The sequence below is a fragment of the Miniopterus natalensis genome, chromosome 14 (assembly GCF_054644295.1).
Source record: "Miniopterus natalensis isolate mMinNat1 chromosome 14, mMinNat1.hap1, whole genome shotgun sequence".
NCBI classification, from domain to species: Eukaryota; Metazoa; Chordata; class Mammalia; order Chiroptera; family Miniopteridae; genus Miniopterus; species Miniopterus natalensis.
Window position 1 is genome coordinate 26,424,933 of NC_142094.1, and position 576,716 is coordinate 27,001,648.

The 576,716-nt window shown below is 38.5% G+C and overlaps 3 protein-coding genes, 2 non-coding genes and 4 pseudogenes across 11 annotated transcripts; 2 read left to right on the forward strand and 7 right to left on the reverse strand.

Moving 5' to 3' along the window:
* Window positions 1–103,029: 103,029 nt before the first annotated feature.
* LOC107543267 (trophoblast glycoprotein-like) lies at window positions 103,030–116,502 on the reverse strand (annotated as a pseudogene).
* A 48,395-nt stretch (window positions 116,503–164,897) lies between these two features.
* REEP3 (receptor accessory protein 3) lies at window positions 164,898–240,187 on the reverse strand. The gene is made up of 8 exons (XM_087824401.1): window positions 240,062–240,187; window positions 206,287–206,359; window positions 186,599–186,675; window positions 183,727–183,847; window positions 183,440–183,553; window positions 177,496–177,643; window positions 168,982–169,127; window positions 164,898–168,338 (listed from the first exon to the last, which is right to left on the reverse strand). The coding sequence occupies exons 1-8, from the start codon at window positions 240,091–240,093 to the stop codon at window positions 168,282–168,284; spliced, it is 768 nt and encodes a 255-aa protein (XP_087680527.1). The 5' UTR covers window positions 240,094–240,187; the 3' UTR covers window positions 164,898–168,281.
* On the forward strand, window positions 239,817–437,093 carry JMJD1C (jumonji domain containing 1C). 6 transcript variants are annotated; one of them, XM_087824400.1, is made up of 26 exons: window positions 239,817–239,903; window positions 305,802–305,966; window positions 365,165–365,278; window positions 391,499–391,604; window positions 394,400–394,524; window positions 395,705–395,848; window positions 395,951–396,143; window positions 396,271–397,946; window positions 401,684–401,856; window positions 402,264–404,467; window positions 409,371–409,572; window positions 411,482–411,696; window positions 412,799–412,951; window positions 416,347–416,436; window positions 416,907–417,034; window positions 417,207–417,420; window positions 418,274–418,488; window positions 419,652–419,927; window positions 423,098–423,266; window positions 424,116–424,206; window positions 424,690–424,820; window positions 425,188–425,310; window positions 428,514–428,653; window positions 429,786–429,962; window positions 435,728–435,859; window positions 436,185–437,093. In XM_087824400.1, exons 4-26 carry the CDS (start codon window positions 391,598–391,600, stop codon window positions 436,272–436,274), a joined length of 7,068 nt encoding a protein of 2,355 aa, XP_087680526.1. In that variant the 5' UTR covers window positions 239,817–239,903; window positions 305,802–305,966; window positions 365,165–365,278; window positions 391,499–391,597; the 3' UTR covers window positions 436,275–437,093. The 6 variants fall into 6 exon arrangements, with proteins under 6 accessions (XP_087680526.1, XP_016076244.2, XP_087680523.1 ...); XM_016220758.2 differs by lacking the exon at window positions 239,817–239,903 and adding an exon at window positions 266,478–266,660; XM_087824397.1 differs by lacking the exon at window positions 239,817–239,903 and adding an exon at window positions 266,478–266,660 and having other exon boundaries at window positions 417,261–417,420.
* On the reverse strand, window positions 258,923–259,027 carry LOC148091529 (U6 spliceosomal RNA). The gene has a single exon (XR_015715667.1). It is a non-coding gene; the product is annotated as a U6 spliceosomal RNA (small nuclear RNA).
* Window positions 306,522–321,897, reverse strand: LOC107543246 (eukaryotic translation initiation factor 4B pseudogene; annotated as a pseudogene).
* Window positions 413,481–413,881, forward strand: LOC148091530 (ragulator complex protein LAMTOR5 pseudogene; annotated as a pseudogene).
* Window positions 437,094–439,197: 2,104 nt separating the features above from the next.
* On the reverse strand, window positions 439,198–441,398 carry LOC148091531 (dnaJ homolog subfamily A member 1 pseudogene; annotated as a pseudogene).
* Window positions 441,399–447,094: 5,696 nt separating this feature from the next.
* On the reverse strand, window positions 447,095–467,288 carry NRBF2 (nuclear receptor binding factor 2). 2 transcript variants are annotated; one of them, XM_016220837.2, is made up of 4 exons: window positions 467,169–467,282; window positions 455,862–455,946; window positions 449,890–449,930; window positions 447,095–448,600 (listed from the first exon to the last, which is right to left on the reverse strand). In XM_016220837.2, exons 1-4 carry the CDS (start codon window positions 467,196–467,198, stop codon window positions 447,890–447,892), a joined length of 867 nt encoding a protein of 288 aa, XP_016076323.2. In that variant the 5' UTR covers window positions 467,199–467,282; the 3' UTR covers window positions 447,095–447,889. The 2 variants fall into 2 exon arrangements, with proteins under 2 accessions (XP_016076323.2, XP_016076324.2); XM_016220838.2 differs by lacking the exon at window positions 455,862–455,946 and having other exon boundaries at window positions 467,169–467,288.
* A 7,524-nt stretch (window positions 467,289–474,812) lies between these two features.
* On the reverse strand, window positions 474,813–474,916 carry LOC148091532 (small nucleolar RNA U13). The gene has a single exon (XR_015715675.1). It is a non-coding gene; the product is annotated as a small nucleolar RNA U13 (small nucleolar RNA).
* Window positions 474,917–576,716: the final 101,800 nt, after the last annotated feature.

Genomic DNA, 576,716 nt, shown 5'->3' on the forward strand with positions numbered 1-576,716 from the left:
GTCTCCCTCTGGTTCACCATGAATGACCAGTACAGACACATTCCAGCCACCTTTGGGTTTGGCCAGGGCCAAAAACGACCCATGCAGACTAAAGAAAAAGATGTGGAATTTGAGGACAAACTGAGGTTTTAAAATTCCTTTCAAAAGCAAGATTAAATGAACAAAAACAGGCTCATAGAAACAAAGAACAAACTGATGGTTGCCGGGGGCAGAGAGGGGATGAGTGAAAAACGTGAAAGGGAATATAGTCAGTAATAGTGTCAATAACTTTGCATGGTGACAGCTACTGGACTTAGTGTGGTGATCATGTCGTGAGATATATAAATGCCGAACCACTATGTTGTACACCTGAAACAACCACACTTTTACATAAAATTGGACATAGAAAAGAGTAAGATATAAAACCTCAATGTTTTTAAAGGTCATACCTGGAAATCCAGAAGTTAATTAAGCAATAGAATTAGTTGTAAGCTCAAAATTACTACATGCTGGGATTGAAAAATTAACAAGACATGGCCCTTACTTTCACAGAGGTGACACGTGAGATACGAAAACCATCACACTAATGTGCAACAAGTACTAATAATGGAAAGATGTACAAGATGCTCTGCGAATGGAGAGAGTAACTGGGGCAGAGATAAAGGCAAAGAGGGAAGAGAGTTGATGGTGGCAGACTTCTAGAGCAGCTGTCTTTGAGTTAAACTAATTCATGCTAAAGTATAAGTGGCTTGTACACAAATGTTTATAGCAGTGTTATCCAGAATGGCAAAAACTGGAAGCAACCCAAACGTCCATCGCTGATAAATAGATAAGTAAAATGTAATAGATCTATACAATAGAATACTATTTACCCATAAAAAAGAATGAAGCACCCATACATGCTACAACATGAATGAACCTTGAAAACGTTAGGGTAAATAAAAGAATCCAGACACAAAACATTACATCTTGCATGACACCATTTATATAAAATTTTCCAAAGGGGAAAATCTATAGAGACAAAAAGTCGATTAATGGTTGCCTAGGGCTGGGGTTTGGGAGAAATGAGAACAGGTTTTCTTTTGAGGGTAATGAAAATGTTCTAACATGTATTGTGGTAATAAATGCAAACTCTGTGAATGTACTAAAAACCATCGAATTGTACTTTTTTTTGAATTGTATATTTTAAATGGGTGAATTGTATTGAATGTAAATTACACCTCAATAAAATTTTTTAAAAGTGCAAATGGCTTCTCACAGCTAAATCATTAGGTGATATCTGCCCTCCTACAGGGATTTTTCAAAGCCTTACCAAAAATATCTAAGAAATGCAAGAAATTCCAATGGGCAGGGGCAGCAAAGGACACAGGCTGGTCGCCAGGGCCTCCTGCTTTGCCCACGCCAGGAGTCTGCCGGCACTTCCCCGGCCTGCTCAGCCTGCCTTCTCCTCCTCGTCACATTCTGTCCCTCTGACGGTTTTTATTAGCACTATTCTGAGGCTCCCAGGCACATCCCTTTGTGAGAAGTGCATTCGTTAGGTGGAACAGCAGGCTGGAAATATTAAAGCCCTCGTTACTGCATGGAAAAATAATCTCACACTAATTCTTAACTGAACGTTTGATTCAATACGAGCAGGATATGATCTCTTCTCTTTTTGACAATGATTTCAATATGCTGCCATCTGCAGCATGCCCCTTTCTCCCTGAAAACAAGTTCCTGCCTGGGTAATATAGTCAATGAAATTCCAGGAGCAGAGCCATATGTGGCAATAAATGCACACTGCATTCCATGCTCTCTCCCACTATTATTTTTCATGCCAGGCACTAGCTATGGGTGTTTGTTACTTCAGATGATTTTCACTGACGATATGCTGGAATCAAATTCAATTAAAAAGGGAAAGGAGAAACAGAGCAAGCTGTCTTCTCTTTATGTCTAGCTCTGTGGGGATCTGGATTCTGAATATGCCCAGGAGAGCCTTAGCCATGCCTCCTGTCCCAGAGTTTCCCTCTCCTGCTACTTTTAAAGTACTGAGCTAAAATTGCAGAAGCCTGGACAATTCTGTGGGCTAATCAGGGCTCCCAGGAGTCAGATCTTTAGGTTGAATCCTCTCAATTCATACAACCTACACTCCAGTTAAATTTCTTGTCTAACCCTCGCTCTTTCCCAGAATATCAGTCTTTAAATGGACAGAGACCCACCAGCGCCCACCTGACATGCCCGATTAGAACAGGGATAACTCTGAGCCAATGAAATTCTCCCTCCTGAAAATGTGAAATTTAGACAAAGAGACTATGTATAATGAGTTGAATTTGGATGTGGGGGCTTAAAGGTCACATTTGGTGGGAGAGAAGGGAAGAGGTGGGCCAATCATTTCCTAACTTGCTTAAGCAGCGGCAAAGGAATTCATCTGGAGGGGAGACAACAAAGCCAAGAAAAGAAAGAAGCTGAGAAAAGAAAAAAGCAGTGGTCTCAGTAACTCCTGGTTTCTTAGCCTCAGCCCTATTGACATCTGGGACCAAAAAGTTCTTTATTTGGTGTGGGTTGTCCTGTGTATTGTAGGAGGTTTCACAGCATCCCTGGCTTCTGCCCACTAGATTTCTGTAATACACACTCCCCACCCAGTTGTGATAAACAAAACTGTATCCATATTTTGTCAAATGTCCCACTGGGAGCAAAATCACCCCTGGTTAAGGACTATTGCCCTAACTAGATATTCATTTATTTATCCTTTAACCACCATGACTCAGGGGAAAACCCAGAGTAATCCTTAACTCCTTTCTTTCATACCCTGCATCCAACCCATGATTAAAATCTGCCACCTCATGGGCAAAGGACCTGAATAGACACTTCTCCAAAGAGGACATACGGATGGCCAAGAGACACATGAGAAAATGCTCAACATCGCTAATCATCAGAGAGATGAAAATTAAGACCACAATGAGGTTTCATTTCACACCTGTCAGAATGGCTCCATCAACAAATCAACAAACGACATGTGCTGGCAAGGGTGTGGAGAAAGAGGAACCCTGGTGCACTGCTGGTGGGAATGCAGACTGGAGCAGCCACTATGGAAAACAGTATGGAGTTTCCTTAAAAAATTAAAAATTGAACTGCCATTTGACCCAGTCATCCCACTTCTAGGAATACATCCTAAGGAACCTGAAACACCAATCACAAATAACTTATGCACCCCTATGTTCATAGCAATGCAGTTTACAATAGCTAAGATCTGGAAACAGCCCAAGTGCCCATCAGTAGATGAGTGGATAAAAAGCTGTGGGACATACACACCATGGAATACTATGCAGCTGTAAAGAAAAAGAATCTCTTGCCCTTTGGGACAGTATGGAGGGACCTGGAGAGGATTATGCTAAGTGAAATAAGCCAGGCAGAGAAAGACAAGTACCACAGGATCTCACTCGTATGTGGAATCTAATGAACAAAATAAACTGATTAACAAAATAAATCCAGAGACACAGAACCATGGAGCAGACTGAGGGACCTCAGAGGGAAGGTGGGAGTGGGGAGTGAGGGAGGGAGAATCAGGAACTTAGACACATTATACATGACCTATGGACACAGACAATAATATGGAGAAGAGCTAGGGAGGGGAGTGGCTGGGGGGAAGGGGACATCCATAATACTTTTAACAATAATAAAAAACAATCTTTTTAATCTGCCACCTCTGACTTCAACATATATCCAGAAAGAATCCAACCAGTTTTCTTGATCTCCACTGCATTAACCCTAGACCAAGCCATCACCATTTATCTCCAAATTACCCCAAAAGCCTTCTAACTAGTCACCCTCATCTACCCTTGTCCCCTTCAGAGAATTTTCCACACAGCAACCAAAGAATGTTTTTAATAAAAGTCTGATCATGTCACTCCCTCTACTCTGGGGTCTCCCATCATTGTAAGAGCCAGTCAGAGCCCTTCTGATAGCCTTTAGGACTCTTCAAGATCTTGTCCCACTTCTCCCTCTAACTTCAGCTCTTACTACCAGCCCTCACTCCTTCCTCTCCAGTCCCATAAACTCCTTGCTGTTTCTCAAGCATGCCAAGCACAGTCCTGCCTCCAGGCCTTTGCTCTTGCTGTTCCCTCTGCCAGGAATGCCCTTCCCCCATACATCTGCCAATCTTGCTCGCTCATGTCATTCAGATCTCTGCTCAAATTCTTTTGTGATTGCTCTATTTAAATAGGCAATCCATTCTCTACCTCCCTTGCCCTGCTTTACCCTTATACTTTCAAGGATTTTTAAATTAAAATAAAATCTTACCAGAACTCATAACATAACTTCTAACTTTCAAGGAAATAGCTATGGAACCCAGACTGAAATGAAATGAAAACTTAATGCAACTCTGAAAACCAGGGCCATATATCAACCTGTTACTAGATCTGGAAGGAATTTTTATTAATAACAAAGACAATAAAACTAGACACTCCTGTATCTTCTAGAAACATGTTGAGTTGTATACTTGAAAGTAAGTAGATGGTCTTATCATCCTTCCTCACTTCTGCTCCCTGAATTAATCAAGTACTTCCTGTGTAAATATAAAATAATGAAAACTGTGTTAGGATTATGAAGATATCTCAGATCTTATTAATAGTCATCACAGCCCAGCTACGATGCCACCCTGCAGTTGAGTGCTTTCACTTGGGAAGCACACGCCGCCACAGGATCTCACATTCTCCTCACAGTTGCAGCAAGACAGGCAGAGGAAGGTTTATTTCCCCATTTGATAGATTCTAAAAAGCCTATTAGGCAGACACTTGGATAAAAATAAATATTCCCTCAACGTGTACAAATGAAGAGACTTTATTAAAGGGATTATTTACTGAAGTACTCAGAGATCAGGGTAACACCAACGGTGGATGAAGCATCCAGATACTACCAACAGGGGGACCATCACTGCCTCTTAGCACCATCAGAAGGTAGGGTGAGGGTCTCTAGGCACTGAACTGAGACTGGACAAGAGTTCAGTTTGATTATGGGCCCACACGGAGCAAGAGCTCAGAATGTACAACTGAAAAGATCTCCCCAGCAAGACAGGCAAAAAATTGAAATCTGCTAGGCCAGCCGGGAGAGACTCGGGTCCAAGAAAAGAACTGATCTTTTCTCAGAACATCAGTTCCACTCCAGGCTCATACTTAGGAGGATTCTTATTTCTGAGAGGTTTGCTTTCACATTCTAAACCCAGAAAAACCACCACCCTGAAGTGAAGATCTCTCATCCGTTTCCTAACTCTCATCCTTAATGCTAAATAAAACTGCCTTTTTTTTTGCAAGCTAGAGAATCCAGCTAATCATGCTGTGTTTTGTTCTGATTAACCTTTGAAATAGGCATTTCTTTCTCTCTTCTTCTTTGTTGTTGTTGTTGTTGTTGCAGGCAGGCCCTTCCTTAAAGGTCAGTGAGCATCAGACCTAATCTGACTTCTAATTTACTTTGTAAACATTTCAGGATGAATAAATGCCAATATAATTAACCACCTAGCATGTTACCTGCTCCCTTGACCAACAAGACAGGTAGCCAGCAAAGCAGCAGCAGGCCCCTCCGACACTCGTATTTGTGATGTGGGGATTATTGGATTGGAGTCTATTTAAGTCAGAGCTTCCCAAACTTGATTGTCCGGCCACTATCAGGAATAAGAATCACCTGAGGAACGTGATAAAAATACAGATTCCCAGATCCTGGTCCTAGAAAGTCTAATTTCTTTGGTCTGGGGTGGAGCCTAGGGGTCTCCATTGCTTTCTTTTTATAACTTTTCCAAGTAATTTTTACATAAAATCCAGTTAGGAAACCACTGATTGCGATCACCGTTCCCTTGGCCTGGAGTCCATCGCAGTCTCCTCTTCCAGTCCCTAGCACCCTTTACCTGCAGGTGCTTTTGCATCTAATTGATGTGTACATCAGCCTGACTCCCTCTCTCTAATCAAGCGGGGATAGGTGATATTATTAAAAGTCCCTTCCAGCACTGACTTCCTGGGAGTTTATGATTCACTGGCACAGAAGTGGCAGAGGGAAAATGCAAGCATTGCATAATCCGTCAACGGCCAGGTTGGTGGCGCATTCCAGCTGTGCCGAGGCCCCTCCCTGTGCTATCTGATGAACAGTCCCCAGGCCAGCACCTCCACTCCTGTGAATGGACGGCCCGCAGACCCTGGGCCAATGTGGCAGCCTGGAGGCAGAAGCTGAAACAAGGACCCGTGAGTGCTCCCAGGACCCACACTAAGAATGAGCCGCAGGCAAAACAGCTTTACAGACACGGCACCAACTCCCTGGGCATAAGCAAGTACATGCAAAGACAGAAGGGAATCCCTCAGTGAGGTGACTCTGTTTTTTGTGTTTCTCAGGTTGTCCTCAAAGCCTGAACCAACCCTCAAAGTTCTGTTTAGATGCCCTCCTCCCCCTTCCCCAAGCTTCCAATTCTTAACTCCCTACATTTGGAGCAGTTCCAATTTGGGGCAATAGTGTCCCCCCAGGGGCATTTCGAAATGGCTCAGGTCAGGCATGGTTGATTGTCACAATGCGAGCATACGAGAACGGGGGGGGGGGGGGGGGGGGGGGGGGGGGGGGGGGCCTGGAATAAATGCCCAAAATCGTGCAGTGAGCAAAACAGTTCTGCGGGACAAAAACTGCCCCACCCCACATGCCATTATGCCCATGCTGCGAACTGAGAACCACTTACCGCCTGAACCACACAATTTAGCCCTTAATTATGGCTCTTTGCCAGGAGAATTCATTGCAGCATTGTTCAGGCAGCAAAAGCCTGGAAACAACCTAAAAGACCATGGATAAGGGGCCATTAAATAAAGTGTGGTACATTCATACAAAGGAATTCCATCAGAATGAGGGGGATCGATGTGCATGCGTACAGCACAGTATCTGAGATCTATTATGAATTTTAAAATGCAAAGTGCAGAACAGTATTACAGTATGTCTCATCCGGTATTCTGACAAAAGGGAAGATGCTATATATACCTCTATGTTTGCAGATAGAAAGACTCTCCCCAGAAAGTATGAAGAGACTGATAAGAGGGAACAGGAACCAGAGCGGGAAGGGCCGGGGCAAGGGGACTGACTTGCCACCCCACAGCCTGCAGCAGTTTTGAATTTCTAGATGAGCATGTTATTTGTTTTCAAGGAATACTGTGTCTTCTGGTACTAATGTTTCACATGGGTTTGCTTTGTCCTCTGCAACCGATGTTTAAATTCCTCAAAGGCACGGTGATTTCCCAGAGCATCTAGCACAGAGCAGGTGCTCAATCCATTCCTTCCAGACTGGAAACTCAAGGCAGGAAAATCATTCCTTTGAAGACCAAAACACCTGCCCAGACAGAACCTACTGGGGGCCTTTTCCATCTGGGCTTTCACGCCCAACCCTGGTGTGCACAGTTTTCAAAGACAGCGGTTAGTGTGGGGCTGTGAATTTTCCCACAGTGGGTCTCCTCTTCAACGTAAGCAACTCCACAGCTTAGAAACCCAAAGTGGAAATTGCTGGCTTGACATCTGTAGTGTTCCACCTGTGCTGTGCCAAGTTTCACCTACGTCAGCTCATTTGCCTCTTAACAATCCCACGAGGAGAATGTTCTCACCCTGTTATAGCTCAGGAGACCGGGATGCGGAGGTTGTGGCTTGCCCGGGACCACACAGAATTTGAAATTGGGTCATCTAATGCTCAGCGCTCCTTCCTACACGGAGCTGTCAAATAGGAACAATCCGGCCTTTCTTCAGAATGACAGGTTTGCAGAGTTACAAGCAGCTGGGTCAGGACCTCCACTTAGAAGCTTGGGGCCTGGGGCAAAACAGGTGGCCTCCCTGGCCTCTTTCCTTATCTGCAAAAGAAAAAAAGACAATGCTTCCCTAGAAAGATGATTGGGGATAGAACAAAACAATATGCTGTATCATAAGCATTAAGCTTTGTGTCTGACTCACAGTAGAAGCTCAGTAACTGTAACTGTCCTTTCTCCCTTCTTCCTCCTTTCGTGCTATTGGAGTTGCCCTTCTAAAAGTCCAATTTAATCGGATGACATTCTCCATTCCAATGTGTTTATTTTTAAAGTTTCCAATATTATTTCTTGCACTGCAAATTCAAAATATCAGTGATCCTCTCCATTCCTTTGAAAGGTTATTGCAATACAAACAGGTCCTGTCCAGCTTTCATAAGGACTCTGACAGGGACATTCATTTATTACTATTCTTCACAAAACCCAGTGGTTGGCCTAACAAGACATGTCTGACTTGCCCCCTCCAGCATGAAGAGTAAGTAGACAATTAATTGTGTCTCATCGTGATACTGATAGTGATGACTATAGTAATGAAACAAAAGTTTCTCCCTGAACCCTAATCATTTTCATTTCTCTGAGTGGGGAGTACAATTTCGGAATGACAACACTCATGTTATTACCCTGTCATTACCTCTGTTTAGTAAATTTAAATGAACAGACTGTTTTTAGTTGTACTAAAGCTCCAGACATCACTAGAACAAATGCTTGTCTCTTTGTATCACATTTGCAACAGATGAATTTAAACACAACATTGTAAAATAGGAAAGATCCTAGTAAGGCCCCCGTAGTTCAGCCATTCTTCTGCCTTTCAGCAGAACTAAATAGAAATTACCTCTCAGGCACAGATTTATAAAAACAACAACAAATTGAGTGCCCGTTCTGTGCCCATAGTAGATCCACTAGAGGTAGAAAAATCAAAATGCACTTCCTCAATCATCCAGTCCAGCTCCCAGCTTTGCCTGCACAAACGCCCAGGGCCATGCCCCACTTCCCAGATATTCTGCTTTAATTGGTTGCCTCCTTGGTTGATTGAAATGTGCAACCAGGGATTCAGAGCCACTGATATGTCCCCAATGTTTTTCAATATCTTTACTGTGATATAATTCACATACCATGCAATTCAGTCATTTAAAGTGTATGCTTCAATGGTTTCCAGTATATTCGTGGTTGTAAAACCATCAACACAACCTAATTTTAGTATATGATCATTACCCCAAAAAGACAACCATACCCATCAGCAGTCACCCCCGATTCCCCACACCCAGTCTTAGGCAACCACTATCCTACTTTCTGTCTCTATAAATTTGACTATCCATAAATGGAATCATACAGTATTTGTACTTTTGTGTCTGGCTTAGCACAATGTTTTCAAGATTCATCCATGTTATAGCATGCGTCAGTATTTCATTCCTTTAGATGCCTGAATAATATACCATTATATGGATAGGCCACATTTTGTCTATTCACTCATTGGTTGATGGACATTTGGATTGTTTCTATTTTTTATCCCTAATATTTAAAAGCACTTTTAAAAGGTATGCTTTTAAAGTAATGTAAAGCACGCAGGCAACCGTTTGAAAGCATTTCTCGGGAAGGAGACAGCCACTCCTCCCCCCGCCTGCAGCTTTCGTTAGCCATAGCCCTCTTCCATCTCGGAGAGTGGCACTGCTCACAGTTCTTCGCAAACTGGCTTGTTGGAACTTAAATGTCTAATTGTTTTTCTCAGCCTTGCATCATTGAAACTTGTATCAATGATCCAGCTGCATTCCTTTTTAGCCCAGGGTATGTCGTCACCTAGTCAGCTTGCTATTTGTCCTGACCCAGAGCGACATTTTCCCATTGGGCGCCCCAGCCAGAGCACTTGAACAGTCTCAGGATTTCCAAGTTGCTCATTTCAGCAGCCACAGTAGCAGCACCATCACCTGCCACAATGCTCCCTTCCTCCCTTCTATCAAAACTGTAAGAGAATCTCTGTTAGTCATGTCGCCTCCTTGTGAATTCACAACCATGTTGTTTCTCCTGGCAAACTGTATGTGAAGGCTCCTCCATAAAAAAATGAAAGCAACTATCATATCTGAGCACTTACTGAGTTTCAAGCACTGTGCTAAACACTGCATAGATTTTTCTCACTGTATACTCATGACCACCCTGCAAAATGGGCATTATTTTCCGTTTTACAGATGAAAAAACTGAAATTTGGAGAACTTAGCAACATATCCAAGTACACACAGTGGATAAGTGACAGACGCAGGGTTTCCACCCCGATCAGTCTGACTCCGCCTCTATATTATACTTCCTTTCTGTTTATATGATCATGGGATTACTCAATAAAGAGTTGTGCCATAGTTGTGCCAGGAGCTAAGCCAAGCCTGTGGGATACAGAATTAGGCAAAACAAAAGGATCCTTGCCTGCGTGGGGTTTACTGTCTGGTAGAGGACAGAGATGTTAAATACAGGGGTGGGCATAAGGAGGTTTACAGTTGTTTGCATGGCAAATAATACAATAATTAATAAATATAATACAGGAATAAACTGTTTCACATACTCACAACTGTAAAGCTAGTTTTGCTCACCCGTATATTATCACACAGTCATATATTACACACTGTGAATAGCACCATCAAGGGAAGTTGCACAGTGCTGCGAGGGAGTGTATAACCTGGGAGACAGGGGAGAGAGCGTGGGAGGGGGGTGACTTCCCTGAGGAAGTAACAGTTGAATTCTGTGAAAAGCTTTGGCCTCCATGACAGAATTCTGGAAGTCAGGAGCAGTGGGGAAAGAGTATTTTTGAGAAAGAGGCTTACCTGGCTGAGGTGTGCCTCAGGAATAATGCTGGGCAGGTGGGCACCCAGGTCACCACCCAGCCCTCTCGGCCTTTCTTTTGTCTCTACTTGCCTGCCTCCGGGGTGTCTCCTGCATTTGTCCTTATTTTACTTCATGCCATGTGAGTGGCTATTTCTTCTGCTTACCAGAGCAGATCCAAACCATCTTCTCAATGATCCACAGCCACAGAAAACATTTCCGCTGAAGCCAACACCCATTCAGAAGGGAAATTGTGGCCCAAATGATTACAAAACACGTTACACTCTATTTGGCAGGTTTGATTCCAAAAGACTTAGAGAATATTATTTCCAGGGTTGGGGGGGATTTAAAAACAAGCCTGTTATTATGCAGACACCAAATTACTGCAATAGTAGAGCCGCTCTGAATTGAAAGCAGGGACCTGAGCAGCTTCAGCAGGATGAGCCTTGGTTCGGCTGCCACCTGCAGGTCTGTTCTGGAAAGTGCACAGCAACGCACCACGGCCTCATTACAGAGCCCACGAAAGGGGGGAAAGAGACTGCTGGTTTCAATTCACACAGGCACCTGTAAAGAGGGTGGGTCAGTCCTGGGCTGCAGGAGCTGTTCCCTCTGAGACGTAACTAGGCAGCTGGGACTGGGGTCTGCTTTTTTTTTTTCTTTTCAGAAGCTGAACTCCCTGTTTTAGAGACAGAGACAACACAGTGATTGAATGACAAGAGAACACCTGGATGTGGCATTTTTACTCATCCTGGTGACCTACTTAAATGCCCATCTGTGCAATAAACACTCCAGCCCACCATCAGGATCAAACCCACACCTCCCTTGACCTGAGCCTGGCTTGGGATGAACCATCTCTCACACTCTGTTCCAGCCGCACTGTGAATCATGAACCTCCCCACCCACTTCTCTCTCGCCATCCAGCATTTGCACATGGTGTTCCCAAGGCCTGAAATGACCTGTAATATCCTCACTGACTCACTCTTAGCCAATATAGACCTCAGCTTAAAGGTTATGTCCCCTGGAAAGTCTCCAACCCTCTCTGGCCCTCCCACAACTTCCCTCCCACATGCTCCCCTCTCCCTGTGTGTCTACTCCTGTCAATTTAGGACTTAGCACACTCATACTGGAGAAAGGAGAGACACATAGATCAATGGAGCAAACCCAGAAATGGACCCACGTAAACACAGCCAACTGATTTTAACAGAAAGACAAAAGTAATTTAATGAAGAGAGGGTAGTCTTTCAATAAATGGTGCTGAAACGATTGGACATCCATATGCGAAAAAAAAGAAAAAAAGAGCTTCGTTCCTTCCCTTAAACTACATGCAAAAATTAATTCAAAATGGATACTAGACCTAAATATGAAACCTAAAACTATAAAACTTCTGAAAGAAAATATAGGAGAAAATCTTTATAACCTTAAGTTAGACAGAGTTCTGAGATAAGACAACAAAAGTTCAATCATTAAAAGAAAAAAATTAATAAATTAGACTCTCAAAATTTTAAATTTTTACTCTGAGAAAGACACAGCTAGGAAAGGAAAAGATGAGTCACAGATTAGGAGAAAATTATTGTAAATTACATATCAGACAAAGGACTTGGATCCAGAATATGTAAAGAACTCTCAAAACTCAACAACAAACAATCAAGCAAACACAGTTTTTAAAAAGACAAATGATTTCAACAGACACTTCCCCAAGAAGACATACACATGCAGATGGCAAATAAGCCCATGAAAACATGTTAACACAATTAGTCATTAGGAAAACGCAAATTAAAACCCCAATGAGGTGCCACTACACAACTGTCAAAATGGTTAAATTTTTAAAAGAAAGAAAGAAAAAGCCAACAATGGCAAGGACACCGAACAACTGAAACTCTCATAGTTGCTGATAGGAATGCATAGTGGTAGAGCCACTATAAAACAATTTTTTTCCATCTTAGTTTTATTTTATCTTTAAGCTAAATATATATATGAAGTTAAATACATTCCTACTATACAACCCAGCAATCCTACTCCTAGATAATTTTCCAAAGGAAATGAGAACCTATGTTCATAAAAAACACAGTATACAAATGTTTATAGCGGTTTTATGCATAATCACCAAAAACTGGAAATGACTGGAATGTCCTTCAACTTGGGATAAACAAACTGAAGCACATCCATTCATGGGCTACTACTCAGCAATAAAAAAGAGCAATCAATACATGCGACAATATGGATGAGTCTCAAATGCATTATGCAAGTGAAAGAGGCCAGGCACAGAAGCCTACAATAAGTCTGCAATCTGTATGATCCCATTTATATGAAATTCTGGAAAAGACAAGCTATCGGATCAGAGAACAGATCGGTGGTTTCCAGGGCCTGGAGATGAGAGGGAGCTTTGACTGCAAAGAAGTCAGAGGGAATTTTTTCAGAGGGATGATGGAACTCTGTGACTGTGGTGGTGGCTACAAGACTTGATGAATTTGCCGAAACTCATAAAACTGTACACCAATTAGAGTGGATTTTATTGTATGTGAACTAAAGAATAAATTTAAAAATAGGAAAAAAATTGAGCACATTCAGGGCATCCACTGGCACATAAGGCACCTTGCCAGGATTTGCAAAAATGTGCCCCCTCTGGTGACAAAAGTCCCTGCAGTGCTCACATTTCTGGGCACCCCTTGAGGCGAGGTTAGAGGCTGGATTTCAGCCTCCCTCACCTCCATTCTCCCCTTAGGACACACTTACTACACAAACTGCTTCATCTTCCCCAGTCACCCACGCCTGGATTACAATTGGCTACTTGTTTCCCCATCTATATGTGAGTTCCTCAAAGAGCTTTTCTAATCCATCACCACAGTCCAAGCAAGCTGCTCAGCAGCTGGCACAACACATATTTGTTGAATGGATGAAGGAGTGACACCCCTCCCTGAAGCCCATCTCTGCACAGCCCGCTCACGGAGCTCTTTTCTCCTGTGAGGTTCTAGAGGACCTATCTGTGCCTCTCTTTGTCACAATTAACAATAGAAGCAACAACTCTCTCAAGAAAGGCAGGTTTCTTCCCAGGTAGGCTGCAAGCTCTCTTATGGAGGGAAAATATATGCAAACCTGTATCCCCACAGAACCTTAAATAGTGCCACATACATAGAAAGAGCTTAATAAATGTTAGTTCATAGGTTGAAGAAACAAACTTTCTTAAAAGTATGTGGAGAGGAAAAATATCAAGCTAAGATGCAGAAGACTTTTAGGTAAGACCAATTAGATAAAAACATTTAGACAACTCATTTTTATGATTGACAAGGTTTTAATTTTCTGTCTTTGCTAATGTGGGTGTGTGTTTCTAACAAAGAATATAAATGAGCCAAAAGATTAATGTTAAATAGAAAAAAAATAGTGCTGATAAAAGTGGGTGTTCAAAATGTTTTCCTCTATATATATATCCATAAACTAGGCTTCTATATTCTGTATATTCTTATATTGCTTGAGAGAAACATGTGATATGAGAGAGAGTTGTTGTGTGGGGGCAGAGCTCAGCTTCCGATTTGTCCTTTAGGTTATCCATCTTGTCAGTGGGAACGAATTATAACACCAAGCTTCTATCTTTCAGTAGGAGGGACACACACAAAGTGTTTAAGGATCCTTGGAGGGAAGGGAAAATACCTATTGACAGCATTTTTAGGATGGATGTTGATAATACAGTAAGAGAAATCTGAGCATTCCAGGGGGTGGGGGAGACAAGGTGGCTGCAGTGTCAGTCACCCCATTGATCACCAGGAGTGAGCCATCCTATCCACTCCACGCCCTGCTGCAACTAAGGTGTCATAAATATTAATGTTGTTATTAAATACATTCAGTTGAATAAGGTACCAGTTGAGTTAACATTAGCCATATAACCAGACAAAGAACTAGAAGCAGGTGGCTGACCTCAGGATTTCAGTCAAGATGTGCAGGCCCTTCTTCCCAGCCCCCAATTCTCTCTCCCAGTCATAGCCAGTGAGCAGAAATGCTGTCATTCCTTCAGGTCTGGCAGTTCTAGGGTTTTCAAAAGTTCCCTTTACATCTCATTTCCTTCCTTGCAGCCTGAATCATGTCTGTTCTGGATATGCACAGAGCAACCTGTGATTTCAGAGTTCCAGCAAAGGTCATACCCCGTCTCTATGTCTCTGCTTCTGCCTACGGGAGTGGTCACACTGATGCTTCCACATTCTGACCAGCCCGGCTAATAAGCCAATGAAGGAGGAGTCTGCCTGAGAGAGTGGTTAAGAGAAAGCCAGAGTAAGACAGACCAGGTCTCTGCCATTGACTTCCTGTGAGACCTTGGGAAGTTACTTAGCCACTCTGAGCCTCAGTTTCCTCACCCGTAGATCACAATACCTGATAGTGTTGTGTGAGACGAAATGAGATGGTGCGCATAAATGGACCCATCAAAATGGTTTTTTAAAAATCAAACTAAAACGTTTAATGTATTTGGTGGTGTCATATACCTACCATTAAATCCAGTCCTAAATCACAGGTGGAGCTGGACCCTGGCAGCCCTGAGAAGGACAATCATCTTGTCTGTGGCTCCTACACAGACTTTGATTCCCTTGGGAACTCTTTTACCCTCTCCAGGGGTGCCCTCGTGCTTCTTTCGGACAGCCAAGCCCATGTCCAGAGCCACACTCCCTGCAGACACTGACCCTGACCCCACCACAGGGCTCCATTTCCAGAGGGTTGAGGGTGCTTTCAGACATCGCCCTTGAGTCCAGAGAGTGATAAAATCCCAGCTGTATCACTAATCCTGGACTGACTTTGACCAAGCATTTCACCTATTTCGATAACAGAATAATGGACGGATTAAATGAGATTTCTAAAGCACTTGGCCCATGGAAAAGTAGGGGGGAAAACTAGAAAGGTTGGCTCATGTTTGTGTTGGCTACCTTGTGGTGGAATGAATGCCATGCTCCTGTTAGGAAGGGTAAGAACGACTGGACACAGGGGGAGAAGCAGGGAAGCTGACCTCAGAGCTCTTTACAGCCCCCATTTCCTACCAACGTATCCTGGCTCCAGGGTTCAAAATGCAGCAGCTCCTTCCTCACTTAGATTTCACTATTCCAAACCCTGGACTCTTGCCAGTGTCCCAAGGCCTTTCAGGAACTAAAAGGCAAGGAAGCGCTTTCTCAGCAGCTTCCTGTCGATTGTGAAGAAATGCCTCTCATTTTTCTCTACCCAAAAGCAATTTTCGGAGGGGCCTAAAGCCAGGAGGGAGGCTCAGAAGATGGAGATTTATCGCCATCTAAAGGACATAGTGCCACAGTGCAGGACAAGCGTGACCTAGAGTTTTCCCTCCAGACACCACAGCCTCCCGTGGGGCATGATGTCAGGATGAACAGCCTGCAAGCCATCCAAGAGGCAGAGGGGTGTTATTTAGACAACTTTTGTTTTCAAAAACTCAAAATAAAATAGCACTCTTTGTACCAACTATTTTGAAATGCTTGATTTTGTTTGGTTTTTTCTTCTTAATCACTTGGAGATTTTTCTCTACTCGAGATTCTCGCAGGCCTTTCTTCTAGAGGTGGAACAACCACAATCTTCCTGGTGCTAAGGGACCATGTGACCCCTGGGTTACATGCCCAGCATCACAGATGCCCTTGTACAGAGTGGTTACAATTTGGTGGGAGGCGAGACCTGACCTGCAAGCCATGTGAAAGTGATGTCCTGCCCTCTCCTACTTCTCCCTCTGCCACTCGTTCCTTAACCTGTCGTTATCTCACATTCACCTCTGTTGCCTTCCAGAAGCTGCGCCCACCAATGTCACCACCCAGTGTCTTTCAGCTCTCCCTCGCCGGACCTACCCACCTCCTTCCTGAAGGCTCCTTCCTGCCTTCATTTGCAGGCTCATTTTCTCTGCCTGCGTCTTAAGTATTAATCTCTCCTCAGACTTCTGTCCCTGGCCTTTTTTTTTCTTTGTCCCCCTTTTGAACAGAGATCCTCAAACTTTACTGGGCATAGTATCAGCTGGGGAATCTGAAAATACACATAGCCAAACCCTGATTGATTCTACTTTGGTGACATCTGTATTTTTTAAAAGTTTCTCATGTAATTCTGATGTGCACCAAAAGTGGAGACCCACTATGCTATTCCCAGGAAATTTTACTCATTGTCATTGTCATTGCCTCCACCACCACACACATGCTGACAGTTCCAAATCTCACCTTAACTAATGTTTCACTGGCTCTTGCCCATCCCTGAGAACGCACATTCCCAGCCTCCAGCAAAGTAGCTACCAAGTTCTTCTGGAGTTTCCCAGGGGTGACTCACACACGCTCATGGACACATCCAGCCCACAGTCCTGCCAGTATCAGCCTCAGTTTCCACCTTCACCTTCACTGCCTGGCCCCTCCTGGCTGGATGGTGCTGCTCCATGAGCACCCCACTGCTTCCACTGGGCCCCATCATCTCTTCCCTCAGTCAAGGCTGGTGAGAGGCACCTGAGTTTACTGAAGCGTGGGCAAAGCCGCCCATCCTAGGGGAGCCTTTCCCAAAGCAGAGCCTGAGGCAAGGACTTGGGTGCAGGTGATTCATTTAGGAGGTGCTCCAGGAATCTAGACTGAAAGAATGAGAGGATAAGACAAGGAAGGAAGAAAACAGTTTAAGGATCCAGGTCACCACACAAGAAAGAGGGGCCCTAAGGAGGCCTCCAGTGCAGTCCACCTAAGGAAGGGCGGCTGGCTCCAGATGCCCACTGAGTCAGGGGAGCATTGGCTCCTTTGCATTTCTGGGCTGCAATTGCTTATAGGCCAAGTGGATTCTGCAGATCAGAGAAGGCCTCAGGGCAGACATCAGATGATGACAGGTGAGTCTCAGTTCACCAGAGCCATCTGCCACAGCTATGGGTAAAACCAGAGGTGGGCAGTGGGGAGGTAACATGGGCACCAAGGGCCTCTGCCACACTCTCCCACTCCTTTCTTATGTTAGACTCTGTGGGAGGAGCTCCAAAGCAGTGCCGCTTATGTGGTTTCCAAAGTCCTTTCAGTTTTTCTTTATAGCTTCTGACACACACACACCTCTAATTATTCACAGAATTTAGACATGGATCCAATGTAGAGGAAAAGAGATATGAAGCCACACTGTTCTTAGAATCACCCCAGAGAGCCAAAGCCATGTGTACCTGATATGTGGACGTGAGAATATGTCCGGTGCATTAGAACATCTAGAGGAGCTTCCTGGAGGCAAGGTCAGGGGGAGGCCTCATTGGAATAAGCGTCTCCTACAGAGTCCTACATACTCAATCATCTCCCCCTGTGTTCACATACATCTGAACACCTGTGAGCCAGTGGCTTTGTACACATCTCCAAGCCATATTTCTACCCTGAGCTCCATAAATCTGCCTACTGGATGCCTCTACCTGGATGTCTTCCAAGCAGCTCAAACTCACCACAAATAAACCTAAACTCATTATGTGCCCACCATAAATTCTCATTCCATTCCTGGATTCCCATCCCCATGAATGACCCAGCAGCCCACAAGAAAAATGAGAACCAATCCAGCTTCCACCTCTCCCTTTGCCATCTATGTCCAATTAAATTGTCCAAATTCCTTTGCATTAATAGTGAAATTTGCCTGAAGTGAATTTGCCTAAAATTTGTTTACCTGAAATCTATTTTGTCTAATGATTAATTTCCGAATGATTTTTTTGTCTAAAATCCTGAATACAGACTATAAATTAATGTCCTTATAACCAATTTGCCCCAAAACACTTTAAACCTAATTTTGTACTTTATACAATTATGCATACGTTTTACAACCTTTTACCACTATTACAATTATTTTGTATGTTGTGGGGTACCTTTTTCCATTTCACATACCTTTGCACACCAAGTATGTTTTGATATATGCTATTTGTAGCAATAAATACTTGTAAAACCTTCAGCATTTCAAAAAGAATTTATCAAAGTCATCTAATTGCTTTCTTCTTGCCTCTCTTTGTCTTGTTTTTCATGATGTAGTCGGTGTACGTATTAACCAAATAGCATATCTTGTATCCACCAGTATCTGGCAGCAAGAATCAAGAAATAGAAAGAAAAATGTTCAGAAAAACATGTCCACACAAATCCTCCTAGCAGCATTATTCATAATGCTCTCCAGCCCCAAACTGATAAGTGGAATACAACTTAGCAATAAAAAGGAATGAAATGCTAATAGAAACAACAACATGGATGCATCGCAAAGCCATGATGAGAAAGAGAAGCCAGACAAAAGACTGAATACTATGTGATTCAATTTACAGGACACTCCTGATTCTGAAACTGTAGTAACAGAAAGCAGCTCACTGGTTGCCTGGGGCCAGTGGTTTAGGGAGGGATTGGCTGCAAAGGGTCACTATTAGGAGATTAAGATGCAGAAAGGCTAAGTAACTGGCCCTTTTCCACACAGCCAGGAAGTGGGCTGGATTCAAATCCAGGTTCTATTTTAACCAATCATGTTGCATCTCTAATCACATTTCATAGCATCTGTTTCATTCTGGTTCACATCTTCCTAAGATACAGCAAGTTGCTTGGATGTAGAACCTCTTTTTTCCGGAGCCTTTTTAGATATTTTTTCCTAGTTGACCCCCTCACAATATTGCATATATGTTTATGTACTGTAGCCCTTTGGAAGGTCACCAGCCACTGCAATATCTGTTTTCCCCCTACCAACCAGTCTTCACCCACTTGGAGGCAATAGCATCTCTATGGAGAAGGTACAGTCTGGAAACTATCCCTCTGATACATAATTGTGAAACATCTTGGTGTCATTCATGATTAGCACATTCACATATGATGCGTATTTGTGTGATAGTATCATGGGGCCAAGTGCATCTATTTGGTGTTGATTTTTTTCCATCTCAATCACAGAGAGTCAGAGTTCCAGAACCATCCCCTCCCCAGGGTACGTGTATTTCAAAGATGCGATCCCATGCACTGCCTAGAACCCTCAGGTTAGAATGAATGGTTTTACACCATAAAATTCTGGGGATGCTTTTGAGTTGAAGAGTCTGGTGGTTAATATCATTTGTGTCCTCTCAGGACTTCCCCATTCTTTCTTTCTAGCAGAGACAGCAGCCTCATCGCTACCTTCCGGGAACTCTTGTCCCTGACTCCATGTGCTCCAGGTGAGGCTTCCGACCCTAGTGTCCCACCCTCCCCGCTTCCAGGGTCTCCGGAGCATGTAGCCTAAGCTGACTGGTCTCTAGTCTTTAAACCCGGAGGTGGGCACGTGATAACAGCTAGGCCAATCAGCATCCTTACCTGAGTTTTAAAATGTGATCACTGAAAGAATTCTCTATTTTATATCAAGAATTCTAAGGATGTATCCCCAAAAGAGACCTAACTAAAAATAAAGCCTTGTGAGGTGGGTAAAGGAGTTGCGGGGGGAGGGGGATAGGGGACATCTGTAATAGCATTAACAATAAATAAATAAAAATAAAATAAAGCCCTGTGCAAAAATGTATATGGTGGTCTACAGCGGTAACACTGTGACTAACACACACACACATACCCCTCTCATTATTGGGGGATTGCTGAATAAAAGAATTTATGCCAAAACATGTGACATACTAAATTATCTAGTTCCAACAAAGAGGGCTAGTTGAAGAGGTAATAGTTAACCTAAAAGAACAAACCTCTCTAACAGTGGGACTTCAAAGTCTGGATCATTTCGGTAAAGAAACTATACTGAGGCAGAAAATCCTCTTGGTGCTTCCCAAATCGCAGCACATAAATAATTAATCGTTAAGTTTACAAAGTCAGCCCTGCTTTAAGCTCCTGGAAAAGGGACTCTAACTGAAAAAACCAATCATTAATCTGCAATTCAAGGGAGGATTTTTGGAGTCAAATTCTTTACATAATCTACTCCTTTCCACCATCTATATGTCAAGAGCCACAGCTACTCATTTCACACAGTCTATTCAGAGAAGCTGTTTAGTAAGCCTTTCTGTTCTTTTAGGCCTGGAATTCCTGGTGAAGAAGAGAATAGGTTCGAGGAGACTTGTAGATACTTTGTCTAAACTAATGTTTAACACCATTTATTGTTCCTCCTGAAAAATAATAAAATTCCCACTGCCCCACACACAGAATTTCACTTCCTATGAATAGATATAAGTGCCCAGATTCTAAGAGAAACTAGAGTGGACTGTATTGGTCATGGAGCCTGGCTATGTTTAACACATGTCACCCACACATGCCTACACACACACACACTCAACCTGTTGTTGCCATAAAAAACCAAGACCACATACCTCCACCCCCATCCCCAGCCCAGCTGACTGACAGCAGGACAGAGCTGGGAATACAATTGGCTGAGGAACCCTAGTGACTGCTTACATTTATGGCACAAGTGATAACAACCAATAGGTAATTGATTGGCTTAAAGGGCCAATCACTTACTACCATCCCATAGCTTCATGGCAACTTATAAGGACTCAGCTCCACAAGCCCTAATGAGGCTATTCTGCCAGTAACTACAGCTCTATTTTGGTGCCTGACCTTGACTGAACAAAGCTGTGCATGTCTCCAGAGACAGCAACCTGGAGCTCACGGTAGGTGTGTAGCTGATTCAGCTAAGGGCAATAAAACAAACAAACCTCCTTGACAACACGGCACTTGGATTTATTCTACTACCTGAAATACACACGAGACATCCATGTATCCTTCTAATAAGTGCCCATGTTAGCCAACGTTCAATCAGTTCAATTTTTCAGCTTCGGAAATGTAGATAAGGTTACAAACCGACGCATGAGCTTGATGTGAATGAGACTAGAATCCTAAAAGAGACACAGTCTACCCTGTTTCTAGCCAATCAACCAACACATATTTATTCAGAGCCCATATCACACAAAGAAATATAAGCTACAGTGCCGGCCCTTTAGAGAGTATTCCTCTAGCTGTAGAAATAAGATCTATATACAATTAATGTGGCTATTTTCTGTTCAGTGGCAAATTTGTGGGCTAACTTCAGATAAAATGAGGGTAAAAATAATGGCTACTCCTTACTGAGTTTATGCCGAAGTTTGCTCTATTTATTTCGCATACATTACCCTACTTAATGTGCACAACCCTAAGAGGTTGGTACTATTACCCCTTTCTTATAAATGAGGATTCCATCTTCCCCCCCAAAAAAGTTTCTTCCTTATGGTTCTGGAAGTCCTCGGCTGGCATCTCAGGTGTTCTATGTTAAGCAGTCCTGTTGCCTATTCCATGGTGTGAAGCCAAGGGTAGTGGCCACACTCTTCTGCCAGGGCCACCGCCTCTCCGAGTCGACGGAGGCTGAGACATTTCCTTTACTTGGCTGTGGCGGGCGACACATAGAAGATGGACAAACCCACACTCTCTCCCGGTGGCTGCCAGCCGGGCATACACGGGACAAACCCACACCCCGAGGGATAGGCCGGACCCCTGCGGGACAAACCACACCCAGGGGAGAAAAAACCCCACCTCTGAAAGTCCTGGGCCAGTCTTATAGGATCCAAGACAAGAGTGGCTCTCAGCCAACGATGGGTCAGGCATTAGTCAACTAACACGGCATCTGTTATGACTATGCTGTATCATGTTTACATAACTGGGCCTTCTGCCGTGGGAAGGTGGCGAGAAAGCCTAAGTGTTTTCATTTTCCCTACACATGGGGTTTGCTATTTTCCCCCTTTTCTCTTTTAGCTCTTGGGCACTATTTCCTGCATATCAAACAGTCACTGTTTGGTTAAGCTATAAACCACCCCAAATTTTCATGGCTTAAAACATCGGGAATGTATTACTTCCCTTGATTCCATGGGTTGACCAATGATTCTTCTGCTTCACATGGTGTCATCTGAGACCTTGGGATGGCCCAGCCCAAAATAAGCCCACTCATGGTGGTAACTGGTACTAACTGTCAGCAAGGAGGTTCCGTGCTCCTCCCGCTCTGGCTGCTTAGGCTTTCGCACAGCATGGGGACTGGATTCCAAGAGTGTTAAACACCGCAGATTCCTGAAACCCAGCCTCTGAAGTTGCACAGCATCATTTCTACCACATTGCACTGGTCAAGGGAAGTCATGGAACCAGTGTAGACTCAAGGGGTGGGGAAATAAATTTCACTTCTTGGTGGGATGGGTGGCAAAAAAATCTGAAGTTATCTTTAATTCCCTGCAGCCACCAAAGCTTGCAAAAGGCGCCACCACTGTGGCAGAGGCCCAATGTCACTTGGTCCAAGGCACACAATTCCTTATGCTGACAGTGCTAATTTGGCACTGAAATTGCTATCTCCCGCTGCTGCCAATACCAGCAGGAATTTATTCACAGCCCCCAATAGCAGCCACCTCAGGCCTCAGGTTTGCCCTAGGGCAGTGGGCCAGGGTGCTAGGTAGCACTGCATCGGGCCTGCAGGATTAACATAGTGCTATACTTAAAATCAGCTCTCACCTCTGCTTCTGAGCACTGCCTGTGACCCAAACCTGGCCACCTCATTTCTAACTCCTTTACGCATCAGTTCTAACTCAGAATCTCACACAATTGTCTCCCACAGGGCTCCCACCTTATCTTCTAGAAGTGACTGAGTTGTAGCCTGTGCTGCATCTAAGTTAGGACTCCTGCTATGTACAGAGGTAGAGGTAGACCAGTGACTTGAAATTATACTAAATGTAAATGACAATTCAAAATCCTCCCCAAGAGCAATGAACACCAGGATCTTTAATTAAAATAAGATGTGAGGGAGGACTACAATGAGTATGTATGAGAGAAACATGGTGAACCATATTTTACAGGTAGTAAAAAAGATCCACAGAGAAATTGAGTGATTTATGTAATATTATAGAGAGAGTCTGAAAAGCTGTCAGCACATTTCTATTTACAAATGGGACCAAAAAGGAAAGACCAGTAGGAGGGCTGCCTGCGAAGGGAGGGCACATTACAAGCCAGGCCTTGACATCGCCAAATATTTGCAACACATTACCTAATATAATCCTCACAGCAAACCTACAAGGCAGGTGATAATGCTCCCATTTAACAGATGAGCTCATTTAGACCTAAGAAGTTAAGTCAGTTGGCCACAATTGTACATAGATTAGATGCTGAGCCAGGATTGCCTCTCATGCCTGAGTCCCAAGGCACAGCCCCTTCTCTAGGATGCATTAAACACTTTGCATGCCCCCTACCTTACTTCCTGACCTTCACCTAGTCCCTGCTGACTGAGTATTTGCTACCAACAGAAGGATTTCCCCACAGTCCCCTGACGACTGTTTAACACAGTCTCATCAAGGTCCTCCACAGGAACAGCCAGGGACAACAGTGAACCTCTCTAGCTTTTAAAAGGCTTTTTTTATTGAGAAAAATCGAATTTTGCTAGGGGTTTTTCCGTTGGAAACCTTAGTAGTAACTAAAGCTAAATAGACATCATACTAACTGACAAAATTCCGGTTCCCTACGGTGGTAAACATACACGGTATTCTTAGCTTGGAAGTCACCGTCAATGTACCTCTCCATTTGTCAGCCACAATAATGAACCCACAGAGTAAAATGGCTTTCTGAGAAGTCAGATTTTCCCCTTGCTCACAGAAATGATCAAAGCCCAGTAAATAACAACACTCATGTCTGACTCCAGGCGGAACTGGGTTCACAGCCTACCCTGAGCTCACGCTTCGCGTTGTCTCCAGTACCTAATTGGCCTCAGGCTTCCTCCTTTTTGTAACAGGCACAGAGAGTAAAGAATTTTGTAGGAAAAAATTATGTGCCTTCTGAACGACTATAATTTGCCCACAAATATTTTTTAATTCTTTCCTAATCCTTGAAGTATGAAGTATTTGAGTGAGAACTACAGTGAGGTGTGTGAGAGAAACACATATTTTACAAGTTGTAAAAAAAAGATCCAGAGAGCTACTGAGTGATTTATGTAATATTAGAGAGAGAGTATGAAATTTGAACTCAAAGCTGTCAACACCCAGGTTTGTGATTACTTCCTTGAAAATTATGCTCCTCACAAACCAACATCTTACCAAGATCCTAAATTCAGTCTTCCTGGGATGTCTGAATAGACTGAACCATCTATATCCATTCAGAAGTTTAAGTGTGAGTGTTTTGCTGTCAGAATATTAACCCTGATATGATTCATCTACTCTCTATCAAATGTAGTACCAATTTCTGTCCTGTTTCCAGGTTTAATCCATCAAGACTGTCATCCAAAGCATTTTTTAAAGAGCACTTACTTCAAGCACAAGTTGAAGAGAGTTTCACTAACCAATATAGGCTTTTATCTAGTATTTTAGATAATCTTGCAAATATAGACCAGAAAAAGCATTTACTTGTAAGTAGAGATAGACTCTAATCTTAATTCCATTAAGATTAAAGCAAATAAAGTAGCTATTTTGCCCTGTCAATGAGCAGTTTTGCTTGAAAATTCTACACTAAGAGACCACAGCGGATGGGTGAACTTTCAGAGCACTTCTTTAGGTGATTCAGACTACTAAAATATCACCATTATCAGCAAACTGCATATGAAAAAAAAAGTAAAAATCTATGCAACTATGTGACATGTGATTTATTTTCTCTTTTCCAGAAGTACACCACATAGAGAGATAAGCACCTCTACATTTTTTTTCAGACACTATAAAAGGTTCACTCACAGATAATGACCAGACCTCCCTAATGTCCGCCTGCCAATCAGGACCATGTGGTCTCCAAGCAGCTATCAATGTGAGAGAGCCCACTCCCTTCTTTTCACACACTAGAGCAGCGATTTTCAACCTTTTTCATCTCATGGCACACATAAACTAATTACTAAAATTCTGCAGCACACCAAAAAATATATTTTTGGGGATCTGATTTTTAAAAAAAGGTATAATTTGATTCATTCGCACTGTATAGTTATTGTTGTGTTGGCTGTTGTCATTTTTTTATTTGACAATCTAAGGGAAAAGAGGTCAGTGCCCCTGACGAAATAGTCAGGTGCTGCATGGTTTAAATACTCTTGCAATACACGGGTTGAAAATCGCTGCACTAGATCAATGACCTGCCCAAATATAGTGTTTGAAGCAGATCTGATAGGAAACAACGGGAATGTAGCCACTGAAAGAAGAGAATGACATAGACATTCTCAAATGCAATTCTCAAGGGGAAAGATGAGAGAGAGAGAGAGGGAGAGAGAAAGAGATCCCAAAAATGTAAGGAAGAAGTGATGAATACTCTCCTGACTTCCGCTTTAGCAACTCTATTTTTTCTATAGTTCTCTCAAGAAAGCAATCAAAGAGATAACAATTTTATTTTTATGCATGAGCACTGACTGTGTGCCGGCTGTTATATAAGTACTTTATAAACACAATTTCTAATAATAGTCATAGCTCAGTAAAGTAGAATCTACGATTATACCCCATTTTACTGATGAGTTCAGAGAAGTCAACTGCCTTATCCAAAGTTACACAAGTAATAAGCTGCATACTACACTACACAATAAAAGAAATAGAAATTGTAGCTTTTATCATCCAGAATAATAGTTTCTGACCCTGGTCACATGTAGAATAACCAGGAACTTTTTTTTTTGGTAGAGTTAACTTTATTGATGGTGCATGACAAGATAGAACTTACTAAGTCTTCCCCTTCTTCAGGGGGTCTGAGATGGAAACTGTGGAGGTCAGGAGATTCTCAGTATGTTGGGGGATCAATTTGGGGCAAGGACTCCCTAGCAGCTGAGGGCCTCTCTTCCTCTCGCTGGGCTGGTAGTCCAGAGAGCTCTTACTCCTTGGAGGCCATGTGTACCATAAGGTCCACCATCCTGTTGCTGTAGCCAAATTCATTGATGCATGAGCATGACAAATTGGTCATTGAGGGCAATGCCAGCCCCAGCATTGAAGGTGGAGGAGTGTCACTGTTACAGTCACAGGAGAAAACCCCATCCTCAGTCTAGCTTACGATGCCCTTGAAGGGGCCCTCTGACACCTGTTTTTACCATGTTCTTAATGTCATTTGGCAGCTTTCTCCAGGTGGCAGGTCAAATCCACAGCCGACAAGTTAGGGGTCAGCACACTCAAGGCCATGCCAGTGAGCTTCCCACTCAGCTCAGGAATGACCTTGCCCACAGCCTTTGCAGTGTCAGTAGAAGCAGGGATGACGTTTGGGGCAGCCCCTCACAATCAAGCCACAGCTTCCAAGAGGAGCCATCCACAGGCTTCTGAGTGGCAGTGATCACATGGACTGCTCATGAGTCCCTTCATGATGCCAAAGTTGTCATGGATGACCTTAGCTGGGGGGCAAGCAGTTTGTGGTACAGGAAGAATTGCTGACAACTTTGAGGGAGTTGTCATACTTGTCATTAACCAGGAACTTTCATTCTAAAATAACAATGCCTGGGTCTCCTTCTAGATATTCTGATTTAATTGATCATAGTGGGTACAGGCAATTTTGTTTTGTTTTATTTTGTTTTAGGTTTCCCTGGGTGATTCTAATGTGTAGCCAGGGTTAAGAACCACTGAACTATGTTTAATAGGATATATCTATGGTTCTCAAACTTTAGCATACATCAAAATCACAAGAAGCACCCAGCTTCTGCTTCTCTAGGTGTGGGTGGGACCTGAGACTCTGCATTCTAATAAGTTTTCAGGTGATACTGATGCTGCTGGGATGTCACTTTGAAAAACACTGCTTTGCCCGGCTGGGCATGGCTCAGCGGTTGAGCGTCGACCTAGGATCCAGGCGATCGGGGTTCGATTCCTGGTCAGGGCACATGCCCGGGTTGCGGGTTTGATCAATGACTCTCTCATCATTGATGTTTCTATCTCTCTCTCTCCCTCTCCATTCCTCTCTCTGAAATCAATAAAGATATATTTTTTTAAAAAACACGGCTTTATGGAAAGGCGAGTATGGCACACCTTTTCTCTCTTCCTGGATACACAGCTAAACTACATTTTCCAGCTTCCTTTGCATCTAGATGGGCCACATGGCTAATTCTCACCAGTGGCATATGCGTGGAAGTGATTTGTCACTTTGGGTCTAAGAAATTTGAGAGCAAGTGTGCCTTTTCTATACTGACTGTGTTTCCTTGTCTGCTGGCTAGATGCAGAGGGTCTGGTCTCTGAAACCCTCTAAGATGGTGAAACCAGAGTCTCTAAATGACTGCATACAACACACCAACCCCATTCCAAAGGGCTACATAGACTATGATGTGAGTACATAGCAAACCCTTATGGTTTCTTATATGCCACTAAGATTCAAGAGTTGTTGTTTTTTCAGCAGTTAGACTGTGCAGATAAAAACACTACACTATGACCTTGAAGGCAAGTCATGTAACATCTCTGAGCCTCAGTTTCATCATCTAAAAATGGGAAATTGACTAAAATGAGCTCCCAAGATCTCTTCCATTTCTAATATTTTATGATTCTATGAAAATGAAAATAATTCCCAAGTTAGGTAAAAGAATTCGAAGTACAAAGAGAAATAAATTGTTCTGTTTTATCCAGCACTGTTTAGAACGCAGCTGGGACATGGAAGAGCTTAGCCCTGTTCCTTATACTTAAAGGTGAATCTGAGGAAACAAAATTAAAGCACGTGATGCCACAGTGAGCAAAACAAGGCAGACTCTAAGTGTACTTTCTGCCTGAAGGAAGAATCTGATAAGAGCAGATTCCAATAAGTTCTTGACATGCCCTGATGACAACTCAATCCCTTTGGAGGTAGAATAAATGATGGAAGCAGACTACTGGACTTAAATCTGACCAGCAGATATGGAATAGACAATGAGAGCTATTCTGGACTGACTGACAAGAAGTGGTTCAGGAAGTGGGTGTAATTTTGGGAGAAACTAATCGAGTTCAAAATAAAGGGGGAAATGGTGAGTGTACAACCAGTGTCCTTATTCACTGAGTTCTCAGTTTTTAAGTCAGCCCCCATTTTTAATGAGAAAAATTTCCATCGGCTGCCCACAATAAGGTTTTCCGGACTCTTAAATGAATGTAAATATTACTAATCACAGAAGCCCCTTCATATTTTTAAAGGGACAGGTGGATAAATAGATAGTAATGATAGTAATAGATAGTAATGATCATATGATATGATATCATACGATTATACAAAAATATTATTGTGCTTGTATAAGTATTCAAAGGTATTATCTACTGCTAGGATAAATGCCATTTTAACAAATTTTCTTTCCAAATCCTTCCCCTTGCCATTTTAGCTTCTCTTTTGTCATTTAAACCAAAAAAGAATGGCTGGATATGCAAATAAATTGCTTCTGGAAATACTTGACAGAGCAAAACTGAAATTGACTTTTAAGATGGAAGTAATAGCTAATTTTTTTTCCTTAGAGCTGGTACCAAAACAGTATAGATCCTGTGGGAAAGTTAATCAGAATTGCAAAGAACAGTGATCATGGATAATTTACTGAAGTGCCTCGCAGCTTAGGCTGACAGCTCCGTGTGAGAAGAGCAATTGATTTTAAGCTAACATACAAACACAAAAAGATAAAGAATGCTAGGATATATTTTTATCCAGAGAAAAAAATGAAATATTCTCAGCAAACATTTGTTGAGTAGCTACCATTTGCCTTTAGGTTTTTCAGTCTCCCAAGACAGACAAAGTTGATATGATGAACTGCTCTCCAGGCTGTCATCATTGCTTGTGGGGGTGACTAGAATATGCACATGCTTCCTATCTTGCTCCCTTCTAATTTATTCACCACCTTGCAACAAGAGTAATTCTTCTAAAACCTGTCACTCATCTGCTGAAAATCTTTCAGTGGCTTTCCTGAGAACAATTCCAAAAGGCTTTCCATAGCAGATAAGTCCCTTCACCATCTGGCCCTCTTGACCCAATCCACCCTCCTTTCCACTGTTCAGCACAATGTATCTACTTCTTTCCATTCCACAAACATATGGTTTGTTAGTCCAGGTCTTCAGAGAAGCAGATCCAAGAAGGGAGTAGATGTGCAAGAGAGTTATTGGGAAAAAATGCCTGAGGAAGCAGGAGTAGGCAAGGAGACGAGACTGCAGCGCCTGTCTGACACCTATGAGAGCGTAAGGAGAGGAAAAGGGATGGGTAGGAAGAATTTCAGACTACAGGGCAAATCTAAGAACGTCTCAGCCAGGCTGATGGGGAGTCCTCAAAGCAAAGTTGGCCATGAGAGGAGCCCCACGTCCCTCAGGGATGAGCCTGCACCAGGAGGCCAGGCAATATACCCACAAGAGGAGCCATGCACCCTGGGGGAATGGCCTGCCTTACTAGTCCCACTGTGCTCAGTTATTAACTGGGAGCAGTTTGGGGAAGTGTGGGGTAAGTGTAAAAACAGGGGTGGATCCATAAGGAGGACAGCTAAGGCTATCATCAGCTTTGTTTCCTGCAGCAGGAGATATGAGCAAGGCATTCTCCTGGCTGCCTTATCATATTGTCAAATCAGACTCACAAGAATCAGAGATCTTACTCAATATCAAGCATCACTAGTTGCAAGGACACAAGTAATCACAAGGCACAAGTCATCGCAAAGCAGGGAGAGATGTGGGACCTTCAGCATAGCTTCTCATGTTTTTTCTTGCAACATTAGGTTATGCTCTGACCCAGATTTAACGTATGAGGTCTCTAAACTGTGGATGCAATAATTTTATTTATAGGTCTGCTGCCCATCCTGTCTTTCCCCCAAACTGTTCTATGTGCCTGACACACACAACTCCTTCCTTATTCTAGCTGCCACTCCCTCATTCTCTGGTTTCAACGGAAACATCACTTCTTCCTGTGACTCCCCAAACTAGTTTATTCATTTTTGTTCTATGTTCCACTAACCATACTATATTTCCTTTAGTATGGAACACATCATTTTTTATAATAATTGTTTGTTTTGTCTTCTTTACTATATTAGAAGGAAGAAGGGGGAGGGAGAGGAAGGGAAACTGTGTATTTCCTGTTCACCATGGTATACCCAGCGATTAGCACATTCCTAGCACATGGTTAGGACTTAGTAAATATTTACTGAATGAATGATGGATAAGTTTGATGGGGGCACAGAGGAATGTGCCATTGGTTACATCTGGGAGGAAAATGGGAGTAAGTAATCACCAAGACACTTAAACTATTAAGACTGAGTTATGCCTAGTGGTAGGCTCTCACTCACACGGCGAGCTCCTCTCTCATCTTCTCTCACTTCCTTTGACAATGGCAGACACCAAGATAGAGTGAACGTAGGAGGGGGACAGGTCTATTTCCCTTTCTAAAAGGGTGCAAAATTTTAAAGCCTTAAATTCCGGTACGTGAACTACAATTTTAGAGGCGATGTATTTGTATTGCCAAGAATTCAGGTCAAGATAAGAGGAAGAAGTAAAGGGGAAAACTACCAATGAGAATGTGAGGTGTATTTAATAAATCTTTTTTCTTTCCTTTACATACACATTCAGTAAATGAATGATTTTGGCCAGGGGAGTTTTTATTGCTTCCCATTCCCTCTCCTGAGAGTTCCTTCATCAAAATAACCATCCGCCATGAAATCATAATAGCCAGCATCTAATCTTTTTAAAGTTAGATTTACAGATCCTATCGTGATCATTAGGGGTATTACTTATCTAAGCAAAACAGGAAACAAATAGACCTCTCAGCCACAGGTGATTCTGATAAGGTACAGCCATTACAAATACCAAGCTGCTCCCCGATTCATCAATGTATACATCATAGCAGGAATCCCGTAGGCAAGGAACCCAAAACATATGAATCTATGAGCCTATCAAAAAAAGAACAGCTATGCCTCTTCCCTTCCCGAGAGGGAGAAAACTTTTGTCCCCAGTGTAAATAAATTCTCCCTGGGAAAAGAAAAGAAGGCTCCTGAGTCCTGATCCTATGAAATGCAAATAAATGTCTCTGGGGGAAGCCAAGCATCTTTAAATTCACAATCCCTGGAATTATTTCTCTTCTGAAATGTATTTCCTCAGGGGAGGTAAACCTCTCAGAACTGTCTCTTACTTTTGAGTCACCCTATAAATAACAAGACTCATCCTTTGACCCAGAACTCAGGTCTCTTTGCTCAGAAGTCCCTAACCATATAGAAACGTAAGTATTTTCTTTACAGCTCCACACCACCCTCTGGTTCTCCTCAAGCTGCCGTCTCCCACTTTCCTGATCATCCTTCCACTTTGATGAGCAACTTTAGATACTGGCCTTGAATTTCCTCTAAATTCTGCCCTCACCCTCGAGAATTCTAACACCCATGTGGACAAATATTTGGGAAGAGGGGAGACTTCAAACAAAATTGAGGTATCTAGCATGAAGGTGATATCAGTCAAGATCGAGCCTGGAAAACAGGAGCCACTCTAAGTACGGAGGGTTAAACATAAGCAATTAGAGGTAGCTCAAAGAGCTGGGGGAGTGAAACAAATTCATTGCTAAAAACTTGAGCCTATAGCATGAAGTTGAGTGTGTTAAAGTTGCCTCAAACTTCACATCTCCATCTGCTGTAAGCACGTCCTCAAAGAATAATGGCCTCTCCTCTTCCACTTTCCAGTCCCTTCTCATTCATTGGCAAACTCTAACCCAGCCTCAAGGCTAGAAGAGGAAAGAAGATTCTGGGAAACTCAGTTGTCTGCTTAAAAAAAAAAAAAAATCATACAAGGGTTTGGAGTTGATTCCAAGCTGACAACAGACAATCCAGCACAAAGCATAAAAATCACTGTAATTCTCAGTTTATTCTCTTATTTAAATGCATTTATAATAGAGGTCACCTTGTCCAAAAACCTTTCCTTATCTTCATCTCAAGAGAAGGTGTCTGGGAGCCATTTCCTGGAGGGAGTTGCTTTCATTGCATATTTCAATTTGTGATTCCCAGTAATTCCAACAAGTACTCAGCTTTCTTTTCAGCAAACAAACACCGATGAATGATGATACCTTGAACCATCTTTCAAATACTAAATTAAAGTGCTGAATATAAATTCATAAATGGAATGTAGCAGCAGCTTGAAAACATGGAAAATTGGTTTCATTGCTCCATTTTTAGGGAGCCCATTCTGGACCACTTTCATTTAGGGAAAAGTTTCCTCTAATATTATGAAATTCAAACCATGAATACCAAACCTTTGATGTTTCAGGTTTTCTGACTGAAAAATTCCATGCTTTTCCTGCTACACTGAATAATAATGGAAAAGTAAAATGGTTGAATGAATGGTGACATGAAATTTCTTTTAACTCAACATGAACCCACAAAACCCAAAAAACAAAAAGTTCATCAGTTTAAAAAGCGACTGAGCTCATTAATGAGAAACTGAAAAAGTCTATCTAACTTCAAATTAACCTTCTACATCTTGCAAAATAGGAACACACCAACATGGACTGCTCTAGAAACTTAGTATTAACTACATGAGATTTTTTAAAATCAAAATATACCACAGAAACAAGAATAGTATTTTGCTATTGCATAGCACTTATTGAACAATTGCTGAGTAAAATGCTAAGAAAAAATTAAGAATGTGACAGAGATCCAAGAACTGTTCTTACATGCAAAATAAATAATAAATAAATAAATAAATAATAAATAAATAAATAAGAAGGCATTCCCTGGATGATCTGGTGGCTTCATGATATCATCCATGTCCCAACCTCTCACCTTTTTCTCCACAATCCTTAGTACATGTCTTCTAACCTCAAGGTATCACCACATTTACGAAATGGCCACAACAGCTCCAGTGACCACAGCTCTATTTCAGATAGGAAGGGCAAAAGGCCGAAGGAACTTGCAGACTCGTTAGCCACCTTTTAAAGGCACTTTCCATGAAGCCCTCCTGGACACACACACTCAGCAACTTCCACTTATACCCACTGGCTAGAATTCATCACATGTCCACCCCTAACTGCAAAGGAGAATGGGTAATGCCGTTTTCAGATGTTGCATTGCCTCCCTGATGAAAGAGAAGGCTCTTTTTAGTAAGAATAAAAAAGAAACTAGTATTGAGTAGGTCACCAGCAGTCTCCATAGTTATCTGAACCTTGAGATGAAAAATCCTTGAGTAGCCTTTCTAAAACTTTTATAGCTTACCCTATAATTAAATTGCTATTTCTCGGATTTCTCACCTATGCTCTGGGTTGTTCAGCCTTAGGGCCTCCATGATACTTCTAGGCTGGAAACATACCAGAAGGCTGCAGTCCCCAGGCCCGGGCCTTAGCAGTTTCTCTCACCTCACCAGGCTCCCTCCTCCTGCTCACAGACAGGAGTGCTGCCATCTGGCTCAGGTGTACCTTGGCTCAGCTTCCTGGCTCTTGCCCAGCGCTGCACAGCAAAAACTCTTGCTCCTGCTTTGCCACCTGGTTTCCCTCATTTTCTTTTCCCAACTCCCAGGTATGTCTTTTTAAATTATCTCCATTGAGAATGACTGGACATTCATATCAGTGATTACTGTAGCTTATATAAAATGTAAACTGAAAGTTCAGGAAAAATTTATAAAAATAACTCCATATATAGAAATGTTTCATAAGGGGAATATTACTCTAAATGCAGGACAGAGATTCAAACAGATGGAGCAAAATACAGAAATAAATAGAGAGGCAGAGAAAGAGAAAGAAACAGAGCCTGCATTGCCCTTTAAGCATTCCTGAAAATTCCCTCTGCCAAGCAAAATTTAGATAAACTTTGGGGGGGAAGTAGAAGCAAGATGCTCTCAAAGATATTTTGTCCTGTTAGAATGTTGGTTTCTTAAGAACAGCAGCCATGCCACTTGTGTTTTCTATCAAGCACCATGAATTCTGATGGAAACTTAAGTTCCAAGTGATGATCCTTTGTAACACAAATGATGTATGTTGAAACACTGACAGGAGAGCCAGACAGCATACTCAGTAGCATAAATAAAGCTAATCCTTTCCACTGGGCAAACCACAGAATAGAGGAGAGGAATTTACAGGAAAGAGAAAAATGGAACTGAACAGAGAAATAGAACCAGAAATACAGCCACATAAATATAGTCAACTGATCTTTGACAAAGAAGCAAAGATGATACAACAGAGCAAAGATAGTCTTTTCAACAAATGGTGCTGGAACAACTGCCACTCACATGTTTAAAAAAATGAATTTATACACAGACCTCACACCCTTCACAAAAATTAACTCAAAATGGATCACAGACCTAAATGTAAAGCACAAAACTATGAAACTCTTAGGAGATAATACAGGAGAAAGCCTAGATAACCTTGGGTATGGTGATGACATTTTAGCTACAACACCAAAACACTATCCTTGAAGGAAATAATTGATAAGCTGGACTCCATTAAAATCAAAAACTTCTTCTCTATGAATGACACTGTCAAAAGAAAGAGAAAACAAGCCACAAATTGGGAGAAAGTATTTGCAGAAAAAAACACATTTAATAAAGGACCGTTATGTAAAATACAAAAAGACTCTTAAAACACAATTCTAAGAAAACAATCCTATTAGAAAATGCACCAAAGACCTTAACAGACACCTCACCAAAGACACTAAGATGGCAAATAAGCACATGTAAAGATGCTCCAGTCATTGACGACAGCATCACAGTGGCCTGAGCAGACCTCCAGGTTTCTTCCCTTGAAGTTACAAAAAGTTTAGATAGCTATAACTCAACAAAGAATTCCCTGCTCAACATACAACCACGTCTGAGACACTGGCGCACTGAGACACCCGAAGGCGGGCCTATCTGAGGGAACAGCGAAGACGGCGGGATGGGTAAGAAGCAGCAGAGACACAGAGGCCACATGCAGCCCCGTGCTTGCCACAGCCCCCGGCGACATGATAGCATTGGAGGGTTGGGTTGCAGCCCCAACTGTGCAGAACAGATCAGAGGGGCAATTCTACCAAACATTTAAAGAAGAATTAAGATCAATCCTTCTCAAAATCTTCCAAAAAATTGAAGAGCAGGGAACATTCCCAAATGCATTTTATGAGGCCAGAATTACTCTGATACGAAGCCAGCTAAGGTCACTACAATGAAGAGAGAAGAATGGTGGTGGTTGTCAGGACCTGGGAGGAGGGGGAGTGGGGAGATATTGGTCAAAGGGCACAAATTTCTATTATAAAATAAATAAGTTCTGGGGATCTAATGTGACAGCATGGTAGTTATAGTTAACACTGTTACATTATATTCTTAGGAGTTGCTAAGAGAGCAGGTCTTAAATATTCTCACCATGAAAAGTTAATGGTAACTATGTGAAGTGATAAAGGTATTAAGTAACACTACTATGGTAATCATTTTGCAATACATAAGTGTATCAAGTCAATACATTATACACATTAATCTTCAGTATTATATATCAATTATATAGAGGTGATGGTTGAATGTTATAAAAGGGGAGGAAATGACCAAAAGATGGGTGTAGTTTGAGGAGAGGATTGAGATCAGAGCTTTCATGAGTGGAACAATAGGCATCAATGAGATTCTCTAGAAGACACAACGAACCATTCATCCCCTGGCTCATGACCACGACATGACTGTACCAGACATGTCCAGGCACAGGGAGGCAACATCACTGGATGCAGACCTCTGCAAGTTAAATGTCCCCAAAGCCTAAACCCAATGTTGTTTATCTTACCTTGTAAGAGTTGAACACTCCGTATTAGTCTTCATAAATCATAATGTCACAAGAAACCTCTCAACCATTTCATCTTGTTTGTTTTTTCATGAAAAGAAGCTGAGGCCCCAAGTGACTTGCACAAGTCAAATTTCAGTGAAAGACAACGTCCAGACTTAATTTACCAAACAAAATGCCACAAAGTCTATGGGGAGTGTGCCATGGAACCTAATTGTTTAGGAACATGGTAATGCTTTAAAGGGCTCTCTCTTTCCATCTTGATGTAAGTTTGAGGCGAGGCTGTTTCTTCTCAAGGAGCACTTGCATTACTCAGGGTCTCTCGACCTCAGCACGGCTGTTAACATTTGGGCTGCACAGCTCTTTGTTGTGGGGGGCTGTCATCCTATTGCAAAATATTAAGATCATCCACTCTACTCACTAGATGCTAGTATTACACTCAGTCCAGTTGTGACAACCAAAAAACATCTGCAGACATCACCACATGTTTTCTGAGGGACAAAACTGCCCCAGGTTGAGAATCTTTGCTCAAACAGATACATGTTAATTTTCTCCATCAAAAAGTGATAAACTGACTCAAAGTCCTGGGTTTTAAAACACATGTGTGGCAGGATAGTAAGAAGCTAGGAAAATTCCTGGGCAAGTGGAATGGGAGAACTGAGACAAGAAAATTAGACAAGGCCAAACAATTTAGGCAGCTTGTGAATCACAAGACCTTATCTTCCCCGACCATGGACACTTGAGAGGAAATGGTTTATACTTCTCCCTAACCAGAGAATACATAGTTTAAATCACCCTGGCCTGAGAAAATAGAGAACAAAGGCCCAATTAACACCATTTGTGCCAGCTAAACCCAAGGACAGATGAAGTCTGGGGGACAAATAACAAAAGCCCCAAAAGCATTTGGATGGTATCACTTGAGGGGGGTGGGATGTTAGGCAGGAAAGGTAGCTGCTAGGGCAGGAGGAGGGGAAGGGGGAAAACCTATAGGGGAAAATCAGCAGAGGAACCTTGATACCTATAGGGGGGAAAATTATAAAACCCTTTAACCCCCACCAGACGGGGCACTCAGACCAGCTGAGTTGCCCATTTATGGTCTATGCCAAGTATATTTGCTTTCTTTGCTTACTCAATAAATTCACTTGCTATGCTTTCTTAATAAAATCACTTGCTTTGCTTTAACACTGCCTTCTGTCACTCATCTGAATTCTTTCGCACAAGCGTGACGAGCGGAGGAGGGTAGAGCCCCGTTCTGACTCAGGCAGCTCTCCAGTAACACATGCACAGATTAATAAAATTAGAACTTCTTTCCTTTTGGCTAGTTATCTAGGAAAGAATTTGTCTGTCTCCTTCAGGAAAGTAGGAATTAGTGTTTGGGTATCTGAAATCATAAAAGTCATTTTATTAAATACCCATTTAAATTACCCAAATAAATTCCCAGTAAAATATTCCAAAACATTCTCTAAAAAATATATGATTAAAGATAAAATACTGTTTTAGGAATTAATACAATAAAGTAAAAATGTGTCTGTCACTCTACCAAATGTTTAAATATCTAAAACCTAGCTTTTCTAATTCCTCTGCATCTGTGTTTCCCCAAATGTTTCACAAAATCCTAGTCCCAGCAGCTATTCTGTAGGAAAATGATTTTATACTCACCCAAGTTTGGGAAATGCTGGGTTAGACAAAGTTAAACAGTTTCCTTTTCCATGTAATTCGTCAGAGCCTTTGATGTTGTCACAGGTACAAGGTTAGTGTGCCTCGTGCTTCAAAACAAAAGCCAATATTGAACAGACCAGAGTATTGGGGTGAGAAAAGGTTTACTGAACCAGAAGGCCTAGCTCAAAACGATCGTAAAACTAATTCTCAAATCCATCTTAAGAGAATCTGGAATTCAGACTTCTTATATATCAGGGGAAGGAAGGCTGGGGAAAACAAGAGGTGAATGTGGACTGTAGACAGCCAGGCACCAAAAAGGGATACAAGAAAAAGCCCAAAATTTCTAAATCCCTTTGTTCCTGGTCGGATCTTTGAGCACCCAGTTTCCCCCAAATGAGTCTGGTTCCAGAGACTCTGGTACTTTGTGAATATTTCCCATCTCTTCCTGACAAAGGGCTGCTCAAGCCTCAAGCAGAATTCCTCCAGTTAATTAGCATATCTATAGCTGGCGCTATTAGCCTGAAGGCCATCAAAGAGAGCAAGCATTTCACTTTTGTTTGTCCATCTTATCTGGCTAAACAAGGTTTTTGTTTGTTTACAGAGCTTGTCAAGGGATTAATGTTCCTCAGAATACACTAGAACACCACACTACCCCCCACTGCTTCACTAGTCTCTCTGATCACAGTAACTGGACTGAGGGACCAAGCAATGTAGAATCTGAAAATGGAATGCCATCCCGGGCCAGCAGATCAACTACTGACAATTTGAAGCCATTCTACTGAATAGTTTCTTTCTCTCATGCAGGCACTAATTTCTAATCTGGAACTTGATGTTATACCTGAAAGTATCAGTGGGGTTTTTGTAATGGTAAACAATACGAATTAATCGTGCCATATTAAGAGGGGGAAAGGGGGTTTGTTGGAAATATTCTGGGGTAGCTCAGCATTGTGAAGGAAGAACTGAACACTGCAACCACCAGAAGGACAGTTATCCCAGGTACCTGAGAAATAATAATTTAGAGACAGCTGCTTTGGCTCCAGCTATCAGGTGGCCCAGCTCCACTCCTTCTAACTGATATCTCCTCTAATGATTCAAATTTTCAGAAGATTGGCTAAACTTGGGTCAGGTGCCTACCACCTATGTCCCACCCCCTAATGGCCATGGGTGAGGTCTTTTGATCAATAATCCCACTAGAATGACATATCGTGGAGGAGTGGAAATCCCGCCAAAACATGGGTGCTGGACAGAAAAATAAGCCATGTACTTAACATTCACAGAGCAGAAAGAGTAGCCCTGTCCTTTACTTTGTTCCACTATTTCTATTGCTTTTAGTCAGTTCTTTACATTTCTTGCACACAGCACTGAAGTATTCTGAAAGGTCAGGGTTCCTTCTTCAACAACCTTCAACAGAGACATGAGAGCCTGTTTTTCAGAGAATTCAAGAAAAGCCTTTTAGGCTGAGTCCTTCTACCAAGAAAGCTGGCATTGTTGATTAATGACTCCCAAGGAAGAATGATTTAGTCTAATTATAAACTAAGCTCATTCATTCTTAACAGCCACTGAAAACACAAGGACAGAAAATTTAAGGCAATGTGAGAAGGAGGAAAAGGGAGAATTTAAACAAAAATCAATTCTTCCTGGCCTCCAAATGACCCAAGTAAACAAATTTAGTCAAGCATCAGCCCTTTCCCCAGTCTCCAGTCTATTGGCCATACGTTTTTCTTAGTAATTCTAAAATTCCTTTGATAATCATCAATTTCTGTGAAAACTAAGCAGAATCTGTTTTATGATCATGTTTTTTGACCTCACACTCAGATTGTGTCCCTGCCTTGGGAGAAATTCCTTCCACCTGAAAAGATTTTTCTTTCAGACAGTTTTTTTAAAGTATTTGTCATCAGTACACTTCATTTTGCTAAACAGAAGTGCAACACAGAAGCTAGATTGTTGGGCAATTTTTGTTTTTGTTTTTGAGCCTGTTTTAAAAAATCTTTTCTTGATTGGTAGTTACAGAGTAGTCATGGGGATGTAAAGTACAGTATAGGGAATTAGTCAATAATATTTTAATAACTATGTATGATGCCAGATAGGTACTGAAAATATCAAGGGGATCACTTTGTGAAGTATATGATTGTCTAACCACTATGTTACATACCTGAAACTAATACAAAATAATACTGAATGTAAACTGTAATTGGAAAATAAATTTTAAATTAAGAAAATAAATTAAATTAGACAAAAAATTGTTTAAAAATAAAAATTTTGCTTTAAAAAATCTTTTCTTGGCTAAGTTCTCATTTGGGTTTAATTATTTGCTTCTTGTCTTTGTTGTAGCAAAAGTGTCAACCAATTTTACTGGAAAAAGGAAAAGCATGATTTCCAACCAAGATCTAAAACTACATTTACACATATGAAATATGACATTTTAGTCACCTATAGTCTGAGGTAAAAGTGTTATCACCATAATTAGCTAGTTAATATTAATAAAGGAAAGAAAGGAAAGGGGAGTCAGACATTACAAACATGGTCACCTGGGAAGCTTCACCAGGAAGCTGCAGCTTCACCCAGCATTGCTCCTCCAAGGGGATTGACACTCCTCCCTTCCCCCACCGGATAATGGGATGTTGGGAGGGGAGAAGAGGGAGAAAGGCACATGCGCAGAAGTCTGCTGGTGCAGGAGAGGTACCTGCCTGTCAATCTAGCCTGGGGAACAACGGGTTGGCAAGGGGGTGGACCCCATCAGAAGCACAGGAAATCTTGGAATGTTAATTGATTAGTTTGAAGAAGCTCTTGGTTAAATCCCAAAACAAAGAGTTCCCCCTCTCTTGCTCTGTGACTTGAACTCACCCATATGCTCACCTGTTCTCTCTCCACAGTCATGAGTCCTTAACCAGCCACATGGCCCGTGGCTGTATGGACCCCACATGCAATGGACTGCAGCTGGCAACACAAGCTAAGCTAGCCAGATGCTGGACTGGACTGGACTTTAATGTGGAGCAGAAACGATGGGCAGTGACCTTTATTCTGGCCCTGCTGAAAATAAGGTTGAACTTTTTCCATGGTGGGATGGATAGAGATGGGACCTTAGAAGGGAACCCCTTAATTTTACAATATCAGTAAAGTTTTCCACCAAACCCCATCCTCCCATGGGGACCTCAGAAGTTCATTTCCTCAAGGCACCACAAGAACTCCACTTCCACCCATTACAAAAGTAAGTTTTACATGATCTTTACTTATTTACACATTTTGTTATGTAGAAAACAGAAATTCAAGTAAGAAATCATATTGCTTGAGAAAGGGCAAAAAGATGGGGACAGTGACACTCAGCACATCTTGTAATCACTTGTTCCAAAGAAAACATTTGATTTAATATTCAAACTCTACAGAAAACATCAGGTAGAAGAAAACAATCACACATTGTGTTGGAAAGACACCCTGCCCCTGTGTTTCCTACCACGCTCACAATACCTTTAGCACCAGATGTGTGGGTTTTTCACACATCGAGCAATTCTGAAACAGCAGCGAGGTGTCTTACAATTCTAATCAGAGTTAGTGCAGACTCCACAGGTTAAGGGCAGAGTCTCACAAACAATCCCCACTCCAGATGCCAATCACAAGTAGTAAGTCCCTCAGGTTACCCACAACTTCCATCGATTTGGTTTCAAATCAGAGGTTCACATGATGGCCCCCTCCTTACATTCCATCATTTGCTAGAATACCTCATAGAACTCAAGGAAACCCTTGTGTTCAATAATTTATCGTATAACAGAGATAAAGGATACAGATGAACAGCCAGATGAAGAGGTACTCAGAGTGAGGACCGAAAGGGTCTCAAGCACAGAAGTTTCTGTCCCCATGGAGCTGTACCACTCTCCCAGTTTGTAGATGTGTTCACCAATCTGGAAGCTCCCTGAACCCAATATCATTGGGATTTTTATAGAGGCTTCATCACGGTAGGCATGATCAGTTAACTCCATTTCCAGCCCCTCCCACTTCTCTTGTGAATGGGAGATGGGGCTGAAAATTCCAAGCTTCTAATCATGTTTTGGTCTTTCAGGTGACCAGCCCCCACCCAGGTAACAAAGAGTCACCTCATAAGAACAAAAGACATTGTTATCACCTAGAAAATTCAAAGAGATTTAGAGCTCTGTGTCAGTAACTAGGGTCAAAGACAAAAATGTTAGAACAAAATTCTCCTAACACCCTTATAGACAAGGGTTTTAGGAGTTCTGTGTCAGAAACGTGGGGTAGGGACCAATATATATATTTCTTATCATTTCACCCACATCCAGTTAGAAAAATTATAAACAATGCTGGCTGTGCTGTTTTGATTTTCCTGTTTCTTCCCCCTCAAAAGAAGGGGCTGTGGTCTTTTTGAAGAAGGGGTTTCTGTGGAGAGAACACTCTACTTTAAAATTTGTACTGAGTCCATCTTAAATAGCAAAATCTCAAAGTAATAAGACAGGTCATTTACATTCAAGGAGACAGAATTAGTTAATGTGAACTAAAAAATTACAGCTCTGTTGGGTATGCATTTTAATTTGGTCTGCTGTCTAAGGCATTGTTATGCTGAACAATTATGGAATAAACCCATGTACAGGAAATGATCATCTATGGAGGGTTTCCTCTAGATTGAATGTCCATTAATAATAATCGTCCTCTTCATCCTCTGGCTGTCCTAACAGCATAACAAATTAGAGACAAAGGTGTTTTTGGTCCTTAGCAAGCATGGTATGACTGGCAATGGTGAAATGCACAATAATTACTGATAATAGCCGAGTCTGCCGAAAGGGGGAGTGCAAGACAAATTAGCAGTAAAGAGCTTCAGAAATGGGAACTTACGGAAGGATTCTAAAAGGAATGGGGTTTACTAATTAGGGTCTCTAATAAAATGCATCGTGAAGTCAAATTATTCAAGGTAGGGCTTATGTTGGTGATTATATGGGTCCCAGTCCCAGAAAAAAACATCAGTTACCTGTGGAAGTGGCAGGTGGTTACAGAGCGCAACAAATCCATTGAATGTGTGTATCATGATTTATTTAACCTTTTATTTGCACCCAAAGCCCCATTTTTTGTTTGGGTTTTTTTGTGTGTGGTTTTGTTTCTGTGTTTGTTTTGTTGGTACACATAATGCTTGGATATTTGTCCAAAATAAGAATTTCAATAGACCAGTAGGTTTTTCATTTCTCCAATGGTCCATCCTTGGCTTATAACTCCTACGCATTGTAGTATCTGATTAACCTTTGCAGATCTTGATAAAGAACTTTCACTACCCAAACTGTCTAAGTGTCACTTAAAATAATACTCACACAGTAACTTGTTCTAATACATCAAGTATAGTTCCCTTTCCCTGGGGATAGACTCAGATGTCAGTCTTATTCCCCCCTCAAAAAAAAAACAAACTTCTTCCTCTCCCTTTTCAAGATTATAGACCCACCCATTTTGCAAGAAAGTCTTTCCAAATTCTATACTAGCTTTCTTCCAATAAACAATAGAACTTGATCTCTTTTAAAAAACATTTTTTAAAATTTTTTAATTACAGTTGACATGCAATATTTTATTAGTTTCAGGTATACAACATTTATATACTTTATGAAGTGATCACCCCAATAAATCTAATACCCATCTAACACCATGAATATTATTGATTATATTACCTATGCTATACTTTACATCCCCACAATAATTTTGTAACTACCAATTTGCAATTCTTAATCCCTCCTCTTTTTCACCCATTCCCCCAACCTCCCTCCCATCTGGCAACTATCAAAATGTTCTCTGTACCTTTGAGTTTGTTTCTGTTTTGTTTGTTCATTTAGTTTTTTAGCTTCCACATGTAAGTGAAATTATATGGCTTCTTTTTTTCTGTTTGACTTACTTCATTCAACATAATACCCTCTAGGTCCACTTATAATGTTTCAGATAGCAAGCTTTTTTTTTAATGGCTGAGTCATACTCCACTATATATACATGCACCACTGCTCTGTCCATTCATCTATTCCTGGACACTTAAGTTGCTTCCACATCTTGGCTATTGTAAATAATGCTTCAGTGAACACGTGGCTGTATATATCTTTTTGATTTAGTGTTTTGAGTTGCTTTGGATAAATACCCAGGGATAGAATTGCTAGGTCCTTCTTCATCTCTTGTTATAGCCTTTGTTTCACGGTTGATTTGACTGGTATAAGTATTGCTACCCCAGTTTTTCTTTTGTTTCCATTTTCATGAAATAATAATAAAATGCTGCCCGGCTGGGCGTGGCTCGGCGATTGAGTGTCGACCTAGTATCCAGGCGATCGGGGTTCGATTCCCGGTCAGGGCACAGGCCCTGGTTGCGGGCTCGATCCCCAGGCGGGGGCGTGGAGGCAGCCGATCAATGACTCTCTCATCATTGATGTTTCTGTCTCTCTCTCTCCCTCTCCTATCCCCTCTCTGAAATCAATAAAGATATACTTAAATAATAATAATAAAATGCCTAGGAATAAACTTAACAAAACACATGGAGGACCTATACAGGAGGGGGCAAGAGTAAGTTTACAGTTGTGAGTATGTGAAACAGTTTATTCTTGTATTATTATTTATTATTTACTGTAGTATTTTCAATACGAACAACTGTTAACCTACTTTTGCCCCACCCTGTACACTGAAAACTGCAAGACATTATTAAAAGAAATTAAAGAAGACAAAAAGAAAGAAAAATATATCCTATGTTCATAGAATCAACATAGTTAAAATGGCCATATTACCCAAGCAAAACAACCCAGAGACAGACAGGGCTGGTGACATAGGGGTTTCCAGCAAGGAGGGTTCTCTGCCCGACCAGCCTGTGAAGCAGCTGCACGGAATCCCAGCCTGGAATCAAGAAATGTCTTCCGCCTCCTCTGTGGCAACAGAGGTGAAGTTGTTACACACTCTGGAGTCAGCGAAAGAGGCTACAGTGAATTCAGGTAAATTGGAGAATATATCTCAGTATTATTCACTATGACTTTCAAAAGCATTTTAACACTTCAAAAAATATTCCATAACTTCACAGCTAATTCGCTCCTCTATGTGTTGTCTCTTGCCTGGGGAAATTCATCCTCTTATATATTTTATGAATTAAAGTATTAGGCAATTTTCCATAATGTACCTTTTTTTAAAGTTGATGCTGGATTATTAAAACAATTCCTTGGCGTATTTCTTGACTTGATTCCTACTAACATTACAAGCATGTTCATTGAATCTAAGGAAACTAGATTCTGGTTTCAAGCTAGCTGTTCTATGCATACTGTAAACTTAGTGTTCCTTAATTACTTGTAATTGATTGTACTGTAAACTCGAATCTGTTTATTTTTAATTATCTTCATCATAAAAGAAACAGTCGATTGTTACAGGTTGTCTTGTTATATTAACAAGGAACACCTGGAATGGACAATTAGTTCCTCCAACAACAAATTAACTTGGACTACAAGCTGTCATTAATGATTATTTCACCCCTTTCCTGGGAGAATCCTGAGATTAAGATCATAACATAGAGTCAGAATAAAGTCAAGTTGACTCTTGAAAAATGTGAAATAATAACATCATACTTTTTGTTTTTCTTATTGCAATTCCTTCCTTAAAGGGGTGTGTGTCTCTGTGTGTGAGAATGTGTGCATGTGTGTAAGTGCAAACATCCAGTCACATATAAATATATACATATTTATCTACACATCTACATATACACGTGGCATGTAAATATATGCATAAACACACATATTCTACATATTTTATTTACCCCAGCCATTATCTTTATGGAAACCAAACTAGGACAGAAAACTGGAGTTTATTTGCACATTTACTAGAGTTGCTCAGGGACAGCTTAAGCCACCAAAGGGGCATTTTTCCCATAACCTTGTGAAGAACAGAATTTTTTCCTTTCTGAGAATGAGCTTCCTTGGAGACACAGACTTCCTTTCTGGGTAAATTTTGGCCACTAGAAGTCCATAGAGGGAAAGCTTACATTATAATGTTAAGTGGAAAATGCAGGGTACAAAACTGGATCAACAGCACAAGCCCAGCTATATAAACATGTTGGAAAAAAGATGGGAAAGAAATGTGCCAAAGTGATAACAGTGCTTATTTCTAGGTGAGTTTTTCTTCTTTCTGCATTTATAGTTTCCAGATCCTTATATAACAATCTCGTACTAATTTTATAGTTGGAAAACTCAACTAAAAAAAAAATCCATGGAAATCTTGATTATAGAGAAACTCACTAAAAAGCCACACTGACCAGGCAGCAAATGACAAGGTTATTGCAAGGAACTATTTTTTACCTCAGGATGGAAAATTGAAAATTGAATTTGTTTTGCAAGACTTTGGTTTGGGAAATTTCAGCTGTGGAATCTGAACCCCTATTTGAAAGATAAGCAGAAAGAATAAGTGGGCTTTGAGCTAGTAAAAAGGTACCTCTTTGCAACGATGATGCTACATTTCAAATTGGTGAAAGTCTTCAGAGTTTATAAAGAGCTTTCACAGCATAAGGTACTGAAATGAGCCTTAGTTTGAGACCCAGAAAACTCCAGTGTGAGCTTGGCCTTCATCTGTGGGAGGTTATAATCAACTTAAAGGCATTTTGTAAACTGGAAAGTGCTCTAAAAACATCATTTTAAGGGATACTGTGATATAGGCATGGAAGGTGCTTTGAATTATTTTAGAAATGAGAAAAATGGAAGCACACAGAAACTACTGTGATTGCAGCATTAACTGTAGTAGGAAAAAACCTCGAAACAACCTAAATATCCATCATCAAGAGAATGAGTAAAACAGTTACGAAAATAATATGAACCAGAGTTACACAAAGCAACTCACAAACATAACTGTGAAGCAAAACAATGAAGTTACAGAATAATACATAGAGTGCCCTGGTCAGTTTGGCTCCGTGGTTAGAGCGTCGGCCTGTGGACTGAAGAGTCCAGGGTTCGATTCCAGGCAAGGGCACGGTTGGCATGCGAGCAGGAGGCAACCAATCAATGTGTCTCTCTCACATCGATGTTTCCCTCTCCCCCCCACTCTCTCTGAAAAGCAATGAAAAAAATATCCTCCGGTGAGGACCAAAAAAAAAACAAAAAAAAGAATAATACATAGAGTGTGGTATGTTTAAAAACATCCAAACAATATTCTATCCATCATTTTTAGTAAAACACCCATGGGCATGTAAGCACCGCACGGGACTGTGGCTCCCTGCGGGGAGGGGCAGAGAGAGGACCGCAATCAGGGTTTCACGTTTTATTAACTGTGCTGAGAAGTGAGTGCGCTGCTGTTCGCTGCATTCTTCTCTATACCTTCTCTCTATGTGGAATATTCACACTATAATTATTATTGATCACTTACTATGCAGCTAGCATGATGCAGCTTTCCACACCCCTACAAGGCAGGCCTTGCTACCCCACTGGAGCAGATGATGATGATGCCAGCTCAGTGCCCTTCAGTCACATGTCCAACTAGCATGTGACAGAGGAAGGCTTAGAATTTGTCTCCCTCTGATAGCACTGCTCCCAAGGACCTTAAACACCAAGGACTCAGTGACCCAGGGGCTAGGTTTGAGAAGAAGCCTTAGAACCCGCTCTTGCAGCATGCACCTGACTCTGACCCCCCCTCCCCGCCCCGCCCGCCCAGGCACAGGCACTCTATTTGTTGGAAATGCCATTTTACGAATTGTGGCTACTTTTCCCAGTTAATGAACTTCTGCCTTCTCAATGAAGAGAGAAAACATCAGTGCCCCAGCTACCCTTTTCACACCCAAGTTACCATCCCCCGAGGAACACACAGGACACCTGGGTGTCTCCAGGAAGTGAATGCTTCTGCATGGTAGTCAGAGCCTTCTCTCTTCTCCCGCAGGACTTTTCTCACACTGCTCCCTGTCTGTGGTTTTATTGTTTGTTGTTGTCTGAATGGAAGGAATGAGTAACTGGCATTGAGTTGGGAATATGTAGACTGTGACACAAATCCTGAGTTCCAGATCCAGGTCATGGTCTCAGCCTTGACTTTATTGTACTTCCAAAAACAACAGAGTTGAATGAGCTGTCCTTACAAAGCCATGCTTTCTGGAGGTTTGGAAAATTCTTATTTTTCCCCATCAATGGACTCACCACTTTGCACCAGCAATAGGCTGTCACTTACAAGACACAGAAAGTGGAGTCTGTATTTTACTGTTCCTACAGTGCTACAGCCTAGAGGAAGTGTGATGTGGAGAAATGACTCTATCCTGGGAACTGGGCGACCTGGGATCTGGTTCTAGACATGCATTCTAACCACTTCTGCCTCCATTTCTTCATTGCTGAAATGACAGGGCTGGGCTAAATGAACCCCGAAGATCCTTCCAGCTCCCATATGGAATAGCATACATAAAACATATACAGAATAAAGAAGTATTTAAATGATAAAAGATATAAACAATACATTTCAAATAAGTTTTATTTACTTAATAGTGGTAAGATTCTTTAACTCATTAGTAACTTAAATTAGTAATTATTAAAGTAAATAATTGCATAATAAAATTACACAATAAAATGTTTAATATTATTTATTGAGAGCAGTGAGATTATATATGCCTCATTGCTAGAACTCTTGGTAAAATTTTTAGTAATGAAGCAAGTGGATACTCTGGTTCTAGGCTCAGTTAATGTCAATATTTGACTTTAATGTCTGTCACAGCTGGAAAAAAATACCTCACAAAATTCTTCAAGTCAAATGGGAGAAGTGTGTCATTAGCTATGCTTACTGAATCATCACACTCAGTTTTCAATTTCACATATAAATCTTGAAAAATACCCTTTTAAAGATTTTCCTAGTAAATTTTCATGTTTTTGCCAACTTAACAATTTTTTATTTTTCAATTACATTTGGCATACAATATTATATTAGTCTTAAGTGATTAGACATTTGCAAAACTTATGAAGCGATCACCCAATAGATTTAGTACCCATCTGACACCATACATAGTAATTACAATATTATTGACTGTATTCCCCATGATTATTTTGTAACTATCGATTTGTACTTCTTAATCCCTTCCCTTTTTTTATCCATCCTCCCAGCTCCCCTCTCACCTGGAAACCTTCAAGATGTTTTCTGTCTATGAGTTTGTTGCTGTTTTGCTTGTTCATTTATTTTGCTCTTTAGCTTCCACATATAAGTGAAATCATATGGTATTTGTCTTTCTCTAACTTACTTCACTTAGCATAATACCCTCTAGGTCCATCCATGTTGCTGCAGATGGTAAGATTTCATTTTTTATGGCTAAGTAATATTCCTTTGTGTATATGCACCACTACCTTATCCACTCATCTATTGATGGGCACTTAAGTCGTTTCCACATTCGGCTACTGTAAATAACGCTGCAATGAGCATATGGATGCACATATCTTTTTGAATCAGTGTTTTGGGTTTCTTCAGATAAATACCCAGAAGTAAAATTGCTGGGTCCTTCTTTGTCCCTTCGGATAGCCTATGTTTCTAAGTATATTTTGTCTTTTTTTTTTTAATTTCCATTTTCATTAATATCTTTTTTCCATCCTTTTACTTTCAGTCTGTGGGTGTCTTTCAATTTGAAGTCAGTCTCTTGTAGGCAGCTAATGTAGGTCTTGTTTTCTTACCCATTCAGCCATCCTATGTCTTTGATTAGAGCACTTAACCCATCAGGACTGTTCTCTGGTCTACAGATTATTATCAATACATACATCAAACTTATTTCTTATATTCCACATAGAAATTTTCTTTGAAGAACCTAAAAATCTCTTTAGAGGTCCCAGCACTAGACTGTGATTAACTTAAGACAGAGACCATGTTTTCCACTTTGTACTGCCTCTGCTGCCAACCCCTAAGGGAGGATGTGACACATAGTAGGTACCTTACCAAGTAAAGATTGTTAAGCCTTTGCTTAAAAGGCTTTAACCTTTTTGTAAGCCTTTGCTTTGGACGGTGTAGCTGTTAACATCTGGCAACAAAAAGAAAATGTACTCCAGATGTTTCAAATAAAGAAAGATTAATGAAACGACTTGTCATGGAAATGAAGGCAGGGTTGAGGAAATAAGGGTGGTGAGGCACCCAGAAACCGGCAAGAGTGAGAAACTGTTATCTCCTGTAGGACCTGAGAGAGCCAAACTAGTTATGGAAAAGGGGCCCAGCTGCTGCCAGGGATGCAATGTGAAAACAGGGTAGAAACGCGGAAAGAATACCTCTAACCTCTTTTTCCTAAGAATACCTCTAACCTCTTTTTCCTAAGAATACCTCCAACCTCTTTCTCCTGTTGTGCTGGTGCCTTCCTGACCCAACCACCTAGAAGTCAGCCAGCAGGTGAAAAAGGGAGATAGAGTCGGAAAGGGTGAAACTCCTGGGAACAGGCAGGGCAGAAAGTGAGTGTGGGAGGCAAAGCAAGTGGGGCAAATGGATGAGAGGTCCAATCCTTTAACACAGCTTGGAGCCCCAACACCAGCTAACCCTTGTCCATACCATAGGTAACATCCTTCTCCTGAGGGGAGGAAAGGGAGTCCTCTTACCACTAACTCAGAGAAGTTCCATCTAACCATTTATTTTCTATGTCTAATGGGATTTATTCATGCTCCAACCTATTTTATCTGTGGAACCTGAGAATATAAACACTATAATGCTTTGGGCTTTTTGAAAAATCTTTTTTTCCATATTTGAATTTTACCTATTCTGTTGAAAGCACCTCTTTCAGATTGGTTTACAAAGATTAAAACATGAATCATTTGTAGTGACATTGAAGTCCTATCAAGTGTTCAGATGTTTTCAACTCAACAACAAACACTGTGCAGTCTGCTACCTGTGAGGCGTCACGGGAAATTCAAAGATGAATTACAGATGGTATCTGTCCCTCCCCAGTTAGGGAGAGCACACAGGCATCTGAAGATGGATCGTGATAAACGTTCTCATAAAGATTCATTTTTTCAGGACCTGGAGATGGCCTCAATGAAGTGGAATTTATTAGAATCTAGAAAGATAAATAGAACTTTGACAAGTGAAGTTTTGGAAGGAAAGGGAGTTGGAGGGATACTTCAAGTGAAGGAGAAATAATTTTAGATGACCTACTTTCTAGACCAAAGACTTGAATAGTCATTGACTTTAATAAAGACTCTGATGGAAAAAAATGATGGCAAATACTAACCTTTAAGAAATTAAAAATGCAATAAATAGATTAAATTAATAAGCATCTCCCACATCAGGCCTGCAACTCACATCAGAGTCTCTCATCTAAAACATTCTGAGCGCCAAAAGCCTATCTTCAAGAAACTGTTCTGAACCATTCTTAATACTCTTCAGGCAAGCTTTCTGAAATTTGTACAAAAGGAGGAAACTGGATGATTTCATTTCAATTTCAACTCCAGCTCAGCACTGTTTCAGAGGGCAAAATTGGAAAAATGGAGAGGACTGAATTTTCCCTGATGATTGTCAATCCTGTCATAAGAATTTATGGGATACTAAAACCATTAAAGCCAAAGAGAGCTATTATGAGAATAGTCTCTTTTTATTTCATTTTCAGGTTATATTCTAAAGACAATATCAAATGGAATGTTAAATATAATAACAGTGAACTTGTGAACATGTGATTTTTTAAATCTCTCTGGAATCCTCCAGATTATGGCCTTACTACCAGGAACCTGGCATTAACCAGTTACAACCCCCATCTGAATAGTAACAATTATTATAATAATTCATAGAGTGCTTACTATAAACCAGTCACTGTTCTAAGTGCTTTACATATAATAACCCATTTAATCACCCACTTAACAGATGAGGAAACTGAGACACAGAGAAGTTAAATAACTTGCCTAAGGTCACACAGCTGCTAGGTTACTACAGTTGCCAGATAAAATACAAGATATCCAACTGAATTTTCATTTCAGACAAATAACAATTAATGTTTAGTGTGACCCATGAAATATTTGGGACTTATTTATACTAAAAAGTATTTATTGCTTAGCTGAAATTCAAATTTAACTGGGTGTCTGTATTTTTATAGGATGTTCTATATTTTGCTAAGTCTAGCAATCCTGATAGCTAGTAATGGAGGCGCTTGACGAACAATTAAATAATAGTGTATCAAGGAGTTTTCTGAGCCCAAGAACTACCAGTCCATTTGTGGCATTGGTTCCTTCTTGACTGTAAGAATAACACTAAATTTATTGAGCACTTACTTAAAGCTCTACTATAAGCACTGAACACAGATGATCTCATTTAATCCTCACATGAATTCTACTATTATTAGGCTCATTTTACAGATGAGAAACCTCATAGAGACATGTTACTCAGCACGTCTAGATTCATGAAACCTGTAAGCAATGGAGCCTGACTCAAACTGGGGTGCAGGAGGGTGCAGAGCTCAGACTGTAAGGACAACTCCATGTCACTTCACTAACGCAAACTCATCTGTCCTGTGCTATGTTGGAAACATGGTATGTCCAAAGATCTGTCTTTCAGAATTTTCAAAAGATAAAACAATGTTTAACTTTAGCCCTCTTTAATTCAACCAGAAGCTTCTACTAAAAGGACTCCTTGAAACCAGGGAAGTCTCACTTGTTCTCTGTATGCCCTATAGGATCTAGCATTGCTCTCAGAATACAATAGGCATGAAATGCATGTTTGTAGAGTACAACTAAATATTACCTTTCTAAGCATGCATAATGGATCAAATCGTCTGAGTTTTATTTTTGGTCAATAACTATCAAGCTCTTGACTTTCAAGGTCCAAATGACCTTATCTGTGAAATTTTGAGGGGAAGAGAACTGAAAATAGCACCAAAAGTGGACTGGAAAATCTTTTCAACAGTCCTCATTTGGTTTCCACGTTGCTGAGTTTACTGAAGTTGAACATCAATCTAGGTGATGCTATGCAACTTCAACTCTGAAACCACTTAGGCCATAGGAGCTTATTCCCAATTTATTAATATGCCTTTGTTATGGACTGAATGTTTTGTGTCCCCCTCCCAAAACTCCCAATGTGATTGTATTTGGAGGTGGGACCTTCAGGAGATAATTAGGTTTAGATAAAGTCATGAGGCGGGTCCCCCATAATGGGATTACTATCCTCATAAAAAGAGAAAACGCCCAGAATGTGCTCTCACTCTCTCTTTCTCCCCCTCTCTCTCTCTCCTTGCCCCCCTCTCTGAATTCTGCTTTCTGACATCTCCTCTTCTGACTCTGTTACTCCTGTCTCCCTCTTCTAAGGACCTTTATAACTAAACTACACCCACACAGATAATCCAGAATAATCTCCGTATCTCAAGATCCTTAATCACATCTGCAAATTCCCTTTTGCCACACAATGTAACATCACCCCAGTTTGGGGTGACTAGGATAGAGACATTTTGGGGAGACATTATTCTATTGCAGATATCTAATAGGTGCCTCTTACTTTCCCTTTTCTTCACATCAATATATCACTATTTGTTTTTTCATCTTCTCCCTACCACCAGAGTAAAACTTTCCTTTCTCCTAGAAGTGAGTGTTTTTAACTCCTTATTTAAAGCTGGCCCTCTGTAAGGATCCCATCTCTCCTGCCTTACCATTTGCATTTCTTTCCACCATAGACACATGTATCTGATGCTGCCTCCCTTTTGCCACTCCTCATCTGCTCTTCCTTTTCATATCTGACTCTTCAGTTGTCCTAAACATCTTTTTTCCTGAGAACTGCCTCCCACCCATTGGCTGAACTTCAGAACCCTCATTTTTAAGACCCTTTGACCCTGGCCATAGTTAATTACACCATGGTGGACACCTGATCAAAGATAAGCTAATCAGATTCTCTCCCCAAGAACTGGGGTAATTGAAATTAAGCCTTAACTCATGACTTGAACTAAGGGCATTCAAATCAGGAGCAATAGAGTGGCTAGCTTTGTTTATGCACACACCAAAGCACTTAAAGTAATTCTGTAGAGTCAGCAAAAGAAATCATTGACAACCTACTAGATGAGAGAAAATATCTGCAAATCATATGTCTATTAAGGGGTTAATCTCCAAAATATATGAAGAACTCATACAACTCAATAGCAAAAAAAACCAATTAAAAAATGGTCAGAGGATCTGAAAAGATATTTTTTCAAAGAAGACATACAGATTGCTATCAGGTACATGAAAAGATGCTCAACATCACTAATCATGAGGGAAATACAAATCAAAACCGCTATGACATATCACCTAACACTCGTTAGAATGGCTGTTATCAAAAAGACAAGAAATAACAAGTATTGGCAAGGACATGGAGAAAAGGCAACCCTTGTACACTATTTTTGAAAATGTAATTTGGCGCAGCCACTATGGAAAACAGTATGGAGGTTTCTCAAAAAGTTAAAATTAGTATTACCATATGACCCAGCAATTCCACTTCTGAGTATTTACCTGAAGAAAGCAAAAACTCTAATTCAAAAAGGTATATGAACCCTCATGTTCATTGCAGTATTACCTACAACAGCCAAGATATGCAAGCAATCTAAGTGTTCATCAGTGGATAAAGAAGATGCAGTACATATATTCAATGGAATACTACTTAACCATAAAAAACTATGAACTATTGCCATTTGCTACAACATGGATGGATCTTGAGAGTATCATGCTAAGTAAAATAAGTCAGATGGAAAAAGACAAGAACTATGTGATTTCACTTATATGTGGGATATAAAACAGAAAGCAGCAAATGAACAAACAAAACAAACAAACTCATAGACACAGACAATAAATATGGTGGTTACCAGAGGGGAAAGGGATAGGGAGATGTTGAAGAAGGTAAAGAGGCTCAAATATGTGATGACAGAAGAAGACTAGACTTTGGGTGGTGGGCACACAATTCAATATACGGATGATGTATTTTAGAACTGTATACTTGAAACTTATATAAAGTTATTAACCATTGTTACCCTAATGAATTTAATTAAAAACTTTTTAAAAGATGTGATATATACACAATGGAATACTATTCAGCCATTAAAAAGAATGAAATCTTGCCATTTGTAAAGACATGGATAAAACTTGAGGGCATTGTGTTGAGTGAAATAAGTCAAAGAGAGAAAGACAAATATCATATGACCTTATTTATATGTAGAATCTTTAAAAAATAACTAAAAACTAAAAAAAAAATCAACAACAAAAAACCCTCAAAACCAAGCTCATAAACAGAGAACAGATTGGTGGGGATGGACAGATGGATGAAGGCAATCAAAATGTATAAACTTCCATTTACAAAATAAATCCTGGAACCGAGTTGATGGGGCTCAGTAGTTGAGAGTTGACCCATGCACCAAGAGATGGCTGGTTCAATTCCCTGTCAGGGCACATGCCTGAGTTTAGGGCTCAATCCCCAATGGGGGGGGGGGAGAGGTTACAAGAGGCAGCTGATCTATGGATGTTTCTCTCTCATTGATGTTTCTATATCTCTCTCGCTTCTCTCTTTTTTTTTAATTTTTTAAAAAATATATCTTTATTGATTTCAGCGAGAGGAAAGGAGAGGGAGAGAGAGAGAGAGAAACATCAATGATGAGAGAGTCATTGATCGCCTGCCTCCTGCACGCCCCCGACTAGGGATTGAGCCCGCAACCTGGGCATGTGCCCTGATCGCCTGGATCCTAGGTTGATGCTTAACCGCTGAGCCACGCCTGGCCAGGCTCTCTCTCCCTTCTCCCTCTCCCTTTGTCTTTCTCTAAAAAATCAATTAAAAAAAAAAAAGTCCTGGAGATGTAATATACACCATGGTGACTATAGTTAATAATACTGTATTGCACAAAGGAACCCCACAGTCTGGGAAAACATATTTGCCAAGGATGCATCTGATAAGGGGCTAATTTCCAAAGTGTACAAAGAACTCATACTACTCAGCAAGAGGAAGACAAACAATTCAATTAAAAAATGGGCAAAGGACCTGAATACACACTTCTCCAAAGAGAACATACGGATGGCCAAGAGACACATGGGAAAATGCTCAACATCGCTAATCATCAGAGAGATGCAAATTAAAACCACAATGAGCTATCACTTCACACTTGTCAGAATGGCACCATCAACAAATCAACAAACGACACGTGCTGGCGAGGGTGTGGGGAAAGGGGAACCCTAATGCACTGCTGGTGGGAATGCAGACTGGTGCAATCACTATGGAAAACAGTATGGAGGCCCCTCAAAAAATTAAAAATGGAGCTGCCTTTTGACCCAGTGACCCCACTACTAGGAATATATCCTAAGAATCCTGAAACACTAATCAGGAAGAATACATGCACCCCTATGTTCATAGCAGAGCAGTTTACAATAGCTAAGATCTGAAACAGCCCAAGTGCCCATCAGGAGATGAGTGGATAAAAAAGCTGTGGGACATTTACACCACGGAATACTACGCAGCTATAAAGAAGGATCTCTTACCCTTTGGGACAGTATGGATGGATCTGGAGAATATTATGCTAAGTAAAATAAGCCAGGCAGAGAAAGACAAACATCACATGATCTCACTTATATGTGGAATCTAAAGAACTTAATAAACTGATGAACAGAATAGATTCAATGACATGGAAGCATGGATCAGACTGACGAATGTCAGAGGGAGGGAGGAGGGCGGGTGGGTGGAGGGGGAGAGAGTAACCAAAGAATTTATATGCATATATGCACAACCCAAGGACACGGACAATGGTGGGGAGAGGGGTTGGGGAGGGGGAGGGGATGGGGTGGAATGGGTCATTGGCGAGAAAAAGGGACATCTGTAATATTTTAAACAAAAATAAAATTTTAAAAATAAATAAAAAAATAAAAATAAATAATAATAATGCATTGCATATTTGAAAGTTGCTAAGAGTAAATCTTAAAACTCCTTATTATAAGAAAAAAATTGTAACTGTATTGCAAGGGTGGAGAAGCTTTTTCTGCCAAGGGCCATTTGGATATTTATTACATCATTCACGGGCCATTCAAAATTATCAACTTAAAAATTAGCTATGAAAAAAGCTCCTAGATTTACTGCATTTCAAGTCTGTCTGCCCTTGCCTTGGCAGGGCCAGACCAAATGATTTCACTGGCCATGTGCAGCCCCTAGTCCGGACGTTCCCCACCCCTGCTGTATAGGGATGGATGTTAACTTGATTTGTTGTGGTGATCATTTCACAAAATACACAAATATCAAATTATTATATTGTATACCTGAAACTAATATAATATTATATGTCAATTATATCACATATTTTAAAGTCATTTTATGGAGGGAATGAAAAATGAAGCAGGCTAATGGCTGTCCAGTTCCTGTCCCAGACTCTCATAGAGCCTGGCTATGGAACCTAACCCCAGTTCCATGAGCTATCCCTCCATGCTCTCAATACATTTTCTTTTTTATCAGCAATAGCTAGCTAAGACTATAGACTAAATCAATTTCTCCTAGATCCTATCCACCATTTTCTTACAGGCTGGCTTCTACCCAACTAAAGCCCTCCCCCACAGTAGATTTACCTCCATCCCATCCCAGGTCCTGTTCTGCTTCCTCAGTCTGCTGTTCTTTCCCCTCCACAAGTACTATCCAAGCTGAATCACTTGATCTTTCTTATGCTCTGTCCTCTGTTGGTTTCCATGGCATTGTGCTTTCTAGATTCAGCCTCTTCTCATGTCTTGTCCCAGCCTCTTCTCTCTCCTCAGTGGCTAGTCAGTCTTTGGATTGATCCTTGGCTCAGTCCATGGACTTTATTCTTCTATTTATATAGTCCTTCTATTAATTATTTATTTTAATGCCTTATCCAATATAAGGCCTATCACTTTTAACTCTATTCTTCAGTTCTTACTTGTTCCTGAGCCCTCTCGAATTCAACATACATAAATCAAAACTATTTCTGTGCCCTAGCCGGTTGCTCAATGGTTAGAGCATCCTCCTGTGGACTGAAGAGTCTCAAGCTCGATTCCGGTCAAGGGCATGTACCTCGGTTGCAGGCTCAATCCCAGCCCTGGTCCAGGTGCATGGGGGAGGCAACCAATCGATGTGTCTCGCATCTATGTCTCTCTCTCTCTCCCTTCTAGTCCCTTTGAAAAGCAATGGAAAAAATATCCTCGGGTTAGAATTTTTTTAAAAAAACTATCTGATTCCAAATTTTCCTCAGTTATCTATTATTCTTTCAGTTTCCTACAGACAAGAAACCTCAGAACTTATTTCTGACTACTTTTACCCCTTGACCTGAATCTGTCCTATAATCCGCTCCTTTTCTCTTATAGGCAGATCTCAGACTGGTTGGGTCCTCCTCATTCTCAGTGCTGGCATAAATTATTTCAACAGACTTGTAACTGGCCTTTTGCTTTCCACATCCTCTTAATCCTAGTTAGTCTGCACATCCTCTCAAAATCTCCCCTGCCTCCTTGCATGGGACACGTCATTCCCCTATTAGAACTAGCAATGACCTCATGACCCCTGCTATCCACAAATATTTACTGAATTCTTACTATGGGTTCAAAACATCCTCCAGGGGCCTATGATACAATTAGGGAAATTACATAGGACCCAAGTTTTTAAAAACATAAAACTATATACAAGGTAATATAAGGTATCAAATTAATGGTACAGATAGCCGGATCCAGAAGAATTCTATTGAAGATGTACATAATCACAAGATTGGGGTAGTCAGAGGAAGGGGAGACACGAGCAAAGGGGCAAAGGAGAAAAGCATTCTATAGAAAGACCAACATGAGCAACAATCAGAAACTTCCATGGCATTTTCAGGAAAGATGAGATTTCCAGGCTGGTGATGTCAGAGGGGTGGATACGCCAGGTGGACAAAACAGAACAGTAGGGAAACAGGAAGTTCCCTAATGGGAAAGAGCCCCATTACTTTAGAATGTGGGACTGGGTGTTCCGTCTAGTGTGAAAATGGTCTGTGGTACAAAGAGTGCCAGAAGATAGGGTTGGAAATTTTGATGGGGAATCCAGAGTTTATGTGGAGCCGTTGAGGCTTTTGAGAGAGGCCATCAAAGAGATATTTCAGGGCCCTGAAAACAATGACCAGACCCAGCATGCCAAAACAGCACTGAGCACATCAGAGGTCTTGAACATTCATGGGTTGATTGATATGGTACCTGTCAACGAGGAAACTGATCCTTCAGGGAAGAGCTACGAGGAGTGTAAGAAGGATCACAATAAAAACACAAGCCCACACAGGAAATGTCACTGACAAAAAAGAGCCGTGCTGGGTGGGCCACATTCCTTATTGATACTCATAATCATTCTTCGGGCAGGTTAACAACGAGAGCAAAATCTTGTGGGCAGGAATATGTATAGTCATCATCATCATCATCATTATGCTCATAATTTAAAAATAATAAGAGGAACAATAACTTACATTTATTGAATGCTTCCTGTATGCCAGACACTGCGCTAAGTGCTTCCTTCCAGGCTGGGGCTAGCTATTAAAATATTGAAATGCTATCATATCCACTACCAAACAGCTGTGACAATGAGCACCCTCAGGAATCCCTTACTGCCCTCATCATCCGAGCTCCTGCCCTAGGACTCCCTGTGTCTCCTTCCCCCAGAAATTAAAAGCATAAATGGAGACCTGTAGGGCCCCTCTTCTATGTTATGGCCTGTGCCTTTTCTGATTGGTCAATGCCCCCATTAAATATTTTGAAAATCACCCCTATATTCAATTCATTAGCCAACTTAATTCTTACATTATTCTTACATTCTTGGAGAGCAGACTCAAAGAGATAGACTTGACCAAGGTTACATACAGCTCATTAAGGGGTTGAGCACAGATTCTGACGCCAGGCTGAGTTCTTGGTCCCCTTAGAAAAGCAGCGTTTGTGCTGGAGGCTGCAGGACCTGAATAGACTAGCCACACTAAGTAAATCAACAGAGGAAATATGATTTCCAGAAACTTCCTGTTTTAATAGGTCAGAGAAATCACCAAACTTTGTTGAACATCAGACCCCTTACTCCACAATCCATGCTAAATGCTAAGCCTGCCGGATGAGTCTGCACTGCTGAAGTTTATGCAGAGGGTAACATTTCCCTTGGTGGTGACATTTAGAGGGGACTGTTACATCTTCATCTAGCAGAAAAACCCCAATTGTTTTCTTCCATTCTTAAATTTAACTGAGCGCATCCCAGATGATATAGTTATTTGCCTCTAGCTTTCAAAACAAAAGAAAATGGCAATACCATCTGCTACAGCTGGCTATGTAAAAAGGTCACCAGCCTCTCCCATTCTCTTTACTCCAAGTTAAGAGTTAACAAAACAGAAAGATGTTTATTTAGCTTGAACTCTTGAGTTTCTTTTAGAGGTAAAGGGAGGGTCAGAAAGCAAGGCTCAATTTAGGTAGCCATAATGTACGACTAAGAATTTAACTGAGAAGTTAGAAAAAGAACAACAAAAGCTTAAGGAAAAGAAGGGAACTTAATATAAAAAAAAAAAAAAAAGTAGAAATCAAGGAATTAAAAAAAACAGACTGATAAGTCTAACAGCAGCTTTTCTAGGGAAAATACACAGATGGATAAACATGTAGACAAATACTCTTTTCATTTTTCAATAGGTTAATATGGAAAATGCTCAATTGCCTGTATGAACATTTCAAAGGACTCCAAAAGGCACTGGAGAAAATGTAACATTCGTTCATCTTTTTTAGACATATAATAATATATATACATATAGAGAAATATTCAGAAAGTTATTCATTAGCATGCTAACAGTATTTATCACTGAGTGACAGAATTTGAAGCAATTTTTCTTTCTTCTTTATACTTCTCTATATTTCTTGAATTGTTTACAACAAGCATTTATCATTTTTATAGTCAGAATAAAAATTCTAAAGCCATTTTTATTTTTCTAACTGTCCTGAACATGATTTAATGTAAAATATAACACAGTAAAACAAATCATAGTCATATTTGCTTTGTGACAAAATAAGCATCACATATTTTGTAATCACAATGGATACTAAAATCACAGATCTTATAAAATTACACATATTCTTCTGTCAAGTTATGCCCCAACCCATGGAGGGTGGGGCAGTAGGATCCCAGTGAGTAAATGAGTCCAATGGTATGAGAAAGACAATCCCCAGGTCAATCTTACCTCAAAGGCTGCACTATTAAAGCTCATGGTGAACCTTTGCTTTAATGTCACATGTTTGCACCTAAAACAGTGGCTAATGATCACTATTAACTTTATGTAAAGCAACTCCAATAGAATTGAAGACTAGTAGATAAACTTGAGGTAGTCTAAAGTAGTTTTAAATTAACAAGCATACTTGGGAAAACATTCCATCTCAAGATTTTAAATGTATCTCTCTAGCTATCAAAGGAATGTGCCTGAAGGAGACATCTGTAAATTTGTATGTATAAGCCCCTTTTTTGTGTGGGGTCATGAGAATGGGTATGTGACCCAGATCTGACAAGTTATCACACCCACCTCAGGGGTTTGTCCAAGAGGTGGGTATAGAGCCAACTGGACCAATCGGTTTCCCACCGTGAGACTAAGAACATGGAGACTGGGAGACTCTGGGATCACAAGCTTTAAGGACCATGTACGCCAGTAGCTGCTGGGGCCCATCTTGCCACCACTTTGAGAGTGAAGTGCCTGAGAATGAAGCCAAGGGAAACAAGTAGAGTTGAGAAATACAGAGAGACAGGGTCCCAAGTATCTCAATGATATTGTTTCAAACCCTAAATCCAGAGTTACCAGTTTGAATTTTGTTTCACTCATTTGCGACTGATAGTGCTCACTAAATATTAGCTATTAATTTACCAATTCCCAAGTGTTCCACTGAATTAAGACTGAGAAGATGTCTATATAACACTAAATTCTTCACTATTGGAAAGTAGGAATTGTATCTCTTCATCTTTATATTCTTGGTCCCTAGCAAAATATATGCGTTTTGAATGAATAAATGAATGGATAATACAAACATACAAACGAAACTCTTAGTCTATTTGATCAAATATAACAATGAATTCTTTAGTTAAGTAATTAAACCTATAAAATAAAAAATGATCTTTCCTTCAGGATACAGGATCGGTAAAGAAATGAAAAATTTGTGAAGCTAATGAGAAGCAGCGGAGTGGCTTCCCAGAATCTTAATTTTTCCAGAGTTTTCATGTTGAGCCTCCATTTCTTCCTGGGCCTGTTAAGATGCAGCTCTGTTTGTATTCAGAACACACTGGATTAGCACTAGGCACCTGGGAGAATGGCCTCAGCATTTGAATTGGATGGGTCTATAGAAATGTACATCTGTCTATTAGGAACAACCTGGGTCACACCAGGCCTGGTACGTAGGTCCAGAGGCGGAGCTAGTAGATAACGCAGGCAGAGCCAAGTCGGTCGAACCCAGGAATCAAGGACAAAGGCAGCACAGGGTCGGCCAAGCCGGGAAAGAATGGTAGAAGGCCCCCAGGTTAAAGAAGCCAGAAGCAAAGTTTACGTTAGAGGCAGAAACTACATTCAGGTAAGGATGCAAGGTGCGGGAAACGTGGGATTAGGGCCCAAGGTCCCAATAAGGCCAGAGGAAGCACCCTTAGAAGTAAATTCTGACCAGGAGGCTTGACAAATTTCTCTGGTCTCACTTCAGGCATTGCCAGCTGGCAGTCCTTGAGCTGAACTTGGCCCATTGAAATATGTTGTTTGGTCTTCACTCTTTCTTTAAAGCTTTTTTAGACCTTTGCATTTGAATGTCATGAGCTGGGAATAATATTGGCTGTGGCAGGTACTGTTCTAAGCGCTTGGCATATTTGAATCCATTAAATCCTCATAAGAACATTTGCTGAGTGCTTGCAATATGCCAAGCACTATTCCAAGCACTTTATATGTATTAACTCATGAAGGCTTTTAGCAATCCTATCCCCATATTACCTATGAGGAAATGGAGGTAGAGAGAACTGAGTAATTTGCCTGGGCTCGCACAGCTAGTAAGTAGTGGAGCCAGGATTTAGATGGGAGTATTAGCCCCAAAGTTGCTGTTACCTCCTCAGCTTTGTCGTAACACTCAGCTAGATCCACACTGGTATCTCCTTGTTGGCCTTTGTCAGTACTGGGATGTGTGATCCCTAGTCTGCACAGGGATATAACTGAGTTATTGATGTGAGAATGGCCTGTCCTTCTGCCATGTATCAGCAGTGTTCCCACAGTGAAACAGAACCCATGCTGGTGACAGCAGCTGTGGAGGCAGAGGCACCTCTGTCACTATACATCTCACACCTCACAGTTCTAACACAGTCACCAGCCTATGTGACACCCAGAATGCAGCAAGCCTCACACAGGCAACAACTAAACCAATAAACTGGACTTCACCAGAATTAAAAACTTTTGTGTATCCAAGGACGCTAACAAGAAAGTAAAGAAAAACATACAGAAAGAAAATATTTGTAAATTATTATATCTAATAAGGGATTAATATCGAGAATGCATAAAGACCTCCCACAATTCAACAACAAAAAAAGAAACAACCTGATCCAAAAAATGGGCAAAGGACTGGAACAGACATATCTCCTAAGATATATAAATGGTTAACAAGCACATGGAAAGATGCTCACATCACTAGCCGATAGGGAAATGCCAATTAAAATTGCAATGACGTATCACTTCATACCCATTAGAGTGGCTATTATCCAAAAAATGAAAAATAATGATAGGTGAAGATGTGGAAAAACTGAAACTCTTGTGCATTGCTGTTGGGAATGTAAAATGGTTTGGTGATTCCGCAAGATGTTAAAATAGAATTATCATATGACCCAGCAATTTCACTTTTAGGTATGTACCCAAAAGGACCGAAAGTAGGGACTCAAACAGATACTTGTAGTCCATGTTTCTAGCAGCAATATTCACAATAGCGAAAGATAGAAACAAGTCAAAGTGTCCATCAACATATAAATAAATACAATGTGGTAGCTACATACAATTGAGTATTATTCTGCCTTAAAAATGAATAAAATTTTGAAATATGCTATTTATATGGATGAACCTTAAAAATAAAAATATTGCACTAAGTGAAATAAGCCAGACACAAGAGGACAAATGTTGCATGATTCCACTTATATGAGGTACATACAATAGTCAAAAGCATAGAGACAGAAAGTAGATGAGAGGCTACCAAGGACTGAGGGGAGAGGCTGATGGGGAGTTCATTGAGCCTCAAAGAGGTGATAAAGTCATACAGAAAATTCCTGCCCATTCAAAATCAAATAGTAAAGTTGGAAAAGGGTCAGGGAAACAGGGAGAAGAGAATCTATTCAGTTAACCAAAAGCCTCACACAGCAACAACAACAAAAAAAACAAAAAACAATTAATGGCAACAATTGGTCAGCAAAACTTGGTAAATCTTCAGAGACATAAAAAAAACTTTTTTTTGAAAAAGCTAAAAGCTTAAAAAACCTTTCAGAAAGAAGTAAATGCAGTACTATTTACCAATTAGATACATATTCACAAAGACGTGTGTCTGAACAAAATAAATGTCCAAATTCTCAGTTACCAAAAGAGTGGAGCAGTGAAGTTAAAAGGTACTTGTTTCATGTGAATCTGAATGCACAATAGAGCCCAAAATTTTAATTACGGCAAAAGCCTATCCAAAATATCTGCAATGTCCTTGGGAGCTTCCAATCCTTTCCAAAGGGCTAACACAAAAATTTTAAAATATGTCTGCCATAAAATTTTCCATTAGAGACTAGAATATTTTAAATAAAATGAGCTGCAAACACCACAACTGCACAGTGAGGTCATGGAATTATAAATTACTCTGCAGCTCTGACTCTTCAATTGAAGCACTTTTGATTCTCTCAAACCTTTAACTTGGCCCACATTAGATTAACAGTGGCAGGGAGTTATAACAACCCAGGAATATTGGTTTATTAAAGAGAAGACTAGATTCAACCCCAGGATGTGCCTTTAAGCCACTGGGTGACATTGGGCAAGTCAGTCAACTTCTCTAAGCACCAATTTCCTTTGTGTGACATAAAATGATTGGACAAAATAACCTTTGAAGTCTCTTCAGCACACTATGAATCACATTTTGTTCCATCTTTTCTTTTGATGACATCTTTTTGCTTCTTTTTTCCAAGTACATTAGTGTCTAAATTGAAAAATGCAGGGTTTCATAAACCTCTCATAAAAATGTTATTCATTCATTCCCTCCAAACTTACTCTCTTCTTATCTCCTACCTGCGTGCACCCAAAGATGAGAGAAACCTCTTTCCACTATAATTACTTGTACATAAAAGATTTAAGCCTAATTTCACTTCTTAATATTTTCAAATTTCACTTGCACAAATACTGTGCATAATCTTATTTTTAGACTAAGTCCCCCCACCACCACCCAAAAAAATGCATGCTTAAAAATGTTTGTTTTCTCCATTAAAACAGAAAGGTGACATGTATAATGAAGGATGTTAAATGAATGTAGATTTGATACAATGAATTCCAGCCAACTGCTGTCCTTTCTCTCCTGGCTTGACTGCTAATCACCAAAATACATTCCAGAGCTGTTTTCTCTTCTCATGTATTTTGTCTGAGAATGAATTCATTTCTGTTTCAAGATGTCCCATGTGGAAAAACTGAGATCTCATCAACAACAGCTTGAGAATAGAATCGAGAGAAGTAGAAAGGAAGAAAGAAGTCTTAAAAATTAAAATACTGTTTCTTCAGTTTAAGTCCAGAAAGGAAGCGCTGGTTCTCAGTATGCAGTCAGGTTACGCAAGAAAGATTCTATTCTTTTTTTTAATATTAAGTAACCAGACAGTTTAATAAGTTAGTCTTTAGTTAGGAATGCAACATCAAAACTCCACAGCTGACCTCCTTCCACTGGTGCAACCACAAGTCCTGGCCGAGTTGTTAGTACAGTCCTGGTCTGACAAGTGTCTAATAGACCTGCCATGTTTTAGCTGAAATTTTCTCAATATAGATGGGAACTGTGTTTTTGCAGAATTTAAAAAATAGAAAGACCCCAGGTTTTAATAAGTTTCCATTATACCAGCATCCATATTTTGTGTGAAATTTCTTAAATTTATATTACAATAGCATTTTAAATAATGAAGACTGCAAAACTAGATCCATGGAAATGGTATATGTAAACCAATCAGGGCCCACTTGAGTGGAACTCAAGTACCAAAATAAACCCCACTGATGTGATTCATTCATTTATTCATCAAACACAGATTGAGCAACATCTCTTTGGAACTATTTTGAGCACTGTGGGGGATCTATAAACCTTATAATCATCACACCCTAGACAGAGTGTGAAAAGTGCTACTGGAGAGGCATAAAGACACTGCCCTGTTCCCCTAAGAGCATATTACAAAGATTCTGATTACCTAAGAAATAGAGGAGGAGTCATAGCCTCCTTTGGCCTCTAACAAGACTGGGCCAGAGCAGTCCTTATAAGGTCATTTACCCCAAAACAGACAACTGAGCACATCGGCAGCCTCCCAGAGTGATACCAATATGGCTATGTGGCTGGAGAAGATAGCTGAACCTACCGCAGCACAGACAGGACCTCTGGATGTAGAGCCAGTCCCTCAGCTGTTTGGCTGCAACCTACCATGGAAACCACAAGTTGGAGAAATGAGACACCTCGGAGAGGCCATGACTAGAACACAGAAGAATAGATAGGCAGGAAAGAAGCCCTACAAATGAAATTTCCTGAGTCTACATCAATGAAGGATGACCTGGTTCCCAAGAGGCCATTCCATCCAAGAAGCATGGAAAAGATGAGGCAAATCCAGAACTACAAGAAAGAGGCATAAGGTTCTCCGAGGGATGCGAGAACAAGGAATATTGAAGCGAGCCCACATTCCAGAAAATTCTAGTTTGAAGTGTGGGAGGAGATAACAGAGGAGGGAAAAATAGAACAGCCCAAGTTGCTGATGAGTAACTAAGAGATTAAACAGCCGGAGGAACCGACGCAGGAAGTGTTATTTCCAAGTACAGTAGGAATATAATTGAGCTCACAGGCTCACTCATCCTCAAAGACTAGAAAAGACACAAAGGCGTCAGAAGCTAAGGTTTTACTTTAGAACTCACAAGTTGCTCTTGTGAAAAATTCTTCCCCAAGAGTTTCTTCCCTGACCAGATCAGATATGTGCCTCACAGACAACAGAAAAACCGAGTTTCAACAGGTACAAGAGTGGCTTGGAAATCCAGTTTGTAGAACCTCTAAGTGTAGAAGTTTCCCACTCAGGAGAGGAAGGTGAAAAGGAATTGGGCATGAAAGGACCCCCCAGTTGGCTGTCTGGGTTGTGAATAGAAAGATCCTGAAAAGCTTAAAACAAACAAACAATCAAAAAAAAGCCCAGAGATTGCCCTGGCCAGTGTGGCTCTGTTGGTTGGAGTGTCTCCCATACCAAAGGTGGCAGGTTTGATTCCCGGTCAGGGCACATGCAGGAGGTAACCGATCAATGTTTCACATCAACGTGATGCTTAATTTTTGTAATAGAGAGTGGGCAAATCTCATCCATCTCAGAAACTAGAGAACCTCCCTCTCACATTTTTAAAAACTGGACTGTCCGTATAAAATGTCGACTTTTGCCTTGACTGGCTTGGCAAGAGGCATGGTGTGAGGAAAGAGAAGAAATTACTGATTAGAGAGGCCATCCAGATGGCAATGGGAAGCAACTAAGCCCCACTGACCTTGGCCATCTGCTGGTCCGCCAGGCCTCACCGACCAGAAGGGGAAGTGGTGCTCCGCTCTCTCTGAGCCAGGTGAAGCACTGAATACAGTTCCCTCAATGTAACCACTAGAGGTAGAAATGCAAGTGCATTCTCTGCACAAGTAGCAGATCCTCAGGTGGATGAAGGTAAAGACTACCCTTTGAGTCTGGAACAAAAACCAGCTTCCAGGTCCCCTCAAAGAGAGGCAGGTGGCTAAAACAATTGATGTAGCCCTCCAAGAGGTGCCCGCCCAAGAAAATGCGGGTGGTGCTGCCAGCTTCACATAGGACCAGGAGCAGTTAACCACCTCCCCTAGGACCTGCCTTAGAGAGAAGAGCCCTGTGTCTTACAGTGAATGTTCACCAAAACCAAAATATTTCCCCCCTCTTGGCTTTCACACCATCTTTTTGCACGTGGTTTTTAAAAAGTACTTTCTGTTATGGATGAGCAAAGAGTCAGTAAGAGATTTTTGCACAAAGGCACAGAGTGTACCCTGAAGCAGGGTTGAGACAGGCATGAAAATAAGTGCCCAGGTATATAAAGCTGGAAAATAAGAATAGATTGGTGGAACAAATGAATTTTACCAAAGCATTTACCTCTGTTAACTCTTGTGCTGGGTTGGGATACCTTGTGAGCTCTTAAAAATAAGAATCAAAACCACAATGAGATACCACTTCACATCCACTAAGATGCCCATAACTTAAAAATGGAAAGTAACAAGTGTTGAGGAGAACGTAGAAAAACTAGAACCCTCATACGTTGCTGGTGGGAATATAAAATGGTGTCGCCACTGGGCAATTTCCCAAAAAGTTAAACATAGAATTTCCATAGCAATTCTACTCCTAGGTGTAGACCAAAAAGAGCTGAAAACAGGTACTAAAATAAATACTTAAATATGTATGTTCCCAGCAGCACTACTGACAATAGCCAAAAGGTGGAAACAAACCAAATATCTATCAACAGATGAAAGGATAGGCAAATTGGTGTACACACTCACACACACACACACACACCATGCACAATGAAATGGAATATTGTTCATCCATAGAAAAAGAATGAAGTATTGATATATCCTACAAGGTGGATGAACCTGGAAACATTACGCTAAGTAGAAGAAGCCAGACACAAAAGGTCACATATTATATAATTCCATTTATATGAAATATCAGGAAAAGGTAAATCTAAAGAGACAGAGAGCAGACTGGTGGTTGTCAGGGGCTGAGGGGAAGAGGGAATGGAAAGTAACTAGTTAATAGGAATCAGGTGTTACGTAGTAAAAATGAAAATATTTTGGAACTAGATAAAGGTGTTTTCAGAACACTGTGAATGTACTAAACACTACTGGATTATACACTTGAAAAATGGTTTTAATTTTAAGTTATTTGAATTTCGCCTCAATAGATTAAAAAAAAATACACAGGAAATATCAACAATTACAATAATAGCGTAGGTTGCAAACAGTAAAGCCTAAGTTTATTCAGTGGCCTTCAAAATGTGAAAATATACAGAGTAAGCTAGAGTTTGGACAGAAGAGGGAGCACAAAACACACAGACATATAGAATTCACATTAAAAAAAAGATTCAGAAAATACATTGATTTTTTTTCTCCCCAGAATCATGTCACCACTCTTCTCCTTGGATGAATTATCTCCTCTAAAAATAGAAAAGAATAAAAAACATATGAATTCTTCAATACCAAGAAAGAAATATTGAAGACTCAGAATTTACAGCATGAAGGGTTATCTGAGACCATTCAGTCCAACTGCCCTTATTTTGCAGATGGGAAACCAAGACTGAGAGACTAACCGCCTTTCCTAAGGTCACAGGGCGGAGCTGGGGCTAACACCAGCCCAGGGGTGTTGGGAACTGTGTTTTCCATGACAGAAGCTCCAACCGTGTTCTCTGTGGTTTTATTTTTTTCTCTTAATCACAAACCTAAAATGTTTCCAGGCCTGTAACAAATCAGTGTCAGCCACCCCTCCTCAGCTTTTCAGCATTCACATCCAAGGAAAAGTTAAAATTAACATCTCTAGAGCAGCCTTAAATGGAAAAGCCCAAATATGCAGCCTAGCGTGTGTAAGAAGTCAGCAGATGGCACACTCTGCCTGATTCCTGGGGAAGGGAATGGGTGATTAAGAGACTGAATGTGCAATCTGCACGTCAGCTATAGTTACCACATCCTTTGAGAGTCAAACCAAAGAGCCTATCTTCCAGATCGTTCCTTCCAGCCCTCACCTTACATACCAGAGGGCTGATTAAGCAATTTTCTCCAAATAAAGACCATTCTCCTCTAAGGCTAGCTGTCTAAATAACATTTTATTACCCAACTGCATATATGCCTTGGGACTTCTTTTGAACTTACTGGCACCTTCCTTTCCTTCCTAGTTTCCTCCTCCATATACCAGTTACCAGGATGGGTCGCTTTTTTATGGGGTCTCCTCAAAAAGCAGAGTCTGTAGTAGACTCCCTACAGATATTTCAACTCAAGGCTATAATGCAGATGAGTGGCTGTCACAGCCAGAACTAAAGCCAAAAGCATCCTACTCCAAGAGGGCTACCACAAACTGAATGCCAGCACCTAATACATCACTATTTAATTTTACTAAAAGGGGCCATTTGTCTTCATTAAAATTTCATAGTTCCTAAAATATAATTTTTTTATTAAATGTGGATTTATGTTGGTGTTTTAGCCATTAGGAGCACCTAACACAGTGTAAAGTCATGCCAGAAAGGCCTCTCTCCCCTAATTATTTAATTTCAAATAAAATTAGAATAAAGAGTGCGGGCTCTGTCGTTAGAATATCCTTGTTCTGATTTTGGCATCACTTATTATCTGTGTGGTCTTAAACACCCTAAATAACCTCCTTTGACCTCAGTATGCTCATCTATAAAATGACATCGTAATGAGCACCTATCTCTTGAAGCAGTACGGGGGGAAAAAATGAAGTAAAACATTTGAAGCACATATATGAGCTGCTGGCATATTCTAAGAGTTCAATAAATATTACCCACTGTTATCTTTCCCCAAAAGGGGCATATTAATGAATCTTCAATCAAGAAGAAGAACCTGTCCCCTGTGAGAAGTAGGCCACTGTTAATATTTGGGGGCAACTGGTCTTCAAGGAACACCTCATGCCCTGACCTGTCTCTTCTGAACATCCACAGGCTCAAAAAAGATTTATGAGTTGAAAGGGCCTGATCTAGAGCACTATGCAGATTTTATTCGCTCTCTAACATCCTCAAAAAACCTCTGCTTTAATATCTTTCCTTGTTTTCTCCTCCATATACCAGTTACCAGGATGGGTCACTTTCTTGTGGGGTCTCCTCAAAAAGCAGAGTCTGTAGTAGACTCCCTACCGATATTTCAACTCAAGGCTATAACGCCAGGAAACTCACCATTTCCCCAGGCTGTCCATGTCATTTTTGGATGGCCCATGGCTTCCACACCCTCTGGTTCTACCTGTGTCCTATGGGGCCACCCAGCAGAAGGCCTTCACTCCTTCCACATGCTTAGCATCAGACATGTAAAGACGCTATCATGTCTCTAGGCTGAAGACGCCTGTAGTCCTGAACTGTTAACCCAGGGGCCAGCTTTAAAGTCCCCTCCACAGGAGTCCCTGCCTGTACATACACTACAGGACCACCCAATACCGGGAAGGAAGTCTGCCCAAGCCTGAGGAGAACCCAGGCCGGAGGGACGAATGTAAAGAGACAAGGGGACCAGGTTTTTTATTCATCCTTCGACCCACTAACTCCCATCCCTGACACTCTGTGATTTTGAGAATTTCAGAGACATGGCATCGGCTTTTTTCAAACATTTCCTGAGTTGGATGAAATGTCAGTGATCTTTCAATCATGCCCTGATTAAGCAATTTATGCTTTCCATTTAACCTTAGGAAGGGAGAAGAGAGAAAACAGAGAGTGGTCATTGATATTCTGTGTCTAGCTTCATGCTGTCTATTTTTCATACATTATTTCATTTACGTGAACAACAAATATAAGGAGCATTTTAATTATATTCTCCATTTTAAAGATGAGGAGATGAAGACTCAGGAAGTTCTAGCAGCTTGCCCCTAATTACAGAGTGGTTGAGCCAGGATATGAACTCAGGTGATCCCACAGAATGTTCCTTGTGCTTTCCTCTGCACCAGATATGTCTTCCAGGACCCAACACATGTGCTCAAGGACTCAGCTACTGCACAAACTATTTACTCCCATTGAGCCTGCAATCACTGGTCTTGGCTGGGCTCCACCAAACTACCGTAATAATAAAGTATCTCCCTGACCAGAGCTCAGCAAATATATGGGCCAAATCTCACCACTGACTGTGTAAAGTTTTATCGGAACACAGCCACACCCTTTCCCGCCCCCCACACTGCAATGGCAGAGTTTAGTAGTTACAACAGAGACTGTGGTTTGCAAAATCTAAAATATTTACTAGGTGGCCAGCACTCAACAGAAAAAGTTTGTTGGACCCTGCTCTAGACCTATATTGTGCTGGAAAATAACTCATTACCCTCAAGAAAATCCTAAAACCACTGTGTGAGAGGAACAGTGGAATCATAATCCTTTGAAATAATGTTATTTCTCTCAATGGGTATGTCTTAAATACATATCTATGAGTCAATACTTTTTCCACATTAACCATAATCCACTTTTCTAGGATAGGCTACACCACATCAGAACTACCGTGACGCCTGTTTCAATCTCCATTTTTATACAGTAATTCTTTAACTACCATAAGAGTTGCTGTGTGGTCAGTGGGTTTCCATTTTCCACCATGCAGGGGTGTTGCCTGTCCCACAGTGTGCAGCTTTGGTAGGACTTTCTGTCAAGGTACCCTGCCTTCCTTCAATCAAAGGTGGGCTTGAGACCCAAATGGCCCATTGGGACCACTTCTCCCACAATTTCACATTTTAGGTATAAGTTGCAGCAGTGCCTTTTCAAGACTCTTGATTCCTACTGCTCAGCGAATCATCCTTTCCAAGCCTGGTTCTTCAGCTTTTCCTTCAGTCCTATAAATTCCTTTTTAAATTAAATTGGCCAGATCAGTGTCTGTGACTTTTAACCAGACCCAGCTGATACAGTAGGCCCATAACAACCTGCAGGGTAGAAGAATTTGTCTCTAAGGAATTTGAGTCTTCTGAACAAATTAGGATTAGGGGAAGAAATTCTTGATTGAATCTATAAAACCCTAGAAGTTTTTTTAACTCAAAATTTTAAATGCAGAGTCATATAAAATAATGAGAACATCAACATCATTTCAGAGATTTTAAATTAGTCCCAATGGTTAATGAACAGTGAATTTTTATTGCTAACATAATTTTACTACTCTAGAACTAATAGCTGATTTCTCTGTGACAACAAGGTACCTTTACTATTGAGCATTAAATTTTCTCCCCGTGCTTTATGTGGGGTTATTTGTGATGGCAATGGCACAGATGAGGTCCCTTAATGCCTCCAACATGTTACTGACAAGATAGCAAAGCACAGCTCACCACTTCTGATTCCTGACACTCAGCATGCTGGAGAGCCTAGGAACCAGAATAACCCAGGAGATCAGTGCAAATTAACACAAAGACTCCAGGCCCCAGCAGGTGCACCCACAGAAAACTCTAGTCTCAACACCAAAAGGCCTGCCAGGCAGTGAGAAAGCATGAGTCCCCATAGGACAGAGGAAACAAAACTTAGTCTGTATGAGTAGAATGTAACTGGAGATGCCCAATTGAATACCATCAGTAATAGTGAGCTCATTACCTTTCAGGCAGCTTACCTCATTTTTTAGACACACTAATTGTTAGAAACCTCTAAAGATGCTGATTTAAAAGAAGCCGTGCTGCTCCCTCTTCTCTGTGGCCATCCTTTAAATCAATCTTGATCACAGTTACCATATCCCACCTAAATCTTTTCAACTCCTAACCTAACACCACAGATGCTCCAAAACATTTTTCGTGTGGTGTGGATGCCCTGCCTATTAGAGGTCAATCAGGTTCTGGCAGAAAAGAATTGGCACACACAAATCTGGTAACTTGAGAGCAATTTACTAAAGGGACCATTTACAAAAGTCAGAGCAGAGTGTAGGGAAACTAAGATTGCACAATACCCAAGGGGTATTGCGACTCTAAGCTTGAAGGAACAAGGACAGCAGTTAAGCAGAATTGGACATAGGGCAAGCTAAGGAGAAATGGTTGTCTGACGGGAGCTGTGACCTTCAGTTATAAATGGTACCCTCACGGGAAAGGAAATATTGGAACAAACAGCCCTCTGTCATTCTTCTCTTTGACTCTAAGCCTCTGTCAGAGCTCTCCATTGGCCAAACACAACTGGAAGCTTGAAGGAAAGAATCCCATCAATGCAATTTATCCAAGTTAGACTCCTGTGGCAGACAGCAGGAGGGTGAGGGAATCTGAGGGGCAAATGGAAATGCCCATCACAGAGGACATCTCATGTCTTGTCTGGGAACAGTATCTCAGTTTTCTACTGGGGAGCCACTTCCCTCCCACTCTCCTCCTATGCTTTTTGAGCCAGTTGATTGCCCCTCTGGCTCCAGGAGAGGTCATATGACTCAGGAGTCAGGCCTGCCCATCAGAGTATCACAACAGTCCTATCACAGTGATTGGCTAAGAGATAAACATATAACTCAGCTAAAGACAATGTGAAGCAATCTCTGTATTTCTGTAGAAAAAACATGTTCTCCTTTTCTCTGGATTGGAGGATATTAGCCTAGAGCTTCTGGAAGCCATACTGCTCTGCAAGAGAAGAGTCTGGATAAAGAGAAAGTCAACTCAGAGAAAGGCAGAGCCAAGAGAGAAAGATTAGGCCATAATAATGCTATTTGAGTTGGATACAACTGCGCTTAACATCTATTTCAGGTTGGTACCTGAAACTTCAATGGTATGAAAAAGATAAGATCCTATAATATAAAGAGCACTGGTGGGACATAAGTTCAAACCCTGGCTCCATCACCTTCTAGCCAGACAACATTGGGAAGACACTTTACAATCTTCGAGGTCCTTGACTTCAAAACAGGGAATTATAATGCCCTGCCACCCTCCTCGTCTTATTGTGAGCACTAAACAAGATCACATATTCAAAGGTTCCTCGTAAACTGTAAGGCATTATACAAATGTCACAGATTCTTCTTCAGGTCATCCCCACCTTCAGAGGTACCGCCCTCAGGACATTGGTAACACAGTGTTCCACAGCCAGGGGCACACAACATTCTAAAATTACTTGTAAGGCTGAGTAATGACATATTGGATAGCAGCTGTCAAGAGCGATAGCAATCTCAACATTGCCAAATAGAGAAAAAAGCAAGGAAGAAATTGTCAAAATTGATTTTATTTTAAAGAGACAGACTGGAATCAGCAACGAATAAACAATAATGAGAAAATTTCTGCTGAATTAAAAACGATGTTAAAGACAAAGTGAAGGCAGAGGATGTTGAGAAATAGGCAAAACTAAAGAAAAATGGCCCATGCTCTGGGGCACTGTTATTCAAGCTGTAATCACACAGCTGGGTAGCAACAGAGTCAAAGTCAAAAACCATGGAACAGACTACATGGAGTCTTCCCTAAAGACAGAGAACTGTTGAAAGGAAAAGCCCATACTTAAAACCATAAAATACTGGGAAGGAAAAAAAGGCAAAGAAGCCAGCAAGTAAGATAGTAAACCCAGGCTCAGAAAAGCAGAAAGCTATCAAAGATCTTGTAGCTGAAGCTGACCCTGATGGTAAGCAGGGAATGAGAGCACATCATCAAGTGGCTAAGCCCCATGTGGAAATTTCAAAACTGGAATGGGAAAAATCCAAAGCACAGCTAGGAAAATGTCTTACCACAGCGGCAAAAGAGAAAAACACATGTGCAAAATGTTTCAATGTGCTCGTCAGTAGCTCTTGCCTCACAGATATGAATACCAGGAGTGGATGAAGCACTTAGCTTTTTGCTGGTCTGTCCAGCAACTCGGTTCTACTATAAACTAAAAACAAAGCAAAGGAAAATTAACTTGAATTTATAATCAATATGCCAAATCCACTGTAGTCTGCCAATGGGCCAAAAACTAGAAGTGTTTGATAAAGTCTAAAGAAAAATAAAATCTTTCTTGTCCAACTTAATAAAAAATACATTTCTTATAAAGTGCTCAAAAGAAATGTATGTCAAAACTGATTTTCATCTGTTATGAGCACAGGTCTGTGCTGACTGCTATGTAGCACAGGAAATGAGGGCAATGCAATCCTTTCCCTCGCACAGTTAAAAATCCAGTTAGGAAAGAAAATCCCATCAGATGAAATATAGAGAGCTGGAAAGCATCACTCCCACACTTACAACAAGGAACAAGCTGGGCAAACTACATGTTAACTTTTCATGAGCCCATCAGAAAGCTGAGGTCTCAGAGTCAACAAATAACCTAAAATCTGAGAAAGACAGGCATCCACAGAGAGAAAGAGGACCCAGGCCTTTGCTTAGCAGGGACAGACACCTCTGGATACCACATAAACCATGAGGAAAAATTTAGCTCAAAAATTTTAACAAAATTGCTAAAGGCTAAATGTAGGCTAGCTAAGGCTGCAGAAATAGGGGAAGCTGAGTGAAGGTATATGGGAACTTCCTGTACTATTTTTGCAACTCTTCTGTAAGTCTAAAATTATTTAAAGCAAAAACTGCTTTGGGACTCATGAGCATTATTGAATGTGGACAGAGGCAAACAAAACACCATCCCATGGGAGGCTTCCCATCACAGGCATGCATGGGACTCTCAAAAGAGACAACATCCATGAAAATGAGCTCACTTACAAAGATATGGGGAAAAGGGGGATTCTAGTGACTAAATCAGTCTACAGACCCAACAAGAAGCTTTCCCACCTGAAAAGCCATAAGTGTATTTATTTTGCATTTCTAGATATTATAAATGAGGTTTACTTCACATGAATTAAAATAAATCCAGAAGAAAGGTAGGGGATGCATGAAGCAGTAGGAAACAATAAGTCAGCACACATTTTGGTAAATTTAAATAAGAACTGACTATAAAAATATTGAGGATGGAGGGTTAAGGGGATATGAGAACTCTCTGTACTTTCCACTCAGTTTTGCTGTGAACCTAAAACTGCTCTAGAAAATAAAGTCCATGTTTTAAAAAAAAATAATAATGATGATGATAACTTTTTTGCACTGAAAAACAAAATATAATTAAATTACTAGATTAAAATAGCACATTGAAAAATAAAATAAATAAATCATAAAAAATAACCAAATAGCCCAACTGGCATAGCTCAGCAGTTGAGCATTGACCTATGATCCAGGAGATTGAGGTTCAATTCCCCATCAGGGCACATGCCCGGGTTGTGGGCTCGAATCCCAATAGGGGGTGCGCAGGAGGCAGCCAATCAATGACTCATCATTGATGTTTCTCTCTCCCTCTCCCTCTCCCAATCTCTGAAATCAATAAAGATATACTTCAAAAAATAATAATAATAATGAAATAAACCCTGATCTAATAAGTAAAATAAATAAATAAAAATAGCACAGAAGACGGAAACGCTGCTTAAAGGCAGACAATGGAAGTGATATTTGAAGGAAGTTAAAGCATTCAGCAGGCAGACAACCAGGGGGAGGGGTGGAAGAAGGCATAGAGATGCTAAATGGTGATGGAAAAAATAAAATAAAGATAAATAAAGCATTCTAAAACCACTGCTCTTGTTCATGAGAAAGATGGAAATATTGATTTACTTCAGACTTTGTTTAAATATATACGGGAAGAGGGAAGATGGCGGCACTGTGAGAAGCAGCAGGGCCCCTGCTCCCAGTCACAGACTCGATTTCCTCCTAAAATCCTACGGAGCCGGCTTGAAAAACCAGAGAAACATACCTGAGTGGACGGAGTGCGAGTGGGGAGCGCTGAAGACACATCACGGAGTCCGGTAAGAGGGGGCATAGAATGGGGGAGACCCCCTGAAGCCTGTGCTGGGCTCCGAGCCCCGAGGCCTGGAGGCTGCAAAGCTCCCTCCCCTCGGGAGTGCGGACGGCATCCAAAAGCGGGGACCCCACACCCAGAGCGAGGAGAGGGGAAGGAGCGCCCCACACGGAAAGCAGAGGGTCCCAGGGGAGCGGTGGGCCCGCAAGGAGGGGGTGGTGCCTTCCTAGGAAACAAAGCTTCTAGTGGCGAACGCGACCGGTGTCTAGTGCTCGAGGTGCCAACCATGGGAAGGGCTGCCTCAAAGCGTGTGGCACCCGAGTGGTAAAGGACCAGAGGACTGCACTGAGCAGCCACACACGGGGACCCCCTGCCCCCCTGTAAGGCATTGTGTTGAGCCCCAGAAAGCACTGAATCTGCATATGGCGGGGGAGGGGAGGAGCCCTCCCACCCTGAGCTCCTGGTGCTAAGCGGCTGGGATCTGTGACCAGCCCTGAAGGGCGCCGTCTTGGTGCGTGAAGCTGCCCCAGCTTTGCTGAGACCAGCGGTGCGGGGAGCTGTGTGGAGCTGACTTTGGGTCCCCTCCCCCTGGGGGCCTTGATGCGCAGAGCGGACTCTCTGCCCACGTGTTGCTTTGTACGTTTGTGAGTCTGATCACGGAACTGGCTCCCACCTTCCCGGCATGCACTGGGGGACAGGCCAGCGGAGGCTGGGATTGGTGTCTGCGCAGTAGACTGTTTGAGGGGCGGGCCTGGTGCGACCAGCCAACCAGAGCTGAGCAGGGAGGGGCGGAGCCCACCGGCCTCTCCTGCAGCCGGGAGCACCGCCCCCAACAGGAAAGGGGCAGGTCCTCTCACTGAGGCCCCAGACACCCCACAGGACACAGTTCTGAAGGGGAAGGGAGAGCAGCTCACAGGAGGACTCTGCAGGAATAAGACTCTCAGGGACTGTTGTTTGGGAACCGGAGGAAACGCTGAAAACCCCTGCTGGGGCCAGGCAGGCAAAGGGCTCACTGGCGTGTTCTTTAATCCAACCCACTGAGCCCAAAAAGGCAACAGGCCAGAGCCTGGGGAACTAGAATCAGAAGACAGGGTAGGGACTGAGGAGCTGGCGGTGGAGCAGAGTCTAACTCCCGCAGAGTGAGCGCCTGACAGCAACACCTCTAAGGGGAGTGATACCTTGAGTTACACTAGCCACCCTGCACCCTAAAGACTCTACAGAAGACTCTGGAGCAAGACCAGGCAATGACAAAGTGGCAAAATAGCTGACAAGAGGAGGTGGTCCACGGAGAGCCTCAGATCAACCATCTACCTAAGGACACCAGAGCCAAACCTAGACGGCTCCTCACATTGGCTGATACACAAGCACCTCCCAGGAGAACAGAAATCAGCACACAAAACAAAGAGCCACAGAAAACAAGCTGCCCAGAAGAAACCCACCTGATTGACTGTCTTTTTTCTTCTGTTTTTTGTTTTGTTTTGTTTTGTTTGTTGGTTTTGGTTTTGGTTTTGGTTTTTTGTTTGTTTGTGTGTTTGTTTGTTTTTTCTCTTTTTCCCTTAGGAGGAAGAGAAAGGGGGGAAAATTTATTTGTTTTTTCTTCTCTTTTAAATTTTATAATAATTATTTTATTTTTTTAAAAATTTTTAAAAACATTTTTTAACTAATTTTTTTTTATAAAAGAATTTTGTTTTGCTTAGCTTGTTTTTAGTTTTGTTTCTCTGTTTTGTTTTGTTTCTTTGCTTTGTTTTGTTTTATCCTTGCTTCTACTATCAAGACTTTCTTGATATCCCTGCTTAATGACTGGGATTTATCATTATAACCAAGTTTATTGCTTTCCTCTATAGTTTCCCCCAAATCTCTTACTGGACTCCCTCCCTGCCCAGGCTTTATCTCTCTCTCCTCTCAATCCATTGGCATAACTTTTTTTCTTCTTCTTCTTCTTTCTTTTTCTTCTTTTCTTTCATTCTTCTGTCATCCTCCATTCTGTCTTCCTGTCTTTTTGTTCGATTGTAAGTTTCTCTTATTCTCTGTATTGTATTTTTATTTTCTCATTTTCAACTATTATCCTATTCCTATTCTCTCCCTTAATTTTTTGCTGGCCCTTCTTTCAGAATGTTTTCTCTGCCTCGGTTATCTCCCAGTAGCTTCTCTATTTTTAACATTTTAGTTTATTATTATTTTCTAAATTTTCATCACTATTAACAACAATATACATCTCTCTCTCTAAGAGTTACTTTTCTTTCTTTTTTTTTTTTTAAGTTTTGTGTGTGTGTGTTCTCCCTTCACTCTCCTAGTTCTATTTTTACTTGGGTTGTTTTCATTGTAACTGTCAAGATATTTTGTAAGATGCCCCTTGTTTCCTGGAAGTTTAGTTGTGTATTGTCCTGCCTTGCCAGCACCCATACAATAGCTTACACAATGAGGTTGGGACTGAGACACAGTTAGCCAACCTGAGAGGAGAGTCCTCCCAAGGACTGGTCAATGACAATCTAGACCCAACCACAACAGGAGAACATAAAGAAACCACAAAAGGGACATGCCTAGAAGAAAGAGCTCAGAAGTATAAGGAAAACACACTTCTGGGCTTCACTGGACTCAAAGACAAAATCCCACCCCACAAGGCTGGGAGACAGCAAATATATCTAATATGTAGATACAAACACTAAGATCTACCAAAATGGGGAGACAAAGAAACAACCCCCAAATTAAAGAAAAGGAAACATCGCCAGAAAAAGTCTTTGATGAGATGGAGTTAAGCAAGCTATCAGAAACAAAGTTCAGAGTATTGATGATGAAGATGTTCAAGGAACTTAAAGAGAAAAACAAGGCAATAGAGGGTCAGTCAGATCGAGGACTTTAGGGAAAACATGAAAAAAGAGATAAATAACATAAAAATCAGACAGAAATAAAGAACACTGTATCTGATATCAAGAATACACTGGAAGGAATTAAAAGCAGGCTCAATGAAGCAGAGGATAGAATAAGTGACTTAGAAGACAAAGTAGAAAAAATCACTCAATCAGAGCAGCAAAAAGAAAAAACACTTAAAAAGCACGAGGACAGCCTAAGGAAGCTTTGGGACAACATGAAGCGAAACAACATTTGCATTATAGGAGTGCCAGAGGGGGAGGAAAGAGAGCAAGGGATAGAGAACTTGGTGGAGGAAATAATGACAGAAAATTTCCCTAGGCTGGTGAGGGAGAAAGCCACACAAGTTGAAGCAGCACAGAGGGTTCCAAACAAGAGGGACCCAAAGAGACCTACTCCAAGACGCATCATAATTAAAATGGCAAATGTCAAGACAAAGAGAAAATATTAAGGGCTGCAAGAGAGAGACAAGCAGTGACAAGGGAACCCCCATAAGGCTAACAGCTGATTTCTCAACAGAAACTCTTCAGGCCAGAAGGGAGTGGCATGAAGTTCTCAAAGTAATGAAAAGCAAGAACATGCGACCAAGATTGCTTTATCCAGCAAGGCTATCATTTAAAATTGAAGGTGAAATAAAGAGCTTCCCAGACAAAAAAAGGTGAAAGGAGTTCAGTACCACCAAACCAGCATTACAAGAAATGCTAAAAGGACTGCTCTAAGAAAAAGAAAGAATAGTGAGAGAAAGATACATCAGCATAAAGGGGGAAAATGGCATTAAATAAGTTGATATCAATAGTAACCTTAAATGTAAATGGAATAAATGGTCCAATCAAAAGACATAAGGTAGCTGAATGGATAAGAAAACAAGACCCAAATATATGCTGTCCACAGGAGACCCACCTGAGAGCAAAAGACTCACACAGGCTAAAAGTGAAGGGATGGAATAAAATATTCCATGCAAATGGAAAGGAAAAGAAAGCTGGAGTAGCAATTCTTATTTCTGACAAAATAGACTTCAAAATAAAGACCATAAAAGAGACAAAGATGGTCACTACATAATACTAAAGGGATAAATCCAACAGGAGGAATTAACCCTTATAAACATTTATGTGCCCAATATAGGGGCACCTAAATATATAAAAATTTTCTTGGGGGACTTTAAGGGAGATATTGACAGTAATACAATCATAATGGGGGACTTCAATACCCCACTGTCAGCATTGGACAGATCATCAAGACAAAAAATCAACAGGGAAACACAGACCTTAAATGACCCACTAGACCTAATGGATTTAATTGACATTTACATAACATTTCATCCCAAAGCAGCAGAATACACATTCTTCTCAAGTGCACGTGGAACATTCTCAAAAATAAACCACATGGTAGGGCACAAGGCAAGTCTCTACAAATACAAGAAGATTGAAATCATATCAATCATCTTCTCAGATCACAATGCCATGAAACTAGAAATCAACCACTATAAAAAAAACTCAAAAATATTCAAACACATGGAGGCTAAATAGCATGTTATTAAACAATGAATGGGTTACCAATGAGATCAAGGAAGAAATCAAACACTTCATGGAAAGTAATGAAAATGACCAGACAACAACCCAAAACCTATGGGACACAACAAAAGCAGTCCTGAGAGGAAAATTCACAGCATTACAGGCCTATCTCAAGAAACAAGAAAAAGATTTAATGAACCATTTAACACAACAACTAAAAGAACTAGAATGAGAGCAGCAAGAAAAGCCCCGAGGAAGTAGAAGGAAGGAAATAATAAAGATCAGAACAGAAATTAGTGACCTAGAGACTAAAAAAAAAAATACAAAAATCAATGAAACCAAGAGCTGGTTCTTTAAAAAGATAAATAAGATTGATGCACTTTTAGCCAGACTTACTAAGAAACAAAGAGAGAGGACCCAAATAAATAAAATCAGAAATGAAAGAGGTGATATTACAACTGACCCAACAGAAATACAAAGGATTGTAAGAAAATATTATGAGCAACTATATGCCAACAAATTGGACAACATGGGTGAAATGGACAAATTCCTAGAAGCATACAACCTTCCAAAGCTGAATCAAGAAGAGGCAGAAAACGTGAATAGGCTGATAACAACTAATGAAATTGAAGCAGTAATCAAAAAACTCCCAGCAAACAAAAGTCCTGGACCAGATGGATTTACAGGTGAGTTTTACCAAACATTCAAAGAAGAATTAACCCCTATTCTATTCAAACTATTCCAGAAAATTCAAGAGGAGGGAAAACTCCCAAACTCTTTTTATGAGGCCAGCATCATCCTAATCCCAAAACCAGATAAAGACACTACAAAGAAAGTAAATTACAGGCCAATATCCCTGATGAACATAGATGCTAAAATCCTCAACAAAATACTAGCAAACCGGATCCAGCAATACATTAAAAAGATCATACACCGTGACCAACTGGGATTTATTCTGGGGACACAAGGCTGGTACAACATCCACAAATCAATAAATGTGATACACCACATAAACAAAATGAAGAAAAAAAGTCATATGATCATATCAATAGATGCAGAAAAAGCATTCGACAAAATCCAGCACCCATTTCTGATAAAAGCTCTCAGCAAAGTGGTAATAGAGGGATCATACCTCAACATAATAAAGGCCATATATGACAGACCTACAGCCAACATCATACTCAATGGGCAAAAACTAAAACCATTTCCATTAAAAACAGGAACAAGACAGGGGTGTCCACTTTCACCACTCTTATTCAACATAGTACTGAAAGTCCTAGCCACAGCCATCAGACAGGAAGAAAACATAAAAGATACCCAAATTGGAAAGGAGGAAGTAAAACTGTCATTATTTGCAGATGACATGATATTGTACATAGAAAACCCTAAAGACTCCATCAAAGTACTACTAGATTTGATGAACGAATTCAGCAAGGTAGCTGGATACAAAATCAACATCCGGAAATCAATGGCATTCTTATACACCAACAATGAACTCTCAGAGAGAGAAACTGAAAAAACAATATCATTTACTACTGCAACTAAAAAAATAAGATATCTAGGACTAAACTTAACCAAGGATATAAAAAACGTGTACTCGGAAAACTACGTGACACTGAAAAAAGAAATAGAGGAAGATTTAAACAGGTGGAAGAATATACCATGCTCATGGATAGAAAGAATTAATATCATTAAAATGTCCATACTACCCAAAACAATTTATAAATTCAATGCAATTCCTATTAAAATACCAACAGCATATTTCACAGACCTAGAACAAACATTTCGAAAATTTATATGGAACCAAAAAAGACCCTGAATAGCTGCAGCCATCTTGAGAAAAAAAGAACAGAGTGAGAGGGATCACATTACCGGATTTCAAACTGTATTACAAAGCCGTTGTAATCAAAACAGCCTAGTATTGGTACAACAACAGGCATATAGATAAATGGAACAGAACAGAGACCCCAGAAATAGACCCACGCCATTACGGTCAGTTAATATTTGACAAAGGAGGAAAGAGCATCCAATGGAGTAAAGACAGTCTCTTCAATAAGTGGTGCTGGGAAAATTGGACAGCAATTTTGAAATGAAAACTGCAAAAAATGAAACTAGACCACCAACTTTCACCATACACAAAAATAAACTCAAAATGGACAAAAGACTTAAAAGTAAGTCATGAAACCATAAAAATCCTGGAAGAAAACATAGGCAGTAAAGTCACAGACATCCCACGTAGTAGAATTTTCACTGATACATCTCCTAGGTCAAGAGAAAGTAAACATATTGGACTACATCAAACTAAAAAGTTTTTGCACAGCAAAAGAAAACAGCTTCAAAATACAAAGAAACCCCATGGTCTGGGAAAACATATTTGCCAAGGATGCATCTGATAAGGGGCTAATTTCCAAAGTGTACAAAGAACTCATACTACTCAGCAAGAGGAAGACAACCCAATTAAGAAATGGGCAAAGGACCTGAATAGACACTTTGCCAAAGAGGGCATACAGATGGCCAAGAGACATTTGAGAAAATGCTCAACGTCACTAATCATCAAAGAGTTGCAAATTAAAACCATGATGAGGTATTTCTTCATACCTATAAGAATGGCTACCATCAACAAATCAACAAATGACTCCTGCTGGCGAGGTTGTGGAGAAAGGGGAACCCTGGTACACTGCTGGTGGGAATGTAGACTGGTGCAATCACTATGGAAAACAGTATGGAGGTTCCTCAAAAATTTAAAAATGGAGCTGCCTTTTGACCCAGTGATTCCACTCCTAGGAATATATCCTAAGAATCCTGAGACACTAATAAGGAAGAATATATGTATCCCTATGTTCATAGCAACACAGTTTACAATAGCTAAGATCTGGAAACAGCCCAATGACCCATCAGTAGATGAGTGGATAAAAAATCTGTGGGGCCCAGCTGGGTGTGGCTCAGCAGTTGAGCATCAACCTAGGATCCAGGCGATCAGGGTTCTATTCCCGGTCAGGGCACATGCCCGGGTTGCAGTCTGCAGCCGATCAATGACTCTCTCATGATTGATGTTTCTATCTCTCTCTCTCCCTCCCTCTCTCTGAAATCAATAAAGATATATTAAAAAAAAAAAAAAAAAAAAAAGCTGTGGGACATTTACACCATGGAATACTACGCAGCTGTAAAGAAGAAGGATCTCGTACTCTTTGGGACAGTATGGAAGGATCTGGAGAATATTATGCTAAGTATAGCTATATATGTAACATCTTCATCTGAAAAAAAAAACCCCTAAAAACTGTCTGAGCAACTCCTGCTCATCGAGGCCAACAAGAGAAGGCCCACATGCAAGCGGATAGAAGAGTCTGGAACGCACTCTGGCTGGCTGTAAGCCCCATCCCTGGTGCAGCCACCCACAGTCAGGAGGGAACTCAAAACAAAAGCCCTCTTCCTGAGGTGCAAAGTGTTTGAGACCCACATCGGGCACCCAAACTTTTAAGACATGCATCTGCGAGACGATCCTCCAAAACATTTAGGTTTGGAAACCAACAGGAGTTCAGGTCCACATGATCCACAGGACTACTATAACAAACTGGGAAAGAGCTCAAGAAGGCCCAGGGGACTTACCTACCCCGGGGCCAAGGCCCAGGGGACTTACCTACCCCGGGGCCCTGCACAGAAGCCGCTGAGTGAGGGATGTGCAATTTTGTGTGAGAGTCTTGTTTGTTTGTCTTGGAGCTTCAGCCTGAGGAGCAGGCATCTGACTGGACACACATGTGGAGGTTTGTTAGGGTTCTCTCTGGGGACGGAGACTGGTGGGTGCCATCTCAACACTTTGTTCTCTACCTTGCTCCAGTGGTGGGCACCATCTTCACACTCCAGAGCACACTCTCCCGAAGGGGGCTTTTACTCTCGTCGGGTGCCCAGTCTCTGTGGCTGCTGCCCAAAGGATGTCTCTTGATCGCCTGGCTCTGGTGGCAATTCCCCATTGACCAACAAGGAAGCCAAAGCTTAGAATGATAAATAACATGGCAAGGTCTCAGAGTAAGTTATGGACATTGGGAGAATTTGGGCAGCCTAGATTCCAAGTGCTCAGGCTTCTAAAGGTAAATATATTTCTATATTTGTTAACATTAATAGGAGACCTTAATATGGGCATTTTCTTTTAATTTGCAATTTCCATTGTGCTGTTAATCCTAATTTACCTCAAGGAAATAATAATGGGAATTTTCAAGAATTTAGCTACAAAATATTCATTACGGTTTAGAAATAGGTTTAAAGATGACTCACACCCTGCTGGTGTGGATCAGTGGTTGAGTGTGGACCCATGAACCAGGAGGTCACAGTTTGATTCCTGGTCAGGGCACATGCCTGATTTACAGACTCATGCCCAGTAGGGGGCATGCAGAACCTGGAGGATTGATAATTCTCTCATCATTGATGTTTCTCTCTCTCCTTCCCTTCCTCTCTCTGAAATCAATAAAAACATATTTTAAAAAAACAAACAAACATGAATCACTTTGTTATTTTAAAAAGAGAATTTTTATATTGGAAATTGAATTAATATATTATATAGCCTTTCACATTCTAGAGTTCTGTGGCTCTACAGAAGGCAAATATTAGATTTTAAGTTACATTAAATCCAAGCTAACATGAGCTTGTTGAGAACATTAGAGATTGCCTTTTTTAAAGCTATTAGGTTTCATAGTCCTTATTATTTGATTGCCCTGTCTGTGTTGCTTACAAAAATAAAGACAAGTTGCTAATGATGTCTCAATCTACCCCCATCTGCTTTTTGCTTTGCACAGTTTCCCTTGTCTCTCAATTTTCACCCCTTTCAAGAATTGTTTCCTGGCCCATCAGTCTGGTTTATGTGGCTGTCTTCTGGACTTCCATAGGATCCAAGGCACACCTGACTAACCCTTAACCAAACTGGATATGTTGTTTTACCTACTTCCAATTAGACTAAAAGACCTCTGAGAACAGAGGCTAATTCTTTTTTAAAAAATTTTATCTTTATTGTTGAAAGTATTACAGATGTCCCCTTCCCTCCCCCCAATTAGCCCCCCTCCACCCCAGCCCCTCCCCCTCCCCAGGTCTTCCCACACTATTGTCTGTCCAAGGGCTATGCATATATGCATATAAATTCATTGGTTAATCTCTTCCCACCCACCCCCACCCCCCCTCCTTCCCTCTGTGATTCGTCAGTCTGTTGCATGCTTCAGTGTCTCTGGATCTTTTTGTTCCTCAGTTTTTGTTTATTAAATTCCACATATAAGTGAGATCATGTGATACTTGTCTTTCTCTGCCTGTCTTATTTCGCTTAGCATAATACTCTCCAGGGTCCTCCATGCTGTCTCAAAGGGTAAAAAAAAGATAGGCTAATTCTTAATAAGACTTTTTATTCCCAGGCCCTAGTGTTGTAGGCGGCGGGAATGGCATTGGATATTTGTCTGGTGGGGTCACACTGGACCTGCGTTCAGTAACCTCGGTACTTGAGTTCTGGCTAGGAAAAAATTCAAATCCAAAACTCCAACTATAAGAGAACATTTATTTATAAAACCACAAGGGTAGAAAAAGTAACTCCTAGAAGAAATAGGCTTAGGGAACAAGTTATAGAGGTAAAGGAAGGGGCCTTGGTGCTTGGAAGTGAGGAATCTAATGGTAATGCCTGAGGGGGGCGGAGGCAAGGAAAGGCTAGGGCTGCTGCTAGGAGGGAGAGTGCACAGGGTCCTCTATGAGCTCGGAGATCTAAGAAGAGGTTCCAACGGAAGATCTCATAATATTCAGCAGCTTTCCAGGTATGCCTCCACTGATTGATTGGTCAGCACCAAGGCAGAGGGTTATTATCCAGCAGCTAGTTCTGAGGTCAGCCATGGGGTCACTGGTCTGGTTTTGCTGCTTTTCTGGGCCTGGAGCTGAAATACAACTAAGGCCTAGATGTTATCTCTAGGGAGGAAAGGTCAGGGGGTCAAACTGCAAAACTAGTGATATGCTAGGGGGAGGAAAGGTCACCCTGGGGCCAAAGTCCCACCCTACAATTGTCCGTTGCTAGGTACCTAGGACTTTCCACCATGTTGACCTTCTGTACCTGGCCCATCATCCTTACTCTGCTCATGTCTAACTGCTGATAACACTAGCACAATGTATTTGTGAATTAAAGAGGATTACACACATCTTAAAAATAAACAGAAGGCATCTCTATTTCTTAATAAGATTCTGCACCCAATTCCAAATTGGGAGGGCACAGGGGGCCAAAATGAGATAGTGTAGGGACATGGGCCCTGGAATGGAAAAATACCAGGTGGCCAGATGTTGAACCACTGTTCCGCATGCCCACTTGATCAAGGTTTAGCTGCTATATGGTTTTCCTGGGGTGGTGGTAATGAGTAACAGAACAATCTTGACCCCACAACACAGGCACACACTGAGATAGTTGCCAAACAGCCGGACAGAAGGAGAAAGTAACCCCACCCTTACATGGAAAATTCTACTCCCTGAACCCTTCATTAGCCCACCTTTTCATGCAAGCCCACATTTTCAAAAAGTAATTCAACCCAATTCTGACACTGTCTACCTCAAGATAGCATCAGATCCCGTAAATTAAGGGTTCAGTTTTACAAGACTGCCCCCACCTTCAGATGCCAGTTGAAAGTCCAGGTTATCACCTGTGCTTCTGACCAACCCCCCTCTTTTGGTTTGATTAATTTGCTAGAGTGGCTCACAGAACTCAGAGAAACTTTTGACTTACTAGATTACTGATTTATTATAAAAGGATATAATCAGGAACAGCCAGATGGGAGAGATGCCTAGGGCAAGGTAGATGGGAAGGGGGATGGAACTTCCATACTCTCTGGGAGCACCCTGCTCTTCCCAACTCTCCACCTGTTCACCAACCCAAAAGCTCTCCAAACCCCATCCTTTGGGTTTTTTGTGGAGGCTTCATTACAGAGACATGATTGATTATACCATTGGCCATTGATGATGGAAGTCAATCTCTAGCGCCTCTCCCCTCCTGGGAAAGGAGTAGGGGCACTGAAACTTCCAACCCTCTAAATCACAGAGTTGGCTCCACCCACAACTAGTCCCCCTCCTTAGGAAATTTTCTACAGTTATTTCATTAACATAATAAAAGACGCCTTTATCACTCTGTCAAAAAAAATCCCATTGGTTTTAGGAGTTCTGTGCCAGAAAGGGAAAAGAAGACCAAATATATATTTCTTATTATAAATCACAATATCACACTTAATAATTACCATCACCATGAAGAACATAAATGTTTTTAAATCTTCATGGTGAAGTTTTTTCAGCTCTCCTGAATTTCAGATCATTTCTAAATGAATTTCTTTTAAATTAAGAGATAGTTCATTAACATTTCCTGAGCACTCTGCAAATTCTAAGGTTGTGTGCAGTCACCATGGTTTTTTTACCTGACTGTAATATGGCTTAATGTTGTTTTGAAAAATTTATCCGTATCTGTCCTAGTTGCATTCATTGTGCTAACAGAAATACCCTACATGAATTTTCTGCTTCCAAAGTTAATTTGGCAAACATCTGCTACAAGAAAATGGTCCAGATGGTTTTTGACATGTAGTGATAATAAATAAGTGGTCCTTTTCACATACTGCATGGTGTTTGCTGTAGTTTTCTATTAAAGGGATGTGGTTTTTTAAAGGGGAGTGGGGGGGGAAATCACTTAATTTCATGGCCACCCAAGGCACATGGAAACATATGTGACTCATGTGTCTAAATGCCAGACCACTTTTTATAGATTCAAATAGGGACACGTTGCCAGGCATACCTCATATGTTACTGACTCATGTCTCTTTCTGATATTTTAATATCACCACATGTTTTACACATATTATTTCACTTAATCTTTTCAACAATCCTATGTAGCAGGGATTATCATCTCTGTTTCTAGATGAAGAAATAGCCCAAGGTTATTAGTAAGTGGTAGAGCACCTGACGCCAAAGCCTGTGTTCCTGATCCTAATATCCACACACTGTCCACACCAGTGGTTTCTGGGTGTCCGCTACCAGGTTGTGTCCCCCATGGACAAGCTCCTCAGTGAGTTTTGCTGCCTAGGCCTTCTTTACCTGCAACGTTGCACAAGGGCACCTCACCCTGCCTCTGAAGCCCATTGTCACCTCAGACAGAACGGCACATTTGTGCCCACCCGAAGATCTCAGGTACAAAAGAACTGTACGGGAGTGCAAATAAGGCCTCTCTCACCCAATCCAGTGTCCCTCTCTAACACCCAGCAGCAGTCTATGCCAATACCTCACAGAGCATCTTCTGAAACAGCTCCGTCCCTGCCTGGGGTCCCTCTCCACCTGCACTGGAGCAGAGGACCATGACTCAAACACTCTGCATCCTACTCCCCAGGAGCACAGGTTTTCAACCTCCTTTTGCCAAAATCCCTTAGCAGCCTGACTGCTGCACACTGAGCTGGGTTAAGAGGTAGGTGAGCACTAAGATAGTACTGGAAATGTAACCAGATAAAGAATGTTGCATTTACCAAAACTCCTTCCATGAGGAGTGTGGCATGTGAGTGGGAGGAATATGTCAGGAAGTCACTTGGAGATGGTTAGTAAGATCCCTCAGGGATGTGCAAAGATGCTCAATAAACTGCCTATAAAGGAGAGGGAGTCTAGTTAGCCTAGTTTGCCTGGTTTGGCTTGTTGGGGGAGGTGAGCAAGTTTGAAGCTAGAGTGAGAGTCCTCTTGATAATAGCAAAGAGGCCAAGAGGCCTGGCTCTGCCTCTCCCACAAAGAGTGTTTAAACTTTCCCTACTGAAGAGAACTTGAGTGGATGCTTAAAGAACAGGAGTTTGAAGAGGCACCCAAGTGAGAGCCTGGGAATGCCGTAGAAGCCTGCCCTGTAGCTTCTACTTTCCATATAACCGTTTCTAGAAATTTTTAATTTTCTTAAATATAACTAGTTTTTTTTTTACTTTCAATATTTGTGGCCCCTGCTTTATTTTATTATTTTTTTAAAAATATGTCTTTATTGATTTCAGAGAGAGAAAGGGAGAAGGAGAGAGAGAGATAGAAACATCAATGATGAGAGAGTCACTGATCGAGCCCGCAACCTGGGCATGTGCCCTGACCAGGAATCGAACCACGATCTCCTGGATCCTAGGTTGATGCTCAACTGTTGAGCCACACCTGCCCAGCAGGGCGGCCCCTGCTTTAAATAGCACCCTAGGCTATTGTTGTAGGGGCAGGAAATCAGAGCAAGAATAATGTCTTGGGACCCAAGAAGTCAGATGAAATTCAAATTTTAGTGTCCAAAAATTTTAGTAGCCAGAAATTTTCTGTCACACCCATTCATTTACATATTGCCCATGCCTGCTTTATGCTACAAGGTCACAATCCAGTAGCTGCAGCAGAGAGTGCCAGTGGCCCCCCAACACCCGAGATATTTATCATCCTGCCCTTTACAGAAAAAAAAGGCCAACCCTTGGGCTAGAGCAGAGGGCCTCTCAAACACCAGACAGTGACAAAGTTTTACCCATTCACAGGAGAATATAAAAGGTAAGTGTGAAGAAATGGATTTTTCAGAGTTAAACTTAGTCAATTTAAAGGAGAGCCCTTTATCCTGAGGTGACATCCTTCCTACTTTTTGTTGGAGTGAAGAGATGTCCTTTCTGCTATTAGGTGACGATGAATGGCGGTTTGGTTCTGTTTAATCTCTTTAACTGCTCCAGTTGATGGGGATAGAAGGAGCAATGGCTTCTCTCTCGCTTGTCCTCAGCTGCTGCTTTTGGCATTGTTCTACTGCACCCAAGCAGCCTCTTTCTTCCCTGCCCCGACACCGTCCCTCTGCTGCAAAGTTGGTGGCCTCGGAAAAAATTCACACGCCACAGAAATAGCAAAGGAGAGATATTACAAGTTATCTGCCATCTGTGTTTAAAGGTAAATGTCTAGCTTCATGGGACTGAGTCCCAAGCAGTTCAACTACTTTATAATATAGTCAGTTTTCTTCTCAGCAAAAGAAGTAGTTCCTGTATCTTATCATCAGAGCTTGGAGCTCAGTACCTCTTCCATGTGGCAGTCATTCAATAAACGTCTGTGCTGAGTTTTAGGAGATGATTCTAAAAGTATCGGTTATAGGCTGGTGAGTGATCCTGATGGAAATTTCCTTCAAAGGAGACAGCAAGATTTCCTGCCAGATCAAGCCAGAAATACATTCCTGGGCAAAATGATGATTCTTAAGTATATCTAATTTTTTAAAAATATGTTGTAGCTCTTTAAAAAACTTTTATTGGAATATAATATACAGAGAAGTACATACATCATGAGAGTACAGCTCAGTGAATTTTCACAAATTGAATACACCCTATAACCAACATCAAGGACATTTCCAGCCCCAAGAATCCATCTGTGCTCCATTACAGTCACTACCCCAAAGAGTTAAAAAAAGGATCCTGACTGTTAACAGCATAGATGAGTTTTGCTTGTATTTGTACTTTGTGTTTCCAGAATCATATACTACATACTCTTTCGTGATAGGCGCCTTTCATTCCAGGGATGGAGGAATGGAGCAGGGGGTTGAAAGGACTGATTTGCCTCCGCTGGAAGAAATATTTTATAACTAATATTGCTTAGAATGGTAGCACATGATGATAATAAGAAAGAAAAAATGATTTTCAGTCTGTTTTATTTTTGTTTATTATTTATTCAGTTTTATTATTTATTCTCTATAGTCAATGTGCACCCCTAATGTCTATACCTGGGGTGAACTGCTCCCACCACCCACTCATGTTCTACATCACTGTTTCACTCACCATTATATTTAGAAGATTCATCCATATGGTTGCATGTGGCTGTAGAACATTCCTTTTCATTGCTGTGTAAGATTTCATTGAGTGACCATACCACAAATTTATTTATTCATTTATTTTTGATGAGCCTTTAGGTAATTTCTAGTTTGGGACTATTACACATAGTGCCGCTCTGAACATTTTTGTCTTTGTCTTTTGGTGAACATATGGTTGTATTTCTGTTGGATAAATACCAAGGGGTAGACTTTGTAAGTCATAGGGTATGCATGTGCTTGGCTTTGATATGCAGCCAAAGAGTTTGCCAAATGTTTTACCAACTTGCAGTCCCACTAGCAGTGTGTGAGTGCTCCTGCTGCCCATAGCCTTGCCAACACTTGCCATGTATTTCTATCTTTTCATTTTGGCCAGTCTGGAAGATATGTTGTATATACCCAAAATTATTAAACATAGGGGAATACCTAGAAGACTAGGGATATCAATTTCTTCAGCAGGAATCCAAAAAAAGAAGGAAAATATCAAACTCATACAGGCCTAAGAGAGTTTAAAAGATCAGCTCTAGATTATGTTAAGGGAATATGACCATCAGAAATAGGGGGACCTATAGAAAGAAATGATGTTAATTTAACAAATATTTATTGAAGACACACTCTTAGGGACTAAATTGTGGCTCCCCTCACCCCCAATTCGTATGCTGAAACTCTAGCCTCCAATGTGACTGTTTTGGAGATAGAACCTTTAAGGAAGCAATTGGAGTTAAATAAGGTCATGATCTGATAGGACCGGTGTCCTTATAAGTACAGAAATGAGAGCTCTCTTTCTCCGCGCACACACAGAGGAAAGGCCATGTGAGGACATGGTGAGAAGGCAACCATCTATCTACAAGAGAGGAAGAGAAGTGTCACCAGAAACCAACCTTGATAGCACCTTGACTTTTGACTACTGACCTCCAGAACTATGGGAAAATAAATTTCTCTTGTTTAAGTCACCCAGTCTGTGGTATCTTGTTATGGCAGTCCAAGCAGACTAACACACATGCTCTATGTCAAGCCCTATGCTAGGAACTGGGATAATGTGGTGAACAACATTAAGCTCCTGATTTCACGAAACTTGGGCTAACCATGATGTCATTGGGACATGTGAGACTGTGACCTTTTGCTAAACTGTGTACTGTACTAATGTGGACAGAAGAGTAAATGGAGGAACCCCTCCTATAATTCACACTTGCTTCTAACAGTGCTGTCTCCTTTTGTTTTCTACCTAGATATAATTTTTGAAACCTAAAGGCTTAAATCTAAGACACGCTGATCTGTTCTTTCCCAGGCAGCAATTACATTTTGTTGTTTCTATGATGTATATTTTTTCATATTTTAATATCACTGAAATTGAGACATGGTTATTGTTGATGGAGCTTTATCAGTTGCTGTCAACCTGGCTTCAAGTCAAGTTTTTCTAAAGACGGTCTGGGGAATTCCAAAGTCAGGAGACTGGCTGGAGCACCACACCGTTCAAGGGTGGAGAGAGGGGGCTGATTAGATGGGTAAGCTTTTGGCAGGAAAAAAACACATGATGTTTTCCCATTGACAAAAGGATCTGCAAGGATATAAAAGGTAGGCTAGATGTGAGCCATCTTGAAGAGACCCTACCACCCAAGACCACTGCTTCCTGAGGCCAGGGGGTGCCAGCAGGAAGGGACCATATAGGGCGAAGCCCCAAAGGTGGGGGGCAAAGGCTGAGAGCAAATTTCAAGAAACTGACTGGCAAACGACTTGAACAGTGTGAAGTCTCATTCATGGGCTCTCCAAATAATCGACATGCCCCCCTGACGTGCCTGTCCTTGGATGCTTAGATTACGGGGGAAGGAGGACCAGCCAACATGAGCAAGAGAGGGCCATAAGCAACCCCACCTAAATACAGAGGTCGCTTCGCCTCTTTCCTCCATGTGATGGACCCCATGCTAGAGTAACTAGACAGCAGGTAAGGGACAAGAAAGGGTCAGGAAAACTTCTGAAGGACAATGATTTCCTTCCTCACAGAGTCGGCAGCAAGAAGACTTAAGGACGTAAGATGTGAGCTGCATGTAAGCGTTTTCATAGCTGAAAACGAGACTCTTCTTGCAGCTAAATGTGAGCGAAAAGCCCTAAGACCGGCCAGAGGTGTCGTCACAGAGCGAGGAGGAGTGAGATTTAGCTCAGTGTGTTTCAAAGCCATTTGGGGAGAAAAAGTTGTTTCCCATTTGTGTCTCTCAGAGTTTAACCCATGGGCTAAGCTCATTCTCCGGGGCAGTTCCACAAATGGGGCAAAATGTTACTATTTTGTAAAGCTCGGTGGTGGGTGTAGCAGCCAGCCTTCAAGATGGCCTGAGGGATTGCTGCTTGCGGTTCTTCACACCCCCTGGTAGTGCCAGTTTGTGTGACCAATAACATATGGCAGAACTGAAGTGTTACTTCTGAGATTAGGTTCTAAAAAAAGACTGTAGCTTCCCTCTCCCTCCCTGCCTCCCTGCCTCCCTCCCACGCTTTCTCTTTCTCTCCCTCAAGTTCTCTCTTCTCTCTTGCTCTGGGAGAAGCAGGTCCTAAGAAGGGGCCTGCGTGCGGAGGAACTGAGCCTCTGGCCTACAGCCAGCAAGACAGTGAAACCTGCCAATACCACGAGCGAGCTTGGAACAGATCCCCCAGCCCCTCTGGCCTTTCCCATCACTGCAGCCCCAGCCTACAGCTGGCCCAGCACCTCATGGGAGACCCTGAACCAGGACCACCCAGCTAAGCCACTCCCTGCTTCCTGAGTTTTAGAAACCGTGAGATATAAATGTTTGCTGTTTAGGCTACTGTATTGTTAGGAAATTTGTTATACAGCAATAGATAACTAAATTACTAATCTATTAGTAATAGATTACTAAATATTTGGTATATTATTCCTTATATTCTTCTAAATGCCTAAAATAGTTCATAATCATTTAAGTATATATCGTGAAGCTGTTCCCATGTTTAGCATCTTGAAACTAAAGTAAAGGGATCTTTAGGGGTGAGCACATTCCAAGGATCTAGACACTGTCTCTAATTTAGATGAAAATTCTTATGGCCCCATGAGAGCACTCTCATAAAATAAACCATGCTTTGGGAGTGACAAATGTCATGAAATGAATTTCCCCGAAATCAAAATAATAGCTACAGAGTCAATGACCGCTGGTAAAGGAATCAAACAGTACTACCTGAAAGTGCTGGTTGACATCAATAAAGCCATAGAAGGAAGCTGCCAGAAGAAGGGGGCAAAGTAACGTTATTGCAATGTTCTTTACTGACACTAGATGGTGATAAAGTTTTATCATGCAATTACTGTATATTTCAATTGCACAGTTTGGCCCTGGTACAAATATTTTAATGAGCAAAACTCAAAAAAGCAAAGGAAACCCTTAATTATTATGTAGTTAATACCATTTTAATTACTATTTCTAAGTGAGAACTAAAATTGAGTTGCTTGTATTGATTCCTGGCCTAAACTCATTTTTAAAAGGAGCTTAAACGAAGTAAATGTATTTCTTTTCCACTTTTTAAAATTAATAGCTTGATAATTTAAATAACTGTACTCTGAGCATTCATTCAGCTGTTCCTCAGCATGCCTGAAATTTGGGATAATTTAGACAGAGTCGAGTCATAGTTTCCTTTTGAAAGATGGTACTTATAAATCAAACTAGAAAAGTACTCCAATAATTATAATACATTCCTCATTCCTTCCCTTCAAATTATTTCCTCTTAAAAGAGATTGTCTACCTTAATAATGAAGACTTCAGACCTTGAGTCCAGGTTGTGTAGGTTTAAATCCTAGCTCTACTTTGGATTATGTATCAGTATCTACCTAATAAATGAGTCACAAATGAATTAGTGTATGTAAAGCACTAGGAATAATACTTGGCACTTAGAAATGCTATTTAAATATTAACTGTTATTATTCCACACCTATTCCTTGTATCTGAAGTACAAAGTGCTATGAAAATATAGACTAAAAACTGAAGCATGAAATCTAGGTCAACTTCCCAAAGTTACACAGTCAACAGGATCAAAGTCCATAAGTAAAAGAGACAAACATTCGGAATTGCACTTTACTATTGACATAGAAAGTATGCTTACAAAGAGGAAAAAACTAGAACACAAACCTAAATCTCAATCCAGTGAACTTTCCACTGCACCAGGACAAATAATTCTTATTTATTGACAGAAGAAACTCCTAGAAGACAAGTATTTGGCAATACTGGCTGCTCATTAAATGACAGATGAAATTTTGAAATATAAAGGGACAGTTCCATCCATCTACACTATTGTAGTCATCACCACCCTCCATCTCATGAGATGTTCTGCCTTAATTGCCTCAGAGGAGAAATGACGCCACAGAAGCCAGAATATTTTTTAAAGCTTAGGCCCAGGCATTAAGTCAAAAGGTTTAGAAGGAAAACCTGACATGTTAGAACAGAGCTCCCTCTGCTCTCAAGACTCAGAAAGATTTGTCTGATGAGGAGGAAGAAGAGGAAGGATATTTGGGGTCCTGAGAAGGGACCCTAAGTCTGGTCGTAAGATGAGCCCCTGGTCAGAGGGAGGAATAATAGAGTGCCCAGATATGTTTGGGGACCTCAGAGCATCATATTTTACCCCCCTGTCCAGGTGGAATCTGGGGCCTGTAGGTCTCTCTGTATTCTTGCGTCCAGCTGTACAGAAGTAGATGGAAAATCTGCATGTTATGTCTAAGAAGATGGTCCCATAAGAGTCCCACAGAGTTCCCGAAGCCACAAAGTGGTACAGTGGTGGCAGGATGATGCCAGGAATGCTAGACAAGCACAGAAGCAGAGTTTCTCACAGCGCGGCTGGGGAGCGAGCATTAGAGCATCGCACCGAGAGCAACATGAGCAAGGAACGGAGAAGTAACAGACTGAAAGCCGCCTGAGATCAGAAACAAGGAAGAATGCAGCAGGAGCTACCCTAGAAAGGAAGTGCACCCTTAAGATATTGGTTCAGCTGCTTTCACAGAGACCAAAATAACAGAGGCTTAAAATAGAACACCCGGTTCTAACACATAGAAGTTCAGTGTAGCAGAAATCATCCGGGGGCCGGAGCCGCTCCGCTCCACCAGGTCACCCAGGGGCCCAGGCGTCTTGTTGCTCCACCGCGCCCCAGAACATTGCCCTTGTGCCTTCATAGAAACAAAGCTGGCTCACTCTCACCGTAACTTTATTTCAGCCTAGGAGAAAGAGAAATAGAAACGTGGATAACTGAGGGACAGAAGGCGTCACTTAATAATTATAATTTTACAGTTGAAGAACTGGTAAGTCTGGAGCAGTGGTTTACAGCTGATGTTTGTCCTGACCATGGGGGGTCGGTTCTGATGGTGCCCGGGCCATCTCATTTGTTAAATGTATTGCCCTGCTTATGGGGGAATTATTTACTTGTATTCTTCTATTTATACTATAAGTGAAAGCTTCAAAGGGTAAAATATATTTTTAAATTATGTCAGAAACTATAAATTAATTAATAAAATTTAAGAGACTTACTACATACATTAGACAAAAAAGATGAAAGGTTTAAATACAGGAGACTGAGATTAAACTCGAGGAAAAGAGAAGAAATAAGTATTTCTGTCTTAATTTACTAAGGTCAAGGAACGAAAACTGAAAACAGAGAGTTATTATCTATCCATGTGAAAGGAAATGCTTTTACATTTAGGTACCATTTCAATTATTTTACTTGGTAAAATTAAGGCATTTCAAGAAAGAAATCATTTTATCTTGCTTCCCAATAAATTACCTGTGCCTATTTGTTACTTGAACATCACTTGAATAAATTTAGAACAATTGCAATGTATTTCATATACATTCATGAAATTAAAATGTGCATTTCTTTTTTTTTTAAATATATCTTTATTGATTTCAGAGAGAGGAAGGAAGAGGGAGAGAGAGATAGAAACATCAATGATGAGAGAGTCATTGATCTGCTGCCTCCTGCACACCCCCTGCTGGGGATGGAGCCCAAAACTTGGGTGTGTGCCCTGACCAGAATCGAACGACAATCTCCTGGATCATAGGTCGAAGTGTATGTAACAGCTGAGCCACGCCTGGACAGGCAAAATTTTCATTTCTTATACTGCTAAATAACAAAAGAGGTAACCTAGCCACTAACATGAATGTTTTAAAGAAATAAATCCCATTTTCGTTTGAGTCTTTCTCTCAAGACAAAAAGATTATAACTAATAATTAGCATAAAGAAAACAAAACTCTCAAGTTGGTCGTCTATTGCAGACTTAATTATTCAATTATTATAGTATTGTATAACACACATGTATCCAAGTAATAGAAATATTACTAAAGTGCATATCACCTTTCTTCTTTCCTCTTCTCTCTTCCTTTCCTCTGAGATTTGCCAGTCTGTTCCATGCTTCCATGCCTCTGGATCTATTTTGTTCATCAGTTTTCGAGAGAGTCAATGAGAGGGAAAATGGAGATATTTGTAATACTTTCAACAACAAAGATAAATTTTTTTTAATAAAAAATAATAAGAAAATAAGTAAAATGCATATTAATGTATACAAATCTTTAATATTCAATTACATAATAAAATATTTTCATTTAATATGCTAATAATAATATAAAAGGCTACCATGATTACAGAATGCAAAATAGAATTCTGAAGTTTAAATACACACTTCACTGTAGCCTGCTTTCCCCACAAGGCTAATAGCATGAAAGTGATTTTAACATTGAGGTAGATATTAGAAATTATTTTTAACCAATAAAAGAACAAAACCATTAACTCCTAGGCCAAGAGTTGATTGAGAACCTAAGTATGACTAAAGTTAATTTCCTGAAACTTAACATTTCTATATTGAAAAACATGATTGAACAACCTACTAAGGTTCTACTGTTCCAGTCGGTCTGCAGTACTCGGCTGTAGGTTACAACACACTTTTAGATACACAGATCCCCTGAACACCTCCGTGAGAGAGAAAGGACAGAAATGCTTTTCTTAAGGTCCAGGAACCTACAAATCGACCCTTTTCAAGTTGAATTCAGTTCACACATCTACTTGTCTATTTTGCAGGAGACACAAAGTTGTTGTTTTTAAATTAGTTGCCAATATTTAAAAGTTTAGAGCTCTCACATTAAAAAAAGAACTGGCTTCTCAGTGACCCACATTCCCAAGCAGCAACAACTGGTTGGAGTTGAGTTGGGCAGAGCCTCCATGCTTTTTGAGGGCTCTTTCTCTTCGATCCCCACCACTATGACTCCCTAAGACTGAGATACCGGGTCAATTGCCACTTAGCACATTCTACTGGGCTCCTTCTCTCATAACCTGGCCTTTCTGACCCCTGGGATCTGTGGGAAAAGGAGTCTGGGCACCCCAGGAACAGTGAGGATGCATTATTCATAGATGAGGCTTGGGGCATTTGTTGGAACTCCACGCAGCTGAATTTAGAAATAACTTAGAAGGGTAAATATATGGGGAAAGACCTTCACAGATCATCTCAAACTCTTCATTGTATAAAAGAGGAAACTGAAGTCCCAGGAGGCTGACTTGTATCTTAACTCTAGGCTCCTTCTACTGGAAAAACAGAAACAGGAAACAAACAACTACAGAGAAAACCTCAGAGAAAGGGGGAGAGGACGGACACTATCTTCCTTTCCCTACTCCCCTCCCCCCGCACCCCCTGTGCCCCCTCCGCAGGCTGTGGCAAGCAGCCAACTGCAGCTTGCTGCATATTTAATTTAAACCTTTGTCTGCCCTGGCAAGGACAAAGTACAATCTGTTTTATGTAAAAAGTCTTCCCGGAGGAAAGCCTCAGCCTCCAGCTGCGAAACTGATTGATGTGCTTAAAGCCCCCAGGAACCTCTGCTGGGATCCCAGGCTGTGGTTCCAAAAAAAGAGTTTGTGAAGAGGGAAGCACTGAAAACAATTGTTTTCCTTTATTGTATTTCTCTTAATCTGAGAGAATTAGACTGAAACATGGGGGGATGCAAATAAAGACTATATTTTAAAAGCAGATTTCAGAGTTACACCTGGGAGGGGCTTAGGATGGCAATCTGCTCTGCTCGAGAGGAAGACTGGAGCCTTGTCTGGAAGCTTTATTTGCATAGCAAGCACTCTGCTTTTACTTAGATTGCCCATTCCAATCAATAAAGGTACTAAAATATTCTGAAGATGCTTTAGCCACACTTGATGGAGACAGAAAGCATTGATTTTTTTTTTTTTTAAACTTAGAGTGTTTGTGAAATATTCTAGCAGATTAAAATCCATTTTATTTTGAGAATTTTGTGGGTTTTCTTGATATCCTGTTTGGAAGACCCTGGTTTGGGGTGACACTCTTGCAAAATCAAGGCCAGTTTTGAAATCCAGTCCTTGAGTTGCCTCTGACTCCTGATTGGTCAGGGTCAGGGGAATCTTCACCAAGTTTCTGCTGCATCTCTTGTGATCTCTACACCAATTCAGGGCCCAGTGCACAGAGAGCAACACTGAAGCCTCCCCCCCCCCCCCCGCCAGCCCCAGAGAGGGCAGAACCGCTGCAAAAGTTCTGAGTAACCCTGTTTAACCCTGGAGGACTATCCTTAGCTAGCCTCTAGCCCCACCTAGAGCAAGCTGCCTGTCAGGCCCGGAGGAGGGCATGGGTCAGGGCCTGCCTTCACCTTCTGGCTCAGGGAGTCAAACTTCAGTTTGGAGCCAGAACAAAGCCACTGCCAGGTCAGGGCTAAGACGCTTGGGCTGGCCTTGGGATGGAGCCAGGACCCAGAAACCATTGCCATGAGCCACCAGCTGGCTCTGGTCCCAGGAACATGTGCAGCTGCTATGCAGGCCAGACTGGGCCTGCAGACTGTCCCCTTGCCAGCCGCTCCATTAGGCCTCCCAGTCTCGGCTTCCGGCAGGCTCACACCCAATGGCCCGTGTACTTTGGCATCGGCCTGCCTTTAGGTGTGTCCTGAGGTGACTGACTAAATCTCCAGAAAAACCATGCGACCTGCCGATTCTTATCATTCTGGACATTGCACTGTTATTCTAAAAATCCATACAGGACAAGGTGTATAGTTACAAATCTCTGAAGTTCTTTGGCCTGACGAAAATGAAAAAATCGACTATTTCCCTTAACTCTGTGTGGTCTAATTTAAGTGTCTGTTGTTAGTTCTGTAACAAGAACATCCCAAACGCTATCTATGGCTGTTGAAATAAAAATCCCTCCTCCACACGCCCCAGTGGTGGGGCAAAATGATGAATGGCCACATTCACAGCTGTTTCTGGGAATGTTTCCTGGTATTTTGGATATTAAGCTTCAGTAATCAAGTTAACAGCAATACAATCATATTGAGAAAAGGTCAAAAAGAAGGGGAAATCTTTATTTTAACAATATTGTAGTGCTCATTTTATATGCTAGATAGCCTTCTGTATCAGTGCTTTTGTGACCCTCTGGGAATTTGTTCCAAAAGATGGAGCTTCCTTTCTTTCTAATGTTGTTCCCTCCCACGCTTGTTAGGTCGTCTTCAGCTTGGGTACAAATTCCAGAGTCTGGATGGGCTGCACTTAGTCCATCTTTAGATTCTTTCATCACCAGGGAAAGGCCTGTACTACTTCCCAGTGAATTTTGGCCTTAAGGCAGGCTCCCTGAGGAGAATGCAAGGCAGGATCCCACAGTGGGGCCAGCGGGATCAGTCCCATGGAGAGCAGCCCAGTAGGGCTTAAGCTATAAAGACAAATAAGACAAGGTCTCTATGCTCGGGAACTCGTAAACTGGGGGAGGCCACGGATATGTTGCTTAACAAGGTGATAAGTGTAAGCTAGCAGTGTGAAGCAATCGCTAGGGGAACTCAAAGGAAGCAATGATTAATTGTGCTAGGTATGGGGATTAAAGATCTGGGAATGTTTCCCAGAGAGTCACAGTTGAGCTGAAATTTAAAGGAAGAGCCGGCTTTGATCATGAGGAACTTTTCATGGGCAGAGCGCTCAACAAGGTGCATTCCAGGAAGAGGCATGGTGCAGAAGTCTTCCAGACACTGAGAAGCAATGATATATGAAATTCTTGGAGCATAGCATGTCGTCGGGCATAGTTGGAGTATATGCTAACATGTAGAGGGTGACATAAGACTGAAAGGTAAGGTTAGGCCAGATGGTGACTGCTTTGGAAAACAAAGTCCCTGGACTTTATCCTAAAGGCAGTGGTGAAGCATGGGAAGGATTTTAAAGAACTCGTTAGGTCAAGGATTTAGGTTAGTGTGTTTGACAAACAGAATTGTCTAGAAATGACTAGGAGGTCACTTTAGGTGACTTGGACAGGTCAACTGGAGCTGGCACCTCCCCCTTCTCCCAGTGGGATGGGCTGCCCAAACTCAGCTTCCTACAGGACTACAGGCTTCCCACCCCCTACTCTACCCCACCCCCAAGCCAAACAAGCTATAGACCTCCCTGCGGGCTTCCAATCTCCTGAGCTGCAAAGTTCGCTTCCCTGGACAACTCCTGAGAACATCTAACACCTAAGTCAGCCTGCCTGGTGCCCCAGTATCTGTTTATACCCCCACTGATAAGCTGGTCTCTCACTTTCCCTATATGGAAAGGTACAAGGAGTTAGGGTCCTTCTCCTGAAACATATATCCATATTCCAGTGGATCCCTTTCCTGGGATCAATGAGAAGCTGAGATCACAGAATCCTGCTCTTCTTGCTGACAATTTCTTTGTAAATTTCTTGAATGAAGCCTGTTTCTAAATCCATACCACAGGATGTTGTAGAATGCTTCTCTGATCCTGGTGCTTTCTGACCACAGTGACCCATGAAGGCACCCACATTGCACCAAAGTAGGATGTCCTTCGACTGAAATAAACATTTTGCCGTTATCAAGTAAGACTCTTTATGATGCAACAAAAAAATCCAACTAAAACTGGCTTTAAAATTGAAGGGGATTTTTGGTTCAAGTAACTGTTGGGGTGGACATAGGGTAGTTAATCCAATGTTTTGATGAAGTTATCACTGGCCCATTTCTTTCCATCTCTTTGGTCTGCTTCTATAGTGTCAGCTTCATTCTAAGGCAGGCAGACTCCCCTAATAGTTGTAGGAAGGCTGCCAGTCATAATCAAGTCTCAAACATTCACATCCAATGACAGAAAGGGCTTCCAGGTCAGCATTCCAAGCCAGTGTCCTAAAATTCATCTTAGATTAGCTTATGTCACATATCTATGCTCACATCTGTTCATGTATTCACTTAACAAATATTTGTTGAGTACCTGCTACTTGTCAGCCACTGTTCAAGATTCAGTTGAGCCCGGCCGGGCGTGGCTCAGTGGTTGAGCGTCGACCTGGGATCCAGGCGATCGGGGTTCGATTCCCGGTCAGGGCACATGCCTGGGTTGCGGGCTCGATCAATGACTCTCATCATTGATGTTTCTCTCTCTCTCTCTCTCTCCCTCTCCTTTCCTCTCTCTGAAATCAATAAAGATATTTTTTAAAAAAAAAAAAAAGATTCAGTTGAAATAGCACTGAATGATTGATTGGCTAAAAACCAATTGGTACCCACCACTAGAGCTGGGAGTATGTTCGGTTTCCCCCAAACTACATAAACTGTATAGAGGTAGAAGTGAATACTTGTATAAAGACCCTGGGCTATTAAAAAAGGAGGAGGGAATAGAAAATATTTAGGCAACCAAAAACCTCTTCTACAGTCTTGCTGCTGAAAGGGTAATCTATGGATTGGCATTATTGGCACCTGAGAGCTTACTATAAATGCAGACTCCTAGGTAGTACCCACATTCTATGGGATCAGAATCTGCATTTTAACAAAATCCCCGGTGATTCATATGAACATAAAACTTTGAGAAGCACTCATTTACAGGATAGGTAAAAACATTGTTATGATTGGGTCTATAGGGGAAATAAGTTGGAGAACAAGCCAAATGGTCTCTGTAAGTAGACACAGCTGGGATGACTGCCAGCTCATAATAGTTCTCCAGTGGGAATTATGCAGCTAGCCCCTCTGTCAGAGATGATTCATCTAAGGGGAGATACACCTGCCAAGGTGGGCTAATTAATGGATCATCCTTCCGGGCATTTGAAACATGAATAGTGAGGAATGAATATAGAAGGCTATTGGAGCAGAGTTACAAGTTGACAGAGTCCTAGGAGCTCCAGGAGCACCTAATCTGGGACCCACCCCCTCAGTGTACTCTGAGACTTGGTTATTTGGCAACTCCTTTCATTTATCATCCCCTAAAATTATCCCCTTTTTAGCTTAAGTTATTCAAAAGAGGTTTCTGTTGGTTGCCATCAAAGTAACGTTAGCTTACATAGCTTTGACTTTCTCAGTATAGTTATCTACTGAGGAAGGGAGTGTTTGGTCTGCCTTGTGAGGAAGACTAAAGGTAATCCTTTTTAATGTAGAATGTCTGAGATACTTCAGTTGCTTTTCTCCAAGCATCCAAACTTGACCTTCAATGCAGCCATGAACACTGAACTTCATTCACAATTGACATAAGCATTAAAAAAATCCCACATTTTATAATATTTAAAATTTTTTTATATATCCTAAATATGCTTATGGTTTTCATAATAAACATTTCATTTTTTATTTACTTTCTGTACATAAATTAATGTGTCTTTCTAGAAAGATCCATCCATGTGTCCTCTTTAATCTGACCATCTATTGTTAACTTTTTTCAAATAGAGCTGCCTTTTATAAATATATCTACCAGATGATTGAGTTGTTATACCAACTTTTCTTCTTTTACATGCAAAATGTTTTCAATCAAATGTTGGCTAATAGCTACACTATTTGGAAATTAACAACCCTAATAGATGGGGACAACAAGATAGTCATTTAAAGCTTAATTACTCCTTCAGGCTCACTGTGTGAAAATCAAGGCTTGCTTTATTAGTCTGATTATGTATTCCTTGGAGTATTTCATCTTTTCCTACAATATCCTCATTTTATTCTTTAAAAAAAAACCACCACAACCCTAATACAATAAAACATCGAGGAGGTCAGATCTAACAAGGAACAAATATGACATCACATAGGGAAGTGAGTCACTGTGCATCAGACTGGGAACTGAGTCAGGACTAAACTGACTCATGTCGTTCTGGGCGAAGAACCAATTCTAGTTATATCATGCTGGAAAATGACTCATTTTCTACCTTTATTAGCTCCCCTCAACATCAAATCAACTGCAAATTGGAATAGGTCTTATGAAACTCAAGTGGCTCTGCTTGAGCCATTACTCTCTTCTGGTGCACAGAGCATTTCTGTGTATGAAACTAACTGGTTGTTTGGCCACAAGAACTCACAAGCCCAACCTTGTCAACAGTGTATTGCACTTACTGAGCTGATCACTTCTAAACATAACAGTACCTGTTATCTTTATAGTCTCTATATAGTAAGCACATTTCTTGATAACTGGTTGATTGAAAATCTTATCGTTCATGTGGGGTTTTTTAAATGTTTATTGTAGGGGATAATCTGAAAAGGCAACTACTCAGTTAGCACTTTTGTTAATAGAAAGTCAAAGTTCAGCAACAGCTAATAGCACTCTTCTCTGCCTCGTGTGACTAAACTGAGTACAACAGAAGGTTGCACTGATAAAGTATTCCAGCTAAAATTGGAAAGGAAGACAGGGAAAATTAGACATCCAAAACCATGAGCTAATTTCCAAAGCATCTTAAGTAAGTACCTTATTAAGAACTATAATTATTGTTAACATATGGAAGTCTAAAATGGATTCTTTTTTGATGTATGCATTGTTTTTAACAGAATCCCTTACGTAGCTGATCTAGCCACAAACATATAGAAATTTCACATACATATCCAAAAGTTCTGACAACATCACTGCCATTCTTCCTTATGACAATTGGCTAGGACAGAACATCATCTAATAACCTTTACAAAGGACATTTAAAGCTCTCTCCAAAAATCTCCAGTTTTCCACAGCCCCCACTATTTTCCTTTGCCTTAACCAAGTTCATTTCTCATTACTTGCTTGATCCTTCACAGGTATTTGAGTTTGTAATCTCTGATAAGTAGATTCCTAACTTTATTACTACTAAATAATTTTTTAATAGGAAATTTCAAAAGAATACAAATAATTTATTTTCTTTTTAAATATGTTTTTATTGATTTCAGGAAGGGGAAAGGAGAGGGAGAGAGAGATAGAAACATTGATGAGAGAGAAACATTGATTGGCTGCCTTGCACACCGCCTCCTGGGGATCGAGGCTGCAACCCAGCCAGCGCGCCCTGACCGGGAATTGAACCAGCAACCTTTTGGTGCATGAAACAAAGCTCCAACCAGCTGAGCCACACTGGCTGGGCAAGAATGCAAAAGCTTGTCCATATTACAGCTTGGACAATTTTTCAGTCAGATCTTTCTTTATTAAAGATGTATTGAGTATCTTATTTGTATAAAACAATGTGCTAAATGCTATACATGAAATATAAGATACTTGCCCTCAAGTTGCTGTGATGTAATTGAACAGACAGGTCATACAAGCAGTTCTTTCTTTGAAATTCTATCTTCAGAAACATTAAAATGAGGCTCAGAGAGTTTATGTAACTTACCCCAAACTACAGAAATTAGAGCTTATCTTTCCCTACCCAGGAACCTTTGTTTTCAGTCAAAAACACTGAATTACCTAGTGTTTGAGTGACACTGTGTTCCAGGATTTAACGTTCTATAGGGAAGTCTTTATCTTCAAGAAAACTGTGTTATTAGGATTGCAAAGACACTAACCAAATGATTTAAAGATTTGGGGGCATGTGATGCTATGTGGGGCAAAGAGCCTGCCATAGCACTCAGAGGTCACTTCCTGTGCAAGCGTCTGGAGAAGGCCTGATCCCACCTCTGAGGTCTGAGCAACTCTTCTGCAGACATCATCCTTGACTTAATTACTCTAACCTTAACCCAAGGCCGTGAGCCAGCTGAAGAAGAGTAGAAAATTCCCCCAGAAAACCTACATAATTCTGACTAGTGACCACAGGGAAAGTTGACACAAGGAAGCAGAGGTGGAGGATGGGAGAGAAGAGCAAAATAAACCCAAAAAGCCCCAAAGAGAAGGGAGCCTAAGCAGGTCCTCAAAAGCCACAGGCAGGTTCTGGATAACATTCCATGTCTGTGGTCCTTGACCCCTTGGGTTCCTAAGCCCACGTGAAGATTTTGCCAGTATTGGGGATCGAGAGAGCTCAGTTGGGGTTAGGTGATGACTTCTGTGTGAGTGTCCTCAGCTTATTCACTATATGATCCATTCTTTCCCTCCTGTTGCGTCCACCCTTCCCCAACCTACTCTGATCTGAATTGTGGGCAAGGGGGAGCTGATGTCTGCAGTTTGCTTTTCCTAAGCTCCAGTGTCACTGGCTGCCCTCTGTGATTGGCCAATGGGAGGCACTGGCATGAGATTGTGAAGGAGATGGGAGTGGAGAGAAACCTGAGGCCACAGCTCTCTCCACCTTGGATGGCTTCTCAGGTGACTTGATGGTCTCCTCTCTGGCTTGAGCTCCTGCTGGACAAGGCTGTCACAGTTCCAGCTATGGGTAGCTGACCTTGGCTTCTGGGGCCTTACCTGTAACTCTGCCTCCTTCACTGCTCTCTCTGTTGATAAACCTCTGTTTTGCTCCTAGCTTCTCTATCACTTGTGTAAACAATTCCTGTATTTAATTTCTTCTCTTGTAAATACTTAAAGTGGTTTCTGATTTCCTTGCTAGATCTTGAGATATATATACTTGATATGAAAATAGTGACTTGCCAAGTAGTGCAGTATTTAAGAGTAGAGCACAATTACTAAGTCTTTCCCCCCTCAATATGCAGGAATTGCATAAATGACTATTCAAAGAAAAAAAATCTATCTCACTGAGCTTTAGGAAAAACCAGGCCACCAGCTGAGTAGGAGCAATTGTAATATGAATCCATTGTCCTCAAAGTGTGTTATAAGCAACCAAGTGTCCCACAGTCATCATATCATGGGCTCATCATCTATGAGAAACTACAGGTACATCATGTGCACACAGCTCAGCCCACAAACTTGGGTGTGCCGAGAACGCTTGAAATTCTTGAGTTTATTTAAATTAACAGAAAATTTAAAGAGGTAGTGAGAGCAGATAAAAGTAGAAATGTTTCTATTGAAAAAAAAGAGGAAGGCAGAGATGAAAGTCAGAAAGAGAAGGGGTAAAAGGAGCCAGCTCTTGGGGTCCCTTTGTCTGCAGGGCAGTGCACTCAATCCCCACCGTGGAACAAGGGACAGAAAGGGAAGGAACAAATGGCCAAATGAGGAAGCAGCAAAAGTGCTAGCTCTTTCTTAATTAGGCTGTCTTCATGACTTCACAGCTTACGAAATGCCCACGTTTGGAAAAGAGATATTCTCAGACAAAAATTTAAAACTGCATTTCACAGTAAACAAAGAATGATTTGCAGATTGACTTCCTTTTTGCAGATCAAAATATAAAAAATTCTCCCTTTTAACATATATAGTAAAGGATGGCTTAGATACTAAATTCTTTCTATCTCTTGGATTAAAATTGATAAAAACTTATACAAATTATACATACACATGCAAAATGTATGTGTATATTAAGTGTATCTACACTTACAAAATTGTATAATTATGTATAAAGTTCTAAGTCAATAAACCAAATCTTCTTTGTCCCATCTTCCAGAACCTTTGTTTTTTAGAATAAATACACATACACACCTCAAACACTTCTCAATATATTTTTAAATAAACTCATTTTATTAATAGAAATTGGGCTGAGATTTTTAAATATTCTACATTCACCTACACTGTTCCATTAAAAATGTAATAAAAATGTAGGCACATGCTGCAAATGCTAAATTAGAAAAACAGCTGTGCTTTTGACATTGTCCTGCTGTAGAAAAAAGGCACCCAAGACAATCCCAGCAGCTGGCATCCTCTACATCGTGTGCTCATTACCACAAATAAATAAAGTCTGTAAATTACTGGCAGAGCACAGGGGACCATGATGAGTCTAGGAAAGAAGCCTTTCATCAAACTCTCTACACATTGTATATTGCCTGGGCAAAAAAGCAAATAATGATGATCAGTGGAGAATTAATATTTTAGTCAAAGAGGAGTAGAGATTAATGCATACTATAAATTATTAACCGGCACTTCTACTCTATCCCCTTGGCGCAGCGGGAAGTAGGCTTCTAAAGAAACAGGATACATATCTTCTACTTACCTAGCAATATTTTCTTCAACCAATGAATAATATTCATTAGGATGCACATTTCTGAGACATTCATGAGGGAAATTTATACTGAATTTCTCTACCTTTCTATAACAGAATGTAAGCAAAACATAAATATTTCTCTGTTTATATTTGTAGGAACATATATGAGTGTTATGTTATATGTCTATAAATATTACTGTGCTATAGCAGGGAGAAAATCATTAGGCTAGGAAGCAAGACTCATTAGTTCTAGCTCCCCCTTGGCTATCACCAGTAATGACACCTTAACTTCCCTGGGCCTCAGTTTTCTCAACTGTAAATTAAGAGGTTGGATCACAGATGACCTTAAAGGACCTTTTCAGCTTTAAAGCTTTGCATAAGGGCTTCATAACAAGCAAAGAGTAGAAAGAACTAGGAGATAGTTGCAACCAGAGCTCCAGCATAAACATTTTAAATATATATGTAAATTGTTCAGCTCTTTAAGCCAATAAAAAATATAATGGCACGGGAGAAAATGTGTATGTATATATAAAATCATATGCACATATAAATTGCTGTCCCCTTAATGAAAAAAAGTAATAGTTAACCAATAATTGTACACTTAAGTACATTCCATATTTAGATATCAGTAACATACCATGAAAGTTACAAAAGATACTATTAAATAATTAGTATTCAAGTTTGAGAAATAGTACTACTTGAAATATTGAGCAATCACAGACTTGCCATATCCTGGATATGCGATTCCACTAAACAAAAGGCAAGGGCAACATTCACTATGGACAGAGCTATCGGAGACCCCAAAGAAATGACTTAGAACTTGCCGAGCCCACCACAGGAGACAGAGAAACATACAGCACTTTTGATAACACAAATCAGGCCTCGATAAGGTTGCCTATAAGTAAGGTCACTTCAATGCCAAAGAGAACACAGAACCAGGGCAGAGGGAAACCCATGGAGAGAGATCCTTCTGACCCTTCACTCCTGAATCACTGCTATCACACAGGAGAGGGTTTACACTTTGGGGAAGAATCCAAGAGAAGACTGGAGACCATCTAGTCCTATCCTCCCATTTTATAGGTAAAGAAGTTAAGGTCATAAAAGTTACGTACTTTGCCCTGTACTATTTGGCAGAGTCGGACTAGAAGTGAAGCCTAACTTCCCGTCTGATCTGCTTTCCCTCACTGCTTCCCTTTTCTCTGTGCGGGTCCAAAACAAATCATTCCCTAACTGCCAGCGCAAATGGTCCTCCCGGAATGAATAGAATATACTGTTACTTCTCCTTCCCCGAGAAGTTCCTCCCAAGCCATAAAGTTTTTCCCAAGCTGACTAATGCTTTGCTTGGTCAGAACTGTTTTTAAGCTGTCATTCTAAATATCATCTCCCAGCTGGGCAGTCTGGGAACCGAGCAATTCAACCCACTGACTTTACTGTGTTACTCCAAGGGTGGAAGAGCCAGCATGGCCTGTGTGATGTATGTAGGTCAGTGACTCATCCACAAGTTTCACATGAGAGAAACGGAGCTCTCTTGGGGCTTGATGTTAGGTGAGCTATACATCTCTCTGTATCTCAGTTTTCTCATCTTTTACATAGGGGCAAATGTTCATATACATTTCCAAGACTGTGGAGATAGAAAATAATATTTTTTAAAAGTCTGATTTTATAGATACAGATTTCATTCTTTAAGTAGAAAGCAGATCGTTTTAGTTTTCTTAAAAACTACCTTATTTATTTCCTCATTTCATGAAAGAAAAAAAAGAATCAGATTTTGACTTGTTCAGCGTCACCCAGCTAATGTGGTTCTAAGTTCAGGCTAAAAACTGGGCCTTTTGACATGCAATCTGGTGCTTTAGGCTCAGTGCCGTGTTGCTCACTAATCAAAGTGCTTCATAAGTGCGATGACATAAAACATGCAGAATAATATACTCATATTGAGTCTTGGTAAGACACAAGATGGCAGTCTCCTACGCTGTCAAGACATAGTCACCCCCCTCCTTCCCTCCCGACTAATTGTTTCTCGTAAATTATGTGGTAGATCTTACCATATAATTTCAGACACAGAGATGGATTGGGAGTCATCTCTTACAACCTAACAATTTGAGATGATCAAGCTGGGTCATGATGAGACAAGAAGCAAGTGGAGGAAGGGCTGACTGTATTGAAATAGTGCTTTATAAAGCTGGAGGCCCACAGACCACAGAGGCAGCTCCAGCCCTTCCTGTCTCATTTCCCCTTCAATAAGGTGAGTTAGCAGAGATCTCTCTCACCCACTTCCACAAATATCAATCAGACTTGGGGTTACTTTCTGATGATTTAATTCAGGCTCCTAATCATGGGAAAATACCTGGATGAAAATGACAGGTGAGGAGAAACAGATCCAAAGTGTCAAGGCTCCAACTCTCCACTGGGAGTGGTCATTATTTGGCACTTGCCTGCGGCTGCTCCTCTCCAAATCCTTCATATATAATATTCTCTTGAGGAATAAGTGGTTTAAAACAACATAACAGGAAATGGATTCTGGAGGAAACATCACCCAGAGCTTTGTTGTTGAATGAGGAGGGTGAAGGAAGGTGGGAAGGAAGGTGCACAGTGGTTGGCTACCCTGGAAGTTTCTGGGAAGCCTGGCTAGCAGGGGATGGAAGCATCTTGGAGGCGTTATACTATTTCCCCATGCTAGGTCGGGCTTGGAGGCCAGAACTGCCTCATAGACCACTCTTCTTTGGACAAAACAGCAGCAACATTTCAAAATAAGAAAAGAAGGATTCTTCTCAAAGACAGGAGTCATTTCACAAACTTGAAATCAGACCACACTGAAGTTCGGTCTGCAAAAATAATGGTTTTTCCTGACATTTTAAACAGCACAACTTAACGGCTCAATGTTGCATTTGACATTTAAAAAGTCATCCATCTCCAAGAAGCTTATTGGCAAATCTCCTCAGTTCCCAGAATTAGCTAAAGCAGTGTGCAAGGGAACATATTCTACAGGAGCCCAAAAGACTCTTTAAAAAGGAAGCCCAGAACACTGAGAACTAGCTGTTACCTCCACTGAGCTGGATCTGCCCCTTAGCTCAGGCCCTGCCAATCCCTCTTCTGTAAACCAATTACCCCTTCTGGTAACCAGCCTCCTCATGACAAGAAGGAAGAAAAATCATAGTCTCGGCTTAGGAAACTGTTGTAGTAAGAAGATAGCTATACTAGATAAAGAGAAAATTAAGTTACTCGGTGCATGCAACTGAAAAGCAGGTATTTTGGAGCGAGATTGCTTCAGATGGGAATTGTGGCTACTTCGTAGATTACAAACTGTGGACTCTTGGGCACATTACTTAACCTCTCTATGACTTGGTTTTCTTATTTTTAAAATGAGATAGTAGTAGTACCTATCTCATTGGTTTGTTAAGATGATTAAATGGCTTAATATTTGTAAAGTTCTTGGAACAACCTGGCAGAGTAAGTGCTTTATAATTGTTTGTTAGAAAATAATAAACAACATATATGTATTTAACTTTTTTCCCCTTGTTATTGAATTGATTGGGGTGACACTGGTTAACAAAATTATACGGGTTTCAGGTGCCCAGTTCCACGACACATCATCTGTACATTGTATTGTGTGTTCACCACCCAAAGTCAAACCTCCTTCCATCACCATTTTGTATTTAACTTTTTTCTAGATCATGTGTAGTCAGTCGGATTCTCACTGCCTGCGGCCCAAGCCTAAGCCAATCAATGTGTTGCATTTCTCCTGCCTCTGGAATTGCTCTGTAGATGGCACATGGTCCCACTTAGAGCCAACTGGATAGTCATGGGCTTGTTTCTGGAGCCCCTGTTTCTTCCCTCCTGAACATGAATCTGAAAGGATACAGAGTCCGGAGCTGCTGCCACCATCTCCCAAATACTTAGCAAGAGTCTTTCTGAGAATCACAAAGTGAAGCAAATCCATGCTAAAGACAATGGGTGTGTTAACATTATTTGAGTTCCCGGATCATGGGATGCCTGAAGCAAAATGTCCCTTAGACTTCTTAATTACAGGACCAATCATTTTCCCCTTTCCTTAAATTATTAGGCTGGGTTTGGGGGTTTTTTGTTTGTTTGTTTTTAATCACTTGCAACTGGAATAAACCAAATCAGTATAACTTATACTGTATCTCAGGGCCCATAATAAGTATTATAGAAAAAAAAATTATAGTCTCATCAGCATTTAAAATGTCAAGTTCTGGCCTTGTGATTTTTGTCAGGTCACTTAACTTTTCCTGGTCTGTTTGCTCATCTGAAAATCAAGAAATTGAAATAAATAATCTTTATGGACCCTTCCAACTGTAAAATTTTACGACCATGCCTTAAATTAAGGTCTTCTTGGCTACCTTCAAGGTTGCTCTTAAATTCACTTTTTCTACTCACTACAAAACAAGAATAATTCCCAAAAAATGGTCTGCTTGTTTGTTTGTTTTTTGGTTGTCGGACATTTTAAATTCTAAGAATCTTTATTGAATTTTTTAAACAATTAAGCCTGTTGGATCTTGATGCCGTTTATAAAACAACTTTCATATAGTTTCATATAAACTGCAATCAAAAAAGTAATTTACTTTGTCAAAGAAGTTATCTGAACTTGCAAGTTATTTTTTGAAGTATACAGAACAGAAAAATGTAAGCAAGCTCTCCGGGCAGGTGCTCCTGTGTGCTGTAGAGTTGTTTTGAAGAGCTTGCTGCAGTCTGCAGGCAGTTTATGGAGTGCAATCATTTTCTTCTCAATTTTGGTACATGAGAATAAAACTGATACTTATGAACAGAGTATTTTTCTCACAAAAGCTGAGGCAGCTTTTGTTGAATGCTATCTGTGTTGTTACACTTGTTACACCCTGAACTGCACTAAGAAACAGGCAGCCAGGAGTCCATGCTCATGCTACAATTTGAAAAATCTCTGCACACGAGTTGAGTCCCAAGAAAGGAAGGAAGAAACAGGGGCTCCAGAAATAAGCTCATTCCTCTTACATTAACAGACCACCCCAAGGCACTGTGCAGGCCAAGGGAGCAAATTCCCCTCACTGCTTTCAGTCTACAGCAGACGGTGGAGGTGGAGCGAGCCTGGGACAGGATAAAGCTTAATTAAGTCTACATCTCATGCATACGTGTCCTTGCTCTGTCCTCAGTGTTTCCCAGACATCCGAATTAGAGCTGAGGCTTGCTAACCTGGGTCCCCATTGATTTCCTGTCTGTAATGATACCCCTTCCCCGTGACCCCTGCAGGCATCTCTGATGTCACCCATCTGCTTTTTTACCCCCTTACGGTTCAAATTACAAAACCAGTGGGACAATGGCGCCTATCAGGGCTAAATACCGAGGATGACACCACAAGTCTGCAGGGAAGGAGGGACGGGTAGGGTTACAGTCCAGCCGGAGCTGTTGAGTTCCAGGAGGGCTCCAACCTCATTTTTTCCAGAATGCACAGGCCAGCCTGGCTTTGCCCTGCACTGCCTCGGTCTCCTTGAGCCAGGCCACCCTGTCCGCCACGTGGAAGTCGCAGGAGCAGGGGCTGTTGTCCAGGAAGACCCTGACTTGGGGCCGGCCTTGCAGCTCTGCCAGGGTGCCATCCTGAAGGGCCTCGAGGGCGCTGTCGTCCAGGCGGAGGCGTTCTGGGTGTGACAGGCTGCAGAAGGACAGTTAAGTCAGGCTCACCGGCGAGCTGTTGCGCAGGTCCAGGTGCCCTGCAGAGGGTAGGCAGAGGCCCGGCAGAGGGTAGGCAGAGAAAGCGGTTGCTGGTGAGCTCCAGGCTGCTCAGCCAGCGCAGACGCCTGGCCAGCCCGTTGGGCAGCCGCCACCACACCCTCGAAGCTCCGGTTCTGCGGCTCATCCGCAGGGGGCACAGTGTGCTACAGGGTCAGTTCCACCAGGGGCTGGGGGCCGAGACGCTGGCCTTGCTGCCCGAGAAAACGAAGGGGCTGAGATCGGCCAGCGGGCTGCGGCCGAGGCCGAGCTGGCGCGGGCTGGGCGGATAATCCAGGGCTCCAGGGCGCACCTCCTCCAAGTGGCCACTGAGGTTGAGCACCGCCAGCTCGGCTGGTGGCGGTCAGCGGGCGAAGGTGCAGGGGGAAGCGGGGGGCAGGATGAGGGAGCACCCCCAAGCATCACCACACGGGTCTCCCCAGAGCGGCACTGGGACCCCCTGATGGGCATTTTTAAGGGAGAGAGTGGAAGGGAGAGAAGGGGGGGTGAATCTAGTGATGGCTTACATGGGTTTTTAACAGCTTTGCCTCCTTTCAGACATCATAATTGGAATTATGCACCTACTTTTATGTAGAAAAGACATGGGTTAAGTTAAAAAAAAGACTTTTGAGAAATCTTGCTTGTCCAGAAACTAGCAGAGGGCTGGGGCGGTTCTCTGCAGGTAGCAACAGAGAGCTGAGCAGCGAGGCTGTCCGGCCATCACCCACCCCACAGCCACTCCTCTTCCCCTGAGCCCCGCACTGTCGGCGCTCTCCCAGCGTGGTTGCTACTTTGTGCACACATTTGTATCCATGGGGAGGACAGAGCGAAGAACTGTGATACTCAGTGCACAATATGTTTACAGAATAACTGGAGAGCACTTAGCAGTTGAACTCAATTATTCAAAACGTAATCGATGATGGGGAGAGAAAGAAAAACAACCATTTCTGAGCAAGTTAGATAGATGTCTCCTCAACCAAGAACTAAAGATCATCTGCGTGATTCATAAGGAAGCTCTTCAAACTATACAACTTCATTGGAGACATCATTCTGATGAGTTGCTATCCACATTTTCACATTTCTCCTCAATAACATTTGCTGAAGTGTATTTATTTTTATTTAACACAGAAAGAGGGCTTATTGTGTGACAGGCACTATTTTAAGTGATCTACAAATATTACCTCATATAATCCTTTGCATCGCCCTATACAGCACACAGAGATTAAATAACTTACTCACGTCCATGAAATTCATAATTGGCGGAAGCTCGGCTCGACCCAGGCACGCTAGCCCCTGGGCCCATTTGCTTAAGCACCGCCCAGCCCTGCTGCGCCTGCCCCGGCCCCTGGGGTACAGCAGGGCAGCTGCTCCCCACTGTTCGTGATGGACACCTCGACAAATGCACAATAACCAATGTATTCCATGAAACAAAGCCAAGGAGTGAAAAATTTAGTGTAAAGCATTTTCTTCCAAACAATAGTAATATTATTAATACCATAGCATCCTAATAATAATATTTGGCCTTTAAAAAGAAAATGGTGAGGTACCTAGGAAGTTCATTAACCTGGACCTCCTCACTCCTTGTTCATGACAGACAAGTAAAATAACAATGATATACTTCAAGTTCTTTCCATTCTAAGCAACAATTATCTTGAACCTCAATATTGTGATTTGCTTATCCTACAAAGTCTCTAAATACCAAGGCAAAAGCAACATACACAGCCAATTAGAGAAATCATTAAGCTGTGGTCACAGAAAACGTCACAAGGGACATAAAACCCAATCCTCACCTGGGAATGGGATTTATGATCATCGGAAGCTTTTTTCTAGATAAAATATTAAACATATCATACTTAGTAATGTAATTTGAATACTTAGATTCGGGCTGTGGGAATGGGGACTATGGTAAAGAGTAAGAAAAAGTTTGGGTCCTAGTCATCTAATTTTTTATGGAAGCAACAACATCTTGGAATTCTCTGGAACATTTTTGTTCACATTGTCATATTTATCCCACCTCTTTTACCCTTGTATTAAATTTCGCCCCTAAGCCCCTGATTGTAGGGATGGCTTGATTCATATTTTAGGAGTAGGGGTGTGTGTGTGTGTGTGTGTGTGTGTGTGTGTGTGTGTGTGTGTGTGAGAGCCAAAGGTAGAGGAAGCCCAGTACTGGCTATAGAATCAAGCTAGAGAAAGTAGAGCCAAAACTAATCTGGCTGAAAGAAGGAAAGACCACAGAAACATACAGCTAATGAGTGTCCAATACTGAGATTGAGGGCCTGATTCTAATATATAATTTCAGATTGTTTCCCTAAATTCATCTCTCCTCACTTTATCAGTAATGTTGAATTTACATGAGGTTCATACTTCCTATGTCTGTTACTTTATATTTTATACTATTCTCAGTCAATGTTTTTGGTGGTGACTCTTACAAACACATATTCTTTCTTGAGCAAGTGACTATTACAGAACTTTGTGTGTGCACAGGATTGAGCTAATCACGTCTTTTATTTTCTAGCATTGGTCCATGCAAACCCTTTCTTTCCAGCACCACACCCTTCCTTCCTTTATCTCCATGCCCAACACCAGCCCCAACTGTGGCACCTGATGTATTTAAAAATCCACTTATCTTTGTAAAATGCATCCTGTTATTTTGTGTTAAAAATAAATATTTATAATTTACATAACTAGTATTATTCTATAGACTTGATTGTTCCTATGTTTTTCACCATATACTATTTTTTTGAGCTATATATACACTCCAGTATTTACATCTAGTGTGGTGCTTATAATACTTGAGTAATATTCCATGGTAATAATGCAACACAAATGACTTAGGCATTTTCCCAGTAGGTTCCCTAGGTCACTTCTAACTCCCTCCATACCCCCACCCCATCCCTATGAATAATGCTGGGATAAACTTTCTTATATATCAGTTCTCTGTTAAAAAATATTTTTTTAAATCACAGACTGTTTCTGAGTTCTAAGTCTAACACTGTCATTTCACAGTCAAAGACCCTACATTGAAAGAGGTTAAGAATTTTGTAGTCTGCATCCAAAGGAGAGAAATCATCGAGTTGCAGGGAAGTGGTTAGTAGCAGGGGCAGGACCGAGACTAGTTCTCTCAACTTTCGGACAACATGCTCTGGAGCACTTAACATTCTACCAGGTATACAAGATACAGTCTTTTAAAATTAAGTATTTTTCATCACACAGGTATTGAAGTGGAGTGTTCAGATCAATTCAATTTGCTACATCCTAGAAATCATAAGTTCTGAATATGTTACTATATTCTACTAACTGAAAAAACCTATAAAATCACAAAAAGAAATATATTGGAATCAGTGCACACTGGCACAGAGCAGGCTGCAGTTACGTAATGTATTTAAAACTAAAATGTTGGAAAATAACCCAAACTCTACCTCCACCCGGCTGTGTGGTTTGTTATTTTTGTTAAGAAAACTTCCAAAGGGATATGAGCCTGGCATGTTCGGGGAAATGTTTTGTGCTTCTGAGCTCCGCCACCAGGAAACGGCCTCACTTGCCGTTCTGCATCTTCCGCGCTGGGCCCTCTAGAGCATTGGAACAGTCATTTTTGGAATCATTGGTGGGAGGCTGGAGGGATAGAATGCAAATAGCTGCATCTCCTTGGGCAGCTTGCCTTCCTTCTATGAGCCTCTGTTTCCTCATCGAAAAACGAGAGAGAGTCTAGCATGTACCAGACAAAAATAAAAGTATCATTTCTCCTTACCCTGATCTCTAGCGAAAGCCCATGTGTTCCACCACATATGATAAAAAATGTGCTTTCAGTCTTGCTGTGACATAAAAATAAAATATAGATGACTTTATTGTCTGTATTGTACTGCTTCTTAACATTAGTGAAATAGAGTGAATGATGTTTGTGGAAGCAGGATTACCATGGAGCTGAGGAAGCCACAAACGCTGGCTGCTCCTGGGACGTCGAGTGTGCTCAGTGGGGAAGGGGGGGCAGGCTGGGCTTGGGGACATCACTATGGGTTTCTGGTACATTGCCAAAGAGAGCTCAGAAGAAAGGGGCTGCAATCTCAAAATCTTCACTAATTTGTTGTGACAGTTTTTTCTATTCTAAATAAATATTCCCTTTTATACTTAATTTTATATTTGTAATTTTGCATCCTTTTTTTTGTTTTTGTCTTTGTTTTGTTTTTGAATATATCTTTATTGATTTCAGAGAGAGGAAGGGAGAGGGAGAGAGAGAGACAGAAACATCAATGATGAGAGAGTCATTGATTGAGCCCGCAACCGGGGCATGTGTCCTGACCGGGAATCCAACCCTGATCGCCTGGATCCTAGGCCGACGCTCAATTGCTGAGCCACGCCCAGCCGGGCTGTAATTTTGCACCCTTAAAAAAAAAAAAAAAAAGCTGTCTGGCTGGCGTGGCTCAACAGTTGCTCATCAACATGTGATCCCGGCGATTGGGGTTCGATTCCCGGTCAGGGCACATGCCCGGATTGCAGGCTCTATCAATGACTCTCTCATCATTGATGTTTCTCTCTCTCTTTCTCTCCCTCTCCTTTCCTCTCTCTGAAATCAATAAAGATATATTTTTAAAAAAAAAAAGAATTCTCATGTTTAAAATAGTGTCTTCAGTATCGTGAATAATTAATTACAGCTACCTTCCAACTAAGTATTTATTTCATAAATGTAAATGAATGAATGTACTTCTTAAAATAAAGCACACTAGTTATAGCATGTCACTATAGAACTAATTTGCTTTATAAGGGCAGGAACGTTTTTCTGGTGGTTCTAGTTCAAACTGACCAAGATAAAACTACATGCTGATTTTCATTTATATTCCTACTCAAAATAACCCATTCTGAAAAAGGAAGAGGTATTTTTACAGTCCCAATGAGACCAAGTAAAATCTCCATGTAAACCAAGTTTTAGAAAGTATGAACAAAACAGATGAGAAATTTGTGAGAAATCAATGATAGTCGTTTCTCTTCTGAGCTTAGGTAGTTGACAAGATCAGAGAAGACTTGAAAAGGGAAAAAAAATTGATAATCCAGTTTAGTCCTCAAACACAAGAACACACCAAAAAAACAAGAGTTTGGATACATTCGTTTCCAGTGGTGAATTTCATAACATACTGCCTCATATTGGGCACAGGGGATGAGTTGCTGGAAATATGGAAAAATTAGTCTGACTGAATTGGAACTTTCTGAGTTAGAAGGGATCTTATGGAGCCAAATTTACATGTTTTAAGATGAGAAAGCTGAAGCCCAGACAGAAGTGTGACCTGCCCAAAAAGCCACATACCCAGATGAGGCAAAACTGAGGCCAGACCCTGTGACCACAAGTCTGGTGCAGTTTCTCCTTTACCAGTCTGAGTGTGTATAACCTTTTGAGTGCTTTCATACTTCAGTGCCCACCCGGGAGCTCAGGGTACCAAACATGGAGCACTTTTTGCTCTATCCAATATTAAATTTTATGATAGAGTTACAATAATTAAGATAGTGGGTATGGGGCAAAGCTCTATAGAGAGCAGTGAAACACTTTGGGTACCTAGGAATTAGACCCTCACATACATGGATCTCAATGCATATGGATCTCATTGCATGAAAGTGGTGGATTTGTAGATTATAGGGTAACAGTGGCCAATCAATAGCGCTTAAACTTATAGTTATCCGTGGGGGGGGGGGGGGGACTGGATCACTACTTTGAACTATACACACTGGAAAAGATTTCAAGTCCATGAAATGTAAAACAGTAAAACTTTAAAATGTTTAGAAGAAAGATAAGAGAATGTGTTTATGACATTGGGATAGAGAAGGATTTCTTAAACAAATCACAAAATCACAAACCATAATGAAAAAGATGTGTTAATTCAACCATATTTTTTAAATGCATCAAAATACACACAATATATTTATATACAATAGGCATATTTATTTGTAAAAATTTATTGAACTATATCTTTAAATTTTGTGCACTCTGTTTGTGTTTATTATAATTTAATTTTTTAAAGTTTACCAAATACAAGACACTGTAGTAAAAGTGAAGAGGTAGGCCACATTCTGGGTAAAGATGTTTACAACATCTATAATCAACAAAGGATTTTTTTTTTTTTAAACATATCTTTATTGATTTCAGAGAGAGGAAAGGAGGGGGAGAGAGAGACAGAAACATCAATGATGAGAGAGTCATTGATCGGCTACCTAGCCTGCAACCCGGGCATGTGCCCTGATTGGGAATCTAACCCCGATCTCCTGGATCCTAGGTCGATGCTCAACCGCTGAGCCATGCCTGGCCAGGCTCAACAAAGGATTATTATTCAGAATAAAAAAATTACTTCCTCAAATCTAGGAAAATAGCTGAATACTCAAATAGAGAAATGAGCAAAAGATATGAATAGGTAAGTCATAAAACAGAAAACCTGAATGGCTAATAAACATTAAAAGATGTTCAGCCTCATTGGTCACATGTAAATGAAAATGAAAATCATAATGAGAAAACATTTTACACACACTTAATTAGCACACTTCAATAAGTCTGGTAAGACCAAGTATTGGTGAGAATGTAGAACAGCAGAAATTTTATACATTGCTATTGGTAGTAAAATTGGTAAAAATCACTAGGGAAATTTTGGAAATATCCATTAAATTATGCACAAATTCCATAATCCAGCAATCCCTTTCTAAATAAATACCAAAGAGAAACTCTTTTACATGTTCATAGGGAGACACGAGCAAAAATATTCATAGAAGCGTTGTTTGTAACAACAAAAAAGCAAGCAACCTAAAAGTCCAAAGGATGAAAGAACAGGTTACTAAGGTATAGTCAAGCAGTAGCATTATATGGCTGTGAAAACAAAAGAACTAGAGCTAAATGTATGCATGGCTAAATTGCACAAAAATGATGCTATATGGAATAGAGGGATTTACAGAAGGGTGCTTACAGTATAATTCTGGGTCATCAGCTGGCTTTATCTTACCACAACTGGGACACTGGCGTAGCAGGGGCCAGGTGCTGAACGTCAGTTAGGAATATTGTCTGTATTTGCTGTTTCTAACATCAGCTTGGATAACCTCCAGCTCTCCAGAACAGGCCCAAGCGGAACACATGGGGGGGGGGGGGATGAGTGTCCTTAGCTGGCCTACGCAGGAAGAGAAGAGATGGAACTTGATCTGCACATGACCCAAGAAAGCCACATATAGATAAAGATAGGGCAAGGCTCGCCCAGTCATTTTTAAGTAGAAATGACAGTGGCACATATGCCTCTGAGTCACACTGCTCCAATCTGGACTTTAAGCTTGAAGCACAGTTGTCATCCTGGGAATTCCCTTCACCATCACCCTGGGGAGTCCCATCATCTCCTCTGAGTTGTGTATCCTGGTGGGTTTTTTAATATCCTATGCCTTCCTTGTTTTTTCATTTATTGGTTTTGGTGTAACACAACTTTCTAAGAAATAATTTTGGAGAGATAAATGTTTTGAGTCTGAAAATGTCTTGCCTTGACACTTAATAGTTTGACTGAATATAAAATCCTAGTTTAGAAATCATGTCCTTCAGAATTTTGAAGTCATTTCTCTATTGTTTCCTAACTTCCATTGTGGTTGTTCCTTAATGTGAGTCTCTTTCAATCCATTGTGCTGAGAATCCATTCAATCTGGAAAGCTCATGTATTTCAGTTCTGAGAAATGTTCCTGAGTCATCTTGGTGATAATTTCCTCCCTTCCATTTCCTCTCATACTGCTACTTCTTTAATCAGATTTCGGAACTCTACCCTGGACTACTTTTCTCATTTCCCTCCCCTCCCCTCCCCTCCCCTCCCCTCCCCTCCCCTCCCCTCCCCTCCCCTCCCCTCCCCTCCCCTCCCCTCCCCTCCCCTTCTCTTCTCTCTTCTCTCTGTTTTGTTTTGATATTTTGGTGTAATTTCTGGGATAATTCCTCAACTTTATCTTACATTTCTGTCCAGTTCTCATTTCTGTCATCATGTTTTAAACTTCCATGAGCTTTTTTGCTTTCTCTTAATGTTGCCTTTTTGTAGATGTCTATTCTTATGTCATAGACACGAAACTTTCTCCTAACTCTCAGAGGATAATAATGATAGTTTTCTTAAAATTATCTTAACTCTGCAAAGCTTCCATTTCCTCCAAGATACTTTTTTAAAATTTGTTTACTTTCTAGCTTTTATGTTAGGCACTTTCAGTAGGCATCTGGTAATCCTTGGCTGTCTGCTCATGTTTAAAAGCGATCGGGGGGGGGGGGGGGGGGGGGCTGATTGGAAGTTCTGAGCATATAGACAAAGCTTCCCCCAGGTGGGGGAGGGGGGCTTTCGTGTAGGGTGCTGTGGCTGGACCTTCTGTGGGGAAACCTCTGATTCAATATCTTTGGGTTTTCTGTCCTTCATTAGTCAAATTCCCCCAAAATGTTTCTTTTAACTCTCCTGCCAGCAGAGATGCTGATTGGCTGCCAGATTCTGGGGAGCTGAGTGGGAGAAGAGAGCCAGGGGTTTTCAGCAATCAACACATATATTTATTTAATCAATCCCCTTCTTTCAGGTCTGGTATCTACATTCTCAATCAATTGTGTTTGGTTTTCTCCAGTTAGAGACTCTGTTTTATCACCTCCAAAGAACAAGTGTTCAGAGTTCTGCTGTGGTAGTAATAGGGCCCTCAATCTGAATGCTTCTTACCAGTTCTCATTAGCTTTTAGTCAGTCCTCTTTGGTTTAGCCCCCGCCACCCCCTATTCCTAATGTCACCAATTTTTAGGCTTTTCAGCATTGTGTGGTATAACTTCAGTTCGCTCTCATCTTTTCCCAATATCAGTTTAGGATTTGGCTTTCTCGGGTTTAGTAAGTGAATTCCCACTCACGCTTTCGCTTTTTGGCTTCTAAAATGCTGTTGCTGTGGATTTCCCTTGGCATGTGAAACAACATACAAACTAAGCCTGGACATAACAAGAAGAGATCAGCTATGAAGGGTCTGTTACGTGTAATTTGTAGGTAGGTTTTCACTCTTCAGTTTGGGGAGACAGTCATACTCTCCTTGTCATTGTAGGTGTGTGCCCTTGGTCAGAAATTCCTCTATGTGTCGTTTAAGTGGGAGTTCAGGAGAAATGGAAATTATGTGTATGTATTCAAGTCACCATCTTTACTTGGCAGTTAATATAATGATATAACTACTATTTAACTCTTTATATTTTTTATGTCTCATAAGTATCACATAATTATTAATGAAAAGTTTGAGAAACTACACTGAAGTCATAAAGTTTAGAGAGAAACATCATCCTTCCCCTCTTTAAGAGATATATTGAAATTTTCATGTAAGTTTAGACAGGGCAGAATTATAGAGCCTGAGAACATAAAGTCCAACCCTCCCCATTCTTTTCAAGAACAGCAAACTGTCCAGGGAGCTGACGTGATTTGTTGGTGAACATTACTAGCAAACTAGAATTACCAATAAAGTTTCCTGATTATGGTTCAAAGTTCTTTTGCTACGTATCCAGAGACCTAAGTCTAATGGGTTGTTTTTTGTTGTTGTTTTTTTCATAATAGAATAAACTATCTAAATATTTAGTTATCCTGTTTAGTGTTTTTCCTACCTATAACATTCAAATCATTTGAATTTCTTATAGGTTCCACCAATCACACCATAATCAAGAGGAGCTTAAAATTACACACATTGCTTGAAACAATCAAACAACTAGATATTTTAATGTAAAAAATCTATTCTTAAATAAGTAGCAAAATGGGAAAATCTTAATCAGTTTCTCATGGTTGGTTAATCTGGACTAGTTAAGGCCTTCTCCTACACATTATAGCTTAACTAAGGGTATCTATCTATCTATCTATCTATCTATCTATCTATCTATCTATCTATCTATCTCTCTCTCTCTCTCTCTCTCTATCTATCTATCTATCTATCTATCTATCTATCTATCTATCTATCTATCTATCATCTATCTATCTATCTGTCTACCTATAGATAGATAGACAGATAGATAGATATAAAGATATATATCTAGATAGATAGAGATAGATTAGATAGATAGATTAGATAGATGATAGATATAGGTGGTAGATAGATAGATAGATAGATAGATAGATAGATAGATAGATAGATAGTAGATAGATAGATGTACAGATATATCTGATACAGTTTGCCAAGAAGGACCTGGGTGCTTCACTTGGTTTGGAGCACTAGACATTAAGTCACATGTTTTCATTGTTCCTACAGATGTCTTCAATTTTATACTCAGACTTACACTTCTATTCTCATGAGTAATGTGTCGCAACATCCCCTCTGTTTTTCCACGTCACCTTGGGAACACAGCCATCTGAGGGATTCAGGAAGCGCATACCCCAAAACGGACTCAATTGTGAAAGTTCATTTAAGCAAAGTTAGCGCCTTGCCTTTTCTCCTTTGCAAACTAATGTGCACAATAGCTTATTAGGTAATTATGTATTCATTTTAAGACTTCAAAAACTGAGGACTCAGTCTGATTTTTCAAAGCAAAAAACACACACAAAAAACAGATAGTTTTCATATCCCAGAGTTTTGAAATTCTACCAAATAACTCCATAAAATGTCAAATACACACATACACACAACCTAAGTTACAGGGAAAGTATTTTTGAATAAATGAATCTTCCAGAATATTTTTAGTTTTATCTTTTTTTCCACAGAAGACTTTTAAAATCTACTTACTCAATCATCCTTCAAGAATATAAACAGAATTTGTAAATGCTTGAGCAAAAAATAAATAAGTCAAGCAGAGCAAGACGCCATTCCTCAGACACATTTTTAAACTTAGCAGCAGCAACGCTATCCTCAAATACACACCATCCTCTACTGATTATGTTCATGAATCTTAGATACTGGATAGTTTGAAGTTAAATATAATGCTGGAATCTGAAACCAGAATGTCAAATGGCTCACAGATTCTTGATCTGTGATTTTAAATGGTGGGTATGAGGTACCATTTGTCAGGGCTTTATTTTTACCTGTGTCTGGTGTGGTCCAAAGTCACCTTCTGTGGTGAAGACAGGAGGCCAAATGGTTGGAGAGCAGCTGCCTGCCAATAAATTCATCTTCTTCTCAAAACCATTGGGACGAGTTGAGGATGTTGTAGAACTCAGCCTTGTGCTTTGTCTCACCTCAGTCTCTCAAGTTCAGCTCAATATACCCAATCTCCATCTTTCTCTTAGAAACGGAAAACAATATTTCTTTCATGAGAGCCTTATGCACATTGTGAAGAACACACACACACACACACACACACGCAAAACAGATTATATCTGCAGAGACTGGCTCCTGGCTGCGCTTGTCCTCTCTGGAGCTCCATGTTCCAGGAAAGGGTGAGACCAGAAATAAAAGCTAATAGCTATGAAGCTTTTTCTGCATTCTAGGCTGCTTACATATGCTGTCTCATTTAATCCTTGCACACAGTACAACACGGATGCCATTGTTATCCCTATCTTAGACATGAGAAATTAAGTAACCCTCCCAAGGTCATTCAGCCTGCAGATGGTGAGCTGCATTCAAATCCTACAGCCTAAATCCAGAGTCAGCAGGCTAGTTCAGGCTTGACTGAGAATCACTTCGCAGCAATTGCTAGAACAGTTTCCCCCAATATCAGTGACCTGCTTTTCATTGACCCCTAGAAGTGTTCCTCATTTTACCATATTGAGACTAATCTGGATCCTCTATGAAAGAGTTATCTTGTGAAAAATACCTTTAGTGTCTTAACCAGAATAAAGATAGGAGTAGTTTCTTTTCAAATCAACTTGAGTTATAATTTTTATACAACAACATGTTTCACTTCCTGGGTATAGGCTGATGATTTCTGACAAATATGTACACCCACGGGCCCTCCCACGGGTGAGATACACAATATTCCCATCATCTCAGGAAATTCCCTGACGCTCCCTTGCAGTGAACCCCCCAACTCCCACAGTCAGCCCCAGTAAACCGTTTTACATACTTCGAATGTAATGCGAATGCCCCATGATATGCCATGTTCCAATTTTCCACATAACCCCTTGTTTTTAAAGCATAATAAACTCCTGGGAAGATGCATGCAAGCTTTTGTTTGCTCCTCGCGAATATTTCAGTAGCCTAAAGAGAAGAATGAAGGGCAAAATCCAGAGGTGATCGATATACCGCATCTGCCAGGGTGGGCCAGTCATGACGCTGTCACTAACGCCACATAGAATCATGCCACTCGCGACTTTCTAAACAAACCTAAAAATAAAGCACAATTGTTTGAAATTGTTGTTAGGGAAAACCTATATAAAGTTTCTGCAAAGAATAAAACCTAGTCCATAACCAATGTTATAACCAATGCTTCTTTTAAATGGCTATTATGTTATAAAAGCATATTCTTACAATAAAGCAACAAAATCTATCACAAAGAATACCATCTAGGATGTGAATCAAGGAACTGGAAACTGTCTCACCTCTGCTGCTCACTAACTTTGAAACTCTGGACAAATCATTCATTCTCCATGTATGGCACTGGGATTGTAATAAATGCTTCTCCCTCCTGAGAATAATAGAAAGATAAATATCTGCAACTGTTGCAACATAAATCCGAGGTATTATTTTTAACACAGAAAGCCTAGAAATAAATACCATATTGTCCTAACATTTTTATGATTTTAATTGTTCCAAATACTGTAATATGCTTTTTGGGGGACTTTTGTTTGTCTCTTTGTGCAAGAGATAGGAAAAAAAAGTCATGTGAAAACAGAAACAAGGAGAGGAAGTAAATGAAACAACTTCAGTTAACGCATTATGCTAAAAATTACTGTGAGAAATGAAAGGGTACTTCTAAATTAGATAGATACAAGACAAGAAATCCCCTTCCCCAGCTCTTTGAAACCAAAGCCCTATGAGAGAATGAACCTAAACAAAGAACTTGTGTCACTGGAAAAATGAAATAACAGAAAGCTCAAATAGCTAAATGATTAGAAATAAAGAAGGCACATTAGCTAGTAAGTGGATCCCATTGTCAAGAAAGAGCATATAGAGCTCCCTACGGGTCAGGACGTTCCCTCCCAATTCTCTTTCAAAATAAAAGGCTAAGCATCAGAAGTTTCCAGTCCTTCATGTAAATCGGAAATATTGTGGGGCCTAGACCTACAGATATTTAACCTGGGGCTAACCACCGAAACTCAACAGTCAGTTTCATCTACCACCAAGGACAATGGCTTCCAAAGGCAAAAAAACTCACATCAATCTTAAGATTTCATATCTAGTTGGTGAAGCCCAGTTAGCACACTTTAGGGTTACAAACAGGAGTTATTGTTTATTTTCATATTTAAAAATATAAAGAGATCTCCTTTAGTCTGAAAAAGGTAAATGCTTAAAAGATACAAAAGTTAATGAATTGTATGGATAAAAACATGACTCTGTTTTTAACTTGCTAGAGTGAGACTCTCTCTTGAAGCTTGAACAAGGCGCACGTAGGAAAAACAGAAGTTAAGTTCTACTTTGAACCGTGGGCTTCATAGGCAGAAGGCATCATCCTGTTTATCACACAGTGTCATAGTTTCTCATTACTTCTCTAAACTGTCAGTTCCTTAAGGGCTGGGTCTTCGTCACCATTATTCCTTAGTAACTTAGCACATGGAGGGTGCTTAAGAGATCGTAGTTCTCTCACGGGGCCCTTCCTAGGCCCACGTCCCTCTTGGGGAGTCTGTGGTCTGTGACCCAGATTCTAAGGTTTCTTCTAGCACGGGGAGATTGTGCAATTCCTTTCAAGCTCCAAGGGTAGCCAGAGAAAAGGAGAGTAACAAAATAATAAGCAGCACACACTCCGGCCACCCTGCTTTATTTATTTTCTGTTTCCATAACAATAATACCTCACCTCTCACTCTGCGATTTAGAGAATCTGGTAAATAGCTGTCCTGAGCAGATGCAAGGTGCAGTTTTGAGCGGGCAACTCAGATATTATTTTCAGACGGTGAAACTTGGTCTTTAGCATACATTTATTTAATAAACAATGCTAACTATAAACATTACTCTTATGCAAAATAATCACCCCAAATAACTTTCATATTAGAGATGTTATTCGTAATTCCAAAACAAGGGCACAACATAGCAAAGACTTTAATAATTGGGGGGAAACCTGACAGTTAAATATAACATAAAATACCTGCAGAAAATACATCAAATACATATTTTATATATTATATACGTAATAAATATAATACATATATACACACACATATAAACAATTTATAATCTAAATTGCAATTAGAATGCCATGGGTAAATAAATATAACCAACTCTCAGTAGAAGTGATAGTTGATAGATCCTAAACCAGCGGTTCTCAAAGAGTGGTCTCTGGACCAGCAGTAACAGCATCACCTGAGGACTTGTTAGAAATGCACATTCTCAGGCCCCACCCTAGACCTGCTGATTCAGAAACTGTGGGGCTGGGACTCCACATTCTGTGCTTTAACAAACACTCTAATTATCACATCAACAGCTTGTACCCTTAAACTTACACAATGTTATATGTCAATGATATCTCAATTAAAACAAAAAACAAGCCCTCCAAGTGATTCTGATATACACTAAACTGCCCTAATCTATACCTATTACTATTCTTAGTTTACCAAATAAGAGAGCATGGGCTCATACACAATCCATCTAATGGAGCCTGGGACAAGAGCAGGCCTTGGGACAGAATCCAGCGTGCAGTGTTAGAAGAAAAGAATTAACTTAAGAATCAGAAAATCCCTGATTCCTAAGATGGATGTTTTTTCAGCTGAGGTAGAAAAAAAATTAGGTAAAACTTCTTAGGTTTCATAGAATTTGTCTGTGACACAGGGATACTCATAATGTACTAACCTCAAGAAGTTTTGGTGAAAAACAAAGATTGTCCTCCAAGTTATAAAATTGCATGAGCTATAACTCTACTGAAGACAAAATTATTATGACCCATGTTTTTGTACAGAGGAAAAAAATAGTGGTATGTAGCATTTTTCTGGAAAACAATAAAGTGATTTTAATTTTACCAAAAAAAACCAGCTTCCTCTCAGATTCGATTGATGTATATCATATGCTTTTCAGCTCACATAAGTAGCTTTCACAAGCAAATTACCATTCTACATTTATTTTATATAACTGGCATTTTTAATGTTTCATTTATTGTATCTTATGTGGATTTTATATAATTTCATAAACTATATATATAGTGTTCATTTTTTTACAATAACTTTAATTTTGTTATAAGGTATTAGGATACCATTATAAGTAACTGTGAAATAACAAAAAAAATATTTAAAATTTTTTCCATCACCCTTTACCCCCTCTATGCTCTCTTCCACCTCCACCTATCTCCCCCCCATCAAAATTTTAAACCTGTATTCTTACCAATCAGCAACAGCCATTTTTTAACATTTTGGTTTTCATCCATCCAGAATTTTTCTATGCACACGACACACCCAAACATATTTTAACAAAAGAGGAGCGTCTGATTCAAACATTTATCAGTATATTATGAAAATATTTCTGGGTCATCATTTCTGCTTCATCAGCTCAGATGGCTACAGAGGGATGGACTGGATAGATAGGCGAGAAGCTCACGTTTATAAGCAATGAGCCAGGGAGCACGGCCCATTATCCAATTATCCTCTCAGAAGACATTCTTAGAAGCAGAGCTCTCAGATCAAAGAGAAGCACATTTTTAAGGCTTTCGGCTCATATCCCAAATGGCCCAGAAGAAAGATGGTCTGACATTTACCTCACCAGTGGTACATGGTTTCCAACATCCCCTCGTTGATTAAAAAGCAAACACAAACACAACTTTTCTACTCTATTACCTCCAATGACGTCAAAATGTATGTCATTGTTTTAATCTGCATGTATTTGGTTGCTTGCGAGACTGCTTATGTTTTCATGTGCGTAGGGGACACTGCCAGACACCCCTGTGTCCCTCTGCACCCACCCCTAGGGCCTCAGGCGGCCTAGCAGTGGTAAGCTAGGCAGGGCAGGAGACAAGTGCCAGAGAATTAATAACCTCAGGAGCAGCAACCAAGTTGAGGGATAAATACCCCAATTGCACCCTTTAGGTAGGATAACTCTGGGGAATGTTCTGCACTCTCAGGCCTCCCCAGTTGCCCACAGAGGAAATGTCTTGACAACTCACCATTTGTTGGCTTCTTTCCCTTCTCAGTCTCACTTCTTCATGTCTTATCAGCATTTTCTACGATCAACTCCTAAAGAAACTACTTGAACTTGAATCTGTCCCTCAGGGTCTTCTGGGCTGGTGAACCCAACCCAAGACAATATGAGCTTCTTGCCCTCTTGATTTAATTAATTACTTAATCATCCATGCATTCCCCCCTCCCCGTTTTTACATTGGAGTTAGAATGATCTCTTTAAAAATATTAAAAAGGAAGAGATACTTGTGAAAGGCAACTTTGATAGATCACAAATCAGAGCTTAAATAATGTTACCCCAAGTTGTCTTAATAATCAATAATAAAAGTTGTTAATAAATATTATGTTCAAAGTTAATTACCCTCTCTTTATCTTGAATGTGATTTACTGTGCTAAAGCTTTTCTTGGAGATATAAATGAACTAAAATTTGTAAAAGGGAAAAAACTAGCAAATTATAGTGAGGAGAATATTTTAGCTAAGGTGTATTTTAGCTCAGTGAGAAGTCTGTTGAGGAGATTTAGAATGGAGAGACCATTTTGGATCAAATGACATTTTCTAGTATCTAAAATCAATATGTTCTTAATTAAAATACCAATCTCCAAAGATGGCTCTGAAAGAGAGTAAACAGTATTCAACAGAACTTGATCAGAGCCAAGAAAGTCAGCCAGACTAGGAGTGCATACAACTAGGCACAAAAACAAAACAAAGTAAAAAACTTTCAAAGGCAACTAACCATTTGGAATTGGGGGGAAAGGGCAGGGAAGGGGGTATAGAAAACAAGAAAATTGCCAGTTTGCATCTTGTCCTGGGCCAAGAATCAGACACAATCACTCCAGCAGAATCTGTTTCGAGGCCATTCTTCCATCTGCACAATTTACACTTTACAAAGGTAAAACAAGGACAGTCTAAACAACTTAACCTGCCTTGTACAGACAATGAAATTTTTAAAAGAGGGCACACAGAATACAAATCCACAAAAGTCAAACTTTAAAGCCTCTTCAGGGCTGTGACTGCTCCCAACGTCCATGCTGCCTCCAGAGGAATTAAATGAAAAAATATGTGACTCGGTCATTCTTACATATTTTATCAGGACAGATTGTAATGTTTTTTTGAACTTACAAGATACATTAAGTCAGTGTGCCTCCACAATAGCATACACCCAAAAGAAATGAAGATAGTTCTATCCAGATTAAAGTTAGTGCAAATGATGGGTGTTTGATCTCAAATCTGGATGTTTGAAATATATTAAAAGATAAATGCTCAGCCTGGTTAGTGTGGCTCAGTGGTTAGAGTGTCAGCCTGGGGACCAAAGGGTCTCAGGTTCAATTTCCAATCAAAGGCAAATACCTAGGTTGCAGGTTCATTCCCAAAGGATAAACAACAACAACACAAAATAAATGCTCAATAATTCATCAGCTCTTTGCTAGTCAGATTCAAAAAACTCACAGTCTAGTTGGTCAGGAGAAGATCTCCCGGAATATTTCTGTTTCAAACTAAACATATGTTTACTTAAATACATTTTATTAGGTACCATCAACCATTATTGCTAAATAAAGACAACTTATTACATTTGCCAACCTCAGTATGAACTGAATTCTCTAAGTCAGTCAGCAGCTATCAGCTAAATAAGCAAGGACAGTGGTGGCCTTGGGCAAATTTCATTCAAGCACAATTCACTTCATATCAGTCAGAAAAGACTTGGGTTTTCTGTGATAACACCACAACCAAAATCTCAGTGGATTAACCCAACATGTGTTTATTTCTTGCTCACACTACATCTCCATGTGAATCAGCAAAAACTGCTCCACACAGTCACTGAAGGAAGCCTGCAGATTAAGGCTCCACAAGCTTAAAGCGGCACCTTCTGGGACATGTGGCCAGGAAGAGGTGGTGAAAGGAAAGGTAGACTGGATAGTCCCGCATATGTCACGTCTGCTCATATTTTATTAGCCAGAACTAATTTCATGGCTTCTTCTAACACAAGGAGGATGAGAAATACTGTGTGAGCTGTGCCTGGAAGAGGAAGAGAAATAGATATTAGAGTAATTTCCACCACACACCTCAATTACCTGGAACTTTGGATGATTTTTAGCACAACGTAATACAGAAACAGGCATTGAGAGGCAAAGCTAAGGACACATCACAAAAGGCATGAGTCATGGCTCGGAAGTCCCAAGCCAAGGCCAACAGTCAATAAGGAAGGAGATTCAAAGACCCGTAAGCAAAGAAAGGAGCCAGCATCAAAATCCTGAGGATGCCTTCAAGTGGCAAAGGGCAACCCGTCATAAAGCTCTTTTGAGTGACTTTGTATTGACACAAAGTAACATTTTTCTCAGGGCATCTTAATATGTCACTTGATATCTGACATCAACCCATCTACATTTCTCAAAGTATGGCCCTTGCTTCATCAGGCACAGATATATCTGAGGGGTTTCACAGAAACAGATCCTTAGACCCACTCAAAATCTTGTGGATTAAAATCTCTATAGACTTTAGGTCCAGAATCTGCTTTTATACAAGTAGCCCCTTGATAATTCTAATGCATTCTGAACTCTGGGACTCTATTTTAGACTTCTGGCAGGATCCAGGGCAGGTCTGAGAGGCGGATTGGGTTTGGGCCCTAAGAGTCCTAGTCACCAGAAAGGGTCCGCTCTAGTCCCAGAAGGTACTGGGTAAGGTCAAGATTGTGCATTTAGACTAAATGGGGATTTTCCTGGAGGAGGAAAATTTGGGAATGTGAAAGCTTCGTGGGTTTTGATATCCTGCTGAACTTAGTTTGGGAAAGGTTGGTTGAACACAGGCCAGCTTCAAGAGCAACAATTTGTAGGTAGCTTTACCAATGGATCCACATGATGGGGTTGGGGAAGAGCCCAGAGTTTCTGTTGTTGAGTTTTTGGAAATGGTCAAGTGGAGAAGATAAGGGCCTTGGGATTTCCCAGGCACATGCCACAACTGCTGCTCCTTAATCAGGCAGGCTGTACAGGGCAGGGAATGGACAGCTGGTGAATCCAGCACCATCTTTGCTGAGATGGGGAAGGGGAGTGCAAAATGCTATCATGGTTCTAAGAAACTCTGAGATAATAGAAAATATATGCATTGGTTTCCCCCCTAGTTCCAGGGACAGAGTTTCTAAATCCCTTGGAAAATCTTGGGTGAGAATAGTGTCTTTTGTTCCAATGAGGTGACTTTTGGTGAGCGCCTAGAAGGGTTCTGATCACCAGAAAGACCAAGCCATGATTAGAAGTTTGAAATTTTCAGCCCTACCCCACATTTTCCAGAATGGGGAGAGGAGCTGAAAATGAAGTTAATGATCGATCATGCCTATATAATGGTGCCTCCACAAAAATCCCAGGAATATGGGGTTTAGAGAGCTTCCAGGTTGGTGAACACATGGACGTGCACCGAGAGGGCCTGAAGCTCTGCACCTTTCCCGCATACCTTGCCCTATGCATCTCTTCCATCTGGATGTTCATCTGTATCCTTTTACAACAAACTGGTAAACACTGAGTAAACTTTTGTTCTGCGTTCTATGAGCTGCTCTAGCAAATTAATCAAACCCAAGGAGGAGATCATAGGAGCCTGCAACTTAGAATCGCTTGGTCAGAAGTGCTGGTGACAACCTGGATTTGCGACTAGACTCTGAATGACTGGGGTAGCCTAGTGAGACTGAGCCCTTAACCTGTGGGATATGACTCTCTCTCTAGGTAGGAAGTGTCGGAGTTGAGTTCAATTGTAGGACACCCAGTTGGTGTTGCAGAATTCCTTGGTGCTGGAAAACCGCCACACATCTGTTGTCAAAGTGTTCTAAGCATAACAGTAGTGTGAGAGTAAAGGAAAAGCACAGAAGGAGGACTGGGTTTTTCCCATTACAGAAGTTTTTTAAAATAGAGAAAAAAATATACACCAGGTAATTATAAAATACAGTTATTTATACACTTTACAGGGGAGAGTAGTGAAAGCAAAGTGGACACACCAGAAAGTTTTAAAAACTTCCACAGCCTAAGATTAATGGTGAATCATGGGTAAAAATTCCCTGCTCTAAAATATTGAGAGGAAATTCTAATATCCAAACAAAATGCAATTATGAATCTTGGGGTGAGAAATAAGAATATGAAAAAAATGATTATGTGAGCAGGATATCACCAAAATGTAAAGTATCTTATCATAAAAAATTGTTTTATTGTCCCAAAGAAAGTATTTTTGCTTGAATGGGTGTATTTATCACCTACAGAATGGACAAGCTCTCTGTGAGTTCTTCAAACCTAGGATTCAGAAGTGAGCTGTCTTTGGGAGTATAAAACATCACGGCCTATCTGGCCAGTGTGGCTCAGTGGTAAGAGCGTCAGCCCATGCTCCAAAGGGTCATGGATTCGATTCCTGAGTTTCAGGTTCACTCCCCGGCCCCAGTCAGGGCATGTGGAGAAGGCAACCAGTCCATGTGTCTCTCATATCGATGTTTCTCTCTCTCCCCCTCCCTCTCTCCCTTCCACTCTTTCTGATAAAGCAATGGAAAAAACATTCTCTGGTGAGAACTAACAAAACAAACCGACAAAAAAACATCACTGCCTATGTGATATGGGGCCAGGGTCAACATCAGAGGTTTAGGAGTAGGTAAGAAGTTCAGATCATGATGTAAGAAACAGAGACAAGATAGTGAGCACAGTGGCTTTTAGTAAATAAAATAAAACAGCGGTATACCAGATACCTGCAACAATGTTATTCTTCATGGTAATCAATATTAGCAGCTATTAATATTCATCCCCAAGTCACAGTGTCTTAACATATAACTTTTTTCCTTTTTTGTTTTGTTTTAGTTTTACTGAGGTATAACTAATAAAAGTGTAAGATATTTAAAGTGCACAACATGATGATTTGATATACATATATGTTGTAAAAGGAATCCCACCTAGTTAAAATTTTTTTCTTTCTCAGCTTCCAGCTCTCCAGGCAGTGACGCAGAGATTTGGGCTACTTCTGTACTATGCTCTGTGATTCCCTAGTGCCTCCATGGGCTGCTCTGCTTTGTCATCACTCAGCCATCAAGTAAAGAGAGAGAGGGCAAGGAAAATCACTCAGGATGTTTTACAGACAAGTCTGGAAGCGGTGTACTCTACATTCCATTGGCCAGAACCTAGTCAAATAATACCGTCCTAACTGCAAGCAGGATTGGGACATGAGTCTTCTTGTGTATGCAGGAAGAAGAAATGGGATCGGTGAGCATCTAACCAATCTCTGCCACATGATGACTACTAATCCATAATCTGGCTCTATTTTAATTAAAATCATGCAACTTCCTAAAATTATTTAAGCATGTTTTACAGTGTAGCTCTTAAAATATATTATTAAAAACTACAGTAAGTATTTGAATGTCATTATTTAGAATAGCTAAGATTCTCAATTAAACGTAAAGAAATGCAGGATTCTTTGGAAGTGTGAATTAAAAAATAAGTTTTCAAAGTTCAGAATGGCTAAGTTTAACAATTCCATCCTAGCATTTGGAGGATGGGTAAGCCCTTGTTCTCATAATGTGCCTTGTGAGCCCATTTTTTAAAATGGTATATAATAGAGAACAATATAAAGAATGTGTGGGCTGTAAATTCCAAATCTTATTTATGAACTTCTAACACTACATTTATAATCCCAGATCCATTCTAATACTCTATGTCTCTGAACACTTATGGCAGGCCCAATAGAAAATCTATTGACCAATGACAGCTAGTTTTGATTATTTCTGAAATATCCCCTCCACATACATACACGTCATCATTGTGCTTTTTTATATATTCGTATTTTTCAACCCAAGATTTATAGTCTACATTTTGTTTCTCTATTAATATTTCCTCTCAGTATTCTAAAGCAAGAATTTCAACCCATGATTCACCATTAATTTCTGTGAGTTGTGGAAGCTTCAAAACTTTCTGTGGTGTCCATTTTGCTTTTAACTCTCTCCCCACTCTTTCTCTTCCCTCTTATAGAATATGTAATAGCTCTGTTTTATATAATTGCCCAGCATGGACTTTTCTCTTTATTTAAAAAAAAATTCTAATAGCCATAGCAGCATTTTGAAATTTACACGAAAGGAGACTATATATGAAACAGATGAGTAAGTACATCTTTCACAAAATAGCTTACAGATATGGGAAGAAAATTAGGGTAGGCATATGTTTGTGGTTGAGAAAGCATGTCTGTCCAAATGCATTGGACAGAATCAGCATGGAGAGAGGGCTGCTGTACAGAAGGATATTATCTAGTTGTTACATAAGCAACTGAAAATTCTAGGATGACCCTCAACCTCCTTGGCTGACAAAGTACCCTCAACTAGATGCCTGGAGTTGAAAACAATTGATGCCAGGTGGGTAAAAAAGAAAGCTGATTCCACTTACTTTACCACCTCATTTATTTCTGGGGCAAGACAGACAAATAATAAAATATATATGATTCAATATCAGATGATCATTTTTCATTTGTTTGCAAAGCTTTCTGTGGACATTGGCTTTGAAAAACATTTCAATGTCTAAGAAGAGTAGCCCTTTATACAACAAATTAATGTAAGCTATAGATAGAACCAGTGTAGAAATATTAAGTATTAATATTATCATATTTCAAATAACAAGCAAAAAGGAAAACTATTAAAAGAAAAAAGTAGTTATAGAGGACCCCAGCCCTGAGATCTTATATTAAAGTGAAAAACAGTCCTACTATTTTGAGCCAAAAATACTGTTACGTATGAAGCTTTGGTCAATAATAGCCTTCTATATAAAGCATCTTTTCTTTCCCCCTCTGAGAAGGTTTTTTATTTTACATTTGTCATGTAATCTATTGTATTAATAGTTATTTAAAAGTTGATTTTTTTTCTTCTAAAATAAATTCAATTTATGCACCATCTTTACGCAGATGGTGGAGCCCTCCTCAGCTGGAACTGCTGCTGATAAGTCATAATGTGGACCTTGACCTCTGACCACTTTTGGAGAATGACCAAATCAAGACCAAAAAAAAATCTAATCTTGCCAAAGACCACATAGGAAGTTCTTGGCAAAGTCAGATGAGAAAACAGAGTTCATGAACTCCATGAGCTGACACTTTTAACCACTGCCTTTGTTCCTTGTTTTAGGAACCCCTTTTAAATAAAATAAAATATAGGAAATTCTAGAATTTTCTTTCTTTTTTCCATGACCAATTTAGTGGAGTAGTGGAAAGAGCTCTGCATTAGGAAAGAGAGACTTAGACTCTTTTAAAAAAACCCACAACTTTGTATTATTGAACATTTCAATGAATCCTTTGGCCCATAACTCAGCTTCAAAAATCTTAAAACTCATAGCATATCTTATTTCAACTATATCCCACTGAATTTTTTCCTCCCATGTAATTGTGAAGCAAATCCCAGACATCATACCATTTCATCCATAAATATTTCAGTATGTATCTTTAGAAGAAGTAACCACAATACCATTATCATACCTAAAACATTTGCTATTATTAAAGGCCATCAAATATATAGTCTGTGTTCAACATTCCCACTGTCTCATAAATATACTAGTTTTTAACAGTTTGTTTGAATCAAGATCCAAACCAAGTCACTCTTTATGATTTAATACATCTTTCTTAGGTCTTTTAAAAAATGTCTAAGCTTTCCATCCATCTCTTTTTAAAATTTTATTTGTAATCTATTTGTTTTAGGAACCAGGTCATTTGTCCTGTAGACACAGATTGGATTTTGTTGATTGCAAACCTGTGGTTATTGTTTAACACATTCTTCAATTCATGGGCTTCAGATTTGTACTTGAATTTAACAGGTTTGAAAAGATTCAGATTTCGTTACCTTTGGCAAAGAGTACTTGATAGATAGGGTGTGTTTTTATCAGGAGACACTAATGTCTGTTTATCTCTTGTTTTACCATGTCAGCGGATTTGGGTGTTCAATGTTTAGATTCATTAATTCATTAAGAACTGTATAATGATGATGTTATAACTCTATTAATCTGTCTTCATTTATTAGCCAGAATAAAAAAATTTTCCCTCGTCTATTATATAGCTCTTTAGACATACAGTTCATAAAGCAAAGACAGGATAAATGCTTACTTCTTTCTTTTTATTACCAATTTTCAAAAGAATGAGTTGGTTTACTAGTATCCAACAATGATGACTAACTAGTTCTTATTTTTTAATATCATTATGAACTCATAGGAGTTCATAGCCCAGTAAAGGAAATAGATGTACATAGACACTCATAATACAACATAATTTTGTGTTATATTAAAAGTAAGTAAATGCTTCTATGGGTATGCAGAGATTAGAGCACCTAACTCTGCTTTATGGGGTATGACAAAGGCCCCAAAAAGGAGACAGATCTTGAGTTGACGGCCATGGGATGAAGGACACCAGACACAGAAAATCAGGAATTTGTTCTCCCACAACTAATGGAACCTTAGCAAGGACACCTCTGCAGGTAGTTCCAAGCTATTTATCTGATACAACGGATGGAGTGGTGGGAAATGGGTGAAATTTACTGTCATGATAAAAGGGGTAAAGAGAGGAGTCATGTGGTGGGATGGAAGCTGTAGGGATAGGATGAGCAATATAGTTTTTGTATGTTGATTTTGTGATACCTTTGGCATATCTGGGTGAACATGTTTGGCAGACACCTGGAAATATGGTCTAAAGCTCAGGAAAACCTCTTGTATGGACAGGTCATCTTAAGATTCACCAGCACGTAACACTGAAGTCCTGCAAATGGGATGAGATCCCTTAAGGAGGGTGGAATAAGAAGAGAAGGGTCACTAAGATGAATCTACCACCACATGTACGGGGTCTGCAGTGGAAAAGAAATCTATAAGGAATACTGAGAAGAAGCAGAGAAGTAAGAAATAGCTTGAAAGCCAAAGGAGGGGAAAGTTTCAGAATACACAGAGAGGTCCAGGAAAATATTGATTGAAAAGTAACCACTGGGCTTTTCAATTAGATGGCCACTAGTGACCTCATCGAAGGCCTTTTCAGTGGATTGATGAGGATAGGAGAGCTACATTCACTGAATGCATAATGAATGAGAGGTGAAGAAATAGTAGAGACAGAAGTGAAATTACTCTTTCCAAAAGTTTGATGGGGTCTGGAAGTGTGAAAACTCATTATTCTAGATCATGTCCCATAGGTAACATAAAATCAATCAACCAATAAATGTTTACTGTGAGCTTATTATGTGCAAGCCATTGAGCCAAAGTACTACTAATGTAAAAAAGAAATTCATGACATTGTTCTTGCTAGAAAGGATACAATTGTGAAGGAAAAAGTGTGCAAATTCTTAAACGCATGTTTTTTAAAAAAGCTCTTCAGAAACCCTAAGAAATCAGATTAAGTAATTTTAAAAATATGTTGGCCTTTATGATCTCTTTAAAATTGTACAAAGAATGCATGTGCATGATTCTAAAAAACAAGAAAAGTGTATGCTGTTAAAATAAAGAAATATAAAATAAATCTGGTGTATGGAACAAAAATAATTCAGCGAGTGGTATATTTAGAAGACTTTTGATTAGGAATGAAGCACAGGATTTTTGTGTACATTAAAAGATCAGGTTCAGTCCCTGTGAACATAGAAAGGGTAATCACATTATCCGACCAGCCACAGGTAGGCTAACTGCGTATATGGATTCAGTACAATGTCAGTACAATGTATTAGAGTAAGTACAGCAGTTAAACAAAGTCAGCAGTGTCTATTGTCATTATAATTTTCAATGGGGAGGCCTCCTCTTCAGCCTTTTTTCCCCTCCATGGACCTTTAATAAAGACATTTTTCATTTAACAAAAGTACTCTCATAGTTGTATAAGTGGTTTTTCACCATCCTGGGTTTTTTTTAGACTTTTTAAAAATTATACTTATTGGAATAACATTGGCTAATAAAATTATATAGGTTTTAAGTGTACAATTCTGTGATACATCATCTGTATATTGCACTGTGTGTTTACCACCCGAAGTCAAATCTCCTTCGGTCACCATGTATTGACCCCTCTTTGTCTTACCTCCCCCGCCCCCTGCCTTATGGTAAGCATCATAGTGGTGTCTGTGCCTAGGAGTTGTTTGTTTGTTTGTCTTAGTAGCAGCTTTCAGTTTTACATCCCACATGTGAGTGAAATCATATAGTTCTTGAATTTTTCTGTCTGACATATTTTGCTTGGCAAGATATTCTCAAGATCCATCCCTGTTGCTGTAAATGAGAGTATTTTATTTTTTCCTATGGCAGAGTAGTAGTCCCTTGTATATATGCCCCACATCTTTATCCAACCATCTATCGAGGGACACTTTGGTTGTTTCCATGTCTTGGCCACCGTGAATAACGCTGCATTGAACATAGGGGTGCCTATATTCTTGAGAAGAGATATTTTCACATTTTTCCGGTAGATAGCCAGGAGAGGGATTGCTGGGTTTTTGATCAGCTTTCTAATCAGAGCTTACTTCAGATTCAAGTGGAGACTAAAAGTGACCTGAAAATGACCACTGGGTTACATAAGTGCTCCCTCTCAGCATCCTGAGCTATGAGGAGTCTTTTCTTTTGCTGCTTCTCATGGAAGCACTTTGAAATCCAAGAACCGGTCTCAGCACAGGCAAATCAGAATGAAATGATGGCCAGTAAAAAGCCAAAAAAAATTATATCAACATAAGAGGAATCACAGTAGGATGGCACCACCGCATTCTCCAAGGAGGGAATGTTTCCATTTACATTCAATCCTATTGTCCACAGTAGGATTACAAATAACATGTCAAGCATGACAAGCAAGCAGAAAGACCTATGTAACCCTGTCTTTTCCTTTCCTTCCTCAGACTCAGTCCTGGCCTTGAGTCGCATGGGTGGACATACAGGGTGCTGTGGCGTGCCGGAGTGCTATGGCTCCCACTGAGAGGGTTCTCCATGTGTCTGGCAGATGGTTCACTCCTGGAGGAAGGTTTAATGGAGACTTTTCCCTGCTACCCACTCCCTAGAGAAAAGGGACTTCACTGGGTGGTTCTGAGACTGGCCCCGGGCCAGTGGCTCTGCAATCTGACCAGATAGTGGGCCTTCCTGGGAAGCAGGGTGGGTCCTAAATAAACCTTTCAAATATATTGGTGCAATGAACTGCAAGTTCATCTGTGAATTATGTAATAACCTTCTTTCCTCTAGTGCCCGAGACCAGATGGCTAAGTAAATAAATTACAACCAAGTCTGTTTCAATGTTTTGACCGCAGAATTTGAGATAATTCCTTTAATCAGCCATCCAAAGAGTTGAGTCTCCTTTGTGTCCTGACCTAGAAGCAGATATATTTCACCATGACTTTCAGAGCCCTTTGGTGATAAGAGATTTTCAGTATCAGTTAATATAAATTCAAGTTTTATTACTGAATTTTCTGGAAATGAGTTAATAAAAACCTCAGGGAACATTTCACTGTGGAAATTGCTGATGAAATTTAAAAATTGTTGAAGAAATTGAGAGAAAAATATAACTTTATATCATTGTTTTATTTTTTAAATAGAGATTTCAAAATAAGACAACTTATTAGAACTCAAAATGGAACTTCAAAACAAATTGCCAACCCACACATTTTTTTCAGATAACCAGATGGTCATCTTCCACATTAAAAAATATCAAGTTCACCCGGCCAGGGTGGCTCAGTGGTTGAGTGTCAACCCATAAACCAAGAGGTCACCAGTTTGATTCCCGGTCAGGGCACATGCCCAGGTTGTGGCACAATCCCCAGCGGGGGGCCTGCAGGAGGCAGCTGATAGGTGTTTCTTTCTCATCGATGTTTCTGTCTCTCTAACCCTCTCCTTTCCCCTCTCTCTAAAATCAATAAAAGCATATTTTTTTAAAAAATCAAGTTCTTAGATAGGGAACTGTTCTATAATTATTAAGGACTTAAAGATGAAAATGAACTATAATGACTTGAAATTGCTGATTTAAAAAAATCTAATAAGCCTAAATCACACTACTAGAGTAAGGAAATATTGTTTTTGGATTAATAACTGATGGTTCATTAGACCCCTGTATTACTGAATTAGTTAATGCAATAAACAATGATCTATTCCAGTGATTTTCAACCTTTTTCATCTCATGGCACACATAAACTAATTACTAAAATTCTGCAGCACATCAAAAAATAGATTGTATTTTTTGCTGATTTGACCAAAAAAAAAAAAAAGGTATAATTTTGATTCATTCCCACCAGACAGCTATTGTTGTGTTGACTGTTATCATTTTTTTAGTTTGACAATCTAAGGGAAAAGAGGTCAGTGCCCCTTACTAAATAGTCAGGTATTGCATGTTTTATTTTATTTTATTATTTTATTTTTATTTTTTAAAATATATCTTTATTGATTTCAGAGAGAGGAAGGGAGAGAGAGATAGAGATAGAAACATCAATGAGAGAGTCATTGATCGGCTGCCTCCTGCACGCCCCCGACTGGGGATCAAGCCCGCAACCCAGGCATGTGCCCTGCCCGGGAATCCAACCTCGATCTCCTGGATCCTAGGTGGATGCTCAACCGCTGAGCCACACCCAGCCGGGCAGATATTTCATGTTTAAAAAATTCTTGCAGCAGGATGGTTGAAAATCGTGGATCTATTCTAGACCAACAGTTGGAAACCCCAGCTATACATTAAAATCACAAGATGGGGGCATTTAAAAAATATAGATGCCCGGGCCCCACCCAGAGATTCTGTTATATAATTGGTCTGTGGGTGGTCTAAGATAATACTTTTTCAAAACTACTCCCAGCCCCCCTCCCTATCCCTATGTAGATGTTTCTAATGTGCATTCAGGTTAAAAACTCCTCATCTAGATTAGTTGTCTAGTTTCTAATAATACTGAACTGTTATTTATAAATGATATAAGCAATAAAGAGTGACAGGTACACTTGAAAAATATTTATTTTATGATAATTTAATCTAAATCACTATTCTCTGAACTTCATAGCTTAGAAAATTACAATTACTAACCAAACATAAGATAGCATCTACAAAGTGTTTACAAGAAGTAAAAAATATACGTGTACCTATAGATGAGCCACAAGATGACTTTTTATTTCTTGGTAAAGTTGTTTGTAAGAGCCTTGGAATGAAATCATAGACTTTTTTTATCCAAACACCTTAGTGAGGATAGAAGTTAAGAAATTTCCCAAGGTTCACCTGACTTATGATAGATGCTGGTTAGAACCCATGTCCCTAGATTCTTATCCTAATGTTCTTGCAAATATTTCCTTTATTTTATTTTATTTTTTAAGTAAATTTATTTTGGGGGAATAATAAAAGAAACCACAATCAATTATCAGAAACTTAAATCTCAGAGGCAATTTATAGGCTATTTGTCAAGACTGTGAACTCTGGAATCACATAAACCAGAGTCTAAGCCCAACTCAGAGATGAGATAACAGCTGCTGATAAGGATGTGGGGAAAAGGGAATCCTGGTGCACTGGTGGCGGGCATATAAATTGGTGTTGCCATTACAAAAAACAGCATAAAGAGTCCTCAAAATAATTAAAACTAGAACTACCATACAATCCAGCAATCCTACTTCTGGATATATCCCCAAAGAAGATGAAATCACTATCTTAAAAAGATACCTGCATTTCCATTTTTATTGCAGCATTGTTCACAATAGCCAAGACATGGAAACATCCTAAGTGTTATCAATGGACACATGGATAAAATGTACTGTAAAAATACAATGGAATATTATTCGGCCATAAAAAAGAAGGCAATCCTGTCATTTACTATAACACGGGTGAACCTTGATGGCATTATGCAAAGGAAATAAGTCAGGAAAAGACAAACTGTATAATCTCACTTATTTTGAAATGAAAAAACATTGAACTCAAAAACAAAGTAGATCCCGGCCGGGTGTGGCTCAGCGGTTGAGCATCCACCTGGGATCCAGGCAATCGGGGTTCGATTCCCGGTCAGGGCACATGCCCGGTTTGCGGGCTCAATCAATGACCCTCTCATCATTGATGTTTCTATCTCTCTCTCTCCCTCTCCTTTCCTCTCTCTGAAATCAATAAAGATATATTTAAAAAAAAAAAAAAAGTTTACCATTTAAAAATAAATACAAAAACAGAGTAGAGTGGTGGTTGCAAGGGGCTGAGTGGTGGGGGAAATGGGGAGATGATGTTGTCAAAGGGTATAAACTTCCAGTTATACAATGAATAATTTCTGGGAGTCTTATATACAGCATGGAGACTATAGTTAGCAATACTGTATTATATACTTGAAAGCTGTTATGAGAATAGAGCTTTAATGTTCTCACCATAAGGACAATAAAATTGTTAAATAACCTTATTGTGGTAAAGTTCTCCCAATATATATGAGTATCAAACTGTCACACTGTACACTTGAAACTTATACAATGTGAGGTCAATTACATTTCAATAAAGCTGGAAAACAAACAAGCAAGTGATAGAGTTCTTTACAATGGCCCAATCTCTACATCAGTTCTTCCACATATACTTAAATGGCTGGCATGCTATAATAAGGTATTCAATAAGATAATATATGTGAATCATATACAGTAACGCCTAGCATGTAGTATGCACTCAATATCATATCAGTTGCAACGATGGTGCATTACTTAGTGTTGCTCAGTGAAGCATGTGGGAGTTTTTCATTTCAGGTAAATAAATTGTGTTTATATCTGTTTAAGTTTGTATTATGTGAAACATTTTTCTGTAAAGTCCAAACCACTTCACAGTGCATAATTAGTAATACTGTGAGTCAACATATTTGAATGCATGCTTGCAAAGGAAGAAGACAGCCTCTTTACCCTTGAAAGAAAACCTGTAACAGTGAAGAGGGAGGGAAAAGATGAGCTCTGCCAGCCAAGTAAAGCACCAGGCTGGTCAACGCACTGAGCTTGTATTTGATGTTAGTCTCCCCATTGTTACTCGCTCTGTTCCTTAGGCATAAGCTAAGTAGCATTTGGAGACTTAGAGGAAATAGTATCTGCAGGTTTGTTTGACACATCAGCTCAATTTATACTGTTTTTCTGGGGAAGGAGAATTAATTTAACAGAGAAAAGACGTCCTTACCCATCAAATAAACTGACTTTCTGCCAAATGAATGTGATTGTGGGCCAAGGGTGAAGTTTCCAATCAGGAAACCAGCAAAGGATAAGATGACACCAGGCTCATTTTATAGGCTTTGTGTTTAATTAATAGCACTGTCAGAGATTTAAAAAGAAAATTGTACTAAAATGATGTCATCTACTTACGAAAAAGACAACACTGCCACGTACCTACAGTAATATCAAGGTTATGGCTGACAAACCAGACATCCCAGCCCTAAAAAGGAAAATTTATCATCTTCATTCTTTTCCTTAATTACCTTACTTTTACAATCAAAGACTGAAGCTATTCCATTTTATGTTTGTAAAACGTTTCTGCAAATGGTTATAATTGGCTTTGACTTCACTGATGCATGTGAAACTTTTAAATAAAAAAGTGACTTTACTATATTCATGAATTCACTCAACAAATATTTATTGTAAGCCTACTATGAGCAAGGCACTGTGCTATGGAAACTAAGACAGGGTCTCTGCCTTCACAGAGTGGGGAAAGGGACAATAAACATGTCAAAACCTAACAAAATAATGGAGGTTATTGATGAAGAACAATGAAGACAGTAAGCATGAGGCTTTGAGGGAGAGTAATAAAGGGGCCTGCTTTAGATGGGTCAGGGAAGTCCTCTCTGAAAATGGGACACCGAGCAGAGCTGCAGGGATGAGCGCAGTCCCACCGAAAGCCAGGAAAGAGTCATCTATGCGAGAGAACCACACATGCAAGGATCTCAATGCAGAAAAAGCTCTCGAAACTGGCAGAAGGGCAGAGAGACCACATGAGGGACAAGGGAGACAGTGGCCTGAGGACTGAGAAATGGTGTGATTAAGCAGAAAAGAACACAATCTGATGTATGTTTTGTGAACTTTATCAGCTTCTGTTGTTTGTCAACATAATCCGCAGCTCTAAGACATCAAGCACCTGTGAAACAATACTGGAAGGAGAGGAAAGCGTATTGCGTGGGAGAGAGAAAAAGCTGGCTTGGACCAATCTGAAGACGTATGGCTTATTCCTAGCACAGACATTGTGCTGGATGGGGTAGAGAAAAAGCTATAGAGAGCAAAAAATAAAACCTGGTAGCAGTAGCCATACTGCCATGTAGTGGAGACTTCTCTTTATTTATATTAAGTCAAGGTGATTTGTTACCTGCATTAAGAGAGGAAAGCACTGATGGTGCTTTCAGACTGTCTTACCCATATCATAAGTGCTCAGGAAAATATAAAAATAATTCCAAAGCTCCTAAAAATCAGGCCAATATAAAACACATGGTTGTCAGTTTCCTTTGCATCTATTAAAGCATTCCAAGGTTTACCAATTCATGAAATCCTCAGACATTTCTTTGATCATCAATTTGAGAATCGATTTCTACTTCTGTCCAATAAATTGCCCTTCATTTATTGTATAAGTTTCATTATATTCTCTAGTTAATCTGTCCTAAGATGTCTCTTTTCCTTTATAATATTCACAGTGTTTTGAAACTAGGATTGAAAATCCCTGTCTGATGTTGATTTAGCTTTCAGGATTGACATCATTGCTGGTTTATGGTAAATAATCATCTCTTCATTTTGTGATAGCAGAATATACATTAAAAATTAAAATGCTATTTAAAAAGTAAACTACAGTACACATTTTTACCTGGGTCAGTGAATAAATATAGATAGATAACAAACAGGAAAAAATATATATTTTCAACAACCCTGAATCATACTCTGATTTGGATCAATCTTTGATGGCAACTTTAATGACCTTTCTTAACATTCAAGGTGGAAGATTCAAAATTCAGATGGGAAAATGTAAAAGCAATCCTATGAATCATTTAGTGTGAATTTTATTTAAATATATTCCACCTGAGGGAAGTTTCATTATTAATATAGTCAAAAGAGCTGGTCCTGCCTGGCCAGGAGTGGCTCAGCAGTTGAGCATTGACCTAGGATCCAGGAGATCACAGTTCAATTCCCAGTCAGGGCACATGCTCGGGGTTGTGGGCTCAATTCCCAGTAGGGGGCATGCAGGAGGCAGCTGATCAATGACTCTCATCATTGATGTTTCTATTTCTCTCTCCCTTCCTCTCTCTGAAATCAATTGGGAAAAAGAAAAAAAAATAGAGCTCCTCCTAGCTTCAAACCTTTTCATTTATAAAGAATATTTCTCATGCCCTAGTCAGTTAGCTCAGTTGGTTAGAGTGTCATCCCCATACGCCAAGGTTGGGGGTTCGATCTTGGGTCAGGGCATATACAAGAAGCAACCAATGAATGCATAAATAAGTGGAACAACAAATTGATGTCTCTCTCCCTCTCTTTCTCCTTCTCTCTCTACTTCCTCTCAAAAAAAAAAAAAAAAAAAAATCAAAAAATATTTAAAAGACTATTTCTCGTATTTTTAGTTTAGTTTTAAGACAAATATAATTTCTAATTGTATACATAATCCCTGCGGAAGTAATTCAACCATCAATATCGTTTTTGAACTCCAAATAGAGTGAAATAAGAAAGGCCTGAAAAATTCATATTTCACCAGAAGCGTTTAGGTTCCTCTCTCAGTTACTATATATGTCACTTCCTCTGTAGGGTGGACATACTTGGTGAGCTTTTCAACTCATGTGACTTTTGTCTTGGTCGAGATGACCTTTGGCACTGTATCCCCCAAAAGAATAAGCATAAACTGAGATGGCCCTGACTCTTTTTTAAAAAGAACACACCATTTATGTTTGACTAAACATCTACATCTATCATCATTTTCACTGTTTTTTTAATCTGTCACACACACTCAGAACTTGTCTTTCTTTTTTACTTATAGTGCTACAGATTGATTTTCACCCCATCTCCACCCCTTACTCCACCAATGGTTTCTATCCCCTGGGGGTTCACGGTTGGCTTGTTTAAAAGGTTGATGGCCTACAAAATATATCCATGCATGTCTTCTTACCGCATGCTGTTAACTATAGGACAACAAGAGGCTGTGATGACTATTGTGATGTGTAAATATAATTAAATTGGTTTCAATTTTCTAAGCTCACAGATTTGCATTACAGTGATCCTAACCAGACAGAATGAGCGTACATGCCCATTTTCAGGTCTAAATGAAATAGATATTGGTGGCACTTCGTTTAGGCCTCTTTGGCTAAAACTGGAAAGGAGGCAGTCTCTCTCTGATACTCACGTTTCAGGTGCTCAGTGACATGGTTGCTGTCTGCTGGTTTCCTGGGACACCACACTGCTTGTAAAATGGAAAGGAGAGAACTCTAAGAGTAAAAAGATTTCCAGTTAGAAGACTCTTGCTTCATTCAAGTAGAGATGGCGGTGACTAAGTTTAGGGCTGTGTTGGTAATGGTGGTGATAACAGTGGTAGAGATGGAAAAGGGTGGAAGAATTTGGGGTAGATTTTGAAAGGGAATTAATAAAAGATACTAATGAATTAGGTTTAGGGGTTGAAGAAAAGGAAGAATCCAGGATATTTTTTAAGTCATTTGCCTGAGCTGCTGATTGGCTGGTGTTGGTGGAGGTGACATTTATTAAGATTGAGAGGAACAGGCTTCGAGTAGTAGAGGGGTGTATATTAAGAGCTCTGCTTTAGACAGACATACTGAAGATGCCTGTTAGCCATCCACCTGGACATTCGAGTTGGAATTTGGTGGTGGGGAGTCATACATTTACCCTTCTCAGCACTCACTCGAATCCTTTGACATAAGGTGCGGCCATGGCAGGATGGCTCCGGCTGAGTTGAGATATAAGGTAGGAGAGAAGAATTTCTCACACATGAGTGCTTGAAGTGCAGACACCAGCTGACCTTTCCCTTGCTGGCTGTGCCTACTGCCTTTAAATTACACAACGACTTTAACACTCGGCCTGGGATTCCGAGGGTCGATGACGGTTTCCGAGGGCGCAGGAGGCAACCAGAAGGCCCGCTCCGGCCGTCTCCGACAGAGGCTTGCAGCGCTGTGTAACTGTCCTTGGAGGGTCTGGGTTTTCCACGGGGAATCTCTTTTAGCTGTCAGGGCGTTTCTCGTCCTCTGGAGGAGGTGGAGAGACGTGTCAGACCTCTCACTGCTCGTGTCTGACTCATGATAACAAGTGGCTGGAATCCACACGTTAGCTGGCTGACTGCGCCTCCAAGGGGGTCCCCAGTGACTCCCACCTCCTCGTATTTATGTCTTTGTGCAGTCTCCTCCCACACTGAATCAGGGATGAGGAATGATATGAATTACCAATAGATGAAGATGGGTGGCTTCTAAGGCTAGGCCATAATGAGATTGCTCACTCTGGGGGAAGCCAGCTGACACATTCTGAGGACACCAAGTGGCCTTGGAGAGTTCATGTGAAAAAGAACTGGGGTCTCCCACCAATAGCCAGCTCCACCTTGCGAGCTATGTGAGTGAGCCCCCTTGGAAGTGGGTACTCCAGCCTCAGTCAAGCCTTCATAAGGCTTCTGCTGACGTCTGACTATAACCTCTTGAGAAACCCCAGACCAGAACCACCAGTCCAAACTGCTCCAGAATTCCTAACCCAAAGAAACTATGAAAGATAATGCACAATTATTACTTTAGGTTTTGGGGTGATTTGTTATGCAGCAATAGATAACATCCATTTTGTTCTTTAAAAAGATAGTATGCTTGGCTGGGCGTGGCTCAGCGGTTGAGCATCAACCTAGGATCCAGGCGATCGGGGTTCGATTCCTGGTCAGGGCACATGCCTGGGTTGCGGGCTCAGTCAATGACTCTCTTATCATTGATGTTTCTATCTCTCTCTCTCCCTCTCCTTTCCTCTCTCTGAAATCAATAAAGATATATTAAAAAAAATAAAATAAAATAAAAAGATAGCATCGTTGTTGTTATGAACAACCTTATGACTTGTACTTTCCCCTTTGTGATGTGAAATAAATTTACTGTGAGTTTTCCAGAAGCGAAATAGCGATACAATCAACTCACAGACTCAAATTCCAAGCTCCACGCTAAGGAACTGAGACAGCAGAAGTTGTGGTTATTTATGGATAAAGAAGCCACATAACCTGAATTTGTTAAATTGTGGTGTTTTAAGGACTGAGCCTTCATGACAAAGGAAAGCACAAAAACTATGTGGCATCTTTTGTTCTTATGTCATAAGTAATTCCAAAGTTCAGAGGAAGGAACTCTGGTGTTTCCTTTATATCAAAGCAGACTAGGCTGTGCTATTTTATCTGAGAATAGGAAGTTACCAGATTTTTGAATTCTGAGTATCAGTCAGAAATTTTCACAGCAAGTACCTCCCAGGATGTAACTTCTAATCAAAACCTGCCAAAATGTATTTTAGTTTTTTTCGATTTTGGTTTTTTTTCTCTCTCGAAACTTGTCCACCTTTAACAGGAAGCTGAACTAACAGAATTCGTTAAATCATACACTCATTTTCTGTGCAAGCACCCGCAAAATTTAAAATGCTACACTCTGCTACTGTACTTGCCTGACAGCACTGTTGTTAACAGTTGGGGGTCCCTTCTTACCCACAGTGTAGTGTCTAAATGGTCAATATTGACAATCCTGTGCCATTTTAATCAATTTCAAGTTTATTTTGCATTCATTAATCACATTTGAGTCTTAAAACCACTTCCTAGGTTTTAACAGATCCCATTTAACAGATAAGGAAACTGAAACCCAGAGGTGTTATTAACCAGACTCATTTCCTTGAACAATTTACCAAGTTACTTTACCTTGCTGAGAAATGAGTGGGTTGGACTGTTTTCTGAAGTCTCTCCCACTCTGAAATTCCTTTACTCAGAGAGACTTTGACTAGATCAGGTCAGTGTGTGAGACACAGCAAGCATAGACTTGGAGTTAGATCATCTGAATCCTTGTTCTACAATTTGTTGACTTTAAATACTTGGAGGAATCATTTAAACTTTCCCAATCTCAGTACCCTTGTCCATAAAAGGGAGTTAACAGAAATACCTGGTAGAATTATTTTACAGGCCAAATAAAATAAAACATCTAAGTCACTTATTTTCTCTAGGAACTTGATCTAATTACTCTCCCTGCATCCCAGGCTCCCATGCATAAAACAAGAAGGAAGCAAGTTCACTTTTGGTAAAATACAGTGGATGCTGCCTTGCACCCCAAACCCCCCTTCAGGACTATAGCACTCACTCCCCAGCTGCCTGGGGCTTGTCGGGTAACAATTCTCATCTTAGTCCCTGTAGAGCAATGATTTTCAACCTTTGTCACCTCATGGAACACATAAACTAATTACTAAAATTCTGTGGCACAGAGAAAAGATGCCTAGAATGTACTCCAAAATGTTAACAAGTTTTCTCCTCAAGAGAGTTGATTTTTATTGCCTCTTCTGTATTTTTGTATTTTCCAAATTTTCTGAGTGTATTAATTTTTGAGTCAGAAAAAACTCCCAATAGATGCTAACAAGGAGCTTGAGAGGAATAACTATCTGATTGTATTGATAAAAATTCTTTTCTTATTTTTTATTTTATTTTTTCCATCACCATTTATCCCCTCTATGCTCTCTTCTACCTCCACCTCCCCTCCACCCCTAAAATCACTACACTATTGTCCATGTCCTTGAGCTCTCTCTTTTTTTTTCTTTGTCACTCAGTCCCTCCACCCCCCTCCGCCCCCACCTGAGCTGTCTTTCTGCTCTCTGCGGTAAAAATTCTCTTTAATAAGAAGATGGTAAAGCAGGCAAGGGGGGACCTTGGAGCCTGACAAGCCATGGCCTAAGGATGGAGTCTTATTAGAGAATTGAAGGAGAGCTAGTGAAAGATTTGAGTCTGAAAGATCGTGAAGAATGGATTAGAAGGGAGTGACTGGCACAAAGTCCACTTAGGCAGTCATAAAAATCTGAAGGGAAAATTATGACGTCTTTGTTTATATTGAGACACAAACCTTGTGCACCTTCTCAGATCCCCCGACTGCCTCCTCCTCTCTCTTTAGGTCAGAGACTTATCAGTGCCACGTTGCTGCTTTACTTTTGAAGTTGTATGAAGTACCTGAGAGCCACCAGGGGCCAGATGTTACAACCCAGAAGTTTGGGGGCATTTAGCTCTCCGTGAGATAAGCCTTCACCAATAGCGATGGACCAAGAGCCCGGCTGGCGTGGCTCAGCAGTTGAGCATCGACCTAGGATCCAGGAGATCGCAGTTTGATTCCCGGTCAGGACACATGCCCGGGTTGCTTGTGGGCTTGAAACCCTGTCTAGAGGGTGTGCAGGAGGCAGCCCATCAATGACTCTCTCTCTCATCATTGATGTTTCTCCCTCTCCATCTCTCTGAAATCAATAAAGACATATTAAAATATATATATACACATATATATATTTAAAAAATGGAGCCAAGAGAGATGTTAGTGGATACATTTCTCCTCCTTTCTTTCTGTCATGGACGATCCTGAGATGTAGTTCCTCCTTGGAACCCTTTCAGAGAAGTCGCGTGCCTGCTGAGTGATTTGTTGTGTAATTGCACAACAGTACCAGCGTGGTTACACATCGCATCTCACTGAGTCACATCTTCCCTCGCCTCATTCCCTTCCCCCATGTCTCTCACCGTTCTGGGCTGGCACCTCCTAAACAGAGTGCCTCATGCTCTGATTTCTATAACAGCTGGGCCTAGCCCACCTTTACCAACATAGTGACGGGGCAGTAAGTGGAGAGGAGGGCAGAAATTAAAGGGATATTTAAAAGGTAGTGTTGGCACCAGTTTGGTGGCTGATCTAATATGTGGGGAACAAGGGACAGGGATGTATATATGATGACTCCCAGGCTTATAACTTGTACAATTCCCAGCACATATTAAGCCCTTAGTCAATATTTATTTATTGAGTGAATGAATGAATGAGTGAATGAATGAATGACGGTACCATACAGGGGGCATGTTTATTAATGTATCATATGTAGATTAAGTTCAGGGATATTTTAACAAACATGAGCAGGCAAGTTTCCAGTTCTTTCTTAAGGGGCGCTGATGCAGATACATATGAATGAGTGGTCAAGGCTCTGGAAAGAGCAGCAAGATGTTAAGCCTAGAGAAGTACTAACAGACTGTCTACAGTTCAGATTTTATTCCTGTTTCTGACGTGAAACTAGTCTGTTCCAAATAATACAGTAGAGTTTAAACCATCTCAATTGTCCATGATTCATAGAGCAACCAGGCACAGTCAACATAGTGCTAAGTTCTGAAACTCTCATTTCTGAGCTATTTTCATTTTCATGAAAACTACAGAAAAAGAGCTAAAGAGACTTCCAGAGATTATATGGCTCCATTCCCTTGGTTCAGGGATGATTTAGCATACAGGTTTAGGAAAAACACTGATATTTATTTTTCTGTAGAGCTGACTGACACTTAACTACCAAATAACAATATTATGTTATAGAAAAGCTGGCCAAGAAAAGCTTACAACACTGAAAAGTAAGGAACATCTTTTGTTCAACTATAATAGAGTGGGTGATTCCCTGAAAGAACAATTTCTGTTTTGCAAAGTTAGGGATATTTGGCCTAAATGGAATTTATGGCTAAGCATAGATGCTAGAGCATAAATAACTGTAGATAATTATTGTGCTTGGTGCTAAAACTAAAATTACTGGTCTAAAACCATAAGGAAAACTCCAGTGCTGATCACAATGGCGCAGTTTCTTAGGTTATAAAGTCATTGAGAAAGGGGAAAATCAAGTACAGTCAGGTATTTAAAATGTTTTCTTAAAAAATACACATAGCTTACTATGTTCCAGACACTGTTCTGAGAACTTCACAAATATTAATTATTTAATCTTTATAACATTCTATTAAAGAGGCACTATTATTGTCCCCTTTCACAGGGGCCAAAGGGGTAAGTAACTTACCCAAGATCACACACTGTTGTGGTGTATTGAGGATTTGAACTAATTTTCCAACTGCCTTGATGGTCATGCTGTTCAGACAATGAGCATCTTTAAACATCTAGCATGACACATTGATCATAATATGAAAAGCACAGACAAACTGAGAGTAACTGAGGAAAGCAGATTTATGTCTCTCATCTCATGTTTATTTTAGTACATACACTTTCTGAGTAAATTGGTAAACAGAATTATCACACTATTCACATTGTTTTCTCTCTCCCTCCACTCCCCTCCTCCATTGGGTTTATGTAGTTGATTCACATATTTATGTGCATGTAGGATTGGGATTAAACTTCTTTCCAATAGCCCTGGCAGGTGTGGTTCAGTGCTTAGAGCATCAGCCCTCAGACCAAAGGGTCGTGGGTTCTATTCCCGGTCAAGGGCATGTACCTTGGTTACAGGTTCTATCCCCGGCCCCTGTCAGGGTTCATTCAGGAGGCAATGAATTGATGTGTTTTGTCTCTCCCTCCCTTCCACTCTCTAAAATTCAATGGAAAAAATATCCTCTGGGAAGGATTTAAAAAAATAGTAATAATATAAACTTCTTTCCCATAGCTAAGATCCATCTTGGAGCAGGAGTCAATCAGGAATAAGCTCATGAGATTGGGGAAGCATGTAATTTTCTTGAGTTTACACCGAGGGATACCATCTTTCCCCATCGCTTTTCCAAGTGGAGACTCCTTTTATCCATCCATTTAGCAATTATTTATTATGTGCCTTTTATAAGACAAGCACTGTTTAGACTGGAGATGTTTTGTTGAACAAGATCAACCAAGTCCTCACCCTCACAGAGCCTACAATTCCAGACGTGAGACAATAATCAGGTAAAAATTTTAAGAGATTTGATAAGAGATATATTAATAAACCAGGGCAATTGGTTAGAGAATAGTCATGGCCGTGCTGCATCCATATTAGTTGGGACAATCAGGGGTCCTTTCTGAGGTGACAACTGGGCAGAGTAAGGGAAAGCCATGAGAAGACCTGAGAGCTTGAAGGCAGAACAAACAGCGAATGCAAAGACCCCAAATAAGGGTCTTCCTGACATGTTTTCAGGACAGGGAGAAGGCTGGTGTGACTGGAGAGGAGTAAGCACAGAAGAAAGTGACAGAGGCTGAGGGGAGAGAATCAGGGAGGCGTCAAACCCTATGGGCCATGGCGGGACTGTGGGTGCTCCTCCGGGTGTTGACGGGAGACCACTAGAGGGTTCTGAACAGGAGAGTGAGCACCTTTCATTTACCTTCTGAAAGGGCTCCTCCGGCTGCTGTGCGGAGAATGAAGTGCAGGGTGAAGGGGTGGAAACGGAAGAACTAGAAGGCTACTGCAGTGGCTTTGCCAAGAACTAATGATGCCTGGACTAGCTGCTAGTGTAGCAGGCAGTGCGAGGGGCAGGGTTTGCGGCACATCTACACGCATGCATATCCACACCGTAAATAGAGCCGACAGGAGAGGCTGGTAGACTGGATGCAGGGCACGAGGGAGGGAGAGGACTCTCGGGTGATGGCTGCATTATTATTTGGAAAACATTTCTCAGGGAAGACGATGAGGGGAAATTGCATGGGAGGCATTTTAAGGTAAAATGGGATTAGGGCCCTGGACTACAGGGGCCGCCATCCTCCTTCCCTCTTGGGGGACTTTCTAGTTAACACGACAGGAGGCCCACAAGAGGGCACACTTCTCTCATCCAGGGAGAATGAAGGACACCTTCCGTTCCAGGGGTCCACTTATACACGATTCTTTTCCAGTAAATATGGTGGGACCTTCCTCTTGGGGGGGGGGGGGAGGGTGCCTCTGTGGATTCAACCCACCCCTGATGGAAACTGTATTCTCACATTCCCAACCCAGGACCAAAAACGGTGTTTTCAATCCACGGTTCGTTGGTTGAATCTGCATAGGCGAAGGGACAGGGGCGACTGCAGAGTCAAATGTTATTTATACTCAGATTGTCTCTCTGGGGGGAAGGGTCCACGCCACTAACCCTTGCCTTGTTCAGGGGTCAACTGCAGTTCAGTCCTGGTCTGAGTTCGAGCGTTAGCCTCATCACCCAGTGATAGTCATTCTCAGTCCCAAAGCTTCTCAAAGTCCCTTTCTTACCCTTGCAGGCCCCGGTGTACAAAGGATATATCACGGGGACACAGCAACCTTTAGAAACCAAAGAGTGTCAGTGAAGGAAGGAAAAGCCAGTCCTTGGCTTTCAAGTGGCAGAAACTGAGCCCGGAGAATGTAAGACTCACAATGAAGTCCCAGCAGCTGCCCTGGGTACACAATAGCCTTGACTTTTCCAGAATTACATTCTGTGTGCATTCGAAAAGACATCTAAGTTCCCACATTTTCATTTGATTCGGAGGCTGCCCTGGTCAGATTCCTCTATAACTAGCCAAGGGAGGAGACGCGCAGAACAAGGGAGAGGAGGTAAAGAAAGAAAGGTTTTTCGCACACATCCGTTGAAACACTATCACCCCCTAATGAAATTTTCTCAAAGAAGAGTGATCTTTTCTGGGAAGTGGTTATAATGGGAAACCCAGAAGTCAAATTCATTTGATAAAAAACACTTACATTCTGAGGAAAGCCTATGCATCATTATCAGTTCACCCAATTTCCTCCAGTTAGATGGAAAACTCTACCAGGGCATAGACGTGGAGATGTGTATTAATAGTAGTAATAACAATAATAATAGTAATAATAGCAATCATTGAGGTGTGGTTGTTTTTGCTATGCACCGGGCTTTGTGTTAAGAACTCGATTTGCACTATCGCATTAATCCTTAGTGCTTACACCACCCTGTGCCCTAGGTACAGTTACATTTTAAAGTGGTGAACCAGGCACCAGGCACCGCGAGGTAGCGTAACTCGCCACAGGTCACAGGCATAAGGATAGAGGGGCTATTATTTGAACACTGGATCCCTTGCACTGAATTCTTCTGAATGTTCGGCGTGAAGCCCAAGAACCCTTGGGAAGCACTAGAGATTGTCCAGTCAGTTTCGGCGGGTGCCTGAGCGGCATCACAGCCCATTCACGCACTTTGCCCCTAGCGGGGGGATTTCTCTTAAGTTGAAGCAAGCTGTCAAAAGAGTTCCTTATTTTATTTTGGTGGAGACTATGTGATGACTGGAGCTGTCAGATGAAAAAGGGCGAACATCTTTTAATATTTTCCAGTCGGGTGTGATTTTTTTTTTTTTTCCTTTAAAGATATTTCCCCCCTCTGGCTCTCCCAATTGTCCACAAAACGTTTGCGTAAGGACCGGGGTGTTGACACCCTTGGACGAGAATCTAGGGACAACTTGGCCGCGGGACAGCTCTTAAGGAAGAGCGCGGCCCGACCGGCGCATCCAGGGACGCGGGCGCTGCGCACAGCCTGGCCGCTGGGCACTCGCCGCCGCGCGGAGGCGTCAGCTCCGGGGAGCGAGCGGGCGTCCCGGGCGCCCCGGCTCCGGCTCCGGCTCCGGCTCCGGCAGGCGCGGGTGCGGGCGAAGCCGGAGGGCGCGCGCTGCTCGTCGCCTCCGGTTAAGGCGAGAGGGAGAAAGGCCCTCGCCGCCCAAGGAAGCGCAGGGAACCGGGGAGACCAGGCTCCCAGCGCAGGAGCAGAGGGCGAGGAGGTGGGGGGACCCCGCCCCTCCCCCCGCAGGAAACGTGCCCGCCAGCCCCTCCCCCCCGCGCCACCTCCCGGGGACTCGGGCTGTAAAATCCCGCACAGCAGGACAGACTCAGTCACCGGGCGGGGCGGGGCGAGGCGATGACAAGGCCATTGCGCCCCCGGCACCCGGCCGCCTCTCCCCACGCGTGTCCGGTCTCCAGCCTTCCTCTACCATCCCAACACCCCTCCCCCAGTCCCCGAGCGTGGTGCCAACGCTCCAACAGCCCCACGCCCCTCGGACCCCAACCCCCCACCCCCAAACCCAGCCCGGGCTGGCCCCTCTCTCGCCCGGGGTCTAGACCCCCGCCGCCTGGGCTACGGGGAGGAGGCACAGCCGCGGGAGCCCCGCCCTCCGGGTTCTCGGGCGCCCCGGGCCCTGAAACATCTGGGTGCGGTGGTTAGCGTTCCCTGTGCGGCTCCGGGGCGGCCAGATGTGCGCGCTCCCCCGCCCGTGGCCGGGAGGCGGGCGAGCCTGAGTGGGCGCGTGGGAGGGGCTGGGAGCGTTCCCCCGGAGCCGACTTAAAAGCCGGCGGAACCTCAGCCCCCAGGGCACCCCGTTTTGGCCTCCGAGCGCTCCCGGACGCACCAGCAAGACGAAAAGTTTCCAAGCCAGCCCCCGCCCGGCTGCCCAACAGCCCTTGGAGGCCCTCAGACCAGCAGGGGAAATAAAGCAGCGCTACGGGACTCCCCGCAGAAAAGCCCCTGCGCTTGGCCACGCAGCCCTAAGCCTGGCCGCGGGCCCAGGTGTGCAGCCGGCGCGCCCCAGGTGCGCGGCGAGAGCTGCGCAGGGCTGCGTTGGGGGCTTGCCCCGAAGTGCTCTTTGACCGGTTGTGGATTCCTTTTTTGAAGTTGGAGGTCGTATTCCAACCGGTACAGGCAGTTCAGGACCGGAGAAAAGCCAAGTGAACCCTGTGACTCAACCCCCTTGGAATGTGCCTGGAATAATAATGGGGACTTGAAAGGGTTTTATGGCCGAGGTGGAGGAGACGCGGCCCCGCGCCTGCACTTGGCGGACGGCCGAGGGGGGCAGCATTGCCTTTTTCAGTGCTGCTGCTCGGGCAAACGGGACGAAAATAGTCGGAGCATCTGGTTTAAATCAACCCAAAAGCATTTCTATCAGCTTAACCCACCATCCCACGGAACTGACAGAGCAGGACAAGCCAAATATATTCCCAGTCCCCTTTTAACACTGCGGTACGAGCTGAACCCTATCGCATTTTACCGCTGGGATTTTCTAAGCGTCCTAACGTACAACTGTCGTTATTTTATATACGTTGCAAATTAAACTTCCTTGTCTGAGGTTGTGTGTGGGCTGGTGCTCAAGCATTTGCATTTGCAAGCAACGCTCTGGATATATCGTCCTTTGGGGGGGGGGGGAATCGATGTTGAACCGTGAGGCTCTAGAATAGTAAAAAAAATAAAATAAGAAGGGTGAGGCTAACATATGGGTTGCTTATACTACTAAATATATAGCCGCATTTCCCTCCCTAACGCCCTGCTCAGAATTCCAAAGGCAAGTTGGGACAAAAGGAAAACGTGTCTTGGCGTAAAGGGGGAACTTGTGCCAAGAATTACAGTCACAGGGTAAATAACCTTGTTTCTCCTTCATCAGTGGCCGCTACCAAACCCCGCTCTTGGAAGGTGGCCAGCAGCCTGTCTGGTGGAGGGTGCTGCTAATTAGAGAGAGCCCATAAACCTCTGTCACACAGGGCATATGACCTTCCCTTCAAGTCTAAACAATGAGGCTGGCGAAGTGCAGGCTGCGCTTCACGCTGGCTGCCCTGCGGATTCCCTAAATAGGAACAGGATGGAGGCCGGGCTGGGGAGGTTACCATAGCTCAGCTCTCACGCTTTGAGGAATGGGCCACTCCACTTCCCAGTATAACTTGTTTCAATTACTCTATACAATCTATTTCGGGGAGACCAGCTTGCAGAGAGAGCTCACTGTCTAATCTAAATGAGGAAGCAATTACTTGCTGCAGTCGAACGTGCTTTGAGACTGTGGGTCAAATATCAACCAGATCTCATGCAACTTGACTTTGCACTTTGGAAGACACATCCTTTTCGTGACAATTTTATTTTTCACTGCTTTTCTGAAACACCCCCACCCTTTTTTTTTCTATTGCATTTACAAAGTTATTTTTTCCCCCCTCCTCAGACTTCAATGTCTTTTCTAATTTTAGAATTTGTTACTGCAAGGTAAAGACCACTTCTTCTGTACTTGCTTAATATTAAATATTTAAAAAATTATTTTTTTACAGGCATCTTTGCAGAATACAGCAAAATAGTCTTTCCTTCTTTGTCTAATTTACCTCCCTAGGAGCCCCCTGCAAGCTTTAATTTTACACGTTGTAAACTATAAATAATACAGCTCCACTTTCCTAGGACATGTGGAAACTTTTCCCTGCTATAATATGTCCTAACTGTACTTGCTTTCAACTTAAAAACTGAATAAAGTTCATCTCCTGTGTAAAAAGGCATTTGGCCCTTTCTGTGTGTTTTATTAGTTAAGACCCAGTATGGAATAACATGAGAATTATTCTTGTCAACAGAGCGCATAAAAAGGTTTACAAGGTGTGGTGAGAGGAAGTCCTGGAGCAAAATGCTGGTGCCAAGGCGAGGAAGGAAAGCACTTCCTGAGAGGATACTCCTCCTGTTTAAGCTAGATCCTCTCTTCACATCTCTTCCTGTTTATCCTAACCGATAATTGACAATAAATTGTTTATTTTTCCTATGTAAAAAGCATCCTTTCCTTACTGAAGCTAGTCTTCAAACCAAATCAATTAGCTTCAAATGTCTTAAAAAACTTCAGTTTAATCATCTGATAGATAATCTGAAATCTTTGTATAATACATGTACAGTTAAGCTGGTTAAGTATTCTGTGATTGCCAAGATAACCAAGTGTAACGGAAGTAACAACACAGAGTCTAAATCCCAAATTGCTGTGTCTGGGTCCCAGGTGAGTTACTACTGAGTCTTGTGTTGTTTGATACGGTAACACGCTCTACAGGTCTGTAGCCGGGGAGCAATAGACTACACCATAGTCTAGGGGTGTAGCAGGCTAAACTATACCATCTAGGTTTGTGTAAGTGCACTCTATGTTCACAAAATGACGAAATTGCCTAAGGAAGGAGGCATTTCTCAGAATGTATCCATGTCGTTAATCAGTGCAAGACTATATATAGCAGGTCCTAGAATAATGAGTTTTCTTCAACATTGTTTTTATATAACCTTAATGAGGGGAAAAAGGAGATTCTCGGTGAGGCCCGTCTGTGTGCAGTTAGCACATTCCCCCCAAGTCTGCATGGGTTTTCCCTAGAGACCTTGGTTTCCTCCCACCTCCCAAAGCTGTGCACTTGAGGTTAATTGGCATGTGCGTTTCCCCAGTGAGCGTGGGTGTGGGTGTGGGCCTGCCCTGTGATGGATGGGGATCCTGACCAGGGCTGGTTCCCACCTTTCATTGAGCTGCCAGGAGAGGCTCCAGCCACCGGTGCTGGGAATTGGAATCAGTGGGTTGAAAAAGAATTATTTCACTTATTATTAATCTTTCTTAAATGTATGTATGTAGGCTCGCATTTATTTCAATGTTTAATATTAGAAATGTTCTGTGTCTCCATTTAGAAGTTCGGTGAGGTTTTTGTGACTAGAAATATGCCACAGAAACTTAATTCTTGTTTCTATCAATTAGCCTGTGGTAAAGTTTGTGTTGTTACACATTGTTTTGCTTAAAGTGTCAGTTTCCAAGAATCTACTGATGGAGTTCAGTGAGGACTTAACTGTATACACACACACACACACACTAATAGATACCTACTGTTGACTCCTGGCACTACCACGATCTACTGTAACACTCAAGTTTAGAGCAGCACTCAGGTACTCCTGAGTATCTGAAATTAGGCCTAACATTCCAAAGGTGGGAAAAAATCTCCACCTCCATCCTGAACTCTTTCCCAGTACTTTGAGATAGCATCATGTGAAAACATAATTCAGCCAGATGCTCTAACCTGGCTTCATCAACTCCTCTCACTCACCTTTTCCAAATTTCAGCATTCAACAATGCTTGGAAGAGAAAAACTTCACAAAACCATCTGCTCTAGTTTTTCACCTCCCTTCCCTTTTCACAATCTCCTTTTTGTATTTCCCAAAGATACCGACCGGTTGAAAAGATAAGAAACTATGACAGTTGTGTCAGACTCAAGGTTAAAAGTCACCTTGAAAAATTTGCAAGGCTACAAAAAATGTAGTAAGGTTTTAAGAAATCCTGCCTTAAATAGAAGTAATGCCTGGAGCCCTGGCCTGTGTGGCTCAGTTGGTTGTGTGTGGTCCCATGTACTGAAACATTGTTGGTTCGATTCCCAGTCAGGGCACATACCCACGTTGCCAGTGTGGGAGGCAAAAGATCATATTTCTCTCTCTCTAAAAAGATCAATTAAAAAAACTTAAAAAAAGTAATGCCCTGAGTACTGATGAGAGATGGTGATGACTTAAACTAGGGAAGTTGGAGGAGAGGTGAATGTAATGGTCAAATTCAGGATATACAGGGTGTCCCAAAAAATGTATATACATTTTTTCCCGACAGCTCAATTTATATTTCTTTCTTTTCAGATTTAACCCACTGGAATTAATAATTATTCAAAGTGGGTATTCATTTTTTTGGGACACCCTATATTTTGGAGAGAGCCCAAAGGACTTACTAATGTATTGGATGTAAGAGGTGAGGGAAAGAAGGAATCCAAGGATTAAGAGAAACCAAATAAATTGTTCAATAACCAAGAAGAAATTCCAGCATTAATAATACTAAAAGCATCCAAACATCTGGTGATAGTAAAATTTTTTTTATTAAAGCAAGAATTATTTTCCTTAAGTTGTTACACTATCCTACTTGGATATAGGCATTGTGCAGAACCATAACAGTGCTGCTGTACACAGTAGGCAACTCAAGAAATAATTCTTGAATGAAAAACAAATCGATGCTAATTTGATTGGCACATATGCCAAAATACCACACTTCCCTTTTGCTTTCTACTTCCCCTCGTCCTTAATCTGGAACTGCCAGGCAGGTGAAGGGTAAACACGGCGATTTTCCTGCTTTTTCTGTTGAGCAGCCGTTTAGTATCCTACACTCACAGACGGTTATCAATCTTGTGCCTTAAAATTTCAATGCAAAGCATCATCTTACAAAAAGCAATTTAAAAAACATTACCAGAACCAGACCATGAGGAGAGTGTTTCAAGGCTAGAATATTGATAGGGAGGTAAAAGGGCAGAATGTTTTTCAGGGAACAATGAACCGGTCTCTGACATGACTTTTGTTCCACGAATCTTTCTCAAGAACAGTGAACCACTTAAACGGAGAATAAAATACTGAAAAAAATGCTGCAGTTTATATATCCATGTGTTTTTTAGAATTTTTATTTACATTTCTGACTCCTTTGGAATATCACAAGGATGTACCTCCTAATAAAAAAAAAATCTAACTCTGTTTGGAAACACTTTATCACACACTATATACCAAAATGAAGTCACACAAAGAAACTTTTTTAAACAGGATTTTCCTCTAAAGCTTAAATGTGAGGCAAACAGATGCATGACTTTACAACTGATGAAACCTCGGAACAGTCCCAGGATACATAGAACTAAATTTTGTGTTGTATTTTATGCCTGAGGCATCTAACCAAAACAAATTGACGGCTAGGATTTCTCTACTAATTGTTTTTCCCTGCCTTCCCTTTCCAATGTCCAAATTTAACAATTCAGTGTTTCTTCTAATCTTATGGATGAGCATTCCAGAATGTATGTGGTTTTTGTAATTTGCTCTGTGATTTGTAATCTTAAGTGTGTGCATATGTTGTCCATTATTTAATCAAATCATACTTAATAAATAATATCAATTCATGTAACCCAACATATGTACTCTGACACAAGAACAAAAAACCAGCACAAGTTGTCACTAATAAAATGAGTTTATTTTATATTAAAGTTTTCAAAAACACAACTGTAAAATTACCCCTATATTAGGCCTAAAGATAGACTTTACAAAGAGTTCGCAAAACTGCTTTTTCTTAACTATTAAAGTACATAGATTTAAAAGGTTTTAGAAGGAAAAATGTTAATTCATGGTCAACATTTAAAGAATTAATACACATTAAATCTGCAGGATGCCTTGGAAGATTATATCTTAAAAATATTTAGAGAAAAAAAGCTGTATTTTCCTTTCAGAAAACTTTACTCTTAAATGCTGTTTATAAGAAATATACACTGAGCACCACACTAACAATGATCTCAAAATTTAACTACTAGTCTTGCAAGTCAATCAGCCCACATAGGAGAAAACAGGAAATTGCTTTCTAATACATATTAACTCCTAATAATCCTGATAAAATAAAAAATTTAGTCCATTACGATTAAACATACAAATTATTGATATTAAAGATAAGATACTATTGTATTGTTTTTGATAACACAAAAGTTCAAGCATTCCAGAAGCATAAACTGTGTTATTCCAAAAGAAAAAGAAAAAAAAAAAGGAAAGTAAATATATTTGCTTAACCAATGTCTTACAGAAATTTTAGAATATTTACATACTTTATAACACTGTAGAAATCTTTGGTGGTGATATATGGATTAAGTTCCCTGAAAATACTTTAATATTTTGTTCCATCAATCTATGTAGTCAAGTATTCGTAATTAGTCATGCTGGCAGTATCATTTTCTAGCCAAATCCACGTACATATAGTGAAATGTATGGAGGAAATCTGATGCAGGACCCAGGCAGGTTTACGTAATTAATTACTTAGCAATTAGGCTTATTTCTGGCTCATTTTTTATACCAGAAAAAATAAACTAAAGGATAGATCAATTCTTACTCCCAAACTCTGGAAATAGTTGATATTAATGAACAAGTTGAATGTATATATGATAAAATGGCTACAATTTCTGGATAAACTTTAACAGCTATCAAAATAGTAGCTTAAATAGGCTTGTGCAGCATCTGATGCCCATTCACCAAGTGGTGCTGGTGGGAAAGCAAGGCACTGTGGTCTGGGGATAAATTTACCTCTTCTAGAAGCAGGAAACTTAAAAGCAGAGAAACAAAACATGACCTGCTCTACCTTAAAAGAAACTAAAATGTATAACCTTATCACACAAAATTCAAAGGAAAGGGCATGCTACCATACATAAAAGAAGCAAAATTTAAGAAATGTAAGAAAAGGAGAGGAAGAAGGAAATGACAGAATAGCAAAATAATATCACCGTATTTAAGGAGGTAACCAGCAGAAATATATCGGAGGAAGCACTGTGGACAGATACGATTAAACAGAAGGACTTGCATTACCTCTTTGAAAATGGTGTTGTCTTTGATTAAATGTTTTGATTCTAGAAGTGCAGAGGGCTGCGTAATTCCTCCAATTGAGAAAAGTATGAGCTTACTATGATTAGAGAATAGGTATAATAATGGAATTGGACTTGAAAATGATAAAATGGTGCAAATCAGACCCCATAGGTAATGTTTTTGATACAAAGTCACTTACATGATCTTGCCAGGTAATTTGACAAGAAAGAAAGCAAGGTGTAGCATTTATATTGATAAGTCTAGGATTATGCAATATAAATAAAACTCTCTTCCAAGAGTTTATCACCAGAATTCATAGGAATTTTGAACACAAATTAAAGAGTCTTTCCAGAAATTAAGAGGCTAAAAATTAATTAGTCAAGGTAAAGTAGGTGAAAATACTCATAGAAATAAACTTTGGGAGAAAAGAAGTTGAATGAATTTTTATTTGTCATTAAATATCAAGAATGTGAGATAATCTAGAAAATATTTTAAGACCTGTGTCAAGAGAAGTGTCTGAATTATACTAAGGTAATCCTGAGTAAACATTCTGCTCTTTGCCAACACTCTGAAGAGGTTCTGAATACACACTGGCACCTGGCTTCATTTCTTAAAAGGTAGTAAGGTCGAAGATCTTAACAAATCTCTCTCTTTGTTTTTTCTTTTGGACAAACAAGTAGAATTGTCAAGTAAGTTACCTGAACAAGTATAATTGTACAAATTTCATTACTGATCACTAAAACCATCACCAGAAATCTATTGACTTGGGAGTTCATAATGCAACCTAAAAATCCCTCATAGTCCAGTGACTCAAAAATAGCTTGGATTAAGAAAAATGACATTGTTCTAGTATCTCTTCTAATAGCTTCTAATATGTGAGATTAACGACATCTGTATTTTGCATTGGCAACTATCTTCAGGAAATTATCTCATCCAGAAAAGAAGTGATTCAAGTGATTCTAGCTAATGCCAGATTTATTAATCAGAAGCACACATAAGTGCCAAGCTTGTGAATGGATTGGCTGTTAGATATTTTCATTAATTAGAAGAAACCTAAGTGCTACACTGGTCTCAGACTCTATTTTATAGAAGCTACCACTTTTAAAATCTGAGAATGTAACCAATGTTAATAAAAAACATGCTGAGTTCAACTACAATGTATAGCTAAGTACAGAAGAATGGTTAATGACCAAAATAATTTATCTGTAAGGAGATAATTAAAAATAGCTAAAAAAATTAGCTATATTTATACTATTAAAACCAGCAAATTTAACAAACAAAACCCACAGGAAAGGAGATGATGTAACTCAAGGCATAAATCTTACATGTCAGAATATGACAAATAATAAAGACAGTGTCAGCAAAACTTAAAATGTACAGTCATAAAATAAGTAAACAATTTTCAAGTGTGCAAAACTAGTCAGGAATAAAAGTGCTATGTGAATACCTGGTTTTCAAATATTTGTTTTGAAAACTTTCAGTTGATGGTGGGAAAACCATAAAGGATTAAAAAAGTAAAAATTTAAGAATATATAAAACATACTTTATCTCACATCATGCCCCTGTACTGTCACTGCTGGATCAGAGGCCTATTTAATGACTTTCCTCATGTGACAGCTGCAACATAAATGGAGGTAAACAATACAACACCACAAAGGCTGGTGTATCTTGAACCATAAAAAGACTCTTTTCAAGTATACTGTGGGTTTGTGTTTCCTCTGATATCCCAGGCACTCAATGTTGTTCATGAATTTGAAAATAGTTAACACAATTTTCTATTATTTCTGATATATATATTTTGCATAGCTACCTTTAGTAGTCAAGATTTGAATGAAATTGTTAAAGAAATAAAAAGTATTTAAGTTGATGAAAGTAAACCCTATCACCGCCACAATTTATTGCATTATTTTAATGTGTAAATCCTGAATATAACGGTTAGGAAAAAAAGTTGATGCGTTAGCATAATTTGTCTTGGGATACTTGAAGCACACATGGCTAAAAATACACCTGTGGTCTCTTCTTTACTCTATACTTCAGTGACCCATACCGTGCCTGAAGAGAGAAATGTGTTATTACAAATTAGATGATTACTTTTTGAAATTATTTAAGATTTAATAGTTCATAATCACAGTAATCACTTTTTAACTTTTCTGATATAAATAATTATTCTATAAGTTTGTCTGCAGAAGACAACATTGGTTCTATGTTGGATATATGCTGATTATTACCACTAATAACAAAAACACTAACTGTTATTATTTAGGTTTTGCTTGGTACACTGCTCACAGTAATCTGAGGCCATTCCCTGGAATCCTCCACTGCTTTATGGGCACAAAAACAATATATAATTACAAACTGTTACTATTTAATCCACATGTGCGCTGGTTCAAAGCAAACTATGTACTTAATTTTGTTAGTTGCTTTTTTTGCTTATGCGTAGGGCTAGTACTGGGTATTTATGACAATCATATCATTTGCTGTGTGACAGTGCCATTTTCTACGTATAGTGGAAGACTAGGAATTTCTAAATTTCCAGAGATCTGAATATATCTGATCTGAATAAAGAATTTTAAAAATAACTGGGGCTCTGCCATTCCAGTCCTTCATTTACAGATCATTAATATGCTGAATGATAATGCAGCAGGGAAATCCTTCAATATTAATCACTATGAAAACAACTCTGTAATGGACTGACCTCTTTGCGGGCCTTCACGCTTTTCACAGACTTCATGCTTTGTGATCTTCGAAGCCCTTTGTGTGTTACCATCTCGTCGTCTGAATATGGCCCGTCCGCTTCTTCATCTGTCTTCTCATCCCCATCTCTGAGCGGGATTCCATAACCTAAACGAGTTGTCAAGATCAGCACGTTTTGGTAAGAAGACGCCAGGCAGTGCCGCCTCTTAACTGCAGTTCTCTGCGTGGCCTGCATTTGCCCGGCTACTCCTCCCCCTTTTCCCTGCAATGTGCCCCTTGCACTATTCTAGACAAAGCTCACTCTCATTTCTTCCAGGAATTTTTCCCTGACCATTCTTTTTTACTGTGCATTTTTAAGAATAAATAAAAATAATTTTTGAGTAGGTCACACATTTATTTGTTCAAAAAAAAAAAAAAATCCAAGAATATAAATAGATATATAGTAAGAAGTCTCTTCCCGCCCTCTCTCCTTTTCGTGAATTCAAAAAAACCTAAGCAACTGTGTGTTTTGGTCTGTCACTTGTATCTTTGACTTTAGTTAGGAATTAAGGGTTTTCCGCACCCCACGTGGCAAACCTTTTGTCCAGATTAGGAATGGCAGGGTGAACTTCCACAGCCATATAAGACACAAAGGGGTTAGAATTTTGGGCAGGTGCACTGGGGGCAGGTGATAGAGCTGTTGAACCATCACTGCTGCAGCCGCTGAGATAAAACCCAGACAGGCTACAGTGATTAGAAACACCACAGGCTATGACGCCAGATGTTAGTCACAAAACGAGGCAGTGTCAGGAAGGGCAGTAAGAGATTGTGTGGCTGTGCTGCTGTGTGTAGCCACAGACTTAACATTAGCAAATACGCCGACCTCTGGGCTGTCAGGATGTCTGAGCGCATCCTGACGCTGGGGCTCAGGGACAAGATCGTTCCTATTTCTGAAGCAGATGCTCTCAAACTTTAGCAGATTATTACGAGTCACCTGGAGAACATGTTCGTTAATATGCAGATTGCTGGGCGTGAGACAAACCGAGATTCTACATTTCTAACCAGTTCCCAGGTGATGCCTGTGCTACTGGTGTAGCACCTACACTTCAAGAATCAGTGCCTGGATGGGGCAAAGGAGGGGCCCAAGTATAAGGCACAAGGCAACCAGAGCGCCAGGTTATAAAGACAGAGGTGAGGTTACAAGGCCCCATTAAGTTTCAAGTTCTCCTATTAAAAAGGACCACAGCACCGGCCAGTGTTGCTCAGTGGTTAGGGCGTCAGCCTGCGAACTGAAGGGTGGTGGGTTCGACTCTCAGTCAAGGGCACGTACCTCAGTTGCGGGTCCGCTCCCCACACCAGCTTGGGGTGCGTGCGGGAGAGGGAACCAGTCGATGTGTGTCTCACATCGATCTCTCCCTCCCTCCCTTCCACTCTCTCTGAAAAGCAATGAAAAAAAAGTATCCTTGCATAAGCATTAACAAAAAAAAAAAGGTGAGAAAAAACCAGCAGGTTTTCCAGGATCAGAAGGGGACAAGGGATGGGCTTCCTGTGTGTGAAGAAAAAGATACTAAATGTTCATTAATCTGCTCTCCCAGGACACTTAACTGGAGACTCACTAAGCAAACCACAAGTTGTTAATAAGCCTCTTAGTCTTGTAATAAGACAAATATCTTTGTATAATAAGCGAGCACATAAGACAAATATCTTTGTATTATTAAATTAGTACAGTTTTATGCTGCCAGATTTCTACACTAGAAATTAGGAAGGATTTGGGAGTAGAATCAGTCATTATTGAGGCCAGGATCCTTTGTTTTCCTGCAGCAGTCCAAGGAAGTAGGTTGTAGGGAGCAGAGATAGCATGTGCAAAGGCCCTGGGGCAGGGGAAGCATGAGGAGGCCAGTGTGGCCCAGGGAGGGGATGGGTTAGTAGTCCTGGGAAAACGCTCCTGATACAATATTAAGTGTGTGTGTGGGGAAATGTACATATAGAAACCAAAGAAAAATGTAAAAATGACCCCACTGCATCTCGTGGATGTGGGCTTTTAGATGATTTTAAGTTCATTTTTCCTTTTTTTTAAATCTGCCAAATTTTAATTTAAAAATTGTATTACTTCTACAATTGGGGAAAATAAACCAGAAAAAAATGTCTTCAGGTTGTCATTTCTAGATTTTTCTTATTGCTACTAACTTATATAATATTCCTGATCCCAATCTAATACAACTAAAGTAAAACAGAAAATGAGGAATTGAGTCAAAGAGGAAGCTCTGTGACCAGAAAGTTCCCCAAGGCCACAGATGGAAGCACAGACTACAGTTCAGAAAACATGACCCTTGATATTTTAATCGTCTCTTGTTTTATATGATTTAGGAATTGGAATTTCATTCAAAAGATGATTACACATAAATCTTACTCTTTCTGTGTTTCCTAATTTCAGTGAGAAAAATATTACTAGCTTTTAAAAAAAATCCTCACCCAAGGATATATTTTTATTGATTTTGAAAGAGAGGAGAAGGGGGAGTGAGAGAGAAACATCGATGTGAGAGAAAAAACATTGCTCGGTTACCTCCCATAAGTGCCCTGGCCCAGGATTGAACTGGCAACCTAGGCAAGTGCCCTGAAAGGGAATCGAACCCGCAGCCTTTCCGTGTACGGGGCAACGTTCCAGCCAACCGAGCCATATGGCCGGGGCCTTACTAGCTTTCTAATTACGGTTCCAGGGAAAGTGAGGACTTCATTCTTTCTTCTACAAATACTTGAAAAATTCTACTATGTGTGAGGCAGTGTGTTAAATCATGGGAATAAAATGACAAGAAAGACACAACTGTCATTTTCTACCCTAAGATACTTACAATCCAATAGGGGAGACAGACTCTACTGGGCATCAATCCTGTAAGAGATGCCACAAATGGAAGGTAAGGACGAGGTGCTACTGGAGCACACAGTAAGAGAACTCACTCAGCCCGGGGGCGGGGGACGTGGGCTGTGAAAGAAGACTTCTTGTAGGAGGTGGTGACTAAGAGAAATCCTGAAAGGCTCATGATTCTATAAAGCCAGCACATGGCGGAGTGGGAACAAGGCCGGGAGCTAATATACCACACGCTATTGAGTCTGGATTTCATCAGCGAGCAGTGGGGGAGGGCGGAGCACTGAAGCATGTTAAGCAGAAGGGTGACATGATAAGATCTGGATTCTTTAAAATATTCTTGCACTTTGGAGAATAAATCACAAGTGGATGAGACTGAAAGCAGGGGGGTTACTGCAATATGGTAGGTCGGAAATGACGAGGTCCAAGGAGTGAAGACAGAGAAAGTAGCCAAATGTGGGAGGTGAAATATTAAGTTTAACTTGGCAACTTAGTAAACAAATCCCCGCAGCCAAAAGAGGGGAAGGAGTCAAGCCAAATATCCTCACTAAAATATGAATTTTCTATTCCACTTCATACCTGGAAATGAGTATGCATGAAAATTTTGCTGTGAGTGCTAAAAAGAATGTTAGTCAATGTTATGTGAGTATTTAAAAGTCTTTGGAGGACGAGAGGGAGACCTGAGATTATGAGAGAATCCCAAATTGGGGTGCCGAATCGAGCAGGAACTCAGGGAGTCAGTTGGCTGAAAGGTTTATGGGTCTGCCAAGCCCGGGCAAGGTAACTGGTGGGACAGTGCTGGTTGGTGCCATACAAAGGCAATGCTAAGGCTGCTTTAAATCATCACTCTAGCCTGGAGAGAGCCCTCAGTGCGGTGCCTTCCACGCATATTCCTGAGAAGCAGTGACTGGGGGCCGAAGAATGGGGAGCCTGTGCTGCCCCCCCCCCCCCCCCCGGGCTGGAGGCCGCAGCTCTTGGGCTAGCTTCAGCCCACAGCTCTGTGACCATTTTAGAAAACTAGCAGATCCTTTTGCAAACTGACCTGGTTTTATTCACAGTTTGTACAGCTTAGAGTTGGCAGATTCTACGTTTTCTTTCCTTAAAATAGTCAGTATTGATCCAGTACTTAGCATGTACTGGGCACTGTTCTAAACAGTTTCCATGTATTAATGTAAGTGCAGAATCATCGAGAGTTTGGCTTGGAAGGAGCCTTAGCTATTGTGGTGGAAGGAGTCCTGGACCCATGTGAGGAGAAATGAGTACTTTGCCATCTATCAGCTGTGAGACCCGGAGCTGTGCCTTTCTCCAGGCCTGCTTTCTTATCTGGCAAGGTGGTGAGACAGATGAGACGATGAATGGGTTTCTATGTCAGTGCCAACTCCGAGCCAGCTGTCTGAGCCAGTGTGGGAAAGTGCCACAGTCCATTAGCAATGCCTGTCACCATGGGCATGGGAGCAGGGAGCAGGCATGTCACCTATTTGCCACCTTTGACTAAAGCATCTCTAAGATCCCTTCCTGCTCTAATTATTTGAATTCATGGTTTCAGCCCAAGTGTCTCACTAAATGTAGCCTCATTATAAATTAAAAAGAATAAAAATTAGCTTAGGAACCTTGGATACCTCATTTCTGTCACTGAGTATGTAGCCTTTAATAAATAGTATAATCTCCTTAAGTCTCAGTTTGTTCATTTACAAATTTAGGAAAAAATACTTAACCTGCATAGTCATCTTAAGGATTAAATAAATATGTAAAGCACCTGAAATAAATTAAAAAATCTCTGTATGCACTGGTATTAAAATTGAATGCTGAACCACTTGCAACTAATATGGGGGCAGTGGGTTCTTTGCAGATATTTCCACTTATCAAAATATGATGTTCTTTCAAGGGACGTGAACTTCATGTTCAAGGCGTCCATTGTCTTACAAGAAAGCATGCGGAGGGAGCTCTTTTTCCTCCCATATTGACAACATGCAGATTTGAATAATTTCATCAAAGCAGGAGGACTTCTCTGAATCAGCTAAACTCCAGCTACTCAGAGCAGGGCATGGTGAGTTTTCAAAGGGAACCGCTTTTCCAGATATTTGAGTTTGCTTGTGTGAACTATCAGAGCTTCTGAGCTAAATGTACTGATCACATGAACCAGTAAACAGACTTTGCAATGTGAATGTAATTCTCACACTTAAAAACCAACCAATTTATTTATTTTTTTCTTGAGGAATTTTGGAAATAAATGAAATAGAAAAAAATTCATGATAAAAAAATGAGTACCTAATTATTTTTCAAAAGGGAGTGCTGTTGTTTTATTTCTAATTTTCAGTGATAGGTTGAATTTTTTCCAAAATCATTAAAATTCTACTCAGAGCTAAACACTGTTAATATTTTAGTAACATCCTCCCAGACTCTCTACTCTGTATGCTCATTTGAAAAATAACTACGTATATTAATGCATTTCATCTATCTACTGTGTCTCTATGGCCCAGGATTATAACCACTGTTCCACTGTTATTGTTTATTCTCCCACAATCTGGTTATATTTTCATGTCAGTAAGTAAAACTGACATTATTATTTTTCACGGCTAATAAACCACCTTTCTGCTTAACCATTTCTCTTAGGTATTTGGTTTGTTCCAACATTTTGTTATTATAAACAACGAGAGGAACATTCTTGTACATGCACCTTTTTGAACACTGTGGGATTACTTCCTTACGGCGTATTTCTAGAAGTTTCTTGCTTTAGAGAGGATAAACTTTGATAATTATTTTGCCAGATTACCATCCAAAAGGATTATTCCACTTTAAACTCTCATAAAAAGTATATGACTGTTTGTTTCCCAACATTCTTGTAGTGGTGGTTTTGAAACATGTCCACAAATTCTGACACTCTTCTCTTGGGACACTGGCTCTGGGAGCCTTCAGCTGCCAGGTGAGAAGTGCAGTGAGCCTCAGAGACCATGGAGAGAGAGAGATGCCCGAGAAGCCCCAACTCCACTGCTTTTCGGGGGGGGGGAAGGGGGAGGAGAGGGGGGAGGGAGAGAGAGAGAGAGAGAGAAATATCGATGTGAAAGAGACACACTGATCGGTTGCCTCCCACATGCGCCCTGACGGGGACTGGGGATCCAGCCTGCAACCGAGGTAGGTGCCCTTGACCGGAATCCAACAGCAGACCCGAGCGACCGAGGGCCATCGCTCTAACCACTGAGCCAAACGGGCGAGGGCAGCCCCAACTGTTTTAGCCTGTCTCTTTCCAGCTCAAACAGCAGCCTTGCGAGTGAAGAAGCCTTTCCGATTATGACTCCACCTCCGCTGCTGTTTGACTGTAGATGCAAGAACTGCCTTGCTGAGCCCCAGTCACCACCCACCCCGGGTTATGAACAAAATAAATGACCACGATTTTTAAAAAAGTCACTGTTTGGAGGTAACTAATTACACAGCAATAGACAACTAGCTAGTTACAACAGAGCACTATTAATTAAAAATATTTTTTGCCAATCTGGTGAACAAAAATTATTTGAGGCTAAATATATTTTTCATCTATTAATTGATCAGGTGTATTCATTGATAAAATTGACAATAACTGGCTTGTAAGGGTTCTTGCCTTTCCCCTTCCCTTATCTGGTAGAAAAATCTCTCAAACTTTTCCCTTACATTTTCTGGTTTTGATGTCATGCTTAAGAAGTTTGATCTATCCTGGGAGTATTAAAATACTCCTACTATATGGTTTAATTTCTTACCTTTCAGTCTTAATCTTTTCAAAATTTATTTTGATCAGAGGTTTGAGGTAGAGGTATAACTTCATTCCTTATCCCACCTTCTAAGCCCAGTAGTTATCCTAGCACCACTTTTTAATCTTTCTCCCACCAATCTGAAAAGCAGCCTTTCTCATTAGATAAATTCCATGTATATCCAGACTCAAGACTCTCTAGATATCTATTACTATCTTCTCTTCACTGATTCCTCTCCTGGAACCATTCTACTTTATTAAAAATATCGTCGAGAGAAAGTTTTGGTTAATTTTTTTTCTTTAGGGAAGAAAACTCATCATATATACTATTCTGTAGGAAAGTTGGGTAAAGTAATGCATATTAAAATTTTAATTTCATAACTGAACAAATACCCTTTTTTGTACTGTCACCACTTACTTCACATTTTTATAAATCTTCAGTTATTTCAATTTCATGGTTTGAACTTTAACAAAAGAACTAAATAGCACCTCACTATCTTAAAATACTTTAGCCACACCATTTTAAATTTAATAGATGAATACCATAAAAATAGTATTAGGGATTTTCCTATATATAATCCTGTTTTCATTTAAAAAATTGGAATATAATTCTTAAACCAATTCTAAGGTATAATTATGAATAAATTGCTGATAAAGGCTCAGATAACTGGTCCAAATCAGCTAAATAATACAGCAGACCCCATAATCAAAACCAGTATACCTAATATTAAGAAAATGCCCATATTGGGAACTACTTTTACATTATTTACGTATTAAGGATGATGGTTTAAAGTTCAGTGGTTCCTCACTCTTAAAGATATTACTACCTTAATCAATGGCCAATGCTCCCTTACTACCTCTTAGATAATAGCCACCAACTTTGTAGTTTCTCATTCGAGGGAGAGCTTAGAAGAAAGTTCACTATTTTTCCTCAACGAGAAGAGACTGTTATTTTATCTTTCAAATTGGTTTCATTATTTTAAAAATATTTACTTATTTGTGATTTTAGAGAGAGAGAGAAGGGGTGGGTAGAGAGTGAGAGAGAAACACCGATTTGCTGTTCCACTTATTTAAGCATTCATTGGCCGATTCCTGTATGTGCCCTGATCGAACCCACAACCTTGGCGTATTCAGATGAAGCTCTAACCAACTGAGCTACGTGGACAGGACCAAATTGGTTTTAATTATAAAGGATGACTTTTAATCTCCCTCAAAAGAAAACTCCTACTTAAAAAACAAAACCATCAAGTAGCCCTGTACCTTATGGACTTAATAATACATTAATAAGACAGGTCCTGAAGATCTCAGTTCTCAGCTGAGCCTTGAACTAAAACTTTCTTATATGTGATAAAATGACTAAGGAACGATGTCTTCTTATTTATGTGTAAGATAATTTTTTTTATTAAAGTTTAGGATATATCAACTATGACATGCTCAGGATTTACATTAGAATATGCCTACAAGTTCGTTCTTGAACTAGAAATACATGTAATTTCAACACATTTTCCACTGGAGTAATCCTACTTTCAAATTGAGTCATCTTTTGTCACCCACTTAAAACTTTTTATCTTGTGAGTCAATATCCTTATTTGTTCAGAGTACTTATAGTAAAGAATGTTTAACTATGAAACTCCTTAGATGTCACTACAGTTTAAGGACAGGGAGTACTGATCGCAGGTCAAAACTAGTACGGGCGGTGGGGAGGTGCTGGTAACCACGCCCAAGGCTTCTGAAAACTCGTGGCAGCACAAACAGCGACCGCTACTTTCTTAACTGGATTATCTCCAGAGTCAACAAGAGGCATGCACTAACCACAGGGAAGTGAAAGCTCAAAAATACAAGCTTAAAAGTAAATTCTGTCTACCCAAATTCAGTTACCAGGAATTATTTTCTACCCATCTTGACTCCAAATCCCAGTTGTGAAAGAAAGACGTATTGAAACAGAGTCCCACCTGCTGCCTCACCGGAGGCCGGCTTGCTTCTCTTTTTCGTTTCTGGTAGAGGCGGGTACGGCCTCTGTGCCCCGTGCTCATCCCCTTGGATGGCTGTCAGGTCGTGCATGCTGAAACTCCGCAACCGCTCGGTGATTGCCCCTTGGCTCTATTTAACAGAGAGGTCACAGATCCAAGAAAGAAAAGCACAGTTTAAAATATTTCGTATGCTTACACTGAACATTTCCCCCAACATTTTATCATGAAACTTACTCACTTTATTATGAAACTCAGAAAAGTTGAAAGAACTGTATAGTGAACACCATAGATCACTTACATTTTTTATTTTATTTTATCACATATCTGTCATGTATCCATCCATCAAATATTTTTTAATGCATTTCAAAGTGAATTGTAGGCATCAGTCCATTCCACCCCCAAGCATTTCAACTTTGTATTTAAACTTAAAGTGTAAAAAATGTATAATGAGCTCACTCTCAGGGTAAATAGCGCCCATAATTTTGCTCTCTCTTAAAACTAGCACTTGGGGCTTAAGTTTATGATTTAGAAGAACTCCTTAAAGACAGATACTGGTTTAAGCTAAACTAAGTCAGGAGTGGTAATGTCTCTACCTAGAACAGGGTTAAAAACATTTAAGAGCCTAAGAATCTTGGATGCAAAATGACATTCTGTTAATGAATTCACTCTCTGGCAAGGCCTATCTAGTACTATGCAATTTGACTTTGTCATCTTTTTTTTTTTTTTTTTAATATGTCTTTATTGACTTCAGAGAGAGGAAGGGGCAGGGAGAGATAGAACATCAATGATATGAGAGAGTCATTGATCGGCTGCCTCCTGCACACACCCTGCTGGGGATCGGCCCGCAACCCGGGCACGTGCCCTGACTGGGAATCGAACCGTGATCTCCTAGATCCTAGGTGGATGCTCACCCACTGAGCCACGCTGGCCGGGCTGACTTTGTCATCTTAACAATATGGTAGACACTGAACACAAGTAGATATTTAAATTTAAATTAACTAAAATTAAATAAACTAAAAATCTAGGTCTTTAATTGCACTAGCCGCATTTCACATGTTCAGTAGCCACATGTGGCTGGTGGCTACAGTATTTGATTATACAAATACAGGACACTTCCATCACTGCAGAAAGTTCAATGATTACATCATTGTACAGCTCAGAAAGGGGCATTTCTGAGCCTTTCAGACATAATTAGATTTCCCCTCAAAGTATAAAGCTTTGTAAAGAGAAAAAAAATAATTTCTAAATTTACTCACTTTGAAAATTTACATAGCATATAGATGACTCATTTCTTATTTATAGCTGGATTAAACATATTCTTCTAGTGGTTTTTTACAGTTATTTCTCCTCACATATGTCTCAGTTTATGACTGCCTTTAGTTATAAAGTTACCATAGAAACTCATCCATAATGGTTTATCTCTAAATTTCAAAGCCTACGGCACTACAAACATTTGAAGGTTATTGCTAACATGTATTTTACACTGAAGGAAAAGGTCTTGATTCAGCTATTCTGAGTCAGTGATATATTATGTCGAAACCAAATGCCTTACCCCACTTAAGCTTTGTAGTTCTACTATAATTTTTTTGAATTGTGAAAAGAAATTATTTCATTAAAGGGTCTGTATCTTCAATAAAAATAACTGGGTTCCACACAGCAGTCTCAGCTGATAAGGAGAAAGAAAGTTACCAGCCATAAGGATTTTCTATATCCCAGCATTTTATACCCTATTTTCTGCAGAATTGCATGGACACTGTGTATGTTAAAATTGATCCTAAAAATCAAAGAGAAAGTAACAGAAAGTTTATGATGTGAATGTAAACATCAAAGTAATTAAAGAAGTATTCTGTAGAATATTTTACATTAAGGCTGATCACCAGTAGCAGAAATGTTCCTAAACCCTTCACTGGCTCAAAGTTCTCGGGGTTTGAATCTGGATGGACCCAGAACATCCACTTAAGAAACTGAGAACACCACAGGGGTTGACTGGATGGAAGGGCTGGGTCCACATCCAGCACCATGAAGCTCTGGGAAGAATTCTTCAGCTGAGAAAGAGCTCTCTAAGCAGTCCCCACACAGAGCTCATTTACATCCAAGGGCACTAGGACGTCTGAATGTCTGCTCAGGTATCCAGATACATGGTTGGCATTTGTGAAAAGGGACCCTTTTTTTTACACCCAAACAATTCTGCCTTAAAAGGTTTTCCTTTGGAAAAAAAAAAAAAAATTATGCCTTTGTTGAAATAACTTTATTTCTTGGTTAAACATCACATTAAAATTATATTTTGTGTTAAATAAGGGGAATTTATTGTGCTTTTCAGCACCTTTGTATAAAACCTTCAATCTATTATCTTCACATTTTAATTAAGAATTTAAAATCATAATCAGTAATGCTTTATAAGCTTACAAGCATATAAACAATCTTTTAAAGAACGATTCTTACTATACTGCTCAGTAATGAACAGCCATTAAGCTCTGTTTCTGCTGATCCTGGACATACCACATTATAATTGCAGATAAGGCTAGCTCCCAGGTTTTAGGGAAATCTCTTCTCCCTCTGGACAGTCAACAATTAATCTGATCAAGTCTAGAACAGAATTGACTGCATTTGCATTAAGTGAATAATATATTTTAGTGGCTTTAAGATGAAACAAAATATGTTTATTAAAGAATATTTATAATGGAGAAAAACGTACAGAAGAAAAATTATTTGTAATCCACCACCAAAACTACCTATACATATTTATATATCCTTTTAGCTTTTTCTGACTCATCCTTTCTCAACCTCAGCACTACTGCTATTTTGGGAAGGATAATTTTTTGTTGTAGGGAAACTGTTCTGTAAACCGTAAGACACGAAGTGGTATCCCTGGTTTCTACCCCCAGAGGCCAGTAGCAGCACCTGAGTTGTGACAATCCAAAATGTTTCCAGACATTGCCAAATGTCCCTTGGGAGGCAAAGTCAACCCCACTGAGCACCACTCTTAAGAGATATAAGGGGTTTCAGAAGTCAAGTTTCACTCCTTTGTTTTATGGGTAAGAAAATGAATACTTAAGAGAGATCAGTGATGATTTGCCTCAAACATCATGGCTAATTTGTGGCAGGATCAGGGCTAAAAAAATGCAGATAACCTAACTGCTAAGGAATTACGGAATTCATTATAACATTCTGCTTCCTAGACAATAGGGAAACAGTATGACCTTATTCCCCCATTGTCTGAACAACTGCTTTCTTTTTTAAACTGCTAATAAGCAGCTAAATATCCTCAAATCTTTTCACAAACAAAGCCACTAAAGCAGACAGCAAGATGTCAGGATCTCTGACCTAATCATGAACACTTAAAGTCAATTAGAGTTCATCAATTTTACCTGTAAGGAAGGCTCTAATTTCTGTGATGATTGATTTTTTGAAAATAATATCTGCTAAATAATTCATCAAAGGCTGCCAGAGAAAATTCTAAGAGATGGTTAATATGACTAACAGTCATATTAACTTGCCCTTCATCCGGCAGTAGTGTTCATCTGCACAAAAGCCACCTGCATTTCTCATGTGAAAAGCTACGGAATGCTGAACATCCTCAGCAAAATCCTTGAAGGTCCTTCATATGTTTATGCTTTGCTCAGCCAAAATAAACTCGTACACTGACCTTGTGAACAGATGCCTGGTAATGAGGTCATAGAACTGAGTAACATTTTCAGAAAATTGCTTTACGGTGTAATAAATGCTCTATTAGATTCCCATTTTCATCTCTAACATGCTCAGGCGGTTCAACCTGGGAAACCTAGTCAGGGGCATTACTAATATTTAAAGGTCACACCAGGAGTCCAAACATTTTTAGCCTGAAGGGTATTTTTAAAAAACTATATATTGTAAACATTTTAAATAATTCTCAAATCCTACTACTGGCTTTTGCAGTTTCTCCTCAAACTTGACCTATTTCCTATTTCAGTTTCAATTTATTCCTCGGCACGAAGTGTCTGGTTCAGTGATTCTTCCATCACGGTGTCTTTCTTTGACATCTCCAGAGATGAGATTAATTTCACCTATTTTAAAGCAGGTACAGTACAACTTGAAGCAAACAATGTTACCACGATGTTACGTTCAGCATATTTAATGACTACTTCTAATGAATAAAATCCAGGATGGCTGAAGTCAACCTTCCTGTGCTCACGCTGAGAACGGCAAGGGCTGCCTCCTGTACAGTGACCTTGATAACAAAAGGATCATGAAATCACAAACAAGAAGGGAAAGTTCTATAAGGAATTCAAATTATGGGATAAGTGTTTGTCTTGCAGTGGCCACTTAGATGATTTTTATGCTCCCTGCTTCCTGCCTTTGAAGGGAGGAGGTGGTTTTAAGTTGTTAAATATATAAATAAAAACAAACAATGAATCACAAAAAAGAAAGACAGAGAAGCACGGGCATAGTACCACTTTTACAGCCTTTCTACAGAGAGGTATTTCTGTGAGATAACGCTTATTTTGACTATACAATTCCTAGTTGATGAATGTTGGATCTCCTGGATGAACTTTTTTAGTAGATATGGAAACCACGAATGCATTTTCATTAAGCGAGAAATAAAAAGCAAATGCACTTCTTCTAAAATGGAAAGCAATCCTTAAAAAGCTGAAAATTTTGCTATTTTAGTATCTGTTTATATCTATACTAACAAAAACCTTTAAAAGCCAATAAGAGGCAAACTACACTAAAGTGCTGGTCATTAATAATCATTAATAACAGACTTGGTCTTACATGTATAGTGCTGTATGGTTAATGTTTCCACTTAACCCTCAATGTAACACTTCTAGCACATAATGTCAATTTTTTATCTTGTTGATGTAATACTTGAGCCAAAGATCAGTCTGAAACGAGAATTCCACTTGACATTTTACATCCCTTCACCATTGCTATTATAGAAAATCACCACTTAACTAGAATATTTATTTCCATAGCATTGTTGTTGTAGTTCAAGATAAGTAAATTTTAAAAGCCTAGCTCAAAAGCTAAGCAATAAAAAGCAAATGCACTTCTTTAGTCTCAATTTAACTTGACAGCAAACAAACTCAAATTTTCCCTTGAATTGAGATAGACACATGATATTGATGTTTACTGGGCTCCTCCTACATTCTGGCAAGCACTGTGCTTTTATACATGCTCTCACAGATAGGTATATTATCCCCATTGTATACGTAAAGCCACTGCAGAATACAGAAGTTAAGTAAATTGTCGATGGTTATTTAGAAAGTCACACTCAGCACTTTTTGGGTCTGAAGCCTGTTTTCTTTCCATATACTACACACCAAAATCAATTATGCGATCACATTTAAAATAAACCACACTAATTACTACATGCAAAGAAATCCAAAAGCCGCAATGCAAGTTTTCACAGAAGGCATTCATTTGATAACTTGGCTTGCAAAACACAACACATGACATTAGTACTGGCTACATAAAATCTCAAGTTTTAAGAACAGAATTTTTTTTCATGCCTTATTTTGAATAGTCAGTTACCTCAAATTGGTTGAAGTAGGCGTGCAGAAGTAAGCCAGAAATCCTACCAAGATATTGCCACCAAGAGAGAGAACGCCAAAGACAGAGAGAGAGAGAATGGTCATCTTTACTAAAGGTGATTCACTCAAACTATTTTAAGGTTATAAAGTAGGAAAGCTATGACAAAATGACATTTTCCGGTACATTTTACTTATTAACTTAGCTCTCATTTTGTGATCAATTATGAGTTTAAAAATACTTATAGAAAATGTGTAAAAGTGCTTCCAGAATGATCTACGTGTTCTTCCCAGTAATACAAGAACAAACAGAAAGCAAAATTCTGCCAACATTTTACAGTGGTCTGAAATAAAAAGCCACCCTACTTTGTCCGTTGACTTAATGTGCCACTGGATAAAAAATGTAAATGAAAAATTACCTTCACTGCTGCAGTAACAGCAGCAGTAGCTGCCAAGTTTAAACCTTGCCGCCCAAAGTTCACCATCGTCTCATAGCCTCGTTCCTTTGCTTGTACAATATAATCATCAATCTCCTGGGGAAAGACCCCAAACACACAGATATTAATTTTATTCAAGTATAGTGTCCAGAAGCCAAAAAATAGGACTCCCCCCCATAATGTAATCATTTCACAATTTTTGTAGCATAAAGCATGTGATCATATACATGTCTAACAAATGATTTGTGGAAATAATTTATGTATCTTACCCTTTCCTTTGAAGAAAGAAGTGGATGAAGGAACTTTCTATATATTAAACTTGCTCCTTTGGTATAGGGGGAGAGCAGCCATATGACAAAAGCAATCTTAAGTTCATAGTACAGGGGGAACCTAACAAGAAAAAATTTAGAGGGGAAAAAAAAAAGCCTATGAACATAAACTACAGACAATGAGCAGTAACAAGAAACTTTTTAAAAAGTTCAGTCGCTATGTTACGTTTTCACATGTAAAAGTAAGAGAGCAAAGAAACACCTACGTTTGAACGGACAAATTAATTTCGTTAAATACAGATCAGTTAACGAAAGAGCAACCTGATCCCTGCAGAGATTCACACCTTCTAGTCGAGAGTCTTCATCTGAAGCAAGCAGAGGGCAGCTGCCACTGAGTGTGGCAGTTCAGGGGACACAGGCGGCATTGAAGCAGGCAGAGCCCGCTGCCATGGCAGTGCCCGATACGCCGCCAATGAGCAGGACTTAGATTTATACGCTCCAGGTGTACAATGTGAGCCCAGGTACACACCTCCTTCTCAGAACTCCCAGAAAACTTCCCCTCCCTTATTTGGCCAGAATTCCAGCACTTTGCAGACCTAAATCATTCACTTGCAAAAGAAACGCAATTACCACTGTGGTAGACTGGGAGTTAGGGTCAGGCCTAACCCACGGCCCTTTCCGTGCCACTCTGCAGTGCCTTCCCTGTAGGCTGAGCACACTTCCCCAAGCAGAGACGTGGGTTTAATTAACCGCACGGCCTGCTTTTGCAAACAGAGTATGAGTGTCATATGTCGCATGCAAGGAGAAATTTTAAATGTCTTTTGACTCCCTCATCCCCAACCAACCTCTTGCTTTAAACTTTTGCTTTTTAACGTGACAAGTGCTTCTTCAGCCTTGATCCCAAAACACAAAATAGTCAAGCCCAGCAAAGCAGCAGCGACCATGTAACCCTCATGTATTTTGAGCAAGAAATAAATGTTTTTCTAACTTATGATGCTTTTAGGGTTGTTTGCTGCCACAGCAGGTTACCTAACACGGCACGAGGGGATCAACATTCTGTGGTCAAAGCAGCACTAATATACACAACAACTGAAAAACCTGGACCCTTCTGAGAGACAGGTGGGGATCAGGCGGTGAGGAGCGACGGCTGACGGCTGTGTGGTCAGCAAAGGGTCTCTGCGACAGGGTAATCCCAGAGGAATTTCTAGATTTTCACCGCTTGTGACAAATGTTTCCTACATTGTCCAGTTTTGTTTTGTTTTAATCTTCACCTGAGGATATGTTTTTATTGATTTTTTTTTTTTTAAGAGAGAGAGGAAGGGAGAGAGAGGAAAAAAACATCGATTGGTTGCTTCCTGTAGACACTCCGACCACAGACTGAACCCACAACCTAGGTATGTGCCCTGACCAGGAATGAACCGGCAAGCTTCTGGTGCACAGGATGACACTCCAGCCAGCTGAGCCCCCTGGCCAGGGCCAGTTGTTTTTTTTTTTAATATATCTTTATTGATTTCAGACAGAGGAAGGGAGGAGAGAGAGAGAGAGAGAAACTTCAATGATGAGAGAGTCATTGACCGGCTGCCTCCTAAACTCCCCTCAACTGGGGATCGAGCTGCCATCCGGGCATGTGCCCTGACTGGGAACTTAACTGGGATCTCCTGGATCCTAGGTTGATGTTCAACTGCTGAGCCATGCCCGGCGGGCCCTATTTTTTAATAAAATATGCTATATTTGCAATCAGAAAAAACTGAGAAGTTTTTAAAGAGAACTCTGACACTTAAGAGACCTCGCATGATTTGGAATCTGTGTTCTGCCACTTAAACACAAATAGACAGAAAACCCTCTCCCAAACCCCTCTACCACAAAGGAAGAGCAAGACGGATGGAAATCCAGTACAGAGAAGTTCATAAATAAGGGCAGGATGCTAAGAACATTTAAATCTGATGACTTGTTTTTTTCCTAGCAATCCAATGTGACCTAATGTACCGTGAGAATATGATGAGAGCAGCCAGGTCAGAAAGACAGTTTAAGAAGAGAACAGTAAACGACCGAAACAGACACAAGAGGGAATTGGAAGCAGCAACTGATCAGAAGCAAGTAAAAGGAATGGTGAAGTTCAAATTGATACCTATATGAGCAACTGACTGATTTTTTTCAGCTCATTTAGTAGCCTGGGAAAGAAGTAAAGAAGAGCAACTGGGCTCGTTTAGGCTGAAGGTCTGTGCAGCAAGTGCAGCTGAAGATACCGGCAAGGCAGTGAGTCTGCGGGTTCTGCAAGGAGGACTTCTCCACGTGATGGCAAGAGTTAGATGGAAATGAGACGCACTGCTGAAACGCAGCACGAGGAGATTCAAGTTGTCCCATTAAGTATTTACTCCTCAGTAAAATGCTAAATCCTTGAGGATATAAACACGCTTTAATTTTGTCCCAGAGGTTTGGAATAGAGCAGCCTGGAGCTGGTGGTCAGTGGGTGTCCCCGTGGATGTGACCCAGTTTGAATGTAGGTATGAGTTTTAAGGATGGGGAGGGAGTGCTGTGGGGGTCAAAAGACAAGTCTTTTATGAAGTGATAACGAAAAATAGCCTGAAGACATCAGCGTGGAAAAAAGATAATGATAACCAATTCCTCCACTCCAGATCCTGGGAGATGCGTGGGAGAGGGGCAGGGAGTGGCACAGGAAGAAAGAGATGCCTTTATTCGAGGGACTGTAGGAAAAGTAATGTTCTTATGGGGAAACCAGATCAAGAAAATGAGACATTGGATAATCAGGTAACTTGCTGAAATTACTTCCTTAAGCACAAAAGCAGGGTAAGAACTCAGGACACCTGCTACCAAGTCTACAGTCTGGTCCTTTCTCAATACTAGAACTTACCAAGCAACTGTTTGATCTGCTACTGTTTCAATCACAGTGTAGAGAGCAAAAACAATCCAGTACATCATCCATCGAACCTGCAAATAATAAAAATACTCATGAAATAACAGAGTAAAATGATTTGTAACTCTGAATACTTATGTATATCTCATATATATATATATATATATTTCTAAATATATAGTATGTTGGATCAAATGCAGAAGGCGACGGTTTAATTTTCGACAGGTTTCTTTCATGTTTCAGCTCCTCGCAGCACTATACCAACAGTCCTGGGATACAAGAATCAAAGAATTACATATCCCTGGGCCTGATACAAATTAATATAAAGATCTGAACGAAAGACTTGGAAAAATAGGGTACAGTTCTCTTAACTAAAGGAAAGTTCTTTAAAAGATCTTATCTAATCCTTCTTTTGGAAAACTATTAGCTATTTATTATATAAATAACACTGTATAATATGGTATGACATTTAATCTGTATTAGTTTTTTAAACTTTGCATTCCTATTGTTTTCCTCATATATAGAAACTTTTCAGAAACCAAAGGACAGTCCTGGATTTGTTACACCCACAATGCTAGTCACTCACTTGGAAAGTCTCAGGTGAGCGTCTTTGTTCTTTTGCCCCACAAATAAGCCCGTCGCTTCTCATGCGTCCGTCTCTTGCTTCTGCTCCATTACCACGATGGTAGTTACACAGACTGAATGTCTGTGCCCCCCCCAAATTCATGTTAAAATCCTAAACCCAGATGTGTACTAGGGGGCGGGGCTGCTGGGAGGGGATCAGGCCATGAGGGAAGCGCCCTCAAGAATTAGTGTCCTTTTGAAAGGGCCTGCAGAGAGCTCTCTCCCCCTTCCCCAATGAGGGCACAGCCAGAGGTGAGGGTGTCTGAGCCAGTTCCTTTCAGGGCTCTCTCCCTCTCCTGAACTCCGCACAGGGATGTCGGAGAACAATATCGCCATCTCTCCCAGCAAAGGGGAGGTTTAAATTAAACTCTCTCATAGGAAGTTTAGCAGACTTTCAGAAAAATAAATTACTTAAGTCGGTGCTTGTTATTCTTCATTATTTCACATATTCACTGCTTCACAATTTCACAACCATCATTTTGATTGTGATCTTCCAAGTGGAAAATGACAGTAAATAATACTCCAAGGAGGGTCATGATCTGCCTCTTAACAGGCTTGAGTGAAGGAGAAGGGACCATCCAGGCAGTACCTGGTGGGCCGCCCTGACAGACTGGTTCTTATTAGAGCCGCTACACACCCCGCAGGTTTCAAAAGCGCCCCTGCTTCAGCAGAGTCAAGTGCTGCCTCAGTTTTCAAGTAAAACTGTCAAATTAATTTTAAAACCCACAAAATAACTGCTTTAAAGTATATAAAATCTAGCTCTCAAAAAGCAAAACATAAATTTACTTAGGTTGTGAGAACATTTAGAAATGTCAAAAATAAAAAAAAGGAGAAAAAGAAGGAAAAGAGGGGCGTGCTTTTTCAGTTAAATACATCCGCCGACCACCTGACCCCAGGCTTCTCCCAGGTATCTTCCCGGGAGACTGGCTGCACTTCTACATAAGCAAAGCTCCACAGTTTTAATAACCTCTAATTAATAAATTCTTTGACAATATACTCTCTTAACCTTATGGAATTTTTGTTTTCCTTATTAGAAATATGGACTTCAAATATAGTTGAATCCAAGCAACGGTTAATTGAATTCAGTGTGCGTGTGTGTGTTTCGTGGGAGCAGCCACAAAGAAAGTTAACCTTGAAAAGATATTACTTCCTTCTTTCCACTAATGGATTTGGTTGGGATTTTACACCAAATGATTACTCAGCAAAGCTTTTATTAAAGCTATACCTCAAGGCTGCTCAGCCTACTGTTTAAGGTTTTGCCCAAAGGAAAACCAGAAAGAAGTCAAGGTTAAGATGTAAGACAGAAAGAAGTGGGCAAGTCACTGAATTATACGTACAATTGAAAATATGTGATGATAAAATATTTTTTAGATCAGCAGGAAACATCAATAACAAAATGTAGCACTAAAACAAACAAACAAAATGGTAGGAAAACAATCACACTGATAATCTTGTAAATGGATGTAACCAAATATAATGGAAATAAGTGCTATTAAAATATCATGCAAATAAAGGTCACTCACTTAACAGGGAACTTTAATAAATCACTATCCACCTTTTAAGTTACTGGGAAAAAAGATTACTGACATCATCTTTATTGGTAAAAATTGATGTTCTTGAAAAACTGGGAGCAAATAGTATTTCTTTCTAGTTCAGAAACAACTGGTAAAATCAACAAACTGTGGTTGAGGTATCTTTATAAGATCAATGAGTAATAAGAAATCGGTGCCCAACTTTTTCTTAGGTGTCTTTTTGATCTCGGGGAACTGAATTATCCAACAAGGTGAAGCTTATACCGATAAACACTAAGATGGACACAAACACACACACTCTTCCATATCATACATAATGTAGGCAATTCTTAAGGACTCAAGGGGCATCATTACATCACAACACTATTGATAACGCTGTAGCAAACCCTACCTACTTCATGTCATGGTAACAGAAACAGGAATGACAGCTTTTGTCCTCAAGGGTTTAACATTTTACTGGGGAGAAAAACGAGTGAATGACTGTTATAAAAAATGTTCTGTTATTTTTACATTAGATGCTCTAGCTCCAGTATGAGTCAAGATCACAAGGATTTAAGGAAAGCATACTAAAGGGGCTATTTATAACGCTGTGCGCAAGGTTGAGGAAAATCAATAAAGGATAGTGGCGTACCCTTGAGCTAGCAACAGCAGGCACTGGCATCAGCCCTAGGTGTGAAGGGGGGAGGAGTGGGGAAGGTTTCCTGGAATCCAGACAGGGGAACTGCAGGGGAGGGCTGCAGCCTCAGGTAGAGTCAGCCAACCAGCCGGGGCGGGAAGTCAGGACAACAATACTATGACCTCATGCTCACCCAGCCTTCCCGTCTTAGGCCTCTCGTGGGCAAACCCAAAGGGAAGCCAGAAGTGATGTAGTCTGTATGCATCAGCCTCCTGGGCCATAACGAAGAAGAAATGTGGAGTGTGGAGGGAATCTCCACTGGAAGGATAAAAGTCCCAGCACCACTCAGCCTGTCAGCTCTTGGAAACATACCCAGAATGGAGTCACTTCTCAACTCCACAGATATCTTCCAGCCCAGATGACCATAATGTCCTGTCTAGATGATTCCCATAGTTAATCACTGTGCTTCTCTGGGTCTTTTTCACACAGAGCAGTCAGAGTTATTTCCTTAAAACACAAGCCAAATCATGGCATTCCTCTGTGTAAATCCCTCCGATGGTTCCCATCAGAAATCTCACCACCGCCTAGAAGGCCCTATGGACCTGGCTTCGGCTGACTCTCTGAACTTACCTGGCACTCCTCCTCCTTCCCCTGTTCTGCTCCAGTCACAGCGGCCCTTTCACTGGCCTTTGTGTGTGGAATCCAGACAGGGTAACTGTAGGGGAATATGCTCCTGCCTCAGGGCCTTAGTACATCCTGCTTCCTGGCCTGAAATGCTCTTCCCCATGTGAAGAGCTCACTTGCTTCAGATCTCTGCTCAAATAATTATCAGAGATACCTTTCCTGACCACTCTGCTTAAAATATGAATATCCTCCTAATTCCTTTATCCTGATTTATTTTTCTCTTTAGCACATATCACATGTACACCTAACAAATATTTACTCCTCTGCCCTACCTTTCCCTACTAGAATGTAAACCTCACGGGGACCAAGGCTTTTTCTGTGTGCACTGCCGAACCCCCTGTGCCCAGCACAGAAAGCACTCAGAAAATATATGTTGATGAATTGTTGGCTGCACATGGGCCTGCACATAGCTTAATGTCCTTTTTGTTGGGAGCGCAAAAGGTTAGACAGCACATGGAAGGTGAAGGCATGCTGGGTAAACATAAACTAGTATTTTAAGAGATCTGGTTTAAACAGGAAAAAAGGAAGGGGGGATAAAAGTAGCATGAGGCAAAATGAAAGCACGTTTACATCCTCAAGGATGGCACATTTTACCAGGGAGATCGTGAGATTCAAATTATGAGAAAGCAGAAATCCTTAATGGGACCAGATCCCAGGTGAGATCGGCAAGATTAGGAAGAAGAGTGGGGTCAAGAAAGAAGCAGGGATGCATCTTCCTTGGGACAGAAGGAAAGAAAAGAGTGGCTGTGCTGGGAGGAGGGTTGAAGGGGTCACAGTTGATGGCCTCTATCTTAACTCTGAAGTAGGAGGGCAGGTCATCTTTTAAGGCTGGGGGTGAGCAGATTTAAGGAGAGCAGTGAAGGTTTAGAAAAGTTGTTCCTACAGATGGGAAAGGGAACTGCCTAGGGTGGAGATAGTATAGATTATGTAAGCTAGGATGTCGTAGCTGTTTTGAGTGTTAGAGACAGGGGCTACTATGAAAGGTGTAGGACCGTGAAACACAACAGAAACACAGGTGATGGCTTGCTGTCCATAAAAAGGCATAACAATAACAGAGTTGTGGCTGGGAAGTGGCCCAGCCAGGGCCAGTGCTTCTCAGCCCCCCTTTGCAGGTTGGTGGGGACATGTGTCCAGTTCTCACCAAGGGACTATGAGCTAAAGCTTTTGAGAAGTGGGTGTATCTCTCCCACAGGCTAGTTCCCTCCTTTCTGCTGGTTGGGAGGGCTCAGACCAGAGCAACCTTGGGAGCCATACGTTAAAGATGTGCAGAGCCCCAGTTCTTAAAAGGCGGCCTGAGAATTCCTTGCTGAAATGAACACCTAAGCTGGACTGTTATGTCAGAGAAAAATACATTTCTCTATTCCTTTCGCCACTGCATTTTTGTTGCATATTATAATTATAGCAGCTCACCTTACCCTAGGGCAAGGCTATGGGAGCAATGTTTCCAGAATTAGGTAGGCATCAGTCACAGTGCCATGGCTGTCATCTGTGGCACAGCCGGTGCCCTGGCTGGTGGTGATGGGTGACATTACCAGTGACCTGGAAATGGAGAAGACGACTACCATTTTAAGAAATTCTGGCTGAGATACTCCCACGGGACTCTCAGAAGGATTTGGGAAGAAACAGAAGGATAGGAAGGGCTGATGTTCTCATGTAGCAGATTAGGGCAGAGCCAGAGAAATACTATTTTGAATTTTTATTGTGACCCCTTGGTAAATGTGACTTTTTTCTGTGTTAATGGGCTAGTTATCAGCTGCGTTATCAATATATGACTTCAGTTATCATTCCCCTTCTACTTTCAATAGGCCAAGAAATCACGTAAATTATAGGCTTGTTAGAAGTATACGTGAAATATAAAGCAAATATATTCTGAGTAGGAGACCGAGATATCCAAAGACTGAAGTGCATGAAAGTTGATGTACAAGAAAAAGTTGTTTGATGGTCTATTTTGCTTACTTTGTTTTCCTTCCCAAGAGTACACCTAATGCCTAGTATGTACCTGGCACAAAACAGATGCTCAAAAATATTTATTAGAATTAATGAACTGGGCTGACTTACAAGCAAGAAAGTAATTTCCATTTTTCCTAATTTCTTGGTAATATTCTTTTGAAAGTAGTTACAATGCAATGCCGCCATATTTCAACCTTGGGATACTTTACCCACTATATTTTTTGTGACGAGAGAAATGTGATGAATGCTTTAATATAAATTTAATTTAATATAAATAAAAGATTCCTCGAATGGAATCATAAAATGATTTAAACATCATGATTAACTTATTTTCTAAGAAAATACGCTCTTATAATTAGGGAAGTTCTTTTAATGATTATGGAGTCATCTGTGATATAAAACCATCGTATCTAAAATTACATTCTAGTTTATACAGTGCATAGAAGAGATTATCTTACTTAACAAGCCAGCACTTGTTTTATTATTACTCAAAATCCACAAGGCTTTTGTAAAGCCTTAGCATTTTAGAAACCCAGACAGTCATGTGATGGTGTTCTTAGCTTTACTCTCTCAAAGGAATTAGAGGATATTTTAAGCCTGAGTGAATGCTGTAAAATGAATATACCCACAGGCTAAATTTACTATCAAAAGCCCATGCTCCATTTAATAGGTATGCATTTACCTACCCAGATGCCAAGAGAAAAGTTGGCCTCATTTCATGATCTTTTAACATTTCTTTTTAACAAAACAAGTTCCTATGATTCACATAGACAATTTTTATGAAACTGGTTTAGATCCCCAAACAAATAAAGCCAACAAAAGTAAACTACAATTGTAAAACAATCTTCAGGATTTCTATCACAGAAATTGAGAGCAATGCATAGGCCCCAAATATATAGGGGACTATCATGTTCTGATGGTAGGCATATTGCTATAAATTTATGAGAGTCTTGGATGATAGTAGTAGTGGCATATTAATTAAAAAGTCTTTTTCTTAAATTGTATCTTTATAGGACTTATTTTTTTCTACCCTATGACCAGTGTGATATTATAATAGCAATATCAACAATCATGTATGTTAACTGACATAACTGTATTAAATCATACTTGTATGATGAAAAGGAAATATATGCAATATATTGATTTTATAAGTATTACTTAGGGCTTATAAACAAAGCTCTTTGACAAGAAACCATCATAATCCCTGATGTGACGTCACCCCTAACTAATCTCAAGAAGCTTTCATGGGTGGGATTAATAAAAAGAGACAAAAAAGATAACAACAACGTTTGATCTAACATATACCTACTAATATTTTATTATATATTGCTCATTCACCTGTATGAATGAACTATCTTCCCTTCCAGAGGTCATCCATACTCTGCACACTGTTCTTTCCATTGTAGCTTGTCTGTGTAATGGTTTATGTAACATGTCTCTATTTGACTGTAACAGCCGGTAGGGACTGAAATTGTCTTGTTTATCATGTCCCCAGAACCTACTACCCAGAGCTTGGTAAAACAAACACAGGCTTTTACTTAACAGTTTCTTAATTTTAAGGTCTGAACTGATGCAAGATTCAAGCAAGTTCACTCGGGACTGCAAACAGCAGTTTATAACATAAAATAGCCTATTTTGTTACAGTTGTTTTCAAAGTTATCAGAGAGTAAACAACTTTCCAACATCTCTTAATTTCAGATTCTTGGAATCATAAAGCAATTAATGTTGGTCTCTAAGAAAAAGAAAATCACATATGATAATGATTTCAATTATAACCACACTAAGTAAATCCAGAGCATAAAATGCTAAAATACGGTTCATTGGAAAAAAAAACAAAACCCTTTGCTGAGTCTGAAAAGAAATAAACACTGATGAATTTCAGACCACCCAAAGAGAACTTTATTTTTTGACCATTACTAGTTATTCACTCAAGTGAACTCACCCCAAACATTTATTCTACACCATGTTTCGGACACAACAGAGAGACCTTCTAATATAGAATTCTTTAGAAAGAGTATAGAGTTGAAAAGATTTCTCCTGGTTCATTAACATTATGCAATAACTTGGTTACTTCATAATGATTTCCCCCCATTAAAAACAAAAAGGAACAAAATGTGAGAAATCAAATAGAAAAACTCCCTCTTTTATCCAACCCAGATGGCTCAGTTATGGGATTTTTTCCCAGAGCTGTGCCAAGTTAGAAGCATGCTTGAAAATAAGCTAGCTGAAGTTCAATCCAAAGTGAAGAGAGATCATGGGTGAAAACAGTTTTTGGGGTTTGTTATTTTTCAAAGACGGGGCATGTGTTGGGGGTGAATATGTGAGACTGGGATCAATTTGGGCTTCGTCAACTTTGGGGTCCTTCTTCCCCCGCTGCCCCATTTAAGAATGTCTCTACCTTCTCCAGCTCCTCGGGACTCGGATATTTGGGAGTTAATTTTCAGATGCTGAACTACTTCACACCAACATGGTTTACCTGCAGTTTCCAGGTACCACTGCCAAAGACCTCCCAGAATAGCCTGCTATTTTGAAGAAGAAAGCCTCACATTATATAGATGTATCTGGTGTTAAAATGGGGCAGATTGTAACAAGAAATATGGTCATAATATTGCCTTGGTCTACCCCAGTAATCCCGAATCACAGAAGCCCCATGTATCTCACCCCTGACCTTGGCAGTCTGAAGAATCTGAGAGAAGAAAAAAGTGCAAAAATGTTGAAAAACCAGAAGATAAGTTTTGAAAAAGTGTTGAAAAGAAGGTGTAAAAAGCAGGAACTGCTATGGGCACTGTTGCCAGGAGCAGAATTTAGGAAGTATGACTTCTCAGTCCAAAATAACTTACTCCATCCACACTGGCTGAGAATTTACACTTCACTTTTTAAAAAACAATTTATTGGGGTGACATTGGTTAATAAAATTATGTAGGCTTCAGGTGTATAATTCTGTAATACATCACCTGTATACTGTATTGTTTGTTCACCACCCCAAGTCAAGCCCCCTTCTATCACCATCTATCCCCACTTTACCTTCTTCTACCTGCCCCCATCCACCCTTCCCTCTGGTAACCACCATACTATTGTCTGTGTCTATGAGTTTTCTTTTTTCTTTGCTTAATCCCTTCACCTTTAAAAAAAAAAGTATATATATATATATATATATATCTTTATTGATTTCAGAGAGAGGAAAGGAGAGGGAGAGAGGGAGATAGAAACGTCAATGATGAGAGTCACTGATCGAGCCCGCAACCCGGGCATGTGCCCTGACCGGGAATCGAACCCCGATCGCCTGGATCCTAGGTCGACGTTCAACCGCTGAGCCACGCCCGGCCGGGCAATCCCTTCACCTTTTTCACCCAGCCTCCAATTCCCTGCCTCTCTGAGAGCTGTCAGACAGTTCTCTGTATCTATGAGTCTATTTCTATTTTTTTTTTTTGTTAGTTTATTTTGTTCATTAGATTCCACAAATAAGTGAAATCACATGGTACTTGTCTTGGACTAGCTTATTTTACTTAGCATAGTGCTCTTCAGGTCCATCCACCTTACTGTAAAAAGTAAGATTTCCTTCTTTTTTACGGCGGAGTAGTATTCCATTGTGTAAATGTATCAGCTTTTTTTATCCACTCATCTACTGATGGGTACTTGTGCTGCTTCCAAATCTTGGCTATTGTAAATAACACTGCAATGAACAGAGGGGTACATATATTCTTTGAATTAGTGTTTCAGGTTTCTTTAGATATATTCCCGGAAGTTCACTTTTTATATTGTTTAAAGTCCTACTGATTTATATGGGATAATAAATATTTGTAAAAGGCACAATTCCCTTTTAATAACATAATGTAGAATTTCTCCATATTTTAGCATGGCAAAGAGCCTACCCTGATAGAAAGGAGTAAATTGGGCTAAATGGACACCCTAGTGGTCATCCAATTTTCCATGCTAAATTGTCACTCTACCTTTTTTCCCCTTAGTGTTCCCAAAGTTTTGGCCCATTATGTTTCCTACTTGAGGCATTTCCAAGGGCTGGCACCACTTCTTAGGCACCGAGGCCCCACCAAGCCCCATCTATCGTCACATAATCAATTCCAACTTGCTAATTCAACAAGAGAACTAACCTAGCCACTAAAAGGTATGCTCCTTTCTCCAGGTGACTGGCAAGATTAAATGACTAATGTAGTAAATGAAAAACTTCATTCTCTAGTGAAGATACCACTCCCTGTGTACAAGTTGTAGCTTTATATTACAAGCTCGACAGCATACTTTGAACATGCAATAATCATTCAGATAGTAAGAACCAGCCTTTACACCACATGAGAAAACATCGTCTTCTTGAGAAGCAAAGACTAGTAGAAAAAAACTCCAGGAAGAATCAATCTCTGTCATGATTGAAATGAGCCTATGTTATCAGATTACTTTCCTTCAAAAGCATGCGCAATCAACCTCACATAGAGAACTGAGGTTCACATTGGGGTGAGAGCAGAGAGAGGCGAGTGACAGAACACAGGATTCTTGGGGTAAGGAAGGGCTGGCCGAGTGCCAGAGTGCAGGACAGCGTGAAGGCCCTGGGTAAACAGAGGGAGAGGAACAAAGAGGCTGGAGGAAGGCGCAGAAAGGAAGATGGATGATTCTAGAGAAACTTCACTGAAGCAGAAATTTTGTATATGGCCAGCCCTAAAACAGGGAAACTGGGATGAAGTCCATCTGCATACATACACTTATACTTAAAAAGCACAATGTGGTAATTCTTCACTTTTCACAATAAAATAGGATACCTTTGAATGATTTTCACTTTGGCTGTTGCTAAGAATTACTTGGGTATTAAAAAAAAATTACAGAGAATCCTAGGCCCCATCATCACAACATGCAGAGAGAAGGCAGCTAGGTGTTTAAAAGTCCCGTGAGTATTTCTGATGTGTAACCACAGTTGAGAACATGTACAAAATTCTCGCTACTTAAACTGTGGTCTATAGACCAGCAGTACTGGCAACTCTGGGAGCTTGTTGGAAATGCAGAATCTCAAGCCCAGGCCAGGCCTACTGAATCAGAAACTGCATTTTAACAAGATCTCAGGGGCATTCCATGCTCCTGAAAGTCTGAGGGGCATGGAACATGCAGCAGGAGGCTACTCTGTGCATGTTCTGGCGATACCATGTGGAGAAAGGTGGTACTATTCATGAAGGGAATGTAAGCAGCGGCTTGGAATTGGGGAAAAGATGAGGAACTCAGTTTTGTGTGATAATTTGTTAAGCGTAAAAAGTTGAAATGTACCCTTATTTTCATAACACTGTTTAGGCACATCATCGCTAAAAGAAAATCCCAAACCAAAAAGCTCAAAAAAATAGAAGCAGCTGGGCCTTCAGTCCACTTCTCAGAGGCACTGTTTACAGCTACCAATGGAGCAGACAAAAGCTCTGAGCAAACTCCCTAGGGAAGGGAAGCCTATAAGCTCTTCTATCCCAAAGTTCCATGAGGACTGTCCCCGTTGTCTACCCAACCCAAGTGCCCAGTTATCTGAACAGTGACCACTTGGACTCTCCCTCCCTTCCCAAGGAGGAAGTGCCCTTAGACCCTTCCCTAAGAGTAAGCCTAAATCTGCCTCCTACAGAGAGACAGTAAGAACGTTGATTACTAGGCTGAAATTATATCCAAACATTACGTTAATGAAAATACTTCCCCAGTTGGCTTCCATAATTTATTTTGCCAATCTTCTTAAGAAGGATATAACATAATAAAACTGAAGCGTTAGATCTTCATTTAAAAGATGCCTGTTGAAAACCTTTGGAAGTTAACGTAATATTTTAAAATAAAACCACTCTATCTGTTTCTGTGACTTTCCAAAACCTTTTGAAGATATTCTTTCTTTTTACTAGAGTTTGGGTTTGTGTTATTTTGTTTGTTTGTTTTTTAAAGAATTGATCTATATAAAATTTCATATATTTATACAAGTCAGTATATTTTAAATTTTTTATAGCTTTTAAAAAGAACTTTACCATTTTACAATTATATTACATTTCTAAAGTAACATCTCATGAGCTTTTAAAATTACATGAGGTTTTGGGGAAAGATTTTATTTTTCTTACTTAGCTAAAATCTTCAGGAACAGCTCTAGCTTTTATATTTTTAGGAGGCCCTTTCACAGTGTGATGGCAATCTGGCTGACAATCTGATTATTACAGCTGTAGCTGGGAAAGCACTCTATTCCTAAAATTACACAATGGAAAGATGATGTATATATCTGAACATTCCAATGGCAGATCCTGGCATTGTGTAAAAGGGGAGACTTTCCTGCATGAATAATGTAACCTTTAACTGAAAAGGAAAAAGGCCTGGTATATCTTACATTATTAGAAAACATTCCATTTTTAAATAAAAAAATTTAGGTCGTTTAATATTTACTGCCAAATTTAGCATTCTTCTCATTTTGTTACACCTTTTTTCTACTCTTCTCCTTATCTTAGCTATTTCAAGTGTTTATCTTATTAGACTTGTTCGAGGAAGCACCTCTAAGATATTGTAATTCCCTCAATTTTGTTTATATTTTTATTTCTGCTTTTTTATTGCTTTATTCAGCCTACTTTCTTTATAATTTTGATATTTTTCTTGCTTTGTGAATGGAATGTTTCATTTTTTCCTTCCCTTTCAAAATAAAGGCTTATAAAGCTATTATATTCAAGAATATAAACTATAATATGTATTACTGTCGCTTTAATTTTTTAACTCATCTAATATTGCACTTTTGTATTTTCTCTTGTATTCAATTATTATTTCTACCTTTTGGAACTTACTGGGAGTTTTCTTCAAAGTAGTGAGCTTATGGTTTCTGAGCAGATAAGGGGGAGGCAGAACACTGGCTGCCTCTGAACACAGTTCTCCCTGCAGGGAGGGTGGTGGCAGCTGACTGTTTCGGTTGCTGTAGCTTTTATGATTTTAAGCTGTTCCATCACTAGGGATTAGGGTGGAGGTGGCTAGGCCTCCCTCCAATTTATTACTTAACAACATTTCCTTTAATGGAAACAACGTTTTCTGTCCTTGTTTTTTTTTTGTTTTTTTTTTTTTAAATCTATTTCCATTGGCACTACAGCTGGTAAAATTTTTCCTAGATATTAGCAAATGCCTGACTTAGTCTCATAGGTTTAAATGTCACCGTGAGAATTTTTTTTCATTGTGTCTGTTTTCCAAAGCATTTGCAATGGAAACTAGAAACGAACAAGACGGCCTTGGCCAGTGTTGCTTAGTGGTTAGAGAGTCCGCACAAGCACCAAAGGGTCTCAGGTTCGATTCTTAGTCAAGGGCATGTATGTACCTGGGTTGCAAGTTAGTCGTCCCTATAAAATAAGTAAACCCGATGCATCAAAAATTAAGTTTACGAAGAATACTCATCACCTACCTTACTAAGTAAATGTAAATAGATTTACTTCATTTAAAGGGTAATGAACTGCCCCAAGTGATTTCATTTAACTGTTCCAAGTTAAAATTGTGATTTATCAAAACCTGATTCACAGCCAGCTATAACTGAAGATACACATGTATTCGTTGTATGTCAGCTAAAATGAAATTTTAAAATTATTGTCAAAGATTGAAAAATTATAATATTACCATTAAACCTATCTCTTACATGGACACATTTTTTAAACCAACGTCAAGGATAAAATAAGTCTTACTTGATATCACATAATAATTCAACCACAGTATCCCAATAACAAGGTCAATTTGGAAATCTGGGTAAAAATAGCAGAATGAATATACACATTTAATTGCATCCCGACCACAATCTCATTAAAATGACAATAAAGTGATTTCAAAAAAAGATCCACGTTCAGAACAATAGAGAAGAGACCAGAGCATCAGGTTTTTGAAGCTAGGAAGGAAATGGATGAGTAACTGATTAAGGAGGCCTGAGAAAACTGCATATTAGCCAAAGGTGGGAATAACAGAGAAGCAACCCAACTTTCACTGCGAAGCTCCCAAAAGAGGCTCAAGAATTGGTTACACAATTCTTGGCCAAAAAGGGCAAGATAAAAGAATGGCTGTAAGCCTGCTTAAGGAGCAAGTAGGCACCTAGATGCCCTCCCATTTTAGCTGTCTGGTGGTCCCCCTTTCCCCTAGCTGAACCCTAGGCCTTCATTCTGGAAAGAGTGAATCAGAGGTTCTCTGAATTTGCAAATCCCAGGCACAGTTTAGAGTAGGGCTAACAGGGATTAAGTAGAAGTTTATAAATTGAATACTGAGAGCCCCCAACCCTGATTCTCCCTCCAGAATGTAGCAACTAAGTACCTTTCAGAACAGAAGTCTTCTCTGAAGAATATGACTGGTACAAGAGAAAATAATTATCTATCATCTATCTATCTATCTATCTATCTATCTATCTATCTATCTATCTATCTATCTATCTATCTATCATCTATCTTCATCATCATCAATCATCTATCAATCATCTATCTATCAATCATCTATCTATCATCATCTATCAATCATCTATCATCTATCTATCTATTTATCTATCTATCATCTATCTATCTATCTATCTATCTATCTATCTATCTTCATCATCATCTATCAATCATCTATCAATCATCTATCTATCTATCATCATCTATCTATCAATCATCTATCATCTATCTATCTATTTATCTATCTATCATCTATCTATATCTATCTATCTATCTATCTATCTATCTATCTATCTATCTATCTATCTATCTATCTATCTATCTATCTATCTATCTATCATCATCATCTAACTACCTATCTACACACACATACACACATACATTGACAATTTTCCAAAGAAATGGTTGTAATGCATTAAATTATGTTCCCAGAAAGATATGCTGAAGTCTGTTATGGACTGAACTGTGTCCCACCCCAATTCATATGTTGAAGCCCTAACCCGACAAGGTGACTTTTATATGTTATGTTAGGTAATGATTTAAATGCTTTTGGTTTGATGACTCATACAATTTTCACAACCTGAGAAGGTTAAGTACTACTACTGTTCTTATTTTGCAGATAAGGAAATTGAGGTACAGAAAGGTCAAATAACTCAAAGAAACATCAAGCTAGTAATGGATAGGGCTGGGATTATAACCTAGGCAGCATGGTTCTAAAGGGTATGTTCTTAATCTCGACATTCTATTGCTTCTTTTTAACTTTGGCTAAATAATGTAAATATCGAATACTGATCCAACCCACATTACACTGTAATGACATTGGGAAGCTATAGGGACAGGGAAAGATGCATGTGTATAGCATAGTGTAACTACTAAATCATCTTTAATAGAAGGAAGTCAACTGATGATGTCCATTTGAAAAATTAAGAAATAGCAATAGTATAAGCACATTAATTAAACATGGAAATAGATATGCTAAAGGATTTGGATAAAAGAGTTGGAAGTAGTTGCCTCTAGAGATGAGGAGAGGGTAGGAAACTGCTGTTTTTCATAACAAGCCTTGAAAAATGGTTTGATTTTTAAATGATAAATACAACTTTGATTAAAAAAGCAAAATCTAGATTAAAATAACAGAATGGAAAATAAACAGATAAGCATATGGCCTGACAAAACTAATTTTCAAAATTAAAAAAAAATCCCACCTTAATCAGTGAGTTAGTCTTTACACTTCTTACATTATTAAAACCCTAGAACCAAATGAATATTTTTAATCCAAAATATGAAACTATTTCTGAGGAACACTTCTTGACAATAAAGAAAAGTTCTTCAGTGTGTTTTTCCCCCTTTTATCTCCACCCTAGAACTAGTAAGCAACTTCACATTTTAACAATAGATAAGAGCCAGTGTGTGGTATGTTTGTTCATTTCCATATCAGCTAAATACTCAGTCAAAAATTAGGTCACTTTCAAAACCCAAGTCAATAGGGTTTTAGAGGGCCATTTCTAGGCCCTTAAAAGAGTAATCTCCCAAAGCTGTTCCTGTTCTTTGTTCTTGCTCACAGTAAATCTCAGGACCAAATGTATGATTTTGATTTTTGTGTGCTGTTAGACAATCTTTTCATTGCCACTTTCAACATTCTTAGAATAAAAACACTGGTTTCCTAGAAAAGCTACAGCAATTACACACCACTTGGAAGTAAACACTCTATTTTCAAGTCATGAGATGGTATAAGCCTGAAAAAATTTGCAAAACCATACTAATTCTTCAGTAAGTTTACATTTCAATTACTGCAAGACTGAAAGACTTTAAGTAGGCCATATCAGCCACACTATACAGGAAATTATATCCTAGGAAAGCTCTCTTTTAAAAATAGGCAAAGGAAGAAAGGAAGGTTGCCAAAATATACAGCACTTTCCATGTGTTTTGATTTGAACACAGCATCTGTTTTATCAGGTGCAATCTACTATTTGAAGGCTTACAGGGAATGGTAGTAGTTCGGGTGGAAAGAAGTAAATTAATAAAAAATGTTTGCTTTCTGAAAATAATTTTGAAGCAGATATCAGTGAATTTAGGTAAAATGCCTCAAAGAAAGTGGGCTCTGGGGTAAGTCAAACTGGACTGTATACTCCTTACCCCAGCAGAGTCAAAGCTGAGAAACTAGACCAATCTACTTAAGAAATGTATATGCTCCTATAAACACAATTTAGTATTTGATATAGACTTAAAAGTCAACTCTTATTCCTTTTCTCAATTATTCATTTATTCAAAAAGTATCGAGTTCAACTCCTCTTCTTTTTCTTATCTATTCATTCATTCAAAAAATACTGAACACCTACCATATACCATGTACTGTTCTAGGTATGGGAATATAGCAATTAACAAAACAACAAAACTATAGTAGGGAAAACAAACAAAACCAAATAAATAATATCATATCAGATAGTATAAGAGGCTATTAAAAATATAACATGGAAATTTTAAGAAGGTTAATCTTGCTAAAAAATTTAAGACAAAGCAAATTTGGATGGGATCACCATACAGGAAAACTTTATGAGAACACAGTTCTTATAAAACTGTTAAAATTGAAGGTTAAATTGGATAACTAAGTTTAGGTGAAACTCAACAAGAAAATAATATTCAAAATTTTTGTCAGAAGTAAATTTAGGTTGGAAATACAGAACTGCCAAGACTTTATAGAACTTCCAAAACTTCCAATTTCATTTTCGACCATTTTGATCACAGTTCATTTAGATGCTTATGGGTCCTGCTCTAGAACTGGCTAAGCTGCCTCACTGCCCTTCTTGAAAAATATCCATATAGTTGTGGTCCCTGAAGATCTGCCGCGATTAATCAGAAGCTCATTCACTGGCTGGCTGTGAAAGCTACTTCAACTTTTATTGTGAAGCTATGATCCTCACCTAATTTTCTAAAGCTGGCATGGTAGAAGAAAAAGAATAAAACATTAGAAACAGAAGATATTCATTCCTTCTTTAATGATCTGTGTGACACTGGGCAAGTTAATTCACTTCTCTGAGCCTATAATATTGGAATATTTTCCCCGCCTACTTTATAGAGTTATAGTGAGGACCAGTGAGATATTGTGGCATGCAGAATAATGCCTCCTTCTTCCAAAGAGGTCCACATCCTGCCATGACACGTGAATATGTTAGGTTACATGGTTAAAGGAGAAATCGGGTTGCTGATAGAATTCAGGTTGCTAATCAGGTGACCTTGAGATGGGGAGAGTATCTTGGGTTACTCAGGTGAGCCCACTGTAATCACCAGGGTCCTTATAAATGGAAAAGGGAAGGAGAAGAGAGAACCAGAGAAACCGCAGTGTGAGGTCTCAGCCCAATATTTCTCGCTTTGAAGATGGAGAACTAGAGTCATAGGACAAGGAATGTAGGCTGCCTGTAGAAGCTTGAAAAGGCAAGTAAACAGATTTTCTACTAGAGCCTCCAGAAGGAATGTAGCTCTGTTGATCCATTTCAGATTTCTGACCTATAGTAATGTAAGAAAATAAATTTGTGTAAATTTAAGCCAGTAAGTGGTAATTTGTTATGGAAGCAACTGGAAACAATAATATACAAAAGTATTTTGAAATTGGTAGGGAATTTTATGAATGTAAGATGTTATTCTAACATGATATCGAAGCTTGTCTCTCTAGGAGCCTTGATGGCATGCAAATTGGTCACCAGGAGGTCTTCAGAGTTGTATCATATTTCTGTCAGAGGCAGATGCCCTGCCTTTCCTATTTCAGCACCTGATCATTTTTGCTTTTAGCTCTCGTTTTATTTATAAAGCAGAGTTGATTAGTATGTAATTATCAAACCAGCTCCAGCCACCTGCCCTTCTACTTCCCTGGTTTATCTTCAATTTACTCATTATTTTCACATTCCCAAAGAGATGGTTAAGAAAACTTTTTAGAGTCACAACACTATAGCAAAATTATGTACAGATAATTTTTACTTTGTTAATAATGAGTTATTCTCTAAAAACTATGGGAGACAATATGTAAAGTATATATCTAAACACACACACAAGGGTATGTATAATATATCAACACATCAAGTTTTATCGTTTTTCTAACAGTTTGAATAAGAATGCTAATAGGCCCTGGCTGGTGTGGCTCAGTGGTTGGATTGTCTGTCAGAGCACAGAAGGGATGCTGGTTGGATTCCCGGTCAAGGGCATGTACGTGGGTTGCAGGTTTGATTCCCAGCCCAGTCAGGGCGAGTGTGGGAAGCAACCAATAGATGTGTCTCTCCCACACTGATGTCTGTCTGTCTGTCTCTCTCTCCTTTCTCTCTCCCTTCCACTCTGTCTAAAAGCAATGGAAAAATATCCTCTGGTGAGGATTAAAAAAAAAAAAAGTTAATGGAGTCTTTTCCACAGGTTAAATTACCTTTAATTTATGAAGCAGCGTTAAATTTCAGGGTTAGACCATTCTTATTAACCCCAAATTTATAGAATGCTCCAATAATAAAAATTTGAGTGTTGTATTAAGGGAATAAAACATACAAATCCATGTCTTTTAAGTCTTTAAAAATTAACATAACAAAGTTAAACTGATGCATAGTAAGAAATGGACTAATATTTTTACAATGGTTGTTAGGCCAATCCCTAAATAATACCATTTTTTCTGATCTTTTAGCATTAATTTACACGTGACAGGTCTCTTTTTATCACAATTTATTATACCTTCTTACCTTTTATTTTAGGAAATGGTACTTGTGTGTCTGCTGATAATACCCTCATATTATTGGAGCTTCTCACCTAAACTTCATTTTCAATTTGTACTTAACTTTCCCCCCCCAACAAAATAACGCAGATGTGTGAAGAAAGGAGAATATGCTAAGCACAAATACATACACAAAGACACACACAGAGCCACACCTGTTATTTCATATCCTGGGTTTATAATACTTCATAAGGTAAAATGGGCCCAAAATTGAGAAACATATCAATCACCCTGAACTATAAAAGTTCAATAAAATGAGTTATAAAGGTTTCATACCCCTCCACCCTGGTGGGGAAAAAGCACTCTAAACAAATAGAGTAAAAATCATCATCTGATCTCTGACTATTTGACAAGTTGAATGACCAGGCTACCATCCAAAATCCTTTACAAAGAACCATGGCTATATACTTCCAAAAACTTAAAACAGGTACTCAAATCTTTGTACATGAATGTTTATAGTGACACTATTCATAAAAGCCAAAAGTTAGAAATAATCCAGATGTGAACGAATGGAGGAACAATGTTGTACATGCACACAGTAGAATATTATTCAGCCATAAAAAGGAATAAAATACTGATACATGCATGCTATATAATGTGGGTGAATCTTGAAAACAAGCTAAGAAGCCAGACACAAAAGGTCACATATGATTCCATTAATATGAAATATCCAGAATACTTAAATCCATACAAACAGAAAGCAGATTGGTGACTGCAATTGTCAGTAGTGATGAGGCACCTGCATATTTAAATCAATTAGAAAGTGAAAGAACACCTATGAAAGAAAGAAAAAGTTTTGGGGGTCGAAGAGATATATTCTCAGTGTACCTATAAATTTATAAGGCTAAAAAAACAGATAATCCCCCAACCTCTTAAACTGGAATTTATAGACTAAATGAGTAAAAGACATCCAATTACTTATTTGGGAATCATACTTATTTAAATGTCAACTGAGTGCATTATTTTTGACATTCCACTTTGGAATTCTATTCAAAATTTGTTTTAAAAAAAAGACTAATTTCAGTACTTCACATTTATATCACATTTTTAACCCAAAACATTATGCCAGCTGTTTCTAAAATAATGAGTTTTTCTAGTCTTATATATAACAGATACATTAAACTAAAATTAATCACTCATAACACTATACTTACATATTCTTTCACGTTTTTTGTTTTCACAGCTTTGTATGAATAATATGCAGGATACAGCATTCCAAACACCAACCTAAAAGTAAAAAGTATGACAAGATTAATCAAACAATGCTTTTAACAGCTCATGAAAATATCACCTAACAGAAAAGTAGAAAATACATGGAGAACACATGATTGTATGTTTGTATGAATGCAAATTTGTGTATAAACTAAATTACCCCGAAAAGCAAAAGACAAATACTTTTTGTCTGAACAACAAAATACTTCAATATTCCAGATAGTTTCATGGAAAAAAAGATTTTTAAAAACTGTCATTTAACACATTTTTTCTTTCTTTTCTAAAAAAAAATTTTGATTTTTAGAGAGAGGGAGAGAGAGAAACATCGATGTGAGAGCAACACAGTCTACACTGATATTACCATTGTTTATTTAAACAATCCCATATTTATCAGCATTTTGTTAATCACCGGGTTTTGGCTACTGTACATAATACTGTGAAAAACATTTGTGGGTATATTGATATTCATACTTCCTGGTGATGATGTTGCTTCAAAGATTACCTATTATCAAACTGCCCTCCAGAGAGGTAGTTCCAGTTAATATTCCTATACATTGCCAATCAAGGGAATTATCATTTAAAAGAGATTTTGCCAGCTAAGTAAAAATAATCTCACAGATGTTTTAATGTGCATTTCTGAATACCAGTAAGTATGAATTTTTTTCAAGTGTTTACTAGCCGTTTGATGCCTGGGATGTGTGATATCCTGTTGTCTACTCGTGATTTTTTTGGTTTTTTTTAAAAAAGAATCATTTGTTTTTGAATAGTTTTAAGTTTTATAGAAAAGTTAGGAAGATAGCGTAGTTCCCATATACCCTGCACTGAGTTTCCTCTATTAACATCTTGCATTAGTATGGTCACAATTATAAACCAGTATTAATATTTATTAACTGTTCATACTTTATTCAGATTTCTTTAGTTTTTACCTAGTATCCTTTTTTCTATCCCAGGATCCCATCTAGGATTGTGTATTAAACTATTTCTTGCCTCCTTAGCTCCTCTTGGCTATAACAGTTTCTCAGAGTTTCCTTGGGAAGTGACCTTTGACAGTTTAAAGGAGTATTGGTCAAGTTAATTTGGGGAGGCTCCTCCACTGGAATTTGTCTGATGTTTTTCTCATGATTAGACTGAGGTGTGGTTTTGGGGAGGAAGACCACAGAGGTAAAGTACCACCTCATCATATTATATCAAGGACACATGCTATCAACATGACTTATCACTCTTGATGTTAACCTTGACCACCAGGCTAAGGTAGTGTTTGTAAGATCTGCCACTGTAAAGTTACTCCCTCCTCCCATTTTTCATGCTGAACTCTTTAGAAGGAAGTCACTATGCACAGGCCACACTTTAGTGGGGAGCTGTGCTCTACCTTGAGGGTAGAACATCTACATAAATTATTTGGGATCCTTCTGTGCAGATTTCTCTATTCTCCTCTAGTTATTTATTTATTCAGTGATTTATTTGTATCACTATGGATCTGTGTTTATTTTACACTTGGGTTCTATTCCAGTAATACTTTGTCGCTCAAAGCTTTGAACATTGGGAGGTCTTTTAGCTGGTTCCCGTGTCCCTTTGACGTACCTCTATAACTGCAAGGTTTGTTTTTGTTTTTAGCAATTTGTTACTTTCTGGCACTACACGATGTACCAGGCTCCTACTGTGTACTTCCTGCCTCAGTCCTGGAATCAGCTATTTCCGCAAGACACCTTGGTTTCTTTTATTGGAGGACGGTATTTAAGACCAAGATCTGGGTGCTTGGTACGCTTGCTGTTAGTGGAGTATTACTGATTCTAGGCGCTCCTTTATTTTATATGTTAACCAATATTTTCTAGGTTACTATATCTTTTGATTTTGTATATGAAGCTTGCTTAAGTACCAGGTTATATTATATGCGCAAGGGCTGCCATAAAAAAATATCACAGACTGGATGGCTTAAACAACAGATATTTTCTCATAATTCTGGGAGCTAGAAGTCCAAGATCAAGGTGTTGGCAGGTCTGGTTTCTTCTGAGGCCTCTCTCCTTAGACTGCAGATGGCTGCTTTCTCGCTGTGTCCTCACGTGGTCATCCCTTGGTCTCTGTGTGTGTCCTAATCTCTTCCTCTTGCAAAACCAGCAGTCATTTTGGATTAAGGCCCACTCTAAGGACCTCATTCTAACTTAATTGCCCCTTTAAATAACTTATCTCTATATAGAGCCACATTGTGAGGTACTGAGGGTTAGGACTTCAACATGAATTTTGGGGGGGAAGGGGGACACAATCCAGCCCATAACACCTATTGTTTATTTATGAACTTTTATATTAAATAAATCTTTCTTACACTGAGAGCAAATAAATATCTACATCTCAAAGCATTCGTTTGTTTATAGTTTATTTATTTTATTTAAGTGAGGGGCAGTAAACCCCTGGTAATTTTCTTAACCCTCACAAAGCTGAACCCTTTGTTTTGGGCTGATGTCACCAGGTCAAATGAATACCAAGTCTTCCCCTGCTGGGGATTTTATTCTTACCAACTGGCAGCCATATCAGTAACAGTCTTTGCTTTACCTAACAATACTACCCTGTGAATGTCACTTCACCAGAAGCCAATCCCCAGATTCTGGATAATGGGATTTTTAGCTGAGCCACAAAGCCTAGGGCTTTTCAATTTAACACAGGGGCACCCCCACAAGGCATAGAGGCTTTCCAGTTTAGTGACTTCTAAGAAAACAAGGTGCAAATAAAAACAGAACTCCTGCTATGCATTCATCCTCACTGCTGACACAGGTGTAATCCCATAGTTAGCCATCAGTTACGGTTTACGTATTTATGCAAATAACTTCAATCCACTTTGTAGTTCCTTTAGAATTTGGATATAGTCAATGTATTATCTTCCATATTCCCATGTACTCTAGTACTGTCGAATTTAAATTCAACGTGAGATTGTTCATTTCTATTACTGGACGTCTCATTGGACGACTCCTTCCCCTGCTACAACATCCATCTAATCGGTAACCCAGCCCTGTTGGTTTTCCTCGGTGAGGGTTCACTCATCCAGCCACGCTCTTTTAGTTTCAGACCAGTGGCTGATAAAACACTTAGGCTCATGTCATCTCAGCTGACTTACTGACGAGTTTCCCAACACAAGTCCCTGGCTCCACTGTCGGATCAATCTTCCTAATATACCCGCAACAGTGCCTTGCTTTAAAGACTTGAGTAGCCGGCCTGCTCACCCTCTTGCCGATAAGCCCCTGTGGGGATTGGTGGGGGAGGGGAGGTCATTAGGACATAATTTGAAAACCACTACTTTATGTGAACTATCTAAGCCAACATGGTTTCCTCAACATTCTCTTTTATTTCTACTTCAGTCCTGGAATGTATGCTTCCTGCCTGCAATGACTCCCACCCTCATCTTTCCTCCTCTTTTTTTTCTTCCATTTTTTTTTCTTGCTTAAGTAATTCACACACACCCTGCCCCAATCCAACACTCCTCCATAGACTTCTAAATTACTTTTTTGAACTTTAAAAGTTGTCGCGATTAGTCATTTTGCCTTTAGCATGTTCTGCTTTAGATTGTTTGATGTATTTTTTAAGGGCATAACTGAGTTCCAAAACTGAAAATTTTCTTACATATAGTAAGGATTTGGTGCTAGTTGGTAGTGCCCATACAGGTGCTCTGCCTTCACTTTTTAACCTCTGTTATTGACTAGAACCAGTAAATGAATAAACACAATGTCCCTAACACCTACCTTTTGTATGAGTAGAAAACAACAATGTATTTCGTCTGGGAAATGTGGGAAAGATGTCTTAGTGAAGAGTGGGATTATTTTTAAGGACCCCCACTATTAAGATTATAACTTATTACTGCTCCAATGTGAATATTACTGAGTAATTTATTACTAACATCTGTAATATTTTATAGCTTTCTGGTTTATTTTCTTTAATATTGGGTCCTACTGTAGATGTTTGCAATCTGGGAGGTCAGGCATAAAGCCAAAGCATGAGCACAGTGTATAAAATCAAATAAAGTTTACTTTAGAAGGCCACCTATAAGATAAACTTAGGGTTTATAAAGGGATTTATTTGCTACAAATAAAATTCACCTATAAATTTGAATATTGTTTCAGTTTATAAAGGCAGGAAGAAATAGTCACTCATTTCCTTTTAGTCTTATTTTTGCCTAATAAGGAAGAACTCTGCCAAAATACTCATGACACCCTTCCCCCATTAAGGTAAAGTTGCCTATGTGGACAGTGGCTGTACTGAAAAATGTACACTTCTTCAAAAAGGGAATAAAGCACTGGCTGGTTTGGCTCTGATTAGAGCGTTGGCCGGCAGACTGAGGGGTCCCGGGTTTGATTCCGGTGAAGGGCACAAACCTCGGTTGCAGGCTCGATCCTTGGCCCCGGTCAGGGCACGTGTGGGAGGCGACCAATCCATGTGTCTCTCTCACATTGATGTTTCTATCTCTCTCCCCCCCTCCCCCCTTCCACTGTCTCTGAAAAGCAATGGAAAAAATATATCCTTGGGTGAGGATTAAAAAAAAAAAAAGGAAATAAAATTTATGGGAATGCAGTAGTGGAAATGGTCCTTATATCACTTTTCACACGTGAAAAATACCTGAATTAGCTACTTTCTGAACAGATGTTCAGACACGATGCACCCTTCACCAAAATTGTTATAGAGAATAATAAAGAGCACGCTCAAAGGCCAATCTCAGAAGCAGCTACCAAGGGTGCTCTCAATATGAGAACAATGTCATTTTATCACAAAAGTTATCAGCATAATTTCATAAAAACTGATTACAGTTTGTTTTTTTTAATTAAGAACCTAAAAACAGCTTACTGTGGAATTTTTAGATGTAGAAAAGTATAAAAAAGACAAAAATCACCAGTAATTCCATTACTGAGTGAACCATCTTTCTTTTTTATTAAAGGTTATTTCACACATTTATATATATTTGTTATAATTTTTATCAAACTTTTCACAAGTCTCATATATCATTCTCTCAAAGCCTTAAAACCCTTAAAAAAGCATCAATAATACCTTAATAACACAACTGATCAAGAGTTAATGTATATTTAAACAAGTTATAAAACACTAATTCCAAAAATTTAAACTTTCCTATTTTTGTCATTCTTTTAAAAAGTGTATTATGAAAAAAGATATAAATAGAATAGTATTAACATAATAAATCCCCTCATACATATCACCTAGTTTTAAGAATTATTAACAGGGATCCATTCCTAAGATTTTGGTATTACCTTTTCCAGTTTTTTCCTAGAAAATGTTTCTAAAACACTGTTTTAAAACAACATAAAGACAATATTTTCAAAATACAACATTTCATAACAATGTTAGTATAATAGAGCATTATAGATTTTTATCCTGTCCTTTCACTAAATGTTACATTATGAGCATTTTTCTTTTATCTTTAAATATTTAAGAACATTTAACAACTACATAGTGTAATATTCCCTCATATAGATGACAAGTCATTCAAATTATTTCCTATATGTCTATTTTAATGCTGTAACAATCCTTCTATGATTACTCATAACAACACCTATTTATCAACATTTTATACTAGGCAGGATGTTAAGTACTTTCCAAATGTATATGAAATTTCAAGTGTGAGTTTTACTTTGGAATTTAGTACAATGAAAAGCTTCGCTTTCTTTGAGAAAATGGTGCCCTTTTGTCTGGTTGCCAGGAAGCTCATAGCAAAATCTGTTGTTCAACTATATCAGCTATGGTGGGACTTAAGATCGGCATATTTACCCTTGTATGCACCAGAGTTTGATTTTCTACTTTGATTGCTATTTTTTCTAGTCTTAAATCTTTTTTCTTTATATTTTAAATACTTCTTTATATTTTTTCTTTATATACATTTGGCAAAAGGTTTCTCAAATAATTTGAAAAAACATGACAAGGCATAAATAGTTAAAATGTAGTAGTCAGTGCAATCAAGCGCAAAATTCAGCTCTGAGGTCCCAGGGAACCAAAGAGACATTTTTAAGTTTAGGTGGCTATAACTGGGAGCCACCAGCAGTAGCCACACATCAAAATCACCTGGAGAGCTTCTTCTTTAATACCGTTTTTTTGTTGTTGCTGCTCATAAATGAAATATAGATTAATTTACCCAACAGAATAAGGAAGAAAATGCAAAGTAAGAGTCTTTTCCCATTTTTGAAACAATTTATTTCCCCAAAGATAAGCATGGAAATAGTTTCTTAGATATCTTTCGTAAAGTAATTTAAATAGGGCAAACATAGTAACATAAACAGCAAATACTCAAAACCTCATCTTTCCTAACTATTTTATTCTTATTTTACTACATATTTGCTATGCTCTTAAATTTATTTACATCTAAACTATCTGTAGAAATACTAAGTATGCTGTGTGTATCCTTTCCCTGCTCCACATTAAGTGACATCACATTGGTAGCTTGAAATAAGGCTTATTGTAGGGAGTAATTACATCATGGCAATTTGCAAAGGATATGAATTAGTCCCCTTTCCTCCAATTGTTAGGCATTATGGGTACACCACTGCCTGTATGTCCTTTTAGACAAGGGGAACTATAGTATGTTTCTATCAGGAGGACAATAAAACACTATATGCAGAGGGAATGCACAGAATTTAGTGAAATCAAAATGGCAGGCTATTATGGCAAACAAGTTTATAAAGGGCTTTAAGTAAGGTAAAGACAGTGAATGCAAAAGTCTTCTGTCCTGTACCACAGTTCAATTCTGTTTGAATATTAGATCTGTATTATTAAAAAATGAATTTTAAAAATATAATCAGAATCTTAAATAATAAGGAATCCTAGAAATAATCTCTCTAATAACAGTAGTTTTCTGAATTTTTTTCCAAAGCAATATTTTTCATTCAGAGGAAATCTTTCTTAGAAACCTCGATAAATAAGAGACAAAAGCAAATTAATAAGAGACAAATGAAATTAAGTTGCCCTTAGAGAACTGAATTTCATTGATTAGAGGATCCTCCGAGGAACCCTAAGCCCTTGAGAACTATTTGAAGAGCATCCGCTATAAATAGTTCAGTAGCTCCCAAACCTGTATGTCTATCAGAATCAACTGGGAATGAGAATCTTTGGAAGTGAGGCTCAAGAATTCGAATTTTCGAATTCTGCATCTTCAACAAACTTAAGGTGTGACAATGTTATGCTTACTTTGGTTTTTGATAAAAGCTGTTACGATTAAGCAGTATGCTGTCAGGATGGTAAGCTGGTTTCACTCATTAGATTTCTAAAAGTAATGTGAAAGTGACTGTAGTTATCTTGACTTTTGCCAAACTCTATCCTTACTTAGACACTAAAATAAATGTAAGAGATCATAGGGAAAAAAAGAGTTACGTAAACTCAAACGACAACATTTAACAAATCTTTGAAAATAATGAATTTGTGCCTGTTTAAGGTCAGATGATTACAGCTCGTGCGAAGTCCAGCGATGACCAATGCACCTGTGCGTATGCTCCCTACACGAGTCATTACGCCACTGGTTACACAGCCACTGTGCAGCAACAGTCTGTGCAGAAGGAAAAGATCTGTTGCTAAGCATCTCTGCTAGTAGAGAATTCCCATTCAGTAAAACAACAGTTAAGTGGCCTTAAAGAAAAACATGAAGCCCTAGCCAGGTGGCTGGAGTGTCGTCCTGAACACCGAAAGGTTGTGGGCTCAATTCCCAGTCAGGGGGCATACAGGAGGCAACAAATTGATGTTTCTCTCTCCCTCCCCCTTCCTCTCTCCTTAAAATCAATAAAAAACATATCCTTGGATGAGGATTTAAAAAAAAAGAAAATAGAAAAAAAGAAGAAAAATATGAAAATTACATACAGGAAGAAAAGGTCAAACCCATGGAAAAAACCCAAATCCTGAATTTTACAACCAATGATACAAGTTTAAAACTGCCAAGGAGAGAAAAAGGCAGTAAAAATTCCTTTGAAAGACTTTATGCATGTTTTAATTCTAGTCATCAGGAGCTACGAAGCTTGGAATTTTCATGTTGTCAGAGCTAAACTTCTACATTTACTCCAGAGCTGCTAGTTTCTACTCTAGAAGGAAAGCTAAGATAAAACTAAGGGAAAGAAATCAATCCACAGCAAATCATAATGTCCTTCATCACCCCTTCACTCTCTGCTCAGCCACCCCCCCCCACTCCCCACCACCAGGGCTTACTATGTGGTAGACCCAAACCAAAGAAAGTGTTTAAAAAGAATGCTAAACTCAAAATAGAGTACACTATAAAACCAAGGGCTACAAAAGCCTTGAAGCACTCAAGTAACACTGCATCCTGCAGGCAGCGTTCCACAGAATGGCTCACACAGCTAAAACATGACGTTCCCCACAATCTACAGCATTCCCCAGTTTACCAGGTAGAATTTTTCCATTCTGATTGTCACTACAAATAAGAAACTGATAGGCGGGGTCAGTTTTATTGTTCTGTTTCTACAGACAAAAGTTTAAGGCTCAGAGAGATTAAGAATCTTATTGAATTAAGCACCCAGTAAGTGCTGAAGCCAAAATATAATAAACACAGAACTTCTAATTTCAAGACCTGTGCTTTCTTGTATACAAAAAAACAACAAAAAAACAAAACACACACACAAACTTTGTAATCATATAATGTATAATTAACTCATAGCACACAGATTCCCAATATTAGTAGTTTAATGAAGTCAACATTCAGAAGTTATCTGAGTAATTGTAATTGTGACCTGCCAATATGCTACCATCATATGTAGTAAAAATATATCTGAGACCCATTTTTTTATTGTGTACAAAGTCTACGCAGAGGAATATCCACAGCTTTAATCAACATTCACGTAATCTCCTATCAAACTGGTGAGGTGGCTATACTTGATGGAGTTTAGAATTACTCCTATCATCTGACCAGCTCCTGCCTCTTGAGTAATTCTTAACTCAGAGGAACTGTTTTCTTTACTCCACCCCTTAAGCACAGGATCTGTTAAAACCCGAATTTACCATTAGTCCCATCAACCCTGAAGATAACGAGAGCTCAGTTGTAATCTAAGGTTAAAAAGAAAGTTCTGGTGAAGAAGAATCACACACAAACCACTTCGGAAAATGCTGAGAAAATTTCCTGTTAAAATACACGCACCACTACACAAAAAGAAAAGTCACAAGCATGAATTCCATCCTGTTCTGTGAAATTCATTTTTTATTTTTATCCTCACCCGAGGATACATTTTATTGATTTTAGAGAGAGGGGAAAGGGGAGGAGGGAAGGAGAAAAAGAGAGAGAGAGAGAGAGAGAAAGGGAGGGTGAGAGAGAAACATCGATGCGAGAGAGACATCAATCAGTTGCCTCCCGTTATTTGCCCCAACTGGGGATTGAACCTGAAACCCAGGTATGTGCCTTGACCAGAAATTGAACCTGTGACCTTTTGGTGCACAGGGCGATGCTCCAACCGAGCCACACCAGCCACGGTGTGCAATTCATTCAGTACCACATGGTCACAAAGTGAACTTCCCTGAAGTCAGATCTAAAACTGCTATTAAGTCCGCCCATTGTACATTCATACCTGCTGTGCAACCCAAGCTACAGTCACCTACTGTCACGTCACAGATGAGTGCAATAACTCTTTGCTAGGCTCCATCTAATCTAATGTGAATTTAATATTCTGCTTTCAAATAATCTTTTAATTTCCTCTCCATTACAGAAAAACAGGTCACTGATGGTACAGTACGCACCAGGTACTGTGTCTTCTAGCATTTGAGACACAACAGTGAATTCACTATTGTTTTTTAACTAAAACTAAATATGTGATGATCCAGAAATCAAAACATTCTATTTTTATATTTCTTAAACCACTTTATTTCTTTTGATCAAATCTTATTGTAGTACTTCCAGGATCTGCAACTCAGTAAAAATTTCTCATGCCACTCCCTAGAGCTAGAACAATCTCCCTCTCTATGTTAAGAACTCTCCCTTTCTTCATAGGCAGCGTGCATGTTACTTTCTTTCATTAATGAGGTTGAAAGAAGGTTGGGTCTCCTTATTTTGTATAGCAAAAAAACAGTAACAGAAATTAAGTTACAAAAAAATCCCAACTAGAACACAAAAATTAAACATTGTAAAAGCTTTTAAAAATATTCTCTATGTTCTCTTCTCTTGGGATGACCAACTGATTAAATGTTTAAGTACTTTCTTTATACAAGAAAATCAGAAATGTGGGAACTTCACACTATCTTGTTGAAAGCACTAATGGAAAAATAGAGCAAACATGTGCCACAAGAACTACACCACCACCTAATTTAATTCTGACATCAGTAATCACAGCAGCACAAAACCAGCATGCTGGCTGTTGGCACTACCAAGCCCTCTGCCTCTTATGAAACATCACTGATTGTTTCATGAAAAGCAGTGTTGGATGACCCCACTCCCATTCTTGAGAAATGGTATAATCTCCACCAGTTCTGACTTTGCTGCCTTTCTCCCTAATATGTGTGTGTGTGAGAGAGAGACATTAAACAAATGGCAGCTGATCTATCAGCTGAAAAGGGGTGATCTATCTATCAATTGATATCATAATGGATTGTTCCACGTTAAGGAGACTGAAGAGAAATGACAAATGCAACGTGTGACCCTTGATTGAATTCTGTATTAAGAACAACAGTGCAGCTGTATAAGGCATTATCAGGGCAACTTGGGCAATGTGAATATGAACTGTACTTTAGGTGTTAATATCTTATCAATGTTATATTTTTTTAGGTTACACCAGTCTTGTGGCTTTATAAAAAAAATGCCCTTGTTTAGGAGATAACAGTCATTAGAACTGAAAAGTCATAATGTCTGTGCCTTCTCTTGAAATATACAACCATTCAATTTGTAGGCCAAATTTGGACAATCTCAATTTCTATTCAATATAAAAAATGTAATAGTATAAAATAAAAAAAGTAGGAAACTCTAATTCTTTCCCCAAAGATATATAAGGAGGATGGAAATGTGGTTCAGCATTACATAATGTTGCCGCCCACTGCAGAAACAGAAACGAGTGCCTAGCAACAGCAAAGGGTCATCTCAGGAGAGCGCTGACTGCTCACTGGAGCATTCTAAACACAGATGCTTCTCCACCCTTATCGCTTCCAGTCCCCGCTGAACACATGCTGGTTACCTTGGATCCCAGGGTCACCTAACGAGAACCTTCCTCCTATGACAATAACTGCCTCTCAGGGCAGCCCCACCTGTAGGTTACATTTTGAAAAAAGGCAAAACAAATTTTGAAACATCATTAAAAAATATGCATTTTGTGTACAGAATTGTCTCTGCGTTCTTCTTCCCAGTGATCATATTTCTTTTAATATATAAAACGTCAGTGTTCTTGTTGATATTTTTCTGACATCACTGGCAGCCTCCCACCCCACAGGTTTTGGCAGCAAGATCAAAGCATCCAACTCTTAATAAGCAGGTTATGCATGAACATGCCTAAAATATTATTTATGCTTATGCACGGCTACGGCAGGAGAGCTTCCCTTAAAACAGTAATCTCGATGTTTAAGAGTAGTTTTAAAATTTTCTTTAAATGTATAACCAAATTTTAGATTGAATTTGAATAATCGCCAATTCTTAACCAGTCTTAAAAATGTAGTAGTATAAATAAAGACCCAGAAAGCTCTAGCTCTTTCCTCAAAGATATATAAAGAGAGCGAAAATACGGTCCAGCATTATATAATGTTGCCACCAGTCGGGAAAGAAAAGTGAGAGCACCTTTTCCTAGGTGTCTTGGCTATTTGCATGTGCCCCCTCCCCCTGTGGTGTAAAGTCCCTTGTCCATTTTTCTTTATATACAGCGTGTCCCAAAAAACGTATACACACTTTAACAGCTGATAGCTCAATTTTGAAAAATAAATGTATTCTAATAAACACTGCCTTCATGATTATCCAAAGTGTGTGTATACATTTTTTGGGGACACCCTATATTTTGAATGTGAGCCATTTGTCACCTTCATGTTATATTTTCTCCCACTCTGCCGTCTTTTCCACTCGTAATGGCGTCTTCTGATGAAGAGTAGTGCATAATTTTAGTCTGTTTCAGTTTATCATCATCACTCTTCTCATTTATGACTAGTGCTTTTTGTGCTGTTGGATTGTTTTCCCGATTTCAAAGTTACAAAGACATTTTTAAATATTATCGTTTAGAAGCATTATTGTTTTACTTTTAACCTGCAATCAGGCTGGAACTGGTATTTTTGTGTATAGTCTGAGTTAGGAGCTATGATTATATGGATATCTGGATATCGGATTGACACAGGATCATTATTGTAAATAACCTTTCCTCACTGCTCTGTGGTGCCACCTTTCTCGTAAAACAACTATCCACGTATGGATGGGATGCCTACTAGATTCCACACTCTTTCATTGGCTTATTTGTCTATCCTGTCCCAATACCACACTGTTTTAATTTCTGTAGCTTTGTAATAAATCTTGCTATCTGATTAACTCATCCCATTATTAATATCTAAGTCAGTATGTCACCCCACTATTTTTATTCTTTGCTCTTCTGTTTCAAGATTGTCTTAGCTATCCTTGGTCCTCTGCATTTCCATATAAGTTTTAGAAATAACTTGTCCATTTTCTTCTGTCCTATAGGTTTACTTACTTCCTAGGTGAACTCACCCAGTTTCAGCTCTTTGAATATCCACAGCCAATCTGTCAAACAATCCTTTGCGTTATATATTTAAAATAAATTCAGAATCTGACAACTGCTACCAACCTGGTCTAAGTTACTATCCATCTCTCATTGGTTTACTAAAATAGCCTCCTAACTGGTCTTAAGCTTCCATCCTGGTGCCTATATGGTTTATTTTCCATGGTAGAGAGTTATTTTAAAATAAAAGCTGATAACGTCACTCTTCTGGTCAAAACCTACCTCAAGAGTAAATTCCAATGTCCTTAACAATGGCCTACATATTTGGCCACACTACGGCTCTATCCCAGCCACAATAACCTCCTGTGCTGAGCAGAGCTCTGCCTTGGGGTTTGTACTTGGTTGGCTCTGTTCCTGGGATGCTCTTCCCAGTTTCTTCATGGCTAAAGCTGTCACCGCCTTCAATCTTTGCTCAAATGCCAACTGATCACTGAGGCCTTCCCTAACTACCATATTTAAAATTAAAAGTCACCCCCTAGACGAAATAAGAACTCAATTCCAAACAAGATGCTTTATTGTTTTATCAAATTTATTGGGGTGACATTGGTTAATAAAATGGTATAGGTTTCAAGTGTACAATTCTGTGAGATACATCATCTGCATATTACATTGTGTGCGCACCACCCAAAGTCAAATCTCCTTCTGTCACCATATATTTGACCCCCTTTCCCTTCACTACCTCCTCAACCCCTTTCCTTCTCTAACCACCATACTGGTGTCTGCGTCTATGAGTGTTCGTTTAATTTTTCTTGTTTGTTCATTTGTTGCTTTCAGGTTTACATCCCACATATGAGCAAAATCATATGATTTTTGACTTTTTCTGACTTTTTTTTTTAACAGAAACACAAAATAATAAAGTATGACCCATATTAACCATAAGCAATTTAAAGAGCAAAGTTTCATTATTTTCAAATAGCCAATTTGGTCTTCCTTTGTTAAAAATAAGATAGATAGTCTTAGAGATTAATCTAACACATTAACTACCACAGAGCAGCAGGGGATAGCCTCTTCTGCTGGCCATTGCTCCACTAGTTCTTTTATTTTTTAAATTTTAATGTGTGGAGAAAGGTAAATCAAACGGTCTTTGCTTTAGTGGCATTTAACTAAATGCATACACATACAAGGATAATTGGGAAGTTTTCTCACAATCCTAAGGTATTAGGGTATTTTTTTTTTTCCTTATAGTAGTTTTACCAAATGTTACTTTCTAAATTTACTATGTAATATTTTATTTATATTAGAGGATATATATAATATACATGCAAATTATGAAGTCTAACAACACAGTGAATCCAATACCCAAATTAAAATGAGAATGTTGCACCCTGGCCGGTGTGGCTCAGTTGGCTGAGTGTCGTCCATGCACCAAAAGGTAACAGGTTCGCTTTCTGGTCGGGGCACATACCCAGGTTTCGGATTTGATCCTGGTTGGGGTGCCTACGGGAGGCAACTGGGAAGCAACCAATTTATGTTTTTCTCTCACATCGACTTTTTCTCTCTAACTTCCCCTCTCTAAAATCAATAAAAACATATTAAACAAATAAATGAGAACACTGCCAAAAGCATCTTATCTACCTCTGTATCCTTCCTTATCTGAAGGGCTCTGACCACCCTTCCTAGTACAACACCTTGCAGTTGTTGTTCCAGCTCATCATTCCCTTCTCTCTTCAAACCTGTCCTTCCTCTCATGTTTCTCATCTCCCGCTCAAGTAATCCAAGTCAGGCACTTGAAATTCCTTCCTCTTCCTCACATCCAAACACCAAGTTTTGTCAGATTTCCCCCCTAAACCTCTCTCATATATGTCCCCATGTCCCAAACATTTACCTCAGCCTTAATTCTGACCCTTCTTATTTTTCCTGAGGACTCTGCCCTCATCACTTTCCCCCGGTCCCCTGTTAATATCATTATTAAAACCTTGTTTTCCTCAAAAAAGAAATAACTCATCAGGCTATGTAAAGTTAGACGTAACTCTTCTGACTTCTCTAATCTCATTTTTTGCATCTCTGTGCTCCAATGATATCAAATCACCTGGTGTTTCCCAGGAGTCATATAACTGTCTATGCCTTGGCATACTTCCCCCCACCCTGACGGGGCCTCTTCTCCAGGAGGGTAACTTCAAAGAGGGAGCTGAAAGGCAATTTTTCTCTTAGAAGGTGTCCTTGCCTCCCTGAATTAGGAACCCCTGCTCTCTGGTCTCAAAGCATCTTGTTCACAATTGATGTCACACTACTAGCAGTTGAGACTTTGGGCAAGTCATTAGCCTTCTGTGACTGTGTGCTTTTCTGTAAGATGCAGGAATAATTGTGACTACCTTGTTTTGAGCATTGAATTAAGCCATGTAACAATGCCAGGCACACAATGATACACAGTCCATGTATGTGTATAACTAGTATTACTGTCCCACAGTATTATGTCCACTGACTTTCCCATCTGCTATCTATGTGTTGAGTGCTCCGTCAGGACAAAAAGTATGCTAAGTTAAGCTCTGCATCCCCAAGGCCTAGAACACTCTCTGATATACCGTAGGTGCTCAATAAGTATTTGTAGAAAGAATGAAATGAAATAAAACACTCTTTGCTGTATACAGAAAGGCAAGACTGAATCTTTTGTATACATAATCTAATGTACAAATATAGCCTAAGATGAGGCCAGAAAATGAAAAAGTGACAAAAGATATTGACAAAGTGCTAAGTATTCAATATGACATTTCTATGACTTTCTTTTGTGGCCTTTAAAAAAAATTTGCAACTCAGCCAGTGTGGCTCAGGTGTTGAGCATCGACCTATGATCCAGAATATCTTGGTTTGATTCTACGTCAGGGCACATGCCCGGATTTTGGGTTCAGTCCTGAGCAGGGGGCGTGCAGGAGGCAGCCCATCGATCAATGACTCTCTCATCATTGATGTTTCTCTCTCTCTGAAATCAATACAGATATATATTTTAAAAAAATTGCAACGGCCACTTAGGATTAGAAAATTATGGCAGCAGTAGCATTTTTTTCTGGTGGGTTAAGTGTAATAGCCACTTAGTTAAACATATGTATCAGCAACTTTAAGTCTCAATTTGACACACAATGATATCTTTTTATCACAATTTATTAAACTACAATGTCAAAAGAGCAGTAACAGAAGTCTATTTTTCTTCAGTAGCAGAAATCTCAGTGTCAACATACATATAAAAATGACCATATTTTCCAATGTTATATTTATTTGGACTGATGGTTCTTTTCCTCATTTCAAATGCATCCTCATTTTGTGGAGAGCATCTACTCTCAACCTGATTAAAACATACTTGCTTCATTAAAAAAAATTCTTTTCACAGAATGTTTTTCTTATTGGTTGATGGTCAAAGATTTACCTTTTATTTATTTCCCTTATATTTTTTAGTATCCATAGCAACACACTGAACTATACTTTAAATATTATACAGCTTTCCTCAGGGAAGGGACACAAAAGAGAAGACCAATTCCAACAATTTCTTTTTAAAACACATACATATATCCGGTACAGAGAAACAAGGTTAAAAAAGTGAACACTCATCCAAGTATTGTTTGCTAGAAATAGTATTGCAATACATCATGTGTGCCCATATTTGTTACTCAGGGGGGGAAAAAAATCACTTTTGGAAAATATATTTCTTCTTCATTCAAATGTTTAAACCTGTTAAGATCGTTTCCTAAGAAATCTACTCTTTAACAATCAAGTCAACTATTTTAATAAGCTAAAAGTTAGTTACATTTTCCAGTATGAGTCACAATCATCTAAGCACTGAAAAGTTTCCCATTTTCTTCTTCACTTACCATCAGTTTTACTTTCCTTTCATTGACCAAATAGAGGCAAATTAATCAAACCATCCTAGAATGTGCGTCAGTTTATGAGAAACAGGGGAAAAACTGTCATAAGTTAAATATTTAAAGATGATACCTGCAAATGTTGTTATGCTACCACCAAATTTAAGACTTCAGGCCTACTAGCACTGGAAAAAAACTTCAATGCATAAGAATCCTTCTAATGTATGAAACAGCTTTAAAATAATTCCAAACAATAGAAGCTTGCCATGTGATCATAACATTAGAAATACTAAAGAAAGCCAATGTCCTTTTCCATGTATAACAAATTCGTGACATTATCATAAAAATTTTTTTAAGCCGCTAAATTCTGGGGTGGTTTGTTATGCAGCAACAGATAACTGAGAGCAGCAAAAAAAACCCTCCAGGTGGTCTCGGTGGCAGTGAGAACAGACTCCTGGGGACATGGAAGTCAGGGGCAAATCAGTACTGCCTGATGAGTGGCTGGGGAGCCCTGGTGGACGTAATAAAGCATCAGGGCACTAGGAACAGCTAGAGGAAGGGGACTGCATGGCTGCACGCAGTGAGTCTGACCATATGTGTGGCACCCTGTGGCCTTGAATGCACCCAGAGAGACCGAAGTGGTCTTACCTTAAGTTAGTCAGGATTAGTATCTATTAGACTCTCAGTCAAATTTTTAGAGTGACCTTACTTAAGTTAAGGTCCAGGAGTTGGTGCCTAGAGAATATTAACATATAAAACAAAACAAAGAAATTTCAGAAGTCTGTTTTGCCTCATCTTTACATGAAAGGGCTGCAACTCTGAAATACTCTTTAGTGCCTTGCTGCAATGCAAATGGACTGTTTTAAGGAACAAAGACTTATAATGTATTTCTGCATAGGTATAAAGGACATTCACATGGAATATCTCATGTGTGCCTCTTAGCAACTTCTGTGAGTTAATGAAGAGCAGAACTGTCCTTATTTAAGGATGAAGTCAGGCCATTCAGCTACTGAGAGGTAGTGACACCGCTTGCACTGACTCAAAAAGGTAATGGTGGGGTGTATTTTATGAAACTCTAGTCTGTATATCAGAAAAAATCACGCATAAAAACACTTTTTTTTTTTTTTACCTTATACACAAAAACTGAAATAAATGTTAATCCACAAATTTGTAACTTCAAAAAATTATTTCAAAGCTGGGGAAGAAAGTACTGAATACTGTTTTCATGCTGCTGACACAGGGCAGTGCCATTTTAACCAGGAAGAAGAAACATCATCTATCTTTTGTCGAGACATCTTTATTATGAGATCTTAAAGAACTTAAACTTCATGTACAATCCTACCAGCTTAACTATAGCCCTGGCTGGTGTGGCTCAGCTGGTTGAGAGCCGTCCTCTGTACCAAAAGGTCATGGGTTCCATTCCCGGTCAGGGCACATGCCCAGATTGTGGGCTCAATCTCCTGGTGGAAGACATGCAGGAGGCAGACAATCGATGGACGTTCTGCTCTCATATTGATGTTTCTCTCTCTCTGTCCCTGTCCCTTCCTCTCTAACAGTTCTCTGTATAAATATGTTAGAATAAAGACCATCAATTTCTATTATATACTGGTAGACAGTTTTACTTCTCTAGCTAATAAACACTGCTTGTGAGCAAATGCTACCACTTTGTGTTTGTTCTAATATAGAATATAAGGAAAACTTATTTTGCTTTGTACAATGTCTCACTTCCACCTGACTGTTTAAGAACAATGAATTCTACTTAGTAAGCAAACGCTACGGTTCTATAGCGAATCTAGAATCATCAGAAAAGAGGCAATCACAGGTCTCCCCCTCCTCCCCGGTTTACTAAAAGGATTTACAAAATTAAGGTCATAAGGTTACACATATGTGCTAGTATTTCAGTTTATTTTGTGCACACTGAGCCAAATCAGCCAGGGCTAGCTATAATTTTTTAACCAAGATGTATAACACATTCTAATATACAATATTAATACTATGGAAACTTTTAAAGGAATGGAATGACTAATGAATTCAACTAAAAATAAACATAAACCCCATCATGACAAGTTTTACATACAATCTTTTCAAGGCAGCATAAATGTGTATTCTGCAAATGTGCTATTCAGCCAACCTGACGAATGTGATATTTTGTTGTTTGCTAGACTGTGTTCACATGCTAGCTGGGAATATGAAATGCATTTCCAAAATGAATTTCATGAACTACTACAGAGTATGTTGTAATAAAATCCAGACATTCCTTCCACTACATTCCTTTCCTGTAATATTTCTGTAATTCAATCTAAAAGGACCAACCAAGTTTCTGGAAAGACCACTTTATAGATCATTTGAGTTGCTTATTGCTAAGCTTCAGATATTTTCTAGGTAATCAAATGTCTTGTTTTAATATCATTAAATCACTGAAAACCAAACTAAGGATATTTTACAATTTTTGTTTCCTTGTTTTAAAATGGTTAACACTTATTTGGCAGCTCAATTCTGCAATATTTTTGTGACACTACTATTTCTCAAAACAATAAAATAAAAAGATAACCACCAGATTTTCTATTGCCTAACCTCTAGTGTAATGGTTTCATTTCAAACCTGGTTGTGCCTTCTAATCACCTGGGGAGCTTTTAAAAATAAGGATGTCCAGGCCCCATCTCAGATCAATTAAGTCAGAATCTTTGGGAATGGGGTCTGAGAAAGGTGTTGTAAAAGCTTTTAAATACAGTATAGTGCTGTGTGAGCTCTTACTCTAAATGAGACTCTAAAGCATTTCTACGAAAATACTCTTAATCTGTGATGTGTTCAACTATAGCGAACATAACAGTATTAAGATTTTTAAGGGGTGCAAGTTACCACTTTATCAACCATATTTTTCAAATTAAACAGTAAAGCTATATAGAACTGCTTCTCTGGTTCAAAGGTGCAGTTGTAAAGTACCCCGGCATATAAAATTCCTTTCTAATGGGTGAATAAGATTAGGAAAAAGTGTTAGGAATTAGGTTAGCAAAACATAAGACCGGCAAACAGAACAATAAAACAAGAATCTGGCTAGGAGTAAAGGACATAAACGGTCACTGATTTCAGAGCCCATCTGTAAGCTACCATGCTTTTGTTTTTCTCAAACTAGAAATCTCTACAGACAGAACTGGAAATCTACTGGCTAATGTCTCAAAACCATGTTCCTGAGGTGCTGTGAGGCTTTGAATGTCTGTCTCTACTGACCAAGTAAGTACAGCACATGGAATGACAAGGGAGCAGGGGACAGCCTAACAGGCCAAATAAATCCTGGCCATCAGTGGGTGACAGATGTCTTAGCCAGATCACCCCACAGCACTGCTGACCACATGGGAAACACAAAGCTAATATTTTCCATTTTCCTCCTCTTGTATAAATGATGCTCCGCATGCATAAGAAATCAGAGCTACATATTAGCATAAATGCTACTAGACATTCTCTCCCACTGTAGGCTCAAACCCATCCCAGATTCTAGGACTAATGTCACCTCCTTTGCAACAGTGGGGAATTGCTTTGAAACACATAACCTAAAAGTTAAATTATTCTTATGTAGGCGTTAGGGAATTTCAAGCAATGTAACATTTTTGACCAGCCAAACTATCAAAATGGGCAAGCAACATCACTTAAGAATACAAAGCAGACGTTAAGAATGTTATTCTACATTTCAACATCAACATCATCTTAGGTCTGTCTTAATATGGAAGCAGCCATAGTGAAGGCACATTAATTTATACAGTTTTTTAAGACACTATGTTACTTTTCATAGCAATATCCCACTTATCAAAAGGACAGACAAGAAAACTACTGTCATCTGGAAATAAGTCGGGGTGGGGGAAAAGAGAGAAAGTTTTCAAGTGGCCATCTATGTAGCTACTTCTAAAACCTCAAAAATACTTTCGGTAAATAAGAAACTGGACATTCTTCATTGGACTCATACCAGCTTTGAGGAAAAAAAGGGAGTAGAAACAAGCCTGCCTGGTGATTTCACACAGGTTCTGGCCTTCTGTTCACATACTCTTCATGACAGGTGCAGCCCCTTCCCTCCCTCCATCTGGGGCTTGGCTAAGCACTGAAACTGGCCTCTACAACTGCAAGAAGCATATGGTCTGGGGCAGGGGCTGCACCTCCTTGCTGTTGCTATCTGCTCCCTGTTGTCTTAGCTTGTCCCTTTAGTTACTGTAGATATCTCGTCCTAACTTGCTGCACTGCAAGTGTTCAGCATTTTAAAAAACGTAACATATAAATATGACACATACTTCTAAATTATGAAGCACAAAGAAGTGACTCAGTCATCCAACTTCAAAGTAGAATACCACCAATACCATCATTCCAGAGCCCTTTCCTCTGCCAGGGTACTCCCTCAGAGCTAAACCCCATCCTAAAATTTGTGTTTATCATTCTCTTTTCTTTTTTGAAAAAACATATTTTCCATATATGTATATACCTCTAAATTACATATTACTTAGTTTTACCTAAGCTGGGGCCTTTAAAATGGTATCATACTAAATGCAACCATATTTTGTTTTTTGTTTTGTTTTTTAAAAACACTACGAATTTCCTATCATTCATCCATGTTGACGCTTGCAAGGGGTATCTCATTAAGTATTTCTCTTTTACACAAACATACCAACCTTTATTTACCCATTCTCTTCCCCACATAAATTAGTATTCTCGGTAGATTTCTGATCTAAGAACTTTCCTATAAATATCCTTGCAAATGTCTTCTGGTGTATGTGCCTAATTCTACCTCATTGTGAAACTGCTGGGTTATTGGGTATGTGAATGGTGAACAACTATAGGTTGGGGCTGAAATGTTTTCTAAAGCAGCTGAAGGATCTTACTCTCCTACAGGCATTAAAAAAAAAAAAAAAAAAAAAAAAAGATCCTGTTGCTCTACCCATCCTTGTCAACAGTTGGTATTTTCAGGCTTTTTAACTTTTGCAGTCTAGAAGGTGTGAAACAGAACTTCCACGCAGTCTTAATTTACATTTTCCTGAAAACTAATGAGTTTTTGTATCTTTTTATATGTCATTTCCATTGATTTCTTCTAGGAGATGCCTGGTTCATTTGTCCATTTTTCTTTAGACTGCCTATTTTTAAAAACTGAGTTTAAGCAATTCTTTTTATCTTCGGACTATCATACTTTGTTAGTTATGTATGTTTCATAACTATCTGCATTTTTTTTACCTCACTGGGCCACAGTTCCAGTGCCGGCTTCCTCCTTCTCTATTTCTCTATGGAACAGAGAAAAATAGCAATATGAGTCTCTAAGTTTTTAAAATTTTACAGCCTGAAAGTGATATTTAAAATAAGTAGGTATTTTCATATAGATTGGCAAAAATAAAATTGTCAGGGATGGTGAATGTAGTAGAAATGAATATTTAACGACCACTGTTGAGAATGTAGAGTGAATCTTGACAGGGTGGTGATACCTGACTGTATGTGTTTGACAGAACTCATTAAAATTACTGTATGTAAATTCTATCTCAATACAGCTGATTTAAAATGTAAAAAATAAGTATTAATGAAAACACAGGGTTATAACATACTGGTTGAGGTCTGGTTCTAGAGCTAGACTGACACTCGGCTCTGCCATCGAGTAAGGAGCTATGTGGCCACCTTGGCAGGGCAAGTTATTTCACCTGTCTAAGCCTTGCGTTTCTCAATGGCAAGGTGGGGATAACCGCAGAACCTGTATTACTATTAGGGCTGCTGTAAGACATAAACAAATCAGTTTAAAAGTGCTTAGAATAATGCTTGATACTGAATGAGCACCCGATACGTGACAGGCTACATTTACCAATCATTTCCTCTATGATTTACTGTAGGGTTTGAAGAATTCTTCCCTACCAAATCCTAATCCTAATGATATTCTCCTGTATTTTCTCCTAAGTCTAAATGTTTTGCTGTTCACATTTAGGCAGGTCATCTGTTTACCATTTATTTTTGAGTTTTCTCTGAAGTAAGGATATAATTTCATTCTTTTTTTCCTAAGAGATGATCAAGTTTTCACAACACTATTAAATTATCCCTCTTTTCCACTGGTTTTGAATTCTACTGCTGTCATATCAGATTTCCATACATACCTAGATTAGTTTCTGGATTCCTGATTGCATCTAGCAAGTCTACTGTCAAGCAATGTGCTAACACTACGTTGTCTTAATTACTACTACATTATAATAAATCTTGATATGTAACAAGGCAAATCTTCCCTCCTTGTTCTTTGCCACTATCTTATTGATTCCTGAGCTTTTGCTCTTTCATATGAATTACAGATAATTAGTCTATCAGGTTCCTTGAAATCAAAAGCAACAAGAATTTTTGTTGGAATTCCACTGAATGGATCTATTTGAGAAAAATTGATACCTAAACTAATATTAATCCATTAATATAAGCTATGCATTTATTAAGATCTTTTTATCTTTCAATAATGATTTACATCTTTCTTTATACTGCAGTTTTTATTTCCAGTGTTACATTCTGTCTCAACAAATGTAATGTTTACATTTATAGTCATTACTGATATATGTGAACCCATTTTTACCACCTTTTTGTCCATATATCTCCCACCTACTGCCCCCTTTATTTTGGTCTCTTATAAACCTTTATAGCTTCCTTTTTTCTCTATTGGTTTGAAAACTATGGATTATATTTATAACGTTTTAAATTATTATGTCTCTGTACATGACAGGCCATACCATTCTCTCCTCATCTTTATTGAAAGCAAAGGGCAAAAGAGTAAAACTAGACAAAAAAATGAAGAAAGTATAAAAGAGAGGACAAGAGACAGTGACGACATACTTTGAAGTAGGGAAGCAGGAATGAATCCTTCAAAGGGAGAAAATGAATGTTTTCCTTCCTAATACAGTTCCTCCTATCACATACCTAACGTGCATCTGGGCAGTGTTATTTTTAGGATACAGGTTATATCATTTTCAGCATTTCCCTTACATTTCTCAGTCATTTAAGGTAATCAAGGTGTCTTTTAATCATACCTAGAACTCTTAAAATAGTTTATTACCTTTGTTTTACTGATCTTAGTGAGATGGTTGGCGTCCCCAATAGAAAACAAGAGCACAGGCACAAAGCAGTGAAGAAGCAATCATGGTGCCTGCCCAGGCGTGGCTCAGCGGGTGAGCGTCGACCTAGGATCCAGGAGATTGTGGTTCGATTCCCTGTCAGGACACATGCCCGGGTTGCGGGCTCGATCCCCAGTCAGGGGTGTGCAGGAGGCAGCCGATCAAGGACCCTCTCTCATCATTGATGTTTCTCTCTCTCTCTCTCCCTTCCTCTCTCTGGAATCAATAAAGATATATTTTTTTAAAAAAAAGCAGCAATCATGGCAATAATGATACCTACTAGGCAACTATCACCAAGTTTGTTTTCTTCTAGTCCCTTATCTGCACTTCCTTTAAGTCAACACTCAAGAATGTTTACTGCTCATTCTTCCCATGGGCCTCAAATGTTAAACAAGGAGAAGCCAGTTTGTCCACTTTAGTTTTGGTGAAAGTGCTTTCCAGCGTTTGAGAGCCCTAAACTTTAGTGATTAAAATTTAATGATGAAAGAGTGTCACATTAGCAGAATTTTTAGCATATAATTTATTCACTGCTGTACATATTCATGCTATCTTTTATAAAATGCCAAATAATGTCATTTATTATTTCTGATTGTTACATAATACAAGGTTAATGTATTCACTTATTTAAATATGTTCTATTAAATACAAAATACTACCCAGTAATTTATCTATGATTCTCCATAGGAAGCATACAAGCAATAATCGTCAGGATCTTCAACGAGGGTTCTACTCTCCCTTTCATGCCTCCGTGATGGAGAACACACTGCTCTCATGAGGTTGTCAGTCTCACTATTGAACAACTCTAGGTGTCAGAAAGTTTTCCCGTATTTACTGAATAAAACACGTCTTTAATACTAACCTATTGCTCTAGCCTTGCATTTCACAAGAGAAAAATCAGTAACCCCCTCCCCACATAACAATTCAGATTATATTAAGACAGCTATTTTGTTAGACTTTTTTCTCATTTTCTAATTCAGTCCCTAAAACTATTCCTTGGACTACTGGTTTTCCTCAGGATATGTAAAAGATTGTTATGGGTTGAACTGCGTCCACTCGAAAAAGATATGTTGGGGAGTAGGGGAGATATGTTAAAACTCTAACCCTCACCACCTCAGAATGTAATCTTATTTGGAGACAGGGTCTTTACATGGGTAATCCAGTTAAAATGAGATAATCGAGGTGGGTGCTAATCCAGTATAATTTGTGTTCTTATAAAAATGGGAAATTTGGACACAGGCATACTATGTGGAAGATGAAGGCAGAGATCAGGGTGATGTATCCAAAAGCCAAGGAATGCAAAACTGGCCAGCAAACCACCAGAAGCCAGCAGAGACTGAACACATTCTTCCTCACACCCCTCAAAAGGAACCAACCCTGTGGAGGAACCGTGAGACAATACATTTCTGTTGCTTAAACCACCTAGTTTGTAGTACTTTGTTATACCAGCAAACTAATACACTTCTCAGAAAAGTGACATGATAAAAGGTTAAAGAAATTTTCCACAGCAGAATGCTTGGTTTTATTTATGGGTGAGAATAATTCTTTTCTAAAATAGACATATCTTTACTTGAAAATATTAATACTCTCAGCAATCATATATTTGAATATATCCTGAAATTATGTTTTGAATTGTTGGCCAGTACAAACCTATTATGTTTAAATAGTTCCTATGAGTTTCGCTTTCATGATTTCCTTGGTAGCTCTGCTTTTGCAGAGTTGATGACACTGTTAATAGTAAGGAAAGTAATATATTGGTAACTTTTGCCTATGTGTTCAAATTCGAATATTGTAACAATTTCTAGGACCAGGAAATTATAACTTGTAAACCACATTTCATTTATAAATTTAGAAAATAAGGAATATAGGTGCTGATGTGCAGAATGTGTGATTATAAAAATTATTTTCAAAGTGTATGGTATCAGTAATTTTCATCAATTTTGGGAAATTCTCTGTAATACTGAAATAGAAATTAATTTTGAGATAGTAAAAAAATTATGACAGATTGATCAGAAACAGTATTTATACAGAAAATTCTTTTTTTTAAAAAATATATCTTTATTGATTTCAGAGAGAGGAGAGGAGTGGGAGAAAGAGAGACAGAAACATCAATGATGAGAGAGTCATTGATCGGCTGCAGCCCGCAACCCAGGCATGTGCCCTGACCGGTACTCGAACCCTCATCGCCTGGATCCTAGGTCGACGCTTAACCACTGAGCCACGCCCGGCCGGGCCTATTCAGAAAATTCTTAAGTGGGAGGTATTCTGAGATACTTATGAAATTCCAAATATCATTACAGCCTATAATTTCGCTCACGAAGTATACAGAAGCAGCAAATAGTAAACAACTAAGCCATTTTCAGATGGGGATACTGAGCAGAGTGTATTTTGTAGGTGATCTCTGCAACAGAACTTTCTGCAATGATGGAAATGTTCTATTTCTGTGCTGACCAATAAGGGAACCACTAAGCTTGAGTGGCTACTGACCACTTGAAACGTGGCTAGTGTGACCGAGGAAGGTAATTTTAAATTTATTTAATTTACAGGTAAATAGCCACATGTTGTTACCATATTGAGCAGCACAGATTCAGGCTCATTCCCTCCCATATATATTTTTAGTTTCTTTTAAGTAGCACAGTGGTTCTCAACCAGTGGCAATTCTACACACTAGGTGACATATGGCAATATCTGGAGACATTTTCAGCTGTCGTAACTTGGGAGTGCTGCTGGCATCTTTCAAGTAGAGGGATGCTGCTAAACATCCTACAATGAACAGGACAGCCACCCTCCCCGAGAGAGAATTATCCAGTCCAAAATATCAACAGTGCTACATTAAGAAACCCTGACATACTTAAAGGATCTTCAAATGAAATTAAAAATACTTTGAATACCATCAAGAATGGCTGTATAACATTAGCCAGTCTGCTCTTTACTTAATCTTTAGCCACTGTTCAGTAATTCCATTCCAACTGCTACTGTGTTCTCTGTCCACAGTATCTCGGTGAGTATGACATCTGTCCTAATTTTCAGTCATATTGGCCTCTGTAAAGTTAACATGACTGCAGTTGGTAAACTGACTTCAGTAATAGGTATACTTAAACCCTTAACAGTTTTGTAAACATAAAAACATTTATAACAAAATAATTTATACCTTTAACTTTTCATTTAACCTCAGAAAATGTATGAAAGGGGAAGTTTAACGCAAATGCATAATCAATGACATAATAGCTCTGGCTGAGTACCTCAGCTGGTTAGAGCGTCGTCCCCATATACCAAGGTTGCAGGTTTGATCCGGATCAGGGCTCATACAAGAATCAACCAATGAATGTATAAATAAGTGAAACAACAAATTGATGTTTCTCTCTCTCCCCATCCCTTCCTCTCTCTTTAAAATCAATTAAAAAAAAAAAAAAAGTTCATGTTCTGCTAACAGACTCAGCTGTAATCTTTTTCCATGTGACAATCAAAATAGTCATATCATATTTATTTTAAGATACTGAAATTACCCATTTATGCCATCATTATTGTAATATATCATTTACTTGAATACTTAAGTCTATACTGAAAGTAGGCAATATAAATATCTCCATCCTAAAAGAGTTCAAAAATTCAGTAGAAAAAGAAATAATTAATGTAGCACCAGTAACAAAAAGTGAACAAAAGCAATTTGTTTCTGAAAAGAAGGCTAATAAAAGAATCCTGTTGGAAGTTCTGGCCTATGCAATGAAAACAAGACACAATAGTTTAGGATTTGTCTTCTGTTTTAACGAAGACAGAAAAGATGACCTCTTATAGCGCATTCACAACAAATTGTATTTTTAAGATTTTAGCTTTTTCAATTTCCTTGAAAACATCGTATCTCCTATCTACCTCATTTCGAACAGCAATTTCAGTAAGTACACTATTTTTAGATACAACTCATGAACATTTAAGCTATTACCATAATGAATTGCATCAAAACTGGTAAATAAAGACAAAATCTACCTTAACCCAACTGAAAAATATTTTAGCCGTCATTGAGATTTTACAACCATTTAAAAATACTGAAAGCACATATAAAGGAAGAAATATATCATTTATAAATTGTGACTGCCCTTAAATTTCCACAAGGATTTAAAAATTACTCAAGGTGTTTTTAATTCTATCATAATCTTAACACACAAAGGGTAGAAGCAGGACTCTATTATAGTAAGACATTTAAGAGATGATGTTGGCTTGGACAAACATAACATAAATAAAGGTGGTGAGAAGTGGGTGGATCCCAGGTATATTTTGAAGGTGGAGTAAACAAGATTTGCTGTAGGACTCAACGTAGGGAATGAGAGAAAAAGAGGAATCAAGGATAATCCCAAGATTTTTGGCCTGAGCTATTGGAAGGAAGCAGTTGTAATTAACTGAGCTGAGGCAGGCTGCCGGAGGAGCCAGATGGGGAAGGAAATTCAGGAGCTCAGTTTTGGGTATCTTAAGTTCAAGATGACTGTCAAATGTTTCCAAGTAGAGTTAAGCAGGCAACTGAAAATATATGTGATCATTCATGAGTTCAGCAGAGAGGTCTGGATTGGAGATGTAAATTTAACAAGAGTCCTCATAGAAACGTAGATAGAAAAGAGATAAGATCTGAGAACTGAGCCCTGGACACACCAACTTTAAAAAGTTAGGGCATGCGGGGGTGGGGGTGGAGTGTGGCAAGGGAGGCTGAGAAAGGAGTGCGCAGTGAGCTCTGGAGAAGGAGGGGAAAAAGCAAGGGCAAGTGCTTTAAGGAGAGGGAGCAACCGTATCAGAAGCTGCCAAGTCAGGTGAAGACCAAACAATCTGGCCATGTGGAGGTCACGCTGACCTAGAGATGGACAGTTTCAATGAAGTGGCTGGTGGCAAAGCCTAAATGGTTTGAGAGCGACGTAAAAAAGAGGACACGGAGAAAGTGTTTATAGATTGGTCTTTTATGGAGGTTTAAAAAATTTTTAAATTTAATTAATTATTTTTTTATTGTTCAAAGTATTACAGATGTCCCTTTTTCTCCCCAATGACCTCTTCCACCTGAACCCACCCCTCCCCAGTCCCTCTCCACACCATTGCCCATGTCCTTGGGTTGTGCACATATGCAAGTAAATTCTTTGGTTACTCCCTCCCCCTCCATCCCTCTGACATTCATCAGTCTGATCCATGCTTCCACGTCACTGAATCATTTCTGTTCATCAGTTTATTAAGTTCTTTAGATTCCACATACAAGTGAAATCATGTGATGTTTGTCTTTCTCTGCCTGGCTTATTTCACTTAGCATAATATTCTCCAGGTCCTTCCATATTGCCCCAAACGGTACGAGATCCTTCTTTACAGCTGTGTAGTATTCCACGGTGCAAATGTCCCACAGCTTTTTTATCCACTCATGGGCACTTAGGCTGTTTCCAGATCTTAGCTATTGTAAATTGCACTGCTATGAACATAGGGGTGCACATAGTCTTTCCGATTAGTGTTTCAGGATTCATTTTGTGGGGTTTTTGCTTTAAAGAATGGGAGAGTAATGGGGTAATGAGATGAAAAGTATAACAGAATGAGTTTTGTTGTCATTTTAAGATGGAGAAATAACAGCACGTTTGAATGCTGACAGGAATGATCTGGCAGAGGGAAAACAGATGATGCTGGAAAGAAGGGAAAATTGCTGGAGTATGGTTTTTAAGGTATGTAATTTAGGCTCTAAAAGCACCCATTAAATATAATTGAAAAGGACCAACTAAAGGGAGAGGACTGAGGTTTTACTAGTACTGCCAGAGAGTAAAATTGTAAAACAAAAATAAAGATGTTTTACTAGTGTTAAAAGGGAAATACCTATATATGAAAAAGGAAGTCTCCAAATTCACCCAATTCTACATGAGAAAGTAGTACTTATCAAATATCTGGAGTCATTAATTATTTATATTTAGAAGTGAAAAATTACAAAGGAAAGAATGAACTGGCCTGCATTAAAATGATATTCCCTATACAACTAAAAAGAAAGTATCTGAAGTACAAATAGAATCGAGAAACATATTTGCATAGAATGTGACTTAAAGTTAATTTCTTTATTACAGAAGGTGCTCGTACAAGTAAATTACCAACTAATCAAGAGAGAAGTAGGCAGTAAATACAGACTATTTGCACCACAGGAGATATAATTAATAAATATTAGGACAAATATTAACCATGCTAACAACTCAAATGCAAAAGAAAACAATAAGACCTATTATACTTATTAGGAAAGTATAGAAAAAAATTAACTCCCTCAAATCTGGCTACATTGTGATAAAGACATTATACATTATTCGTAGCAGTGTAAAATATTAATATCCTTTGGAAAGCAATTTGGCAATTCATATTAACTACCATAAAAGTATTCATTGCCTTTGACTCAGATATACTCCTCTTGGGTATTTATCCTAAGGAAATATGTATAAAGAAAAAGTATACATAAATGATGTTCATTTTAGCATTATAATTACATTGAGGTATTACTTATAATGAAATATTAGAAATTATCTAAAAAGCAAAATTAAAAAATAGACGAATGGCTATGAAAATTATGAATACTGGCCTACCAAATAGAAGCTATAAGATTTCAGAGCAACACAGAAAATGCTTACAGTATAATAAAAAATAGTAGAAAATTTTTTTTACCCTACTCTAATTACACAAAGAGATTGAAAGACAAATGTAAATTGAAAATAGTTTAAATGTTCAGTATGTTGGAAATGTCGGGGAAATATATTCTTCCTTGTTGTGATAACAGGTACTAACACTTATTGAATATCTACCATGTGCATCATGCTGGACTATGGACATTAAGTATGCAAATGAACTTAATTCTATGGGGTATGTTATATCCAATAAATGGTAGAGCTGATACTTTAATTCAGGCAATCTGTCTTTAGTCCTGATCTTAGGCACAAATTAAGAAAAGTTTAAAAAGTGGGATTTCCTTCAACCTGTAAGAATCATGTTTCAAAAGGTAAGGCATGGGCCTCAAGTATGAATGTAATAGTACTTGGTAATCTCAGATTACTATAACCTTAATAATTGCCAACGAACCTTTGAATCTTGCCTGTAAAGTTAAAGTAAGTTAATTTTAATGAAAAATCCTCTCATACCATGAGAGAACACTAGAGCTGTGCAAAAGAGCTTGGAGAATCCCAGATCAGATCCTTCATCTCTACAGAGACGGAAACTGAAATCTATAATCAGTAGAGGCTGACTCAAGGTCATGCAGATGGTTAATATAACCCATACTAGTTATAATTTTCAGGTTTCACAATGACAGTCCAATGATATTTCTTTCTATACTATCTTACTTTCCTTTTCCATTAAAAAAACCTACGTATTGTTTTAAATGCACAATAAATATGAGGTACCACATTTGGTATGCTTTAGTTAAACTAATTTAATCTTTACAACAGTTTTAAAAAGGTAAATAGTGTAACTTTTAAAGACAAGGACACTGAAGCTCAGATGGGTTTAGTATGTTTTCCAGGACCACACAACTATTAACTGGTATCCAGGTCTGATTCCAAAGCCAGTGCTCTGCCCAGCAATGGTCTGCTGCAAGGTGTGGGTGAACTCTGGTTCATCACACAGGGAACTCTGGTTACTGAGGTTCCTTGTGCATGCCACCAGAGAGGTTCATGCTGAGAGAAAGAACTGTCTGATTTTTCTTTAGACTCAGGACTAGGTGGCTGTTCCAGTGGGTTAGAAAGAATATAAATAAATTCTATCTCCTGGTGTAAAAAAAGTTTCCAAGTTTGTGCAGATCCTGGGATTGATCTGTGTCCTCATAATATAAGCATGGAGATCCTGGGATTGATCTGTGTCCTCATAATATAAGCAAGGGAACAGAAAACATTCAGTGCATAGACATAAAGAAACAGGAGCTAAGGGGCAAAACTTAATAACGATGCTTCCGTTAACAGACAAGTGTGCTTTCTAATATGCTAATGGTTCAATGGCTCATGAAATACTTTCCTGACACTTGACACATTTCCATGACTGTTCCTCCCTCACATTTTTGCTTTCTTTTGCCTCACACTTTAAATTCTGTAGCTTCTAGCATCACAGGATATAATCCTCCTCTCTCCAATTAGGGAGCTCTCTGTCATCAATGTTTCTCTCCATGTACTACCATCTCATACAACAAGGGAGAGAATCTTCCAAAGCAAAGCCATTGCTTCCTAATAAAATCTAGCAGTTCTTTCTGGAATTCCTTGAAATCAGGCCCCAGTGTATCTTTTCCAGCTTTCTCTTTCCCCAGTCCCTCAAGTCCTCTGTAACTGATCTGGGCTTTCCCTCCTCTGTGCTCTGGCTCACAGTGATGCCTTTATCTGGAATCCTTTTCTTTTTCATCTTTGGTTGTCTTGAATTTAGACAACCAAAGTCTGTCCTTTAAGGCCCATCTCAAATGTAATCTCCCTTGCTTTTTCTGATTCTCCAACCAGATATAACTCCTTCCTTGTCTAACCCATATAGCACAGGGTGTAACTCTTAGAAGACTTTACATTCTGATCTATATTGCAGGTATAGTGAACCTGAACTATCAGTTCCATTAAGATCAACTCTGTGTTACTAACCTTTGTGTTACAGGTAGAATCTAGAAAAGGCATTCATATTCATAGTCAGTGATAAAAAACAAAAATATGATTTGAGTAATTCAAATGAGATAAATTGTGTTTCACTGTTTTTGTTTTAAATCAGTTAAAGAACTGGTCAACAGAACCCAGAGAGTTTAAAAAAAAAAAAAAAAAAGGTAGTTTCTTAATGGGGCACTTGATTTTCCAGTTGCAGACACAACACTTTGATAGACATCTACTAGGTCAAGGAAGGTACGTCTGCATTATGTAAATGACACCCAACGAGAGACCCCAAAAGGCTAAAAACAACCTGAGGACATCTGGTAGCCTTTTATTTCTTGAGTCTTAGTTTTTGTACAGATGAACACAGGAAGCTCTGAAGCTTTAAAACTAGAAACTGTACTGAGGAAGGGAGTGCATTAAGACAATGAAATGACAAAATTGCAATGCAATTGCAAATCAGGTTGAATACCGCTACTCATTCATTCCCAAAGAAAATGTAGCTTTATCCTTAGTTAGAAACAAAATTAAATATCTGGTAACGTGCCCCCTCCCCCCCATTCTAAAGCGAATCAGAGAAGCCAGCGCCTCACGAAAACATTTCATGAAGATACTGAGATATTACTCCTACAGAGATCATGAGTAATGAACCCACGGGCCCCTGGCTGTGCCTGCCTCACTGTTGTGTACTTTGTTACTTGTTTTTGAGGAGGAGGGGGGTAAGATGGAAAGGACGGGAGGAAATCAGTTTAGATGGCAGGCAAATACCTTCACAGAGTAAACACAACTCAAGCAATTTTAAAAAATGGATCAGTAGCACTTGTTGGTAAGAGCACAATGAAACCAACCGATAATTTGAACAAAGACAACAGGCACCTGCAGCCTTTCAATCACTTAGCAGATATTTCCGCCAAATTCTGGAATCTGGGAGGGCGGGCGGGTGTCACCTTTCAACAATGAGCTCCCTTCTCGGCAAACTGTAAATCACGGGGCAACTGGGACCCTTCCCGGGGATGTGAGCTGGGAGCAGCCGGGTTTTTAGACAAATCTCTCCTCCTACCGCACGTGACCGACAGGCAATCGGCCGCGGAGAGAGAGAGAGAGAGACACCGCGACGCACCAGCCTCGGGATACAAAGACTCGGGGCCGCCGCCGCATCCCCTGGAGGACCGCGGGCCGGCCGCGCTCCAGCGTCTGCGGAGCTTGCGCAGGGCGCCGCCGCAGGCGCGCCGCGCCCGGGCCGCAGGGCGGTGCCGCGCAGCGCGGGGACAGGCAGCGAGGAGCGCGCGCCGTCCGCCCGAGCGCTCGCTCACCCGGCGCCGCGGGAGCTGGGCCGCCGAGCCGCACGCAGTCCGGCCGCAGCCGCCGGGCCCTCGTCCGCCGCAGGGAGCCTCGCGTCGACGTGGACTAGGGTGAGGAGGCCGAGGGTTCCCCAGCCCCGGGCAGGCTCGAGGCTGGGCCAGCCCACCCTAGCCTAGGCCCGGGCCTTCCCTTCCCGTCCTGGCCCCTGGTCCTCCTACACCTCCCCGGGGCCTCGCGTGGGCTACGGGGCGCCGTGAGCGGCACTTACACCACGGCTCTGGAGATCATCCAGGACACCATCTTCCCGGAGGCTTGGACCCCACCTCCAGGGCGGGTGGGCGCCGAGCGGGGCGGACCAGGCCGCCAACGGCAAGCCGCGCGCTCGCCGGCTCCTCGCGCTTCCCGGGGCCGCGCTGGCGCCCTCGGGAGCCGGGCCGGGTGTGTGCGCGCGGCGGCCTGAGTTGCGAGGCGGTCGATCACTCGCCGGTCCCCGCCCGTCTCCGCCCGCCGGCCGAGCCGCCGCCGAGCCAGCCGGCCCCGCCCCTGCGCTCCGCTGATAGGCGGCGGCGGCGGCGGCGGCGCGTTGGCGGAGGCCAGGTCTGGGCGGCCGGGCCCCCGGGTCTGGGTGGGTGGGCGAGGGGCACCGTGGTGCCCGCCGAGTCGTCTCGCGGCCCGGACCCTGCTCTCTAACGCCCCTCTTCCTCCTCCTCAAGTCCCTGGGACGTCCACGCGGCGTGGAGCGGGGTAGTGGCGGGAGGCTGAGGAAGGGGACTTGAAGGTAGGGGCTGTCAGTGCGTGTGTGAGAAACAAAGTAGTAAGGAGCAGGAACTCCGTGTCACGGAATCGCCCGGACCAGGCCGTAGGCTCTGAAGAGGAAAGATTTGGAGATGTGTGTAACCACATCCGGTGTCCTCCCTGGTGACTGAGGCCCAGCGCCCTGGGCAACCTTAAAGCGCCGCATTTTAAGTGAAACGGGGAGGGTACTTGCCCAGGCCTCAGGGCGTTCCGGGATTCCCGCGGCCGAGCGCTGGTGCAATGCGGGGAGGGGCAGGGGAGGAAGGCATCGGGTTTCAGGTTTGCAGCAGTGGGCGTAGTTTTGATAACGCTCTCCTCGGCCTCTTAGGGCACCTTTCTATCACAGCATCTGCAAAGCCTGTTTTACAGACACAGGTTTGAGCCTGCCAGATATTCAAAGTCAAAGCTGGGCCTAGGATTCCTGACCTGTCCTGCTACTTCCAGATGTCTGTTTTTGGGGAGGTTGGATTACTGGGTACACTTTGCAGTTCTTGCAGATAGCATAATTCAGGAGGTAGAGTTTTAAAAATTGTTGGTGGCAGTACCAACTTGAGGAAATGATCTGAAAGTTTAGTCTTGTCTTTTTCTTTTTTCAGTTAAGACGACAGTGAAAGATAATTGTAATATTCAGATGGTACAAAGAATAATGATTGATATGTGGGCCTCAAGTCTTTAATTAAAGTCCAGGGAAATGTAATAGCTTATTTTGTGACCATACTGTAATTTATTCGTTTTGTTCCTCAGTTTCCCCATAGTAAAAAGAGGCTAATAATACTGTAGCCTACCTCTTGACTTTTAGGGGTGACATGAGGCAATGCTAAATAACATGTTTAGGAAGTTCTCAGACTTGCTTGGAAGAAAATCAAGGACACATAAGATTGAGATTATCCTGAGTTCTTTTAAGTTCCCAGGCTCACTAGATTTAGTAGTATTTTGATTATTTAAGAAATGAGCTCAGAAGCTATTTTCTACTCTTAAGTTAGGTCCTTGTTGTTTATTCATATTAAGAATGTGTTTTATTTTTAGGGATCTCTTTAATAAAAATTTGCATTTGTTCAGAATCTTATTTTGGGCCATTGTTCAGCATTATTTGGGGATTAGGAGTGCCACATAAGCACCAGTTTTCTGAAAAACTCTTGTGCAATAAAACTCAAAATCATTTGAATGGCATTCAAATCCCTCCATGAACAGGTCCTGAAATATTTTTATAGCCTTACTTTTTACTGTCTTCCCAACCCCTAATCAGCCTTTTCCCTACCTCTCTTCTCTGAGCCAAGTTGTATTTTCATGCTCAGTGACTTTGTCTGGATTTTTTTTTTCCTTTAGTGATTTGCTCCCCACTCTCTGTCACAATCCTTGTTTTTCCAGTGTCCTTTGCCATGATGATGGTTTTGATTTTCCTCAGTGAGAATTATTCATAATTTTTTCTAGGCTCCCATAATTTATTACTTGAATTTATATTTAATACCTGTGTCAGTCTGCTTTATATTATGGCTATGTTTTACTGATGTCTAATTTACTGGATGGTAAAATGTTTGAGGACAGGTAGGATATATTAGATATCTTTGTGTTTTCCCAGTACCTAGAATAGGGTAATTGCCCAATAAAAGTTTGAATAATGTGAGGTAGTCACTCTCTGAAGTATCACAACTTTACAGAATTTCAGCCATGTACAGTATAAATTTCTTAAAGATGTCTTTCTTGTCTTCTTAATTTGGGGATCATCATGCTGAATATAAATTATTTCAATGCATTGTAATACAGTAATGCCTTCAGGGTTTGCTGAGATACGTAGGACTGCTGGCTGCTCTCTGAAATGTCACTGGGCTGCTGTGTGTTAAATTTCATTTTGTATGCTTATTATATCTTTAGCCTCCTCCACATTCATGTTACTTTATTCTGCTCTCAATCTGGAATAGCCCCCTTCTTCACATCACAATATGCCATGTATTGGAAACCACCTATGCTCAAGTTATGTTGTTGAGTCAGCCTCTATACCCCAAAAAGCCTAGGTGTTTATTCCCTTTTGATATACTGGGAACTGAGGTTTAGATAGCTCACTGCCAGTGACCACATAGCTCATAGGTAACAGAAATGGAACTCTAGTCCACGCTTCCTAGGCGTTCTTTACATTATACTGTGATAGGTGAATTGTTTCTAAAGCAGTGAGTCCAGATGGGGAGTGCCCCCTAGGGGGAAGTTGGGAGACTTTTTTTTTATTGGAATGAAGGGGGCTAATCACTAACATCCAGGGATGCTCTACTTTTTTACAGTGTGTGAGTTATCCTGAACAAAGAATGTCACAATGTCCTACATGGTTTAGGAATATTGCATTTGTGTACAATTCGTAATTATCTGAACGTAGAACATTTTATATATAAACTCATGGTTTTATCTGAAACTGAATTTTCCATTGTTTCCACATGCAACCGATGTGTGAAAGGAAGATTTGTTTTCTTCATAACTTGACCAAGAGTTGTTGACAGTTTTGGAAAATTGCATCACAAACAGCTTTGCATTTGTAGCTGTCATGTGTAGCTACTAATTACATTTCTATGTCTTCTAGTTCAGTTTTGTTTCAGGATTAACATTGAAACACATCTTATTATAAATTATTTTCATGTCCTTGTTCCATCTATATTTTATTTAGGGTATATGGATTTGTTTGAAGTTGTCTGTAGGAATATTGTTATTCATTTCATTTCAGAGTGACAAAACAAGTTGGAAAATATTTTATGGAAGGGGGACATAAGTCTGATATGGTTGAGTACTGTTCATCTAAACTAAGAGTAACTTCATCTGAGAAGGACCCTCTCATGGAAAGTGCTTAGATTTTAGTAGTGGGCGTTTCTCATCTTTGTGTATTGGGCTGTGCCTTGGATAGTTGAGATCTACTTGTAGGTGACCATTAAATAAGTGTTTCATGGTGTAAGGTAAGGCTCTATAAATAGTGGGACAAAAGGAAATACATTACCTGCTGTCCAGAAGCTTTTAAAGTATGGTCTCATTTGGTGTACTTGAGATCATTTCCTGTATTCAAGATAGAAAATTGTTTAAATACTAAACTTATTAATATATATACCACTAGTATTCATTTGTTGTGCTATGAAGTGCTTCCTTCCTTATGTTGTGCAAAGACAATTTTCTTTGGATTTTGAGTTGAATCATGGTGGGAGGTAGCATATTTAGGGCAAAATATGTTCTAACAGGAAACCTATTTCTACTACCAATAACATCCTCTTTGGCAAGTCAACCCGTTTCCTGTGAAATAGGATAATAATGTTATGTAGATCAAGTGCAAAGGGTTTTAAAATCTAAGGTAATTAGACTCTATTAAAATAATTGCTTTCTTTTCTACATCTTCACTTAGTGTTCCTGGGGAGTATGTGGAATATGCATCTTCTACATGTTAAAGGAGTTCATTTATTAGGAAAAGAAAAGAAAGTGTGAATGTACCTAGGTGAGCAGGTAGTGAGAGCAGAATTACGGGCACAGAGGTAGTATCTAGTCTATGTAATTATTAATGAGTATGCTAATGAGACTAAGTACTAGGTCATCTTCCCATTTTTATTGGAGAGTATTTTGAAGTGCTTGAAAATATTTTTTATTGGAGAAAAGCTAAACTTACCAAATGAGTCTACTTTAATAGTTATTTAGAAAATAGTGTGAGGGAGAGGATCTTAAAGAGAACGACTTAAAAGACAAAACGTGTTCTTTTTCCATCTGCTGCCAGGTGAATATTTCTTCTGTCTTAGCCAGTCAAGCATTATGGTATTACGGTTACAACAGAGGTCACACTTGGCATCTGACATTGAAATCAAATTATAAAGAAATAACATTGAAAATACAATAATTGGATTGCAGTAGAGTAGAAAGATTAGATTCTGAATTAAGTATTTGACTATAGATATTAATAGAAGAAATGTAGTTACCAGCTAACAATGAAGAGAGCAAAATACATCTGTGATGGCTAAATCTATGGAACACACATAGTAAGGAATCAAGCATATTTGAGGTTCTTATAGATTTGAGGTAGTAGCTTTACTTAAAATAAGAGCTTTTTCCTTCAGGGTAAAAATTGGTTTTGGGTTTGATTATATTAAATGGCAGGAATATCTAGTTCAAGACATATTTGAAGCACTCACACTATCCATTTAAAACAGACTAGATTAGCCCTGGCCGGTGTGGCTCAGTGGTTAGAGTGTCAGCCCGAGCACCAGAGGGTCTCGGGTTCAATTCTTGGTCAAGGGCATGTATCTGGGTTGCTGGTTCGATCCCTGCCCCAGTTGGGGCATGTGCGGGAGCCAACCAACTGATGTGTGAAAATAATAAAATAAAAAAGACTAGATGAGTTCCCAGATTTAAAATTAAGGTAATACCTTAATTTTACGGTATCTATGATTTCTATGATTTTAGGTATTATTCACGTGCATATGGGGCTACATTGTAATTTGCAGAAAGCTGCAGTATGTTATAACTCCATCATGTTTGGTAAGCAGAACATTAACAATTTTTTATTGATGTTTTGAGTGGTAATTCAAAGCACGTGGAATAAAATTCAAAAGGGTAAACAATGAAAAGTTTGTCTTTTATTGCCTGTTTTCAGCTATCCAGTTCCCTTCAGAGGCTATCTGTGTAACTAGGTTTTTTTGTTTGTTTGTTTGTTTGTTTTGCCAGAGTTGCTTGGAAACAGATTCAATATATAGACATTTAGTCAAAGATAAAGGTGGAATTTTATATCAGTTGGAACATAATGGACTTACTTAGAAAATATTTGTGACAACCAGCCAGCTATTTAATAAAAACTGAAGAAAAAATAATTCCTGGTGGATAAGAAATGTAAATGTAGTAACTAAAAATGCTGTAAAAGTACAAAAAGAAAACGTAGGTGAAGGTAGTCTTGGTAGAGGAAAGGCCTTTCAAAGCATGCCATAAAATCAGAAACCCAAAAGGCAAATTTCAGACTTGATTACATAAGAATTTAAAATTCATCTCCAGAAATAATATTTCAAGACAAATTACAAACCAGGAAAAATATTTGTAAAACCAAGCAGAGGGTTAATAGTTTTAATATACAAAGAACTCTTAAAAACTATTAATTTAAATTATATCTCAAAACTCAGAATATCTTCTTTCTGTAAGAAGGAGCTTAAGAGTTATCACTTTGTTTTAACTAGTAAAAAGCTGAAAAAACTAAAGAAAGAAATCAACAACACTTCTTAGATCCTTCATAGAAGTGCTGTCAGAGGGTAAACTGCTGCCCTCAAAATTGGAGAGACAGGCAGAGAATCACAACTTACCAGAGCAGAAACCTTTGCAGGAACTAGTGCTAGGATAGGAAAACCTAAACTGTGGTTAATGAATCTGGAGGCTCAGTGTAGACAACTCTGAGAGTTAAAAACTGCAAGAGAATCCAACAGGGGGACCCCCCCAACACTTTTGTGAGTTTTACCTTAAGGAGCTCTACCTACTCACAGTCAGTGTCAGAGAAAAATCCCCTTGGGCTTTTAGTGGGGGTGGGGGGTAGAGGAACCATTTTGAAATACCCCCAGCATTCTACTTTTCTTAAGAAAGTGGGCCCTCAGGAGAAACTATTTTACCACAGCCTAGTTTTCCACCTGGAGGAAGGGAAAAACCCAATTTGCACCCTTCTTGCCAAACATGTAGGGAAAGGGAAATACATAACTCCAGCCTCCTCCAGCTATCCTGTTCCATCAAAGAAATGTGAGGGGTTGGGGACTGAGAAGCGTTGGTGAAGTTCATGGTCTAGAGGTACAGGCTCACTGAAAGACTGAGACCTAATCATAGAACTGTAGAATGCCCCTTCCCCCACTTATGACTACATTACTAGAGACCTATTTGTCACAGTGTGTTTCACCCGGTGCATCATGTCTCCCTTTAAACAACAGAAAAATTACAAGGCATTCTAAAAGGCAAAAAATAACAGTTTAAAGAGACAGCGATCATTGGAACCAGAGTCAATATGGAAGGAATGTTGGAATTGTCAAACCAAGGATTAATATTTTTAGGGTTTTAATGGAAAAAGTAGGCAACATGCAAAAACAGATGGATATTGTAAGCTGAGAGGTGTAAATTCTAAGAAGGAATACAAAAAGTTAGAGATCAGAAATGAAGAATACCTTTCACGGGCCCATTACTGGACTTGATACAGCTCAGGAAGGAATCTCTGAGCTTAAGAATATGACAACGGAATACTCCAAAACCGAAAAGCAAAGAGGCAAAAACAGACCACAATATCCAGAACTTGGGACAACCACAAAAGACATAGTGTGCATGAAATGTGAATGCCAAAAGGAAAAGAAAGAAAGTAGGAGAAGCAATATTTGAGTCAATAATGACTGAGAATATTCCCAAATTAATATCATATACCAAACCACAGATCTAGAAAGCGTAGAGAACACCAAGCAAGATAAATGTCACAACCCCCCCCAAAAAAACAACAAAACTACAGGTAGACATAATGTATTCAAACTTCAGAAAATCAATTAAAAGAAAAAATCTTGAAAGAAGCCAGAGGGGAAACAACAACCTTACTTATAGAGGAGCAAGGATGAGGATTGCCTTAGCCTTTTCCTCAAAAACCATGCAAGCAAAAAGAGAGTAAACTATTTAAAGTACGGAGAGACCAAAACCCACCAACTTCGAATTCTGTACCCTGTGAAATTATACTTCAAAGGTGAAGGAGAAATAAATACTTCTCAAACAAAAATTGATTTTGCTGATTGCATACCAGTGGTATCATTTAACATGTCCCTCTGACCCTGCATTTCCTTCAAATTAGTAGTTAGACTTAGAGGCTTAATCAGATTCAGGTTTGAGTTTTTTGGCAAAACTACCTCATAAGTTGTATTGTGTGTATAGGCACATGATGTCTGTTAGTCATTGATAATCACTGCATAAATCCATTTAGTAGGGGTTGCAAAATGGTGATATTCTTTTTTTGGTAATCATTTCTTCCTTATATTTAATAACTAGAATATTTTAAAATAGAGATATTTCCCCTTGTCAATTATTTGTTACCCTGAGGTAAAGTTTGAATAGGAAAGGAAGCTCAGCTATTTACTTTTATTTATCAATTTTGAAACTAATGAGCTGATTCTTTAGAGTCTGGGTCTCCAAGGATGATAAAATAATTATAGTACTTTTTATGAATTCATAAATTTGAAAATATCTGATGTTTTAGTCTATTAATTTACTTACTGATGTTTTTAAATTGGCTAGTGAAGGGCTCTTCAAGTTGACTTTTACATCCTCTTGACATGACCTTAGTAATCCTTAATTGCTTCCTTGTTTTTTAGTATGATAAGACATCCCAGGATCATCTTGTATATTTCCTGACCCAGACCTGGAATCAACCATTTGCTTGATAAACCTTGGTATTTAGAGGCTACAGTCTCGGTACTATAGGTACTCATTATTAGGTTTCCAGTGAACAGATCTAGAAAATATGTTTTTTATTTTATTTATTTATTTATTTATTATTTATTTATTTATTTATTTATTATTTATTTTTGCATAGGCACTGTGCATGGCACTTGGGAAAGCAGATGAAAAACATGGTTCTGTCTTTGTTAATAATTAAATCACAGTGTTATAAATACTAAAACATTTGGCTTTAGTATGAAAGTTCATAGGAGGCTGATCTTACATAGAGGGAAAGTGGGCATCAAGGAAGGCTTCCTTAACATATCACTTGACCTCAGCTTTGAGGAATAAAGTGAAGAGAAAGTATTTTTGAGAATTGTCTCTTTAGGCTATACATATGGTAAGCCTTTGTCTTTGTACTTATGACCTGACCAGTATAAGCCTCATTTTCCTCATTTATAAATTTATGACACTTACCAACATACATTTTACTTCTCTTCAGGTTTTCTCTGTCAGTAATAATATGGTAATAATACTGCAAGAAATACCACTGTGTGTATACTCTTGTGCATTTGTCCATGTATTTTGATAGGGCAAGATACCTAGAAGGGAAATTGCTGAGTTCAAGAGTATGTGCATTTTAAAGTTTGTTATATATATACTGTCAGATTGCTATTAGAAAAGGTTATAAAAATGTACACCTTTTCTAACGGGACTGGTGCCCATTTCTTTACATCCCCAATAGTAAAATCTTAAAACTAAATTATTTCATTTATTTGGTATCACATTTTGATTCTTTCGCAGAATATCAAAGGAAGTTAAATATGTTTGCTTCTGAAAAGTATGGTGTTAATATGACATTTTAAATTTAAGATATTTTCAGCACTTTGGAACCTAGAAACTTATTTTATAATGGAGCTTTGTAGTTCTTTGGTATGGATCCATAATTTTCCATATTTTGAAAAAGAATTCAAAGTCAGGATACCCAGAAATCATATACCCTGCTTTCTACCAGTTACAGGAGGAAAAAACTTCCTGATTTCTCATTTCTTTCACACACTCTCTTTTTTTGAAATGTGACGTGGACGTCTGGATTAGAAAGAAAACATCCCTAAAGTAGTTTGGAAGTCATCTGATTTTACCAGCCTTTTCCACCTTTATATAACTTTTTCACTTCCTTTTGTAGTAGTTGCTTGTGTGGTCTGTGAAAAAGGCTAAACCATAAATTAATTTATGTGTGAGAGCAGAACATTTATGCTCTCTTCTTTAGGTGCTATTGAACTTATTGTTTTAAAAATCTGTACTTTTAGAATTTAGAAGTTTTGTTTTTGTCTACTTAAAAATAGCCTGTGATTCTTACATAGGTGTCAATCTAGATTTTAATAGTGTCTATTTAAAATTTTCTTCTGTAAGTACATAAGTTTACTAGATCACCATATAGAGAGAATTTTCTTGAATTGCAAATGGTGTTGAAAAAAGAAGATAAAGGAAATAAAAAAGAAGGGAGAGAAATAGAAAGAAATCCAGACAATTTTAAATCACCTTTCTTTTTCCCACTTAAACAGAAAGCTAACACTTTTATCTGACACTTCCCTTAAAATGCAGCTGTTACCTAGACTAATATTTTAGTCAGAACCTCACAGTTAAAACAGTGTGAAAACTTTAGTTAATATTGGGTTTATTCAGGCAAAACTGTGGTGGATTATTTGTCTGAATTATTTTCAATTGCTTTGATCCCTCACCACCCCGTATCTCCCAACTCCCATTTTGGCCTTGCCATTTTGAGCTTCGTGTATAAAAGTGTAATTTGTTTTTCTTGTATTTTTAATGAATTTTTGTATTTACTAAATAATTTTTTAAATGATCTTTTAATTCTTTATTGTAGAAGAAAACTTCCGTTTTTCTGATTAATTTTATCAGACTTTTGCTCATATGGGAAAGAAACTTTTTGTTTGAAGATTCAGCTTGCCTTTCAAAGAAGAGGTGATAATTATGTTATTTAAAAATAAACTCTCTATAAGGGCAAGGAATTTCTGCTAGGTTGGACTTTCTTTTTCTTTTAGTTTAGAATGAATTCTCTTTTGTGGTGACAAATAGCTGTTTCTCAAGTTGGCTGGGAAACTTCCTCTTGGGACTCCCATAGAAGTGTTGTGGCAGCTTTCAGATTCAACTGCTTAGAAAGCGTTCTGAAAGTTTCCTTATTTGTCTGGAAAGAGTCTGGATCCCAAACCTGCTTTTTCCCCTGAGGAGAATTGTAGCTCTAAGCTGATATGGGAACAACCATGAAAGATTCTGTGGTGACAATGTGAAATGGGGTGATACCAAGGCATAAATTTAAATTTTGTACTCCACAGCAAATTTTCAGACACAGTAAAGAAGGGGCTCTTTATGGTACAGATAGGCTTGGGCAGTATTTGTATTCATATCCACCTTCTTAGGAAACCAAGAAAAAGAAGAGGAAAGAAAAGGAAACTCCTCCTCTTCTTGTCCTTTTTTATTTATTTTAAAGAGTCCACAACCTAGCTGACTGCTGTGTGAGAGTCACTATGCAAGAAAAAGGAGGGTCAGGAGTGTAGATGCAAATCTTCTTATTAAAAAGTAAAAATTGTAGGTCTTTGTATAATATTTTAGTGATTACTAATTACCTTATATTAAAATATACAGATAAATATCAAAATACATCATGAAATTACTTGGAATCAGATTAAATGGAGTGGAGAAAAGGGTCAGTAAATAAAAATAATATTGACGGGGAAAAAGGGAAAAGTGGTGATGAAAAAGAGGAGCTGTAATTGTGAAGCAAAATAAGAAAGGTAAAAGAAATGATGGAAGTAGAGTAGCTAAGAAAAAGAACGGATCCAGCTTTCTCCATCTAATGAGTAAATTCTCCTTTGCCAGCTTATGGGCTGCCCTGTAGAGAGACCCACACACTAAGTTGTGTGACCATAGGGCGAGGTAATTTAATAACTCAGTGTCTCAGTTTTCTTATTTCTAGGGTTGATAAATTAGTACTTTATCTGTAAATCCTTCAGTATGAATGCCTTGCAGATTATATGTGCTCAGTAAATGTTAGCTGTTATTATTATCATCACTATTGTTATTAATACCTTCTTTATTAATGAATTCAATAAAAATGTTTATTGAACTACTGTATTGGAAGTTGATAAATAAGGCAAGCCCTCTGTCTTTATGAAGCTTCTATTCTTGTTAATGAGACAAATATAAGTTGTAAATAGTTATAGATTGTGCTAAGTGCTAAAAAGGAAATAGAGAGGTGAGGAAGGAAGAATAACTGGGGAAGTCACTTTGGGTGAGGGTGGTCAAGAAGGCCTTTCTGAAGGGGTGATTTAGCTGAGGCCTAAAGATTGAGAATGAGAAAGTGTATTCCTACAAAGGGCACAGCATGTTCAAGGCTCAGAGGTTGGAGGCAGCTCTGCACATTTGAGGACTAAAACATGGAAAAGTGCCCTTGGACCATAGAAAGCAGAGAAGAATGGTCTGATAATGGCCCATGGCCTCCTCTCTGCTTTCTTTATCAAGCTCCCATGGTTCATGCATCTTGCCTGATACACTATTAGTGCTGCCTCAGGCTCTGAGGGAAGATCAGACCTGTGGCCACGCTGGGAGGAATGTTAAAAGACCTCCATTGCTATCCCTTTCAGGTTCGTCAGGAAGCCAAGTATTTATTAAAAACTTAAAAATTTCAGTTCTGAACTTTCTTAAATTCAACAAGTATTATTGATTGTTCCAGAGAAGACATTATTTGGCTTTAGTTTCTTTTAGTTTAACCTTTGTTCATTTTGGTTGTATTGTTCATGGTTTCTCAGAATCATAGTGCTAAGCTTATAGTTTTTTTTAACTTTAAAATTTTGTGAAAAGAAGGTATGAAGAGGATTTCTTTTTTAATTTTAGAGAGAGGAAGGGGAGAAGAGAGAAGGATGAGAGAGAGAGAGAGAGAGAGATTGAGGGAGGAAAGAGAGAAAAACATTAATCGGTTGCTTGTCATACTTGCCCAGACCCAAGATTGAACCTGCAACCTAGGTATGTGTCCTGATCGGGAATCCAGCCCGCAACCTTTTGGTGTACGGGGCAATGCTACGCTCTAACCATCTGAGCCACCCGGCCAGGCACATAATCTTTATATTTGCCAGTTTTAAGGGATGAAATTGCTTCAGGTGAATGTATCTGTATTGTTGATTGTCTTAATCAGGTTAATTGAGGTATAATTCACAAACAGTAAAAGTCATTATTCTCTGTGTATAGTTTTGTGAGTTTTGATAAGCACATATATTTGCGTAACCACCATTACAGTCAAGATGTAAATATTATCTTGTGCCCATTGGTAGTCAAGCCCTTCCCCTACACTCCATACCTTGACAATCACTGACCTATTTTATGTCCTTGTAGTTTTGCATTTTCCAGAATGTCATTATAAATGGAACCGTACACTTTGTAGCCTCTTTGGTTTGCTTGCTTTCTCTTTTTCTCAAAATACATTTGAGGCTGTGCAGCAAAGGAATAGCATTCCTGTGACATAAGAAATAACTATTTAGTCCTCGCCCCTACTTCTGGCTCAGAGCTCCTAAAAACTTTGTAATTGCCTGAAAGGAGCATTTTTTGTTATTCGTAACAAACCTTTTTCAGCCATACTTGAGTTTATGCTAAGGAGGTGACTCTTGGTGGGCCCATAGATAGCTTCAGGATGGGGACTGGTTGCCAGAGGAACCAACCTATGTGATTGGAGGGTTGGGACTTTTAGCCCCACCCCTGGACCTCCAAGGAGGGGAGAAGGGCTGGAGATTGAGTTGTTACCAATGGCCAATGATTTACTCAGTCATTCCCATGTAATAGAACTTACATTAAGTTCTATTGGAGAGCTTCAGAGTTCGTGAACGCATCCACTTCATGGGAGGGTGACACACTTCAACTATGTGGATACAGAAGCCCCTGTGACTTGACTCATCTGGACCTTGCCCTATGTACCTTTTCATCTAGCTGTTCATTTGTGCCCTTTATAACAAGCTGATAATAGTAAATAAGGGTTCTTTGGAGTCTTTTTTTTTTTTTTAGCCATTCTAGCAAATTATTGAACCTGAAAGGAGATGGGACTTATGGGAACCCCCCTGACCTTGTAGCAAAGTCAGAAGTATGGTAACATGTGACCAGCATCTGAAGTGGGGGCAGTTTTGTAGGACGTCTGATGCTGACTGTGTAGTAGTGTCAGAATTAAAATGAGTTGTAGGAACCCCAGTTGGTTTCTGGAGAGTTAGATAATTAGTTGGTGTGAGGGAAAAAGTTCACACATTTGGTGTCAGAGTGGTTTTTTTGAGAATGGGCAACTCAGTTGCCTAAGGTTTGGCCCTTGCACAGTTCCTGGGAGGTAACCTCTAATCCCTTGGAATACCCTGCCTGACAGGAGGATCTTTGTTTACTTGGGGGCCTTTGGCCCCCCCCAGGTTGCCTATACTGACAGTGTAGCTGTCAGTGTGGTCATGAGTCATGTGATATCACCTTGACCTGTGGAGGATCTGGAGACTAAGGTCAGCCCTACCTACATTTCAGACCTGGGATAAAAATACTGGATACCAGCCCTCTGGTGAGCTTCCCTGGTAGTCAGTACTCCATGCATGTTGTCACACGTTCTTGCTAGGAGAAATATGTCTGCACAATTCCACTGGGAGAAGACAACTGGAAGCTTGGTGTCTCCTGGATCCTACCCTATGCCTCTCTTTCCTTTATTGATATTAATCTGTATTCTTTTGCTATAATACACTGTGACCATGAGTAAAATGGGCCTTTTGAGTTTTGTGAGTTCTAGTGAATCATTGAAACTGAGGGTGGCCTTGGGGACCCCTGAACTTCAGAGGTTCATCCATATTGTCGTATACATCAATACTCAGTTCTTTTTTCTGTTGAGTAGCATTGCAAAATTTGTTCATTTACCAGTTGAGCTGGTTGTTTCCAGCTTTTGGCAATTACAAGTAAAACTGCTATAAACATTTAAGTACCGGTTTTTATATGCACATAGATTTTTATTTCACTGAAGTGGGATTGCGGGGTTATATGAAAACTGTTTAACTTAATTAGAAACTTCTAAACTGTTTTTTTCAAAGTTGATGTATCATTTTGTACTCCTCTAGCTACCACTGCCTGAGAGCTCCTCATCCTCCTCAGTATTTGGTATTGCCAGTTTTATTTTTCTTTTAATTTCAGCCATCGTGATATAGGTGTGTAATACTATCTCATTGTAGCTTTACCTTCCATTTCCGTAGAACTAATGATTTTGAGTGTATTTTCATGTGCTCATTTGACATTCAAAAACATCTGATGTATCTGTTCAGAACAATATTTTTTTGTTACCGAGTTTTGAGAGTCCTTTAAATATTCTGGATACCAGTTCTTTATGAGATATGTATTTTGCAAATATTTTCTCCCAGTCTATGACCTTTGGAGAGGAGTTTTTAATTTCAATAGTGTTTAATTTTTAATGTTATGAATTTTATGGGTTTTAAGAAATCTTTGCTTAACCCAGTGACATGAACATTTTCTGTTTTCTTCAAAAAAGTTTTTTCGTTTATATTTTAAATTTAGGTTCGTCATCCATTTTGAGTTAATTTTAATAGTACGTGGTGTGAGATGGGTCAAGGTTTATTTTAATTTTTTGGCATGTGGATGTCTAATTGTTCTAGCACTGTTTGTTGAAGAGACTATCTTTTCTCCATTGAATTGCATTTTTACCTTTGTCAAAAATCAATTGACTGTATATAAATATACATATGCATATGTGTGTGTATGTATATATATATACACATATATATGGGTCTATTTCTGAGCACTCCATTTTGTTCTATTCATCTATTGACTCTTTTGCTAATGTCATGCTGAATTGATTAATGTAACTTTAAAGTATAGTCCTGAGGTAAGATAATATGAGTCTTCAATTTGTTTCTGTACAAAATTGTTTTGGCTATTCCACTTCCTCTGCCTGACCTTATTGATTGTAGAATCAGCTCATCGATGTCAACATAAAAAATTTTGCTGGTATTTTGATTGAGATTACTTTGAACTTATAGGTCAGTTTGGAGAGAATTGAGTCTTCTAATACATATATATGGTATATCTCTCCACTTATTTAGGTCTTTGTTTACTCATCACTACTTCGTAGTTTTCGTCATAGAGATCTTGAACATATTTTATTACATTTGTATTTTTATGATTTTTTTGTGCTGTTGTAAATGGCACTGTTTATTTTTTTAAAACATATCAAAACATTAACCAACATTACAATAGTGCTGAATATACCAAACCTAGAGAATCTTCTTGTTATAACAATCTATACATTTTCAGATTTACAGAAGTTCCTTAAACAGTGCTTCTAAAACCACGGTGGTTAACAGGCTCTTCCCTCCTTCCATCCTTACCTACTTCCTCCCTCCCTTCCTTACTTCCTTGTAAATAGTACTATTTAAATTTGGATTTTGAATCTTTTGTTTCTAGTGTACAGAGATATAATTGATTTTTGCATATTGGTCTTGCGTCCTGCAACCTTGATAAATAAACTCAGTTATTAGTTCTAGGAGCTTTTTTGGATTCTTTGTGATTTCCTACGGAGGCAATCATGCCATTCGCAAATAGAGGCAGGTTTATTCCTTTTCAATCTGTATGCCTTTTATTTATTTCTTTTTTCTTATTGCACTAACTAGGAATTATAGTATGTTGCAACAGGAGTTGTGACAGCTGATCTCCTTGTTCTGAATCTTTAGGGAAAACATTGCTTTTTATTATTAAATATGATGTAGCAGTTAATATTTAGTAGATTGTATAGTGCCCTTCTATTCCTGATGTGCTGGGAATTTTATTAAGAATAGATGAATAGCCCTGGCTGGTTTGGCTCAATGGTTAGAGCATAAGCCTGCAGACTGAAGGGTCAAGGGTTTGATTCCCAGTTAAGGGCAGGTACCTGGGTTGCAGGTTCGATCCCCAGCTCCTGTATGAGTGTCACTATGCAAGAAAAAGAAGGGTCAAGATTGTAGATGCAGATCTTCTTATTAAAAAGTAAAAATTATAGGTGTTTATATAATATTTTAGTGAGTACTAATTACCTTATATTAAAATATTACAAATAAATGTCAAAATACATCATCTTTGTCAAAGATGATGAGCTCCTCAAAGGCTTTTTGAATTTTGTTATTGGATACCTCATATTTTGCATTTCAGATTGACTCATTTAGCATTTTTGTTCTACCCTTGTAGTTTCTATATGTGATATTTGCCATCTGATCATGAGTTTTGTTTACCTGTTCGATTTGATGCTTCATCAGTATTTATAATTATTTTTAATTTCTTGGCAGATAGTTTCAACATTTGAGTTATCTCTTAAGTCTGCTTCTGTTGATTATTTTGTCTCCTGAAAGTGAATTGTTTGCTTTTGAAATTTTGTGTGGCTTATAGTTTTTTTTTTTTGGAGAAGGTGGTTGTTATCAAATAACCTTATTTGAAGGAATGGTACAAATGCAATTGAATTAAGGAGATGTTTTCATACAACTTACAGAGAAGGTAATAGTAACCCCACATGTATGCATTGCCTTAGTCACCAGGGAAGTCACCCCCATTTTTGATTGAATGCCAGCCATCAATCGCAGGATAGTAGAAACTGAAATATTTAGTATTTATGCCAAGAAATAGGTATGACTCTTGTTTTGCTAAGCCGTTAGTTTGGGGAGTTGAATCAGCCTTGCCTGGAGTTGATCAGGGTTTATGTCTTTTTGTTGCTCTGGTTATCTTCATTCCATCGTTAACTTTAAATACTTCTGTCATCACGTTGTACTTAAGGTGGGTGTAGATTTACTGGAAAGTTTTAACTCAGTGTTTTTACTCCACCTATATCTTTAGGCCTTATTTGCACATCTGTACTTTAGAGAGGCTCTCTCTGTACTCCTTTGTTCCTTCTCTATTAGTAGAGTGCTGTTACTTATTACTGGGAGCTGGTTTGCCTTTCAGTGGTGGGCATGGGGCAAAAGTATCTTTTGTCCTAGATCACCTTTACTCTTAGGCAGGCTCTGTTTAACCTCTCCCCCAGTAGCAGTAGACCTTTATTGTTTGGGGTTAGGATGATTTCCTATCCCTTCCTCAGGGGTAGATATTATCATCTAATTTTAAAGGAATTATAAAAAATTGAATTATATGACTACTAGAAGAAAATACAGAATACCTACATATTAACTAAGCATAACTTAAGGTTAAAACATAAAGATATTAGCATATTGACTGTATAAAATTTTAAAACTTGTGAATATAAAAAACAAATTGCACCTGGTCTGTGTGGCTCAGTGGTTGAGCGTCGACCCATGAACCATGAGGTCGCAATTCCATTGCTGGTCAGGGCACATTTCTGGGTTGCAGGCTCGATTCCCAATAGGGGGCATGCAGAAGGCAGTGGATCCATGATTCTCATCATTGATGTTTCCATCTCTTTTTCCCTCTCTCTGAAATCAATGAAAAACATATTTAAAAACAAAAACAAAAATTGCAAGTAGGGGAAAGAAGCACCCATGTAAATTTAGATATAAAAGCAAATGAAACAGTTGATTTTAAGGTAATTTTGTAATTCAGATAGTTTAAAAAAAGGATTTTTAGCCACTGTAAACACAGAAGAATATAAAGGCATGCAAGATAAAAGTTTCAAATGCAAAGGGTGTTTTGTAATGCCTAGTATCTCAAAAATTCCTCCATTTGAAGTTAGCTCTGATAGATTATTTTAATATGCTAGTTCTAAGAACAAATTTGGAGAGCAGGGCAAAGAAGCCATTCTGCAATGGTGTTTAATTGGGAAGTCATTTGGTTTGTATTATTCATATGTATGTATTAATGATTAATATGTTTATGTTCCATGAGACCTCTGAGATAATCCTTTAACATTTTCCAGGTTTGAACCCACCATGTGATAAGAGAGTATGTTTTAGTACTTTCTGAATTATTAGGAAGCCTTAGCAAACCTTTAGAAACTTTAAGGATTATATCAGCTTCTACATTTTATATATTTCTCCTAGAGAATCGAACTGGTTTGCCCAAAGTTTGCAGTAGTTAGTGGTAGAAGTAACCTAGACTTCCTGGATTCCTGCTTTTTCATTACACTACATTATGTGATTGCTAATTTCTACTTTGTTAATTCATTTATAAATGGCTCGGTGCGATGGAGATTGACCAGTTGTAACATAAGTGTTTGTGTTTGCATATTTTGTAAAAAGAGAAGTTAGCCTTCTTACAAAATGGCCTTCTTGGCCATTTAATCTTAGATACGATCAAAATGTGCCCTGGAGTAGCGGAATGTTTTGGAGATGTTGATTTGAATTTTATGCTTGTAGTTGAAGTCTTTTTTTTATGTCTGGTTTTCATATGTGTCAGTTGTGATTTTTAAAGGAAAAATACTGAGCTTCTGTGAAAACAAGCCTTGGAGTTGGAACACTATTATATACGCTCTCTTTAGTTGAGTAAATGAATTATCTGTGGTAGTGAAGCACGTGTGGAGCCAAAAGACAGTGCTTTCCTTTTTTATGGAGGAGCTTATTTTTAATACACATTTATGTTTTGTTGTGTGTTATAAATCTTATTATATTTAATCATGTGGCTTTTTCTAGAATTTACCAAAGAAACGAATGACTAGATTCCCCATATTTCACTGCTAGGTCTTATTTTGTTTTAGTTTTGTTTCGTTGAAGCCAGATGCCATTAATTTGAGAAATGTGCCTCAGAAACTGTGTGTTCTTGGTTGTAAAGTTCCTTGCGTAGAATCCAGCTTCATCTGTGGGGAAGAACTTCAGTGGAGTATAGTTAGCATGCTGAGATTTTTGTTTATATTATGTATCTTTTTTTTCATGTTTTCACCAAGTTCCTCGACCTTACCATCTAGTGCCTTGTTCTCATTAATTTCCTTGAGCATCTTTATAATAAAAATATGGAACGCTTCACAAATTTGTGTGTCATCCTTGCACAGGGGCCATGCTAATCTTCTCTGTCGTTCCAATTTTAGTATATGTGCTGCCGAAGCGAGTACGAGATTTTTGAATCAGTACATACAAGTTTTTAGCTTAGATTTTACTTTGACGTTTGCTCATATGTAGCTTTAAATACAAATATAGAAGCTCTTTTTCTTAACTTTCATGGATATGAACAGAATTTACTTTAGGACTTAGAGCTCTGCCAGAACACATGGCAGTATTGAAAGTTAGTGAGACTAACAGGAACATAATCCTTTAGGAGCCTAACTTGTTCATAAGTCAAGGAGCTAATGTAACAGTTGAAGATACAAAGTGCCAACTGCCATCTAGAATATTTTAATGGTAGTTAATAGTTGAAGCATTTATGAGAGGGGTGATGAACAAACAAAAAGTACTGTGGGGACATCCTGGGAAGACCCTTCCTGAGTATTCAATGGCAACTTTCCATTTATTTGTTTCTTGTAGCTCCTCCCTCAACAGGTTAGGAACTATCCAATGTTATGTGCATTCTTCTAATATTTAAAATTTTTTATTATTAAAAAATTGCATTTGTAGTCTCTTTTTTTTAAAAAATATATCTTTATTGATTTCAGAGAGAAGGAAGGAGAGGGAGAAAGAGATAGAAACATCAATGATGAGAGAGTTATTGATCTGCTGCCTCCTGCACGCCCCCGACTGGGAATCAAACCCCGATCACCTGGAACCTAGGTCAATGCTCAACCGCTGAGCCACGCCCGGCTGTGCTGTAGTCTCATTTTTAATAGAAAATTTTGAAAAGAAGTGATAGCCAGAATTTAATTTGGAAACTAGGTAACAGATGTGGAGAGTGTACAATTGAAAGTCCCGGTAGAGATTGCTTCTTTTCTCTTCCTTCCTTTCTCCTTTCCTTCTTTATCTCTCTTGCTCATTTCACATCGCATCAAGAAGTCAGAAAGTTATGTTTGTATGTTGGCTCAAATACATTATTTGAGACAGTTCTTTTTAGAATACTAAGAATAGACTGGTGTTTTGGATATATACTCATAGGATCATTTTTGGGTTTGCATTAAATTGGTAGTTTGGTAACTAAATGAATGTTTTTCTTGTGAATTGTAACTCTATGTGTTCTTTAGAAATTATTCTCAGGAACAACCTTGCTTTCTGTAAGGCTCGTTTGTTTTTTAAAAAATATGTTTTTATTGATTTCAGAGAGAGGAAGGGAGAGAGAGAGAGAAACATCGATTGCTGTCTCCTGCACTCCCCCAACTAGGAATTGAGCGCCCCACCCAGGTATGTGACCAGAAATTGAACTGGGGACCTCCTGGTGCATGGGACTCTCAACAATCTGAGCCATACCAGATGGGCAAAGCTCAAGTTATCTGAAGGCTTTACATTGTGCCTTCATGAGGAAATGAGATAATGTATATAAGACATTATTTTGAATGCAGTGAATAACCCTGTGGGAAGAACATGAACTCTATTTAGGACTCTTGATTTAGAGATTCTAAATTCCTCTTAGTTGGGTTAGAGGTAGAAAAAGGTACATTTTGCTATATTTTATTAATTCAATTACATTTATTGAGTCTATGTTCTTTACAAAGCTTAGTAGATACTAGGAATATAGTTATGAACAGGATTACATTTTCCTTGCTTTTATGGAGCTTATATTCTATCAAGAGAGACAAATATAAAACAATTACACAATAAGTGGTATAAATACAATTGTGATAAGACAAATAGGAAATGGTTTGAAAATCCATAATTGGAGATTTGACCTAGTATGGGAATCAGAGGAAGTGACATTTGAGGTAGTTTATTATCATAAATGTGATTGTGCAATTCAGTTGAAATAAATTAGGGAAATATCCAAATAAAATTATTTAAGGTTTAAAATAAACATGGTAACAATTTTTTAAAAAATTTATCTTTATTGAAAGTATTACAGGTGTCCCATTTCCCCCCCCATTTGACCCCCTCCACTTCACTCCCACCCCCTACCCAGGCCTTCACCCCGTTATTGACTATGTCCATGGGTTATGCATATATGCATATGATTTTGGTTAATCTCTTCCCACCCTCAACCCCCCTTCCCTCTTTCCTCTGAAATATGATCGTCTGTGGCCTACATCAGTGTCTCTGGATCTATTTAGTTCGTCAGATTGTTTTGTTCATTAGCTTCTTAAAGAAGACCCTTCAACATTTCCTGTAGTGCTGGTCTGGTGGTGGTGAACTCCTTTAGCTTGTTCTTATCTGTGAAGCTCTTTATCTGACTTTTAGTTCTAAATGATAGCTTTGGTGGGTAGAGCAATCTTGGTTGTAGTTCCATGTTTTTCATCACTTTAAATATTTCTTGCCACTCCCTTCTGGCCTGCAAAGTTTCTGTTGAGAAATCAGCTGACAGTCATATGGGTGCTCCCTTGTAGGTAACTAATTGCTTTTCTCTTGCTGCTTTTAAGATTCTCTCTTTGTCTTTAACCTTTGGCATTTTAATTATTATGTGTCTTGCTGTGGGGGCCTCTTTGGGTTCCTCTTGTTTGGGACTCTGTGTGCTTCCTGGATTTGTAAGTCTATTTCTCTCCCCAGGTAGGGGAATTTTTCTGTAATTATTTTTTGAAATAGGTTTTCAATTCCTTGGTCTGTTTCTTCCCCTTCTGGCACCCCAATAATATGAATGTTGGGCCTCTTGAAGTTGTTCCAGAGGCTCCTTATACTATCTTCATCTTTCTGGATTCTTTTTTCTTTTTGCTCTTCTGGTTGGGTGTTTTTTCTTTCCTCATGTTCCAAATGGCTGATTTGATTCTCAGTGTCCTCTACTCTACTGTTGATTCCCTGTAAATTATTCATTTCAGTTCGTGTAGCCTTCATTTCAAATTGGTACTTTATTATGTCATCAATTTTCTGTTATTTTCATAATACTCTTACTAATATGGTTGAGCATCCTTATAAACAAAATTCTGAACTCTGTATCTGTTAGCTTGCTTGGATCTATTTCATTTAGTTCCTCTTCTAGAGATTTCTTCTGTTCTTTTCTTTGTAACATGTTTCTTTGCCTCCGCATTTTGGCTACTTCCTGGTGTTTGTTTCTATGTATTAGTAGAGCTGCTTGCTATGTCTCCTGGAATTTGTAGAGTGGCTTTGTGTAGTAGGTGTCCTGTAGGGTGCAGTGGCTCAGCCTCCACAGTCACCTGAGCTGGGCCTTCTAGGCGCTCCCCTGTGTGGGCTGTGTGCACTGCTGTCCTTTTGTAGTTGAGCCTTGGTTGCTGTTGGCATCATTGGGAGGAATTGACCCCCAGGCCAACTGGCTGTGAGGACCACTTGCAACTACAGCCAAAGAGCTGTTGTGCTGGAGACACCCTGGTCTTGATGCTTTTTCAGTTCCCTGGTTGTAGGACTTCTGTTCAGCCAGATTTCAGAAGGTTCTGAGTGATGATGGTTCTGTATTTTAGTTGTAATTTTGATGTGGTTGTGGGAGGCAGCGGGTACACCTGTTACCTACACTACCATATTGTTTCCTCCAACATGGTAATAATTTTATTTCTATTCTATTCTTGGTCTTCCACTTGCATAATTCATTTGAAATTCTTGGATTTGTTCATTTTAAAACTGGTTTCCGCAGTACGTAAATGTACCCGTATATATTGTCTAAGTAAAACCTCATAGCCCAATCCAGTCTTTACATTGGATAATTAATAAAAATCTTCAAGTTATAATAGATTTGAAAATTACTTGTTAAAATGCACTAAACTTATCTTGTGTGTTATTCTATTGATACATCCTTAAATAAACAAATGAAGGCATTTGTATTGTCTGTCTTTCCAAATAGACTTCTCAAGGATAGAGGCCGTATATCCAGAAGCTTGCAGGATGTGAGACACATAGTAAATGCTAAATAAACAAATCAATTTTGAATAATTTGTGTTAATAAGGGGTAAGAAACTAGGTAACTGACCTTCATGTTTCCTCTTAATGACTTTTTAGCATAATGCCAAGGGCCTTTGAAATCATAAGGTCAAGGTTTGAATCCCAGTTCCTTAATGTCTATTCTTAGCATGAAACTAAACTTTTCTAAGCTTCATGTTCTTCATCTTTAAAATAAAGTGAGATTACATGTATGAAGCAGTTAGCATAGTGTCTGATACATAATAAATGTTCATAAATGGTGGCTAGTATTATAAGATACATGCACTAAACTTTTTAAATCTATGTGTTTTATCTGTGATGTTTAAAACAGACACCTATAGTGACACAAAATACTGGTATATATGAGAGTAGATTATTGGCCCTTCTTATAATTACACAAAGTCAAAAAGCGACTACTTTATAATTGGTAGGCTGTTTGCTAAACTTCGTGAATTACTAAGTATTGATAATTAAATGGATAATTATGGCTCTTATCATTGCAATAATATGTTTTTTGTTTATAAGTCAGGTTTTTAAAAAATAAACCAAATAGTTCTTTATGATAAATTTTTGTGAATTTAAAAATAATGATTCCACAATGTATCTTTTATATAGATTGTAAGATATTTGCTTGAATTGATGTGTGTATGTATATTTAATATACATATTTGCATGTGAGGATGGAAGGAATAGATCTAGTCTATATTTCTAATTTTTCAGCTTCTATAAGTAAACTTTGTCATTTTAAATACTCCTGTGTCACTTTTTTTGCCTACATAGCTAAAAATACAATATCTCTTTTCTTTATATTGACTACTATTATTTTCTGAGTATCTTAAAGCAAGCACAGGCTATAAGAGAACCAATGGAACAAACAAATATTCTAAGATTTCAAATCTGGCTTTAAAATTTATTTTAATTCCATGTTGTTATAGTTATGATTTGCTGTCAAAAATAAAATAATATAGATACTCCCTAAAACAAAGCAAAAAAATGCTAGCAAACAAAAACCTTTTAAGGCCTTTATAGTCTACATTTTAAAAAATGCATTTCAAGTTTCTGCAATAGCAAGATATCCATAAATTTGTGATTTCTTTTTTTCTTGTATACTCTAGGCTCTGGCTATTGTCAAAGGATTCATGAAATACTATTTGGAATATAGTACTAAGAATATAAGACATTTGATTGTTGTGAGGATATATGGCCTTATACAAACTTTGTTTTTGCACTTGAAATATTTTGATTGATTTAGTGGATTTACATGCTTTTCAAAGCATTTAAAAGGACAGCTTTCAACATGTAGTCAGGGTTGCAATACACTGTGCAGATGATGTTTTGTTGAGTTGTACACTTAAAACCTTTATGGTTATTTAAACCAATGTTACCCCAATAAATTCAATAAAAAACCCAAAAACATGTAGTGAGGGTTCCTAGGGGTCCATTTAGAGGAGTTTGCCTATAAAATTGAAATCAACTGGAAGTTTTATGTAAGGTAACCTGACAACATACACTCCAAAAATATAATTTAGTGACAGGGATTTATGTAATAATAGTGTTATTCGAATCTCTTTTCTCAAACTATGTTTCTCACTTGCTCCTATAATATCACTGAGATTAGGAAGCAGGCAATTTCCATTGTAACAGTTGTGTCATGCCCAAGATCACAAAAGCAAGTCATTGTTAATTTGGTGTTTGAGTATAGATCTTCTTACTCTGTCTTTTCTCTTTCCATATGTTCATTTATTTTCACCAGGTTATTTTACTGGCTCCTTAATCCATGTTGAGAGTTTAGAAATGTAAACCTGCAGTTTTCAAGATGATTTACTAAGTATTATACACTAGATACTAAAAGAATGGACCTGGAAATAAAATTGCACACATAAAATTAAAATTTTCTCTTAAGGTGCCAATGTGTATTGTGGAAATGGGTTTTATTTGTTGATATATTACAGTTCTATCTAGATTAACAAAAATAAGACCATTATGATTAAAATCTATCTCCTTGTAATTTTGGTTTCTAACCTATTAGCAGTGGCTATGTTTTTTCCACTTCAAACAGCTCAGCTTGGGTTTTCTAAGAAAGCAGATAAAAGCCTTATATTTATTTTAAACATTTAGATTATTAGTGTAAATTCCTGTAGAAAGGCAACTTTTCTTCCCCCCCCCCCTTTTTTTGAAGTAGAAGTTTAGGAAAATCTTTAAGAAACCAAAATATAGAATTAAGTTTTTATTGGGCTAGATTTTTGTAATTGATTATAATCATTTATTGGCCCTGAAAAAAAACAAGACTGGGTTTTTAAAAACTACCCTTTAAAAACATTGTAAAGCATGTCTGAAATGAAATTCTCTACTGTTTGATTTACAAGGATTGCAGGGTTGGATCAAAGGAGGAGTAATTGTTCCAAGTTTGAGATCTGTATGTGTGTGGGTTACAAAGTCTTGTTGTGATTGGACAGGAAGTAAACATAATTTATTTTTCTGAGCTGTGATTGGTCAAAATCCTTTTTTTTCCACGGTATTTTCTAATAACTGAATCCGGGCCCTCTCCCTGTTTTTATCATCTGACCAGTGAGTTTGAGGTATGTACTAGTACTGTACAAAAGTACTCAAATTGGCGCAGAGATAGTTTGTGAATTTTAAGAATATTGACAAAAGTCCTCAACGAGGCATTTGGCATTCTTACAACAAAGCAGTATCGAGGTGTAAATCTCTGGAGAGCTCACACATAACTAGTATTGCCACAAATGGGAAGGATAAGATGACAGTGGATGACAGTGTTTTCTTCATTTAAAGTCGTGGACTGTTCTGCAGTGACTTGAGTTCTGTGGGCTTAGTTTTCAGTCGAAAGTGTTGCTCTGCTTTGCTGCTGGGACTAGAGGACTCAATTGAGGGAAAATTGGGCTACCTAATAAGGCGAGCACCTGGTGTTCTAAAAAACATTGCTCTAGAGATGTGGCGTTTAACCTGGAGTTTATCTTGTGACCCAGAGTGGAAACCAGCGCACTTCACTTTCGTCTCACCCCCACGTCTGAAGGAGCGAGGAGTGGAAAGATGGACTTCAAACGCTCTCGATGCTGTTCCTGGAGGAGCGCACTCCCTTCTGTGTGTCTCTCGACTTCGCATCCCACTAGTCCCGCAGCGACCGCCGCGGCTTCGGGCACTACTTTGCGTCTGCGGTGGTTCCTGGGACCCTCTTCCGCGGCTCCCTCCCCCCGCCCGCGCCGGCGGAAGGAGACGCGCCGCGCGCTCGCGCTTCGCTGGTGGATGGGGAGGCGGAGTAGTACTGGCCGCGGCTCGGTGGCGGCGGCCGGGGCTGCCTCGGGGCTCCAGACAGCCGTGTAGGGATTTCTGTCAGTTTTTTTTTTTTTTTTTTTTTTTTTTTTGCGTATGTGTGCGGGGCGTGCGGGTGTGGCGCTGCAGTCAGAGGCTACGAGACGGGAGTCCGGGAGAGTGTTGAGTACGAGACCGAGGTCGCTGTGCCCTTCTGGGCAGAGCGTCCGGTGCGCCCCCGAGTCTGCGCTCCCTCGCTGGGCTGCCGCTGTCCTCCGGCCCGCTGTCCTCAGCATGGGCGGCCGGTAGGAGCGGGGTTTCGTTGGTTACCTAGCAGTGGATAAGGCAGCGGCCGCTTCGGCAGTGTTGGCTATGGCGGTGGAGACGCGGCCGGAGCTGGTGGGGAAGCGGTTCCTGTGCGTGGCTGTCGGCGAAGAGGCGCGGCCGGAGCGCCGGCAGAGCGGACGCAGCTGGCTAGGCTGGCGAGCGGGGGTCATCCGAGCTGTGTCACATAGGGACTGCCGCAACCCGGACCTAGCGGTAAGAGAGCGGCGCCCGCACCCCCACTTTCTCGCAGCCATACCTTGAGGGGTTACCTCTGGCACCTTGCTCCGCCTGCCAGCTGGCGGTCACGCCCCTCCTACGAGCTCAAGGCGGATTTGCCCACATCCCCTGACGGGGTCGCCGCCTTCCCACAAGTGGCTTTCCCGACGAGAGCGGTGACCGAGCGGGACTCCGCAGCGTCCACCGCGGCCCTGGCCCCGGATCCTCGGCCGCTGTTCCGGAGGGAGTCGGCCGTGGCTTCCCTCTTCAGCTCCTGGGCGGCCTCGGAGACCTTTCTGATAGGCGGTCCGGGAGACCCGCGCTGCGCTGGCAGGTGGGGGTGGGGAGGTAGGGGGCCAGATTCACCAGCACCATTTTTCTTGCCAAAGTCCTAATAGTGCAGAGGTTGGGGACTTGAAACTTATCCGTAAGGTTGCCGAAGTGGAGGAGAAACGGAAAGAGACAGGTCTCTGTTTTCCAGTCAGTCCTGGGATTGTGTGTTTTCGAGGCACAGGCCGCATCAGTGGTACCCAGATTTCACCTCTTTCCACAGTAGATGCTTGGGTGTCTAACCGGACCCGATGAAAATGAAAAGTTTTGGTTTGGAGGGCCATAAATATTAACATTTCTCCCTTCCTCCTTTCCTTTCCTTTCCCCTTCCTTCCTTCCTTCCTTCCTTCCTTCCTTCCTTCCTTCCTTCCTTCCTTCCTTCCTTCCTTCCTTCCTTCCTTCCGTTTTTCCCATAGTATTGTGTGTTTTTGCTAGAAGTGAATAGGACTTTGGAAATCATCCATTCCAGGGTTTTATACTGTTTTAAAAGGAATTTTAAAAGTATATAAATTAAAATGTTAAGTGCCCAGCTGAACCTTCGTCTTTTTCTTTCCTTACATATGACACTACCAGTATTTTCTTTCAGTAGTGTAGGAATGTGTACAATTTCGAGAGGTGGTATGTTCTGTCAGTGTTCCAAGCACATTTTCATTGGGGGGCAGGTTAGTCGTAAGGGGCATAGTAGAGGCAAGACATTCGCCAAGCTTCCCAAGGCTGGTTTAGGAATACGTAATCCATGAAATTTATTGGTAAGTGCCCTGGGGCATTTAATTTTCACTGAAAATTTCAAATTTGGGAATATTTTTTCCTTTTATATATGTGTAGGTTCACAATTCCAAACTCACTTTAATATCTATCTATACATGCACATACCTATTTTAATATTTACGTTGGAGTTCCGGAGTGTTTTTGTAAACCCCCGTTTCATGGCTATAGTCAATGATATGGTGTCATGCAGCATGTATTAATGTTGACTTGATATTGCAAAATGCCTTTGTTTTGCTAATAGGTATTTCTGATAGGGAATAGCAGAGTAGAGGTAATTTTGAAAGTGTTCATTGGTTATTCTTGTTGAAAAGAAGAATCATTCTTGAAATTTGATCATAATTGTTCTGCAATTATGACAGTTCAATAACTTTTTTGTTTTTTGTGTAAAAGGCATGCTCTGAATTTATTTCTCCTTTACTCCGATATGAAATTGCCTGGGCTTTTATGTAGAAGCTAGTTGGATTACAGTTGAACATTTTAATATTGTTTCAAGACAAAGAAGGAATGCTATTTTGTATTTTCCACAGTATTTTATTTTAGTAGATACATGAAAATTAGGAAATACAGTTTTAAATTATGAATATTATTGGTGACAGTCAAGTTATAAAAGTTAAATATATGAAAAACAATTACTTACATGGACATTTAAAATATAAAGAGGGATTTACATATATCATGTTTGCAAAAGGTAAGGTATTAAGCTGGATATTTTAAAAATGAAAAATATATGTGGATGATGGGGATTGACTGGAGAGAACAAGAATTTTTCTCAGGTGATAGAAATGTTTTATATCTTGATTGTTGGTTACAGGGGTATCTACATATGTCAAAACTTATTGAACTGTACACTTACTGTATGTGCATTTACTCTATGCAAATATTACCTCAAAAAAAGAAAAAATGCATTTTGAGTAATAACTATGTGAACCTTTAACACTTCTCTTTTATTTAACAGTCTTTGATTTGAAAAAATTATTATTATAGTGTAATTGGCGTTTTTTAAAATCTAGAACCTACAGTGTTCATTAACTCCCAGACTTTCTTACATTCATATTTTGTTTACATTTATATATCCTAAATTAATGAACTTTGGAACAGTTTAGCATAAGCACATTTATTAGAAATATTGGCTGTATATATTTATGGCATGTTTGGAAGGATAACTGTCAAAACTTGAAAGTAGTTTAGGGAATGCTTTATCTCAAAAGTTAATCAGTTCTTATTTTTGGTCTTATGTATAAGGAATTGCCTTGTGCATTAATTTTTTTCCTATCATTGCTGTTAACTAACACAACCGTGGTAGTTTACACAACATGAGTTGATTATTTTACAGTTCTGGAGATTGCAAGTCTAACATGGGTCTCAGTGGGCTAAAATCAAGGTGTGGTAGAACTGTGTTTTTTTCTGGAGGCTCCCATGGAGATCCTTTTTCTTCTTCTCCCTTTTTCCAGCTTTTAAAAACAGCCCATATTACTTGGCTCATGGCTCTCTTCTCCTTAAAAGCCAGCAACGTGTATCTCTCTGATCATTCTTCTTCAGGCACACCTCCCTCTGACTCTCCTGCTTCCTCTTCCACTTTTAAATGCTCTCCTGATCATATTGGGCCCACCCAGATAATCCAGGATAATCTCCCCATCTGCTAATTCACAACTTTAATTCCATCTGAACCTTCCCCTTTGCCTCATAATGTCACATAGTTACAGGTTTCGTGTATTAGGGCATGAGCACCTTTGGGATGGCACTATTCAGCCCAACACACTGTGGTTGCAAAAACATTCTTTTACAGTAAGATCATATGTAATTTGATAGAAATAAGATAAGGCTAAAATTAATTATATTTTTTCATGCTAGCAGTTTCAGTGATACCACTGTCTGATCTCTTAAGTAAATGGGCTTAATGTAGAGTTTTTACTAAAAACTTCTTGGATAATTTCATTATTTTGTTGGTGACTTTAAAAAAAATGCTTGAAAGCCTTTTGGGTTATCTATTGGGATTACATTAACCAACGAAAGACTTCCATCTGAACCCTTTTTATTCAGGAGGGCCATGTTGTTGAAGAAGTTGAAATACATAAAGTATATTGTGAGGCCTCAGCATGTTGAATTCTTTTTTTAGCCCCATCACTTAGGTTTTTGCCTTGGTATACATGTTGAACCTTATTACTGCCCTGCTTTTTGAGGAACTTCTCTGGAAGAGTGATAGTATTATGAAAGGAAAGCTAGAAGTGGAGAAGTACTATTGTGTAATATTGAATAACATTGTCATACTTATTAAAGAGCAAAAATTGATTTACTGCCTGGCTGGGTGTGGCTCAGCAGTTGAGCGTTGACCAGGGATCCAGGCGATTGGGGTTTGATTCCCAGTCAGGACAAATGCCCTGGTTGTGGGCTCTATCAATGACTCTCTCATCATTGATGTTTCTGTCTCTCTCTCTCCCTCTCCTTTCCTCTCTCTGAAATCAATAAAGATATATTTTTTTTAAAAATTGATTTACTCATTGTTTTTTACTTACCTTCCATACCTGTCGGCCATATATTATCCATCCAGTCATTTACCCACCCACCTTCCCTTGATTCTTAGGGTGATAGCAGCATTGTTTCAAGCTTAACTTGTCTAAAATGTCAGTATTTTTTTAAAAAAGTATCAGGGTTTTTTTCTTAATACCCAAAAGGCATAAAAAGTTACATTGTGTTTTATAGACCAAACACACAAAATTTGCTTGTGTATTGGGGGATTTTTATTTTTTTAATTTTTATTTATTGATTTTATTTTTTAAGAGAAAGGAAGCACAGGGGGCGGAGAGAAAGAGAGAGAGAAACTTGTTCCACTTATTTATGCATTCATTGGTTGATTATTGTATGTGCCTTGATTCGGATCAAACCCAAAACCTTGGTGGATCTGGAGTATGTTCTAACCAACTGAGCTACCAGCCAGGGCTGGGGAATTTTCTTACAGTCGTTTAGTAGGAGTAGCTAACCTTGGAATGCAGATCTTAAACTTCTAAACTGTATACCTATACCTCATAAAAGTTTTGGTTCTTTTTTCAGATCTTATGTCTTAAATATAAATAAAATATTTATGTTTAGGAAATTAAAGTGATTTATGATTGATTTGTTTATATGGAAGTCCTTTTCCATTTTTAGTTCTATGCATTTCTGCTCAGCTATCATCTTAAGTTTTATATTGAGTTGGTAACATTTGACTCCCTTGTAAGTTTTGTTAAATTTTTTCAGTAATTCTGAGATTTATAGGATGGTCTTGCAGTATTGATAATGCTGATTTCTGGTTTATTCACAATGATGAATGAATGAATGAATGATTTAATGATTTTTACTTTATTGCTCAGTATGACCTAGATAGTTAACCACAGGGAAAATTGGTTTCACTGGCAGATAGGAAGACTTTTATGTCTGATTTAAATACATGGACTGTTTTTCACCCTTTCTTAAATTTGTTGTTATTAGTCTTAAAGACTTAGGTGCAAGAAAATGAATAGGTAAATTGTAGCTATGGCACATACTTTGTGCAGTTGTAACTACTACCTGGTTTAAAAAAAGATGATTACCCAGTAAATGGTGTGAATTGTATGTTTCTGTAAAATTAAATAAAGGAGGTATTTTCCCCCTCCTTTTGACCTGCCATACATACATTCTGGCACATATTTTGATTTCATTAATTTAAAATAGAGAACTTTTTAATTCATCAGAGTAATTGAACTAAAGACATTTTACCATGAGAATTCTGTTTTTTCATATAGGGATGTAATTATATTTAAAAGTAAATTGCTAGCCCGGTCGGCATGGCTTAGGGGATGAGCATCGACCTAGGATCCAGGAGATCGCGGTTTGATGCCCGGTCAGGGCACATGCCCGGGCTGTGGGCTCGATCCCTGGTGGAGGCCTGCAGGAAGCAGCTGATCAGTGCTCTCTCTCATTGATGTTTCTGTCTCTCCCTCTCCCTTCCTCTCTCTGAAATCAATAAAGACATATTTAAAAATAATAATAATAAATTGCTAGAGCCTGGCTCAGCGGTTGAGCATTGACCTAGGATCCAGGAGATCATGCCTGGGTTGCGGGCTCGATCCCCAGTCCGGGAAGTGAAAGAGACAGCTGATCAATGACTCTCTCTCATCACTGATGTTTCTCTCTCTCTCTCTCCCTCTCCCTTCCCCTCTCTGAAATCAATAAAGATATATATTTTTTTAAAAACTAAATTGCTTGATATTTCAGTAATTGGAAGAATATAGGCTATTTCCCTGGATATTTCCCTATGGTTATAGATTTAATGTATCACATTTTAACAGTTTCAAGTTATGTACAAAGAGTGTATTGAACATTCAAATGCATACTCATTTTCTTTCCTCTTTGCACATTTAGTACAGTACCTAGCTTTTACGTAGATGTTTAGTAAATGTACATTGAATGTGAATGAATATCAAATTTCTTGAATACTATGATCCATATTAACGATCTCAATTATCTATTACTAGTCAGTCTTTTAAATGTTTGTTTATTTATTTTAGAGAGAGAAACATTGATATGTTGTTCCACCCATCCAAGCACTCATTTTGGTCGACTCCTTCCTGCATGTGCCCTGATGGGGGGATGGAACCTGAAACCTTGGTGAATCAGGACGATGCTTCAACCAACTGAGCTACTGGGCCTCAGCTATTACTATTTACTCTTAATTTTGATTCTCTTTTTTTTGTTTTGTGGCATTGTGTACCTTAGTGATTGCTCCCCCAATATCCATTATCCATAGTGTGGTTTGACTAAAGGGTGGGCCAGTATTCCTAAACCAGTCAAGAAAATGAACCCTTTTGGCTACAATTGAGTGCAGGCCTTAAATAGTTCTAATCAGAATGAAGCAAGCCAAGTATAGTATTGTGTGGGTATAAGTCTGGAATTGCCATAGCTATTTTCCTGCTTTAAGGTAAACCAGTTTGTGGACAAAGCTAACAGAGAGAGGCTAGTAGAGTTGAAAAGTCAACAGAAAAAATGTGGCTGATCACATTGTTTTCTGAAGCCTAAATATCACTGTTGGCTTTTTCATTTATGAGCTTTTCATTATAGAAGAATAAATTAATTTATCTGTTTTTGGTGGTTTTTCTTTTCTTTGGAACCACAGAGATGTTAGCTGATACATATGGTAATATTTCATTTCTTTTTTTTTTTTAAAGAATATGAGGAATTTTCTTGACACCTTTGCCGTGTTTGTTATGTGATGTTGAGACATTAAACTTTTGTCATACCAATTTTGAACTTTGTGATTAATTCATGTCTTGTGAAAGATTGTCACTTAGGAACTGAAACATCTGATCCATTGTTTAAATTTTGAGTTTAAGATTCGGAAAACATCTTTAGGCTCACAGGAATATCAAAGAATGAAGTCATATGTTAATATCTGGAGAAAGTTATGTATTGCCATTTAATGTAAAATGGCTGTATGTATGGTTAGTGTGAGATTTATTTTCTCCCTAAATTGTTGTTCCTTAGATTGAATGTTAGCATCAAAGCAGTACAGTACTAGGTAAGGTATTTAAACTGTGAAGCAATTTAAAATTGGTAAACTGTTCCAGTGTGCTGAATAGCATCATACTATTAGTTTGGTCTGTCTTTTTCTTCAAAAGCACATTTATTAAACTATATAGATCATATTTTAGAGTGTTGCTTTTATCCCCTAAAATGTTTTATTGCTTTAACTTTCAAAATCTTTTTTATTTTAATATGAAAGTGATTCATTTTAAGGGACTCCATTTTAGACTGTTCATCTGAATAAAGGAAATAGATAATGAATATGAATATTACTGTTTTTGTTCCATCTTTCAATAATGGTTTTGAAATAATATAAACAGACATATATTTGTAGAAATAATGATTAATTCGTCTTGAAATACAAGGTAAAAGCTGTGAAAAAGGTAAATATGTTTATAAATAGAGCTAACATAGTATTGCTTTAAATTTGCTTCTGAATTTTTTAGCATTCAGAGCAAAATGAGAATTGTGATGAATTAAAATGCTATTAATTATCATAGTGATTTTCAATAAGTCTTACTGGCTTTCGAATTGCTTTTTGTACTCATTGGAAAAGTGAATGACCAGAGGGTGTAGGAGGAAAAGAAGAAACCTGAGGGTACTGAATTCTGATCTTCAACCCCTACAGTTAGAACAGCTTTGATTTTTATCTGTTTCATTTTATAATCATTTCTCAGGTCAAAAAAAATATAGGTTATGTAGTTCTACTTTTAGGGAAGAGGAAGTATGCCATTGTTAAAGAGAAACTTACTGATAGAAGATTCTGAAACTGGTAGCAGCTACAGGGAGAATTAAGTAACATACAACTGTTAAAGACAGTGAATATTATCATAGCACATGAATAACTCTTGCTCAGTAATTAAGGATCAAAGTTGTAATTATAAAGTGACTCTTAATGAGAGTATTCCTAGAAGAGATTAAACTGATGTGGTCCAGGTATGTAATTTTTTAGTGATCAGTGGGACCTATAGGAGAATATCCTAGTATGTATGACTGAAGTCAGTGATTATCAGCATTTTTTATCTTTGCAGTCTTCCAGTTGATTAGCTTTAGTGTGCATGAAAACCTTGGAGGGAGCTCCATGCTTAACGTGCTCATATCTACATATTTTGATCTCGAGTATGAGGTGGAGGACTCAAAATCTCCATTTTACTAAGAATTATTTATTAGGTACCAAAACAACATAAAATTCTATTTCCAGAATAATTTTACTCTGCCACTCTTTAACCATTTTTATTAATTCAAGTGTCTTTCTGGAGTTGCTTTTACAAATATATGAACAAGTGTACATAGTCTCATTTCCCCCATTCATATGTGATCAATCTGAGCATCACTAAAAGGAAAACAACCACACATTATGAGTCTCTTGATAAGATATAGTAGGAAGTGCACAGTCCAGCTTCTTAAGTATTTTTCCTGAAAATTATTGAACTTGCATATATAATCAAGCTTCTACATTCAACCACTAGTTTGCAGGACATATGAGGATAGAGGAGCATGTTAAACTACACCTTGAGGATGCAGCCAGCCAGATCCACTGTGGGAAATTCTAGAGCTGTGCCATCTGATCTTGTGGCAACTGACCTCATGTGGCAATTAAAATTAATTAAAATTTAATAAAATTAAAAATCAATTCCTCATTGCTCTAGACACATTGCTAGTTCTCAGTTGCCACACAGAAATTTCATCATTGCAGAAATGTCTATCAGACAAAGCTATTCTAGAGTAACCATTAAAAAAATATAACATCTAAAGTAGTAGAAGGGAAAGAACTGGAATAATAAAAGTTAAAGAAATATAATAAAGGTGAGACAAAGCACAAAATGATATAGATACAATTTTAACCTCAATATATTAGGAATTACTTAAATGTAAATTGACTAAATGCTTCTGTTAAAAGGCAGGTTATCAAAGCTGAAGGAGAAAACCCACTTAACACACCTATGTGCTAGTTTTTTGTGTGTATTTTTAAAAAATATATATCTTTATTGATTTCAGAGAGAGGAGGGGAGAGGTGAAACATCAATGATGAGAGAGTTATAGATTGACTGCCTCTTGCACGCCCCTGACTGGGCATCCAGCCCACCACCCCGGCATGTGCCCTGACCAGGAATCGAACCATGATCTCCTGGATCCTAGGTTGATGTTCAACCACTGAGCCACGCCCGGCTGGGCCTGTGTGTTGTTCATAACAAATCCATCTGAAACATCAGAATACTTAAAGGTGTGTGTAAAGAATGGGGGAAAATTGCATGAAAATACTAATTAAAGATAGTTGATGTGGCTATTTTAAAGTCAGTGTTCAAGGCAAGAAGCATTATTTAGGATAAAGAGGTTTTATCATGATAAAATAATTTATTCAGCAAGAAGATATAATTTTAATTTTATAAGCACCTGTGAAATGACTTAAAAGACATAAAGCTGAAACTGATAGAGAAAATAGTTAAATTTATAATTACAGTGGGAGATTACTGTAAATAACCATAGAACTAGCAATAAAAGAAATAGAAGTAATAGAAGATTTAGAATAATAAGTATTTTAGAATAATAAAACCATCTCACAAAATGGTTGTGTGAATGAGATAGTCAATAAATTATCATTCAATAAATATTGAAATGTTTTTATTCAGTAAATATTTGAGCACCTAGTATATGCCAGACACTATATAAGACTTGTATGTTGTAAGGTGTACAACCTTAAATGTAAGATATTGTCATGTATAAGTCTAATCATCAATTTTAAATGCTTAATGGATGATAAGCCGTGATATGTATATCGATTCATAGAAGTGAGTGATACAGATTTGAAGGATGCATTTATTGAGGAAAATAGGACATTTTGAATCCAAAAGAGTAACTGGCAATTAGAATATGAGAAGAGGGGTAAAATGGTATTGGAAGGGAGAAATAGAATGAGAAAAAGCAAACCAGTCAGCTTCAGAAGAGTGTATTGGAAAAACATTAGGAATAATTTGAAATTTAGGGCCTAACATCAGACTGAGAAGTTTGTGTATGTCCAGGGAGTGGTTGTGTGAAATGAATAGCATAGTGATTCTGCCATTTCCCAGCTTTACAAATATTTTTGAAGGTAGATGGAAGGGCCTTGGTGCATGCACATAATTAATTTTAATAGCTGAAACAACAGACTAATTTCCATAGAGATTTACCTGTTTACACTTCTACTTGCAGTTTATGAGAGCACCAGTTTTCCCACACTCATCAGTGTTGGATGTTGGTCATAATCTGCCTGATGGGCCAAATAAATGGTACTTCGCTTTAATTTGCATTTATGTGTTTTTTTTTGTTTTTTTTTAAATACAAGTAACCTGTTTATACTTTGGCCCATTTTGTGATTTCTTTTTCTTACTGATCTATAGCTATGCTTTTAATATTTAAGATGTATCTGTTTCTTTTTTTTTTTTTTTTTTTTTTACATGTGACACGTGTTTTTCCTAGTCTCTTGCTATTTTTAGGTGTTCATACTACATTTCTCATGGCTTTGCTTATCATTTATAGGATTAAGTTTTTTTCCTTTGACTTCAGAATAATGTGTCTTACTTAAGCACCTCTCTAACCCAAAACTATGTATTTTAAAACATTCACCCCCTTCCCCTGACTGCTTCTTGTAACACAGGACCAGAGTGTTTTAATAATTGCAATTTTATAGAATCTTAATTATAGGTAAGGCAAACCTGTTTATTACTTTTCATTTTCAAAAATGTATTGGGCATTCTTGCATTTAGGTTCTTTTCGAAGAAACTTTTATTGTGATAAAATATACATAACAGAAAATTTACCATTTTAACCGCTTAGTGGTATTAAGTACATTTACATTCTTGTGCAGTTATCACCACTATCCATTGTCAGAACTTATTTGTGATCCCCAAAAGAAACTGTACTCAATAATAATAACTCTCGATTCCCTTCTACTCTAGCTCCTGGGCACCCCTAGTCTACTTTCTGTCTCTGAATTTGCTCATACTTCATTTAAGTGGAGTCATACAGTATTTTTCACTTAGTGTCTGGCTTATTTAACGTAGTATAATGTTCTTTAAGATTTGTCCATGTTGTAGAAAGTATCATAACTTTGTTTTTATGACCAAGTGATATTCTTTTGCATATACATACCTCATTTTGTTTATTTGTTCATCTGTTGATGGACACTTGACAACTCAAGTTCTACCTTTTGGCTATTGTTGAGTAATGTTGCTATGAACATTGGTGTACAAATATCTCTTCAGGTTCTTTCAGTGCTCTTGGGTATATCCCCAGAAGCGGAATTGCTGGATCATATGGTAATTCTGTGTTTAGTGTTGTGAGGAACCACCATACTGTTTTCCACAACGGCTGCAGCATTTTACAGTCCCACCAGTAATGTACAGGGTTTCTGGTTTTTCCACATCCTGTCCAATATTTGATATTTTCTGGTGTGTGTGTGTGTGTACGCGCGCGTGTGCGCTCGTGTGCATGCATGTGCGTCTGCTCTAAACAGCTATCCTAATGGGTGTGAAGTGGTCTATCATAATGGTTTTGATTATCATTTTCCTAATGATTAGTGATATTGAGCTTCTCTTCATGTACTTATTGGCCATTTGTATTCTTTGAAGAAATGTTTATTCAAGTCCTTTGCCTATTTATTTAAAGAGTAGTTTTACTGATTTTTTTAGAGAGAGAGAGAGGAAGGGAGAAGAGAGAAATATCGATGTGAGAGTGCAACGTTGATCTGCTGCCTCCTGCATTCCCCTCACCAGGATCTAGCCCACAACCGTGTGCCCTGACTGGGAGTCGAACCAGCAACCTCTCAGTGCACCGGATGATGTCCAACCAACTGAGCCACACTGGCCAGGCCAAGTCCTTTGCCCTCTTTAAAATTAGGTTGATTGTTTTTTGTTGTTGAGTTCTTTATATATTTCATATATTAATCCTTTATCAGACAATTTGCAATTACTTTCTCATTGTGTAGTTTGCTTTTTCGCAGTCCTGAAACTGTTTCAGTATATAAAAGTTTTTAATGTTGATGTAGTCCAGTTTTTCTTTTTTAGTTTTGTTGCCTGTGCTTTTGGTGTTGTATCCAAGAAATTAGTGCCAAACCCAGTGTCATGAAGCTTTTGTGCCCTGTGTTTTCTTTATAGTTTTAACTCTTGTGTTTAGTTCTTTGATCCATTTTGAGTTCATTTTTGTATATAGTGTAAGATAACAATTCAACTTCATTCTCTGCATGTGGATATCCAGTTTTCCCAGTACCATTTGTTGAAAAGACTGTCCTTTTCCCATTGAATAGCTTTGGCATCCTCAGCAAAAAGTCATTTGACAGTATATGTGAGGGTTTATTTCTGGGTTCTGTATTCTATTCCATTAGTCTTTACATGTCTGTATTCCAGTACCACATCGTTCTGATTGCTTTTAGGTTTGTATTATGTTTGAAATCAGGAAGTGTGAGTCTTCCAACTTGGTGCTTTTTCAAGATTGTTTTGGCTATTTGGGGTCTCTTGAGATTCCATATGAATTTTAGGATTGATTTTTCTAGTTCTGTAAAAAATGTCATTGGGCTTTTGATATAGATTGTATTGAATTTGTAGGTCTCTTTTAGTATTGATATCTCAACAGTATTACATTTTCCAATTCATGAACACAGGATGTCTTTCCATTTATTTGTGTCTTCAAATTTTTTTTTTTTTTTTAGCAACTTGTTTCATTGTACAAGCCTTTTGCCTCTTTGAGTAAGTTAATTACTTAATATTTTAATCTTTTTGATGCTTTTGTAAATGGAATTGTTTTCATAATTTCCTTTTCAGACTGCTCATTATTAGTATATAGAAATGCAACTTTTTTTAATGTGTTGATTGTGTATCTTGCAACTTTGCTGAATTTGTTTATTCTAACAGGTTTTTTTTCAGAGTTTGTGAAAATTTTAGTGTTTTCTACATATGGGATTCTGTCACCTGCAAACAAGTAATTTTTCTTCTTTTCAATGTTTTGGATGTTTTTGTTCTTTTTCTTGTATAATTTTGTATCTAGAAGTTCCAAGCCACATTTTATAGAAGTGGCAAAAATGAGGATCCTATCTTGTTCTTGATCTTAGAGGAAAAAGCTTGCAGTCTTTTACTGTTGAGTATGCTGTTAGCTGTGGAATTTTCATATATGACCTTTATTGTGTTGAGGTAATTTCCTTCTTATCCCTAGTTCTTTTTTGTGTTTTTATCATGAAAGGGTGTTGAATTTTTTCAAATGCTTTTTCTGCATCAGTTAGGATGATTATCTGTTTCCCTTGCCCTTCATTCTTTTAATGTGGCATATGAAATTGCTTCTTGTATGTGGAGCCATCTTTGCTTTCCAGGTGTAAATTCCACTTGATTATGTATATAAATTTTTTAATTGTCTTTAATTTTTAAAAATTTTGTAACTTCCTATATCATTTTTTTCCCTCCCACAAATACCCTGGTGTAATTTTTCTTGGAACTTTATACAGTTTTATAAACAAATTTGGGAATAATTAACATCTTTCCATTATTGAGTCTGCACTTTAAATAAATTGGAATATCCCTTCAGCTATTCAAGTTTGTTTTTTTAAGTTCTGAAATAACTTTCTTCCTGTCCGTCTTGTTTTTTGTTAGGTTTATTTTAGACACTGTATATTTTGATTATTAAATATATATGCACATACCCTGAATCATTAATATGTACCTTTATAAATTACTGATTTGTTTCCCAAAACCCAGTTGTTTGATTAAAATAATGTCACTGCCTGGCTGGGTGGGCTCAGTGTTTGAGCATCGACCTATGATCCAGCAGATCGTGGTTGTGGGCTCTATTCCCAGTCGGGAGCATGCAGGAGGCAGTCAATCAGTGACTCTCTCATCATTGATGTTTCCATCTCTCTCCCTCTCCCTTCCTCTCTCTGAAATCAGTAAAGATACATTAAAAAAATAATAATAATGTCCCCTTTCTTTCCCTTTGTGTATATTTTCAGCTTATGTAATTATTTACTAGCTCTTTTCATTAATGGGTTTAACAAAGTTATTGTGGAGGTTATATATAAGAAAAATGTCATAAAGAAAAACCGAAATGATGTTACTAGCATCTTAAATCTTGCCTAAAGATTTCAGTAGACAATTAAAGATACTATTTTCTTTACATGCCTTTCACTTTATAACTGTAATCAGTGAAAATATAAATTTATTTTATAGAGCTTTACTTTTAGATGTAGCAGTTGATCTTTAAGTAAAATTATAACACAAATTTCTGTATTGAGAAATAGTGATAAAAATACAGATATTTTGGTGATTACTATGTAAAAGAAATGCATCTCAGAACCCTTTAAATTTTAAAGTGTATTTAAATTATTTCCTAAGGTACCAATTCTTTTAAACTCTCCATTTTCAAAATGCTGTCTTTTTGGCATAAAATTAAGTCTGTTAAGGATGACATATATGTAGACCCTCTGTAGTATTTATCTCTTCTGCAGTGGAGTCCATTCTCAAGTGATTTCTCACCTGTGTTACATTTTAGAGAATTGTTATGTTTTTATTTCTCAAGAACTGTAGTTTAGTGAAGTTTAAAGTTTGGAGAATAGGAAACTGACCCTAATGTACATTATAACTTTTTAATGTGTTTTCTTCAGGTTTTAATATTTTGAGCCTTGGTAGAGCTTAGGAAATATGTTTTAAAACATATCCATTTAAACAACAAATGGTTACACTTTCTTAACTGAGAGAATTACTTGTGAAATTTTAAAAGGTATGAGAAAATGTTTAGTTTTGCTAAATTCCAAAAACACAAAAAGGGTGAAGGTATCATAGTTGCATTAGATACTAATTTATTGTCTAATCTTTCTTTTTTTATCATTACTATTTTATATAGGACAGAAAAAAAATAACCCAGGTTTTGACAGAACTTTTATTTAGACTTTGTTCCAAGGAAGTTTTTTGTTTTATTTTTTTAAGCAGTTTTGACTTTGACAAAATTAACAATCAATAGATACATTTAAAAATTCTTAACTTTTAGTGTCTTCCATGTGATCTTTTTTATCTTAATAAAACAGTAAATATAAGTTTCTTTCCCCTTCCACCTTTTTCTCATAATTGACATATCAGTATTACATGGACAGTACACTTACAAAGCTGATTCTTTTTAGTTGCAATATTAATGCCACAGAGCTATAGAAAATAAGATTTAATCTCTTCAGGTTATGAGTTAGTACCTTTATTATTTCTGTCCTAAATAATGTGGAATATTATGATTTATGTTAAACTTAGAGTACCGCAAAGGTTAGAAGGAAAGTACAGACTCAATGAAATTTGACTGCTCACTTAGTGGTGCAGAAGGAAATGAAAGAGATCAGAAACCTGTTGAATTGGATTACAGGATATCTAAATGCACTACTATTTTGTTCTCTTTAAAATTGGATGTTTTTCTTCCTGTTTCAAAATCTTCCAGATACTATAGGTGAAAAAGGTTTCTGAGAAGCTTTGTAGAAATAATGTGGAAACATGGGGAAATGCTGAGATGAAGTCAGGGAAGCTATAAACCTTTGAGTGCTTTTGTGATGTGCTATGCTCTATATAAGGTCAAGCTTGAGAAATTTGCTTCTTAAGAATGTGACCATTTATACTTAGAGTACCCTGTTTTTATTTTAGTCTCTTGGGCAGAGTGATTTTTATTTAAAAGTTGATTTACCTTGTGTTTCTCTTTTTATAAAATGCTTATATATTGTTCCCAGAGTTATACCAATCCCTTACAAATAATCTGAAACATAAGTAATAGGAAAAACTGTGTTGCAAAGGAAGAAATTTCCTGGTGATTGGAAGGAAATTGGAATCCCTGCATTGTAAAGAAAGTGGTGTCTGTTGTATCTTTGGCCCCTTGACATATAAGATGTTTGATGTTATCAAATCTTTCCCCAGTTTCTTGACTCCTGTTATTTTTTAATCCACTCTGGCAGGCTTTTGCCCCATTACTTCAGAGAAACTGCTCTTATCAAGGGCACAAATGATGTGTTTCTTTTTAAATCAAATATCATCTCTTAGTTTTTATCATACTTGACCAATCAGCATTTAATATGGTTAATCATCCTCTCTTTCTTCAACTATTTTGTTCATTTTGCTTCTAGTACATTGTGCTCACCTGATTTTTCCTCCTACCTCTCACCTCTCCTTTGAAGTCTCCTTTATTGTTTTTTTCCCCTTCATATTTACAACCTATTAGAGGACTCAATTCTGGACCTCTTTTATATCTACACTCTTGTCGTTGGTCATCAGATCTGTTCTCTAACCTTAAGTACCATCTTATCTGTATGCTGGTGATTCTCACATATATATACTAGTTTGGACCTTTTTTGAACCCCAGACTCGTAATGAAACAGCCCAATCATTGCTTCCATTCACATGTCTAATGGCCAAGTCAAAATTAACATGTCCATAACTGACCGCCTGATACTGTTCTCCAAAACCTGCACTGCTTTGAGTTTCCATCATCTAGTAAGTGGCAGCTCCATCTTCCCAGTTCAGTTCCCTTGAAGTCCTCTTTGACTGCTTTCTTTCATGTTCCACTTTCAAACTGTCAGCAAAGTCTTTTTGGTTCTACATTCAAAATACATCCAGAATCCCTCTCCCATTGCTACCACTCTAGTCCAAGACATCATCTTTTGCATAGATTTTCTAGGAGCTTCTAATTAGTTCCAGTAGCTTCCTAACTAGTTACTAGCAACAACTAGGCACCTAACTAGCCTAACTATTGTTCTCCTTAATCCATAAAGTACCTCCAGCAAGTATTCAGGTCATGTCACTCCTAGGATCAGATGCTTCCAAAGACATCCAAACTGATTCAGAGTAAGACATGAAGGACTTACAGTGGCCTGTGAGGCTCCACATTATATGCTGCTCCCATCAGCCCACTGTGACCTATTCATCTGTTACTCCCTGATTTATGTGTTTTTTTCCAGCCCCATTGACATCCTTGCTATTTCTTGAATATTCCAGGTATCCCCCGTTTTCTTTGTACTCGTTTCTCTGCCTAGAATGCTCTTCTCCAAGATAACCATGTGACTCATTCCCCCAAGTAGGTGTATTCAAATGTTAATAATCTTGCCTGTCCTGCATGGCTCAGCGGTTGAGCATCGACCTATAGGATACAGGAGATCACGGTCCATTCCCCGTCTGGGCATATCCCAAGTTGCATGCTTAACCTTCAGTAGGGGACATGCAGGTGGCAGCCAACCAATGACTCTCTCATCGTTGATGTTTCTCCCTCTCTCTGAAATCAATAAAGACATTTAAAAAACAAACAAACAAAAAAGAATATGCTTATTGTGGTCGTCTTTGACCACCTTATCTAAAATGAACCCCCTTCCCTCCTTTCTCATCATTTTACATCCCCTTTCCCACTCTACTTGACTTTTCTCTGCTTTCTTTCATATTAAACATTTTACTTATTTTTCTACACTAGAATTAAGTGTGATGAAATGGGTTTTTCCCCCCGCTATTTTTCGCTATATTCCCAGCACCTAGAACATTGCCTAGTATCTAATGGTTATTTGTTTATTTAATTGAAGTGCAAAGCAATGTCCTAGAATTTTCTGAAATTTAACACTAATTCTTTGAGATACATTAGTTTTATAGCTTAAGAAAATCCTCATAAAGTCAAAAGAGAACTTTATAACATGCATATATATGAAATCAGAAAACTTCCCAGTTGTTATGCCTTGGGTCTCAGTAAATGTTTGTTGAATGAATAAATACCAAGTCTCAATTATGTGGTTAGCATTGTAGGCTAATCCAAAATTTAAAAAGTAAACCCACTCTAAAATATTTATACTTCTAGTGGAGGGAGCTTTGTTGAGGTACAACTGACATACAATAAACTGCACATAGTATCTAAATGATATATACAGTTGGCCCTTGAAGAACATGAGTTTGAGCTGCTTAGGTCCCTTTATACTTGGATTTTTTTCAATAAATACCTGTACTGTTTTCAGTCCACAGTTGGGAGTCCTTGGATGTGGAGGACTGACTGCTCCATTTATATAAGGGACTTGAGCATCCACTGATTTTGGTATCTGTGGGAAGTGCTGGAACCAATCCCCTCCAATAAATACTGAGGGACAGCTTAAGTTTTGGGGGAATCAAAAGTTATACATGGATTTTAGGATATGCAAAGAGGAGTGAAGGCACCCCAACCCCTATGTCCTTCAAGAGCCAACTGTATAAACATGTAAAACAAGCATAATCAAGAAATTAAACAGATCCCTTAATCCTGAAATTTCTTTGGAATCTCTTTGTTATCCCCCCTCCCTAATCTCATGCAATCACTGATCTGCTTTTTGTCACTGTAGATTACATTATACAGAATTCTGGAATATGCAAGCTGGTCATATAGTATGTTCTTTATTTTTTTTCAGGCTTCATTTGTTCAGCATAATTATTTGGAGATACATTCATATTGTTGGATAGATTGATCATTTATTTCTCTTTATAGCTGAGTAGTATTCCATCATGGATATGCCAAAATTTGTTTTTATCAATTTATCTTTTGGTGGACAACAGGGTTGTTCCCACTTTTGGGCTATTTCAAATAAATGTGTTATGAAAATGTACTTTCATTTTTGAAAAAATACCTGGCAGTAGAATGTTTGGGTCATATGCCAGTTATGTTCAACTTTTTAAGAAAGTGCCATACTTTTCCAGGTACCAGCACCATTGGTATCAGTTATACATGAGAGTTCCAATTGTTCTGCATCCTCACCAACATTTGGCATAGCCTTTTTAATTTTAGATACTCACATAGGTGGATAAAGGTATCTCATTGGGATGGTTTGTGTGTTTTTCCCCCAATTTTTTTATTGTGAAATACGCATAACAAAATTTATTGTCTTTACCATTTTAAAGTGTGTAGTAAGTGATACTAAATACATTTATAATGTTGTGCAACCATCACTGCCATCCATCTTCATAACTCTTTACATCTTGTAAAATGAAAGCTCTATATCCATTTAAGAATAACTCCCCATTTCCCCTTCCTTTCACCCCCTGATAAGTCACCATTCTGTCTCTATGACTTTGACTACTCAAAGTACCTCATATAAGTGGAATCATACAATGTATTTTTATGATTGGCTTTTCATTTAGCATAATATCCTCAGGGTTCATTCCTGTTGTAGCATATTGCAGAATTTCCTTTTTCTTTTCCAATTACAATTGACTTACATTATTATATTAGTTTCAAGCGTACACTGTACACTCAGTGATTAGACACTGCATAATAATTTAGTTTCTCCCTGTATGTCTCTAGTGCCTTTCAAGCTGCTGCCCCAGTACTGGAGCTCAGAGGCAGTGAGTCCCAGTAGGTCCATGCATGGGCCCTTTTAAGAGGAACTTTCGGGGGCTCTAGCGGCCCTCCATCTCCCTCAGCCTCAATCCCCACTGGTTTTTTACAGCCAAAAGTTATGGAGACTTCTCTTCCTGGCAGTGAACCTGCTCTCCCCTTCTGGAACTCCTACAGTGTGTATATTGGTTTCTTCGGTGGTGTCCCTCAGCTCTTTTAGGCTCTGTTTACTTCAGTATGGTTTTTTTTTATTGTTGTTCCTCAGATTTACTAATTAATCTACATTGTTCTACTTTGAAGGTCACTGATCTTTCTTCTACTTACTTATTTCTACCTTTGAATTCCTCTAGTTTACTTTTCATTTCAGTCTTGTACTTTTCAGTTCCAGAATTTTTTAGTGTTGTTTTAGGTTTTCTATCTCCATTAATACTCCCAATTTCTTCATAATTTTTTTTTTTTTTTTTTTTTTTTTACTTTGAGCATTTTAAAAAGGTTGGTTTTAAAATCTTTCTCTAGGTCATCAGGGAGATCACTTTGTAAGTTATATAAATGTCTAACCACTATACTGTATACCTAAAACTAATATAATATTGAATGTCAACTGTAATTTAAAACTAAAATAAATAATAGTATTTGTTTTGTATATCATCAGGTATTTTTTTAGGTACAGTTTGGTGTGTGTGTGTGTGTGTGTGTGTGTGTGTGTGTGTGTGTGTGTGTGTGTGTGTGTTTAATGAGCCATCCTTCCTGTTTCTTCGTATATTTGTATACTTTTCTTGGAAGCTGGCATTACAATCAACGCTTTCCACATACTCTTCCTTCCCCAGCATTTTTTTTTTATATTATTGTTTTTATTAGTTTTTTTTTCTTCTTGGTGGGTTTTTTTGTTGTTTTTTGTTTTGTTTTTTTCTAGGATCAGCCAAAGTGTAAGCTTATGGTTTTCACAAAGTTTTTCTGAGCCTGTGCCTTTCCCTGTGCTTGAGCAGTCACTTTCTAATTTATTTTCTTTTATATGTAGGTGTTCTTAAATGTACTAGTTGTTAATGTCTGGCTCCCCCCCCCCCCCCAAAAAAAAAGGAGAAACATGAAGGGGTGGTTGGAAGGGCTCTGGCCCTTCAAATACCCAGGTAGTCACTTCATCCAGAGGAGTAGGGTCTTGCTCAATAGACCAGTGGCTTTCTGCCTCTCAGTCTGCACTTTTGTGATCATAAGCATCGGTCAGTCATCAGAGCACAATTTCAATATTTGGAGGACCAGGGTCCTTTTTGCCTGCCCTAGCTTCTGCGAGCGGTGTGCAGGCTACTCCAGTAACATGTGCTTGCCACCTGGCTGGGGGCCTGGGAATGGTTATCTGCTACTGTGGTAAGAGCTGAAATTGACTGAAATTAACCTAGTTTATAGCCCAAGTCTTCCCATGGAAGTTGTAAGCCTTCAAAAGACTGCAATTTCAAAATAGATCCTGCCAGAGCAATTGTTTAATTATGGAGATAGATTTCTACCACCTTCCCAGAATCCTCTCATTGGAATTTTAATTAATGATAGTGGGCATCTTTTTACATATTTATTTGTCACTTTTATGTGTTCTTTAATTAAATATCTGTTCATATGTTTTAGCCATTTTTCTTAGTTTTCTTATTACTACATTTTGAGACTTTTTATATAGTCTGTGATCAGAATGTTTTGCAAGTACTTTCTCCCAATTAGTGGTTTATTTTTTCATGCTTTTTGAAGAGCAGAAGTTATTATTCCTGATGAAGTATAATGTATTGATTTTTTTTTTAATGTACTTTGCTTTCTTCAATAACTATAATTTTACTTGTGCTGTTTGTTTTTAGTGGGCTTTTGTGTCTTTCAAGTATTTTTATCCCTTTCATTCAAGTTGTTGAATGAAAAGGATAAAGTTGTTGACAGTCCCTGCTTTCCTTTAATATCTGTAGGATCTGTAGTGATGCTACCATTCACATTCATTATATTCTTTTTTTTTTTTTTTTTAATATATCTTTATTGATTCCAGAGAGAGGAAAGGAGAGGGAGAGATAGAAACATCAATGATGAGAGAGTCATTGATCAAGCCTGCAACCGAGCATGTGCCCTGACGGGAATCGAACCCCCATCGCCTGGATCCCAGGTCAACGCTCAACCGGCCGGGCATATTCATGATATTCTTAATTTTTGTGTTCTTTTTTTTGCTGATTAGTCCAACTGTAGACTTTCACTTTTAATTGATTTTTCTCTACTAGCTTCTGGTTTCATTGATACTTCTCTATTTTTCTGTTTTCTATTCAGTTTTCTTTTGTAATTTTTAAAGGTAGAAGCAGAAGTCATTGGTTCTTGGTGTTTTCTTTTTTGTAATATATCTGTTTAGTGGTATAAATTTCCATTCTAATCACAGATATTGATGAGTTGTGTTTTCATTCTCATTCAGTTCAAAATACTTATTTGACAGTGTAATATTCAGTGTTATCAAGAAATGTGTTATCAAGGCACGATAAGACTTGGAGAAGCTAGGGCAGGCAAAAAGCACCCTGTTCTCCAAATATCAGAAATCTAGGCTCTGATCATGCATATTACTAAGTGAAAGAAGCCAATCTGAAAGGGTACATACTATATAATTGCAACTGTATGACCTATTGGAGAAAGCAAAGCTGTGGAGATGACAAGGTCAGTGGCCTCCAGGGGTTGGATGAATTGATGGAACACAGGATTTTAGGGCAATGAAAACACTCTGTATGATACCATAATGATGAATGCATGTCATTCATTATACATTTGTCTAAGCTTATAGATTATATAATACCAAAAGTGAACTGTAAGGCAAATTGTTATTTTGGGTGATTGTAATGTGTCATTGTAGGTTTATCAACTGTAAAAAATGGTGGGGATGTTGATTAATGGGGTTGGGGGCTTTTTATGTTTTGGGACATAGAGTATATGGGAAATCTCTGTATCTTCCTATTAGTTTTGCTTAAAATACTTTTTAAATATTCCTTTTGATTTCTTCTTTGATTCATGGGTTTATTAAGAACTGTGTTGTTGTCTAGCCAGTGTTGCTCAGTGGTTGAACACTCACCTATGATCCAGGAGATTGTGGTTGGATTCCCAGTCAGGGCATACCCCCTGGGTTGCAGGCTCCATCTCCAGTGGGGGGCATGCAGGAGACAGCCAATCAATGACTCTCTCATCATTGATGTTTCTCTCTCTCCCCCTTTCCCTCTCTGAAATCAGTAAAAATATAAAAAATTTAAAAAAGAACTGTGTTTGGGGATTTATGAGGTATTTTTGGTTTCAATTTGTGATCAGAACCGTATTTTGTATGATTTAAATTTTAATAATTTATATTGATGTTTGTTTTATGGCCTAGAACATGGTTTATTTTTATAATTACTTAAATAGAAGTCTACTCAAAATGAATGTATCTTATCATGTATCTGAGTAGAATGTATCTACTCAGTATCTCGTCACTGAGTAGCATTCTGTAAGAGTCAATGAGTTCAGTTGCTTGGTAGTGTTGATTTTATTCTGGTAAGATACATATAACTGTAAAACATGCCATTTTAACCATTTTTAAGTGTTCAGTTTAATGGCATTAATTCAGGGTTATGCAATCACCATCCCCCTCTCTTTCTAAATTCATTTCATTACCCAAAACAAAAACTGTACCTATTAAACAACAACTCCCTATTCCTCCCTGCTACAGGCCCCCCCCCCCCCTTTAATCTAATCTGTGTCTAAGAATTTGCCTGTTCTAGATACTTTATATAAGTGGAAGCATTCAAATATTTGTCATTTTCTCTTTGGCTTATTTCACTTAGTATGTTTTTAATGTTCATTCATGTGGTAGCAGGTATCATAGCTTCATCTTTCATTGCTAAATATCACTCCACTACATGCGTATACCACATTTTGCTTATCCATTTATTTGTTGATGAATATCTGAGTGTATTTCACTTCTTGCTATTGTGAATAACGTTGCAATGGGTATTGCTTTACAAGTATTTAAAATCTACCATCTTGCTAGTTTTTAATGTTCTCCTTTGTTCTTTATTCTCTCTTTTTTCTGCCTTCTTTTGAATTAAATATTCGTCATGGTTACATTTGTTTCCTTTGTTTTTTATTAAGTATGATTCTTTGGTTGTATTATTGAGTGATTGCTTTATGGTTATACTCTATGTTAACACATCACAGTGTACCAAGTGAAATTGTATTGCTTCATGTATAATCTGAGAACCTTAAAGCTACATACATCCAATTCCCCTTCTCCTAAATTTTATTCTATTATATTTTTTTGTTTCTATGTACAGTCTAAACCCCACAATAAATTTTTATTCCTTTAAACTTGTTATTATCTTGTAGAGATATTTAGTATGAAGAGTTGTTTAATATTTACCCACAAAATTGCCATTTCCAATCTCTTTATTCCTTTGTATAAATACAGATTTTTATCTGATATCATTTTCTTCTGCCATAAGGACTTCCTTAAATATTTTTTGTAGAGCCAAGTCTGTTGGTGATTAATTATTTTGGCTTCTGCACGTCTGTAAAACTGGTTTTTCACATTTTAAATAAGTAGATTTTTATTGGATATAGAGTTCTAGATTGACAGTTGTTTTTTTTAAAGTACTTTAAAGATGTTGCTGCATTGTCCTCTGACTTTCAGTGTTTCAGAAAACAAACTACATTTGTTTGTACAGAGCATGTCTTCTTTTTTGTCTGGCTACTTTTAAGAGTTCTCTCTTTACCAGGGACTTTCAATAGTTTGGTTATATGATTGACTTTTGTGTCATTTTCTTCATATTTCTTGAGGTTAAATTTGAGATTCTTTGATCTGCGTTTAGTTTTCATCAAATTAGTAAAATGTTTGGTCCTTAGTTTTTAAAATTGTTTTTCTCCCCTAGTTTTCTCCTTCAGGAAATTCAGTGATACATGTCTTACTCGACTTTAAATTGTTCCACAACTTAGTGATGCTCTTTTCATTTTTTTTCAGTCTTTTCCTTTTCTGCATTAATTTCATATCAATTCTTTTGCTTGATCTTCAGTTCCACTAATATTTTCTTTAGTAATGTCTCAGATGTTCTCAGTCCTATCTAGCATATTTTTCATCTTAGACATCATTGTTTTCATCTCCAGAATTTCAATTTGAGTTTGTTACCTTAAAAAATATCTTCCAGGCCCGGCCAGTGTGGCCTAGTGGTTGAACAGACCAGGAGGTCCCTGGTTGATTCCTTCAGGGCACATGCTGGGTTGTGGGCTCAATCCCCAGTACAGGGTATGCAGGAGGCAGCCAATCGATGTTTCTCTCTCATTGATGTTTCTGTCTCTCATTCCCTCTCTCTTCCTCTCTCTCTCAAATAAATAAAAACATATTTAAAAAAAAAAAATCTTCCAGGTCTGTGCTTATAGTGTTTGGTCTTTTAACTTTTTTTTAAAAAATATCTATCATTTTGTGTCCCTTTGGGCTGTTTTTGATTGAATAATTTTTTTCTCATCCTGTGTCATAAATCCTGCTTTGAAGGCCTCATAATTTTTCTTTGAATACCAGACACTGTTTATATTACCTTGTTATGTACTGTGGCTTTTTTTTAGTATTCCTATAAATATTGGAGTTTTTTCTGGGATGCAGTCAAGTTACTTGAAAATAGTTTGATTTGTCTTGTTTTTAAGATTTTTATGGTGCACGTAGAGCAGCTTTTAGTCTAGGGCTAATTATTCTCCATTACAAACCCTTCTGAGTACTCCCTTGATGCATGCCTCGTGAATTATGAGGTCAATCACTTTTTTGTTTTTTTAATTTACTGATTTTGAGAAAGAAAAAGAAACATTGGTTTGTTCTATATATTTATACATTCATTGGTTGCTCCTTGTGTATATCCTGATCCAGCATTGAACCCGAAGCCTTGGTGCATTCAGGATGAATGCTCTAACCAACTGAGCTACCAGGCCAGGGACAAGTCAATCACTCTTAACTGTTGGGAAGAGGAACTAGTTCAGGCTCTTGTGAGCTTTGGGAATTTCTCGAATCCTTTCAGGTCTTTCCCCCACCCTCCACCTTTAATTTCTTAAAGCACATGAATTGATTTTGTTAGATCTAGCCTGGGGAGGCTACCAAGTAATTGTTTTGTTTGGCCTTTCAACCTCTAGGCGCAGTAGCTGACAATGTTTTGTTTATTTATCTCTGGGTTTTTTATCTCTTAGGGTTCTTGAGTCAATAATTACTCTCTAGCTTGTTAATCCCTGGCTTTAAAAAAACTAAACTAAAAACCCAAATAAATACAGAAATTAAAAAAAATTGAAGTACGGTTTTTACTGAATGTGTATCACTTTCGCACCATCATAAAGTCATGTAAATTGAACCATAGTAAGTAGGGGGCCCTCTGTTTTTGTTTACTTATGTCTTTAGATAGATGTAGCTTTTATTTATAATTCAGCACCTGGCAGTTTCTGATACATAAGTATATAGAACATACTGAGTGGTTTTAGCATTGCCAAAAAAAATTATGTAGACAGACTTTCCCTTGAGTCATCAAAGAAAAATAAAAGTCTAATAGTTTTCTTTCTTTTAATACCTTCACTAGTCCTAATTTGGATGTTGTGCTGTTAGCAGTAGAAAAATCATGAAAAGATTTCTGAACAACCATTTGTGCTGAAAAGTAGATTGAAAACTCTGTGCTGGAGAGATTACATATTGTGTCAGGATGCATGGTACAGATGCATACTCTTTAGTATGGTTATTTTCAAAGTGTGGTCACCAGACCAGTTGCATCAGCATTACCGGGGAAATCGTTACCTTCTGTGATGATGATAATCTTGGAAAATATTTAACATAGTACCCAATCTTAGGTTTCTTTAGCCTGTAATGAAGGTTTTTAGAGTAAAATTATACTCTAAATGGTTGGGTCAATTGAAAAATAAAAACTTGTCTATATTACACACAGGAAACTTATGTGGTTCTAACTTGACAATACCTGGCCTCTTTCACTTGTCTTGTGGAAGGATTGGATTAAGACTGACTTGACAGTCTCTTTAGAAGTAAGTTTTCTGTTTTTCATTGTTTGGAAGGAAACAATTTACATCTATAATATGATGGAAGTTCCTTATAATATGGCATAATCACAGATAGGGTTTTATGATCTATTTATTTTATAGTATCTTTAACATTTTTAAATGAGAAAATATTTGTTACATGAAAATGTTGACATTAAGCTCTTTTTAAAAAGCTTCGAATAGCTACTTGATCATTTAAATTTTGCAGTGTGCTTTAGTAGAAGATTTAAAGCTGTTCGTAATTGGGAGGCTTATATAAAGTGGTACATTTTAAATATTTATCATCACTTTATAGCCACGCTATGTTTATCAAAATTTGACAGAAGTTCTAGTGTTTAGCACAGAGGAGTGGTATGGAAGGGAAGAGTACTTTAACTTTTAAATTTAGCTTTAATATTTCTGCTCTTAAAAAACAGAAGACCCACCCTGGCTGGTATGGCTCAGTTGGTTGTCGTTTCATGTACCAAGGGGTTGCCAGTTGGATTCTTGTTCAGGGCACGAGCCTGGGTTGTGGGCTTGGTCCCCTGTGGGGGATGTGCAGGAGGTGGATGATCAATTTGTTATGCTCTGGCATTAACGGTTTTTTTTTTTTTACTCTCCCTCTTCCCCTCCTCTCTCTCTCTAAAAATCAATAGAAAATCTTTAAAAAAAAAGAATACTCCCTTAAAGTAGTACCTGGTCCATATATGTGCGTTGGATGAAAATGCTTCTTGTAATTAACTATAATTCTTTGGTAACCTATTGTGTTTCATTACTTGTTTTAATAATTGATCAAGTTCCCAGAGATTTAAAGTATGGAATGTATTCAGGATGATTTGGGTCAAAAAGTTTTTCAAAGTATGTGACATTAGTCCCTTCAAGCTTAGAAAAATCTGAATGTTCCTCTGACAAGTTTAGTTTTAACAATGTATCTTATAAACTAACTCATCATCTATTAATGTGATTAGTTGCAGAACGAATCACTCTCTGAATTAAGTGGTCTTTCATTACAATTTTCATACCTTAAATAAAATCGGACCTGTAAATATTTATGTTAAAATTATCTTTAAAATTTCATTTGAACATATAACACTTTTTTTGGGGTGTGAAATTTAAAAATTGATGATGTATTTTTATGAAATGGAAGGAAGAGTTTGATATATATATAACTCGTGAACATAAACATAATTTTAGAAAAAAATACAAATAGAATTTTATAATCATATTTTAAATGAATGAATTCTATGAAGAGAAAGTGGTAGATTTCGCTACAATTTATTACAAAGCTATGGCTATGTGTCATTACTTACATAAAATAGTCTTCTTTGTTCAGCTTCTTATAGCACTAGGAGAATTGTGTAGTTCCATTGATTGGTTCTATGCAATGGAAATCTGACCTTTAGCAGATGTTTGAGAAATTGCCAGCACAGCACGATCAGCCAACTAGACAGTTTTCCCCTTGTTATTTGACAGGCCTTTAGTGGTTAAGAACATGCCAAGGAAATTTTAAACTGTTTTTCATAATATCAAAACCTTTCTAAAATATTAAGAACACTTTGAAAAATATTGACAAAATGAGGTAGATTATTTTTCTCAAATCATGGATTACAGTTTAGGTAATTTTTAAATGTTTACTTATTTGAAAAAACAACTAAGAAAATCCTGATTGTTGCATGAATAGTATTTTACTTTGTTATTTAAAATATTTTTGCCTTGGCCATATTTTTCCTTCTGTAGGTTAAACATTGCAGGTATCATTTGTTTTAGTTCTTAACTGTAAGTATTTTTAGAAATAAAGACTTTTATAGAGGTTAAGTGTATCACAGAGAAGTTATCCTATTTGGAACTCCTAGCTAGGAGCAGGATGCTGCACTAATGTGTGTTAAACCCTGTTCTCTGAAGGACAGTATTTTTTAGAGGATGTAAGAGGTTCAGCTGTGTAGTTTTGAGAGTCATCATGAACACTCTAAGCTCTGTTTTCTTCAACTTCATCGATTGAGTGTACAGGAAGGAGAGAAAGGAGCGCCTTAATGTTTGTGAATCAAGTGATGAATTGATAGTACCAGTAGTTGTGAGACTGGATCTTTTCCTGCAGGTGCTGCTGTTCGATAGAGCATTTGCAGTTGCTTTCCATTGTGTCAGATGTGGAATTTCTAAAAATAGTTTATTTTAGGGAAAGTTTAAAGAATATAACCTTAAATAGTTTGAAACAGTTTTATATTGCATAGGTTTATATACTGATTTAGTTTTTTTAAATAAAGGATTATGATTTGTAGTAAGTGTTGGTATTCATTTATCATTAAACTATATTTCAACTTAGTAATTGTAGTAATATATCTATATTTACATATTTATATTTAAACAATAATTGCACTGTTGTCATTTCATTAATTTTTGGTGTATGAAATTGCTAATTGTGCTCCTTAGTGAACTTATTACTGATGGATGATGTAAGTAACAAACTGGATGCCCAGGTGAATTAGATGATTCATTTGGTTACATTTAAAATTTTTTGCATGTTTAAAATAAATCCTGTTTGTTCTGAAACATTTTGCCAAAGTGCTGACAGAATTTATAGTAACAGAACCAAGATTAGTAAATAAATATATCTAGGTTGATGGGCCAGAGAATATGAAAAGATGTAAATACATCTAAAATATGCACACATTTTTCTAGGATAATTATTGGATATTTATATATTAAAAAAGAGTATGAAATTGTAAAAGATTAAAACATTAAGCTATAGAATTCTCTTTTACATAAAAGGATATGGAAATCTTACTAATTCTTTACCATCTTTCCCTGTTACAAATTAGAAATTCAAAACACATTCTAAATATATTCAAATTGAATTGCTACAGTGAAGTACCTTATATAAAGTGAGAATTTTGTGAACAAATTCAGTAATTACCTTTAAAAATTGGGCATAGAAATTATTTGCCTGCCTTTAAATTTGCCTGTTTGTTTCTTACTCAGCATAAGATAATCCTCGTCCAAAAGTATGCTTTATGAAAGCCAGTCACATTTCTGTGGAAAACAACCTTGCTTTGTCAGTGTTCTTATGTAGGAGGCAAGTAATTGTCTGATTATAGCTACAAAGTTTCATAATTAAGGAATCAGAGTACTAGTCAGTGTACCTTATCCGAAGATTTTTTTATACTTAAATCCCCATATAATTTTCAACAAATTTATCTCTGACTTTTCAATTCGTAAGAAACAATACTGAGGCAGTTTTGCGTGTTGTGTGTGTGTGTATTTTTCTTTTATTTATTTTAACTGATTTTAGAGAGAGGAGGGGGGGAGAGAGAGAGAGAAGGAGAAACATTGATCTATTGCCTCCCTCACATGCCTCTGCTAGGGATTGAACCTGCAATCTGTATGTGCCCTGACTGGGAATCATACCTGCCACCTTTTGGTCCACAGGACTATCTATGCTCCAACCGACTGAGCCACACTGGCTGGGGCCTGAGTATCTATCTTAAGGAATCAAATATTTTAGTATATACCTGCAAGTGGAACACTGGTAAGCCATTAAAATGATTAATTGATATGAAAATAATCTTAATGACTAGATAACCTGACATAATGGGTTTATTCTAAGAAGAACAAAAAAGAACAATTAGAAATTTCTCAAACTCAAAAGATGTGGAGGTGTGTTGATTTAGGAGACATCCATAGTTGTGTTGCCCTGTGGATGTTTTTTGTTCAACCAGGTTCATTTACCTAGTTATTTTCTTGGCACAGAAGCCATAAAGTACATGTGATTAAATTTGTGCCTAGGTGAAATGACATGTTGTTATATGTCATGGTATTTTGGGGTTATTTATAAATAAAATATTTTAAATTAGAAGTACCTCGGGCCTATTACCTGGGTTTCTCATATAGTTAACAATGCTTCCAGGCAGTCACAAAGGGGCTGTGAGACCATTGTTGCCAGGGGATAAAGGTGTGTTTTTTATATAAATGTTAATTTTAATGAAATTCTATCACAGTGTTTGGAGTGGTTTATAATAAATGCAAATCAACTTCACATAATCTTGATATATATATTATACAAAGTGTTTTTTGGTGTGACCTGTTTTTTCATTTATTTAAACAATGTTTGTTGAGGACCTATTGTGTTCTAGGTACTACGTCTCTAAGCACCCCAGATGTGGTCTATTCTCTTAGAACTTTCTGTACCTGGTGTGTTTTCGTATGTAAGAAGGTTTCATTAACAAGTGCAGTAAAACCTTGATATAACAGACTTAATTCACACATGGGGTGTCTGTTAAAGCCAAAGTCATTATATAATGAAGTAGGTTTTCCAAATGCGTATGTTAAAAAGTTAACAAGTTAGTTAACCTGTTTTTACTTATGTAGACACGTTTGTTTAATTAAAATGAATTATTTATGAAAAGTTTAACTTCACAGAAAAACTTTCTATATGTATTACTATATGTAATAGAAAGCTTTCTGTATGTATTCTGTATAAATTATACATTATACATCTATTCTGTACTACATTTATACAGAATAGGTCTAGTAAAAGCGTGCATTCACCAGTCACCTCGAGTAAACAGATGCACATGGCTGGGGCGTGGCTTAGTGCATGTAGGATCGACAGCCAGCAGTAGTTAAAATTGCTGCAGAAAGTCATGCCGCAAGACAACAGAACCAGTTACCTGGTTTGATATGGTATGATTATGTGCTAATCATTTACTGGATATTGTTTATGAGCAGTGACTCTTGGATTTAAGTATGTAGACTATAGTTGTACATATGTAATATTTATGTTGGCGAAATTACTAGTGTTTTTTCCAACATATGGCTTATTCGTTAAAATTTGTTAAAAATACCAGTGAATTAATAGCAATAAGTAACCTGTTAATTTAATTATGAGCAAATCTTGCTTAAAAGCATTTTAAAACTAACGGTGTTAATTTTCACATATGACATATGGACTGGAAATTTTGTCTGTTAAATTCAAAGTCTGTTAAATTGAGGTCCGGCAAAATCGGGGCTTTACTGTGGTTCCTCAGTGCTGATGCTTTTGAAATGCTAATGATAGTTCTTATTAAACTTCAGCAATTTCTGAAATTAACACATGGTAGGAAAGATAGAACATAAAAACAAACTTTTTATTTTTTTAAACGTATCTTTATTGATTTCAGAGAGAGGATGGGAGAGGGAGAGAGGAAGAGAAACATCAGTGATGAAAGAGCCATCATTGATTGGCTGCCTCCTGCAGGCCCCCTACTGGGGATTGAGCCTACAACCTGGCCATGTGCCCTGACGGGGAATTGAACCACCATCTCCTGGATCCTACCTAGATCGATGCTCAACCTCTGAGCCACAGTTGGCTGGGCTAAAAACAAACATTTAAAAATTGTTTCCAAAATACCAAGAGTAGATAAAAATGTAAAAACTAGATAAACTGATGATATCCCTCCATATGTACTTATATTTCAATTTTGGTTAGATGGATACCTGATGTTTATATTATCATGACTATATAAAAAGTATTTTTGGTTGCCTACTTTGTATATGTTGACTTTTAATTTCTTGGAAAACATTTTATTTGGGAAGGGTTAATAATTGTCTTGCATTTCCTCCCTTAGTTTTCTGTGTACTTGTCATAGATTTAATCAGATACTCCCCAAGTTATGTAAAATTATTTCAGTACCCTTAAGTATGTATTTGTATATTAGGTATCCTGTCAATTTTGTCTTCTTTATGTAATCTTTTTGGGGCTTTTGTATCTGGACACTCTAGACCTCTTAGGGTCTTACTTGCTTGCCATCATCCTGGTGATTCCCTTGCCTTTTTTATTGAACTCTTTTCCTGGATTCTATATTTTGGTTTATTCTCTTGTATTATTGGTGGAATATATCCTCCAGTAATTTCTTTAAAAAGGACTACCTCTGTGGACATTTTTTAATGCTTCATCTGAAAGTATTCTCTCAAACTGGACTTATTTCTGACTGGTTATAGAATTCTTGGTTAGAGATTGAAAATGATCTTTCCTAAGAATTTTGAAAGTATTGATCTAATGTCTTCCAGATTCTGGTTTTGCTTCTGAAAAATCATGCCATTCTGCTTTTAGATCTTTCATGTGACAGAAGCATGTGGGATCTTCTCTGTTGTTTGTGCTTGGAAATTTCAGACAGACATTCCTAGATGTACATCTCTTCATCCATGTGCTTAGCTCTTGAGTTGCTTTTCAATCTGAGAACTTTGAGTTTAGGTTCTAGGAAAACTTTTTGAATTGTTTCTTCAGTTCTCTCATTTTTGTATTATTTTTCTCTTTCTGAATCTTTTGTGTTGGTATATGGGACTATGCTGGTCCTTTTTATTTTTTCTCTTTTAGATTCTTTCTGTTCTAGCTATAAAATAATAAAATTTTTGAATTTTATATTGTAAACCTTCTATTGCATTTTTCATGTTTGCTGTTAAAGTTTACTTATGTAAAAGTTTTTTTGCTTTCTGAATAGTTATTTTTTTGATAGCCTCCTGTTTCTGTGTTTTGATTATCAGGTTCTCGTATCTTATTGAGAAGATGATAGATAGATAGATAGATAGATAGATAGATAGATAGATAGATAGATAGATAGATAGATAGATAATGTTTTCTTCTCTCTTCAGTCTTATTTTGTTTGAAGTCATTTTCTCTATGTTATTTAGTCTGTTTTATAATTTGATGTTTACTTGCAGGAAATATCTGATGATTCTGAGTACTCATTTAAAAGCACACTGGGAGCTCTGAGCATGTGGGTGGTGTTTGTTGGCTATAGTCTTGTGTGTCTTTTGAGAGATCATGCCATTTCCTTGGGGAACACCTAATGTCTGTGTATTTAGTTGCCTTTTATCTTAAACTGGTCAGGTTTCCCAGAGAAATCTGCTAGTCTTTTCCCTGGCTCTCAAAGCTACACCCATTGAGGTAAAAATAGACTGGGAGTGGGAAGAGGGTGTTGATTCTCAACATTTCATTATGTAAACTTTCACTTAATCCTCCTGTTTCAGTAGTAATGTCTGCCTTCAGCTTGTTTCAGTATGCTCCCTGATCCAGAGGCCCAACGATAACCTTTTCTAGGGGGGAAACACCCCTCTGCCGAAGTGGGAGGCACTTGTGAGGCTAGAGCCAGGGAAAGATCTGTGAGTCTAGCTGCTGCTTAAACAGACTAGTCTCATTTTTCCCATTAGCCCTGCTTTCACCTCAATTTTTGAATCTTTAAGGCTTCTCTATTGTAAATTGTAGTGTTTATCAGCTTTGCCAAATTCTAGCTTTAGCTTAAGCTTCTTTTATTGCACAAAGGCAGCTACCACTGATAATTGCTTTTATTTAATATTTGTTTATTCTGCCCATTTTCCCAACCTTTTGGAATCTTCATCTTATCCAATTGTTAAATTATTCTCTTATCTGGATATCTTGATTAAAGTCGGAGGATAGAGCTTTGTAGATTACTTTAGAAGAGATACAGTCAATTTTACTTTATTTCTTGGTTAATACTGTAAATTGTGGTTGTTTAACCAGCTGTGAGTACCTAGTGTGCAATACTATTATTGAGCTTATATTTTTAATTTTATTCCTAAAAATATTTTCAGAATCGTTCCCCACAATATCATAATTTTAACACTCTAGTGTATTAGTTACCCTATCCTACCTAAAAAAAAGAAATTTATTGATAAAGAAAAAGTTTAAGATTACTTGTAGTGAAATAAAATTCGCTCTTGGTGTAACCTTTTTCTTTTCAACTGCTTACAAGCCATCTTGCAAATAGTTTTTATACTCTTAGATATAGACTGACATAAATGGATTGTCAAGAGCCTTTTAAACTCAAATTATGTTTCTTTGATATATAATATTCTAAAAAAAAATGTTCTCCATTTCCAGAATCAGTGCATTTTAGAAATTGTTTTCCTTTCTTATGATGTTTCACAGATTACATTAGAGATGCATGCCTAATTTGGGTCTGTGATTATTTAGGCTCATTAGACAAAAACTAATTTTAAAAGTGTCTGGGTATTCTCTTACTGTCTTCTTTTCTCATTTCAATCTCATTTACTTTATAACTATGTTTCTTCTACCTTTTCCAGTTTTCTACTCAATTCTCCTTGGTGGAGAAGATGGATGCAAAAGAGGAGGTGTGAGTAGTTCTTTATTCTCTCTGCATCTGTTAACATTACGTCATCTTTCCCATGCAATATTCTTATTTCTTCTTAGTTCATCCTCTTACATTTATGCAGCCAATGGGCTTGTTTGGTTTTCTATTCTTAGAAGGTTTATGATATTAATTTGTAAATATTCTTAATTACGTTTTTCCTTCTTCCATATGTCTTTTTAAAATCTGACATTAGACAACTATATAGCCATATTGTTTCTCACTCATCACCTTTATTTATTCAGTTTTCTCACATTTATTAAGTTCCTAAAGTATATCAGGTCCTGAGAAATAAAATATTGATAAGACATTACTCTTACTGTTAGAGTCATGCTTTCATAGGGAATATCTCCTCCCATTTCTTACTGAAATTATTGACATCTAAATAATTAAAAATTAACTTTTGCTTTCTTAGTCTCCTTTCCACTATCCAAATCCAAATCCAAATCCCAATCCCATCCAAATACTATTGAATAGTATTTCCTTCTGGAGCTATATGTGATATTATAAAAGTAGGCTCAGGTTTGAATTCTTGCTCTGCCAAATGTTAACTGTGTTCAGTAAATCAGTCTTTCTGGGTCTTGCGTTCTCAGCTATCAAAAGTACCTAATATGTGCTTTATAGGGTTGCACTGACAATTTAGATGTTAAAAATGAATTGAGAGAATGTACATACATGTATTCTATAAACTTCTTAAATTTCAAAAGTTGTATAATGGTATTATTTTTATAAGGATTGCTATCTAAATATTTATTGCAATTCTTTTGAAATAAGATTTACATTTCCCTGGGATCAAGAACTGTATCATATTGATCTCTGTCCATTGCAACTTGTAAATAGCAATGACTTATACTTTTGGGTTGAATTTCCTAAAAAATGGATTTAAAACAAGTCTTAACATGGTTGACATTCTTTTTCACTGCTATATGCTGCATCTTTGTCACTTTAAAATTTAACGTTAAGAAAACATTCTCCATATGGCCAATTTCTATTCTATTTTTATAAATATTATTGCTTCTGATTATACTCCTTCCCAAATTATCATGTTAACACCCTTGGATTCCTGGATTTCTGGATGCCTTCTATCTCTACTACTCAGTTGTCCTCCTCCTTTATCTGTTTTTGAAAGATAAATTGTACAGCCCTAGCTGGTTTGGCTCAGTAGTTAGAGTGTCCGCTTGAGGACTAAAGGGTCTTGGTCAAGGGCACATACCCTGGTTGCAGGCTCGATCCAGGGCTCTGGTTGGGGCACATGCAAGAGGCATCCAATCTATGTGTCTTTCACATCCATATTTTTCTCTTTCTCCCTCGACTCCTTGCACACTTTGAAAAGCAATGGAAAAAATATCCTCGGGCGAGGATTAAAAACATATATATTAGTTCATATGTTCTCACTCTCCCCCAGCCCACTTCTCATTTTAGAATGAGATTGACCAATTTCTCTGATGGTCCTTTTTAAAATTAAATTTGTTGTTTTTCTGAATAATTGCATTTTGTGTCCTTTCTCTTTATAACATTTTAATACAATGCAATCTTCGCCATGGTGACAAATTTCTAGCTGAACATTTTCTTGTATATGAAATGCATCATACTTTTAGGTCAAGGGGAAATAAAATGAAGCCAACATGTGTCAGTTACTTTATTGAGTCCTTTTCTTATATTATCGTGTTTAATTCTTACAACAACCCTCTGAAGTATTAATTACCTCTGTTTTACTAATTTGAAAATTGAGGCTCAGAGAAACTTTATCATTCATGGTCTTAGTATTCCAGCTCTAGAGAATATGCTCTTTGTACTGTAGTATATGACCTGGAAGATAATGGTGCAGACTTTTGAATACCATTTTACCATTCTATAATATCACCTTGGAATCACTTATATATAACTTTCTCATCTGAATTTAAGACCTTCAGTGTCTTGGATGGTAAATAATAATTCTCCACACTCTATTCGTTGTTGGTCTTACTAAATTGATACTTGTTTAGAATGTATTTTGTAGCATATTTGTGAAGTTTCTAAAAGTTTATGTAGTTTGGATAAGTAATGTGCATTTGAAAGTGTAGGACAACTTACATTAGCCTGAGGCAGTCTGTTGGGTTTCCTGGTGACAATATTTCCAGCTCTGTGACACTCACCTTTTTTTTTAAGAGTTAAAGCCAGGGCTCTGGAGTTTGGTGTCCTCCTCCTTTTCTTTCGATATTGCTTTAGGTTTCAAACATTATTTTATCCCTACTTTAGTCATTGCAATCAAAATTTATCTTCTGCTTCTATTATGAGAGCTGAATGAGCATGATATGTTTCAGGAACAGGAAGAAAATCATGGTACTGATCTGTAGAGTAAGGGACTAGGGATTGTAGCAGGACCAGAAGAGCGCAGGCAACAGATCTTTCGGGCCTTGTCAACCAGCGTAAGTTCAGACTTAACCTAGTCCCATGGGAAGCTAATAGAAAGCTTGAAAGTAAGGGGAATAGTTTGATATCCTTTTTGAGGTTTTAATATTTTATTCCACAATAAATGGAAGACTCTAAAATGTACCCATTAAATTGCTAAAATATAAATTGAATAAAAGAAGTCTAATTTATAGTGGACTCACTGTGTGATTATAGGCAGGTACAGAGATTTTTTTCCACTTTACAGTTAAGGCTCTTAAAAGCTATTTTACACTTTGGAGTAACATGACGGATCTTGAAACCTTGGAGTTAATCACATTCATTTCTTCATCCTGATGGGAATAGGTCATTAAGATATTCCTAAAACTTTTTTTTTCCAGATGAGTTTTATACATACAGTCACAATTTTTTTTATTTTTTCTTCGTAAGATTATGTTGAATATAGGATGAGCAAAGTATTTGAAAATTCTTGGTGTATTGTAAATTTAATGTACCGGTATTCCGCATTTATAAAGTTTCCACTGAATATAAAATGCAATGGGATATTTATCAGTAAATAGTGAATTAGTCATTACCTATAATCAATAGGTAAATAATAATTTCCAACTACAGTTGACTCTTGAATGACATGGGTTTGAACTGTTCAGGTTATTTCATACATGGGTGTTTTTTTTCCCCAATAAATACTGTAAACATATTCTTTCATGATTTACTTTAATAACATTTTCTTTTCTCTAGCTTATGTTAGTATAAGAATACAGTATAGAATGCATACAACAGTTTTGCAAAATATGTGTTAAATCGACTATTTATGTTACTGGTGAGGCTTCTGGTCAGCAGTAGGTCTTTGCATTTGGAAGACTTTATATTGAATGTTGGGCAGTGTCTATAAACCTTGGCTTTTTAGTTTCATGACTGGAATATTTTGTCAACAAGACAGTATTATAATTGTTCATGAAGGCAAAGCAAAGATAGTCCTCAGTTTACCTGAACATTGTCTCTGCTTCAGTTTTCTGGAGTTTCCAAAAGCCCATTTATACTACAACTCAATATAATTAAATATGAGAATCTTATAAAATTTTAAAGTTTTGAAGGGAGAAATTTGTATAGTTTGAAACGTTTGCATAACACCAGATAGACCTCATCTCAACCTCTAAGGATGCATTTTTAGAAGAAGCCAACAGTCTTATTCCTTGACTTGGGCTCTTGCTTCTGACTTTGTATGGATAACTAGAAACATATTAACTCCTTGAACGGTGTATTCCTGTCTTTACCAGTTCTAATAGGTAAGCACATCTAACTAGCTTTCTAACGGGCAGCAGCACAAGACCTTAAAATCAAATGTATCTTTTACTAGTTTGTCTACATGTTTAAAAGTCCATGATAGCAGGAGTCAGAAGATACTTAATATTTATTAAGCACTTTTCATACATGTGCAGCGCTGTACTGGACACTACCCTCAGTGAATCTGCATCCATAATTTAGAGACATTCTCATTATATTTGAAGAATATAGGGTAATATTTGATCATATTATAATATAAACTGTGTGACAAATAACTGCTGATAGGAGTTCAAAGCTAAGTTTGCATTAAAGTGGGAGTTATATACATCCTGAAGAACTTGAGAGAAGCCAGAAGAACAAACAAAATTTAAATAAATGGAAACTAAAACACTTCATGTATAATGTAGCAAAAGATGGGTTGAAGAAAAAGATAAAACAAAACTATCTTCAATGTAACTCATAATGTAGTCAAGAAGACAGTTCTATAAAAAGATAATTTTAGAGAATGAATGAAAAGGGATGAAAGTAGGGGCCAAGAAGGGATAGAATGACTGAATGAGTTATAAAAGAGTCAGCTTTGGTTTTCCAAATATAACATCCTTGTCTTATTCCTAGTGTAGAGGAAAAGCTTTCAGTCTTTCACCATTGGGTATGATGTTAGTTTTGGGTTTTTCAATATGATCTTTATTATGTTGAGGTAGTTTCCTTCTATTCCTAGTTTGAGGTGTTTTTTTAAAATCATGAAAGAGTGTTGTTTGTCAAATGTTTTTTTCTGTACCAATTAAGATGATCATGTTTTTGTTTTTCATTCTGTTAATGTGGTGTATTGCATTGATTGATTTTTCATGCTTTGAACTATCCTTGCATTGCTGCCTATCTTTGAATTAGTTTTGTTGGAATAAAGCCAACCTCGTTTGTTTACATATATTGCCTATGACTGCTTTCATACTACAAAGTCAGAAGTAAGTAGTTGTGACAGAGACCATATGGTTTGCAAAGCCTAAAATATTTATTATTTAGACCTTTATAGAAAACGTTTTCCAACCTCTGCTTCTAGAATCATCTGTATCTATATAATGCTTTAGTATGTCTTTAATAGATATTGTTCAATCTATACTGACTAACATTGTGTAAATCGCTTTTCTTAATAAACTTATGATTTATATTGTTACATAATAAGTAGGGGTTATAATGTGGTTATGGATAGTTTGCTTAAATAATGATTTTAAGAGATGTTAATTTGAATAATGAATTTGTTAATGTCTTTTCTCATTCAACTTTATGACTTATACATATTTTAAAATGTCATACTCTGTATTGCTTAAGGAGTTTTATGTTTTCTTTTTCATAGGTATATGTGGAATTTGATGATCTTGAATGGGATAAACGAGAGTGGGTTAGAGTTTATGAAGATTTTTCAGCCTTTTTGGTGGAATACCACTTAATCTGGGCCAGAAGGAACGACCCTAGCCAGACTCAGGGATCAAAGAGCAAACAGATTCAGTGGCCTGCATTGGTAAGATCTCTTTCTGTTTTATTAAGCATTTCAGTTTGTTTTAAAATAACAAGAACTGAATGTAAGTTTAGATTTATCTTGCTGATTATAGATTAATATTCTTGAAGAGGTTCTGACATATCTGACAGAAATGTCAAAATACTGCTTTCATTTTGTTAAAACAATTTTATGTGTCTTTGTTTTTTCTAACCTTTTCAAGGATGGAGAATTTATTCAGATAATATTTGAGAATTCATATATACCACATTAGGACAGTAATAATTAAAGGTAGAAATCTTACACTTTTCTTCATACCTGCTCTACTGTCCAACCATCACTGTCATTGCCATTTTGCTAAATGGAGGTTCATAGACAATAATCACATAGGCAACTGCATGTGTCATAAAAATGAACAACTTTTTTGTTAAAAGATGTTTCTTTCTCTCTGGCTATATTTGCAATTCTCCAGTTAGTTCAGTACTTTAAAGGCTGCAGCTGCGTGCAAAAGAACTTCATTTTATGTTTCTGTGTATGTGTTTTTTAAAGTTAAGAAAGGTCTCCAGGAGATGGTGAATTTTATTTTGTCTGGTCAGTTTCATTTGCACTTGAATGATCCAGGGTGGAGAGAGACTCGGAGAAAGCACAGGATGTAGAGGTCTGTTCAGTGTAATCTCCCTCGTTTCCATCTTCACCATTAATGGAGAGAGGGGCATACTTGCTTGCAGAACTGAAGGAAGCTGGATTTACTTCAGGTTTCGTTTACTCAGGTTCAGAATGGGAGTCTTGATCCTTTTTGCATCTTTGCTGTCTGACTCCTTCCATTGATCTTTGTTTCTTCCATCTCTTGGACCATGACTGGAGTTCCCACTTTTGCCTTTTGGGACACTCACCCCATCCACTTTATTTTCATCTGCTATCCTTGCTGGTCCTTCCTCAGATGGTTGAGCTGGAGCTCCCCCCCCCCCCCCCCCCCCATTTGTAGCCGTTTGCTGCTCTGTGTCTGAACTCTGAGATGGAGCAGGAGGGTTAGTCTTTGCTTCAGCCAAGCATTCTCCTTTGGTGGAGGAGCTGGCATTACCTTTAAGGGCTACTCTGGTTTGGGAGACTTAGAAGTTGGAGAGTGGCAGTCTTCCTCCTTATTGGGTGTTTCTTTTTCTAGAGACTTCTCACACTCTCTCCTTTACACATGTCTGAGGTCCCAGTCTGTGATGACTCACTTCCTGACCTTAACTTTTTCCTCTCCTGTTCCTGAGTCTATTCACTTCACCATCTTGGATGTCTCTCTCAAGGTCACCATTCCAGTTTTAACTCATTCAGCTAACGCTGCAATTTCTCCTCTTTTTCTGTAGCCACTCCTCTACTCATTATCTAGCAGCTGTGTCAACAGGCTTTGCCCCTCCAAAGATAGAGGCTGCTCGACTGGACTGGAAGGTGCTAGCAGAGGAATCATCTTCTTTAGGAGTGCTCCAAGGCTTTAGATTCAGTTTGGGTCTTTGGGTGGGGGGACCCCTGTCATAACACCTGTAATCATTCCAAGAATAACCATCATGTTTGTCATGGGTCTTCATAGAGGTCCCCGCCTCCTCTTTAGTCATCTCTATGGTACCCACTACTAAATGCTCTTCTTCCACTGCCTATCCTGGAATTATAGCCTTTATCATAGTCTTCGCTGCCTCTTTCATCATAGCGATCCTGGCCCCCTGTATCGATGCATATCCTGGCTTGGGCTGTAATGATAACTGTGCCAGTACCCATCACAGTATTGGTGTGAATCATAATGATCTTGATACTTGTCTCCAAAGCTGTCATCTCCTCTTCTAGGTGGGTAGTTATCATAGCTGTCTGTAGCAGAACAGGCCCCCAGTGAGTATGTATTTTGTCAGAATCTGGATTTCTATCTCATCCAAAAGAACCATCATCCCTGTCTTTATCCTGTGCTTGATCAGCAATGTCGACTTAAATTCTCCTGTTACCTAGAGATTCTTCATTTAGGCTCAGGGGATTGAACAAGGAATCCAGGCCCTCATGCTCAGTGTAAACAAAACTTTTCAACCTCTCTGGATTACTGGATTCACTTGGAAAACAGACTGCACTTGTATTTAATCCCCTAAAGAACTCCTTAATGGAATCTTCTGTCACATCATAGGGCAGGTGCCCTAGAAAAGCAGTGTAGGGTGGCAGTTTGGGAAGACAGTTTCTGTCAATATTGGGTTCCTGAGCAACCTGTGGAGCAGTGGGGAGAATAGAACAGTCGGAGGTGCCCTATACACAGCATCATTACTGTGCCAAGTGGTTGAAACATCTCCTTCCAGGTTGTCTATTTCATGAACCCAGCTGACTGGTTTGGGGACATAGGTGCTTCCTCCACCAGTCCCTCCATCCTCAGCCAGAAAGTCTGTTAGGGACTTAGTCTTCCCCATCTTATTCTTTCTTTGCTGAGGCCGTCATGTTGAAAGAGGGAGAGAGAACACAAATGCTTTATGTGTTTTTTTGTTAGTATTCTTTCAGCCTATTTAGTCCACTAATAGTTTATTCTGTTCATTAGGGGAAACATAAATTGGATTAAAGGATACTAAAAGTTGACTGGTTTGTGTGGAACAACTTTGCTGAGTGAGACTTTGTAGGTGGATGATAGGATAATACTTTTTATAAAGCATTTAATAGCATATAATTTTCCTTGGATTGTAGATAATAGCAGATATTTAATGTGAAATTACATGTTCAGATAACAGGTAGAATTACTTCATATCAGGAAATGTTCCATTTAAGAAAATGTGGTAGATTACAATAAATTCTCAGTTAGTTTGAAGAGTTTTATAAAAGAAACATGCTAACTAAACAAGGTCATTAATTGTATAAGGAAAAGAGCCACATCTGTTTAACCATTGTTATCCTTGTTTTCTGGCATTGGTTAGCTTATAATAGGTATGCAGTGTATGTATGAATAAAATAGTTTTCTTACATTAGTATCAAAGAAATATTTTAAAAACCTTTGCCCTTTCTTAAAATCAAGGTCAGTTTCTAATGTATATTCATAAATTACTTAGTATTTTGGAGAAAATTTCTGTAGGATATAGTTTAATAATTTTTAAAATAATTTTAGAAATTTGTGTTGAAAATCTTTTAACCTCACAAAACTACTTAATCTTTAAACCTCTTTTTAAATTTCAAATTAGTTTTTCTTAATGCACACAGAAAATATACACAATGTAAAAAATTTGGAAAATGATATAAAGTAGAACATCATAATCATTCTACTTTCACCACCAACTAGCCATCTTACATCTTTGATATATGTTTTTATAAAATATTTCTCTGCTTTCTTTTTTTTCTACCACAGCTTTTTAAAAAATGTTTTTTATTGGTTTTTAGAGAAAGAGAGAGGGATAGAGAGATAGAAACATCTGTGAGAGAGATACATCATCCATCCACTGCCCCCTGCATGCCCCTTACTGGGGATCGAACCTGAAACCTGGGCATGTGCCCTGCCTGGGAATCGAACCCCATGACCTCTTGGTTCCTGGGTTGACACTCTGGTGCTGATCGGGCACCACCACAATTTTTTTTTTTTTTTTAAATATGTCTTTATTGATTTTAGAGGAAGGGAGAGAGAAACATCAGTGATGAGAGATTCATGGATCAGCTGCCTTCTGCACACCCCCTACTGGGGATCAAGCCTGCAACCCGGACATGTGCCCTGACTGGGTATCAAACTGTGATCTCCTGCATCATAGGTGGATGCTCAACCACTGAGCCACACCAGCTGGACACCACCACAGATTTTTAAAAATTTTAATTACCCTAAAAATATTCTTGACATAAAACTTTTCATTTTAATCATTTTTAAGTATAAAGTTCAGTAGGATTAAATACATTTACATTGTTGTACAACCATCTATCTATAGAACTTATTCCATCTTGCAAAACGGAAACTCTGTACTCATATTCCCTCTCTTCAGCCCCTGGCAACCACCATTTTACTTTGTCTCTATGATTTTCACTACTTTAGGTATCTCATGTAAATGGAATCATACAGTATTTATCTTTTTGTGACAGGCTTATTTCACTTAGCACAATGTCTGCAAGGTTCATCCATGTTGTAGCCTGTGTCAGAATTTCCTTTATAAGGTTGAATAATATTCCATTGTGGGTATATGCCACATTGTATTTATCCATTTGTCTACTGATGGGCACTTGTGTTGTTTCCAACTCTTGGCTATTCTGGATAATACTGCGTGCATATGGGTGTACATACATGTCTTTTAGATTATGCTTTCAATTCTTTTGGGTATAATCCCAGAAGGGGATTGCTGGGTCATATGGTAATTCTGTTTTTAATTTTTTTGAGAAATTTCCATACATTTTCCCACAGCAATTCTGTTTTACATTCGCAGCAGCACCTGATATTTTTAATTTTTTTATAATAACCATCCTAATGGGAGTGAGGTGGTATGTCCTCATGGTTTTGATTTGCATTTCCCTAATGATTGGTTGTGTTGAATATCTTTCTTGTGCTTATTGGCCATTTGTATATCTTCTTTGGAGAAATGTGTATTCAAATTTTTTGCCCATTTTTGAATCGGGTTGTTTGTTTTTATGTTATTGAGTTTTAGGGGTTCTCTATATGTTAATCCCTTATAAGATGTAACCTGCAAACATTTTTTTCCTATCTGTGGGTTGCTTTTTTTTACTCTGTTGATAGTATCTTTTGATGCACAAATATTTAAAATTTTCATGAAGTTCCATTTGTCTGTTTTTTCTTTTTGTTACTTGTGCCTTTGGTGTCATATCCTAGAAATCATTTCCAAATTCAATGTCATGAATCTTTCTGAGAGTTTTGTTTTAGATCTTACATGTATGCCTTTGATCCGTTTTGAGTTAATTTTTGTTTATAGTTTTAGGTAAGGGTCCAACTTCCTTTGTTTGCTTGTGGATATCCAGTTTTCCCAGCACCATTTGTTGAAGAAAAGACTGTCTCTTGTCCTTTCTCCATTGAATGGCTTGGCACCGTTGGCAAAAACTATTTGAACATATATACAAGAATTTATTTCTGAGCTATTTCCTTAGTCTATATGTGTGTCTTGATTCCAGTACCACACTGTTTTGATTACTGTAGCTTTATAGTAAGTTTTGAATCCCAAAGTATGAGCCCTCCAGCTTGGTTCTTTTTCAAGATTGTTTTTGCTATTTTGTGTCCCATATGAGTTTTAGGATTTTGCTATTTCTGCAAGAAATGTTGGGATTTTGATAGGATTTACATTGAATCTGTAGATTGCTTTGGGTAATATTAACATGCTAATAAATATTAAACTTTCTAATCCATAAATGCAGGATGTCTTTCCATTTATTTATGTCATTAACCTTTAAAAGACAGCATTTAAATTCGGCCAGCATTTAAATTCGACCCGCTCCTTGCCGGGAACTAAAGTTCCCTTTCGTTGGATAAAGGTTAAATTTTTTTAGCAGTGTTTTGTAATTTTCAGTATATAAGTCTTTCACCTCTTTAGTTAATTCCTAAGTAATTTATTCCTTTTGATGCTATTCTAAATTGAATCGTTCTGTTAATTTTATTTTTAAATTGTTTGTTTTTAGAGTATGAAAATACAACTGGCTTATGTGTTCATTTTATATCCTTCTACTTAGTTAACATCATACTCAATTGTGAAAGATTGGTAGCTTTTCTACTAAGATTGGGAACAAGACAAGATGACATTCTATTCAAGATAGTATTGGAATTTCTAGCTAGAGCATTTAGATAAGAAAAAGAAAACAAGGCATTTAAATTGGAAAGGAGAAGTAAAATGATTTGTTTGTAGATAATATCTTATATATAGAAAACCTTAAAGATTATTGACACACACAAATATATATGAAAACTAATTAATGAAGCAAAGCAACATGATACAAATATCTGTTTTGTTTTTAATCCTCTCCCGAGGATATTTTTTCCAGTGCTTTTCAGAGAGGGGGTGGGGGAGAGAAACATTGATGTGAGAGAGACACATTGATTTGTTGCCTACCTCATGCTCCCTGAGTGGGGCCAGGAATCGAGCCTGCAACCCAGGTACGTCCCCTTGGCCGGAATCAAACCCGTGATCCTTCATTCTGCAGGCTGACGCTCTCACCACTGAGCCAAACTGACTAGCACTCTGTTTTCTTTTATTCATAGTTTTAGGTAAGAGTGCATTAAAAATGTAGGTCCTGCTTTTTTTTTACTTAATTTTTTACACTATACATTTCTCCTCATGGGTAGTAAGTAACAGTTTTAAATGGCTGCATAATATTTGATCATATAGTCCATTTCCTTAATAATTTGGTATTGTAGCTGTTTCTAATTTGTGTGTGATTATAAATAACTGTGATAAATCTTTGTCTGCAATTTTAATGAATAATTCTAAAATTTAGAATCATAGAATTACTGGTCAGAGGGTATGAACTTGAAAACAACAAAAATCTAAAAATCTCCTGATACTCCACAAATTATTTAAACATTGTACTTACTGCCTTTGTCCCCATTCAGTGTATGAGTTTTTTCATCTCACCTGGACCCTAATACCCAAGCTCCTCCTGCCCCTTCATCTGCAAGCATTGATTACTTGTTTTCATATCATCTTGTTTCAAAACCCAAACAAATACATGCAAAAGGAGGATTTTTACAACTTAAGGAGGGCAGAATTGAATTGAATATTATACCAATTTTATATCTGCTAATTTGATATTTAAAAATACTGTTTCATTGTTTTAATTTGCATTTCTTTAATGTGATAAATATTTTTCATATTAGTAACTTGTATTTGTGAATTGTCTATTTTCAGTTAGAGTTTTGTGTTTTTGTAATATTTATAATGAGCATTCTTTATATTACAGCTATTATAAAAACCTTACGTCATATTTGTTTTATGGTTTGCTTAGTTAATTTTATGCAAGCAAGTCCTTTTGAATTGTACGTTTATATTTAAAGAAAATCTGTATAATGGGATATATCCCTTAATTCAGACAATCATGTTGTGTCTTCCTCCCTTCCTGATTTCGTTCGTTCTTTGTTTCAAGAGGTGGTAAAAATTAATAGAACAGATAATTGAAATAAGAATGCTTGAAAATCTTTAGAAAACAATCACTTTCAGTATATAAGACTTTGCGAACTATTCCTTTATATATAGTACACAGCTGAGATTCTATTATTTTCCTATCTATTCATTAAAATGAGGCTTGTTTAAGGATATCTACAAGCAGAAGTTATGAAATCCAGAATTTTTAAATTCATATATAGCAAAAAAAAAATCTACAAATTTGAGAAATATTAGGTGTCAATAGAATGAAATACAGTGAAAACTAATACCCTTTGCTTTTCTACAAATTTAATGTTTTTAACTCTGTACACATTATACTTGCTTTCATGTTCTTTTGTATTAAGCATATGTTTATATTTATTATGCTCTTTCTAGTTGTTTCACCCTCTTGTGGTACCTGTTAAATATTACATATTGGTTCTATTATATTATCTTGTTTACCTATTGTGAGAAATCAGTAGAAACTGACAGTATACCTGCTGGTTCTTGAAATCATGACATCTCATTAACCTATTCTAAAATTTATTTTTAAAATTTAAAGATAAATAAAACTTTAACAAAATAAGGGATAGTATAATGCAGAGGTTACTTCTCCAGCATTATCTCTTCATTTTTCTTCCCAGGATATCAATAGCAAAACATGTATTGGAGCACCGCATGCTCAAGTGGTGTCTGTTTTTTGTTTGTTTGGTCCTGTGATCAGGGTACCACCTGAGGATATTCTGATGATGGAGGCCTAGGTAACTTACATTTTTATGTAAGTTACTTAATATATTGTTAAATTTTAGTTATTTTTAAAATAAAGTAAAATATTCATGAAATCACATTTATTTGCACCAGGGAAAGAAAGTGTTGGCACTCATAGTTGAAATCAACGAATCACCTACCTAACTGGGTTAGGGCCCTGGCTCCATCTCCTTTAGGAAAACCTTCTGTGGGGAGTGGGGCTTTGACCCTAACCCAGCTGGGCTGTAACACTGCTGTATTTTCTAATGGGCAGAGTTTTCTACTGCTTTTCTGCTGGCCCATCTTCCAGATCACCCCAACCAGAATTAATCTCACCATCCTGTGCTCCTGTAGAACTTTGTTTGTATAGTACCTCTGTTTTAACAGCTAGCACATTCTGCTTTGTATTCTTATTTGTATGTCTGTCTTTCCCTCCTAGATTGTAAGTTCTTTGAGGACAGGAATCATGTCTTAGTCATTTTTGTGTAATTCCTAGGAGTCTAGCACAGTGCCTTATCCATCTTAGTGATTAATTGCTTATTTTAACGTGATGAATTTACCCCAGCTAGTGAAAAAGAACCCTACTGGGCATTTTAGCAAGTTTCCTGGCTATTACAACTTCATGCTAAGATCAAAGGATAGGAAAGCATAAACAGCCAGTTGTAAAAGTATGTAAGTAACCAATTTTAAACATTGCAAATAGTCAAAACAAAATGCTTATAATAGATGCCTTCATTCTAATCAGATACAAATGTGATTCCTTAAATTGTCATAAGGAAAAATGTAAAATTACCCAAATGGGTTGTTTTAAAGATGTAGAAGGAAAGAATTTACATGTTCATTGTCAACTATATATGCTAATCTGCAATAATTTATCTGAATTTCTGTAGTGAGTTTTAGGAAGCTCAGCCTTGTCCTCCTTCTCAGTGTAACTTTTCCTTCATAGAGAGGAAGGAAATTCTGGTTTGACCAGGAATTGTGATCAGACCATAAACATGTAAACCTTTATCAGTATGTTTCTTTTAGATTTTTTTGTCTAGTGAAAGTAGAATTCACTGCTCTTTGGGACAAAATTGCCTTTATGTCTGGCTGTTATATTGCCATACATTATGACCTCAACCAGAATTTATTAAAATGTGAAGACATGCCACATTCCAACTATGAATTGAACTTTGAAATAAAGGGTTGTTACACAATTATTATAGAGTTTCCAGAATTAGAATTATTAGTTTTTGTACTTTTGTAATTAATGAAATGGTAGTAAAGACAATATAGTGCCAGAATTATTACTATTTCTCTGCAAGGTAAAGCACTTTAATGAGGTGAAATTATATATAGAAAATATTAAAATTTTCAGATGATAAAATCTAATACTGGGGAAGATTGTACTGAAGGAGTACTCATTCATTTCTTTTGAGTCATAAAAAATGACGATTTGGGGGAAAGTATTCTTTTGTAAAAACTATAAAGAAATTCATACACTTTGATTCATTAATTCTACTTTTAGGAAATTATCTTTACAAAATTCTTAAAAAGTAAAAATTATATTCAGCTCCGTTACGGACAGGCTTAAGTCACAATTGACCTTTATTTGGTAATTTCTGGATTCCAAGTCAGTTTGGAACAAAGTATTCTCCCTGTCTGAGTTCATAAGCTTGTTATAAGTCTGGCTTCCATTGTGTACTATTACATAGTAAGGCCCACCTCTCTCCTGTAAGGAGGGCATAAGGTGTATTTAGAGTAGTTTATTCTTGCTAATTATACTATAGGGCATGTCTTATTTGACCAGTCATGAGGGCAGGGGCAGTCATAATGCATCAATGTAAATTTTTTTTTTTTTTTTATCAATGTAAATTATAAGTGCCCTAGACAAACTTCTATAGGTTTGGAGGTCCATAAGATTCCCATAGGTGTGCACCCTGAGCCTTAGCAGCTGCAATGGAGTGTCATTGTTCCATGGCTACTTTGGCCTCCATGTGTATTAAAATAGTCAAGAGGCCCTTTTGGGTCAGAGTACAACTCATTTTCTAGTACTAGTTCCTAGCATTATCTAGTATTATTTGTTGAATTCTGCCTGACCCGTATCTCTAAAGCCTCATTATCTTCATAGGCTAGTTCCTATCCCTTGCTTTTCTCCTGAAAGAGAACTTCCTCTGATTTGCTTATTCTAGTTAATAAGTCTTTTTCTTCTGAATGTTGCTCCCCATTAAAAGTGAATTTAGTTTGTCCCACAATACCTAGATCAGCACCAATCTCCCCTAAATCCTTTTTCTATTTTGTCTGCCAGTGTTGTTTAATTCACCATGCCTGTTATTACCATTATATACCAATGGCATACATTGTGTACTAATGAAGTACAGTTAGGATACATCTTTTGTATTCCCAAATTAAGATTAATTCTAGATGAGTCATAGTCACACCTAGATGCAATTTAAAATGTGACATAAAGCCTCCTATAGCCTTCCTTGTCTTAGGATGGCAGTGTTTTTTAGGGAGTTTTGGACCAACCATGTGAGACCTGCTTTAATCCCAGAAGAAACCCCTGTTTTTTCTTATTCTGTTTAATAGCTTTCTAGCCACGAAAACAAGAGTGACGTGTATTTGTGCATGGCACATTATGGCATGTTGGGCATGCCGTTTCTGTTTTTTCTCCTTTATAAATAGGGACCCTTTAAAGCCTTTGACCATCAAGTTACTTAGTGGTCAATCTACCAAGAGTTGTATAGCACATAGTCCAATAGCCCAATAGGTTAAGTGCCTGGATCGCAAGTGGTGTCCTTTATAGTAATGTAGTTTGAAAAATAAGTGCAGTATCAAAGGATATACTGCATTTTAGAGTCCCGTTCACAGGGCTATAGTACAAAGAATTTGTCCAGCTTCTTTTTTATATTGTTTGAAATTGACTTGTGTGGTTTAGAGCATTCTCATTGGTTCTCATTTAGCATGTCCAATCAATATTCCCTTAAGGTGGGTTTATATGTTTAATGTTTTACAATACTAAGTAGGAGAAATCCAGTCAATCATAATAAATACCTTCATAATACATTCAGGTGGGGGAGATGCTGTTACTTAATATAAAATCTGTTCAAATACTCGTTTTCATCTAAATTTATTACCTTAATTCCATCAACCCTTGCATTCCTATTAGTCCCTCAGTCTAACTGTAGCCTCCAACAATAAATTTATTTCCTTAGTGCATGGGACTCCCATGGCAAGGAGTACCAGAAAACATCTTTTTTCTACCCTATTTTACCCACCTATATGCATATGATCTTTGTACCCTAGCTAGTGCTTACTTAGCCCAGGCACCCAGCCTTCTCATCAGGCAATATATATATATATAATTTCTTTTTAATTCTCATCTGAGGATATATGTTTATTTGATTTTAGAGAGGAAGGAAGGGGGAGAGAGAGAAAGATGTTAGAGAGAAACATTGATTGGCAGCCTCCTGTACCCACCCCGGGATCGAAGCCGCAACCTAGATATGTGCCCTGACCGGGAATTGAACCTACAACCTTTTGTTTGTAAGGGATGATGTTCCAACCAACAGTCACCCAGCCAAGGCCAGGCCATATCTTGATTAGATTGTGAAAACATCAGCTCAGGCAATTTGTGGTTAGGTTTCTCCCAGTCATCTTTGCTTTCTGGTCTTAAGGTTTCCCTAAACTAGAATGAATAAAGCATATTTTTTAGGGCCCTTTGATGTTGGAATCCCAACTGGGCCTTGCGTCCAACCTCTGAGAGTGCTGCAATAAGATCTTTGTTTTGATGCCATTAATGTTTGCCTCATTCATCCCATTTCTTAATAACCATTTAAAGATTTGTACCCAGCCAGGGCAAGTGTCTTGGCTCTTCTCTTTCTTTTTTCCCATTCTTTTACAAACCTTTATGTTATTTCAGCTTAACTTTTCCCTATAAAAGCAGATCTACAGCTGGGTCTGGCCCAAAACCAAGCTTGGTCCAGCATCAGGATCTGCCCCAACACTCTCCCTTACTTTCTCTTCAGTTATTATAAATAACAATAATCAAGAGATTGTATGGTTAGCTTCTTTTGAAAATTGTGCATTTCTTTATGTATCCAGTGAGTCAACTCCTAGGAGTTGGGTTTGAGGTTTCTAAGTACCATTGGTAACTTTCACCTATAGTAACTGATCACAGTAAGCTGCAGTTCCATACCATGGGTGGCCCTATGGAGAGTGTTGATTGTATTTTTTTTTCTGTGTAGAAATTGCCATAACTACCCCGTGTTGTAATTTGAGGATTATTTTTCATCAGGGGTTGGAGGCAGTCCTGCTTTGGTATTGAGTTATACTAACTAGGTCTACAAATGCTTCCTTATGTAGGAAGCTTCTCTTTCACTACATATATCTATATACTTTTTTCTTTTAATTTATAAATGGTTGCAAATAAGTTAACTGCATTAGCATTATAGATGCATTGCATGATAATTTCTTGAATTCAATAAATGTTCTTTAACATTTACTATGTGCTAATAAGCATTGTGCAACTACTGTGGATCTAACAATATGGTCCTTGCTGTCTGACACACAATTATTTAGTTTTGAAAAGTCCTATGAAAAATAACCAGATCTCTTTTGATACTGTTTTAAAGCATATTTATATGTATTTGGAAAAAAAGTTTTAAGTTTTTATTATTTTATTACATGTGATAAATAATATGAGTAATGTGACCTTATTAAATTTTTGAAGGCTTACCAAGTTCCAGCCATTTTTCTGTGTTTTACATCATCCCTTTGAGATAGATACTTTCATTATCCCTATTTTCCAGATGAGTGAGCTGAGTGAAATACAGTATAGTTAAGTAACTTACTGATGACAGAAGCAACTGTGTACTGAAAAGTTTAAATAATTGTTAATTATATAAGATTACAAGTGATAATTTTCTCTCATTCTCTTCCATGTATTTTCCATAGGTATCCCTAGTTAACAGATTGTTACATCTTCTTTTAGATTTTCCTGCCTACTTGTCTTCCTTCCTTGCTAAATGTATAATTTCCCCAAAATTTTGTTTTCAAACTAAATAGACAACTTATGCATGTACTTTTTTGTGAGTTAAATGTGATTTTAATGTCTTATAAAGTTGAAGTAAATGTATGGACCATGATGCCTATTCAAACCATTGTAGTATCTTCTAAATTAGATAAACTCAAAGGTGATTTTGCTACTCTTGGGGCTCCCCTAGGGATTCTAAGGAATGTAGAATGATTTCCAAGGTCTTTTCTATTCATCAGGGAGAGTTTGGAGGTAAAGCCATGTCAAAGTAATTTACTTTCATAGTGAAGAAAGGAGGTCTAACTTTTTCTAGTCAAGAAATAACATTTAGAAATATTTTTAGCATTTTAAATTTCTCTATTTCCCACTTTTTTGTGAGTAATGCCAGGAAATCTCTGACATATGTTATGTACAGACAACGTTTTATTGTTTTGTAATCGATGAAGTGTAGTGGTCAGTAACATATTTGTAGTTGCGATATGTATGCGTTTGGATGAAATATTTTGCAGTCCTTCTGTTACTATGATGCAGCACTGCTATGTACTATTAAATAAATTCTGTAACCGTATTACTGTTATAATTTTAAGTATAACATAAATGATACTTAACCTTAATTTTTCCTTTCCTCATTGGAGTACAGAGTCCTTATTTAAATATAGTGTATTTAAAGAACATATGAGATTTTTGGAGCACCAGATGAATTGTATTTTAGAAAAATAGTGATGCATGTAGCCTGCCATTTCAGCTAAATTATTGTTTTATTGGGCTTAAAATCAGCTAGACTTGAAACATCATCATTGTATAGTCCAAATAAAGCTGAGGCTGTGTGCCTCCTATCTTGGCACCCATTTCATTATTATGTATTATCTAAAATAAATGCACGTGAGCATACATTATCCTTTTTGAATAAGTAACTAGAAGAAGACATCACAGAACACAGAATGAAACTGCAAAATCTTTGTATATCTTTTTCCCCAGCCAAGAGCTACTATCACACAGCTGTTTCTCAAAAAACATTTTTGGCCTACTTCCAACCTTTGACCTCTCTTCCCTCTTCTACAAAATTGCATGAATTTAAATCTTCCAAGAGTAAATCTTACACTTTCTTATGTAAATCAGTTTAGGCTCAGTTTCAAGGTTTTGTAAATGGTACAAGGGGCACTAGGGGTCCTTATGGTGATGGGACAATTCTTTATCATGGTTGTGGTGGTAGTTACATGAATCTACACGTATGATAAAATTGAATAGATTGCACACATACACACATGTATGCAAATATAAGTGCATGTAAAACTGGTGAAATGGGTTTTGTAATTTGTACCAATATCAATTTCCTGGTTTTGACATTGTCCTATAGTTTCACAAGATGTTACTGTTAGGGAAAACTAGGTTACTCCCCCCATCCCCTCAATTTCCTGTTCATCTATAAGTATTTAAAAATAAAAAGGATGCCCGGCTGGGTGTGGCTCAGCGATTGAGCGTCGACCTAGGATCCAGGTGATCGGGGTTCAATTCCCGGTCAGGGCACATGCCCGGGTTGCGGGCTCAATCAATGACTCTCTCATCATTGATGTTTCTATTTCTCTCTCTCTCCCTCTCCTTTCCTCTCTCTGAAATCAATAAAGATATATTAAAAAAATAAATAAAATAAATAAATAAAAAAAATAAAAAGGAAAACATGGGTCAACACTTGTGAGAGAAATTAGAGAAAACTTGCTATTTATTAAAGTATCTAGCATATTTTTAAAAATTTGTCTTTATTGTTGAAAGTATTACAGATGTCCTCTTTTTCCCCCCGTTGACCCCTCTTCCCCTCACCTGCCCAGGCCTCCACCACACTATTGTCTGTGCCCATGGGTTATGAATATATGTATATAAGGTCTTTGATTAATCTTTTCCCACCCACCCACCCCCACCTTCCCCTCTGAGTTTCGTCAGTCTGTTCCATGCTTCTTTTTCTCTGGATCTATTTTGTTCATCAGCGTATTTTGTTAATACTTTAGATTCCACATATGAGTGAGATCATGTGATATTTGTCTTTCTTTGACTGGCTTATTTCGTTTAGCATAATACTCTCCAGGTCCATCCATGCTGTCTCAAAGTGCAAGTGATCCTTCTGTTGTACAGCTGCATAGTATTCCATGGTGTAAATGTCCCACAGCTTTTTTATCTACTCATCTACTGATGGGCACTTGGGCTGTTTCCAGATCTTAGCTATTGTAAATTACCCTGCTGTGAACATAGGGGTGCTTATATTCTTTCTGATTGGTGTTTTGAGTTTCTTAGGATATATTCCTAGAAGTGGGATCACTGGGTCTAATAGCAGTTCCATATTTAATTTTTTGAGGAAACTCCATACTTTTCCATAGTGACTGCTCCACTCTACATTCCACCAGCAGTGTACTCCGGTTCCCTTTTCTCCACATCCTCACCAGCACTTGTTGCTTGTTAATTTGTTGATGGCAGCCATTCTGGCAGGTGTGAAGTGATACCTCATTGTCATTTTAATTTGCATCTCTCTGATGATTAGTGACGTTGAGCATTTCTTCCTATGCCTCTTGGCCATCTGTATGTCCTCTTTGGCGAAGTGTCTTTTTAGGTCTTTTGTCCATTTTTTAATTGGACTGTTTGTCTTCCTTTTGATGAATTGTATGAGTTCTTTATATATTTTGGAAATTAACCCCTTATCATGTTATCATTGGAGAATATGTTCTCCCATACAGTGGGCTCCCTTTTCATTTTGGTGATGATTTCTTTTGCTGTGCAGCAGCTTTTTATTTTGATGTAGTCCCATTTTTTTATTGCTTACCCATTTAAAAAAAAAAAATCCTGTTTTCTGCACATTTCTAAACTTCTCTTTTTATTTCTTTAAACATATAGTATTCATAATTACTCTGTTGTAATCTGCATCTTTTTAATTCTCATTTCTAAATATTGTCCTGTTTGCTGTCTCTGTTAGTTGTCAATCATGTTACCTTGTTTTCTTGTGTTTAATTACTTTTTACTCTTACACACACACCTTTTCCAGGCTGAGATGGTTCAGGGAGTTTTGTGAGAATATTTTGAGGCCTGGAATGAAGGTAGATTTCTCCAGCTAGGATTTGCTATTGAGTTTGTCATATATCTGGGATGTTACCGTCATGATGGTCTTAGTGGTATCTTAGACTACTTTAAATTCAAAGCTTGGAAGTTTTTGTATCACTAAGGTGATGTGAACGAATCCATATGAGGGCTGGTTTTTGTTAGAACTCTCAAGACATTTTTAAAAAGCTACATTTGCTCCATACATACCCACCTCTGGCTTTCTTTGGAGACACACAGAAGTAAAAAGAGAGGGGTATTTTTCCTTTTATCTCAATGTGTGGTTGGTTAGCCCTTTGTGGGTTCAGGGTTTTGAGGAGTGTCTCTCTTGATAGTCTACTGACTTTGAGCAGACTCTTTTGTGTTCTGTTATTGTTTCCCCCAAATCTCTATGAACTTCAAATTTTCCCTCATTTGGCAAGTGCTGTCAAGGTAAGAGTTCTTATGTAGTTCCTTTTTTGAAAATATGATTTAGAAGTGAAATTAATACTTTCTAAGAATTGCAGGCTCAAAATTAGTGTTGTGTTAATTTAATCCATTTGTGCATTGGAATTACTCACTTGGATTACAATTGGTCATAAGTTTTAAATGCGTTTACTCATATAGAACTTATTTGATTTTGAAAAATGAAAAAAGTTTTTAACAATTGTCATATTTATTTATCATAAGTAAAATGGTAGAATGATTTTCAAGTCAGTAGATTAAATTAGATAATAAGGTCTTAAAACATGAAAAAGAGCCCGGCAAGTGTGGTTCAGTGGTTGAATATTGACCCATGAACCAGGAGGTCACCGTTCAATTCCCCATCAGGGCGTATGCCTGGTTGCCCGCTTGATGCCCAGTGGGAGGTTTGCAGGAGGCAGCCGTTCAGTGACTTTCATCATTGATGTTTCTCTCTCTCTCTCCCCCTTCCTCTCTCTCAAATCAATAAAAAAAAAATTTATATTAAAAAAATGAAAAACACACAAAAGCATTTAGTATGTACTTTTCAAAGTTACAAAAATATTAACTGTTTATTTGTGAAATTCCATTGAAACAAATGGAGAAATCTTTTCAAATAAATAATAAATTTTAAAATCTTTTTTATTCTTTTTGTATAATTTTATAGGTAAGATATTTTTAATGACATTGCAGGATGCTTATGATATAGAAGTAATAAGTACTTTCCTTTTTAATTATAAGCCAGATTGCTTTTTTTTAAACTTTTGCAGAGCAGAATGTTGAGGGTTTTAAAAATCCTAAACTGTTAAATAGTATGTTTATTTAGAGACTTTTTTTTATGTACCAACAATTGTTACTGCCCAAAATCTGTGGATTATTCTTTTAGTGAATTTAGGACATTACTAAATTTATTATCCTTCCCCTGTACTTCCCACAGTGCTATATTCTGTCTATGCCTAACTGCTTATGCTTAGTACTTCCAGAAATACTATATATTTTTTACACACCTATTCCTTTGTTCATGCTTTTGCCTCACATATAAAGACTTTTCATCTATCTCTGCTTATTATGTGTCTACAAATCCAGAGTAACTCATACACCTTCATTTCAAGGATTCTGCTGGTTGCAATCAGAAAATCCTTTTTAAGTATAAGAGTTTTTATTAAAGAAATTTAACATTACATGAATCCTTGAATTATAATTGCCTGCTTTCTTTCCTTTTCTCCAGGACAAGAACTGATGATGTTTTATTAATGTTTTTAGTTCCCTTTTCGCAGTACTAGAACTTCTTGAGCATCATTGACGTACAATATATGAAAACGCAAAAACATTATCAATAACTTTTTGCTTCATACCAGACACTGTGTAAATCACCTTTGTATCATCTAATTCAATCTTTGCAACATCCTTATCATCTGCATTTTGCAGGTGAGGTAACTTAAGCTTTATGGGGTCAGCAACTTGCTTATGGATCTATACCTGGTGACTGGCAGGCATGGGATTAAAGCCTAGGCTAACCTGACCCAGTAAACTATTTGTAGAAATGTATCATACCTATGGAGTATAATATAAAGCTTCTTGTTAGTCATGTTATAAGCTCTGGGCTAGTCTTAGTTCAGACACCTAGTATGTCTCCCTGGTCTCATAGTCTGAGGAGATACTTAGGAATTCTTATGGCTGATCTAATGACATGTGTTTTTTGCTCAACTGCCAAGACTTTTTGGCACTTTGATGACATTTTAATGTTTTTTTAACATTATTATCATTGGTAAGCAACCCTTAGGTTACTTTGCTTAAAAATGAATAATAATTAGTGGGTTTTAGATCTTAATTTTCTTTTTGGCAAACTTTTATTTAGTTAATTAATTAATTTATTTTTAAATATATCTTTATTGATTTCAGAGAAAGGAAGGGAGAGGGAGAGAGAGAGAGAAACATCAATGATGAGAGTCATTGATCGAGCCCACAACCCGGGCATGTCCCCTGACCGGGAATCGAACCCCAGTTGCCTGGATCCTAGGTCGATGCTCAACTGCTGAGCCACGCCTGGCCAGGCTTGGCAAACTTTTAAATATTTGTTTTTAATATACTAATTTCAGGATAAATGCCTTAGGCTCAGATTAACAAATATAGTTTTCTTATTGAAAAAAAATGTTTTACAAGAAGTCATAAAGTTGAAGGTGACAAGATTTCAGGCTTCATTATAGCTTAGAGAAAAGAACAGTTTTCTTTTCCATCCCCTGGTTGAGTTTGCAAACAGAAGAAAAATTACATGGCCGTTTCTGGATTTTCTTATTTGGGTGACCCAAGTACTTTCTGTTGCTGCTTTATTTCATAGAGAGGTTAGAATTGATATGGTATTGTTCATTTATGAAATGTATTTTTTCTATTCAGCTGTATATTTTTAGCCACTCCATCTAAAAATAGCTGCTGTGCTGAAAATGGAGGTCCCTGATTTAAATTAGGTAACTTGTTTACTTGCCTATTAATTATAGGGAGGCTGCCCAGCCGGGCGTGGCTTAACTGTTGAGCATCGACCTAGGCTCCAGGAGATCGGGGTTCAATTCCCGGTCAGGGCACATGCCCAGGTTGCGGGCTAAGCAGCCGATCAATGACTCTCTCATCATTGATGTTTCTATCTCTCTCTCTCCCCTTCCTTTCCTCTCTCTGAAATCAATAAAGATATGTTTTAAAAAAAAATTATAGGGAGGCTAAACCTTGGAGTTGCCATGCTTTAAAGAGGCCTTTTTAGGATCTCACTGTGGTTAATGTTTTACTGAAGATAGGCAAGCAACCTCAGCTAACTCCCAGTAAGTCCCATTTCTCATTTACAGTTGTATAAATCATTAACATGTTCTTAATATAGTTTTACAAAAGTGTTGCTGACAGCTTTGAAATCTAAATCTGTGTGTGTGCATAACATTTCATTGTAGAACTTTTATTTAGCCTTATATTTGGCATTTTAATAATTAAATATAATGTGATACTGCCTCATTAAGTGGTAAAAAGATAGAGTTCTACATATAGTTTACTACTTTTTTGTTAAAAAAAAAAAAGTTTAAAATAGGTGAGAAGAACCAATACATATATTTGTATCTACTTATGGACACATAAAGGAACTTGACAAGGATGCATAGGAAACCAGTAACCTATAAAATTTTATTAACCAATGTCACCCCAATAAATTCAATTTGAAAAGAAAAAGAAAAAACCCTTTGAAGTTTTTTCCCTTTGTTAAGACTTACCAGTTTCAAAGGCACACATTCTTCCAAAGCTTACTTTCAGGTTTTTTCCTAACATGCTTTCTTATTGTTCCCTCTCCCATCAACATATATAAAGTTTTCCTTTTCTCCAGATTTTCTTGTCTGGGAAGAACAGTAATTCAGAACTCTTAAATTCCTAGGTGAAGTTTGAAATATAACCAAGAAAAATACTACTGAGATTTAAAAATTTTAGAGCCATATGTGCAAAATCATAGTATCTTATCAAATCTTAAAAATGAAGTTGAAAGGCATTGTATAGCAACCTAGTATATAGCTACACAATCCAAGATGCCTAGATTTTATTTTACTCTTACTATGGTTAATAAAGATGTTAAGATGGTTTTAGATAGGAATTTTTTGAGCAGATGTAATGGTTCAAATTACATACCACAATGAAAATGCAAGCTTTTAAGACCAGTTGTATTTGAAATCAAGTTCCTTTAGCTGAATATTAAGTGATATATTTAGCTTTATGTAGTGTAGTGCAAAGACATTTCTTGCATTGCATTGCTACCACCCTTAGGTCATAACCATTTTTGGATAGGGTATTCAGGTTGGTATTCTTACAGATTTTATTATCAAGATTGAAGTACCTAGAGCAAGAGTCTGGTATTGACATTCAGAGGCACTTTGTCAGACTGCTGTGTCTGACCTCATCTCTTGTGAGGTAGTGTCTCCATTTTTCTGGGTCAGTTCTTTTTGTGAAGAACTGGAACTCCTTAGCTAGGGAACAAGATTTAAAAACAAAAGAAGTCACAATTAAATAAAGAAACAACCCCTTGAAATGTACTTTTAGCATATGTGTAATTATAGATTATATTAAGCTTTATTATTCTCATACCTCAAAGAACGTAAAATTAATACAATTTGATTTATTAAAGTGAAAGCCAAATAAGGTGTCTTTTCCTAAGTCTAAAAAGAATAAACTCTTTCCTTTTTTTAAAACTTGTTTGAACACAAATTTATATTCAGAAGGAATAGCAAGACCATGTTGTATTTCTCTATTGATCAAAAATTTTTGTGCCAATAAATCAGATTTAATGTTACTGAAAAGTGGTACATGCTAAACCATAATGGAATGTTTTTTACCTTTTCTTTGGTCAGCTCTTTTTGTTTTGTTTTTTAAATATATATTTTTATTGATTTCATAGAGAAGAAGGGAGAGAGAGACAGAAACATTAATGATGAGAGTGTCATTGATTGGCTGCCTCCTGCATCCCCCTCCCCCCCGGGAACTGGGCCTGCAACCTGGGTACGTGCCCTGACCTGAAATGGAACCTGGACTTCCTGGGTCCTAGGTCAATGCTCAGCCTCTGAGCCACTCCCTGCTGGGCTTTGGTCAGTTTGTAATGTATTCTGTGACAATAGTCTTGTATCAGTGGTCTCTGAAGGTTATTTAAGGGTTCCATGAGTCACTTAAATTTCAGTAAACAAGATAGCCCCTGATTTTAATACACTTAATTCATTTAGTTGTCTTGAGAAACAACTTTGTGATTTTATTCAGAAAACTGTCTATCCTTATAAATTAATTTTGCTGAAAAAGTTATGTTACTTAAATATCCAAACTGACATAAAAGTACAGTGACCCTTGTACTTTATTTGCAAAGATTGAAAATAATCTCGCCCAGCTAGGCGTGGCTTGACGGTTGAGCATTGACCTGGGATCCAGGTGATCGGGGTTTGATTCCTGGTCGGGGCACGTGCCTGGGTTTCGAGCTCGTTCCCCAGTTGGGGGCGTGCAGGAGGCAGCTGATCAATGACTCTTAACATTGATGTTTCTCTCTCTCTCTCTCCCTCTCCCTCTCTCTGAAATCAATAAAGATATATTTAAAAAAAAAAGAATCTCTTAAGACAAAGTAGTAAATGCTCAAACGAAGAGACTGTCAAAAGGCATTTTTTCATTTTAATAGCACGATAATTGTGTGATTAATACTCTTTGGTTTCTGCCTCATAATTGTCAGTAGGTGGCAAGTTTTGCAGGGTAGTCAGGGAGCTCACCACAGGATGGTAGTAGCATTTTTACTCAGTGAAATTCATCCTTTGGGATAAATTTCTAGCAGCAGTACTTCGCCTTTCTCATATGCAAGGGAGTATAGATTTGTCTTATTTTTTAAAACTGTATTAATGTGGTTCATTACTTTTAAAAATTCATATACTCTTTAAGGTTAACAGTTTTCCATCTATAGCTAGAAAATGCTAAGAATCCTAAATCTTGTGAAATATAATTAAAATATGTGTTTCTATATATTGTCTATTTAAATTTTTAATGTAACCTAAATCCATACCTCAAATTTATTGACTTAAAACAACCCTCTTTTTAGCAAAGTTAAAGTCTATCTCAAACTGAATTAAACATTGTGATGATTCTATTTATTAGACATTTATTAGATTATGTTATATGCTAAGCACATGTTATGTACTTGGAATAGAAAGATGCAAAGATATGTATCAGTTCCTTCAAAAACTATATACTATAGTCTAAAAGGGAAACATTTAGTTTTAGATGAAAATTATTCCTATATTCATTTTTATATCTGTGTTGGCTATTTCAGTTTTATAAACAAAAAAGTATATCTAATATAAAACAACTGTGACATTAAGCCTTCATCAGTAAAACTTTAGAGATGTAGCCAACACTTTACCCATATTGATAAATATACTTGTCATTTATGAGAATGTCTTTAATAAATATTTGTAATAAATTTAGGGCAGGGTCTTTTTATTCCTGTATTTTACCTTATTTTTTATTATGAAAATTTTCAAATAGACACAAAAGTAAGAGCTAGCAACATACTACCAATTTTTCTCCAATCCACTCAAATCTACTTGCTTGTTGTTGTTGGCTGGATATCTAGTGTAGCATTTTTTTTACTTTTTTAAAAATTTCAGAACACTTTTTACAACAGCTTTGTTTAAAGAGCATTGAAAGCAAAATGAAAATCTGAAACTTGGAGTCTTTCCCTAGATCTTCCCTTAACTTACTTTGTGATTTAGGTCAAGTCATTTACATTTTGTATCTTGCTTTCTTCCTTATTTGTAATTTGGATGTATATATCTAGCACAAAATTCATTTTTCTAGAGCACTAAAAGGCTTTAGGTACTTGAAAAGTTATATATATACGTATACATATACACATACCTAACATATCTATCTAATGGCAATGAAGTAATTTTCCATTTGTTCCATCCTTTTAGAAACTGAGTTATGACAGATAAAACTATAGTTGTATAGACTTATTTAAATTAATGAAGCATAGTCGTGGAATGAAGGTGAAACACTTTTTGTGGAGATGTGCCTTGGCTCTAGATATTATTGTATTCTTATAGAACTTACCCTTTTCCAAGTTGGAGGCTCTTTGGTACTTTAGAATGTGCTCAGGCACCAGTTCTCTAGTTCCCTCTTCTTATCCTCCACGAGTCTAATTTGGGCTTTCAATATTTAGCTCAGGATTTATAGAAATGACTTTATAATAGTACTGATTTCTGGCCAATAAATTGGTGTCATGTTTAATTTTCTTTAAACATAACTTTCACTGTGTTATTACACTTCTCAGAAACCTTCATATGTCTACCTAGTACACTACCCTATCAGCTATAGTTTTATTTTCCTAGTTGTCACCTATTCATGTTACTCATTTTTCTCTCACAGACCTTTCACTACTTAAAATATGTCGCTTTAGTTGCACCAGAACATATGTTAATACTTGCATCTTTGCCTTCCTATATATTGCTGTTGTCTTTTTTTAAAACAAAACATTTTATATGTATTTTATTGAGTTTAGAGAGAGAAGGAGAGAGAGAGAAACATCATTCGGTTCTCTCCTGTATGTACCCCGACTGGGGATCAAACCCACAACCTGGGTATGTGCCCTGACAAGGAATCAAACTCGTGACCTTTTGGTTTATAGGACTACACTCCAACCAACTGAGCCACACTGGCCAAGGCTGCTGTTGTCTTTTAAAATGTTTTTACTTGATTCAGTAAATAATTGTGCTGTGACAAATTTAGCAGTTATTATGTACAACCTGTACAGTATATGTATGTGGAATTATATAAGTGTGTTGATGTACATAGAATATGTGCATTAAAATTTATTGACACTATATAATCTTCTGTGGTATATGCCTCCTAAAAACTTGGAAATACACTAGTTCTCTGAGATCTAAACTAATAAAGGTTGTTCTAATAAGAATTATATTTAGCTGTCTCTGGAATAAATGAAATATTTTTGTATGAATAAACTGATTTGTTATAGTGTAAACTGACTGGCAGATAGGTACTTTAGGAATTTGGAAGATGCAGTTAAAATGTAATTGGAATTTAGTAAGCAGCTATATATCTAATTAGCTGTTTTTGCTCCTGTTTGAAGATTGGAAGGGAAAAAAAGAGATTTAGTTTAGGTTCCAGATATGGAAAGGGGAAATACAAAGAGCCAAAAATTGGCATTGCCTGTTTAATTACTGTCTGCAGTAGAGGATGCCCTATTCTACTCTTGTGGCTGATTATTTTCCTATTTTACATTACTCATGTTTTGATTATAATTAAATTTCTTAAGTAACTTCCCCAAGGAAAATACTATACTATGGCTGATCTATACATTGCACATTAGCTGACAGCTACCATTCATCATTTTAAAATAATAAATTTGCATTCTGGTTTATGTATCAGTATCAATGCGTTCGATTAATAAGTCTGTCCCTAAGAGGAAGATATTGTTTCAGTGTGCTAACAAAAACAGATTTCCAAGTTTGTAGCATTGAGAATTAGACTATGCATCTTGGTCCTTTTACCAGGTAAATAGCCAGCTGGCAGTACATGGTAAAAAGGTTTGGTGCGTACTGAAGCAATCCAAGAATTTTATGATGCTGACAATATACAGTCTAATTCAAAGTCTGTTTCAAAGCCTAGTTCAACTTCTCTTTTGTCTATTAAACTTTATCTGATTAGATTTAACGTGTAATGATTACCCAATATAAAATATCACCCTGAAAAATCTCTATTCTCCCCAAAATGCTGTTCTTTAAAGCACTTACCACTATCTGACATGTTTGTTTACTTGTTTGTTTATTGCCACTTCCTCTCTACACATACACCCATACACAGTAGGATTGTGAGCTCAATACCATACGCAGTAGGATTGTTAGCTTCATAGGCAGGGATTTTGTTAATATACTGCTTGATCTCCTTGGCTGTTTCGTGGCACATCTCAGGCTCTTGAAAAACATTTGTTGAATGAAAGAAATTGTTAAATCTGAATCTCTCTTCTGGGCTTCTGTTTATAAGTTGCGATCAATGTAAAGGAATTTAATTTTTGTGGTGCTTGATGTCTACAAATCTGATCATCATCACTCATGAAAGCTCCTTGGGGCGTGGCCCGTTTCCTACCACTACCTCTCCCACAGAGTCTGAGGATGCTTGATAGTTGAGTTTGGGCTATTGATTCAGATAGGATATGAGTTTGAGTTTGGACTCAGCCAGGTACTCACAGTTTTGTGAAAGTAGGTAACTTCTCTGAACCTTGATTTCTTCATCTATTATATGCTACAAATGACATTATTTTAAGCATATACTAGTATTATTTGAGGACATACAGGATAGGTTATTTGAAAATTGAGAGAATGCATAACATAGTCCCTGGTATTTAGTAAGCTTAATATAATTTAGCCATTGTTGTTATTTAGATGATGAAAGCATTGGTCAATTCATTCCTTTCTGTTTGTTTCTATTATTGTTTATAGTTTTCAGAAAGAAGAAAAATAGATCTCTGTACCTATGATCTCATTTTATATCATATCTAAGTGTAGACCACAGCTGTATTAGATATTTCCCATCTCAACAAAGAGTGAAACTCCCTTTTCAAGCAATTGTTTTTTGAGAAAAGAAGAGAGACTATTTTTATGCTGCCTGAAACTCTCCACTTTAGGCGTTTCCCACCTCTATATCCTGAGCACACTGGGGCTGACAGAGACGGTGGTCAGGCGTTCTCCCATATACATTGATTGAGTTTTTCTAGAAGAAAATGACCATACAGGCCAAAATAAGAAGACATACTAAAGAAAAGATATATGATATATTGTGTTAGTTTCCATTAGTAGTAGAAATGCAAAAATACACACATAAAGAATGTAAAATTATCCTAATATATATGCTAAAAAGTTAGAAGATATTAAACAAGAAAATATGAAAAAAGAATCATTCAATATAAAATATAATAGCTGAAATAATACAAAAATAGAAATAGCATGAATCTGAAGAACAAAATAGTTAATTGGAAGATGAACGTGAGATATTCTCACAAACAAAACAGGAAAGGGTCATAGAAAATATAAAAGAAAACTTGAGAGATATTGAGGACAAAAGTAAAGATACTAACATCCAGATGATAGGAATCTCAGGAACAAAAAAACAAGAAAGTGGAGGAGAAATCATTTGAAGGAATAAGGGAATGGTATAAGGTATGCACTAGACTTATTTGTGGGATCACTTTGTAAGTTATATAAATGTTGTACTCCTGAAACTAATACAATATTGAATGTCAAATATAACTGAAAAATAAAATTATTTACTATTTCAAAAATAAAAGAAAAAACTTTACAGAGTTGCAAAAGACAGAGTCACAAAGAAATGAAAAATTAGATTGAGCCCAGCTCGACGTGGCTCAGCAGTTGAGCATCGACCTAGGATCCAGGAGATCTGGTTCAATTCCCGGTAAGGGCACATGCAGGGGTTGTGGGCTCGATCCCCAGTGGGGGGGGCATGCAGGATGTAGCTGATCAATGACTCTCTCATCATTGATGTTTCTCTCTCTCTCTCCCTCTCCCTTCCCCTCTCTGAAATCAATAAAGACATATTAAAAAAAAAAATTTAAATTGACATCAGTTTTTTCAACAGTAACTCTGAATGCAAGCAGAAAATGCGTTAGTATTTTTAAAAGTTTGAAGGGAAAGAACTTGAAATTTTTTACTTAACGAAACTGTTGTTCAAATAAAAAGACACAATAAGAAATGTTATGCATATTTCTCTCAGAAGGTCTGGTACATAAATACATTAAAAGTTGCTTTATATGAAGTGATGAAATGAGAAATTTTTTTAAATGTTGAGAGTGACATATGAAATATGTTCGTAAAGTTTTTTTTCTTTCTAAAAAAATATACCTAAGCCCTGGTTGGTATGACTCAGTTGCTTGGGCATCATCCTGTGCACCGAAATGCTGCTGGTTCGATTTCCCGGTCATGCCTGGGTTGTGGGCTCGATCCCTGGGTATGTACAAGAGGCATCTGATCAATGTTTCTCTGTCACATCGATGTTTTTCTCTCTCCCTCTCCCTTCCTCTCTGTAAAATCAATAAAAACATTTTAAAATAATAATCTATTCATCTTTCTTAGTACTGTCCCAGTGCTAAACACTTCACAAGTGCTTAAACAGATGTTATTTTGTACTTGTTTTTACCCAGATATTTTTGTCTATAGGTTCCCCTAAGTCATTGTTTAGTTGGGCATGCTAAGAAGCTAATGTTAATTTGTTGATTAGAATATAGGAAATACTGTTATTTGAGAATTTGGGTAAAGATTTCTCACCATGTTTGAATCCTAACTTTGGCTGTGGTTTAACTTTTTGTGTAAAACTGCTCACCCTTTTTTTTTTTTAATGCGTATTTAACTGAATAGTTGGGTCAGTATGAAAGATGTCTTTTTTCTCTTTACATATATATACACACACACACACACACACACATATATAATGTTTCAATTATATATATTGTTTTATATAGAGATATATGTAGATATATTTACATTTTATAATGAAGTACACTTTTTTAAATTTTATTTTTCACTTACAGTTGACAGTATTATTTTATATTAGTTTCAGATGTACAGCATAGTGGTTATAGTTACATAATTTACACAGTGATCCCTCTAATAATTTTAGTACCCACCTTTTGCCATACATAGTTATTTCAATATTATTGATTATATTCCCTATGCTGTACTCTAATCCCTGTGACTATTTTGTAACTACCCATTTGTACTTCATTATTCCTTCATCTTTTTCACCCACTCTCCCTCCCCCAGTCTGGCAACCCTCAGTTTGTTCTGTTCATCTCTGAGTCTCTTGTTTGTTTATTTTTTCTTTAGATTCCATATATAAATGAAATCATGGTATTTGTTTTTCTGTGTCTGACTTACTTCACTTAGCATAATACCCTCAAGGATCATTCATATTGTCTCGCATATGGTAAGATTTTTTTTAAGGCCAAGTAATACTCCATTTTATATACGTACCACATCTTCTTTTTCCACTTATCTGTGGATGGGCACTTGGGTTGCTTCCATATCTTGGCTATTATAAATAACACTGCAGTGAACATAGGGGTGCTTATATCTTTTCGAATGAGTGTTTTGGATTTCTTTGGATAAATAACTGGAAGTGGAATTGCTAGATCATAAGTAGTTCTAATTTTTTTTTATTTTTTTGAGAAACCTCCATTCTGTTCTCTGTAGTGGCTGCACCAATCTATATGCACTCCAGTGCTCTTCTCTGCACACCCTCACCAACACTTGTTGTATGCTGATTTATTGATGATGGCCATTCTGACAGGTGTGAGGTGACACCTCATTGTGGTATCATTTTGCATTTCTCTGACGATTAGTGACCTTAGACATCATTTCATTTGGCTATTAGCCATCTGTATATCCTCTTTGCAGAACTATCCAGTTACCCTTAGAGCTATTTTTCAGTTGGATTGTTTTTTGTTTTGTTTTGCTTTGCTTTGCTTTTTGTTGTTGAGTTGTATGAGTTCTTTATAAATTTTGGGTTTTAACCCCTTATTGGATGTATCATTGGCAAATACCATCTCCTATTTAGTAGGTTGCCTTTTTGTTTTGTTGATGGGAGTTTTTGCTGTGCAAAAACTTTTTAGTTTGATGTAGTCCTACTTGTTTATTTTTTTTTCTTTTGTTTTTCTATCCTGAGGGATATATCAGAAAAAATAGTGCTATGAGAAGTGTCTGGAATTTTACTGTTTATGTTTTGTTCTAGGGTTTTTATGGTTTTAAGACTTACATTGTAAGTCTTTAATCCATTTTGAGTTTATTCTTGTCTGTAGTGTTAATTAGGTGTTCTAGTTTCTTTTTTTTGCATGCATCTGTCCAGTTCTCCCTACACCATTTATTGAATAGACTGTCTTTACCTCATTTCATGCTCTTGCCTCCTTTGTCAAATATTAATTGACCATAAAGGTGTGGGTTTATTTCTGAGCTCTCTATTCTGCCACATTGATCTATATGTTTGTTTTTTTGCCAGTACTATGTGGTTTTGATTACTCTGGCCTTGTAGTATAGTTTTATATTGGGTAGCATACCTTCATCTCTGTTCTTCTTTTTCAAGAGTGCTGTGACTATTTGGGGTCTTTTGTGCTGCCATATGAATTTTTGGATTATTTGTTTAATTCTGGGGTTATTTTCTTAGTTTCCCTTCTTATAGTATTGTTGTGTACAAAAATGGAACCAATTTCTGAATATTTATTTTGTGCCCTGCTACTTTACTGAATACACTTATCAGTTCTAGTAGTTTGTGTGGTTTTTTTGGGGTTTTTTTTTGGTGGAATCTTTAGGGTTCTCTATATACATTATGTCATCTACAAATAATGACAGTTTTACTTTTTTTGGTTCATTTTGGATGCCTTGTATTTTTTCTTGTCCGATTGCTGTTGCTAGAACTTCCAATACTACACTGAATAAAAGTGGTGAAAATGGACCTCTTTGTCTTGTTCCTGATTTCAAGGGAAATCTTTTCTTTTTCTTTTCCATTGAGTATGATGTTTAGCAATGGGTTTGTCACATAGGCTTTTATTTTGTTGAGGTATGTTTCCTCTGTTCTTTGCTGAGTTTTTATCATAAATAAGTGCCGGATATTGTCAAGTACATTTTCTTCATCCATTGATATGACTATATGATTTTTATCCTAAATTTTGTTTATGTGGTGAATCAGTGGAATAGAATGCAGCCAGCCATTAAAAAGAATGAAGTTGCGCCCGGCCGGGCATGGCTCAGCGGTTGAGCGTCAACCAAGGATCCAGGCAATCGGGGTTCGATTCCCGGTCAGGGCACATGCTCGGATTGTGGGCTCACAGCCGATCAATGACTCTCTCATCATTGATGTTTCTATCCCTCCCTCTCCCTTTCCCTTCCTCTCTCTGAAATCAATAAAGGTATATTTAAAAAAAAGAATGAAGTTGCTCTGCATATACTGATAGGGAATGGATTGGTTTTCAGAATACTGGTTTCTGGTCTGTGTAAAAGTACAGAACAGAGTACATAGAATTAAAAAAAAAACCACAAACATTTATACATGGTCTGTATATTATGTGTACATACAGGATGGGGCAAAAGTAGGTTTACAGTTGTATTATTATTTATTAATTATATTATTTTCCATATGGACAACTGTAAACCTACTTTTGCCCCATCCTGTATGTGCAAGCTTGAATGTGCATACAATATCCTTGCAAGAAAACAAGGATTTGTTCAAACTTACTGCTTCTGGGCTAAAGAACTTGGATGTACTTACTAGAGTAAAAGGGGAACTGTTGTTTCCCTACATGAATTTAATTTTGTGCCTTGTGTTTCTGAGAGACTTTAATTCTCAAGCATTTTATTTTTCTTATTGCTTTCCTGTAGTATATGCTTTAAGTAGCTATTGAGGAAGTGTGCTGAGGCCTTTAAATTGAATATGCAATGTTTATTAGATGGTTCTTTCTTAATGATTTTTTTTCTTAGGTCTCGACTTTCACCCTGAAAGCAATATTAGGCAGTTTAGATGATCTGCCTTTAACATTCAGAAAAGAAAACATTTTAGAGAGTAGTTCATGGCTCTGAAACCAAACATATAAAATTATATGTGAGAGAGAGTCCCTGACCATGGCCGCCTCCTTAGTACTATAATTAACAGAGCTTTCTGCCCAGACTTAATTAGTATATTACCTTAGCTTTTTGGTTGGATGTTGTATTCACTGAAGTGTGATAACTACCTGGTGGAGTAGGCGTTGAAGTAATTCATTTGTTTAATGTGTTATACCCCTCTGTTTCTTTAAAAACACACACACAGATTATCTGCAATTCTAATTATTATATCCATTAACTCTGATGTCCTACTTCTAGGAATTTATTCTACAGTCTATATATATTTGTTAGAAATAACTTAAGTATAGGATCATCATCATTACTATAAGTGACATAATTCAAAGATTTAATCATCCACAGAAAATTGAAAATTCAAGAAGTCTGGGTACCTTGACCAGAGCTTTCTCTTTGTTTTTTAGAGATGATTTTGCTGACTGTCTTGAAATGTGAACACAAGGATAAAGGCATTCATGTATAGCTTGGAATTCATATTATTTGGTTAACCGCAGAGAAGATTGTAAATTAACAGTATTTTATACAAAAATTATGGGCAGCAATAACAGGGCAGATACTTATTTATAGGACCTTTGAAACAGAAGTGAATTCTGTTCGGTTATGATGTATCCATTTTTAAATGAACTTGCCAGTATTCTATAATAGGAAATCCATAGGATATAATAATTCAAATATCATCTTTATTTCTGAACATTTTCCATATTGCATAGCTTCTAGAATGGTTCTTGACATTATATGGACTGTCTATAATAATGTTTATTAAATATATAAATTATTGATTAATGATTTTAAACTATTAGAACAAATATATGTGGCAGTTCTGTCTTTAGTGATGTGGAGAGAACACTTCAAATATATAGATATTTAAAAACACTATGTTTTGGGTTAAAATGTTTCCTCCAAAAGATATTTTGAAGCCCTTACCCTTGGTACCTGTGATGCGACCTAATTGGAAATAGGGTTTTTGAAGATATAATCAAGTTAGGATGAGGTTATTAGGGTGATCCCTAATCCAATAAGACTAGTGTTATTTTAAAAAGAGAGAAAATGAGCATAGATACACAAAGATGACAGCGGCAGAGATTGGAGTAATGCAGCTATAAGCCAAGGAATGCAAAGGTTGCTAGCAAACCATCAGAAGCTAGAAAGAGGCAAGGAAGAGCTCCTTTATAGATTTCAGAGGCAGTGTGACCTTGTAGATACCTTCATTTCAGACTTTTTGCTTTTGGAACTATGAGACAATAAATTTCTTTTGTTTTAAGGGACCCTGTACTTTACTACAGCAGCCCTAGGAAATGTATAAAACAAAGTTTAAAATATTTTGTGTTTTTATAACATATTATACATTCTAACTTAATGTTTCATTTTTAACATTTTCTTGTTTTTTTCTTATCTTTTTCTTGTTTTTTTATTTCCTTTGCCTTTTTCTGTCTACAATTTCATTCTCTTCTCTAACTGAGGCTGTAGTTGGAGTCCTGTCATCTAGATTTAGCTATCAGGGCTATAAACTGAATCCTTTATTCTTCACACTGTCAAGTCTGTAATACATGGGCATTATGAAACACTGAAGAATTCACAAAAGATATAGCAGAGCCTGTAGTTTCAGAACAGAATAATGGACTTTAAAAAGTCATCTTGTCCAACTTTTTCATTTTGTAGATAGGAGTAAACTGTATTATCTCTTCCTTTTAGAATGTTCTCATTCTCTGAAATGGTATAGCTGAGATCTCATGTTAATCTAATCTTTCCACTTGGCTTTTGAAAATCAAATTGTGAATGAAGGAATAGGTGTCTGTGAAAATGGTGCGCTTAAAAGTTGACATTTTTTTGCCCGGCCGGGCGTGGCTCAGTGGTTGAGCATCGACCTAGGATCCAGGAGATCGGGATTCGATTCCCTGTCAGGGCACATGCCTGGGTTGTGGGCTAGGCAGCTGATCAGTGACTCATTATTGATGTTTCTATCTCTCTCTGAAATCAATAAAGATATGTTTAAAAAAAAAAAAAGTTGACTTTTTTATGGTGCATGAAAGTGTATTTTGTTCACACATAATATATACATTTTTTTCAAAATTATTAATATCTTTAAGTTTTCTGAGAGAATAAATTTGTGCCATATTCATAGCTGAAATACTAGCTCTAACCAACCAGACTGTTGTTATTCCCACTAAATTTGGGAAATACCTACACACAGTGATAGTTAAATTTTTATATCAGAGGTAAATCATTTTGTAGATGAGAAAGTTAGGTAAACATTTAGGCATGAGATATAGTGCTATTGGCCTTGATTTCAATGTTAATGATTTAGTTATATATTAAATAAGGTGTATTTAAGCAGAAACACATAAAAGAAGATTATAAATTGATAGATTGATGAAAATGTTCTGACCAGAGGATCGCAGGAATCTCTATTCCTGTATTTCCAGTAGGAGGAGGACTCAGTATTTGGTGATTAGATGTTTGTGGTGACTTTATAGAATATAACTGTTGCAAATAATAGCAATCAACTCTACTTATCAATTGTACTTGACTATAACATTTAAAAAATTGTCCTCTGCCCAGCCGGGCGTGGCTCAGCGGTTGAGCGTGGACGTAGGATCCAGGAGATCAGGGTTCGATTCCCGGTAAGGACACATGCCCGGGTTGCGGGCTGCAGCCATTGACTCCCTCATCATTGGTGTCTCTATCTCTCTCTCCCCCCCCCCCCTTACTCTCTCTGAAATCAATGAAGATATATTTAAAAAAATAAAAAAAGAAAACAAAATAAAAAATTGTCCTCTGGCCTGGCTGGCATGGCTCAGCGGTTGAGCATCGACCTATGATCCCAGAGATTGTGGTTCAATTCCCAGTCAGGGCACCTGCAGGGGTTTAGGGCTGGATCCCCAGTAGGGGGTGTGCAGGAGGCAGCCGATCAACGACTCTCATCATTGATGTTTCTTTCTCTCTCCTTCTCCCTTCCTCTCTCTCCCTCTCCCTCTCCCTCCCTTTCTCTGAAATCAATAAAAACACATTTAAAAAATAAATAAATAAAACTACATGCTGGCTGTAACAATTCAGTTCTACATTTTCAATATAGTGCCTTTTTAAAATTAATTTCTTAAGAGCTTTTGGAAGGTGTTTTCCTAAGAACCATCCGTTTTAGAACTTCTTTACAGATACTTAATAATAGTCTTTGTTGTGCAAATCCCGTGTTAGATACTATGGAAAATACAGATGAATAGTAAAAGCTCTTTGTCCTCTTAAAGCTTAAAGTTTTGCGGAGACAGATACATGCATAAATAAATAATTAAAGCTATTATATATGTGTTAGAGTAAAAGTCTAATCAGTGAGTATATGAGATAGGAAAAGATTAATTTTCATGGGCGATAATCTGAAGAGTCATTGAAAAGCTATGTTTGAACTAGGCCTTGAAAGGATTGAATTTTAACAAATGGATGTGGGGAAATATCTTGCGCTAAATCAGAGGAGAATGAGAAAAAACAAAGGAAGTCAGATGTGCATAATTAGGGAAGTGAGATAATAGAAAATGAGTTAGAAAGGGGAGTTAATCTGCAAGGGGAAGAAAATTTGGAAACCTTTTTACAGGTAATACTAAAGTGATTTGAGCAAGGGAAAGATTTAGTCAAATTTGTTTTAGGATCAATTTGGACAAGTCAGGTTAAATGCTAGAAAGCCAATTAAGAAATCGAAAAGAACTGAATTAGTTCAGTGAGAAAGGTTGGGGGGGGGGGAGGTTGTGTAGGTGTGGCAGTTTTTCTGTATGTATATAATATTTAAAGCCATGAGACTCTCAGACCTCAAAGTGATAGACTTAATCTTGAGCCACATCCATGTTTAAGGGTTGAGAAGTAGAGCCAGCTGGGAAGATTGAAATGATATCAGAGAGATAGGGGATAGCGTATCAAAATCTGGTATTTTCAGTGTCAAGGGAGGAATAAATTTCTAAAAACATGAATGTGAAATGCTTCTGAATTTTAGTAGGTTTGAAGACTTAAAAAGAGACTAGAATTTAGCAGTAAGTAGGACATTACTTTGAGAGAACAGTTTCAAGAGAATGTAGAAATAATAAGGTTATGTTGGACTTTAAAACAATTTTGGCCCTATCTTAATGACGGGTTCCTTGATTATGGAAAGTATTTTCCATTAAGGAGGAGAGACAAGTGTTAAGTATTGTCATCTATGTTGTAGATGAGAGTGGTAGCAGTGTCCATAGTGCTAACTAAAAGAAACAGGTCTTCACTTCAGAATATGGCTAGGAAAGTAGTGATTGTTATTTATCCATGCTAGTTGACCAAAAGCTTTCAATGAGAGCAGGAGATACTTGTTTGGTTCTACAAATGCTTATCCCCAGGTATTTGTTGGTTGATTTGATGGCTAGATGAATGAATATGATAGGGTGACCAGGTTTCATTTTAGTTAATGTTTGGTGGCAAGGAGACTGTTTCAATAAAAGGTCAAGGAATATATTTATCCAATGGGATTGGTTCTAAAATAACAATAGTAGCAGTGTTTATTCCTAGTTAGGAGGATTGTAGTGTGTGATCAAGCCAGAGGAAATACTTCTCTAGAATGACAGTGGAGTAGGACTCTGAGAAAGAGATTAAGAGTGGTAGGTATCCTCAGGTTAGTAATAAGGGACTATGAAGTGGATTTGACATTAGAATGTTTGTAGAACATTAGTATGATGTGATGACTTTGTCCTGTCTTAATTACTCCCACAGACCTTAAAAAGATCCTAGTAGTAATTTAGTCTGTGGGAATGACCACTAGGATAGGATGACTTTAAAACAATTCTTTAAAACAAACCTTTGGGAGTGAAGTTAAAATGTTGAATGGAAATATAAATATTTTATGTCTACATATATTTCCCCTTCTATTCCACTTTTCCCCTCTCCCACAAAAAAAGAAAGAGAAATGTTAATTTAAAAGATTAGTAGATTAGTTGTTTTTTATTTATTTATTTATTTTTTGATTAGTTCTTTTTTTAAAAAAATGGTTTTATTGATTTCAGAGAGAGGAAGGGAGGGGGGAGGGAGAGATAGAAACATCAATGATGAATCACTGATCGATTGCCTCCTGCACGCCCCCTACTGGGGATGAGCCCCAAACCTGGGCATATACCCTGACTGGGAATCAAACCGCCATCTCCTGGATCCTAGGTCAATGCTCAACTGCTGAGCCATGCCTGGCTGGACAAAAGATTAGTTCTTAAAGTAGTCTTTATTATAGGTTAAAGGGTAGCAAGAATACTGCAAAAGTTATAATTATGATCAGATTTTTTTACTAATTAACTAGTATTAGGAAATAATCCTACAGATGATAGTATTCTTTACTTTGTCAGTACCTTTTTGTGAGCTAAGTAACATAAACTTCTGTGACCAGCCCTCATTTATTTATTTTTGTCTTGTTGCAAAATGAATTCCAACTCTGAATATTAATCTTTTTCCATAAATAAGCATCTCAGGAATCATATGCATTAGAGATGGACAAGTCTTATTAGGTCATTTTGTTTGTATCTTGCCAGTGTAGAATCTTTCCCTATAGGATAACTTCAGGAGCATTTTCTCAACCAGTTTTAAATGTTTTCTGATTTTTCATAAGTTTTTGGAGTTCCCCAGTATTATAATTCCTGTCTGTAGACCTTTTTTTAAGGGTATTTTCCTATTGTTGGCTTAAACTTGATTTTACAGCCTCTGAGGACGTTCATGCAATTTACATTTTTTCAAAGTATTATCCTGCTTATTATCTCTTTATTTGATAAAAGCAGCGTTGTACATGTTTGAGTTTGTGCATCTGTGATTAATCTTTCCTTTTAGATATTTTTCTGTGCTTTTCATATTCATGTTATTGTAATTTTTTTAATTTGTAAGTAACAGACTCATCTTAGAGTTTTTGCTCTATAATCATGTTTTTGAATAATGAATAACTTTTCTAAAATGCCACAATTTAAAATATTTGTGACACGTGATTTTATAGTCATGTAATATCTTATAGTAAATACTATTTGAAAAAATTTTTGAAGATTCAGTAGCCCACAAACTTTAATATCAGCTGCAGTAATATTTGCGTTAGAATTAAGGAATTTGTAGTCTTTGGGACTTCATTGTAGCAGGATTTAATTATCAATATATAAATTTAAACTATAAATAAATGTGCAAGTACCGTCCATCAAGTAACACTAGTCACTATTCATGGAAAGCAAGTCACTGCTCATTATCTTAATTAACAAGCCAGATTATTGCTGCCCTTGTTTAAAAAGGGAAGAAAAATTCCCAAAGGTTTTTAATATTATTTTTTGCTGTTTTAAGTAACATTTTTCGCTATGAATGGACATTCATGTTTTTTGTTTCTTTACTTTAAATCATAAGTAATTTTTATCATGTGCTTAACAAAATAATTAGAAGTAAATTAGTAGTTCTACAAGAGAGAAAACATTTAGTTTTTTCTAATGAAATTCTTACATGAATAAACCAAATGAAAGCTTTTTTTGCATGACTGAGAAGTACAATGATTTAAACTTCAATAATTCAGAATTTTTTTTTTTTAAATATATCTTTATTGATTTCAGAGAGAGAAAGGAGAGGGAGAGAGAAATATAGAAATATCAATGATGAGAGAGTCATTGATCAAGCCCACAACTGGGCATGTGCCCTGACCTGGAATCGAACCCCGATCACCTGGATCCTAGGTCGACACTCAACCGCTGAGCCACGCCCAGCAGGGCCAGAATTTTTTGTAGCTAAGCTAAAGCTTACTAGTGTTGTGTAGGAAGTTACCTTGATGAAATTGTACCTTCCATATATACTAACTAGCACAGCCTCCCAGTGGCTGTGCAACAAAAATACCCATAGGGTTTATTAAAATACTGGAATTAGAGTTACTAAGTCAGTTTAAAAATATATAGCAACAAATAAGGGGATTAAGAAAATGAAAACACAAGCCGCAGACTGGAAGAAAATATTTACAAAAGACACCTGAATAAACACTCTTGTTCATAATACACAAAAAACTTAAAACTCAACAATAAGAAAACAACGGATTTATAAAATGGGCAAAAGACCTGAACAGACATCCACCAGAGATGATTTACAGTTGGAAAATAAGCATAATGAAAAGATGGTCGACATCAAATGTCATTAGAGAGTTGTTAATTTAAACAAGGAGATGCCACTACACACCTACTAGAATTGAAACCAAACCAGAATCCCTTTTTGGCCAAGCCTCCCCAGTTTTCTTCACTTGCAAGAGACCAGACCCGAGTTTCTTTTCCTTATTCACCTAAGTCAGTTTTCTCAGACATAAATCAGGGTCTTGGGGCACTAGTTCCCTTTCTGGAACCATCGATAACATACTGTGTATACCTTGAGTTGTTTTTACAGGAACTTGAAACAGCCCCCCCATTCCCGCTCACACACACTCAAGATGGAAAACTGCTGACCACAGTCACGTAAACCCCAAACTAGATGGCGCCAGAGCATTGGCCACCAGAAATCTTGAAATTTCTCTTTGTAACTCCAGCTCCAACCAATCAGATGATACCCACAAACTGATCAAGCATTCAACACCCCTACCCCCAATTTTACCCTTTAAAACTGAGTGCCAGTAAGCAGTTGGGGAATCTGGGCTTTTGAGCAATAGCTTTCCCATTCTCTGCGTAGCATTAGCAATAAAGCCACCCTAATTTCTCCACTGCAAATTCTTGGTGTTCAGTGTTTGGCTCTGCTGTTGCCAGGTGGACGAATCATCTTTCTGTTCAGTTACAGAATGGAAAAACGTCCAAAACACTAAACACCAAATGCTGAGAAGGATATGGAGCAACAGGAGCTCTCATTTTTTGCTGGTGGTAATACAGAATGGTACAGCCACTTTGGAAGACAGTTTGGCAGTTTCTTACAAAGCTGAACATACTCTTACCATATGACCCAGCAGTTATACTGCTTGGTATTTACCCAAATGAGTTGAAAACTTCTTTAATATAAAAACCTGCATATGGATGTTTATATCAACTTTATTTGTAGTTACGAAAATTGGAAGCAACCAAGATGTCTTTCAATAGGTTAATGGGTAAATAAACTGTGGTATATCCTAACGGTGGATTATTATTAAGCACCAGAAAGAAATGAGCCATGAAGCCATGAAAACACATGGAACCTTAAATGCATATTTTACTAAATGAAAGGAGTCAATCTGAAAAGGCCACATATGGTACAATTCCAACTACATGACATTCTGGAATATACAAAACTGTGGAGAAAGTAAAAAGATCAATGGTAAGGGGAAGGGAGGGATGAATAGGCAGAGCACAAAGAATTTCTAGGGCAGTGAAACTTGTACATGATAATATAATGATGGTTACATGTCATACATTTGTCCAAACCCACAGAATGTACACCACCAAGAGTGAACCCTGATGTAAACCTTAGATTTTGAGTGATAATGATGTGTCAATGTAAGTTCATTGTTTATATCATATGTATCACTCTGTTTCAGGATGTTGACAGTGGGTTGGGTTGTGCATGTCTGGAAGTAGGGGATATATGAGAACTCTGTGTTTTCCATTCAATTAAAGCTGCTCTAAGAAATAAAGCGTATTTTAAAATTTAAAAAGAAAGAAGGGGAAAAAATAAGAGGTTGATTAACACAGGATAGGGCATAGTGAGGTCAAAGGACCATAATACTAAATTATGAGTCTTACAAAATTCTTTTGTCCTGTCTGTGCCACACTTATGCTGATAACATAACTATAGGGACCGGAGTTGAATGTGAGCCTGGGAACTCAGCCCAGGGAAGGAGCCTGGTTTGAATACATGCTTACTGTCACATGAGTACATAAGCCTGGCCACAAGTATAACTCACCAAAGACTTACTGAGCAGCCATGCCTTTCTTTTTGACATTTTTGGCAGAGGACATCTGAGGCCATATGGGTGTCACCAATGAATGACCATTTTAGGGGTGACATATAGTTATCAATATGTAGGTGACATGATCTGAGCTTAATGAATAGATTACATTTACTTGGTGCTCCCACGTATTCTCTATTTATTCCCTTTTATTCTTTCTATGTCTAATATACTGTGCAGGGTGCTTGCTGTCTATATTAACCATATCATGAATTTCATTCATCCCATTTTTTTCCTTGTTATCTAGAATAGAAGTAGATATTATCCAAAAAGTATAACAAGCACATATTTACCGCTATTATGTCATATACCTTCTTTCCATAAATAAAATTTTTGTGTAACAATTTTAGCCTAATACTCTTTTGATTAATATTGAAAACGATTGCTGTTTTTAAATATGATGTAAAATTTCAAAACATACATCTTTTCAAATCAAAGCCGTGACAGTTGAAAGTATACTCACAAATTCTCATATTGTAGCACTCCTTGTAAATGAATACCCTCTGCATGAATGCTTGCTTTGTGAGATAGTACTACTTTATAAGGTAGCTCATCCCAATATGGGGCAGCTAAAATTGTTACAAAGCTTTTCATAACATTAAACCAAAATCTGGCTATACATCACTTTTATATATTGGACTCAGTTTATTTTCTAGTCACTGTTTCTTAAATCTTTTGCATCAGCGACTCCTTTGAAAATCTGATAGAAGCTATCAATAGCACCTTTTCTAGGAAAAAAAGGCTTATATTAATAAATTTTTATAAATAATTCAAGGACTTTATGGACTCCTTGAAGGCTTTGTTTGTTTGTTTTTAAACCCAAGTTGGGATCCTCTGCTCTAGAACAAGATACATCAAATTTTTCCTATATATTAAAGTATAATAAAGACCTTAGGCCAAACTTTCCCAGTTCCTTTAACCAGTACTAACATGACTTGATTATAGACAGATGTTCACTATTCAGATTACCTACTTTTGCTTATATTCTAATGTCTATGACTTTCTGAATGTGGTACCCTAAATTTTCATTTGAAGTGATCCCAGTGTATTGGGACTGTGCTTCACGTATTTGGAACACTATAATAGCAGTTTTAGCATTCACACCATAGTACATTCTTGCCTCATACTGAGTTCCTCTTTAGCTTCATTTTTACTTCATCCAAAATCTCTGGGACAATATTTAACACATTGTAGGTTTTCCAGTGAATATTTGTAGAATGAATAAAACTGCCTAATCCTTTTTTGCATCAAAAGCTGCCAAGCAAGTTTTACCACATATTATAGTAATGTGTGCCTATGAGGGATGAGGTAGGAGTATGTGTTGCACCACATTTAAGTAGCTTGTGGCTTTTTGGAACCTGAACTAGATATTGAACATTTCTGCTACTGTTAAGTTTCACTGTACAAGAGCAGTTCTTTTGTTATCTAGTGAGATGCCAGGGAAAACAAAAATTGTTAATTTTTACTTTCCAGTATGTGATACTATGCACAGCGGGCAAGTTCTTCATAAACGTTTGCTAACTAAAGAAATAATTAATGCCATTAACTTGTAGTTAGTAAAGTATATACTTTGAAAGCTTGATTCACTCCTAGTGAATGAATGTTTTGTTTTATAATTTAATGGGTAACTTGAATATATTTTTCTAAAGATAAGCACCTTAAATTGTAACTTCACTGTGTTCTCTCTTTCCATGCAATCTAGGGAAGCACCATTGTCACTTTTTGAGATTACTGCTTTAACTTCTTCATATTTGTAAGGAAGTCAAGGCATCTTTAAACAGGTATCTCTCTGTATTATATCAAAGAGCTTATCCTCTGCTAGCTCTGGGTTATTTGAATTTGAAAATCTGGCGTGTGAAATTGACCTCTACATGGTTTAAATATCCCCAAAAAGTTATTGGTAAGCCTTTTCAAGATTCTGTGCTTCTGAGAAAATAGGAGGTTGAGTTAGCAAAGTGACAAGGAGACTGATCTGTTTAGAGGATGTCTTAAGACCTGGACTGGGGCACTCTGTTCTGAGATATAGTCACTCTAGGTCATGTGTTCTCAACTAAGATTCATGGTTCCCAAAGCTGACTGAACCTCAGATTTAATTGAGGTATCAATTTAAAACTAAGTACAGGCATTCCTGGGCCTGTCCTGTGTGTTTTTTATGTGATGGTCAGTTAGGTGTACCTACAAGAGGAGACATGAGCAGCACATGAGAACAAAGTTTATTATACTCATAGGTCCTAGAGAGATAAAGTCATTGCATGCCACAAGGAAGCAGGTTCAACCAAGAAGGTGGGGAGCTGAGAGAGAGCACAAGGACCTGTTGGCTTTGTTGGGGGTCTGGTTGGAATACAGTAGAAAAGGAAGGGGATTTTATTGGTGCATTTGAATACTACTAAGTCAAGGTCAGGGGAGAGAGCTAGAAGGAGAATTTGTGGCAGGGGCAAACCTTCTTTACCTGGTCATATGGGCAGGCTGCTTACAGCCAGTTTGTGAGGATGTTAAGACAGCAGGGAAAAGATTTTTTTTAAATGAAGTATTAAAAATATTTATAATATAGTGCTCCATTCTCAAGAGTTTTTGATTCAGTTGATCATCAGGGTTAAAGCCTCGAAATGTATATTCTTAAAAGGTCCTGCGGATAATCTTGGACACCCCTGAAATTGTCGTGCAGAATTCTGCTTGTCATGTTTTGAGAGCTATAGCTTTCATCAAACTGAGAGTTCCTTGACCCCAAAAAGGTTAAGAATAAGAACATTTACTATTGTAAGTCACTGGTTCTTTTTTTTTTTTTTTTTTTAATATATCTTTATTGATTTCAGAGAGAGGAAAGGAGGGGGAGAGAGAGATAGAAACATCAGTGATGAGAGAGTCATTGATTGGCTCCCTAGCCCGCAACCCAGGCACGTGCCCTGACCAGGAATCAAACCCCGATCTCCTGGATCCTAGGTCGATGCTCAACCACTGAGCCACGCCCGGCTGGGCTTGTTCTTAAACTTTACGGTGCTTTAGAATTACTCAAGGACTTGTTAAAATACAGATTGCTAGGTCCCACCCCCAGAATTTCTGCTTCAAGTACTCTGGGCTGAAGCCTAAGAAATTGCATTTTTAATTAGTCCTTGGTTTTGCTGATGCTACTGGGCAGGAGACTACCCTTTGAGGACCACTGTTCTAGGACTTTGCTAAAACCACTCTGAGCCTTCAGCATCAAGCTCTAGAAGCAAAGTATAGCTATCAGGATTCTTCACCAATTAGTATAGCAATAAACATAATGAAGCATAACAAAGCACAATCTAGTTTACCACTATAAGAGAATGGGAAAGAAAACTCCCTCCTTCCAGGCCATGGAAGTAGCAATGGAAAGTATATAGGTATTGTTAATTGACACATTGATAAACCTGATTCTTAAACAGTTGCTTCTATATGTAGCATTTCTTCCTATCAGAGTAGAAAAATGCATATTTCCATGACCACTTTTAATGGTTTGATATTTTTTACTTAAACATAATGTAATTTTTTTTTTTTTTTAAGAGGGAGCTGAAGGGAGAGGGAGTGGGGAGAGAAACATTGATTTGTTTTCCCACTTATTTATGCATTTATTGTTTGCTTTTTGTATGTGCCCTGACCAAGATGAAACCCACAACTTTGGCGTGTCAGGACAAGGCTCTAACCAACTAAGCTACCTGGCCAGGGCCTAAAATGTAACATTTTTTTAATTAATATTTTCAACATACTTTTTAAAAAAGATTTTTTTATTCATTTTCTTAGAGGGGAAAGGAGAGGCAGGGAGAGAGAGAAACATCAATGTGAGAGAAAAACATTGGCTGCTTCCTGCATGCCCCCTACTGGGGATCAAGCAGCAACCCTGTCATGTGCTCTGACCAGAAATCCAACTGGCAACTTTTCCATGCATGGGACAATGCCCATCTAACTGAGAGCCACATTGGTCATGGCTAAAATGTAACTTCTTAAGTGCTCATACTTTCCAAGGCCAAGTTAGAATGTAGCTCAAAGTTAAAACAATATAGTTTGGCCTAAATATGACAGAAAGCAGGAAAGATAATCTTAAGGATCCTGAAAATAGGAAATTTTTTTCTATTTTTAAAAGCTCCTAGAGCAGGTGGTCAGGTGGTCAAATGCAGGAAAGCTTTTGGATCCCCAAAGAAAAAAACAACTGTTTCAACAGCTATAAAACACTACTAAATCCACAGGAGTCCCAAAGTGTATTTGCCCAGGCTATTTACAGGCTGTCTGAAACTTTGGAGGAAACTAAGACCCTTGGAGGAATCTTTATTAGCTGTGAAGAGTCTAATTGTGAAACCTTCCTCTCTCTAAAGAGATAAACTTAAGTAAGGCTTCTGGGCATCATTAATGGCCTCAGCTTTTTCCTTTCCCAGTTAACCTTGGGACTTTTGTTGTCTCATGACGTTAAAGGGAGTTGTCCTCAGTGAAACAGGAACTGAACTGAATTAAGAAAGCATAGAGGGGAGGGACTTTGTTTAAAGGAAGTGTATTAAAATTAAATTAGTGGTTGTTGACCTGAAATTAGATTATGGGTATTCATTTTCTCTGTACTTTTTTGAAATAGAACTTTCAGTTGTCCTACAACACGTTAGAAGGGAAGGAAAGTTTATTTTAAATGAATAATTTCTAATTGAAATAAAACACTTTAGTGCAAAAGACTTTATGTAAAGTTCTCCCTTCTCTTGTAGTCCTTTTACTTGGTGCAGCAGTATTTCATGGCTATCAAAATGTTTGCATATATTTCAATACATAAAGAAAAATATGGTTGAAATGCGATAACTTTGGCATTACCTTACCATATTTTGAATCTAAATACTATTTATCATACGTGATCACTGTCATATAAAATGTATTAATTTTTGAGATAACCAAAATAGCTACTGTATTTCCATCATACTTAATGGAAATTGTGAATCCCCCTTGTTAGTTGAAACATTCAGCTTCCAGATTGTTGCTGACATCATCAGAGTTTTTGACAAACAAGGAGGTAATGGGGAAATAATTGTAGAGCCTTGTTGACTTGTGCTGCACAAGAAACAGATGTTTGCCAGACGGAAATGAACAAAACCAGTAAAGAAATAGATATTCAGTTCAACTTTACAAAAGTATAAACAGTGAAATGATTGTGGAAAATACATTTTAAAATTAGTTTTAGAACAAAAACTCCCAGGAAAACAGTCATATGCAAACATAAGGGCATATACTCTGTTCTCTAAGGATGGTATGGTTGACAGGTCCTCCAACTGGAAGACATTTTATTTTAGCATAACTTTTAATTTCTTTTGTGATTTTGTGATTATTACCATTTCAACACATGCCTTTCATTTATGATTGGGTCGATGTAATTATGTAATAATTTTTATTCCCACAAAATTACATTTGTTTTTCATCAGAAGATATAAAGGATCTGTGGATTACAGTAATCCTGTGGTACAGAAGTCTCCCATGTAGTTTCGTTTCAGCCAAGCTGTACAGGCCTTGGTTAATTTATTCTGAAGTAGGAGATAACTACGTTTTATTTTTAATTCTGCCACATTATGCGAATAATACATGAACATTTAGCAGTACTCTTTTTATGCTTTCATCTATGCAAAAGTAATAGCAATGTTTATGAAAAGTTTGGTTTAAACTTTATCTTCACTTTGCTCTTAAACATTAAGTGACTTAAAGAAAAACAGTATTAGAGTCTTAGAATTGGAAAGACTTTTTTTTTTAATCCTCACCTGAGGATATTTTTTCCATTGCTTTTCAGAGAGTGGAAGGGAGAAGGGGAGAGAGAAACATCGATGTGAGAGAGACACATCGATTGGTTGCCTCTCGCATACACCCCCTGACCAGGGCCAGGGATTGAGCCTGCAACTGAGGTATGTGCCCTTGGCCAGAATCAAACCCAGGACCCTTCAGTCCTCAGGCTGACGCTCTAACAACTGAGCCAAACCAGCTAGGACGGAAAAAATCTTTAATATTTTATAAACCACCCCTTCTCAAAACCAGAAATTGGGCCCAGCTGGCGTGGCTCAGCAGTTGAGCATCGACCTATGATCCAGGGCATTGTGATTGAATTCCCAGTCAGGGCACATACTGCCAGCTTGAACCCTGGTGGGGGCTGTGCAGGAGGTGGCTGATCAATGACTCATCATTGATGTTTCTATCTCTCTCTCCCTCTCCCTTCCTCTGTCTGAAATCAATAAAGACATACATTTTAAAAAAAAGTACAATAGTAAATATTTATATTAAACAACAAAAACATAAATGGGATCCTTCGATAACAGACTTGTGAAGTTAGTTTTCATCCAGATTCTTCTTAATAGTTTCTAGTTATTGGAAGCTCACTGTTATTATTTTTTTTAAGATAATCTGAGTGGGGTTTTTTGTTTGTTTTTTAATGCCTTTATTAATTTCAGAGAGAGGAAGGGACAAGGGGAGAGAGAGAGAGATAGAAACATCAATGATGAGAGTCATTGATCAGGCTGCCTTCTGCACGCCACCCCAGGGGACCAAGCCTGCAGCCCCCCATGTCCCCTTACCGGAAATCAAACCTAGATCTCCTGAATCATAGGTTGATGCTTAACCATTGAGCCATGCCAGCCGGGTGCTCACTACTTTTTTAATAACTCTACTTAGTTTGATAGTGTTTAATTATTAGAAATTTTGTTCTTTCTTTGTGTTGAGCTAGAATTGACCTTCCTAGAAATTTTGCTTATAAGGTTCTATCTTTCCAAATTTCCTAACCTTTTTAAAAAAAATTTATCTTCATTGTTGAAAATATAAGAGATGTCCCTCTTTCTTCCCCCATTGACCCCCTCCATCCACTCCTGCCCCCTCCCCAGACTTTCACCACGCTACTGTCTGTTTCCATGGGTTATGCATATATACATGTAACTTTTTTGGTTAATCTCTTCCCCACCCCTTCCCCTCTTTCAAACTCTGATATATCTCAGTCTGTTGCATGCTTCAATGTCTCTGGGTCTATTTTGTTCATCAGTTTATATTGATCATTACAGTCCACAAATTTTCTAACCTTTTAAATACTAGTACATAATTATTGTTTGTCCTCCTGTCTCCAGGCAAGACATTCTTCATTTCTTGTAATGATCCTAATAATCTATGATTTTTAAATTTCTTTGACACACCTTAGTTTGTAATTGTTTTTCTTATATTCTGATGGCGCAAACTGAACAAGATATTCAGAGATGGTATAAACAATGCAAAATATGAATGGACTATTACTTCCCTTGGTCTGAGCACTTTGTTTCAAAATTTTACCCCCACCTTTTAAATATATAACTTGTATTGACTTTGTGTCTGGAAATGCTCTAAAATTCATTCACATGAATTTCTAGGAAGCTAGATCTTCTTTACATTCTCCTATGTAGTTGATTTTTTAAAAACATAAAAATTGGACCTAACTTTTCACTATTAAGGTTGTGGGTTAATCTTTATTCCAGCTTTTCTTGATCATTTTAAAATCTAGTTCTTAATTGTATTTTTTATAAGATTATTTTAGAATTATTCTGTCATTTGTTGTTTAGCATATAAAGATAGCCTTCAAGTCATAGTGTATAAGAACAAAGATGAAGAAAAAGCAAATTATAGTTTAAAAACAGTACTATTATTCAGCACTCTTTACCAGCTACAAATGCATCAAGAACTGTCATCCAACCCATATTTCATTGACTTACATATCACAGGTTGTCTCGATAAAAGTAACCTTTATTTGTATTTATTTTTTAGTTTTAAATTGAAATTTTATTTTTGCTTACAGTTTACATTCAATATTATTCTGTGTTAGTTTCAGGAGTCAGGCATAGAGGTTAGACAGTCATATACTTTACAAAGCGTTGCCCACAGTATTTTCAGAACCAACCTGGCACCACAATATTACAACATTATTGACTCTGTTTCCTATGCTGTACTTTATATCCCTGTGACTATTTTGTAACTATCACTCTGTACTTCTTAATCTCTCTACTTTTTTCACCAGTCCCCCACTCCTCACACTTCTGGCAAACATCAGTCTGTTCTCTTTATCTATGAGTCTGTTTCTGTTTTGTTTGTTTATTTTGTCCTTTAGACTCCACATATCAGTGAAATCATATGGTATTTGTCTTTCTCTGATTGACTTATTTCACTTAGCATAATACCCTCCAGGTCCATCCATGCTGTCCTAGTTCTTTCATTTGAGCTATGTTCCTTTCTCTCCCCATTTTGGTTGCCTCTCTGTTTCCAGGCATTAAGTAGATAGGTCTGCTATGTCTCCCAGTCTTGGTATGGTGGCCTTATGTACTAGGTGTCTTGTGGGGCTCAGTGGTGCAGTCACCCTCATCGCTTGAGCTACATGTTCCAGGAATGTCCCTTATGTGGGTTATGTGAGCCCTCCTGTTGTAGTTGAGTCTTGATTGCTGTTGCCCCTCCATGGGTGACTTGTAAGAATTGACCCTGACTACAGTTTACGAGCTGCTGTATGGGGGCTGACCCCATGAAGGAGAATTCACCCCAGCAGAGTCTTGTGTCTGTGGAGATCTCCCTTTGGGTTTGTCACTTGTGGAGCTAATTGGATCATGCTCTGATGTGGTCTGAAGCCCACCACCTGGTATTTGGACCTGGGGCCTCTTGGGAAGGAATCCGGTACAGGTCAGTGTCAGACACTGCCTGTGATTGGCCCTTAGCTACCAGTTAGGTAGGAGCTACAAAGCGACCCACAGTTGGTGGCTACCTCTGCTGTGCGTGAGTGCACTATGGGAGGGGCCAAGCAGTGTACTGAGTCCAGCTTCCACAGTACCAAGCCTGGGACAGGTCAGCAAAGGGTCCAAGGCACCCTGAGATCTGCCTCTGCTTGTCAGCTGCCTGTTAAACTCAGTCACTGAAAGAGCCTCCGGCGGTATGTGTGATGTATGAGGTAGGGGCAACTGGCGTTCACCAGATTGATAGAGATTCAAGCTCAGCACCAGTGCTGGGTCTGAAGCTACTCAGCATAAGTTTCAGGGTACACCAAGGCCAGATGCCACCTTCCTGGGGCCTATGGGCCTTTGCAGTAGGGTGGAGTCTGGGAGTTGTCAGGGTAAGAGGACAGTGGAATTCATCAGACTAAAAGAGATAAAGATTTGGTTGTGTGGAGGGAGGGCTCTGAACAGGAATGGTGGTGCTTGTTGGGTCTTGCCAGTCAAAATGATCTTTATCCCAGAGCCACACAACTTAGCCTCTTCCTGTGCATCTGACACCCCTGAGTCTTCCTAAACTTCATGAAAAGTTTTTCAAGAAAGACTGTACCGTAGAACCATGCTTGCCTCAGCTAGCTGATTTCTCCTCAGGGTGCGAGCTTGGCAGGGTCAGACCACAGGCAGTAGGGAGGATGGGGCTAGTGTATCTCCCCAGGCTTATGCAATATGTATGAAGAGGAGTGCTAGACCCAGGAAAGATGGCATCTCTGTGGTGTGTACAGGGATACTCAGCACAGGGACACTGGTGGCTGTCCCAGCCTTCTTTCTGAAGCTACACAATCCAGTCTCTTCTGTATGATCTCAGCCTGCTCTGAGCCGCCATCTGTCTGCCAGTGCTCACGGAGACTGGCAGTGAATGAGATTTTGTGCACTGACCCTTTAAGAGAGGGCACCTGGGTTTCTTTGACTCTCAGGACTCATATTGGTGGACAGAATTCCTGCTGATTTTCACAGCTAGATGTTATGTGGGCTCCTTTTCCTGGTTCTGGTTCTCCAGGCTGGGGAGCCTGTGCGGGGTTGAGATCCCTCACTCCCAGTCCAGGGGAGACTTTTGTAGCTGAGATACTGCTCCGGATTCTCATCTGCCGCACATGGGTATGGGTTCAGCCTTTTTCATGTCTCCACCCTTCCTACCAGTCGTTAGGTGGCTTCTTCTGTATATCCTTGATTATAAGACTTCCGTTCAGCTAGTTTTCAGTTGGTTATTCAGGTTGATCGTTCTATAATTTAGTTGCAATTTGGGTTTGATCCTGGATAAGGTGAATGTAACTTTCACCTACTCTGCTGCCATCTTAGATCCACCAAGTAACCTTTATTTTTATTAAAATTTATTTAATTTCTATTTAAATTACTCTCAGTGAATATACAGGGTGGGGCAAAAGTAGGTTTACAGTTTGTACACAAAACAGCATTTATTCTTATAATTATTTATTAATTATTGTATTATTTTCCATACAAGCAACTATAAACCTACTTTGCCCTTCCCTGTATTTGGCTACTTAGTAGTCACTGTTTTTTTTGTTGTTTTGTTTTCATGATTCTAATCATCCATTTCAGATTTTGCCGGAACTCAAGTTTACTACGTGTAGTTTCTAACTTGCCCTTTTTCTCCTTTATAATTATTAATAGATGCCCGATTCTAGTATTGTTGCTAATGACATGGAATTAAAGATTACCAGTAATGGCTCTGAGTTTATATCAGTTTAATACTCTAACATGTAACTTATTTAAGCCATCTAAACTTGGGTTGATCTTTAGTAGTTTATGAAGATTTTCTTATTTTTTGTAATATTAGGAAAGTGAAAATGGCCTTAAGTGTCCAACATTAAGAAAATACATAATAAAACTTAATGCACATTTACTTGATTAAGTATTTATTAGGTAGCTGTTTAAAATGATGGCAATGTAATAACATGAAAAAGAGTCCTAAATGAGTTACTTATAAGTTGGATGTGTCTGGAGACTTGGTAACAAATATACTTGAGAAAAAAAGGGTGAAAGTGCAGTTACATGGTTAACTGGTTGACTTGGTTAAAATTATGGGATCCTTTTCACTCATTTATTTTATTTTCCAAATCATCTTTCATGCAATTATGTTATTGTAAGGAAAACTAATTCTGTTTTTTAAAACAAAAAGGATACTCTACCTGTCCTTTATGATTTAGTATAGTTTTAATCTTTAGTTTACATTTCACATATTAAAAATATTTTTTTCTTGAGGAAACAACAGTAAAAGAATAGGAATTAAATAAACTTTCCTTTTAGCTGTTATTGTTTTATCATCTTTCCAAGTGTTCTATTTCTGAACATAGCTTTAAAAACTCTTTTATTTGAGTTGCTTTCTTTTCCTAATCCTGCTTTTTCTTTCTGACAGGTGACATAACTGTCAGTAAAGCATATTAAAAATATATAGATTTATTATGTTCTATCTCTTTTCCACATTAATCTGTGATTTTGTAGTTTCTTCTAGACTGGTTTCATTTTCCTCCATTTTAAGTTCAAAGTTTAAAGTTTTATTCAGCAGATGGCAAAACACTTTGCTCTTTGTCACTTCATGCCAACAAGCATGAAAACAATACAGTTCTTTCACACTGTCTTACAATGTAAAAATCTCTCAACTATGAATTAGGAAATCCAGGTTCTAGTACCAGGGCTTCTATGAATAAAAGTTTTTGACAAGAAAAGTCACAATCTCTGAGTGTTCATACCTTCATCTGTAAAACTGAGACTACTAATCCATCAATTTCCATTTCCATTTTTAATCAGCCTGTTTCTCTTTTTTCTTTTAAATATTTTTTATTGATTTTTTTGTTTTTTGTTTTTAGAGAGAGGAAAGGGAGAGGGACAGAGAGAGAGATACATCAGTGTGAGAGTGAAACATCTATTGGCTTCCTCCTGCACCCCGATGACCACCAAGGGATCAAGCCCACAATTTAGGCTTGTGCCTTGACCGGGAATCAAACTGCGATCTCCTGGATCATAGGTCAGTGCTCAACCTCTGAGCCACTCGGACCAGCAGTGAATTTTTATTTTTTTGTTTTTTTAGCTAAACTGTGTGTCATTAAAATCATTGACATATTTGCAAAGTTAATAAAAAATGGGCGCATTCTTTTGCACTCCCCTCCTCTGATGACAGTTATTGAGGCTACAGTGAAGAAAGAAAAGGAGCCATTTATTACTTGAGTAATTAACAGGGTTGTAATTTTTTATTTCTGTGATTTTTTTCTATTAATGTCAATTTCCTTCTAAAAGTCCGTAAAGTGTGCTAGGGTAGGAATTTCCTTGTCTTTTCCTCACCATTGTGTCTCCAAGGACCAAGCGCAGTGCTTTGCCACATACAAGCTGCATGCTTTAGGGAGATGTAGAGAGTTCTTAAAATCAGTAAGGTTAAGTTTCTGTCATGTGGAAATCTTTGTAGAACTCATAGTCTGTGGAAGGTATGAAACTGTGCTACACAACCTTGGCAGTACCTGAAAGATCTTTATGGATTCATTAATGTGAAGAAGTTAATCCTTTGGATATTACCATGATTCAGGACTTACACATTTGATTATATATTTACATAGATTTCTACTATAATAGGGCATACTGAAAAATATTTTCCTGAATCTAGTTAGCCTTCCTATAAGACCATATACAGTTGAAATCATCTTAACTACCATTGTTCATCTTCTTTTCCTACCCTTACATTAGAGGGTTTTGATTTTTTGTAAAGTCTATATACTTGCAGAAATCCACTTGTTTCTGTAGGCCTCTGTATCTCTAATAAAGATGAGGGATTTATTTCTTTTATGGCCCCCGATAAATGGAACCAAAATGCTCATTTATTTTAACTCTTAATTTCACATAAAAGGTTCTTACATTATTGGAAGAAACAGATTTTCTTTAGATAGTCATACAATGTTGCCTTCCTTTTAGCCTCTGTTTACTTTCTCACCTCTGTTGATTTATTCAGCTTGTAACCTAGAAACCAGCTAAAAAGGAAGGAAGTCAGAGATGTGTATTTCTGGGCAGTAACTAGAGTGTTTCCTCTTCCTCTAGCCTGGTTTAGCTGCCAGAAAAGATCTTCTGCTCCTCCCTTCCCCGAACTAAATTAAAAAAGGAGAGAAAAGAAAAATTAGCGGTAACTCTTCAGCTTTCTTCCTTAATCCATTAAGGAAGGTACATGTAAGCCATAAGGACAACGAGTTTAAAAGACTGAAATGCTGCCGTCCTTAAATTGGTGCTTTTTATTGTCTGAAAGGTGGTATCTATCAATGAGTTGTAAGAACAGGAGAGAATTAAGAGACTTGATGTAAAAACTGAGCAACTTAATGCTTGCTACCAAGTGGATTCTCCATATTGTTCACTACTTTTGTTTGTGTTATAAATTTACCAGAGGACAAACTCACATTCATATATTTATAAATATATGTCAAATTCAACTTAAATATTAAAATGATATTTGTGATTTTCAAGTAGTTACACCTCTGTGTACCCTCATTTGCATTAAGAATTGACTATGCAGGTCTCAGAGGGAAGGCGGGAAGGAGGGTGGGAAGAGATTAACCAAAAAATCTATAAGCATATATGAATAGCCCATGGACACAGACAATGGACAGGCAAGGGCCTGGGCAGGGGGGAGTGCTAAGGGGGGGAAATGGGAGACATGTGTAATACTCTCAACAATAAAAATAAAGGAAAAGAATTGACTATATAGTATTTCTTTATAGTAATGGAGAATCACCTCATTTTATTCCAGCCCTGGTGTATGAAATTTAAATGGTTTTTCAGTATTGATGTATATTTTGGTTTTATTATAAAAATTATTACATTCTATGTTATTAGAAATATGTAAATATTATGGCAACTGTTAGCTAACTGTAGTTCTGTGTGCTATTTGATTCTGTAGGGGATTGGAGGAACAAAAAGAGCTATTTTTAAATTTATATCATATATAATCAAACCTAAATTATGTGAGATTGTAAGGTGAATCTTGTGAAATATTAAACTCACTCTCTAATATACAATAAATGGTAGAAATGTATGAAATGTACTTAAAATTTGATAGTTTATGATATAATAACCTGCACAAAACATTTTATTTTATTTTATTTTTGTTGTTGTTTGGAGCTTAGAATAAGGCTGCCATATTTATCCAGTTTTTTTGTTTGTTTGTTTTTGGTAACTTATATGACATTTTGAATTCTTTTTTTCCCCATATAGTGTGTTATAGTCATGTCTTAAGTGATTTAATTATGAATGACTTATATGGTGGTTGTATATGATTTAATATTTACTTGACTTGCTTAAAAAAGTACTTTGTTCTAAAGTTTTGTATTTTAGCACCATCAATGTTCTAAAGCCATATGTTACTCTCATTCTTAGAAGGGTCGTTACCCATATCTTTCATTTATAACAAAGAACGGATTGATCGAGATTTTTATAAGTGCAAGTCCATTTTATATTAATAGAAAAATATCTTCTTTTCAATAGTTAACTTGATGTTTTTTCTTTAAAATGAAACTGACAGGGCTGGGTGTTTGAAGTTTTTCTCTTAGCATGAGTTTGATGAATTGGTTGCGTATGTGGTATAGAAATAATTGATGTGAGTTTTTAGATTTATTGAAACTGAGATACCTACGTGGGCCAAATTTATAATAAAATACCATTCACATACATCATTAAAAAATAAGTGAATGTTTCTTTGCATTTGCAAGTATCTGGCTTTTTTTTCTTCTTCCATATTTAGCTTGTGTATTACACAAACACTTCAATTCAGATTAATCACATGCTCAATATCTATATGTGGCTAGTAGCTACCACACTGGACAATATAACTCCAGTTTAGAAAGAAGTTAAGAGCACATATTAGATAACACACCAGAAATAATATATTTTATGCTTTCAAATTGTAGGTTTTTTATAACTAATTTATATTAAGTTGTTTTTATAAAGAATGAAAATGTTGCTGGAGTATTTTTCTGAATCTGCCAAAATTAATATTACCAGACTTTTCTTTTGAGTAAAATGCCTCTGAGATTGTTGGTTATATCATTTGATTTCACTTAGACTGTTACTCCCAAAAATTCTTTAAACTTTTTTTCTTGAAGTTGTTTATATCAGTATATTTTTAAGGAAAAATGATTATACTAAAAATAAATCCTTTACTTGAAAACACTGAAAGTATTTTTGATGATTTAAAGTTACGTTTCATTTTTGTTGACTTGAGAGATATTTATATAGTACTTGTTTTCTGCACTTTCTCACCTCGTTAAATCTGGAAAGCAAAAACTTTGTATTTGCATTTTCTTTATGAAGGAGACAGTAAACTTGAGCTTTCAGTCTAGCCACTAGTCTGTCTTTGTCTGTTAAAATTATGAGCCAGTCTCTATGGCCGCAGCCAAATGAGTAATCACCAGTAATGTGACTCGTGCTGGAAGTGACTCCATCAGCACCTGTGACGGGGATTAGTTACAGTTTACAGAGCACCGCCTCTTCCCTTCTCTCAGTGTGCCCTAAGCCAAGTAGTCGTTCTCATTTGGGTGTCTGCGCTGTTGGAAGCTACTGCAGTTTGTTTCCACGCAGAGTACAGTGGGAAAGGCTTTCTCTTGCTGATGGATGGCTGTTCTCTCTATTTGGAGTATCTTACTGGTTATGTAAGCGACCTCAGGAGAAATTATCCTGACCCAGATCGGAGGATGCAGTAGTGCTTCAGCTGCAGGATTTCTCAGTCGTTAACACCACACTGCTGATGACAAAGAGCAAGTTGTAATCCTCATCACTGCCGGGGTTGAGCCAGAGCAGACAGAAAATCGTCATTTGCTCGTCGGAGACTTGTTAGGTTACAGCCTCTGCTTCGTTTTGTGGTCTTGGCTTTTCTTCCTATACAATGACGACGCTGCAAGTGATCTCAGAAATGCTTGGTTTGAGAGCCATTTGCCTATGATTTTTTTGAAGACTGAAATAGTATTCAGGCTAGATAAAAAAAAATACTGCTCAAGAACAAAATGGAAATGCCAGCTATACTTCTTGACCTTTAAAGCCGGGTCATGGATTTCTGAGATTTAAAGATACTTTAAAATTCTCAAGAACAAAGTACGGTTTGTATTTTTCTGCTTCCTTTTTCTTTTGTCTTAATTTACATTTGGTTTTGCTTCTCGCTCTTAGGAATTAAGGTCACTACCTTTTATAGATCTAGCCTTAGTGTTCTTAGTTTTAAGAATTTTTAACTATTTCATTTGTTTAGAAAGTGGTTTATTGTGTGGGTAATTTCATAACACTGTAAAAAATATTATTTTAAAAACTGGAGTTGAATTGTTTACAGAAAAATGTTTCAGATTATGTTTTTTAGAATATAGCGTTTTAACTGAGTGGGGGGTTTTTCCTGAGTTTTTTTGTGTGTGGTGTGTTCCAATCCCTACCCCCAACTTGTTTGCTAACAGTATCGTGTTTTTCAATAATAGACCTGCTTGGGTGGGAATTTGGACTTTGTTCTTTCAAGTCACTCCAGTTTCCTTTTTTTTTTTTTTTTTTTTTACTTCTAAAATGTTGCTTAGATTGTTTTCTGCTTTAGTGTATTCCTTTATTGAGATTTATATCAGATTTTTGTAGTTAATGAGCCCAAGTTTTTTACTTGGAAAAGAAATTGTTAAATGTTAACCGGAGCTTGTTAGAAACTCACACTGCAGATATAAGCTCCATGAATGTCCATTTAAATGTTAAATGGTGAGTTTTAACATGGTTTGTTAGACCAGCTGAGTTATGTTGGAGAGCTGTAGCTGATTTATTTTAAAAATGTTTTTTCGAGGAGGGCTCATCTGTTTGCCTCTTCCTCATGTGAATGGAATGTGGTGCAGCATGGAGCCCCAAACAGGATACAGTTGTTCTAAGCCTTCTTCCTATAGCGTGGTAGGCCCTGCTGGAAATGCAGGCTCACAACTTAAGTTATTTATTTTGGCTGTAGACTGTTTTTAAAGTACTGTTAACACCAACAAAGGACCTGAAAAGAACTCTTACTTCAGTGATAAAGTTGAAAAAGTATTGTTTAACTATGAGTATTCAATTTTAAATTAATAATTTTCATTTGGATTTTTGAAGGCTTTTATCAATTGGAATAACAGGTTGTTGGTTTTTTTGGTGTTTTTTGTTTTTTTATTAGGTCCATATTCTGTGACTTTTATCAGATGGTAACTCATTGCTTCCCCTTAAGCTATGGAAGTTCCTCATAGAATGATATATCTTTAGAGTCTTGAATTACTTAGTTATGCATGAGTTCTAGTTTCTTTACATTCCAGTGCACCTATACCCATGAAATATTTAGTACAGATTCATAAAAGTTGTAGGATTCATTTGCTTTTATTTAAACATTTATTTGTTTTTAAGCTAATGATGTTTTTTAAAAGGTTTGACTTGGATACAAAAATTAATAACAGATACATCATTGATTTGCCGCTTTAAAAAATCAGTATATATATTTTGTTTTATGTATTGTGTTTAACTTTTCAATAAAGTAGGAATAGTCACACATTTTCAGGGTTTCTCATTTAATATATATTGAAATATGTCTTGAACAAGTATTATAAAAGTATGTGTCGGTAGTTGGTGGGAACATGTATGTAGTTTAAGTATAATTGCACATTTAAAATTTGCAAGTTGTGGCCCTATTTGCTATTTAAAACACATGGCATACTTTTTTGACCTCCATTTGTACATGATTGTAAGTATTCATGTATCAGAAATAGAACATTATAAAACTAGTCTTTTAATATTTCTGATAATTAAAGTCTACCAATTCTACCATAAAATGAGAAATTCTTTTTAATTTTTGCCTAGAAACTAAACTCTTTTTTGTAACTCTAAATTATAAATTGGCCTGTTAAAATTTACCTTTAGAACTCTGTGGACGAACCTTAAAAAACAGAGTTCTAAGGGATACTCTCTTCAGAAGAATGTTTTTCATATTATAAAATGACTAGTTCTCATAGGAAATGCAAACCACCTGTAATATTTGCGTAAGAAAGAGGCACTCAGAAGGAGTTTACTTTTTCCTCCCCAAATCCTACTTAATTGAATTGTATCTTTAGTCATTTAGATAATACCTTTTGTGGACCTTTCTGTTAACCTTTGTGAGTTGACCTGACATGGTACTATTTGAAAAGAAATAGAGCGTTTGTTAAAGTTCAAAGATTAAAAGTGCTGCAGAAGGCTCCAGTGTTTTCTAGTTGACTAAAAACTAAACAAAGATGAAATATGAAAGTGTTACTTATTTCATGCCAATCAGTCACATACTGGTAGACATTTTAGAGTCTAAATAAAATAAATGCTCTTGGGTTACTTACAAGCTTTAATCACTTCTTAGGTAAAATTATGAATAGGACTTTATGAAATGATAATTTTAGGGATTTAGTCTTGGTAAATGAAAATGTTAGATGGCAACAGTAGTAGCAGGAAATAGCTAAGTAAAGGGGGAATGTCTATTTTGAAAATGTAATTTCTAACCCAAATAAAAAGTACTTTTGATTAATATGTAGTACAGTTACTTGAAAGGTTAGCCCTAGGGCAGCGGAGGGAGGATCTTAATGTTATTTGATTTTTTAATCATAAATACTGAACTTTCAAGTGGGAATGTAAGATTTTTTTTCATGTTTTAATTTAGGAAAGAGGTTATTACTTATTTATAAATTCAGTGTGGATAGTGTAGAAATAAGGCATGCTTTAAATGCTTATTCTCATGTTTTTCACTTACATATTTGTTAGGCTCCTCAGTAAATTGAATTGAAAGCTTTTAAAAGGAATTTTAGAAAAACAGAAATTAACTCCTTAAGAGGCACTCTGAACTAAAGATCTTGAAAGGTTTTCCCTCAGAGTGTTTATTGTGATTAGCAAGATGTTAGATTTAAGACATAGTAAGAGACAGGACACACACACACACACACACACACACACACACACGCTTTTGGATCTCCCGGGGATTTTTACTGTCTGTGCCAAAAGCTTTGGTTTACATACAAAGGGTCACACAAGTTGCCTTGTAGCAAGAAAGATTTCTCCTTGATACAAGTATTTTAAAAACTGAGCTGGTTGCTAATAGCATTTTCCAAAGTTAGATTCTTTTGTAGTAAAGCCATGGTTTGTAAGATGGGGGAATTTTGTCTTCCTTTTTAAGTTTTAGAACAGTATCATGGGTATAAGACACTTGGTTTCTACTCTAGCTGCTTCCACTTCGAAAGTGAGTGTGATAGTCATTTGAAAAAATGCATGCATAATACCTTTATTTCCTTCCTCTTCGTTTCCTGCCTCCCTCACTAGGGCCCTCCCCCACCTTAAGGTATGAGTGAAATCCTTTATGTAAAAGATGAGTCTTTAATCAAATGAACATGGATTCTCTTCCACCTCCTGCCGCCCCTCCCCCCCCTTTTTTTAAGTAGTGGAGATCTGGAAATACTTTACTGAAAGGTGGGTTTTGTGTAATACTTCTTACATCCCTCTTCTTTTCCTGATCCCCTCCCCCACGCGTCTCTCACTGAAGCAGCTGGATTTTTATTTGTGCTTTGGGTAGGGACAAGGGCGGGGGTGGTGGAGGGGGTGGGTAGTACACAGGGCGGAGTCAAAAGACCAGATGCATCCTGATCATTGAAAATCCTTGATGTGAGTGAGCTAGGAAAAAAATTGCGCATGTAAATTGTAACTACTCTCTTCTATAAAGAATAATACTTAAAATTTTTTTAAAGAGTTGGGATAAATGTTTTACCCAGTTTACTTTTTCAGAAGCAATTTCTCCCTTTTTGAATCTTAGCTGAAATTTTTATACACATGTATGTTTAATTATACCCCGTAAAAAAAGAAACAGGCTTAATATATTAAAATATTTTCCATCATCGTTTATAAATTTACTTTATTCCTTTTTAATAAATACAGAATCTATTGTATGGATAAAAACATTACCCTAGATTATAATATGAAAACTAATGTTACTTGGTATCCTAAAACCATTATGATAATGACAGTAATACATTGTATTTATATATACTCTTCATGTTTTTAGGGTAAAACCCAGAAAATAACCATTAGAAATTTTTTTTCTCTTACCAGATTTTCAAACCCCTGGTTGAAAAACATATACCCAGCCCAATCACTGCGGTAGAATTCCTTGTAGATAAACAACTGGATTTTTTAACCGAAGATAGTGCCTTTCAGCCCTACCAGGTAAGAAATTGTAGGTTCCTTTTAAAAGTTAACTATTCATTAAACTTCTGATATTCAGATATTCTTTTAAGTGCTCAATTCCAGCTAACATGTAGGTATGCAAGGAACCCAGTGCATTGATTAAATTTTGATTATAGGGTAAATGGATCCAGTCATCCAATATATACTGAGAATTTATTATGAGCCAGGCAGCATTCTGTCTGGAAATTCACAAATGAGCAAAATAAAGTCCATACTATCCTAAATAATGGTCATTGTTAGAAAATAACTGGTGAGATATCAGTATAAATTATCTTTGTCTTCAGCTCCAAAAGTTAAAAATTGGTTGAATTGATGTAATTAAATGAGATTAGTGTTTTACTATATGCATGCATATCAGTTTAGCAGCATAATAGTAGTTCATTTTCTTTTTAAGTGGGCATATTCATTTAGATTGCCATTAATTGAGTAGTTCAGTTTCTAAATTTTAGTCATTGAAAATTAAAATACAAATACATTTAATTGGTAAAACATTTTCTAGTAGGCTTTTAGATTTAAATCATGTGAGGAAACTCATTGAAAGTCTTAAACTAAATGTTTATTAAAATTTCTAGTGATGCTCTATCAGTTTTTTAAGGTAGAAGTAAAAATTCTACAGAGGTTTGTTTTTGTTTGTTTGGATTTTAGATTAAATTAAATCTGTATATTTTATACATTTCTCTTATATGTTTAAAATAATATAGTAATTTCATTGAAAGAAAGGATAAGTGAACTATTTTGACTCTTTTGAGTAGAACTGAAAGCCAGTACTCCTATTTCATTTCAGAATAGTTACTGTTTTTCAATAATAAAATGTTGAGGCATAGTTTCTATGGGAAGAACATGAGCTTGAGCTAATGAGCATTGATTTGTTATGTGTGGAGTTACACTACTTAGGGAATTAGTTATTTGCTTCTATTAGACCTACTCAAATGAGATAGTTTCCTCAGTCAAATGTTACTTCCTGTTTTAAACTATATAGAAGTGCTTTGGTCTTTTCACATTATTTTTCTTATTTCATTAAAGGGCCTCATTTTTGTCCTGTTAGCTTTTGTTCTTTGTGTGTAGCCAAAAATTCATAGCAAGTCCCAGTTTAATAGTATAGGTGCTAGAGCTTTTCCCTTGGGTTTTATTTTGTTTTGTTTTTAATTGTGAATGCCATTTAGCTTACTAAATGCCTTAACTATAATTTGTTTCATTTCTTTTAGTGGGAATTAGACTAGGTGAGTTTAGTAAAAACCTGTGGTTTCTGATTAGCAAGCACTCTGGAAGTTTCAGTTTGGATTTGGTTTAGAGAAGTGAAATCATGTAGAAATTACTTTAAAAAATAAGCCCTTTGCCAGGTGGCCTAATATTCTACAGGATGTTTATTAAATGATTCTAAATTATTCTGTTTATTTATATTCTACATGATGTTATGATTGAAAGAAGGTGCTAACATTTCATAGGTTTGTTGGGGGGGGGGGTTACAGTTTTAAACTGTTTTAGATTCTGATAATTCTATCATTTTATTAAAAATAAAGGCATAGGCCCTGGCTGGTGGGTACAGTGGTTCAGTGGGTTCAATTGATGAGCACCAGCCTATTTGTTGATTCCCCATAAAGGGCGGGTACCTGGATCTGAGGTTCAGCGTCCCAGTAGGAACTTGAGTGGGAGGCAGTCAATCAGGTGCCTTTCTCACATCGTGTTTCCTTCTCTCTGACTGTCTGTCTCTCTCTCACCACTCCTCCATTCTCTCTAAAAATCAGTTGAAGAAATATCCTTGGGTTAGGATTAGCAAAACAAATAAATAAAGGCACAAGAGCTAGTATTATTTGTTTTGGTGAATTGTATGATTATCTTTATTAGTAAGCTACTTATATTGATTGCTCTGCTAGCATAGGTAAGTTGACCTCTGACCTACAAGGATGCTGTATCTTCCAGAGGCAAAGTGATTCACTTGACATTTTAACCATTTCTGTTTCCGGAATTATGTAACTTTGCAGTTTTTAGAAATTGGAAGGACTAAGAGCACTTGATTTCAGATCCAGCATATCTTTAAATTTTCTTAGCAGTTTTAGAAGTAATAGATGGTTTACAATAGAGCTTTTTGTGTGTATTTTTATGTTTATATTTAGTATTTTTAATTATGAAAAATGTATCTATATAGTAGACTTCTGCTGTAACATTTTTGAATGAAAATTTACTGCAGAGACCTAAGATGGCTTAGTTTTAAAAAAATATTTAGTTAAATGAATTTGTTAAATACAGACACATTCTAGGTAAAGGAAACAATTTTAGAGTAATATAATTAGAGTGGCTTTATCCCAGAATGCTTTTCTCCAACCAGTTGTCCAGACAGTACATTAAATTCCTTGGCATCTTAAACATGGCAGCTGTTACTGGCATAGATTTTGTAAATAGTGTCTTGACATATCTTAACCTTAGGGTAACCCTATGTAAGTCAAAAGGTTTTGAGGGGACATTGAACAAGTTTTTAAAATGGTCTCCTTGTTTTTTCTTCTTTAAATTTCATGAGGCAATTTCTTCTGAATCTGGGTGTTAATTGTCCTTTATAGACTTAATTGTGTTGAGGAAAAGTCCTCTTTGGAAATGGCCTTTGTGTATACAGTGATGAGCACACATAAGTATTGTTTTAAAAATTCCCACAAATGATGCTTTGCTGCTAATCTAATTAAATGTTTTTTGTAGTGAGAATGTTCATCTGTCATCTTTCTGCTTGAGTCCTCAGCATTTTATTCTGTAGCAATATGCTCCCTTTAGTTTCTTTTATAGCTGCACAGCCCTATTTTTTAATATGTCAGAATGATAACATTGTAAGGTTAATTGTTAGGAAACAGATGACTCAGAATTAATACAGACATTTTCAGTTTTAGGTCACTGGCTTGAGACCTATACTTACCTCTCTGAATGATTTCAGTGCATTGAATATCAAATGGCATGTATTAAGTTAGTTGATTTAGTCAGTTTTTTAGGTGACATGTAGTTGGAGGACATCATAGATTGTAGTTTTCAATAGTTTGGAAAGAAAGGTGAATAAACAGAAAAATCAAACCAACATTTTATAGACAATATAGTGGATGCGTATTAATTAAGCAACTGAAGCAGCATACCCCATGGTATTGTTAATTTTATTTTTTCATTCCTTACGCACACAAATGAGTTTCTGCTTCCGCCTTTTAGATTTCCTGATTTTGCCTGGCTGCAGTTAACTTTCTTTTGAAGTAAAGGGGTAGGGGAAAAGAGAGGAAGTAGGGGAGGGAACTGTACAAATTCTCCTGTCTTTTAGCTGGCTAGGAAGAAGAAGAAAAAAAACAAATACTTGATTCTTAAAGATGATTTTTAGTTTTGGGTTTGTTTTTTGTCATTTGAGTTATGATTTCTTTAGTAGTATTGCTTGAATTTGGAAGGTGATTACAGATGTTTTAAAAATGTTTACATTAAAATATAAAGTTTTATAATGAAATATGAACATTGAACTTTTAGCATGATTTTGAAATCATCTCGTCCTGGATTTTGGCTTCTGGCCATGAACACCACCTACAATTTTCAGGTTGGTTTGCTTCATAGAGGATATGTAAGAAATTATTTTTTTTACCTGAAAATTGTACATGACTGGTATCAATTCATCTGCCTTATTAGTCCAGTATTTTCCAAGGATCAGTCCTATTTGCTTTTAAAGATAATAGAGGAATAATACAGAGGGCACTAGTTTAAAACCATTAAAGATTTGAAGCAGAATGTGCCTGTTCAAAATTAAACCTTATGTTTATCTTACTCTATTTAAAAAATTCATTGTAGTGAGGCATTTTTACTAGAATAAGGTAGAATCATCTTAGACTTGAAAGAATGATCCTGTCTGAAGTTCTGGGTTATAATAAATTCATCAAGACTGTTAATACTATAGTGTCTATCATCATAGAATATAGACATTGAACTACTTTACTAAACATTAGATATAATACTATTGTGCTGTGAATTGCTGGTTGAAGGAAAAAGAATGGGTGGAGCAAACCTGAGTATTATTACCTTGACTAAATATTGCCTAAAGAATTGAGCAGAGAATAGCCTTACATTATTTAGTTAATTGAATGTATCCGGACTGTATCAGATCTGTGTAACTATCATTCTGTAGTCCTTCAGTGAGAAAGTTCATTTCCCAGTTTGAGTCCATTTTGATCCACAATTTTTCTGTCATTTATTATATAAATTTATTGCCTGTAGTTTCAGAATATCCCTAAGATAGTTGTTGCTCAGCACACCTGGTTTACTAAAAATAACTCAATTGATTGCCTAGGTAGGATAAGTTATACCAGTAGGTTAGCAATTGGAGTGTAGCAGAGATAAGTATTTTTTTCTTCTAAATTTTTGTTATTGTCCTGTGGAGTTTGGAATTGCTTTACAACCTAGATGAGATAATGAGAGTGAGGTGAAATTTAGCCCTCAATCAGCTAAGGTGAACAATTAGCTGGTTGTTTGGCTGTTATTAGCCAAATACTATATTTTGAATTAAATTAAATATTTGACATAAGTGAGCCACTGACAAAAGTTTTAAAATATTTGTTGGTAGTAATTTGTCTTATGAGCACATTTATTGCCTAGGGTACTAAGATGATACTGCTAATAGTTTACAGAAGAAAATAAACAGAACTTCATGTTAGTATTATTTGGGTGGGTAGAAAAACACTTTTTCTTTACTCTCACTTCAGTTTGTAGTAATAGATATATTAAATGTTAAAACTATAACATTCTTAAAGAGGAAATGGAAATTTGACCTGCTCCAGGATTTATTAGTGTAGTTATGTTATGGAAATGGTTCTGTCCCAGAATTCCTCTGATTTGCTTTCTTTTCTTTCTGGTATTAAATTGCTACTCCCCCATTAATTTTACTAAAAGAAAAAAATGAATTGACTTTCAGAAACTGCCCAGCAAACTGTTGGCTATTTTTTTTAAAGAAAAAAATTTAGGTTTTTGTTTTTGCAGTGATAATTAAACTTGATATTAAGAGAGATGTTTTGTAAGAATTTATAAGAAACACTGGAAGCACATCTCCTATTAGGATATGGGAGTGGAACTCACCCACACCACCATACTGCCATAAATGAGAGCATCTGCATTGCAGTTGTAATAGGAGACATAGGCCCAGAGCAGAGAAGAGGGTAGAGCCCTTGGTGTTCCACTGACTGTTCACTCCCTTGATTTTCCCCCAAAAAGAAAATCTTTAAATGGAAATTTTATGCTTAGGCTCTACTTTACTTTGACTTACCCCTAAACATTTTTTAATGTCTGGCCATGGAAACATCTCACTGACTTTATTCATTTAACAGTTATTTAAATTCTGTGGTTTTCCCATTCACAACATCCTGCTAGTTGCTTAATCATTTTTAAAAGTTGATAAAAGTGTAAGTTCTTTTTTTCTCTCTCAAAGAGTTTATTCTATTCTATGACAAGAACTTTTATAAAAACAATTTCCTTGAAATATCTTGATTTAAGGAGTGAAAAAATACATAGTAAAGACTTCAGGAATACAAAGAGAAATCAGTAAAGATTGAAATGGTTAAAGAAGTTTCGTGAAGGAGGTAAAACTTGAATGGGATTCATTTGAATGGAGATGGAAGTGAAAGATAGAGGGGCTAAGGCAAACATTTGGCAGAAAGGATAGCATGATCAGTGATGAGGTAGATTTAGGGGAAAGTAGAATATCGGCCTAGCTAGAGAAGCTAGTTTAATTTTGAATAGTAGACATCTTACTAGGTAAATAAGTATTCTGAGGTCACATAAAAGAGGAAAATGATTGCTAAGTACAGTTAATAAGTGGCGTTTATCTTGTAGGCCATATGAATTATTGGAAGGTTGAAGCAAGAAAGCAACAAAATTTTCTACATAACAGTGACATCTGTTTTATAATATTATCAGAAGCAGTTAATTGATTCGGTCTTCACTAGTGTCTTCTGTCCCAGAGAATCATCAGTCTAGAATAATTTTTAAGAGCATGAATTGTGAAATCAATTCATGCAGACATGGTTTCAAATTCTAGCATTGTTGTTTGTGACATTGGGAAAGTCTACAGCATTGTAAATAATAAATGGTTTCCTCATCTATAAGATAACCATACTTTCTCCCTCAGAGTTGTTATGAAGAATAAGTAAAATTATATGTTAAAGAGCTTATTATCACATAGAAACTACTCAGTAGAAGGTAGCTATTTAGACATGCTCTAAATTTTTATTTTCATAGATGGTATCTTAAACTGTTTTCGATATTTAAACTCTTCCTACCATACACTGCAACCATTGGACATTACTCTGGCACCACCAGCCTCTCTTACTTTTTTAACAGTCTGTCTTACTTATTTGTGTTCTGGAACTGTTACTGTTCTTTCTGCAGCTGATGCTAGATAAACTTTATCACTGTCAGTACAAGCTATGGTCAGTGTAAAACAGAACATGTCTTCATATTAGTGCTTTTTCTCCTCTCTCCCCCTTTTTTGATAAGATTCCATGGTGGCTTCTTAAACTATTTTTTTTAAATGATATTAGAAAAGACGCAGAACCCTCATGTGGTGTATTACCTTCCACAAAACACACATTTTTTTCCCGAAGGGAAAGAAAGACATAAGCTCCATTTGCTGCTGATAGTTATTTTTATTTCAAAAAGTGTGAGTGAAATACAAGCAAGTTACAGAATTGTTTTTTGGTGTGTTTTGTATGTGTGTGTGTTGTGTTGGTGTTTTTTATTTTATTTGTTTGGCTTTGGGCTAATAAGGCCATGTGGATGAGTGCTACAAGTTTGGAAGTCTTCTCTAAGCATTGAGTAAGAGTTAAACTAAATGATCTTTAAAGTTCCTTTTAGAGGACTTCAGAACACTGAGAGCCATAATTCTGTGAACTTGCTCAAGGTGGAAAAACAACCATTTCTGACCAGTGTTTCCTGGCTAATTTTAGACTCAGGGATAAGAGACATTCAACCTAAATCTAGGTTTATCTTAAAAGAAAGGACTATTGCCCGGCCGGGCGTGGCTCAGCGGTTGAGCGTCGACCTAGGATCCAGGTAATTAGGGTTCGATTCCCGGTCAGGGCACATGCCCGGGTTGTGGGTTTGATCCCCAGTCGGGGGCGTGCAGGAGGCGGCCGATCAATGACTCTCATCATTGATGTTTCTATCTCTCTCTCTCCCTCTCCTTTCCTCTCTCTGAAATCAATAAAGATATATTTAAAAAAACAAAAAAGAGAGAGGACTGTTGAGTTAGGCAGTTCCAATGCAAATCATAATTATGCAAAATTGTAATAACAGGATTGTTTGGATTAATATTACTTAATGAGAGCTTTCTATTCTGTACTTTTGTGTATCTGTTTCTGAATTGTATTTTGACAGAAGTTGAGCATATTCTCAATTAGTCCCTGAGTTTTTATATGCATCTCTCTTTATTTCACTTTGCCTTCATATAAGCATTTGTTTGAAGTTTAGAGGTGCCTTATTGCCATGAAGTCATTAAAAATGAGAACTGTGAGCTTGTAGCATGATATACACTGTGCAACGAGTGTAAAAAATAGAGGATCATAGCCATAGCTGTGAACTGACTGCTGGTGGATTATTGGCTTGGTAGGATCAGTGTCTGTGGGGAGGCATTGTCCTGGGGGTGGTCTAGGAGACTAGGCCAGAGCAGGAAGCTACTATTGTGTAGTACTTGGCTTTATTCCATTTCTAGTCAAAAGTGACAGCTTGCAATAGTGGAACCAAGCTGAAGCCTAAAAAGTAGAATGGACTACAAGAAAAGGGGAACCGGTAGCTAAAACAGAGTCATTGTACTTCCTTATTTAAGTAGGCTTTTTTAAAAATTTAAAGTTGGTGCATCATGTTTTAATATTCAGTAATTTTGTCCGGCACTGTTTAAGTATTCCTTTTATCTCACACCTGCCAGATTTTATATAGGCATAATTTCAAAGTTAGTTATGAAACATTCTTATTAAGGTCCCATAAATCCAGGTGTGTTGATTTACCCCAAAAGCATAGTTACTGCCAGTAAAAAGGGAGTTCTTCATTTGTAAAAATTGGTTGCAAAACTTGTGTGTTGAAGATGTATCCATGGAGTCCAGGAACATGTTATTTTGACTGAAATTTGGCCCAAGTATGAGCTGTTCTGCAATATTCAGATTAAAAACATTCATAAGTCACAGTCTGCAATAGTTCTCTCCTGGTACTAAATCTGTTATGATCATATGCTGAAAAATCTGCCAGTCTCTTTTTAATTTTTTTGTGCCGGCTGTTATGAATTTAAAGTATGTGAACTTATGCTGTAGACCTCAGATTCCAAATATTCTAAGCCATCACTAGTTACCATTGAGAAAGATTTTCTGGTTTCTGCCAGTCAGAATGGGTTGATATTATTTATTTATTCCTTTTGCCCAATTGCAAATTCTTACTAAAGTACAACCATATATATATTTTTTCCATCACAGTTTATCACCCCTATACCCTCACAACCACATTATTTAAAATCTAAAAACTAAAATTTTATTTCCCAGTTTGTTAACATTTTATATTTGTAAAGCTTAACAATTTCCTAAATATGTTCATGTTCATTATTTTAGTTAATTTTTATGTTAGACTGTTTTCTTATTTTAGTTTTGTGTAATGCTTTCAGGTTGATTAATTTATTTAATCCACACAAGTCGTTGAGAAGTCTAATTTACAAATGAATAGGTAGCAGAAATAGAAATCCACTTACATTAGATTAAATAAAAAAGGGGTGTGGGCTGTTATAAAGATGTAACAGACAATGTTATGGACATCCATAGCAGGAAACTACAACTAAACCTTATTCAAAATGGAATTAGGAACTAGGAAGTCAGGAACTCGAGTCACATACTCTATTCCTTCTTACCCCCTTCCTCAATCAACTTTTTGCAGACAGGTTTCTTCTGCTTACTCATAAGTTTTGCTTCTCATAATACTAGTTTCCATGTGACTTTAGTGTGTCACTGTTTATTCTCCCACCTCCCCCCACCGCTTACAAGATCTTTTAGGTCTAATATTTGTGTTTCTTAGTAAAAATAGAGTATAGGGGAGTGGAAGGCTTTGAAAGGAGAAGTAAGAAATACAAGGTAGGGAGAGAATATATGATAGCAGTTTCTATAGGCAAATAAAGTGAGATTTAGGAAAGTTGTGACTTCACATCTAAGTTCACACGGCTAATAGTAATTTAAACAGAACTTGTACCGAAAAACTTTAGAATCCAAGGTATTATTTCTCTACCACCCTGCCTTTGTGAGCCCGTCAGATGGGAAGGTTCTCTTATTTGCACATTATTCTTTTGTTTGGCACTTTATTTTTCTTAGAGTTGACGTCTTTCCTAAATATAAGATTATTTGTTCCTTAATTTTATTGCATGCACAGTTTCCCTAGACTTTTCAAAGACTGGCATCAAGCTGTACTCCAAATCTGTGTATTATTTTCAAACTCATTTGTTTCCTGGGTAGAGAATCCAAACAGACGAAGATGTTTTGCACTCTCCGTATTTTCTCAGCTGCCTAGTTTTTTTCTGTTGTACATATAGGTATCTTGAAGTCCTAGATTTGCTCAAAGTTAAAATTGAAAAATAATGACCTTAAATGAAGCTGTTTCAGCCTCTTGCCAAAAGTATTGTCTCTGAAATCTTAGGCTTCAGACTAAAGGCAAAGCATGAGCATTAGGCCTTCGTCAATAAATAATATGCCTTAGGGTTGTTTATTCAGATATTTGAGGGCCTGCTATTTTATATTCAGAAAGACAAATACCCTGCCTTCATAGAGTGTATAATCTAATGGGGGAAATGCACATAGAAAAATCTAAATACAGGCAAAATGTAGTTAATTAGCAGACACCAGGAAAGTATAAAGAGTCCACTCTGGTTGTGGGAGAGAGATAGAGGGGATGTCTGTATTTTTAGAATAAGTGACTTCTAAGTTGTTTCAGAATGAATATAAATTAGCTAAGCCACTAGGATAGCAGGACTGGTAAAGTACATGAAATGAAACTAATAAGCAGAATATGTGTTGGATGGTCCCCTTTCAGAAACCCTAACTGTACCTTTCCTGCAAAAGTGGAATGGTGATGGAGCCTTTGAAACCATTTTTAGTTAGGTTAGCCACCTGAGTGACCTCAACCTCATTGTCCTCATGGAATAGTGAATAATGGACATTTGTTGAAAAGAAGCAAACAGTAAAACTTACCATTTTAACCATTTAAGTATCAATTCAGTGACGTTAAGTACATTCACAAGGTTGTACAACCATCACCAGTGTCCATTTTCAGAACTTTTTCATCATTCCAAACAGAAACTCTGTATTCATTAAACAGTAACTCCCCATTTCTCAATATGCTCCTCTCCCTAGCCCCTGGTAACCTCTGGTCTACTTTTCTGGTCTGTACTTTCTTTACCTATTCTAGATACCTTATATAAATAGAATTATATAATATTTGTTCTTTTTTTTTTTTTTGGACTGGCTTATGTCACTTTATTAAGTCTTTAAGTTTCACCCTTGTTATAGCATGTCAGAATTCCACTTTTTTATTTTATGTATATGCCGTGTTTTTGTTTATCTATTCATCTATTGATGGACATCTGGATTGTTTCCACCGCTTAGCTATTATGAATAAGGGTGCTATGAACATTGGGATACAAATACATGTTTGAGTCTCACCTTTTTCAGTTCTTATGGGTATACACCTGAGAATGCAATTGTTTGTTTTTTGAGGGAGAGCCAAAAACTCTTTCATACAGTGTCTGCACCATTTTACATTCCCACCAAGGGTTCCAATTTCCTGATATCTAAAAATACTTGTTCTTCATTTTCTTAATAATAGCCATCCTAATGGTGTGAAGTGCTTTGCCCATTTTTTAGTTGTTTGTTTTTGTTGTTGAGTTTAGGAGTTTTATCAATCTCTTATCAGATAAGTGCTTTGCAAATATTTTCTCCCATTCTTTGGGTTTTCTTTTCTCTTTCAATTAAAAACAACAACAATTTAATTCTTTACAGTTTTCTTAATTTTTTTTATATATAAAGTTTTAAAATTTTGATGTTCAATTTACCTATTTTTTCTTTTGGTGCCTATGCTTAGGCTATCATAGCTAAGAAATTATTACCAACTTCAGCATCATGAAAAATTTCTCCTAAGAGTTTCATAGTTTTAGTTCTTATGTACGTTTAAGCTTCTGGCCCCTTTTTAATTAATTTTAATATGGTTATATGGTAAGGGTCCAACTTCATTTTTCATGTGGATATCCAAGTTTCCAACACTATATGTTGAAAATACTTGTCCTTTCCCCATTGAATAGTCTTGGTACCCCTGTTGAAAATCAGTTGACCGTTTATTATAGAATTTATTTCTAAAGAAGCTCTTTAGTCTACTTCATTTTCTATATGTTTGTCCTTACGCTGGTACCACACAGTTTTAATTACTTGGGGTCCCACTTTATTTCACTTTCCTACAACTGCATAATTTGTTGAAATGATTCCATATTAAAGTATACAGTCTTTGGAGTATAACTCTGTCAAGTCAACCCTGCCTTTTAGAGAAGGTATGTTTTGAAGACTAAAGGAAAAAAGTTCCAATGATTGTTCAACTATAACATAAAGGCATTCATTTATTGCTATATACCGTCACTTTGCTGGATACTGAGAATTTAAAGACAGAAAATATTTGCGTCTCAGGTCAGGGTGAGAGACAAAATATAATTATAGCAACATGCCGAAAGTTCTAAAACAGAGGTATATGCATAGTGTCCTGTACTTTGGAATCAACTGATGCAGTAATACCACATATTTACTTGTTTCCTTTTCTTGGTGTTATTTTTTCTCAGAAGATAAGTATTTAGAAGATGGGAAAAAGATAAGGAAAGCTAATAGTGTTTCTCAGTAGGGGATTGTCTTAGGATTCTCCAGAGAAACAAAACCTTTAAGATGGGTGTGCCTACCAGCATTTGTGTTGAGGAAAGGGAGTGGTAGTGTGGGGGGAGTTTTAAGGAATTGACTAATGTAAGTTTGGGGGCGGGCAAGTGTAAAATCCACAGGGCAGAGGGGCAGTCTGGAAATTCTGGCAAGAGTGCAGAATTCTCTCTCTGCCTCATTCTTTTTTTCTGAGTCCTTCAACTGATTGGATGAGGCCCATGCACATTATGGAGAGTGATCTGCTTATTCAAAGTCTATTGATTAAAATGTTAATCACATCTAAAAAAATCACACCAACATCTAGACTGGTGTTCGACCAGACAGCTGGATACCATAGCCTAGCAAAATTGACACGCAAAATTAACAGTCATAGGTACTATTGATAATTGATTCTTCGCTTTGTAGTGAGTTGTAGGATGGTAGGCATATCTGGTTTAAGCACAGTTAAATGCCTGTAGTCTACTTCCCAGTCATTATGCTAATGGTAAAACCCCCACACATTTTCAGTACCTTTCCCCCAAGTGGAATCCTTCAGAGTAGTCTTTTCAAGTGAGCTTAGAAAAGGTGAACAGACAGTGGCCTACCAGATGCTGCCAGCACCCTAAATGTGAGAAAGTATTATTTCTTTCTTAGTGTTGCCACAGCTCTGCTTCCTCTTGAATCTAGATAATGTGATGTTTCCTCCTGGCTGTCCGTTAACCATTACCAATTCAGGCTAATTCCAAATCACTTTTTTTTTGTAAAATTTAACCCTCACCAGAGGATATTTTCTCCATTGCTTTTCAGAGAGTGGGGGGGGGGGGGGAGAGACAGACAGAAAGACACATGCACACACACATCAACTGGTTGCCTCCTCCCCAATGCGAATGCGTGACCAGGGCCAGGGATGGAGCCTGCAACGGAGGTACATCCCATTGGCCGGAGTCAAACCCGGGACCCTTCAGTCTGCAGGCTGACTCTCTGATCACTGAGCCAAACTGGCTAGAGCCCAGATCACATTTTTATATCACATGTTCTTTGAGCTTTTTAGACCTAGTTATTTGATAAAAGTTATTTAATTATAAATGAGGAATATGTTTCCATCATATGGGATATTTATATATCTCAAATTTATAAGTGGTATAAGATACTCATTAAAAAATCCAGTACTTTTCTGTATGTTTTTTGCCTGAGAATCAGGTATTTTGCGGGGAAATAACGTGTTATCGTTCCCAGTAAACAACCCTTCTTCCCTCTGCCATTTTTGGAAATAGAAAATTCTGTATAACAGGGATGAATAAAAAAATCTGGATACATAAAGTCTTCTCATGTATATATAATCTTCAAGCTTAACAATCTTTAAGACATTCATTCTTTAGTATGTAAACTTCCTAAATATAGTATATACCTATCAGAAGGATAGCTTTTTATTGTTTCTCCCGCATCCACTCCTGTTTTCAAGGAATTAAGTTCCATCACATACTAAAAATCCCTTCCAGTGCTTAATAGAGCCCATTGTTGAGAATTTTTTTTTAATGTTTATTGCATATATGTTATTTCAGGCAAACATGAATCAGTTGGTACCATCTAACTGGCATGTTAGTGTTTTGAAGGACTGTAAGGCTCTGGTCTGGCCAAGAGGGTGTAGTTAATGATGTTCACTACCAGGATTGTAAAGAAGAAGGCTGAACTACTAATTTGTTTTTATTGGCCTTCATCACTCCCAAAGTATCTCTTTGCCATTCTGTCTTGTTCCACAAATAGGTATAAATAAACATTTGTACTTAAATTTTATGAATTCAATTTGGATGATGGCACAACTTGGGTGGCTCTCTCTGCCTTTTGCCCCAGAACTCCAAGGACTTTGGAGTGTCTGATTTAGTGCTAACATAATTAAAATAAAATCATACTAATTAATCAAATTTAAAAACAGAAGAGACACCAACAGTTAAAGAATGAGATTCTTTTTTTATGATATCTGGTCATATTTATACATACACATATATAAAATGTATCCTAGGAAATTTTGGCTCTTTGGGGATAGGCAAAAGTTTACATCTGTTAAAGATATCAGAATTTGGTAGTAGAACAACGGGCCATCTTGGACTCAGATGCTAAGTCTAACTCTGCTGCTTACTGTGTGAAATTTTGAACAAGGCATATAACCACATAACAGTTTTTTATTTTTTCATCTATAAAATTATGTAATACCTGCCTCATGGTAATGTTGCCATTGTCTGTGAGATAATATATACGAAAGAACTTTATACCCTATAAAATTTTTGTGGTAAAGAGAATGGATATGGTTCAGGAGTTCATAATGGATGTGGTTCAGGAGTTTAGAAAATACATAAATCTGGTCAAGTAAATCTCAGCTCATAATATGTGTACTTCCAAGAAGCCCATTAGAAGTAATTGTTTCTTAAACACTGAGCAGGTAAACTAGATGTCATTTACAGACTTAACCACCTCACCAGTGGTCACATAATTGGTGAATTTCCTGCATTTTCCTAGTTTTCTCTTCGTGTTTTTTGCTTGCTTTTTTTCCCCAGCCAAGGTACCTCTCCTGTAGTATGTTATTTCAGCCATTCTTATCAGCACCTTAACTCCCTTACATCTTTGTCTTTTCCCATCTACCTTTAAAGTTCTTTTTATATATATCTTTATTGATTTCAAAGAGAGGAAAGGAGAGGGAGACAGAGAGATGGAAACATCAATGATGAGAGGGTCATTGATCAGCTGCCTCCTGCATGCCTCCGACTAAGGATCAAGCCCGCAACCCGGGCATGTGCCCTGACCTGGAATCGAACCCCCATCACCTGGATCCTAGGTAGAGGCTCAACCGCTGAGCCACGCCCAGCCGGGCAACCTGTAAAGTTCTTATCTTTGAAAAGTACTATTATTTTTTTTAAGATTTTTTAAAATTGATTTTTCTATCTGAGAGCGTAACATTGATCAGCTGCTTCCTACATGCCCCCCTTCCCAGGTTGGAGCCAGCACCCAGGCATGTGCCCTAACCAGGAATTGAACCAGCAGCCTCTAGGTTTGGGACATCTAACCAACTGAGCCACACTGGACACAGGGCTATTTTCTTTTCTACCCTAAAAGTTCACTCCCTTTTATTAGTAGCCACTAGTTATATGTAGCTATTTAAATTAAGTACAAGTAAATGTTAAAATTCAGTTTCTCAGTCATAGCAGCCACATTTCAGATACTCAGATATTCATATGTGGGACGGTACAGATATATATTATCATTGCAGAAAATTCTGTTGGAAAGCCTTACCCTAAATGCTTAACATTGAGGGAGAATATTACACCCATTTATTTTGGTGTCATTGTGTTGTATCGAATCTCAGTGGAGCCTTTAGTACCAGTTGCATCATTTTATTTTGCTTATTTATTTGATTTGAGAGAGAAAGAGACATCCATTTGTTGTTCCACTTATTTATGCATTCATTGGTTGCTTCTCATATGTGCTCTGACTGAGGATCGAACCCACAATCTTGGCTTATCGGGACAATGCTCTAACCAACTGAGCTACCTGTCTCGGGCCACTTGGCATCATTTTCTATGCTCCTTTTGGGCTTCCATTTACTAGCGGAGTTAATTCCGAATTCTCTTAGTTTCTTTCTTTTCTCTTAGTAGATGACCTTTCTCCTGCAGCACAGAGGAAATTGAGATTACAAGCAGGAACCCCCTTCCTGTCCTTACACCTATTTTTGTATTTTTATTTACCTCCTTTTTTCTTGTGTCAGATTATCCCTTTTTTCTATGACTAATTCATCTTTACAGATATTTTATTGGGCACCTTCGATGACCGAGGTACTTAAGGTACAGCTATGAACAAAAAACAAAACAATACCTGCCTTTATAGAACTTACTTTCTATTCTAGTAAGAAGAGAAGACAACATTCAAAGTAACTATTGTATATTGGAAGACTATAAGTGCTAAGGAGAAAAATAAAATCTGGTTGGTAGTGTTAGCTGGGACAGAAAAAGTGGAAAGGCCCTAAAATGAAAGCATTCAAAGAATAGCATGGAGACAATTATATGGAGATTGCTAAAAACTGCAGCAAGGTAATAAAGGTGGATGAGTAGGGCTTTGTAGGCTATTATAAAGACTATTTTCTGTTCTGATTAAGATTAGAGTGGAAGCCTATGGATGGTTTTGAGCAGAAGAGTGGTATGAAAACTCCCCCACCCCCAGTAACCTAAGACATACAAGGGTAAAGTGAATTCCTGTGTGCCTATACTATCCAGCTTTCACAGTTACCTGTGCTTGGCCACTATTTCTTTTATCTTACTGTTCTTGTGTATTATTTTAAAGCAAATCCCACTAATTATATTATTTCATCCCTAAATGTTTCTCTGTTTGTGTGTGTGCATAAATTTTAAAAGCATGTATAGTCCACTCTTATTATTGACGGTAGTCATGTTCTAAAAGTTAAATCAAAGCAACCTCAGGAATGAGAGAATTCGAATGTCATATGTTTACTAATTTGTTTTGTCTTACATTATGCAGCTATCAGACATAGAATAACAACACTAACATTATCACCAACAGTGAAATTGCTGAAAACAGTCTAAATTTTTTGTGGCAGGGTTTTTTTTTGTTTGTTTTTGTTCTTATCTTTAGGTATATCCCTGGTGGATTGTATTCATTTGATTTTTTTTTTTGTTTTATAGTCTTGGAAGTGTTTCTCTTTCTGCCTTGTATTTTAAAAGGATTGTCTTTGTCCTTGTGGTCTGGAATCAAATCTTCAGATACTTTGTTCCATTTAACTTATTATGTAAATACAGTCAATTATTTGCATTCTAAAATAAAAGTTAAAGGTTATCTCATTACGTCCGTTTATTCCCTTTCTTTACTTTTTAACCTTCATAGACAGATTTATTAGAAATATTGTCTGACTTTTATATCTATATTTTCTTAGCTCCCAATAACATCTTCAATTATTGCAGCCTGGCTTCTGCCTCCACTTCCAGTCTTGGAAATTCTTTATTCTTATTGCTTCTATGATATGACATTTCTATTCAGGTTTCCCTACTCTTTATCAATTCTCTTTTGCTGGCTGTTACCTCACTCTAGTTTTAATGTTAGGTGGTTTTCCAGTCTTTCTTTTTGGTATCTTCATTTTACAGTTTACCTTAAGCAGTATTATATTTGCAGTGCTTTTGCTATCCTTTAAAACCCTATCTTCTGAATCTATAACTCTAGTCCAGACCTCCCTGCTGTACTATTATTCATTTAACAATTTTCTGTGTGCCAGACACTGTTCAAAAGTTCCTGCTTCCTCGGAGCTTAAGTTCCATAGGAGGCACAGTAGATAATAAATATAATAAGTAAATGATACAGTATGATAGACAGTTTAATTACTGCTAGGACATAAGGGAAAAGTAAAGCAAGGTAAGAGCCATACCATCAGGAATGGAGAGGGGAGAGGCAGGTTAGAGTTTAAATAGAGTGGTCATGGTAGATGACATTGAGAAGGGATATCCTACATAAAACTTTATTTACTCTGTATTGTATTGATTTGTGTGTTAGTCTATTCCAACAGGTTGTAAGATCCTCAAGGGCAGAAACTCATTGTCAGTCTTTTGGCACAGTAATTGACATCTGGTGTTCAAAATCTTGTTGAATGAAATGTAACCCTGATATTGTATAGCTCTGGCCAGTGTGGCTCAGTTGGTTGCACTGATGGGTTGATGGGTCTCTATTTCGATTTCCGTGTTGCAGGTACTATACTTGGTCGGGATGCGTGCAGGGGGCGGCCGATTGATGTTTCTCTCTCACATGGATGTTTCTCTCTATTCCTCTCCCTTCATCTCTAAAATCAATAAAAACATTTTAAAAAAGAAATATAGCCCCACTGTGTTTTGCTTATAAGAAAGCCTCTTAGTCCCACACTCAGAGACTATTTCAGACGTAATTTCAGCAAGCTTTCTAATCTGGTTTCCTCTACCATAGCATGTGAGAAGCCAAAAGGAGAATTTTTAAAAAGTGTGATGATGGTATATTGGGAGCTTGACAGCACAAGAAGTTACAAAAGAAACTAAAAATAGTTACAGCTCAAACTTGTTCTTTCTGGGATGTTTGGTATAGAGGCAACAATACTTTACATTTATCAGTAATTGTGATTGTGTCATAATATAGTGATCAATAATGATAACCATGAGTATTGATGAAAAGTTTAAATTGTGTTCAGTATGTTATTTAACAAAGCAACTCTAGAAATGTTTTTATTCAGAGTTAGCAGGATTTTGATAAATTTTCTTATTTCTGTAAGTTTAAAAACTTCGTAGATAGAAACTGTCATAAGCATTCAACATCTCATTCAGTTTATGTTCTCTTCCCTTTTTTCTAATTAGATATTCTAGATCAGCGATTCTCAACTGGTGTGCTGCAAGAATTTTTAAAACATGCAATACCTGACTATTTTCAGAGGCACTGACCTCTTTTCTCTTAGATTGTCAAAAAAAGACAGCAGCCAGCACAATAGCTGTCCAGCATGAATGAATCACAATTATACCTTTTTTTTTTTGGTCAGATTAGCAAAAAGTATGTTTTTTGGTGTGCTGCAGAATTTTAGTAGTTAGTTTATGTGTGCCATGAGACGAAAAAAGTTGAAAAGCACTGTTTTGGATAAGTTAAACTTACTCTAGGAATAGCAAAATAATGACTATAAATGATTGTGAAGTACATCGGTCCTACTATCTTCCTTAACAGTACTAGGAAATTAAGTTGTTCCTGTACTGTGATACTTTAGAGTTGTAATTTTAACTCCCTCCTTTTTTATGAATAACTTCATGCATTTCTCATGTATTTGTGTTTGCTCTACACAGACCCCTATGAAGGGAACAGATAGTCTTAAATAGGAGTTATATGATAAAAGACAAAGTCACTTAGCAGATCCAAATCTGTCATTACAGGACTTGATTATTTCAGTTAGCACTAGGATTGTATTCTTTCTGAGGAAAGAGATGTATGGTATAATAGTTCTTAAAGTTTACAGATTATGATAATACATCGAAAATAATGAAAATCAGCCCCAAAAGTATTTGGTGTGTTATGTTGAAATTAAATCCTTTGCATTTTATATTTTTAAGATAATTTTTAAAAATAGATGTTAACTCTTAGAATAGTTATTGACACGATTATATATACTCTAGCTCAGTATATGTTCTTACCTAGTAGTTATAGTAGAATACTTTCCAAAAAATAGGTAATCATATAATTTTATTTCTTTGTTGGGTTGAACTCCTGCCCCCAGCAGAGGGGAACTAAAGGTAGGGTGAGACTGCCACAGGTGGAGTACTTGTCCAGGGCAAGGAAGTTGTTTCTTTGTTTTATTTTTTTTAAACTTTGGCTGTTCTGAAAGAAGATTTTCAGTTGCTACTTTAGAAAACATTAAACAGTTCCCAGGCCTTCCTGAGTTTGTTCAGTTTTAAGTTTGAGGAAGCTGCAGTTACTAAATTGTGGTTGGCAAATACTATAATCAGGTGACTCAATAGGTTGAACTCATGATGACTCAACTCTGTAAAAACCATGCCGATAAATAACTTGAAAGAAAAATTGCCTTCCAGACTTTTGAACTGCCATAAAAAGTTCAAAACTATTATTAAAGGTATCACAAAGAATATTGACATGTGGCTTTAGAAGGAAACACATTTTCCGTCAAGTGGTTTTAAAAGTTTTACTTAATTGTTTTGATTTTTGCTCTGTGGTAATTGAAAGAAGACCTTATACCTACCAATGACACTTAGCAAGGTGTATATTTAAAAAGCAGAAATATTCTAGGTCTTCGTAAAGTGTATTCAAGAGAACATTTTGGAAGGTTGGTTTCAGTAGGGAGATTAGTAGAGAAACCCAAATAGCAGTTATTTTTAATTAACATAATAAAAATAATTACTTAACTTTTTATGTAACCTTGATTATAAATGAACAAATAAAGCAAGATATGTAGTCCTCTTATGGTTTGGTGTAATAGGGCATGTATATTAATAAAGTATATCCTAAATTCTAAAATCCTTTTTGATAATTTGATAATTATATCTGATAAATTATTGCAATTTGTTGTTTTATGATACCCACTCCAAATCTTAGAATACCACATTCCTGTGAACTTGTTTTAATTTAGTAAACATCATTTTCTAGCCCTGGCCGGTTTGGCTCAGTGGTTAGAACCTCAGCCTGCGGACTGAAGGGTTTCAGGTTCGATTCTGGCCAAGGGCATGTACCTTGGTTGCAGGCTCCATCCTTGGCTCCGGTTGGGGCTCATGTTGGTGGGAGGCTACCAGTCAATGTGTCTCTCTCACATCAGTCGTCGTCGTCCCCCCCTCCCCCGCCCCCAAAAAGCAATGGAAGAAAATGTCCTCTGGTGAGGAGTAAAAAACAAACAAAACAAAAACACACATTATTTTCTTTATTTTAAAATAACAGTAAAATAATTTGGTTAATTGGGTTTCCTTTCACTTTGTGTCATATTACTAATATCATAAGTAAATGATAGAATACCCAGCAGAGAGTATTCAAAATTTTGATACTGCAATTGAATGGATTGGTAAAAGGTTTTGACATTAGGCAGATGCTTGCTGCTTTGTCTCCCTCCCAGCCATGTAAGAGGGTAAATTACCTAATCTTTGACTGTTTACTCATCTGTAAATTGGACAGAATAATATCAAAGTAGGGTTGTTAGGATTGAATGAGGTTAATATTTGTGAAAGTGCTTCACTTTTGTCAATTAAAAAATTTTTTATTGTTCACACTGAGGAGTAAATACGCTAATTCTTAAAATAGATATTTTTTTAAGCTAAACAGAAAATAAACTTTGAATATATTTGTCCAACGATGAATGGATATTTAATGGAAATAATATAGGAATGTTGGTTTCACCTGATCATATTCAGTTTGTACAAATATGGGAAATCAGGAGTTCAGAAAAATATCATAGAATTCTTTAAAATCTTGAGACTTTAAAAATTTAGAAACTTTACTGCTTTCATAATTTCTCATGCTATATACTTGTCTTAAATTAATCATAACCATTCCTAGTTTAATTATTAATTATATAAATAATGGCAAGTAATACCAAATGGAAGTTTCAAGGAGAGATTCCTTGAATATTTGGATGGATATGTAATAGCCAGTTGCTTACAGTAGCAATAAGCTTCAAGGTAGATTTCTGAGGATGTTGGAATACTCATCCTTACTACTCTGGGTTAATACTCTAGGATCAAGCTACTAGGTTTTAGCTATAGTAATTCTGAAATGTATTATTAACTAATATCATTTTCCAATTTTTATTTTATTTTTTTTAATCCTCGCCTGAGGGATTTTTTTTTTTCTTCTTCTTCCTTTTTTGGCCGGGGTGGGAGTGAGAAGGGGAGAGAGAGAAACATTTTTTAACATTCATGTGCTTTGTAAACTTTCTTTTCTAAAACTAGGAACCATAAAATATGTTAAACAATTTAGAAAGATTGGTAGATATTATTCTAAAACAGGCATTTTCAACCAGTGTGCTGCAAGAATTTTTAAAACATGCAATATCTGACTATTTTCAGGGGCACTGACCTCTTTTCTCTTAGATTGTCAAATAAAAAATTAAAGACAACACAACAACAGCCACCCTGTGTGAATGAATCAAAATTATGCCTTTTTTTTTTTTTTTTTGGTCAGATTGGCAAAAAATATATATTTTTTGGTGTGCTGCAGAATTTTAGTAATTAGTTTCTGTGTGCCGTGAGATCAAAGGATTGAAAATCACTGTTCTAGAAGGTTGGTGCCTTCATTTTATAGTAATATACAGTAATATAGTAATATATTGACAAGATGATTGTTAAGACTGTGACAAAAAGACTAGAAGAAACAGTATAAAAGTTAAATCCATAAGATAAATAAATAAGTATAAAAAGTCTTACCTGCTTGTTCGATATACTTGTAATCCAAAGCATAGACCCTACCTCTAAAGCAAGATTCACTGCTGCCTCAAGATTTGCTGCTGACCTCCGGCTTGCTTACTGATTTCTATAACCATTCAGTGCCTTTAATTGTGTTTTGCAAGAACTTGCTAAGGCTACTCAGGCTATTTGTAACAGCTCGTTGCTTCTAAAGCTTGCTTTTTAAAAAGTGAGGCTTAATTGCTGCTGAAGTCAGTTTTGGTCTCTTAAAAAAAAAAGTCATAAATTAAGAATCGCAGTGAGTGAATGAATCCTGTGTACCACCTTAATTCTGATTCATGTACATTAAAGTCTTGCATTGTTGTTTTTTTGTTTTTAATATATCTTTATTGATTTCAGAGAGAGGAAGGGGGGAGGAGAGAGATAGAAACATCAATGATGAGAGAGCCATTGATCGAGCCCACAACCTGGGCATGTGCCCTGACCGGGAATCAAATCCCGATCACCTGGATCCTAGGTTGATGCTCAACTGCTGAGCCACGCCTGGCCGGGCAAGAAGCGTTTTAGAAATAACAGCATTAATCTTACGTAGCAGAAAATAATCAGGTGAAAAAAATTGAAGTCTGTTGATCATTTCTCCCAGTAGTACATGAAGACAATTTTGTGGCAGGATGTGGCGGTGACATTTCCTTTCTCTTTAACCCTAATTATTTTCTTTTTCAAAGTGTCATATACGTGCTATATTTGTCTCCTTGATTGGGTCTTCCCTGCACTGTTTTTGGCGTTTTGTTTTTTAGTCACTATCTCTGTTCCTTAGGAGACAGTATGCATGAGATCAGTGATTTCATCTCCCCATACAGGGATAAATTACCTTCTAACCAGAGATTTTATAAATGTGTACCTCATATGTATATAATCCTATAAACCACCATTGTTAATATAACTTAAAGCTTTAATTGTATTTACAGTTCTCATTTTATGAAAGGGACAAAATATTTAGCTCTAAGAGCCTATTTTGGAGAGCCTTCTGGATATTAGATAATTTAATATGTTATTCTATTAAATTATTATGATTAAGTGATGGTACTGTGAAAATGGATGGTATTTGGAAACACTGAAAACTGAACAGTCATGCTAGCTAATTTTCTTTGTCATTATTTATATTAAGGTACTCCACTAATGTTCCGCTAAAACCTTTATTTCAAAAGGAGGAACAAGATAAGTCTACAACTTCATTTAAGGCACTGGTTGAAACTTTTCCATGTTTTCTATATAAGTTTCTAGTAGAACAGATCTTGCTGAACTGATTTTTTCCCCCGTTAGTCATTTACAATGACTCCTCCATTGTTGGAGGTTATAACTAGCAGTGTGCAATACATTGGATAGAATGTATGGACAAGAGGATATTCATAGAACATGCTATTCATTTGCTGTCTGGGTGATTTGTTTGGTGGAAATTAAGGAACACATTTTATTTTAGTTACTAGAAATAAAAATTATTTGTGTAGGTAACTACTACAGTTACTGAAAAGTGAAGTACTATGCAACTGTTGTTTTAATCCCAAACTCGAGGCACAGCTAAAGTTCTTCATAAGTCAGCTGCATTCTGTGAATGATAATATTTATAGCATTTTAAATATATATATTATTTCTTATTGATTTCAGAGAGAGACTGAAACATCAATGATGAGAATCATTGATCGGCTCCCTCCTGCACTCCCCCCTACTGGGGATTGAGCCCGCAACCCGGGCATGTGCCTTGACTGGGAATCGAGCCATGACCTCCTGGTCAATGCTCACCCACTGAGTGGCATCAGCTGGACTTTATAGCATTTTTAAATTACAGATCCTTAGTTTCTCATTTCTTTGTCTGCCTGCCTTGTGTCTGATTTTTAACACTTTCACAAAATTGTTCAAGCCAGTAAATATGGGGAGGAGGGGGGGACTGCATTTGGCTCCCTGTTAGCAATAGGAACTCTTACAAGAAATGATAATTTATCTTTTTTGGAGCCTCTTTAAAAGGCTCTCAATGGGAATAATGACCATAGTTAACAAAAATACCTGTAACTTTCAAAGTACTATACGTAGAGGAGGACTTCAGTAACAGTGCTCCTATCATAACCAGGTAATGTGTTGGGATAATTTTCATGTGTTTTAATTTAGTAATTCTTGTCCAGTAGTATGCATAGTTCAGAATGGGGTGTTTTAAGAAAACTGGTTTTGGTATTTTTTAAAAATCTTATAAAAATATTCAGATGGAAAGAGGCAGATGTTAGTAACTGCTTTATAGATGAGAAAATTGATACTCAGTCATTTGAACTCATATAAGGCCATTTTAGTAAATGGAGTCAAATTATCAGTTTTTAATGGTATGCTTTCTGTACTATAAAACAAATGGGTCATTGTCGAAGGTATTGGTATGTTGTCTTAATGATCTTGGAAATACAGCCCATTATTTTAACCTGTTGAATAAGTAAATGTTGAGCAAATAAATTTTATATTCCTATAGTCTTAAGTTGTAAAATTTCAATATAGGAAATTGGTGTTATATATCATACCAGTTCCTTTCTACAGGCAGTACTGTTTTAATAGCAGTTTATACCCCATTACCCCTCAAAATATAAAGGCTTGGGAGCAGTAGACCATAGTAAACTGTATAAGTCAGCACTGACACCAATGTGATTGTGTGGTTTTCTAGATGAGTACCCATCTTTCTTGCCAGTTAAAGGTCTAGAATAAAAGTGAGAAGAGCAATTGTAATAAATAAAGGTAGGTGTTAAAACTAGGGAAGACTCAAGTCTACAGATAGATAAAACCAGAATTCAAATGTTTGAAGGACTGTCAGATTAGGAAAGTGATTAGGTTTGTGTTTGACTCTAAGGAGTTAAGCTTGGATCTGTGTATGGAAGTTAAAGTCAGAAAGATTTTAAAAGAACTTGATAGCTGTCAGGGCTGTCTGGAAATGGTAATGGATTTCCTTGGGAAATAGAAAGTTTCCTGTGTTTTGTCTGTCACCTGATGTGCATCAAGAGGGCTCGAGTCTGAACTTTTCATGGTATTTTCTATTCTTAAAATGATGAAGGTAAGTGTGCAAAAAGGGATTGCTAAAAAGTTTTTTGTGTTACTTTTTTTTTTTACAGAAAGGAAGGCTAGTCGTGGGCAATTGTTTTTTCAAATGACAGATTTTATCTACCTTTTTGTGTTACACTTCACACTAGTGTTTTCTTCTGCTATAAAGTAGCACGTTTGTTATCTTTTCCAAGGAACATAGTTGGTAACTTTAACGGCCTTAACTTCGACCTTTTGGTATTCACTAGGTACAAATGAAATCACAGTGTCTACCACAATATTATTCCAAAAATTCAGAGTAGTCCCTAAAAGCAGTGGTGAAATGAGAAGGAAAAGCTTACTTAGATAAATTTTAGAGAAGAATGAAGTATGACCCACCGGCTTGATTAGGGGTTCTTCTTTGTACTCTTTGGCCACTTTTGGCTTTTCCAAATTGCCAAATTATTTTTATTCACCAGATATAATTCCCTTCACTGGTTTCCATGACCTGCCAGTCCATTTTTTAAAGGGCCGCCAATTGACAGTACTGCTTTGTTCTTCGCAGCTCTACTCTAGGGCTCCTGCCGCTGATCTCAAATGCAGGAGCAGCAGAGGTGCTTTGAGAGAGAGAGAACAGAATGTCAGAGAGTCCAGCGGGGGACCAACAGATTGTGGGAAACCGTGTGACTGTGTGATTCACATCTCCAACGAGAGAACCGGTTGTTTCTGTGTCTAGATCCACTCTGTTACAAGGATAAAACCATCAATAATGTAATTTTAATTGCCTGGATGCTTTGACACTGCCTTGAAAAATTAAACTTTTAGCAGTGAAGTTACTAGTCAAATGATTTGAGTAGAACTAATGACATTTAAATCAAGATAGTGGATAATGACTTGTCATTTAAAACTAACGTTTTAGGCATTATGTGTAACTCAGTGTAAATAACTGTGTATTTATATTGTCACTAAAATATTCAACTTGATTCTTCTGCTGCCAACCCTAGATGACCTGATACTATTTCATTTCTATCTTGTATCTAACAGTGAAACCCTTTAAAAAGGTGACTTGTACAAGGCAATACTTGAAGTTAAAAACACAGGAGTAGATTTTCATATTTTGCCTTTAGGACATGGTTGTCAAGGAACAAATTTTTCCATGGATTAATTTCTTTTGGTGTTCTGTTATTATTTAATTACTAATGAACTATAACTTACGAACTTGTGTTTTTGCATACATTTAGATCAAGGAACTTTTTTCAGTCCTTAGAACATGTAGGAGGGAAAATCAGTTAACATTAATGTTATAATAGTGTAATGTGTACCTTTCTTTTAATCTGTAATTCTAGGACGACATAGACAGCCTAAACCCAGTTCTCAGGGACAACCCACAACTTCAGGAAGAAGTGAAAATTTGGGTAAAGGAACAAAAGGTTCAGGAGATTTTTATGCAAGGTAACTATTTTGAAGTTCTGTATTTCTTTGTGTGGGAGGTTTTCTTTTTGTTTTTTGTTTTGTTTTGTTTTGTTTTTGAACTGGGCATTTTCTCATGTATGGTTTTGGTTGTTTCAATTACATCCACTATAAATAGAAAGCCCAGACTAATATTTTGAGTTATATACAGTCCAGGGAAAATAATAGCTAAATCATAATAATTTTAATAGAAAGGTGATAACTTCACCAGTTAACTGATTTGAGCTAACTGCCTGGCATGAAATTATAGCCACACAGATGTTTTGTTGATAGGAAAAATTTCCATATTTACAGAATGCTTTAGGTGTGTCCTTCCTGGAAAAGGAAACATTGTTTGCAAGAGAGGGTTGCCCAAAGCCACAATTGATTTCCTTTGAAGAATGCTGTTGGTATCTGATAAAAGTGGTCTCTTTCAGTTTGCCTTCCTCAGTGATTTCTACAGTACTAGTCTTAGTTTCTTCTTTCTCTTTTTTTAAAAGTAAGTTACAAGTTTGTCTACAACATGTGACTTTTAAACCAATGAGGTTTTATAATTCTTAGTGATTTCTTTTTCTGTCAGTAAAATCATTAGGTAAATGTAATTAAGCTTTTTGTGAAATTGAATTGAAACTGGGACCGTGTGGCATGAAGTATTGATATTATGCTGAATGTTTATAAAAAGGAATTTTGTTGTTATATTCCACATTTATCTCAACCCTCCACTTCCATGCTGTTTAAGCATTAATAGCAATAATCCCAAAATTGTGGCTGTTTTGCTTTGTATAGGTACGGCAGCAATCATCTACTTATCAGATTCTTAGGCTAAATACTTTTAAACTTTTAATATGGATAATTTGAAACATATACAGTAATAAAATATTTCAGTGAACTTCTTTGTGCCTATCCCAAGCCCCAGCAACTATAAAACCATGGTGGATCTTGCCACATCCATACTCCTGTTTACTTTTATCAAATTTCACACATCACCACATTCTATCTATTTTTAAAGCCACAATACCATTATTATGTTGAAAAAATTAATAGTTTCTTAATATCAAATACTGAATACTCGGGTTAAAATTTCCATTTGTCTTATAAATGTCTTAAATGATTTTTAACAGGGTTGATTAATTGATAAGTCAGGGGATCCAAAAATGTCCATACATTGATTGGTTGGTATGTCCTTTCTTATCTTTTTTCCCCTCTTCTTCTAATTTATTTAATGGAAGCATGAAGCTAATATTTTTTAATAACCCCTTTTTCTTATCATATTCTTAGAGGTGAAAATTTTAAGGTGTGTACCCTGGCCGGTGTGACTTGTCCCAGGCACTGAAAGGTCACCAGTCCAATTCCTAATCAGGGCATATACCCAGGTTGATGTTTCTCACATTGATATTTTTTCTCTCTCCCCCTCCCTCCCTCCCTCCCTATTTTCTCTCAGTGTAAAAAGCCATATTTTTAAAAAAATAAAAAGTGACTCCTTTAATATACACACACACACACACACACATATATTTGTATACATATATATATACACACAGTATAGCCTCTGTCTGTTTTATGCCGAAAATTTACATGAGGCTAATTGCAAATTGTTTGGTTGTGGGAACAAGTAGTTAAGATGGTGTGCTAATGGGAATTGAAAATTGGTCATTATTTAGAGTTATTCTGTAAGCTTTTTCTATATTACATTCAGAAAATTAGAGTCTTCTTTCATGGTTAAAAAAAGGCTAGAGTTTATATACTTGGTTATGGCTATGAATGTTTAATTTACAGGTCATATAGAATACTTTCTACAGATCTGTTGGTTTATATTTTAGGCTGATACTGGAATAAAACTAGCGAGTAAATATTAAACCATTAATTGTTACGTTAAATGTCTTATCACTGTAAAAGTAGACATTGACCTAGGAATCAAAAAAATAAAATCAGTCCTAGTTATTTCATTTAACAATTTATTTAACCCATCAACCTCACTTTTTAAGTTTTTATAAAAGAAAAAAACAATACCTAAGATTTGGAGAAGATTAAATAAGCCCCCGCAGATTTTGAAAGCACATTGTAAATTGTTATTGTATAATGCTATAATTAAGGTACAGTAGTACCTGTGAATTACAGAAATTTTTATTCCCATTATATGTATATTCTGTGGAATGACTTTGTTTTAATAGGCACACTTAAATACAGACATGATATATCTATATGTAGATACCTTTTTTAAAAGTGAGTTTAATCCAAATGTATGCCATATTCCTTTCTAAAGCATTTTAGTGCCATATTTATAAATTCACTTGATCTCTACAAGTCTTAAGACTTTTGGCAGGTTTTTCCAGCTATCCCAGAGGGATCAAAATTTGTAGTTTCTTATGGTATAGTTTGGCAACTGGAAGACTAAGGCATCAGGTTCCACATTACCTTTCCATTTGAGCTGTGTAGTCATGTACCCCAACCTTGTTAAGCATCTTTGTACCCTTATTACTTTCTAGACTGCTATAACTTTACATTTTGTACAATCCTCATATTAACTAGTGATCCCAGAGACATTCTTTCTTTCTTAAAATTATTTAAAGTTACTTTATTTCCATTGAGTTAGGAAGTATTTGTGTCTAGTAGAGTGTATTTAATAGTAACTTCAGAATGATCTGTCTCTAATGCATATTCACTTGTCTTCTAATACATTTTTTAAACATGTATATTCAAGTATGTTACTTATCTGTGTCATAACTCATGTTTCTCCTAAAAGATAGCTTTTAAATGAAAATGCCTCCATTTAAGAGACATTTTTGTTTGTTTTTTAGGTCCTTATTCCTTAAATGGATACAGAGTGAGAGTATATAGACAAGACTCTGCCACCCAGTGGTTTACTGGCATAATTACTCATCATGATCTCTTCACTCGCACCATGATCGTTATGAATGATCAGGTAAATAGTCCAACTAATATTTTTGGAAAGAGATATTTACAATTCAGATATTCCATATTCCCCCCAAAATGGCTAAACAGCTTGACACTAAATATTTTTCATTATGAGAAATATTTTTCGTTATGAAAAATATTTAGCCATATAATTGTAGTAAGTTTAAATATATTGATGTTACATAGAGGTCTCTTTAGGTCACAAGGAGATAATGATGCCAAATTTATTTCAACACTGATAAAATCAGTCTCTGAACTAGAAACATCAGACTCTTTTAATTGATTAGTGTGTTTTTTTGTTTTTTTAATGCTTAGGTCAGCTAAGTTTTTTGTAAAGTCAGCTTCACAGTCTCTCCAGGAATAAAAATATTTCCCAAATGTTTTCTTTTCATGAATGAAAATTTTTAACATAAACTGTAGTTCTTTTCACATCAAATTTTAGAGTTGGTATGCTCCCTCAAGTTGTGTGGGACTAAGGGTACAAATTTCAAGTGGAATTTTTAAATAACAATTTGAAAGTCTTGATTTCTGGTTTTTTAAAGCTATAGTTTATTTTCCTGAAAAAACAGATATTTATACCATCTTACCTGTGTGGGTCGTAGAGAGTATCTGAATTAATGAGAGCCCCTTTGTAAACCATTTGAATGCATTAGGTAAAATTGAGTCAAAATAGTATTATTTAATGGTATTTTTTTTCCTAAAAAGGTGATGAACTTCCACTTCTCAGTGAAGAACAAAATGCCTTTAGCTTTTTAAAAAGTACGTTCTTTAACCTGTCTCTTAAAAGTCATTAGTGTTATGTACTCACAGCTTTGTTCTTTCCCCTAAGCTCTCCCTCTGTGGTTTTATTACATAGCTGTGTTTTTGAAAATTGTTTCCTATTTTTAAAATACATTTTATGACTTGGCATTATACTCATTAATTTTTATCCTGTTTTTCAATGTGAACTTGCAGTAGATATATTTGCTTTTTAATGTTTTGGCTAGCAGACATAGTAGTAGGTTTCAGAAGAAGGTTGAAGTAATCTGTGATGGCTAAAGCTGGCTTACTGTAAGGGTGGCGGTGTCTTATAAATGAAGGGCCCAGACTGGATTCTAGACATTTCTGCTCAGTAACGAATGTTCCTGATAACACATTGGTTAGCTGATGGGATTTAATTCTGTTCTTTTTTGTGTGTCATGGATTAGGTACTAGAACCACAGAATGTCGACCCTTCTATGGTTCAAATGACCTTTCTAGATGATGTTGTTCACTCTTTGTTAAAAGGTGAAAATATTGGCATTACATCACGGCGAAGGTCTCGTGCTAGTCAAAATAGCAACGCTGTTCACGTATGTATGTTGTTAGTTCTGGATTATTGCAAAAAAAATTTTTCCCTTAGACTACGTAGGATCAAGTAGTATACAAATCATTGTTAATTGGGTTTTTTTTAGGGTCATTATACACGTGCCCAGGCAAATAGTCCCAGACCAGCAATGAACTCCCAAGCTGCTGTACCAAAACAGAATGCACACCAGCAACAGCAACAAAGAAATATTCGTTCAAATAAGAGGAAGGGCTCAGATAGCAGTATACCAGATGAAGAGAAAATGAAGGAGGAGAAGTATGACTATATAGGGCGAGGAGGTAGGACCTGCTTTTTTATATATTTGTTTTTTTAAAGGAATGAGAACAAATAAAACAAAAATGCATTTGAAGTATACTTATTTACTATTGATATGAAAAATAAAACTTGCTGCTTTTAATCTTGCAGAAAATCCTAAAGGTAAAAACAAACAGTTGATGAATAAAAGAAGGAAGCCTGAGGAGGAGGAAAAGAAACTGAATATGAAAAGACTACGCACAGACAATGTTTCAGACTTGTCTGAAAACAGTGACTCAGAAAACTCAAATAGGAGAACAATAGGTAATTCCTTAGAGCAGATACCAGAAAATGAGTTGAAAAATAAAAACACTTCAAAGATAAATGGAGAAGAAGGAAAATCCCAAAATAATGAGAAGACAGGAGAGGAGATCCTAACAGACAGACAGCCTCCCTGGGATCAAATACAAGAAGATAAAAAACTTGACGAAGCAGAGAAGCAGAAATTTGTTGACTCTCAGCTTCAAGAGAAAATGCTTATCCATTCATCAGAACAAACCACAATTTCTGATCATAATCCTAACTTACTTCTTCAGGAAAATATGGAAAAAACACAGACAATGGAATTATCACCGAAGGAACAGTTTGTATCCAGACCACCCACACCAAAATGTGTTATTGATATTACAAATGACACTAATTCTGAAAAGGTGGTTCAGGAAAACTCAAATACCTTTGGCCTTCAGACACTTCAGAAAATGGATTCTAATGTTAATGATTCAAAACATTCAATTATAAATGCAAAATATTTGGAAACATCAAAAGATTCAGACCAGAGCTGGGTCAGTGATATAGTTAAAGTAGATTTAACTCAGTCAAATGTAAAGAATGCGCCTTCAGGAAATGATAATCTGAATATGGATAAAGAAAAAAATCAGTATGTCTCTTACACGTCTTCTGTAAGTGCTGTTTCTGTGATGGAAGATAAGCTGCATAAGCGCAGTCCGCCCCCAGAAATTATAAAATCTAAGCTTCATACTTCAGTAGATGGTCATAAGACAAAATCCAATCCCTCACCTGAAGTTGTTAAACCTAAAATTACCCATTCTCCTGACTCTGTAAAGGCTAAGGCCACGTACATCAACAGCCATGCTGCTGGTGAAAGAAGACTGGCAAGTAAGGTGGAACATGAGTTATCAAGATGCAGTTTTCATCCAGTTCCTGCTCGAGGCAGTACACTGGAAACTACAAAGAGCCCTCTTATCATTGATAAAAATGAGCATTTCACAGTTTATAGAGATCCTGCACTTATCGGGTCGGAAACAGGAGCGAATCACATCTCACCTTTCTTAAACCAGCACCCTTTTCCTCTTCATTCTTCATCCCATAGAACCTGTTTAAATCCTGGTACCCATCACCCTGCCTTAACTCCTGCAACCCACTTACTGGCCGGCTCGTCCAGTCAGACTCCATTGCCTACCATTAACACTCACCCTCTAACTAGTGGTCCACACCATTCTGTTCATCATCCTCATTTGCTTCCTACTGTGTTACCTGGAGTGCCTACTGCCTCCTTGCTCGGTGGCCACCCACGACTAGAGACTGCTCATGCCAGCAGCTTGAGCCACTTAGCACTAGCACACCAGCAACAGCAACAGTTGTTACAGCACCAGTCACCTCATCTTCTTGGACAAGCCCATCCTTCTGCTTCGTATAGTCAGCTTAGTCTGTATCCAATTATTTGGCAATATCCAAATGGAACACATGCATACTCAGGACTTGGACTACCTTCTTCTAAGTGGGTTCACCCAGAAAATGCCGTTAATGCTGAGTCTTCATTAAGAAGGGTAAGTTACGCCCGGCCAGTGTGGTTTGGTTGGTGATCGTCGTCCCATGCACCAGGAGGTGGCCACTTAGGTTCCCGGTCAGGGCACATGCCCAGGCTGTGGGCTCGATCCCCAGTATGAGGCATGCAGGAGGCAGCCGATGAATGGATGTTTCTATCTCTCCCTTTCCTTCCCTCTCTATGAAATTAAGTTTTTTTACAAAAAAGGTTAAGTTCTGTTGTAGTTAGCCACATGTCAACATACATATTAATCTATATAATGTATATGTACTCTTCCAACATTCCATTAATTTTTTTAGATTTCTTTATAAAATGCATTAACATTTTTAAGCAGTTATTTTTTTAAATTATAATGAAACTTTCAAATTATAGTAACTTTGGAGCCATGGAATCTGAAATCTCAGAAGTCTATTTTTTAAAAAGCCAATTTAAAGTAAAACTTTGTAGATTGTTTTTATTATATGTATTATGAAGAATATCTTCATAATTAATTATGGTACATATCCATAATTGTTTTGCTCAGCTAAATTCCTATAGTGAAGTTTCTGGATTAAAAATTATATAAAATTATTAGGCTTTTGGTATATATTATCAAATTATTGTTAAAAGACAAATAAATTGTTATATTCCCCAGCTAGACACATTGTTTTGATGTTATATTACGAGCTGTGACTCTTAATTTCCTTGTTCTCTTAAGGGAGCCAAGGTTAGAGGGTCCTGATACATGGCAGTAAAGTTGGGGCTTAGATTCTTTCTACCTAATAGAGTGTTGCTGCAGGTAATGGTATAATGCTTTTATTCCTTCGTGGCCTATGTGGTTTCTCTATCCAAATTCGTTTTCATAGTAAGAAATTGTTGAGGGCATTACCATCCCCAATATAAAAAGTCGGGAGGGGGTGTCCCTGTTAAACTTCAGGAGACAACTTAGTCCTTGGGGCAGCCTAGGATGCTCTTCAGCAATGCCCCAGAATTTTCTTTAGATCTTTTATTTTATGGTAAAAAACACTTAACATTAACCATCCTAACCATTACCAGTGTACAGTAGTACTATTAAGTATATTCACATTACCATGCAAAGGACCTCTAGTACTTTTTTATCTTGCAAAACTGAAATTCTGTACCCATTAAACACTAATTTTTCTCCCCCTCCCCGTCCTTGGCAGCCATGTTTCTGTGATTCTGACTGCTTTAGATAGATATTTCATTTGAATGAATCTGCAGTATTTGTCCTTTTGTGGCTTTTTTTTCCACATAACATAACCTTGAAGTTAGTTCATCCATGTTGTTAGCATGTAACAGGATTTCCTTTTTTAAGTTACATTCCATTTTATTTTTATACCACATTTTCTTAATATATGCATTTGTCCATGTACTTTTGGGTTACTTTCACTCCTTGGCTATTGTGAATAATGCTGCAATGAACATGGGTATTTTTGACACCTTTCTCAAATTGAACAAGATTCATAATAGATATGTTGGGGTGGCAATTTGGAAGAGGAAGCTAGTGACCTTCTCTGTTACTTCAGGGATAATACTACTTACACAGAGCCAAGTTAACACCAGTAGGTGCAAGTATGGTGTTCCTCATTCCAAAAGTTTGTCGTAGGAGCTGTTATATTCTGGGTAGCAGTGATGACATAGACCGTGGTCCTGAGTCCTTTCTTAAATCCTAAGTTGTGATCGTTGACATTGTGTGGTAAGGGGAATCAAGATTGCTCATGCAAAAGAGAGTTCTAATAGTTTTGAAGGATATTTCTTGTGATTTATTCCCATTACAAACATCACCTTCTTTTGGCTCCAGCTTCATAATGAACTTTGGCCTTCTTTAATGAAGCCACCAGTGAACTGCACAATTTCTTTTTCAGTATCCCTACATTTGATGTTGGCAGAATCTCAATTCTAGAAGAATTATACTTATATTGATCATAAGTTTCCCATTCCCATTCTTTTTTTTTTTAATATATCTTCATTGATTTCAGAGAGAACAAAGGAGAGGGAGAGAGAGAGAGATAGAAACATCAGTGATGAGAGAGTCATTGATTGGCTGCCTCCTGCACACCCCCGACTAGGGATCGAGCCCGCAACCTGGGCATGTGCCCTGACCGGGAATGGAACCCCGCTTGCCTGGATCCTAGGTCGATGCTCAGCCACTGAGCCACATCCAGCCGGGCCCCATTCCCATTCTTGATGGTCCATTGAATTTGCAATAGGTGGAATCTTTCTAGAATGTGTACATTATTTAGTTGAACTCGATGAAGACTTCAGTCACTAATCATGTCAATATACTCTGCCAGAATTGAAAGCAGCCTGGATGACCCCAGTGCCCAGTACATCGACATTTTTCCTCTGACCTTTCACTCTCATGTGTCATGAATGTAGCTGCAACTGATATTGGACCAAGACAGGCTAGAGGAATCAAGAGCTGGCAGATATCTTTGAGTATTCTTCCATAACTTCCAAGCCCTGAAAACATATCTAAGTAACTGTTAGAAATGGCTTGGGTAGGAGCCTCTCTCAGTGTGTGAAAATTAGCTTCCATGTTTGTAAGCGCATAAAATGTTTTATTAACTGGTCATAAGCTTGTTAAAACGAGCATATCAGATTTTCATTTAGTATGTAAAACCTTTTGAGCAAAAGTGAAGTTTTCTTAAACCTAGTATTGCAAATTAAAGTGAAGGAACAATTAGGTAATAATTTTTAATGTTATTTTATAGTCAAAAACTTATTTCCATAATTGATTGCAACTTAAGATTTCTGAGTCTTGGAGAACAGGCCTTTTAAACATTTGAATATTTGTGTGCATGTGTAATAAGTACATGTGTATTTTGTCTCATGAGGTTTATGGTTTGTAATGTATTTTTAATCTAAGTAATTTAACAGCAGCATATCCTTGGTGTTGTATCATAGTGCTTTTGCATTATATTAGAGATGTAAAGTTTATTTCCTCTATTAAAAATCAAAGGGTTGTATTTTCCCAGTATCTTGACTCAACAAATCATGTTCTGGGAGAATGTCAATGAGTCATAGTATAAAAACAATTCCTCATAACTCTCAACATAGAGGTCAATGTAACCAAATATTCAACATGAGAAAGGCAGCATATTGACATATAAAAAATAATTTTGTTATACCTCCACACCTCCAAGTTTAAATGACCCAACAACTGACAGCTTATAGTGAAATGGACTACAATTGTGTCTTGAAAATGTAATTTTCTGCCAATTCTAAATAAATTGTTACATTGAAAAAGTTTATTATTTTCATGACAAAATTGGCAAATGAACTTTATAATTTCTGTTTGTGGAGAAATGTATTTTAGGAATAACAAATTCTGGGGGTTTTTTATTAGCAACATATTATTTTAATGGTAGAATCTTAGGCAATCATATAAGCTATGTTCTCTAATCATTTGTATGTTAAGGACAGTCATTCAAAATCTGCATTCAGTAAAGTAAATTTCTAGAAATTAGTTTAATGCTGGTTACTTTTGACATGGAAATATCCATATAATTATTTTGGTTACTTGTCTGAATATTTCTCATAAGATGAATTTAGAAAAAGTTGCATGCTTCATAAATATACTGCTATTTTAGTCCTGTGACATTGAAGTCTGTCTTTCTTTCTTTCTTTCTTTCTTTCTTTCTTTCTTTCTTTCTTTCTTTCTTTCTTTCTTTCTTTATTTATTTATTTATTTATTTATTTATTTATTTATTTATTTATTTATTTAATTTTAAATAGAATTCTCCCAGCTCTTGGTTACATCAGCCCAACCCTGTGACCTCAGCAGATGGTATTGGATTACTTAGTCACATTCCTGTCAGACCTTCCAGTGCAGAGCCTCATCGGCCTCTTAAAATTACAACGCATTCCAGCCCCCCATTGACAAAAAGTTTAGTAGATCATCATAAAGAGTAAGTTCACCAATGCTTAAAACTTACAATGCCTTGTCTTTTATAGTTTTTCTTAATTCACTTTCTAAACAGGTAATTTTAAGTTAATAAATGTCCTAAAACTGGGTTTTAAATAAGTACTATTCTTTCTGTTTTGATATACCCTCTAATTTACTCGATAATATTAGAGTACATGCAAAGTCGTGTTTCACTTTCATAATAGAAAGGTATTGCATACAAGAAAAAGTTACAGAAACTTTTATTTTTTAAATCCTTTTTTTTTATTATTATACTTGACGTACAATATATTAGTTTCAGATTGCACAACCCCAACCCAGCGATTAGACATTTATATAACCTATGAAGTGATCACCCCAATAAAACTAGTGCCTATCTGACACCTTACCTTTGTGTATTTTTCTTTACAGAGAATTGGAGAGGAAAGCTTTTATTGAACCATTACGTCCTGTTGCATCCACATCAGCAAAAAATGATGTAGAACTAAATAGGTCACAGACTGGAAAAGATGGTCACTTGCACAGGCATTTTGTGGATCCTGTGATGAATCCATTACAGAGGCCACCCCAGGAAACTGGAGAGAGATTAAACAAATATAAGGAGGAACACCGCCGAATTCTTCAAGAAAGTATTGATGTTGCTCCATTTACAACTAAAATCAAGGGGCTTGAGGGTGAGAGAGAGAATTATTCCAGAGTAGCATCGTCATCTTCTAGCCCTAAAAGCCATGTCATCAAACAAGACAAAGATGTGGAATGCTCAGTATCAGATCTTTATAAAATGAAGCACTCAGTGCCTCAGAGTTTGCCCCAAAGTAACTATTTCACTACATTGTCTAATAGTGTGGTCAATGAACCACCAAGGTCATACCCATCCAAAGAGGTTTCAAATATTTACACTGAAAAACAGAATAGTACCCTTGTAGCGGCCGCTAATTCTCAAACTCTGACTTCATTTATATCATCTCTTTCAAAGCCTCCTCCTCTGATTAAACACCAACCGGAAAGTGAAGGTTTAGTAGGCAAAATACCAGAACATCTTTCCCATCAAATTGCTTCTCACTCAGTAACAACCTTCAGAAATGATTGTAGGAGTCCTACCCATTTGACCGTTTCTTCTACAAATACGCTCCGGAGTATGCCTGCTTTACATAGAGCACCAGTATTTCATCCACCAATTCATCACAGCCTAGAAAGAAAGGAAAACAGCTACAGTAGCCTTTCCCCTCCAACTTTAACTCCAGTGATGCCTGTAAATGCTGGTGGGAAAGTTCAAGAATCACAGAAGCCTCCAACTCTAATTCCTGAGCCGAAAGAATCTCAGGCAAATTTTAAGTGTTCTGAACAGAGTTTGACAGAAATGTGGAAATCTAATAATAACCTCAGCAAAGAGAAAGTTGAATGGCATGTAGAGAAAAGCAGCGGAAAGTCGCAGGCTGCTATGGCATCTGTCATTGTACGTCCACCTTCTAGTACAAAACTTGACAGTGTGCCAGCAAAGCAGTTAGCGTCCAAAGATCGAGTTAGTGAAAGATCTTCAGCTGAGGCAAATCAAACAGATTGCCTCAAACCACCAGAAGCTGGAGAGATTGGAAGAATAATTTTGCCAAGTGTGAATTCAGACAGTGCTCATATAAAATCTGCGAAAAACTTTCAGCCAGTCTCACAGGGCGGTGTTCCCAGTTCAGTTGTGTCTGCTGTAAGTACAATGTGTAACACCAAAATGGATATATTCACATCTGCTGCCACTACCACCAGTGTTTCCAGCTGGAGTGGTTCCGGAATAATTTACTCGTTATCAAATACCATTTTGCCCTCTAAATCCTCAGAATGTACCTCTTCAAAAAGTGTCAGTCATTCAGTGGCTCAAACACAAGAATGCAGGGTCAGCACCACAGCTCCAGTTACACTAGCCAGTAATAAGACAGCAAGTGCTGTTCAGCCCGGCTCTGGGTTCTCAGGCACAACTGATTTTATTCATTTAAAAAAGCACAAGGCAGCATTGGCTGCAGCTCAATATAAAAGTAGTAATGTTAGTGAGACTGAGCCTAATGCTGTGAAAAATCAGACATCTTCAGCCTCCCTTCCTTTGGATAGCACTGTAGTCTGTAGTACAATAAACAAAGCCAACTCTGTAGGAAATGGGCAAGCATCCCAGACAAGTCAACCAAACTACCATACTAAACTAAAAAAAGCTTGGCTTACTAGACATTCAGAAGAAGATAAAAATACTAATAAAATAGGAAATTCAGGGAATTCTGTTTCAGAAATTATTAAGCCATGTTCTGTTAATTTAATAGCCTCTACATCTAATGATATACAAAATAGTGTAGATAATAAGATCATAGTTGATAAATATGTAAAAGATGATAAAGTTAATAGGAGAAAAGCCAAAAGAACTTATGAATCTGGCTCTGAAAGTGGAGACTCAGATGAAAGTGAAAGCAAGTCAGAGCAAAGGACTAAAAGGCAACCTAAGCCAACTTACAAAAAGAAGCAAAACGATTTGCAGAAAAGAAAAGGTGAAATAGAGGAAGATTTAAAACCCAATGGGGTTCTCAGCAGGAGTGCCAAAGAAAAAAGTAAATTGAAGTTGCAGAGCAATAGTAATAGTGGTAAGTAAATTTTTTTTTTTTTTTTTCAAATCTCAGATAAAATATGCTGTATGTTCTTGGAATAATGGTGTGGTTTTCTAAAGACTAGTGAGTGTAAAGGCATCTTTTGATTTTAATGTGTATGCTCACTGATCTCATTTCTGTATTTCACAAGTACCCTATAAGAAGAAATGAGAGAAGATATATCTCTATTTTTAAGAGACTTGGAGAAATATGTTTTACCTCACACTCATATTGGCAGAAAATCAATGTGTAATCTGGTAGTTACCAGAATTTTGAACATCTCTAAGAACTGTCAAAATGTATTTATAGCTGCCACATCAAAAGTGGATTTCTAATATTAGGTATTTATCTATAACAAGATATAATTGGAAAAGAAATCCTATTCACATATACTTCCTTTAAGTCACATATTTAGAAGAGAATTATTTCAGAGTAGGCTGGATATGGCCTCTTGTCTCACCCTTCTCTCACCGGTGACAAAACCAAAAGTGTATTTAAATTACCCTATACTTAATAATGCCACTCATTCAAGGAGTCCTTAACAATGGGTAAAAGTTAAAATCGGGGGTGGTGGGGGGTGAGGGTCATTGTGGTTTTCTGTGTTCACTTCTATATTCAAGAAGAAAATGCATAATTTCAATACTGATGTTTCTATTTCATTTGTGGCTACAACGGCAAAATAAGTGGAACTTGATAATATTCACTATAAAGCGTTTCTATATGTTTACTCCAGTAGTATTTTTTCGCAGTTTGCTTGTTTCTTTTTAGGTATGTTGCACAATGCAAAAAGCACTTAATAGTTTCACTGTATTCGTGTATTCATCCATATACAATATATGAAATATCTGACAATGTGGACATTCAAGAAGTTCTTTTATATAAGCATTTGGATGCTTGAAGGCTCTTACTTGGGCTTTTTCACTGAGTGAGGCTTTCCCACAGTCTGTGTGGGAATCAGAGGCAGAGTGAAGGGGAGAAAAACAGGAGGATGGAACCCCAGAAAAGGACAGTTAGAGGGAGAGTGAAGGAAAGGGGCTCAACTGGAGACGGGCTGAGGCTAAAGTGCAGAGGTAGTCAGAAGAAAGAAAGGGAGATTGACAACGGAGGATACTGGCCACTTATTTGAGTATTGGGTTCTATAATATGCCTTTTTCTTTCTCTCTTCTAGTTACTTCCCCCAATGAATTCTTAAGGGGCTTAGTGTGGTCAATAATGGTTTCTCTTCCTTCACATAACATTTACCTTGGTGTTGGGTATTAAATGCTTGAGTTAAACTTAAAAAAACAAAGATAGGAACCTTCAATTTTTAACACTTAGAAAACTCTTATGAAATTAAATTTATAAAATTAACTCTTAATGAAGTGCATATTCTGTTCTCATTTTGAGATTGAATATGTTTCCCATGTAAGAATTCTAAGACACAGACTACAGTCAGCATTTTCCCTACCCCAAGCTGTTATGCTTAGTGAAATCTCCTGTACTTAGTACTAATCAAAGAGGTTATGTTAGGCCCCGTTTATTTCCAAGTCCAAAATAAAATTAAGTGACAATTGAATGCCATCTTTAATTATGAGCAGATGACTTGCTATTATTCTGTACTGTCTAGAAAAGTTTTCTAAATTGGGAATTTATAAACCTAATTTCTCAACCTGAGTAGGTAATGTACTTCATGAATTAAATGTGACGATTTTATGAACTGAAATTGCCCATGAAATTTAAGTATATCTGGCCTGCTGGTGTGGCACAGTGCTTGGGCGTCAGGTCACCAGTTCGATTCCTGGTCACTCACATACCTGGGTTGCGGGCTTGATCTCCAAAAGGGCATGCAGGAGGCGGTGATCAATTGTTCGTTGATGTTTCTTTTTTTTCCCCCGTTAAGTATATTTTTATTGACTTCAGAGAGAAGGGGCGGAGAGAGAGAGAAAGAAGCATCAATGATGAGAGAGTCATTAATGGGCTGCCTCCTGCACACCCCCTACTGGGGATCAAGCCTGCAACCTGGGCATGTGCCCTGACCAGGAATCAAACTGTGACCTCCAGGTTCATGGGTTGACACTCAACCACTGAACCACGCCAGCTGGGCTAAAAACATATTTTTTTAAAAAATTTAAATGTATCTGTGAGTCCCGTGATAGACAAAACCAGTGACTTAACTATAATCAGGGTTAATTTCTGTGTCTCAAAAAGTAGTTCTAAGGTGATAGCATATCAGAGATTAATAGTTAATTAACATGTATTTTTCCCTAATTTTTTTCCTCCCTAGTTTTCTGTTGCTAGATCAACTGTTTTGAGGATTTGCTAGTAATTTGAGAACTAAGGTTGAAGAGGTTCTTAGGATATAAAGTAGAAATAGCCATTGAGTTAGGTATTTTTTAACGACTTAAGTGTCTTAATCTCAAACTTTTAGATTTTAGATGTTGCCAGTAAATTAGATATATAGAATTGAAAGATGAAGTTTTATTTATTATACAAACACCTTTAATAAAATGTATAAAAAGGAGTTAGCTTCAGTCTTGTGGTCTAGTCAGAAGCAAAAATTATAATATCAAACTGTTCATATAACCTGGATCTTCATGTCTTTGTCATTCATTCATTCATTTATAAAAAAAAGCTATTGTCTGTTTTGTTTCACAGAATTGAGATCTGATTTGAAATGTCCGTTTTTTATAATAATACCATTTAAATTGTTCACAGTGGTATGGCTACCCATACTCTTTGAACTGTTCCATTATTTGGAATGTAAAAGCATATTGGGCCCTGGTGGGGTATCCCAGTGGTTAGAGCTTCATCGCACACAACAAAGGGTTTCAGTTTTGGTCCCCAGACCAGTCAGGGCACATGTGGGAGGCAACCAATCAACATCTCTCCCAACCCCCCACCCATCCCCCGACCTCCCACTCTAAAAAAAATCAGTGGAAAAAATACCCTAGGGTGAGTGAGGATTAATCAGAACAGAAAGCATATGATTAATAGCTATTTTCTGGTCAAAACAGAAATAGATTGCATTTAGTTTATTCTAGTGTGATAAATTTAAAAAATAAATAAGTGATTGGAAGCAAATGTACCAAATAAAAAACTATCAACAGTGTACCACTTCTGTTGTTCATTCTGACTTCTTAAACCTCTGAATATTTTATACAGTCTGTAGAAGTCTGTCTTACACAGAATGGAGTAAGTAACAAACTTTTTACACAAACCTTCTGGAAAACATTTTATTCCATGAGTGGTGTGTATGTACGCATATGTGTTTCTCTAGTGGATTAAGTCAAGTGGCTCCATGCCCTAAGTTAGGGACAAGAGAGGGGAGAACTTGAAAAGAATCAGGCATCAATCCTAGAAGTGCTTAATGACATGGCTGATTTTAAATAGGCTGCCCTGGCCCGGCCGGGCGTGGCTCAGCAGTTGAGCGTCAACCTAGGATCCAGGCGATCGGGGTTTGATTCCCGGTCAGGGCACATGCCCGTGTTGCAGGCTGCAGCCGATCAATGACTCTCTCATCATTGATGTTTCTATCTCTCTCTCTCCTTCTCCCTTCCTCTCTCTGAAATCAATAAAGATATATTTTAAAAAAAGAAAGAAAAGAAATACTTTAAATAGGCTGCCCTGGAGTTTAAACACAATACATCCTATCTTAAGATGTGTGATATTGCTGTAATTGTACTGTGTAAACTAGAGGTCAACAGGTAAGTGATAGTGGGAACTCAGGACAGGAGTTCTGCCACAACTTTCTGCAAGAAGTATATAGTCTCAGAATAGTTGTATTGCCTCTGATCCGCAAAATAGGCATGATTAGAAAACATAAGGGTTGAAAATGAAATTTATTCTTTCAACATGGTAGAAATAGCAAACTATGTAAATTTCATGTCTGTATAGGGACATTAGTATGGACGGTATAAACACATTTATAAGAGTCAACAAATATTGCTTGTTCCAACATAGGTTGCTTTTAAATTAATAGGTTTGTAAAAGTTTAATAGGCAAGCTTTAATTTGTGTATAATGTTTTGAGTTCTTTCTGATCTATAGATGACTGATTACTTGAGCTAGTGTTTATTACAATTAAGTTCAAGTTAATAAAAATGATGGAGCAATGATATACACTATAATATAATTAATACATATTTTTCCTGCAAATTTATGTAATTTTCCTGCAAAGTTTTGTTTTTCTTTAGTGTTCTGGTGCCCTTCTTTTCTTTCTGTCATGAAAAAAGATAGCCAGATTAATAGTTGTTTGTGTTTTTTTTTTCATTTCAAATCCTTTTAGTTTTCTAAAAGAGTCTGCTTTTATCAATATATTGATAACAAATGGAGGACCTTATAATAAGGGGAGAGCTATTAGGAATATAACTTAGTTCCTCTTTTCCTAAATATTGGTGTTATAATCACCAGTTTCTTGACTTAATGAACCACACTTACCTTTGATAATCAGATTAAGTATTTCAGAACTTAAGTATGTTGAAACTAGTCTGTTGTTCCTAAAAGTATTAACTTTTAGTCCAGGTTCTCCTGTAGATCTTGAAGAAGCTTCCTCCTATGTATGCCAAATTTTTTGTGTGTAGAAGTGCTGTGTTTTTAGCTTTAGGTAGGAAATGAATGATTCTCATGTTTGCTATTATACAAATATGAATATTTTATATGTAAATATTTGAGTCAGCTAGATTTACTCAGCTCTGCATTTAGAGTATACTGGCAGAAGAACTCATTTAGTTAGTAGAGTAGTAAGTATAAAGTGTTGCTGTGGACTTTTTAGTTATTAATGAGTACCTAGAACTATAATCTCTTTGCTTTTTTATAATCTTACTATATTGTCACAATTGTATAGTTGACTTGAATCTTATCTCGAGGAGTATACTTTTCTAAAAAAGTATCATCTTGATAATACTTCCCTACTGGTTTTACAGCTGGCATCCCTCGTTCAGTGTTGAAAGATTGGCGGAAAGTCAAGAAGCTGAAGCAAACTGGGGAATCCTTTTTACAGGATGACTCCTGCTGTGAGATAGGTCCTAATTTGCAAAAGTGCCGAGAATGTAGACTTATTCGGAGTAAAAAAGAAGAAGAACCAACCCACTCACCAGTATTTTGTAGATTTTACTACTTTAGACGGTAAGTGAAAAAATATGTAATTGGGGGAAAGTATGTTTATTGGACATTGGAAATTATGCAATCATTCTGAGGATCCCATTTGGAGATAGGAGCCTCCTTGTTTCTGAAACATAAAAGAATATTAAACTTTTTTAGTACTAAATATTAAAGTCAGCGCATTACATTGGAATACCCATGCTTTTGTCCTGTTACACATACGTAGTTATAAAGTTATGTTATAAAACAGCAGGAAGGAATTGTTAGTACCATTTCACAGGTTTTGTAGTGTAAAAATTAAAACTTACAGTTGCTATTAACCTATCATATTACTATGCAACTAACTATATACTAACATAACTATAATGTTAATATTACCAAATAATACCTTAATACTAAATCTCACAGGTAGATTTGTAAGAGTTCAACTAAAGAATAGCTGGTTAATCCAGGCAGTAGAGACTAATGTCTCAGATTCCAGAGTGAATCATTCCTGGGTTTCAGTCTCAGCTCTTTTCCTCGGTTCCTGTATGATTTATTAATTGTTAGGTAGGACTACAACTAAGCCTGACTCATCTTCATAATGTGAGTGGTAGTGGTCCCCTACCTCGGGTTTCCTGAAGTACACAAAGTCGTTAGTGTAGTACCAAGCACATACGAAATACTTTTTAGCTGCAGTTATTTTCCTAATCATCAGCATCATCTTCCTAAGAAATTAGGAGATATTTTGCTTTAGCAAATTAACTGTGCTGGTGGCTCAGTAGAGACTCCAAAAGTGTGTATTTGTAGGAAGGTGGGTTTTTTTTAATTCTTCATGGGCTTTCTAGCCAATAACCCGCCCCCCAAAATAGCTATAGATGATATACACATGGAAGTGCAGAAAAGGTGAAAAGGAATCAAAAGGAAAGGGGTTTGAAGAGAGAAGAATAGCAGAAAAGTTTGAAGGAAAGAAATGTTCATCTTGTAGATACAAGATGATGGGCTATAAGAAAGGGAGATACTTGGTTTTTAAAAAGGGGAAAGGGTAAGGTAAGAAAGGAATGTGAAAAAGGAGTGAAGACAGTGTTGTTGGCATTCATTTGAAAAGGGCAGAATGACTTGTAATGAACTTTCCATATCCCCCGTTTGAGAGTAATTACAAAGGTAGTTGAGTAATAGTCACCAGCTAATAAGAAAAGGCAATTTTGCCTTCCACTTACCCTAAACTTCTCTGTACTGAGTAGTTAACAGTACTTAACATTAATTGTATGTCAGAAGTTAAAAAGCATTAAACACATAATTGGGTTCCTAATAAACCTATTAAGAGTTTCATCCTGTTCCTCTAAATCAAGTTAATAAAGTGTCATTTTGATTAATGAAAAATATGTACAGGGTGGGGCAAAAGTAGGTTTACAGGTAGTTGTATGGACAGTAATACAATAGTTAATACAAGAATAGACTTCCGTGTGCTCACATCTGTAAACCCATGTTTGCCCGCCCTGAATAGGCACTTGGCACTTTTTAATCCTCCCAGTGAAAGTGTTAAGGTGATTTCTGGCATTCTCAACTTTAGAGGTTCCTGACTTAGATTATGTATAAAATAATAGCATTGCTCTAGGAAGCATTTGTCTAATATTTTAAATCTTGTTCTTGTCAAGTCCTTGGACATAGTTTTTATTTGAGTGGAGTTAAGTAGTTAAGTCGTAAGTGATAGGGGAAATCTTACTTCTTGCAATGACCTAAAATTAGTACTGCTTATCATTGCCATTTGTGTAACATCATGGAAGTCATCTAAGTTGGTTAAGTTTAATTAATAAAGTATATATGTATATGGACTACCCTGTTTTCTTTTTTAATTGTGTGTATATATATATTATAAAAATATAAATTTACAACTTTAAAATAACTGGACGTCTGTCTTGGTATGTAATGCTGTTATGTTTTAATGTTTCAGATTGTCATTTAGTAAAAATGGAGTGGTTAGAATAGATGGTTTCTCTTCTCCTGACCAGTATGATGATGAAGCTATGAGTTTATGGACACATGAAAATTACGAAGATGATGAACTAGACATAGAAACTTCAAAATACATCTTGGATATAATAGGTGATAAGTTCTGTCAATTAGTAACATCTGAAAAAACAGCTTTGTCCTGGGTGAAAAAGGATGGTAAGGAAGTTATATACTTGGAACATGAAATTGTATAAATTTGATTTTAAGAATTTGAAGTATGTTTTATTTGGGAGAAGTCCCTGATCCTACCTAGTCTTGACTTTCAATTTTGATAATGACACTTTTTATGTACAAATGCACCTATATGCACTTAAGGTAAAAGATATGGTCCAATTTAGGTTGAAATGAATGGATTAGCAGTTAGTGAAATCACAATAGCATTTGCTGTTTCTGCTGTTATGATATAGTTTAGCATGACAAAGACACTTTGGATGCAAAATTGGGGAATTTCAGCATTTGCCATATAAAATCAAATTCATCCCAGTTTTTAATCTGGTGTGGTTCATCATAGTCTTTAGAGTTAGATGTATATTTGAATCTCAACTTTACTCCTTGCTTAACTATATGACTGTAAAACAGGAATGATAACTACCTTATCGATTTGTTTAGAAGTAGTCCGGTTAATTATGTTCACGTATGTAAAGTACCTAAAATACTAAGGGCTCTATAAATGTTAGCTCCTTTCTCTCCTTTAAATCAATGGTTTATCCCCCAGGGGATATTTTTGGTTCAGCAACTGAAAAATATTGGGGGTGGAGTACTAGTATATAATGGGTAGAGGCTGCAGATGCCACTACACATCCTACAATATACTGAATAGTCCTCTACAGCAGAGAATTTGTAGTCCAAAATGTCAGAAGTATCAAGATGGAGAACCTTTCAATTAGATACATGTTTTCAGAAAGGAATCACTAATTACTTCAAGAAATCTGCTGTGGCCTGGCCAGTGTGGCTTGAGCGTCATCCCATGCTCTGAGAGGTTGCTGTTTTGATTCCTGGTCAAGGCACATACCCAGGTTGTGAGTTCAGTCCCCAGTCAGGGTGTGTAAGCGATCAATGGTTTTCTCTCCATCTGCCTCCCTTCCTCCCTCTCTAAAATCAATTTTAAGAAAAAGAAATCTGCTCTTGATCTTCAGTTAATGTATTCTTCAAAGTTCTTGATTTGCCTTCGTGTTTTTGTTTTTATTAAACAAAAACAGCCAAAATTGCATGAAAAAGAATATGTTTGCCCTTAAACTTTTATTTCTCTGTATTTCAGCCAAAATTGCCTGGAAAAGAGCAGTGAGAGGAGTCCGAGAGATGTGTGATGCATGTGAAGCAACGTTGTTTAACATTCATTGGGTCTGCCAAAAATGTGGATTTGTGGTCTGCTTAGATTGTTACAAGGCAAAGGAAAGGAAGAGTTCCAGAGGTCGGTTTATAACTTTATATAAATTAAAATTTTTTATGATGTTTATTTTCTCTAGGATCATGCATCTGGAAAATTAGATATGTGTGGGGTTTTCCCCCTACCTTTCTTACTATGCTACATTAGGAAGTTTTAAAAAGGAGTAACCACAGTTTATTAATGGCCAGATTTTTTTAGAATAAAGCTGCATCTATAGACTCACCCTCACCCCCTCATTTCAAGCAAATAGTTTCTTAATGTAACCCAAATTTACTAGGGCTTTGAATAAGTCGCAATTGAACACTTAATAGCATGAACTAATTTTTCTAAATATTGGTACCTAAAGTTCAAATCAACCTGTTCAAGAATATGCTGCCAGCCCGGCGGGTGTGGCTCGGTGGTTGAGCATTGACCTATGAACCAGGAGGTCACAGTTCTTCAGTTCCCAGTCGGTTCTTCAATTCCCAGTCGGGGCACATGCCAGGGATTCAGGCTCAATGCCCAGTAGGGGCCGTGCAGGAGACAGCAGATCAGTGACTCTCATCATTGATGTTTCTCTCTCTCCTCCCTTCCTCTCTCTGAAATCAATACAAACATACAAAAAGGGGAGCAGCACTTGGAGGACACAATGAAGACTCCATCCATTGTTGGAGTCCTGTGCACAGATCCACAGGACTTAACCTGGGCCGCCATGGGACCCTGTCAGATGAGCACAGCGGGGTGATGATATCTGTTCTAGCCCAGCAAGCCACTAAGATAACCTCAGACCCCACTGATATTCTTGTGGTGTGTCTAGAATCAGATAATGGGAACAGTATAATCCAGAAAGATGATGACATCACAGTGGCAGTAAACAAAATGGGCTCCTGATGTCTCCCAGCGGTTCTCCAGCAGCTTGTCTATGTAATTGTCTTACACACTGTTAAAGTTTCAGTGGTTAGGCTCTTCATTGACTGTACTGTGGGCACTTTTGTATTAATTTTTGTGTAAGTTGCTTTTGGACATTATATACTGACTTACCAAAATACTAGTAAGAAAGGCTCCTGTTTTGCAGCACCAGGTCCAGGTGACTTTTTATGTAGAATTCTGTTATGTTCAATAAATCTGTTTGGAGGGGAAAAATAAAAAACTATGTTGCCACTTACTATTTATTCCCTAGTTTTTACAGAATGAATATGAAAACAGCCTTTGAAACTATTATTTTTAATTTCTATAGAGAAATAAAATGACATAAAAAGTGTTCTGCATTTTAGTAACAGCTGGAAATAATATAAAGTTTAAAAAAGAAGTAACTGATTGCACCTTCTTCTTGCTAAAAGTCTTTTAGAAACATAACCCAAGTCAATTTTGGAAGTAGTTGCCTAATACTGGTAACCTTGAAAGTACTGAGTATTTGTTTGGGGGGTAAGTCTTTAATGAAATGAGAGGATTCAAATGTTGGGAGTATTAGTGGTAATGTTTAGTGATAGACTTTTCATTTCAGGCAACTCTTTTTCAGAGTATGTCAGAGGAACCACAATCGGTGTCTTCTCTGCTGATAGAATTACTAAGTTTCATCCTTTCTAATCTTTTTTCTTATGTACTCATCACTTTACAAAAAGACCTGAGCAAGTAGGAAAGCATGTTCAAACATCTGCTTGTTGTTTTCTGTGATATGAAAAAGATATAGATGAGTAAAATGCAAAACCATAATAAGGAATGCATTATAGGAAATTAAATATCTTCAAAGCCATAAAAATATATTTGGATATTTTCAGTTGATAGAAGTAGCTGCACTGCTGTAAAACTTCATGACATGCATTTTATATTTTTCTGGTTTCATATATTAATTTTAACTTATTATATTTTGCTGTATTATATATATAAGCCTCCCTTGTGAACAAGAATAAGGTGCTAATTTTGAAAGTATAGTCCATCAGTCACCATGTCATTTTTTGAGTATAATCTGTAATCCTTCGTTATATTCTGCTATTTCCTTATTTCACTGTTAAGTATAGTAATAAAATCACTTGACTAGGTTATAACTTTATATAGTGGTAATTAACATAAGTATCTAAAATATATGCAGTTAGAAAACATTTACAATTTACTATGTAGGCTTTGGAGGGGAAAGTCAAGCTTTTTGTCTTAGACTGGATTTGGATTTTACTTAGTATGAAATAATGGTTACTTAGTATGAAATACTTAGTATAAAATACTTAGTATTTTACTTCTTGAAATAATGGTTCTAGTTTTTTTAATGCTGAATTTAATAAGCTTTGTGATATTCATTGAAGCTCTTAAAACCACATCATAAGTAGCTGTCTTTGTCATTAAATTTACAGAGAAAATCTCCTTGAGATCAAAGCATTAGTTTTCTTGTGTATGATATGCCTTATGCTATGTCTTAATATGTTTACAACTCCAGGTATGGAACCTTGTTTAAAGGCAATAGAAGCAATTAACTACTATTGTTAAACAAAAATTGTCATGACTAAAAGCTTTTCTGAAAGAAGGGGTTTATTGATCTAAATGCTAGCCAGAAAAAGACCAGGTCCTGCGGTGTGCAGAATGACCAGCAGGCTGCTGGTCTAAATAGAAATGATAGACATGTCCACTGTCCTGGAGGTGAAAGGCTCTTTTTATACATTATATTTTGGGAAAGTAAGTTGTAAATTGTTCTGAAAGAATTTACATTGGCTACAGATATGGGGGCGGGGAGTGGAATTGAAGCCAGGGACAGTTTAGGGTAAGTGCACAGTTCATAAGGAAGAGATATTTACTACTTTCGATTGGTTATTGGCAACAGTTCTAAAAGTTCAAGCATAAGCAGGATGTGGTGGCAGCTGATGATCAGTACAGAAAGTGATTCAAAGCTTCAGCATACATTCAGAATGTGAGCAGTCTGTTAGTTCGTCCACCACTATTAACTGGTTAATTACTCTTATCTGTCTTACTCTCTGGTAGACTATAATTTAGGGCATCACAGAGTTTTTCTCCTGTCACTATCAAGTAGTGGTTTTCTCATGTGTCTTATGACAGTTTCTCTACATTTCTTTGAAGCATAAAATGAAAATGGGTTATCAACAGTGTCCAGCATATATCAGTCTAATGTACTAAGATTGGGCAAAAGCCATGTTTGGCACAGAAAACAAAAGATCAAAGGAGATTAGTTACAGAGAAACTAGAATCAGGGAAGAAAGGTAACTAATGCATTATAAAGAATGATCATTTTTAGAAAAGGCTAACATCAGTTTTGTATCCTGATTTTATAAAACTTCTTAGAATGGTGTAATTTTGTGGGTTTTCTTTAAGAACCATACATTTGAATTCTACCATTGACATTTTGTATAATTGTTAAGCTGTTGATATACAAGCTATCAGTTCAGTGATTATATAACCATGAGTGATTTAAAGTACATGTGTTAACAATCTTCCAGATAAAGAACTGTACGCTTGGATAAAGTGTGTGAAGGGACAACCTCATGATCACAAACATTTAATGCCAACCCAAATTATACCTGGTTCTGGTAAGTATAAATATACATTATTTACTTAGTATAACAGCACTTAGTTGCTCAAATTTATTTGGGCATATGTAAGAGTATAATGGAATGGAGAGATAATGTTTATTTAATCTTAAATTGTTCTTGCTCGGTTCTTAGAATCCTCCAGGTAATAAAGCTAACAAGCCCAGCACCATGACTAAGTAAACCACAGAGGAACCATTTTTTTAGAAGGGGAAATCTAGAGTGTAATGAGAAAAAGTTTATTAAATTTATGGTGAAAGGTTATTCTACTTGTTTTGAACACTCAATTTTTTATAATAGAGGTAAGAGAAAAGAATAGAGAACATGAATTTGGTCTAATGATCAAACCTGTACTAGATGTAAGGATTGAAGAAAAAAATAAAAATCAAACTGCAAGAAAAACAGGAAAAAAATTTATAATCTTTAACAACTAGTTATAACCTTTTAATTAACTACTATTATATTTGTAGTTTTGACAGATCTTCTAGATGTGATGCACACTCTTAGAGAAAAATATGGTATTACATCCCATTGTCACTGTACTAACAAACAGAATATACAAGTTGGTAATTTTCCTACAATGAATGGTGTGTCTCAAGTGAGTATAAATTTATAATTATTCAAATAAAATGCATGGTTAAATCAGCTTTGATAATTGATATCCCGTATAAGACATATTTTTGTTTCTGTATTACTGTAGAAACATGACTTCCTTTAACTGATTAATTGAAGAGATGGTATTTTTAAAATTCTGTTGTTCTACTTTGTAGGTTTTACAGAATGTTCTTAATCACAGTAATAAAATTTCTCTGTGTATGCCTGAGTCTCAGCAGCAAAATACTCCTCAGAAGTCTGAGGGTAATGGCGGCAGCAGTCCAGGGAGTGATGTAAGCACAGACAGCAAGTTAACTCCTCCAGAATCCCAGTCACCACTGCACTGGTTAGCAGATCTTGCAGAGCAAAAGTCCAGAGAGGAAAAAAAAGGTGAATCTAATTATCTTAAGTATACAGTGACCCTTGATCAACATGGATTTGAACTTTGTGGGTACACTTATATATGAATTTTTAAATTTAATTTTATTTTTTCATTAAATACCGGTACTATTTATGATTTGTGGTTGGATGTCCAGGGATGCAGAGGGCCAACTATATGCACTGATCTACACGATTTTATATTGGGGACTTGAGCATCCATGAATTTAGGTATCCTTGGGTGTGGTAGGGAGTATCCAGGAACCAATCCTCCACAGATAACAAGGGACACATTTGAGGGAGTCAAAAGTTTTATGTGGGTTTTTTACTGCACCAGGGGATTGTGGGCACCCCGTAACCCTCAAGTTGTTCAAGGGTCAGCTATATAATAGAGTATTATAATATAACCAGCAATGTACGTTTATACATTATAACAAAAACAATTTACTTTTTGCCTTTTGCTTAAATTATGGCATAGGTTCAGTAAAACCTTTGTCTTCTCTTATTAGGAACTCGCCTCCCTGTGATTGCATCAGAATTAGCTGCAGAATCCTTTCTGGATAAGGGTATCAATAAGGCCACTAGGGCATTAGATTGTTACTCACATACGCTTTCTCCCTGTCTTAGCTGTAGTGTTTCCAACTGTGGCAGGCATAAACTCAGCTAATGTCTAAGATTTGAGGAAGGCCTTTTCATTCAGATTGTTTGACTCCATTTTGAAGGATCTAGCCCATTCTCTGGTGTGTGTGCAGGTGAATAAATCACTAGTGCTATAGTTTTTACCTCTCACTATGAAACACAGAGAGCCTGTTTTGTCCATACTTTACTTAGCAGCATACTTAATTTTATAAAATTTTTATTTCAGAAAATAAAGAATGTGCCCTTGAAAAGCAAATTAAAGAAGAGAGAGAACAAGACAATCCTGATTCTCCAAATAGCGGGACATCTCCTCCTGTGTCCCAGAATAATGAACAAGGCTCAACCTTACGGGATTTACTGACCACAACAGCTGGCAAGCTACGTGTGGGCTCTACAGATGCTGGCATTGCCTTCGCACCAGTGTATTCGATGGGAACCCCAGTGAGTGAGAGGCCAGATTTTTCACTTCTATATGCACCTTAAGTTTAGGTGATTTGGAGACTCAGCTCTGAACTACACAATAAATAGATCAAATCAAATATACCATATTACTAGGCGTGTTCCTGTCTGCATTATAACTCACAACTTGAAAGCTGGAGATCCTGGTTTTTTTCCACGGTGAATAAGGTTGGGCGAGGGGCATTTTGATGCCAGAAGAGCCCTAAGATACTCCTTCAGAATTTGAAAACCATGTATCTAATGGTGGGGGGCATTAACAAGTAAATGTTTTGTTGGTTAAAATATTTAGAAATCCAGTTTTGGTTTAATTATTCTCCAGAGAAAAATACAAAGGTAATTGTATAAGTAGGCATAAATTTTTAGTGGCCATTAAAAGTATATTGGAAATTCCACCTATCTGTGCCCTCTGCCCCAGTTCTAAAACAATATAAAAAGGAGGAAGGCCACACTTTTAGTTTCTGCAGACTTGGCCTTACATGGAGACCACCAAAATTCTGGTTCTGACTTCTCAGAAACAGTGTAGGGACCAGGGATCCATATCCACTGACATGATTCCGTATTCTTGAAGGCAAGAATAAATTGTTTGTGTTAGTTGTTTGCTATGTTAGTAGTAAATTAAAATGAAAGTTTAGCCCAGCCAGAGTGACTCAGAGTGGCATCATCCTGTGCACCAAAAGGTTGCTGATTAGATTCCTGGTCATAGCACATATCTGGGTTGCGGGTTTGATGATCTCTCTCTCTCTCCCTCTCCTCCTCTCTCCCCTTCCCCCCCCTCCTCCCTCTCTCCTCCCTTCCTCCCTCCCTCCCTCCCTCTCTGTCTTTCTCTCTCCCTCCCTCCCCCCTCCTTCTTCTCTCTCTAAGCATGTTCTTGGGTGAAGACTTAAAAAGAAAAAGACCCTGGCTGGGCGTGGCTCAGCGGTTGAGTCCACCTAGGATCCAGGTGACTGGGGTTCCATTCCCGGTCAGGGCACATCCCCGGGTTGTGGGCTCGATCAATGACTCTCTCATCATTGATGTTTGTCTCTCTTTCTTTCTCTCCTTTCCTCTCTCTGAAATCAATAAAGATATATTTAAAAAAAGAAAAGAAAATGAAAGTTTAAAAATATATGCATTTCTTCTCAAAATACAATTTTTTCCCCTAATAGAGTGGTAAAAGTGGAAGGACTATGCCAAACATTCTTGATGACATAATTGCTTCAGTTGTTGAAAACAAAATTCCACCAAATAAAGCGTCTAAGATAAATGTAAAACCAGAGCTTAAAGAAGAGCCTAAAGAAAGCAGAAAATCTGCCATGGATGAAAACAAATTGTATGGTGATATACCACATTCTTGGATCTGTGAGAAGCACATTCTTTGGCTTAAGGATTATAAAAATACTAATAATTGGAAGCTTTTCAAAGAGTGTTGGAAACATGGACAAGTGAGTATTTTAAGCTGATTTTAGTATCCACTCTTAGAGGAACTGAAGCTGGTTAAAGAGGCAAAATGGTTCTCTTCTTAGGAATAGAAAAACAAAAGAGGAAGGATAGTATTTAACACATTTGGAGTGGAAGTAAGATATAAAAAGATTACCAGAATGATTGTTTCTGAATTCTTGCTTTTGGCCAGATTTATATAAATTAATAAGCAGTGATTTTTTTTTTTTATCAGACTTAATAAAGCCATGTAGTTACAGTACACTTCTGTTTTAGTCTAGTTAACAGATTTCATACCTGCTATTAAAGTATTAATACCAGAAATATTTTTCTTGGACTGATAAAAAGTATAGATGTTTTTGCCTTTAATGTTTACCCATAGGTTATTTTTAACTTAGTTCATCAAGTCTTAAATGATAAACTCCATTATTTAATTCTGCTCAAATAAAAATGATTTCCATTTGACCAGTGTTGATGTAATGTTTGATACACATTTCAGATGGTAGTTTACGAAATTAATGCACAAATTATGAACAAAATTAAGAATTTGCCTGATTTAGGATTACCATGTTCAGTTTTTTTCTTTCTGGAAAACATCATTGCTGTTTTGTTTCACTTTCTTCATTCATCAGATAGTTATTGAGCACCTAATAAAATCCAGTCTTTGTGCTGGCCACTAAGGATATAAAAATGAGTAAGTTATGAAAAAGTGAGTAAGAGCTGTTTTAGTATAGTTCTGAATCTTTTCTTAGATCACTAATCTTCTTCAATATCTGATGAAAGCTTGGTTTTTCTCCCCCCAGAAAAAATACACACCTATGCATTATATATATTTGTCCTTTGGTATTCTTGGGGGGATTCACTCCAGAATCTTCAAATACCCAACCAAGTTCATTATATAAAATGATGTCATATTTCGCATCCTGTATACTTTATCTCTAGATTACTTATAATACTAATACAGTGTAAATGCTATGTACATAGTTGCTTTATGATATTGTTTAGAGAATATGACAAGAAAAAATTGTATTTACACGTTTAGTACAAAGGCAGCCATCATAGGCCTTAACTACATAGTACACATCAGCAACAACGGTACATCTTTTATTTTTCCTGCTATTTTCTATTGAAAGTTGGTTGAATCTGCTAATTCAAAAGCCATAGATGGATAGAGAAGGCTATCTGCACACAATATTTAGCTTGCCTTTTTTCTTTGGAGTGGCGGGGCTTGGCTCTCAAAGCCCCGTACCATTGCTGGGTCACAGTTTAGACCACTTAATTTTGTGTGAGCCTGAAATAGTCACATAAATATTTTTATAAACATGTTAAATATTCTAAGAAGTTTGTTCAGGGTAGCTATAGAAACCCAAAACAGCCCAGCTGGTGTAGCTCAGCTGCTTAGTGTCAACCAGGAGATTGCGGTTCGATTCCCGGTCAGGGCACATGCCTAAGCTGCAGGCTCAATCACCAGCAGGGAGTTTGTAGAAGGCATCCCGATCAGTGACCCTCTCTCATCATTGATGTTTCTGTCTCTCTCCCTCTCCCTTCCTCTCTCTGAAATCAATAAAAACATTTAAAAATAAAAAGAAACCCCAAACAAAATGACTAAGCCAGAGTACTAATTCAGAAAGTCTGGTCTGAATTAATGCCTGAGGGGTTAAGTGTAATTTTTCTAGATACACAAGTAGGTTGGAGATGCTTTAAATAAAAGCATCAGTTTTGGGGGGAAATATTAAGTAGTTTTGTTTGTCTGGAACACAGAGGTAAGAGTTCTTTGGGATAATGGTAGGGAAATGAGGTAGTTAGGGTTATGATTATGAAGGGCCTTTATATATCATGCTAAAAAATTTGAACTTTATCCTGTAGATAATAGTTTTAATTCAGGAATCAACGCAATCACATTGACATTTTTTTAAAAATTTATCTTTATTGTTAAAAGTATTCCAGATGTCCCCTTTTTTCACCCCCATTGACCCCTTCCACCCCACTCCCACCCCCTCCCCAAATTGACATTTTAAAATGACAGCAAAGCAGATTAGGAAGGGTTGCAGTATTTCGGGAAGATGATGGTCTATGGTAGCCTAAGGATTCTGGTTCAGAATATTCTAATTAACTTGCCTCTGTAATTTTTAAAAACCTGCTTACTTTCACCAAGCTGCTGGTTACCATAAGATAGAATGGCATAGGGTTGGAGTATTACTGGATAGGCATAATAGGGGCTAGATATTAATATGTGATTGCCAACAATAATTAACTAATAGTTGAACTGCTTTAATAGCAGTTGGACCTATGGTTAAGACCATTGAAAGGAAGTTTAATGGAGCAGACGTCCCAGTTGTTAACCATACTTTAGGGTGTTCTATTTTTTTCTTTGCTTTTGAGATGGTTCCCAACATTTAATTATCTTATGAAGCTTAAGTATACTTATATCTTTTACAGGGAGACTCTAAGTCACAACTTTGTGTTCTCTATATCCCAGACTTTTAACTTCTTTATAATAAAGGAATTAAAAAGGGGGACCAAGAGGTGTTTTTGTTTGGTTGGTTTTTTGTTTTTTTTACCTCAGCATTGGAGTTTTAAAAGCTATATAACTTCAGTTCTTGGTTTTTAGTTTAGAAAGCATTGAGGGATTTTGAATTCATATGATTTCAAAGGAGAGATTCACTTTTAGGGAATAGTCATTAGGCTTGAAATTTAATGTTGTTATGCCTAGTTGCTTAGTATTTTTGTTAGGATCCTTGTCAAGGTAAAAACAATGTATGTATATGTTTTAAGTAATACAAACTCAGAGTGTATATAGACTTTTAATCTCAAGGACTTTTTATGTCTTTTACTTAAAAATCTTAATACATATATTTTATACATACAAATAAATGAGTAATCAAAAAAGTCATGTTTATACTGTTAAGTGGAATTTTTACTGTAACCTTTCAGACTTTCCTGGAGATTGCTACATGTTTTTATTTTCAGAAAATGGCAGTGTACTCTCCACAGCATTCTCTCGCCACCTTTTCTTTTTGACAATATATCGTGAACATCTAGGGCCTAGTTTTGAGACCCTTTATTCTGGCAGTTTGTCATTAGTACTGAAACTTAACATTTGTTGTATGTGCATATTAAATCAAATTTTGGAAGCATCCATATATCTTTCAACTTTTACTTATCTATTTATAAGCCTGCAGTGGTTTCCGGTGTACATAAGAAAATGAACATGAGCTTATGGAAGTCAGAATCCATTAGTTTTGATTTTGGAGACCACCAAGCTGATCTTCTGAACTGCAAAGACAGCATTGTTTCAAATGCCAATGTTAAGGAATTCTGGGATGGTTTTGAAGAAGTTTCAAGTATGTTGGGTTTTTTGTCTGTTTTACTACTTTTGTTAAACATATCCCCTCAAAACAATAAATTGTAAATACGGCCTAATAGGTTTTTAATCTTTTATACTTCTATATTTGTTGTCTAATAAAAAGAAACAAGTACAGATGCTCCTCAACTTACAATTGGGTTACATTCCAATAAATTCATTGTAAATTGAAATTATCGTGTAGAAATGCATTTTATTCACCTAACCAATAGAATGTCAAGCTTTTTTATCCTAGCCTACCTTAAATGTTACATTAGCTTACATACATTGGGCAAAATGAACAGAATGAACATACTCTACCACATAGCTAGCACAGGAAAAGAGGAAAATTCAAAATTAGAAATACAGTTTCTACTGAAGGCCTTTTTTCACACCACTGAAAAATTATTTAGTCAACCCATCCTAAGTCGGGCCATCTGTGCTTGGAAATAAGAGACTTGGAAATAAGGGTCTTATTCTTGTCTTTATATCTAATTTCCTTTGGCCATAAACAAGTCTTTTAATTATGTTTACTTACATCACAATGAGGAATATTATTTGGTAACCCCATAAGTCTTTGGAAATCGAATTATGAAATTTATATAAAACGCTTTGAAAATTAAAAATGTAATTTTAATTGTATAAATATTTTTAAAAGAATTTATGTGCATAAGGAACCAAAGTCTTAAAACTACCTAAGTATATAAGAAATAGAAGCCAGTTATGCAAGCATTCATTACGTACCTACTGTGCAACCACTGAATTATTCATTCACTTTACATTTCTTCCTCTCCAAACATTAATAAAACACAGAGATTACCTTTTTAGTAATTAACTGTATTCTTTATAGAACGGCAAAAAGCAAAAAGTGGAGAAACAGTTGTTTTAAAATTGAAAGATTGCCCTTCAGGAGAAGAATTCAAGACTATGATGCCAGCCAGGTATATCTTTTGAAATGTTTTTTTGACTCCTAGCTTTTTGAAGTTGAGCTGAGATTATACCCAGAAGTAAGATAAAGAACAAAAAAAAATGTGACTACCGTTAGGCATTTTCTTCCTCAATTAAAAATAAATAAATAAAAAGCAAAACCAGATTTCTGTAGTCTCAGCAGGGGTGTCTATGTTAGGGCAGTAAAGGAAAGACTGCTTATGTCACGGACAGGGGCCCTCTTTGGGACTTCCGTATTCATGGTGTTTTTTAATTCATAACGATTAGGCAGCATTGCAGTTTTAGTATCACTTCTGTTCTAACTTGCTCATGTGTTGTGCATTCATTTAAACTTCGAATGAAGTCAGGGAAAGTGTTACCCATCAGAGGCCTTGAGGAAAAGTTGTCTTAGTTTTTGAACAAGTTGAAAATTACATATTTGAAAGAACTCTAAAAGGTAAGTCTTTATTCAAAAGAAGTCAAATGTTATTTTTCAGATATGAAGATCTTTTAAAAAGCCTGCCATTGCCAGAATATTGTAATCCAGAAGGAAAATTCAATTTAGCCTCTCATTTACCAGGATTTTTTGTACGCCCTGATCTAGGACCCAGGTTGTGCAGTGCCTATGGTAGGTATATGTTTGCATTTCCATCAGCTTGGAATTCTATGGAATTTTAACTAACTATCCAAAGATATCTTGTCTAATGATTTTTAGGTTCTACTAAATCTCTTCTTTTAATAACCCATTGAAATCTTTTCCTAAATCAAGCAGTGTGTTAGGAATTAATAGCCAATATATAGTTAAGTACCTGCTCATTCCTTGCGAAATATTTCCATTTTCTATTTATTTGGTTTCTATGGGGCATTTCATGGATTTTGTTTTTTGGAGGCAGGTTTTGAAACAAAGAGTAAAACTCAAATTACAATTAAATTTTCCTCATAAAGCTGATTTGGGATATGTAAAATAGTCAAGTAAAACTTTATTTCATACACAGGTGTAGCTGCTGCTAAAGATCATGATATAGGAACAACAAATCTCCATGTTGAAGTTTCTGATGTTGTAAATATTCTAGTCTATGTTGGCGTTGCAAAAGGAAACGGCATTCTCTCAAAAGCAGGTAAAGAAACTTAAAGAGTAGTGGTGTTTGGAATAACAGTTGAATAAGCACATACTACACTAGTGTTATCCTGAATGTCAGCCTGTGAGTTAACAGGAAAGATTCCAAAAAGAATTACAGTGGATATAGGGATATTCTAATCTTTATTACTTGAAAAGTGATTGTTTACCTGAGTTCTTTTTACGTAATAGGAATTTTTGTTTTAAAAATGGATGTTTTTGTTTATTTGTTCTTTTCCTGTCATTAAATATTGTTAATGAAAATAGATTATTAAACTCATTTACGAACATTTATTGAAGAATAGAAACTATGGCCTGGGACTCTGAAGATGATTTTTTTTCTCCAGTACCATTTAGAAGGGGCCTTTTATAAAAACAAAAAACAACCACCATATTTTTTTGTTCTAACGAGAGAGAGAAACATTGATCCGCACATACCCCAATTTGGATATGTGCCCTGACTTGGAATCGAACCCGCCACCTTTTGATGTACAGGACAACACTCTATCCAACTGAGCCACACCAGCCAGGGCATGGGCCTTTTCTTTTAAGCAGAAATAACATTTCTACCCAGTGTATAGGTTTTAGAGTCCATCCTCTGGGTTTCTTTCTGAAACCTTGTTTCTATCTGTTACTCCATTCTTTATAGACATAGGCCTTTAAATTTTCCTTCTCCACTGGCTTCTTTCCAGAGTAGAAGCACACTCTAGACTATCCCTTCTTTTTCAAAAGAAAACCCCCTTCAAACCGCATCTTCCTTGCCACTATCCTGTTGCTCCTGCCCTTATGACAAATCCTTTTCTGTTTGTCACCTCCCTTTCACATTTCAGCTGAATAAAGGTTGGGCTCTATACCTGCTACCCCACTGAAATTACTCATGCTAAGGCTCTCACAAGTGGATAATTTAATAGTTTCTTTCTGGACCTTTTATTACTTGCCACCTCTATAATAAATGGCATTGTCAATCACTACGTCATCTTCAGATATTGGCCGTGGCTCCTGTGACACTACTCCCTGGTTCCTAATACCTTATGGAGTAAAAACAGACTCGTAGAGTTCCAGACTTTGTTTTCTGCTTTTTTCTAGTTTACATGCACTTCCTATGAAATGGATGGCTTCCAGCCATCACTTAGGTCCTCATATCTCTATCTGGAGCCCTGAATGCATGTATAGCTTAGTGGCTAGGTGCCAAGGGCATGAGGTTTCATTATAGTATTCACTCAAATTTTCTGTATATTTGACAGCTTCTATAATACCCATCCTGACTCATATTTACATTGTTTCTCAGGTCCCTTTGCTATTGATTATAATAGATAAAAACTCTGCCCCCTTCACTCCCAAGGATTTAAGAGTCTGGGATACTTGAGTTGTGGTCCCAGCTCTAGCACAGAAATGTGTGACCTGTGGTCAAGATTATTTATTCTTTCAAGGCCTATGATGCCACAGGGTTAGTTATCTCTTGTACTTCATTGTTCTCTTTCCAATTCATCCCCTATAGCACTTAGTCTGCAATACAGAGGCTATGACTGCTTTTCTCTAGTATACTTTCATGTACTTAAATGCTGGAACTTTCTTACTCATCTTTGTTTCTGCATACCTCCCATCCGTCATTTGTAGCATAATTTTTGATCTTTTGAGAAAACATTAACATCTGTCTCTTATCTAAAGTTTTTGCCAACTTTGATAGATGGTCAGAAAAATAGGAACGTTTTAGGAATATATAAGGTGCTTAAAACACATGAAGAAACACTGACCTAAAGTCCGTTGCTTTTTCTTTTCCTCCACCTACAACGGCTCTCCCATCTCTTCTGGCAAATTCCGGCATTTATCCTTTAAAGTGTAACTCAGATTTCTGTCATCTCTCCCTAGAGGTGTTCATGAAAGAAAAACTTTTTCTTCCTTTTGAGAAAGTTTTTTGTTTTAATTTACAGAGCAATAAAATTTAGAATAATTGGAAAACTTTTATCTAAGGTTGTTAAATTATAATTGTGTTAAAAAACACACACATTTAGCCCTGGCCAGATAGCTCAGTTGATTAAAGCATTGTCCCAGTAAGCCAAGGTTGCAGGTTAGATCCCCAGTCAGGGCACATACAAGAGTCAACCAATGAATGTATGAGTAAGTGGAACAACAAATTGATGTTTCTCTCTCCCCCTCCCTTCCTTCCTCCCTTCCTCTCTGTCACTAAGAATCAACTTAAATAATTGTTTTTAAAAGCCACATTTAAAAACGATCAGCTGGCCCTCTCTGGTATTGCTCAGCGGTTAAAGCATCGGCCTGTGCACCCAAGGGTAGCTGGTTCAGTTCCCAGGCAAGGGCATATACCTGAGTTGCAGGTTCCAGTCCAGCCCCTGTCGGGGTGCATCCAGGAGGCAGCCAATTGATGTGTCCCTGTCATTTCAGTGCCCCCCCCCATCTAAAAATCAATGGAAAAAATGTCCTTGGCTTGAGGATTAATAAAAAACATCAGCTATCATTTTTAAAGAGGATATTTTATAAATGTACATTACCCAGATAAAATTGGAGAACTGAACCAGTCTTTTTGAACTTTTTGTACTCGTGTGAATGCACTCACTGTGTGATACTCTTATTTGCCTACATTTATTAATACCCTCTTTTACTCTGTGAGGTCTTAACTGTGTCTTTCTTAACTCTAATCCCCCAAATTCTAAGACAGTGTCTGGCACATTGTAAACACATAATAAATATTTGAATTAAGAAATCCTTTCAGACAATTTTAAAGATTAAAAAGCTTTTACTGTCCCAGATTAGGAAACATCTAATGTATTCACTGTAACAGGCAATAGATTTCTTCAAAGAACATTCCTTTAAAATGTTCACTATAGTGAAATTGGGAGTTTGGAAAAGACGACCTTCCTATATTTCACTCAGAAATAACCAGTTAACTTTATTTTCTGTTCGTGTGTGTGTGCATGTGCACACGCATGCATGTGCACATAGTTGGTTTGCCAGCATTTTAAAAGAGTGATCTGATGTTTCCTCAAAACCACAGCTCGTAGGGCATTTGCATTTAATTACAGATGAACTAATAAGAAATTAGAAGACATTTTGGGTTTATCTCCTCTCTTAAGAGTGCCAGTCTAGTCAGGCACTAGGCTGCCTCTGATAGATCAGTTTTAGGAAATTTGGCTTTCTGCCGGTCATATTTCCTGACCAATTTGAAAATACTCTCCTGTGTTTTAGGGATACTCAGGAAATTTGAAGAAGAGGATTTGGATGACATTTTAAGAAAACGGTTGAAGGACTCAAGCGAAGTGCCTGGTGCTCTGTGGCACATTTATGCCGGGAAGGACACTGACAAGATAAGGGAATTTCTTCAAAAGGTATAATTTAGTGCAAGTAGTTTATCTCTCCACCTTGAGCGAGGACTAATTTTTAATGTAACTTCATTTGGCATTCAATATAAGATCAGTAAATAACTTTTACTTCAGAGGAGGAGGGGATTTCTCTCTTGTTTTAGAAAGTCAGATGCTCCTTTCTCTTGTTCCTGTTAAGCATTTCATGTTGGGGTTTGAATGGCTGTGTCTCCTCAGTTGCTAGTGCTCCTCCCCCATCTGCCTCTAGTAGAGAACTAATCTGTTGAAGGATTAGATGGTACCCTTGGAGAAAAGCAGTGTTTGGAAAGTGCGGAATATAAAAACTAATGTGTCATAGGAATGTCTAAACAGTGTAAGATCTTAATTTTATTTATTGCTTGATTGATATTTTTTGCTGGTGATCTAGGGAATGCTACTCTGTCACATCTGATTGCTCTAATACTTATTTGACTAGATTGAAATTTTGAGTAATTTTACCTTTATTTTGGTTGTTAGATACTCTGAATGAATAGGATACATTCATCTGAATAACTGATTAAAACCCTTTGTTCAAATACTTTTTAAATTTTATAATTATATATTTTTACGGAACCATCATTTCTCCTTCTCTTATTGTACTTAATCTTCCTTCTGAATGGTCTTAAGGTCTCTGGTCAGTGCAAAGGGCTATAGCCCTGTACCTACTATCTTATCCCAGAGTACCTACCAGTATTTTAATTTGAAATATTATAAATTTTGCTTTTTAAAGAAGATTATTTAGTGATTAGTAAATGGTCCCTTGAAGTTGATTTGTCAAGGGTTAGAAAATTAGTATAAAAGTATTTATCTTAGAAGGTAAAAAGCACCTACCTTAAAAGAAAGGATCAAGAAGTGTTTGAAATCCATACGTATGAATGGTTTGACTTTTGGAAAAAGCTACTACACACTAAGCTTTTCCTCATCTCAGCATTCGCTTTATTAGTGTGCAATGTTGTTTTAATATCCTTTGGCTTTTCAAATTGTCGTAGAATATTTTCTCTAATTTAAGCCCAAACATTCCATAAGATTCTGAGAACAAAAGACTTATTGTAAAGAAAATTGAAATTTAATAGAACAGGATTTACCATTTCCCTTACTTAAATTGGGGTGTATATTTCAGATTTCAAAAGAGCAAGGCCTTGACGTTCTACCAGAACATGATCCAATACGTGATCAGAGTTGGTATGTGAACAGAAAGCTCCGCCAAAGACTGCTCGAGGAATACGGAGTCAGAACCCGCACTCTTATTCAGTTCCTTGGTGATGCCATTGTCTTACCAGCAGGAGCACTTCATCAGGTATATAAATAAAAACTTGTACTTGTTTAAATAGTAGCCATATTTCCTTTTTGTATTGTCTCTGATTTAGTGGATGGAAATCTAATTTTTAAGACTTAGGGGAAGAACGAGATACAGCAGATCCTCAAGTAATATCTCGTTACACCATAGGACTTTAACTTGTTTATATCAGTTAGACTCCAGTAAAATTGGCTTCATTATATGTGGTTTCACTTTTAAAGTCATAGAACCTATTGACGACATTAAGTGAGGATTTACTGTACTATATATTCAGTTCTCAATAGTTGAAACTTAACAATGGGAGGGTGTGTATTAAGACTTAGAGATCATACATTTTTTAAGGCACCAAGTATGAGTAGAATGAATTATTGGCTACATCATTTCAAAATTCGGGCTTTCAGTGTCCCTCCTGCTTCTCTGGAGGTTGCCAACATAGCAGTAACATATCCAAAGAAAGATGGTATGTAATTTTTATAGCTAGTGATCCACAAAACTTAAAAACTAAAGTCAACACCTAATCTTTCTTTCTTTGGCGTGGACTGTGTGGCACCTGGAAGAATGGTACAGAATAGATGGTGGATATGGAGGCCTGGATTGAAAGCATCCAATGGGTTCCTATAACTAACTGGAGCTACCACAGACCAATTTAGCCCACACAGTAACAAAGTGTACAAAGGAAACCAAGAACCCAAAAAGCTAGTTTGCCTCAAAGTTGATTCCATACTTTTTCTACCACCTGGTAATTGGGATGTATCTCGTGTATAGTTTTACCAAGGAAAGTTTCCCATGTTTTCTATAACTGTATGCTATTACTCTCTTTTTAGCATTTCTGACATTATTATAATAGCACAAAAATTCCTTAAGTTATAATAGTTGCTTAGTTTTTAAGATGTCAGATTCAGGGTTAGATTTATCATTCTTATTTCTCAAAAAGCATTTATGATAAAATATAAACGTATATACAGCCTTTTCTCTACATTAACTTCCTGGGGAAAATGTATTAAATGCATTAATTTATGTTAAATTGTTTTTTCCCACGGACTTACATGATCAGCTCAGACATGTTGGATCATTTATGGTTCAGGTTTAATTGGGATTCACCTCACATACAATTTTTTCCCCCCTGTTGCCTCTTATCAGAAAATGGCTAACCTGTGTCCAAATGGAAAATGCCTTTAAAAGGAGTAGCCTATTTTAAGAGAACAGTACTACAATACATCTTTTTGTAAATAGGAATAGTAGTTGATAATACAAGTTCCCTTGAAAATTCTTACTCGCATATCCAACTTACCCAGTATCCACTCTCTCAGTGTTGAACTTGGATGGTGCAGGTTGTTTTTCTCTTTTTACGGTACAATTTGCATGTAGTAAAATAATACTCTTACTGGTGTACAGTTCTGTAAGTTTTGAAAGATAAATAGTTAGGAAACAACACAATTAGAATATAGAACACTTTGATCAGTCCAAGAAATTCCCTCCTGCACCTTCTTAGTCAACCTCTCCTCCCACCTGACATCTCTACAACCACTTACCTGTTTTATGTCCCTATAGATATGCTTATATAAGAATACCATAATTGGACTCTTATCATATATAGTCTTTGAGTCATTTAACATACATAATGCATTTGAGTTTCAACCATATTGTGTGTATCAGTAACTGTTTCCTTTTTATTGCTTAGTTCATTACATAAATGTACCACAGTTTGTTTTTATTCATTCACCAACTGAAGAACATTTTGGGGCAATAATAAAGAAAGCTACTATAAACCTTCACATAAGGATTTTGTTTTAAACAAAGGTTTTCATTTCATTTGGATAAATACTGAGTAGTGGGATTGCCTGGCCATATGATAAATGTATGATTAACTTACAAGAAACCACCAGGCTGTTCTCCAAAGTGGTTGTACCGTTTTTCATTCCCCAAAGCAGTATATGTGAGTTACATTTCCTCTACTTATTAATTTGGTTTTAAGCATTTGAATAAGTGTGCATTGGTATCACATTGTGATTTTAACTTACATTTTCCTAATAACTAAATATGTTGAGTATCTGTTCATGTGCGCTTATTTGCCATTTGTATCTATTTTGGTAAATTGGGTGTTCAAATATTTTGTCTATTTTTATAATTGGGTTTTCTTATTTCTTACTGAGATTTGAGTGTTCTTTATCTACTCTACTTAATAAGCCCTTTATTTGTTATGTGCTTTGCAAGTATATTCTCCAAATATGTGGCTTTCCTAATGGTGTCTTCCAAAGAACAGTTTTTAAATTTGAATGAAGTTCATTGGTCAGTTTTCTTCTTTTATGTATCATACTTGTATTGTTGTATCTTTAAATTGTTTGCCTAGCCAGGATCATATTTTTTCTTACATTTTCTTTTAGAAGTTTTATAGTTGTTATTCCTACATGTAGGACTGTGGTCCATTTTTAATTAATTTTTGTATATAGTACAAAGTATGGATCAAGATTCAAATTTTTTGCATATAAACATTCAGTTCTAGTACTCTTGAAAATATTGTTTTAAAATACTTTTTCTTTTGCAAATATAATACATTTATATGATTTTTTTTTTTTAATTCAAACATTACAAAAGAGTTCACAGTTAAAATTCAGTCTTTTTCTCAACTCTGCCCCCAGTGCCTCTCCTCCAGAGGCAACCACTGTTACCACAGAGGTTCCATGCGTATACATGTGTCTCTGCTGCTTCTACTTTATTGAGGGGAGAGAGGGAAGGGAAGAGCCATGGTTTTTAAAATAGTAGGCAAAGTTATCCTGTTAAAAAGTTTAGTTCACATATCTCTCTGCTCAAAGCCTCACAAGGCCTAACAATCTGTACTTGTTTTCTGTTTCACACAGGCCCCTTTACACACTCACACATACATATCACTGCCTTCCTCTCCCACTGCTCTTCTCCTTCCTTGTCTCTTGCCACCTTGCCCTCTGTGTGGTTTTCACATACACCAAGCATTTTCTTACCCCAGAACCACTGTACTTAGGAATTTTCTTGCCTAATATTCTTTTTTATCTCAGATATCTGCAAAACATGCTTCTTCACATTAACATAAAATATTTAGTGATAAAATTGACTATCAGCTTTTAATCGATTGTGTTTGGTCATTTATAGTGAGTTTATAATAAAGTTGTGAATTCTCTGCATTCATAAGACTAAAAGTACTTCGGCAAAATCCACTCTTTTAAGTTCTCACATGTCGCTGTGTATATATGACAATCATGGTGTCAAGATAATAACCTCTCTACTATGAACAGAAAAGTTGTATTTTCTTTCTTTTTTATTTTAATTGGTTTTCAGAGTGAGGGAGAGAGGGAGAAACATCCATTTGTTGTTCCACTTACACATTCATTGGTTTCAGTCTTGTGTGTGCCCTGACTGGGAACTGAACCCACAACCTTGGTGTATTGGGACAACACTAACCAACTGAGCTACCCAGCCCGGACCAAGAGTTATATTTTCTTAACATTACCTATTTCTGATTACAACTGATCCTTTAAGACAAGTATGAATAAAACAGTCTATCAAGGGAGTAAAACGTAAATGACTCAAAAATGGCCAAAGAAAGGGTTAAGTGGAATGGGAAGTTCAGATGTGTTCCTCTAAAACTGAACCTTGCCCCTTCAAGCTAACCCTTAAATCTTTAAGCAAAATAAATCAGATTCAGGACATTTGGAAACATAATAGCATCTTATAAACACTAATAAAAGTCACTATTCAAAAAGAGATTTTTAAGGCAACCATAAACTGGCAAAGACTGACAGAATCAGCTTTTTCAGGACTCTGTAGTCTAATCCAAGACTTACACCAACTAGGGGACTGCTTAATGAAGAAAAGGGCAGCTGATTTTTGACGTTAAGGAGATCTCTAGCAGGCCACTGGCTGACCACTGATATGCAACAGACTTCAGTGATCACACCCAACAAGGAATAGTCTTTGAGAAAATAGTTTGGAAAAGTCACAAAACAAGTGGATGGCTGCAGCCCTCAACAATTGACAGCAGGGAAGTCTGAGGCAAGGGGAGAATCAGATTTCCAGTGACCACATTATAATGTTCAGATGTCCAGTTTTCAACAAAAAGTTACACAGCATACACAGAAACAGGGAAGTGTGGCCCATTCATGGGGGGCGGAATTAAATGGAGAGAAGCTGTCCCTGAGGGAGCCCAAATATTGGACTTACTAGATACAGACTTTAAGTCAACTGTCTTGTGTGCTCAAAGAGCTAAAGGAAAACAGGAAAACGATGGATAAACAAAATTACAATACCAGTGAGCAGAGAAATTATAAAGACAGTAGAGCAAGAAGTGCTAAGTTTACATGCTAGAACTTTTAATGGACTTAATCCCTAGGACATGTTTAAATAAGTGAAAGATAAGAGATGGCATTTGGAGGCTGTATGCTGGTATGATTTGAGTTAATGTAGGACTGTAAAGACTGTGTTAGACATGGGGATATTACAGGAGCTGGGTTCCTGTTGACCTGCCATATTTTTGGCTGATTTATCTTGGAACAGGCACTGAACCTCTTATCCATAGTATCCTGCTCAGTGAAATATAGAGCATCTGTTCGATAGACACAGAATGCAGGTGCAGTGAGCCTATACAGCAGTGCTGAAAATGTGAGGCATCCACTGTGTTCACCCTCTAGAGGAACCAACATCCTAAAGATTAAAAAGGAAGAGCATGCTTCATTCATATCTATATACAGGTATATACTGTCTAGTTATCAGTAGAGGCACAGTGCTAGAGTTAAAGAACTCTGCAGACTTCAGCAGCTATTCAGGGGCTCATTATGCCCAGAGGAGGAATTAGAATTTCATTACCCTGTCATCAGTTAGATTTTTCCCACAGCTTTTCTTCTCACTCCTTCCAATTAAATTAATTTTTATACTTAAAAAAACTGGAATAAATTTAAGTGCTTAGTTTTCATTTATTTCTCCTTTCCCAGGAATTTTATGTCTTTTAATATCACTAGAAGACAACCTAGAAGCATCACAAAATCGTCCTTTCTCTGTCATTGTACTGATCGTTAGAGTGGAGTTCTGTGAAATAGTGAAGTGTGTGCAGCCACTTCGTACATGTTGAACAAATAACAGGCATTTACTGGCTTCTTGTGAAAACCATTTAGTCAGGAGAGAGACAACTGTTGAAAAACAGTTGTATTGGTGCCACAGAAGATTAAAGGATATCTTTAATTGGTTAATGTGAAAGAAAGGCACAAATAAAGTCCTAGCACAATTCTAAAACTTGTGGTCAGTATCTGTCTGGAACTACAGTTTTCATCTAAGTTCCTAAAAAATAAACTTTTAAGTTTTATTTCCTTTTCTTTAATCTACTAATCTACTGCTGTTCTCAAAGTTAACAGTGAAGTGACCAAAAGGCTAACAGCTGAAGGAACAACAACAGACATCCCAATTGATGATTGATTGCACTGATAAACCAGATACTTTCCCGTTAGCTTTTTCTTTGTTTTAAGTAACACCAAAAAATCCACCTTAACAAAATTGATGATTTAGGATAAGATTATCCGCCTCTCTAAAGGATTCCTGGAAAACTTCATTATTTAAAAATGTTCCATTTACAGAGTCACTTTACATGAAGTTGTTCAGTGATAGAACTGTCTCATAAAATGTGGTCTGCTTTGAAATGCTATTTGATGAATTGTCCTTTGTGTTTACTATTAAAAGATAACTTTGCTTCTCTTTATTCCCACCTCCTAAAATTTAGTTTACTGTTTTTGCTTTGGCGATAGGTACAGAATTTTCACAGCTGTATTCAGGTAACTGAAGACTTTGTGTCTCCAGAACATCTCGTACAGTCATTTCATTTAACACAGGAACTGAGACTTTTGAAGGATGAAATCAATTATGATGATAAACTACAGGTAAGAGATGAGCTTTCAACTAGCTCCTGTTCTGCAGGCTTTTCATATTCAGAAATATGATACACGCATAACAGCTTAGGCTGCCATGGCCTAGTTTGTCACGTTAGGGTAATGACCAAAGATTAACCCCACTACGCACTTAATTGTATAACTTCTAGTGACCGTGATTTTAACTTCTGGTTTAACATTTTTTAACTTCGACATTTACTTTTCCTGAATTTGGATTTCCATTTAAAAAATCTTTTTAATATAGTGGTTTTTATTTAATTTCTGTCCAGTTGAAGTGAGTAGAAATCCTAGCATCATTCTAAAACATCTCTTTCAGGTTAAAAACATCTTGTATCATGCAGTCAAGGAAGTGGTAAGAGCTTTGAAAATACATGAAGACGACGCAGAGGATATGGAAGAAAATTAGGTGTGTTCCAGTTTGCTGTTTTTAGGCCATTGAAGTGGGATTACTTACTCTTGATCGATGATCTGTATGCACACTGACTTAAGCTTCATAAAACCATCAGTGCCAAGAAATTCTCTTTGTAGTAATTACTTGTTACTGACCCCACAGCAGTACAGCGTAAGTCACAGCTCCTATGATTCAACGTTAGTTATTAAAACAAGCTACATTTAAAAAGCAGCACTTCAGAGCTGTTTTTGTATTATAGTGTATATGATGTTTGTGAAAATGCCAGATTTAATGATGTATTTATTTTTGGAAAAAAATACAAAATTCTATGCTCTATTGTTGATCAGGTGTAAATGTGACCTTGTACAGTTTGCTAAAATAACGGTATTTTTCACTACACTGAGACAGTTACTGTGAGAAGAGGACACACCAGCTGTTGCCTGCACTTGGGAAATTGCTGACTCGCACAGCATTCATGTCATAATCAAAAAATTACTGCCAAATAATTGTAAAAAATGTAAAATATAAAGTATATAAAGCAAATACTAATACAGACACTTCAATATTTTGTTGAAGCTATTGACTGTACAATTAAACATTTTCAAAAGGTGTAATTTATTTAAAATTGTCTCATTTTGGTAAAATTTATGTGACTTTTAAAGCTAAATATTAAACTTAATATGCTATGTAAATATATACATATATACATTTAATGATGTATTTTTTTAAAACATTGGCTTGCTTTTATTTGTTAAGTGCAAGTGTTACATATGGCTTTGTACATTGAAGTTGAAAGGGGTTTTACATTTTCCATTAAAAGGACTTTATCAAAAATGGGCTTGCTTCCTCATTATCAGGGTGACCGACAGCATTTTCTTGTGATCCCATGTTCTTTTCTGAAACATTTCCCCCTTGCCTTTTGATCTTGTAAGCTTTTTTCAGCTTTCTTCAGACTTTATGGGCCATAACAAGTAAGTGCCTCAGCTTACTTGCCCTGACTAAAAAAGGAATACAGGTAATTCCATTATTTACTTATGAACACATTTCATTGAAAAGGGAACCCATAAATGAATTTAAAACCTATGATTATGAGAGTATGCAAAATTTTTTTTTTTTTAAGATTTTTAGAGAGGGAGGGAGGGAGACAGAAACATCAATGTGAAATTGAAGCATTGATGAGCTGCCTCCTGCATGGCCCCACCAGCACCACCGTAATCCGGCAGTGTCCGTCCATGGGACAATGCCCAACCAACTGGACCACACTGGCCAGGGTGAGAGCATGCCATTTCAGATACGTTTCACAGCATGATAGCTGCCAGTAACTGTTGGGGATTGGAGAAGAAGAAGCAGGTAGCAGAGAAGAGCCTAAAGTCGGTTCATCTGGATTGACTATAATTCTACTCATTGTGTGACCTTGATAAGTTGCTTTAATTTGGAGTCTTGGTTTTAATAGGTGACTACTATTAATCACTTAGTTGCCTGAGGTTCATATAGTCCTAATGATTTGGATTTTACTGGAAACATGTAGCCCTCCATTGGCACCTGCAGGATGTTGAGGGGACAGCCTTTTTTTCCTTTTTATTAAAATTTATGGGGGTGACACTGGTTAACAAAATTATACAGGTTTCAGGTGCACAATTTTATAACACATCATCTGTACACCGCATTGTGTGCTCACCACCCCAAGCCAAGTCTCCTATAGCCTTTTCCTCTCATCTGGAAAGCACATACTTTAAGAGAAAAAAGTGGTAAGGCCACATGTAACCTTGCAGGTTGCTTAGTTTTTATCCTGGTATGTCCACTATCTTTTCGCTCTGTGTAGGCTATTACTCCACTCTCCACTCCAGGCGAGGTTCAGCCAGGAATGGGGGCAATTACATGGCACATTAATGCCCCACCTGGCACAAGGGTTAATGGGATGGATGGCGACTACTTGGTAGGGAAAAAAATTGGGCTGTTTGTGATCAGTATATTAAGGAAACATATTTTCAAGAATGCTTGAATTTTCGATATCCACATTTAAGCTTGTGAACGTTACTTTTAAACATACAATTAAAGCTGATCATCATTTGCTCTACTGCTAACACTTGATTACAGTTCCTTCCTTTGGAGCACAAGTTAAATGGCCTAAAGTAATAGACCTAAAAAAGTGCTGCAAGTCCTCGAGCAACAGCATATTCTGATGCAGTGGTACCTTGGTTTTCAGATGTACTTTGTTCCAGAAGACCATTCGAGTTCCGAAATGTTCGAAAACCGAGGGATCCACAGCCGATAGTTAGGCCTCAGGATCTTGCCCTCAGTGGAAGCGATGTAACTAGTTCAACTTCCGAGGCGTGTTCGAAAACCGAAGCATTTCCGGGTTTACGGCGTTGGTAAAATGAAATGTTTTTCAGCGGAGACATTTGAAAACCGAGGTACCACTGTAAACCCCTTGTTTAGGAAGTCAGCGCTTCTGCCGCTGATACCACAGGCTAAAGCGTACAGCATGCCATTCTCCACTAACAGCTGAGGGAACAACAAATGCAACAGGCATCGCAGCGAATCCATGTGATACAACTGTACAGATCAACACTTCTCTGTAAAAAAGGGCTCTGGCATTTTTTCAGAGCTTAATAATTAAGGTGCGTACATTGAAGTCAATACATGTAGCTAGCCTTTCAGACTAAGCTATTCCGTGTACATAAGTACAAAGTATAACCTAACAGACATGGGAAGGAAACTTGTAGTTTATTCTCCATTTAACTTAAAACACTACTGTAGCCCGGCCGGGCAAGGCTCAGCAGTTGAGTGTCAACCTAGGATCCAGGCGATCAGGGTTCGATTCCCGGTCAGGGCACGTGCCTGGGTTGTGGGCTTGATCAATGACTCTCACATCGATGTTTCTATCTCTCCCTCTCCTTTCCTCTCTCTGAAATCAATAAAGATACATTAAAAAAAAAAAAAAGTAAAACACTACTGTAGTTGAATGTTAAAACGAGAGCAAGTAGTGAGCATGTTATGATTCCAGTCCTTCACTCATTCACTACTGTATATAAAATGCCAGCTGTGAGTGTTACGGGCCCTTTTAAGAGGTCCGACACTGACTACCCTCGGGTAGTGAACATCCTAAGGTGACACTAAGGGTGCAGCCTTCCTTGATTTGGATCAAAGTCCACCAGTTCTACCTGGTCTGTTTCATCAGTCTCTTCTGCTTCCTTCCTCTTAGGAAGGTTTCCCAGCCAGAAATATGTTTATCGGGAGAGCCGTTCTCAGGAAAGTTGACCTTAAGTTCAATGGTTACATGACCTCTTTTTTAATCCTTACCTGAGGATACTGCTTTTCAGAGTGGAAGGGGGAGAGACACATCGATTGGTTGCTCCCACACGAACCTGCAACCAAGGTATGGTGCCCTTGGCCGGAGTTGAACCTGGGACCCTTCAGTCTGCAGGCCAACGCTCCTAACTACTGAGCCAAACTGGCCAGGGCTACACGACCCTTTTCATATACTCAGTGTGCCACACTATACTTGGCACACTAGATATATATCTCCATGCTTGACAGGTTGACCTGGGTGAGCGCTGACAGTCATGGTTTGGTCTGGAAGCCACACAGTGCTTCAACCAGCTGTATGTCCACAAACATGCAAAGGTCATCGAGTGAAAGCAGCATGGTCCTGATCTAAAACAGTATCTGTTGGCTCCAGTCCTGGGTTTTGGCCCCCTTAACCATGTAACCTCATTTTCTGGCCACCTTTCTCGCCTTTGTCAATATGAACTTTTAGAATCTTCTGTCGCACTATCGTCCTTACATTGGAGCTTTTACGTTTATCTTCAGGACGTATCCATCCCCCATGGCCTTGGCACTCCGTGCGCACAGACTGAATCTGCTGAACCAGTCCAGGTCCTATGCCGGGAATTCTTATTTGCATGCCAGTACTTTGGCAATTTGGGACAGTACTCTACTCTCTTCTTACCACCTTGGCCTTCGTATTTACAAATCTCATTCTTCCGCAGAGCTAGTTTTTTGGTTGCACCATTGTATAAATCCAAGATTACTGAGAGTTGATGCACATTTGCTTTGTACCTCTCCTTTCCAAAAAGCATATCAAAGATGTCCATGCTGATCTCTAATGTCATATAATTCTCTTTTCTCAGAAAACACTGGGGTTGAGAAATCTGTTTACACTCTCCATTTGGATTCTCATCAGGGTGCTACTTCAAGGCCAGTTTCCTCTAAACATTTTTCTCTTCTCCCTGGGTGGCACTGGGTCTGACCTCCAAAACTGATTTCTTTCACCTTTTCCTACAGCCAGTGAGCAGGTGGGGCTGGTGTGGGGGAGCAGGAAGGAGTGTAAAGAGAATGGTTTAATTAGCATTCTACAGCTGTTCAGTATACTATTCACTATGAATTGGGGTATAGCAAATGGCCAAGACACAAAACTATATGCCACCAGGTTTGTCACCGAGATTCAGACTCAGATTTTTTCTTACTACAGAAGCTATGATACCTTGAGTTACACCTTGAAACCGTATCGGTACAGGAACTGAGAGGTATATAAAGTACTTTGGCTCTCGCAGCAATCAATCTGGTTCTTTTCATGAAAGCAGCGACTTTCAAACAAAAATGAAATGTTGGTCCGCGTTGGGTCACTGGCTGCATACAAAGTGAGTTTCCTTTCTTGACTGGGGAGATTTTCACAGCTGACTTCAGCTGTTCAGTCAGTTCTTTGTAAGTGAGCCAACCAGCTGCAGCTAAGACTGGGGGAATGCCTATCTTTTCTGTGTCTGGTCTGTGAAAAAGACCTTGGCCCTGGGGTCAAGGAAGAGTATATTCCAAGGATGTGTGTTTTATGTGTGGGTCACTGCTTTCCTGCCCCCTAGACTATGACCCCAGATTTGACAGATTATGAAAGATCTGCATAGCTGGGTCAGTGAACAAATTCAAAATGAAAAGGGGAAAAGGAGAGTCAGGAAAGTCCCCTGCCAGCATCGTGAGGATAGTAAATGACTCACAGGTCCTTTCAAACTATTACAGAACAGAGGAAAAAAAGCACAGGACCGAGGTAGGTCATGCAGGTTTAGTCAGTAGGAATTCATGATGAAAGGGCACGCAGGGATCACGTGCCTTACAAAGCATGAGAGTTACAATATGGGCTATCATTGCAGGACAGGTCGATCTACTTACAATTTATTCAACATCTGTTGTGTCTGGCATTGGTGACGATAAGATTTCCCTCAGAAACCTCAGGATTGTGCCATCAATGATGAATACTACGGACAAGTATATAAAAGTACATGGAGGTGTGATACACATCGCCTGGGGTTAGGGAAGGCTTCAGAGAAGGTATTTGCACAACCCTTCAAGGGACAGAAAAAAGGGACATCAAGTGTTGTGGAATATATCTAAATTGCCTTCTAGCCCTTTTCCATGGACACATTAGCTGTCTGAGATTCCAACACCCTTTCAAAAGTGACTTTCAAAATAATTCACTCTTCAACTCTGGTTCTAAGGAGCAGAGGGGGAAGGAGCTGCTTCTGGAACTGCTGTTATAAGAGGTGAATGAATGTCAAGTAGACAAATCCCTGTCAAGGATAAAGTTCAACTGGTGACTTCCAGGATATGTCATAGGCATTTTACATTCTATAATTAAAGAGTACAGATTATTCTCACACCAGGCATCTAGAGACACTGCGACAGCCTGAGGTGCTTTTCTCAGTCAAATGAAATTTTAGCCACCCTAATGTATTTATTTTACCCTCTAGGTTTTTGGAAATGGGTGACTATGTGTAGCATATATGAGAACTCTTCAAAATTTAGTAACTACAATTATAATTATTATGTAATTATAACTATAATTGAATAACTTTTTGCAGAAATTAATTATGTGGAACAAAAACTTTCAGTATTTTGTTCGTAAACTTTTTGCAGATGTAAAGGGAAAACACCAGCCTATGACCTTTTGGGAAAGGAGAAGGAATCCTATTACAGTCAGTTCCTAAAAATCACTGTACTATGAAGAGTCCAGTAAACACCATAGCACTTAAAGGGGGACAGGATGGGATCTGAGCCTAACATTCAAAAATGTCATCAGTGTACAAAACAGATCCAGAGACACAGAAGCATGGAAAACACTGACGAATCTCAGAGGAAAGGTGGGGGTGGGGGAGGGAAGAGATTAACCAAAGAATTTACATGTATATATGGACACAGACAATAGTGGGGGGGGGGGGGGGGGGCGGGGCGGTATCTGTAATACTTTCAACAATTTTTTACAAAACATCAGTGACATTCAAAAACATATATATAGTGGTTTTACATGTTTAATGTTTAAGAAATATATTAACACTACAAATAAACATGGCAAACCTTGAAGTTTGCCTTGGAAGTGGGCATCAGGCGGCTGCAGCTTGTGGCTAAGATGTGAAGTGGTGCATGGAGGGTTATCTGAAATTAGAAAGTGGTAACATGAGATGTAGACGGATGTGGCTCAGTACCACCAGGAGGGTTTAGGGGGTGCAGTTTCCTGCATTGTTTTTCTTGCAGACAAAATTGCCCCTTAAGCAAACACAAAATTCTTATGCTCAAATTGTTCCTGACATGTTAATTATGTTGGGACACATCTGCATCTTCAAAGCAACTGGTTATCAGATGACCTGATCCACCATCTCATATCCCCTCCCGGAGGGGAAATGAAAGCAGCAATTAAGCTCATTTCGACTGAGCCCCATGACAAATGGTTATGTATTCGAAAATGTACAAACTCTAGAAATTGTAGTCATGGGAAATTGCTGTCCATCCCTGGTTAGTGGGGCTTTTGGGGACCTACGGAGGGCGTGTTGGTACACCGCCGTCTGCTTTCATGCCTGCTGCTGGGAGCCCACACTTTGTTCCAAGTGTTCCATTTACATCTTTCCAACCAGTAGCAGCTTATCAAAATTTTCAAGTCAGATGTTTACCCTTTCTCATGACTAGTGTTGTTCCTGCTGTTTAACATGTTTTCTGTGGGCTCAGTGAGTTAAAGACAGGTTTATTTAAAAGGTAGAAAGGGATGACCGCTAATTGAGTCAACCTCAAACTGCTTCTGATTCTTAAAAATCTCTGGAGTTTTGTTGCTTTTTTTCCTGATTTATCAATATATTTGAATAAACAATTTGGGAGAAAAGGGAGTGCCTGTAATTTCCCTACCCAAGGGTGACCAGTTATTGGCTTACTTCTCACAAATCTTTTCTGTTTTTCCCACCTCACAGAGCAGAGACTATTATATGTAAAAGTTGGTATGTTGTTTAACGTTATCCTAACATTTAAACTGAGTTGAAAAACTGAGCCAAAGACAAGTTCAAATCAAGCCTTGAATTGTGAGCCTATGCACTGTTGCCAGTCTTCTAATGAGTCTGTTTAAAAAACCCAAGAGATACCTCAAGTACTATGTTGAACCAACTTCATTTAAAGACTAAACGAAGGTCCTTCTAGAATTTACAACACCCAGGGTTTTGGTACTTGACTACCTAAGGATGAAAACTGGTCTATGACCCCACTGCCCCATTTCTTGCTGCCTCCATTGAAATGTATTTACTTTTAACTCTGAAGCTAAAGGATTTTTGTGGCAGTAGTTGACATGTTTCAAATAGCAGAGTTCCTCCCTGAACAGTCATTTCCTCATGTGAACAGGGAAACAAATATTTGATCTAAAGGCAATACGAGACCTGTTGGTGGCAATGGAGGCCCTGGGACTTCATAACACTCTCAGTAGCAAGACCTGCGTTTAGGGAATTGACTTCAAGGGAGCCAAGTCAAGAACCTCTTTCCCAGGCCACAACCTCCTTTTCCTACCTTTTTCTAGAAACTATCCCTTAGGGAGCCCCTAGGAAGCTGTAGTCCCTCAGTCCTACCCTACTTCCTAATGATCTAGACGCCTTTGCCCTCCCGTACATCTGGACCCTGGCAACCTTAAAGATGCTCTCATTGGTATCCTTGCTTCCTTCACCTTTTGTCCTGACACACCAAGGATACCCTCTCCTGTTCTTCCACTTTCATATCTATAATAGAGAAATAAGCCAAGAACCACAAAACTGGTGCCAGCTTCTCTGGGACCCTTTTGGCTACTAGGCAATCCTAACCTTGAGAGCATACACTGAATATTTCCCATTCCTCAAGATCATGACCGGACCCTGGCTTATACATGTCTATAAACCACTCCTGAATATGAGAATATTTACTAGAGTAAATTACTAGAGTATTTAGTGACCAAGGATTTTTTAAGTCTGCAGCCCACCAAACCCTCTTTGACCCAAGAAAAGCTCCTCATTGTCCACTAGATGGCACTGTTCATCAGCCGTGACTCTTAAAAAGGACACAAGTTCATCTGGGACAAAATAGACAAATCTAAAGAAACTTTTTAAATGGCCATGCCACTTACTCCAGCAGAGGTCTCCAAATAGGCTACACTGAGATGACAAAAATGTGATAAAGATCACTTTTGATCTTTGTATATATAGCCTACTGGCCTAGAATGGTTCAGTAACTATTATTACAGCTCATGTCCTGACAATTCAAATTAGCAGACTGCCTCGCACTAGCATTCACCTTTTAAAACAACAAAGCTTGAATCACAGCTCTCCAAACAAAAAGGAATACCACAAAAAATGCACGGTAGGCTTCTTACAATTGAGCGTGATGATGAACTCAGCTCTCCCAAGTGATCTCCAGTTTCCTGGGAAGCCGAGTGGCTGAGGCGCAGTGGTATAATGTGTCCCTGAGGAGAGATGTGAATGACCAGGTCCCTCGGCACCAGCAGAACCACACAATTCAGCCCCCATGTGGCCCAGTGGAAACAGCACAGGACTGCTAAATCAGACCGCCTTCCTCTTGGCTCTGCTCCTAATCTGGTATAAAACGTCACATAACCCATAACTTTCTGGGCCTCAATTTTTCTTTTGTAAAATAATAGATCTTAAAAGCCCTAAAAATTTTATGACATCCAAAATACATCAAAACAAAAAAGTACCTAGGAAGTGTTAAAAGCAGAAAGATAATGTATTTAACATTTTGAATGAACTCACCTAGAAACAAAATATTTTCATTATTTCAATAACCTTGATAAGACAGACAATGGCTTTGAAGGAACTATTTTGAAATGCCTTCTTCTGACTCCCTTTTCTCTTAAGCATTGTTTCGAGGTAGTATGGATTACTTGTGGTCATCACGGCGGCACAGCTAAGATTCTTACTACATACTGCTTGCTTTCTGAAAGCAATGTTTGCTTTTTAAATTTTTTAAATGTTTTTATTGATTTTAGAGAGAGGGAGAGGGAGAGATAGAAACATAGATGAGAAACATCTACATCGACTGGCTGCCTCCTGCATGCCCCCTGCTGGAGATTGGGCCACAACCCAGGCACATGCCCTGACTGGGAATCAAACTGGTGACCTCCTGGTGTGTGGGCCGATGCCCAACCACTGAGCCACACCGGCTGGGCCTGAAAACAATGTTTTTTGTAACACTGAGAAGCAGAAAATAAGAACTCAGGATTAGGCTTTCTGGGCTTTTTTAATGCCCAGCTAGTTATCTGGGTTCAATGGCAAGAGGCCACCACTAAAGGAAGACAAGTCTGGCTAAACTTCCTGTACATGTATAATACATTATTTGTGGATGCAAGCTATTCTTAAATCCCTCTCAATACCTTAAACAGTGAAGAAACAAGAACACCGAAAAACCCCAAATAGGAGATAAGCCATGTGCCCGGAGGCTAGGTCCCACAACTGAGTGTAACTAGGTGTTTTTAAGTATCTACTCATTGTGCTAGGATGATGCAAAGAGATACATCATCTTGGTCAAAAGGCACATACAGTCTATTAAGAGACACAAATGCAAAACTTAAAAACCAGATATAACAAGAGTACTAAATAGTGTGAAGACAACCTTGCTTCAAAGACAATGGAGATATTGGTTCATTTAGCATGTGTTTATGGAAATGCAAGAACAGGGTCCTGTAAAATGCACGTCAAAAAGCTAACAGTAATGAGAGGGCAGGGTAAGGGAGGAAGGGAGAAGGTACTGGCAGAAGAGCAATGTGATTTTGAAAGTAGTTGTGTCAAAACTTAACAAAGCTCATTTTTAAAAGAGAAATGGCTAGGCTCAAAGTTTGTTTTTGCATAAACTTGTTAAATCTGAAGTTTTATAAGGAAGGTCAGGCAAGCAAAATATTCAGCAACATTGAGATGGACAAATTAACATAACTTTTAAAAGAATGGAACTCTCAAGATATTTTAAGAAGCTAGTTTATTTTGGTTTCATGTGTAGCAAGATGACACAAGAAAAAAACGTGACCTCTGCATGGTCATTTCATCTCATCTACTTCTGCCAGCTTCATCACCAAACACGTGAGCCCAACCCTACCCCTCGGCCCCACTGTCCCTGATTTCCTCAGGAGAGGCGGAATGCTGTTCCTCTGAACTTGTCACTCCCACAATTCCACACAATAAACCAAGTCTAAGCTTTAAACACACCCAGTGCTTACACTCAAATGTGTTTCCCTCCTACGCTCCTCTTGGCCTTCCCACCTTGGAGCACCCCTGGGCTCTGCAGAGGAGAGTGCCCACGCAGCGCTTCACCACCACGTGCTCCCGCCTGAGCATTTTTCATGTGTGCCAGGACAAGAAAAGGTTGGGAACACATTTAGAACTCAGGAACTTCCTTGTTCTTTCTCCTTAGTTAGAAGGGAACTGGGCTACAAAAACACTGAAGAAAATCTGTTACAAACCAAAGTAATCCTTTGACAGAATCTCTTCAAATTCACATTCAACACAGAAACCATATAAAACTTGCTTCTTAAGTACCAACCACATTCACCAAAGGTATAAAACACAATTACTTTATTGATTTCTTACAATCAAATACTGCCAACTAGCATTACTTCCACTCATGCATCATCAAAAACAAAAGGATTATTTCCTTGGTATTTTCAAATGATGCATTTATACAATAAACAAAAAAAGTTAGAACTTAAAATGCACCCTGATTAATTATGTAAACTGGTAATTTTAAAAAAGCATAACTAATAATTTGGTTCTTCATAAAATGGAAATTTAAATATTTCTCCTGATAGTCTTGAGGTTATCATTATGTTATGAGTAGTGCAAAGTGTGGCACACAGAGTTTCATCTAGAAAGGTGTCTTACACACCTTATTAAACAAATGAAATGTGCATAACAAAATGCATACAGTCAATGCATGATAAAAAGCATGTTTCAAATACAAGGCAGCCTCCAGGCCACCATATTATTTGTTTTGCATTATCATTTATGGCATTATAGATTACACATAACATACTTTCATACATTTTAACCCTGAAGATAAGAAAAATAATTGTTGCTTGAAAAAAATTATTCCAGGTAGCCATTTGGTTTGTGTCAGGAGAAAGTGAACCTCCAAGAGTTTAGTGTCTGCCAAGTCTGGAATCATTAGCTGGAGTCAGTAAGTCAGAGACGCGGCATATTTCACAGTGACCGTTTCCCGAGTCCTGGCAATGCCTCCTCTCCACAGCGCGCCAGATGATGAGGCATCTCCGGGATTACCCTTGCATGTGCTTTTTCCCTTTGTTTCTTCTAGATTAACTGTATTTCCTCTTCTCACCTCTTCTATGGCCTTCCATTTTAATTATTCATAAGTCCTTTCAGAATATCCTCGGAGAGTTCCATAAGGGGAAGTTCTGGAGATGGAAAATCCAAGGGAGGAAGATTGGGTATTGGAATATCCTTGGCTTTCCCAGTATTTGCTGCAAACTTCTGCCAGGTTGAAGAGGCTGTAGCAGTTTCTGAATGTGGTGGCAAGCTCCACAACTCTGACTTTTCTACAAAATCAGCATCTACATCTAGCTCCTTTTCTACTGGGCCTTTTAGAAGTCTGGCCTTTTCAGCCTTGAGTTGTTTATTTTCTTTCCTTAATCTTTCATTCTCAGCCATAAGGAATTCCACATGTCTCTTCAAATCTGTAATTTTGGTTGCCTGCTCCTCTATAATTGTTTTATCATCTTTTGGGGCTTTGCTTCCAATGCATGGTTCTATTGGCTCACTCTTTTGCTGAAGTAAAAATAGTAGTGTGTCTGGATCCCTGTCAAAGACCCTCTGAATTTCAGGCAGGCGTTTCTCAGTGGAAGGGCTGTACTTCTGAGAGAGAAGGCAGCTCTGGCCTTCCGCATCCTCAGCAGAGGGCTTGTGAGATGCCTGAAGCTGGGCAGCGGCATCCCTGTCAGTGCTCTGCTGGGCTTTCAGCCTCTCCTCCCGCTTGGCCCTCTTCCACCGCTCCTGAATGAGGAGGAGCTGTTTCATGTGGCTATCCCTCTGCAGTTCCAGTGAGAGATGCGCCTATCACACAGAAAGAAAGGTACAATTTAACATAAGTCTCTTCAGTAATGTCCAGCAAACAACTATTCCAAGATCCTCCTTTCTGAATGACCCAATAACAGTTAAAATTTATATACTATGTTTGGAATTCAACTGAACCTCAAAAACTTTTTCAAAATAACTAGCTCTTTCTAGGTAAGCTAATATTTTTATGTTAGCTTATGAATATAAACAAAACACCATTTATTTAGGAAGTCAGAAGTCCTATTCCAAATCAACATACTGAATCAGACCTTTTTTAAATGTGCCTTAACCCTCTGCAATGCCACTGATACTCAGATTGAAAACAGAAAACTTTCCTCTTTAGACATCAATTCTACAACTAGCTAAAAAAGTCTTTTCACTGACAGGGTGTTCAGAAGGCTCAGTGTACATCTCTCTATATTATGTGGCTAACAAGAGCAGTTCTATACAAAGGGAAGGGTGCAAGATAGAACACAACTTCTAGGTTCTCTTGGTTCAGTTTGAGGAATTGGTGTTTTTTCCTTGCCACTAATATCCCCTCACAGATAGGATCCCTTAATTTAATCAAACATTTACCAAGTACCTCCTATATACCTGCCACTTGTCTAATCAGGAAATCATCTTTGGATAAAGAGTTACTGTTCGATAAAGGTATTTTAAAAAGCTAGGGAGGCCCTCCCCAAACACAGAAGACAATTTAAAGCCATTGATGAAACAAATTTAAAAGTACCACAATTGCTTAGAAATTTAGGAAAAGGTAAGTTCAGATTTAAATTATCTTTGAGAAGCAAAGGGAGGGCCAACTGGTTTCCCCTTGCCCAGGCCTGCTTACTTATTGTGAGCTGCTGGTGAAATGAGCTTATTATCAGGAAAGGCCCTAAGAGGGGTCTCTAGGACACATTTGGCAAACTGAGATCTACAAGTAACCACTAGAAAACAAGGATAGAAGTTGCTGCATACCATACCTGGTATGTCTGGTACATCAACAGCAGTTCATTTAGTTTTAATTTCCTTTCTAAAGTATTCTTCTTTTGCCCATTTTATATATAGGGTGGGGCAAAAGTAGGTTTACAGTTGTGAATACATGAAAGTTTATCCTTGCATTGTTATTTATTAATTATTGTATTATTTTCCAAATGAACAACTGCAAACCTACTTTTGCCCCACACTGTATTTGCACTATATTGTGTTTTGAGAGGGGCCCAATGCTTTCTTTTATACACAAGTCAAGTCTTCATGAGAAAATCCTCCTAACCCGTGATGCAAATATTAAGAAAATGTCTCACCTGCTCAGACTGTGTTAGCTTCATGGCTTCAGAAAGATATGCTGGTTTAAAAAAAAGAGGCACATTAATATATGAGTGTTGTCATTTTGTAATTAACAAATCAAAGGAAGAGTTTTCATACTCCTCATGTGACAAAGAGAAATGATCTAAGCAGCAACTCTGCTATGCAGTTATCCTGTTCCTAAAAAGAAATAAGGTGGACAACCTTATTTGGTGCATGGGACAACGCTCCAACCACATAAGCCACACCAGCCGGGGCAGAAGGAGTTTGTTCTTTAAAACCCCTGTAGGTTTCACAATTAAGGAAGCCAAGATGGCCTATTCAGAAAATAGGATTGAGGAGGATTAAAATTTAACAAGAACCAGTCAAAACCCTATTATTTATTATGCTCACAAAAATATTAAGAGATGATTATCAATGACTTTTTAAAAAAATATGTTTTTATTGATTTTAGAGAGAAAGGAAGGGAAAGGGATAGAGAGAAACACTGATTGGCTGCCTCCTGAATGCCCCCTACTGGGGATTGAGCCCGCAACCCAGGCATGTGCCCTGACCAGGAATCAAACTGGGAATCTCTTGGTTCATGGCTTGATGCTCAACCACTGAGCTACACCAGCCAGGCTCCAATGACTTTTTTACTGACATGAATGCCTGGACTATCATTTGGGCCTTCTATAGAACTTTTATTAACTTGTTTCTAAGCTATGCCAGCAGCCTGCTAGGAATCAGGGAGTTAAAAGTGCTAAGAACTTGTTGACATTTATTGTAAGCAAGTTGTCAAACAGTATATAGTGTCATTGATGAGGACCATAAATGGGCAATAACTTAATAAACTTCTCTTTGATCTTAAGATCAATTCCTGGGTGACTTAATTTGTTTGAATTTAAATAGTTACTGCAAAAATCCATAATTTTCCTCTCTGCCCTGACTGCTAGAAAACTTAAGGCCAAGTTCTATCAAATATGCAAGAATCCACTGAGCATTTTGTCAACTAAACTAGTCCTCCCACATTTTATCTTTCTATGGATTCCTCATCTACTTGTTTTTAATTACATTTTATATTTTGTTGTAAGGCCTCTATATCCTGTCTAAACAAGACGAAGTATTATTATTATTATTTTTAAATATATCTTTATTGATTTCAGAGAGAGGAAAGGAGAGGGAGAGAGAGAGATATAGAAACATCAATGATGAGTCATTGACTGAGCCCGCAACCCGGGCATGTGCCCTGACCGGGAATCGAACCCTGATCACCTGGATCCTAGGTCCACGCTCAACCGCTGAGCCACACCCGGCCGGAGTATTATTTTTGCAGATACTACAAGGCACTGCTTTCTGTCTGGTGTTAACCTAAATGTTAACGATTTTCCAAGTTCATGAATTATAAGTGCTGTCTGCCAGGTTCCGCCACAGTATTTAAGACAGTTTAACTGCACCCTCCCTCCTCAACTGAAAGTGTTACTTGGGGAAATGAGACCTTCAGGCCTAGGTTCTTGTCTTCTTGAAGAAGTTAGGAAAATTCCAGAACAAGCAGGGTAGGGAAACTGAGACAGATAGTTAAACAGCAGTTTGTAGCTATGCAGTAAATCCTATCTTCCCTAAACCAGGGACACTTATAGGTAAATGGTTTGCACTTCTCCCAGCCAGAGGGTAAATAGCTTAAAACACCCTGCTCAGGGAGACAGATAACAGAAATCCAACTAATGCCATTTGCCAACCACAAAGAAGGACAAATTAAGAAAATAAATCTCATTTTGGCATATCAGCATAAAGCTGATGAAAATTCTATTGATCCACCTAACGCTTAGCCTTTAAAATCCCTGAAAATGAAGGTCCTAGCCACTCTCGCTCCAGGAAGCATGCCCGCACCATTCCCATCCCCTTCTCCTTCTCCTACAGGCACCTATCTACTAAACTTCAAAGGATCCCAGGAGACTTGCAACCAGGGGAGCAATAAGCAGGAGCAGCTCGTCCCAGGCTAACCCCCTGAACCTGTCTCCAAGGCTCCTTTTTCTCTGACTTCCCAATGAGCCAAAACAGCCTAGCCTAAGCTCTTATGTTGCTTCTTCTATGCCCTTTCTTGTGTTACTGCCCTAAATGTGTGTTTGCTGCGGTCAATAAATTCTTGCTTGACTTTTCTACACTTGTCTCTGGATTGAAATCTTTCCTTCAAGAAGACAAGAATTAAGGTCTCATCGTCAATGGTAACAAAAGCAGAGTTGGTTATACAGTTTCTGATCCAGTCATACTTACCTTTTTTCCTCAACTTTCTTTTATTCCTACGTTAAGTGTGTATAGCTGCACACATATTATTTCTTTTCCATTTGTTCATGTTTTACTGTTGAGACATTCTATCTATTGGTCTGACAGTGTAAATTTTCCTAGCCATTCCTCCCATTATGTCTGCATATATTTGTCTCCTTGCCTGAACTACAGTTTACTTTAAAATCTTTCTTAATAAATGGAACAATTTGGCAAAACCAAACTTAACTGGAATGCCTCCCTTTGTAGAACCTTAAAACTATAACATGAGAGAAGAGGATACCCAAGAACACTGAGCTGCCAAAGGGCAAAGAATTCAACAACAGTCACACTGTCATTTAAAGTATTTCCAAGATTTTGATTTAAAATCAGGACCTTTAAAAAAAGTTATTTTAAAAGAGAAAAATTTTTAATCTGATTGTACGGTCACGGATTTGCTCTAGTCATCAAAGGAACAAGTGCTCCAGCTCCATGATTGCAGAATTTAGGAAAGAGATATTTCACAAAAATGTAACAATTCTGGTTAAAATGCTTCCATCAATTATGACACAAGACTAATATTTAAAGTAAATATTAAGCAAGTGACAGGAAAAAGGGACTAAGAAAATCTGAAGAATCTATTACTTCTTAAAATAACATCATTCATTATTCTATCATGAATCTGGTACCAAAGTACAAATTGTACAGCCTATCTGGACACACAGCAAAATATTGACTCTGAAAGACAAAGACTAATCTGCTTTGAGTCATTTTCATGTCCCCACAGTCTAATGGGAAGGTAGGTGAAGACTTATTTTCAACCAAATACATAGAAACACTGTACTCTGAGGTCTGCTCATTTGAAATGTTCATTTTGAGTGCTAAGCATTATTAATGGATATTATCAATTTCCCATTTAAGGTTTTGTTCTTTTTGTGTGTGAAAGAAATGAAATTCACTTAGGGAACTGAACTGCAGAAAACTGTCATGTGAGAATTATACCAATCCAGTTACAGCTGCTAATCAAGGGTTTAAAACAATAGATTTTTCTAACAATACTAAATCCTTGGGAGTTTGTGTCCTCTTACCTTTTTTCATACTGGATGGTAAAATGTGAACAACTCCTCCTACCCACCTCCTGCCATGCTTAGACACCTTTTTTCTTCCTGAGATTTGGTGTCTCAGTTTATCTATCAAACGAATGCTCATATGCTCATTTCATCTAATTCAGCTACTGTCCACCTTGAGAGTAGATCCTACCTCTTCCCAACAGGAAAAAGAAATCAAATAAACTCTTTATTTCAACACATTTACAAAACAAACACTATCAAAACTTTACAAAGTATACAGGTTATGAGTCCTTAGCTATGTAATCTCAAGGTAAATTTTTAGTCTCAGAATTTCCTGTGGCCTTTGACAGCTCAACACAGAGGCCCCGTCTTTTGTCGTAAGTTTTCTCAGTTCAGGCTTTCCTTCTTATCAGTCTTTCTCATATGAACCTTTCCCTGTCAATCTCTAAAATGATTTCCAAATACTAAATTACCTCCTCTCAAAATACATCTACAGCCAGCGGACGTGGGTCAGCAGTTGAGCATCGACTTATGAACCAGGAGATCATGGTTCAATTCCCAGGCAGGGCACATGCCCAGGCTGTGGGCTCCATCCCCAGTAGGGGGCATGCAGGAGGCAGACGATCAATGACTCTCATCACTGATGCTTCTCTCTCTCTCCCTCTCCCTTCCTCTCTGAAATCAATAAAGATATATTAAAAAAAAAAAAATACATCCACATTTCCCAAAACACCACTGTCACAAGCCCTAGATGTCAATTTACAAAACACTGAGCTCATTCCAACCACATCAATTTTCAAACTAGCATTACACTGACAACTCCACACTGAAATGCAACACAAGGATTTTATTATTTTTTTAAATATGTCTATTGATTTATGAAAGAGGAAGGGAGGGAGGGGGGAGAGAGAGAGAAAGAAACATCAATGATTAGAGAGTCAATGACTGGCTGCCTCCTGCATGCCCTGTACTGGGGATCAAGCCTACAGCCCCAGCATGTGCCCTGACCAGGAATCAATCTGAGATCTTCTGGATCATAGGTTGATGTTCAACTACTAAGACACGCCAGCTGGGCCACAAGGCTATTTTTAACCAAGATTTAACTCCCAATCAAATTGGCTCATAAGTTCTATCTCCATAATTAAAGCTTTTGGGATCCAACAGGCTGCCTCTATCTTTCTACTCCTGAGAATGTTACAGAACTTAGGTACAGAGAAAGGGAGGTGTTTAAAGCCCAACATTAGTTTTAAGTCTTCTAATAAAGACATGGATGTAGGTTAGGAATGAAAAATACTTTTCTCCCTTCTATATATTCAGAATATCCTACTGTTCAACGCATAACATATGCTAATCACTCCATCTTAACATATGTTATAGATGTATAACCATGACCACCGTGGGTTATTTAACTAAAGGTGTCATTTCACTGTGGCATTCATCCACAACATGGTTTTCTTAAATAGTATATAGTACATTATTATTTCTGTATAGTGACTACAAATTTAACAATCTGATTCATAACAAAACAGACTTTAAGATTTAAAGAGCACGAGCTACCAAGTTTAATGTTGTATAAAGCCCCCATAAAACTCATCATAAAAATTCACAAAGATTTATGAGGTACATACTATGTGCTCAGCTCTATAGCCGAAACGGTACACGTCAATAACAAAAATTTCTTTAAAAAAAGACTTTAAATGTTGTCTGAAATCAGTGATTTATAGGCAAAAATCACTGACATGAGGACTTATCCAAACCAGTGTCCACAGTGTCTCATTTTTCAGCAGTAAGGTAACACAGGAGGGGCTGATTCTGCCCAGAAAGAACATGGCTCTGGTCATCACGCTGGCCTAGAGGGAAAGGAAAGTGTCTTCTTCTAGCAGACAGACCATAAGGCTTGCTCTAAGAAAGGTGGCTACACCCATTTTGGATGAAGCATGAATAAAACAGCCCCTTCCCCAAAGCTTTTAGGTTTACTCATCCAACAAAAACCTGTACAAAACACACCCCGAAGATCTATTCCTGAGTTCAACATATGCTAGGTTATATAACTGGGATAAAATTAGGTATTTGATAAAAATCCAAATATTCTAAATTTTATACCTAAAAGAAACCTATCACCAGCACAATATTATAAGCATAAATGTACAGATGAAATATTCAGAAGGGAAACTAAAGAAAAACCACAGGAGTTTTGATGCGTCTTGTATTATCAACATCTCAGACAACAGAAACTCAGTGAAAATTAATTGGTTGGAATTAAACTAGTTATTACTTTCAGAACCCAAAATAGCTAACTATTTGAAATCCAGACTCCTTTTCTATAATAACTAAGATGTACTGGCGGACTTCTGGAAATCACTTGTGTCTTTAAGGATCTTCAGGCTCAGAAAGCTGTATCCAGGAATCATTTACCAACATGGCAGGTGCAATTTTCATGGTTTAGAAAGAAGGCTGGGTTAGAAGGAGCTGGAAAATCCAACATACTCAAAAAATAATGAAAGCTGATGTTCCACTGGGTCAGTCGGGTCAACCTTGTATATGCGCAAGACAACAACATACTACTACTATGACTTTCATTCAAAATAAAGGGTTGACAGATACTGGAGGAAAGAAACTGCCCTACAGTTTTAGATTCAGTATTTCTTAAAAATACTCACCTGTAGCCTTTTTGTGACAAGAAATAGCCTCCTCGTATTTCCCAGCAGCTAATAAACGATCTGCTCGTCTGCTCTGCTGATGAGCCTAGAAGACAAACATTTCTAAGTTCCTCTGAATCATAAAAAAAGACATGACTTAAAAAACCCCAAAAACGACCTTTTAAGAAAATAAATAATACTGTTTGTTGCCACACTAAAGCCATTTATGGCTGGCTGTAACGGAAAATCTAAAGGGTAGTTCCTGAACTATACAGCATCTGAAAGGATGGGCCACTTCTCTCAACTCTACTAATAAACCATCAAGGTTAATACCAGGCACTTGAACTCCTCCAGTGATCCACATTCTTCCATTCTTCAGAGATTAACCAAGAGTTACCATCATAGATTGTTACTCAAAAGGTGTGTTTTCTTAAGAAGTTCCTTTCAAAACAAGAGTTATTTTGTAGACACTTTTACTAGTTTGTATAGTTTAAAAACTATAATCAAGAAATTACTTATCACACAGTAAAATCCAAGTTTCTCTTGTATAACTCATTCTTCCCTTTCAACCTTAAAGTTACTATTTATGTTTTTAAAATATAAAATGTGTACATTGTACAGTTGAGTAATTAACGATACCTTTATTTAATATTATGGTGGAGATTTAGGTACAACTCACCAAAACAAAGACAAACTCAAAAGTTCTGAAAGCAAATAACTAAAGTGCCCCTGAATGTAAAGGTAAATGGATTAGTCACTGGGCTCCTTACCCTCTGTTATACTTTAAGAATTACCACCACTTTGAAAATATTGTTTCCCTCCCTTTTAAGAGTTCCAACAGACTCAGAGGGGTTATATCTTAATAAAGTTAAACAATTATCAGGCAAGGAGAAAGACAAACAACAAGTCTTCTAGCTACTATAATGTTTTCCTCATTAACAAACTCACAGATGCCTTAGCAAAGCTTCTTTAAAAAAAGTGAAAAGCACTGCACTCCTGTGTTCAGAGCAGCATTACTCAAAACAGTCAAAAGGTGGAAGCAACCCAAATGTCCATCAATAGATGAATAAACAAACCGTGGAATATATATACATATATATACACACACACACACACACACACACACACACACATATATATATATATATATATATACACACAATGGAATATTATTCAGCCTTAAAAAGGAAGGAAATTGACCCATGCTACAGCATGGATGAATTTTGAAGACATTAAGCTAGTAATGAAATATAAAATAAGTCATTTACAAAAAGACAAATGCTATATGATCCCATCTATATGAAATATCTAAAGTAGTAAAACTCACAGAAACAGAAAGTAGAATGGTGATTGCCAGGGGCTGGGGGGTGAGAAAAGCGAGTTGTTTCAAGGGGTGTAGTTTCAGCTTTGCAAGATGAAAAGTTGTGGAGCTCTGTTTCACAACAATGTGAATATACTTAATGCTACTGGACTGGATCCTTAAATACTAAAAAAAGGGTAAATTTTATGTTATGTGCACTTTAACTCTATTTTTGAAAAAAGCAAAAAGCAAGTGTTTTGTCAGGGGTAAAGTGAATAATCTAGCATGCTTTGGAAAAAAACATGCCACTGATGCGGCATAAAAAATACTTCAGAGAATCACTTTGCAACTGAGACTACAAACTTGTTCTCTAAGTCTCAATTTACTCCTGAAAATAATGGATAACAGTAAGTGACTAGGTGCTTAAAATAATTTTAACCCTGGAGTCTTGGACTGAGCAAAAAATATGTTCTGAACCCAGCTTATCTTATAGTGCCCAGAAATATTACAGATCTTTTGGGAAGACAATGTACATGATGAAGGAAGGTAAGTTATGGTGAACATGATTTCTCTGAGGAATGTGTTCAGATAGTATAGTTAAAGCAAGTGGCACTCAATCAACAAGGTTCTACATGAAGAAAAAAAAAAGGATTAAAAGGGGTAAATCTGCAGGTGTCTTTACTTCCTGAGCTTTGAAAGATGCCCTATAAAAGACAAACCTTCTCTGAAATCCCAAAGTACCTCCTATGGATGACACAGTGCAGAACTAGCCCTACCAAGAACCCAGGGCTCTTGACTCAAGTCCTGCTCACCCACTAAACTACTGAAGTTATTTCATCTTTCATGGCCTGTTTTCTCACCTGTAAAATGAGAGTTGGGCCAGATTTGTGCTTTTCAAGTTTTAGTGGAATATAAATTACGTGGGAATGTGGTTAAAATGCCAATTCCTACTCAGTAGGTCTGGAGTAGGGCTTCAGATTCTACCAAGGTGAAGCTGAGGGCTACTGAACACACTTTGAGATGCAGAGACGAGCAGCTCTCTGAGGTTACCTCACTCTAATCTTATGCCTCTATCATCTGCTGTCTTTGATGGCATCAACCACTTTCTACCTTGTACTGTATTTTTGAAGCTCCCAATTAAACTTGAAGCTCTGCAATAACAGAATAAATTGTTTCACCAAAGAAACAAAAAGTTCTCAAGTGGTGAGAACTGGACCTCATGGCTCTCCCCACGTCCCTTCAACTTCCCCATGTAATGTCCAATCTCTGGTCACTATGCAATTTCGGAGCTACGTCTCAGTTAAAAACACACACCTACTCTAGGCTATCTGGCACCACAGCAATCAAATCCCCTATTTAAAAATACAGTTCTCAGTAGGTTCTTGTTAGATACTCAGAAAGTGCAAACTCTGGATAAAGCTTAACTGCCTAGGCTCAAATCTCAGCTTGAACACTTATTAGATACATGAACTGACTTCTTCACTTCCTGAGTTTTTGAATTTCTAAAATGAGTGTGTTGTGAAAATTAAACTAGTTAAAAGACAATAAAAACATTGAAGGCACCTGCCATCAAAAAGTTTACAATGTAGGCCTTGGCCGGGTGATGAAAAACTGGGCAGAGGATGTGAACAGACCTTTTCCCAAAGGAAACATACAAATGGTCAACAGGTACATGAAAAGACAATCAGAATCATTAATCATCAAGGAAAACAAATCAAAACAAGATGCTACTTCACATCTCTCAGAATGGCTACTGTCAAAAAGACAAGAAATAACAAGTGTTGGCAAGGATGTGGAAGAAAAGAAACCCTGTGCACTATAGGTGGGAATGTTAATTAGTGCAGCCACTACGGAAAACAGTAGGGAGGTTGCTCAAAAAATTAAAAATAGAACTGCCATTTGATGCCTTATCAGATATGTAATTTGCAAATATTTTCTCCCATTTAGTAGGTTTCCTTTTCATTTGTTGATAATTTCCTTTGCTGTGCAGAAGCTTTTAGTTTGATGCAGTCCCATCAGATATTTTCTTGATACGTTTGTGGGTTTTTTTGTACTTATTTTCTTTGCTTCTCTATCCATAACTGTGATAAACAGCTTCTGATATGGCTCCCAAAGCCCCTGCTTCCTAGTATTCACACCCTTCCTCAAATGTGGGCTGGACCTAGTGACTTGCATCTAAAAAACAGAATATAGCAAAGGTGATAGGATGTCACTTCCAGGATTAGGTTACAAAAGACTGTGACTTCCATCTTGGGAAGTGACTCAATCTTCCTTGCTCACTTTAATGACACCAGTGGTCATGTTGTGAGCTGCCCTATAGAAAGGCTCACACAGAGAAAATGAAGGTGGCCTGCCAACAGTCAGCAAAGAACTGAAATCCTCAATCCATAAGTACTCAAGGAACTGAATCCTGCTATCAAACCTATTAGTGAGCTAGGAAGGAGCTCCTGCCCCAGTGAAGCCTTCAAGTAGCACTGTAGCCCCAGCTGACACCCTGACCGCAGCCCTGTGGATCCTGAAGGAAAGGACCCAGCTAAGCCATGCCCTATTCCTTACACACAGAAACTGTGAGATAACAAATGGGTGCTGTTTTAAGGGGCTAAAGTTTGGGATAATTTGTTATATAGCAATAGATAACATAATAATATGACATCTCTGTCATTTATTCTAAGCTGCCTCAAATTCTACTGGGAAATAGATAATGTTTAAACAGAGAAAGCAGTGACTGGCCAATCCTCATGGGGCTGTGATACCCTATCACTGAATAATGAATATTAGATTCCCTGACACCACAATCTCATATTTAAGTATTTTCTGACAGAGTTTACAATAGTCTGATTTAATTTTGGTTTGAGAATCTCTTGAAAATTTGGACTTCTGATCCACCTATGATGGAGCAGGTGGCATTGGTCTACCCTTCAGCTGTAAACAACTATAAAGCTGGACAAAATATAAAAACGGCAGTTAACAGATATTGAACAAAAAATAACAGGTTGCATTTTCAAGAAAAGGGAAATGCACAAGTTATGAGACCTACATTCATCCTAGCTTTCTTTCTGAGGACATTTTCCAAACTGGAGTGCAGGAAAATAAAACCCAAGCAAAAGGCAGTATCTCACTGGGCAGAAGAGATGGAGACTGGAGCCAAAAGGCTGGAATTTGAGGAGATTCCAGGATTGGAGGGAACTGCAGTAGAAACACCCTAAAAATATACATTAAAAAAAATCTTCCAGGTCTTTGGCCAATGTCCTAAGCTCCATGAGAACAGGGCAAAATTCCAGCAGGCCAAGCAGAAGCTCCGAGCAGAGATTTCAGAGGCCACACAGTGCCAGGAAGACAGGTTACAGTTTGCGCCTAGAAGTACTTTGGTGAAAACCTGGTACTTTCACCTGAGAACCCAGAGAGGTCAGCCCTGAGAGTAAGGACCACATTGTAGGTATTATGGGTAAAACTAAAATAGGCCCACCCTAATAAAGCCTAAAATAAACCTAGACTGGATCAAGGTGATCTATCAGTATTCTAACTGCCAACCAGAACAAAACTTTACACTCTTTAGAGGAAGATGACAAATTCAGAGTCTCTACAACGTATCATCCACAATGTGACATACAATAAAGTTACTAGGTATGTGAAGTAAGTAAAAGTAACTGATACAGAGAAAGACAACAGAAACAGACTCAGAGATTATCCATATAATCTTGGAATTAACAGCAAGAAGCTAAAAACAAAAACAAAAAACTATGCTTAAGGTGTTAAAGAAAACAGAGAAAGAGGACACAACAGATGAAAAGAAAACTAGAAACATGGGATGAAAGTTCTATAAGAATAGGAACTTTGTCCTATTCACTGTTGAATCCTTGAAGTCCAGAATAGCACCTGATACATAGTAATTACACATATTTGCTGGCTAATTGGATGGAAGGATGAAAGAGGTTGTGTTGAGGGTTGGTAACAAAACCAAAGACTGGTAAATGCCAAAAGAACACTACTATACTTCTGAAAAAATATGAGAATAAAACTATGCATTAAAGTCTAAAATAAATAACTACATATATACACATATACAGACATACATGGAGAGGGGGGAGAAAGAGAAAGGGGGGGAAAGAGTCAATCACTGGTACACTTACTTCATTCACTATTTTAATCCATCCAATCTCTAGGACATTTTAACCAGAATTTTCCTACTCCCTCAAGTAAAAATGAAGGCACAATACTATAAAATGTTCTAAAACTTTTATAAAGTTAAAACAGCTTCAGACTTAGTAATGTCTTACTCTGTGTACTCTGTACAAATTTCTCCTTTGCTGAATCCTCCTCAGAAACAACCAGCACTTTCCACATGCCCCACTTCTCTCTGTGAATTGCTCTTCTTCCTAGATAATAGACATTTCTGTGGGAGTTGCCAAATTCTTACATTACCTTGTCCCCTGACCACCTAACAATCTGTTCCATCAGATTTTCAAATTTAGGACTAGAGGGTATGTCACAAAAGTTTTAAGTGGTTTTAACTAATGCAACATTCAGGAGTTGGCCAGGTAGAAAATGTAGGTCTGCAGAGAGGAAAAATCTGATTATCTTTGAGTCCCAGGTCCCATATGTTCTTAGACCCACCTACATTGTGGCCCTACCCTTCCTGCACCTTTCTGTTGATTCCAATATATTATCCCAAATTAGCTTAAGCGAATATGAAATGGATTTCTATCACCTGCAACTGACAAAAATCCTAACTACAACTGGATTACTAAGTGACAGCCTTCACCAAAAAGTCCATTCTACTTCTATATGCTAACTGCTTAAAAAATACAGGTTCAATGGTGTCTTCTTTCCCAAAGGAAAACAGTATTACTTTCTATTATTTTTCATATATTTCTGTGTCCCTGGGGAAAGTTGAATGTAAAGATGAAAAGAAAAGGAATGCCATACCAAACAATACCAACAAAGGTGGAAGAGGAAAATTTAATGTACTCCTGAACTTTGTCATAGGGTCTTCAGTGGAGGAGAAATCTCATTCACTCTCCCTTTCTCAATCAATTCACTGAGTCTCCTATTGGCAAGTACTATCTCCTAAAAGTAAGTTCTAAATTAACCGTCTAACTAATGTAATTCAATTATCACTAAGATAACTGCTCAAGTGTTAGAAAAGTCCAGGAAGATGTGTTTTTGATTCTAAGGATCAATTTCTCCCACACACAGCTCTGCTGCATCTTTTTTCTTCCTTAAGTTTCCAGTTTAGCTTGCTTTTTTTCATAACCACCACCATCTGTTGTGAAGACAAATTACAGGATTCAAGCCACTAGTGAGCTGTGAAATCAATTTAGTGGATCACGACAGCATTTTTTAAAATTCCAATAGTAAATATTAGAGTATATCAAATATAGCACCATACACACATACACACACACGTGTTGTGTATATGTATCATACACGGCATCATATAAAATAAACTTTCAGTTTTGTTTTGTTTTGGGTGAGATTTATGAGGGTCCCCACATTTTACACAATTCCAGGAGATACATACATAATGCGGCAGCTCTGTAGTAATATTCACATATGTATGTGTGTACTGGTCATTATGAAAAAAATCTCACTGTGAATCACAGTCAAAACAAATGGGCAAACACTGATCTAATAGAAAGATCAATATTTTACTTAGAATCTCGCTTTCAAATCCCACTATCATCACTTACTCTGCATTTCTTTTTTAAACAGCAGTGGTTTTAAAATTTTTTAAAGTTTTTATTTATTGATTTTTAGGGAGGGAGGGAGGGAGGGAGAAACTTCAATTTGTTATTCCAATTATTTATGCATTCATTGACTCTTTTTTTTTTTTTTTAATCCTCACCCAAAGATATTTTTTCCATTACTTTTCAGAGAAACTGGAAGGGGGGGAGAGGGGGGAGAAGGAGGGAGACAGGGAGGGAGACAGGGAGGGAGGGAGGGAGAGAGAGGGAGAGAAACACTGCAATCGAGGTACATGCCCTTGTCCACAACTTAATCCGGGACCCTTCAATCCAAAGGCTGGCGCTATAACCACGGAGGCAAACCGACAGGGCCACTGGTTGACTCTTGTATGCGCTCTGACCAGGAATCAAACCTGCAACCTTTAGCCTATCAGGACAATGCTCTAACCAACTGAGCTACTCGCCAGGGCCCTTACTCTGCATTTCAACGTCTTCATCCATAAAATGGGGAATACCTCATATAGTACTAAAAAACAAAAAAAACCACAATATATAAAGTGTCTGATACCAACCCTAGCACTTAGTAATTGTCAGATAAGTCTTAGTGGTCTTTCCCCAGAGTGTTTCCATTAGCCCAATCTAGCTTGTGACACAGGATGAATTTTCCTTGAAATTTCCAGGGCAACAAGGAAAACATTCACAGTCTTAATTCTCCCTAACCTTAAATATTTTACTGCTGCCCTGACGAGTGTGGCTCAGTGGTCGGAGGGTCCACCAATGCACCAAGGGTCACGGGTTCAATTCCTGGTCAAGGGCACATACCTGGGTTGCAGGTTCAATCCTGGGGCCAGTTGGAGTGCCTGAGGGAGACAACTGATTGATGTCTCTCTTACATGGAAATTTCTCTCTCCCCCCCCTTCTTCCTCCTTTCTCATAAAAAAAAAAAAAAAAAAAAAATCAATGGAAAAAATATCCTTGGGTGAGGATTAACACTACCAAAAAAATTTTTTATTGCCAATATAATAAACATGGAATAATTACAAAGATTCTAAGTATGTACAAGGCCATTCTTTGGACCATATCTGATTCCTTTTCTTAGATGAGAAAAACTGACCACTCTAGAGGGAAGCTCAGTTACTCAACAAACATATTCTCAGCACTCTTAAGAGACAAACATGTAGAGAACAACTGTGGCCGTGCAGTCACATGGACTCTATCCTTTGAGTGTGCAGAGTAGGTAAGCAAAGCATGAGCAAGTCATGTGTAAATTAAGGTCTGACATCACTTCCTAAATAGGCAGCAAACAAACCAAAGAACTAGAAATTATCTCACAAATTCTGACATTTGCTACCAGCACTCACGTTAAAATTAAATGTATCCAAAGAAATGTCTAAATATAAACTAATTTTCTGTTATAATTTTTCCATATTAAAAGCTGACAGAAAAAAAACAACTGGTGAAACAAAACTTATTCAGAGTGCAAGGACTAGCTATTTTCCGCCCTCAATGGAAATATGATTTATCTTCTTTTTCTTCTGACCAACTTCAAAAACCAGAGAACTAGAACACAGTACCTGTACTACATATTAAAATGACTATTTCAGCCCTGGCCAAGTAGCTCAATTGGTTAGACTGTCAACCTGACATGCCAAGGTTGCGGGTTCATTCCTGGTCAGGGCACACAGAAGAATCAACCAATGAATGTATAAATAAGTGGAACAACAAATCGATGTTTCTCTCTCTCTCACCCCCATCCCTTATTCTCTCTCTCTAAAAATCAATTAAAATTTTAAAAATAAAATCAAATGACTATTTCAACCTATTCTCTTCCATAACCTAAAAACTCACTGTGATAAAATAAGTCTACAGGCCCTTACTGCAAACCTAACAAAAGAATCAATACTAGAGGCACTAAATAAATGTTGACACAGAATATACAGTTCAATATAGATAAGAACCACAGTAAAATGAAAATGATGAGTACATTAATGTAGAAGCACTGCAAAACATCATGGTATCACAGTAAGTTGTGATCCGTAAAGTATTTGAGTCCCTGGTCTAAGTAATTACTTAATTTCTCTCAGCCTACGCTTACTTATCTGTAAAACAAGGAAGCAGTTCTTCCTAAATTCCAATGATGCTCTGAGGACACATGATTATAAATCTATGTACTGTAAAAGTCCTTATACAGTGAATTTGGACTACACTATATCATTAGAAAAAGCTTGTATATACTACTGAGATTTTCAAAGGCACTCATTAAACCAAAGCATTGAGAACTATTTCGCATGTTGAATCAACTGAATACAAAGTTGGATATCGGTTCACATAAAAGAATGTGATAGTCTTCAAAAACAACACAAACAAAAATTCAGTTTTGTAAAACTGAGTGACAACTTCAGAGGCCTGTCAGAGGCCTGTCATTGGTACTTAACAGCAGTCAAAATGATTCAAGTGTTAATCTCTGTTCCACTGTTATCTTCCGATAAACAGCTAGAACTCAGGTGTTTCAAATCTCAAATGGTTTAAGAATTCAAGATGCCAAATTTCTAATACATGCCTACAAATTTTATGACTGGATTATCAAATTTTGCTAGCCTGCTTAACAAGACTGGATTCAAAATTCTCCTCTATAAAAAGGGAATACTATTACCACCACTTAACTAAATTTTCCGAAACTGGTGATTCTCCTGCTCCATCTACAACTCTCACCCAGTTCCAGTCTTCTCAGAAGCTACCACACACTAGTGGGAGTTGGCTGCACCCTGCAGCCAAATAAAGTAAAGCTAACTGGAACTAAACCAATGGTCATTTTGCAAGGACACTTGGAACTTTGGAGCACTTTGTAAACTGCTGGTTATTTCTAATATTCCTGTTAAGTTTCAATATTGAGCCATCCATTATATTTCACTACAAACTGTATGTCACCTTAATAACAAGAAAAGTGCAAGACATTTCCCTGGTTTTCAAAAAGCTCACAAATCTAGTCCAATTCTTTTTATGTGTAAACAACTCCTTCCAATGGGGGAAGGGATCAACTTAATAAAACTGGGAGGCGCTTGTCAGAGAAGCTACCTGGCACCAGTCAATTGGGAACCACAGCTTTAGGTCCAGTCCTAGAATCTTAAGCTTTTCAAGCTTAACAAGCCCAAACCTTTATTTTACAAGTGAGGTTTTAAATTAAGGGTATATGTTCTGGTTATTACAATAGCTAACTCTTACACTGTACCAGCTAGTATTCTAAGCCCTTTATAAGCTATTTGTTACTTTAACCCTCACAACAAACCAAGAGTGAGGTCAATTAATCTGCCCAAGGTCACACAGCTTTTGAGTGATAATGCCAGAATTCAAATTCAAGCAGTCTAGCTCCAGAAAAAAATACACTCTTCAATCACCAGGTTCTACTGCTTCTCTATAGAAAGGTTTAAATCCAGCTCAGGGCTCTTCCACAACCCTAGGGATCAGAGTTCCAACTGAGGAATTAATTCTCCAAATGTCCATCATTGCGACTCAATTTCAAACTTGTGACCCTTAAAAGTTCCTTCCGTCTGCAACCTTTAAGTAATCTGACTTTTGCATCCAAAACAGGTGCTCTCTGGGAAACCATAAGATGCAGTGGCCAGTCAGGAAATAACGTGTTTCTCGTTGTTGCTTAAACCGCAACACCTGAAATGCCTAGAAACATAATAAAGGGACTATCAGCACTTTTTCTGAGAAAGGCAAACATCTACCGTATTTTCATGATGCCTAAAGTGATGAAACACAGCTACCAGGGAAGACCCTGTCTTTCTCTCCAGCTGTCTCCAACTTATTCGAGAAGGGCGACTTTCAGCGTATGCATCTGAATGGAGATGAGAAATGGAGCAAGGGAAAAACGGGGGTGAGAAGGGGTATTACTCCTCTCCAAAGCGGGCCGGCTCAGAGTTCAGACCCTCTGTGTTAGAAGTTGAATCCAGTATTACACACCATTTCTGCCCTGACCGGTTTCAGTGCCTCTCCAGGCTGCAGGGAGGTGTTTACGTGGCGCTTGGAGGCATATCCTCGGGCCTGAAGCGGCAGCCCCGGCCGGTGGAAGCCCCTCGCTCAAGGCCCTGCGGCGGGGGGCGCACAGACGCGGCGGGAAACGGACTCCGGAGTTAGCCAGGGATCCCTGAGGGGTCAACGTCTGGGACCGCTCGCCCGGAGCCGCCGTGGGGCCACGCCCGCCTGCGCCCCCCAGCCCTTAGTACCACCTCTGCCAAACCCGCCTCCGGGCCTCGAGGGTCAGCCGGCACCAAGGCGACCAACCGGACTCCTGAGGCCAAGGAGCCCGAGGGAGGACGCGACCCTCTGCGGGCCACTCACCAGGTTGAGGGGTCCTTCCATTACTTCCATAGACCCCGGAGTAAGAGGCGGCCTGAGCGAGGGGAGCGACGGCGCCTAAGCACATGGAGGAGAACAGCAGGGGAGCGCGAAGCAACGGCAGCGTCGGCGGCTCCTCTCCGCGCCCCGGGAGCCAGCCGAGGGAGCAGAGGGAGCAACAACCGAGCCACTTCCTCCTCCGGCGCCGCGGGCCCGCCCCTGCGCCGGGCCACGCACGCGTCATGACGTCACATGCGGTGGTTCAAGGTGGGAGTGAGGACGGGTTGTGGGTGGGGCTCAGGGAAGGCGAGTCGCGGGCTTACGTACACTTTCTCGCGGTCCGTCTTTCCTCTCGCGAGAAGCTTGTGTTCAGCTTTCGAAGGCTCTGCCGTGGTCACGTGAGGAGGCGTAGCCTTGTTGGAACTTAGTGGCTGTTGGCTTTTTGCAGAATCCTTCCAGCTTGACTTTTCCCAGATTCACTCGACTTAGACTATTTTTTAAAATCAGATTTGAGCAATGCTAAACCATGCCCTGGGCCAGACACCCCCTCCGCCCAGACAAACACGAATGACTCAGGGCTCTGCCCTCTAGCTGCTGACAAACTAATAAAGAAAATAATGTGGGTCACAAATAGCCAAATATAATGCTTGACTCACTTAACAATTACGTGCTAAACCACTCTGCTGAGTTCTTTCTGTCAAAGAGTTCACTGACAAAAAATAATTGTGATTTGTGCTCCAAAGGGAGCCGGGAGCTGTGCTGGAGGTACCGTGAGTTACACAGCATCGAGAAAATGCATGTTTTCAAAAGCCCTGTGGGCTTGGAAGATGACCCCGAGCTTTAGGTGAGACCCCTGCCCCGGACGATGCCCTGATAGCAGCCTTGTGAGAGCCTGAGCAGAAGACCCATCAAAATCGTGGCCGGACTCCTGACCCATGGAAACTGTGAGATAATAAACGTGTGTTATTTGTAAGCCACTATGTTTGTGGTTCTCTGGTATGTGGCAAAGAAAACGATTACAGACCCTTTCAGGAGTAAAATCCAGGGGCAAAACTTTCTTGATAAACTACAACAAGTAGTGAATTCATCTGGCCGCACTACTCAGTGCGCTGCAACGCACAGGGGCTGGCGTGCTGTGGGCCTGCTTAATACCCCTAAGGGGAACTTGAGCGACAACTGGACAGAGAAGTAGAGTGTGATATACTCAAGCACACGTCAATATTTGAGAGCGACTTCATCCAGATCGGCAGAAGAGGAGGCATGATGGGTGTACACAGCCACGTCCAAATGTGCACAGACATTGCACCCGCCAGCCCTGTCCTCTGCCCCTTGCTGTCGTGCTGTTGGCCTTACCAGCCACAGGCTATGAAGCGCATGCATGCTGGGCATGGCTGGGTCATCACAGGAAGAGGTTACAAGCACGCAAAGACTTCAGGGCTACCAAGGCTGCTTTCCTTAAAGTTTAGGAAATAGCAGCTAGACCTGAAGCTTGCCACTGGCTATTTTTCTCCTGGCAGACTTCTTTACCTATTGGCATAAGCCCATTTATGTCCTGAGACCATCAGTGAAGGGTTACAGAAATCACCAGGCCATCCCAGCTGGGGACCCAGTGGACATGCCTGTTACTGAATCAGAGATGAGAAAAGTCCAGTAAAGTCTCTGCTATGACTCAGGAAGACAGAGTCAGGGAGCTTTAGGAGATCATCTAAAAGTTAGTCCTAATAGAAGCATGGAACAGACTGCGGGATTTCAGAGGGAAGGCAGGGGTGCGGGAGTGGGTGGGGAGCGATTAATCAAAGAATTTATATGCATATATGCATAATATATGGACACAGACAATAGTACGGGGAAGGCCTGGGGGGTGGGGCAGATGAGGGGTGGAGAAGGTCAATGGGGGAAACGGAGATCTGTAATACTTTCAACAATAAATAAATAAATAAATAAATAAATAAATAAATGCTGGTTCTAGTATCCTCTGAGGCTCACCTGAAAAATGCATTCCATGTGAAAGAATCCAAACCTAAATGGGCCACCACTGAGGGACTTGCCACATTGGAAAGGTTCCTGGTATACCATGAGGCTCAATTTCATACATTCCTTAGATATTAGCATATAATCTGATACCCACCTATAGGATCATGATAGTCCAATCTTTTTAAATATGTATAGATATGAGTGGCTTTTTTAATTGATTTCAGAGAGAAAAGGAGGAGAGAGACAGAAACATCAATGATGAGAGAAAATCATTGATTCGCTACCTCCTGCATGCCACCCACTGAGAATCGAGCCCCCAACCTGGGTATGTGCCCTGACTAGAAATTGAACCCCAATCTCCTAATTCATGGGTCTGATGCTCAACCACCGAGTCACCCCGGCTGGGCAGTCCAATCTCTTCTTGAACACTTACTATTCCAATCAAGTTAGAGTAATCTGTTGCGATCTATTTTTAAGGATTAGGAAGTTCTTTGTTTGAACTGTAATCTGTCTTCCCAAGACTGCCATGCCAACCAAGTTTGTATAAATTACTATAACACGAGTGGATGAACATATGCACAATCTGTTCCCTGCTCTCAAAGTGTAAAATGTGCATACCTTTGACTCAGCAATCCCTGCAGAAATACTAGCACAAGTATAGAAAATAAAGGTATGTGAGGATGTTCACTGGGGACATTGCAACAGTGCTCTGCCTAGTTCTGGAACAGTTCAAGCAAAACTAGAGAGATTATTTGACAGAGGTTCTGTAAAGGGGATTTCTGCATCAAGTGGGAGGTTGGATTGACGACCTCCAAAGTTTGTCTAGTTGTAAGTCCTCGGTGTCCTCAGCTACAGGAAGAGAAGGGAGCAGAGCCCTCTGGTCTCCCTTTCTGTCTTCTCTATCTCTACTGTTTCTCTCACTCTCAAGGCAGGAGCTCCAGGGAAAAAGGAATCAGAATCAGGTCAGCATCCAGAATCTTCACATGGTCCCTGAGATGTCTGGAACCCATTCCTCTGATTATGCTGTGGGAAGGGGAGTCCAATGCGCCTCCCACACCTTCTGTGTTTATAGACTGCCCAGTGAATCCATCCCAAGCACATTTCCTTCTATAGTCAGGAAACCTACAGGGCCTGCTAAAGTTGAAGTAGCAGGAAAAGTAGCAGAGGCGCTAGCAACAGCAGTACTGGGCACATGGCAGCAACCAAGTCTGCAGGCCAAAGACAGATCAACACATCAATGTCAGAAGCAGCCAGCAAGGGCCCAAGAGGGAGAGGAGCCAGCGTGATCATGGCAGAACCACCAACATGTCTTCAGTGGGTGTTAAAATGGTTGTGGCAGGTGCTTCATGCATGTCCTTGGAGGATACTTCCATGTGTGATGGGGGGATATGCATGAAGGATCACATCAGTATGGGGCATTGTTCTGTGTCTAAGCAGGGTGGTGGCTAAGGCGCTTATGGTTGTAATTTTCTCTATTTTACCGTCTCTGAGACCAGGTGATCTTATAATTGCTATCAGTCAGGCGGCAGCTGTGATGAAATTGCATTGCCTTAGGAAAACTTTTATTTATTTATTTATTTATTTATTTATTTATTCATTTATTTATTTTGGCGGGGAGAGAAACATCAATTTGTTGTTCCACTTATTTATGCATTCATTGGTTGATTCTTGTATGTGCCCTGACTGGGGACCAAACTCTCAACGTTGGCATATTGGAACGACACTCTAACCAACTGAGCTACCCAGCCAGGGCTCCTTAGGAAACCTTTAACCAATTTCTTTTTTTTTAAAAAAATATATCTTTATTGATTTCAGAGAGAGGAAAGGAGAGGGAGAGAGAGAAATAGAAACATCAATGATGAGAGAGTCATTGATCGAGCCCACAGCCCGGGCATGTGCCCTGACTGGGAATCGAACCCCGATCGCCTGGATCCTAGGTCGACGCTCAACCCGCTGAGCCATGCCCGGCCGGGCTAACCAATTTCTTTTACTGTATTTCCCTTTTCATATATGCACAAGAGTGATATAGCACAAAAAATATGACTAAGTCTGAAGAGCCAACCTCTTTCACTATATATAAAATAAAAATTTAAGGGACAAAACCAATGGCTTCACTGCAGAGAAAACTACCAGTTAGCATGTGAGTAGATGACCCTCTTTCCTGTACTTACTAGTATGAAGACTTATCTTTCTGTGACAGCCTTCCTTGATACTGTTGGAAAACAAAATTCAGCCCAGTAAATTTGAAGATCTAACTGGCTTTATTAAGTGATTCATGAATCAGGCAGCATCACATCTAGCAAACAGAAGTGTACTCATAGGGCTGTACAAAGGGAAGGTTTTTATAAGCAGAAAGAAGGTGGGACTAAGAAATTAAGAGTGGAGCCCTGGCCAGTGTGGTCCAGTGATTAGAGCATCAACCCATGCACCGAAGGTCAAGGTTCAATTCCTGGTCAAGGGCAGGTACCTGGGTTGCAAGTTCCATCCCCAGCCCCAGTCTGGGCACATAGGGGAGGGAACCACTCTCTCTCTCTCTCTGAACCCCATTTCCTTCCACTATCTCTAAAAATCCTCAAGTGAGGATTAACAAAAAACAAAAAACAAAACAAAAAGAAGAGTGGATTATGTAAAGCAAGAACACCTTCCCTTAGCGGGAGGCAGGGGTGAAAGTGGGGTGGGGTCTTATCACACAGATTACCTTACCAGTGTGGATCTGGAAATTCCAGACTGACTGGTTTAAAATTCCAGTCCTAGGAGAGTCTGAAACTCCAATTAGATTAGGTATTAAATCTAGATTTGGTATCATGGGTTTTTTAGCACACTTGACTCCATTTTGGCCTGTGGCTTTTCTTTTTAACAGGAAAGGAACCACTAAATCCTTCCCCATTTCAATTTCATCATGAACAAAAGGGAAGACAGCCATTAACTTGAAAACTATAGTGCTAGTCGTTTGGTTTTAGGATTGCGCATGGTGTTGAACAGAGGTTAAACACCACCTTGCTCCAGGTTGATTCAAGTGTGTCTTGAAGATTTAAATTTCTCCTTTTTCTGAAACTTTTCGATCATCCTCATTTCCTAGTAGCAATGGTTCAACTTTGTAAAACACTCTGCAGGTTTCTAAGCACTTACACATACATTTGCTCATTCAATTACAACTGGCTCAAATTAGTGACTTGCCCCGTGTCATGAAATTAGTAAATAGCCAAGCTAGGTCTTGAATCTAGGTCTGTCTGGCTGTAAGCCCAGCACTCTTTCCACTACAAGCAGCTAAATATCTACTGGAGTGGCTCTAATGTTGGTAATAGCAGAAATAGACTGTCAGGGTAACCCACTGTAATTACATAGGTTATTTTGGGTTTTCCTAAGTTCATAGTCCTGAGTATCAAGAGCTTCATGCTAAAAAGGGAGTTGCTATTGTTAGCGGCTCTATTCTACTCTGGGGGATTTGCCAAGAACTATTCACAAACCAGACTGGGCAGGCATAGTGGGGCGGGGGGAGGGAGGGCAGTTTTTTGGGGGGGGGTGTTGGCGTAAGGTCATGGGCTCGAACTCCTTGGACTCTGAGCCAAGCTGTCCAGTTGCTTCAGCATGAGCCAGGATGAAGAGAGCCAAGTTAGGCAGGAGTCAGGCATTCTATTCAACAAAGCTCAACAGAGGAGAGGCCAAGGAAAGTAGAATTTCAGGACAGGTTTCTTATCCAGTAAGCTGACACCTGGGAAAACTTAGTCAAATAAAGGCAGAAAGGCAATGATTTAACCAACTTTGTATTAAGTTAGTGTTTCGCAAATGAGGGAGCAGAAGAGAGCTCTCCAGAATCCCTTATGTCCTTGAACCACATATCTGCTGGCGCACCAGGAAGGCGGCCTGTTTCCATCTATAAAAAAATCAAACAACTTACCTGTTGATCTGCCTTGGGTCAGGCGTGAGGGAGGCCCTTCTCACCTACATTTTCTTGCCAGGCCCTTCAGGACACAGACATGCCTGACTGAATCCCCTTCAGCTATCGGTCACCATCCCCAGTTACACAGAACCCCAAACTTTAAGCCCCATCTCTTGCTTTGACCCCTTGGTGCAAAATGCTAGTCCATCTAGACTTTATTTAAAACAGAGTGGTTGCCTACTGGGAAGGGATAGAGGAAGTCCTGAGATATTGGAAGATGAAAGTGTTTGATTACCCTTAAATAAACGTAGATTCTACTTAGAAACTGAATAGTAGGGAAGAAACGATTGAAGTGATGGGGCCATTCCTCCTTAAATTGCCTCCAGCCTCCTTTTGAAAAGTATTTTCCACAGTTGCCAAGGTTCTTAAGTCCATTGCTAAATCTGTTCAGTCCCTCTGTGTTCCATGCCCCCTGCCACCATTCAGCTTCCAAGGACAGGCGACCCCCGACTGCCAGTCCTGTGAGGCCCTGGGAGGGCTTCAGGAACGGGAGTGGGAAGCAGCGCAGAAAACAGGAGGAACTGACCACTGATCGGATCTCCTGCCTCTCTCTCCCTGCACTCTTTACTCCTAGGATGGTCTTTTCGCAGGCCTTGATACCTTCCCCACCTTCCAGGGAACCAAAGCCCCATGGGGTGGGCGTGGGAAGGAAGGAGGGACAGGAGGGAGGATGGAAGAAGGGAAAGAAGGGAAGAAAGAGAGAGAAAGAAAAGGAAAGACTAGGACAGACACGCCATGCTCTACCCCGACCTGCTCCTATGGCTCTCACACGCTGTTGACGCCCAGTCAAGCGGCCGTGGGAGTGATGATGCAATCGCAGCTGTTTCGGCATCGGGCCTGGGGCCAAAGGATTGTCCCAGTGGATGTGGCGGCGGGCCAGACTTCGGCCTTGGCCAGACACTTAGGTTATTCCACGCCCAGCTCTCCCTCTCCAGCTCTGCAGTCCTCGGGACGCCGATGGAGTCTTTTCCAGCTTCACTGCCCTGTTGGTCACACTCTCCTTTCCCAGCTCCGCTCTTTGGGAAGGGAGCAAAGTAACCAGGCAGGGGCCAACTGAGCAAAGATCAGTTGGATACTTTTTGGTCACAAAATTGAAATAATTCATAGAACTCTTTTTGAATTCTCCAATTATCATAGAACAAATACCCTACTTAATTAAATCATAATTAGTGGCTGCATTTTTTTAAACTTTTTTTTTATTGGCTTGAGAGAGAGAGAAAGAGGGAGAGGGAGAGAGAGACATCAATGTGAGAGTGAAACATCATCGATCGGTTGCCTCCCCCACATGCCCCAACTGGAGATGGAACCCCCAACCTAGGCATGTGCCCTGACTGGGAATTGACCCTGAAACTTTTTGGTGTACGGGATGATGCTACAACCAACTAGGTCACACCCACCAGGGCAGTGGCTGCATTTTACAGGAAATTTATTTTGTAATCGTATAAACAATTAAAGCCCTTTTTGTAAGGTGCATTTTATACCTCTGTTTATGAAAATCTTCAAATAATAGTGAAAGTATAACACTATAATGAACATCCATATATCTAAACCCTGTATTTAGTAGTTATTTACATTTTGCCATATTTTCTCCTCCTATTGGTTTGCTAAAATATTTTAAGTAAATTAGAAATATTTTACTTCCCTCTGATTACTTTAGTATTCATCTAAAAAAATTAGAATAACTTCCCCACTTTATTATACCAATTTAGTTGTACATCACAATTTTTTTTTCATGTCAGATAGGTAATATGCCGAAGTTGTAACAAGGTTTGAGGGAGGTACATCTCACACAAGAGCACGAACACCCAATCATCATGCTTATGAACTATGAAAGGATCTTTACAAAACAAAATTAATGCTAGTTCTTTAACACCAACCTACACCATAGTCAGATTTCCTCAACTGTCTCCAAATTGCCAAGATTGAAGCAAATCAAGATCTAAGCAAAGTCCACACCTTGCATGGGTTGCTACGTCTCTTAAATTCTCTTAATTTGCTTTTAGTCTAGATAAATCCTTAAATTCTCTTAATTTGCTTTTAGTCTAGATAAATCCTGACTCTTCATTTTTTCTTTCATGAAATTTACTTATGGGAGAGACTTGACCAGTTGTCCACTCTTCCACTCTATGTTTAACCACTGATTATACTGTCTTTTAAAATCATTGGATATAAAGAAAGTATTAAATTGCTTTCTTCACATACTCACTTTCAATAAGCCTTAAAGTAAAATACAGAATAGCAAATTTTGATTTTGTAACTACAAATTCTATGCCATATATTTTAGTTGGTACTTTTTCTTGCAAATTGCAGAAACTAATCTTGACTAGATTAAATCACATGGGGAATTTAATAGAAATCTATTAGTCATAAGTTGCATTTTCTTACATATAATAGAAAATACAAAATAAAAATGGCTTAAGCAAGATAGAAGTCTGTAAAAGAAATATAGAGGAGAGCAGTCCAGGCTTGGCATGGCATATTTTTTTCAGTTTATTTTACTTACTAATTTTAGAGAAAGAGAGAGAGAAACATCCATTTGTTGTTCCACTTATTTATGCATTCATTGGTTGTTTCTTATTTGTGCCTTTACCTGGGATTGAGCCTGCAACCTCAGTATATGGGGACAATGCTCTAACCAACTGAGGTACCCAGCCAGGGCTCTGGCATGGCAGACTCTTAGCGGTAGCCAAGCTCTCTCTCCACTGCAGATGCAATTGCATAGTTTCCATCTCTAGGTCACCCCTCTAATTACCCCTCTATTGCTTCTATCATCAGTATGCTTGAGAGGAGATTTGTATTCTTTGCTTTTATCATCAGTCTGCTTGGAAGGAGGTATGTATACTTAGTCACCATTCTCATTAACAACTTATATCTCTTCCCTTTTCTTAAGGACCTCAGTGCACAGATTTGAATTAATTTTAATTCTTGGCTCATGATCAACTGTCCTCAGTGATCCATGCATTACATTTTTTTTTTATGTGTAACTAATTTACTTACAACATAATGAACACCCATGAACCCACAACTACTCCAAAACGAAGCTAATATGAATGTTCTTGTATATGTTTTTTGCAGCACATATGCATGTATTTCTGCTGAATATATATCTAGAACTAAAACTACTGGGTCATGTGTTATGCATATGTTCAACTTTAGTGGCTACTACCAGTTTTCCAAATTGCTTATGCCAATTTACGCTACCACTGGCAGTGAATGAAAATTCCACTTGCTTTGAATTGTTGATGATAATTTATATTTTTTATCTTTTCATTTTAACCGTTACATACTTTGTCTTACTCATTAACTCCTTTAATATTGACTTGTGCTCCCATTACTGTATACTAGTAATGGATATGCTCCTGAAGATATCATTATGAACTTCTTGACCTTCAAGTCTAATAACTTTCTTCATCTTGCCTTTCATTTCACAGTAACATTTTATACCACTGACCACCATTTTCTTCATGAAACTCTGCTCCTCTGACTTCCATGACATTACATTATTCTAGAAGGTACACCTTTATTCACAGTTCCAAAATCCAGTATATCCCTTAAACTGAGTTTTTATATTACTCATTTGGTGGCAAAACCTATCCTAACGGTCACAAGACTATTCATTATGCCACTTAGTGTTATATTCACATGGGTCACTGAAGATTTATTAATGTGTATATTTATTATGAGACACTGCCTAGCCTCTGTTCTATAATATAGAGAATAGGCACCATATTAACTTTCTAAAATCCAGAAAATTCTGAATTTGAACTACATCTGACTCAGAGTTTGGGGTAAAATTCTGTGGACTATAGTAGAAAAATCCTAGCTCTTAGAATCAGATAAACCTGGGTGTGCCCCCCAGTTCAAACAACCTCTCAAAACTTTAGCTTTTTTCTTTCTCCCTCCCTCCCTCCCTCCCTCCCTCCCTCCCTCCCTCCCTCCCTCCCTCCCTCCCTCCCTCTCTCTCTCTCTCTCTCTCTCTCTCTCTCTCTCTCTCTTCTTTCTTTCTTTCTTTCTTTCTTTCTTTCTTTCTTTCTTTCTTTCTTTCTTTCTTTCTTTCTTTCTTTCTTTGTTAATGGCTCACCTGAGGATAGTTTTTCCGTTGCTTTTCACAGAGAGTGGAAGGCAAGGAGGGAGGGAGAGAGGGAGGGAGAGAGAAATGTCGATGTGAGTGAGACACATCGACTGGTTGCCTCCCGCACCCAGGTATGTGCCCTTTTTTTAAATGTCTCATTGTTTATAAGAAACTGGAGACAATCTAATAGTTTAGGTACATGCCCTTGCCTGGGAATAGAACCTGAGACCCTTCAGTGTGCAGTCCGATGCTCTAACCACTGTGATACTGGCCAGGACCAGCTTTTTTTTTTTTTTTTTTAATCTCAATTTTAAAGCAGGGATTGAAATAGCCAGTTATTTATATGATTCCCAAATCTAAAACTCAACATATTGAAAACTGAGCTCGTCATCCTCGCCTTCCCCTGACCATCTGCTTCTTGGTTCCCTGTCTCAGGGCATGGCACCATCTTCCCACCTATTTGCTCAACTCAGGACCCTAAGCTGCAGTCTCAGTTTATTCCTCATTTCCCAGTTCATTAGCAAGTCCTGCTAATTCTGCGTCTCAATTCTGTATACTTCCCTCCATGCTCACTGCCGTCTTGCCTATTTTATTATAACAGCCTCCTAACTTGTCTTTGCATCTCCAGTGTTACCATTTTTCAGTTCACTCTCCACACTACAGCCCAAGTGTCAGTGCAAATTTGGCGATGCCATTCTCCCGCTCATAGCATCCCACTGGCTTCCTATTGCCTCAGATTGTTCCGCTTCTGCCATGACCTCCGAGGCCTCCCAAGGTAGTCCACTTACCTCTGTAGACTCATCTGGAAAGGATCTTTACTTTCCTAATGTGCCGTATTCTCTCTTGTCCCCTGGCCTTTGTTCATCCTTAGGCTGCAGCCTGAAGCACACGTCTCCTCATTCTCTACCTGGCTAATTCCATGCAAACTTCACATCTTACTTTGAGTGGGACTTCTTTCTGAAAAGGTAAGCTGTTTTGGACTGGATTGGGTCTTCCAAAGTGTGTATGTTGGAGCCCTAATCCTCAATGTGACTGTATTTGGAGATAGGGCCTTTCAGGAGGTACTTACGGCTAAATGAGGACATAAGGGCCGGACCCTAATCCAACAGGACTAATGTCCTTATAGGAAGAGGAGGAGCTATCAGGGTGCATATTCAGAGACAAGGCTGTGTGAGGACCTAGCAAGAAGACAAGGTGGCCATCTGCAGGCCAAGGGGAGAGGTCTCAGGAGAAACCAACCCTGCTGACACCTTGATCTTGGGCTTCCAGCCTCCAGACAGTGACAAAATAAATTTCTGTTGTTTAAGCCACCCAGTCGTGGTATTCTGTTATGGCAGCCCTAGTGGATTAATGCATAATCTTCCCTCTGTTTTCTCACAGTGTGCAACAGCCCTTTCATTAGAGTCTTGTTAAGAGAAAACCACAGGCCCAAAATGGTGTCACTCATGCTTTTAGTCCTTGACACTAAACCTAGATTTAATACCTAATCTAATAATTGCAATTTCAACCTTTCTCATATATAATCTTTATCAACCAGTCTGGAATTTTCTGGCCAAATACCTTTAAGGTAATCTGTCACATGAGCCCTCTTCATCCTGCTCCCCATAGAAAGAAAAGGCAATTTGCATGATAAAAACACTTCCTTTCTCTTCAAAGAAAAAGATATCCAGGACCCAAAATAATTCTTTCTTTTCATTTTTAAATTTAATTTAATCTTAATTTTTATTTACTGATTTGAGAGAGAGAGAAAAGGAGAGAGAGAAACATGGATTTGTTGTTCCACGCATTTGTGCATTCACTTGCTGATTCTTGTATTGCCCTGACTGGGGGTCAAACTGCAACCTTGGCATATGGGGATGATGCTCTAAGCAACAGAGCAACCCCACTAAGCTTCTTTTCATTTTTTTAATAGCTCCCTTGTCCCACCCTTCTTTCTAGAAAAACTTTTTTTTTTTGTACAACCTCTGGGAGCTCCCTTTTAGTTACTAGATGGGCTGCTGCCTGATTAATGAATCCATTTATAAGGCCAATTAGATCTTAAAATTGACTCTGTTGAATTTTGTTTTTTTAGTAGTCTTCATCACATGATATTGGAATTATCTGTTTTGTTCTCTGCCTCCTTTTTTGACTGGAAACTGTTCAAGAGCAAAGATTTGTCTGTCTTGTTCCTCACTTTAGCACCAGCTCCTCACACAGTAGCTAGCACATTGTAGGCACTCAAGAAATATTTTTGAATGAATAGTAAATTACTAAAATAACATGGGAGTCCTTGCATGGTTCTCAAGATACTTACACTAATAATTATAAGTTACATTTTTTCCCCTTAATTCCTTCTTCCTATCATGTTTCTTTTCCTGTCCAGTAAATGTAATTCCAGCTTGAGACTAATATTTAAATTTACACATGCCTAAGTATGTCTGAAGATCTTGTAGGATGGACCTATCTGCCATCTCTGTGTATGAGGGGCTGTGTAGTCTCCTGAGAACACAGACATAACACATTTGGCTTTGGAGTCACAAGCCTTGGTAGTCCATGGGGAGAAGTGGCCCAAAGTGTGGTGTGGCATCTGCTACTAGGATAGCCTATTGACCTGGTTCCGTTCTAATTCAGGGCAATGCCAGAAGGGAGCGTATTAGTTTTCTAGGGCTGCCATAATAAAGAACCACAGACTGGGTGACTTTAACAGTTGAAATTTATTTTCTCTGAATTCTAGAGGCTAAAAAGTCCAAGATCAAGGTGTTGGCAGGATTGATTTTTCCTGAGATCTGTCTCCTTGAATTGTAGATGGCCGACTTCTCCCTGAGTCTTCACATGATCTCTCTGTATATATCTGGATCCAACTTTTCGCTTCTTATAAGGACATCAGTCACTTTGGAAGGGGGCTCACCCATATGATTCATTTCACCTTAATTACCTCTTTAAAGGCCCTATTTTCAAATACAGTTACATTCGGAAGTACTGGAGGTTAGGACTTCAATGCCTGAGTTTTAGAGGGACACAATTTAGCCCATAACAGGGAGCTAGGCATTTGCTCTCAGATCCTCATCAAATGTTGCAGGTTTTGGCACCATACCAGGGATGGGACCTAGATGAAGAACATACATTGCCCAGCAGAGGTGGCAAGACCACCTGAGCGAGATGGAAGTGTTAATGGTGCTCAGCAAAGAGGTACTACACAGAGGGGGAATGTGGGAGTTCTCAAGATTCCCCAAAAGCACCTCAGGGGAACTTTGAAGGGACACTTGGGTCCTATTTTGCTGGGAAAGAGCTGCTGTGATGTGCGTTTCCCCAGACTGTGTTCTGAGCCTTCTGCTTCCAACTCCCTTTAGTCAACGCACAGTTTCAAACTTTGAAGATCACCTTTTCAAAGGTTCTACCTAAAATTACTCCTTTCTCCTCAATCTCTGTCCTGGCCTAATTCCCCCTGGATATCCCACCTGCACTGCAGATACGGCACGGTCGATCAGTTCTAGCTCCTGGTTTCCTATTTCTGTTCACAACTCCACCAGTCTTTCATCTTGGAACCAACATTTTCCTCACTTCCAAAATCCAAGAAATTACCAATGGCATATATTCTACCTATATAATTTTTCTCAAGAGTGCTTTGTTTTATTCATGATTCCTCACTGGTCCTTTTAAATAGCATCCAAACTTTTCTTGACATTCTAATTTATTCCTCATTTGTTTGTTTGTTAATTCACAATAATTATGATATAGATGGTAATGATGATTTTGCTTTGGCTACAATTAGCACCACCCATTTCAGCTTCAGTCATGGCTGGATTCACATCAGGACCTAAGAAAAATGGATAAATATTAGAATAGACATGCAGTAGGACATTATCTAGTACAGAAACAAAAATAAATAGCAGCCATATACATTATCATGGGTGAATTTCACCTAAGGCTGAGTAAAAAAATCAAGACACAAAAGACTATGTGTGATATAGTTCCACTTATCAACCAAGTCACAGACAAGAACAAACAAATTGTTGTTTAGGGTACATCTTTGGTAAAACTGGAGAAAAGGCAAGGAATGATAAACTCAAAGTTTAGGACAAGGCCTGTCTCTAGGGTGGGAAGGAGGGAGATGTGATAGGTATGTATAAGAGGTCCCAACAGTGTAGGGAATTATTCTGTACCTAAGCAGGGTGATGCCTACTGTTATAATTTTCCCACTTACTATCTCTTAACTCAAGTGGTCTTACCATTGCTGTCAGTCTGGCAGCAGTTGTGATAAAGTTGTTTTGCTTTAGAAATACTTTAATGGGTATGAGGACTCAGTCCTCCTGGGTCATTTCTTGTCCTGAAGGGGGGTGCAACTCCTTTGCCATTTTCAGCTTTATAATGAATGAAGGACTGTCTTTAACCTTAGACAGATACTAACTATAGGTTTAGTTGTATGTTTTAAGACTGAGAGTGGTGTTGAATGGATGACAAGCGTCATCTTGATTCTAGTGCAAAATCTTTGACCCTTGATACAGTCTTAATTACCTCTATTATCCCATTGCAGCTTACCTAAGATGTGTATTTAACAACTTACACCTGGTAAGACATTTCAAACCAGAATGCCTCGACTCTCAGAGGTGCCTGTGGTGTGCCAGAGGGTCCCCAAACAGGGAATACTGCCTCATTCATAGTCCTGCAATGTCAGTATTACTTATGAATAAGTAATTGAAAATGGTACTTTATTTGAACCTCAGACTTTTAAAAAACTATTTATTTCCTCCACCCTGTTGCACACAAACTATGATAAAATTAATATCCAATATCAAACTCAAAAATGTTCTTACACCCCCAGAGATACAGACGCGACTGAGACTAGAAGGCGTTTATCACACAACTTGAAATGCATACGCCCTTCCTGGATGCCATGCGTGTAGTGCACCACGAATTAATTTTGTTTTGTAAATCTTCCGATTATCTTTTGAATGTCATGATCCAGTTTGTTACATGTGCATATTTAAACTATGCCCCGATTTTAGGCCAGTTTTTAGCATGTCTTCATCATTTCTTTCGAAGAGGCTTGGACCTGTCTGTCATCCCTATGAAGCCCTTTAGAACTCCTGATTGCCTCATTTTGTGCCATATTGAATGAACATGACATACTAAGTACTTTGTAAAACTTACCTGGGATCTCTGTTCCCTATTCCTTACCAGCTTCACTTTGGCCAAAAACTAGTATCAAAATATTTCCAAAGCAGAATTTCTCTAAATTCCCATCGCTGAGGGAACTCAAGTTCTTTCCAAATAGCTCGAAGAGTCCCCAGTGTCTCAAGAGTGTCTCATGTACTGAGTCCTTTTGTTTTCTTTTGTGCTAAAATACTGGAAAGTGAAGAAGGCATTAGATGGATGTGGACACAAAATGGAGTTTTCTGTAAAGTCCCAGGGTGATCTGATCATAAACTCCAAACAGGGCAGGTCCTGGCGGATAGTCACGCCCCAGGCATACAACTTCTTTAGCAGAGGGCTTATCTTGGCTTTAAGCAAGTCCTGCCCATTGTCTTTCTGCACCTACGATAACAGACCTTTGAAATGCCTCTTTTCAGACCCTTCCTTGTAATGCTTGACCACCCTTGCAGATGACTCCTTCTAAATTAGTGTGACCACTCTCAAGAGAGCACATAAACTTAACTATCCCGTAATCCCATCCCTGCTTGCTTTTCCCCTCCTCTGAAATCTTCCCTATGTTCCCTCCTTAATCTCAAATGCATAGAAGAAACTGCAACTGTTATTCTCAAAAACATTTTTTTTTCTTCTGTTGAGGTCTTGCTTCCAGGTGTATCCTCTGACTTAAATTTTTATAAAAATTCTCTACACTTTTGGATGTTCTTACATTCATATAGATTATATGGCAGCTATTATACGGTGTGTCCCCCTGAAATATATACACACTTTAACAGCTAGTAGCTCAATTTTGAAAATGAAATGTATTTTAATAAACACTTTAAAAAAAAAAAAAATGTCTTGATTGATTTCAGAGAGAGGAAGGGAGGAGAGTTGAAACACCAGTGATGAGAGAGTCATTGATTGGCCGCCTCCTGCACACCCTCTACTGGGGATGGAGCCCGCAACCCGGGCATGTGCCCCGACCGGAATTGAACCGCCATCTCCTGGATCCTAGGTGGATGCTGAATAGCTGAGCCACGCCCAGCTGGGCCAACACTTTCTTTATAAGTATTCAAAGTATGTATATACATTTTTGGGGGACACCATATATATGTTGAGTGCTTGCCATGTGTCAGGGCTACTCAAGTCACAAGATAAAGGGTAACCTGGATGATGGCAGTAGGCGTTCCCCTGTCCTTATTGACCCTGTGGGAGGAAAAAAAATCTTATCACACATTGACCGCCGATTAAAACTTGACCTTAAAATCTTCAAAAACTTGAGAAGACCAGCAGCCAAAAAACACTTTAATTTCAAAATTGTGAGTGATTCTCCATGTTGGAAATTTAGAAACCTAAATTAACTTGTGTGGCCAGCTACTTCCTGATCTGGAACAACCCTTCCAAGGGCTTGTTAATCCTAAAATGGGAAGTAAAGAATCTTTGGTGACATTGAGGCATTTTGTAGGCTGCAAAATTGCTTTGGGAGTGAGAATGTGCTACTGGAGAGATGACCATGAGACCTCAGTTCTTGTTTTCTTGAAGGAAATTTTTCAATCAAGAAACAAAGTGTAGCCCGGCCGGGCGTGGCTCAGCGGTTGAGCGTTGACCTGGGATCCAGGCGATCGGGGTTCGATTCCTGGTCAGGGCACATGCCCGGGTTGCGGGCTCGATCAATGACTCTCTCATCATTGATGTTTCTGTCTCTCTCTCCCTCTCCTTTCCTCTCTCTGAAACCAATAAAGATATATTTGAAAAAAGAAAAAGAAAAAGAAAAGAAAAGAAACAAAGTGTAGAAAAGAAAGCAAGAATTTATTGGCAGCAGCAAAAACACACTTAAGACAGAGAAAGAAGGAGGGGCATAGAAGAAGCAACAGAAGAGCCTAGGCTGGGCTGCTTAGTTGCCACTGCCATTGCTCCCCTGGTTGCAAGTGTCGTGGGGTCCCTTGGGGTTTAGGAGATAGGTGCCTGTGGGAGAAGAGGAGGGAAAAGGAATAGCTCAGGCATGCTCCCAGGAGGGAGAGTGGCTGGGATCTCCATTTTCAAGGTTTTTAAAGGCTGGGAGTGTAGGGGAGGTCTTCGGGGCAGATCAATAGAATATTCATCAGCTTTATGCTGATGTACCAAAATGAGATTCCTTCTCTTAATTTTTCTGCCTTTGAGTGTGGTTGGCAAATGGCACTAATTGGATTTCTGTTATCTGTCTCCCTGAGCAGGGTGATTTAAGCTATTTACCCTCTGGCTGGGGAGGAGAAGTGCAAACCATTTACTCTTAAGTGTCCTTGGCTGGGGAAGATAGGATTTACTGCATGACTACAAACTGCTGTTTAACTGTCTCAGTTTCTCTATTCTGCTTGTCCTGGAATTTTCCTAACTTTTTACTATACTGAACTAATGGTTTTAAAATCTTTTCTGAGTTAAAGGGCAAGTCGCACCTGGGAGACCACCTTTTAGCTAAGAGACTGGGAGGACACCAGCCAGCCACCGGTATTCCTACTATCTTTCCTTAGTACCTTCTCTTGTTCACACTCCAAAGTGATAGTTTTTTCCCCTTTCTCTCCTCTTCAGACCTCCTCGTACATCATACCAGCCCCTCACTCTTAATTGATGACCTTGCTTCAATCTTTAGCAGGAAAACAAGAAAATAAGGGTTAATCACTTGGGAATTACTCTTTAAGTCTCTTCATTTATTAATTAAATCTGCCAACAGGCTTGCAGCTGAACCTTCTCCACCTTCCTTCTCTTTGTCCACAGATCCTAAACCCTCATATCACGATCCTTATCTAATCCTAATCAAATCCCTACCCCACCCAATATCGAAAGACCTTCCCTTGGCTTAACAACACTAATAATAAAGCCTAAGTAAGGCTTTGGTCTTACTTTGGCCTGTAAGGCCCTATGTGGTTGGACCTTTGTCCACCTTCCAAAGCCGTCATTCACTACACTCCTTGCTCAATACATTCTAGTCCCATCAGCCTTTCTGCTCCTTGAATCCTCCATGCTTGTAATATCACTGTAGCAAAAGTAGACCAGGCCTTGCCTGGCCGGCGTGGCTCAGTGATTAAGCTTCGACCTAAGAACTAGGAGGTCACTGGTTGACTTCTGGTCTGGGCTCCTGATTGGGTTTCTGGCTTGATCCCCGGTGGGGGGCATGCAGGAGGCAGCCAATCAATGAGTCTCTTTCATTATTGATGTTTTTCTATCTCTCCCTCTCCCTTCCTCTCTCTGAAATCAATAAAAACATACTTTAAAAAAAAGAAAGTAGACCAGGTCTTCCTCCTGCCTGGGATGCGTGTCATGCCCCCCCCCCCCCCCCCCCCCCCCCCCCCCCCGCTGTGGTGGCTCCATTCTTTTTGTTATTCTGTTCTTATCTTAAAGAGTAGCTCCTTAGGAAGCCCTCCTTAATCAGTTATTCTAGTAGTTCTACATGGGGGTGGCACCAATCCCTAGGAGGTGTTTAGGAAATGTATGGGGACTTCTTTGTCACAGTGATTGAGGCTATTATTGTCAAGTAGTGATGGGGTGGGAGGGGTGCCAGAGATGCCAGATGTCTGGCAATATACAGTAGAGTTTTCCCAATGAAGAACTGGCCTACATGCTGTATAATTTTGAGCATGACTGGAGAGCCCTATTGGGAAAAAATCTGTTTATATGTCTATACCAAGAACCCTCTCCATAGTCCCATAGACATCTACTGGCTAAGTATTATTTTTACTTAGTTTTAACATCCATTGGCATTTCTGGGGATGCCATTACAACGTAAATTGATGAAAGATGATCCTTTGTTTTGTTTAAAGCATCACCCAGAGTTGTTCCCTATTTAGATAAATTACGTCACCAAAGACAACACCCCTGGTGGAATCTGAGTCACTTGTAACACTCCTGTAATCAGTGGACACTGTGGCTATTGCGTTCATGATGACTCACTGTGTAGAAGCAAACATCTGAGGGCTTCATTATTTTTTCAAGTGTAGTCATGCTCAATCATTTACATATTGAAATGTATATTTTATTATAAGTTACATCCTTTTGTTTTTCCTCTTTATTACAGTTAGGAATATATATAATGTGTAAGGTAGACTGTGCCATCTATGAATTTTATTTGAAAACCATAAATGCTGTTACATTAGTTATGAATACAGGTTGTTTGATAGGATTGAAAAATATTGAGTTAATTCAAAATAGCTCTGAAAGACAAATGCCATATGATTTTACTTATATTTGATATTTAAAGCACAATATAAATGAATAAATAAAACATAAAACAGACTCATAGGCACAGAGAACAGACTGATGGTTGACAGGTAAGAGAGGGGCTGGGTGGCTATGTGATAAAGGTGAAGGGTGTAAGAAGTACAATTGGTAGTTACAAAACAGTCATGGGGGTGTAAAGCACAGCATAGGGAATATAGTCAAAAATGCTGTAATAAGTACATATGGTACCAGGTGAGTACTAGACTGATGGGGGGAGGGGGAAACCACTTCTTAAATTATGTACATGTCTAACTACTATGCTGTACACCTGAAACTAATATAAAATAATACTGAATGTCAACTGTAATTGAAAAATGAAAACTAAAATTAATTAATCAATTAATTAAATAAAAGCAAAGTAGCTCCCCAGTTTCTCCCTATCGTATCACCTTGTTTTATTTTCATCATGGCAGCACTAGCTAATAATTAATCAATCAATCGATTGATTTTATTGTTCTCTGCTTACCCACTCAAGAACGCAAGCTCTGTGAGAGTAGTGACCTTATCTTATTTAATGTTTTATCCTCAGTGCCTAGAACAGTGCCAGGCACCAAGTTGGACTTAATCGATGTTAATCAAATGGATGGATGGATGGTGGAGAGGATGGTGATAGAGCCTGTTTTCTGTTCAACCCTTCAGATTGGATTTAAATCCCTTTAGCTTAAGAAGTAAAGACCAGAAACTGACAGAAAGGCTTAATGGAATTTGAGCATGGGGTAAGGACTTTTTGGGGGCAGATTCTGGTTGCAGACAGAGCTGTTTGGGGCTCAGGTGAGAAGATGTGGCACAGAATTGGAGAGACCATTCTCTTACCCTCTGCATGGCTCCCATGGTTCCTCTGGCATTCTGAGGACTGGTATCTTTGGCGGCTTCCAAAAAATTTTGGCAAGGCTTCTTCTGTAGTTTAGGAGAAGCCAACAATGTTGGCAAGTGGGAGCTGGAGCAGGAGGTAATGGAACACCATGTGGTGCCTAGAACTACCATCTGGGTTGTAGGCACATGTGAAGCTTCCCTTTGGGGCCTTCCAGAAATTACTTGTGTTGGGGGTAGATAAATTCTGCTTGAGCAGGGTGTATTTATTTATTTATTTAGAGTTATGGCCATTTGAGCATCAAAATTAATTTTGACCTCTTCTTGAATTTGTAGGCTGATGGGGCAAAGTACATATTGAAGACACATGACCTCATTTTAATTCACCTAGATCTTTCAGATAATCTGTAAGTATAGTTACGTAAGAGGCAGTATTGAGCTACATGATAGTTGTGCTGTCTCTTTCTCTTGTCCTTAGTTTGGAACCGCTACATGTAGTTGTGAATGTCAAGGGCCCCCAGCTGAGGGATCCGGTGGAAGTTGAAATCCAGCCCTTGCTTCATTTGCCAAACGTTATGCTCTAGCATGGGCATCTTCTGCCTGGAGAAGTACTTTTTCTTTTATTTTCCAATTTTTCAATTACAGTTTACTTTTACTATTATTTTGTATTGGTTTCAGGTGTATAGCACAGTGGTTAAACAATCATATACTTTACAAAGTCTTCCTCCTGATATTTCCAGTACCCACTTAGCACCCTGCATAATTATTGCAATATTATTATTCCCTATGCTGTACTTTACATCCCAATGACTATTTTGTAATTGTCAATTTGTACTTCTTAATCCCTTCACCTCTTTCACCCAGCCCCCAGCCCTCCTCCCCTCTGGCAACCACCAGTCTGCTCTCTGTGTCTATGAGTCTGTTTCAATTTTATTTGTTTATTTTGATTCCACATATAAGTGAAATCATCTGGCACTTGTCTTTCTTTGTCTGACTTATTTCATTGAGCATAATATCCTGTAGGTCCATCCATGCTGTCGCAAATGGGAATATTTCATTCTTTTTTATCGCTAAGTAATATTCCATTGTGTATACGGACCACATCTTTATTCACTGGTCTGTTGGTGGGCACTTGTAAATAACTGCAATGAACACAGGAGTGCATATATTCTTTTGAATTAGTGTTTTGGGTTTCTTTGGATATATACCTTGAAGTGGAATTGCTGGGTCATAAGGCAATTTATTTTTAATTTTTTGAGGAAACTCCATGTTGTTTTCCATAGTGGCTGCACCAATCTACATTCCCACCAACAGTGCATGAGGGTTCCCTTGAGAGGTACTTTTTCATAATTGACACTCAAATACTGTCTGATCACCAAGTCTTTGGCTTATGGTCCACCTGGAGGGGACATTTTTTATTTGCACAAAATGATTGTATGAACTAATGGAGTCCCTGCCATGATTTTTCTGTCAGTTTTCATCTTAAGGTCTCTGTGATGACGTCTTTTAGCTAAGGCCAAAAGAGAGCTGTAACGCTTTCTAAATGGACTTCAGACCACCGAGGTCCAAATTCCAGCTCTGCTATTTAGCTGTGTGACCTCTGGCAAGTAATTTAGTCTTTCTGTGTTTCAATTTCCCCAATTAAAAATAAGGATGATAATAATAACATTTCCCTATTAGAGTTGGGAGACTTAAAATGAATTATATGTGTCATGTGTGACATAAAGTAAGCCCTATAGAAAGATGAATCACTAAGGTCTTCCCTTTTCTCACACTGCTTCCCTTTTGAGATATTTACAAAAAGTGGTGCTGACCAGTAAGATTTCTATCCCAACAGCTGACCCTAAATATCAAGGCTCTGGTGCGTGGTGTCCGAGCCTACCAAGGCTCAACTGCCAAGGCAGGGGACACCAGCCCAGCCAGGGTTCATCCACAGCTGAAGCCTCTGAGGCCTGTGACAAGGGTGCCATCTCTGGTGGGGTTTTCCATTTCTGTCTCCGCAGTGTGTGCAAAGCTGTTAGAGCTTAGACCATTTCCCTCCTGCTCCATGGAGGGTTTGGAGAGTCTTCCTGATTACGCAAGAGGGTGCCTGAGGTGGAGGTGGTGGTTACAAAGCCTCAGGAATGTTCAGGAAGTAGAAAATGACCCAGATGGAGTGTAGGTTTTATTTGTGGCAATAGTGGAAGGGGAAAAACACACACACCAATGATAGTGTTTACTAATGGCCAAGCATGGCTAAAAACAGAAAACAAGGAACCTAAAACAAATCAGGTCGACCAAACAGTGTTGATGGAGTATCGGCTATGTGCTCACACGGTGCTCCAGGTAGGGTTTTTTTCTCTTTTGATGGGTACATATGTATTTATTTTTATTCATTCAAACTGAACAAATATGCATAGTCAAAAAGTTGTAATGTATATCATGAAAAATAAAGTTAATTCATTAAAAAACCAGGAATAATTGGAGAGAGTGGAGTGGAGATTTTTGCAGTGCCCTCACTGAGGTCAGAGGGCACAGAATAGCTTCCCCCACCCATGGAAGTGGAGCTGGGTGTGGAGACCACTCCTTTGAGACACTTGGCTGTTAGGGGAACAGAACCCAGAGAGGTAGGAGATGGGAGGAGGGAGTGGGTCAAAGAATAATTTTTTTAAAGATGTGAAATACTGGATTATGTTTGCTGTGAGGGAAAGGACAAAGACACAGAAGAGAAAGGGAATCATGCCTGGAAAAGGAGAGTTTGGGACCTGGGCATTTGGCTTCAGAGAGGAGATGCCCCAGCCCCCTTACTGCAGCAGGAAGGAGTGAGACAAGAATGAATGAAGATACTGAAGGTTTAGAGATTCAGATAAGGGCCCTGTGACAATGTCTGATGTCCCATGGCATCTATTTTGTCACTGAAGCATGAGTTAAGGTGATTTTCTTGGCTCAGCAGCCCCCGATCAGTGTGTCCTTCACTGGAACCGTGTGGTACAGTGGTCAGACACAGAGGCCTTAGAGTCAGGCAGACTGGGATTTGGTGTTTTGCACCTCAGTGCACAGGGTGGAATTCATCCTAATCCTTGGTTTGTGATCTACTCTCACCTTTGGTCCAGGCTGGAGCTTTACTCGTAGCTCCTCTGTGTGACCTTGGGTAAATTACTCACCACTCTGGGTCTCAGTTTCCTTATCTGTAAACCTCACCAACTACTATTTAACATAGAATTGGAAGTCTTGGTCAATACTATTTAAAGAAAGCTATTTTCCCATTAGATCATTGAGCAAAACCCAAATGCTGTATTCGGGTCAACTTTCTCATTGCAGTACAGAACAAATGAAGAAGAAAAACAGAGTTTTGAAAACCTAGTAACTGTCCCTTCATTTTTCATGTCATGGTATGCATAAAAAAACACAATTTTGTATAAACTCTATGGTAAACTGACAACACAGACCTGGCCAGGAAGACCAATCCAGAGGCTCTCACCCCAGACCCTGCCTGTCCTGAGAGCTGAGGGAGGTCTATTGCTCCATTGGCCTGTAATTCTTTTGTGGCACACCTGTTGGGAAGCTCTTAGAAGAGCTCAGTAAGGGCCAGGGTTTCATGGAGGCAGTGAAGGTGGGATTTGGAGGGATGGTATTGATGGGAAAAGACATTCCAGCAGAGAAAATGACATGAACCCAGGCAAAGAGGTGGGGTTGAATGCAAGGTCTGAAGATTCAGGGAGGGGTGGAGAAACTGACAGATGGCAGCAGAGGGTCGATGTTGAAATGCAGTGGGAATTTTGCAGACTAGACCAAGAATAGGGAAAGCCTAGAAAACTATCACATTCAGGCTCAGAGAAGAAGGTGGTATTTTTTTAAAAGTCTGTATGTTGGGGAAAGTCAGGAAAACTTCTGTACAATGCTGGTATAATACAAATGGAATAACCTCTTTGGGAGAACTTTGGCAATATCTTCCAAAATTACAAATGCACATGTCATTTGACCCAGAATTTCACTCCAAGGCTCATTAAATAAATTGTGGTATGTCCATACAAAGGAATACTATGCAGCTGTAAACAAGAATGAGAGCTCTATGCACTACTATGTTTTCAAAGATATATTAAGTGGAAAAAACAAGGTACAGAATATGATGCTTACAATGTCATGCAGGTGCAAAAGGCAAGGGAAAGGTGTGGGTAAAAGTATGTGTGTGTGTGTATAAAATAAATACATTAAAAAATGGTAGCATTGGTTGCTTCTGAGTCAGGACACTGGCTGTTAAGGGACAGGAGTGGGAGGAAAACTTTTTATAGCATATCTTATTCTTTTTTCAAAAATTTGAACTCATGGTGATCTAGTATGTATTTAAAAATAAGTAAATTAAAATTGAGAAAATCCCTTAGACTACTTTAAAGAAAAAAACAGCATCTATGATCCTAGATGCTTTAGGCATGCAGAATGCTTTCTAAGACAAAAATTTTTTGATTAGTTATTTTAAATATGTCTTTATTGATTTCAGAGAGAGGGAGACAGAAGGAGAGAGAGCTAGAAACATCAGTCATGAGAGTCATCAATTGGTTGCCTCCTGCATGCCCTCTGCTGGGGATTGAGCCCGAAACCTGGGAATCATACCTCGATCTCCTGGATCATAGGTCGATGCTCAACTACTGAGCCATGCTGAGTGGGCTAGTTTATTTCTTTTAAACAGGCCTTTGTTTCTTCTACCTTTATGAGTCTTCTGAATAACTCTTTTCATATTAAATATTCCTGTAATGGTCATTTGGTTCCACTTTAATTCAAAATCTCTTAACGGCATTTGCTCTTAATTAACCATCCCAAAACATTTCATTTTGCTTGTTTTATTTTACATGGATTTAAATGGATTGTATCACTTCAAGCCCCAGACTGAAACACATTATGTATGGACATCACAATTATTCACACAATTTAACTCTGCCCATTCCACATAGGCGCTCAAGCAAGATTGAGCAATAACGCCATCCCCTTATGTACCAACAAATGCTCCTCCCGACCTGGGTGGAACTGACGAATTTATTCATTGTTTCCCTCCCTGAAAAAGAAATTGAAAATTGCCAAACACACATTTTCCCCAGTTCCAAGTCTATGTCCAACCACGCCCTGTCTGGACATAAAAATGCAGCCTCATATTTGAGTTTGCTGTCGGTAAGTACTTCCAGACAGTGGTAAGCAACATCTCCCTGTCCCCGGCTCTCCGTCTCCCCAAAAAGGGAAGAGAAAATTCAGGCACAATGCTCAAGTATTCATAATCAATAATTGGATCAATAAAGCAGGTGTTCCTGAAGTAATACCCTCTGATCCCTTCATAACAAAGGAAAAGACAAAATCCTCACAGAACAGTGTGATACCTCCGTGGGAGGGCCCCGGTTAAATTCCATTATAAAGGAGTTTTAGACGCAGCCTGCAGTCTTGTAGTAAATATTGTTTGAGATATGGGAACCTCACAGAACATGCTCTTATGGAGCGAATGTCGAAATGGCCATGAGAAATCCCTCCTGCATGTGCTGAGGATCTAATTCCCAGTTTTCAGTCCCAAGGGCCTGGTTCCCAGCTCTGCCCCCTCCTCCGGGCGGGCTCCGTGCGCGCAGAGGCAGGGCTGGGAAGCGCCTGAGCACTCGCGGCCCTGCTCCCATGTAGTTTCTAAGTCAGGCCTCTAGGTGTCTTCAGCGACCAGCATTCGCCGGGATTTTCGTGCCTGTGGGCCTCAGGCACCCGCATTCAGCTCCTTTAAGAGTATTTTGATGATCTAGAATGAAGTCAGTATTTTGGAGACCATGCCTGTCTTTTGTGCAAATAAATACTTCTAAACATTAAAAAAAACTTTTCACCTTCATCTTCTCTAAACATTTAAAAAACATTTCGCACTCATTTTAGGTAAAATACTGATCTCATATTTCAACAATGTTCACGACTCAAAGAAACTTTCTCCTAGCCTAAGCGGCTTAAATTTAATTTAAAAAAAGACGAAAACAAAATCCCAAGCACGTATCTTGGGGGCCAGGGCTGTTAGGAAGTAAAAGGTGTGATAATTGAAAAATATGACTCTAGTCTGTATTATGCAAATTAGAGTTGTCACAGAAGACAGAGTCCAAGCAAATTCTGCAGTGGGCTTAGCTTGTCAGGCTTCGAGCCCCAAACTGTAATCTGTTTTCCTTTGTTATTACAGGTATGGGCTTGGGGAGAAGTCTAACAATACATCGTGTAGGAATATTGTGTTGTTCCCTAAACCTAAGGGAAAGAGTTTGAGGAGGGGGAGTGATCTGAGAGCTGACACTGATAAATGTGGGTGGGGTGAATGTACCTTGGGCTAGGGAGTTTTTGTTGCAAGCTGGAAAATCTATTGACTCTTTCTGCAAGGCTCCCTGACACTTAGTCCAATATATTGATGACTCAGCAGAGGTTTGCAATATTTAAAAGTGTCACTTTCTAATAAGATTTCTTCAAATATTTTTCAAGTAAATTTTTTACATTGAAATATGTAAACAAAACATTTAATTTGCAATTATAATTAAAAGATAACAATAAAGCATCCCATAAAATCATTTCCTTTTATTCCTGTGTTCTTAGAGCTACAGAATATCAAAACATTTTTTAAAGCTTTTTATTTGGAAACAGTTTCAAACGTATAAGAAAGTTCCAAAAATAAAGGTAGTTACAAGAAACAGTTCTGGACTTTTTATTCAGATTAACCTACTGTTGTTAACACTTATGCCATTTGCTTTGTCATTTGTGCTCCTTGAACTAACTCTATTTTTCTAAACTATTTAAGAGAAAGTTATAAACATCATGGCCCTTTACACCTAAATTCTTCAGTGTATGTTTCCTAAGAATGATTACAATATGGTCATTTACTTCTTAAATTTCCATTGATACAAAACAAGGCTCTTCTCTCATCTATCATCCATATTTCAATTTTTTCAGTAATCTAGTGATGTCCTTTTATAGTATTTTTTCCTCTCCAGTGGGTCCAGTCTAAGGTTAGGTATTGCATTTAGTTGTTGAGTCTCTCTAGCCTCTTTTAATCTGGAACAAATCCCACAACCTTTCCTTGTCTTTTCTGATACTGACATTAAAAACATATATAGCTTGTCCCCTCCTCTTCTGAAAATAAATATAATATTTCTATTTTGTGTTTGTCTGAAGTATCCTTGTGATTAGATTGAGGTTGTGCATTCTCAAAAATATCCTGGGACGTCGCGCCAGGAAGCACACAATGCCCATCTGTCTCCTGTTGGTGATACTAATTTTTGATACCCTAGCTAAGGCATAGTCTGATTTTCCCATTATATAATTACTTTTCTCTGTCTCTTGCAACTGATAGACTATGCAAATATACACACCTCATGAAAAACTCCAAAATTTAACACTCCTTAATAATTCTTTCTTAGATAGATTTTAACCATGGTACTTGTAAAATGATAATTTTCTAACTCCAGCACCACCTCTGTATCTACTACGTATTTGGAGCTCTGCATTCTACTAGAAGCAAGAGATCTCATTTTTCATCAATCAATCAATCATCTATCAATCGATCATTATAATCACCATCATTATCTTTCTATGGGTTTTTGGAATGGACCCATGAATTCCTATTTGTTGAATGGTTTATAATTCATGATTCAAGCTGGCCCCTGCGTCCTTGTAATATACCCTCTTCACTGAGCACTTTCTTACTTTCTGACACAGCAAGATATTATAGGCTTTTTTGTTTCTAACTTGTCCTGTCCCTGGAATCAGACATTTTTCTGAGAACTCCTGGTTTCTTTTAGTGGCAAAAGGTGTTTGAGACCAAGATGGAGGTGTGCTCATTGCTTCTGGGAGATCTTTGCCTCTTGACCCTTTTAGTGTATAAAGTTAAGAAATACATACATGTTTATACGCATGTACATATACGTGTATTTATAATATACATATGCACACATATGAGTAAATACATACATATACACATACATATTTTAGAAATCATAGGTCACACTTATACCTCCAATTCCATTACCTCTCCACAAGATTCTTTCTGGTTTTCTCTCATTTCATACTCTTATATCCCATCTTCCACAATGAGAACCATGGGTCTCATCAATATCCACACATTTACTCATTTGCAAAGTGCTTTTTTGTCAACCTCTCATATATTGCTCCACACACAGAAGACAGTTATATTTGAAAAACTTGTTATGTATATACTATAAAGAATAATGCAGAGGCATTTTTCACCCATTTTATAGAACAAACCTGCAAAAAATGGAAAACTCGGGGAAATATTGTTCTTTCAACATTAAGGACTTTATAAATCTGTAGCTCTTGATCTCATGTGATCCATAAAAATTGGAAGTGGGTTGAGTGGGATAAGTAGCTTCAGTTAGATTAAAACAAACAAATACAGTAACTCGCTGTCCTGCACCATGTAGGACAGGGTGGGATTTTAAGCTTCCTGTCCTCTGTGACTCAGTGTCCTTCCTGATCTCTCTGCAAGTCGGTTTTAGAACTATGCTCCTCAGTCTAAACTAGATTTTTTTTGGTATTGAGTCATGGAAGAATTTATTGAAAACAGAAGACTATTTCTTTATTGAAAGTGAATTATAGTAGTTTTACCTCCCTGCACTTTAAAAATGAGAATAGATTACCTTTAGTTTGAAACACTCTGGGCCCTAGCCGGTTTGGCTCAATGGGTAGAGCACTGGCCTGAAGACCGAAGGGTACCTGGTCCGAGTCCCATTAAGGGCACATGCCTTGGTTGCAGGCTCGATTCTGGGTGTGTGCAGAGGCAACCAACTGATGTGTGTGTCTCTCTCTCCCTTAAAAAAAAACAACAAATAAAAACCCTGGGGAAAAAAACTTCTCTGAAAGTTGATAACTGATTAAACGTATCCCCAGTGCCCTTTCAGCTCTTAAGATGAAGTCATCCTATGAATGAAGACTGTATCATTACTGAGTTAGTTTTGCAATTGTCTAATTAAAGTGCAGGCATTCTTGGATTTCCCTTCACAAGAACTCTCCTCCAGACTTTCATCATCAACTCCTCAAATCTTTTGATCTTTCAGTTCTCATAAACCTTCTGATTCCCTAGCTGCTCTCCAAGTTGCTGTGAGACGCCAGGCCAGGGTTGCAGCTGTTCTGATTGGGCCATTCTAGGCTCAACACAAGGAAGGTTCTAGAAATGCACTCTTCTTTGGATGCTCCCTCCCTTCTGTGCACACGCCTCTTTTCCCTCTTTAGTTCTTAATTCTACTCTTTCCTGGTTTTCTAATGCAGTTTCTTCTTCTCACTGCCCAGGTACCTACTTGTTTTCACACCATGTCTGATGGACAGTGTTCCCTGGTGTGTGGCCCTCACTCACTCCTTCATTTCACAAGACCTGCCTTGGTACTGAAGATCCCTGTCCCATACCCCTCAGAAAGGATTCTTTTGGATTCTTTAGGACTGGGCTCCTTCTGCCTTCAAGAGAAACAAAGTACTCAGTGAATTCGAGATAATGATAGAGAGCTAAAGACCACCCCATCCAGCTCCACCAAGTGTCCTGGAGGAACAGTTTTCATTCATTCATTCATTCATTCATTCATTCATTCATTCATTCATTCATTCATTCAGTGTTTATTGAACACATTATATGCCAGGCTGGAGATGAACCATAGGTAGTAAAATAAGTAAGTAAGAAAGTAACTGAATTAAAAATAAGATAATAAAAGTCTGTGATAAATCTTTTGAAGGAAATAGAGTGATGATATAAAGTATAACTGGGGTAGAGGTTTAATTTCTTAGTCTTTACAAAAGAAAAAAACTGTGAAGGTGGGGATTATAGACCAGAAAAGAGAGCCTCCCATCGCCTGACTCTGCTCTGTTAGGGTACCTTCCACCACTGCCTTCAATGCCCTCTTTTAACCAGACGCGTCCATTTTCCTAGGAAAGCCCCCTTCGCCCCTGTCCCTGCGCCATTGCATTTTGCACTTTTTGGCCTGTCTTCCTCTTGTTACCCGGGCTGTCATTCTAGACCTTCTTACCCCATTTCTTCGCTCATTCATTGACAAAGCCCTCCACCACTGCTCCAGTTCTTCCTTCCCTCCCTTAATGCTACAGGACTTGAAAGTTTATCATGAAATTTTAATTATGTATTGTCCTAATGTATTTGATATGATTTCATTTACTTTATTTTTGTCTCACTTACATAATTGTTAGGCCTTAAAGTCAGGGACAATATCTCATATTTGCTGTTGTGCTCAGCAACCTCTGGACATGGAAGAAGTGTTCATACTTATTACACATGTGTTATAGTTAACGGTTAATACTGATTGATTGAGGAAAATACTGGCTCTTGCAAGCTAGTGGAAGAGCGATGTTACGGCCGGAGGGCCTTGTTGTGTACCTCAAATTATGCCATGTAGGTGGCTGCCCTCCTTCCTACATACAAGGCTGGCACTGCACTGACTTACCCAGCCTGCAGAAAAGCCTTCTTCCAAGATGTAGCACTTGCCAATGACTTCTCCTTCACTCACCTCCTGGCAGGTTGTAGACCAAAACCCCAGACAAACCACAATTTGTTTTATTTAATTGTAGCACTAGTCTTCACGGTTCCTCCTTCCCTCCTCCCTCATAGATAATCTCAGCATAATTGGCCTACGTAAAAATGTAGCTATTATTCCTGGCGAAATCGGGAGAGGAGAAGATTGTTTACTATTTTGTCTTACTGTGATAAGAGGTAACATTATGTGAGATAGGAGCCTACACAAGCAAAGCTAAATTTTCCCATAGGTCATAACATTGAGTAATATAGATGTACATATCATTGACTGACAGACATCAACTATTTGAAAGACAGCATTTTGCGTGGCATGGGTTGATGAGCCACTTGCCAGATCTGGGTACATCTTTTACTCAGAGGAAGTGTTATTTGCATTATATTTTAAGGATAAGTTAGAAAGCAATGCCTATAGAAAAATCATACTGTATCTACTTTTCCTCATTGCTCGTCATTGAGGAAGCCTTCCATGGCTGCTCCAGTTCTTTGTTGCTTCCCTTAAATCACTACCACTTGAAATTTATCACAGTTTTAATTATGTATAGTCATAGCTTGCTTGATATAAATTGTTTTAAACTTTACACACACACACATAGTCTTAATTTATTTGGTATTGCCTCATAGAATCTGTTCATTTGTGGGATTTTTATATAGTTTCATACTTTGTCCAAATGAGAACCTGTGCTTTTGGACACAGCTGTGTTAGATAATATAATGCAAAGCTTAGGGGAGCATGTGTCCTGCTCAAGTGAGGTCTTGCTCAATTAAGTTTCTTATAATAAATCTTTAGTCACTGCACATTGATTCTGTGCTTACTGTTGGACAACTGACTTTTCATTTCATTTCATTTATAGAAAACAAAATAAAACAAGTGTAAGTGATTAAACACCAGGGCATAGGAGGGAAAAGTTAGAGACTTCCTGTGGTTGCTATTAAAAACATTCCCAAGTAGTGCCTGATGCCTTAGAAGCTTGTTTGTTTCCTTCTCAGAAAGAGCTTGGATATGAATGGACCCAATAGTGGAAGAGGCTCCTGCAGAACCAGCATTTCCAGCATGGAATTTGTGAGTGGGAGGGAAATGCTTAATTGCTATTTACCTGCCTAACTGCTGCCTTTGACACACATGATGAGCCAGCGTCATTTGACTGTCACCTCCTTAGGAGGCAGGATTCTTCAGCCCACACTCTGCTCAGCACTGACTTCTCCTCTGTGCATGCTTTGTGTCTGTATTTTTTGCCCAGACTGTGCATTTTGAGGAAGCACCAACCCAAGACAAGCTCCTCGGTTTTGTCATTGTAGGGAGACCGACAGAGCCTCCCACACAGCCACGTCCTCAAAGGGAGGCAGGGATGTCGGTTCCTTTGAAGAAGCATTTCTTGAACAAAAGGGATTCCCCTATGTGCTGGTGTGCCTGACGATTCTTTCTTTCCCACCACATTGGGCAGAACTCACAGATCGAAGGCTATTTGTACTTATGAAGCCATATGTTACCAAATAAATAAATGAAAGTCTTGGGTGTCTAGGCTCTGGCTTCAACTCATTTAAAAGTTCAAATTGCAAAGATGCAATTGTAGATTTATTAACAGACTAATTGTTTTAAAAATAAAACAGACAGGCACCCAGTATAATAGTATAGCTCTGGCTAGTGCATGGAGTATCATTAGTTAATTCAGATAATCTGCCCTGTGACCCCAAGTCCAGGTGGGAAATAAGTCAGTTGTCACTGGGGTGTGAAGCCAAGGGGTAGCCATGGCTCTCCTGGCATTCCTCAGCGTGTCGGCCCACGTTCTGCTGGCTTCCCTCTCCCAACACAGGCTCTTTTACTCAGACTGAGACAACAATAGGAGGCCCCACCCATGTCCCACAACAGTGCAGGGTGCTGGGTGAGAGTCCCTGAGGGCCTGGGCAGAAGTTTGCATTGCCCCGGCAGGCCTGAGCACTAGCTGGGGAGCAGGTGTACCACGTCCAGGGGGCTTTCCATCAGTTGTCTAAACTGGTTCAGCCTCCAACTCTTTATCTTATGTCTTTATTTGTCTCCCCCTTCCCCCCATTCCCCCGGTTTAGGCCACATATTCTTCACCTTGATGTCTAACTCACTTGCAAATTCAAAATTTCCTAGCTTACCTAGCTCCCTTCGCAGTAACTTTAGGCTCCAAGCAGTCTAACAAATCAGTGGTGTGCTTTTAATTTATTTATTTTTCATTCTCAGAAAATCTCTCTGGAAAAACTTCTCTAGTTCCTGCTGTGTCCCTTGCTTTCCCCCTCTTCCTGGTGGACTCTTCTGGCCCACAGATGGCTTTTCCAAGTGATGGCAGATAACCACTGGGTCATGTCACGCAGGTTGTGCAGGACACCTTCCTCTCCTTCCCCACATCCCACCCTAAGGACCCAAGGGATTGGCCCTATCTTCCGTGCTCTAGACCGAGCTGGGGTCAGAGGAGAGGAAACCAATGTCCCGCTCCCACAATTCTGTTCCCCCTTCTCTATTTTGGGCCTGATAACTGATTTAGGGCCACAGAAAAGATCATTTGCAGAATTGTTACTGGTAGACTAGAAGAAGGGAGACAGAGCCAAGATTCAGCTGGTGTTACGTGACAATGCATGGGCTGAGTGAAGAAGCTACATGCCCAAGGGTGGTGAGAAAACTGCAACCTCCCCCACAGCAGATAAGAGCCAGAATGGACTGTGAATTACCTTGGGCCTAAAGGCCGAAGGATGCAGAAAAGGCAAGGACAGGGAAACGCAAGGAAAGCAAGGCAGAGCCTTTATGCGAATGCAGTGCAGCGTAGACAGTGACGCTGTAACAGCGATACCAGCATTAAAGTTCTGGTCAGGGCAAGCTATTCACGTATTTCAGTGTGCGCTGAACACCTAAGCATGTGGGAGGCTGGATCTATTTGCCTATCTCTGCATTTCTACACCACCTTTACCAGAGAACCCAGGTGTTGAGGCTGCACCCTGTTGGATGACTTGCCCCCTCCCAAAAACCTGGCAGGGACCCAGGCTAAACACAACAGCAGTGTTTGAGCAAGAGAGGCTCCGTGCCTGCCTGGGTCCCACCCCTCTGTTCCTTCCTCCTGCCAGCTCAGGGCAGCTGGGCCCTTTACGGCATCAACTGAGCGACCAGGTCTGCTTCTGATAAAGAGATCTTGGACTCCAGTAAGAAAAGGAGATGGAGATTAGCTCTCACACACGGCTCCCAGGCCGGCCTGGCAGCCTCTTGCACTTTCATTGACTGCTGACTGAGGCTGGGAGGAAAGCCCTGGGCAGCGGTGAGGTGCGTGCCTGGCCCAGTGGTGGGAGCAAACACCGCTGGCCCCCCGGCAGGACCCGCACCAACGGAGGGTTCCCCCTGTGGCTCAGGGCACCATCTGGCAGCATTTTCTCAGTTTCGTGATTTTTTTTGCCAGACTAGTGCACAGGCTGTCCTGCCAGATCCTGATGAGTTTCTAAAAACATCTACCTACTTTTGAAACATGATTATCTACTTTAGCCTTGTCCTAAGCAATGGCATCCATGAAGTCACCAGTTTGGTGTGTTCTAATATACTTTCAAATAAAATAGGTAACTGTCAAAAAAATACATAAAAACTCTGAAAACAAAAATAACAAGTGCTAATCCTTGAAACACCTAGAAGTATGTGGGGCTCCACATTTTAGGAAGACTGGAATAGGGTATGTTGGCCTCGGAGGATAGGGCGCACTCGGTCAAGGGCGGCCTGTGTCGGTGTGAGGAGGGTTAAGCTGAGTTGATTCCAGATTGTTCTGACTTGAGACTCAAGACGCCACTCGTCTTGTGAAAAGTAGGAGGAAAGAACGGGAAAGAAGAGGAGAAGTTAGGTATTTAGGAGGCTAGGTAGTTGTAAAGCATGTTTCTGTTAATTTCACTGTTTGTGAGATCTCACGTAAGTGGAACAACTTTTAGTTAAAAACCATGTTGAGAAAACAAGTCCCCATGGATCATGAATGGACCCATCTTTCAAAGCAAATAGGAATTTTGAAACTGAGAAAGGGAATTACGGGATCCGGGGCCCTGGGAGATGTGATGGATCTAACGTCTCCGCCAGTGGCTGCAAAGCAATTAACCAAACACAACTGTGGAAGTTGAGATCCTTATATTTCCTCATAAAATTCACTTCTTGTGCTTAATCTGTTAGTCTCAGTAGTGAAGTTGGAGAGTCATCAATATGACAGTACAGCAATATTGCCTCATCAGTCATGATTCACTTAATGTTTTCTGAATTTAGTAATATTTGATTAAAATTTAATGTGAACATATCATATCATGCCATATATATTATTGCATCCATTAATCAGGTAACTATGGTAATGAAATGCTGGAAGGTTGGATGAAAAAGGAGCCAAAGTCTTGATATATGTTTGACATAATTCTGTGAGTGATTAACCAAAAAAGAAAAAAAGTCCGTCATACAAAGCTTCATTAATATATATTACTTTTACAATCATCTATGTATCATTGGATATTTTTAACTTTTGTTAAGCTTGGTTTTTTAATTTGCTTAAAGACACTAAATATTAATAACTATGAAAGATATACAGTGTTCACAAGTTGAATCACAAGTTGACAGCATAATTCATAGTTTACTCTAATTTTTTTGTATAACGATGTGTGTTAAAACATTATCTAAGTTATTTAATCAGTTTGTCCTGGGGAAAACAGCATATATTTAACATATGACTGCGTAAAGTACTAATTTAAATATCATATCATATTTCTATCATTTTCAACTTTTATGTCATTGACCCCAGCAGGTAATCAGTATGATGATGCATCGTTGATGTTTTACACAAGCTGGTTTTTGTACTCAAAAATTCTCTTTTCCTATTAAAACACTGAATTAGTCACAACTTGTTTCTTTTTATATTTCTATTTTAATCAACTTAATAAAAGGCCAACTGGTGTGTAAACACACCTACCTGCTCTGCTCATCAAATTCGTTAAGGAGAGGTATGCCTTTGGAGAAATAATAGAAGTGAATAAAAAGTTAAGTTAGATACAAGATAGTTTAATTTTAACTTAGCAGAGGAATGTTGATTATTGAAACATCTTTGTACTTGTTCCCTTTTAAAAGTTTTGTCAAATTGCACTTCATTCATTCGTTTGCTCATTACATTTTTGTTGAACACTTCTCATAGCAGGCAGTGGGCTAGGCTCTTAGCTACAAAAATGAGATGATATGGTCCCTGGTTCCGAGTAGTTCACAACCTCGTGGTGGGCAGGAGCTTACACAAATGCAGGCAGGGGTGGGCTTCAAAAGGGAGCCTGAGCAAAGCTTGTGGTGCACAGAACAGGGCGGCAGGGTCAGCCTGGGGTGCCTGGGAAGGCTTCGCAGGGCTGCAGCTGTCTTGAGTGGAGACTGAGGTGTAAATAAGTTTCCCAGATACGCATATGGGGGTGAAATGGGGGTGAAGGGTGAGAGTGGGCGATTCTAGAAAAAAAGAACAGCATGTGCAAAGGCTCAGAAGCTTGAGAAAGCATTTTAGGGAAGAGAAATTCACAAACCTGCCTCTATCTAAAACGTGTGATGCAATAGAAATGTCAAAATTGCCTCAGGGAGCTGCATGTGGAGCTGTGACTTCATTCTGAGCCCTAGGGGGAGGCTACTGCTGTTGGACCAGCCTCGGACAGGAGCAGTTTTGTAGCTGGAGACCTACAGGGAAGACGAGAATATGGGACAACAGGCAGAGATGACACCCATGCAAGTCACACTGTAGAAGATTTGAGGACCTTCTCCTAAAGAAGTGTAACTCATAAAACACTACCTAGAAACTAATAAAAAATTAATTTTAATTTTTCCTTTAAATGTTCAGACGGAGTAATTATAGATGGAGTCAGGGAGCCTATGACTATGGTACTCACTGTAGATAAATTCTACCTTCGTAGAGAACACACCATGAGGTAGTAGATGTTAAATGTCCATTTAAAGAAAATGGATCAGTGGGCTCTTGGGGCACTGGAATAGGAATGGTTTCTAGAATAAAATTGATTCAGAATAAGAAGGTAATTGAGTTAGGAAAAAAGGAAAGTGATATCCGGAAGGAAAGATCAGACCTGCTTGTTGTATGTATCCGAAATGCTTGACCCTGTCCTTGGGAGTGGGAAGTTGCTCCCAGTTGGAAATGAATGCTGTTCATGGATGGATGAGCCCAGTCCACGGTGAGGTCAAACATCATTTTCAGTGACTTGTTGCAACATTCATGATTAATGTTGATTTATTACTCGATCATTGTGTTATGTAAATAGGCGGCAGTTTTTTTGTGTGTGTCTTGGTGTGATGCTGGTTTAATTGAGTTTGGGGATGGGGGGAGGAGGTGGGAGGTTCCAGGGTTAATACTGTTAGCTTCTTCCTCGGTAGCAAACTCTTCTCATGATGGATGAAACAGCCAAACTGTTAATGGAATTCCATATGGAAAGGAGGGGTTTTATTATTATGGCAATTTTATGACAGTTACAGAGAAGGATCTATGTACGAAAGAAAGTTAGTTATAAATGTTACCATGAATCAAAAACTGCAAGAAAGCATATGATGATTTTCTGACTCCTTAACCAAACTCATATCTTATTATTTTACTGAAAAGAAAGCTTATTTAGTTAAAGACAGACACACACAGATACACACACACACACTTCAAACTAGAAGTAAACTTGGACACTTTCCAAAATTACAGAAATTTATGCTGACTAAAAATGGGAGCCCCCATATTTATTATAAGATTTCTATAGTAAAAATGGAATTGTTTTATAATGAAAAACTCAATTAAACGCCAATTGAACCAATGTTCTATTTAAGTACCTAGTTCATTATCTAGACCCTTCTATTGCGGATTTGAAACACAAAGTGAAAACGACTTTCATATCCCCGGAGAAAACATTCATCTTTAGGATTTACTTGGTACTAAGAACTACAAGTGATGAGAAAAAGACCCTCTACCCTGAGACTTTGAGATTCCAAATAAATACCTGAATTTCTACCGACCAAGGAATCTTTACCACCAATCTCCCTTACCCCTGTGGAGCTGCTGATACAAAGAGTGTGGGAGGTGGGCAGGACAAAGCCTCTTCAATTGTGATCGGATGGCTGTTCACAGAAAGGTCTTCCCAGAGTTTGCTGTATAGAAAGCACAACCCACACAACATCATTATTCATTCTTCCAGCTTCAGCTTGTTTTTCACAGATGTGCCCTTCCTGTTTGGCATTTGTTAACTGTGGACTGTTGTTCGTTGAAGAAAATGAGTCATCTAAATATGAACTGAGATTTTGAGCTGATTCATGGACACCTTTTGTTAATTGAAGCATAAAAAGGAATATCGTTGCTGAGAGTGAGGTATGCAGTCTGGCAAAATTTACTACAATATGCCACACGAGGCATAACAGGGGAATGTAGCTGGTGTAGTTAAGCGACCCCTTCTCTCAGAGAAAGTAAAATATGCGGGGTAAGAAGTTTCCTGGAGAAGATAAATATCCAATATGCTTTAGCTTCCATTTTGCTTGTGTACACACTCTATATTTCTCTTGAAGTTTTTCCCATAGAGATAGTGGCATTATTTTTTAAAGCAACTCCCTGATCCATTCTTTGAAGCAAATTAACCTTCCTCCCACACTTTGATTCAGACATTTGTTTTAGGGAATGTTGTATCTACTGAGGCAGTCGAGGGAAGGGAGTTACTGATTCAGTCAAAATGACAGGAGGGAATCTTGTAATTACAGGACATTTATTCATTCATTTAACATTTATTGAGTGCCTACTGTTAGCTAGGCCTTGTGTGCAATAAATGTTGGTGGAATTGATCTTGTGCCACTTCCACGACTCCTCAGACTTCCTGTGCCAGAGAGTTAAGATAAATGTGAACTAAGCAAATTTGGTCTGGGGACCCAGAGTCCAGGACCTTGTCACTATTAGAAATCAAGGAGACAATAGCAATACCTCAAGGAATATCAGGCTGACCGTTTCCTCAAAGTTGGTCTATGAGCTACTATCAGATCAAATAGGAGCACTCTAATAAAGAGCACATGTATTTTCTCTCTTATGTCTTTCACTGTTTCCACAGTGAATCCTTAGCAGCAGAGTTCACATTTGCATTTCACTAACTGGGAGCACTGCAGCCTTATTTTCTAACCAATATTTTATAGAAATGATCTAATTCGATCAAAGTTCTGGGTCTGACTTCCAGCTACTTCTCAACTTTGTGACCTTGGACAAGTCACTTCTTTGAACCTGTTTCCTCGACTGAAAAAAAGATTAATACATGTGAAATGAGATCATGATCACAAAAGCACTTTTAAAACTATAGAGTCCTATGCAAGTGTACAGCACAGTGAATTAAAAAAGGTTCGCTCAAAGTCAATCAAGCCAAAGTCAGGGAACACCTTTTGGTTAGGTAACATTTATTTTGCTGAATTGAACCACTTAATCTTTTCCCACTTAATTAAAAATTTCTGGATGCTAAATTCCTAGGTGAAATTAATTATTGGTTAATGTCTGAAGTTCCACCTCAAAATGTAGTGGTTATCCCTGTTGTAGTGCAAGTATACCTGAGCTGGCTATTAGTCACTTACACCTTAGTATAACTGAGAAGAGATTAAGAACTTTATTTTAAGAAGGGAAGGAGAAATAATATAGGCACTGCTTGTCTGAAGAAGACTGAACACCCCAAACAGGATGCTGAGGGGCTGTAAAGATTCTTTTAAACTGTTAATTCCAAGATCTTCAAACCACAAGATTTTTTTTTGTAAATCATTTGGCAACAAAACCTATCCTGAAAGGAGGTGAGATTCCTTATTTTTCCCACTCAGTGTGATTGAATGTCCATATGCTTTGCTGCAGAATATTAATGGGTTTGATTATGGGTGGTTTTCCCCAGGCCTTGTTGGGATGCTAAGTGGCATACAGTATATGCTCAAAATCCAAAAAAGTTTAAATTCTGAAAAACACCTGGCCCCAATATTTTCACTGAACCTATATAAATATTTTGTACTGCCCAGAGTACTCCCATATTATTGTCTAGCCCAGCTGGAGTCCTTTTAAAAGGCTGTTTATTAGCAAGAGAAATAAGCCAAACTGTACATAAAATTAATGCCCCCATGGAGACCCAAAGAGCACAGGATTAGCCTCAGAATTGCCCCATTTTAGTTACTTGCATCTATTTATTTCTCTTGGCCTTTTTATTAGACATCCTCAGTCTTCTGGTTTCTCTATCAACTGAGTGTTTCAATTCACAGTATTTTTACCTCCTAACTACTGATTTATCTTTGGATTCTGGCTCTCCTCTGTCACTGTGTCTGCCTGGATTGACAGCCACGTAATGACAATGCCACTGGAGGGATTGTGGGCCTCTAATCCTGATATAGTGGGCTAGGAAATGACCCTCACTGGGAGCTGCCTGGCCCTGCAGCGAGTCCCTGACCACCACTGGTCAGCATGTAAAGTCACTAGAGTAAGGACTTTGTGCCCTAGGGCTTTGCTTCTCAAAGTGCAGTCAGTGGACCAGTGTGGGCTTCACCTGGGCGTTTGTGAGAAATGCAGATTTTCAGGCCCCATCCCCACCCCTATCTTCTGAACCAGAATCTGCATTTCAGTAAGATCCCAGGCCTGTGCACTCACATTAATGTCTGAGAACCCTGCTCTAGACCAGTGTCCCCACTATGCCTGTCATGATTGTGAGCTCCTCGCTGTGGACATTATAACCTTGCCATTGAGAAGGTTATAAATATTTGAAACTAGCATCTTAAAATAAAACAAATTTTACACTAATTTATTTTTATGAGAAATTCTAAGTGCCTTCGTTTCAGGATCATTGGACAAATAAGACTTTAAAAGGTTCTTTTTTTCTAAGAGTCCTATTTTCAGATAAACTACTATTTTGTTCATTTTTTAACAGAATTCTATTTCTCATGACATCACAAAGCGCATTAATAAAAAATCCTCACCTTAAAGTAATCAATGTATTATTTCACCAATAGTTTTTAAATCCATAAATTAATATATGTGTTTGTCTCAGCCCTTAATACAGACCCTTTTGCTAAATCACAGGTTACAGTTCAGGTGGCATATTTTGTAAGCAAACCAGCAAACCCCAATTCATCAACTATTCATTTTCATTTATGGAGATGGCCTTGGGCTTGGCGATGTGGGAGCACAAAGGATCAAAAGCTCTGGTGCCTCCCCCCAGGGAACTTACAGTCAGCAATATGTACAAACGACTGTGTCATGAAGGGAATATAATTGCCACAAAAGCATAGGGACAGTTTGCTGGTTGCTTTATCTCCATGACTCCAAAAAGCCCAAACTCCTGAGCTCCCAGCTGCTCTCCTGACTAGCTCGAGCAGCGTGGACACAGTCTTCTGCCTTCTGGCCTCTCTCTGCAGCATAGTGCCAGCGAGGCTCCCTGTAGCATAGTGCCAGTGTTGTTCTTCAAAGATGAGGGTTTTGGCTTTCAAGAAGGAAGGAGATGAAAAGAAAGGAAGCGAGGGCGTGGGAGGACTCTGAAGACCCACGGTAGGAGGCCAAAGGCCATCGACCTACAACAACTTCAAATGGGGCAACTATGAAAATGAGACTTTTCCTCGTCTTTCGCAATTACTGAAGACCTATGATATATATTATATTTATCAAATAGATCACCATAATGTCTTTGCATGCCAGAATAGGAACTAAATTTTGTCCCCATAGCATGGATCAAAGAGTCAGAAAACCTGACTTCCCGCTTAACAAATGTCATTGCCTGGCCGACTTTAACTTCTCTGTCTGTCCCTCCTTCTTGTTTATGTCTTTTATGTGCAGGTGATAACTCCTGAAGATAACACATATCTAGAAGGCTGTTATTGTTTTTTTAACTCTTTGACCAAAGTATCTTCCTTAAACCCAACACAATATAGGGCTACATTGGACAGTAAAATATGAAACTGTTTTTTAAAAAATTAAATTTATTGGGGTGAAATTGGTTAATAAAATTATGTAGGTTTCAAGTGTATTGTTCTATGATACAGCTTCTGCATATTGCATTGTGTGCCCACCACCCAAAATCAAATTTCCTTCTGTCACCATATATTTGGCCCCCTTTACCCTTTGCTGCCTACCTCCCCACCTCCCTTCCTCTGGTCACCACCATGCTATTGTCTCTATCTATGAGTTTTTGTTTGTTTCCTTGGTTCATTTGTTGCTTTCAATTTTATATCTCACATATGAGTGAAATCATATGGTTCTTGACTTTTTCTGTCTGACTTATTTTGCAGAGCATGATATTCTCAAGATCCATCCGTGTTCTCGCAAATGGCCCTGTTAATAGAAGGGACACAGACCTTCCCACTAGTGAGACTGCTTCCAGTAGCTCCTGGAATTCTTGAACGGCTGATAGTTATATAACTGCCATGTTTTCATAATTCATAGAAAAATATACCCATTAAAATATTTGTTGAGGCTAATCCTAAAATGTAGTTGTTTGTATCACATAGGGAAATAAATTTATAAAAGTGTAAAAGAAAAGATGGAAGTTATCCCACTTTTAAACACTTTAAGTGCAAACAGATTTGGGAATGTAAAATTTAGATCTCCACAAAGCATTAGAAATCCAGAGCTTAAAATTATTTGACGGATCATAATAAAACAGATTCTAACCCCAAATCTGACCTATTTGGTTTTGGCTGTGCAGTATAATTATATACTTATGCACCCCGGGATCCTGCCTGACAATTGGACATTCAGAGCAGAAGCACAGAAATCAGACTGGAAGCTAATAGAGCGCTCCTTTCTCCTTGCAAAAGCTGGCTGGGCCAGGCAGTGTGGGAAATTTTACAAGGCTCACACTCTTCTTATTCTAAGGAGTAGTAAATGGCTTGAGTGCCCTTGGGCATTCTTTGGGAGGAGTGTGGTCACAGATTTTCAAAAACTAGGCTTTTTCCATCAAGAATTTATTTGTTAATCCCCTTCCAGTTCCTGCACCCCTCCCCTGCCATTTCCCTGAATAAATACTGAGCTAAAAAGCTGCTTAAGGCAAGATGCATTACTCATGTAAAATAAAACAAAGCCAAAAACAAAAACAAAACCTATGCTTGGCACTTAGTAAACACAGTGAGGTAGTGGGGTTCCTAGACAAGTTTCTACACCTTTCTGCACCTCAGTTTTTCCATCTGTGAAATGGAGAAAATAATACACATCCTCCTACCTCACAAGGTATTCCCTGCTAGGAGATTACTTACATGAGGAACCAAGACATCTCCTAGGAAAGAAAGGAGGGCCCTTCCAAAATGAATGCTTGTTTGTTCATTTATTCCACCAACAGTTACTGTATCGAAGGTCTTCTATATGGTGTTTGGACAGTTCTGGGGACACAATAGTGAGAGATACACTAAAGTCTATCTGAGCAAAGTGAGGCAAGGCAGAATGTCCTTTGGCCTGGCCTGTATGCACTTGTGTCTGATTCCTAGGTAGAGGGATTATGATTCAAAAGGAACTACCGCTTTGCTGGTGTGGCTCAGTGGTTGAGCATCAACCTAGAATCCAGGAGACTGAGGTTCAATTCCTGGTCAGTGCACATGCCCAGGTTGCAGGCTCAATCCCCAGTAGGGGGTGTGCAGGAGGCAGCCGATCAATGACTCATCATTGATGTTTCTATCTCTCTCCCTCTCCCTTCCTCTTTCTGAAATCAATAAAAAAAATATTTATAAAAAAGTAACTATGATGTCTGAAAAATATCCTCATGATCTGATGGGAACCCTGATATAGGATTCCTATGACAGAGTATGACCTTGACTTCAGGAGCATTAGTGCCCCCACCCATAGCAAGGACAGCAGATCTCAATTGGGCCTTTGGGGTTTTCAGGAGCCACACCCATGGCCACAGATCTGGTCTCTCTCTTCTAGAAGGGCACCAATCCCATCATGGGGACCCCACTCTCATGACATCATCTAAACCTAGTTACCTCCTAAAGGCCCCACCTCCAAATACAATCACATTGGGGATTAGCGCTTCAACATATGAATTTGGGGGGACATAAACATTCAGGCCATAACAGCAGAGAAATGGAAGGTGAACCCCCAGAGCTAAGAGCTCGTGAGAGCCTCTTGGGAACTCCCAGAAATCATTGTGGGTGAACTTTCCAGGGAGTGCTTGCTGGTGGTACCAAACTAATGAATGAGCTAACTGTTGCTACTGTTATGGTGGCTTATGACTTCTGCTGCTCTACTGTTACTACTTCTACTACTACCAACTACTTCTCCTTCTTGTCCCTCTCCTTCCTCTCTTCCTCTTCTTATCTCTTTAAGAACCGGCAAACACATTCCCTGTAGTAGTTGTCGTCATGGTACTGAACTTGAACCATAGCTGTGAAAAATAAAAGAGACAAAAATCAGACTAATGTGGAAGAAATTGACTTACAGAATTATATCAGGTATATCACTGAAAATGATATGTCAAGCTCAGTCAGCACTTCATGTTGACACTCTTAGTCATGGTCTTTTTAAAAATAATAAGTCATTACTCTTAAAAGAACCAAAACTAGTTCTTGGTTTTTCCTAATCATTTTTTGGGGACATCTTTTTATTGTATCTTTACCACAACATAAATTTTCATCTATGTAAAGAACATTGTTTCGGTCTATTTTTTTGGTTTGTGTGAAAATGGGTTGTTGGATTCCCATAAAATTTGGAGAGTGTGACTGAAATGAGTTGACTGAAATTCTCTTGGTAAGGTGTGGTCTGAGGAGTAATTAGAACTTGTATCTCTGTAGACGGAGGAAATGATGTGCTGCTCAGTGGTAAAGTCATGTGAGAGACAATCTAGAAGGGTGGAAATTTTCATTGGTAGACTGATGCCTGGAATTCAGACACTAAAATAAAGGAAAATCAGTATTTATTATCTAGACTCCAAGTTACACGGATTCCCTGAAAACTACCCCTTCAATTTTAAATGTTTGCCATTCCCATCAACCCATATTTGGTGTAATCACTGTGGTTGGGTTTTCTGTGCCAGATGTACTCCTAATTAATATCGTCTGCAATAAGGAATGACCATATTCCCATGGTGCTGTAAAGCACTTACCATACCATATTAAAAACAGGATTTTACTGTTTATCTCCCTTTGAACAGGAAGCTCCTTAAATCCAAAGATTATCACCTCTGCATCTTTGGCAGCCTAGCTCCTCCTGGCAAAAACCCGGGGTTCTAGAAATGTTAGGTGAATGAATGTTCATGTATTTATTCTACTATCATGAATATCTACTGTGTCTCATTGCAACTAGGATGCTCTGAATGAGTAATACTTAGAAGATACAATAGATTTGGTGATTCATTGAATGTGGGAAGAAAGAGAGAGAAAGATATCAATCAATCAAAGATGACTCTCAAGAGTCTGGATTAAAAATTACAAACACATTGAGTGATATTCACCTAAATAGGAAATATGCAGTGACAAGTATTTGGCAGGGGGAAACAATGGAGCTTCTTATTCGAATAGGCAGATAAGAAAACTGGGGCTTAAAAAATTAAATATCATGCCTAAGATCAAACAATCAACAAGTGACAGAGTGAGGACTGAAACCTAGGCAGTTACATAACTGCCCTGACGTCTATTATTAAAACATTTTTTAACCTTAGGCCCTGCCTACCTGTGTGGGAGGAGCCAGGCATTTCAGCCAAAGCAGTACTACCGAAGAGGCTAGACTGCCCATCTTCTAACTCTGTGAGCACGACCAGAAACTGTGACCAGGGCACATCCTAAGCACACCAATATTATTAGTGTTAGATATTTTAAAACATCATTAAATGTTTTTCAAAGGATACAGGAGTTATTCCTAAATATCCAAGTAAAGCAAGCTGTACTATTTCTGGGCTGAAATAGCCTATGTATGTGTGTATATGTGTATGGGTAATTCTGGGTTTGACGCTCACTTTCTAATTTTACTATATATTTTTTCTAATTAATTTTATGGGGGAGAATTATGGGGTAAGAATGATAGGTACTTAAAAGACTTCCCAAACTAAAGGCAGCCCAAAGAATGTTAACAGCAACATCCATCATTTTATTATTTTTATTTGTAAACTAAGAATATTACTTAGTATTACTTAATTCGAAGGATTAAATACGTTAATACATTTTTAAAATTTTATTTTTTTATTTAACCCTCACCCAAGGATATTTTTTCTCTTGCTTTTCAGAGAGAGTGGAAGGGAGAGAGAGAGAAACAGAGAAACACTGAAGTGAGAGAAGCATCAATTGGTTGCCTCCCATACTGGGGCTGGAGATCGAGACTGCAACCGAGGTACATGCCCTTGGCTGGAATGGGACCCGGGCCCCTTCAGTCTGCAGGCCAACACTCTAACTGCTGAGCCAAACTGGCTAGGGCCATTAATACATTTAAAGTATTCATAAAAATGTCTGGCACATAGTAGGGACTTTACAAATATTAGCTATATTATTAATAATAGTTTTTATTCCCCCTCTCCACAACTACATATTAAATACTTACTCTGTCCCAAGTACATATGGACTCAAAATTCTGCTGTGTTTAAAAATAGCCTTTTTAGGAAAATAAAGGTTATACAAAATCTTTAAACTGATGGCAGGAAAAGAATTTTAAAAAAATTATTTAAAAAAATTATTAACATTAGCTTTAAAAAATGCTTTTCTCTAAGCCATGTTTAAGATAAATTTTTTATCAGGCATGAGCCAATCACATGCTATAACTGAATAAAATTCAATTCAAATTTATATCTAACAATGTACATTTCTTTAACTGGCTGTGACGCACATATTTGTTTAAACAATGGAAAACTTTACAAAATCTTGAATTTGAGATATTACTTTTTAATATCCTTGCATTAAAATAAAAATGATTACTTTTTAATATTACTGGAAACCACTCTATCCCCAATTGTAAAGATATATTTCTTGTGTGATTTTATTATATGCTTAATAATAGTACCTGCGAGCTCAGATTTCTTTTGAATAAAATTGATTGGAAACAATATCTACCCTAAAGCATCTTTAATGTCATTATAGATGGGTAGGAGTAAATTAAGCGGTATTTAGGCACCAAAGTCTTTAATTTCATTGCATTCGAGTAGGAGTTAGACATTATGAGGTCCAATTAAAAAAGTCGCTAATGTTTTTACATCTGAGTAGGAGTAAATTAAACAAAATCACTCCTGAGCTGCTAATATCATTTTAATTGAATGTCATTCAGTTTCTAACTGCTGTTACAACACTACAGATAATGAGGCTGTTCTTACAAAGCATCTGAGATTCTAGGGTTGTGGCTGTTGAAAATAAAGTTATAGGTTAGGTGATGACAGGGCGAGCACTGGGACAGGGAAGAAGCCAGATGACATGATGAGCGAGGTGACATCCTGTTTGATGACATGACCTACATACATTAAAACTATTGGATCAAGGAGCCTGAAAACCTGCTGGCTGCGAGTTCTGGATTGTTATTCCTTGGGGACTAGCATTGGAAAACTACGTCTTTCCTGAAGATGACATTTGGAGACTCTGAAAGCTAGAAGCATTTATCCCATTTATTTAGCTGTTATGAATTATTCATAGACTTTGATTCAATGGAAAATTTTAACTTCAGACAATAGTTAAGAAAGACATCTAAAAAAATAGAGTGGCAACTTTAAGACAGTAAAGGAAATACAAACATTAAATAATAAAGGTTCTTCTGTATAGCTAAGGTTATTATTTGAGACCTTGAAATATATTTATATTTTAAATATATCTTTATTGATTTCAGAGAGAGGAAAGAAGAGGAGAGAGAGATAAAAACATCAGTGATGAGAAAGTCATTGATCAGCTGCCTCCTGCATGCCCCTGACTGGGGATCGAGCCCGCAACCCGGGCATGTGCCTTGACCGGGAATCGAATCCCGATTGCCTGGATCCTACGTCAACACTTAACTGCTGAGCTACGCCGGGCCGGTGAGGCCTTGAAATATTTTAATAGTTGGAGGTAAAAAATGTTTTTTAAAATTATTACTTTTCTCTTGTTTATTCAATTAAAAATTTCTTAAATCATTTTTTTTCAATTATAGTTGTCCTATAATATTATATTAGTTTCAGGTGTACACCTCAATGATTAGACATTATATAACTTACTAAATGATCATCCCAATAAATCTCATACTCCTCAGACAGCATATTAGACAATTAGAATATTATTGACTATATTCCCTATGCTGTACTTTACATCCCCATGACTCTTCTATAACAACCAATTTGTACTTCTTTTTCTTTTTTAATTTCTTTAAAAAAATGTTAAAGTGATGACACAGATAGGTTTTATTTTATTTTACTTTATTTTAAATATATCCTTATTGATTTCGGAGAGAGAAAGGGAGAAGAAGAGAGAGATAGAAACATCAATGATGAGAGAGTCATTGATCGGCTGCCTCCTGCATGCCCCCTGCTGAGGATCGAGCTTGCAACCCGGGCATGTGCCATGACTGGGAATCCAACCTCAGTCTCCTGGATCATAGGTCAATGCTCAACTGCTGAGCCATGCCTGGCCGGGCGACACAGAGAGGTTTTAAATCCTCACCTGAGGATATGTTTTTATTGATTTTAGAGAAAGAGGAAAGGAGAGGGAGAGAAGAGAAAAACATCAATGTGAGAGAGAAACATTGATTAGTTGCCTCCTGCATGCACCCCAACTGGCATAGAACCCACAACCCAGGTATGTGCCCTGGCTGGAAGTTGAACCTGAGAACCTTTGGTTTATGCAATGACACTGCAACCAAGTGAGCCACACTGGCCAGGGCCAATTTGTACTTCTTAATCCCTTCACTTTTTCCACCCATTCCCCTAACCCCCTTCCATCTGGCAGCCATCAAAATATTCTCTGAATCTATGTCTGTTTCTGTTCTGCTTGTTTGTTTATTTATTTTTATTTTTTAGATTTAATTGTTGATAGATACATATTTATTGCCATTTTATTGTTCCTATTTTTATCTTTCCCCCCTTATTATTCTTAAAGAAGATCCTTTAACATTTCATGTAACACTAGTATGGTGGTAATGAACTCCTTTAGTGTTTTCTTGTTTGCGAAGCTCTTTATATGTCCTATTCTAAATGATGGCTTTGCTGGGTAGAGTAATCTTGGTTGTAGGTCCTTGCTTTTCATCACTTTGAATATTTCTTGCCAATATCTTCTGGTCTGCAAAGTTTCTGTTGAGAAATCAGCTGACAGTCTTATGAGAGCTCCCTTGTAGGTAACTAACTGCTTTTCTTTCTTTTCTTTTTAAAAATATTTTTATTGATTTTTAGAGGGAGAAGAAGGGAGAGGGAGAGAGAGAAACATCAATGTGAGAGCACATCAATTGGCTGCCTCCTGCATGTCCACTATCAGTGGTGAAGCCCAAAACCCTGGCATGTGTCCTGACCAGGAATTGAACCAGCAACCTTTTGGTGCATGGGATGATGCCTAACCAACTGAGCCACACCAGCCAGGGCACTAACTGCTTTTGTCTTGCTGCTTTTAAGATTCTCTGTTTGTCTTTAACCTTTTGTAATTTAATTATGATGTGTCTTGGTGTGGGCCTTTTTGGGTTCACCTTGTTTGGGACTACCTGCACTTCCTAGACTTATATGTCTATTTCTTTCACCAGATAAGTGGAGTGTTTTGTAGTTATTTTTTCAAATAGGTTTTCAATGTCTTGCTTTCTTTCCTCTCCTTCCAGCACCCCCATAATGCTAATGTTGGTATCCTTGAAATTGTCCCAGAGGCTCCTTATGCTATCCTCATTTTTTTTATTCTTTTTTCTTTTTGCCATTCTGATTGGGAGTTTTTTGCTTTGTTATATTCCAAATAACTATTTGGATTCTCAGCTTCGTCTGCTCTACTGTTGATTCTCTGCACATTATTTTTCATTTCAGTTAGTGTATCTGTAATTTCTGCCTGGTTCTTTTTTTATGGTTTCCATGTCCTTTTTTATGCTGTTGAAATTCTCTCTAAGTTCTACTCTTCCCCTAAGTTTATTGAGCATCTTTATAACCAGCAATCTAGTAGATTGCTTGCCTCTATTTTGTTAAGTTATTTTCCTGGAATTTTGTTCAGTTCTTTTATTAGGGACATGTTTCTTTGTCTCCTCATTTTGGCAGTCTCCTTGTGTTTGTTTCTATGTGTTTGGTAGATCTGCTACATCTCTGGAGCTTGGTAGAGTGGCCTAATAGAGTAGGTGTCCTGTAGGGTCCAACGGCACAGCCTCCCTGTTCACCCAAGTTGGGCACTCCAGGTGCACACCTCATGTGGGCTGTGTACATCCTCCTGTTGTAGCTGAGCTTTGATTGCTGTTGGCATATCAATGGGAGGGATTTACCTGTAGGCCAATCGGCTGCAAGGTCTGGTTGCAACCACCATGGAGGATTAGCTGTGCAGAGGCCCACCCCACGGAGCAGGACTCACTTCAGTGGGGCTCTGGTGCCAGCTGAGTTTGCTCCTTGAATGTGTTGCTTGTGGAGGTGGTTGGGTGGTGCTTCGACGGGGTGATAGCGTTGATGGAGACTAAGATATGGCACCTGCCTGCCAGCTCTGTGGGAGAAGGGCTCAGCAAAGGAACAATGGGTTTTCTGCCAGCATTTCTGTCTGGAAGAAAGCTGCCCCCTCCAGCTCTCGCCGTGATGCCAGACAGTTCATTTAAAGGAGGAAAAAATTTTAAAGGAAATCCACGTTTGATATATAAGCCATATTACATTGCTACTATTATTATTATTTACATTGAAGTTTACAAAGTGTTAACTGAGGAAGCAGAAGATAGATAAAAACTGCTATTAATCCTTTAAAAACTAAAAAATTAATCAAAGAATACTTATATATATTTAAACATACATTTAAATACATTTAAAAGTCAAAGGCTTATAACATGAAACATTTGTTCCCTATTCCTCCCCATTCAAAATAATAATTTTCAATTGGTTAGCTGTTTCTTGCCATTTTCTTCTGTATTTCTAAATATTAATATTATATTGTTATTTCTTGATTTTCACCTTTAGTAACTGCCTATTGATTTTGAATTTAAGCAAGATGAAGAATGAGCACTCTTTCTCTCCTCCTCTAATATAAACGCATCAGTTTTTGTTAAATCCATATTTGGTGTTTGATTTTTATGACTATGTAAATAGTACATGTAGGGTACTAACACAGCTTTTCCTTTTTGAATACAATTTTATTTTATTATTCTTGGAATATAAAAACCTTTAAAAATATATTTAATTTCCTAAAAATCTATCACTAGTTCTTTTCAAAACTCTCCACCTGATCTATAAAATACCTTTAGGTGGGGCCAAACATACCATGTAATCTCTCAGTTCTACTTTTTTACCCCTTAAAACTATCTCCCCTGGATCCTCCTGACATTTTCTCTTGTCCGTACTGGATACCTAGGCTTATTCACAGCTATTGTCTTAGGACTTGTCTTCATGACCCTTGGATTCCTATCATACACTCTTTGCCTGGGGCAGTAGAGTCCACTATTATCTACTAGCTGTCTTTAATCATCCATTCTTCTCCTCTTTCACAAGAGTAAAATTAGCAGATTTTTTTTTTTAGCTAGTGACAGCTGCCGATATTAGAAATAAACCCTAAGAAATAAACCTTACATTTCCTGATCTCCCTTATTCTGGATAAAGCCATATGACTACATTTAAGGCAACGGGATGTAAGTGGATATGTTATGTAACAAATTCTGGAAAGTGTGCTAAAAAAACAATTTGTATTCTTTGTCCCTTCTTTGAAACTTTCTCCATTATTTTGCCTAGAAGGAGAATGCCACCTTGGACTAGGAGGATGAGTCCCTGCCTAGAGATGCCAGAATAAAAGGCCATTGAGGACAGTGTAAAGCAATCCTGCAGCTCTTCATACCTCAAGATTTTTTAGTGTGGGAAAAATAAATGACTATCTAGTTTAAATCTTTTTTCTTTGCAATTTTTTATTGAGACAGACTTCACATAATACCCACCATTTTAAAGTTCAATTCAGTGATTTTAGTGTATTCACAAGGTTGTGTAACCTCACCACTATCTAATTCCGGATCATTTCCATCATCTCCAAAAGAAACCCCATATCTTTTAGCAGTCACTGCAATTACCCTTTCCCCAACGCCCTGACAAACACAAATTTTCTTTCTGTCTTTATGGATTTGCCTGTTCTGGATATTTTATATAAATGGAGTCATACAATATTTGCCCTTTTGTATCTGGCTTCTTTCACATAGCATAATGTTTTAAAGGTTCATCGATGTTGTAGTAGCTATTCAGTACTTTATTCCTTTTTATGGCTGAATAATATTCCATTGCATGAATATATTGCATTAGTTTATCCATTCGTGAACATTTGCATTTTTCCTCTTTATGGTTATTATGAATAATACTGCTACGAATGTTGATATATATGCTTTTCTGTAAATATATGCTTCAGTTCTCTCAGGTATAGAGAGAATTCTACCCAGGAGTAGAATTGCTGGGTCATATGGTAATTCTATGTTTAAGTTTTTGAGAAACTGTCAAACTGTTTTGCACAGTAGTGAAATCATTTACATTTGCACTGCAATGCTTGAGAGTTCCCTCTAATGAAATTTTCATTTCAGTTATTGTACGTTTTAATCCTAGGATTCTTATTTTTAATAATTTCTGTCTCTTTATTAATATTCTCTATTTGATCATATAGCATTACTGTTCTAAAGAATTAACTTACCTTTTGTTCTTTAGACATGGTCTCCTTGAGGACTTGAATATATTTAAAATAGCAGATTTTAAGTCTTTGTCTAGTATATCCAATAAGTATTTGATGAAATATATGAAAAATTCTAGTTGCTCCAAATCCTCTCCAACATTTGTTATTAATCTCTTCCATCTGAGCCATTTAAATGAATGTGTTGTGGTTTCTTATTTGGTTTTAATTTCCATATCCCTGATGAGTAATCATGTCAAGCACTAGTTTATATGTTTCTTCAAGCTCTTTTGTCACCTTTTATTGTTGTTTTTTTTAATTGAGTTGTAGGAATTATTCATATGTTTTAAATACAATTTATTTGCCAGATGAATGTGTTACAAATATTTTCTCCGAAGTTGAGGCTTGCTGGTGTTAACAATAACTATTTATGAGCAGGTATTTAAATTCTGTATAGTTCTTCCACTGTTTGCTTTAGTTTCAGTGCCCATATCATAGAGAGGTCCATGTCATAAAAGAAGTCAAAGGCATTTTTTTTCTTCTTTAAATTTTTAAATTTTTTTTTTCTTTCAAAGGTGGTTTTGAATAATTGGAACCCTTGTGCCAGATTGTGGGGTTTTTTTGTTTGTTTTTTTTAAATATATCTTTATTGATTTCAGAGGAAGGGAGAGGGAGAGAGAGAGATAGAAACATCAATGATGAGAGAGAATCATTGATCGGTTGCCTCCTACATGCCCCCTGCTGGGGATCGAGCCTGCAACCCAGACATGTGCCCTGACTGGGAATTGAACTTTCATCTCTAGGATTCTAGGTTGATGCTCAACCGCTGAGCAATGCCTGGCCAGGCATGCCAGATTGTTTAATGTCAGTTTTTTTTCTGGCACCACTCCTTCAATGTCTTCTTCATCATCTGGCACTGGTTCAGAAGAATTCATCTCCATTAAGTTGTCTTCTGCTAATTCCTCTGGTGTTGTGTCTCTTAGGTCTTAAACTTCTCCAAGATTCATATCTTGAAATTCTTCACACCCACACACACCACTTTTTTTTTTTTTGCTACATACACAATCTTTTTCATGATTTCCATGATTGGTTTTGTTGTAAATCTTGCAGAACATCTGGACACAGTTTTCTCCAGCAGAAATTTATTGCTTTGGGCTTGATGGCTTTCATGGCTTTTTGTACAACAGGAATGGCATTTTCAGTGGTGTCATCATTCCAGACTTTCACAATGTCCTCTTTATCTGGGCCTCTTCCATGGCATTGACAATCCTTCCCAAAGAGTACTGTGTGTAAAGAGCCTTAAAGGTCCTTATGACCTCCTAACTGAGAGGCTGAATTAGAGATGTTGTGTTTGGGGGCAAGTAGACTACTTCCGCACCTTCAGTATTAAACTCATGAGGTTTTGGGTGGCCAGGGGCATTGTCCAATATTAGAAGAACTTTAAGCCCTGGCTGATTGGCTCAGTTGATTGGAGTGTTATCTCATACACCAAAGGGTTTTGGGTTTGATTCCCGGTCAGGGCACATACCTAGGTTTCTCTTTCGAATTCATGTCTTTCTCTCTCCCTACCTCTTTCTCAAATCAGTAAAAACATATCCTCGGGTGAGGGGGGAAAAAAGGACTTTAAAAGGAAGTCCCTTACTGGCAAGGTACTTCCTGACTTCAGGAACAATGCATGAGTGGAATCAGTCAAGAAAAAGGGTTCTCATTATCCAGGCTTTCTTATTGTACATCCAAAACACTAAGAGCTGGTGCTTCTCGTTTCCCTTTAAGGCTCAGGGGTTAGCAGCTTTATAGAAAAGTGTCCTCCTGGTCATAAACCCGACTGCACTGGCACAAAACACTAGAGCTAGGCTACCTCTTCCTGCCTTCCTTACGTCATAGAGCTTGCTTGTCTTCATTATTAATAAATGTCCTTTGTTGACACTTTCCCCCCCCAGAATAGGGCATTTTTATCTGCATTAAAAACTTGTTCAGGCAGATATCCTTTCTCTGCAATGATTTTCTTAATAGCATCTGGGAACTTACCTGCTCTCTCTTGGTCCAAAGAAGCTCTTTTCCTGCTACCTTGACATTTTAGAAGCCAACCTCTTTCTAAAACCATCAAACCATTTTCTGCTGGCATTAAATTCTCCAGCTTAAGATCCTTCACTTTCCTTGTGTTTTAAGTTGTCATATAATGATTTTCGTTTTTCTCAGAGCATATTAGAGGCTATAGGTAGGTGTGCCTTTCATATAGCAATTCTGAACCCTCATAAAAGTTACATTTTCAATATGAGATAAAAAGATATTTTGCAAAAAGTGCAAGTTTTTCACACCTGCTGGTATAGCTACAGCGATGGCTTCACATATTTTTTCTTTTTTTGCTCTGGATTCATTTATCTTGAAATGGCCGGCAACCACAGCTGCAGTGCAGATCTTTAATCTATAGAACATATCAAGCAATTCAACTTATTCTTGCAATGGCAAGACTTTTCTCTGTTTCTTGGGAGCACTTTCAGCATAACCAGTGACACTCTGTATGGGTTCCATGGCATTATTCAAGGCTTAGAGTATTGCACTAAACACAATAAAAAATACAGAAGGCCTGCAAAAGATCACTTTACTGTGATACATAATTTCCTGAAGAGATGAACTGCTCAGGTGGAGATGATTACATGGGTCACATGGTGTTTTAAGTGGATACTCACAACACTTGAGCTCACTGCAGTAGCAACAGGAGGTGGTTACAAAATTATTACACTAGTATAGTATGCACTACAGTTAATTTTATGCAGTTATGACTTCAGACAGCATCTTTACATTTGTTTACATTTCTCTCAACTGCGAATGGCGCCATGTATAGATGTATAGTCTATGTTTGTGTGTATACATTTTGATAAATTTTAATGTTTTATAATAGATTTGTGTATATTTTATGGTAGTAAATGATAAAATAGACTAGTATATGTATATATTTTATGAATTCATGACATACCTAACTTTAAAAAATTTTTTTTTGTTATTTCTAAGCTATGTGGTTCATCTACAAGTCTTTTCAAATTTTTGCAAATCTCTAAAAAAATTCCATTATATTTATAAAAACCCCCACATCTGAATCTGCCTATGTAGTCCAAGCCTGTGTTGTTCAAGGGTCAACTGTAATTTTGAAAATGTCTGTAATGGGACCTCTGGCTTTATTAATTGTTTTAGCTCAGTGTAGCTTTTAGGGTAGAAATTATTTTTTCTTCAGAATTGCTCCATTATGCTCTGGCTTTCAGTGCTGCTGTTAATATTCTGATTCTTTTCTTTTTTTAATCCTCACCTGAGGATATTTTTTCCATTGCTTTTCAGAGAGTGGAAGGGAGAGAGAGAAAAAACCAAACATCGATGTGAGAGAGACACACCGATTGGTTGCCTCCTGCACGTACCCCGACCAGAGCCAGGATGGAGCCTGCAACTGAGGTATGTGCCCTTGGCCAGAGTTGAACCCTGGACACTTTAGTCCTCGGGCCAACGCTCTATCCACTGAGCCAAACCAACTAGGGCAATATTCTGATTCTTGATTCTTTAGCTTAAAAGATATTCTCTTTATTAATGGTGTTCTTCACAATGTTATATCTTGATTTTAGATCTTTCATCATTTATTCCTATTGTTGTTGTGTTTTTACAGATTTTTAAAAAGTGATTTTTTATTTTAGAGAGAGAGGAAGAGAGAGAAAGAGAGAGCAACATCTGTGTGAGAGTGAAACAATGAGCGACTGCAGCCTGCGTGCCCCTACTAGGGGCCGACCCTGCGACCTGGGCATGGACTCTGAGGGGAAACCCAGCTGGTGACCTTCTGGTGCACAGGCCTATGCCCAGCCCACCGAGCCACATTGGCCAGGGCCCTATTGTTTTTTTAAAATCAATTTTTACATGCTTTATGTGTACAAGGGATATTAACTCTGTCATATATATTTTCATTTTTTTCACCAAGGTGTTATTTGTCCCTGTAGGTTGTTTATGTGCTTGCTATACAGAAATTTGAATTTTTTATGTAATTAGATGTTTTGGTTGTTTTATGTAGGTTTCACTTTTCCTTATGAATGACTCCCAGCTCTGAACTTATACAAATATTCTTCTATTTGCCTGTTTACATTGTTTAATTTTTGAGTGTGTTTAGAACTTCAGTTTATTTGGAATTTATTTTGTTATATGAAAGATAGTTATGATTGTAATTTTATTGTTGTTGATTCCAGATGGATAGTTAACAATATTTATTAATCAAATAATTTCTCTAAAGAAACTTGATTCATATTTTATTTTATTGAAGATAAATCTCTCACCCCCATTGGTTTAATTTGTCTCCTGTTTCATATATATACAGCTTTTATTTACTTTTGTATATGTTGCAGAAGGTTTGTAGAAGTTTCAGAAGTTTCATGAAAGGAGGAATCTTGAGAAAAGAATTTTATATATGGTCAAGCTAACCAAGATTAGAATAAATAACTAAGCCAATTGCATTATTCATATATGTGTATATAAACTCTCACCAGACCTATAACCATGGCCATTTTAAGTCTTTTATCATTTACAGACAATTATTACTTTACTCTGATACTTTGGCAAAAAAAAAAGTTTCCACAAATATGTTTCATCTTCAAAGAGATTATAATTTAAAACCTTAACACTGAACTAGGCGAGGATTTATACAACTCTAAGGAAAAACTGGATTCATAGGACTGCTAACAAAAAGATCAAGATCAACAAAAATTAGTAACATGAGACTAAGTGCACTGATAAGAGTGATTATGATTTTTATATGAAATATTGGTTTTTATCTTTTTTTTACAGATATAAGAATTTTTTTTCTCCTAATCTATCTGTGACCTACAGCAATTTGTTAAAGTATAACTTTGTAAATAAAATAAAACATTATCTTTTCCTTCCCACCTGATCTCTCCAGAATTTCAGGTACCCTTAACTAATCCATGTGTGGCCAAATTTAAAGGTGTGACTCTTAGATTTATGTTTCTTTAAAGAAAGCTCTTGCACCTAACTGGACTGCTCAACCAACAGAGAATTTAAAGTTAAAAATTACTAGGTACTGAAACGGGTGACATCTATTATGAACAGCTAACCCACGACTCCAGACTAGGCCTGTATAAGCTACACCTTCACATTTCTTTTTTCTCCCTTACTTTATTTCCTTCCTATCTCATAAATAATATAAGAGGCCAAGCACTCACTTTAATAGTTATCATTTCCTTTCCCTGCTTAATTTCTAACTGGAAAGATAACATTGGGCATCATCTTTAAACCTACTTCTCAGGTCAAAATGTGCAAAAGGTTATGGGGAGTCAAGGATGTTTAATGCCTATTGATGTCAATCCCAGTAAAGGTACCAGATTTAAAAAAATATTTTTTTCCTGGGCAAATATTCTAATGACCAAAATAGCAATAGCCAAGCAGGAAAAATGTTTACATTCCCTTGCATAAATATGTTAGACAATAGAATTGCGCTTGACCGTATCCTAACTGAACAAGGTGGAGTTTGCTCTGTTGTTAACATCTCTTACTGTACTTGAATAAAACACCTCTGGTGAAACAGAGATAGAACTAGATAAAACCCGGGTACAAACCATTGATTAAGTGTCCACTGACACCTCATGGTTCTTTAATATCTTCAGCTTACTGCCTGCTGGTTCAGATTCTTCAAGCTGAATTTAGGATGTTTGTTATAAAATTTTTTGCTATTAGAAATCTTTGTTTTTCATAGCTTGATGTTATAGACACCACTCTGATACGGTTGCTCAACATTTTGAAATGATCACTGAGGCCTATGAGGCTTCATTTGAATCCTTAAGAAACTACATCAAGTATTTGTCCTTAAAGAAACGTGATGGCATGATCTAGCCGGTGTGGCTCAGCGACTAGAGCGTTGGCCTGCACATGGGGAGGTCATGGGTTTGAGTCCCAGTCAAGGGAACGTACCTGGATTGCAGGTTCGATCCCCATGCAGGAGGCAACCAACCAATGTCTCTCTCTCACATCAATGCTTCTCTCTCTTTCTTTCTCTCTCTCTCTCTCTCTCTCTTTCCCTGCCCCCTCCCTTCTGCCTTCTCTAAAAATTCAATGGAAAAAATATCCTCACTCCTTGGGCAAGGATTAAAAAAACACCCATGATGTTAAAAGCCTCCCTCTGGTCTGGTGTTCTTGTTGCTCAGATATGGCCTAAGGCTCCTAGAAACCACTTCCCTCTTATGTGGGACCCGACATACCAGGAGTGAGCTTTCCTCATTGACAACGACATGCCACACCCGAAACGAGTCACCAGACAATAGAGAACCAACTTTTAATAACTTTTAATGCTGCTTTCCAGTGACTGATCAGCAATGCTTTCAAGGTTCAAGGAAACACGGTGATCAAAAGAGGGAAAATGACAAAAAAAAGAAAAAAAGCCAGAACAAAATAACGTTTGAACTGGGCCTAGAGCAACATTATGTCTCAAAGCACTGTTTGCAATGATAACAAGAAAGCAGATATTGTGACTACTGCACTGATGGCTACCCGACTGAAAATTGAAAGCTTTGTTTAGAATTAGTGTTACTATGTTATGTTATCTGCACCAATAGAAATGCCTTCCTCCTAGTGATGTAGTTGTTCCCCTTTCCTTTCTTATAAATATCTCTTGCCTCTGTCTCCTAATCGAAACACTATTTGGGCTTCTGCCTGAGTCAGTGCTTTCCTGAGTAGCTATTCTTTCCATCTCAAATAAATGCATGTTGCTCCTCACTTTGAAAGGCCTTTTATTTTTAGGTTAACAGCCTATTTTATTCTACTGGTCTTTCTATTCTTGACACTTAAACCATAATATTTAATAATTATAATTCAAATATTTAGCTTTCCATGACTTATTCTTAACTGCTTACTTTTCTAGACATTTACTATTTTTCCCCACTAGGTAAAAAAAAATCCTGTTGGGATTTTTTATTGGATTTGAATAGCAATTCAATGTTGACAACTTCATATTTAACTTCAATATTTAACTTTCTTATCCAAGAATATGCCACATTTATTCATTTATTTAAATTTTGTTTCATTAATAGCCTTCAACAAAGTAGTTTTCTTCATATTGTGCACAGAAATTTTCATTAAAATATTTTTTGGCAATTTATTATTTGGGAGAAATAAATTAGATCATTACCTCATGTCATATGCCCCCAATAAATTTCAGGTGGACTAAATAATTATGCATAGAAATGAAATGATAAAAACTATGAGAAAAATATTCAAGTAAATATTTATCTGAACTTAAAATAGGTAAAGATGTCCAAATCTATAATTGGTGTAGAAAGATGCAAAGGAAGCATCTATAACTTTGATTACATAAAACTTAAAAAACTTTTGAATATCATAAAAAGTTGATGTCAAACAAAATCCTGTGAGAAAGTACTGGCACACACATAAAGAGCTAATGACAAATGTCCTTTTTGGTATATCGGGTTATGGCTCCCAGCCCCCCGCCCCCCTGACAGGGTTATGCATTGTCCACCTCGCCCCGTGACTTGGGGGAGCCTCCAAGCAAAACGGGTGGAGTGGGCTCCCTGCGCCAGTGATCGCCGCCTGACTTGCTTGGCCAGTGGGAAGCAGATGTGAAAAAGCCCACAGAGGCTTTCACTGTGTTTGCACACTTTGGTTTGGCCCCTTGTACTTCTCCATCTGTCTTGAGCTGAGCGCCCAGAGCGACCCTGGTCCCAGAACGCGGGGTGGGACCGACCTGGGCCCGCCCAGCCTGAAGCAGAGCTTCGGCAGCGGGTCTGCAGGCCCCTAGGGGAGAAATAGGGGCTGTCAGTTTCGACCGCTCGCTTTTCTTCGGTTGTTTAAAATATTATGGTGGAAATACAGTCACCAATAAAGGGCTTTCACAGATCAATCAAGAAAATGCTCAAAACTTTAACTGAAAATGAGCAAAAAGTAAGAACAGAGTTCTTTCAGGCTCCCGAATACTCACTGGTTCCCCTCTTCACATACAGACACAAAACATAAAATGCCAGTAAACACATGGAAAAGTATCCAATCTTACTAATAACCAGCACATTCAGATGAAAATATCAATGCTCTAGTCCTCAGCTTCCTGCTGTGATACTCTAGGGAACTACTATTTTCTCTCTTTTGCAATCACCAATTAACTGGTCTCCCCGGATCTACTCTGACAGTCCAATAATCCCTCCTCTACGCTGCGGCAAGAGGGTTCTAATCCAACCATGTCATCTTCCCACTAAACTCCCCAGTTATGTCTCGACCCTTATCTCAAACCACTGTCATAGTGCTCTATTAATTTCCTTTTGTGTATTTATCTGTTTATAATTATATTTCAGTTTGTGTAGTAATTTCTTCACTATCTATGTCTTGTACCAAACTATGCACTTCAAGCGATCAGAGACTAGGTCTGTTTTAGCTTGCCAGTGTACTTAGATAGACGCTTGATAAATATTTGTCTATTTAATTAATGAACATTATTATTTTGTAATTAATTGAGAATGACGAAACAGTTAACACTCAGTGTTGGCAAAATTCCAATAAAAAAAGCACCCTCAGAAAATGCTACTAGCAGTTTATATTAGTATTATTCTTCTGGAGGGAAATTTATAACACATACCAGATTTATAATATATACCTGATTTTTCATGCCCTTAACCCAGTTATTTCACTTCTAGGAAATAATCTGTTTTAATAATCGAAGAGGCACTCCAGAATTATGGATGCTGAAACAATATATATTACAGAAAAAATTAAGAGGAACCTAAAGTCTATTGATAAATGGTTAAATAAATTATAATATGACCACAAGATAAGACATTATGTAGCCATGGAAAACGGCTCATGATATTCTGCAGTGAAACCTAAAAAGAAGATGCAAGATAAAATATTTAAAAGTATGTATACTGTGCAAAACCAAATAAAATAAAAACACATACGTATATAAAAAACTAAAAACACACCAAATTTTAACAAGGTTAAATTTGTTTGAGAACAAATTTTGTTTTTTTTATTTATGCTTTTTAAAAATCAGTTTACACTTTTCTTTAACAAAAGCATATACTTTTACTTCCTTATTAGCTTTTAACTGCTTTCAAGCAGTCTTTTTTCATTATTGTTTAGCTTTTCTAGTTGTCCTCAGAGGAGAGAGTGGTCGAAATTACATTATTAGAATCGAAGGTTGAAAAATTATTAATATTTGTGTTTTCTAGAGACAGATTTTTCTCAGTGTAAAAACCCTGCTGCATTATTAACATCCACTTCTTTTTTATTTACTCTAAACAGAACAATGCTAATCACATTTTTATGTCAGAAAAGATGTTTTTGGCCATTTTAATTGTTTTTACTCATTTTCAAATTTTCCACCAGTCATGTGTGTGCAAGTGAACACCTAGATGTAGATGCATTTGCAGTGACTAAGTCTACACATTTTATGTAGTTTAGAAAACAGTTTCAACATGAGATGGAATTTCATTTATAAATGTCTGATAATCCTGTTCACTGGCTATATTGTATGCATTTTAAAATAAAAACTAAATTCTATAAAATTTACTTGAGTCTATTAAATATGAAATCAAAACCCACTATACTTAATAAACATTTAATAAGCACCTACTATGTGCCAGGCAGTGTTCTGAATAAGGGACTTACAACACTGAGTAAAAGGGAACAACCACACCTAAAACCAACGTCAGCAACCAAAAAAAACCAAAATAAAACCAAGAATATTTTGCAGAATAAACCTTTCCCTTTAGGCCAAATGTAATGATCCTTATCATTCTTCCTACTTTGCTGAGCTTTGTTTTTCTTTGTGTGTTTGTGACATCCTGATCCGTCCTGATCTTAGATAGGCATAGATTGCTATGCACAGCTGTGTCAAACACTCTGTGGACTGCTTTTTTCTCCTGGCCTTGGATGAACTGTAATTAGATCCCACAACTTTTATCACCAATCTCAGAGATTTTCACAATATTAAGTTAGGGGGAGAGGCTCATTTCAGTCACTGGTTTACCCAGCAGTGTAGTGATGGACACGCAGAGCCTCGTTCAGAGCTAAGGGCTCCCCTTCCCTGTAGCCTGGGTCTCCTTCCGGTCCACAAGCCTGCATCTAGGGAGATGGAATGTGCCTGGATTCTTCCACTTTCCTCTACCTGGCTTTTCCCCTCTGCTTTCCCACTCACTTTGTTGTTTCTGGATCTTCCAGGGGTAATTAGGGAGCGGGAGGAGAGGCGAGGCCCGTGGAACATCTCCAATGACTCGCACACGTGTAATTTGGTTATGGTGCCTGCTGGGTATGTAAGATTCCCTATGTAGGATCACCCCCACCTCCCATTTGATGTTTTTATGGGTTCCTCACAAGGTATTTATGTTGAGAACCCCTGTCTACGGCTCCCTTGGCATGAAAAAGTCCACTTTTCTGGCTGGTCACCCAGAATTCCTTCCTCAGCCCCTCACTTGCCATGTTGCACCCCTCACTTGGTTACTTCACTTCTAGAAGAAGTCCTCTAGCGCAGGACTGAGCCCAGCCACAGGGCTGAGGCCCTTCCATCTGACCCCGTCTGATCCACAAGGAACACTCATGCACTTTCGCTCTGCCACTGGTGGAGGCACAGTCTTCTTCCAATGCAGCCACACAGTCCTGTTGCTCCCTGGTCTCCAGGAGACACACTGGGCTGTCTGAGTGGTTGTCATAAGACTCCCTCTCTCACCTGGTTTAACTGAGGCACAAGCTCCTCCACGCTCCCCCCACTGAGGGGGGAGAGGATGCGCAGAACACCGACAACCCTCTCTCGAGAAATCCTCTCCTCCTCTGCAAGGTCAATTCTTTTAGGGCCTTAAGGAGGGGCTTGGGTCAGGGGTCCACACAGGGGTGCACTTAGCTACCCCTTTGACAAGCCCTTCCTAGATGGTCTAGCATTCAATTTGGAATGTCGAAAGCTTTGGCACTTATTTGCCATTAAATCTTATCCAAAATCGAGGCAGAAATTTCCCATGTTAACAACCTGTTGCATTGACTACAAACTGTTTGCATCCTGAGCATGGTGGGAAGAAAACTATTGCTATTTATAAAAACTAACTGCCTCTGCTTCTTTCTATCTTATAAAGGAAATGTCATAGTTCATCTCAGGGAAGATGGATTTTTTTTTTTTTTTTTTTTTTTTACTTATTTAAGAAAATAACCTGAGGGACATCTTTGATTTGAAAAGGTGATTTGTGTTGTTCTGCAAGGACAACAAAGAGAGTGCTAATGTGTTTCTCTCAATAGGTGAGAGGAATTCTCGAGTTTCCCAGGAAAGGGGAGCATAAGGGGCCTGGAAGGGAACTCGGTGGGGAGCCGTGAGGCGGTTTGGTGAGAGAGAGGGCCCAGAAGCCTATGGGGAGGTCATGGCCCAAGGAGAAAGGATGATTAATGACAGGGATGGTCAAGGGAATTTAAAAACAAGGGTGCCTAACATTAACTATTAAAGTGTTTAGCCCCAACCCTTTATTAAAAGTCGGCTATAGATAGTAACCTTGTGTTAGAAGTGGCTTTGGCAAGTTAAGGCGAAAGGGGCCTTGTCCAGTCTTTCGGATCATGTTAAACACAGGAAACAAGACTCTCTAGTGAGACCAAGTGGGAGCAGAAAATTAGAGTGAGAGCTGACCATGCGAGTCTTGGGGACTGAAAGGTTGTGGCGCTTAACGTTTTCATTATAGAAATGTTGAAAAATACTCAAAAGTAGCAATAAGATCTTGTTACCTATCATTCAGTTTGAAAAAACCATTAAGATATATATTTTTTAATATTTAAGGAAAAAGTGAGTTCATAAGGATAAAGGATTTGGGGCAAAAACAGGGAGGGCTCATCTGGGTTATAGTTGCAAAATAGGTAATTGGGAGGCTTCTTATAAGGTTCCAGGACTAGTGGTGGAATCAGTTCATTCCCATATCAATAACTTATCTAATAAAAGATTTGTTACACTTAAAAGTCTTCTCCCATGAAGAAGTAATTCTAGTGTCCCTTAATTTTCACCCAGTACTAGCAATTTATTTGAGAAAAATGTGTTTTTGTTTATTTTATCAAATGCATTTGAGTTATCGGTGTATATATGCATTTGGTAAGGCATTGCAGAGTATGTAGTAGTCTTAGAAAGTTTTGCTCAATTTTCTGCAGGTGCGTAGACCCCTGTAAAGTCATTGTATCATCTAGGATGCTTTCAGTATCCTAAAACTGATTTAAACAAAAGAAATACATTCATTAGCTTGCATATCAAGAAGCCCAAGTAGTTCCAGGATTAATTCAGTGGTTCTGAATGTCATCAAAGATCCAGGCTCTTTCCATCTTTCCACTGTGCAATGGTCAGTATTTTAACTTTCCCTATCTTTGCTCCTCATGTTTACAAGGTGGCTGCTGCAGATCCAGACATCACATCCTCACATGGCAGTACCTACAGGAGGGGGGAGGAAGAATTTTCCCTCTCTTGTGTCTTATTAGAGAAGGCAACCATTCGTAGATACCCCCAGCAAATTTCCTACCAGAGCCTCTTACAAAGGAGAGAGTGAGCAATATCTGTTTACTTGCTTAATTAAGGGATCTGGTTAGACAATGTAGTTAAGAGTTAAGAGAGGTTTCATTTTAATCAGAGCAATAATGACAAGCTTTCTGCTAGAGAGAGAGAATGCAAATTGCTTTTAACTATACAAGTTGAATTTATTTCATCAGCTTCCTTTTAGCTCTTCAAGAAAAGGAATATAAGATTTTGCCGATTTAAAAGATCTCATAATTACTTCTTTGGAGCTAAGATAATTTGATTGTCATGCTTAATTGTGTAAATAGTGTCTAACTTTTTTTTAACCTCCTGAATCATTGACAGTGTTTTAGAAAAGGTTTTATAAAAACCTCCCTGTGACATTTATATTATTTTCAAATTCTTTCCCTTCACAATAAAAGATTGTTTAAACTTATCAAAATCACTTTGATTTTACACCTACAGTCGAGATCCTAACATCTCGATTTTCGACACTTATAAATGCGTTAATAGATACATGGACAGTAATTTAGTCTGACTTAAATGTAATAATGGAGACCATTTGTCTAGGCTGACAAGGTTTCATTTCCTAATGATCTTTTATTGTAAATTTATTTGATTTCCTTTAATATATTATCTCATTTCTCATCGCCTTTCCCTTGGAAAAAATATGAATAATTTTGTATGGAATTATGAAGACTTGGCCTTGAGCTGACAGTTCTGAGAAGCACTGAATATCTCCACCCTTTAAAACAAATTATATAGTTTGATAACACAGTCCCAGGAAGAAGGGAACACTAGTTTATGAAGAAGTTATTCTAAAAGACACCAAGGGTTATACTGCCAGGGGCTCTTGTTTTCTTTGTAAGAATAAAACCCAAAATAATTAGGCCAATCTGACTCCAGTTTTATATTTTCAACTGCTTACTTGGGCTTCCTCAGAGAATCCTGCCCTCAATTGGTCAAACTTAAGCAAGCTTACCTTCTTTTCTCCACCTCCTCCTACGTGTTTATATCCTTTAACTATATCACCAGCCACTGACTCCGTCAAGCTGGAGGCTTACAAGACATTTTGGAGATCTCCTCCTCTCCAAAATAGTCAACCTGTCACAATATCTTGACTACCACAGATCCCAGAGTTCTCAAAACTTTTCCATTCCTTTTTCTATTGTCTTCATGACTCTTGTCTGGGCAGTTATTACAACTTCCTACTTGGTTTCCCGGCCTCCAGTCAACCCATACCACCTATCATCTGTACTAGTGCAAGAGTGAGCCTTAGGGAAATACCAATCTGATTTAACTTCCTATCAAAATAGTCTTCACTGGCTCCCTATTGCTTACAGAACGAATCCCACAGTCCTCAGGCAGGCATATAAAGCTCCTCAGGACCTGGTTCCAACCCAGTTCTCGGACTCTAGCTCTTGCCTGAGCCTCCCCTCGCACCTCCAACTCCTTTCCATCTTTAGGGAATAAAGGGGATCATCACTTCCAGCGATGCTATTCCAGCCAAGGCAGTTACGGTGCCCCTGCACTTCTACACCCTGTGCGTGCCTTTAAGGAACGAGTCACTCATGGCTGTAATTAGGCATTTATGTCTCCCTCCCTCGCTGGACTGTAAGATCCTGTAAGAGGGAATATTGTATTTCATTCATCGTTCCCTCAGTTTCCAGTGTAATGCTCAGCACGTAATAATGGTTATTCATTGAATGAAGATTTGAATGGCTGAATAAGCTCCAAAAGCCTGTTTAACATTATTTTCTTTTACTGGATGTCGTATTGTTGTATCTGTGAAAGATTAACTGGAATTTTCTATTTATCATGTTATAGTTGTTCAAATAGCATTTGATCTGTTTCACAACTCCATGGCAGAAAGAATGCCAAAATGAGATGACGATTCAGAAAACCAGAGCTGTGGTATAAACGTAGGCTGCTTGCAGTTTCAATAGTTTAAAAAAACCCTTATTGCAAAATTATATTTTCTTTCCCCTTCCAGCCCCACCCTGTACATGTTTGTTTGTGCTGTAGAGAAGTCTTCCATACTGGTTTCCGCCCCAGCTTTATTGAGACTTGATTGACAACATTGTAAACTTAAGATGTATAACATCATGATTTCATATACATACACATTGTGAAATGTTTACCACAATAGGATTAGTTAATACATCTGTCATCTCATATAGTTACCTTTTAAATTTTTATTTATTTTATTATTTTATTTTGTTTAAAATATTACAAATGTCCCTTTATCTCCCCAATGACCCTCTCCACCCTGTCCCACTCCCCTCCCCAGTCCCTCTCCCCACCATTGTCCGTGTCCCTGGGTTGTGCATATAAATTCTTTGGTTACTCTCTCCCCCTTCACGCACCCACCCTCCTCCATCCCTCTGGCATTCATCAGTCTGATCTATGCTTCCATGTCATTGAATCTGTTCTGTTAATCAGTTTATTAAGTTCTTTAGATTCCACACATAAATCATGTGATGTTTGTCTTTCTCTGCCTGGCTTATTTCACTCAGCATAATTTTCTCCAGGTCCATCCATACTGTCCCAAAGGGTACGAGATCCTTCTTCTTTACAGCTGCATAGTATTCCATGGTGTAAATGTCCCACAGCTTTTTAATCCACTCATCTCCTGATGGGCACTTGGGCTGTTTCCACATCTTAGCTATTGTAAACTGCTCTGCTATGAACATCGGGGTGCATATATTCTTCCTGATTAGTGTTTCAGGATTCTTAGGATACATTCCTAGGAGTGGAATCACTGGGTCAAAAGGCAGCTCCATTTTTAATGTTTTGAGGACCCTCCGTACTGTTTTCCATAGTGGCTGCCCCAGTCTGCATTCCCACCAGCAGTGCACCAGGGCTCCCCTGTCTCCGCACCCTCGCCAGCAGAAGTCTTCATTGATTTGCTGATGGAGCCATTCGGACAGGTGTGAAGTGATACCTCATTGTGGTTTTAATTTGCATCTCTCTGATGATTAGTGACCTTGAGTATTTTTTCCTATGCCTCTTGGCCACCCATATGCCCTCTTTGGAGAAGTGTCTATTCAGGTCCTTTGCCCATTTCTTAATTGGGTTGTTTGTCTTCCTCTTGCTGAGTGCTATGTGTTCTTTGTACACTTTGGAAATTAGCCCCTCATCAGATTCATCCTTGGCAAATATGTTTTCCCAGACCGTGGGGTTCCTTTGTATTTTGAGGCTGTTCTCTTTTGCTGTGCAGAAGCTTTTTAGTTTGATGTAGTCCCATATGTTTATTTTTTCTTTTGTTTCTCTTGCCCTAGGAGATGTATCAGTGAAAATTCCACAATGTGGGATGTCTGTGACTTTACTGCCTATGTTCTCTTCCAGGATTTTTAAGGTTTCATGACTTACATTTAAGTCTTTTATCCATTTTGAGTTTATTTTTGTGTATGGTAAAAGGTGGTGGTTAGTTACCTTTTTTTTAAAAAATATGTTTTTATAGATTTCAGAGAGAAGAAGGGAGAGAGAGAGAAACATCAGTGACGAGAGAGAATCATTGATCGGCTGCCTCCTGCACGCCTTCTACTGGGGAATGAGCTCACAACCCAGGCACATGCCCTGACAGGGAATCAAACTGTGACCTTTTAGTTCATAGGTCAATGCTCAACCACTAAGCCATGCCAGCTGGGCCATAGTTACATTTTTATTTTTGTGGTGAGAACATTTAAGATCTAGCCTCATAGTAAATTTCAAGTATGCAATACAGCGTTGTTAACTACTATATTGGGTTTTGCAACAATCCATTTCTGCAGAATCTGATTGGTAAACATCCCTTCCTCTACTTCCAGGATGTGAGGCAACTTTGGATAATCATGTGCAATCAAAATACTATAGGTATTTCTGTAAATGGAAAAGAACACCACTAAAATATGTGCATTTACTTATGTCACATCTAATTTAAAACAGTTTGATAGCCCGGCTGGCGTGGCTCAATGGTTGAGTGTCAACCCATGAACCAGGAGTTCATGGTTCGATTCCCGGTCAGGGCACTTGTCTGGGTGGTCGACTTCATTCCCAGTAGGGGGCGTGCAGGAGGCAGCTGATCAAGGATTCTCTCCATCATTGATGTTTCTGTCTCTTTCTCTTCCTATCCCGTCCTCTCTGAAATCAATAAAAATCATATTTTAAAAAATAAGACAGTTTTATAGTCTTTAAATGCTGTATATACCTGATTGAAGTAAAGGGGAAAATGCCCTGAACTTAGAAGTAGTTCCTTTAAAATATGAGACAAACATGAAAACAGTCTAAAACCTACTTGCCACCCATCAAGTAGAACCTTAATTCTATTTACAATTATACTGTAACTTTTTAAAGGTCAATGTCCAGATCCATCTGACATTCAGCTGAGTTTGGGGATTCCATGATTATCCGCTTACAAGCTGAGTAGTAAGACTGAGAGGTTTCCAATAATGGTAAATAAAATCCTTATTCCCTTTGGTTCTCGACCTGTAGGACTGCCTTAAGGAAACCTTAAATTTGAAAAATCAAAAAAAACAAAGCTAATTTAAGCATTATATTGCAAATTATAGAGTAAATGAATTATGTGTTTGAGAGACCCCCCAAATTCTATGTAGTTGTTTTTGTATTTTTTAATTAAAAATTTATTTTTTTCATTGGCAATTTGAATGTGAGATACTTTAAATAATTCACATAAGGACACTACATTCTATAAACATCTGCGCAAGACTAAGATGAGAATAAAATTTTTTCTTCTAAAAAATCAGCTTTTTGTTTCAAAAGAAAGATGGGTGATGATTTTGTGAAAAATATTTTTATTTCTTGATATTCAAAGCGCTTCATAGTCTAGCTCATTTCTTGGGTAGGAGAGAATTGGACTGATAGTCTCACCAAAATAGCATGTCATGGAAAAGTAATTCTCCAAAAGGAAGTGGGATGGCACTGCCAAGATGAAGGGACATGTATTTTGGGGCGAAAAAACACACCCATAAGTGCCCACTAAGGAGTTTAAAAATTAAGGGCCCGGCTGGGCGTGGCTCAGCAGTTGAGCACCTAGGATCCAGGCAATCGGGGTTCGATTCCTGGTCAGGGCACATGCCCAGTTGTGGGCTCGATCAATGACTCTCTCATCATTGATGTTTCTATCTCTCTCCCTCTCCTTTCCTCTCTCTGAAATCAATAAAGATATATTAAAAATAATAATAATAAAATAAAATAAAAATTAAGGGATGATGGTTTGAATGCCCAAATTACATTTCACATATTCTGCCTGAGAGCCAACATCCCCATGAATTAAAGCAGTTAGAGACAAAGGGGACTTAGAATTCTCATTTTATGGGGTCAGGTATATTGTAGTATAATTTATGTACTGCAAACTCACCTTTTTAAGGTATAGAGCACCACAATCAAGATATGGAATATTTCCTTCACTCCCAAAACTTCCCTCATGTCCCTTTGTGACCAATTCCCCCCCTCATCCCTAGCTCCAACCCCAACCCCTGGGAACCACTGACTTAATTTTTCTGTCCCTATTGTTTTGCCTTTTCTAGAATATCTTATAAATGGAAATATATCGTATGTAGCTTTTGAGCCTGACTTCTTTCACTTAGCAGAGAGATCACTTTGGTCAATGGTTTTCAATCTCTTTACCCTCCACGAGGAACTCCCCCACCCCAAACAAACTTTGATGCAGAAACTTAATATCTGAGACTGATAGAAATCTATTGCTTTCGTGAAATTAGGGTGAGGAGCCCAAGTGCAAGTTTCCTTCTGCTGAAGGACATTGTAACTTGTTCACAGGATTTTATTTATCACCGTCACAATCAGTTCAGAATCTCTGTGCTTTTTCAAAGTAGATTTCTTGTTGCAAAATGTCACAGAGCATTTTCCATGGAGAAAGACATGGCCTGGGAAAACTATCAGAAACGCTAAAAGTTTTATGGTTTTTATACTTTTGTTAAATTATGGATTCTTATCTAGTTGATTTTCTTGCTGAAAATGTTCAGTTCAGATCCACTAGGTGTCAGTTGCCATCTCTTATATCTTTTTAAATCTGCTTCTTATAAATACCATTGTTAACCATTAAAATAGTAAGTGCCCCAATGTCATTCTATCCAAGCAAACCTGAAGGGAAGGCCCTGCAAGATGTGGCTTCAAGATCTGTGCTGTCCCACATGCAGTCATTCATCCTGTGTGGCCACCGAGCGCTTGGAATGCAGCCAGTCCAAAGTAAGAGGTACTGTAGGTATAAAGCACATGCCAGATTAGGTAGGCTTGGTAAAAATAAATAAAAAATGATCTCCTTAATAATTTTTATATTGATTGCATTTTACAATGATATCTTAAATCTATTGAGTTAACAAGAAATATTATTAAAATGAATTTCCCTTGTGTCTTTTTATTTTTTAAGTGTGACTGTGAAGACTTTTAAAATCACATGTGCAGCTCCTATTTGTGGCTTGTATTACAGTTCTACGGGATAGTACTGATAGATTGCTGATTGTGCGTTTTGCTAATCCATCCCAAGAAACCCCCAAATCTACACTTCTCCAGTCTGGATCTCAGGGATTACAAGAGACTCAGGCCACTTCCATTTTTGTGAACTTCCTAGTAAATTAAAGAAATGGGAAATGCCAAAAGCAGAATTTCATAAATGCGTTTGCATTTTCTTATCACAAAATTTTATACTTAGCAAATCAACACTTTTAACATAAAAATATGCAATGTAATGTAATGTCAGCTATAAGACAGTTTTAGGATTTATAACAAAAAGAGAGCAATAGAGCTGATGTGGTCCAGTTATGGAGCACAATTTGAAAGTCAGTAAAGAAACTTCTTTTTATCTCTTAATCTATTTCTGTAAATTGTATGTATAATCCTACACGGAGATGACTCCAGAAGTCTAATTGGAGGCCTTGTGAAATGAGGCCTGCTGAACCCAATGGTCCACCGGCCACCCCCCACCCCGGCTCAGTGGTCATAGGCCCTGTCTCCCATCTTTCTTATACATCTGCTACTTGTACCCTCTATGTGTCAGGCTCCCCCTGCACACTTCACAGCATTATTTTGAAGCCTTGCAACAACCTGCAAAAGAGACGCCATTGTTAGAGAGTGAAGGGAAGACCGATAATTCTACCCCCGACTCCTCTCAGCAATGATGTCCTTCGAGGGGGTGGGAGTTTTGAGCAGAAAGGATAGTAAATAACAGAGGGAGTGACGAGAAAGGAATCCCCTGTTGCTTGTCTGAATACAGCAAACTCTCCTCACCAGCGTCGCATCCAGACTCACCCAGAAAGCTCTTTTTCAGGAACCGATTATTTGCTTCTGTGTAGGCTAGACCGCCCCAGATCAGAGGCATTTAAAACATTATTATCTGGAGGAGTCGGGGGAAAGCTAGAGCTGCCGCTTTTCATGAGGCGCCTCCCCCGGCTACAAATCCCTCACTTGGTTAGGCCGGGCGCTTTGCTCCCGGCGCTCCGGTTCCCGTGCCCCTGCATGGCTATGCCCCGTAGGCCTGCGAAGTCGGCTTTGGTTTTGAGGCTGTAAATCGCAGCCAAGGGGGTTTCTTTTCCTTCCGTGACCGGAGCTTGGCGAGGCATTCTCTGCAGTCCAGAGCTCTACACTTCGGCGTGTGGAAGCAAACCAGGCAGAGGGAGCCCTTGAAGGCGCTTTTCACCTGATTTAAACAAGAGCTTTGATTCCCCTTCCTGTTCATCATTAGGGGGCTTGAGGTGAAAACAGGGTTCATAGAGTTTTTTGTTTTTTAAGCTGTTACAGGATGCTTGGATTTTATTTTTTAAACTATATCTTTATTGATTTTAGAGAGAAAGGGAGAGGGAGAAAGAGAGAAACATCAATGATGAGAGAGTCATTGATCGGCTGCCTCCTGCACGCCCCCGACTGAGGATCGAGCCCACAACCCGGGCATGTGCCCTGACTGGGAATCGGACCATGATCTCCTGGATCCTCGGTCCATGCTCAACCGCTGAGCCACGCCAGCTGGGCCAGGATGCTTGGATTTTAACACTTTAGATTATGGCTGAACCGATTCTGCAGGACATGCGGGATATGGGAGAATGCTGGGTGGTCTTGAAGGCAGGTTTTCTGGTTTTTGTTCATTGTTTTTTGTTTGTTTCTAGCACACCTCTGTACGCTGGCTGTTATAAAAGCCAAAGAAGTATTTTCTTTTCGTTTTTTAAAAAGTTTATCTTCATTGTTGAAAGTATTACAGATGTCCCCCTTTTTTCTCCCCATTGATCCCCTCCACCCCACATCCACCTCCCCAGCCTTCCCCATACTATTTATTATCTGTGTCCATGGGTTATGCATTTATGCATATAAGTTCTTTGATTAGTGTCTCTCCACCCACTCCCCCATCCCCACCTTCCCCCTGAGATCCCACAGTCTGCTCCATGGTTCTATGTCTCTGGATCTATTTTGTTCATCAGTTTATTTTGTTCATTATATTCCACATGTGAGTGAGGTCATGTGATACTTGTCTTTCTCTGCCTGGCTTATTTCCTTTAGCATAATACTCTCCAGTTCCATCCACACTGTCCCAAAGGGTAAGAGATTCTTCTTTTTTACAGCTGCGTAGTATTCCATGGTATAAATGTCCCACAGCTTTTTATCCACTCATCTACTGATGGGCACTTGGGCTGTTTCCAGATCTTAGCTATTGTGAATTGCACTGCTATGAACATAGGGCTGCATAAGTTCTTTGTGATTGGTGTTTGGGGTTTCTTAAGATATATTCCTAGAAGTGGGATGGTTGGGTCAAAAGACAGTTCCATTTTTAATTTTTTGAGGAACCTCCATACTGCTTTCCATAGTGGCTGCCCCAGTCTGCATTCCCACCAGCAGTGCACCAGGGCTCCCCTTTCTCCACACCCTCGCCAGCACCTGTAGTTTGTTGACTTGTTGATGGAGCCATTCTGACATATGTGAAGTGACACCTCATTGTGGTTTTAATTTGCATCTCTCTGATGATTAGCAATGTTGAACATTTTTTCATGTGTCTCTCAGCCATTTGTATGTCCTCTTTGGAGAAGTGTCTATGTAGGTCCTTTGCCCATTTTTATATTGGATTGTCTGTCTTTCTTTTGTTAAGTTGTATAAGTTCCTTATGTATTTTGGATATTAACCCTTTATCTGATGTGTCATTGGCAAATACGTTCCCCCATACAGTAGGCTCCCTTTTTGTTTTGTTGATGGTTTCTTTGCTGTGCAGAAGCTTTTTATTTTGAGGCAGTCCCATTTGTTTATTTTCTCCTTTGTTCCTCTTTCCCCAAGGAAGTATTTTCTTCACAGAACCCTAGCTGGTTGAAAAAGTCTTCTCCTCTTACACATTTTATTCAACCAACATTTACTGAACTTCTACTGTGTGCCTGTGCAAAGACAAATAAAACCAAGTGTGTGCTGGAAGTCGAGGGGTGGGGGTGGGCAGGGCGTGAGAGAGTGGGCAAATACAGCACAGCTCAGAGATGGCCCTGGGCTGCATCTTTAAGACAGGTGAAGGGGAGGGGGGTGCCAGGTGGTTGTTGTTTTTTGTTTTAATATAGACTTTATATTTTAGAGTAGTTTTAGGTTCACAGCAAAGTTGAGTATAAGGTACAGAGATTTCCTATGTACCCTTGACCCCAAATACATTAACCTCTCCCACTATCAACATCCCCCACCAGAGTGGTGCATTTGTTACAATCAATGAAACTACATGTGCATTCCATGGGTTTGGACAGATGTATAAGAACATATGTCCATCATTATAGTATCATGCAGAGTATTTTCACGGCCTTAAATATCCTCTGTGTTTTGCCCATTCACCCCTTCCCTCTATCCCGCACACCCCAGTCCTTGGCAACCACCAATCCTTTTACTACATCTCCACAGTTTTACTTTTTCCAGAATATCGTATATAGTTGGAATCATATAGTATGTGTCCTTTTCAGATTGGCTTCTAGTAATATGCATTTAAGGTTCCTCCTTTTCTAGTCACCGCCTGAAAAATAATTTCTTTTTAGCACTGAATAATATTTCGTTGCCTGGATGAACCATGGTTTATTTATCCATTCATCTACTGAAGGACATCTTGATTACTTCCAGGTTTTGACAGGAATAAGGTATTTTAAGTAGACAGAGCAGAACTTGTAAAGGCACAAAGGGATAAGAGCAAGGCCCCATGTAAACCCATGAGTGGCATTCAGGGTGTGGGGCAATCTCCGAGAAGGCCCGTTCTTCATTGTAGGATCACTGCAAAACCACAGTGTGGACCATAGTGTTCTGGTGGCTCTTCCACCACAGTGTGTCACCTTGTAGGTCTTGCCTGGAAACAGATACAGGAATATCCTATTTATGTATGATTCTCAAGTTTATTTGGTTAATTTTATAATCTTACTTAAAAACAAAAAAGCTTCTATTGGGGTAATTTTAAGCTCTGGGTTATGTTATGAAAATCAAGTTAAGACAAATAGTAACCTGTAGGTTTCAGTACAGATTGGCTTTCTTATGACTCAAAGAATTATGTGGTTTTGGTTTTTAGTGAGAACTCCATTGTATATTTTGGACAGGAGCCCAAGTTTGGAGGTTGGTGGTGGTGGTGGTGGTGGTAATCCATCCAATTTAGCTGAATGCTGATGAGCCAGCATTCAGAAATAAACAATAAACGAGTCACTCTGAAAACAAAGTGTACAGCCTCATTAACAGGAAAACAGCTACTGTTTCTGTTCAATAATTTATGAACTCAGTGGCGTTTGCATGACAGATGTAATTATGCCTTTAGCACGTCTGTGATCAATCAGATCAATATTTCACTTGAAGACTCTAAAGGCACCTTTTTTCCTCCCTGACAGACATTATTTCATCTCTTAATGTAACAAACATTGGTTATCTTATGATATTCTTTCTGGAACACACTTCAGTTACTGAGGAGCTCCATCACTAACGGTGTCCCTGAGAAAGTCAGGTTCTCACAACTTGGAGAGGTAACATTTTACTTTATGTACTTTGAGAAGTATAAAGTGTTATGGTTTTCTCCCCCATTTTTAAAATTCCTCACCTGAGGATATTTTTTCCATTGCTTTTCAAAGAATAAGGTGTCATGTAATGCTAACTATCACTATTCTATTTTCCCCCCATCACCATGTATCATCCCTATACCCTCCTCCACCGCCCCCCATTACTCTATTTTTTACTCCCCCCTTTTCTCAGGACAGTGAAACAGCTCAGTGTCTCTCTGTTTTATACTACCGAATTATCGAGAAATCATGTCATAATGATTTTCAGTCCTTTGACTTAATTATCCCAAACTCAGGGATGAATCCTAAAATAATAGTTTCTCAGAAATAAAAAGTTTCCCTGTCCCTGCTATTTAATTATTACGGTGTTATTTTCAATAAGGGAGGAAACTCAGCTAAAACAAGCAAGGGAAGTATAAACTATCTAAATATTTAACATCATGGAAATGCTAACATAATAACCAACTGTATGAGGAAATATGATGCTGACATTCATATAATAATTGGGGTGGCTGCTATAGGAAGTTGATCCTGTGAAAAATCAGCATATGAATTGACCCATGTACACAAACATATAAAATGAACGAGCCTATGGAAATAAAACTATAATATTAGAATATGCAGAGGGTTTGGGAGATGGAATTCCTTTGTGCTGTTCTTTTATGGAAATATTTCTTAATACTGATGGGATTTCTCGTCAATGATTTTAAAATGAAAGCTTTGCAGGCTTTTAATCCAAAGAGTGCCACAAAATTTCATATTAGGGCAAACCTGAAAAGAAACTGTTTCTCTTAGGGCAACGGAAGGTGTCATCTCATTCAAAACATGTTTGTTAGGTGTTGGTTTGTAGCTGAGGGTTATGAATACTTGCCCCCTAGTGGCTTAAAGTTGAAAACAGACAATTTTGGTTTGATTTTTGGTTTCTGTCGCTAATGTCCCTGTTTTTGAAGATGATAATACTTATTGTAAAATTACATTGCATGGGGAGTGTGCCCAAAAAGCATAACGCTGTCATTCCCCCCCATCCTAAACCTGCCCTTCATAGCTCTCCGCTAGTTGCAAGGTTCACGAGGGGGGCGCAGCATGGGAGCTGGGGCTTTGCAATGGCAAGAGCTGGGTGATCTGAGGTTCTGCCGCTCACAGGCCGGGTGACCTTGGGCACATCCATCACCTTGCTTTCCTCCTCTACTGAATGGGGATGCTGAGAGTGATACTTACTTCATAGTGTGTTTTTGGATTATGAAATACTTACAGGAATGTGTAATGTAGCTTGGATGTGTGGCATGCAAAGTGCTACTACTATCTTTTCTGTTTTTCCAGTACCGATTCTGGTGCTATGGACAATGATCTTGGTGCTGAGGATGAGCAAAGACATACAAGAAAAATGGGCATTTAAAGGGATTTTCATCTGCTGACAGAGATACGTTTCCACGCAATAATAGTAAAAATATATAGCAAATAAATACTAAGGGTGGGGGGGGGGGAGTAAAACTATATAGTTGCTTCTGAAACAGAATTTTTTATGTTTTCTGTCTGCATTGTTGGGATACAACTAATAGTTGATAATTGCTCATTTAATCATTGGCAGCATATTTTTACTTTTAATGGTATGTAAAAATAATGGTGCACCTTACAACCGATGGTGTCTCGCAATCAATGAATCATGGTAGTTCTTAGTGATGTGTAACATCTTAAAGCAATACTCACCATGGACAAGGGAGAGGGTGGAATGAGTTATAAGCTCTATCAAACATAGTCTTTAGGAGAAGTTCTAATTTGGAAAATGGGAAAACCAGTGGAGAAATCAATGAATCCCAAGGCAGTGAGGATATAAAAGACTCCTAAGGGCAGACTTGAGCTGGTTGCTAAATAAGGAGAGTCGACCTGGATGAGCCCCACGAAGAGGGGCAGGGATTCCTGGGAGAGGGACGCTGTCGGTGGGGTACCCTCCGGGAGAAGCCGTGCTGCGGTGTGGCTGCCCGTGGCCCCTCTGGCTACTCATCCCTTGCGAGAACCTCTCCCGCCCTTACAGTATTCCTCTAAAGGGAGTGCCTTGCACAGCTTTCCTTTAGTCTGACTTCTCCTCATCCATTTGGCTTTTGAGTTTTAATTGCTTAGAGCAGAGTTTCTCAACCTCTGCCTTGTTGACATTTTGGGCAGGAGAATTCTTTGTGCTTTGCTGTGCACTGTCAGGTATTGAGTTAGCATCGTCCCTGGACTCCAGGCACCGGATGCTAACAGTGCCTCTCAGTTGTGACAAATGCTAATGAAGTGAACCAAAAGTATCTGGAGACTTTGCCAAATGTCCCCAGGTGGGAGGGGCAAAATCGCCCCAGTTGAGAACCACTCGCTTCAAGAAAAGAGCACGCCTGCCATTTCATTTTTTTTCTTTTCTTCTCGTTTGTGTGTGTGTGTTAAGGAAGAGCATTCACAAAGTTTAGGATTTTTTTTAAAAACAACCCTTCTATCGTGCTATGAAGCGTTGCCAGTGGACCGCAATGACGCCACTGTGTGCAGGCCCAACCAGCATCTCTCGCTTACTGTTGATACTGAAGAGTGATGCGAGTAGGGGCATTGGTGCCTGGAAACATTTTTTTTTTTTTGCTTTAAATTTTGAAATACTTTTAGATTTATAGAAGAGTTGCAAGGATGGTACAGAATCTTCCTGTATGCCTTTCTCTCAGCTTCCTCTAACGCTGACATCTTCCATAACCATGGTACATTTATCACAACTAAGATCTTAGCATTGATTAAAAAAATACTGTTAAACTAAATTACAGATTTTATTAGTATTTTCTCAGTTTTTCTGTTTTTATTCTTTTTCTTCTTTTTTTAACCCTCACCTGAGGATATTTTTTCCATTGCTTTTCAGAGAGAGTGGAAGGGAGAGAGAGAGAAACATCGATGTGTCTAAAGAGATACATCGATTGGTTGCCACCTGAACGTGCCATGATGGGGGCCAGGGATCGAGCCTGCAACCAAGGTACAAGCCCTTGGGCAGAATCGAACCTGGCACCCTTCAGTCTGCAGGCCAACGCTCTAACCACTGAGCCAAACTGGCTAGGGCCACAAACTTCCTTTTTCTGTTCCAGGGTCCAATCCAGGATATTGCTCATTGCATTTAGCGAGACCATAGTTTTGTTTTGTTATTGTTATTTATTTGTTTTTGTTTTTAATGGAAAGAATGTAACATATTCCTGGAAAACTGCTGATTCTCAGGTGGTAACACTGAGTGGAATTTTCTAAGTAGGGGCTTATCGTATTAGCACCCACTGAGCTAGAAAGTTCCCTATTTCTGCTTAGAGGGTGAAAGCAACACTCTCTAAGGCAAAAAAGGCTGTAACACTATATATTTCCTAAACCTCTGAAAAAATTGCTTAAAGATGGCTTTTGTCTTGATTCTCAGTCTAATCCTCAATTCATAGTTTTTCTACACATGATAAATGCTAATAAAGCGAACCAAAGGTACAGTTTCCAACTGTTTCATGTTTAGGGCAAGCTGAACGGTTCTTTGCCAACTCTACCTGACAAACGCAACATGAACCCGAAGCGACATGGAAAAGCTGGAATCTATTGAACCTGGTAAATGTGAGTTGTAAGTAATTGCATTTCCTTCTTAGTCTCATTTGCTGCTCAACAATTTCTCATTATATGATCCCTTAAAGTCAACCTGATTCAGGAGCAGATCAATACTAGGGAAACCCTTTTGTCTTCTTTTAGGGCATAAAATTTAAAAGATGCTTAAGTCAATATTCCTTTTAATAATGTGTCTTACAGAAATGCTCGGGTTCCCCCTTCTTGTTATATAATTAATTGAGCTGCCTGCCACCCACAAGGTATAGCCTTTCTCTCCCATAATTCTCCTTTGGCCTAATTGCCATTCTGTTTTCAGTTCTATTTGTCTTTAGGTATTTCTTTCTTCCCCAATAGTGTTGGGCATGCTTTGTACTTAGTTTTATCTTTCTGTGCTTTTGCTTCTAAATGTCAGCATAATTTTTCTGCCTTATAATATTGGAGATGTTATAACCATCCATCAGCCCAATAGAAGAGCAGAAAAGATTAGATATCATTTATCTGTATTGGTTGTTCATTGTAATGACCCAGTGGACAACATGAACAGATAATCTGTTGCTTTGATGGAAACTAATTATTCTTAAGCATGACAGCATCGAAATAGCTTTTGTGACATTGTTTTTAAAAATGACGGCTACCTAGTCATTACTAGGGCAAGCAGAGGTTCAGTCGTGTTCTCTGATGATTTTCCTACATAAGCAACACAGTAGTTTGGATCTTACATTACTGCTTTGCCGAAAAAAATTGACCCCAAATTTAAGAACTTTAAAACTGATATTCAAATATAAGGACTAGCCAATGAACATTTCTTAATGTGACAAAACTTACTGTTTCCTAAAGAAAAGTAAAAGTACAATTAGAAGATAATTTTTGCTAAGAGGGGTTAATATAGCTTGATTTTTATTTTATTGCTGGTGATTGTTCTAACCATGGGGTTTGGGGAGTAAGGTTGCCATGAATTAAAATTCATTTCTGATGTAATTTCCTGAGTGAAAAGCATGATTCTATGATTAATTCTTAAAATAATATAATTTATCTGCACAAATCGGAGAGGATGTTTTGTTTTATGTGCCTTCATAAAAAACCACAGTATACGTGTGTTTCTATTTTGTATACTGTTCCTAAAATGCTTAAGAAGCATAATCAATATTGTAAGAGAGTATTTGTATTTACTGACACCGCTAATAATCAAATCAAGATTTCTATATTAGTTCTGGCCAGTGGTGCTCAGTGGTTAGAGCATCGTCTCGGGTTTGATTCCTGGTGAAGGGCTTGTACTTGGGTTGCAGGTTTGATCCCCCGGCCCCAGTTGGAGGCAATCAATTGGTGTATTTCTCTCACATTGATGTTTCTCTCTTGCTCTCTCTCTTCTCCTGCCCTTCCTCCTACTCTAAAAATCAATGGAAAAAATATCCTCTAGTGAGGATTAACAAAAAAGATTTATATATTTTCATTGGCCCCTAACAGAGAAACACTTTTACTACAGAATGCCTTGGTTTGAGAACAGAGGCATTTTAAGTAACTTCACATGCCAAAGGTTTCCCTTTGTTATAATAAATTTTGCAAAAGTTTTAAGCTTTGGGAATGCTTTAGATAATGATAAAGCTAATATATTGAAATACATTAAACAAGGTTATAATTGCACTAGTAACACTGTAAAAAAATTATTGCTATAAAGTGTGAACAATGCTGAAGTAGGTAGACTAAAAAATAAAAGTATCCTTCTACCTTCTGCGCATTATGGTTTCCTCAATCTCATTTCCTTCCTCAGAGGGTTGCTAACAATTTGGTGCATATCTATCCATGCATTATGTACAAGTATGTGCACACACACACCTCTGTGGATTGTGTCATGGATAATCTATAGACTGTTCTGCAACTTGTTTTTTCACTTAAAAATGTTTTGAGTATCTTTTCACATATGTTTATATGGCTCTTTGAAAAAACTGGGCATATCTATTTTTAACTATTATATTATTCCATGAAATAATGTTTGCTCTTTCATATCATCCTCTATTTTTGGAAGTCTCCAGACACAGATAAACCCTCAACTTGAGCCTCAGCTAGTTACATGGCTGACTTGGGTTGACCCCTTCTGAGCATATCCAGAGAGGAAACTCGTCTTATGGTTACAGAGGATGTGAGCCCCTGACTCAGTGCAAGTGTGTGTGTGTATGTGTGCGTGAAATCTGGCTCTGACACAAGTGAGCAAGTCACCTCTCTGGACTTCAGTTTCTCCATTTGAAAACAGGGCCTGGGGTGGGGTGGATTGGGCCAGATTTGGTCCTGTTCTTGTCCAAACCTTAAATGCTCTATTTCTGTTTTCTGAGCTAAAAGTTACATTGTAACAGGGGGCAATGCTTCTGGGTTAGTTATGATTGTGTGCTAGTGACAGACATCCAACATTTTAAGTGTGAACACTCAGGTCTATTTTTATCCATAATGGGCATATGCCTTAGTCCTTGGAAACGGTGCTTGGAATGGCCCTTTCATCACCAAGGTATGGTAATGCTAATAGAGAGGGGGAGAAAGGAGAAGAGAGAGAGAGGGAGAGAGAGAGGGAGGGGGAAGGAGGGAGGGATAGAGACTCTTTGTAGCTACCTAAAGGTGGTTTGAGATATACCCTCAGCTATCATTTGAAAACTAGTTAACTTTAGAATCTACACTGTACAGATAATGCTTACCAACAGGTGTCCTTTTATCACATTTACTTTTAGAATGATGCGTTCAAAAACCATAAAAATAATACCAGCAACTAACATTAATGAGCCCTTACTATGTGCCAGGCATTGTCCTAAGCACTTTAAAAGTTGCTCACAACAATCTTATAAAACAGTTTACAGATGGGAAAACTGTGACTCAGAGAATAATAATTCGTCTAAAAGCACTGAGTTGCAACTTTTTGATGCAACTGGGAGGCAAATTCCTACTTAAGGGAAGAAAGTGAGGAGCTAACTGAATAGATACATAGTTATAAAACAACTAAAATTTCAACCTGAAGTTGCTAACCGACCTGGCCACATGCAGACGGCCAATGTTTGCGCTTCTCCCTTCTTATGATGCTGCTGCGAGGAGCCTTGGCTTGAAAGTGGTCCCCTGTTTCTCAGGCCCACTCATGGTGCTGTCTATTGTAGTCAGTCCTTTAAAATTATATATAAACAAAGCAACTCCTTATATTCTTTCTGCAGCCACAGATCATTCACGCTGACTTTTGCAAAGCTCCTGCCCTGGTAGACAAGCCCTGGGGTTGGAATCTGCAGAGTTGATGATTAGTTGAAAGAGTCTGGACCGCAGCCACGGGACATCTTGTAGCACAATCAAGCGCTACTTCATCATGCCCGGTGACAGGAGTTTTCCCGCTAAGTTTCCGTCAGGAGCGAGGAGCCAGGGACAGCTCGGCGGCTAATTAGACAAGGCGACGTACAAGGCGAGTACACGCCAGCTTCAATGGGCTGCCGTGGTGGATCTGTCAGGCGGATCTGTCTTGTCCCCTGTGCTTTATCCCCATTACTGTACCCGGTTGAACATTAACACTCGGAAATCTGCTGATTTTCTCCAATATCCTGGCCCATGCCGAGAAGGAGCTGAAAAGGAACTGTATGTCTTTAAGGTAGCGCCACGCTTCATTATCCCGAAAAGCATCAATCTTCAACTCATTGTTCGAGGAGCACCTCAAGACGTGGAAATGTGGAGACGATGGGTGGAAATGCAGTGTGCGGGCTTTTCAGTGTCTCCGCTACAGTTTCCTTCCTTTCCTGTGATGTTTGTTTTGAAAAAAGTCAAAGACTTAAAGGAGAAAAAATGAAAAAGGTTTCCCTGTTGAGACAAAAGCCCAGAAATTGCAAGTGTTTCTTTTCCACTGGCTTTCGTGCCTCCTGAAAGGCTAAGGTTAAAATAAAAAGGCAGACCCTCCAAAAAGTTTGTAAACAAGTATCTGGAATTTACAGACAATATCAAGAACGATTTAAGCAGGCACAGAAACCACAGAATGAAATATTTTACATCAGGCTGGGGTGTATTCTTGACCAGTTAAGCAATTAACCCTGCACCACATGTCGGTCTTAAAGATGCCAATTAAGTGCGTGTTTTCATCAGAAAATCTCAAACCAGCCTCCACTAGCTGTAGGAGAAGCAGCAGCAGATGTGGAACCTAGAAGGCGACTCACAGAGTCATCTCGTTCAGTCCTGTCACTTCACAGTTGAGAAAATCGAATCCCAGAGCAGACAGGGGCATTGCCACTGCTCTCCCTGCTGGGGTCCCACTGCTCTGCCCGCAACACCACGTTGCTGTGCCGTGGGAATGCCAGGGTAGAGCCCCGTTCCACAAGCTGAGATGCTTGGGGGCCCAATCCACCCGGAGTCTTGAGGGCCGGAAACAACGACCGCGAAGGACAACTGCCGTCTTCCACGTAGGTCTACCCATAGGAAGGATCGAATGGTGTGTTTCTGAGAGCCAGGTACTGTCATTTTCTGATTGTGAGTCATTTCAGAGAAAAATGTATACAGAGGTGTCATGAGGTGTTGTGTTCATTTGTATACTGCTCTTCAGTGCAGCGCCGGGGATCCTGCTAATCACAGAGCAAGGAGCTGCATCGTTAGTAGGAAGCCCTGATTCTCTGCCAAATGAACACAAATTAAAAAAAAAAAAAAAAAAAAGATGGTAGTCCTGGCTGGTGTTGCTCAATGGTTAGCGCATTGGCCCGTGTACTGAAGGGTTGTGGGTTTGATTCCCGATCAAGGGCATGTACCTGGGTTGTAGGTTCGATCCCCAGCCCCAGTCGAGGTGAGTGCAGGAGGCAACCAATGGATGTGTCTCTCTCTCACATCCATGTTTCTCTCTCTCTCTCCCCCCCTTCCCCTCCCTTCCACTCTCTCTAAAAGTCAATGGGGGAAAAATATCCTTGGTAAGGATTAACAAAAAATAACATGATAGTGTGTTGTCCCTGGAGCTCTGGGGCTCTGCCGTATGCTAGCCTACCATCTGAGAGCGGAGACCAAAATCTATGAGTAGGACTGACAAAAGGTAGGCTTTTTTCTTCTCATTTTTAACTTGGTGGATAAACTCTGCAGTCACATGATAGAAGAGCTAAAAGCTAATAACAGAAACACATTGAATGTGCAAATTGGAGACTTGGGTCCTAGATCCAGTTTCTGATTTCTGGTTTTTGACCTTTCTCAAACATCAAATCTCTCTGGGCCCCCGTTCCTTCAGATGTAAAAGTGGAATGAAGTAAGCTTGTTTCTATGGGTATTTCCATGGCTAATGTTTAATGATCCTCTGATTTTGATAGTTTCAGTATTACTTCTATGAAATAGTCTTTGCTCTCATTGTTTAGTTGACTTGTTCCTGTATGTCTGAGGTTTAGTTCAATGTGGGCCAAATGGCACTGCTTGGTCTCAAGTCCACAGATGTGACTCATCACAAGGACAGAATTTTTTTTAATAGAAAAGTGCTATTCATGGCAGAAGATTGTATGTAGATAAGACACATCAATTGTCACAACCGGAGAGAAAATGTCTCAAAATGCATGTCCTACTAAGTGTTAATCTCATATTGGAAGCATGAAGGTAAACAAAGGCTATCTCTGCTGATCCCAAAGTTTTGTGCTGAGATTAGATTTAGCGAAAAGCGAGGGTTGGGAGTGGAGGGCTGTGCATGAAAGATGGAGGCTGAATGGGTGAGATTCATGGGAAAGAAGAGCCACGGAACCAATCTAATCATGATCTCAAGACCTGAAGGCAGAAGTTGCACATGGGTTTTTTTGGTTTATTAATTTGTTTGTTTGTTAGCTCTCATGATGTTACTTGGAACAGTGTTCCTTAAAAAAATAAAATAACCCAGCTGGGCATGACTCAGCAGTTGAGCGTCGACCTAGGATCCAGGCGATCCGGGTTCGATTCCCGGTCAGGGCACATGCCCGGGTTGCAGCTCAATCCCCAGTTGAGGGGAGTTCAGGAGGCAGCCGATCAACGACTCTCTCATCATTGATGTTTCTCTCTCTCTCTCTCCCTCTCCTTTCCTCTCTCTGAAATCAATAAAGATATATTTTTTTAAAAAAAGACATTTCCAAAAATATTAAAAATAATAAAAATAAAATAAAATAAAGACAACAATAACAACCAAAACAGACTAAGTTGCCAACATGGGAAAGTACAGATTTCTGGCTTCTCTTGAAACATCCGACAGTTTGGTAACCCTGGGCGCTGAATTCCAGCGTGTCAGCAGTGGGCTGGACGTGTGCAGCGGCCACCACCGTTAGAGGGTATGTTGTGCTCCTGTTTCCACAGTCTTACCGCCAACACCCAGGCTTGGTGCCAGCTGCCATTTACCATTGCCCTTGGAATGTTATTTTCATGTAGTAGAGTTAAGTTAAAAAAAACAAAAATCAATTTCTTATATCCATGTCACCATTAAAAGTGAGAAAATAAGGGTAGATTGAGTAGCAAGTGTGTTTCTTACACACTTTACGTGGTGATGTTACATGTCTGCTTTACATGGTGATGTTACATGTCTTTCTCCTGCAAATCACTGAGTTTTGAAGCCCTGTCCTAACTTAAGCTTTGTCCTTGATTTAATGGGTAAAAAAAAAAAAAAAAATCCAGCTAAACTAGAGAAGCACAAAGTGTAAAATATTAGCCTAAATGCTCTCCCCACCCTATTATATGTTCTTCAAGTTGGTTGTGATTCCTTAACCAGTTTGAAGCGACCAGGGCTAGAACTCTGTGGTTCTTCCCTATTTTGTGGGTGGGGGTTAGGGAAGAAAGTGCAGGGAGGAGACAGGGAAGGCCCTGATGTGGGAGTGGAGATTCTTCCTCTGGCCTCTTTTGCCTGGAAACCAACTCACTGAGTATGCCAAGGAATGCCCTTGTGGTGAATTTGCCAGAGCAGCTACTGCCTACAAGTTAGCTTGCTCTAATTATTTGTGGTTCCCAGTTTAACCTGGAAATCTGTCCAGAGAAATACTTTGGGGTTTGAGGTTTGCCGTCTCAAACTCCGAGAGCACTGGGAAACCCTGGAAAGACTGCTACAGTGACCTCCATTCGTTGCTCCTTAGGTTAGATCCACAGTAGCTGGTTTGGAGCAACTTCTCACTCCAGAAGGAATACCTTAATGGTACATCTAATTAACTATCCAAGTCTTGAGCTATGTTTTGGTTCTTGCATGACCTCTTTGCTCTCACCTTTTATGTTCCTCAATTCTTTAATTAATGAGACTATGAAAATTTCAAAGGAGCTACACAAATGTGGCACCATTATGATGCTAGTATAGACATGAAATTGGATTATGAAATTTGGACTAAAGACAAGTCATAGCACTTCCATTCTAAGTGCAATTTTTATCTCTTTTATTTTCAGCTGCTCATTTATTCCCTCAAGAGAAAACAATCTCTGGAGACACCAGGGGTGAAATTGTTAAGTGACTGTAGACATTGGCTTGTTTTCTTGGACTCTTGTGCAGAGATGGAAACATGGTTTTTGTGTGTGTGTACGCTGGTGGGAACTTGGTGGAGCACAGAGGCAGGAAGAAGTAAAGCTCGAGACTCGGATAAACATGCCGACATTTCAGTGCTCAGCCAGTGCATAGCCCTCTTTGGTTGGGAAACTACATGAGAACAGTCTTTGTTTTTATATTCCAGTTCATTACTGGTGGGACCTTAGCCAGCAAGAAAATGCTGTCAGAACAGCTTCAGAATTCAGACAAAGAATCACGTCAGTTCTTATTTTAGACGAACTGGTTCAGCCATTTCTCCTTCAGAAGAAATAGGGTGGGTTTCCCCTGGTGAGTGTAATTGAAAGGACTTGCTTCCACTTGAAAGATGTGGTAAACATCTGGCAGAATGAGGAGAGTTTAAACTATGTAGAAATCTTGGAAGAGACCAGGAGCCAGAGGCATAACTAACTAGATTCAGGGCCAGGGTCACTGGTTTCATGCCTGACTCCTCCGTTCATTTGACTTTGACCTTGGATGTGGCTTGGTTATGTGTTTCCCCTCGGTGGAATTGGAATGATGAGATGGTGAGTCACATTTACCACTGGGACAATTAATTGTAAATAACTAAAAAGCACTTTGCAAGCACAGGCTTCTACAGGGGCCCCATTATGCTAAGAAAAAGTTGGAAAAATTTTGAAAGTGTATAAATTTCAAGGCAGTAACAATAAACCATAGATTTTGCTATATAAGGAAACATGTTTTTCCATAATTCCAGGATAACAGCAAGCTTTTATTATTAAAGGAGCTCCATGGTAGCACAAGGAGTGCAGAAACAGTAGGTAAGATAAAAAATATTAAAAGAGATTTTTATTTAGGGGCTCATTCACTCAACATATATTTATTGTGTTCTTCCTATGATCTATGCACTGAATTGGAAATAGTAATCAAATATACACAGTCCTTACCTTTATGAAGCTCACAGTGTAGTGGAGGATTCAGAAAAGAGGATGGTATCCTAGTAATGTGGGCAAGTAACCTGCTGTGTCTCAATTTTTATGTTGAAAATTAAGGATCATACTCACTAGGATTAAAAGAGTATTTCACATAAAGTACTTAGCACAGTGCCTGAGAACAGTGAGATATTTGTGGTACTAGACAGTATCTTTATTGCAAGTATATATGTATTTAAAGAAAGTCTAAGTCTTTGTGTAATTAATCATTGGAGGAATTTATTGTTAACTGTTAGAAGACTTCCATAGGTAGAGGTAGGTTTGGGGAAAAAATTTAAAAAGGAAGAAGAATTAGACACTTCAGTAGCCTCACACACAATTACATAAAGATAGCCTCACACACAGTGCCCAAAGGAGCACCATGGTAGGCTTCAAAACAGAAACAGAAGAAAGGAGAGCTGGGTTCTAGTCTTGGCTATGCTACAATTTAACAGTGAAATCTTGGAAACCTAACAGTGTTATGGGCTTCAGCTTCTTCATCTATAAAATAGACTGGTGGTTATACTTATATTTGTGGCCTATGTGAATTTTAAGTTTGATCATTCTTTGCAATAAATATTATTGAATATTAGTACTCAACAAAATACAGTGCTAGTGCTAATTTCTTAGTGGGGATTAATACCTGGGCCTACGCTACTAACGCTACCATTTGTATGTATAGGAGAGCACACTCGTATAAATGTGGAAAAACATTCTAGATTGAATTTATTCCTTGATAGAAAGTTTAATATATATGTGTGTGTGTGTGTGTGTGTGTGTATACACACATATATAATCAGAGTGGCAGATTACTGTGGATTGTGTTGTTTTCAAAAATTGGTAAGCAAATAGGACCACAGATTAAGAATATGTCCATAGTGGTAAGTAGGCATAGAATCCTTACGTGGCTGAAACCAACTTTTTAAAAAAAGACAAGGCCCAGCGCAGTCCTTGGGTAAGATAGATTAGTGGTTCTCACTGTGCAGTTCTTGGACCAGCAGCATCAACATCACCTGGGAACTTGTTAGAAATGCAAATGATCAGGCTATATCCCAGACCTATTCAATGAGAAGCTCTGAGCATGGGGCCCAGCAATCTGTTTAACAAACCTTCTAAGTGATTCTGATGCATGCTCAAGTTTGAGACCCACTGAATAATCTTTTGTCCAAATAAGTGGAAAAAACCTAAGAAAGGGTAACAAAAGAAAAATAAATTTGGGATTCATTCATTCATGTATTTATTAAGCATCTACTATGTCTAAAGAGCTCTGCTTGATTCTGTAGGGAGATACCAATATATACTCTGAAATAAAATGAGGCAGTGTCATGGTGGACAACATAGGAGCCTAGTGGGGAAAAAAAAGGGTTGTCAAAATTAAAATCTGAAAGAGATTGCCTCTCCTCTTCCTCCAACCAGTGATAAAACCCTGGACACACTATTGTCAATCTCTGGATCACAGTTTCGTCTGCTGAACCAGACTCAGGAATTCTCATTCAGGAATTAGAAGGTGGTGGGCATATCAGAATCATCCAGGTTTTGTTCAAAACAAGAAAGCTTCTACCCTACCCTGTCTTTGAGAAAGTCTTATAATCTTTCCCATGAGCCGGGGTAGGGAAGACAAAGAGAGAAACCAAAAGACATCTGCAGTAGGAACCTTTGAAGTGACTTTGAGCAGAATCAATAGGACCTAGGAAAGCAAGCTGGGTAGAGAATTGCGGGTGCAGAGTTTTAAAAGTTAGATGGAGTGACCTGGGGAGTGAGGCCGTTACAGACTGAGCATAAGCCACATAGTTCTCAACAGCAGAGAAAGTAGCATCTTGGAGACTTTGGCTTGGTGTTTAATATGAATGCGATCTGAATACACGTAGGACTTTTCTTCCAAGGATCTGGCCTCCATTGTCTCTTTTGCTCTCTTGGCCTCTCCGTGAGATAGGCGTGGGTGGGTGTTATTTCCCCATCTCGTCTTAAACAAGAGCACCAGGAAAACCAGCGCCTTTGATTGTAGCAAGCTCAATCAACCAACAAGGGTTTATCAAGTTATCTGACATTGTTTTCTGGCGTCCCCTGTTTTTGGAAAGTATGTGTAGGGATGTCCCTTCATTTGGTCTCAGAAAACCCAATGAATTAAGGGAAAAATTAAGCCTCTATAGCTTGTCTGCTATCACTGGGAGGGGGAGTATGAACACAGGCTCACATGCTGTTTCTACTAAACCCAGTTTACCACCATGACTCATTCTTGCTTTCCAAGGCAGCTCAACCTGCAGCCTGCTAGTGACAGGCTGTGACTTTGGAGTGGGAAAGGGTTAGGCCTCCATTAGCCAGGAAAGTTGCTTAAATCAAGTTTCCTTATGAACTGAAGTTCAATCAGAAAAAGAAGTCCCGATCCGGCCGGCTGTTAAATAAGTAAATAAAAATCTGTGAGAACAATAAAAGGGTGCAAACGGTTCAGCACAGGGGGTAGGAGGGCTTTGTTCTAGCCCTGCGGCCGCCATCCAGGGACCGTATGACGTCTGACAGATCACTTCAACTCTCTGGGCCCCAGCTTTCTCATCTGCAAGTGACAGGGTAATTCCCGATGATCTTCATGGCTCCTCAGAGTGTTCTTTGGAGGTTCTGTACTTTCTCTCTGACAGTGAGAGACACTGCCATCCCGACATTGGTTCGTATCCAGGCCAGCAGCGAAAGGTGGGGAAGTGAAATACTATGAGCCAACGTGCTCTGGAATGAGAGAGAAACTTAGTGTTACCTTTGGGGGGGGGGAGGGCAATAGGTATCAGCTTATTTTAATATATATTCAATGCTTAGTATATTTGGTACAGATTGACTTACATGCTTAATGTATTTGTAAGCCTAGTTATCTTGGAGTAGGAAGACAGCAGGTCATTTTAATGTTGCTCCTTATTGCTTACTTGCTCTAACTGCGTGATGAACACATATTGCTCATATAATAAGGGAAATAGTTATAAAAATGAACATTGTGAAAATAGAATCACAGAGGGTAAAAGCTGAAAAAGTTCGTAGGTCTAGCCCAATTCCCTCATTTTCAGATTGAAAAACTGAGGACCAGAGACCTAAGCGACTTGCTCAAACTCTCTGACTTTGTTAGACGCAGTCTCGGGGATACAACGAGGTTTCTCGTTTCTTAGCCCAGCACTTCTGCGGTAATGTACTTTCATTGTGTTCTACTTTCTTCTAAAAAAAGGAGACAAACAACAATTATAATGGGGCATTCTTGTTATTTAGACTGTTAACCACGCCCGGTAAACTCCCTGGCTCAGCAGCAGTGGTGTCCTTCTCTACGGGATGCGGCTTCCCCACAGATGTGGCCAAAGTCCATCTGCTGTGCGGTGCGGCCAGGGTGGCTGCGGGCCGTGGGTCTCCGCTCTGCCCTGCGCATTGTAGCTGCTTGTGACATAAGATACCCTCGAGGTCATAATAGAGATCGTTAGTATAAGTTTAGGAAACTAAAGGGGGCAGAGGAACCAGGAGAAAAGCTACATGGGGGCCGAGGGGTAGAAAGGGCGACCCCCTCGGTGTGGGACTCCAGCGGTGTCAGCACGCAGGGCGCTCCTTCACAGTTAGCAGCGCCTGTGTGTGAAAATTCAGCATCTCTTCACAGTGGATCATTAATTGTCCCGCCCTTGATTCTGGTGACTTCAGAAAAAAAGGGAGACTTATTTTTTTGTCAGTTTGGAGTTAAGTGATTTGTATAAACAACCTCATATGTTATTACCCCAAACAAGAGTTTCTTTTAGATAATGAACGACAAGTCAATGTCTTGCAGAATGATGAATGTTTGCAAGTGGATATGATGGGCACTGTCTTTACATGGAAACCAAGTTAGCCGAATACTTCTGGCTTATATTGTGAACAGGTGCCTTTAAAAAACAAGCCTACTTTTTCTTAATCTTCATATGTAATTTCTGCAAATAAATATTTCTTTCTTTCTTTCTTTTTTTTTTTAAAGGGCAAGGCCTCTGAGGGTCCTTAAATTTTATCTGTTTGAAATGTGTGACTGGAGATTTATACAATCGGTGAAACAGCAGGTCCCAGCCATGCAGATAAATATTTCTTATGCTTTACACCTGCATGGAAAAATTGCCTCCTACACAAGCCCCACCTTCCAGCCAGGTCTAAAGCTCTCACCACCAATGTTATCATTATACTTGGGATTCCAGCTGCCTTCAGTTATGAGGATTTCATGCAAATATGAACCAAAGGAAGAAAAACATAAAACCCTGCCATTTTTTCCTTCCCAATTTCCCCAAGTTAAATAACAGTTTATTCTGCAGGCTTTCAAATCACTCCCACAAAATTGGCAATCCAATACAATCGACACATTCATGCTAATCCACTCAGAGGTAAATACACTGTGGTAAAAACTGTGATATTTGCAAAGACCATAGCTCCTCAATTACCAAAGAATTAACTAGGGATATAATGAGAGAGGGCCAATTGTGATTCAGGGTGGAGGGAAGCAGCCTTACCACTGTGCCTAATCCTCAAGTGGAAACTTTCTATACATTTGAGAACTTAAAAGAGAAGTGTGGTTCACTTTGACTATTGCTTTAAATAAAAACGTTGCACCATGTTTTCTCAGTTTCCACCTAAGAATTAGCAAAATGCCCCTAAGAGATGCTGGCTTCAGGATTTTTCTGGACTTAGCCAATACTAGGATATGCTCAAGCCCTTGAAGGAATGTGTGTGTCATGAAACCACAGTCCATTGGTTCAGTATTTGTTGGATGTTCATGGAAAGAAAAGGGAGGTTAGCTTGTTTAGTTTTTCTTGGGTCCTGGAATGGGAGGCAGCAAGCCTGGATTTGAGTCCCAAATTTACGCCGTTGCTAGTGACACTGGGAAGAACCAATTCAGGGCTGTAAAAGTTATTGGAGTTTTTACATGCATTTTCGCCTTACATTGATCCTGTGAGCCAATGAAGGCACCAGGTAGTTTAGTCATTCCTGTTTTAGAAATGAGGAAGCCAAAGCTCACAAAGGTTGTTAGTTGCTTGTTATGTCATAGCAGCCACTTTCCTCATGTAGCAAACAAGTGTAGGCAGAGGTCCAGAGAAGGTAGGTGCCTCACCTGGCATCACACAGCAAGTCTGATGCTGGAAAGAGCACAATTAGTCTGGAATTTCCAGCCCATTGCTTAGGTCACTGGACCATGCCGTCTTGGTGCGTCCAGCCTGGCCTGGGAGGTAAGCCACTTCACATTTCGTCCCCTAGGCCAGGAAACCATTTCTGTGGCCCAACTGGGTCAAAGTGAGCACAACGACCATAGACAGGTAGCTGGGAGAGGAAATAAAATGCTAATGATGTTCTTTGCAGTTTCAAGAGCATCTCTCGTCCCTATAAATGGATGGTTTGGATAGACGACTCAGTAGTTGTAATAAATAAAGACTTGCCACCACTTTAATCTCTGATCCCAGTCCACCCACAGGCTTCAGGAAAATGCCTGACTGAGCAGACAGCCTCACAGATTTCAGTCTGTGTCCGATCAGGAGGGGAAGAACATTCCGGAGGCGTGGGCCCTCTGGGAGAAAGCCTAGTCTGCTCCTACTTTGCTCCTAGGCAGCCTGGAGTTAGAGCTTTGCCTAGAGAGCACTGGGCATTCACACAGCTTAGTGATTACACAAGAGGGACATTTCTCTCTCTCCCCCTCTCTCTCTTATATTCCATACTTGAGTATAACCAAGTAGATTTTATTGAGCACATACTACGTGCAGGACCAAATCCAAATGTCTAACAAGTGCTAATAATCTGTGGTGCAAAACTTTATATGCTGAACCTTCTCTTGCTCCCAATATATGACAATTATTAAAAAACTTAAATCAGTGAAAAAAGAAATCTCTTTTTTGAAGATGGAGAGAGATGCAAATGAAAAGAGTTGTAGAAAATAGTTACTGATGTTACATTTGTTAAAAGCACCATTTATAAATCTGAACTCACTTGGTTTAGAAACAAAAGGTACATTTTGTGCAATTTGTTTTGTTTATAAATGGTCATGTTTTGTGTGTTGCTGGATATGAAACCCAAAAATAAAAAATCCAGAAAGATGTGTGACAGAGAGCTTTTCCCAGAAAAGCCTTTAGAAATAAACATATTTTTCTCATTTATTTTCCTATTTTACTCCAATAACTTAATTTATAGTTACTAATTAACTGTAGCAAAGATTGTTGTGAGTAAAAAATACGATTGTTAGGAAAAACAAACAAAAACCAACAAAACACACACACACACGAAACCAACAAATCCCACTAAGATTTCCCCAAGTCCATCAAATTAAAGCTACCTCATGTTATTCTTTTATTTTTCTGTATTTATATTTAGTTTTCCTCTACTGAAGTATTATTTATCTATGACTTAGTAATTTCTATGGTGTTTCTCCCCCCAAAATTAGTTTCTTTTTGACCATAAGTATTTATTGCCTTTAGTTGTTTTCAGGGGGACCTCTGTGTCCTGAGCTGGTTTTCAGCCTCCCATCTCCCCAGCAGAGAAGAGCTCAGTGATGGGGGTGGGGGGTGGAGGCCTGTGTTTTCCTGTCTTCAGCAAACGCACACCTGTGGCGCACAGGAGCTTCCCTAGTCTCCCTCGGTGTCCCCCTGGGGCTGTGGGAGGGTGTGGGAGGAGAGAAGAGGAACTGGAACTCCACACCAGGAGAAGTTTAAATGTTTGGTTTCTGCTGCTCGTTAATGAATGTTGTCTAATGTTTCACTTGTCTGTTGGGTGGATATGGGGAGTAGGAGATAATGAAAAATAATTTAAATATAAAAATAAGAAAACCAAAGCTGTCACATTTCACTGAATTAAAAACTTTGAAGCACGTGTGCATGTATTGTACTCCTCTCTGTGTCCGCTCACTTTTCATTCAATATTAAGTAAGCATTTATTATTATGTGTCAGGTCCAAGGCTTTATACTGGGCACACTCTTTGCAGCATCTGAGCCAGGCATTTCTCACACTTTGTTCCATTTAATTTTTTTTTCAATAACGTTCTAAGGTACATATCTCCGCCCCTGTTTCAAAGAAATAGGGATGGTTTTGGAAGTTTAAGCAGCATGCTCGAGGTCGTGTAGTGAGTGAATGAAGAATTTGCAATGGCCTGATGCCCCTGAAGTCCTTGCTCTCTCATGCCGGCTGTGGCTGGTGATAGCCCCACAACGCATCTGATGCAAGATCGTAAGATTTTAGAAGAGAGAGAGCTCCAGAGAAGTATGGGGGGGCGCAAGAATGGGAGAGGGCAAGGAGGGTAGGCCTGTGGACGGCAAAGGTAGGACTGAGCATGGTGAGTGGGGGGGTGTGTGGCGAGAGCGCTAGGAGAGGGGTTAATTAAGCAGGCGGTGTGGGGAAGGGGGGTAGTTGGAGGTAGGGGCTTGAAAGGCAGACCAAAGATTGAATCTGAAACTAAGTTTTCAATATGAGATTAAAATCTTTAGCTGCTGGAGGGTGGTAAAGTTTGAATTTTGGTGGGAAAATTTGATTCCCACTGCAGTATTTGTCAGTGGTGGAAAGGGGGTTGTTCACCGCCTATTTCAAGGCCCATCTAGAATCATCCATTCCTAGATTCCTCTGCTGTTTCAAGGCGATTGCCTACTCAAGTCTGAATGAGACTCACACATGCCTGAGAATCCCCTTTGGGAAGGATTTCGAAGGTCTCATGTATAGGGACTGGTGCTGGTTGAGTCTAGCAAAAGGAACCCCAAAATAAAGTCATTTAGCAGATATTTGCTGAGCACCTATAAGGTGTAAAACATTGCTCTAGGTGTGGTTGAGAACAAGACATAATGTAGAAAAAATGTAGCTAGTAATACAGGAAATCTTGACTCATGATGTCATAGCCAGTGAAACACTTTCTGTTGATATAAATTAATATGGAAAGAGGTCACCGAGACAAGACAGAATTGACATGTGTCAAAGAGTGTTGCGTACGCAGAAGAGAGCACTGAATGAGGGTATCTGTATCAGTTAGGACCAATCGAAAGATGTGCATGAAACTCTTTTTTTTAATTTAAATTTTATTTTTTCCATCACGGTTTATCCCCCCGATGCCCTCTTCCACTTCCACTCCCCCTCCCCTGCAGTCACTGCACTACTGAGTTTGCTGTGTTTTACAGAAAAACAAACTGGTGGAAGTGAAGATGATCATGATGAGGAAGATGACGGTATTAATGATGCCTGAGAGGTAATGAGCCTGACCAGTAATTGCTCTTTTCATTTGAGCATGAAAGGTCTGAAAACGGATGGTATCCGAAGGGCATTAAGCCGGCTGCGAACCAATATTTCATTTACTACAAATCTTTTTCACGTTAATAAACTTTGGCTAGTAGGAATCCTTGGGGCAGGGAGTACATATCCAGAAAAGAAATATTGAAAAATTAGAGAAACATTCTTGTTGCTAATGACTTGGTCAACTGAGAGTGGGTAAAATCGGCCTCATTTCTGTTTGTTATTAGGCGTAACATGTTTGATTCCTTCGTGTAGAAAATACGAGCTTTTGATATCGCTGCTTAGTATAATTGACTCTTCTGAGCCCTGTCTGAACTTAGTGATTCATCATTTTTCAAATTAGTAGGGACTTGGTTAGGGTAATCTGAGGCCGTAATCAGTGAAACCTTCCGCAGTAATGGATTAGCCTGTCATCTGTAGGATCTCTTATTTCTGTTATCATCTGAGCTTAGGATGTCAATTTAAGCTTATTAGTTTAATGTTTAAGACTTTTTTTCTTGCTCTGACAGCCATAGGAAGCCCGTCCACTCGATGCGAGCTGCCTTATTTGTTGAATTTGGCAGAAGGCCCCCCCCCCCCCCCCCCGTAAAAGACAAGATACTCAAGTGTCAGGCGCTTACAGGGTCATCCATCTTCCTCGGCCCCTCCACCCACTGGGGCCGGACCACATGCGCCCCCTGTTCGCCGGGCTCTGCTTTCTCTCTGCCATTATGCTGTTGTCAATTCCGCCATTTATTCAGTGATTAATCATCATTTGGAAGGTTCTGCTGGGAGCCGACAGAACCGGGACTATTCCTGCAGGTGGTTTCTCTCTGATTAGTCAGAAGTGATAATGACCTGCTGCTGGGGCTTTGTCACCAGGAGGGGAAGGTGGTGAGTTCTTTCTCTTTTGCAGAAGCTCAATTGCATTTTAGAAACCTGGGAAATAAACTTAATCTCACAAAGGACGTTAGAACGGGTCTTTAAAAAGTGTATCCTGGAGAGACTGTTTTCCTCACAGCACATTTAGAATCACAACTTGCTTAGGCTCTTACCTTTAAATTTTTAAAAAAATTTAGGGCATTAAGATGCACGTTCATGCCAACTTAAGTGCCTAAAAATAACTCCATGGAAGATCAGATACCTGATGGTTTACCAGCAGTCACTCTCTGCGAAGTGACATATTTAATATTTTTACCTTTGATGGCAACAAAGATGGATGATGATATTTAACTGGGTGCAGTATTACTCTTTTTTTTTCTCTTTTATATTATTTATTTAGAAAGTAATGAAGGTATCAGTTACATGGTTTAAAGATGACTGCTTTCATTAAAAAAAAAGGAGGGGGTGTTGAGAAAGAGGGACACCCTGGAAGATTTCCCAAGGAGTCTCAGGCGGTACGGAAAGGGGGCGTCTTGTTTGGGTGGTGAAGCCCAACCGGAGGGGTAGTCAGTGCATCTCGGGGTGGCGGAGGGAAGAAGGGGAGCAGGGAGGGTGGGGAGAGGGAATGCCAGACAGCTCCCACCCCACTAGCCTCTGACGTTCCCATGTGATTTCTCAGCGAGCAGGCGGGCTTTCCAGGGAAAGGGTATGAGCCTGAGAGTACGGGAACTTTCTTCGCTGCTCGGTTGATCGCCGTGAGAAGGATGAGTTGGTTCAGAGACAATTACTCATTGCAGCCTCACTCCTTTGGGCAAATTCAGAGATCCTGGGTGCTGCTCTGGGTTTATTTATCACATCCATCCTCTCCTCATGTGAAGTTTCTCTCAATTGACGTGTCCATAAAAGAGACTAAACATGTCCAGATTCCAGAACCAAATACTGGTGACGTAGTTACTTTAATTAGTAAATTACCGTCTTCTCCCCACCCTCCCTCCTCTTTGCCAAGCTTTGCTGGTGACTCAAATTTTTCCTCGGATCTTTGCATCCTTGGTCTGAGGCTGAGTGTGGCATCTGAAGGCCAGGAGCAATCTCTGAAGGATCGTCGTGTAGGTGGCCACTGGAAGCATCCTGCTGGCACTCGTGTCTGGTGTGTGTGTGTGTAAAGTGGGAAAGGGTCCCTCCCCCAGGACAGCTGCCTCTTGGGCAGGGAGGCTGGGCTGGAACTGGGGTGATTTGCAATTCACAGCCTCAGCCAGTCACTCCTTGACAGGCAAGTTTCCCCAGGACTGGGAGCAGCTGTTGCCTGACAGGGAGATGGGCAAGAGTGATAGCTGAGTTGCCAGCCTGGGAGGTGGCTGCGAGTCCTGCGGTGGAGGAGGAAGGGCTCTTGCAGAAGACAAGTCAAGAGTAAGGGAGCCAGGTGGATGTGTAAGGGGTGGGAGGTAGATGAGGGAAGCAGCCCCAAAGCCCTTTCCTGGGCAAAAGAGCAAAGCACTGAACACAACTCTCAGTGTTCCCTCCAGACCTTCAAGTCCTCCCCTCTCCCCACTAGTCTAATACTGTTCTTGGAGTCTTTCTCCAACGTCAGGTGTATGAAGCTGAAGACAGCTTGAGTGAAATCTGTCCCAGGTAAGATTGCTTTTGAGTTGACATCATGACCTACAGCCTTGGTTCCCAAAGTGTGATCCCTGGGCCAGAAGAGTTAGCATTACTTGGAAACTTGTTAGAAAATGCAAATTCTTGGACCCTGCCACAGACCTGCTGAAGCAGAAACTCTGGGGGCTGGACACCTACTACCTGGTTTAACAAGCCCTCCAGGTGTTTCTGATGTATGCTAAAGTTTGAGTATCACTGACCTAGAGTGACCAAGCTAGGACCCAGTGGTATTTGGGACATTTGTCACTGAGTTGAAGGAAAAGGGCACCCTAAGGAGAACAGGGCCTCATGAGCCCTCTTATCACTCCTCCCGGGAGACGACCTTCTTTACCGGTAACTAAAGCCATGCCACCCATGGGTCCCAAGCTGCTGAACACAAGAGAGTGAAAAAAGCATTTACCATTTAACTAGCTGGAGTATTTCAACTTTGGCTTGGAAACTGTTGAAAAACTTGAGCAGATGTGGCTTCCCCTTCTTATTTCTAGTACTCAGGTTAGTTCTCCTAGAGTTGAACCATTACTCTTTGGTGAATGATTCTCCAAGGTCTGGGTGACGGAGAAAGGGGATCTGCATTTATTAAGATCTGCCAAGCACATTGTGCTAACAAAGAGCATTAGGTATAGGAAATATCCCAGTGGTTAGCAAACTCTATCTCCAACCCAGGCTCCTGCCTCAGAGGTGGACACTTGGTGGAAGAGAATAGTACCTTCAGAAGGTTAGGAATGTATCCAGGTTTGTGGTCAGTACCTCGCAGTAGGTCCTTGGTGGATTCTTACTGAATTGAAACCTGCTTAACTTCACCTCAAGAGCCTGTTTGTTACTCTTCATTCATACATTTGTCTCAACCTTCTTGAACCTAATTTTAATTTTGGTGTATGTAGGCTCTTGCGGTAACAAATTCTAGATGAGGTAATGAATTTATTATCCACAGTATAAAGGAATGTGTCCCTTTATTTATCCTAAAACGACCTCTTCCAAGTTTCAAGAGTGCTTATCTGAAATCTTAGCTCTTAGGTTTGGGTGTTGATGCTTCCGATTGTGTCTGAGATAGTCTCTGGGATTGTACATCAATGAGTCAGTAGTACTGATGGCACTGCCACACCACGCCAGGTGAGAGGCTCCCCAAGGAGAGGAATGCCACCTCACCCCGTGCCAGGGGCTAGCGCACCTGGGCTAGAGGTGGTGGTCATCTCCACGGTGTGGCTTAGGAACTCACAGAGACCCCACCACATTCCTCCTGAATCGGTGCCTAATATCTTATCTGGAAACTCATTTCTTTGAGTAGAACATTTTTAATATTTTCTCCTACTAGATTTAACTTTCAAGAAGGCAAGGAGCAAGGCTCCATCATTATTTGTTAGCTCCAACCACCTGTCACAGAGCCTGAAATAACTGGCTTGCCTTAACCCTTTGTGCATGCTTGAGTACATGTCCTTACAGAGGGATAACAAGCTATTTATTTACGTCTTCGTTTGAATGGGACGTGAGGGTGAATTTGGCTTTACACTTGAGACAAATGGCTGAAGCATGCTCTTTGCCTTTATGAAAGTTAAATCTAGTAGAACATACTTATAAAGAGATTGTTTTACCCAGAGAAGTGTGTTTCCAGTGGTAGAAGTTTAGGTACTTTTGATCTAGTCAATTGATCTGGCCAGATAGGAGTCACCTTCCTCTCACTCCTCTGGGTTGTTTCTAAGGGGTATCTCATCTTAGAGAAAAAGTTTTATCCATTCACTGAAAGCCAGGAGGAGCAGGACAGCAGGAGTGTTCTGGTCACTGGGAATAGAAGAAGGGTACGTTGAAATAACAGCGAACATTTATTGAGCATTTACTATGTACCAGGAATTCTTTAATGTACTTAACAGTTATCAACTCATGTGATTTTCATGATAAACTTATGAAGTAAGCACTCTTAGTATTCCCATTTTATAGAAGAGAAAACCAAGGTCAGAAAAGTTCAGTAATTTCCCCAAAGGAGACTTAGCTAGTAAGTGGAAGAGCTAGAATTTAAATCCAGACAGTCTGATTTCAAAGCCTGGCTCTGAAACGATATGCTCTACTGCCTCCCTGGAGAGGAAAGGGGCACAGAAAAGCAAAATCAGAGTTGAAGACTACTTATATATTAAGATTTTTGCCAAGGATGGGCCCAATATTGCATGGGGCAGTGCTCCCGGGAGCCAAAACTGGGTACCGCCAGGCTGCTGGGAGGGAATGCATGAAACAAATACTCTGTGAGAACCGTGCTTTGTCAGGTCGGGGAAGGAAAGGGTTATTTAGAGGGAGATCAGAAGCTTCCTTGCAGCTCCTGCAGTGGTCTCCCCTCTCCTGTTCACCTCTCCCTAATAATTTGATCAGTTCTCTGTGGAAAGCACTTAGTTGCTATGGTAATGAGTCCTCTATAAATATTAATAGAATAAAGCCAAACAGAGTATCGCCCCATTAATGCAGAGGCTCACGGAATTAGCCTTGAACATCACGGTCTAATGATGTGCCACACAGCCACTTTACTTTAAAGCCCGCTGAAGGTGTGTGCCAGCTCTGGACCTCGCAGTGACGAGCAGCAGGATGCGGCGCAAACGCGGCCGTGCTGCTTTTGAAGCCCGACCCGCCTCTTCTCAAACGCTGCCCGGATCATGGGTGTTCACTGTGTCGATGCTTTTAGTAGAACTTAATAAAAACAACTGTTATTCCGACTACTTGATGTTGTATTTGGTAACTTAACTCATGGGATTTTGGCACTGGAGAAGTACAGACTCAGCCAGTTCCGAGCGGGAAAGGATCCTAGCGACTGCGGAGACGACTAAGCCTCGGCTGGACTGCCTGCGGGGTGAGGCAGGGCAGGTGAAGGGGAAGGGGCGCCGGGCCGTGCCTGGAGCTCGGGGCCTCCTTCCAGGTGCGGTGTGTTTGCTTGCTCCCGTCCGCTCCCTCTTAGGATTTGAAGGTGATACAAAGAAATACAATAAAAAAAATAAGACACGGGACAAAGAGGAAATAACTATAAGGAAAATAAAACTACAGGTAAGGTTAACGAACGCAGTCATTTTAAAGTTCTGTGCAGTTGCTCGAGGTGGTTCACAAGCCTCTGAGCTTCCTAGCGGCCAGTGTAACGAAAGGAACACGAACCAAATGCTGCGGCGAACCCCAGACTCCGTTTAGTTTTGAAGCCAGAGACTCTGTGTGGATTTTCTTCTTTAAGCTCTGGCCTTCTTTCCTTCCCGCTTGGTTCCCCTCGCGTCTCTCTAGTAATTCTGCCTGCGTTGTTTGGGTGAAAATCTTTTCTTCGCGGATCCCCTTGGCCCTCTGGCCCACGTTCGCCCTGGCCTGCTTGCCCGCCGCTGCGGTTGCAACCGAACCGCCAGCAGGCAGACGCCGAGCACTCGCACCTTTGTCCTCCGGTCCGGAGCTCTCTTCTGACTTCCAGGTCTGTACATCCAATTCCGGTTGCCCAGCCTAGTTCTCTCAGCACAGATGTCCCTCACGTCATCATATCCCAGACAGAATTTACCCCCTTCTGCTACCTTCCTCCTAATCCCTCCTGCCCCAGGCTCGCACGGCCCCCCTCCCGCCCCAGGCCTTCCCCACACTATTGTCTGTGTCCCCGGATTAAGCATAAATGCATAAAAGTTCTGAGGTTAATCTCTCCCCACCCACTCCCCCACCCCGGCCTTCCCTCTGAGATTCGTCAGTCTGAATGCTGAATATTTTTAATAAAAATCCCCCCAGGGAAGGTTTAGTTTCTAGCAGGCTGTATATTGGGAGTAGCTTGCATTAATCCAATTAGGAGCTGAACTGGTTACAGTCTGGGTTTCAGTCTTCAATCCCCCAATTGCCCTTACTCCTAAAATATAGTCCTTCAGGAGTCTGATCTAAAAGCCTGAGGTAACACCAGACGCTCTTCTTGGTGTCTCTGAACTCCACTTTTTAATCTCCGCAGGATCCTGAGCTGATCATTTATTCTGTTTAGCTCCCCAGCCTCTTTGCGGTTTTCTGCTCAGCTCTCTGCCTCTGAGTCCAGTCAGCAAAGGCCTCGAGGGGAACACTGGATCCAACACGAGGCTCATCGCTCTATGATTCCTTTCAGTCTGTAATCTTGGTCCCTTATGTCCTGAATGACTTGGTGGCCATGAACCTCCATTTCTGTCCCCTACTCCCGTGAGACTATCAGCATCTCCACTCGGCACCTCTCTTTCGGTTGGCGCTTTGCTTGGCTCTCGGGCTCTCTGCCCAGCGGCGCCAGTCAGCAAATCAGCAAATGCCTGGAGGCGGGAAAAAGGGAGAAGTTGGGCTCATCTCAAAAGTGTCCCTTTTCTCTGGGGCCTTGGCCCATTGTCCTTGCTGTCTTCCTCGCTATCCAATGTCTTCAACAGAGCTGTTTGTCTTTCCTTTTCATTTATGATCCAGCTTTTCTGATTGTTCTTGGCTGGGAGGGTTTGTCTGCTCAGTTGATCTTTGTTTGTGGAGAAGCATCTTAAAAGTCAAGGAAGGCAATAGGACTCATTCAACAATAACATTAACAATGTATCGAGACTTACTGCTTCCTTCCAGGAGCATCCATCTCTTGGGGGTCTTCGTGAGAGTAAATATGTTTTATAATTGTGGCTCCACTCTGCACACGTTTAAGGGGAGTGTTTTTTGGGGGGAACTTCTCATCCCTAACTAATTAACTAGCTAACTGAACTTCAACAACTAACATTTGTTGAGCACTTACCATGTGCCAGAAACTGTTTTAAGATTCTACATATACCTTTTCATTTATTCCCCAGAACAACTTTGAGAGGTGGGTTCTTTTGTGATTCCTCTTTTTTCAGATGAGAAAACTAATGCCCAGAGATATTACATGATTTCATAAGATCACTCACCTCATAAGTGGCAAAGCCAGAGCTTTGACACAGAAAGTCTGAGTTCAGAGTCCTTGTTCCTAACCATCAAACTATTACTATTTTTAGTGGTGGCAAAAAAATAAAAAAAACAAGAAATTTGAAAGTATTTTACGTTATGACAATGCTTTAGGAACAAGTTTATGAGCTCAGCATAGGAGACAAATCTTACTTATATGCATAAACTCAGTTATGTACGTTAGAATGCAGCCATGGTAATTTGTAAATTAAATTTTTATGGAAACAAATACACAACACACACATATATGTATACATATGTACATATATGCATATATATGCTAAAACCTGTAACATGTCTATTTAAGGATTAATTTGTGGTGAATTTGCTAGATAGAATCACATTTATGTTCTATCGTAAATGAAACAAAAAACACAGTCATTTAGACTTAACATTCAGGTCTTCTTGATTTAGTAAAAACATGTCTCTGAGAAAAAAGACTACACTTTGATTTTCTAACACATATGACTCACATATTTTTGTCATTACTTAGTAGGCCTTTTCCTAGTCGGTATTAATTTAAAATCACAATTAGCCTTCTGAGGATGGTACGAGGTGTCAGTAGTACTTTCACAGTTGTGACGACCAAAAAACATCTCCAGATAGCCCCAGGGGACAAAACCGTCCCTGGCTGAGGACCACTCATGTACATACAATTCACGTATAAAGGAATGCGTGCCTGAATGAATGGATTTACAGACTCATTCAGGGACTTGATGGGATTTCACCAAATCCGTGAATCCTCGAGATTCTCCAATACATGAAAGTCCCTTCGTGTATTCGGATTCATTCATTCTTTCAGCTCTTCATTCGCCATTTACTCAGGGCCTGTTATGGAAAGAGGTCAGGGTGCTGTAGATTGTTTACATTCTACAGAGTTCAGGGGGGCTGTGCAGGGCATTAAGGGGCTAAGGGTGAACAAAATGTGAATTACCTTCAGCTTATTGGGCTCCAGGGAGGACGGCCGCCTGAGCAGCACATTTCGGATCAAGCTCATCCGGCCTGCGGGGCCTTCCTGGCTCTTCCCTGCTTTGCTGTGTCTTAACCGTTCTTGCGGCCAGTTCCGACTCACCTTCTCCTGGAAGCCTGTGCAGAGAGGGTCCCGATGTATTTGGCCTTTGCCACCTGCCATACTGATTGGTGTTTTATAAATTTTATAAATATCTGGACTTCTTAAATAAATATTTTAAAGAAGTTTGTTAGAGTAGAAAAATCCTCAGGTATAAATGCAGTTCTAATCTGACTTCTGCCGTCAGTCTAGCTGCGTGACCCTGGGCAAGTTGCCTAATTGCTGAGGCTCACTTACTCTATAAAATGGGAATGGTTGGCCCTGGCCGGGTGGCTCAGCTGGTTGGAGCATTGTCTCGTACACCAAAAGGTTGCGGGTTTGATTCCCAATCATGGCACATTATCTAGGTTGCAGGTTTGATCCCCAGTTGGGGCGCATATGGGAGGCAACCAATTGATGTTTCTCACATTGGTGTTTCTCTCTTTTTCCCTCTCTCTCTCTCCCCCCCTTCCTCTCTGTCTAAAAATCAATAAAAACATATCCTTGGGTGAAGATTAAAAATGAAAAAAGGAAATGGTTTTACCTGTTATACAACTTACCTTATAAGGATATTGAGGATAATATTGAAGATATTAAGTGAAATAATAGATGTAAGTATATTTGGTGGATTTAAAAGCACTATACAAGGTAACATGCTGGCATTATCAACATTAAGAATAATACAACAAAGTTCTCGAGGCAGAGGCTGTATTTTATAAGCCTTTGTATCTCTGGAACCTACTGTAAGGCTGTATATATAGGAGGGGGCTCCACAAATGATAGTTGGTGATGCTAATACTGTGTCTTGTGAAGTGAGGTTCTCATTCATTATATAAATTTGTTATCTGTGATTATACACTAGCCAATAAATAGTTGTAGAGCCAAATTGAATTTCAGATAATCACCCAAGAAGTCTGTATTATTGCTCATGCATATGTATGCTGATACCTTCTGAAGTTATGAGTTGTAAATATTTCATATGAAACATATTTTAAGAACCTAATGGTGTCTTATGGATTTTTATTGAGAACTTTAAAGAATATTTTATTTTATACAGAAACACATTAAATAAGGTAGAAATTCTGGTAATATATCATTTTGAAGTATATTAAGATGAAAAGTAATGTATTTCAGCACTTGGATAGATTCATTTTCTTTTTTAGTTTTATTATAAAAGAAAGTGACAAATTCCCCCAGAATATAGTAAGAGATTAATCTATCTAAAATACTCATCTTCCCCAGCTATTCTCTGAGTTTTAAAAATTGTTTTAACCAAGGTATAAACTCAATTGACTAAAATTTGTTATTGCAAAACTCACAGTTGGTTTTGCCTTCCTGATATTGGCCCATTTCATGGTAATGCTAAAATTGAACACCATAGTAACAAATTTGTTTTACTAAAAATATTGAGATAATACAAATAAGACATTAAGCAAACCCTTGCATTAGCTGAGTTGACCTTTCTGAAAAATAAACACTAAGGAAATATTTTAAGGGAGTTTTTTTTTTTTCTCAACTTAGGGTTCACTTCCAGTCAAATATTGCTTTTGTTTACAAAGAATTAGGTTAATACCTGTTAAATGTGGCAGTAAAGTTTAACTATATATAATTAAGTTGTAAAACTAAATGGACTTTATGGGTATAATTTCCAATACAGGCTTTTATATTTTTTAATGAGAAATAACTGACTAGTTCAAGGCACTAAATACTACACTAGCTATAGAGCTTTAAAAAAATATTCAGTTTGTTTTTCTAAATTGGGAAATTCAGAATGGGGTTTTAAAAAAGTCCATTAAAAAGAGTGGTATGCACTGTATTTAATTAATACAGCATTGATTTTTTTCTCTATATAAATTCAGATTGAAAAAATCTTACTGACCATGCCTTGTGGTCAAACATAGTGCTAACTTCTTCCTCATATGTGGTCACTTAATCTTCAGACAACCCAATGATGGTATCTTCGTTAGAGAGAAGAAAAGTCTAAGGCTCTTTAGGGTGAAGAAACTTGCCTACAGCCACAAAGTTTAAAAAGCGCGAAGGCTGGGTTACAAACCCAGATTTTCTTATCGTGAAGTCAGTCCTGTCATCAGTACATCTGCTCAGGGTGCTGTGAACTCAGTGTCATTAGGGCAGCATTCCAGCCCTTCCCAAGTCTAGTGTGCTAAGATTTGTTGACCTCATGAAGGATGAGCACACACATGTATGACCTCGAAACTTCTATAAAATTTCTCTGAACTTGACAAAATAACTATTACTCATAGTATGCCTATTTAAAAATGTTCGTTGGCGCTATTTTATTTTAAGACAGTGGGCTGAACTTGAGATTTTTATTGGTGAAAACTGGTGAATTTCTTTCCACATTATGATGCAAAAGACAAGTATAAAATGCTCAGGGATTGAGCTGCAGTCCAAACCTCACTTATTCAATCATTCTTTCATTCATTTATATGCTTCTGTTTCCAAAACAAATCCATCTGGTTCTATCAAAAGGCCAATTTAAAAAGAGACACATCGATGAAACTAAATCTATTGCATGATAAGAAATGGGTGGAAAATTTTTTTAAAGTAACTAACAATCTTTTTTTTCTTTGTTTAAACTGGCTAAGTCTGCAATATAAAGCATTCTGGGAGCTGGTAGACAAAGTTAGGGAAGGGGAGGGGATAGTTAGGATGGAATGAAAATCTAGTCCAATCCAATAGGAATTAGACCCAAGGGTTCTAATCCAGGGATCAGAGCTATGATAGAGCTTATCCACCAAAGCAAGTCTTGGCATCAGTGGGTATCCCAGTGCAATTAGGGAGGTTATGGTAGATATTATTAATTGCTTATCCAACATCCATTCTGTCTTTCTTACAAATAGTGTCAGAAACTGATACATGTTTCTAATATGGATTTCTCCATCTTCCAGAGTTAGAAATCCCAGATATTAACTGTCCACCCAAAATTTATTTCTCTACCTCCCTTCCAGCTAAGTGTGGCCATGTGACTAATGGGATGGAAGCAGAGTGATACATGGAACGTTCAGGAAGTATCTTTAAAATCTCCAAGCTTCTTTCTTCTAGATAGTTTGTAGATGTGAAGGCTGGAATAGGACCAGCCGTTATAGGATATGAAGTGTGTTATGGGCTAAATATTTGTGTCTCCCCTGCCCCAGATTCATATGCTGAAGCCCTCCCCCAATGTGATGATACTAAGAGGTGGGGCCTTTGGGAGGTAATTAGGTTTAGATGACCCCACAAGTGTGGGGCCCCATCCTGGGATTAGTGTCCTTATAAGGGGAATAAGCGAAACCAGAGCTCTCTTTGTGCATTACACACACAAAAAGGGGATCATGTGAGCACACAGTGAGATGGTGGCCATCTGAAAGCCAGGAAGGGTCCTCACTAAGAAACAAATCTGCTAGCACATTGATCTTGGGCTTTCCAGCTTCCAGAACTGTGAGGAACAAATGTCTGTTGTTTAAACCACCCAGTCAATGGTAATCTGTTTTAGCAGCTCATATGGGTTTAGACAGTCTAGAAGTCCCATGAAGAAGATGGTAGAACTACAAGGTTAAAGGACCCTGTAATTGTAGAACCACCAAACCAACCCTGGACTGCTTATGTTAACATGAACTTAATTCCAGCTGATACACTAACAGAATTTCTATATTATTGGGGGTGGCAATGTATCCAACAATAAAACTATGTTTCCCCAGCCTCTCTCGAAGCTATATACGGCAATGTGTGTCACTTCTGGCCATTAAAATAAAATGAAAATTATGACAGAATTCTGGAAAGTTTTCCTTAGAAAGGCATAGGAGGCGGTGGAAAGTCCCTGTGTCCTCCCTCCTTTCTCCCTACTGCTCGAGATGCGGGTGTGGTGGATGCAGCTATTTTAGACCATGAGAGTCCCTGAGGTACAAAATAATAGGAGTTTTGCTCCTGTCTTTTCCAAAGTTCCTGATGACCTTTATCGGTATTGGATTACCTGCTTTTGGGCTCTTTTTACACAAGGAAGCAAACCTGTGGCTTTAGGCCTCTTTATTCTGGGTTTTCTATTAGGTGCAGCCAAATCCAATCCTATCTGATAGAGAGGTTTATTAGAGTTAGCAAGAAGGCATAGGAAACAAAGGGAAGCCCTAGAGACCTGGGTCATGGGGCCCGCGCCTCATCTAGTTGGGAAATTGGAGCGGACGTAGCCGCTTCCTGGCGACAGCCTGCCTGCCTCGTCAGGTGCATGCTAGGTCTCTAGCCCAGTGCTCGGGGGTGGACCACCGGGGCCCTGCTAATGGGTGCGCAGAAGCAGCTAGCGGGCAGCCTGACCAGGAACTCCCTGTGCTGGGCACAGTGGGCCTGCAAGGGTCAGGCCTTCAGTGCCTGACAGGGGCTGGGCGGAGGCAGAAGCAGGCAGGGGCTGACGAGGCCTCTGCAGCTCATGCCTCTTTTAGACACTCTTAAGGCAGAACCGATACGCTCAGCCTCTCTCCTCTTGGAGCTGTGAGCAGCTGGATGATTCTCGCTCACATCCAGACCTGCGAGACTCCGCTTTGTTCCCCTCTGTGTGTCATCTGTGGGCCAGCTGCATCCCTACTGGTCCTCATTTCCCCCCGCATTGAGCTCATTCGCTCTCTGGGGACTAATTGGACTGTGACTACTCTGAACTCCAAAGTGTGGGAAAACCAGAGACACAAACAACAGCAACCCTAATGCTGCAGGGGCAGGGAGTAGCATCTTTCCCTTGGTTAGCATCACGTAAGACCCGGCACGCGGTTTTGTGCTGGTGACGTTTCCTCCTCAGAGACACTTCTAGGCAGCGACTCAAGGAGGCGCCTGCTGCTGAGCGAGGAGAGGCAGCTGGCTCGGCATGCTGGAGGCCGGAGGTCCCTCGGCTCGATGAGGGCTGTCAGCCTAGAGCTTTGGCTATCACGGAGGTAAAGTGGGTAGAAACACGCCTTGAAATATAAAGTGCCCTACAGATTATTCGAATTGTATTAATGGAGAGAAAAAGAACAAAAGCACCCTCTTCCCCACTGTTACC

Coding starts and splice junctions, on each gene's coding strand:
- REEP3 (XM_087824401.1), bottom strand. CDS start 240,093: ATGGTGTCCTGGATGATCTCCAGAGCCGTGGT. Junction 186,676..206,286: donor CAAAAAACGTGAAAGAATAT/GTAAGTATAGTG, acceptor TATTATTTGCAG/GTTCGATGGATGATGTACTG. Junction 169,128..177,495: donor GGCCTCCGGTGAGGCAGCAG/GTGGGACTCTGT, acceptor CAACTCGTTTAG/GTTATGGAATCCCGCTCAGA.
- JMJD1C (XM_016220758.2), top strand. CDS start 266,493: ATGGCGGTGGAGACGCGGCCGGAGCTGGTGGGGAAGCGGTTCCTGTGC. Junction 365,279..391,498: donor GTGCCTTTCAGCCCTACCAG/GTAAGAAATTGT, acceptor CTGTAATTCTAG/GACGACATAGACAGCCTAAA. Junction 419,928..423,097: donor AGTGTTGGAAACATGGACAA/GTGAGTATTTTA, acceptor TCTATTTATAAG/CCTGCAGTGGTTTCCGGTGT.
- NRBF2 (XM_016220837.2), bottom strand. CDS start 467,198: ATGGAAGTAATGGAAGGACCCCTCAACCTG. Junction 455,947..467,168: donor TGGAAGGACCCCTCAACCTG/GTGAGTGGCCCG, acceptor TTTGTCTTCTAG/GCTCATCAGCAGAGCAGACG. Junction 448,601..449,889: donor AGCTAACACAGTCTGAGCAG/GTGAGACATTTT, acceptor TCTGTGTGATAG/GCGCATCTCTCACTGGAACT.